General features: G+C 46.7%; 1 protein-coding gene across 1 annotated transcript; it reads left to right on the top strand.

The window, feature by feature from the left end:
• The first annotated feature begins 127,944 nt into the window (after positions 1 to 127,944).
• lamc1 (laminin, gamma 1) lies at positions 127,945 to 470,883 on the top strand. Its single transcript, XM_038794612.1, has 28 exons — positions 127,945 to 128,389; positions 297,975 to 298,279; positions 351,493 to 351,623; positions 375,877 to 376,043; positions 382,510 to 382,698; positions 395,797 to 395,914; positions 397,297 to 397,395; positions 404,101 to 404,237; positions 405,241 to 405,363; positions 405,604 to 405,793; positions 410,081 to 410,193; positions 419,197 to 419,418; positions 422,293 to 422,481; positions 432,906 to 433,151; positions 433,658 to 433,811; positions 435,198 to 435,340; positions 435,448 to 435,626; positions 438,130 to 438,286; positions 442,495 to 442,700; positions 444,617 to 444,696; positions 450,190 to 450,327; positions 455,656 to 455,800; positions 456,884 to 457,033; positions 458,416 to 458,530; positions 459,759 to 459,958; positions 460,849 to 461,007; positions 461,488 to 461,587; positions 468,187 to 470,883. Exons 1-28 carry the CDS (start codon positions 127,945 to 127,947, stop codon positions 468,441 to 468,443), a joined length of 4,857 nt encoding a protein of 1,618 aa, XP_038650540.1. The 3' UTR covers positions 468,444 to 470,883.
• The last annotated feature ends 65,213 nt before the right edge of the window (positions 470,884 to 536,096 follow it).

The following is a 536,096-nucleotide window of genomic DNA, read 5'->3' as shown; positions in this document are numbered from 1 at the left end:
GGATGCTGGCCCTGCCCGCAGAAATAACAGCAAGGTCCTCCGGAGCTGGCTGGCAGCCGCGCGGCGCAGGAGTGAGGTACGCCTGGGTCAGGTGATGGCTTCGCCTCTTGACGTCCCCGAGGATGCTGCGTGGTCGGACGGGAAGGCCTCGAGGCTCTGGAACCACGTCTAATGAGGTAGCCAGCTTCACTGTCGCCTCGAGGTCGAAAGCCCCTTTTTCGAGGAGGCGCTGCCGGATATAGCTGGACCGGACTCCAGCCACATAAATGTCCCGAATCATTAGCTCCAAATGCTCCAATGCAGAGACCACCCGGCAGTTACAACTGCGGGCGGGTACCCTCAATTCACGAAGATTTTCTGCGAGCGACTCACACTGGCACTGACGCCGCGTGGTCAGGAGGTGTTGAGCGAGGACCTCGTTGACCGTCCTCACAAACTGTCTCTTGAGTTTGTCTACAGCCTCCGTATACGAGGCCGCATACTGATTAACTGGAAGATCCTGTAGCTCACTTGGGTTTTGAGGAGACGCTGTTTGAGTGCCGGGGAAACCACAGCAGTTGAGGAGTCGAGGTAGGCCTCGAAGCAACTGAGCCAATGCTCAAAGATAGCCGACGCTTCAGCGGCCTGCGGGTCCAGTTCGAGACGTTCAGGTTTGAGGGCAGCATCCATTATCAAAAAAACTTTTAGTCTATTAAATTGATGGACATCAATTCAGTCGAGATGCTGAGTAGTAGTGAACCGATGCTTTAATAGACTAAAAGTGTGCCAACCTGTAGCTCCTCCCGCACTGCAAGACTGCCCCAGATCGACAGGCTTTATACCTCCTCAGAGGGGCGGAGCCACAGTTGGAGCCAACAGCAACACCAATAACAACATTCCAACAGTACAACAGCAACAACCAATAACAGAACAGCCATAACAGTACGTATATATAACAGTGGAGATAATGATAGTAATAGAACAGTAGAACAATAGTGAACATATGTACAACAGCCTTACGTAGCCATACGTGGCTCACCACAGCAGGTAGCACGCAAATAGTGCTCTGTTCACAACTGTGATCATGGCCTGCTGCTGCCCAAGCGCTGAAGCTGCTGCCCCCATGCTCAACAAGTGGTAGCAAAGGTAAAGTCACCATATGCCCAGTTGGCATACCCCTTTGAGGGGGAGAGCTGACTAGTGGTGATTTAACCTCAGAATGACCAGGTTATGGGGAGGTGGTGGCGTCGTGGTATTATCACTGGACTAGTAAATTGGAGACCCAGAGTAATGCTCTGCAGGTGCTGAAATGTGAATTTAATAAAAACCTGCAATTTAAAACAAAAAGTCAAATGATGACCATTGTCTGAAAAACACACCTGTTTCACTAATGTCCTTTAGGGAAGGAAATATGTCGTCCTTACCTGGCCTATTTGTGACCCTCTTAAATGCCCCTTCAAGGGCAATTAGGAATGGGCAATAAATGCTTGCACAGCCTGTGATGCCCACCTCCCATGAGCGAATAAAAAATAAACACACCTCAGGCTGTTGAAGGTTGAGGACAGTAAGAAGTCTTACTGTGCTCACCCCAGTCCAACGTCGGCATTTCCACATGAAGGTTGAGAAGGCAGACCTTCGTGAATAACCTGGTACGTGAACCTGCACTGCTGGCGTTACTCTGCATTACAAGTTGTCTAACCAAGTGAGCTAAACCAGCTCCCACAAGTAAGGTACGCAAGGCTAACACAGGCATCAGCTCGGCAGCACTTAAAGACAGCCTGCCCCCTGAATGATCAGTGGCCCCATATTTTAAGTGATTGCTCAGTCTACAGCAGCTGGTATATCTGAATCTTAACTTTTTCAGATAAGGAATAAGAAAGACCACCAGTGGAGCAGCAGGCTTGAGAGATTTCTTTCGTGCAGTGTTGGGAGCCATATTGATGGAAAGGAGGATAGTGGCCGTTTTCCACAGGGCCTGGCGAATATAGGAACATAAGAAATAGGAAGTCCTCCAAGTGCACACTGAAGAGAATAGGTGGTAGCCATGGTGATTAATTCAGAGTCTGGCCCAGAAGATTTGCAATACTGCAAAATGTTCAGTGATCTGACATGGGTGGCTAAGGTCACTGAATATCCTACCATCTCCTCCATCCTAACCCACTCTACCCCTTCTCCTTCCCACCACTGCCGCACCTTGTCCACATTCGCTGCCCAATAATAATGAAGCAAGTTCGGAAATGCCAACCCCTCCTGCTGCTCTGCCTCTAGCAGAGTCTTCCCCACCCTCGGCACCTTCCCCGCCCATGCAAAGTCCGAAATGATCATGTCCACTTTCCGAAGAAAAGTCAACTCCATGATAGCAGTTGCAGTCTCAGCTGTGTTGCAACATCTGCTGGTCCGTGTATCAACTTGCATTGCAGTGCACACACAAATCTGAGTGCTGCTGTAGAAGCTCAGTCTTAGGTCACAAGATCCACAGGGATGAGGACTCTGCCATTTGCTGGAATTGTGACTTTGAGATCATTGAATTCTACCCTTTTTTTTCTGACCTCTGCCTGCACAGAGGTGTATTTGAAAAATATCATGCTTAAACGTTTTAGAAATAATACTGTGACTCAGTTGACAAAAGCAACAACAGAAAGGGAACAAACATGCTGATTCTGGCAGAGGGAGATGGATGAGCGCAGCATGCCTTCTGGCCACTTGGTCAATATATTGACCTGTGGCTTTGTCAGATGTGGTGCTGGAGTACAAGCTGCTGGGTAAGGAGGGAGGGATCAAACTGGGCAAATAAATGTCATAAAGTATGGATTCTGAAGATAGTTGCAAGATTGCCTGTGGCCTAGGGCACAAGGTGGCTGGACATTGAATCCCTGACGATGGCTGGTGAGTCCCAAGGAAATTGGCCTGACGGCTGACTTCTGGAGAGCACAGTTCACAAGCATTTTGCAGAGCTCCAACTATGCAGCTTTTGGGCGTGATTCTCCGCCCCCCACGCCGGGTGGGAGAATCACAGGAGGGCCGGGCGAATCACGCCACACTGCCCTGGCACCCCCCACGATTCTCCCCCCCCCCCCCCAAAATGGTGTGTCGTGTTTTTCGACAGGCCGCTCGGAGAATCACCGCTCGCCGTTTCTCACAGCGACCGGCGATTCTCCGGCCTGGATGGGCCGAGCGACCTGCCGAACCCGACCGGTTCACGCCGGCGCCAACCACACCTGGTCGCTGCCGGCGTGAAGAGCACGCGATCGGTGAGTGCGGGGCCTGGGGGGGGCGGAGGGAAGATCGAGCACCACGGGCGTGCTCAGCAGATGTCTGGCCCGCGATTGGTGCCCACCGATCGTCGGGCCAGCATCTCTAAAAGACGCACTCTTTTCCCTCCGCCGCCCCGCAAGATCAAGCCGCCTTGTCTTGCGGGGCAGCGGAGGGGAAGACGGCAACCGCGCATGTGCGGCTTGGTGCTGGCCAACCTGCGCATGCGCGGCTGACGTCACTTCGGCGCCGCCGGCCGCGTCATTCCCGGCGCGCCATTTTGAAGCAAGCGTCAAGGCCGGGCACTCGGAATTCACGCGCCGCGGGGGGGGGAGAATCGGGGGCGAGGAGCGGCCACCGAAGCCGGAGTGAAACACTCCGGGTTTCACTCCGGCGTCGGCACTTAGTCTCCCGTTGGGAGAATCGCGCCCTTTATTTCCCCTTTTTACCCCTATTGATGTCACTTGCATTTCCAGGTCAGGCCTGCCCTGGGAAAACTTTATTTCTCTCTTGCCTATAACTCCACACTCCCTACAGACACCAACTGGTAAAAACACCCATTCAATCTGTTGTGCACCCCTGGCCTGCAAGCCCCTCTTCCGGGGACTAGTATGTGTGAGGTTAGGAGCGGAGGACGGTTTTGTTGAACTGTGTTGTGTGCCAAACTCATTTGGTAATAACGCACTGGTAGTAGACGTTTCACTACATGTGCCCTAATTTCTGTATCCTCTAAAGCTGCTTAGCTTTATTGACCAGCAACGAAGATTGAACTAATGAAAATTAAGATCGTAATTTCATTGACAGAAGATAGAGAGCATTTAATTTTTAATTGTGTTTAACCAACCATTCAAACTGAGGCAACGTATGAATTTTATAAATGTAACTAAAATTAATTTGAAGATTGCGGCAGCCAACATATGTTTGGAAAAATCATTTACAATGATTCAAAGTTCTTATGTACATAATATCAATTTGTATTTATAAATGGGACATTTTATTACATTCAAGTCTAAGATGCTTCTCAGGAGCATCACAAGACACCAAGTCGCAGAGTTATTGGGCGGGATTCTCCCATGCCGCGCCATTTGGGAGAATCGCCGATCATGCCGATTTTTCACGTGATGCCGGTCCGCGCCATCCTGCCATTCTCCCAACCAGCGAGAACGGTGTCATCGAGGTCGGCAGCGTGCCTGCCGGAGAATCGCCCGAGGTTTAAGTATGGCGATTCTCTGGGCCCCCTGCTATTCAGCGGCCCGGATGGGCCAAAGTCCCGATGGCATGACCCCAAGTCACGCCGTCGCCGTTCACCCATGCTTAATAAATTCGTCAGCCAATGCGGAGTGAGGAGGTGAGCGGCTGGAGTTCTCGGAGGCAGCAATGTTGTGACGTCCACGGCCGTGCTGGTGGAGGGAGGGGTTCTGTGGAAGGGTACCGACATGCGGGGGGGGGGGGGGTTCTGAGGAAGGGTGCCGCCGTGCTAAGGGGGGGGTTTTGGGGAAGGGCACCGCCATGCTCGGGGGGGGGGGGGAAGAGGAGGGGGGAAGGGTGCAGTCATGTCGGGGGGGGGGTGTCGGGGCAGGGGCCTCCAAGTTCCTGGGGGGGGGAGGAGAGGGTTTTCCGCGGGAGCGACATGGCAGGACGGTGGCGAAGGCACACTTGCAAGTTGAGGTCATGCTGATGGGCAATTGGTGTTTCCCTTGGATGTACATCTGAGGCGGGGGAAACCAGCTGCTTACCTTGTCCCGTGGCTTTCGGTGGGCGTCTTCTGGGGACTCTGGGACTGGAGGGCCCGGCTCACTTGTCGGCAGGACATGCACAGCCGTGCTGCCCTGTCTTGTGTGCTGACCCCGAGACACGGCCTCATCAGAGGGGTGGAACTCAGGAGAACTGGTGGCCACCCTCACCACCTCATGGGACGGATCCATGTTGGCGCTCAATGTGCCCTCCACCCGGTCAGTGCCCACAGGGCTCTGGGGTTCCCCATGGTTGGCACCATCATGTTGACGCCCTTGGCGATGCCCCCCAGTGACTGAGACACATTCCTCAGTGACCGGGACATGCTCTGCAGTGCCACAGCCATGTCCACCTGCGACTGGCACAAGCTCCACAGCATCTCGGCCATTCACATCTGAGAGCAGGGTATGTCCCGCAGAACCCCATCAAGGTCGGCCTGGTACTGGGTGACATCCCACAGTGCAGCAGACATACTGCCGAGGCCCTCCGCCATGGCCATCACCAACTGCGCAACGCCTTGGACACTTTTTTAAGAAAATATTTTATTGAAGCATTTGTAATTTTCACAGTTTAACACATTAACATTTCTTAAACAACCGCGCGGGCCGACACAAGCAAAACACCTAAACGAGCAAAAAACAGAAAACAACGTCCTCTATTACCCCCACCCTATTCCTTAATTACCTGTATACTAAGTTCCCTGTCCTTATCTAACATTGCCATGCCTCCTGTTTTCCTCCCCTCCCCCCTTGCTGCTGACATTCAATTTTCCTTGAAGAAATTGATGATCGGTTGCCATCTCCGGGCTAACCCCTGAATTGATCTTCTCAAGGCAAACTTGATTTTTCTCAGACTGAGAAACCCTGCCATATCACTGACCCACACTCCGAGTCCTTCCATCCCAGCAAAATCTGTCTCCGGGCCACCGGGGAGGAGAAGGCCAGGACATCGGCCTCCCCCCCCCCCACCCACCCCCCACCCCACCCTTGGCCCCCGGATCTTCCGAGACTACAAATATTGCCAGAAGGGAGTTACCCTCCCTTCCAAGGCTTCTGACATAACATCCGCGAATCCCTGCCAGAATCCCCTCAATTGTGGGAATGCCCAAATCATATGTACATGATTCGCCAGGCTACCCCCACACTGCCCACATCTTGCGAGTTTTGTCTTCCACCTCCTCAAAGAACCTCCTCATCCGGGCTGCCGTCATGTGGGCCCTCTGGACCACCTTGAACTGGATCAAGCTAAGTCACACGACGAGGATGAATTGACTCTCTTCGAAGCTTTTTCCCACAGTTCCATTTCCAGCTCTCCTCCCAGCTCCTCTTCCTACTTGCTCTTCACCTCTCTGATAGGGGCCCCTTCCCACTCCATCAACTCCTTGTATAACTCTGAAACCCTCCCCTCTCCAACTCCTGTTTTTGCCATCACCTTGTCCTGTAGTCCCCTCAGAGGGAGGCGAGGGAAGCTTGGAACCTGCCTCCGTACAAAGTCCCGCACATGAAGGTACCGGAACCCGTTCCCACCAAACTCCTCCTTTAGTGCGTCCAAGGTCGGAAAGCCCTCCTGGATGAATAGGTCCTCAAATCTCTGAATCCCTGCCCGCTGGCATCTCTTAAAGTCCCCAACCCCCCGGGGCAAACCGGTGGTAGGTACAAATCGGTGACCACAGGACGTCCCCTCCAATCTCACGTGCTGCCTCCATTACCCCCACACCCTCAGGGCTGCCACCACCACAGGACTTGTAGAGTACCGGGCTGGCAAGAAAGCCTCCAAACTTGTACCTTTGCAAGATGCCGCTTCCACTCACTCCCAAACCGACCCCACTACCCACTTCCTCATCATCGATATGTTGGCCGCCTAGTAATAGTTAATAAAGCTCAGTAGGGCCAACCCTCTCTCTCCGCAACTCCGTAGTAGGGATGGGGTTGGTTTCGGAGTGAGTGGAAGCGGCATCCTGCAAAGGTACAAGTTTGGAGGCTTTCTTGCCGGCCCGGTACTCTACAAGTTCCTTCTTTACTCTTGGGGTTTTACCCGCCCACACAAAACCCAATATCGCCACGTTCATTTTCCTGAAAATAGCATTTGGGACAAAAATCGGAAGGCATTGAAAAGAAGAACAGTCTCGGAAGGACCGTCATCTTCACCGTCTGGACCCTCTCCACCAGTATCAGCGGGAGCATGTCCCAACTGCGGAAGTCCCTTTTCATTTGATCAAATGCTTTGCCCAGATTGAACTTATGAAGCTGCCCCCAATCCTGATCCACTTGAACCCCCAGATATATAAAACTCCTCTCAGCCACTTTCAAAGGTAACTCCTTCAGTCTCCTTTCCTGCCCCCGTGCCTGGATCACGAACATGTCGCTCTTTCCCATATTTAACTCGTAACCTGAAAATCGCCCAAATTCTCCTAGTATATCCATGATTTTGGCCATCCCCCCCACTTGGTCTGTGACATAGAGCAGCAAGTCGTCCGCATAAAGAGAGATGCTGTGCTCCACCCATCCTCCCCCCCCCCCCCCCCCCTCACTATCCCCTGCCAGGCATTTGATGATCTAAGGGCCATTGCTAATGGCTCTATGGCCAGGGCAAACAGTAATGGGGAGAGTGGGGATCCCTGCCTTGTCCCCTACAGAGACTAAAGTATTCTGAGCGGACTCGGATGGTTCTTACATTTGCCACCAGAACCTGATATAACAGCCGGACCAATCCACAAATCCCTACCCGAACCCAAACCTGCCTAAAATAGCCCATAGGTACTCCCACTGCACCCGGTCGAAAGCCTACTCTGTGTCCATGGCTACTGCCACTTCAACATCGCACCCCTCTAGAAGCCGCCTAGTATTGGACGTTAGGTGCCTGCAATTCACAAATCCTGTCTGATCCTCCCCGATTACCACCGGGACACAATCCTCTATTCGGGTGGCCAAGATCTTTGCCAGAAATTTAGCATCCACATTCAAAAAGGAAATTGGCCAGTATGGTCCACAGCTCACCGGATCCTTGTCTCGCTTCAGGATGAGAGAAATTGATGCCTGTGATAGTGTTGGGGGAAGCACTCCCAGCTCCTTGGACTCCGGTTGCGGTGATGCGGAGCTAAGCCACATGTTCGGTAGCTCCCGCTATTTCCGGTCTTTTGGGCTCTTTTAAGGGCCCGTAACGGTACTGGTTGGGCTTTTCCCCGTATGGGAACACTTCCACTAAGATTATCTGCCAGTGGATGGACTGGACCAGGAGCGGAGCGGTCAAAAAATCGGCTTTGGAGCAGAGAAAGGTGCGAGGCAGAAAAAACAAGATGGTGGTGGGCAGGGAACCGGCAGCAGTGGGCGCAGGAGCAGCAGAAGCTGCTCCATCGCTGCTTCAGAGAGCTGAAAGCTGGGATCCTGGAGCCATTTAAGGCCTCGCTGGACAAGCTCACGGCAACTCAGGGTGCGGAGATCCGGGAGCTACAGCAGAAGGCCTCCGAGAGTGAGGACGAACTCCTGGGCCTGGCAGTGAAGGTGGAGTCGCACGAGGCGCTTCACAAGAAGTGGTTAGCGAGGGTGGAGGAGATGGAGAACCGCTCCCGTCGGAAAAATCTGGATTCTGGGCCTCCCAGAGGGGCTGGAAGGTTCGGATTTGGGGGCCTATGTGGCTATGATGCTGAACTTGCTAATGTGCGCGGGGTCGTTCCAGGGTCCCTTGGAGCTGGAGGGTGCCCATCGAGTGCTGCTGAGGAAGCCCAGGCCAAATGAGCCGCCTCAGCCGGTGCTGGTCCGTTTCCACTGCTTCGTCGACCGTGTGTGTGTGTGCTGAGATGGGCGAAGAAGGAGAGGAGTAGTAAGTGAGAGAACGCGGAGATTAGGTTCTATCAGGACTGGAGTGCGGAGGTTGCAAAGAGAAGGGCTGGTTTTAATTGGACGAAGGCAGTGCTTCACAAGAAGGGAGTGAAGTTTGGCTTGTTACAGCCGGCTCCCCTCTGGGTCACGTATAAAGACCGCCAGCTCTATTTCGACTCTCCGGAGGAGGCCTGGGCTTTTGTCCAGACAGAGAAGCTGGACTCGAACTGGGGGCTGGAGAATGATGTACATGGTCCGGAGACTTTGTCCTCCTTGGTATCCTTTTGCTTTTTTTGATTGTACTTGATGATGCCTTTTTGCTGTTCGGTTTTTTCGATTTTTGGGACTGTTTTTGGTTTACTTGGGTGCTTTTTTGTTCTTGATTCACGGGTGGAGGGTTGGGGAGCGGTTGCGCGGTCCTGTGGGGTCATGTGCCCGTCTTTTCCCGCGTGTTGGGTGGGGTTTGAGATGGAAGCCAGGGCTTTCCTCCCGCGCGGGAGGAGCAGTAGGCGGGGCCGGCACTGGGTGGGGGGGGGGGTCGTTGGGATGGCGGGAGCAGCCTGGGTAAGAAGGGTCGGCTGACTTACGGAAGTACAATGAAGGGAGTTATACAGCTAGGGGGGCCCTAGCTTGGGGGGGGGGGGGGAGAGATGGGGGGGGGGGGGAGACCGGGTTGCTGCTGCAGGGGCTGAAGGGGAACTGCTGGTGATGGGGAGGGGGGTTTGCCACCGTGGGGAACGGGCCTGGGGAGTTCTGCGGGCACGTGGTGAGCCGAGGGAGAGTTATGGCTGACCGGCGCAGAGGGAGGGGGAAGACCCCCCAGATTCGGCTGGTCACGTGGAACGTGAGGGGGCTGAATGGACCGGTGAAGCGGTCCTGGGTCCTGGTGCACCTGAAAGGGCTGGGTGCGGACGTGGCCATGCTCCAGGAGACGCACCTTAAGGTGGCGGATCAGGTGAGACTGAGACGAGGTTGGGTTGGACAGGTATTTCACTTGGGGCTAGATGCGAAGAATCGAGGGGTGGCGATTTTAGTTGGCAAGAGCTTGTCGTTTGTGGCGTCGAGTGTGGTGGCGGACAGTGCAGGGAGATATGTAATGGTGAGTGGTAGGCTTCAAGGGGAACGGGTGGTTCTGGTTAATGTGGACGTCCCCAACTGGGACGATGCAGGCTTCATGCGGCGTATGTTGAGCCGGATCCCGAACCTGGAGATGGGGGGGGCGGGTTGATCTTGGGAGGGGATTTTAACACTGTGTTGGACCCAGCCCTGGATCGTTCGAGGTCAAGGATGGGTATGAGGCCGGCGGCGGCCTCAGTGCTGAGGGGGTTCATGGATCAGGTGGGAGGCGTGGACCCCTGGAGGTTTTTGAGGCTGGGGGGTAGGGAGTTTTCTTTTTTCTCCCATGTCCACAAGGCCTATTCCCGGATTGACTTTTTTGTCCTCCACAGGGCGCTAATCTCGAGAGTGGTGGGGGGGGCGGAGTATTCGGCGATAGTTATATCTGACCATGCTCCACACTCGGTGGACCTGGAGTTGGGAGAGGGGAAGGATCAGCGCCCGCTGTGGAGGTTGGATGTGGGGCTGCTGACAGAGGAGGAAGTATGCGGGCGGGTCCGTAGGAGCATAGAGGGGTATTTGGAAGCCAACGACAACGGGGAGGTGCAAGTTGGGGTTGTCTGGGAAGCGCTGAAGGCAGTGGTCAGAGGGGAGCTGATATCTATCCTGGCGCACAGGGAGAGGGCTGAGAGGGAGAGGTTGGTGGAAGAAATGGTAAGGGTGGACAGGAGGTATGCGGATGTCCCGGAAGAGGAGCTCTTGAGGAAACGTCGCAGTCTCCAAGCGGAGTTCGACATACTGACCACCCGGAAGGCGGAGGCGCAGTGGAGGAGGGCGCAGGGGGCGGTGTATGAGTACGGAGAGAAGGCAAGCCGGATGCAGGCCCACCAGCTCCGGAAGCGGGAGGCAGCGAGAGAGATAAGGGGAGCCACAGATGCAGGAAGGAACCTGGTGCGGAGCGGTAGGGATATTAATGGGGTGTTCAGATCCTTTTATGAAGGGCTGTACCGGTCGGTGCCCCCTAGGGAGGTGGGCGAGATGGACCGCTTTCTGGGGAAGCTGGAGTTCCCAAGAGTGGAGAATGAGCGGATGGAGGGTCTGGGGGCCCCAATCGAGCTGGAGGAGCTGATAGAGGCGCTGGAGAGCATGCAGACCGGGAAAACACCGGGGCCTGATGGGTTCCCGGTGGAGTTTTACAAGAAATTCTCGGATCTGCTGGGCCCGCTGCTTGCGAGGTCCCTGAATGAGGCGAGGGAGGGGGCGGCTTTGCCCCCGACGATGTCTAGAGCAATAATCTCACTGATCCTGAAGCGGGACAAGGACCCCCTTCAATGTGGGTCTTATAGGCCGATCTTGCTCCTCAACGTGGATGCAAAGTTGTTGGCCAAGATACTGTCCCGGAGGGTGGAAGATGTGGTCCCGATGGTTATACACGAGGACCAAACGGGGTTTGTGAAGGGGAGACAGCTGAATGTCAATGTGCGGCGGCTGCTCAATGTTATGATGATGGCGGCGGCGGATGGGGAGGCGGAAATAGTAGCATCGATGGATGCGGAGAAAGCTTTCGATAGAGTGGAGTGGAGCTGCCTGTGAGAAGCGTTGAGATTTGGGTTTGGTGAGGGATTCATTAGTTGGGTGAGGCTGCTGTATTGTGCCCCGGTAGCGAGTGTGGTGACGAATGGGAGGAGGTCGGAGGACATTCGGTTGTCCCGGGGGACGAGGCAGGGATCCCCCTGGTCTCCCCTGCTCATCACATTAGCAATTGAGCCCTTGGCCATGGCGCTGAGGGATTTGAAGAACTGGAGGGGGATTGTGCGGGGGGGGGGGGGGGGGGGGGGGGGGAGGAGCACCGATTGTCGCTTTACGTGGATGATTTACTGCTGAACGTTGCGGATCCGGCGGGGGGGGGATGCCATGCCATGCCAGAGGTGCTGAAGATACTTGGGGAGTTTGGGGATTTTTCGGGCTATAAGCTCAACGTGGGGAAGAGTGAGTTGTTCGTGCTGCACCCGGGGGGCCAGGAGAGGGAGATAGGAGAGCTCCCGTTGAAGAGGGCAGTGTGGAGCTTTAGATATTTTGGGGTCCAGATAGCTAGGAGCTGGGGGGCCCTGCATAGGCTAAATTGGTGGAGCAGATGGAGGAGGAGTTTAAGAGGTGGGACGCGTTGCCACTCTCATTGGCAGGGAGGGTCCAGTCAGTTAAGATGACGGTGCTCCCGAGGTTCTTGTTTCTCTTACAGTGCCTCCCCATATTGATCCTGAAGGCTTTTTAGGAGGGTTAACAGGAGTATTCTGGGGTTCGTGTGGGCGCACAAGACCCCGAGGGTGAGGAGGGTATTCCTGGAACGAGGTAGGTGGGTTGGCGTTGCCCAACTTGTGTGGATACTACTGGGCTGCAAACGTGGCAATGATCAGTAGGTGGGTGATGGAGGGGGTGGGTGCCGCATGGAAGAGGGTGGAGGCGGCATCCTGTGTGGGAACGACTTTGGAGGCGCTGGTGACGGCCCCGCTCCCACTCCTCCTGGCAAGATATTCTACGAGTCCAGTAGTGGTGGCTTCCCTCAAAATTAGGGGACAGTGGAAACGGCACAGGGGGGAGGTGAAGGCCTCAGTGTGGGCCCCGATACGGGGCAATCACCGATTTGCACCGGGAGAATGGATGGTGGGTTTTTGAGTTGACATAGGGCAGGCGGATGGGGGACCTTTTCCTCGACGGGAAGTTTGCGACTTTAGAGGAGTTGGTGGGGAAGTGGGGTCTCCCCCCTGGGAACAATTTTAGATATATGCTGTGGTGAATGTAACTTAGTAATTCACACTGTATTTACCAATACCATTGTAAGCGCAGTAGCGTTATCTGACCACTAGGGGGAGTAGCTCTGGTAATGCTCAGGAGTTTGTACAGGGCTCCACCCTTGGCTCCGCACACGACTCCTCCCCCGGACTACTGTATAAATACCCTTGTCCAGAGCCAGCCTGCAGTTCATTGAGAGTTCAACGGGTAACAGGCTGGCTCTGTAGTAAGTAGATTAAAACCACTGTTCATATCTTTAAGCACGTGTCTAGTGAATTGATGGTTCCATCATATGCAAATCAGGGCGTTTGTTAAGCGACAGGTGGCAGAGTTTCCGCTACTGCCACCTGGGGGGGTACTGGATAGGGTGCTCTCGGCGACGTGGGTCGGTGAGGGTAGGATCTCGGCAATTTATCAGGTGATGCAGGAGGAGGAGGCCTCTGTGGAAGAACTGAAAGCGAAGTGGGAGGTGGAGCTAGGGGAGGAGATCGACGAGGGGAGGGTGAATTCCTCCTCTTCTTGCGCACAGCTCAGCTTGATTCAACTGAAAGTGCTGCATAGGGCGCACATGACTGGGGCCAGGATGAGCCGGTTCTTTGGGGGAGAGGATAGATGTGGGAGGTGCTCGGGGGGCCCGGCGAACCATACCCACATGTTCTGGCCGTGTCCGGCTTTGGAGGGGTTCTGGAAGGGGGTGGCGGGGACCTTGTCCAGGGTGGTCGGTTCCAGAGTGGAACCGGGCTGGGGGCTCATAGAACATAGAACAGTACAGCACAGAACAGGCCCTTCGGCCCTCGATGTTGTGCCGAGCAATGATCACCCTACAAGCCAACGTATCCATCCTATTCCAGTAACCCAACAACCCCCCCCATTAACCTTATTTTTTAGGACACTAAGGGCAATTTAGCATGGCCAATCCACCTAACCCGCACATCTTTGGACGCAGACACGGGGAGGATGTGCAGACTCCACACAGACAGTGACTCAGCCGGGAATCGAACCTGGGACCCTGGAGCTGTGAAGCATTTATGCTAACCACCATGCTACCGTGCTGCCCCCATTAGAGCCGGGAGTGCAGGAGGCGAGAGAGGCCGGCATTCTGGCCTATGCGTCTCTAGTAGCCCGGCGTAGGATTCTTTTGCAGTGGAGGAACCCGAAGCCCCCGAGCCCAGAGGCCTGGGTTAACGACATGGCCGGGTTCATCAGACTGGAGAAGGTCAAGTTTGCCCTGAGGGGATCGGTACAAGATATCTTCCGGCGGTGGCAGCTCTTTCTCAATTTTCTGGCGGAGCGTTAGAGGGTGGCCAATTTCAGCAGCAACCCGGCGGGGGGTTAGGGATTTGTTAAGGGGGGTTGTTTATGCGACTGTCTGTTACTTTTTTGCTTTTTGTATTGTTATTAATTTATTGCTTTGTATTGGGGGGGGGGGGGGGTTCTCTGGTTTTTTTTGTATTCTGTTTATTTTATTGTTGGGAGAAAATTTGTTGTTGAAAACTTTGAATAAAAATGATTTTTTTAAAAAGCCTTGACCAGAAGCCCAGAAAACGTTTTATGAAATTCCACTGGGAATCCATCAGGTTCCGGGGCCTTGCTGGATTGCATCACCCCCAATCCGTCTATCACCTCCCCAAACCCAATTGGGCCCCCAGGAGTTCCACCAGCTCCCCATCTACCTTTGTGAACTCTAGTCTCTCCAGGAATTGATTCATACCCTCCTCTCCGACCGGGGGCTCCGACTCATATATTCGACTATAAAATTCATGGAACGCGTCGTTAACCGCCCCTGGGTCCATCACTACCTTCCCCCTCATATCCTTTATTTTCCCTATTTCTCCCGCCACCTCCTGCTTCCTCAGCTGATGTGCCATCATCCCGCTAGCCTTCTCCCCATATTCATATACTGCCCCTTTTACTCTCCTCAGCTGTCCCTCCACCTTGCCTGTGGAAAGGAGCCCAAATTCCATTTGAAGTCTCTGACGCTCCTTTAGGAACTCCTCATTCAGAGAATCCGCATGTCTCCTGTCCACCTGTAAGATTTCTCCTACCAGCCTGTCCAGCTCCGCCCATTCAGTCTTCTTCCTATGGGACCGAATCAAAATACATTCCCCTCTAATAACTGCCTTCAAAGCGTCCCACACCACCTCAGCCGCAGTCTCTCCCGTGTCGTTGTTCTTTATATACCTCCGAATGGACTACCTCACTCGCTCACAGATCTCGTCATCCACTAACAGCCCTGCATCTAATCTCCACTGCGGGCACTGAGACTTTCCCGTGCTTACTTGTAGGTCTATCCAATGTGGCTCGTGGTCTGACATCACAATTGCTGAGTACTCCGTGTCCTCCACCCCCGCCAACAGTGTTTTATCCAGTACAAAGAAATCTATCCTGGAGTATGCCTTCTGCACATGGAAATAGAATGAATATTCCTTGCTCTGTGGCCTCTTGAATCTCCATGGATCAACCCCTCCCATACGCTCCATCAACCCCCGCAGTTCTTTCGCCATTGCTGATACCTTCCATGACCTAGAACTCGACCGGTCCATTCTCAGATCTAGGACCATGTTGAAGTCACCCCCTCATAACTAACCAGTGTGAGTCAACGTCAGGGATCTTTCCAAGCACCTTCCTGCCAAACGCGACATCATCCCAGTTTGAGGCATATATATTTACCAACACCATGGCCATTCGCTCCAGTTTCCTGCTAACCATAATAAATCTGCCTCCCGGGTCTGCCTCTATCTCCCCTACCTCAAATGCCACCCTTTTGTTAATCAGGATGGCCACACCCCTTGTTTTAAAGTCCAGTCTTGAATAGAATACCTGTCCAACCCATCCTTTCTTCAGTCTAACTTGGTCTCCTAGCTTCAAGTGTGTCTCCTATAGCATGGCTACGTCCGCTTTTAGCTGTCTCAAGTGTGCGATCAAACGGGCCATTTTGACCGGCTCATTCAGTCCACGAACATGCCACATAACCAGTCTGGTCGGCGGGGGGGGGGGGGGGGGGGCTCCTGCCCCTCTCCCCTGTCGATCAGTCATGACCTTTCCTCGGCCAGCTCTTAGACCATGTCCTGCACCTCCCCTGGCCTGCCCCTCGGCAGCCACCGCCATATGGTCTCCATCTCCAACCTCCTAAAAGTCCCCTAGTTGTCAGCAGTCCCCTCCCTGCAATTTAACGTTGCCAATCCACCTACTGTAGCCACCTGGGGTGGCCACTGCCCAACACAAAATGGAAGATTGCAAGGAATGCAGGGAAAATGGACATGTGGTAAAGCAAGCAGCTTGCAAAGCGATTGTATATTGGGACGACTGCCGAAACCAGTTTTGACTTGCAGAAACCAGACAGCACTGTGAAAAGAAACCAGTTAACATACTAATGAGGCGATACCGGGCGATCCCCAGATACAATGGAAACAAGTTAAACACAGATCGATACATTCAATGGAAGGCCAGACCCTTCGGCGCCAGAGAAGCCCAAAACAATAAGTCCCAAGAACCGCCCCAGCGACCGAGGAACTGCCCCATGATTGGGGGGTTCAAACATATCGATTGGGAAGAGACCCAATCGATTCCAAGTAGGTAAAGGAGTCCGCCCAAAGGGGCGCGGATCCCCTGGGACCTATAAAAGGCAGGTCCCACACATGGTTCAGTCTCCTGATCCAGCCTTCGGACAGCAGCCACCAACAAGTAAGTGCCTCCCAACGACCGCTACCAAAGATAGGCACTCCTGACCCCCTGTTTAATTGATACCAACCTGAAGTCTCCAGAGCAGAGCAAGAGGCCTTGTTCCCTGACCCAGCAGTTCCTTCGAGATAAGTATTAGTTATTTAGCGGTAGGAGTAAGTTTAATCCTTTTAGCATGTGCATGGGTAGTTATTATAATTGTATTATAATAAATTCAGTTGTTTGGACTTACTAATTGGTGTACGGTTTTATTGCTTTGAACTTCACCTTGAAGCTTGTGGCGGTGTCTTAACAACACCTGGCGACTCCAGAGCTTAGAACAGAAACAGAGCCAAATTGAGTGTTCAGCACACTCACACAAGAGGGCACAACACTACCTGCACATCTTTTGACTGTGGAAGGAAACCAGAGCAGCTGGAGGAAACCCATGCAGAACGGGGAGAATGTACAGACTCCACAAGGTCACCTAAGGCTGAAATTGAACCCAAATTCCTGGCGCTGTGAGGCAGCAGTGCTAACCGTTGTTCCATCGTGCCTCCCCAATATCTGTGTCAAACTGAGCAGAGCTTGGAGAGGGCTGTGCCAACTGATGTAGACTCTCCATTGATGTCTCTGTCTCTAATATCTGCTCTTGCTCATTTGTGAAGTGAGTCATCAGGTTAAAAACTCAACTCTTCTTTACTGGCCCCACCAAAATATGAGCATCTGAACTGGGAGAAGGTCTTAAAAACCAAGAGATAGTGCACCCTCTGAGATGAGGGATAGTGCATGTCCTCTGAGGACATGTCCACTAATTCCTCTTGCATGTGAAAGGCCCTGTAGGAGATAAATGAGATAAATTAACCATGACAAGGTAAGAATGTTGCAACTTCTCTTTATGAAGATTATACTTCACTTGCGGTCGAAACCAAGTCAGTGTGACACCAGGTAGCTGGGAGCTTCATTTCCCACATCTCCAACAGCCAGGGATGCTGAAACTCCACTTATTTATAATGCCCCCTCCTTGACAGTTGTGAGTTGCATGATCTGTGGAAACTCCATCTGGTTCGCTTTGTTGTTGTGGCTCTCTTGTGCAAGGAAGGAATGAAGAGATGTATGCGTGAGTATACTGGCATATGTTTGGAGTGCATTTGATGAGGGAGCAGCATGACATTCCATAAGAATGAGGATGAGTGGCAATGGTGAATGATAGATGGGAATGCAAGTACATTCATTGAAAGAGATGGTCAGTGCATTTGTAAAGTAGGTGGGTGGAAGGAGAGATGTTGTGGAGTAGGCTTGAATAGGTAGAGTGAGGAGTTGGGGTGAAACACGCAGCAGGATGCCCAGCTTTCCAGACCTACTTAGGTCATAAAAACACTTTCTATACTGAATCCCAGAGAGTTATATTACAATCCTGCTGCCAAACTCCCTCATCATATGCACTCCAAACACATGCCAGAACATCACTTCTTTCCCTCCTTGCAGAAGTGCCGGGCACTCCTGAACATCACCATGAGCTCCGGTTAACTCTGTTCCATGGGCACAACATCAGATTGGGATCCAGCAGACTTCCGACTGGTAACTTGCCTGGGGGTTCCTGCCTCCACCTGATCGGCAGATGTGTGGAGGGCACCATATTGTGCCCCAGAAGCCTGACCACTAACATTTCTCACGAAGGTGTGCGTATCTGTGCTGGTGGAGAGTGGGGCTGACAGCTGTGCCGCGACTGTTATGGCGGCATCATCGGAACTCTCCTCCGAGATGGTCTTAGGGAGGCTGGAGAGAGTGCCACCTGGGATGGGCTTGAGTCGTCGTCTGGAGGAGCTGCGGGAAAATGGACATGTGGTCAGTGGGAGGTATGGGTCTGTCAGTAGGGCAATAACAACTCGCGTTTGACAGGTACTCTGGGTGGAGCCTAGTGATTCCTCACCTCTGGCGTTCGCCAGCCTCTGCGTTGGTGACCACTCTATCCTCAGCCACACCTCCAGGGCACGCTCCTTGAAGGTGGTGAGGAATCTTATGTCCAGCACGCTACCGCCAGTCTGGGCCCTCTCCCGGCAACTGTGGGAGAGCTTTTCCTGAGGAGATAGAGAGAGGGCATCATTAGCCACATGCACGGTTCATAGTGGTGGGAGGGGGTTGTGAAGGAGGGATTGGGGAGGTTGAAGGGGGTGGGCATTGAGGATGGGTTGGGGGTTCAAGGGAGGAGGGGTTAGATGCTCCTGTGGAGAAGGGGAGAGGACCTGGTGGGGGGCGGCTATGGTGCCTACCCACTCGTGCTGCCCGGTTTAGATCATTGACCCTCTTCCTGCACTGCAGGCTAGTCCTCCTGGTCACACTCCCGGCCCTCACAGCCGTTGCCACCTCGTCCAAGGCAGCACTGGCCACCCAATGGCTACCCTCCTGGACCTCGGGGGAACAAGACACCCCTACTGGCCTCTACATAGCCTCCCCTGGTCAGCATCACTGAATCCTGGAGCTGGTCTCCTTGGCACCATTGTTGCGAGCTGGCTGGGGTTGGCTGAGCAAGTGCAGCATAAGTTCTGCTCGACCTTGTTAGCGGGGGACAGGCGAGCGCGATGCCGGCGAATCAGCTGGTGAGCTTTTATTTGCGGCAAGAAGCCCGTGAGTTCTTGTTAAGTGGACCAATTAACTTTGAATAGCGTTGGCAGCCTCACTGGGCCGAGCGCCGGGAAGCTCGCAGCAATTCCTGCTCGCTCCAACATGGAGAAACCTTTCCCGATAGGGCGGCACAGTGGCGTAGTGGTTAGCACTGCAGCCTCACGGCCCTGAGGACTGGTTCATTCTGGCCACAGGTCACTGTCCGTGTGTAATTTGCACATTCATCCCTTGTCTGCGTGGGCCTCACCCGCACAACCCAAAGATGTGCAGGGTAGGTGGATGGCCATGCTAATTTGCCCCTTAATTGGGAAAAAAATAATTGGGTACTCTAAATTTACTTTTAAAAAATAAATCTTTCGGGAGAATCGCGCCCTCAGTGTCATTAAATAGCTGGGGAACCTGCCTGCAGAGCCGGCTGGAAACTCCCTGAAAAACTTGACACAAATTAACTTCGAAAGTTTTTCGGAGAATTCCACCCCATGTGTTCTATTGTGCTAATGCTTAATTTAAAACTGCAAATAGATTTGCTCCTGACATCAGTGCTGTGACTTTTGTTGAGTATATTTTCCACTCTCTTTTGCCTTTGTCAACATTGAAATTCTTTTCCATCCAGAACTGTAGGTGTTACATTGTGTACAGCAACCTGCTTATCTTGTAAATAGTTTGACAGTGCTATTCCTAGTCTACTGTAATTTTAATGTTGAAAGGCAAAATATTTGATAGCACAAATTGTTGACCCATTTTGCGCACTATTGTACACTGCTGCTGGTAGTGCTGTTACTAGACCAAAGTAGATTAATAGCTGTTAATGTTTATATGTCTAAGATTTTTATCAGTTCAAAATTAAAATAGAGCACCTGTTCCAGCAAAAATCTCTTGCAACATGACATCAAAGGAGTAGTTCATCTGATCTGCATTCAAAGTCCAGTCTCTTTGATATACCTACTTACCCTACATGTTTAGTGCTGTTTCTGAGGTTATAGTGAATCATTTGAATATAATTTTATAAATCTGCGTTTACCATTCACCAGTCAGTTAGATAAACACCTCCCCAGGATCTCCCAGTTCCTTGTGCTGCACTGAGCCATGCAGGTTCTACTTGTATTCTGTGTTGATAAAACTGTGGCATTGTGGGTGATATCAGCAGTCTTGAGTAAGAGAAGAGAAAAAACCGCCAATGTTCCGACTTCTTTACCACCTGCAGAAAAGTGGATGTTGGGTAAGAACAGAATGGGTTTTAGCTGTGAAGCCCTCCATGATCAAATAACTGGCAATTACTGTAATGCTTCATTGTTAAGGCCAGTTGGATGAAGCAAAGGTGGGTTCCTAATCCCCTGTGGGCATGTAGTCTACTGAGGTTCAGTACCATCAGAAATAGAGGATCATTGTGGTTCTCTTCCTCCTTGTGATGATATGCCGATGGGCTATATCACAGAAGGATGGTGTGCAACCTCAACCAGCAGGTGGTGGTAGTGGTGCAGCCACACCATGCCGTCTCAAGATCAAGGTCATGTGACCAGTGACTCCCATATTAGGGGAGACACAACCGGCCATCTTCAGAAGATTGAGAGGGTAATAGGACATACAAGTGAATGGTCGGTGCGAGATGCAGTTTCAGAGGAGTAATAAGCAAACTTCATGATAATGTTCTCTGTAATAGATTGCTATCTTACCAGACGAGACTCAATAAAGATTCTGGTTTGGACAAGTCAACGTTTTTGGTGGATTCCTTTGTAAGGTATACAAGACCAAACTCAACACTCCTTTCCTGAAAATGAAATGGGCCAAAACTATGTTGAGCCCTTCTCCATTGCTGATATTTGAATAGTCCTTAGAGACATGCACAGATTAGCCTATGTTGATCTAGCACCTGTTATGGGAGAGGTGTTTTCAGAACCCCAAAATGTATCATGGAGTTCAACCAACCCCCACCTTTAATGGATTGTTGCTTTTGAAGCACACGGCTTGTTCCCCAGGTGTAGTATTACAATTATGGACACGTAGTTTTTAAAACAAAGCAGTGTTTACTCCATGAACTCAAATTAACCTTTTAAATAAACATTGGATCTCTTAACACCCCTTACTTCAAAGATATCCCCGAAAATAATGCAACACTACCCAATCCTGCAAACTGTTCCTTTACACATCCAAAAGACTTAACAAATCCTTCAAACAGAAGCACATTAGATTTATGTTCAATACTGAGACCTTTTTACAATTCCGATTTCACCAAAGGATTAAGAGATAGTCCTTCATAGCAGAGATCACCAACAATGCAGCTCAAAGCCACACCCAAGCTTTCTTCAAACTGAAACTAAAACTCCCAAAAAGCAGAAGTGAGCTCAGCTCCCCCCCCCCCCCCCCGTGACATCACTACAGTAACATGATCGGCTACATTTCTTAAACGTACATTTCTTAAACATCCAATTCTTAAAGGCACTCTCACATGACACCTCTCCCTAAGAAAACAAAATAAACCATCAACTTCAAGATGGTTTCATTTTTCACTTTTGCACCATCCACTAAGAAATGCACACAGTAAATATACGTTTTCGTTTTTAAAAAAACACAAGCAAACAGGCATGATAATATAGTCAATTTTTCCTTTTCTTCCTCCAACCGAAAACCTTCTCGATTGACAGTCTCTTTGAACAAGAAAGTCTCTGCATGATCCATCCATTCCTCTACTCCTCGGCATTTCTCTTTAGAATCAGATATTTTAGTTCAATCTGACCACAGAGCCCCTTGCAATTCCCCAATACAGGAGCATTGGTGATCACAGCTTTCAGGCAGTCAAATGCCTGTTGAAAGTCCCCTGTCCATTGAAATCTTTTACGTATCTTCAGCAATTCCATTAGTGGAGTAACCACGCTACAAATCTTTTGCACAAAGGTTTGATCAAATTCATTCATGCTAAGTGATCGCATTATTTCCCTTCGTCTTGAGGGTATCGGAAACTCCTCAAGGAAAGTGATTCGGGCTTCTACAAATTGACTTTCGGCTAGGTTCATCACCAAACCCTCCGCCTGAAGTCGATCAAAGAACTCCATACAATGTTTAAAATGTTCTTTCCATGTCTGGAAGTTGGAAATAAAAGCAGATTGTCCCACTTTCTCAATGAAATCCTTCAAACATGGGATAGGGTAGGAGTCTGTTCTTGTAACTGCATTCACCTTTCTATAGTCCACACACAACCGTTGGGTACCGTCTGGTTTAGGTGCCATCACTATGGGTGAGCTCCATTGGCTGCAACCCATTTCAATTATGCCATTTTTAAGCATACTCTCAATCTCTTTGTTAACCGGTGCTAATTTTAAAAGGTTAAGTCTATATGGATGTTGTTTGATTGGAACAGCATTTCCAACATCTACATCATGTATAGCCATTTTAGTACTTCCCAATTTAGCTCTACAAACTTACCCATGTGATACAGTAACTCTTTCAGGTCAGTTTGTTTTTCCTCTGGAAGGTAACTTAACAATTCATCCCAATTTTTTAGAACAACCTCATTTTCCAATTTAATTTGTGGTATGTCAAATTCACAGTCATCTGGATTTGGTTCTTCACTTTGAGTTAGAATCATTAAAACTTCCTTTTTCTCTCCTTCCCTTTCAAAGTACCTTTTAAGCATAGTCACATGACACACTCGGTGAGTCTTCCTTCTATCTGGTGTTTTTACCACATAATTCACCTCACTTAATTTCCTTTCGATCTGATACGGTCCACAAAACCTAGCTTTTAAAGGCTCACCCCACTGGCAAAACTACAAACTGGATTTCTTGTCCGCTACCCATTTCATCACATTTTGTGCAACTTTCAAATGTTGTCTGGCCAATTCACCTGCTCTATTTAATAGTTTACTAAAATTTGACACGTAATCCAATAGTGTAATTTCCAATTTCTCACCCACCAATTTTTCTTTGATCAATTTATGTGGTCCTCTTACCTCATGACCAAAAATTAGTTCAAAAGGACTAAATTTGGTTGACTCATGAGTTGCATCCCTAATTGCAAACAGTACGAATGGAATTCCTTTACCCAATCCTCTGGATAATCATGACAATAAGCCCTCAACATTGCCTTTAATGTCTGATGCCACCTTTCTAACGCTCCCTGCGATTCTGGATGGTACGCAGTTGATTAAATTTGTTTTATTCCAAAGCTATCCATAACTTCTTTGAATTACTTTGAGGTAAAATTTGATCCTTGATCTGATTGTATTTCTGTGGGTGGTCCATATCTAGTAAAGAATTTAAGTAACTCCTCCACAATCTTTTTAGCTGTAATATTACATACTGGAATGGCCTCTGGAAACCTAGTAGACACATCCATTATAGTCAAAAGATATTGATTCCCACTTTTGGTTTTAGGAAGCGGTCCTGCAGAATCAATTAGGACCCTCGTAAAAGGTTCCCTAAATGCTGGAATGGGCATTAAATGTGCTGGTTTTATCACTGCTTGAGGTTTCCCTATCACTTGACATATGTGACATGATTGACAAAATTTAACTACATCTTTATGTAGTCCAGGCCAATAAAAATGTTTCTGGATTTTAGCTTGACTTTTCCTTATTCACAAATGACCTCCCACTAGTACCTCATGTGCAACTCGCGACACCTCCTTTCTATACCCTACCGGCAATACTACTTGATGAACGTCTGCCCACTTTTCATCCGCCTGCATATGTACAGGTCTCCATTTTCTCATCAAGACATCACTTTTACGGTAATAACACTCTGGTATACTCTCAGATTCCTCTTCCATATATGCTTTCTGATACATCCGTTTTATTTCTAAATCTTTCTGTTGTAACTCCGCCAATTTTCCTGAACTAAAAATATCCGCCTCATCCTCCACCTGTTCTTGTTCTTTTTCAACCATCTGATCAAAAATTGTTTCTGATAATTGCCCTTCAACGTCATATTCACTCTTTGATTTCTCCTCTTGTCTTAACCTGTGACTTTGTGACCTTGTTACTACACAATCCGGAAAAATCCCAGGATATTCGTCCTTCAACACTTCAGTTGTCTGATTTTCCACTGGCTTATCAACCACAGTAGGCATCACTCCCACCTGCGATCCAGCTATATCATTACCCAAGATAAACTGTATTCCTGGACAAGATAGTTTATTTATTACTCTTACTACCACTTCACCACTCTTCACTGAACTTTCCAACCTTACCTTATATAATGGAACACTACTCCTCTCACCCTGAATTCCACATATCACCACCTTTTCTGCAACATTCTTCCCAAACTACATAATTCCTCATCTCTTACCATTAAAGATTGACTAGTCCCTGTATCTCTTAAAATTGCGACTTCTTTACCTGCTCCTCCTGATTCACATGAGTAAACTTTACCCACACAAGTAAATTCTTTAAAGACATCTGGCACCTTCTTAACAATTACTTCTTGAACAGGCTGTATAATCGTTTGCACCTTCTTCGCTTCCCTTGTGCTTTCCTTTACCACTCTAACAAATCCCACTGTCTTATCCTGATTTACCATATCAGCCTTCCAGTGCTTTTCTTCAACCACCAACACTGTGACTTTACATGGCCTAGTTTATTACAGTGAAAACATTTGAAACTTTTCATCCCTTTTCCATCCTCCTGGATTTCTTTTTTAATCTGAGGTACACTCTCTTTATTGACTCCCATCAGATCACCTTTACCTTTACCGCTTGAGTATTTCTCATGTCCCCAGTTTCTATCCCTCACCGGCTGAAACTGATGTCGAAAACCAATCTTTGATTTATGAACTAATTCATAATCATCTGCCATTCCTGCTGCTAATCTAGCAGTTTTAACCCTTTGTTCTGCCACATGAGTTCTCACTACATCAGGAATTGAATTTTTAAACTCCTCCAAAAGTATAATTTCTCTGAGAGCTTCATACGTTTGGTCTATTTTCAAAGCCCTTATCCACCTATCAAAATTACTCTCTTTGAGCCTTTCAAACTCCATGTATGTTTGACCAAATTCTTTCCTTAAATTTCTAAACCTTTGTCTGTAAGCTTCAGGCACTAGCTCAGATGTATTTAAGATGGATTTCTTCACCTTCTCATACATTCCAGATACCTCCTCCGGTAGTGATGCAAACACTTCACAAGCTCTACCTACCAACTTTGTTTGAATTAGTAACATCCACATGTCCTGTGGACATTTCATTTGTTTAGCTATCTACTCAAATGAAATGAAAAAGGCTTCCACTTCTCGTCGAACCTTGGCAATGCATGGACTTATTTAAATAGAACCCCGCCACGCCTTCGACTTTTGACACTCTTTCTCACTATCCTCATCACTATCATCCAACTGTACGTTTCCCTTTACATCTGCCAATTTCAATTGACTCTTGTTTCATGGCCATTTTCTGAAGTTCAAACTCTCTCTCTTTATCTTTTTCCCTGATCTGTATCTCCCTTTCTCTTTCTTTTTGTTCTGCTAGGGCTATTCTTTCATTTCTCCTTTCTTCTCCTTTTCTTTTTTCTCTCTCTTTTTCCGCTCTCTCTCTTTCGTATTCAAGCCGCTTGAATTCTTTCTCATGTTCCATTTGTTTAATTTGCAACTGAATTTTTGCCATTTCCAATGAGTCAAACTGTATCTCAGGCAACTTTAAATGCTTAGCCACCTCCATAATTACCTCATCTTTTCGCATTTTGTCAGGTAATGTTAACCGCAATGTTTTTGCCAAATCTAACAGTCTGCTTTTAGTCTCTGTCCGTAAGGTACTGCGTGTGATAGTCTCCACCCCCAAAAACTTCTGAGCCTCTGAAAGAGCCATTGTCCACAACACACTTAAACTAAAATACCACATCTGAAAAGCAACAATCCTTCACTGTCTTTAAATTCACAAAAGCCAATCCAATAGATCGACTTTTATCCCCCTCGAGCCCCCAATTGTTATGGGAGAGGTGTTTTCAGAACCCAAAATGTACCATGGAGTTTAACCAACCCCCACCTTTAATGGATTGTTGCTTTTGAAGCACACGGCTTGTTCCACAGGTGCAGTATTACAATTATGGATACGTGGTTTTTAAAACAAAAGTGTTTATTTCATGAACTCAAATTAACCTTTTAAATAAACATTGGATCTCTTAGCACCCCTTACTTCAAAGATAACCCCAAAAATAATACAACACTACCCAATCCTGAAAACTGTTCCTTTACACATCCAAAAGTCTTAACAAATCCTTCAAACAGAAGCACATTAGATTTATATTCAATACTGAGACCTCTTTACAATTCCGATTTCACCAAAGGATTAAGAGATAGTCCTTCATGACAGAGATCACCAGCAATGCAGCTCACAGCCACACCCAAGCTTTCTTCAAACTGAAACTAAAACTCCCAAAAAGCAGAAGTGAGCTCAGCTCCCCTCCCCCCCACCCTGTGGCATCACTTCAGTAATATGATCAGCCTCATTTCTTCAAGGTACATTTCTTAATCATCCAATTCTTAAACGCACTCTCACATGACACACCCTACAGTTGTAGTCGGGTGATGTAGTCAGCCTAAAGGCCCCTCAATTGAAAAAGAAAAACATTGGCGTAAGTTGCTTAGATTTCATCTGAGCCTGTGTCAAATGAGATGACTTATTTTCAAAGAACATTTATCCATAATTGCAGAGAGGTATATAATCTTCAGTAATTGCTGTTTAACAACTCTACTGACAGGGTCCAGGTGCAAAAGCTGGATGAAGACTACAGGCGCAATTCTCTGGCTTCATTCTGCTCTCGCTCAAGCAAATCGTGACTAGTGGGAGAGGCCAAAAACAAGAACCGTGCCAGGGGGCAAACAATTTGCATTGCAACCGGCCCACACCCATAGGCGAATTCGGGATCTCGCCATAACGTGGCGAGAAACCAATTATCACCACTTAAGCCCCATTTCCAAGCAATTAATGGGAGCCATGCCATATCCAATCAGCAGCCTCCCCAGCAAGTGGTCACGCTGGCGCTGATTAGTATTCCTTTTGAAAAACGTGAATGTGGCAGAAGGGCTTCAGTGGGGCACCCAGTAGGTGAGTAGCCATCTTCGCTCACAGGCAAAGCGCCAAGGGGGGCTGGGCTTGTCACCCCATTGCTCGGCAGGGGGTTGAGGACCCTCAGCTGGGAGTGGGTGACCCTCCGCAGGGGTGGGTCACCATGGGATAATGTGGGGGGGGGGCGGGCAACCACGTGCTGCACCACCATGCCAACCCCTGGATCCTGTGTCCCCGTTCCAAGGGCAACCTGTGTCCCTGCCTGTCTGCCCCATCGACCACCCATAACCTCAACCACTGCCTAGGCCTTTGGCCATGCGACTGAAGGCTATTGTTAATAGGGAATTGGCAATCATTAAGGTAAGCACGCCACACAACCCAAGTGGATCCCTGTGGGTGGGCGGGCCATGCAGCATGTGGGAGTCATTGCCTAGCATCCCAATCACACTTTGATCCCTGGATACTGTGTCTGAACACTGCAGGAGGCAATAGCACACACATAGCAGCCAACATCCGAACACCCAGGAGATGGGACACAGCTCTGGGGACATGTCCACCACTGGAGGATGGGTGAATGCCACGGGGAGGGGGCGATGCATGGAGAGATGGCCACGGTTTCGGAGGTCAGCCCACATTGTGGAAGTAAGTGATAGAGGTATCATAATGGTTGTGCATATGGATATGTGTAATACAATTCCCCACTCTCCCAATGGTGCTGCCCCCACACCCATTCACCCCACCACCCCGTCCTCCCCCTTCCCGGCCCCCTCAGTGATCTTCGCTAATAGGGAATTGGCCATCGTGGTTAAGTGAGCACTTCACACAACCCAAGTGGATCCCTGTGGGTGGGCGGGCCATGTAGCATGTGGAAGCCATGTCAAAGCACTCGGCAATGTTCCTCAGTGACAGGGTGATGCTCCGCAGCGTCTCAGCCATTCCAATCGGAGAGCAGAACCTCATCAAGGTCAGCCTAGTTCTGGGTAACATCCCCCAGTGAGGGAGACGTCCTGCCAAGACTCTCAGCCTGGCCATCACTGACTGCGCGACGCCTTTGACACCTTCACTAATAATGCCGATGTTGTGCACCAGGCGCTGCACTGAAGTCGCCACCCTGGCAGTGTTGGCCTTGGTGCCACACATTGGCAGCAACACCTCCTGCACCCGTAGCCTCTGGGACTCCCCCACACGGCTATGGGTCTGCTGGAGTGTCACTCACACCTCCCTCTGAATATACTGACCGCACCCTCTCACCTCTAGCAGCTTCAGGGTGACCGCTTCCACAGACTCAGGATTAGGCTGGGACCCAGCTGGGTTCTGGGATCCAATAGAACTCCGACTGCTGTCTCGCCTGTACATTCTTCTCTCCACCTGATATACATCAGCAGCCGTGTGGTGCTTACCAGATTGTGCCACAGAAGCCTGACCACATGTCCCACCGAGATGTGTGTATCTGCCCTGGTCAGGGTGGGGACGACAGCTGTGATGCCTCGATCATGTCTTCCTCAAGTTCTCCTCCGAGGTGTTCTCATGGGAGGCTGGAGAGGGGGCCATCCGGGATGGGCCGTCGGCGTCGGCTGGAAGATCTGCAGGAGAATGGACATGTGATCAGTGGGTGGGATGGGTCAGTCAGTAAGGTAATATCAACTCACGTTTGACAGGTCCTCTGGATGGAGCCCAGTGGTTCCTCACCTCTGCGATGTCCACCAGCCTCCGTGTTGGTGACCACTCTGTCCTCAGCCACACTTGTCACCTCCAGAGCACGCTCCTCAAAGGTGGTGAGGATTCTTATGTCTGGCACACCACCGCCAATCTGGGCCCTCTCCCAGCGATTGTGGGAAAGCTTTTCCTTTTTAAAAAAAAATTTAGAATACCCAATTAATTTTTTCCAATTAAGGGTAAATTTAGCGTGGCCAATCCACCTACCCTGCACATCTTTGGGTTGTGGGGGCGAAACCCACGCAAACACGGGGAGAATGTGCAAACTCCACAGGACACTGACCCAGAGCCGGGTTCGAACCTGGGACCTCAGCGCCGTGAGGCAGCAGGGATAACCCACTGCACCACCGTGCTGCCCTTGGGAAAGCTTTTCCTGAGGAGACACAGAGAGGGCATCATTCGCCACACATGCAGTTCACAGGAGGAGGATGTAAAGGGGAGGTTGGGGGGGGGGGGTTAAAGGGAGGAACGGTTGGAGGAAGAGTTGGGTGGGTTGAAAGGGGAGATGTTCCTGGGGGGTTGGGGGCAGTGGTTTCTACTCACCAGTGTCTACTCACTGGTGTCTACTCACTCATGCTGCCCGTTGTAGGTCATTGATCTTCTTCCTGCACTGGTGGTCAGTCTTCGTGGTCACACTCCTGGCGCTCACAGGCGACACCACCTTGTCTCAGGCAGCATTGGCTGCCCTATGGCTGATCCTCCGCGACCCTCAGGGGAACAGGACATCCTTCCTGACCTCCATACCATCAAGCGGCCTCCCCAGTTCAGCGTCCCCCAATCTTGGGGCTGATCTCCTCGGCGTCATTGTTGCCAGCTGGCTGGGGCTGGCTGAGCAAGTGCAGCTTAAGTGCTGCTTGACTTTGTTGACAGGGTCTGGCAAGCCCAGCCCCAGTGAATCAGCTGGCAAGCCTTCATTTGCGACGAGAAGCCTGTGAGGCCTCGTTAAGTGGACCAATTAACGTTGAGTAGCATTGTCGGCATCGCTGGGCCGATCACTCGGAAGCTCGCTGCAATTCCCGCTAGCTACAATACTTTGAAATCTTTCCAGAGAATCGCGCCCTTTAACATCCTGTTCAACTGTAGGAGCTTCACAGATCTGTATGATCCTGTCTTTATCTTGGTGCTTGCTATGCAAGCTCATTCATGTAATTTGCTGTTTACGCAATGAATCATAAGTCTGTCTGTAGAACAGAACCTTGTAATAAATCACTACCTTATTGAAGGAAAAACAATGTCAAACTATTAAAAAACGAACTTAAGTGCCAAATAAAAAAGTGGTTCTCTCCACATATGCAATAATTGATAAAGCTAATGAAAGGTTACATGCAAATTTGTGGCCTGAAATTTGTACCTGAATTTTGACAGAATTTTCTTTTAACTTGCAAAAACAATGGGCGGGATTCTCCTAGCCTCCGCCCCAAAATCACGATCAGCGTGGGGGCGGAAAATGGGTGTTAACGTCGAAAATCGGCGTGAATCACGCGCCGTGTTGACCGCGCATGCGGGTAGGGGGCATTGACAAGAGGCGCCCCCCGCAATTCACCGACATCAACTAGTACGGGTTCCCGACGACGGCCTCCCTGGTGGGGAGCGTGGGGATCCTTCACCGGGGAACTTCACGGACGGCCAGGCTAGTGATCAGGGGCCACCGATCTGTGGGCGCGATCTCGGTTGGGGGGGGGGGGCTATATTTTCGGGGCCAGCCCGCGTTGTAAGTCCGCCATGTCGCGCAGAGAGGCCGCCAAAGGCTGCATGCGCAAACTCCCGACTGGAAGTGCAGGGCCCCATATCGGCAGGCAGATCTGCATGGAGCACTGCAGGCCTTGCTAGCCCCCTTCAGGTAGGAGAAACACCTGCGTTTTGACGCTGGAGAGGGGACATAGCCCCAATATTGGAGAATCCCGCCCAATGTGGATGAAACCTGTTAATTTTTTTAACACATTCAAACAGTAGACGGGCATTGTAAGGCCCATCGGGTCTGCACCGTTAAAGAACAGCCTACTTAAGAGCAGACTTCCACCCTATCCCCGTAATCCCAGTAATCCCATCTAACTAAGCGACAATTTAGCGTGGCCAGTCCACCTAACCTGCACATCTTTGCAAACCCACGCAGACACGGGGAGAAAGTGCACACTTCACACAGACGGTCACCCGAGGCCGGAATTGAACCTGGGACCCTGGAGCTGTGAGGCAGCAGTGCTAATCATTGTGCCACCGTGCCGCCTCAGCAGAACCTTGCTAACTCAGAATAGACCGGACCATAAACATTCTATTATGTTCTTTTTAGCTTAGTAGTACATCGGCTGTTACCTTTAACTAGACTGGGGAGCTGTATCACCTATATGCTCTAAAAGTGCTTCTTAAAAGCTGCAGCAAACAGTTTTAGGAAAAAATATCATTTAAAAATTTGTCACGGTGAGAAATTACTCTGCTCCAGAACACAACAACTTGCCTAATTATAACTTCGGAAAAGCACTTTTCTCTACATTTAAGTTTATTCTTGTCTCACTGAGCCACTTGTGAGATTCCCAGTTAGTGCCAAATAATGACAAGTTTCTTTGGAGTAATCTGTGGGGTTGGGGAGAGGGGAGGAGATAGGAATTGGGGTAAGACTATGCTTTCTTACTTCATGCATGATTTATCTCATTAAGTTTGGGCTGAATTCAAGGGTTAAGGACGGAAAAGATCCCACTTCACCAAGCCCACTGCACCTTCCAGTGCGCAGATATTTTTAACAAAATTTCACTTGCTACAATATGAAATTCTATACCAGTAATTTGGGCCTCCCCTGCTTCCCCCCCCCCCCCCCCCCCCCCCCCCCCCATCATTAATGACCACAACACAATGCTCACAAAGCCCGCCACCCTGGCAAATTTATCACCCACTTATTCAAATGCTGGTTCCTTTAGTTTCCCGGAAGCAATATTCCCAACATTGTTCTGCTCACCAACCAGATAATGCTTCCTGCTGTATTTGGGTAGGAGGCTGATGGAGACTTTGCAGCTAAGTTCCAGGACTTAAAACCTTCATGCACACATTTCATTAAAAAGCTGATAGCATAGTTCCACTGTGGGGGAGGAAACTGCATATAACTAAGATATGCAGCTTGAAGGTCCAAATTTGGTTCCTACTCTATGCTGAGGGAGCAAACCCCAAGTAGGCGAGCTTTAGGGATGGTAAAATTGATCTACTTTCCTGATTTAGGGAGGGGACCATTATTCTGCCTTTGATGGCTATCAATTGACTCCTAACAGAAATGTATGTTCAGACATCAGGGCCGGCATCCTCCCTTTTAGGGGGCTAGGTTGCCGGCGGAGGGGTTGGCGCGAGTTTGCGCATGCGCGGATCGGCCGGAGTATTCTCTTCCCCGCACCGGCCCCCAGGCAATATGGCAGAGCCCTACAGGGGCCCAGCGCAGAAGGAAGAAGTGCCCCCAGGGAACAAGCCCGCCCACAGATCGCTGGGCCCCGATTGCGGGCCAGGCCACCAGGGGAGCCCCCCGAGGTCGGATTCCCCCACGCCCCCCCCCCCCCCCCCCACCCCGAGGACCACCCACGTATACTCACCTGCCAGGTCTCACCGGTGCGTGAGTTGAATGATTCACGCTGGCGGGACCGGCCAAAAATGGACGGCCACTCAGCCCATCGGGACCCGGAGAATCGCTGGGGGGGGGGGGGCGCTGTGAACGGCCCCGACCGGTGTGGTGGCAATCCCGCCCCTGCCTGAAAAACGGCGCCAGAGAATACGGCAGCTGGCGCCTGGACGGTGGGGCGGGATTCGTGCCTCCCACCGGGAATTCTCCAACCCAGCAGGGGGTCGGAGAATCCCGCCCCAGGTATATGCAGGTTCAGGCTCAGCTGTGATTTATCCCATGGCCATTCCCCCACTGACATTAGTTGCCTTGGCAAATATAAAGAATGCCACATGGGTGAGGTATCAGTAGGTGCATATTGCCAATGAGTCTGTCCACAGCAAAAACGTTTTAGATGAGGGGAAAAATTGGGGAAAGTGGATGAAATGGGCTTAATCAGTTAGTTCTTAAAAAGAGCTGGCACAAGCACAATGGGTCAAATGGCCTTCTGTATTGTATGAGTCCACATGTCTTTTGTGCCCAGTTAAAATGGACTATGAAGCGTTGGTTCACAAGTTATCTGATGAGTATTTTTAGAGCATAAATTGACAATACGGGCAGGGACTGCAAAATACTACTTGATAGCTAGATCTCTCAAAAGCAACTAGGATTATATGACAATTCAATAGAATATATCTTCTACTTTAAGAAAATATGCCCATTGCATGGATTAAAATAACTCATTGTATTTGTCCAGTGGGTATAATAATTAAAAATAAACATGGCATAGATATGTTCCACACCCAAACTGAACTTTATTTAAAGCTATAAATATGCCGATCTGTTTGTGTGCATCTGATAAAGATAAGAGATAGCAGTTTTGTTATGGTGACGATAATATCCACAGAAACTTGAGTCATTTGGAATTTAGCACGCCTGCAATACCCAACTGGAGCCTTCAATGACGACAAAATAACATTGATCATGACAAGCTTTAGTTCCCCCAGTTTCTCCCTCTAGTTTCTATAAAGCTCTGTCTTTATAATCTCATTCTTCTCTTCTCCTTTCTGGAAGATGCTGATTTATCATTTCACCCAAATGGATGTCCTTCATGTGTAAACTTTGACAGTGAGAGGTGGAGAAATTCATGAAGAACAGCATGCAAACCACACAAGTAGTTATCCACCCCCAGGAAATCGAGGTACCTCAACAGAATGTTGCTTCTACATAAATTAGCTTCTCCCCCTGACTGAGGCTATTCAATTGTGTTGGATATCACAACAAAGCTCTGGGTCATGTGACATCCACATGTGCATATTTCCTGCACAAACTCATTGAATAGTAATCAAGAACATGACTATTTTACTTTTCCCTCCCTCATCTAGGGTTGAGTGTCACACCTGCTTAAAAGCCCAAAAATGCTGGGCATGGCTAACTGGGGCAGCAGCTGGAAAGGGGAAGTAGTTGCACACAGAAACCCTCTATGTCGGACTAAAAATAAAATTTCTGCCCCTTATGTTCTTCCTTGAACTGCTTGTATCAAGTCCTGAGTGAGGGTGTGGGAACACCCAACCTACATATTGGGGTTGTAGCAGGAGGGAAACTCCACGCCTGAAGACCATGCAGAAAACTTGACTCTGTGTTCAGCACCCAGCATTTCCAATAGAATTTGTGACCATCAAAGCTGCCATATCTTTGGCCTTCATACGCATATCTTGCTCACTGCCTGCTCCTTCGCAATTGAGAAATCTCTCCGTAATGCCATTTCTACACAAATGAATTTCTCCCATTGTCCGAGGGTATTTGACCAAATGTCTGTCCTTCATGTGCTAGCTTTGACAGGTGGAGAAATTCATGATATCAATGAAGCACAACTTACAAGTCACCCAGGTAGCTGCCTACCCCTCAGGCAATCGAGGTACCTATGGAATGTTGTTCCTATATAAATGGATTTCTCTCCTGTCTGAGGTTACTTGATTGTTTTTCGATTTCACAACAGAATTCAATCCTGTTGTCATGTTGTCACGATGCATCTACATGTGCGTATTTCCTCAAGGGGCTCACTGGATAGTAATTAAGGAGAGTATCTTGATTATTTTACTTTTCTTTCCGCTCCCTCATCCAGGGTTACTCAGGCCAATTCTAACACTTATGGCGGGATTCTCCTGAAAAATTCCCAGTGTTGTAGCAAGTGGGAATTGCCGCCAGTTTCCCGGCGCTCAGCCTGGCGAGGCCTGCAACACTATTCACCATTAATTGGTCCACTTAACGAAGCCTCATGGGCTTCCCACCCTGAATGCCGGCTCACAAGCTGATTCGCCGGGACCGCACTCGCCCACCCTCCCGCTACAATGTCTGGCAGCACTTAGGCTGCACTTGCTCAGCCAACCCCAGCCAGCTCGCAACAATGGCGCCGAGGAGACCGGCTCCAAGATTACAGGATGCTGACTTGGGGAGGCTCCTGGATACAGTGGAGGCCAGGAGGGATGTCCTGTTTCCTCGAGGGTCCTGGAGTGTGAGTCACAAGGTAGCCAGTGCTGCCTGGAATGAGGTAGCCAGCCAGTTTCCTCCATGTCTGATGTGCGTCTTTGGGAAACAACTAGATGTAGTGATAGAGCTAGGAGGACAAAGCACATTAAGGATCACTGAGGGCACGGTGGGAGAGAGGACGGGAAAGGTAGGGGGTGAGGGGTGGGTGGGGGGAGAAGCACCATCAGGAGAGTGGGGCATATATTGAACAATAAACACCCTTGGCTTCGGACAATGCTCGGCACAACATCGAGGGCTGAAGGGCCTGTTCAGTGCTCTACTGTGCTATGTTCAGTAGGAAGCCTCTCACTTTCTTCCGCAATGCATTGTCGCGTGCAGTTGGTGGATGTGAGCGAGACAGGCAGGGGTCAGATTATGGCATAGATTGAGGAGCACCAACGTTCTGCGGGTTATCATCACCCCCCTGCCCTCGACAGTGACCGCAGACAGTGCCGACACCCTGGAGTGATGTGACACATAGCCTGGGAGGGTGGGAAATGGGGGTGGCTGGTGGGTAAGAACGGGATGATCGACCAGGCCACGTCTGTTGCTCGTTATGCTCTCCTTAATTTGCTCTGTTTTAATTACGTTTGCTCAAGAGTCGCTAGGTAGCTTTTCGATAACGCCACAAGGTTCAAAACCGAATACTGATCAAAGACTCGATACACCAGTTAGTAAGTTTGAAATCAATGCACATTTATTTACACACACAGTCAATTATACTCATGCACAAACTCTACTCACTAAACTACAACTACTACTAAAAGCCTATACATAGCTTCGGGTGCCCACTCAGTCAGAGGAACAATGGCCATTGTCGAGTTCTGAGGCTCCTGGCATCGAACTGGTATAGAATAGTAGCTAGAAGCGCCTATCTCGTAGCGTGCGTTGGCTTTAGACTTACTTGGCTGGTGCTTGACGGGTCTCTCGTCGCTGAGAGCCAAGGCCAAGATGATGAAGAAGAAGAAGAGCGATTTGTCTTGGGGGCTCCTTTTTATACCCCAAAGGGTAAAAAGGTACCCTTTTGGGCGGGCCTTGAACTTGGCCCCAATTAATTGGACCATGTCCTAATCATTTGTATTGATTTTCTCCAATAAAGGGGTCGTTGCTTGATCGCTAGGTGACCATTGGCCTGCCTTTGTTTTAGTCTCCACTGGCACCGGGGAGTCTGCTCTGGTATAGTTTGCTTAAATGTTTCTCTTTTGTCCCCGGAGATAGCTCATTACTATGCTAATAGCTTGTAGCATCGGTCTTGTCTAGGAGCTGCAAACTCCAATCCACAGACAAACCTTGCACCTGCTTGTTTTCTTAGCATTGTCCAATTTTCCCTTTACTCTTTGCAAGTGTCCATTTTGAAATCGGGACGTGGCCACCCCAGGTGAGATCCCTCCTTGATCCTCAACGCGAAGCGTGAAGGATCACATTACTCCGTCATCTTCATTCTCCGACCAAGCAGGGCACCCATGACTAGGCTCTACACTGACCTATACTATGCAACACAATTTTACCTATAATCATTTTAAAATACATACATCATCGAAAAAAACTTTACGGGCGCTATGGCATTAAGGCATGCATTACAAAATTTAAAAAAACTGGAACCTCTAACTATTCTCAATAAACTACCCTTACTCAAAGAATTCAAAAAATATTCTAACATCTTAAACTGTACAAAAGAGCAGCATACAAATTTCTCTGGCTTGGCAGTCAAGCACAGAGATCACACTTCTTTATTGAAACAAACAAATCACACACGAAAAAACTGATGCACTTTAATCCATGTCAAGGGGTTCGGGGGTCTGGTGAAATCCGAAAATAGGGGATCTAAGTCTGTATACCGGGGTGCGAGAGCGGTAGGCTGTCCTTCGCCATTTTCTCATCCTAATGGTCTGAACGACACTGCAAAGTGCTAAAAGTGCTTCTACAACATATGAAAGTGAATACCAAGTGATAAACTTATCACACCAGGTCGGGGTGCTGTTGACTGTAGCTAGGCTCTGTGTACTGTAGGGGAGGGAATCATTGACAGTCTGTGGGGTGGGGATGAGGGGGTTAGCGTCCGCGCGCAACCGAAGGGATCCCGCTAATATCCATGTAACAAAGATGGAGGTCGGCTTCATCTTTTTCTTCTTTTCTTTTCTTCTCGTCTGGTAGCCAGCCACAGCTGAACATTTAAGCAAAGTTCTTCGACTTTCTGGAATCCTGTGAACACAAGCATAATACCTGTTATTATCTTGCTTAAGATCTCGTGTGTTTGTCTGTCTGTCCTTTATTGCCAATTACTCTTTATAATTGGTCACCATCTGTGACACCCTCATTTTTTATTAAACCGAATTGCTGGACAAGACATTCTAGAAAACTGACACAGTGCGAGCTGTCTTGCAGCCTGTGCGATTTACCATCCCAACGTTTGAGGATGTAAATAGCATGAGGAAACCAACCTAAGGGTCGCTGTGAAACAAACCAAAAATCTTTTGAACTGAAAGAGCCAAAATGAGGTGTGTATGGCCTGCGCCAGATAAGAAATGGATGGAATCCCCGGGTAGGACGGTATGTGCTCTATCCGAGCATAGCTGACCAGAGGGGGGGGTCCTCAGGCAGGGCGGGGACCAGTGCCGTTTCTCCATTGCCTGAGTAACCGGCAAGAACGGGCAACAATGTGGTCGTCGTGGGGGGTTGCAGTAATGCCTCTTCCGTCGAATCAGAAGAACAGTTACGAACTGGTGTCTGGGCAGGTTCTCAGAGGTTTCTGCGGATAAGCTAGTCGGTTGTCTGTGGACAAACTTTTTTAAAAATTAATTTAGAGTGACCAATTAATTTTTTCCAATTAAGGGGCAATTTAGCGTGGCCAATCCACCAACCCTGCACATCTTTGGGTTGTGGGGGCGAAACCCACGCAAACACAGGGAGAATGTGCAAACTCCACATGGACAGTGACCCAGTGCCGGGATCGAACCTGGGACCTCCACGCCATGAGGCAGCAATGCTAACCACTGCGCCACCGTGCTGCCCAGTCCGTGGACAAACTTGATCCATTAACTGCCAGGGGGCGTTAAAGGTGTGGTGGCGTGGGGCTGTGAAAAATGTGTAAATTCTAAACAATCAACACTGTACAAAAACACATACAAACAAACATGCAACAAACATGTTGCAGGTTCCATCAGAAACGACACCGTATCTCTCTATCGGTTCCTTTTTAACCATCATCTGGACACCTCAGTTCTCAGTTGCAAAAAGAGTTGCAAAGGGATTTGTTTGGTGGGAGTCAGACTCAATGTCATCATCTTCTCCCGGCTGCCATACTCTCGACTGGAGTAACTTTGCCAAAGCTGCGTGGGGTGAATTGGGGCCCATCTCATCGTTCCGGATTGGCCTGAACGAATTGTCTCGGTGCCAGATTCATGTATCGAGGTTGGAGCTACTGAGGTTCAATCTGTCGTCGGGCGGTGGGTCTGGGTCAGGGGCTTTGATGTAGGTGATCTGAAAGGGGTCACTTGAATCATGCTCAAAATCGCTGGGAGTGGGGCCTGGTACAGGGGGATAGTTGTAACATGGTGTGCTGTGGCTGTCGTCAGTGCTGTCGCAGTCACTGTCGCTATCACTGCTGGCGGGTGGCGGGGCGAGGCGGAGTCGTGTCTCTGGGGGCGGAGTTGAAGTTGTGTCTGAGGACGGCCTGGACTGGCTGGGGGAGGGTAGGAATGCGTCATCTGTGGGCGGGGCGTGCTCGTCTGTCGCTGCGAGCAGGATGTGGTGTATGTGGTTATTCTGTGAGCCATAAGCCTTAAGCTGGTTTATGTGAAACCACGCAGACTTGCCATTAGGATATGTGATTTTGTATACCGAGGGGCTTACTTTGTCTGAAATGGAGTACGGACCTGAGAATTTCGGTGAAAGGAATGAACTTGGGTTGTATAGGGAAAGCATCACTTGCTGCCCTACTGCAAACTCAGTAGCGTGCACTGTTTTATCGAAACAAGCCTTGCTCTGTTACTTCCGTGTTCCCAGTCTAACAGCTGCTGCGAGTTGGACTGCTTTAACGTTCTCAATTAGCTGCTGTACAGCGTTTTCGTGTGTGAGGGCTGTCACTGCGTGGCTGGCCAAATCCAATCCTAATAAATATTCTGTCACTTTCATGGGGCGTCCGGTCATGAGAGTGTGGGGGGTGTATCCTGTAGACATGGATACCGTATTTCTTAAAAACATTAACGCAAATAGGAGAACTGAATCCCAGGTGCTATTATTCTGCTGAACCATTTTTCTGAGGGTGGCTTTTAATGTCCTATTCATTCGTTCGACGATACCACTTGACTGGGGGTGGTATGCAATATGAAGCTTTTGAGTTATACCGAAAATTGTGAGGACGTTTTTCATAACCCGTCCTGTGAAATGGGAGCCTTGATCGGACTCTATACTGCGGGGGAGTCCCCATCTTGTAAAGATGTGGTGGGTTAGGATTTTTGCGGTTGTCTTTGCCATATTTGTGCGTGATGGAAAGGCTTCCAACCATTTTGTGAAGGTGTCGATGACCACCAACGCATACTTGTATCCATTTCTGCAAGGGAGAAGCGGTCCTATGAAATCTATCTGGAGATTAGTCCAGGGGCCATTAACGGGCGGGTCTGACTAAGCTGAGCCTTCTTTGCATATCTGTCCGGATTGTTCTGGGCACAGATTAAGCAATTCGCTATGTAGTGTGTCACGTCGGTTTTTAAATTTGGCCACCAGCAGAGCGATCTGAGATGGGCTAAAGTGGGTTCAATACCCTGGTGTCCATGATTGTAATGGAATTGACAAATGAGCTGGTTCCTATCCTGCCTTGGAACTACATAAACGCTGTCTTTCAGAATCACACCGTCATGTGTGGTTATGGAATACCTAAACTTGTCGTAAGGGGCTGGGAAGGATCCCTTTAAAACTTCCCTAAGTTTCTCATCCTGTTTCTGAGCCTGTGCTAAATCCTGTATGTTGGTCTGTGAGACCTGACCTGCGTGTACTGGGGTGCTTTCGGGGGGGGTTCCAAAAATGACCACGTCTAGAACCTGCCTTCGCTAGGGCATCTGCTTTAACATTTACAAAGGGGGGGAAGAACGGTGGTGACTGCGGACTGTAACAATGCCATATTTCCTGTCCTTTGCCTGCTTTAAAATATGGCGGAGTAATGGGGCTGAGGGTAGGGGTTTTCCGTCTGCGGAAACAAATCCTCTTGTCTCCCACAGGGGTAGGGATTCCGTAAGACTATTACAGACATACAAGCTGTCCGAATAGATGTCTGCTGGGGTGGGGAACAAGTCAGGGTAGTCTACTATATATGCTATTGCTGCCAGTTCTGCTGCCTGCGAGCCTAAGTGTCCTGGCAACTTTAGGGAAATCTCTTTGAGGGCGTGTCCCTGCGCGTCTTCTACATAAATACCGCAACCTGTTATTCGTTTGCCATTCAAAACTGTGGAGGAGCCATCCACATAAATTTTCAGGGTGCGCACGTGTCTGTGGGCTGGGGTCTCTGGGGTGTGCTGCCTATTTTCCTGGGAGGTGTCTTCGGAATGAATGGGCCTGTGTTGTGCTGTGTGGAGATAATCTCACATTCATGAGGGGTACCTGGATACTGTAAATTGTCTGCAAGGAAAGTGTGGGTCTTTGTTCGTTTGACAGTAATGTCCCGTCCCTGTAAAAGAAGGGTACAACGGGCTGCTCGGATCTGGCTGACTGTGCCATCTTTAAGTCGGTCGTCTAACAATAGCTGTGTTGGGGTGTGTTCAGTGAGGATGGTGATGGGGTTGAGTCCTGTGATGTAGGCGATGTACTGTACTGCCCAAAAAACTGCGAGTAGGTTCCTTTCACAGACAGAAAATCCTTGCTCGATGGGGTCTAAAACTGGTGAGGCGTTTGCCACGGGTCGTAACTGGTCATGGCGTTCCTGGAGGAGCACGGCCGAAAGGGTTTGGTGGGTGTTTGCTACTTCGACAGCGTACGGGGATAAGGGGTCTGGGACCTGTAGTGCGGGGCTGTGCTGAGTGCTCTTTTTAAAGCATCCACGGCATCTGTATGCTGCGGAAGCCATTCCCAAGCTGCCTGCTTCTTGAGAAGGTCAGATAGGGGCGCTGCTTTAGTGGCGAAACCGTCGATATGGTTTCGGCAGTCGCCAACCAGTCCTAAAAATGACCGGAGGACTGAGACATTGTGGGGAAGGGGCAATTTGACGATCGAGTCAATCCTCTTTCGCTCGATCTCGCATTTACCATGTGTGATAACGGTTCCCAAGTATATCACTTTTTCTTCCAAAATCTGGGCCTTTTTGGGATTTACCTTGCAGCCAATTTCTTTCAGGAGTCCTAGGAGTTCTGCAAGAAGTGAAATGTGCTCTGCTTTTTTGTCTGTCTGTAGTAGCAGGTCGTCTACATACTGGACCAGACATTCGGGGCGGGAAAATTTTGTTAATCCATTTGCCAGCTGTCGGTGGAAAGAAAATGGAGGGGGAGTTGTGGAAGCCTTGTGGAAGGCACGCCCATGTATACTGCTGTCCTTTAAACGTGAAAGTGAATTTGTACTGGCACGCTTTAGCCAATGGAATGGACCAAAAGCCGTTACTAATGTCCAAAACTGAAAAGAATTGTGACTGGAGTCCCTGTTTGAGCATGGTCTCAGGATTCATGGCTGCAGTAGGGGCTGCTGCTGGGGTTACTTTGTTCAATTCCCGGTAATCAATGGTCAATCGCCATGATCCATCCGGTTTCCTGACGGGCCAAATCGGGGCATTGTTCATGGAGGCTACTGATCTCAGTACTCCCTGGTCTAATAAACTATCTATCAGTTTCCCTGCTGCAGTGGGCCCCCTCACCGGGTCCCAGACCCTATACCCCGGACACCCGCTCACAACAGCACCCGGACCGGGTGCTGGCACCCTCCCTGTGGCAGTCACCCACCCTCCGGCCATGGACAAGTTGCTGGAGCTGTGCCCCAACCCCTGGGTGTTCAGTTGTTGCCTCCTGCATGTGTGGTGTTGCCTCCTGCAGTGTTCAGGTATACTATCCAGACATCACGGTCTGTTTGGGATGTCAGACAATTACTTCCGTATGCTGCATGGCCTGCCCACCCACGGGAATACACTTGGATTGTGTGAAGTGCTCACCTAATCACGATTGCCAATTGTCCATGGGCAATAGCCTTCTACTGCACGGCCAGAGGCCTTAGCAGCCGGTGGGGGTTATGGGTGGTCCAAGGGCAAACGGGCCGGGGTGAGTTGCCCCTGGAACGGGCACACATGATCCAAGGATTGCTGCATGGAGGTGCAGAAAGCTGTTGCCCCCCCCCAGAGCCCCCCCCCCCGCCCTCCCATGTGGCCAAACCTTGTGGAGGGTCCCCCCATCCCTCACCGAGCACATGGGAAGCAAGCCCAGCACCCCCAAGCTCTTTACCTGGAGCAAAGATGGCTACTCACCTCCTCAACTCCCCACAGAAGCCCTCCGTCAGGTTTTTAAAAAAGGAGTACTTATCGGCGACAGCGTGAGTACTTGCTGGGGAGCCTGGTGAATGATGGGAGACTGGTGGATGACGGGTGGCTCGCATTCATTGTATGGAAATGGGGCTTAAGTGGTGATAATTGGTTTCTTGCCACGCTACGGCGAGATTCCGAATTCGCCTACGGGAACAGGCTGGTTGCAGCGCAGACTGTTTGCCGCCTGGCACGGTTCCCGTTTTTGGCCTCTCCCGCTATTCACCGCCTTGTTACACTTGAGCACGAGTGTGACAAGGCCGGAAGATCGCGCCCTTAGTTGTTGGATCGCTGAGATCAATTAATTTGGCACGGCATGAATGGAACCTGAAAAATTGCAGGGAGTTCGAATGTCAACCTGCAAGTCTGCCCTGATGTTATCTCTATCCAAAAACTGTGTCAGTGCAATTTGCATAGAATGCACAAGCACCCACACCATTTTCAGTGTTTCCTGGATGTCTTCTGCTTTGGAGGCCAGGAATGTGTCAGCAAAATCTCGACCTTTTTGTTGAGGGCAGAGATATTTGAAGCAAATATCTTCTTCAAAAGTTACAATGTTGAAGTTGCTGTTTTTCTGATGACATTGTGATTGATTACAGTGAGAGCTTTTCTGCTTTTTGAGGCTATGCTTTCACTAGTGCTTCTAGCATGGCCAGCATCAGAGAAAATGAAACTAGTGCAACTCACCCATCCCCTCTTCCAGTAGAACTTAATGAGGGGATGAAAAGGACAGAGAATGCTTGGTTCTGGATGTCACCACAAAATTTGGCCTGCATTCCCATCTTATGCTGCCACATTGCCCACAAGGATCCAAGCCTTGGGATCCACGTGTCAATTTGACTACACGGTAGTCCTCTTGCCTCTCAATCAAACAGTTTTGAGTTTAAACTCCACAATAGGACTTAACCTGGCATGCACTTCAGTGTATTACTGAGGGAGTCAGTCTCAAGTGCACAAAAAGAGATGAGACATTCCACACCTAAAAATTGAAATTCCTAAAATTTATCCTTGTGCACCAAAGAGAAGAAATTAATCAGAAAAATGTGTTCCTCGATATAAAAAATGTAAGACAATTCCTGAAAATCTGAGAGTGGAATCTAATGCTGCTCTTGGAAGACTACTTGGAAACAAGGTAATTGTCTGAGAGGCCAAATGTCATCTTTCTGGCATCAGAATGAAAGTTGCAGATTAAGTCGGGGGCAGATTGGAGGTAGATTGGGTTCCAGACAAGTAGTGGTAGGAGCCTATTTTTAATGCATTTGTATGGAACACCTACTTATTAAAACTCATGTTCACCAGGTTAAATGGTCCTTAATGATTAAGTTGGCAACGAATGAGAAACATGGAAGTCTTGTGTGGAGTGGGTAGTGTCCCTACCACTGAGTCAGAAGCTACAGCTGACCAGGGAGGTTCGAGCATGGCTGTCCATGGAAGGGAGGGTGTTGGCTGTCCAAGGTGAGTGGGACATGGCTGTTCGTGGAAGGGAGGATGTTGGCTCTGATCAGTCTTCTAAAATGTGTCCTCCTACCTTGGACTCCAGGCTTGGGTCTTCGATAGTAGACAGACCATAGACTTATTCTGGTATCTGCTTGTCAGTTGTTTATTAGTACTACATATCTCTCCGATTTCCTCCTACAGTCCAAAGATGTGCAGGTTAGGTGGGGTTATGGGGATGGGCCGATGTAGGGTGGTCATCCAAAGGTTCGGTGCAGACTCGATGGGCCGAATGGCCTCCTTCACTGTAGGGATTCTATGGTCATGAACCACATTTGCATTTTTTTTCCATCTCGTGCATGCTCTTTTAAAGGCCAATTCAGAATGCCACACCCCCCCAAATTAAGTGCCCCTCAGTGGATAATTAGGGCAGTATGTTTCCCAACTTTTCACAGTAACTTCGTTGCAGTGTTATTGTAAGACTACTTGTGACAATAAAGATTATTATTATTGTTATTAACTGTAAATAAATGGGTGAGCTTCAGTTCACCAACTCTGATGTACAGAATTTCTGCCTTTTCCTACTTTTAAGTGTGTTGCTGCAAGAGTTTGGGCTCTTGTACCAGAAGCTGAGCAGGGGAGGCAATACCAGTGGGGAAGGTGTAGATGGAAGCAGGACTAGGATGGTGGTGGAACACAGCAGTAAGGTGGAAAAGGAGGGAGGACTGCAGGAGTCAAGGAACAGCGTGGAATAGTGAAAGGTTGTCATGGGAAAAGAATTATAAAAGAGTCCAAGACAGCCTTGGGGGTGAGTCTAAGCAGTTGGGGGCACAACAGAATGTGCTGGGACTGTGGTCACGCTGTTAAGGGCATATTGAATTGACACACCTGAGGCTGAGCAGGCCACATTGTCGGGGGCATATTGAACTAACTGTCCTGGTTTGTGTGGGTTGTATTAGAGGGCACTGCATGGCATTCATGTCTTGGTCCCAGTGTTAGGCATGGGAAGGCCTCTCTGGACAGTGACAGTCATGCACAGTATGGTGTGGTCCGTCACCTAAGAGTTTGATCCTAAGTTTAGAGGCATGGTATGTGAGGCAGATGGCACAGTCATGGCCTAGGGTGGCATCTGCATCTTGTGAGTCTGGAGCTGAAAATTCATATGGGGGGTATATTGGATGGTCATATTGGAGGGGGTTGTCCCGGAAAGTCACTGTGCATGTAGCCTCAGAAAGGGGTGTGATCAAATTGACAAAGGGCATGTGATCTATCAACATTAAAGGGTTCATAAGGGAGAACATGAGTATCAACATGGACAAGTGTAATGGGGAGGCCGGATAATGATAGGAGGAAAGGGAATTAGGAGGTGGTAAGGATGGGAGGGACTTGGCAGGTGATTAAGGAAACATTGGTCTCCCACACAAATTTTGACAGCAATATTTTTTGAAAATATTTTACTGAGACATTTATATATTTACACATCAAACACAATCACAAATTTAAACAAGTCAACAGGCCAAATAACCAACTCAACTAAATACCTAACACTCCACCCTCCAGCCCCCCATTCCCCAGCTTCCATACCTCCCCATTTTATCCACCCCCGCTGCTGATATCTTAACTATTCTCAAAGAAGTCGATGAATGGCTGCCCTCTCCGGGCAAATCCCTCCAAAGACCCTCTCAAGGCAAATTTTATCTTTGCTCGCCTGAGAAACTCTGCCAGATCACTCACCTACAACCCCGGTTTTGGGGGCCCCTCCGTTTTAAAAAACATCGGCCTCTCTCACCCCTAGACTCCCGGGTCTTCTGACACTCCAAAAATCGCCACTTCTGGACTCGGACTACCTTCACCTTCAGGACCTCCGACATAACGTCGGCAAACCCCTTCCAGAATCCCCCAAGCTTCAGACAAGCCCAAAACATATGGACATGATTTTCAGACCCACCCGCACCATGCCCACACCTATCTTCTATCCCTTCAAAAAACTTGCTCATCCTAGCCACCGTCATGTGCGCCCTGTGGACCACCTTAAACTGAATAAGGCTAAGCCTAGCACACGAAGAAGCATTCACCCTCCTCAGAGCCTCCTCCCACAGCCCAGCCTCTAACTCCCTACCCAACTCTTCCTCCCATTTGAGCTTCACTACCCCTTTGGAGCTCCCTCCCAATCCATCAACTCCCTGTAAATTTCTGAAGCTGTTCTTGACGTCACCTTGTCCTGCAGCCCCTGGGGCGGCAGTTGAGGAAAGGACGGTTCCTGTTTCCGGACAAAATCCCTCACCTGCAAATACCGGAACCCATTCCCGGCGGGCAACTAAAATTCCTCCGCCAAGCTCGGAAAGCTGCCCTCAACGAATAGATCCCCAAACCGCTCAATCCCCGCCTGTTGTCACCCCCGTAACCCCCCATTCAGCCCACCCGGAACAAACTGGTGATTCCCACAGATTGGTGCTCAAACCAAGGCCCCCTCCAGCCTCAGGTGCTGCCGTCTTTGTCCCCCACGCCCTCAGGGCCGCTACCACCACGGGCTTGTGGAGCACTGGCCGGCGAGAACAGCAAAGGCACCTTCAATAGTGCTCCAAAACTCGTAAAAGAGGCTGCCTCCATCCGCTCCCACACCGACCCCTCCCCCGTTACCCACTTCCTCACCATGGCTATATCCGGCACCCAATAGTAGTTCATTACATTCGGGAGAGCTAACCCACCTTCCCCTCAACCCTGCTCCAGCAGCACCTTCTTCACCTGCCCAAAAAACCCCTGAAATCAGCACATTCACCCACATGAAAAAAGCCTTAAGAGTGAAGATTATGGGATTCTGAAACGCAAACAAGAACCTCGGGAGAACTGTCACCTTCATCAATTGCACCCGTCACTCCTGTGACAGTGGGAGTACATCCCACCTCCTGAAATCCCGCTTTATCTGTTCCACCAACCGAGCCAAATTCAGCTTGTGCAGCTGATCCCACCCCCACGCTACCTGAAGACTCAAATATCGAAAGTTCCCCCCACCAGTCTAAACAGCAAATCTTCTTCTGCCCCCTTGCTTGAACAGGAAAGACCTCGCTCTTCTCCATATTCAATTTGTACCCCGAGAACTGGCCAAATTCTTCCAAAATACTCGTAATTCATCCAATACCTTCCAACGGGTTCAAAATATAAAACAGCAAGCCGTCCGCGTGCAGCGAAACCCAATGCTCTTTCCCCCGTGTAATCTCCCGCCAGTCCCTTGACGTGCTCAGCGCCATTGCCAATGACACTACAGCCAAGGCAAAGAGCATTGGGGAAAGTGGATAACCCTGCCTCAATCAGGGATCGATGCAGCCTGAAATATTCTGGGGCTCACCTGATTCGTTCGCACACTTGCTACCGGTGCCCGGTACAACCAGACCCAATCCACAAACCCCTGCCCAACCCTAAACTGCTCCAGCACCTCCCACAAATAGTCCCACTCCACCCGGTCGAAGGCCTTCTCCGCATCCATGACGGCTACCACCTCCACACTTCGTCCCTCCGGGGGCATCATTATAACATTCAACAGCTGCCCGATGTTGGCCGACAGATGCCTGCCCTTAACAAACCCTGTCTGGTCCTCCCCTATCACCCCCGGCACACAGTCCTCAATCCTTAAGGCCAAGATTTTGGCCAGTAACTTGGCGTCCACATATAACAGTGGAATTGGCCTGCAGGACCCACACCGCTCCGGATCCCCGCCTCCCTCCAAACCCGTCCCCTCGCCCGCATAGAACCTTAGCTGTGTGGCCAGCTGTAGTTCCTCTAGTCGGTACGGCCTCTACCCATCTGGAGAACTTGTCCACTATCACCAGGACATCAGTGTACCTTTGACATGGAGGAAGGGTAATGTAATCGACCTGGATTTGCTGGAATGGTCCTGCAGGGGCAGGTGCTCTTAACTGAGGCATTGATGTTATAGATCCTGAATTGTTCTTCTGACAGGTGATGCATGGGGGGCTGAGGGGACTGGTGGGGGGTGGTCCAGGGGTGGCGATTGGGGTTACAGGGGGGCACTATATGGCAGACCGGGTCCGCACGCAGCCGCGCCATGATGTACGGCACGGCTGCCACAGGTTGCTGCCGTGCGCATGCGCGGCCATGGACCCGGCCATTCTCTGTCTGTATCTGCAGGTAAAACCGGGGGGGGGGGGGGGGGCTTTACGTGATGCGGCTGCTAGCCCCCACCAGGTGGAGCATCGGTGCGGCGGCAGCAACAACTTTTTGGTCATAAGACCAAAAGACGCTTCCTCCGGTCATAGCCGCAAAATTGGAAATTCCAGCCCTTTTAATATTTTTTTTTTCCTCTCAGCTATATGCATTCAATCACACCTAAACTATGAATAAATCAATCCTCTATCAGTGGGGGTAATAGCCCCTGGTATGGCACTGTAACTAAAACAAAATCTCAAAAGAAGCTTAACAAACCAAACCAAAATATAATTCACAGGGATGATAATGCGAGCCTCCTCGGTCGCAATACAGTGGAGGAAGACAAATCAACTGATGGTAATTGCTCATTTATACCAGGCCACAGAATCACAGTTGACAATGCAGCCAATGCTGCCTTTTTGATAGCTTTGATGAGAAAGAGGAGAAGAAAGGCCTGTCGCTGATTGGCATAAGTCAGGGAAGACTGTTCCTGTGAGGAACAAGAGCCAGTAGGGCCCTAGAAAGACCCAGAAGCTGAGGATGAGGGACAACACCTATGAAGAAATATGCAATAACTAAGGGTTTACAACAGTGCTTTTCAAACATATTTGCCCAGGACTCATTTTTACCAACCAGCCATCCTTTGGGACCCACACTGGCTGACCTTAATGGCCCACCATTTTTGATGTGACAGGTTAGCCTGCTTGGTCCTCACAATCTCACTTGCTTTGTCATTCAATGTTACATTTCTGCTAATGACTTCAGCTGATGATTTAAGATCTCACTGCATCCGTTGTAAAAAATCAAGAGGTTTGTCCTCAAACATGCAATGCTTCGACTTGAAATGCTTTGGAGTTTTCAGGGTTTTAATCTTTCATTTGCCAGTACTTCCCTGCATATAACATTCTCAAATTTTGCATTCTGATTTGCAGTGGCACAATTAATAAACCCATAACTCAAGTGTCATGTGAGTGTCCCTTTAAGAAATGTTTTTGTCTTATCACATGGCTTCAGTGATGTCATTGTGTGTGTGGAGCTGGGCTGTAGCTCTGTGAGTTCACTTTCACTTTTTACAACACACTCCCTATTTAAATTTGAATACAACATCTGAAAAGCAAACACAAATATACTCACCCTTCACTGACTAAGTTCACTAAACCAACCCAATCTCAAAAGATAGACTTTTATCCCATAACCCCCCAATTTTGATATGGGCCAGGGTTCAGAAAACTCCAAAGTATATTATTGAGCTCACCTGATCTCTAACTGTTTATTTATATTGGCTACAATGAGCACAAGAGCCTGCCTTTCAGGTGTTATTCAACAGGTTTATTAGGCGCGTTAAAATCAAAAAACAAGCTTTATTACGAATATAGTTAACATCCGTATCAACACACACAGTGAGAATTTTTATCACCTACAACCATAAAGACCCCACACAGCAACAGAGATCCATGTATAACCTTTAATGAATTCCCCCTTAACTGTTCGAATTTAATAACAAAATCCAAGTAAAACCAGAAATCCCTTTTCAAAGGCGTGGCCCAGCATACGGCATTCTTACTGGTATAAAACTTGTTAGTGATACTCTGTTCCCCTTTTCAAACAATGAGTTTGAATTCTTTCCAGAATTTTAAGTTACCAAGCAGTCTGGAAACAGCTTTTAAAATGAAGATAGAGAGACACTTCTTTCAACCCATGCAATTCAAAACCAGTCCAAACTCAAAGCGAAAGTAAAAAACTCACAGAGTCACAGCCCAGCTCCACCCACACAATGACATCACTGAAGCCATGTGATAGCACACAAACATTTCTTAAAGGGACACTCACATGATCCAGCAAACCATTGATATTAATGCTACTTTCATTCACTTTGATTACTTCTGTTAGGACTGTGAAATTTTATATTCCATATGACTCCTTGCTGCACTAACTTGAACTCATCTTTTAAATTTTAAATATTATTTTCTGGAGGTTATTTTTCTGTTCATTGAAATTTGAGGCTTATTCTCAAAGCAATGTCACAAATATGCTACAGCATCAGGTGCTACAATTGGCAATAGGTCCACTGGGCTGCATACGCAAATATTAGATCGCATCCTTGATCCTTTTCCACTATTCCATGATTCATTTCAGAAATTACACCTTGTGAATACTAGTTGAAAACAGGATTAAGTTTAGCTGCAGATGTTTCCCTTTTTGAGTAACCTGTCCACACTTCTTATCTTGGGCAAAAATGTTGTATGGTCATTTGAGCAAGATACCAGAAAGTGGCTGACACTTATAGTTTTTTATTTTTGTAAGAGAAGGGAAATCTGGGGTAGGGGTGTTTAAAATATACCATTTTGTACAGCTTGCCTTATCTGGTTGATTTTTTAGATATTCAGCATAATTGATGTTGTAGACGGAGGCAAAGACTCCACGAGAGGCCAGGCTGACAGGGTACAATTCACTTTATTCCACAATAATCACTCCACTCCACTCCATTCCCTGTAGGGTCTCCTTCCCCGAACTGCTTCCAGGTCAGTGTTTGTATTCTGTGGGGAGCTCCTCCAATTAGGAGAGTGCTCCGCCCCCAAGACACCTGAGTAGCTCATTCTCAGTTGTGTAGGAGGTCGTAACACCAGTGCGGTGCCGGATGTGGCGTGAGGCATCGGACGATAACTGAAAAGAAACATCTCCAACCGTGTTTCCCACGATGCTGAGGTTGTTTTTCTCATGGCTCTCTTGAACATTTGTACCGCTCATTCGTCTAGCTGATTGGAGTCTGGGTGATACGGGGCCATCCGTACATGCCTGATGCCATTCGCAGCCATCAACGAAGTGAACTCCTGGCTCATGAACGCCACCCCATTGTTGGACACCAGGACCTCATGCAGTCCGTGCATGCTAAAAATAGCCCTCAGTCTGTCTGTTGTTGCTCGAATGGTTGCCGTGGGGACCCGGTGTACTTCCTGCCACTTTGAGTGGGCGTCCATTTCTATAAGGAATGTGGCTTCCTGAAACGGGCCGGCAAAGTCGATATGTACACAGGACCAATGCTTCCCAGGGAACTCACAGGGGTGCATCGGGGCTGACGGTGGGGCCTTCTGGCATGGGGTTCAATTTGGGCCACCCGCTCGATCTCGGCATCCAGCCCAGGCCACCAAATGTAGCTGCCAATATTTTAAACTTGGCCACCATGGGGTGCCTGTTATGGAAATCTTTCAGCAGGGGCATACATCCCTGTTCGAGAATGACCCCATAGGAGGACACCGTCTTCGACGCTCATCTTGGGTAGCTTGGCAGCTCTGCCCCCTAGTCACCTGAGTAGCTCATGCTCTGAGGTACGTTCAGGCTGTGTTTCTCTGAGCTCCTGCTACTTCTGGCTGTAACCTTGCTTCTGGTGTGTTTTTCTGTATGCTGGCTGCTTTTTTGGACTTTAAAACCTGGACTATGGCAAGTGAGAACGGTGCTACGACCAGTTGGATGGTGAGCAAGAGGTACCTGTTGCTGCTGCCAGTTGCTTGCTGGGGAGAGAGAGAAGAGAGCTTGCAGCTGCCACACCTGGAACTCATACTTATTACTAGTTGCCTTTCTGCTTATTGGCTGGGAGTAGAACATGGGGTGGATTTTGGAAGGCCTACTGCTGGGCTGAAAGTGGAGGAGAACGGACTCACTTTTGCAGTTTTGGACTGGATGGTGTCTGGACACTGGATGCCGGAAATGAGAGAGCAGCAGGGTGGTGGTCCAATTGACCATGTGTACTGCTTTTACTGATGTTGGTATTTTATTATTGGGGAATGGTTATTATTCTATTTTTGTTGAGTTTTTTTTGTGCCTAGCGGCTGGGTTCCCGCCAGTTGCGGCCCTCCAGCTTTTGTGCACTGGGGGTTGAGGGATCCCTCCTGATGCTAGTGAGGGGGAGGGGTGTTCTCTCTCTCTCTCTCCTCAACCGTGCACTGTTGGTCCATTTCCGGTTGACTGTGCTGCTTGCGGGCGCCTCTCCACCCATGTGCGCTGGCCTGAGTCCTGGCAGTGTTGCCTTGTACTTAATTGTTTGTTAGGTTTCATGTGGTTGCCCTGTATTTTGATTTTTTTTGCAATGTAAGTTCTTTCTTTCCTCTCTGCCATGCCCCGTATCGGTGTATCCTTTTCCGGTGGTCTGTGCTGCTTGTTTGGGCACCTTTCCACCAATGTGGGGCTGCCATTAGGGAAGGGCATTAGTATGTACTTTTCCGGTGGTCTGTGCTGCTTGTTTGGGCACCTTTCCACTGATGTGAGGCTATCATTGGGGAGAGATGGCTGTATGATGGCTTTGAAGCCGGTGGTTTGTCTAACGGAACTGTTTAGGGTTGAACTGCACCCCCTCTTGGAGAGGTATTTTCTCTCTGTCTCTCTCTCTCTCTCACACCACGTCCTGCACCGGTGTGTCCTTTTCCGGTGGGCTGTGCTGTTCGTTAGGCACCTTTCCACCGATGTGGGTCTACCGTCGGGGACAGTGGGTGGTGGTGGGTGTGTGATGGCTTGAGAGCTGGTGGTTTTGTTTTTCTTGGTGTCTTGTAAATGCTTTTAGCATGTTAGTGATTTCCGTGACTGTTTTTAGTGTGTTGCTGATTCTTTTGTGTTCTTGAGTTGTCAATAAATTAAAAATATTTGTAGGAAGGGAAGCGGATGCTGTTCGGCTCTGTCCCTGTAGGAGTCGTAACAATTGACAAAGCAAAGGAAGCTAGTAAAGATAAAATGAGAGGATAAAAGGAAGTCACAAAGTTAAAGATGACGAGAGATTAAGACGTTGTGATCGTATTAAATAGTCTGTATTTACATTGCAGGCAGAGATTGGAGTTCCCCAGTATCTCCTAAACTGATTGATTTGACAAGTCAAAGATACTTTTACAAAACGAGCTGCCTAAAGGGGCTCAGTAATCTCAAAATAAATTCATTTTGTGAAAAACAATGGGCCATATTCTCTAATTCTGAGGCTAAATGCGGAGGATCTGTGGCGTTTTACGTGGAAAAAAGTGTGTCACTCCCTCACTGATCCTCCGACCGGTGAGGGGCTCGCAGCCGCGCCACATAAAATGCCCGGCCTCCATGAAATAAACGGCCGGAGAATTGCCGGGTCCGTGGCCGCGCATGCGGACCCGACCTGTTAGATGGTGTCCCCCTGGATGCACCCTTGCCACTCCCTGGCCACCCCATACCAGTCCCCGGAACCCTCACGGAAGCCCCCCCCCCTTCCCCCAAGCAGCACGGCTCCCGCCCGATTGTGGTGACACTGGACACAGTCCGCAACCAACACACTGGGCTCCCGCATGCTGGGGCCGCACGTCCCCCGCGCCGTCAAGAACTCGTCCATGGGTGGTGGAGAATCAGGGGAGGGCCTTCGGGTGACGCGCTGACGACGTTTCAATGGTGTGCAGTGCACGAAGCTGACATTTCAGAGTGAGCGGGGACACAAAACCGACACCAAGTAGGCTCTACCCCCGATTTCAGTATCAGTTGGGATTCTCCGCCCGATTGCTGATTACAAAATCGCTGTCGGGAAACTGGGATTCCCTCCCGTGTCTCAGAAACGGAGATTCCCTGCCTTCATATCTCTAGAGTTTCTGCAGTAACTATGTGAGCACCTTTGAGTTGATTTTTAAAAAGCAGAAACTGAATGGAATGCCTGGGTATTCATGTTTTGCTTTGGTTATGTTGTAAGCTGTGGAGCACCACATATCCAGTTCTAGTTACTCACGCATGACAGAAATGAAAGACATTTAGGCAGCACGGTGGTGCAGTGGGTTAGCCCTGCTGCCTCACGTCGTCGAGGTCCCAGGTTCAATCCTGGCTCTGGGTCACACTGTCCGTGTGGAGTTTGCACATTCTCCCCGTGTTTACGTGAGTTTCGCCCCAACAACCCAAAGATGTGCAGTGTAGATGGATTGGCCACACTAAATTGCCCCTTAATTGGAAAAAAAATGAATTGGGTACTGTAAATTTAAAAAAAAAGAAATGAAAGACATTTGAATTACTCTCAAGGGGAGGAAGGTAGGCAAAGATTTCTAACAACATGCCTTTTACTCCCAACTTCAGCTCAGTACGCCTTCATCACCAAAACAGCTTTGCGACATTTCCCTGCTGAGCCTTCCTTCTGGCCTTTCAATCTAGTTACAATTAGTGTGAATGGTGAGAGATTTTGCACTGTAGATTTGTGCCCACAAGGCACCAGGCTGAGACTGTTCATATTAATTAAATGCAGCTATCGGGGAAAAAAATGTACCTTTCATTTGATGAGTTGTATTTAAACTTGGCTTCAATGGTGGATAGATACAGTAAACAAACCCAGTATTTCAGTCCAGCCCTTTTTCGCCTTCTTTTTATCTGGATCTGTAAAGACTTAATTACCTGCAAATGCTCGCACTCAAAGCATTGTCTTGCATCTTTGACTTTGTCTATATATATGTTTCTGGAACATACCTCTTCATTCATCTGAGGAAGGAGCAGTGCTCCGAAAGCTAATGATTTGAAACAGACCTTTGGACTTTAACCTGGTGTTGTAAGACTTCTTACTTTTTATTGGTGTTACAGATAGGAGAGAGAGGAAAACTGAACTTTTTATTCTCTCACTGTCTGTCCGTAAGCTGAGTTGAATTTGATTTATTTTAAATGTAGGCTGTGGTTTGTTTCCCCAAAGCCTCAGTTTGCATGGTCCAATTTATAAGTAACCCTCAGGAAACTCTCTTTGTGATTAACTCAGAAGGTTAGTTTATTCAACATTCAAATCTGGGGTAGGGAGGGAGGTTTGCAACCACAGACACACATACACACACAGACACAGAAGTACAGTTGAGGGATAGGAAAAACAGAGTTTTACATTAATGGATAACAACAGCAAAAGAACCAAATAAATTACTATTAATTTAGGTGATTTCCAGAGACCTGAAAGTGAAAGTCAGCAGAAATTTCCTTTGTGGAGGAGTTCAGTTCAGTTGAGTTCAGTTGAGATCCAGGTTGGAGACCGCCCCCACCCTACCCCCCGACACCTCCCCAACCCCGCAGAGGGAGGTGGCCCAGTCCCAGAGGAACGTGGCCTAGACCCATAGGGAGGTGTGCCAATCACTGCCTGATGTGGCACAGCCCCACAGGGTGGTGGCACCATCGCAGCGTGATGTGGTGCAGTCCCAGACGGCGATGGTCCACTCCCTGTACTCCATGGCCGTGACCATGCAGACTCTGGTCAAGACCAGAGCAGGCCTCCAGGACTGGCAGCAACAGGTGGCGGGGGCCTCAGGGGATGGCTCTGCTCACACATCTGCCCAATGGTGTAGCCTGGGGGCCATCGGGCACCCCAAGGGAGGAGGAGGTGCGGGGGCCCATGCCGGTGACTCCCACAGGGATAGGTGGTGGAACACCGCAGCACCTCTGACTTCCTCCCCTCCGGCCCCTGGTGCATCTGGTGGGCAGTGGGCAGAACAGGGCAGCACCACACCACCTGGGACACCCGAGCAGCGGCGGGGCCCCTCCTGACCGGATTGCCCCAGGAGATGGGCACCAACTAGGACTTTTGTCATAGGGCAGGAGTCACAGCAGGCCGGCTCCACTCCTGCTGTACCGTCTGGGGATCACCTGGACGTAGTGTTAAGGCCCATAAGGCCAGAAAGTTAGACACCAGTTAGATTGGCACAGGTGCAGGGCACAATTCAGTTATAGAGGGTAGGGCCCAGGCTATGTATACATTTACACACAATAAACACATGTTAGCACCATTGAAACCTGCTTCGATGCTCTGTCTGATGTGTGTGGGCTGGTCCGGGCTGGCCAGGGCAGGAGAGGGGTGCAATGGCTGGGGACCAGTGTAGGCCCTGTGATTTCCACGCCCGCCTCCTCCCCATACCCTGACCATCCCCAGCACCCCCAGCCCAGGGGCTGTGTAATGACCTGGCCAGCTTGCATGCAGAGATCACCCAGATGGAAATGTTTCTGTGGGCATGAGTCAGACATTGTCATACGATGTGGAGCACTGGGGCTCATTGCAGAGCGGGTTGTTGTCATCCTCCACCCCATGGACCAGACTCGCTGTCACTGCCAGCCCAGGGCACCCAGCTCGTAGCGCCGCATATATAACGGAGAGGTGTGCAAGCGGGTGGTTCGTCGGTGTGGGAAGTGAGTGGGTGTGGGTCTGGGATGTGGTGTTCATGCCCTGGCTAGCCCTCCCGCCCCCCCTCCACCCTCTCCCTCCTAGTCGGTGAACCCGGAACCATCAGAGCGTCCTGTGTGCGTTGGCTTTGGCAAATACATCGTGCCTGCCCGGGTCTTTTGTCTTGCTCATCCTCCCCCGCACCCGCATTCCCATCGTCGGACGAGGCCTGCCCTTCCTCCTCATTCTCCTCCTCCAGCACATTGCCCTTCTGCTGCGCGAAGATATGGAGGATTCAGCAGGCCACCACGATGCGGGTGACCCTCTCAGCCTCGTACTGGTGGGCCCCTCCAGAGCAGTCCAGGCACCTGAAGCGCACTTCAGGATGCCGAAGCACTACTCGATCACACTCCTAGTCGCTGTACAGGTGACCTATTAGCGGATCTCTGCGTCGGTCTGTGGCCTCCAGATAGGTGTAATCAGCCACAGCCGCAGCGGTTAACCCCTGTTGCCCAGGAGCCAAACCCTCAGCTGGGGGGGTGCCCCTCGAACATGTCAGGAATCACTGAGTATGCCAGGATGAAGGAGTCGTGCACACTGGCCGGGTAACGGGCGCAGAGATGCACGATGCGCAGCTGATTATCACAGACTAGCTGGATGTTCATTGAGTGGTACACTTGATTAGTGTAGAACGGCCTGTTATCCACAGGTGCCCGTTGGGACCCGGGGCATCCCGGCGATGGCATCAAGCCCTGCTGCCCAGGCATCCTGGTGGGCCCGGTCCACATGGAACTGGATGTATTGAGGTGCCTGGGCATATAGAGCCTCCGTGATGGCGGGAATGCACCTGTGAGCCGAGGTTTGTGAGATCCCGGACAGGTCCCCACTCGGCGACTGGATGGACCCCGTCACATAGACGTTAAGCTGACCGTCATTGTATCAGGTGTCTTCCCCCATTCCCCCCACAGAAGGCTGCCTAGAAAGACCTTTGGCATAAAGGTTCAGGGTGATTGTCACCTTATCGGCCACTGGAAGCGGGTGTCCTCCCCATAACCTCGCAGTTCCAGGTGGTCATGATCCAGCAGGTATGTCACACTGTCCCCCTGCGCAGACAGAGTCTTCGGCAACATGCTCGGGCCGGCGGGTCCTCAAATGATAGGCACTTTCGGTACACACGAGGCCTGATGCGGCGCCTCCTTCTCAACTTGTTGGCCGGCCGGCTCTCCATCCTCACCGGTTGCCTTCTGTCCCTCTGGGGCAGGGTTCACTGCTGCAGGGTCCTCTTCGAGCAGTTCCTGCTCATACAGCCTCAGTGCATCCCCATGACCTGCAACAGCCAGTATGATGACCACCATTCTTGGTTGAATTCTAAAGTCCATTATGTGTAGGGGTGAAAGGCAAACACGGTGCACACGCCCATGCCCAACCAGGTCCGATGCACTACACGGTGGCTCTGGCCTGCACTTCAGCCCCTGCCCTCGCATTTACCTCTCCCCAGCCCTTGCACCCCCATGCCCACACCCACCTCCGACCATTCCCCCTGGCACCCTGCCCTTCACACCACACCCCTGGCCCCATTGGTGCCTTGCACCGCGGGGACCTCTGGCCCTGGCAGCTGTCCCTGTCAGCAGGGGTACCAGTGGCTGGCCCTACTCATGCTGGAGGAACATTCTGGCAAATGCCCCACCTTTCCCCGCTCCTCCACCTCCCACCCCGCCCCACAGCCCACTCCCAGGCAGCCTACGGTTGCGCTTCTGGGAACATGTCCTCCTTCCTGTCTCTCCCTCAGCAGCCATGGCACTTGTTCCCTGATTTTTAATACCGCAATTTAAACTCGCCGTCAGTAATTTCTCCTGGCAGAGGTGGAGCATCGCAGAGGCCCCGGAGAATACCGGATCAGGCCCGTTACTGATATGCCAAGAGCATTTACTGTACATGCGGAGTAGAATGCATAGGCGCCGCTGTCGAGGTACTGGAGCATGGCATTCCATTGAGCACACATTGCCGCCCACGATTTTCGCCTCATGTGCGATTCTCTGCCTAATTGCATTTTGTGATTCTGGAGTCACTGGCTGGAGAATCCCGCCCACTGTAAGTCACCAGTCGTGCAAAGACTTACCACCTGGATGATGAAAAACATCTACCTTTGATGACATATTCACTAATTTTTGTCGGGAATATATCATTACATTAAACATAAAACAATAAACATAATGTTGATGTGCCTGTTAGGAAGCATTTACCTCTTTACCTTACTCACGTGTTGGCATGCAAATAGGCATAAACTATGCAGCTTTGTCTTTTGTTCTGTGTGCTTGAGTGAATTCCACTGTCTAGACAGTAGTGCTGGATCTTATTTCTTTAGGTGGGAGAAGAAATTGATGATAGATATTGTGGCACAGATTAAATGAATTTACAATACTTGCGGGCTACACTGTGATAATCTTTTTTTTTAAATGTATTTTATCCCAAATTTATTCAATCAGTTACAAAACATAAATAATCCGGGGAACATGCTCCCCAACTTACTGTTTTACAGTCTGTACAGGTTTTTTCCCCATTTTCACCCCACTAGTCTCCGTCCACTCAGACTCGTCTACCACTCCCCAGAAGAACCCACTCATCTTCGCACAAGCCATTTTAAAAAATTGATTTCCAGGATGTGGGTATCGCTGGTTAGACCAGCATTTATTGCCCATCCCTAGTTGCCCTTCAGAAGGTGGTGGTGAGTTGCCTTCTTGAACCGCTGCAGTCCTTGAGTGTAGGTACACCCACTGTGCTGGTAGGGGGGGTGGGAGTTTCAGGATGTTGCCCCAGCGACAGTGAAGGAGCGGTGATATATTTCCAAGTCAGGGTAATGAGTGACTTGGAGGGGAACCTCCAGGTGTCTGCTGCTCTTGTCCTTCTAGATGGTAGTGGTTGTGTGTTTCGAAGGTATTGTCTAAGGAACTTTGGTGAGTTCCTGCAGTGCATCTTGGAGATGGTGCACATGGCTGCCACTGTTCGTTAGTGATGGAGGGTTTGAATGTTTGTGGAAGGGGGAGCAATCAAACGGACTGCTTTGATTTTCTTGAGTGTTGTTGGAACTGCATTCATCCAGGCAAGTGGAGAGTATTCCATTACACTCATGACTTCTAACTTGTAGATGGTGGACATGCTTTGGGGGGTGGAGGTGAGTTACTCACCGTAGGATTCCTAGCCTTTGACTTGCCCTGATAGCCACAGTATTAATATTTCTAATCAATGGTAACCCCCAGGATGTTGATTATGGAGGATTCAACGATGGTAATGCCATTGAATGTCAAAGGGTGGTGGTTATATCCTCTCGGAATACCCGCCGGAAGAATCTGCGGATTTTGGGCCTCCCGGAGGGGCTGGAAGGTTCGGATTTGGGGACCTATGTGGTCCTGATGCTGAACTCGCTGATGGACGTGGGGTCGTTCCGGGGACCCCTGGAGCTGGAGAGTGCCCATCGGGTGCGGCTGCGGAAGCCCGGGCTGAACGAGCTGCCCAGGGCGGTTCTGGTCCGATTTCAACGCTTGGTCGACCGTGAGTGTGTGCTTCATTGGGCGAAGAGGGAGAGGATTAGCAAGTGGGAGAATACGGAGATCAGGATCTACCAGGACTGGAGTGCGGAAGTGGCGAAGAGAAGGGCTGGGTTTAACCGGGCGAAAGCAGTGCTCCACAAGAAGGGGGTCAAGTTTGGCCTGTTGCAGCCGGCACGCCTGTGGGTCACTTATAAAGAACGCCAACTTTATTTTGACCCCCCAGAGGAGGCCTGGACTTTTGTCCAGGCACAGAAGCTGGACGTGGGGCATGACCCAACAGCACCGCGCATTGGGGGAATGGTTGGGGGACACTGGGGAGGGTAATTGGGGTGGCAGGAGCAGCCGGGGTCAGCAGGAGTCGGCTGACTTACGGAAGTACAATGACCGGAGTTACGCAGCTAGGGGGGGCCCGAGCTTGGGAGGGGGGGGGAAGAGGGCGGGGGGAGAAAGAGGGGAGGGGGAAGAGAGAAGGGGGAGGAGAAGAGGGGGAGGAGAAGAGGGGGGGGATACCGGGTTGCTGCTGGAATGACCAAGAAGGAGCTGAGCATGCAGAGGGGGTCGGGATGGGGGCCTGTCGCTGTGGGGAACGGGCTGAGCAGGGGGCGCGGGCATGTGGTGGATTACGGAAGGGTGATGGCTGGTCGACGGTGGGGGGGGGGGGGGGGGGGGGGGGGGCAGGTGGCCCTCCGATCCGGCTGATCACCTGGAATGTGAGGGGACTGAATGGGCCGGTCAAACGGTCCCGCGTGTTCGCGCACCTGAGGGGGCTGAAGGCGGACGTGGCTATGCTTCAGGAGACGCACCTGAAGGTGGCGGATCAGGTTAGGTTGAGGAAGGGGTGGGTGGGCCAAGTGTTTCATTCGGGGCTGGATGCAAAAAACCGGGGGGCGGCGATCCTGGTGGGGAAGAGGGTGTCGTTTGAGGCGTCGAGTGTGGTGGTAGACAGCGGCGGGAGGTACGTGATGGTGAGCGGCAAGCTGCAAGGGAAGCGGGTGGTGCTGGTCAATGTATATGCCCCAAATTGGGATGATGTGGGTTTCATGTGATGCATGTTGGGCCGGATTCCAGATTTGGAGGTGGGGGGCCTGATAATGGGGGGGGGGGGGGGGGATTTCAACACGGTGCTGGATCCGCCACTGGATCGATCCAGTTCCAGGACGGGTAGGAGGCCTGCGGCAGCTAAGGTGCTGAGGGGGTTTATGGACCAGATGGGAGGGGTGGATCCTTGGAGGTTCGCGAGGCCGAGGGCCAGGGAATTTTCATACTTCTCCCATGTGCATAAGGCCTACTCCCGGATCGATTTCTTTGTTTTGAGTAGGGCGCTGATTGCGGGGGTAGTAGATGCTGAGTACTTGGCGATAGCCATTTCTGACCATGCCCCGCATTGGGTGGACCTCGAGCTGGGGGAGGAGAGGGACCAGCGCCCGTTGTGGCGCTTGGAGGTGGGGCTGCTGGCGGGTTCGAGGATGCATCGAGAGGTACCTGGAGGCCAACGATAATGGGGAGGTCTGAGTGGGGACGGTCTGGGAGGCGCTGAAGGCGGTGATTCAGGGGGAGTTGATCTCCATTCGGGCCCACAGGGAGAGACGGGAGCAGAGAGAAAGGGAGAGATTGGTGGGGGAGATGGTGAGGGTGGACAGGAGGTACGCGGAGGCCCCGGAGGAGGAAATGCTGAGGGAGCGGCGCAGCCTTCGGGCTGAGTTCGACTTGTTGACCACCAGAAAGGCGGAGGCTCAATGGAGAAAGGCTCAGGGTGCAGTGTACAAGTATGGGGAGAAGGCGAGTAGGATACTGGCACACCAGCTCCGTAAGCGGGATGCAGCTAGGGAGATTCTTGGAGTTAAGGACCGGGGAGGAAATGTGGTGCGGAGGGGGGTAGACATTAATGGGGTCTTCAGGGACCTTTTATGAGGGACTGTATCGGTCCGAACCTCCGGTGGAGAAGGGGGGGATGGGGCGCTTTTTGGACTGGCTGAGATTCCCGAGGGTGGAGGAGGGATGGGTGGAGGGTCTGGGGGTGCCAGTTGACCTTGAGGAGCTAGTTAAAGGGATAGGGAACATGCAGTCGGGGAAGGCGCCGGGGCCGGATGTGTTCCCAGTTGAATTTTACAAGGCGTATGCAGACCTGCTGGGCCCCCTGTTGGTTAGGACCTTCAACGAGGCGAGGGAGGGGGGGGGGGGGGGGGGCTTTGCCCCTGACGATGTCTCGGGCGCTTATCTCCTTGATCCTTAAGCGAGACAAGGATCCCCTGCAGTTTGGGTCATACAGGCCGATCTCACTCCTAAATGTGGACGCCAAGTTGTTGGCAAAGATCTTAGCCACGAGGATAGAAGATCGTGTGCTGCAGGTTATCCACGAGGATCAAACGGGGTTTGTGAAGGGAAGGCAGCTGAACACTAATATACGGAGGCTCTTGAACGTTATTATGATGCCGGTGGAAGGGGAGGCGGAGATAGTGGTGGCGCTAGATGCGGAGAAGGCCTTTGATAGGGTCGAGTGGGGGTACTTGTGGGAGGTGCTGGAAAGGTTTGGGTTTGCGGAGGGGTTTGTGAGTTGAGTGAGGCTGTTGTATGAGGCCCCGATGGCGAGTGTGGCCACGAAAGAGGAGGTCGGAGTATTTTCGATTATATCGAGGGATGAGGCAGGGGTGTCCCCTGTCCCCCCTACTTTTTGCGCTGGCAATTGAACCCCTGGCTATGGCGCTGAGGGAGTCGGGGGATTGGAGGGGGCTGGTCCGGGGTGGGGAGGAGCACCGAGTGTCGCTCTATGCGGACGACCTATTGTTGTATGTGGCGGACCCTGTGGGGGGAATGTCGGTGGTGATGGGGATTCTCCAGGAATTTGGGGATTTCTTAGGGTATATGCTTAACTTTGGGAAAAGCGAGCTGTTTGTGGTACACCCGGGGGACCAGGAGGGGGGGATTGGGAGGCTCCCACTGAAAAGGGCGGAGAGGAGCTTCAGGTACTTGGGGGTTCAGGTGGCCAGGAGCTGGGGGGCCTTGCAGAAGCTAAACCTCACAAGGCTGGTGGAGCAAATGGAGGAGGAGTTTAAGAGGTGGGACCTGCTGCCGCTCGCTGTCTTTGGCGGGTATGGTGCAGTCAGTCAAGATGACGGTGCTCCCGAGGTTTCTGTTCCTGTTCCAGTGCCTCCCCATCCTTATCCCGAAGGCCTTTTTCAGGCGGGTTAACAGGAACATTACGGGGTTTGTGTGGGCACACGGGACTCCAAGGGTGAGACGGGTGTTCTTGGAGCGGAGCAGGGATGGGGGGGGGCTGGCGTTGCCCAACCTCTGTGGGTATTATTGGGCTGCCAACGCAGTGATGGTGCGTAAGTGGGTAATGGACGGGGAGGGGGCAGCATGGAAGAGGATGGTGATGGCATCCTGTGTGGGCACGAGCCTGGAAGCGCTGGTAACGGCGCCGCTGCCGTTCCCTCCAACGAGGTATACCACGGGCCCGGTGGTGGCAGCTACCCTCAAGATCTGGGGGCAATGGAGGCGGCACAGGGGGGAGGTGGGGGCCTCGATGGGGTCCCCGATACGGGGGAACCACCGAGTTGTTCCGGGGAGAATTGATGGCGGGTTCCTGAGTTGGCACAGGGCAGGTGTCAGGAGGCTGGGGGACCTGTTCATAGACGGGAAGTTTGCGAGCCTGGGTGAGCTGGAGGGGAAGTTTGGGCTCCCCCCGGGGAGCACCTTTAGGTACATGCAAGTAAGGGCGTTTGTCAAGCGGCAGGTGGCGGCGTTCCCTCTGCTGCCGCCACGTGGGGTTTAGGACAGGGTGCTCTCGGGGTATGGGTTGGAGAGGGGAGGATCTCGGAAGTGTACCAGGTGATGCAGGAGGTAGACGAGGCCTCGGTGGAGGAGCTGAAAGATAAATGGGAGGAGGAGCTGGGTGAGGAGATTAAGGAGGGGACATGGGCGGATGCCCTAGAAAGGGTGAACTCCTCTTCGTGTGCAAGGCTTAGCCTCATACAGTTTAAGGTACTGCATAGGGCTCATATGACCGGGACAAGGATGAGCCTGTTTTTTGGGACCGAGGACAGGTGTATTAGGTGCTCAGGGAGTCCAGTAAACCATGTCCACATGTTCTGGGCATGTCCAGCGCTGGGGGAATTTTGGAAGGGTGTAGCAAGGACGGTATCGAGGGTGGTATGATCCAGGGTAAATCCAGGCTGGGGACTCGCAATATTTGGGGTTGCAGTGGAGCCGGGAATGCAGGAGGCGAAAGAGGCCGGTGTTTTGGCCTTTGCGTCCCTAGTAGCCCGGCGGAGGATTCTTCTTCAGTGGAAGGATGCGAGGCCCCCAAGCGTGGAGGCCTGGGTCAACGATATGGCAGGGTTTATTAAATTGGAGCGGGTGAAATTTTCCCTAAGGGGGTCAGTGCAGGGGTTTTTCAGGAGATGGCAACCATTCCTAGATCTCCTGGCAGAACGGTAAAAACAAAAGGTCAGCAGCAGCAGCAATCCGGGGGGGAGGGGGGTTGTCTCTTTGTTTTTGTTTTGGGTTGAATATCTGTTTTTTGCCAACGATGGGCGTTAATTTATTGTTTCTCTTTTGTATTTGCGGGGGGGAGGGGTTCTGTCCTTTTTGTTCTTAGAATTTTCTGTTATTGTTTTCTTTTTTGTGAAAATGTGAAAATATGAATTTAAATTATTTTTTAAAAAAAGAGAAGGCCCCAAATCCCTCTAATAGGCCTGAAGGTTCTCCCCGTACTATACAGCGGGCCTGACACATATAGTAGCAGGCTATCTGCGTATAGCAACACCCGGTGCTCCCTGCACCCCTGCCTCGTTCCCCTGTGCAACCCAAAATTTTGTGAATTCATCTCATTGGTCTGTACGCTTGCCATCGGGTCCATGTACAACAGACGGACCCATACCACAAACGTTAACCCAAACTCAAGCCTTTCCAGAACCTCGAACAGGTACCGCCACTCCACCCGATCAAATGCCTTCTCCACATCCATGGACACCAGGATGATACCCGGGCTCTCGGCGGGGTCATAATCACATTCATCAATTACCGTATATTACTCGAGAGTTGCCTGCCCTTTATGAAGCCTGTTTGATCCTCCACAACCACCCCTGGGAAACAGCCTTCTATCCTCCCCACCACTAGCTTGGCCAGCATTTTTACGTCCGTGTTTAACAGTGATATGGGCCTGTGTGGTGATATGAGTGGGAGCACTGCCATTGGTGTTAACACCGACATTTCCTCTATCCTAAACTATCCTATGCCTCCTCAGCTGGTTCCAGACCTTCACCGTGGACTGCACTATTGGGCTCTCAGAATGTTTCCTTGATGCCATTGGCAATGTCCCATCACCATAGCCCTCAAGCTGGACCTCCTACAGGATTCTTCCTCCATCCTAACCCATTCTACCCCTTCTCCTTTCCAGCACCACCTCACCTTCTCCACATTCGCCACCCAGTAATAATGTAGCAGGTTCGGCCAACACTCCCTTCTGCCACTGGCTCTGTAACAGTATCCTCTTAAATGCCCACACAAAGCCTGAAATAATTATATCCAAATTTTGAAAGAAGGCCTTTGGTACAAAGATTGGGAGTGCCTGGAAAATGAACAGGTTCCTGGCAGAATGTTCAACTTCACCACTTGGACCCTCCTTGCCATAGCCAAGTGCAGCATGCCCCAGCTCTTCAGATCTTTCCTGATCTCCACCATTTTTATTAAATTCCATTTGTGTAACATCGTCCATTCCCCTGAATCCCCAGTTATCTAAACCTGCCTCCGGCCACTTTAAATGGTATCCCTCCTAGATTGGTCGTCAACCCAACTCGTTCACCGGGAACATTTTGCTTTTCCCAACATTTAACTTATATCCTTAGAATGTCTCCAAGAGACTCATTATCCCCTCCATACTGGATAAAAGCAAATTACTGCTGATGCTGGAATCTGAAACAAAAGGGAAAATGTTGGAAAATCTCAGGAAGTCTGGCAGCATCTGTAGGGAGAGAAAAGAACTAACGTTTCGAGTCCGATGACTCTTTGTCAAAGCTCCAGCTTTGACAAAGAGTCATCGGACTCGGAACACTAGCTTCTTTCTCTCCCTACAGATGCTGCCAGACTTGCTGAGATTATCCAGCATTTTCCCTTTCATCCCTTCCATACTCTCCAGTGGGTCCGAAACATACAATAGTAGGTTGTCCGTGTCTCGCAACACCTAATGCTCCCTTCGTCCCCTCGGAATCCCTCACCACTCTGCCTCCTGGGTGTCAATTATTGAACCGTCGAATCCAGCACCATTTCTCATTAGATTCGATTGTGCTCCACGTGGCTCCGGTGCAAGCCCCTTAACAGTAGTGGAATTGGTCCAGGTGTGGCTCCAATTTAATTATTGTGAAAGTCCATGGGCTGGATTTGGGAGGGCCAATTGGAGGGCAGGGGGTCTTCATTCAGGGCTGGGGGCAATGTGAGCGGGCGGGCCGGGGCGCGCAAGTGGCCGATGCAGGACTTTGCCCATCCACGTCCACGGGCTGAGTCCGCTATGGAGCAAGGCTCGGCCGCTGCAGGTTGCACCATGCGCATGAAATGAAAGCTGAGTGCTGAGCTTGTGGCATTTGAGTGCTACAGTGAGAGTTTGGTGACTGAGGGAGTAAAAGGGTTATTTAAAGTCTAGTATTTCTTTTATTTAGTTAATTAACTTAAAAGTTGCTGTTTGGTCTATAAGAAGGTGAATTTTGAATCAGCTTTAAACAAGGTTCTACTTGGACTTACTTGCAGCTGGAGCTTGTTAATTAGTTAATTGCATTAGGCCAGTTTTTAGAAGCTAGAGTCACAGTATAAATAGGCGCTAGATACAGTGCAGACTTTGTTTGCACTGAGTGCTGAGCTTGTGGCATTTGAGTGCTACAGTGAGAGTTTGGTGACTGAGGGAGTGCTGAGCTTGTGGCATTTGAGTGCTACAGTGAGAGTTTGGTGACTGAGGGAGTGCTGAGCTTGTGGCATTTGAGTGCTACAGTGAGAGTTTGGTGACTGAGGGAGTTAGGTGAGGAGGGAGTAAGGTACTCCTTTCATTTAATTTCCTATATTTATCAAAGAGCGTGAAGGGAACCAGGAGTTTAGAGTACAGCTGACTGGGAGCAGAGTCGGAGGGCGGAGGTCCAGTTGGTCCACAGGGCAGCTAATTCTGTAAAGTAAGAGGGGATGGAGGCTAGGGCAGTTGCATGCTCCTCCTGTAGGATGTGGGTGGTGAGGGATATCACTGGTGTCCCCGCTGACTATACCTGCGGGAAGTGCACCCAACTCCAGCTCCTCAGAGACCGTGTTAAGGTACTGGAGCTGGAGCTGGATGAACTTCGGATCATCCGGGAGGCAGAGGGGGTCATAGAGAAGAGTTACAGGGAGGTAGCCACACCAAAGGTACTGGACAAGAGTAGCTGGGTTACAGTCAGGGGAAAGAAAACTAACAGGCAGACAGTGCAGGGATCCCTCGTGGCCATTCCCCTTCAAAACAAGTATACCGTTTTGGATGCTGTTGGGGGGGATGACCTACCGGGGGAAGGCCCCAGCGGCCAGGTCTCTGGCACTGAGTCTGGCTCTGGGGCTCAGAAGGGAAGGGGGGAGCATAGAAAAGCAATAGTAATAGGAGATTCAATGGTTAGGGGAATAGATAGGAGATTCTGTGGTCGCGAGCGAGACTCCCGAAAGGTATGTTGCCTCCCGGGTGCCAGGGCCAGGGATGTCTCTGATCGTGTCTTCAGGATCCTGAAGGGGGAGGGTGAGCAGCCAGAAGTCGTGGTGCACATTGGTACCAACGATGTAGGTAGGAAAAAGGGTGTGGAGGTAATAAACAAGTTTAGGGAGTTAGGCTGGAAGTTAAGGGCCAGGACAGACAGAGTTGTCATCTCTGGTTTGTTGCCGGTGCCACGTGATAGCGAGGCTAGGAATAGGGAGAGAGTGCAGTTGAACACGTGGCTGCAGGAATGGTGTAGGAGGGAGGGCTTCAGGTATTTGGATAATTGGAGCGCATTCTGGGGAAGGTGGGACCTGTACAAGCAGGACGGGTTGCATCTGAACCAGAGGGGCACCAATATCCTGGGGGGGAGGTTTTCTAGTACTCTTCGGGAGGGTTTAAACTAATTTGGCAGGGGAATGGGAACCGGATCTGTAGTCCAGCAACTAAGGTAGACGATAGTCAGGACGCCAAAGCACGTAGTGATGCAGTGGGGAAGGTAACAATGACAAAGGAGAGTACTTGCAGGCAAGGAGATGGGTTGAAGTGTGTATACTTTAATGCAAGAAGCATCAGGAATAAGGTGGGTGAACTTAATGCATGGATCGGTACTTGGGACTACGATGTGGTGGCCATCACGGAAACCTGGATAGAAGAGGGGCAGAAATGGTTGTTGGAGGTCCCTGGTTATAGATGTTTCAACAAGATTAGGGAGGATGGTAAAAGAGGTGGGGGGGTGGCATTGTTAATTAGAGATAGTATAACAGCTGCAGAAAGGCAGTTCGAGGGGGATCTGCCTACTGAGGTAATATGGGTTGAAGTTAGAAATAGGAAAGGAGCAGTCACCTTGTTGGGAGTGTTCTATAGGCCCCCCAATAGCAGCAGAGATGTGGAGGAACAGATTGGGAAACAGATTCTGGAAAGGTGCAGAAGTCACAGGGTAGTAGTCATGGGCGACTTCAACTTCCCAAACATTGAGTGGAAACTCTTTAGATCAAATAGTTTGGATGGGGTAGTGTTTGTGCAGTGTGTCCAGGAAGCTTTTCTAACACAGTATGTAGATTGTCCGACCAGAGGGGAGGCCATATTGGATTTAGTACTTGGTAATGAACCAGGGCAGGTGATAGATTTGTTAGTGGGGGAGCATTTTGGAGGTAGTGACCACAATTCTCTGACTTTCACTTTAGTAATGGAGAGGGATAGGTGCGAGCAACAGGGCAAGGTTTATAATTGGGGGAAGGGTAAATACAATGCTGTCAGACAAGAATTGAAGTGCAGAAGTTGGGAACATAGGCTGTCAGGGAAGGACACAAGTGAAATGTGGAACTTGTTCAAGGATCAGGTACTGCGTGTCTTTGATATGTATGTCCCTGTCAGGCAGGGAAGAGATGGTCGAGTGAGGGAACCATGGTTGACAAGAGAGGTTGAATGTCTTGTTAAGAGGAAGAAGGAGACTTATGTAAGGCTGAAGAAACAAGGTTCAGACAGTGCGCTGGAGGGATACAAGATAGCCAGGAGGGAACTGAAGAAAGGGATTAGGAGAGCTAAGAGAGGGCATGAAAAATCTTTGGCGGGTAGGATCAAGGAAAACCCCAAGGCCTTTTACACATACGTGAGAAATATGAGAATGACTAGAGTGAGAGTAGGTCCGATTAAGGACAGTAGCGGGAGATTGTGTATTGAGTCTGAAGAGATAGGAGAGGCCTTGAACAAGTATTTTTCTTCAGTATTTACAAATGAGAGGGGCCATATTGTTGGAGAGGACAGCGTGAAGCAGACTGATAAGCTTGAGGAGATACTTGTCAGGAAGGAAGATGTGTTGCGCGTTTTGAAAAACTTGAGGATAGACAAGTCCCCCGGGCCTGACGGGATATATCCAAGGATTCTCTGGGAAGCAAGAAATGAAATTGCAGAGCCGTTGGCAATGATCTTTTCGTCCTCGCTGTCAACAGGGGTGGTACCAGAGGATTGGAGAGTGGCGAATGTCGTGCCCCTGTTCAAAAAAGGGAATAGGGATAACCCTGGGAATTACAGGCCAGTTAGTCTTACTTCGGTGGTAGGCAAAGTAATGGAAAGGGTACTGAGGGATAGGATTTCTGAGCATCTGGAAAGGCATTGCTTGATTAGGGATAGTCAGCACGGATTTGTGAGGGGTAGGTCTTGCCTTACAAGTCTTATTGAATTCTTTGAGGAGGTGACCAAGCATGTGGATGAAGGTAAAGCAGTGGATGTAGTGTACATGGATTTTAGTAAGGCATTTGATAAGGTTCCCCATGGTAGGCTTATGCAGAAAGTAAGGAGGCATGGGATAGTGGGAAATTTGGCCAGTTGGATAACAAACTGGCTAACCGATAGAAGACAGAGAGTTGTGGTGGATGGCAAATATTCAGCCTGGAGCCCAGTTATCAGTGGCGTACCGCAGGGATCAGTTCTGGGTCCTCTGCTGTTTGTGATTTTCATTAACGACTTGGATGAGGGAGTTGAAGGGTGGGTCAGTAAATTTGCAGATGATACGAAGATTGGTGGAGTTGTGGATAGTGAGGAGGGCTGTTGTCGGCTTCAAAGAGACATAGATAGAATGCAGAGCTGGGCTGAGAAGTGGCAGATGGAGTTTAACCCTGACAAGTGTGAGGTTGTCCATTTTGGAAGGACAAATCTGAATGCGGAATACAGGGTTAATGGTAGGGTTCTTGGCAATGTGGAGGAGCAGAGAGATCTTGGGGTCTATGTTCATTGTTCTTTGAAAGTTGCCACTCAAGTGGATAGAGCTGTGAAGAAGGCCTATGGTGTGCTAGCGTTCATTAGCAGAGGGATTGAATTTAAGAGCCGTGAGGTGATGATGCAGCTGTACAAAACCTTGGTCAGGCCACATTTGGAGTACTGTGTGCAGTTCTGGTCACCTCATTTTAGGAAGGATGTGGAAGCTTTGGAAAAGGTGCAAAGGAGATTTACCAGGATGTTGCCTGGAATGGAGAGTAGGTCATACGAGGAAAGATTGAGGGTGTTAGGCCTTTTCTCATTAGAACGGAGAAGGATGAGGGGCGACTTGATAGAGGTTTATAAGATGATCAGGGGAATAGATAGAGTAGACAGTCAGAGACTTTTTCCCCGGGTGGAACACACCATTACAAGGGGACATAAATTTAAGATAAATGGTGGAAGATATAGAGGGGATGTCAGAGGTAGGTTCTTTACCCAGAGAGTAGTGGGGGCATGGAATGCACTGCCTGTGGTAGTAGTTGAGTCGGAAAATTTATGGACCTTCAAGCGGCTATTGGATAGGTACTTGGATTAGGGTAGAATAAGGGAGTGTAGGTTAACTTCTTAAGGGCAGCACGGTAGCATTGTGGATAGCACAATTGCTTCACAGCTCCAGGGTCCCAAGTTCGATTTCGACTTGGGTCACTGTCTGTGTGGAGTCTGCACATCCTCCCCGTGACTGCGTGGGTTTCCTCCGGGTACTCCGGTTTCCTCCCACAGTCCAAAGATGTGCAGGTTGGGTGGATTGGCCATGACAAATTGTCCAAAATTCTATGATTAACCTAGGACAAAAGTTCGGCGCAACATCGTGGGCCGAAGGGCCTGTTCTGTGCTGTATTTCTCTATCTATCTATCTAAATGAAAATCGCTTATTGTCACGAGTAGGCTTCAAATGAAGTTGCTGTGAAAAGCCCCTAGTCGCCACATTCCGGCGCCTGTTCGGGGAGGCTGGTACAGGAATTGAACCGTGCTGCTGGCCTGCCTTAGTCTTCTTTAAAAGCCAGTGATTTAGCCCAGTGTGCTGAACCAGTCCTCTGACCCGGAAGTGCTGGGGGCAACATCGGCAGGTACAGCTGCGAGCTCTACGACGGCTCCCTGCTAGCCCCCAGCAAAATGGTAAATCTGTGGCCTTTTGAGGCCAGATTTCCTAGCGTAAAATAGCACAGATTACCAACACTTCAACACTTAGGACAGGATTCTACACAGTGGTTCTACACAGTGACACTGGCCATATGGGTGCACCACAAGGTCTGCACAGCGCACCCCCATGGCCCCAAACAGCCCACCCAACCAGCCGCCACCCACTGGCAGCCCACTCAGGGCAACATCCATGGCAGCCTCCAGTAAGGGCAGTGCCAGCCAATGGTACCCCTGGCAGCAGGGACGGGCGCCAGGACCGGGGGTGCCGGCGCTGCCGGATACAGACAGGGCAGCAGTGCGGGGATGGGGGAGGGACATGCGTGGGCGGAGCCCACAGTGCCAACTGGGGCCACCGTGTAGCCCATCGAACCCGGTTGGGCACGGGAGTATGCGCCATGCTGACATGTTGGCCTTCCACCCCCTGCAAACAAAGGCATTTGACATTCAACCAGTAATGCCGGCCGCCATGGTGATGGTTGCAGCTCTGCGCGATGCCCTCCGGCCGCGTGAGCTGGGGCCACTTGGAAAGGAGGGGGAAGCTGCAGCAGCGGAGCGGGCAGCAGCAGAACGACCAGCAGTGGAACGGGCTGCAGAGGACCAGATTGCAGAGGAACAGGCTGCAGAGGAGCAGGTGGTGGCCGCACAGGCTGGAGGGCCGGCCGCCCAACAGGCCGAGAAGGAGGAGGTACCAAGGAGAAGTCGCATGAGGCCTCATCTGTACCGGCACTACCGGTACATTCGAGGACGTGCCGGACCGGGCATGCTGCCCCTGAAAGTCTATGCGACGGGGTCCTTCCAGTCACCGAGTGGGGACCTGTCTGGGATCTCGCAGATATTGGTACACAAGTGCATCCATGCCGTCACAGAGGCCCTGTATGCCCAAGCAGATCATTACATCCATTGCCATGTGGACCGAGCCCACCAGGATGCCTGGGCAGCAGAGTTCGCTGCCATCGACGGAATGCCCAGGGTACAGTGGGCAATAGATGGGACGCATATCGCCCTACAGGCACATGCGAATAATGGGCCGCTCTACACTAACTGAAGGGGGTACCACTCAATTTCTTTTTTTTAATTATAAATTTAGAGTACCCAATTATTTTATTTATTTTTATTCCAATTAAGGGGAAATGTAGCGTGGCCAATCCACCTAACCTGCACATCTTTGTGTTGCGTGGGTGAAACCCACGCAGACATGGTGAGAATGTGCAAACTCCACATGGACAGTAACCCAGGGCCGGGATTCAAACCCGGGTCCTCGGCGCTGTAGTCCCAGTGCGAAACCAGTGCGCCACATGCCGCCCGGGTACCACACAATTAACATCCAGCTGATCTGTGACCATCAGCTGCGCATCGTGCACCTCTGCGCCCGATACTCGGGCAGTGTGCACGACTCCTTCATCCTGTCACACTCAGCAATTCCTGACATGTTCGAGGGGCACTCCTCGAGGGGTTGGCTCCTGGGCGACAGGGGTTACCTGCTGCGGCTGTGGCTTATGTCATCTATCCAGAGGCCATACCAATGCGGAGACCTGCTATAATGACGCCGTACAGTTACCAGGAGTGTGATCGAGCAGTGCTTCGGCATTCTGAAGATGCGCTTCAGATGCCTGGACTGCTGTGGAGGGGCCCACCAGTATGATGCTGAGCGTTTCGCCCGCGTCGTTGTGGCCTGTTGTATCCTTCATAACATCATCCAGCAGAGGGACGATGTGCTGAGGGAGGAAGATGAGGAGGAAGGGCAGGCCTCGTCCAATGAGAATGATGCAGGGGAGGGGGAGAATGAGCAGGACATGGGGCCCGGGCAGGCAGGGGAGGCTGCACAATGTGTGCGCCAGAGCCAACACGCATGGGACACTCTGATCGTCTCCACGTTCACCGTCTAGGAGGGAGGGGGTGGAGAGGGGAGGGGCGGGAGGGGCTAGTCAGGGGCATGGACACCACATCCCAGATCCACATCTTCCCTCTCTTCCCACACCGCCAAACCGCCCACTTTCACACCCCTCTGTTATACATACCTGCGGCGCTACGAGCTGGTGGCCCTGGATTGCCAGTGATAGCGGATCTGGTGCATGGGAATGAGGATGATGACAACTCGCTCTGCGATGAGCTCTGGTGCTCCACATCATATAGAACATAGAACATAGAACAGTACAGCACAGAACAGGCCCTTCGGCCCTCGATGTTGTGCCGAGCCATGATCACCCTACTCAAACCCACGTATCCACCCTATACCCGTAACCCAATAACCCCCCCCCTTAACCTTACTTTTTAGGACACTATGTGCAATTTAGCATGGCCAATCCACCTAACCCGCACATCTTTGGATTGTGGGAGGAAACCGGAGCACCCGGAGGAAACCCACGCACACAGGGGGAGGACGTGCAGACTCCGCACAGACAGTGACCCAGCCGGGAATCGAACCTGGGACCCTGGAGCTGTGAAGCATTTATGCTAACCACCATGCTACCCTGCTGCCTCTGACTCATATGACAACATCTGACTCATGCCCACAGTAGCACATCCCACCTGGGTGATCCCTGCATACAAGCTGGCCAGTTGATGGAACCATCAATTCACGAGACACATGCTTTAAGATATGAACAGTGGTTTTAATCTACTTACTACAGAGCCAGCCTGTTACCCGTTGAACTCTCGATGAACTGCAGGCTGGCTCTGGACACAGTTATTTATACAGCAGTCTAAGGGGAGGAGTCATGGGCGGAGCCAAGGGTGGAGCCCTGTACAAACTCCTGAGCATTCCCAGAGCTACTCCCCTTAGTGGTCGGATAACGCTATTGCGCTTACAATGGTATTGGTAAATACAGTGTGAATTACTAAGTTACATTCACCACACCAGTCCACACAGGGTCCCGTCAAATCCCTGTGTTGGGGGTGCTGGGGATGGTTGGGGCACGGGGGGGGGGGGGGGGGGGGAGTGGGGGTGCATGGTCCTCCCACAGGGCCTGCACTGGACCCTCCCTCCGGCCACCAGGCCAGCCTGGACCAACCCGCTCCCACACCCATCATCAGACACTGAGGCAGGTTTTAATGGGTTTTTTTATTAAAATATTTTTATTCTCCTCCTTTTTCACTTTTTCTCCCAAATTTACACCCACCAATAATAAACAATAATCGGTAGCGAATGCAATGTCAATCCCCATATCAATAACAACAATCTCATCCTCCCATCAAAGATTTGTTTTTCAGGAAACATTTTATTGAGGCATTTATAATTTTAACATTTTCTTTCTAATAGTCAATTTTATTGAGGTATTTTTGGCATTGAAAACAGTTACAGTATACAGTAATGTGCAAATATCAACCCAAAACAGAAACATAGTACAAAAGACCAATCCTCTCTCATAAACAGTACCCGCCTATTTATCCCTCCTGTTCTACTCTAATCTACCGCACCACCCCCCCCCCCCCCCCCCCCCACCCCTGCTGACGTTTAGTTCCCCGCAAAGAAGTCGATGAATGGTTGCCACCTTCGGGCGAACCATAATACAGATCCCCCTTGGCGAACTTAATTCTTTTAGCCGTGATGTGACCATCAATTCACTCGGAAGACGATTGGAAGTAAACTGTGGTTTTAATAGTCTTACAACTGAGCCTGCCTACAACCAGAAGAACTGAGGGCAGGCTCACACGGCTGCAGCACTTTATACTTCTGGTAGTGGGAGGGGCCATGGGCGGAGCCAAGGGTGGAGCCCTGTACAAACTCCTCATCTCCCCATATGGGCAAAGCCGTGCAATGGCTCACAGACAGAGCCCACAAGGACACAATACCATACAATACAATACAGCGTGAATTACATTCGTCACATTCCCCCTCTGTAAAAAAAAAATCAAGTCCGGCGGGGGTGACGGGTCTATAGGTTGAGCCGGTCCGGTGGCCGAGTCGTCCTTTGGGATCGGCGGAGCACCGGGGTTGTAGCCTCTTCGAGTGGCTGGGTGGTGACGGTCGGTGTGGGTATGAGGGTGGACTCCGGGGGTGTCTCGGTCCGAGCTTCATTCCTGACCGGTGCGATGGGCAAAGGGGGACGCAGGAAACCTATAGGCGCGGGGGCGCAGGGCATGGGGGGTAGGGTGGGGTGTAGTGTGAGGGGTACCTCGGCGGTTGTGGTGGATCCTGCAGGCGCCAGGTCCAAGAGGGAAACGGTGTCCTGATGGCCGTCGGGGTATTCAATAAAGGCGTAGTGTGGGTTCGAATGTAGCAGTATTACCCTCTCTACTAGTGGGTCCGTTTTGTGTGTCCGGATGTGCTTCCGGAGGAGAACTGGGCCCGGTGTCCTCAACCAAGGTAGGAGCGCAGCCCCCGTGGTAGTGCCCCTAGGGAAAACAAATAATCGTTCGTGAGTGGTCTTGTTGGTAGTGGTGCACAGGAGGGACCTAATTGCATGGAGCGCATCGGGGAGGACTTCCTGCCAGTGAGCGGTCGGGAGATCCCTGTACCGGAGGGTCAGTAGGACGATCTTCCAGACCGTCGCGTTCTCCCTCTCCACCTGCCCGTTCCCCCTGGGGTTGTAGCTGGTAGTCCTGCTTGAGGCGATGCCCTTGTCGAGCAGGTACTGACGCAGCTCATTGCTCATGAAGGACGAACCCATGTCGCTGTGTACGTAGGTGGGGAAACCGAACAGGGTGAAGACACTGTGCAGGGCTCTGATGACTGTGTGGGAGGTCATATCGGGGCATGGGATAGCAAAGGGGAAGCGGGAGAATTCGTCTATGACGTTGAGGAAGTACACATTTCGATTGGTCGAGGGGAGGGGCCTTTTGAAATCGATGCTCAGGCGTTCAAAGGGCCGGGATGCCTTTACCAGGTGGGCCTTGTCTGGTCTATAGAAGTGCGGTTTGCACTCCGCGCAGATCGGGCAATCCCTGGTGATGGCTTTTACCTCCTCGGTGGAGAAAGGCAGATTTCGGGCTTTGACGTAGTGGGCAAGGCGGGTGACCCCCGGGTGGCAGAGGTCATTGTGGATAGCCTTCATGCGGTTGTCTTGCGCGCTGGCGCATGTGCCGCGGGACAGGGCATCTGGGGGCTCGTTGAGCTTCCCCGGTCGATATATGATGTCATAATTATAGGTGGAGAGTTCGATCTTCCACCGCAAGATTTTATTGTTTTTTATTTTGCCCCTTTGCGAGTTGTCGAACATGAAGGCAACCAATCTTTGGTCGGTGATCAGGGTAAACCTCCTACCTGCGAGGTAGTGCCTCCAGTGCCGTATGGCTTCCACAATGGCTTGAGCTTTTTCGACTGAGGAGTGTCGAAGTTCCGAAGTAGAGCGGGTTCTGAAGAAGAAGGCTACTGGTCTCCCTGCCTGGTTCAGAGTGGCGGCGAGAGCGACCTCTGAGGCGTCGCTCTCCACCTGAAAGGGGACGGATTCATCCACCGCCCGCATGGCGGCTTTGGCGATGTCCTCCTTGATGCAGTTGAAGGCCTGGCGGGCCTCGGCTGACAGGGGGAAGAATGTGGTCTTAAATAGTTGGCAGGCTTTGTCCGCATACTGGGGGACCCACTGGGTGTAATAACAGAAGAATCCCAGGCACCTCTTGAGGGCCCTGGCATACGGTCCAGGTCGGGGCCCAGGACTCCGTTTTCCACGACATAGCCGAGGATGGCTAGTCTGGTAGTGCGGAAAACGCATTTCTCCGTATTGTAGGTGAGATTGAGTTTCTTGGCGGTTTGGAGAAATCGGTGGAGGTTGGCGTCGTGGTCCTGCTGATCATGGCCGCAGATGGTGACATTGTCCAAGTATGGAAACGTGGCCCGCAGCCCGTACTGGTCCACCATTCGGTCCATTGCTTGTTGGAACACCGAGACCCCATTCGTGACGCCAAAGGGGACCCGGAGGAAATGGAAGAGGCGGCCATCTGCCTCGAACGCCGTGTAGTGGCGGTCCCCCGGGCGGATTGGGAGCTGGTGGTATGCAGACTTCAGATCCACCATGGAGAATATGCGGTACTGGGCGATCTGGTTGACCATGTCTGCAATTCTGGGGAAGGGGTACGCATTGAGGTGCGTGAACCGGTTAATGGTTTGGCTATAATTAACCACCATCCGGAACTTTTCCCTGATCTTGACGACCACCACCTGAGCTCTCCAGGAGCTGTTACTGGCCTCTATGACTCCCTCACGTAGGAGCCGCTGGACTTCAGCTTTGATGAATACTCTATTCTGCAGGCTGTACCGCCTGCTGCGAGTGGCTACTGGTTTACAGTTAGCCGTTAGGTTAGCGAAGAGCGGAGGGGGGTCGATTATTAGAGTCGCTAAGCTGCATATAGTGAGTGGAGGTAGGGGTCCGCCGAAGCTGAGTGTGAGGCTCTTGAAGTTGAATTGGAAATCGAGCCCGAGTAAGAGTGAGGCGCAGAGGTCGGGGAGTACATACAGCTGGAAATTAGAGTAGCTGGCGCCCTGAATCGTTAGGGTCGCAACGGTGCGCCCTTGTATTTGGACTGCGTGCGAGCCCAAGGCGAGGGAGATAGTTTGCCGTGCTGGGAAGATAGGGAGTGAATAGCGTCTTACCAGGTCAGGATGTACGAAGCTCTCGGTGCTCCCGGAGTCGAAGAGGCACGGTGTCTTCTATCCGTTGATTTGAACGGACATCATCGAGCTCAGGAGGTGCTTCGGATGCAACTGGTCGAACGTGACTGCGTTGAGTTACGGGTAGTCGGCGGTTCGATCAGCAGTTCTGGAGTGGCCCCGTGATGACTGTCCGCTGAGGTCGTAGTCGTCGAGGTGAACATCGGTTGATGGCCAAGATGGTCGCCCCTGTGGATCGCACGTGGCGGGCGGCGAGGAAGATTACGTCCAAGATGGCGGCCCCCATGACTCGCTCATGGCCGGCTGCGTGGGGGAGGATTGCCAAGATGGCGGCCCCCATGAGTCGCACATGTTGGGCGGCGCGGAGTCGGCAGACACGCTGCAATGTTGCGGGACCTGTGGGCCTGCAAATTGGGGGAGCAATTGTTCTGGACTGCGGGGGAGTTAGAGGATTTCAATTTCACCAGGCATACTCTGGCATAATGTCCTTTTTGACTGCGCGACGCAGGCCTGGGGAAGTCCGCGGGGAATGAGTTTAGACTTCGGAACACAACCTCCATAGTAGTTGCTAGCTCTTCCGTGTCCTCCAAGTTCTGGGCCCCTTTCTCAAGTAGTCGTTGGCGCACATAGTTAGACCAGAGCCCCGCAACGTACACATCACGGACAGGGAGTTCCATATGCTGGGAGGCCGTTACAGCCTGAAAGTTGCAGTCCCGAGCAAGGGCTTTTAAGTCACGCAGGAAGTCCTCTAGCGACTCTGCGGGGCATTGGCGGCGTGTAGTGAAAATGTGCCGCGTGTAGACCTCGTTTACCGACCGCACATACAATAGGTCGAGCATAGCAAGGGCCTCAGTATAGGAGTCAGTACAATTGAGTTGCGTGGAGATGCGATGGCTCACCCGTGCGTGCAGTAGGCTGAGTTTCTGCTCCTCTGTAGTCTCGGAGGTGATCGATTCAGTCAGGTAGGCCTTGAAACACCAAAGCCAGTGTAGGAAGATTTCCTTCGCCTCTGCAGCCTGCGGGTCGAGTTCTAGTCGATCAGGTTTGAGGGCTGATTCCATAGTAGTTTGCTTCAAGTTTTCTAAGACTATTAAATTGATGTGACCATCAATTCACGCGGAACACGATTGGAAGTAAACTGTGGTTTTAATAGTCTTACAACTGAGCCTGCCTGCGACCAGAAGAACTGAGGGCAGGCTCACACGGCTGCAGCACTTTATACTTCCGGTACTGGGTGGGGCCATGGGCAGAGCCAAGGGTGGAGCCCTGTACAAGCTCCTCATCTCCCCCTATGGGCAGAGCCGCGCAACGGCTCACAGACAGAGCCCACAATGACACAAGACCATACAATACAATAGTGTGAATTATATTCACCACAAGTCCTAAAAAGCTCAACATGTCCGAGAGCCATGCTTCGGTCTTCGGGGGCTTTGAGTCCCTCCATGCCAGCAGTATATGGCTCGCCAGGCTACCAGGGAAGCAAAGGCCAAGACGTTGGCCTTCCTCTCCTCCTGGTCCCCCGGGTCTTCCGAGACATCAAAAATTGTCACCACTGAACTCATCACCACCCTAGTTTTCAGTGCCTGGGACATGACGTCCGCAAATCCCTCCCAGTATCTCCTAAGTTTTGGACATGCCCAGAACATGTGGGCGTGGTTTGCTGGCCCTCCCGCACACCTAGCGCACTTGTCCTCCACCCCAAAAAATTTACTCATCCGGGCCACCATCATGTGGGCCCAGTGGACGACCTTGAACTGAATCAGGCTGAGCCTAGCACATGTTGCAGTTGAATTTACCCTACTCAGGGCTTCCGCCCATACCCCCTCCTCCATCTCCTCGCCAAGTTCCACTTCCCACTTGAGCTTCCTTTCCTCTGTCTGGGACTCCTCCCCTTTCATAAGTTCTCGGTAAATATCCAAGACTTTCCCCTCTCCTACCTCTCACCGAGAGACTACTCTGTCCTGGATCCCATTTGGTGTGAGGCGTGGGAAGGATGGGACCTGTCTACATATGAAGTCATGCAAGTACCGAAAGTCCCTCTTACTAGTCCGAATTTCTCCTCCAAGGCCCTCATGCTCGAGAAGCTCCCCCTAAAGAACATATCGCCCATCCTTCCCACCCCACCCACCGCCACGCTCAGAATCGATGGTTGTCGCATATTGGAGATCAGACCGATGCTCTCACCTCCCCTATATGCCTCCTCCACTGGCCCCAGATCCGCAGGGCTGCCACCACTACCGGGCTGGTGGAGTACCTGGCCGGCGGGAGTGGTAAGGGGGCCGTGACCAGGGTTGCCAAACTGGTGCCCCTGCACGAAGCCACCTCCACTCGCCCCCAAATAGACCCCGTACCCACCATCCAGCTCCTTACCATGGCTATGTTGGCCGCCCAGTAGTAGTTACTGAGGTTCGGAAGCGCCAGCCCCCCCTCGCTACAGTTCCTCTCAAGCATCGCTTTCTTCACCCGCGGGGACCTCCCCGCCCAGACAAAGCCCATAATAATCTTGTTGACGCTTTTGAAGAAGGACCGCGGGATGAAAATCGGGAGGCACTGAAAAATAAACAGGTATCTTGGCAGGATTGTTATCTTTACCGTCTGCACTCTCCCCGCAAGTGATAGCGGGAGTGCATCCCATCTCCTAAACTCGCTCTTCATTTGCTCCACCACTCTAGTCAAATTTAGCTTCTGCAGCCTGCCCTAGTCTCGTGCCACCTGTATCCCTAAGTATCGGAAACTTTCTCCGACCATTCTAAATGGCAGCCTCTTCAACCTGTTCTCCTGGTCCCTCGCCTGCACTACAAACATCTCACTCTTAGTCATGTTCAGTTTGTACCCTGAAAACCTGCCAAATTCTCTCAATATTCCGAGTATACTGTCTATCCCAGCCAGCGGGTCCGCTACGTACAGGAGCAGGTCGTCCGTGTACAGAGATACCCTGTGCTCCACCCCTTCCCTGATCATTCCCTTCCACCCCCTCGCAGCTCTCAGGGCAATCGCCAGAGGTTCTATGGCCAGTGCAAACAGCAGCGGGGAGAGTGGACATCCTTGTCTGGTCCCCCGGTGTAGTCTAAAGTACTCTGATGTTGTCCTATTCGTCCTCACATTAGCTTTTGGGGCCTAGTACAAAAGTCTAACCCAGTCAACAAAGTCCTCCCCGAACCCAAACCTTCCGAGTACCTCCCACAAATAGTCCCACTATACCCGGTCAAAGGCCTTCTCGGCATCCATTGCCACCTCTGCCTCTACCTCTCTGCCCTCCGGGACATCATGATCACATTGAGTAGTCTTCTCAAGTTGGCTACCAGCTGTCTGCCTTTAACAAACCCTGTTTGGACTTACCTGATCACCTCCGGGACACAGTCCTCAATTCTAAGCGCCAAGACCTTAGCCAGAAGCTTGGCGGCGACGTTGATCAGGGAGATTGGTTTGTATGACCCACACGCTTCCGGGTTTTTATCCCGTTTTAATATCAGTGAAATGGTAGCCTGTGACATCATCAGGGGTAGAGTCCCTCTGTCCCTTGCCTCGTTAAATACCCTAGTTAGCACCGGCCCCACTATCTCCAAGAACTTTTTATAGAACTCCACTGGGTATCCATCCGGCCCCGGGGATTTACCCGACTGCATGGCCTTCAAGCCCCCCAGTACTTCCTCAGCTATGATCGGGGCCCCCAGCCCGTCTACCAGCCCCCTACCCACTTTTGAGAAGGTCAGTCGGTCTAAGAAACGCTTCATCTCCTCCATCTCCCCAGGGGGTTCCGAGGTATAGAGCTTGCTATAAAACTCCTGAAACACCTTGTTCAGTCCTGACGGGTCATCCACTCTTCCCCATACTGTCCACTACCTTGCCTAATTCTCTGGCCGCCTCCTTCCTTCTGAGTTGCTACGCAAGCATTCTACTAGCTCATAGACCACACCCTTTGCCTTCCTGAGTTGTTCCATTGCTTTGCTCGTGGACAACATTCCCAGCTCGGCCTGCAGTCTCCGTCTATCTCTAAGTAAGTCCTCCCTCGGGACCTCTGCGTATTCCCTATCTGTCTGGTGGATCTCCTTGACCAGTCTGTCCATTTCCGCTCTGTCCGTTCTATCTCTGTGGGCCCGAATTGAAATCAGCTCCTCCCGTACCACCGCCTTCAGCGCCTCACACAGGGTCGCTGCTGAGACTTCCTGTGTCATTAACCTGCTGGTAGTCCTGCATGCACTTCCGCAGTCTCTCGCATACCCCCTCCTCCGCTAGCAATCCTACGTTGCGGGTGCTGGTAGCTCCCTTTGCAGACTTGCAGGTCACCCCAGTGTGGGGCATGATCCGAGATGGTGATCGCCGAGTACTCCGTGTTTTTTACTCTGCCTACACAGTCCCTGCTCATTTTGAAAAAATCGATTCTAGAGTATACTTTATGAACATGCGAGTAGAACGAATATTCCCTCCCCGTCGGCCGTCTGGCTCTCCATGGGTCTAACCCCCACCCCCATCTGCTCCATGAACCCCCTCAGTTCCCTTGCCATCGCTGGGAGCCTACCCATTCTGGAGCATGATCTATCTAGTCCGGGGTCGAGGACCGTGTTGAAGTTCCCACCCATGATCAATTTGCGTGAATCTAAGTCTGGGATTTTCCCCAGCACCCTTTTAATGAAGTCAGCATCGTCCCAATTTGGAGCAGATACATTCACCAGGACTACCCTCACCCCCTCAAGCGTATCACGGACCATAAGAAATCTACCCCTTCCGTCTGCAATTGTGCCCTCCGCCTCAAATTGAACTTTATTAATCATGATTGCCACCCCCCTGGACTTAGAGTCCAAGCCCGAGTGGAAGACCTAGCTAATCCAGCCCTTCCTTAGTATGGTCTGGTCAGTCACTTTCAGATGTGTCTCCTGCAGCATGGTTACGTCCGCCTTTAGAACCCGCAAATGCGTGAAAACACGCGCCCTGTTGACTGGCCCGTTTAGTCCCCTGACATTCCAGATGATCAGCCTGGTTGGAGGGCACCTGCCCCCCCCCCCCCCCCCCCCCCCCCCCCCTTGCCGATCAATCAACCATCCCCCTTCTTGGGCTTGCCCCCAGCCCATGTGCCGCACTCCTCCCATTTTGCCTCCTGGTAGTTCCCAACCCGACCTTCGCTCTGTTACCTATTTTAGATCCGTCCCATGTCAGCAGAATAACTCCCCCCCCCCCCCCCCCCCCCGAGCAACAACACCCCTCTGTAACCCGACCCCTGCCATATACTGGCTGTATGCATCCCCCCCACCTGACTCCCTTGACCAGATTCCCGCTAGCCCGGTGACTCATCCCTCCGGCGCCCACTTGTCTCGCTCCCATTGTTCCCCCGAGCTCATCCCCCCACCCATCTACACCCATTCCCCTGATGTGTCCTGCTCGAGCAGTCTCTCTCAAACAACAAACAAGGGCATTCAAACAAAGACCTGAGACTGCTCCAGCTGTAATGCTGTTCCATTTGTGTGAACAGATGAGTGATACGTGATGCACGATCAGTTACACAAAGACGAGAGTTGAATGAAATCACTAATTACTAATTTAATACACTAAGATGTGTGGCCTCCTACAGCAGCTGGCGAAATGGCTGCTGTACAGGGACCACACATATTTATACTCCGCCTACTGGGCGGAGCCAGCAGGCAGGGAACTACCCCCGTACCTGTAGTACAGGGCCTTACAAATAATCACCTAATATATACATCAGTGGTGACTACCACATTCAACCCCTGTTAAAATTGAGTCCAGCGGGGTGGAGGAGAACTATATACAAATACATACTTTAAAATACAGAGAGAGAAAAAATTGAGTCCTGCGGGGTGGAGGAGAATTATACAGAAGGATCATGTTTCAAGAGTCCCGATCAAATTACAGGTTCAGTCAGTCCGGAGCCTTGATCTGCCGCTGGGAGCGCCGCAGTGGTGGCGGCGATTCCGGTGTCGGTTTGGTCCTCAGTGACTCCGGGAGCGTGCCAAAATCTTCGTCATCCTCGGGCGTGGGTAGGGGGAGGACGGATTGTCCTGGGGCGGGAGTTGCGGCTGGGTGCGCGGGGAAGGGGAGGGTGGTGCCAGGCCAGAGGGAGACAGTATCGTGGCGGCCGTCGGGGTACGCTACGTAGGCGTTCTGTGGGTTGACGTGGAGTGGCTGTACCCTTTCAACGAACGGGTCGCCTTGGGGAGTCGTACATGCTTACGGAGGAATACGGGTCCTGGAGCTGCAAGCCAAGTCGGGAGCGACACCCCGGAGGTGGACTTCCTGGGGAAGGCAAAGAGACAATCATGGGGTGTGTCATTAGTCGCAGTGCATAGGAGCGACCGAATGGAGTGCAGTGCGTCGGGGAGGACTTCCTGCCAGCGGGAAGCCGGGAGATTTCTGGACCGTAGGGCCAGCTGGACGGCCCTCCATACCGTCCCATTCTCCCTCTCCAACTGCCCATTTCCCCGGGGGTTATAGCTAGTCGTCCTGCTCGAGGCGATACCCTTGTTGAGCAGAAACTGACGCAGCTCATCGCTCATGAATGAGGACCCCTTATTGCTGTGGACATAGGCGGGAAAGCCAAGCAGAGCGAAGATGGTGTTGAGGGCCTTGATGACGGTGGCAGACTGCATATCAGGGCATGGGTTGGCGAAGGGGAATCTGGAGTACTCTTCGACCACACTGAGGAAGTACGTGTTATGGTCGGTGGAGGGGAGGGCCCCTTTGAAGTCCACGCTGAGGCGTTCAAAGGGGCGGGAGGCCTTCACCAGGCATGCACGGTCTGGCTGGTAGAAGTGCGGTTTGGACTCCGCACAGACCTGGCAATCTCTGGTGATTGCCCTGACTTCCCCAACGGAGTAGGGCAGATTGCGGGCCTTGATGAAGTGGTACAAACGTGTGACTCCCGGGTGACAAAGATTGTCATGCAGAGTCCGAAGTTGGTCCACCTGTGCTCTGGCACATGATCCTCGGGATCGGGCATCGGGGGGCTCGTTGAGCTTACCGGGGCGATATAAAATCTCGTAGTTGTAGGTGGAGAGCTCGATTCTCCAGCTCAAGATTTTATCGTTTTTGATCTTGCCCTGCTGTGTGTTGTTAAACATGAAAGCTACCGACCGTTGGTCAGTGAAGAGAGTGAATCTCCTGCCGGCCAGGTAATGCCTCCAATGCCGCACAGCTTCAACGATGGCTTGGGCCTCTTTTTCAACGGAGGAGTGCCGAATTTCGGAGGCATGAAGGGTTCGTGAAAAGAATGCCACGGGCCTAGCTGCCTGGTTGAGGGTGGCGGCTAGAGCGATGTCTGATGCGTCGCTCTCAACTTGAAATGGTAACATCTCGTCGACTGTGTGCATCGCGGCCTTGGGAATGTCAGCCTTAATACGGTTGAAGGCCTGGTGAGCCTCGGCCGTTAGGGGAAAAAGAGTGGATTGGATGAGTGGGCGAGCCTTGTCCGCATAATTTGGGCCCCACTGGGCGAAGTAAGAAAAGAACCACAGGCAACATTTTAGGGACTTGGGACAGTGGGGGAGGGGGAGTTCCATGAGGGGGCGCATGCGGTCGGGATCGGGCCCCAGAACTCCTGGACCACATAGCCGAGGATGGCTAAATGGTTCGTGCTGAACACACACTTCTCCTTGTTGTAAGTTAGGTTGAGGAGAGTGACGGTGCGGAGAAATTTGGCAAGGTTGGCGTCATGGTCCTGCTGATCGTGGCCGCAGATGGTGACATTGTCAAGGTACGGGAAGGTGGCCCGCAGCCCGTACCGGTCGACCATTCAGTCCGTTTCCTGTTGGAAAACCGAGACCCCGTTGGTGACGCTGAAGGGAACCCTGAGAAACTGGTAGAGGCGGCCATCTGCCTCGAAGGCAGTGTATGGACGGTCCGCCTTACGGATGGGGAGCTGGTGGTAGGCGGATTTTAGGTCCACAGTTGAGAAGACCCAGTACTGTGCAATCTGATTGACCATATCAGATATGCGTGGGAGGGGATATGCGTCGAGCTGCGTGTACCTATTGATGGCTGTAGTCCATGACCATTCTGTGTTTCTCGTCAGTTTTCACCACTGCCACTTGGGCTCTCCAGGGGCTGTTGCTGGCCTCGATGATGCCTTCCCGGAGCAGTCGCTGGACTTCGGACCTGATGAAGGTTCTGTCCTGGGCGCTGTACCATCTGCTCCTGGTGGCGACGGGTTTGCAATCTGGGGTTAAGTTTGCAAATAGGGAAGGTGGGTCGACCTTTAGGGTCGTGAGGCCGCACACAGTGAGGGGTGGCAGGGGCCCGCCAAATTTCAATGTTAGGCTCTGGAGGTTGCACTGGAAGTCCAGGCCGCGTAGTAAGGCAGTGCAGAGGTTGGGGAGGACGTAGGGACGGAAGCCGGTAAACTTCACACCCTGGACAGTGAGAGTGGCGATGCAGTACCCCCGGATCACCACGGAATGGGACCCGGAGGCCAGGGAGATTCTCTGATTGGCGGGGTGTACCGCCAGGGAGCAGCGCCTTACCGTATCGGGATAAATGAAGCTCTCAGTGCTCCCGGAGTACAGCAGACAGAAGATCTCGTGCCCATCGATTTTCACGTTTGTAGAGGCAGTTGCTAGGTTGTGTGGGCGAGACTGGTCAATCGTGATCGATGCGAGATGCGGCTTGTCGGCGATGGTGGAAGACGATGGGGTGCCCGGGGGGTATGGGTCCTGGTACGATGGTGGCGCCCACAGGCCGCACGTGTCGTGGGGTAGACAAGATGGCGGCGCTTGATGCTCCTGGGGAGGACAAGATGGCGGCGCCCACGGGCCGCACGTGCTGGCCGTTGAACAAGATGGCGGCGCCCACGGGCCGCACGTGGTGGGGGTTGAACAAGATGGCGGCGCCCACAGGCCGCACGTGGTCCGAGGAGAGAAAGATGGCGGCACCCACTGGTCGTACAATGGGGGGGGGTCGGAACAATAGCGGCGACTGAGCTGGCCTGGCACACCGCAGCAAAGTGCCCCTTCTTGCCGCAGGCCTTACAAACGACGCTCCGGGCCGGGCAGCGTTGTCGGGGGTGTTTTGGCTGCCCCAGAAGTGACATCTGGGGCCCCCGGGGTTGGTCGTGGGCGCGCGGCATAGGCGTGGGGTTGGCTGAGTGGGGTCCCCGAAGGGGTGGCCGGCTGCGGAGTCCACGATGCGTAAGAAGGGGCTGCTCGGCCGGGGGCATAGGCCTGGATGTTGCATGAGGCGATCGTCAGTGAGAGCGCAAGCTTTTTGGTTGCCGCGAGGTCGTTTGTGGCTCCTTCTAAGAGGCACTGGCTGATGTAATCTGACCTTATCCCCATAACAAAAGCGTCCCTCATGAGCAAGTTCGAGTGTTCCGTGGCCTTGACGGCCTGACAGTCACAGTCTCTGATTAGGGAAATTAGAGCACGCCAGAAATCTTCTACTGACTCACCAGGGAGTTGACTATGAGTGGAGAGGATGTGTCTTGAGTAAAGCATGTTAGTCCGCTGAGCGTAGTTTTCTTTCAGTAGCGCCAGGGCGTCATCATAGGTCGGCGCGTCCTGGATAAGTGGAAAGACGTTGCAGCTCAGCCGCGTGTAGTGGATCTGAACCTTCTGAGCTTCCGGGATAGGGTCTGGTGCAGACCTGATGTAAGCTTCGAAACAGGCTAGCCAATGTTCAAAGTCCTTTTTGGCGTTGCCTGATTGCGGATCCAGCTGCAGGCGATCCGGCTTGATGCGGAGGTCCATCTTCTGAAAACTTTAGTGTATTAAATTGATGCATGATCACTTGCACAAAGACGAGAGTTGAATGCAATCGAGGCTTTAATACACTAAGATGTGTGGCCTCCTACAGCAGCTGGCGAAATGGCTGCTGTACAGGGAGCACACATATTTATACTCCGCCTATTGGGCGGAGCCAGCAAGCAGGGAACTACCCTGTACTTGTAGGACAGGGCCTTACCACAAATCACCTAATATATACATCAGTGGTGACTACCATAATACCGATCACCCCTTTCTGTGCATTAGGAATAAAAACACACCCCATAAAAACGTCACCCCCCCACATCCAATACCTTTAACCCCTATTGCTTCCCGACCAAATTTCTGTCCCGTTAGAAGCTCCAAAAATACAAAGAGAGAGCAAAAGGAAAACCCAAAAGAGAGAGGGGGCACCCGTCCCCCCCTCGCCTATTGTACCCATAGCAGCGAAAACGGAAAACAGAAACTACAAAGTACCTGTGAAGTAGCAAAAAATAGAAAGTCAGTCCAAGAAAACTAGAAGTCCCATAAACAATAATACTCAGACTCTGACTTTGGTCCATGGGCCCTCAGTTCGGTACCAGTCCCTGATTCTTTGCGAACTCCATCGCCTCATCGGGATCCATAAAGTAGTAGTGCTGGCTCTGGTGCGTGACCAACAGCTGCGCTGGGAAAAGCAGACCGAACGTCACTTGCTTTTTGAACAAAATCTCTTTAATTCTTTTAAAGGCTGCTCGCCGCCTGGCCACCTCCTGACTCAGGTCTTGATAGATGGGTAGGACATTGTTGTTCCATGTACAGCTCTTTGTACTTTTTGCCCACTGAAGGATCCGCTCCTTGTCTGACAACCTGTGGAACCTGACCACCACTGGTCGGGGGTGGCCCCCCGGTGACGGCTGCCTCACCTGCACTCTGTGCCCCATCCAGCTCCAGCGGTCGGGGAAAGGAGTTAGCCCCCACCAGCTGCTGCAATAGGTCTGCCACAAACGTCATGGCGTCCACACTTTCGGCTCTCTCTGGGAGGCCAATAACTCAAATTTTGTCTGCGGGCTCTGTTTTCCAGGTCTTCAAGCCTGTCAAGCAGCCTTCTTTGTCAATCCTTCAACCCATCTATCTCTATTGCAGCGACTGTTTGTGCATCCGCCTGGTCCTCCACCGCTCGCTCCAGCTCCTTGACCTTTTTGTCCTGGGCCTCTAGCCTTTGGTTCACTTGCTCCACTGTTTTCTGAAGCGGTTCTAAGTTATCCCGCTTCATGTCTTCAAAACTTCTTTTTATGACCTGCAACATGTTGTCCAGCGCTGCTTGGATCGTCTGGTCCGCGGTCCGTACGTCAGCCATCTTTGGTCCTGGGTCAGCTCCCACACCACTTTGTCTCTGCCCCTTCCTTTCCTGCTTTCGCTGCTTTCTGCTCTTCTTTGTTTCCATACAGCTCCGCACACTTCAGTCAGCAACTTTGTGGCCGTCTTTTCTAGCGCTCAAAAGTTCCGAAAAGTCGGGAAACCAGGTTAAAAAAGCCAGCCGGAGTGAGAGCCACCGAATGTGCAGCTCACTCCCTCATAGCCGCCACCAGAACATAATTTTAATGTTTTAACATATTAACAATCTAAATAACAGAACAGTCCAACACACGCAAAAACCCACAGTAACATATGCAATTTCCCCCGTCCTAACTCCTAGATACACATATATTAGATTCCCTGACTCCCCACTAAAGATTTTAGTGGTGTTAACAGGTTTTTATTGTGCGGAAATATATACAGTCTCTGCCCTAGCCCCTATAACTAAAGCGTGCCCTGAACCTGCGCCATCTAAACTGGTGTCTAACTTTTTGGCCTTACCGGCCCTGACACTACACCTAGGTGTTTCCCCAGACAGTACTGCAGGGGTGGACGCGGCCTGCTGTGACTCCTGCCCTGTGACTCCTGCCCTGTCCCCATTGCGTGGGTCTCTTGTGGAGACCCGGCCTGGATGGGCCCGACCACTGCTCGGGTGTCCCGAGTGGTGTGGTGCCACCCTGTTCTGCCCGCTATCCACCAGATGCACCAGGGACAGGAGTGGGAAGTCAAAGGTGCTGCTGGAGTCACCGGCATGGGCACCAGCATCTCCTCCTCCCTCGTGGTGCTCGATGGCCCATGGGCTACTCAATTTGGTGGTGCAAGTGGAGCTATCTCCTGAGGCCCCTTTACCACCTGGTACTGCCAGTACTGGAGGCCCGCTCTTGTCTTGACCAGGATCTGCAAGCTCACGGCCACGAGCATAGGGAGTGGTCCATCACCATCTGGGACTGCACCACAACTCTGTGGGTCTGTGCCACATCAGCCAGTGATGGAGCACCCTCCCTCTGGGCCTGGGCACCTCCCCTCTGGGACTAGGCCACCCCGCCAACTTCTGTGCAACGCCGGCCAGCGCCTGGGCAATGCCGCCGACGTTCCCAGCCATGGCCTGCTGTGACTTGACCATGCTGAGGAGCGCCGCTGCAATGTCCAGGTGGCTCTGGCACATGGCTGCCTCCTGTCCTGTCCTGGGCCTCAGCCACCGTCTGCACAGAATGTCCCAGGCCTTGGACACGCTGATCCATAGCCAAACCGTCGCCCCCAATGCCTCCACCACGGAAGCCACCCGTACCGTGTCGGCCTGGATGGCATGAATGACTGGCACCACACCCTGCCCCTGCACGTGGATGAATGCCAGCTGTCATTCCCTCTCGTGGTCCCTGGTCTGTGACCGCACCTGCACTGGGATTGGATGTTCCAGAAGCCCGTGACCCGTCTAGACGGTTCCCTGGGCCAGCTTTGTGAGGGCCACGAAGAATCCAACACGAGTTGTAGAATAGAAAGAAATATCATTTATTTTCAACAACTAGGATATCCAGGATCATAGTGGGTTAGTAACCCAGATGACGACAATTGTTGTTTTACCCGCCGGAAAGTGGTTTCTTCCGGCTGACCCCAAACCCAGGTGTGATTCTTCTTTAGCAGAAGGTGCAACTGCGTAGTTGCCAGATTGGGGAGGAACTTCCCGTAATAGTTTACGAGGCTGAGAAAAGAACAAAGATGCGAAGTGTCAGTCGGGGCAGGGGCCTGTTGAATTGCTGGCACCTTCTCTGCGTCGGGGTGCAAACCTTCGCGATCCACCCGATAACCCAGGTAGACTACTATGAAAGACGCACTTTGTACGACGTAAATGGACTCCAGCCTCTGAAAAACATAGAACATAGAACAGTACAGCACAGAACAGGCCCTTCGGCCCTCAATGTTGTGCCGAGCCATGATCACCCTACTCAAACCCACGTATCCACCCTATACCCGTAACCCAACAACCCCCCCCCCCCCTTAACCTTACTTTTATTAGGACACTATGGGCAATTTAGCATGGCCAATCCACCTAACCTGCACATCTTTGGACTGTGGGAGGAAACCGGAGCACCCGGAGGAAACCCACGCACACAGGGGGAGGACGTGCAGACTCCACACAGACAGTGACCCAGCCGGGAATCGAACCTGGGACCCTGGAGCTGTGAAGCATTTATGCTAACCACCATGCTACCCTGCTGCCCCCAAAACGTCTAAGGACAGCATCCAAATGTTCCTGCTTCGACGTCCCTATAATCAAAATGTCATCTAAGTAGACAGCGACACACGGTGAACCTCTCAAGATGCCCTCCATGACGCGTTGAAAGATAGCGCAGGCAGAGGATACCCCAAAGGGCAACCATGTACATTCATACTGGCCCCAGCGTGTATTAATAGTTACATATGGCCGGGAGGCAGGGTTCAGCTCCAACTGTAGGTAGGCGTGACTCGTATCTAATTTTGTAAACGAGAGTCCGCCTGCGAGCTTCGCGTAGAGATCTTCTATGCGAGGCATTAGATATCAGTCGAGTCGGGAAGCTGCATTCACTGTAAGTTTATAGTCGCCACACAAGCAAACTGTGGCATCTGGCTTCGTTACAGGTACAATTGGCGCTGTCCAGTCAGCGAAACGGACGGGCCCGATAATAGCCAGGGACTCCAAATGAGTGAGCTCCCCTTCTACCTTCTCGAGCAAAGCGTAAGGCACCGGGCACGCCCGGAAATAGCGCGGCGTGGCTCCAGGTTCAACTTGGATATGGGCTACGGTCCCTTTTATTTTTGCCAAAGCAGGCTGGAATACATCTGGGTACCATCCTAGTACCTCCGTCAACTGTCCAGAACATGTTTGGAGGATGTACTGCCACTGCAGCCGCAAATGGCACAACCAGCCCCAACCCAACAGACTGGGCCCATGGCCACGCACCACGATAAGTGGGAAACACCCCTCCTGGCGTCCGTAAACAACAGGGTTCATCGTAGTTCCTGCAATGTCCAGTGGTTCCCCCGTGTAGGTGGCCAACCTGGCCTGTGTGTCGGTTAATGTAAGGGTCTGTATACCCTGCTTGATGCAGCCAAATGTCCTCTGGGCGATCATGGAGACCGCTGCGACAGTGTCTAACTCCATCTCAAGCGGGTGACCATTGACCCGTACTGTCACCCTAATGGGGGCCACATGGGGAGTTGCCACACAATGCAGCTGCAGGCAGTCGTCCTCTATCTCCTCGATTCTCCAGCCCGCGATGGGTCGAAGTCCAGCCGCTGAGAGACCTCTCCCGCCGCTGTGGTTTCAACCACCTCTGGTGGCGGCGGGATTGGCGGCGCAGGCGGGCCCCCGGGGTCTTGGGGGGGTGCACGGGGCGATCGGACCCGGGGGGAGTACCCCCACGGTCGCCAGGCCCGCGATCGGGGCCCACCGATCGGCGGGCGGGCCAGTGCCGTGGGGGCACTCTTTTTCATCCGGCGCCGCCACGGCCTCCACCATGGCAGGCGCGGAAGAGAACCCCCCTACTGTGCATGCGCCGGTGGTGACGTCAGCGGCAGCTGGTCCGAAAGGATTGGCCCACTCAAAGACAAAAGAGGGAATTTATGCATGGAATCAGAGGAAATGAGTGAGCTTCTTAATGAGTACTTGAAATGAAATGTAATGAAATGAAAATGAAATGAAAATCGCTTATTGTAACGAGTAGGCTTCAAATGAAGTTACTGTGAAAAGCCCCTAGTCGCCACATTCCGGCGCCTGTTCAGGAAGGCTGTTACGGGAATCGAACCGTCCTGATGGCCTGCTTGGTCTGCTTTCAAAGCCAGTGATTTAGCCCTGTGCTAAACAGCCCCGCATCGGTATTCACCAAGGAGAGGGACATGATGGATGTTGAGGCTAGGGATGGATGTTTAAATACTCTAGGTCATGTCGGCATAAGGAAGGGGGAGGTTTTGGGTATTCTAAAAGGCATTAAGGTGGACAAGTCCCCAGGACCGGATGGGATCTATCCCAGGTTACTGAGGGAAGCGAGGGACGAAATAGCTGGGGCCTTAACAGATATCTTTGCAGCATCCTTGAGCATGGGTGAGGTCCTGGAGGACTGGAGAATTGCTAATGTTGTCCCTTTGTTTAAGAAAGATAGCAGGGATAATCCAGGGAATTATAGACCTGTGAGCTTGACGTCAGTGGTAGGCAAACTGTTGGAGAAGATACTGAGGGATAGGATCTATTCACATTTGGAAGAAAATAGACTTATCAGTGATAGGCAGCATGGTTTTGTGCAGGGAAGGTGATGTCTTACAAACCTAATATAATTCTTTGAGGAAGTGACAGTTAGTTGATGAGGGAAGGGCTGTAGATGTCATATACATGGACTTCAGTAAAGCATTTGATAAAGTTTCCCATGGCAGGTTGATGGAAAAAGTGAAGTTGTATGGGGTTCAGGGTGTACTAGCTAGATGGATAAAGAACTGGCTGGGAAACAGGAGACAGAGAGTAGTGGTGGAAGAGAGTGTCTCAAAATGGAGAAAGGTGACTAGTGGTGTTCCACAGGGATCCGTGCTCGGACCACTGTTGTTTGTGATATACATAAATGATCTGGACAATGGTATAAGTGGTCTGATGAGCAAGTTTGCAGATGAAACTAAGATTGGTGGAGTTGCAGATAGCGAGGCGGACTGTCAGAGAATACAGCAAAATATAGATAGATTGGAGAGTTGGTCAGAGAAATGGCAGATGGAGTTCAATCCAGGCAAATGCGAGGTGATGCATTTTGGAAGATCTAACTCAAGAGCAGACTATATGGTCAATGGAAGAGTCCTGGGGAAAATTGATGTACAGAGAGATCTGGGAGTTCAGGTCCATTGTACCTTGAAGGTGGCAACGCAGGTTGATAGAATGGTGAAGAAGGCATACAGCATGCTTGCCTTCATCGGACGGGGTATTGAGTACAAGAGTCGGCAGGTCATGTTACAGTTGTATCAGACTTTGGTTAGGCCACATTTGGAATACTGCGTGCAGTTCTGGTCGCCACATTACCAGAAGGATGTGGATGCTTTAGAGAGGGTGCAGAGGAGGTTCACCAGGATGTTGCCTGGTATGGAGGGTGCTAGCTATGAAGAAAGGTTGAGTAGATTAGGATTGTTTTCATTGGAAAGACGGAGGTTGAGGGGAGACCTGATTGAGGTCTACAAAATTATGAGAGGTATGGACAAGGTGGACAGCAACAAGCTTTTTCCAAGAGTGGGGCTGTCAATTACAAGGGGTCATGATTTCAAGGTGAGAGGGGAAAAGTTTAAGGGAGATGTGCGTGGAAAGTTTTTTACACAGAGGGTGGTGGGTGCCTGGAATGCTTTGCCAGCGGAGGTGGTAGAGGCGGGCACGATAGCATCATTTAAGATGCATCTGGACAGATATATGAACGGATGGGGAACAGAGAGAAGTAGACCTTGGAAAATAGGCAACAGGTTTAGATAAAGGATCTGGATCGGCGCAGGCTGGGAGGGCCGAAGGGCCTGTTCCTGTGCTGTAATTTTCTTTGTTCTTTGTTCTAGGCCCATCGCAAGCCATGTGCGAGAAGCCTCCGACACACATTACTCCCTTGCCCTTCACAACCTATTCCATTTATAGACCTTTCCCTTATCAGGAATAAATGTTGGGGTCCCCCTTCAGTTGTCCAGTCAAGCAGACTTGTAGTTCCACTCACCCAATACTTCTCTCCCATCAGAACTTAGTGAGCTGGATGTTAACATTGTGGTCAGTAGCTTCAGTATCAATGGTGTGCATTTCACTCCTGAATTAGAATCCCAACAATGAGATGCAAAATGCCTTCCCAACAGCCTTAGGCCGGAATGACGACCTGCCATTATCCTACCATGACAGTCGGGACCAGAGGTTCCTGCCATCCCGCCATCAATTTCCGTGTTGGAAACCAATTTTTTAACTCCCTGCTGTCTAGTCTAACTCCACCTGCCATGAATCCTGCCGATGGCAGAAAGGTACAATTCTGCTGATATCAGCCTGAGTATAAGAGGGAGATATTGATATTGAGCACACATAAAGCAGGTCCCATACATGGAAAAGCAAAGGTCAGAGGTGAAACATTCTGGGCTGCTTTTGAGTACTCACCTGTTAGATCAGAGGCTTTCAAAGTGTGGGTCGTGACCTGCGGGTGGGTCGCGGGCGGGTGTCAGAGGGTTGCGGAGGCAGATCGAATTGTTGCTCATTATGCCCATCAGCCACTAACACAATTCAGAAGCCTGCAGGGAAAATCCTATCTAAAATGTCAATTCAGCTCTCTCCTTAAACAATTACAATGAGGACAGATTTGACAGTTAGGAATTCTGGCTTATTGCACCAGATTCATGTTTATCCATATTGCTCCTTTACTTATTTTAAAGAAGTAATTTCAGTGCACTATTATTGGTTTCAGGGAGATAGGAGCTGAAGGAAGATCGCACTCGAGTGAATGCAACTCAGGGGAAGTGACCGTGTGTCAACCACTGTAGGTGAGAACAGAACAGGCCTTTGTTTCTTAAAATCCTTCCTTAATTTGTGCTTGGCACTTCTGTCTGGAAATGTGATAAAGCCGGACACCGATGAGTGAAGGGTGTTTAAGGCGGCACTTGATTAACCAACCAAATTGTTAAAGCATGGGAGTCAACTTCTGTATTAAAGAGCAGGATTGGCAAGATCATAAATATCGTAGGTAATCCATTGATTTATCTATTGATTAAGGGAGTGAGGTATTGTGGTAGTATGACTAGGGGTATTACGGTACCTGGGAGTGTCAGCTGCCATTGGTGCAGAGGACTCTCTGCCCATTGGCCCAGGTATGTCATGTGCCTCTCAGCCGATTGGCTGAGAGGAAGGTAGCTTCGCGTATAAGAACCCGTGTTCCCGGCAGTCAGCCATTCTTCTGTACATCTGCTGCCGGGTCACTTCTTGCATATTAAAGCCTATCGTTCGGACTTTATCTAAGTTTCGTGTCCTTTGATTGTGCATCAATTTAATATGCAAGATTTTAAAGGATGGAGCTTCGCTTCAAGCCGGAGTGTCTTCGACTCAGCCCTCACGCAGCAAATGCAACAGCAGCATTTAAGCACTGGCTGGCTTGCTTCAATAGCTACCTGAGTACAGCCGAAAACGTCCCAGCAAGGGTACAGAAATTGCACATCCTCCACTCGTGCGTTGCTTCAATAGCTACCTGAGTACAGCCGAAAACGTCCCGACAAGGGAACAGAAATTGCACATCCTCCACTCGTGAATTGGCACCGCCGTGTACACGCTCATAGAGGACACGCCAGACTACGATGCGGCCATGGACTTACTTAAAGGACATTTCAAACGACCGGTGAACTAAGTCTACGTTCGGCACTTACTGGCCACGAGGCAGCAACTACCTTGTGAGTCTCTGGGCGAATTTTACCGTGCCCTCCTCATGCTGGGGAGGAACTGCAGCTGCCCACAGGTGTCTGCTGCCGAGCATACCGAACTTCTGATCAGAGATGCCTTCGTTGCAGGTATGCAGTCCTCCCAAATCCGCCAAAGACTTTTAGAGAGAGAGACTTTAAGCCTCACGGAGGCACGGACCCTCGCCTCCTTCCTAGACATTGCAAATCGGAACGCTCGTGCGTACATCCCCGACCGCGTGGCGCCCCCCTGGGCAGCGTGGAACGCGACCTCCCTCATCCCCATGGACTTGGATCCCCCCCCAGGCCTGCGCCGCATGGCGCCCCGATAAACCCACGGGGCCCCGCTGCTATTTCTGTGGCTAGGCAAAGCACCCCCGCCAGCGCTGCCCGGCCCGATCCGCAACCTGCAAGGGCTGCGGCAAGAAGGCCCACTTCGTGGCCGTTTGCCAATCCAAAGCGGTCGCTGTAGTCCTGAGCAGCGACCGCGGGTCCTCCTCCCCACTCTCCTCAGGGGCCCCGTGCGGCCCGCGGACCTCACCGACCCCACCCCCCACCGCCACGTTCGATCCCTGGGCGCCGCCATTTTGGGCCCCTGACGCCACGTGCGATCCCCGGGCGCCGCTATTTTGGGCCCCTGACTCCACATGCGGTGAACGGGTGCCGCCATTTTGTCCAACCCCCACCATGTGTGGCCGACGGACGCCGCCATCTTGGATCGGCGCCGAGGACCCCGCAGCTGACTACTCTCTGCCTGATGACGACTCGGAGTTTCTGCCACGACTCGCCTCAGTCACATTGGACCAGTCGCAGCCTCGCACTCTATCCACAGCAACCACGAAGATCCTCCTCAACGGCCACGAGACAAGCTGCCTGCTGGACTCCGGGAGCACAGAGAGTTTCGTCCACCCCACCACGGTAAGACGCTGCGCTCTTCCTGTTTACCCAGTCAAACAAAAAATCGCTCTGACCTCCGGTTCGCACTCGGTACAGATCACATGGTGCTGCATAACGGACCTCTCGGTCCAGGGGAGGGAGTTTAAAAATTACAAGCTATTCGTCCTCTGTCACCTCTGCGTGGCAGCACTCCTGTGGTTAGATTTCCAGTGCAATCTCCAGAGCTTAACATTCAAATTTGGCGGCCCTATGCCCCCCCTTACTGTCTGCAGCCTTGCGTCCCTCAAGGTCGATCCCCCGTCCTTGTTTGCAAACATCACCCCGGATCGCAAACCTGTCGCCAGCAGAAGCAGACAGTACAGTGCCCAGGACCGGACTTTCATCAGGTCCGAAGTCCAATGGCTTCTGAAGGAAGGGGTTATCGAGGCTAGCAACAGCCCCTGGCGAGCACAAGTGCTGGTGGTTAAGACCAGGGAGAAAAATAGGATGGTCATAGACTACAGTCAGACCATCAACAGATTTACGCAGCTGGACGCGTACCCTCTCCCACGTATCTCCGACCTGGTCAACATAATCGCGCAGTACAAGGTCTTCTCCACGGTGGACCTCAAGATCGCCTACCATCAGCTCCCCATCCGCGTGAGTGACTGAAAGTACACTGCGTTCAAAGCGGATGGGCTCTCTACCACTTTTTAAGGGTTCTCTTCGGTGCAACAAATGGGGCCTCGGTCTTCCAACGGGAGATGGATCGAATGGTCGACCAATACGGTTTACGGGCAACCTTCCCGTATCTCGATAACGTCACCATCTGCGGCCACGATCAGCAGGACCACGACACCAACCTCCAAAAATTCCTCCGAACCGCAAAACTCCTGAATCTGACCTACAACAAGGACAAATGTGTGTTTAGCACCGACCGTCTAGCCATCCTCGGCTATGTAATGCGTAACAGAGTAATAGGCCCTGACCCTGAACGCATACGCCCCCTGATGGAGCTTCCCCTCCCCCACTCCCTCGAAGCCCTCAAGCGCTGTTTGGGCTTCTTTTCATATTACGCCCAGTGGGTCCCCAATTACGCCGACAAAGCCCGTCCCCTCATCCAATCAGCCACTTTTCCCCTGTCGATGGAGGCCCACCAGGCCTTTAACCACATCAAAGCAGACATTGCAAAGGCCACGATGCGCGCTATCGACGAGTCCCTTCCCTTCCAGGTCGAGAGCGACGCGTCCGATGTAGCTCTTGCAGCCACCCTCAATCAAGCGGGCAGACCCATGGCCTTCTTCTCCGTTACCCTCCTTGCTTCCAAAATCCACCACTCTTGGGTCGAGAAGGAAGCACAGGCCATAGTTGAAGCTGTGCGACATTGGAGGCACTATCTGGCCGGCAGGAGGTTCACCCTCCTCACAGACCAACGGTCAGTGGCCTTCATGTTCGACAACGCACAGAGGGGCAAGATAAAGAACGACAAGATCTTGCGGTGGAGGATCGAACTGTCCATACAACTACGACATCTTGTATCGTCCTGGGAAGCTAAACGAGCCTCCCGATGCCCTGTCCCACGGCACCTGTGCCAACGAACAAGTGGACCGCCTCCGAACTCTCTATGCAGACCTCTGCCACCCAGGGGTCATCCGCTTTTTCCACTTTATAAAGGTCCACACCCTGCCTTACTCCATCGAGGAGGTCAGGACAGTGACTAGGGAATGCCACATCTGCACGGAGTGCAAGCTGCACTTCTACCGTCCTGAACAGGTGCATCGCATAAAGGCTTCCCGCCCCTTTGAACATCTCAGCATGGATTTCAAAAGTCCCCTCCCCTCCAACAACCGCAACACGTACTTCCTCAACGTGATTGACGAGTACTCCCGCCTCCCGTTCGCCATCCCCTGCCCTGACATGACCACCAGTACCATCATTAAAGCCCTACACACCATTTTCTCCCTGTTTAGATTCCCCATTTACATTCATAGCGATAGGGGGGTCCTCCTTTATGAGTGACGAGCTGCATCAATTCCTGCTCAGCAGGGGCATCGCCTCCAGCAGGACGACCAGTTACAACCCCAGGGGTAATGGACAGGTTGAGAGGGAGAACGGTACAGTCTGGAAGACCGTCCTGCTGGCCCTGCGGTCCAGAAATCTCCCAGTCTCCCACTGGCAAGAGGTCCTCCCAGACGCCCTCCATTCTATCCGGTTACTCCTCTGTACATCCACTAACCAAACGCCTGATGAACGCCTTCTTGTTTTTCCCAGGAAGTCTTCCTCAGGGGCCTCGCTCCCGACCTGGCTGGCTACCCCCGGGCCCATCCTGCTCCGGAAACATGTGTGGGTGCACAAGTCGGACCCATTGGTCAAAGGCGTCTAGCTAATCCACGCGAACCCGCAATACGCGTATGTGGAGTATCCCAACGGCCGACAGGACACGGTCTCCCTCCGGGATCTGGCACCCGCCGGATCTCGGCCACCCCCCCCAGGGCCAGCACCCCCCCAACCCCTCCCAACCCCAACTGCCCCCGGCAGGCATGCCCCCCTCGGCCCCACTGACACCTACACACACGCTGCCTAGTGGACAGGACGACCCTCCCCCGGCCTGGCCCCCGCTAGCTCTGACTAGGGGTATGGACGCAAGAACAGGATCATCACTCCCGCAGTCACGGACAACCACCACTCCAACGTCGCCGGCACATCTCTGCAGGTCGCACAGGACATCCAAGGCACCCGATCGGCTGATCGAATCCATGTGAACTGCTGATGGAATCTTGTTTTTGCTTGTTCTCCATTTTTTTTCTCTCCCCATTTCCCAAACTGTACATAGTTACTGTTCTGTATTTTGTAAATAGTTGCAGGCCAGTGGGCAGCCATCAATGAAATGGTATGATCTAACATCTCTAGTCATACTACTACCAGTCTCTCACATACTCACGGGACACGCACCCCCCCCCCCCCCTCCATGCCCGCGTGCCACGTACACACACCCCCACCGGCTCCTTTCTCAACAGGGGTTGAATGTGGTAGTATGACAAGGGGTATTACGGTACCTGGGAGTGTGAGCTGCCATTGGTGCAGAGGACTCGCTACCCATTGGCCCAGGTATGTCATGTGCCTCTCAGCCGATTGGCTGAGAGGAAGGTAGCTCCGACTACAAGGTGGGGTATAAGAATTCGTGTTCCCTGGCAGTCAGCCATTCTTCTGTACGTCTGCTGCCGGGTCACTTCTTACGTATTAAAGCCTATCGTTTGGACTTTATCTACGTTTCATGTGCATCAGTCATCAACTCATTAAATGATCGAAGTGAAATTGCACATTGGCTCGGAGGCAAATTTATATGGTCCTATTCTAAATTCTGTTCTAATTACTGAATACAATTGAGCATTGGAACTGTTCAGAAAGATCTGAAAATGGGATTCAGACTGTTTGTGACTCTGCACACATTTGTTTTAATCCCTTCACATGACTGACCACAAAAACTGTCAGTCCCTTCTCTCTATTTTAATTAAATGCCTGCGGATGTATTCAATCACACAACTCAGCCAGCTCACATAACTCTGCGGTTTCAACACTTGGAATATGGAAGACATGATGTCGCTGAGAAAGGGAGACAGGATGACTGAATAAGGATATGCAGTTACTTTCTCTTGCCCTCCATTCAGTGATAAAAAAGAAACGGCTAAATTTTTCAGATCAATGGCCTTCCATGACAGCCATCAAGTGTTGCTTGATCTGCTGACTATTTTGAGCATTGTCTGTTTAAAATTCAGGTACTTCGCATTCTGGGGGGGCAGTTCGCTCAATTATCCTGTCCTCATTCCATGTTGATATAAGTTCAATGCATCAAGGGTTACTTGATTGTGATTAAAAATAGCAAAACTAGATGATTTTCTTTCTCTCCCTTGTCTGGAGCAAGGAAGGTTTAGTGTCCCAACCATTGCTTTGATTCAGGGAAGATTGGGGAAGCAAACGTGACGTGGATTTTAAAGGTCGTCCAGTTGGCAGAAATGGGTCCCGGGAAAAGAAGTTTGAAAAACAGTGTTAGTTGGTACCATTAGAATACAGCTGGCAGGTACTGGCTTGCTATCCTCTTGCTTTCGGATGGGCAATAGACAATATCATAGACTTGGAAACCTTAAAAAAAGTTTGAAAATATAAAGTAGGATTAAAACAGATTCTCTTTGTTGTAAGCTATCTATTGTTATGACATCCTGGGTTAATGCGCGGTCAATTCCAGCCCCACTTGATCTGGAATCACAACACACATGAATTAACGAATAATTCTTTGAAAAATACCTTGTCTTTGGCCCTTTGCTAGGATTGTAAATGTAAACACAATCACTTTTTATTAATAACGACTTCTGGTTGCAGTGAGCGATCACGAACGAGGCGGCTCCTGTTCAGCGTCATGCTTTTGACCCTTGTCACCTGATTTACAGGTGTAATTTTCTTTTAAACCAAGAAAATTTGTACTTACCGGTCTCTCCTCCAATGTGGAATGCCTGCAGGGGGTAAAACCAGGCAGAAGACATTTAAAAGCTCCTCACCTGTAAAGGCAGCACTTTGTGGTGAGGGGAAGAAAAGCATGGCGGAGCCCTGCAGATCGTCAACGCCTGCCCTAGAGTCAACGGAGAAATTGATGGAAATCCTTGTGGGGGAGTTCCATAAACAAAGGCAGATGGTTGCAGAAGTTGTTACTAGAGAAATTGGGCAAGCGGTGACCCCCCTTCGGTTAACCTTGGAGAGGGTGGAGCAGCAGATAGAGGCACAATGCACCAAGATCCTTAAGATGGAAAAAGCGGTCTCAAATTATTGTGATCTGACTGCCTCTTTGGAGGCTGAGGTTAAGTTGATGGCGGAGACCCAAAAGGTTTTAAGAGCCAAGGTTGAAGACCAGGAGAACAGGTCCAGGCGCCAAAATCTGCAGATTGTTGGGCTGCCGGAGACCATCGAAGGCACAAATGCCACAGAATTTGTGACAAAGGTGCTTGGGAAATTGGTGGGGGAGGGGGTCTTTGCTAACCCTCCCAAGGTGAACCAAGTCCACCAGTCACTACGACAGAAACCAAAATCTGGCAATCCACCACTGGCAGTCATAGTCCACCTTCACAGATTTCTCGATAAAGAGCGGATCTTGAAATGGGTGAAGGTCACGAAGGAAAGCTATTAGGAAGGGCACTGTGTTTGAATTTACCAGGACTTTGGGGGCGGAACTGGCTAAGCGACAAGCTGGATTCAACAAGGCCAAGGTGGCACTTCACAAAAAAGAGGTGTAACCCAGCTCGACTGTGGATTACGTTTAAAAACAAGGACCGGGCAGCACGGTGGCGCAGTGGTAGCACTGCAGCCTCACGGCGCTGAGGTTCCAGGTTCGATCCCGGCTCTGGGTCACAGTCTGTGTGAAGTTTACACATTCTCGCCGTGTTTGCGTGGGTTTCGCCCCCACAACCCAAAAGATGTGCAAGGTAGGTGGATTGAACATGCTAAATTGTCCCTTAAATTGGAAAAAATTAATTGGGTACTCTAAATTTATTAAAAAATGAAAAAAAAACAAGGACCATTACTTTAATACACCGGAGGGGGCAAATGACCTTGTGAGGAGGAGCTAACAAGGAGAGATTGTTGGGGTCAAACTAGAGCCGTGTCCGCTGGTGGTGATCTTTGGGGTTCAGAGCTTCTTGAGGGAGGGAAGGCTGACATCTTGGCCTTTTCTTCTTTTGTGGCTCGGAGGCGGGTCCTGCTTAGGTGGAGGTTGCTGATGCCACCCAGGGCTTCGGCATGGTTGAGTGACCTAGCAGAATTCCTGCAATTGGAAAAGATTAAATATACCCTGAGAGTTGGCAGCACGGTGGCGCAGGTTCGATCCCGGCTCTGGGTCACTGTCCGTGTCGAGTTTGCACATTCTCCCCATGTTTGCACATTCTCCCCATGGTTCACCCCCACAACCAAAAGATGTGCAGGGTAGGTGGATTGGCCACACTAAATTGCCCCTTAATTGGAAAAAATGACTTGGGTATTCTAAATTTATATTAAAAGAAATGATTGAATAACCCACTGATACTCATTTCCCAGGTTTACATATGCAGAATGGACACCTGGCTGAGGTACGGGTAACCTGCTGTAGACCATAGAGGTGCACTGAGCATGAGACATCCAATTTGAAAGAAGGAAACTAATGTTCACGCCAGGTTGCTTAAAATGCTAAAATTCCGTGCTTCATGATTTAAATCCAAAGTAATGCACACCTCACAGTCATCAATATTGAAATAAGGCAATAATAAATAGTATCGGCTCCTCCAGAGCCTTACTTCCATCAGATTTCCACTTTTATTGGCAGTTTCAGTATACTCCCACTATAACAGTTTTTGTCAAGTAGGTGTGGATAAAACAAGTGCTGCCAAACTTATACTTCATATATTTAGAAAATTGGGGGCGGGGATGAAAGAAAAATTATTCAATTCTATATTTCTTTGATACTACGCTTTACATATATCTTTGAGAAATGTGATAATTGTAAACGCACTCAAATATGTTGTGCATGAATTAGATTTATAAATATTTTGAAACTGTCATGAAGCTTCGTTAATCAAAAGGTGGAGCATACAAAACTGGGCTACAGGCAATGCTGGTACTGAGTTCCAGAAGCTCCAAAACAAGAAAATGGTACTACTTGTGCTTTTGGCATGGCCGGCACAGCCCCATGTTGTGAAGGGTGCTAGAGTGTATAATTAATAATCTTTATTGTCACAAGTAGGCTTACATTGCAATGAGGTTACTGTGAAAAGCCCATAGTCGCCACAGTCAGACGCCTGTTCGGGTACACAGAGGGAGAATTCAGAATGTCCAAATTACCTAACAGCACATCTTTCGGGATTAGTGGGAGGAAACCGGAGCACCTGGAGGAAACCCACGCAGATACGGGGAGAACGTGCAGACTCCGTACAGACAATGACCCAGCCGGTAATCGAACCTGGGACCCTGGCGCTGTGAAGCCACAGTGCTAACCACTGTGCTACCATGCTGGCCTATATGTTGCATGCTCATTGGAAGCATCAGGAAAAGAGCCATCATGATGTCACCTGCATGTCCAATGAATGCCAATGGCAATCACTCCCAGCTGAACAAGCATTCAACACACAAGGCCACATTCCTCCACCACTGTACCCCGCCCACCACATAAATGGCATTATTCAAAGAGCCAAGCACATTTGCAGAAAAATCAGATGTGCAAAGGTAACGTAGATGAAGAGTTCATAAAATGGGCGGGAATCTCTGTCCCGCCGGTGGAGGGATTCTCCGTCTTGCCAGCCGACCAATGGGGTTTCCCACTGTGGGCAGCCCCACACCGTCAGGAAATCGCCAGGCATGGGTGCGCTGCCAGCATAATGGAGAATCCCAATAGCGGAGAACCCAGCCCCATGTTTTTGGGATAATTTCCTAGAACACCACAGTATGGAGCCAACAGGAGAGCAGGCTATAATAGACCTGATTAATAAATTGGAGATATAAGGTTAGTCTTAGTGATGGGGACCATGAAACTATGATCAATTATTATAAAAACCCATCAGGTTCACAAATACCCCTTTCGGGAAGGAAATCTGCCATCCTTCTGGTCTGGCTGCTGGGAGCGATTCTGGACTTAGCCACACATTAGTTGATTATGGGCGGGGACTTTAATTGTGTGCTGGAGCCGAGGATGGACAGGTCGAACACCAGGTCAATGGGAAGATTACGGAATGGCAAAGAAGCTGGGAGGGTTTATGGAAAAGATGGATATGGTGGACCTGTTGAGATTTAAGAACCCGGAGGACTGGGAGTACTCCTTCTTCTCGCATGTGTACAAGGTATACTCCAGAATCAAATTTTTTTGTGGTGATCCCTGAAGTGTTGGTGGATGTGGTGAGGGCACAGTATGCGGGGATTGTAATTTCGAACCACGTGCCACACTGGTTACTGATCAATGACTCGATACACCAGTTAGTAAGTTTCAAATCAATGCACATTTATTTACACACACAGTCAATTATTACTCTTGCACAAACTCTACTCACTAAACCACAACTACTAATAAAAGCCTATACTTAGCTTTGGGTGGCCACTCAGTCAGAGAAACAATGGCCGTTGTCCGGTTCTGATACTGCTGACTTCGAACTGGTATAGAATACAGTAGTAGCTAGGAGCGCCTATCTCGTAGCGTGCGTTGACCTTAGACTTACTTGGCTGGTGCTTGGCGGGCCTCTCATCGCTGAGAGCCAAAGGCCAAGGTGAAAGTGAAGAAGAAGAGAGCGATCTGTCTTTGGGGACTCCTCTTTATACCCCAAAGGGTATCACGCCCTTCTGGGCGGTTCCTGAACTTGGCCCCAATTAATTGGGCCACGTCCCAATCATTTGTATTGATTCTCTCCAATAAAGGGGCCGTTCCTCGATTGCTGGGCGGGCCCTAGGTAACCGTTGGCCTGCCTTTGTTTTAGTTTCCACTGGCGCCGGGGAGTCTGTCCTGGTACCGATTGCTTAAATGTTTCTCTTTTGTCCCCGGAGATAGCTCATTACTATGCTAATGTCTTGTAGTATCAGTTCTGTCTGGGAGCTGCAAGTTCCAATCCACAGGCAAACCTTGCACCTGCTTGTTTTCCTAGTGCTGTCCAATTTTCCCTGTACTCTTTGCCAGTGTCCATTTTGAAATCAGGACGTGGCCACCCCAGGTGGCTACACTATAAAGAAGAGTAAGATAGATTATGAGAGTAAACCGGCTCAGAATATAAAAACAGACAGTAAAAGTTTCTACAAATATATAAAACAAAAAAGATGGCTAAGGTAAATATTGGTCATTTAGAGGATGAGAAGGGCATTTTAATAATGGGAGATGAGGAAATAAGAACATAAGAACATAAGAACTAGGAGCAGGAGTAGGCCATCTGGCCCCTCGAGCCTGCTCCGCCATTCAATTAGATCATGGCTGATCTTTTGTGGACTCAGCTCCACTTTCCGGCCCGAACACCATAACCCTTAATCCCTTTATTCTTCAAAAAACTATCTATCTTTACCTTAAAAACATGTAATGAAGGAGCCTCAACTGCTTCACTGGGCAAGGAATTCCATAGATTCACAACCCTTTGGGTGAAGAAGTTCCTCCTAAACTTAGTTCTAAATCTACTTCCCCTTATTTTGAGGCTATGCCCCCTAGTTCTGCTGTCACCCGCCAGTGGAAACAACCTGCCCGCATCTATCCTATCTATTCCCTTCATAATTTTAAATGTTTCTATAAGATCCCCCCTCATCCTTCTAAATTCCAACGAGTACAGTCCCAGTCTACTCAACCTCTCCTCATAATCCAACCCCTTCAGCTCTGGGATTAACCTAGTGAATCTCCTCTGCACACCCTCCAGCGCCAGTACGTCCTTTCTCAAGTAAGGAGACCAAAACTGAACACAATACTCCAGGTGTGGCCGCACTAACACCTTGTCCACGTGGCCCAGATGCTGGGAAACCTGTTGGTTTCACCCAGAGATAGACAGAGCTCACAGGTTAATCCGGCCGAAACCCAGGCAGTGGAACATTCGAGGGCAATAACCGCAAAGATGTACTGGTACCAGGACCAGGAAAAAACCTACGCTGGGCCAGACAGACAAAGCCCTGAAACTGGGGGGGTCACCAGATTCGAATATACCAGGATACTGGGCAGATCTGGCCATGCGCCAGGTAGAGTTTAATTAAGCAAAGGCAGCCCTGTTCAAAAGTAGGGTAAGGTGAAGTTTGGGATGCTGTACCCAGCCAAATTATAGGGTGGCATGGTAGCACTGCTGCTTCACAGCGCCAGAGTCCCTGGTTCGATTCCTGGCTAAGTCACTGCCTGTGTGGAGCCTGCACGTTCTCCCCGTGTCTGCGTGGATTTCCTCCGGGTGCTCCGGTTTCCTCCCACAAGTATCAAAAGACATGCTTGTTAGGTGAATTGGACATTCTGAATTCTCCTTCAGTGTACCTGAACAGGTGCTGGACTGTGGCGACTAGGGGATTTTCACAGTAACTTTATTGAAGTGTTAATGTAAGCCTACTTGTGACAATAATAAAGATTATTATTACGGGTCACTTTTCAGGGATGGGTAACACTACTTTACTGCCCCTGTGCACAGAGAACAGGCTGGGGAGGCAGGAACAGGAGTAACGGTGAAACGGTCACGTGGAAAGACAATTTGTGCGGGACTGTACTTCCTCGCTCTGAACCTGAGAGTTAAAACACAGAAAGGAGCGGACAAGGGAAGCAGAGCGCGGGAGAAGAGGAGGAGGAAGAGAGGGAAGAAAAGTATCAAGCGATGGAAAAGATTTAGACCGACCCCAGGAGGGGATAGCGCCAGTAGGTACGAGTGAGGGGAGGAGCCTCGGCGCATTTTCCACCAGGGAGAGAGGGTGCCTGGCGACATGAGGGTATACAACACCAATGGAGGAATAGTTAGCGGGGTAAATGGGGGGGGGGGGGGGGGGGTAGAATGGGGAGCAACAGTCGGGAGCGGCAGGGAGAAGGAGAAGCAGAACCAAAGGGGGAATAACAAAGGGACAAGGGGGGGAGGGCTCTACGCTGCCTACAACAGGCCACTCAAGGAACAAAATGGCTCTGCTGGCAGCCACTTTGGAGAGTCCCCAAACAAAGGGGAACCCCAGAGTGCAGGGGCTCACCCACATAGTGTACAAATAGTTGGTGGCCATGTTGGGCAGCCCCTGGACAAAGAGAACCCCTGAAATACAGGGGCCCGGCCTCATGATGAGTACAATGATCGCAGCCATCTTGGATGGCCCCTGTACAAAGGGAAATCCCGGAGTGCAGAGGAGTATCCACAAGGTAAGTATGGTTGACCCTGCAGGAGGGAGGTGGGGAACAGAAACCCCCCATTAGAATAGTCAGCTGGAACATCAGGGGACTTAATGGTCCAGTGAAAAGATCCAGAGTCTTTGCCCACTTGAAAAGTATAAAAGCCAACATAGATTTTCTCCAAGAGAGATACAACTGAGGGAGAAGGACAGACTAGGTAAGAAAGGGCTGGGTGCGACAAACATACCATTCATGCTACGGGACGAGAGCTGGGGGAGTAGCCGTACTGCTCATTAAGAGGACAGCAGAGAGAAGGGGGAGCCCTCCGACACAGGACTGGGGTGGTGCCCAGACACCGACCGCCATTACAGCGGCCATCTTGCTGACCACCCACCCCGGCCCTTGGTCCGACACAGTGACACCAGCCATATTGGTGCACCCCGCCCCCAAACACCCCACATAACCAACAGTCACCCACCGGGGGACCACCCTGGGCCACACCGATGGCAGACCCCAGTGAGGGCAGTGCCAGCCAACGGTGACCCAGCCAAGAGTGGGGGCACTGACGGGGCAGGCCTGCGGAGGGGGGAACATGCTGTGGGTGGGGCCCGTAGTGTCAATCGGGGCCACCTTGAAGCCCATGGCACCTGGTTGAGCATGGGAGTATGCGCCATGCTAACATGTGTGCCTTTCACTCCCTGCAGACAATGGCTTTCGGACACCAACCTGCGATGCTGGCCACCGTGACAATGCCACAGCTCTGCATGAAGCCCTGTGGCAGCATGAGTGGAGGCCGCTTAGAGAGGAGGCAGGTGCTGCAGCAGAGGAATGGGCCGCAGAGGGCCAGGTGGCAGCCAGCCGCTCAGGCTGGAGGGTGGGCCACCTAACAGGACGAAGAGGAGGTGCCATGGAAGCGCCAGATGAGGCGCCGCATGCACTGGCTCCGCATGTCATTTGAGGACCTTCTGGACCGGGCATGCAGACGGAGACTGCGGATGAGCAGAGAGACTGTCAGACATATCTGCCAGATGATGACACACCTGGCACTCTGGGGTATGGGGGAGGATACCCACTCCTGGTGACTGTCGAAGTGACGGTCACCCTCAGCTTCTACGCGATGGAGTCCTTCCAGTCGCCGTGGGGACCTGTCCAGGATTTCACAGGCATCGGCACACAGATGCATCCGCACCATCACGGACGCCCTGTATGCCCAGGCAGAGCGGTACATACAGTACCCTGTGAACCGCACCCACCAGGATACTCGGGCAGCGGGCTTCGTTGTCATCGCCGGGATGCCCCGCGTCCAGGGGGTGATAGATGGGATGCATGTTGCCTTACGGCCATCGGCCCACGGTACACTAACTGAAAGGGCAACCATTCGATGAACATTCAGCTGGTCTGTGACCATCAGATGCACATTATGCAAGTCTGTGCCCGATACCCGGGCAGTGTACATGACTCATTCATCTTGGCGCACTCGGTAATCCCGACATATTCGAGGCCCATCCCCCCCAAGGGGTTACTCGTTGTGGTCGTGGTTGATGATGCCTATAAGGAGGCCACAGACTGATGCGGAAACCCGCTACAATGATGTCCATATGGTGACCAGGGGTGTTGTCGAGAGATGCTTCTGGGTCCGGAAGATGCGTTTTAGGGGCCTGAACCGCTTTGGAGAGGCCCTCCAATATGAGGCTAAAAATGTTGCCCGCATCGTGGTGGTCTGCTGCGTCCTCCATAACATAGCCCAGCAGAGGGGTGATGGGCTGGAGGAGGATGAGGAGGAAGGGCAGGCCTTGTCAGACGAGGAAGATGAGGGGGATGGGGACAATGAGCGGGATATGGGGCCTGGCCAGGCACGGGACGCTGCATAATGCCTTCGCCAGGGCCAGTGCGCATGGACACACTCATTGCAACACGTTTCACCGACTAGAGGGGGGGAGGGGGTCGCTGGCCAGCAGCACGGACACCACCACCCCCACACCACCAAACCCTCTCACCTCCCCACCACCAAACCACCCGCATGCACACCCCTCCGTTATACATACCTGTGGCTCTACGAGCTGGGGCCACTGGGTTGGCAGTGACAGCGGGTCTGGTCCATGGATGATGCCAACCCGCTGTGTTGCGCTCCGGTGCTCCACATCGTATGACAATGTCTGAGTCATGCCCACAGTAGCACCTTCCACCTGGGTGATCCCTGCATGCGAGCTGGCCAGTCCACCACACGGTCCTGTCGAATCGCTGGGGAGGGGATGCTGGGGACTGTCGGGGCTGGCGGACGGGAGGGGGGGAGCACAGTCCACCCACGGGGGGGGTCACCGGTACGAGGCACAGGACCTCCTCCTCCCTCAGGATGCCCGATGACACCCGGGCTACTCCATGGGACAGGGGTGCGAGTGGAGACATCCCCTGTGTCCCCCCGCCACATGGCACTGCCAGTCCTGGAGGCCCGCCCTGGTCTCGACAAGGGTCTGCATGCTTGCGACCATGGAGTACAGGGAGTGGACCACCGCCGTCTGGGACTGCACCACATCACGCTGCGACTGTGCCACTGCGCTAAGGGTCTGTGCCACGTCAGACAGTGACTGGGCCGCATCCCTCTGGGTCTGTGCCACAGCAGCCAGTGACTGGGCCATGTCCCTCTGGGTGTGGGCCACGTCCCTCTGGGTGTGGGCCACGTCCTTCTGAGTCTGCAGCACGCTGGCCAGCACCTGGGCAATGCCGCCGACACTCTCAGCCATGGCCACTGCAATGTTCAGGTGGCTCTGGCACATGGTTGCCTGTGAGAGGGCAGGCGTGTCCTGGACCTCAGCCCCCACCTGCACAGAATGCCCCAGGTCTTGCACACTCTGACCCATATCTGACACCATCGCCTCCATTGCCTCCGCTGCGGATGCCGCCTGTGCAGTGTTAGCCTTGGTGGCACGCATGACCAGCACCAACCCCTGCTCCTGCACGCGGATGGACTCCTCCACCTGCAACTGCAGGTGCAGGAAGCCGGCCGTCATCCCCTCCCGTAGTCCCTGGGTCTCTGCCTGCATCTGCAGCAGCAGCTGGTTCCTGGACGGCAGCTGGTTCCTGGGGCCGGCCTGCCCTCTGACCGTCCAGCCCCTCGGCTGCTCCTACCTCCATCTGCTGTACTGGTTGTGATGTGTGGTGCGCACCAAATAGTGTCCCAGGAGCCTCCTCACTAGTGTGCCCAACCGAGGTGATAGCCTCTGGCTGGAGGAGGGTGTTGCGGACAGCTGTGACCGAAAGTCTGTATCCTCCTCTGACCCGAGCTCCGGGATGTCTCAGGCAGAGGGCTGGTGTTCGGGCTGCTCTCCCCGTCAGTGCTCGGCTGTCTGGGGGGCACCGGCTCTGTCACTGGCTAAGGGCACCCCTCCGGCAGGTCCTGTAAGACGCAAGATGACATGCATGGTTAGACAGCAGGTTTGGGGGAGTGGGGGGGGGGGGGGGGGGGGGGCAGGGGGGAGGGGTGAGGTTGGTGTGAGGGGTGAGATGTGTGGGGTGAGGGAGGTGTTGAGGGGTGAGGGTGAGCAGGGGGTGGGTGTGGGGGTGTCCATACATGTGTCATGAGGATCCGCAACTAAGCAGGGAGTCTCGCTTCGAGTCTTGACCTCCGCTTCGACGACGTCCCTTTCCTCCGGCCCGCCGAGCATGTCCAGTGCCCTCTGCTCGGATACGGTGAGGGGCCGCAGGTATGGTGGTTTCCCCCTCTGGTCTTCTCCCACTTCCGGCGGTTGTGCGCGGCCTTCTGCTGGGTGGGTAGAGGGCAGAGACAAACAACGTCACTGTTAGACAACCAGCGCATGCAGCCCAGGGGTTGGGTAGATGATGGCCTCATCCCCGGCCATTGCTGCTGGTATGGGTGCAGGCATTTGGGGCAGGGTGTGGGATCGACCATCCCGGGGGGGGGGGGGGGGGGGGGGGGGGGGGGCGGTGTCGCCGTTTCACTTGAAAACGGTTGCGTTCCATGTGCCGGTGGTTCTAGCCACTTTAGAGTTGCTGAATCGGTGCACCTGTTGCGCCACTTTTGTTGTCGTAAAACACCACTATTCCCACGCCGGCGTCAGCACTTAGTCAAAATCAGAGAGTCCAACCCATGGACTTTGACCTGCTCTCCACTGGGAAAGCAGTGAACCAACTCCGTCAGACATGGGAGACCTTTAGGGCAGCACGGTAGCACAGTGGTTAGCATTGCTGCCTACGGCGCTGAGGACCCGGATTCGAATCCCGGCCCTGGGTCACTGTCCGCGTGGAGTTTGCACATTCTCCCCATGTTTGCGTGGGTTTCGCCCCCACAACCCAAAGATGTGCAGGTTAGGTGAATTGGCCACGCTAAAATTGCCCCTTAATTGGAAAAAATAATTGGGTACTCTAAATTTATAAAAAATAATTTTTAAAAAAAAAAAGACATGGGAGACCTTTTACGAACACGGAGACAAAGCCAGCTGCCTGCTGGCTCACCAGTTGAGAAAGCAGGCAGCCACGAAGGAAGTAGCAAGATTAGGGATAATAATAGCCAAGCCAGAAAAGGTCAACAAAGCAGTCAAGGCCTTCTACGGGGCAGTACACCTCCGATCCCGAGCCCCCCAAAGAGGACTTGAGAATGAAACAGTTCCTCGATGTACTGGGTATGCCAGTCGTGGGGAAGATAGGAAACGGAGGCTGAAAGCACCATTAGAACCTGGAGAAGTATTGGAGATACTCTGCAGGCGGTGAAAGTGCTTGGACCAGATGGATCCTGGAGAACTTCTGCAAAAGATTTGCGGCAGCACTGGCCCCGCATTTGCGGGAGATGTTCGTAGATTCACTAGCAAGGGGCACTCTGCCTCCAACGCTAGCACAAGCTTCAATGTCGCTGATCCTCAAGAAAGTCAAAGACCCAACCGAATGCAGGTCCTACAGACCCATCTCGCTACTCAATTTAGACAAGAAAATACTGGCCAAGATCCTGGGTAGGCGACTGGAGAACTGCATACCAGAGGTGGCAGAGGATCAGATGAGCTTTGTTAAGGGTAGGCAGCTAACACAGACACCTGCTGAACACGATAATGACCCCATCCAGGTCGAGTACACCAAAAGTGATCATCTCCCTGGACGCAGAAAAGACCTTCGACAGAGTTGAGTGGAAGTACCTCATAAAGGTACTAGAACTGTTTGGGCTTGGAGCAATGTTCACCGTTTGGGTGAAATCTCTGTAGAGTGCTCCCATGGCAACCATGCAGACTAACACCACCATCTCTAAATACGTCCAGCACAGGGCACAAGGCAGGGATGCCCGCTGTCCTCGCTTCTATTCCCCCTGGCAATCGAGCCACTGTCAATCGCCCTCAGAACGGTGATTGGGATGCTAGATAATGACTCCCACATGCTACATGGCCCGCCTACCCACGGCAATCCCACTTGGGATGTGTGAAGTGCTCACTTAACCACGATTGCCAATTTTCTATTAGCAATAGCCTTCAGCCGCATGGCCAGAGGCCTCAGTAGTAAGTGGGGGTTATGGGTGGTCGGTGAGGCAGAGAGGCAGGGACTAGAGCTGTCCGCGGAATGGGTAAACATGATCCAAGGATTGTCATGTGGTGCAGTGAGTAGTTGCCCCCCTGGATGCCCTCTCAGTGCCTCCCTCCCACCCACCTATGGTGGCCCACCTCTGCGGAGGGTCCCCAACCGCCTGCCAAGCACTGGGATGGCAAGTCCAGCACTCCCGGGCTCTTTGCCTGTGAGCAAAGATGGCTACTCTCCTCCTTGGATCTCCGCAGAAACCCTTCCGCCAGGTTCACGTTTTTCAAAAGGAGTATTAATCGGCGCCAGAGTGACCATTTGCTGGGAAGGATGTTGGATATGGGGTGGCTTTCGTTACTTGTATGGAAATAGGGTAAAAGTGGTGATAATTGGTTTCTCACCACGCAACGGCGCGATCCCTACGGGAACGGGGCGGTTGAATCGCAAACTGTTTGGTTCCTGGCACGGTTCTAGTTTTTGGCCTCTCCTGCTATTCACCGGCCTCACGTCACTTGAGCGCGAACTATACGAGGCCGTAGGACCACACCCTCAGAGTCTGGACAGCAATGAGTACAGATCACAGCTTATTAGCCAAACTACTGAAGCAGCAACAGATCCAGAACTGTAGATACCAATGACATAGATAAAACTAGGAAAGAGGTTCTTCAGAAACAGTGTGAGTAGTAGGCACTAAGTTAAAAAGCAGAACCTCAAAGGTATTAATCTTTGGATTAGTGTGGTTGAAGTGGGTTGGGCTTCTCTCACCAAGTGAAAATTGCCAGTGATTATGTTTTCATTCCAGATGATCCTGAGCAGTTTTGGCAGATGAGGCCAAGATGTGATATTGCTTTATCGGTTTAGTTAGGAAAATGCAACAAGATCGCAGTCACAGAGGATGTCATTTGTGACTTTGATTAGAGCCATTTTTGTCTGTGGTGGGGCAAGGGTTGGAGTGATTCAATAATGGAGCCATTCCTGGTTTGGCCACTAGGAGCTGCTATTCCAGATCTATATTTATACTTTTTCACTTAGTTTTGACTCCCGACTTAAACTCTTGTTGAATTGGACTGAGGTTTCCAGGATCCTGGTTTGTGTCAGGTACAATAATTAGAATCATTCAGATTATACACTGGACAAAAGGGTTAGGAATGCTTCTGCTGCAGTCTCCTTCAGGCAAATCCTGTGGAAAAACAGCAGAGAGGTTGTTGCTTATGTTACAATGCCAGTGGTTAGTTTTGGGCTACTGAATCCAGTAGGAATTCTAGTCAACAGTTTTAATTTACATGATGTATATCTTAAAAAAAATATCTGACATCATTATTTACAGAAGATATCATTGCCATATAAATCATGGTATCTTTAAAACTGGAAACTAGATTCTAGTTACTCAGCTTATTCCAGCTGGCACCAAACTGTCTTCAAGTCACCACTTTGGGCTGTTACATGATGCTTTCTCTATATAGTGTGTTATGGCTGAACGCTAATTGATGCAGTGGGCACTAAAACCAGAATGTGTATTATGTCACAGAGTAATAAGATGCAGATTTAATTTGTTCACCTCCTTGTCTCAGATTGTTGTTTTTTTTCTTTATAAATTTAGAGTACCCAATTATTATTTCCAATTAAGGAGCAATTTAGCGTGGCCAACCTACCTATCCTGCACATCTTTGAGTTATGGGGTGAGACCCACGCAGACACGGGGAGATGTGTAAACTCCACATGATCAGTCACCCGGGGTCGGGATCAAACCCGGGTCCTCAGCACCATGTGGCAGCAGTGCTAACCACTGTGCCACCATGCCTCCCAGTCCTTGTTTCAGACATGTTAGCTGTGAGGAAAAGGAAATCAAAAAGGGAGGTAAACTTTGAAGAAACATTATCCCAGGATCTATTTGAATATTTACTGATTGTCAACATGAGTCGAAACTCATCTGATCTTGCATTGTTGTCCATGTTCTCTCCAGGGCTTCTTTCCTCTTCTGCAAACTATCTTCTTAAACCTATCTCCCCTGTCTCCTCTACTCACATCTCCAACAAGTGCGAGGAACTCATGGACATTTTTGTTACTAAGATTGAGACCATACAATCAATTTTCCATCCTCAGCTACAGTGTCAATTGAAAGTTTACTGTACAGAAAGATGCCATTTAGATCATTGTGTCTGCACCAGATGAAAAAACAAGCCACCCATTTTAATACCATTTTACAACAGCCAGTCCACAGCCTTGCAGGTTACATCACTTCAGTTTCATATCCAGGTACCTTTTAAATGAGTTGAGGGTTTCTACCTCAACCACCAACCCATGCAGCGAATTCCAAACACCTGCCAACCTCTGGGTGAAAACGTTCTTCCTTATATCGCCTCTAATCCTTCTACCCAACCACCTTAAACCTGGCTCCTGGTAATTGACCATTCTGTTAAGGGAAACAATTATTTCCTGTCTACTCTGTGTTGGCTCCTTATAATTTTGTACACCTCAATAAAGTCACCCTTCAGCCTCCTCTGTTCTAAGGAAAACAACTGTGGCCTACCCAATATTTCCTCATACCTGCAATTTTCATGCCCTGGAAACATTTTTGCAAACTTTGTAATGATATGCAGACATGTAACCAATGGGTCATCAGAACAAGACACAACCAATGGGTAATCAGAACATCCAGCGGTGGCATCACCACAAGAGGGCACCACATGACCACTATAAAAGGACAAGGCACACAGGCCCTGCCTCTTCCACTGGCAGAAACCTAGAGATCAAGACGTGTGTGGTTAGCAGCATCGCCACACCATTGCATGTGATCTAGTGCAAGTTCATATAGTTAGGAGAATGTAGAACACATTTAGGAGCTTTGTTAATCACTCAATAAATACTTTCAACTTATCTCAAGGTCTGGAGTATTCTTCAACATGTAGCGGCTTATGTTACTCAAAGTAACATAACAACACAAACCTCTTCTGTACTCTCTCCACAACAATTATGTCCATCCCATACTGTGGTGACCAGAACTGTACGAAAAACTCCAGCTGTGGCGCAACCAACGTTTTATACAGTTCCAGCATTACATCCTTGCTTTTATGTTCTATACCTCATGCAATAAAGCAGTGATTTTCAAACTTTTTTGCCTCGGACCCAGTTTTTAAAAAATATTTCTATTCTCCTTTTCCACATTTTCTCCCAAATTTACACCCAACAATAAACAATAATCAGTAACGAATGCAATGTCAATCCCCATATCAATAACAACGATCCCATCCTCCCACCAAACCCCCAAACATTAGCCCGCATGTTAACATAAACGAATGACAAAAAGGAATCAGGAATCACCCATAGTCAACATTAACACATGCAGTCCCCCTCCCTCCAACCTTCCCAGCCGCCCCCCACCTAATGTTCGATGTAATCCAATTCTCGAAAGTGCACAATGAATAACGCCCATGAATTGTAGAATCCCTCCATCCTTCCCCTCAGTTCAAATTTGACCTTCTCAAACGTTAAGAATTCCAGCAGATTCCCCTGCCACGCCAGGGCACAGAGTGAAGAGCCTGATCTCCACCCTAATAGGATCCGCCTTTGGGCGATCAATGAGGCGAAGGCTACAACATCTGCCTCCGCAACCGTTTCCAATCCCGGCTGGTCCTACACCCCTAATATGGCCTCCCGAGGGCCCGGGTCCAGTTTCACTTGCACCACTTTAGAGATTACCCGAAAAACCTCCTTCCAGTAATCCTCCACCTTTGAACAGGACCAAAACATATGAACGTGATTAGCGACCTGCCCCACCACCCCCTCCCCTGCAATGTTCACACACATCTTCTATCCCCTCAGAGAGCCGGCTCATCCTAGCCCTTGTAAGGTGTGATCTATACACCACCTTCAGCTGTATCAGCCCCAACCTCACACACAAGGTGGAGGCGTTCACCCTCCGGAGCACCTCACACCAGAACCCCTCCTCCATACCCTCTCCTAACTCTTCCTCCCACTTTGCCTTGATCCCTTCCAGCAGCGCCTTCTCATCTTCTAAAATAGCCCCGTAAACCACCGATACTACCCCTTCTCCAGCCCCCCTGTTGTCAGCACCTCCTCCAGCAATGTGCAAGCCGGCTCTACTGGGAAGCTCTGTATCTCCTTTCTGGCAAAGTCTCAAACCTGCATGTATCCAAATATTTCCCCCTGCTCCAGCCCATACTTTGCTACCAGCTCCTTCAATCCTGCAAACCGACCCCCAAGAAACAAATCTTTTAGTGTCCTGATTCCTTTCTCCTCCCACTCCGAAAATTTCCATCCCACTTCCCTGGTTCAAATCTATGTTTCCCCCGAATCGGCATTTCCCTTGAGCCTACACCCAACCCGAAGTACTGGCGAAACTGCCTCCAAATTCTCAACAAAGCTATTATTACCGGACTTCCTGAGTATCTTCCCGGGGCCATCAGGAGTGGCGCTGTTGCTCGCACCTTCAATCTCGACCCCCTACATAAACTCTCCTCCATTCTGACCCATTGGGAGTCAACCCCTCTGACCCAGCTCCGTACCTTCTCCACATTCGCCGCCCAGTAATAATACACCAGGTTCAGAAGACCCAAACCCCTTGCCTGCCTTTTACTTTTCTGACCAGTCTGCCATGTGGGAACTTGTCAAATGCCTTACGAAGATCCATGTAGACCACACCCATTGCACTACCCTCATCAATCCTCTTTGTTACTTCCTCAAAAAATTTAATTTAGTGAGACATGACTTCCCCTTAGCCAAACCATGCTGACTATCCCTGATTTATTCATACCTTTCTAAATGTCGGTTTATCCTGGTTCTGAGAATTGATTCTAATAATTTGCCCACTACCAGAGTGAGACCGACTGGCCTATAATTTTGTGGCCTATCCATCGCACCCTTTTTAAACAAAGATACAACATTCCCAGACCTCCAAACCTCTGGGGCGAAATTCTCCCAAAACGGGAGAAATCGTCAAACTGCCGTAAAACCCGGGCGGGTTTTACGGCATCGCGCCCCTTCCCGACGGGGGACCGATTCTGGTCCCCCGTCGGGGCTAGCAGCCCGACGTCGGAGGCTCCGACAAGTCGGGCTTAACGAAAATCGTTAAGCCCGCTTGTCGGATTTAGCGCCGGCTGACGCGTCATATGACGTCAGCCGCGCATGCGCAGGTGGGAAGACTCCACCCGCGCATGCGCGGGTGACGTCATCGCGTTTTTGCGCGAAACCCGCGCATGCGCGGTCCGGGTTGCCCCTCAGCCGCCCCGCGTATTGATACTGCGGGGCGGCGGAAGGACAAATAGTGCGCGGGCATCGGGCCCGCTGCCCGCGATCGGTGGGCACCGATCGCGGGCCCATGGCACCCTTGGCACGGCCGTGGTACTGCCGTGCCAATCGGTGCCATGGTTATTTTTTTCCAGGTGGTCACGACGTTTTTACGAACGGCAGGACCAGGTGTGTTTGCCGTTCGTAAAAAGGTCGTAAAGGGCTGGGACTTCGGCCCTTCTAACAGCTGTGAATCGCTGCCGGCCGTAAAAAAACGGCGGCAGCGATTCGTGTCGGGATTTCGGCGGGGGGGCGGGAGAATAGCGGGAGGGCGTCAAAAAAGTCGGGAAGGCCCTCCCGCTATTCTCCCACCCGTCGTGGGGGGGGGAGAATTTCGCCCCTGGTATCTCACCTGTATCTAGTGAATATTGAAAATTAATCCTTAGGGCATCTGCTATTTACTCCCCGGCTTCCTTTAACAGCCTAAGATACAGTCCATGTGGCCCTGGTGATTTATCCACATTCAATTATGTCAGCCCTTCCCCTACTTCCTCTCATTATGCTTATTGTGTCTAATATTTCACACTCCTCCTCATTAACTAGAATGTCTGCTCATTCCTCTATTTTCTGAAAGACAGAGTATTCATTAGGAATCCTGCCCGCATATTCTGCATTTACAGGAAGGCGGTGGCATTGTGGTATTGTCACAGGACTAGTAGGTCAGAGACCCAAGTCCAAATCCCACCACTGTAGATGGTGGAATTTCAATTCAATAAAAATCTGGAAGTAAAAGTCTGATGATGACCATGAAACCATTGCTGATTGCTGTAAAACCCCATCTGGTTCACTGATGTCCTTTAGGGAAGTAAATCTGTCATCCTTACCTGGTCTGGCCTACATGTACTCCAGATCCACAGCAACATGATTGGCTTTTGAGAATTAGAGATGAGCAATAAATGATGGTTCAGCTTGTGACTCACAAATTCCATGAACGAATAAAAACCCCACATAATTTACTTTGTACATCCTTTCCATGGTTTTCCTCTTGCTCTTAATGTGCTTAAAAAAAAATTAGATTACCCAATTATTTTTTTCCAATTAAGGGGTAATTTAGCATGGCTAATCCACCTACACTGCACATCTTTGGGTTGTGGGGGTGAGATCCATGCAAACATGGGGAGAATGTGCAAACTCTGTGGAGTTGCCTTTGCAGCCTCTATACTTGACTATTCCAATGCACTCCTGGCCAGCCTCTCATCTCTCCCCTCCAAAACCTGAGATCATGGGTGGAATTCTCCAATCTTGGTGGCAGAATGTCCACGCCGTCGCGTTTTACAATGGTGTGAACGGGCCGCTCCCACGTCTAATTCTACTTCTACAAGGGACCAGCATAGCGCTGGAGTGGTGCGCGCCGCTCCAGCTGCAGATCTCGGCGTGCACTGTGCACCGCGTTATCCGCGCATGCGCAATTGCGACGGTGCTAATGAGGACACGCGCAGTGGCGCCGGCACCAACACGCACATGCGCAGTGGCCTCTTTCAACGCACCGGCCCCGACGCAACATGGCGCAGGATTACAGGGCCGGCGTATCCAGGGGCCTCCAGCAGAGGGCAGCAGAGCAGAGCTTCTGATTGGCTGTTCGGGGGAGATTTGCATATGTGCATTACGGTCAGCGTAAATTGAAGGTGTATCTGCGCAAGTGACCCGAGGGGTTTGATGGAAGGCAAGCATCCAGCAGAGGGCAGCAGAGCAGAGCTTCTGAATGGCTGTTCCGGGGAGATTTGCATACGTGCAGTGCGGTCAGCGTAAGTTGAAGGTGTACCTGCACAAGTGACCCGAAGAGTTCAAGGGAAGGCAAGCATCCAGCAGAGGGCAGCAGAGCAGAGCTTCTGAATGGCTGTTCCGGGGAGATTTGCATACGTGCAGTGCGGTCAGCGTAAGTTGAAGGTGTACCTGCACAAGTGACCCGAGGAGTTCAAGGGAAGGCAAGCATCCAGCAGAGGGCAGCAGAGCAGAGCTTCTGATTGGCTGTTCCGGGGAGGTTTGCATATGTGCAGTACGGTCAGCGTAAGTTGAAGGTGGTTTGTGAAGGGGCTGTTCTCGAGTGACAGCTTTACCCGAAACACTACTTACGTAGTGTCTCCCACTCATCTTCCTCCTCTACCCAAAAAAAAAGTTCTGTCCATCGGATTGCTAAACTAACAAGTTTTTTTTTAGTTTTCAGTAGTTGGGAAGTTAGTTCAGTGGGAATGGAGGCTAGGGGAGTTGAATGTTCCTCCTGCAGAATGTGGGAGGAAAGGGTCACCTCGAGTGTCCCTGCTGACTACATCTGCGGGAAGTGCACCCAACTCCAGCTCCTCGAGAACAGCGTTAGGGACCTGGAGCTGGAGCTGGATGAACTTCGGATCATTCGGGAGGCGGAGGGGGTTATTGAGAGGAGTTATAGGGAGGTAGTCACACCTCAGGTAAAAGAAGAAGGTAGATGGGTTACCGTCAGGGGAGGGAGAGGGAACCGGCAGGAAGTGCAGGGATCCCCTGTGGTTGTTCCCCTCTATAACAAGTATACCGTTTCGGATACTGTTGCGGGGGACGACTTACCAGGGGTAAGCAATGGGGCACAGGTCTCTGGCACAGAGTCTGTCCCTGTTGCTCAGAAGGGAAGGGAGAAGAGGAACAGAGCACTTGTCATTGGGGACTCCATCGTTAGAGGAACAGACAGGAGGTTCTGTGGGAACGAAAGAGACTCACGGTTGGTGTGTTGCCTCCCAGGTGCCAGGGTTCGTGATGTCTCTGATCGTGTTTTTGGGATCCTTAAGGGGGACGGGGAGCAGCCCCAAGTCGTGGTCCACATAGGTACCAACGACATAGGTAGGAAGAGAGATGGGGATTTGAGACAGAAATTCAGGGAGCTAGGGTGGAAGCTGAGAGCTAGAACAAACAGAGTTGTTATCTCTGGGTTGTTACCCTTGCCACGTGCTGGCGAAGTGAGAAATAAGGAGAGAGAGGAGTTGAACACGTGGCTACAGGGATGGTGCAGGAGGGAGGGCTTTGGTTTCCTGGATAATTGGGGCTCATTCTGGGGTAGGTGGGACCTCTACAAACAGGATGGTCTTCACCTGAACCAGAGGGGTACCAATATCCTGGGGGGAGATTTGCTAGTGCTCTTCGGGGGGGGTTTAAACTAATTCAGCAGGGGGATGGGAACCTAAATTGTAGTCCCAGTGTACAGGATGTTGAGAGTAGTGAGGTCAGGGATAGGGTTAAAAGTTCGAAAGAGGGCACCGGCAAGCAAGACGCTGGTTTGAAGTGTGTCTACTTCAACACCAGGAGCATCCGGAATAAGGTGGGTGAGCTTGCAGCATGGGTTGGTACCTGGGATCTCGATGTTGTGGCGATTTCGGAGACATGGGTAGAGCAGGGACAGAAATGGTTGTTGCAGGTTCCAGGATTTAGATGTTTCTGTAAGAACAGAGAAGATGGTAAAAGAGGGGGGGGGTGGGGGGGGGGGGGGGGTGGCATTGTTAATCAAGGAAAGTATTGCGTCGGTAGAAAGGACGTTTGGGGACTCGTCTACTGAGGGAGTATGGGCCGAGGTTAGGAGCAGAAGAGGAGAGGTCACCCTGTTGGGAGTTGTCTATAGACCTCCGAATAGTTCCAGAGATGTAGAGGAAAGGATTGCAAAGATGATTCTCGACAGGAGTGAGAGTAACAGGGTAGTTGTTATGGGGGACTTTAACTTTCCAAATATTGACTGGAAATACTATAGTTCGAGTACTATAGATGGGTCAGTTTTTGTGCAGTGTGTGCAGGAGGGTTTTCTGACACAGTATGTAGACAGGCCAACAAGGGGTGAGGCCACATTGGATTTGGTACTGGGTAATGAACCCGGCCAGGTGTTAGATTTAGATGTAGGTGAGCACTTTGGTGATAGTGATCACAATTCGGTTATGTTTACTTGAGCAATAGGCAGGGATAGGTATATACCGCAAGACAAGAATTATAGCTGGGGGAAAGGCAATTATGATGCTATTCGGCAAGATTTTGGATGTATAGGATGGGGAAGGAAACTGCAGGGGATGGGTACAATCGAAATGTGGAGCTTTTTCAAGGAAAAGCTACTGCGTGTCCTTGATAAGTATGTACCTGTCAGGCAGGGAGGAAGTTGTCGAGCAAGGGAACCGTGGTTTACTAAGGAAGTTGAAGCACTTGTCAAGAGGAAGAAGAAGGCTTATGTTAGGATGAGACATGAAGGCTCAGTTAGGGCACTTGAGAGTTACAAGTTAGCCAGGAAGGACCTAAAGGGAGAGTTAAGAAGAGCGAGGAGAGGACACGAAAAGTCGTTGGCAGATAGGATCAAGGAAAACCCTAAGGCTTTCTATAGGTATATCAGGAACAAAAGAATGACTAGAGTAAGATTAGGGCCAATCAAGGGTAGTAGTGGAAAGTTGTGTGTGGAATCAGAGGAGATAGGGGAAGCGTTAAATGGATATTTTTCATCAGTGTTTACACTGGAGAATGACAATGCTGTCGAGGAGAATACTCAGGTTCAGTCGACCAGGCTAGATGGAATTGAGGTTCACAAGGAGGAGGTGTTAGCAATTTTGGAAAGTGTAAAAATAGATAAGTCCCCTGGGCCAGATGGGATTTATCCTAGGATTCTCTGGGAAGCCAGGGAGGAGATTGCAGAGCCTTTGTCCTTGATCTTTATGTCGTCTTTGTCGACAGGAATAGTGCCGGAAGACTGGAGGATAGCAAATGTTGTCCTCTTGTTCAAAAAGGGGAGTAGAGACAACCCTGGTAATTATAGACCTGTGAGCCTTACTTCGGTTGTGGGTAAAATGTTGGAAAAGGTTATAAGAGATAGGGTTTATAATCTTCTTGAAAAGAACAAGTTGATTAGCGATAGTCAACACGGTTTTGTGAAGGGTAGGTCATGCCTCACAAACCTTATTGAGTTTTTTGAGAAGGTGACCAAACAGGTGGATGAGGGTAAAGTGGTTGATGTGGTGTATATGGATTTCAGTAAGGCGTTTGATAAGGTTCCCCACGGTAGGCTATTGCAGAAAATAAGGAAGTATGGGATTGAAGGTGATTTAGCGGTTTGGATCAGTAATTGGCTAGATGAAAGAACAGTAAGAAGTCTTACAACACCAGGTTAAAGTCCAACAGGTTTGTTTCAAACACGAGCTTTTGGAGTGCAGCTCCTTCCTCAGGTGAATGGCGAGGTATGTTCCAGAAACATTTATATAGACAAAGTCAGAGATGCTGGACAATGCTTGGAATGCGAGCATTTGCAGGTAATCAAGTAATTACAGATCCAGGGAGAGGGATAATCACAGGTTAAAGAGGTGTGAATTGTCCCAAGCCAGAACAGTTGGTGGGATTTTGCAAGTCCAGGCCAGATGGTGGGGGGTGGATGTAATGCGACATGAATCCAAGATCCCTGTACGTTATGGTACATTGGCGAGACCATGCAGACACTGCGACAACGAATGAACGGGCATCGTGCGACAATCACCAGGCAGGAATGTTCCCTTCCAGTCGGGGAACACTTCAGCAGTCAAGGGCATTCAGCCTCTGATCTCCGGGTAAGCGTTCACCAAGGCGGTCTTCAGGACACGCGACAACGCAGAATTGCTGAGCAAAAACTTATAGCTAAGTTCCGCACGCATGAGTGCGGCCTCAACAGGGATCTTGGATTCATGTCGCATTACATCCACCCCCCACCATCTGGCCTGGACTTGCAAAATCCCACCAACTGTTCTGGCTTGAGACAATTCACACCTCTTTAACCTGTGATTATCCCTCTCCCTGGATCTGTAATGATTTGATTACCTGCAAATGCTCGCATTCCAAGCATTGTCCAGCATCTCTGACTTTGTCTATATAAATGTTTCTGGAACATACCTCGCCATTCACCTGAGGAAGGAGCTGCGCTCCGAAAGCTCGTGTTTGAAACAAACATGTTGGACTTTAACCTGGTGTTGTAAGACTTCTTACTGTGCTCACCCCAGTCCAAAGCCGGCATCTCCACATCATAGCTGAAAGAAGACAGAGGGTGGTGGTTGATGACAAATGTTCATCCTGGAGTTCAGTTACTAGTGGTGTACCGCAAGGATCTGTTTTGGGGCCACTGCTGTTTGTCATTTTTATAAATGACCTGGAAGAGGGTGTAGAAGGATGGGTTAGTAAATTTGCAGATGACACGAAGGTCGGTGGAGTTGTGGATAGTGCTGAAGGATGTTATAGGATACAGAGGGACATAGATAAGCTGCAGAGCTGGGCTGAGAGGTGGCAGATGGAGTTTAATGCGGAAAAGTGTGAGGTGGTTCACTTTGGAAGGAGTAACAGGAATGCAGAGTACTGGGCTAATGGCAAGATTCTTGGTAGTGTAGATGAAGAGAGAGATCTCGGCATCCAGGTACATAAATCCCTGAAAGTTGCCACCCAGGTTAATAGGGCTGTTAAGAAGGCATATGGTGTGCTAGCCTTTATCAGTAGGGGGATTGAGTTTCGGAGCCACAAGGTCATGCTGCAGCTGTACATAACTCTGGTGCGGCCGCTCCTGGAGTACTGCGTGCAGTTCTGGTCACCGCATTGTAGGAAGGATGTGGAAGCTTTGGAAAGGGTTCAGAGGAGATTTACTCGGATGTTGCCTGGTATGGAGGGAAGGTCTTACAAGGAAAGGCTCAGGAACTTGAGGTTGTTTTCATTAGAGAGGAGAAGGCTGAGAGGTGACTTAATAGAGACATATAAGATAGTCAGAGGGTTAGATAGGATGGACAGTGAGTGTCTCTTTCCTCGGATGGTGATGACCAACACGAGGGGACATAGCTTTAAATTGAGGGGTGGTAGATATAGGACAGATGTCAGAGGCAGTTTCTTTACTCAGAGAGTAGTAGGGGTGTGGAACGCCCTGCCTGCAACAGTAGTAGACTCGCCAACTTTAAGGGCATTTAAGTGGTCACTGGATAGACATATGGATGAAAATGGAATAGTGTAGGTCAGATAGGCTTCAGATGGTTTCACAGGTCGGCGCAACATTGAGGGCTGAAGGGCCCGTACTGCGCTGTAATGTTCTATGTTCTATGAAAGGAGGCCCTCAGCCACAGAGGCCAGCATGCCGATCGGGGGCCACATTGGAGATGCCCCCCCCCCCCACAGGCCGCCACACAACACGTACATGCAGAGGTCCCGCCAACCCAGGGCAGGTTAGAATAGCGCTGACGGGACTCAGCTCTTTTCTTACGGCCGCTCAGCCCATCTGGGCTGGAGAATCAGCAGGCCAGCCACGTAGAGCGCCAGTGGCTCCGATTCTCCATACTGCAGAGAATCGTGTGCCGGCGTCGGGGCGGCGTGGCCCGTTCGCGGGTATTCTCCGGCCCGGCCCAGGGCTGGGAGAATCCCGCCCCATTTAATTCTACTGCCCATGTCAGAATTTGCACTAAGTCGTTTTCCCATCACCCCTGTCCTCACTGATCTAGACTGTCTTCCAGTTAAACATGCCTAGATTTTAAAATTTTCATTCTTGTTTTCAAATCCCTCATGACCTTGCTGCTCCCTGTAATTTTCTATCATACCATAATCACGGTACAGTACCAGCACGGTAGCATGGTGGTTAGCACAAATGCTTCACAGCTCCAGGGTCCCAGGTTCGATTCCCGGCTGGGTCACTGTCTGTGCGGAGTCTGCACGTCCTCCCCGTGTGTGCGTGGGTTTCCTCCGGGTGCTCCGGTTTCCTCCCACAGTCCAAAGATGTGCGGGTTAGGTGGATTGGCCATGCTAAATTGCCCGTAGTGTCCTAAAAAGTAAGGTTAAGAGTGGGGTTGTTGGGTTACGGGTATAGGGTGGATACATGGGTTTAAGTAGGGTGATCATGGCTCGGCACAACATCGAGGGCCGAAGGGCCTGTTCTGTGCTGTACTGTTCTATGTTCTATGTTCTAATCCTCTTAGATATCTGAAATCTTCTAATTCTGGTGTCTTAAGCATCTTTTTTTAATATAAATTTAGAGTACCCAATTCATTTTTCCAATTAAGGGACAATTTAGCAGGGCCAATCCACCTATCCTGCACATCTTTGTGTTGTGGGGGCGAAATCCACGCAAACACAGGAAGAATGTGCAAAGTCCACACGAACAGTGACCCAGGGCCGGGGTCGAACCAGGGACCTGGGTGCTGTAAGGCAGCAGTGCTAACCACTGCACCACCGTGCTGCCCATGTCATATGCATCTCTGATTAATCAGGTGACCACTGCTCGTTGCGCTGCAAAGATTCTAAGCTCAGGAACTCCCTCCCTAACCTCTTCATCTTCTGCCTCTCTTTTCTCCTTTGGGACACTTCTCCAAACCCACGATCTCCTTTAATATAACCTCACTGAGCTGGACAACTAGGAGAGACTTTGAAGTAGGATGGTATGCTCCTCCTTGTCAAAGGCTACATGCAGAGATGTCAACAATATCAACTCATCAAATGTCTCTGTTCTTGCTGACCTACATTGCCTCAACTGTAAAATACTGATTGTATGTTGGCCTATTTCCCTTCTAAACCTACAACCCTGCAGAATCATCAATACCACCAATTTTAGCCTCATGAGCATTCCTTTCCTTTACCCCATCACTGATGGCCATCTCTGAAATTGTTGAGAGACCCTATGCCCTGGAATTCCCTTCCTGTAGACAGAAAAACGAAGGGTTTTAATTCTTAAAACCTATCTTTTACAATAAGCTTTTAGTCACATCTACTGGCTGGCAGCTTCTTTGTCTGACTACATCTCTGCGAACTGCCTGGTGGTATTGCTGTTATACAGGTGCTAATGCATATTGTTGTTAGAATGTGATCTCGAAGCAACAGTAAAAATCTCAAAATCGCATGATATAAAAGCATAATTTGATACTTTCAATTATTTATTGTTGGCGATATTTCGAATTCCACCTCATAAGGTAAATCGAGAAAACTCAGAGCTACAAAGTGCTCCGGAATTGCAGTGGTTAAGTAATGTAAAACAGGACAATAGGACATGTAACCATAAACCACCATACCAACACCCGCCATTCAATTGCTCCTTTAAGAAGAGGGAAATAATTGCAATAGCTCAAATCGTTGCAAATAAGTAATTAGCTGCAGTGACAAACTGCTGGGGGTGGGGTCCACCAAACCTTGGCAACTTTATAAATACAAATAGAGCCTTCTTTTCTGAGTAGCGTACAGCTCTTAGAAATCAAAGCAGTTGCGGATTGTCAAACCGCTCACAAATCGTTTGCGGTGCAAGAAAGTTGTGTGATTTAATTGACAGTTTTGTACCAGTCCAAACTCCTCTCCTACTCTATCGGCGGAAGTGGTCACACTTTGTGAGTGCGGTGCACTGATCCACTCCTTGGTCCCAGATTGCACTGCGAGGGTGTGGACCCCTTTGCCTCTTTTTGCCTGTGTGTTGTGTGTGCAACTTCTGATGGCGCTGGCACGGTCTGGAACTCGGAAGAAAGGTGCGCCGAGTGAAGCGAAGCGCCCTCCGTCCCCGGGCAGCATGCGCTGGAGCCTGCGGCTCGCCCTGCTCGGCTGCCTGGTCTTGCAGTGCCCGGCAGCCATGGACGAATGTTACGACGAGACTCGACGGGCTCAGCGCTGTATGCCCGAATTCGTCAACGCCGCTTTCAACGTGACCGTGGTAGCCAGCAACACTTGTGGCTTCCCCCCAGAAGAGTACTGCGTCCAGACCGGAGTGACCGGGGTCACCAAGTCCTGCCACACTTGCGACTCCAGCGACCTCCGTCTGCACCACGGCGCCGTCTACCTGACCGATTACAATAACCAAGCCGATACCACTTGGTGGCAAAGTCAGACGATGCTTGCTGGGATCCAGTACCCTAATTCCATCAGCCTGACTTTGCACTTGGGTGAGTGAGTCACCGAGCTTTAAAAAGTTTTCCCCCAAAATTTTCACGCAACCAACCAATTTTCAGTTTGAACGTAACTTCTGTGAAAGGTGGATCACTGCTGAAACTTTTTGTAACAGCTTCTACCAGTTCCCTTGATAGGTATGGGTTTCACATTATTGAGGCAGTTGGTTGGGAGATGTATTGGAAATTTTCGAGTAAGATACTGTGTAGTTCCAGTCAGACAGCAGAGATCATCCTCAACGTGTGAATAAATCCTCCAAGCCCCCCTGAGGTGGAAGGCGTATTTCAGCGCTGTATTTAGAAAACGCACAGGGTGAAAAAGACCAAGACAATTACTTTCTCTTTTTATTGGTAGAAAGCTTGCAACATCGATTAAGGTGATTCACTTTTGAAGCGGATAAAGAGATGGAAGGAATCAGTTTGTGTAGTTTATAGTATTTGGATAGTTTAAAACACCCAACGCATGTTCAGACTATCCCCTCCTTTCCCGACCCCCTGACTAACCACACATACGGTATATTTTGAGCCGCGGACGCCTCCCTTTCCCGACCAGTTGAGCGAGTGCAGTTGGTTTTGGTGCCCTCGGGATACATTTAATCAATCTCCCGTTTAAGTAAGCTTGAGCGGCAGGAGTGGCTTTGGAGTCGGTTAACATCTGCACGAGTTACTCAGAGAAATGTTTCAGCCTCCCCACCCCCCCGTGTCTCTGTTTTTTATCCCTTTACTACTCCAAGATGGCGCAGTTTGTGAACTCCATTAGGCAGCGAGTTTTGCCTGCAGTCAGATAAGGATGGGAAGAAGGGGAATTGCCGAGCGGGAGCCGTCCCGATAGGACAGCAGGGAGAGGTCGCTGGCATTTTATTCCAGGGAGTGCCACCAATTGATTGCGCTCCGCACTTCAGTGAGGACGACATTAAACTGAGGAAGTAATTTGGATTGGTGGGGGGGGGTGGGGGGCTGCTGTCCCAGTAAAACAGAACAAACTCTGCATTTCGGGTGACTGCGAGCGCAGTAAATCTGCGGTGTTTGAAGTTTTACTGACTGAGAAGACAGGCAGGAGATCTCGGTTTCCATTCTCACGCCGGTGGTCGCACCCTTTCCCAGGACCCATCCCCCTTTGCTACCACCTTAGATTGGATTTGACAGTTCATTTGCATTGCCTTCCATTCTGTTAAAAGCGCTTGCTGTGAATTTCTGTCGAACTTCTCGTTTTCCTCGCTTGCTTTACGAGGAATACTAAATCGGACGTGTTTGGACGTTTTTAATGCAAACATCTGCGCTGCCGGCATGACTTTTTACATTGATCACTGCCTTGAATGTGGAGAAGCGGAGAATGTTTGTGTTGAGCCATGTAACCAGATTTGGAGTAAGGTGGGAGGTGTCAAAGGAGATAATTGCCTGATAAGTACAGATTGTGGGCTCACAGGAAACTTGTCGCCTTTTCAGTTCTACTGTCTGCAATCATCATTTTTTAAAAACCCTGTGATGGAGCAGCAAATGGGACTTCGGTTCAGAATGTTCAATTGTGAACCATTGGCTGTCTGCATAAATTAGCAGAATTTTAGATCAAGATAATCCTGTCCTATACTGTAACATCTAAATATACATTTTATGGGGGTAGGGTAACGAAGTAGTGTCATTTAGCTTTGCTCAGGATTTATTGCATTCAACCTTTTTGTAATCCTACTGTCACTAATTATTACAGGTATTCTAAAAGTGGGCTGATAGTTTTCTTTCTCTTCTCTTATCTTTGAGATACATCTTTAGCTGTTGCATTGGTTATCTGAGGAAGGATGTTCTTGCTCTAGAGGGAGTGCAGCAAACGTTTACCAGACTGATTCCTGGGATGGCGGGACGAGCGTATAAGAGATTGGTTGGCCAGGATTGTACTCGCTGGAGGTCGGAAGAATGAAGGAGGATCTCGTAGAAACTTTTAAAATTCTAACAGGACTAGACTGGGTGGATGCAAGAAGCAGTTCCTGATGGTGGGGGTGTGCAAGGCATCATGGATTAGAATCATAGATTACAGTGCAGAAGGATGCCATTTGGCCCATCGAGTCTGCACCAGCCCTTGGAAAGAGCACCCCACTTAAGTCCATGCCTCCACCCTATCCCGGTAACCCGACCTATCCTTTTTGGACACGAAGGGCAATTTATCATGTCCAATCCACCTAACCTGCACATGTTTGGACTGTGGGAGGAAATCCGCGCAGACACAGGGAGAAAGTGCAGTCTCCGTACAGACAGTGACCCAAACTGGGAATTGAACCTGGGACCTGCAGCTGTGAAGTAACTGTGCTAACCACTGTGCTGTCCGGGTCACAATCTGTGGATATGGGGTGGACCATTTAGGACAGAGATGAGGACAATTTTCTTCACCCAGATAGTGGTGAGCCTGTGGAATTTGTTACCACAGTAAATAGTGGAGGCCAAAGCATTGTATGTTTTCAGAAGTAGTTAGATGTAGCACTTGGGGCGAAAGGGATCAAGGGTTATGGGGGAAGGTGGAATTAGGCTATTGAGTTTGGTGATCAACCATGATCATAATGAATGGCCTACTATTTTCTATGTTTTCAAATTAATACTCAATCTTCCGTTGCATTTACTTGAAAGCAAATGCAGCTTGGAGTAAGTGGAAATAGACAGGAGCTCTCTGGAATAAACTAAATTGCTCACTAAATGTTTTGGTAGTGTGTGAGGCAAACAACTGTGCTGTGCCACACTGGTAACGTGCTAGCTTGCAATATACTTCAGGCGGCAAGTTTTCAAAGTAGAGGTAACCCAGTTCCTGGAAGGAAAAACTGGAAATAAAAATCAAATGGGATGTCATCTCGCTCTAGTAACTGGTAACAAACTTAACTCGTGCTGGGTTGAGCAGGGAGTAAATTTGCTAATGCAAGAAGAAAATAAGGAAAATGATACTGAGATATTATTGAAGCCGAAGAAATCCCTCTTACTTAGATAACCGGTTTTAACAAATATTGTGAGAAAATTATACTTGAACTGCCAATAATTAAGCTTGATTATGGGGTTTAACCTTAAATAAAGTATTCATTTGGGCTGTAGCAACTAATTACAATATTTTGACGAGTAGAAAAGAAAATTGGGTTGCACTGTTGTAGACCAATTATTGGAATTGGTGTCAGATTATTTTGAGGTCAGCTAGTGAAGCTTTTTGGAGGATCAGCACCTGGCCACGGTAGCACAGTGGTTAGTACTGTAGCATCACAGCTCCAGAGTTCCAGGTTCGATTCCTGGCTTGGGTCACTGTCTGTGGAGTGTGCATGTTCTCTGTGTCTGCGTAGGATTCCTCCAGGTGCTCCGGTTTCCTCCTACAAGTCCTGAAAGAAGTGCTTTTAGGTAAATTGAACATTCTGAGTTCTCCCTCTGTGTACCCGAACAGGCGCCATATTGTGATAACTAGGGAATTTTCACAGTAACTTCATTGCAATGTTAATGTAAGTTTACTTGTGCCAATAATAAAATATAATTTCACTCCCATGGGCCTTTGGCCTCCACATTTGAGCCTACAAATCTTGCAATTTCAGGCACAGCCTCGGTAAGTCAGCATTATTACCCAATGTCTGTTCAGTGTCCTTCCTGACAAGTTGGATTGGATTTGTTTTATTGTCACGTACCGAAGTACAGTGAAAAGTATTGTTCTGCATACAGTCCAGACAGATTATTCCATGCATGAAAAAAAGCATAAAACACGTCTTCTTCTATAAATACACAATGTAAATACATAGGCACAGGCAATGGGTGGGCAGCACAGTAGCATTGTGGATAGCACAATCGCTTCACAGCTCCAGGGTCCCAGGTTCGATTCTGGCTTGGGTCACTGTCTGTGCGGAGTCTGCACTTCCTCCCCGTGTGTGCGTGGGTTTCCTCCGGGTGCTCCGGTTTCCTCCCACAGTCCAAAGATGTGCAGGTTAGGTGGATTGGCCATGATAAATTGCCCGTAGTGTCCAAAATTGCCCTTAGTGTTGGGTGGGGTTATGGGGATAGGGTGGAGGTGTTAACCTTGGGTAGGGTGCTCTTTCCAGGAGCCGGTGCAGTCTCGATGGGCCGAATGGCCTCCTTCTGCACTGTAAATTCTATGATCAATGAACTGGACTGTGTTCATTACTGTCTGTAGTTTCTTACTGTTTTGGACCGAGCAGCCTTACCAGGCTGTGTGCAGCCAGATAGGATACTTTCTGTGGTGCATCTATAAAAAATTGGTAAGAGTGGACACAAATTTCTTGGCCAAATCTTATTTGACCGCCCTCCCACCTAGTCTGCCAAACGTAGTTCTGTTGTTGGTGGCACAGCTGCAATCCTAATATTTCTGAATTATTTTATGGTCAGTTAAATAACAGATTTACTTGGTGACTAATGGTTGATGAATGAGTTGTATGAAAATAGATGTGTTGCAGTGCAAGTTACTAAAAACTTGGACATGTTGTTTAACTACAGTATGTCAGAAAAAATCTCTCACTCCTTCAGGTTCCATAAACTTGTTTGGTTTACCCTTTATTACAACAGAAGATACTATGAATGTCAGTTATTTAGAAGTTCGGATGTTGCAGTCGGTGAATTTTAAGTGCTTAATTCGTTTTACCTACAGGTGCAATAATATAATCTTTACAAAAATCATTTTCTGAGTAAGCTTTAGTCCTAATAAGGCAGTGTCTTTTAATTTGATCTGATTTTAGACGGGTAGTACACTTTCACATTGTGTGTGTGGAGCTCTTGTAAAATTCATGTTTGGAGTTCTGTTAGAGGTCAGGGTTATTCACTCAAATGTATTATCATTTGAAAATTAATTTACTTTATTGTGTGGCTGTCTGACACTGATATAGATACATGCATTTCTTTTTGTCAAGAATTATAACTGAAATTTCCCTTTAACCAAAGCTCTGCATTTGTTAAAGTTACTTGGAAAATCCATTGCTTGTGGCAAGAATAGATACAAAATAGTTTTGGATTCTCTCTGCAATGGGATCATTCTTTAGCTAGACCAAATTCATTTTGATCCGTTTAGTACAAAGTGTATAATTAACATTTCATAATAGTGTACTCTGGTGTCAAGTGGTGGTTAATGAACATTTTCTTCCGAGTGAGTGCCCATACAGTTTGTGAATAGAGTAACAATAACAACATGTATCTCCTTTAACATAATAAAAGATTCCCAAAGCAACCGCTCTACTGGGAATTTGATCACTGCAGGAGACCCCCACTTTAGGGATGTCCTTGAAGCATCCTTACTGACTCCTGGGCGTCCCTGGATGGAAATTGACCAAAATGGAGAAGGCTCATTTGGAAAGGCGCTGAATGGATTGAAAGACTTTGCAAAGAATATACCGTTTCTCTCTGTCCGCACCCCTCATGATTTTGAAGAGCTCAATTGATTCTCCTATCAAGCTGTTCTCGAAGGAAAATAGCCGCAGCTTATCCATTATTTCCTCCTAAGGTGCCTCATCCCTGGAAACATGCTTGTAAATCTTCTCTATATCCTCTCCAATGCCTTTGCATCTTTCTGAGAGTGTGGAGCCTGAAATTGAACACAATGCTCCAATTGAGATTAAAGTGTTTTATTGAGGTTCACCATAACTACCATGCTTTTGTACTCTGTCTCTATTTAAAAAGTCAAGGATCCCATATTTTATTAACCATTTTCACAAGCTACCCTGCCAAATCAACAATTTGTGCATTTTTAAAAAAAATTCTTGATTTCCTAATTACTGGTAGCATGTTCACTACACTGAAAAGCTGCGCACATGTCAAAGGAACAGTTTCAGAAAGAGCACATTGGTAAGTTGCCACGCAGAGAGCATGTTCAATGAGTTATTTTTTAAATCCCAGTAAGGACATTTAAAAAAAAAAAAGATATTTGACATATTTAAAATTAGCCTTTTAATTGATTTTTTTTATTGTGGGGGGGGGGGGGGGGGGGGGGAGATTGGGACCAATTTAAATTGCGGAAGAGAAAGAATTGGCATTTCTAGCTGACCAATCTGCTTCCTCCAAACTCTCCTACAACAATTTGTGCATTTTGACTTCTACTGTGTGCCCTTTATAATAATACCCTTTGTTTTATATTGCCTCACCTTTCTTCCTATCAAAATGAATTGCTTCACACTTCTCTGCATTAAACTTCATTTCCCACATACGTACGCCATTACACCAGTCTGAGAGTATTCTTGAAGGCTATCCCTATCCTCAGAGTTCATAAATCAAGTTTTGTGTGATGTGCAGATTTTGAAATTGTGCCCTCCACAACCAAGTCTAGGTCACTAATGTAGATCAAGAGAAACAATAGTTCTAATATTCAACTTCTGGGGAAACCCCACAATGAACTGCCCACCAGTTGAATGGACAATGCCCCAGGGTTCTAAAAGAGATCGCTGAGGAGATTGTGGAGGCATTGGTGGTGATCTTTCAGGAATCACTGGAGTCAGGCAGGATCCCAGAGGATTAGAAAATGACTAATTTAACATCCCTGTTTCAGAAGGGAGGGAGGCAGAAAACGGGGAAATTATAGGCTGGTTAGCCTGACTTCAGTCGTTGGTAAGATTTTAGAGTCCATTATTAAGGATGAGATTTCAGAGTAAAATAGAGTACGTCCGCATAGTTTCATCAAGGGGAGGTCATGCCTGATAAATCTGTTAGAATTCTTTGAGGAGGTAACTAGGAAGTTAGACAAAGGAGAGCCAATGGACGTCATCTATTTGGATTTCCAGAAGGAGGTATCATTCAGGAGGCTGCTAAATACGATAAGAGCCCATGGTCTTGGGGGGAAAGTACTGGCATGGATAGAGGATTAGCTGACTGGCAGAAGTCAGAGAGTGGGGATAAAGGGGTCTTTTTCAGAATAGCAGCTGGTGATTGGTAGTGTTCTGCAGGAGTCTGTGTTGGGACCACAACTATTGACGATATACTTTAATGATCTGAAAGAAGGATATGCATTAACGATCTGGACTAAGGAACTGCGGGCATTGTTAATAAGTTTGCAGATGATACAAAGATCTGTAGAGGGACAGGAGTGGGGAGGCTGCAGAAGGACTTGGACAAACTAGGAGAGTAGGCAAAGAAGTGACTGATGCAATACAATGTGGAAAAGTGTGACGCTTTGCACTTTGGTAGGAAGAATAGAGGCATAGATTAGAGGGATATGCTTTGGAAGTCAGACGCACAAAGTCCTGGATCATGATTCTCTTAAGGTTAACACGCAAGTTCAGTTGGCAGTTAGGAAGGCAAATTCAATGTTAATATTTATTTTGAACGGTCTAGAATACAAGAGCAGGGATGTACTGCTGAGGCTGTATAAGGCTCTGGTAAGACCCCATTTGTAATATTGCGAGTAGTTTTGGGCCCTGTATCGAAGGAAGGATGTACTGGCCTTGGAGGGGGGTCCAGAGGATGTTCACAAGAATTATCCTGGAAAGAAGAACTTGTCATATGAGGACTCTGGGTCTCTACTCGACGGAGAAGGATGGAAGGGGATTCATTGAAACATATAGAATACTGAGAGGCCTAGATAGAATGGGCGGGGAGTAAATATTTCCACTAGTAGGAGAGATTAGAATCCGAGGGCACAGCCTCAGACTGAAGGGATGATTCTTAGATACTGAGATGAGGAGGATTTTCTTCCGCCAGAGACCATAAGATATAGGAGCAGAATTAGATGTTCCTTTCGATAGGACACATATCCTTGTATATTTAGATCCCAACCCTGATCCCCTTGCAGCCACGCCTCTGTGATGCCCACCATCGTACCGGCCAATTTCAATGTGTGCAATAAGCTCATTTACCTTGTTCCGTATACTGTGCTCATTAAGGTACAATGCCCTCAGTCCTGCATTGACCACCTCCCTTCTCACACTTGTCACCTTTTTTGCTCTGCCTGAGGGTGATGTTCTATTATTTTTGTTCCCTATTTCCTCTTCAGTTATGACACCTTGAAAGCTAATGCCTCTGGTCTCTTCTCTCTCCCCCCCATCATATTAGTTTAAATCCTCCCGCGTGATAGATGCAACCCAACCTTCTTGTACAGGTCGCACCTGCCCCAAAAGAGATCCCAATGGTCCAGAAATCTGAAACCCTCCCTCCTACACCACTGGTTTAGCCATGTGTTTAGCTGCACTATCCTCCTATTTCTAGCCTCACTGGTACGTGGCACAGGGAGCAATCCTGAGATTACAACCCAAGAGGTCCTGCTTCTTAGCTTACTGCCTAACTCCCTGAACTCCTTCTGCGGGACCTCATCACTCTTCCTGCCTATGTCATTAGTACCTATGTGTACTCCAACCTCTGGCTGTTTACCCATCCCCTTCAGGATGTCCTGTGTTTGTTCAGAGACATCCTTGACCCTGTTCCAGGGAGGCAACACACCATCCTGGAGTCTCTTTCACTTCCATAGAAGCTCCTATCTGTGCCTCTTACTATAGAGTCCCATATAATTAATGCTCTCCTGCACTTTGCCCTCCCCTGCTGAGCAACAGAGCCAGTTGTGGTGCCACTGTTCTGGCTGCTGTTGTTTTCCACTGATTGGCACCTGTTAGAGAGGCGGACAGCCACAGAGGATTCCTGCGCTGACTGCCTGCCCTTTCTAGCGGTCACCCATCTGTCTGCCTGCACCTTGGGTGTGATCATACCCATCAATGACGCTTTCCACCACCAGAGGGCGGTGAATCTGTGGTACTCATTGCTGCAGAAGGCTGTGGAGGCTAAGTCACTGCGTGTCTTTAAGACAGAGAAAGATAGGTTCTTGACTAATAAGGGGATCGCGTTATGTGGTGAAGGCAGGAGAATGGGGATGAGAAACATCAGCCATGATCGAATGGTGGAGCAGACTCGATGGGCCGAATGACCTAATTCTGTTCCGATATCTTATGGTCTTGCAATCTTATGAATGATCCATTTCTGACTCCTCCAGATGACCCCAGCATCCCAGATACCAGTCTTCAGCCAATTTGATTCATGAGATATCATTGAAGGACTGGATACCACAAAGGCTGTGGGCCCTGACCATATTCTTGCAGTAGTACTGAATGCTTGTGCTCCAGAACTTGCCAATCTCCTAGCCAACCTGTTCCAGTATAGTTATGACACTGGCATAGAATCCCAACAGTGCAGAAGAAGCCTGCACTGACCCTCAGCACCCTACCTCGGTCCTCTCACCAACAATTTCGTCCTATCCCTGTAACCCCATAACGTAACCTGCAACATCCCTGGACACTAAGGGGCAATTTAGCATGGCAAATTGACCTAACCTACAAACCGTTGGACCTCTGGAGGAAACCCACCAAACACTGGGGGAGCATGCAAACTCCACACACAGTGGCAGCCAAAGCCAGAATTGAACCAGGGTCCCTGGCTCTGAGGCAGCAGTGCTAACCACTGTGCCACCTTGCTGGCAATGTGGAAATTTGCCCAGGTGTGTCCTGTACAAATGGGACAAATCAAACCCGGCCAATTCCCGCCCATCAGTCTACACTCTGTCATCGGTGGAGTGATGATCAAGTCATCAACAGTTCTACCAAGCAGCACTCACAGCATCACTATACTTAGTTTGTGTTCTTCCAGGGTCACTCAGCTTCTGACCTAATTATAGTTTTGGTTCAAACATGGACAAAAGAGCAGAATTCCAGAGGTGAGGTGAGGTGAGCGTGACTGCCTTGACATCAAGACAACATTTGACTGAGTGTGGCACCAAGATATCCTTGCAAAACTAGGAATCAGGGAAAACACTCCACTGGTTGAAGTCATACCTAGCACAAAGGGAGAAGGTTGTGGTCATCATCTCAGTTCTAGTACATCACTACAAGAGTACTCTGGGTAGTATACTAGGCTCAACCATCTTCAGCTACTTCATTATGAGCTTCCTGCCATCATAAGGTCAGAAGTGGGGATGTTTGTTGACTGCATAATGTTTCATCCCATTGTAATTCAGGTACTGAAGCAGTCCCTGTCCATTTGACACAAATGGACAATATCCAGGCTTGGGCTTATAAGACCATTAGACCATATGATGTCGGAGGAGAAGTAGCCCCCCCCCCCCCCAATATGTCTGAATAAGGTCACCTCTCATTCTTCTAAATTCCAAATAGCACAGGTCCAACGTACTCAACCTCTCCTCATAAGAAAATCCCTCCATACCCGGGATCAACCTAGTGAAGGTTCTCTGGACTGCCTCTAATGCCAGTGTACCTTTCCTTTGATAGGGGGACTACAAATGTTCACAATGTTCCAGGCATGGTCTAACTCGTGCATTACATAGTTTTAGCAGGACTTCCCTATTTTTATCCTCCATTCCCTCTGAAAGAAAGCCAATATTTCATTTGCCTCCCCAATTACTTGCTGAATGTGCATGCTAGTTTTTTGTGATTTATGCACGAGGAGCCGCAAATCCCTCTGTGCCACAAGCAAGTTGAAAGGAATATTCATGCCACGCAATGACCCTATCCAAAAAGAGAGAATCTAATCATCATCCCTTGAAATTCATTGGTATTACCATCGCTGAATTCCTCCACTATCAACATCCTGGGGAGGTTACCATTGACCAGAAACTGAACTGGACTAGCCATAGGAATCCTGTGGTGAGTGACTCATCTGCTGACTCTGGAAAGCCTGTCCACCATCTACAAGGCACAAGTCAGGAGTGTGATGGAATCCCCCGCTTGACTGGATGAGTGCAGCTCCAACACTCCAGAAGCTTGAACCCATCCTAAACAAAACAGCCTGCCTGATTGACATCCCTTCCACAAACAACCACTGACGCACAGTGGCAGCCGTGTGCACCACCTACAAGATGCACTGCAGATACTCACCAAGGTTCCTAACTATAATACCTTTCTTTCACTGGTGCTGGATCAAAATCCTGGAACTTGGAAAGTTTACATAGGAGGGGAGAATTTTTCTTTCAGAAGCCAGTTATGCATTGGGGTAAACGGGTTTATTCCTGACCGAGTCAATTTGCATTAATGTGTGGTTATTGAAAGAGAGAAGGTGGAAGGGAAAGAAAGAAAAGTTGTATTTGCTGGTTGCCCTTTTGGCACTTGCAGAGTTGTCACATTGAGTCCACTCAGGACAAACAAAAAGCTCTTCATCCAACGGCCCATGCCAGCCAGTTTGGTGTAGACGTAATTTATGTGACTCTGTTTTGTGTAAGAAAGATTATAACAATGTACAACTAATTTTAAAACCCTAAATGCTTAATGAGCATTATATATGCATGTTAGAGTTAATGCCCTTTGGCAAGTTATGGTTCAAACCAATCGAGTTATGGATTGTGAATTCAGTAATTGAGTGTTGCTACTAGGTAAGTGGTTACTATTGCAGGTAATTGTAGTAATCCAATTTTAACCAGTGCTGGAATGGAAGAATAGCACTAGTTCTATTTCACTCAAGTTCTCTTAGGCAGTATTTTCTTTGGTTGGATCATTGCCACAATAGGTACTACAATGACAGCGCCTATTTATGTAGCCCCTTTAACAAACATCACAGAGGCATTATAAATAAAATATGATGCTGAACCAGAATTCTTTTGGGGTGTATAGCCAAAAGTGGCCAAAGTGTTATCTTTTAAAAGGAGTCTTAAAAAGTAGGAAAATGCATTGGAGAGACCGAGAGGTGTAGGGTTGGCACTCTAGAGCTTATGATCTGTACAATTGAAAGCATGGCCATCAATCATGGAGCCCTTAAAATCGAGAATGCTCGAGGTCGGCATTAGAGGAGCACAGATTTTTTTTTCTTTTTAATAAATTTAGAGTACCCAATAATTTTTTCCAATTAAGGGACAATTTTGCATTGCCAATCCACCTACCTTGCACATCTTTGGGTTGTGGGGGTGAAACCCACGCAGACACTGGGAGAACGAGCAAACCCCACATGGACAGTGACCCAGGGGTGGGATTCGAACCCAGGTCCTCAGCGCTGTAGGCAGCAATGCTAACCACTGTGTCACCGTGCTGCCCTGAGGAGCACAGATATATTGGACTGTAGGACTAGGTGTTGGGGAGGAGCTAACCCTGGAACGGGTATAAATGCGGATGAGAATTTCAAAATTGAGACGTTGCTTAACTGGAAACCAAGGCAGGTCACTGAGCACAGGATTGATGGGTGAAAGGGACAGTGGAGTAAGGACATGGGCAGCAGAGTTTGATCATCACGGTTTACTGTTTTCAGAGGCCAATCTGGGTTTTGTAAATTTTTTGCACCATTCCTATTTCATAGAATTTCATAGAATTTACAGTGCAGAAGGAGGCCATTCGGCCCATCGAGTCTGCACCGCCTCCTGGAAAGAGCACCCTACCCAAGGTCAACACCTCCACCCTATCCCCATAACCCAGTAACCCCACCCAACACTAAGGGCAATTTGTCATGGCCAATCCACCTAACCTGCACATTTTTGGACTGTGGGAGGAAACCGGAGCACCCGGAGGAAACCCACGCATACTCGGGGAGGATGTGCAGACTCCGCACAGGCAGTGATCCAAGCCGGAATTGAACCTGGGACCCTGGAGCTGTGAAGTAATTGTGCTATAGACAATGCTACCGTGCTGCCTGAGCCTGACAGTAGGGTTCAGAAGCTCGTAGGGAAAATGCTGCCCCAAGAGTTCCTGCTTACAAGATGCAATGGTCAATTGCTTCAATTAGCAAGACTTTGGTAGGAGTGATGCAAAAGGGAGGCAAGAAATTGGAGAGTTGATTTTGGATGCAGATGGGAGGCTCTACCCTGAACTGGAGAGTCAGGTTGAAATAGTGCCATCATGCATTGTTTTGCAGGATGGTAGTGAAGAAGAGCAGCAAATTGAATTGAATGGAGAGAAAAACGCCAGATTGAATGACTAAGGCACTGTAGCGTGTGGTTCATTTTGGAGTGGTAGTAGAAGATTGTGAATATAAACTAGGAATGTTAAAACAGCAGAATGTGCGAATGGGTGAGCGAGCTGTAGGTGAAGTAAAGTGTCTTTATGAACTTCTGTGCAGTGTTGAATGTGGGTGAATGGCAGTCCAGGTAGCTTAAAATAAGGAAAGAAGGGCAGCACGGTGGTGCAGTGGGTTAGCTCTGCTGCCTAATGGCGCTGAGGTCCTAGGTTCGATCCCAGCTCTGGGTCACTGTCCATGTGGAGTTTGCACATTCCCCCTGTGTTTGCATGGGTTTTGCCCCCACAACCCAAAGATGTGTAGGTTAGGTGGATTGGCCACGCTAAATTGCCTCTTAATTGGAAAAATGAATTGAGTACACTCCTTTTTTTGTTTTAATAAATTTAAAGATCTGGTTGATCTGTTGAAAAATTAATTTCAGATGAATTGAAAGTTAATTGGTAATCTTAAAAAATGTTGATATATCCAGTAGAGCGATCTCTCATTTACCATCCTCATTCCCCCTGAAACAGTCAATGTTAGGTGTGTGTGGGATAGCTGACGTGGGTGTAAAATCTGGAGAGAATTGGAAAATCCTAATCTCACTGGCATGCTCGCGATTTCCGATTTTCAGCCCCCCATGCCAGCCGGGTAATTAAAAGCCGCGATCCTGGGAACCTTGTTTTATACATTAGCGAGCCCTCGCAGACGTGTGTCTGTGTGTGTCTCATTTACAGCAGCTTTATAAAAACGTGAACCTGGCGACCTCACCCCTGAAGGGGATGAAGCAGGTGAGTGCATATGCACCTTTATCTCTCGGTGCCTGTTGCAGAAGAGACAATGGAGACTATGTGGGGGTCCCGGGATCTGGTGGGCCTTCTCTCCATGTTGGAGCGCCTCTTGTTTTAAAGGGGTCTCGATACTAGCATGCAGCCAGCGCTTCCTTGCTGGGCTTGCCGATATCCCTGCTGAGGGAGTGCCCTTCTGGTGTGGAAGCTGGAAAGTGATTAGGTGGAGGTGATTTCAGAGGGTCAGCATTGGGAGTGACTGACGTTCTATGAGAGATCAGGTTGCAGGGGCAGAGTGAAATCTCAGGAAAAGGGTGTTCACCTTCCTCGGGAGACCTGAAGAACCCCTCAGTGGGGGGAGGGGGTGGGAGAGGAGAGAGGGGGAGGAGAGAGGGGGAGGTGGGGCAGGAGGGGAGAGAGATGTCTGCTGAGAGATTTCAACTTTACACACTGGTAGCAATGTGAGGACAAAGGGGATAAGCTGCATGGAAGGTCAAGGCCATTGATTATGGAGGTTTGACTGTCTGGGATTAGTATCCGAGTAGAAAGCTGTTATAGATGGATGGATCATTTAATCAGCAGTCCTTGAGCTGGAGAAATGAGGGTGCCAGCTAAGGATGAGGTTGGCGTGCTAATTTCAGTCTTCACATGAATCGGGTGTGCCTCGCCTGCCACAAGAGGATGCCAGTTGACTGATCAGCTTCCTGATCCTTCCTTGATGAGTCAGTTAGTTGTGCCAATTAAGTCAGCACAGCAATATCAGTGTGTTATCCTTTCGAACTAAGATCTTACACCTTTGGAAGCGTTGGCCCCAAGCATTGCACTTCAATGCTCATAATAGATTAGAGAGATCACATTAATGTGGACCTCGATGCAAGGCATTGTGGTGAAGTTTCTCATTATTCACTGTGTTCAAAGTCATGATGGGCAGCATGGTTGAGTTCCTCCATTGTATGTACTCAACAGCTGTATCACATGGTTTGGGGGAATGGTCGGGGGTTAGGTATCACTGAGGCATGTGGATGGATGTCCTATAAGTGTAGAGGGCTGAGGGTCAAGGCACTGTCAGGAATACTCATCACTCACTTTGACGTACTCTTCCTTTCAGTTTATGATTCTGGGCAATCATTTGCAGGATCCCACCGAACAGTGACACTTCGATAGTGCAAAACTTGGATTTTAGAAGCTTAAGGCAAGAAGAGAGTGAAGTGTTTCACTCATCTGACATCTAGGAATACGATTAATTAGCTTCTGAGACCATGCAGTGATGTGGAGGATTATGTTCTCCACACATGAATGGACAATGCATAGATATCTTTAAGATCAGTTTGATCACATTTCCACTGCCAAATTCTACTTTTCCTATGAACCAGTTTAAAAAAAAATGCAAATTACCCATCCGATTTGAAAATGTCTTTAAATTTTAATTTAGTTGCCATATTCAAGGTATGGGTTCACATCATATCTGGAAAACACTAGAAAAGCAGAGAAAACAATTTGTGCTTCCTTCAAAAAATCTTGGATCCTCTTTAGGTGTTGTGAGGACAATATTCTTCATACCGTAGCAAATCTTTTGTTCCTTGTTAGGTATGGAGCAAGGACAACTTTCTGTTGCATTACCATTACATGTTCCCAAAGATTAAGGTTGTCCATCAAAAGATGATTTAGGTGTACGTGTTGCGACCCTTGAGTCCATTTGACCCATTCTATGTCTCTGAATGAGCAACCCACCTAGTTCCCATTCATGTGACTCAGCCCCATAAAACTGCGTATATTTTTCATTTCAAATAACAGTCTAATTCCCTTTTTAATGTTCCAATTGAATTCCAATGTTCCATCACACTCTTAGGCAGTGCATTCAGGACCCTAACCACTGGTTGCATGAAAAAGTTTTCCTCCTCCTATTTCTTGATTTACTATTTACTTTCGTTGTCAATCCTCGCGCGAGTGGGAACAGTTTCTCACTGTCTACTCTGTCTAGACCCCTCGTATCAAATCTCCTTTTGGCCTTCTTTTCTCTAAAGAAAACAGTCCTAACTTAGATACATACATAGAATTTACAGTGCAGAAGGAGGCCATTCGGCCCATCGAGTCTGCACCGGCTCTTGGAAAGAGCACCATACCACCTACCCCCTACCCAAGGTCAACACCTCCACCCTATACCCATAACTCAGTAACCCCACCCAACACTAAGGGCAATTTTGGACACTAAGGGCAATTTATCATGGCCAATCCACCTAACCTGCACATGATTGAATGGTGGAGCACTTTCAAAGGGCTGAATTGCCTACTTTGCTCCTGATTCCAATGTTCCTATTATCTAGTCAGTACATGTCTAGAGTCAAGAACATCTCTTGGGGGAGACTGAGTGAGGAAAGGCAGGACTGGACAGAGGTCTAGGATTGAATGTCCTATTATTAAACAGTACTACTATATATATTTCTCACCATCTACTAAATAAATTGTGGAGAGAGATTTGGCTCCATTTTAATAAATTTCAAATGGTTTACAACAGAAGTTCCTGATTCCAGGAATCATTCTTGTGAATCTTTTCTGTATTCTCTCCAATGCCTTCATAGTGCAGTACCCAGAACTGGATGCAGCACTTCAGCTGAGGCTGAACTAGCGACTTGTACAAGTTCAGCACAATCTCTTCGCACTTGTATTCAAACTGTCCTTTCCTCCATCAGCTCCAGCATTTCCGATACCCAAAAAATCGGCACCATAGGATCCACTCCGGCCTATTCCCCAACAATCTTTGCTAGCGTCCCGAACACTCCCTCCCAGTATCTCTCCAACTTCTCACAGCCCCAGGACAAATTGCGCGTGGTTCGCTGGTCCTCGCCCACATCTCTCACACTCGTCTGCCACCCAATTTATCAACTTTAAGTACAGACCACCTATCATCGTTGCAGCAAAGTGACTGGAGTAAGAAGGATAAGCAGATTATTTAATTGTACTAAAGCAAACGCAAAATATGTAAGGGTTAACTGTGCTGATGAGTCCGATAAAAGTGATGCCCGTGAAGTCTGTAAACAATTGTCAATTATCCTTTCGATATTTAAAATAGACCTTTTGCTGTTTTTTTTCTCTGAATTCATTTTTTTTTTTGGAGACCCAATTTTCTTCCCACTCACGTTTTTAAAAAAGATCCAAACGAAACAGCATTTTAACTTGGCACAGTTTGCTTTAGTTATTCATAGTAGCATACTAACTCAGGCCATTACACTCGTTCTTATTTTGGAATAACATTTTTGGCAAATAAACACTTCTGTTATTTAAGTCTGAGCTTTTGTGCTGCGGTGGAAAAGGAGGATGTCTGTGTGACATCAATCGGCTGGAAAATGGTGTGAAGGAGAGGAAAGGTCTGTACTCGGGTTGGGTATGATGTAATGTTTTCAGTATGATTGTGGCATTGTTTTAGGATTTTATCAGAATACAACAGCACTTCCGAAAGGACGGAGAATTGTTAATTCCGAAAATATGCTGCAACCGGTTTCTGATGTAATTTATATACTTTTATAATTCAATCATTGATTTTCATTTGACAGATATGGGAAGTATTTGAATTTACAATGATTATGATTGTGATGAACACTCAACGAGCACAGTTTAATTGTGGGAAAACTGTGAGCTTTTATCTCTTTGATACATACGAATACATATTCAAAATTCTCACCACTCGTATAACCTTTTTTTTAGTGTGTGGCACTGCACCTATTCTTTTAGCTGTGCCATGGAGTAAAGTGAGTTGAGCTAATTACAACTCATTCTGGCTTGGTATTTTATTACCGTGACCATACTGTGGTAAAGGGTGGCAGTCTTTCTTCTTCGAGGTAGCAAGGTTCATCCCGCAGGACTACGCCTGAAGAAAGAGATTTAAAAATTGAGGCGTATTGAGTGCGATGCCAAGTTTATATTTTTAAAAGTTTGAAGATAGTTAGAGAAAAGAATATTTGTGGGAGGTAAGAAACACCATTGTTTGGAATCCTGGGAACATGCAAGTTAAAGCTAGAGACTCCACAAGGACTCCTAATTTCAACGTGACTGAGATGTAGGGAGGAGTGTTGGACAGTGTCTTTCATGTGTATCAAGATCAAAGGAGGAGGGGGTGGAGCAGTGATTATAGTAATTGACAAGAAAGGTTGCAATAGTGGCGGCCTGGGAAGGCAGATTGCAGGCAACAGGCGAGAGAAGGGTTGTTTATCAGATGGCAAGTCCTTTCTACTAACTTTTCAGGAGTTTGAATTTCTGTGTCTCCAGATATAAGACTAGTACTGGATAAAAGCAAATTACTGCGGATGCTGGAATCTGAAACGAAAGAGAAAATGCTGGAAAATCTCAGCAAGTCTGGCAACATCTGTAGGGAGAGAAAAGAGCGAAAGTTTCGAGTCCGATGACTCTTTGTCAAAGCTGGTACTCATGTCAAAGTCTAGTACTGATGTTTTTAATAGTCTTAAGAATAGAGTTTTGCTGACTGTCAGTATCCATTTACGGTCTAATGTGATAGTGAGGCAAGGAATGTTGATACCTGAAGGATAAAATGTGAAGCCATCAAGAGCAGTTAGCTAAACATGAGAGAAACAGGCACCCATTACTTTGAAGAATTGTTTACTGGCTCATTCAAGGCCAAGGGTAGCTCAAGATATTATGACTTCCTCTGCATCCTTCTTGGCTTGTTTGCAGCCTTCATATGGTTGACCACACAACCCTTCTCCAACATCACTCCACTTGTCCAGCTGAGTTGGGATGCTCTCCCTGGTTTTATTCTTGCCTATCTAATTGTAGACAGCGAATTATTTGCAATGGTCTTTCTTCCTGCTCCCACAGTGTTACCTCTGACTCAAAGAATCTATCCCCAGTCCATTCCTATTTCCAATCTACATGCTTCCCTTGGCATCAGTGTCTTAAAGAACAGCTTTTGTTTTCTTATGCATGCTGATGACATCCAACTCTACCTCATCACCTTTCCTCCACTGTTGCTGAATTTTCAGATTGAGCTGAGCAGAAATAGTCTCCATTTAAATAATCAGATTTAAACCACTGTCGAGGCTATCCTGGCCATCTTCGTCAATGGCTGCAAATGGACCAGCAGCTCGTATTCTTTTACTCCCTCCCCTTCATGCATCACCACTCGTATATTCCAAAAGTAGTTAATTGACTTTGAAGCTACCGTAGGACATCTGACGTGGTTAAAACCACAATGTAAATTCAAGTTTTAAAATTTATCTAGGTTGTTGTCTAGATATCTGGTACTGTCCACTTGCCTGGTTCACTGGATGCTTTAAAAAAAAAAACAATTGTAGGTATAGGAGCATTGAAGATTTTGCTATATCTACACTTTCCACTCCAGGAGATTTTGAGTAGTATCTGAGCTATTTTGAGTAGGAGATCAAGTTGTGATGTTTCCTCTTGGCTGTTGCCATTTCTTTCTTCCTAGACATGCTCTATCTCATTGATTAAAGCAATTTCACCAACAGGCAGGAAAACTGAATGCTCATGGATGCTTTTCAGCAAGGATATGTTGCCTGAACATAGCACTTTTAGCTCCTTTATTGTTAGATGATACTACAGTATCTGTTCCTGTACCGATTTTGCAACAGTAATCAAGACAGTTGTAGTGATAATTATGGCATAAAAAGCGCTGGATCAGAATGAATGAAAATACACGCACTAGAATCTCTGTGTATCATAAGACCTGGCTCCAAAGCAGTATCTCTCAAGTGGAAATCCTATCCCTTTCTAAAATCCAGTCTTAGCACAGCAGGAGCTGAAACTACAGTTTGTATTTTTGGCAGGCTCAAATTTGAAGCAGAAAAAAGTTTCCCAAATGTTTCTATTTAAGGTGATTCCTTTACTACTTAAACTCTTCCTTTTCCAATAAGTGTTACGACTTTTTCTGTAGTACCTCTACTCTCTCAAGAACAGTTCTTCTGAAAGAAAAGATTGTGTCTTAAAGAAATGTCCAAAGCAGGTCTTATCATGCATGCCTTGCAACGCTATATAAGGTGTTTTAGCTGTAGAACTGAATTCCTGAACACTTCACTGTCCTTGAAAGGATGTTTGATTTCTTCAGTTATACTAAGTACTAAGAACATGGTGCACATGTGAACTACAGCTTGGGAGCCAAATAATTTGAATGCAGAATGCAGAAAATACTTCATCTTAACTAAACCAATTCAGATTCCATCCTTCATCCAAACACATCAATTGCTTTATACAAGTGTACTGTAAAATACAGAGCTTCATGCTGAATCCTTTTTATGATCTATTTTTTTAAAAAAAGGGGTGTTTGGTGACGCTTGATGAAATCGTACTTTTCTTTTCAAAAAAATTCTGGGAATGCTTTGTTTTCTAGCAAGGTCAGTTTGCTGTTGCATGCTTTTGAATGCATGCCTCTAGGCATCCGTCTTGCACAACGGGCTTAATTGTGTCAGTTGCCAGCAGGAAGCAGGGCAAAAAATCACTCCTATTTCATCTCTTTACTCTATGACCACTGTAAGCAGCTAGGTATCATTTGCGGTAGGATTTCCTTATTCCAGTGAATGAGCAAACAGCTTTAGTAGCAGGCAATATTTGGTTAACTAAAGGCTATAATGTATAAGGTAATGGGCAGCACGGTAGCACAGTGGGCAGCACGGTTGCTTCACAGCGCCAGAGTCCCAGGTTCGATTCCCTGCTGGGTCACTGTCCGTGTGGAGTCTGCACTTTCTCCCCGTGTCTGCGTGGGGTTTCTTCCGGGTGCTCCGGTTTCCGACCACAGTGCAAAGATGTGCAGGTTGGATTGGCCATGCTAAATTGCCCTTGGTGTCCAAATAAAAAAAAAAAGTTCAGGTGGGGTGACGAGTATGAGGTGGAGGTCTGTGCTTAAATAGAGTGCCCCTTCGAAGGGCTGGTGAAGACTCGATGGACCAAATAGCCTCCTTCTGCACTGTAAATTTTATGAAGGTGTGGTCCCCTGGAGTTCTAGTTTAGGAACTGCATTGTCGAGAAGAATATAGAGCTTTGAGTAAGCAAGATACTTAAATTATTAAATTTTGATAATAAGAAACAGGGCAGCACGGTAGCATTGTGGATAGCACAATCGTTTCACAGCTCCAAGGTCCCAGGTTTGATTCCGGCTTGGGTCACTGTCTGTGCGGAGTCTACATATCCTCCCCGTGTGTGTGTGGGTTTCCTCCCACAGTACAAAGATGTGCAGGTTAGGTGGATTGGCCATGATAAATTGCCCTTGGTGTCCAAAATTGCCCTTAGTGTTGCGTGGGGTTATTGGGTTATGGGGATTGGGTGAAGGAGTTAACCTTGAGTAGGGTGCTCTTTCCAAGAGCTGGGGCAGACTCGATGGGCCGAATGGCCTCCTTCTGCACTGTAAATTCTATGAATAGGGTGTATTCAGGGATGCACTGTTATATGGCTCACTTGTATTTGGGAAATTGCAATTCTCTGCCCATTAATGAATATCCTCCCGCACGAGTGCCTGAGGGCTTTTGTTGAGTTCGAGGAAGCGGCCAAACAGGAGCTTAAGGAAACAGAAGTAAAGTTTTATTGACATAGACCCCCCCCCCCCCCCCCCCCCCCAAAAAGCGCCCCCAGTCCAAAAAATGCACCTCCCAAAGGAGGATGGGTGTCGGGGCAGGGCCAAATAGTGTATAAGCGGTCAGGAAACCAACATTTCCTGGCCTGCCTTGCCCTGGTGGCTGGTCATCTGCAGGCTCATCTCCCAACAATATCTGGCAGCGGCACCTCCATCTCGAAGTCCGAATTATCGGGTCTAGCATCTCCGTGTCGAGATTCTCACGGGCGAGCATGTAAGTAGTGTTGCTGCACTTCAGGTTCCATGTGGATGCCCCACGGACGGTGGCTCGCCCAGTTTTGCAAACAGTGGTGCATTTCACCAAATCCGTGTGGAGACTGCCTGAATGCATTCGAACACCAGCTGCCAGTCAAGGCAGAGCGCTGTAATCAATCACAAACTGGAGCCGTTGCCCTGTACAACGATCAGGAGCAGACAGGCAGACTGTTGCCCATAGATTACCGGTGTCATGATGGTTCCATCTATTGCCAGTGGCTCCCCGATGTATGTGGCCAACTGAGCGTCCTGCAATGACATGAGCTGTACCCCTGTCTGAAGTTTCTTGAAAGTGCCTTGACCAACTACTGAGGCGGGGGCACCAGTGGCCATTTCCATCAGTAATGGGTGACTATTCACATGAACCATGACCGTAATGGAGGCGACTTTGCATGCGGAGAAGCAGCTCAGTTGTAGACAGTCAGCCATGGGGTCTTTCACAAAAAAGGCGTGGATCGGTGTGGTGGGGGATCTGGGCAGTCAGGCCTAGTGGTGCAAAGGCTAGACGGACTGTCCTGTGAATGTCACTCTCAGCAACCACACTGAGTACACGTCCCACAGTCTGGATCCGGTGAAGCGTCCAGCCTGGTCGCTGGGGTCTTAGGCCATTAGTCCGACTCCCAGCATGTTCCTGTCCAGGGCCAAGGACCTGAGTTGCCTGGTCTAAGGGGTGCAGTTCTTTGGGGCTGGGTGCAGCCCAAACCGACCCCCATGCCCTGTAATTCTTGCATGCCTTGTTCTGTGCTTTCCCCTGACAGGGCGATTCCTATGGCCCACTGGGTTTCAGCAAGTAATTAGGTTGCTGCGCTACAGCCATCACAGACCAATCAGTCCCGCAACTTCTGAGGGCGGTGCCATATTCTCAGAACTTCGCAAATTTCTGGAGGCTCACTAGGGATTGATTTGAGCCGCATTGAAACGGTACTGCTGGACTATGACCGATGGTTTAGAAGTGCTCACCACAAAAGGCACGAGTTCTGCAAATGACCAAGTCTGGGGTGGCGTTAGCCCGAAATTTAAAACAAAGTAATGCATTCGCTCAACATAGTGCGACAAGTCTTCAATACCTGCATCAAATACATCTATTTTCCCAAAATACCGCATTTCTGTGGCAGGCGAAACGCAGCCTTCGGAGAGATGGCCGAGCACAGCGTTGGCTTCATCTGCAGCTCTACTTGAACCTCGTGTCGGTGTTAGATTTCAAGGAAGTGACAAAACCGGAGCCAGGTACATAAAGAAACAAAAGATTTATTGACCTAGAACGCAAACTCTCTATTCACTGGTCCTAGAAGGGACTACCTCGCACCTAGCACATACGTGAGCCTGTGTTATGTCCAGATTTGCTCTCCTGCTGGTGAGAAAGCTCTGCCTCTCAGCAGGGAAGTTCGTACAACACAAGACTCACTGGGAGCCCAATCTGCCCCATACCGTGGGGCTCGTGTAGGTTAGAACAATTTTAAAAATTGAATTATGAAAATGTTCAATGGATATCTTACCATATTACAAATTTTAAGTGATTGTGGTCATCAGGATGGGGTGGTGGGTTGTGTGGAGGAATTTGGAGATGAATTTGAGAATTTAAAATATCTTTATTCATTCATGCTGGGATTTGGGTGTCACTGGATAGGCTAGCATTTATTGCCCATCCCCGAGGGCATTTAAGAGTCAACCACATTTGAGGATTCATTTATTTATACATCATCTTGGTGAAATTATCCTGTAACCAGATTATTTTCATTTCAAGTTGATACTTAAAAAAAAAAAAAATTGTTCACGGGATACGGGGGTCACTGTCTAGACCAGCATGTTTTTTTTATGGCACACCCTTACTTTTGGTAGGAATAACAGCAAAAGGGATTATTATTTAAATGATGAAATATTAAAACATGCTGCTGTGCAGAGGGACCTGAGTGTCCTAGTGCACGAGTTACAAAAAGTTGGTTTACAGGTGCAACAGGTGATTAAGAAGGCGAATGGAGTTTAAGACTAGGGAGGTTATGCTGCAATTGTATAAGGTGTTAGTGAGGCCACACCTGGAGTATTGTGTTCAGTTTTGGTCTCCTTACCTGAGAAAGGACGTACTGGTGCTGGAGGGTGTGCAGAAGAGATTCACAAGGTTAATCCCAGAGCTGAAGGGTTTGGATTACGAGGAGAGGTTGAGTAGACTGGGACTGTACTCGTTTGAATTTAGAAGGATGCGACGGGATCTTAGAATCATAGAATCTGCAGTGCAGAAGGAGGCCATTCAGCCCATTGAGGCTGCACCGACTCACTTAAGCCCTCACTTCCACCCTATCCCCGTAACCCAATAACCCCATCAAACCTTTTTGGTCACTAAGGGCAATTCATCACAGCCAATCCACCTAACCTGCACATTTTTGGACTGTGGGAGGAAACCGGAGCACCCGGAGGAAACCCACGCAGACACGGGGAGAAAGTGCAGACTCCACACAGACGATGACCCAGCAGGGAATCGAACCTGGGACCCTGGCACTGTGAACCCACAGTGCTACCCACTTGTGCTACCGTGCTGCCCTGATCTTATAGAAACATATAAAATTATGAAGGGAATAGATTGGATAAATGCGGATAGGTTGTTTCCACTGGCGGGTGAAAGCAGAACTAGGGGGCAGAGCCTCAAAATAAAGGGAAGTAGATTTAGGACTGAGTTTAGGAGGAACTTCTTCACCCAAAGGGTTGTGTATCTATGGAATTTTCTGCCTAGAGAAACAGTTGAGACTCCTTCATTAAATGTTTTCAAGGTAAAGATAGATAGCTTTTTGAAGAATAAAGCGTTATGATGTTCAGACGGGAAAGTGGAGCTGAGTCCACAAAAGCTGAGCCATGATCTCATTGAATGGCAGAGCTGGCTTGAAGGTCCAGATGGCCTACTCTTGCTCCTATATTCTTATGATTACCATAAGGTTACACTTTCTTTCATTTACCTTTCTTGTTTACGAAATACAACATTTATTTTATTTACCTTGTGCTCTCAACAAATTTTTGCTACTTTTGGCTAACAGGATTCCAAAAGTGGTGTCCAGTGCAAGGTATTTTCTCCTCCTTCAAGCCAGGATTTAAAAAAAAAGCACTATTTACAGGATTTGTTTCATCCATTTCTCCTGACTTTAATAGTATCTTTATTCCCAACTTGAAGGCTTATGTAAACTGCAGACGTTCTTGTGTTAGTGAAGTGCAACTTTAAATGTGTGCAACATTTGCTTCAACCTGACTGCTGAGAATTTGACAGTGGCACTTTTTATGTTTGTCTATCATTGGCGCTGTTCCATCCTCTTGCTATTGGCGTCCAAACTTAATAAAAGTACCTTTTTGCAAGACGAGAACAACATTATAAAATTAGTTCAAACCACTGGGATTTTCAACTCTTGTGTTACCACTTCTTAACAAGCGTGTGACTGGTTTGAGGAGCTTAGTTGGAAATGCAGCAGACAGTTGGTGTCTGCTCTCTTTCCTTGCAGGCAGATGCAAAAGCAGGAGTGTGGGAACTTGATTGTATCTGAAGTCACTAATGTGGTAATCCACCTGCATTCTAAATGTGCTGGTGTTCGGAGCAGTGGTTAGGCATGGCCTTTTGCAAACTATATTTCAAAGGCACCTGTTGTGACACCTTGCTGCTTTCCAGCTGCCGCAAATTGCACCAGATATGCATGTAGTATGGCCAGATGAAATTTGGAGTTTAAAGCTATTATTTCATAACTATGCTATCTATGCAGTTGTCCCAACTATTGCTCAGTTTACGTTTATTTTGGACAAAGTGTGATTCAAAGTTTGATGTGGAATCTTTTTTGAAGTGTCTCCTCCTTTTCCACTTCTGTTCACTCTCTCCTTGCTGCTTTATCTAAAGGTAGCATAATCCCAGAATTCATTGAGTGAATCCTCTTCTCCCTACCTCTTTGCCCCGCATACCAAAAGAAATGAACAGCTGTACTTGACTACTGATGGAAGCTACTTTGTGCCATCCTGAAAATGAAAGATGACCAGAAATTACTTTTTCTCTCTTGCTTTTCTCCATTCCCCTTTTACCACTTTTGAAATCATAGATCCTTTGCTGAAGAACTGTTCTATGATTGCCGTTGCCTAAATGCCCTCTTCAAAGAGTATTGGTAAGTTACTTGTGATGGGTTTTCGCAGTGATCCTGTTGTCATCCAGCATCTACTCAAATGTACTTCCAACAGCCGTTACTAAATAATGAGTGGGTACCGTAATCTGGCAAATAAGTTCTCTAACCTAACTCTCTCATTTTGATTTTTCTACCCGAGGTGAGAGCAAGTGAGAGGCGGAATAGAGTAGTGGTTAGTTCTGATGTAACTCTTACTTTATTCATTCTCAACAGAAAAAAAAAGTACAAATTAAGAGCTTTGTATTCTTTATTTTCTCATCTTAAAATGCTTGCTAAAAGTGAAAGACACCTAGATTCTCGGTGCTGGCAGAGTTGCTTTCTTAGTCGAGCACTAGTTCTAAAAGTAGTTCAGTTTGAGCAAAATATGCCGTGAGGATGACATTATTTACCTACTATTGACACCCTCTGACCACACTTCCTGTTGGCCTTTTGCAAGTAGCCAGACAAATCATCTGGACAGAATTCACATCCCAAGCAGATCTTCAAACAATGTCACGTCAGTAACCCTATCCATCACCATGTTTACCTATTGCCCTTCATCAAGGAATTATCTAACCACAAGTCTGTGCAAACCCTTGAAACAGAATTTGCCAATGGCAGTGATCCAGCATTTTTTCAGAATCTCTCGGCATTTTATAATTGGATGTTGCTTTTGAAAAAGCAGATCCTGAAGAAAGTTGCTCTACCCGTTGTCCTTGCAGTGATTAATGTAAAAGTGTGTTGCATTGTGGTATTAAAAGTTTTTGCTTTAAAGTGAACTGTAGTGCAGCAAAACTGTAACTAATTTTGTGCGAATGGTTAAAATTAAAGTTTTTTTTTATTGGTGTCTGGCATTATGACCCTTGATATGTCTTTTTGGCTTCATTGTTGCATTTCCCCAGCGAGAGGTATTAATCTGGCAATTGACGACATGTTTGTCTCCTTAACAACAAGGCGTGGACATCTGTAACTCAAAATAACTAAGGAAAAACACTGAGGAGAATCACATGAAAACAGAACCAGGCATATTTATCCAAGGTGTTGAAAAAAAATGAATAGTTGTAAAACGATTTGAATGCACTGTGGACTAACAAATTTTCTGGTCTAGATACATTATGGGGTCTAAAAGATTGTAGAAATGAAATTTGCAGGGTACAGACTGTAATTGTGTGTGAGCCATTGATACTGATACTGAGATATTGTGATAATCAAATCCAGCGTATAGACCTAACCAAGTCCATAGTAGGTATATGCGGGAAAGTCAACTACCTGTGCAAAAGTAACTTGTGAAAAATCAGCATGGATTTAGCTGGGTAGCATGTCTGCTTCTTCAAACATATTGGCATATCGATTGATAAATGTAAAGAAAGAAGTATGAACTTGAAGTTTTATTTGTAAGAAAAGTTAATCTATGGATTTTGGATCATACTCTGTTTTGAAATATGGAAGGCATATATAAATTTTAAAAGTCAAACTTTTAACTGATCAAAATTTCCACTACTAAGCTGTAGTATGGCTGTGGTATTGGTTACATGCTGCAATGGAACAGTTAATTATAACTATTATATAATTCTGATTAAACAACTTTTATTTTTAAAAAATCCTTTTGGTCCTAATTTAGCCCAACTGTCGACATCCTGGAGCCCAAATATTTTCCTTGCAGAACCAAAAGATACTTTGTACCCTTGTGCTGTCATTGCAAATGAATTGGCAGAACACCAAAGTGACACGGATAATAGCTTTGTAATAGATTATAATAACTAAGCATTTGTTATATTTGTCCTATTTGCAGCCCTCTCTTAGGAAGTTCAATAATGGCTGTTGCTGTTGGGCATATGTTAGTCTTGCTCAGTGCTGTACGCAACAGGAAGAAAGTGGTGATACTGGGATAGAATTATTTATTTACTTTTTGGTTAAATATTTTTATTGAATTTTACATTGTACACTATACAGGAGGTGATTGAAATGGTTATTATTTACAATTTACATGTTTTTCTTTCTTGGGCAAGGCTCAGAACATGTGGGTGTGGTTGGTCGGGTCTCCCTGGCACTGCCGTCCTCTACCTCTGGAAGAATCTGCTCATTCGGGTTCTGGTTAGGTGTGCTCTGTGCACCACTTTAAACTGCATGAGGCCATGCACAGGAGGAGGTGGAGTTGGCCCTGCTCAGTGCTTTACTCCAGAGTGTTGTCCCCCCCCCCCCCCCCCCCCCCCCAAACCCCCCACTTCCGTCTGTAGTTTGACTTCCTATTTCTGTTTGCTCTGTCCAGTGGTGCTCTCGTCCTTTTTAAAAGTTGTCTGTACATGGGGTGGAATTAGTTTTAACACTTAATTTGTGAAATTAAGGTTTGAAAAATACCTTGGAACTTCCAAAGATGATTTTGAGGAGGTTTGACAAATTTAAAATTTTCTTTGTGTGTACATCCTATTCAGGTACACAGTGAGTCAGCACGGTATGTGATTGAAAAGAAAGAAAAACAGCACATAAAAGATGGGAGTAATGGGGCTGAAGATAAAATTCCAGCGCATATAGTCAAAATGGGGATCCGAGATTCACAGCTTATTTTCATTGTTGATGGAGATGGAGCCCTGTGTGTTATTTCAGAAGGAGGAATACGATCCTAAGTTGATCGTACCTTCCACAAAAGTGGTGTGAAACTGTCTAGTTATTCTGATAACTGACTTCCAATGATAGGTGAGGTTAATGTTGGGATCTTATTACTTGCTGTGCCAATAACGCAGATTCAATTCTTGTACCGGCTGAGGTTATTCATGAATCCTCAAACTTGCCACACACCTGAGGTGTGGTTACCCTTGGGTTAACTCGCCACCAGTGAGCTGGCTCTCAAAAGAGTAAAGCAGCCTATCGTCATCTGGGACTGTAGCGACATTTACTTGCCATTGGTCGTAGTAGGAGGGAACGAAGTGTCTGGCAGAGTTATTTTCAGTAGGGATCAATAAGAGTACATCTGACACTGAGCAAGTGGTCTTTGAACAAAGAGGACTAAATCACAAAATTAGCCATCCATACGGTATTAAATATCGCAAGTCAGTGTGGATCATGCTAATGTGGGTGTTCTTTTGAGATTTCCCAGGAAGACGGATCCATTTTTAGTCAATGAATTTGTTGCGAATCTCTTTCCAGCACAAATGACGCGCAGTGTCATTCAATGAAATTAGTGAAGAAACCCACAAGGATTTGGTGCTCAATAAAGTTCTAAATTATGCCATCAATGTTGTGACCTAAAGAATGATGAGAAATTGCAGGAGTATTCCACATGTAGAATTAAAGTAACTGTAGAACAAAGCTGTCTCCTATGGGATTTAAGAATCATTATTCCGCCGAGGTGTGGATAAAGATGGTTAGAGGAACTTCATTAGGAGGGCACAGCAATAGTCTATATAAAAAGATTAGCAAAAATCTGTTTTGGGTATCCAAAGGGAGATTGAGATATTGAAGAGTTGGGGAAAAGTTGTGAACTGTGTCTCAAAGTAAATTTATTTGACTTAATTGAGATTTCTGGGTGATTGAATCAAACTGATAGGGTAGATGAGAAGCCTAGGACAAGGGGCTGTAACTGTCATATTGGAGCTAAGCTTTTCAAGAGGGGAACTGCACAAACGTTACCGCACAGAAAGAGGCCATTCAGCCCATGTCTGCTCAGGCTAAAAAAAAACTACTCTCCCATTCTAATCCCACCGTCCAGCATTGTGTTTGTAGTCTTGCAGGTCACAGCACTTCAGGCATAAATGTGGGTAATTTTCAGATTAGTTCAGGGTTTCTGCCTCAATCACCAATCTGGGCAGCAAATTCCAGACACTACCCACCTTCTGGGTAAAAAGGATTTTCCTGAATATTCCCTCTAATCACCTTACATCTATGCCCCCTGGTAATTCACACCTCTGATCGGGGAAACAAGTCTTCCTTACCTATACTATCTGGGCCCTTCATGATTTTGTACATTGGAATCAAGTCACCCCTCATTCCCTTCTGTTCCAAGGAAAACCTCACAGCTGACCTCAACTCTCCTCATAGTTACAATTTTCCAGCCCTGGCAACACTTTTGTAAACCTCTTCTGCACTCGCTCTAGAGCAATTATGTCCTTCCTGTATTGTGGTGACCAGAACTGTGTACACAGCTCCAGCTGTGGCCTAACCAGTGTTTTATACGTTTCCAGCATATTACGTCCTTGCTTTTGTACTCCATATCTCATGCAATAAAGGAAAGCATTCTGTACTACCATATTTACCTGTCCTACCACCTTCAGGCACCTGTGGACATGCACTCCAAGGTCTCTCGCTTCCTCTACCTCTCCAAACTTCCATACGTTTAAATGTGTATTCCCATGCTTTGTTTGCCCTCCCAAAATACTTGACCTTGCTTTTCTGGATTGAATTTCATTTGTCACTTTTCCAGCCACTCAACCAATCCATTCATATTATTATGGAGTCCACAATGTCACTGTCAACTACATGGCCAATTTTTGTGTCATTTGCAAATTTGCCAATCATGCCTCCCACATTTAAGTCCAAATCATTCATAAGTACGAAAAACAAGGGACCTAACACTGAACCTTATGGAACACTACTGGAACCTGCTTTCCTTTCACTAAAACATTTGTTGATCATTCCCTTTTGGGCCAAATTATAGAATGCAAAAGTATATGACGCTCTTCCACAGAAAGCAGTAGAAATCAGCTTAGTTAATAATCTTGAACCTGAGATTGATATATATTTAATATTCAAGGATCTGGAATCAAGCTAGGTAAGTAGAGTTAGGTGTCAAATCGATTATAATTGATTGAATGATGTAATAGGCTTGATGGACTGAATTGTCTACATCTATTTATATATTCTACCATTCACGAGTTATTTCCATCTTCAAAATCTGAAATTACAAATCAAAGAGGAATTAAAAAAAATATTAGTTTCTAAAATGTGTGGGTGTAAAAAGCAAATGGACACTGGCGGGGAGGGTACAGTCTGTGAAAATGACGTTCCTCCTGAGATTTCTGTTTGTTTTCCAGTGCCTCCCCATCTTTATCCCAAAGGCCTTTTTTAAACAGGTAAATAAGGTGATTAATGCTTTTTTTGGTAGGCGGGTAAAACCCCGCGAGTGAAGAAATTGCTGCGGAGCGCAGTCGGGGCGGGGGGGGGGGGGGGGGGGGGGGGGGGGGGGGGGAGGAGGGGGGTTGGGGGTTGGCGCTGCCGCAGCCGCACTTTAGCAACTATTACTGGGCGGCAAAAATAGCCGTGATTAGGTAGTTGGGGGGGGGGGGGGGGGCGTGTGGGAGTGAGTAGAGGCGGCATCGTGTAAGGACACAAGTGTGGGGGCATTGCTAATGGCACCTCTGCCGTTCTCGCCGGCCCGATACTCCACAAGCCCAGTGGTAGTGGCGGCCCTGAGTCTGGAGGCAGTGGAGGGAGCATTGGTCTGGGCTCCAATTTGTAACAATCGTCGGTTTGTAGCAATTTTGAAAAACCTGAAGGTCAGCAAGTCCCCATGGCCAGATGGGATATGTCCAAGGATTCTTTAGGAGGCTAGTGATGAGATTGCAGAGCCTTTGGCTTTGATCTTTGGGTACTCACTGTCCATGGGGATAGTGCCAGAGGACTGGAGAGTGGCGAATGTTGTTTCTCTGTTCAAAAAAGGGAATAGGAATGACCCTGGTAATTATAGGCCGGTTAGTCTTTCTTCGGTGGTCGGAAGGTTAATGGAAAAGGTCCTGAAGGATAAGATTTATGACCATTTGGAAAGATGCACCTTAATCCGGGATAGTCAACACGGATTCGTGAAGGGTAAGTCTTGCCTCACAAATTTGATTGAATTCTTTGAGGAGGTAACTAAATGTGTATATGAAGGTAGAGCAGCTGATGTCGTATACATGGATTTCCGTAAGGCGTTCGATAAGGTTTCCCATGGTCGGCTCATGAAGAATGTAAGGAGGTGTGGAATAGAGGGACATTTGGCCAGTTGGCAAAGTAACTGGCTATCAAATAGAAGACAGAGGGTGATGGTGGATGGAAAATTTTCAGACTGGAGACCAGTTACCAGCGGTGTACCACAGGGATCAGTGCTGGGTCCTCTGCTATTTGTGATTTTTATCAATGACTTGGAGGAGGGGGCTAAAGGGTGGGTCAGTAAATTTGCTGATGACACCAAGATTGGTGGAGTAGTGGATGAGGTGGAGGGCTGTTGTAGGCTGCAAAGAGACATTGATAGGAAGGATGCAGAGCTGGGCCGAAAAATGGCAGATGGAGTTTAACCCTGATAAGTGCGAGGTGATTCATTTTGGTAGAAAAAATTTGAATGCAGATTTACAGGGTCAACGGCAGGGTTCTGAGGAATGTGGGAGGAACAGAGAGATCTTTGGGTTCATGTCCACAGACTTCTGAAGGTTGCCACTCAAGTGGATAGAGCCGTGAAGAAGACTTGGTGTGTTAGCGTTTATTAACAGGGGGCTTTAGTTTAAGAGCTGCAGGGTTATGCTGCAACTATACATGACCCTGGTGAGACCACATTTGGAGTATTGTGTGCAGTTCTGGTCACCTCATTATAGGAAGGATGTGGAAGCATTGGAAAGGGTGCAAAGGAGATTTACCAGGATGCTGCCTGGTTTGCAGGATAGGTCTTATGAGGAAAGGTTGAGGGAGCTAGGGCTTTTCTCTTTGGAGCGGAGAAGGATGAGAGGCGACTTAATAGAGGTTTATAAGATGGAGGGGAATAGATAGAGTGGACATTCAGAGACTATTTCCTCGGTTGGATGTAGCTGTTACAAGGGGGCATAACCATAAGATTCAGGGTGGGAGATATAGGAGGGATGTCCGAGGTAGGTTCTTTACTCAGAGAGTGGTTAAGGTGTGGAATGGACTGCCTGCTGTGATAGTGGAGTCGGACATTTTAGGAACTTTCAAGCAGTTATTGGATAGAAACATGGAGCACACCAGAATGACAGGGAGTGGGATAGCTTGATCTTGGTTTCGGACAATACTCGGCACAACATCGAGGGCCGAAGGGTCTGTTCTGTGCTGTACTGTTCTGTTCTGTGCTGTACTGTTCTATGTTCTATGTTCCAGGGAGGCTAGATGGGGGGCTTTGGAGATGGGGGACAGGGTGGGGGGAAGTTAGGCTATTTTCCATTTAGGGTTGGTGGGATTTGTTAGGGATGGAGATGGTTTATGCACTGTTTATATTTGTATTTTTACTGTTTACTATTATTATAAAATTATAAATACCTTAATATGTTTTACAAAAAAAAGCAAATGGACAATAGTCTTTTCTAAACTCTCTCAATACTTACTGATACCACATTCCTTGCAGTTATCCGTCGTTTTGCATGGATGTGCAGCGCTTTGCCAAATCGTTGCTTTAGGCTAAATATTGAATTGTTTTTTCTGGGTGCTGTCTGGTTTGGAAACTTGTAGTGATTTGTATGCAACACATTCTTACTGAATAAAATGTTCATAGTAGTAAAGGGAGTCGTCATGTGTAGTTTGATATGCGGAGACTCTGTTGTACAAAGTGAAATAGAAAATGTCTGGAGGTTTGAGATTGCACTGCAATGGAGGGAATTTAAATAGTTTTCAAGCCTTGCCCAACAGAATGTTGGAACAAACACATTAACCTCTCTTGGAAAGTATACAGGCTGCTGGCATCACACTTCCTTTTGCTGATTATAAGAGCATATGGTGGAAGGTAGATTTGAAAGAAGAATCAGAAGAAGCAAAGAAATTGTCAAGTGTGTACAGGCACCAATCTATCAAGGGATTGGGCTATACTATGACATACACACGCACACATTAAACATCCTCTTGCAACAAAGTAAAACTATTTACAACACTAGTTCATATTTAGTTCCCATTGCGTAAGTGTATAGGATTTTTTTTATTGCAGTCTATTCTATTATATGACTGATGAATCTACAAGTCTCTAAAGCATACAGGTTATCGACTGATACGCCCAAATCCTATAATGGTAACCTAGATTGAAGGCTCTGGGAAGCTTTGTGGAGGTGGTGGCATCTCTGGACTAGTAAACCAGAGACAGAGTATCTGGGGATCGATGCTCAAATTCCCCCACTGCAGATGGTGAAATCGAATTCAATAAAATAATCTGGAACGAAAAGTTTAATGATGGACCATGAAACCACTGTCGTCTTAAAAACCCATCTGGTTCACTAATGTCCTTTTTAGGGAAGGAAATCAGTTGTCCTTGCCTGGTCTAGCTTACATGTGACTCCAGACCCACAGCAATGTGGTTAACTCTTCCCCCTCAAGGACAATTAAGGATGGGCAACAAATGCTGGAATAGCCTGTGACGCCCACATCCCATGAGCAAATTTTAGAAAATATGTATATCTTTGATTGCTCAGTGATTTGTGGGATTGTCATTCTTGGATGTTGTTCCTGCTTGCATTTAGGATCTTGTCCTAGATGCAACAGGACTGCACAGTGGTTGAGGAGCTGGAATGGATCTGATTTGTCCTTGGTTATGCCTCACCATTACACCTTTTGTGTGTAGTGACTATAGAATCCTATAGTGACTATAGGATTCCTTCCTTTGCAGATAAAGTTTCCATGTCCTAATGTATTTAATGCTTTTAAAGGAGCCAGTGTAACCAGGCATTCTTTGGAGTTCAAGGAAGTGTAGTTTTAGCTACTAAAACACGAGCAAAAGTAAAATACACAGAACATGCATACATACATCTAATTTCTCATCTGTGTGAGAGTCCAAAAATAACTTTTTAAAAATCAGTCACTTGAGTTGTCTGTGAGGAGTAAATAGTGAATCGTTGTGGTTTGAGATTCTTGCTTCCAGTGATGATGACTTTAGTTGAATAATTTGATTTGAATTTCAGGGTAATACAGTTCAACTGAGTGAAGTTGTCCTGCTTCCTTTGCTGCTGTGACTTTGCTGGCTTGACTTGCTTCTAGGAATCAGAAATAGGGTGAGACGGTTACTTGCAACCTTTGCAGGGATGATTGATGCACTGCTTCTGTATCACACACTCTTGATACATACCCAGCATTAGTCCATGCAGACCAGGTTAGTAGCTGGCTTTTTTGTTGCAGTCTGCTGTATATTCCTGGACAAAACGATGCACAACAGGTCTGGGACATAACTAGTGGAATGCTATGATCTGCTTCCATTATCTCCATAGGAGATTGCAGTCTGCTCCAATATTGCTTTGTGCTTTTATATGTCCCTAAATTGGAGTAGGGGAGGAAGGTGTGTGATATTTCATTGTCTCTCAGGACTTGGTATCACCACATAGGAACCTCACGGGCAGGTACTGAATTTACATTCTCAGAATTTACATCCTCAGCCACCTCAGCTTGTATGTCCATTCAAAAAAAAAGTCTAATTTAAAAGGTCAATATGCCCATATGTAATTTGGAATTTTGTGTTATGATAGTACCCAAATTTTTATCATGCACATTTATCATCATCTCTTGCAATTTTAAAAGTTGCTCTGCAGAGAGTAAGAGTGATGCACACTGGTCTGCTCAGCATGAGCTCTGCTTGTGATTGAATAGTTGCACTTTAAGGTGTCATGCAGGCTCAGTTGTAACATTGCAATGATCTTGCTTGGTATCTCTATGTTTTATAATTAGGGTTTTTACGTTGTAGATCATTTGTTCAGTTAGGCTGCTGGATCTAGAGTAATGAGGAGAAGAAGCATTGTGATTGATATTCCACTTCTCTCTGAAATTGCCAATATGTTATGGACCCTTACCTGAAAATATCTCTCCAGAGACACTGAATAAACTAAAATAGCATGTAAGAGTGTAGGTGACAGTTGTGATTGCCGAATTGTGCAATTATGGGATAATTGGTAAATTAGTTGATAATCTGTATCATGTGCAAGATGAACTCGATCAATTGACTGAATATTATAGCTTCTGAGCTGGTAAGATCTGACTAACTCCATGGATTATCAACGTTGTGAGGTCCCAGCATTCTTCCAATGCTGTCCGTGCTGTGGTTTGATTTTGGTCTGACTAAAATGTCGAGGATCATACCATGTAGCACAATTTAAGGCTGTTCACCATGATGTACCTGTATGCAATCTTACTGCCAAGCTGAGCATCATGCTGTTTAGAACAGTGTTTTTCAAACTTTCTTTCCCCAGGACCCACTTTTGTCAATTGGCCAACCTTCGGGACAGACACCTGTTCCCTTACCTATAATGTGACAGGGAAGTCTTTTTTAAAATAAATTTTAAAAACACAAATGTGACGGGTATGCCTGCTTGGTCTTCATGATCTCTCCCCAATCAGGCTTCATGTCTTGTAGCCTGCCTACCCAGTTTTGTTTCATTCCCTGCCCACAACCCTCCATTGAATTTCAGCTTCTTGCCACCTACATCTTCCACTATCTGCTGCTGCCATTGAGCCAACTAATCTTGAATTTTTTTTTTGGTCTTGTATTTATTCCACTCTTGCTTTTAATTGTGATTTTCGATTGTAAACATAGTGATATGGAACATGTTTTGGGGCTTGGTCAGAGAAAGAGGTACAGCTGGCAGAGAGCATTTGGAACTTGGGAAGCGATAAAATAACGTGATTGCTCATTGTCCATCCGGCACTGCTCGCGTTTCCAAGAAATGTTTGATCTGTGATCACAAATCCGAGTTTGCTCTGCTGCTTCATGTAATACTTTCATAATTCTGTTGGGTTTTATACAGGCTGTAACAGCAGTCGGGACGGAATAGTTGACAACCAGTAGGGATTGCCCCTTGCTGGCTGGAATCCTGTCTACGATGCTTACAATATCTCTCAATTTTTTTGTCCGATGAAAGCAGGCTTTCTTTTGGTTGGGTGGGGTGTAAATCATACATTCCACTGAATTTTTAAAAGTACATTTCAACACTATTGAAATATTTTTGTGATACCTCTCCACAGTCGTTCCTGTGTTGGATCAATCCGTCACTAGTGAGCGGTTCTCGAAAAAATCCACAACAGACATCAGACTTGTCGGCTTTTAATTTCCTCATGGTCGGGTGTTGGAAATCGGCATGTGCTGAGAATGTCACCATGTGCAGGCACAGGTTGCCATTAAATCAAGTGTCAACAGGTGTAGAGAAACTGACTGTAGTCCATTTGCTTAAAATGGATCTGCCTTGTGAATTACAGCAGGTACCCAATGCTGCCGCTCTATTTGAACTGCGGCTGTAGAAATAGTTTCAATGAATTGTTTTCAATGTCAGTATCAATTATGGCTTTTCCTAATTGGGTCAATGTCGATATCCTTTACTTATCATTAATACTGCCAAAGTACGTGATAGGAACTTATGAGTCAACAACAAAGGTAACAACATTGAACATTTATTGGAACACAACTGAAGGATACAAACCAAATAGTGTGGTATTAAAGTGAGGAAATAGTAAAATTGCACCGTTCTTGAGTGTGACCGAAACACCATGCTAACAGCCGATTGCGCTACCCGGATGCGCTGCAGAGACAGCAACCACTACTAAAACCAGAATAAAGCATGGGAAATTTATGGTGGGCACATGAGAATAGTCTGGTATCCCCCATTCTACAAACATCCATGTCACCATGAATAACCTATCCACCAGCCTTTGACATTCCAGCTGTTTATTGGCGTTTCTGTTTCCAGATTGTCCTGAAGCCAATATTACGCTTTATTTCCTGATGTCCAGTAACTAAAGTCTGGTCAGTTACTAACTTCAGCCAATTTCTCCAATCGGCTCAGAGTAAATCTTTCAGAGTCTGAAAGATGGGAAAGGTGTCTTGACTATCTCTGAGCAGTCAGCGTTCACACTTCATTGACATTTGTTTCCATTCCCCAAAACACTCTCCTCAAGACTTAAAGCTGCAGACTGTGTTTTCTGTCTTGTTCCTTTTCCATTTTACCTGCCTCCAAATGGCAAAACATTGTGCATTCTTCCACCTTGCCTAATGTCCAGGGATATGGAAATTTAGTTTGCCAGAGAGCATATGGCAAGCATTATTGCCGTTACATTTTCCCCATGTTCCTAGTGGAGGAATAGTCAATGAAACATAGTTACTTGTTGAAAGTCAGTGACTTGAACAGATTTCTGGCTAATTTCCCTAAATATAGCCCCACTTAACATTACAAATTGCTTAAAATTTATAATGTGCTTTATATGGGAATTATTATAAATGCCAAATGAGCTGTGTCCATTGTGGGAACAGCCTTGCGTGATAATACTCCAGAATTCTCTTGGGGGAAACTTACACATAGTACTTTCAGGAGAAAAGTGCAGATCCAACATTTTGTTTCAAAATGGTGTGAACGTGGGAATCGCTTTATTTGCCAGGCAAATGCTGGAGAAGTAATGTTTGCTCTATCAGAAATGAAGCGCAGGAGGGTCCGATATCCCGATATCAAGAATATAAAATCCATCCATTGCAAAGATGTTTAAGATCGTGGCGGGAATGTCGCGACCCTTAGCTCCGCGACCCTTCTTTCACCCTCTTGGGACCCACACTTTGAAAACCCCTAGTTTAGAAGATACTACTGCAGCACACCATGTCCAGTTTGTTGGAATGATTTAAAAGTACCAATTGCTCTTCAAGGGATCATGCGAACATGTTGTGGGCTAATTTATTTATTCCAGGCATATATATGTTTGCATGGTTAGAAATCGTGAAGCCGTCACCAGGGCTGCTCTGCTCCAGGCCGAAGTGAAATTGAGGCTGGATCACATGCCCCACTTCCTTAAAATGATGGCATGTTGCTATCCCTTAGACATATTGCAACAGAAATAGCTTTAATTTTAGGAAGAATTTTAGTCAATTGCAGTGATTGTAATGTCAGGAAATGCAGTTTGCACGCAGCAAGGTCCCAAAAAGAGCATGGTGATAAATGATTAGATGCAAAGCAAAATCTGAAATAAAAACAAAAATGTTAGACATTCTCAGCATGCCAGGCAACATCTATCGAGAGAGAAAGAGTTGACCTTTCAGGTTGATGACCAAAAGTTCTTACAAAAGAGCATCAACTGGTCCACAGATCCTACTTGAGCTGAATATTCCTAGCATTTTGTGTTCCTATTAATGTTGACCAGGATATGAGGAGAACCCCTCTTATACTGCCATAAGATTTTAAATGTTCAACAGTCGGCAGACTTTGACTTCTGAATTGGTAGAAAGGTTTTAGCAGTACATGGACTGAATTAAAGCAGAGCAAGGCACTAGTACAGAGAAGGTGGAAAGGACCTTGATTTGCCTTTTCAATCAAAAGATGGAGGTAATTAGAACCTTCACTAATGCTCTAAAATGGATTGTACCAGTGTTTCCGTTATTTGGCCGCTTGATTCTTATTTCTATTAACTGAGGCCATGTCAAGCTTGATGTATAGTGGCAACTGATCCGGTAATAGACTTCATACTGGGAGAGTGTTTTGGGGCGAAAGCAATCTAAAAAAGCGAAACTTGGGATGCATCGTTCAGGTGGTCTTTGTACAGCAATATATTTGGATAAATACACGCTCCTTGTGATGTGTTCTGATGTTTTCAGGAAGCAGAGGTAGTTTTAAATGAGCTATATTTGTATTGATGGATGTTAGAAGTAAGGGCAGCTATCTCCCAAAAAAAATTAATTTGTGATGGTTTTTTCAGGGAATTTCCAACAGCTCTGCTGGCAACTTCCCCACCACTATTCAATGACACTTAATCACATTTTTGGACCCCGAGGAGTTCCTCACTGGTTTAGCCTACACTTAGAATTTTTTTTTTTAGCATTGGGCGAGATCGGGTTGCCATTTTTAAAGGGTGCCCCATTCTTTAAGTGAGTTTGTGGGCCCCCCATACTCTCAACCTATGGGTGAGGACACCCCACTATGGGGGGCCTGGGGGGCTCTTTTCAGGCCCACCCAAGCCCTTTTACAGCAGCCTCTCCCTTCCAGGCCCCCCACGCATCACCCCATTCAACCTCCCGGAGGTCACTACTTACCTGCCTGGCATGGCCCCCCCCTTGGATCCTGACCATGGATGTGCCTCCCTGGCACCCTTGCACTGGCACCGGGCAGTGCTCCAGCCAGCTTGGCAGTGGTTAGGTGACAGGGTGGCAGTGCCAACGTGCCCAGATTCCAGGGGGAGTGCCAGGGAACCACCCTGCACTGATGCTGACCACCCAGGAGTCTGCGTAGCCTGGGAGACCCCAGGTGCTGTTCCGCCTGGTCCATGTTCTTGTGGACCAGCATTGGTTGGCGCCCGGCTGCAGACTTGCTGAGGAGGCCGGAGAATCGAGAGAAGCCAGTAAAGCGAGGGAGGCTGGTATGCCGGGTGAGTAGGTCCAGGAGTGCTGTTTGTTGTCGCCCTCTTTCGGCAGAGTTCCGATTCTGATGCCTCACGGGGTATGGGTGAATCCTGCGAGGCGCGGAGGCTGTTAGGAAGCCCGCGAAAGGACTCTCCGATGATTCACCGGCCACATGTGCTCTCGCTAGAGCGCAACGCGGCCAGAGAATCGCACCCTAGGTATAGATTTAAGTGGGTTTAATTTAGTGTTTGTGTAGGAAAGGATACAACTCTAGTTAGATTCATGTTCGACAAAGGTGTTTGCATATATGGGGGGTTTTGGTTTCAATTCAAACTGTTTCTGTTGTGCTGAGAGTTAACCATGGGAAAAATAAACATGAGCTTGGAGATAGAATGAGCTGTTGTTTAGCAGCAAGGTGCCACCTGTAAGGAAAATCTTTTTGAGTGTGTTTTCACAAGGTAGTTGGAGCTAGAAATCTAGAGTGAACAGTTCTCAGCTCTGCTAGAAGCCCAGAGAAACTATAGGACCTTTCGTTTTAGAAACCAGAGAACAAAAAGAAATTTACAAAAGTAAAAAGGAACAAAGAGGAACTGAAATTGGAACAAGGTGCTGTTCGTTGAAGTAAAAGTCTGACCTGGGAAGAACCGAGCTAATGAGATTGGCTAGCGAAAAATCTCATATATCTGAAACAATCGTAAGGTTTGGTGTTCTTATTTCCAATCTTGGAAACAATAGTATTCTGTTGGGGACTGGGTACCCGAGAGATGTATATGCATGTGGCAATGCAAGACACAGGAATACTGAAAGGAGAGTTGGCAAACTTCAGGGCGGATCCTTGCTTAAAACAGCTGGGAGAAAACCTTGCTTGAAAAGAGAGTTTGAAACCCTGGTGGTGGATGCTTGATTTTAAACAAAAAACAGCTGAGGGAACATATTGTTTGAAAGAAGATTTTAAAGCGCATCTTTTTGAGTGGGGAGTTTGGAAACACCCATGTGACAATCATCTGAGGGTTGTCTGACAACAGCCTGTTTGGGTTACAGGGACTGTCTTTACTGAGAACATTATAGCATAAAATATACTGTGTAACCTATGTTATCCTTGAAATCTGTGTACGTTTGTGAAGTTGGGCGGGTGAGGGAGCAGTGTATTATAGTCAAACTTCTCAAATTTAATAAAATGTATTTTCTTGTTAAAAGCTAATAGGGAATCCTATGACTGCTCTTCCATGTTTTCTTTAAAAAAATCCTAAAACATTATACAGTAGTCTTCTGAGGCAGTGTTTCGTTCTGGGGCTTTCCTGTTCAGAAGAAACACCAACTGGGATTGTAATATTGTGTAAACCAGCTTAATGTAAATATATTTGAAACATTGTGGCAGTTAATACACCTGCCTCGCCTGCATAATAAACAATACTGAGCACTCCTGATATTTTTGAATCCCAGGAACCTGAAATGAACGTCCTAAAATCAACCACTGAAGCAACAATTTCTTGTTCTTGCTGGTACTTCTGGAACACTGAACAATAAATTTTTGTTCGTGTAGTGATGTTGGGGATAGAGTGCCAGGATTTTGGCGGTGAAAGAAATGACCGACATGGTTTCAAGTTAGGGCAGTGACATGGAGGGGAGCATGCAGGTGGTGCTGTTCCGATGTGCCTGCTGCACTTCCTTGTCATTTAGGTAAAGGTCATGACTGAAGCTGCTATCGAAGGACGTTTGGTGAGTTGATGCAATACATCTTGTATGTGGTGTACTGTGGTAGTATGACTGGGGTATTACGGTACCTGGGGGTGTGAGCTGCCATTGGTGCAGAGGGCTTGCTGCCCATTGGTCCAAGTATCATGTTCTCTGTATTCCTATTGGCTATGAGGAAGGTAGCTCCGCATACGAGGCGGGGTATAAGAACCAGTGTCCCCCAGCAGCCAGGCCATTTCTGTACATCTGCTGCCGGGCTCACTTCTTGCTGATTAAAGCCTTTCGTTTCGGACTTCACCTACGTTTCATGTCCATTGATTGTGCCACTCATTGTGTGTTGGTGGTGAATGGAATGCATGTCTTCTAAGGTGGTGGATAGGGTACCAATCAAGCAGACTGCTTTGTCTTGGATAATGCCAAACTTCTTGAGTGTTGGGGGCTGCATTCATCAAGTGGAGAGCACACTATCACAGTCCTGTTAGGAAATAGATATTGGTTTTGATCTATATTTGTGTGTTTTGGGCATGTGGCTTTAAATTGAAGCTTAATCTATATTCCTACAGTTGTGTCGGAGTGTTTTGGTTTTTTCACATCATAAAATATCTGCATTTAGGGCAGCGCGGTGGTGCAGTGGGTTAGCCCTGCTGCCTCATGGTGCCGAGGTCCCAGGTTCGATCCCGGCTCTGGGTCACTGTCCGTATGGAGTTTGCACATTCTCCCTTTGTTTGCGTGGGTTTCGCCCCCACAATCCAAAAACGTGCAGGTTAGGTGGATTGGCCATGCTAAATTGCCCCTTAATTGGAAAAAATGAATTGGGTACTCTAACTTTATAAAAATAAATAAATAAAATACCTGCATTTTAACGGTGCTTACTATGCAGTTCCCTAGCAAACGGGGGCCCATGGATACAGAAAAGGCAGTTTTAGTTCAGTTGAAAAAGTAACCCAGTTGGAAGCAGTTTTTCACAAATTGCTGGAATAGGCATGACCAGAAGGGAGACTACAGACAGCAAGACCCAAGCTAAAGAACCAAAAGGTTTCAAAACCAAGGAGAGGGACAGAAAGAAGGTCCATAAAGACCTTCCATCCAAAGGGAAAGAACAAGAACCTGGAAAAAAGGTCATGTCAGTTGAGGCTCCAAGTTAAAAGACAGGTCTGCAAGGTGGACACCTTAAATAATGTGGGCCTAGGAGAAGCCAGAGATCCAAGGAGATTTAAAGTTGTGACATTCTTACTGCGGGCCTCCAAAGCAGTGGTGTGTTGGCACGGATGGAGAGATTGTGTAGAAGGCAAAACTTGAATTCACTCCAAGGAAGAGAAACATCCTTGATGAAGACATCCAAGAGAGAGCATCATGGGAGAAGATTCCAAGGTGTGTTCTTGAGAGCGAAGATTGAAAGCCCTTGTGTGAAAGATCGAATTCCAGTTAGACCACTTGTCTGTGTGACAATCATCTGCGTGGAATTGCTGAGAAAGCTGTATAAGTTGTTTTGGATAGCATCTGTAACTTGGTTTCAGAGTGTGTTGTGTCTGATCACAGTTTGCCTATTGGTCTACATGGATTGAACTTACTGTGAACATTAAGAGTACAGGATGGATTTTGTAGCTTGTGTTATCCTTACAAATCTGTTTATATCTGTAAAAGTATAAATAACAATACAGCATAGGAACAGGCCCTTTGGCACTCCCAAGCTCGCGCTGATCTCGAGTTCTATCTAGATCAACCACCTCTGTTCTTTTGTCTATCCAGATAAGTCTTAAAGGTCGCTAACGTATCTGCCTCAACCACCTCACTTGGCAGTGCATTCCAGGCTACCACTACCCTCTTGTGTTTAAAAAAAAACAACACTTCTCCTGCACATCCCCACTGAACCTCTCTCTCTCTCTCTCTCTCTCTCTCTCTCTCTCTCTCTCTCTCTCTCTCTCTCTCTCTCTCTCTCTCTCTTTCTTCCCCCAAAACCTTGAACTTGTGCCCCCTTGTAATTGTAATTTCCACCCTGGGAAAAAGCCACCAACTCCCTACCTACACCCCTAAAAATGTTCATAAACTTGTCGCCCCTCAGCCTCCGTCTCTTTTTTAAAAAAATAAACATTTTATTAAGGTTTTTTTTGGTATTATAACAACAACACAGTAAACAATGTACATGAAACTATAAACATAGTGCAAAAGCCGTCATCCTCCCTTACAGGTCCCACATTTATTAACCCCCTACTCTAAGCTAAACTACCCCCCCCCCACACCACCACCAGCTCTGCTGACGATTCATTTTCCACGAAGAGGTTGACAAATGGTTACCACCCGAACCACCTTCCCCGCTCATACAAAGTCTGAGATGATCGTGTCCACTTTCTGAAAAACGGCCTTTGGTATAAAGATCGGGAGAGCCTGAAAGATAAACAAGAACCTCGGCAGAATATTCATTTTCACCACTTGGACCCTCCCTGCCAACGTTAAGTACAGTGTATCCCACCTCCTAAGATCCTCCCTGGCCTCCTCCACCAGCTTTAAGTTCCACTTGTGGAGCCCCGTCCATTCTCTTGCTACCTGAATCCCCAAATACCTAAACCTATCCCTCGCTACCATAAATGGCATTCCTCCTAAATTAGCCGGCTGTCCCAGCTCATTCACCGGGAATACCTCGCTTTTCCCTGTATTCAATTTGTACCCCGAGAATCCTTGAAACCTCCCAAGCATAAAAAAATACAGCACAGAACAGGCCCTTCGTCCCACAATGTTGTGCCGAACTTTTGTCCTAGATTAAGAACAAATTAATCTACACCCCAACATTCTACCGTAATCCATGTACCTATCCAATAGCCGCTTGAAGATCCCTAATGTTTCCGACTCAACTACTTCCACAGGCATTGCATTCCATGCCCCCACTACTCTCTGGTTAAAGAACCTACCTCTGACATCCCCCCTATATCTTCCACCATTCAACTTAAATTTATGTCCCCTTGTAATGGTTTGTTCCACCCGGGGAAAAAGTCTCTGACTGTCTACTCTATCTATCCCCTGATCATGTTATAAACCTGTATCAAGTCGCCACTCATCCTTCTCCGTTCTAATGAGAAAAGGCCTAGCACCTATACTTTGGTCAATCCAAATTTCAGGTTATTGCACGAAAATGTGCTTTTCTACCATCTCCCTACATCAAAACAAGGAAGCATCTGCTTCCTCAATAAAATGTTCGGTTTCAATTCTTTGTACCATGGATACTACAAAGGCTATAAATCTCAACAACATTCTGGCAATGGTACTGAAGACTTGTGCTCCAAAACTGGACACCCTCCTCATTGTTCCAGTACAGCCAACACCTGGCAATGTGGAACATTTCTCACTTGTGCACTGACCACAAAAAGGAAAAATGCAGCTCAGCCAATTACCACCCTATTAACCTACTCTTGATCACCAGCAAAGTGATGGAAGGGGTTGTCAATGGTGCTGTCAAGTGGCACTTCAGCAATCCACCTGCTCAGTTTAAGATTCACCAACATCACTCGGAGCTCTTGACCTCATTACAGACTCAGTCCACACAGCCTCGGGCAAAAGTGCTGAAGTGCTGAACGCCAGAGGTGAAGTGACAGTGACTGCCCTTGACATCAAGGTAGCATTTGACGGAGTGTGGTGTCAAGGAGCACCAGCACAATTGAGGCAAAATGGAATAGAGAGAAAGCTCACTTCTGGTTGGAGTTATACAAAGCTCAAAAGGCTGTGATTTTTGGAAGTCAGTAATCTCAGTTCAAGGTCATCACTGCAGGAGCTCCTCCTAGTGTCCTAGGCCTAGCTAACGTCAGCTACTTCATTAATGACCCTCCCTCCATCATAATGTCAAAAGCATGGATATTTGCTGATAATTGCACAATATTTACTCCATTCGTGGAGATACTGAAGCAGGACATGTCCAAATGCAGCTAGACCTAGATAATATTCAGACTTGGGCTGATAGGTGACGAGCAACAATCACACTACACAAGAGCCAGGCAATGACCACCTCCAAGAAAAAAGATAACCGTCTTTCCATGACATTCAATGGCATTACCATTGCTGAATCCCCATGGTCAACATCCCGGGGAGTTACCATTGACCAGCAACTAAACCGGACCAGTCATATAAATGCTCTGGCTACAAGAGCAGGTCAGCAGCTGGGAATTCTGCAGTAACTCACCTCCTGACTCCACAAAACCTGCCCACCATAGCCAAGACACAAGTCAGGATTGTGATGCAATACTCTCCAATTTCCTTTGCACTCCTGAACTCCATACGCCCGTTCAAACAACCCTCAACACCCTCCAGGACAAAGCAGCTCACTTGACTGGCACTCCATCCACCACCGGTGCACAGTGGCAGCAGTGTCCTTCCCATACTCTACAACGGATCCGAAGCGGATCCTGAAACGCACAGCAAGAGGTCATCGGCATAGAGCGACACCGATGCTCCCTCTGTCCCCTCATAATCCCCTGCCACTCTGCCAACTCCATGAGAGCCATTGCCAATTGTTCTATGGCCAGCGCAAACAGCAAATGTGACAGCAGGGCATCCCTGCCTATGCAATTGTATTCTTATGAACAGTTGAAATGTTAAGTGCTGAGAAAGCAGCATTCATAAAAGTGAAAGTAAAAGTAGGTTAAACTGACCTCTCGCGAAGATTAATATTGTCCAACAGTTTCATTTTGAATTGGCAGGTGAAAGGCATTGAGGTTGCCAGATGAGCTTGGTTGACCAATTGTTAACTCTGTTTCAAGTCCAGATAAGGAATTCTCAACTGTCCCTCAGAACATGAGACTTGTGTTGAAAACCAAGTTTGGAACTCTTCATTAACTTTTTTCAGTGTTGATTGGGGAAAATTTTAACATTTGATTATGATGCTTTATGGTTTCAGAAGACCAAAATTCAAAAGTTGGGAACTTAAGACAACCAACTACATTGCACAACCTCTTAGATGGCCTTGCGGTGGATTAGAAAAGAGGTCTCTTCGTTTTTTTTAAGCTTGTATCAGATAAGATTGCACGACTTTAAAGACTGCTGAAGCAATGCGCTCCATTCAGAGGACCAGACATAACAAAGCTGTGAGCTAAAACTGTTTTGTGTTTTTGGAAGAAAGCACTGCAAGGCAAAAGCTGACATCACTGCTTTCATCTTGTGCAGATTTTCATCGGGCCTGTCGTCTACATCTTGCCTGAAACTTTGATGCTCCAACACTATCTCTTTACTTGCTTTCTGGCTCCAACCAGCTGCTAAGAATGAATAAACAAAATTTAACTGTCACAACAGACATGCTGGAAGATGGTATATATTACCTGCCACAGTTTCATTTTTAGGGAAACTAATGAGACTGGAGCTGAGGCACATTTTAAATTATTTTTTTCAATTGCAAAGTTCATCTGCAAATTCTGTGATCTTTGAATTGAACAGCTTTGTAGCCTAGTAGTTATTGTGTTGTGTAGCCAGTTTGTAGCCATGTATTCTATTGTGTAACTCAAGTTGGGACGGTGTATATGTTTTCAGCAATGAGCACTGAATGAGTAACTCATTGCAAATGTGTTAGAACTACACTGAACCACTTGTGTGGAATTTGTGGGCATGAATTTATTCTGCTTGTATATTACTGATTGAAGAATAACTTTTTTTGTTGGCTTGAACATTAACTAAAATGTGAATTATTGCTGTTTAAGGTTTTTAAATGTTGACATCCTTCATTCAATGGGATTGAAGAGACAGATTGACTATAACACTGTATAGGTTATAAGTGTTATTTGGCTATTGTCTTTTAGTCAGCCCGTACTTGATTCATCTGGCTTAATGTGGTTTTTGTTGAGTAATGAGCAAGAAGAAATATTTGAGTCCAGACGTATGCATGGTGTTTAACTAGCTTATCTTGTGTAAGGGTCAGATTTAGAATATTTAACTTTTCTTGAAGATAAGTCCTCAAGTTCTTGCAACATTGGACACATGGTAAAATTTTAGCTTAATTACACGTGCATAGCTGAAGATAAGGGCTCATTTTGACTGGTGGACTCAGTATGATTCCTCCCCTCCAAATGCTGATCTCTTACTGTCTTCCAGTTTCTTCTGTATATGCTCCCAATTGGGATATGGATTTTCTATGTACAACATTCTCTTTCTCCCCCCCCCATCTCCCCCAAAATCTCATGTCTTTCCCCCTCCTTTCCATTCCATCATAGAATGTTTGGATGAGAAAAGTTAGCTGCATTGATGCATAAGCTTATTTACCAGTCTGCTAAATGTTAAGCCCTTGGGATGTGCAAATAAACATGTTGCATATATAAGGTGCCTGTAATTTGGGTTTATATCAGTGCCACTTAAGGTACATATTGTTTAACTGTGAGTTTTATAGGTTGGGTTGATGTATAGCAGCCATATGAAGGGTGAGGAGCTTGATGTGGAAGAAATTGCAGAAATTGGAAGCCAAGTGCCTGAAGGCATGGCCAGCAATAGAAGATGAAGGGAGGGGCTTGCACGAGAACAAATCAAAGCAGGAATTTGTGACGGGCATACAGGTTGTAGACTGGTTGGGACAGATTTTAAAAGTTGGGGAGCAATGAGGTTCCAGAAGGATTTAAGCACAGTTTTGGGTTGAGCCTGTGGTGATCCACCACTGTGTAATTGTATGTGTGCCTGTATTAGGGGATGTACAGCGGTACCTGTATTACAGGTTTGCCGGTAGCCCCTGCTGGCTAGCTCAGCCCACAGGGAGAAGTATAAATATGTAGGAGATCTCCTGAGCTGCCATTCTACCAGCTGCAGTCGAAGGATAAACATCTCACTCTAATAAAGCCTCTCTTGTACCGATTCGAGTCTTTAAGTGCAATTGATAGCGCATCAGAGCCAAAAGCCATTGAGGAAGGGTGTGCTCAGTGGGTGAAGCATGTTGCGGGATAAGCAATGGGCCTTGAGTTTTGAAGTAGTTGAAATCTGTGGAGAGTAGAAGATCAGCCAGGAACACAGTGAAGCAATCAAATTCAGAAATATTATGGAATGGATGCAAATTTCAGCAGCATATGGACTGCAGCAGGAGGATAGGGGTTGGAACTAGCTAGGCTGAAGGGCGCAAGCTTGATTTGAGGTCAGTTTAGGATATTAAGTGTCAATAGTATTCTCGTTCAAAGTGGCTGCAGGTGTTGGTGGAAATCATGGCAAGGATACAGAGTTTGTGCTAGGGCCCAAATGGCATCAGTTTTTCCAATGTTCCGCCAGAGCAAATTGCAGCTCATCCAAGACTGGATGTTGGACAAATATTATGATGTAATAGAATATTTGGAATGATTGAGAGACCTTACAGAACTGGGCGTCATTGGTGTACATGCAAATGAATGCTTTTAAAGCAATGTAGGAAATTCCACTATTTAGTGAGTCTCAATCTTCAATCTCAATATGAATGAATACAGATAAAATCTTTTGCTTCCTTTCAGATGTCCTCCAGAGTGTTGTTAGTTATGTTGGATTAATAAGAGACACATTTTCTTCTTGTATGAGACCTACATTAGATGCAGTATTGAATAAACACTTATTTTGGGTGAATCCTGCCTTTTAGACTGATTTTAATTCAAACTCGAAAAACCCTTATCACAGGTGCACTTTTAATAATAGGTTCAAAGGGGAATATGTGGTAACATTAGTGTACTACAAGGTACAGCTTTGTACAGCAAAATTAACTTGGCAAGTGGCCTGCTGCTGTGCAGGCTGGCTTGTTAAATATCTACAGTAAGATCAGCTGGGTAAGTGGGCAGTACTTGGCTTGTTAGATGGATTGTTTCCAAAATTGTCCTTTTGCCTGCATATGGATTTGTTCCTGTTGCCAACATGTCAGCTACAGGCACTACCTTCTTTCTCCTACTGTTCTTGAGACTTACATAGTTGATATGAAAGGTTGAATGCACACCAGCTGAAAAGAATGTTTTAACAAAGCTGGCAATGTTGATTGTTCTTTTCAAGTAGCTGCATTTCACTAGTAATGGATTTAGAGTTTTGCAGAATGATGCACCTGAAGAATCATTTAAATTCTCTAAGCTACATTTTAATTTCAATGTTTTTTTGTTGTGCAGCGATTGGGCTGGTTATAAAAGCATGAGTATAATGTATTCTAGTGAGGCAAAAGAGGGAAAATAATTTTTATTTTAAGATTTATGGGGAAGGCCTAAGTAAATGACATGGAGGCTGAACAGGGCTGAAAACGTCAGAAATAAAGAATCACCATTATTGCCGCTTATTGAGAATTGTACAAGAGGAACATTTGTGACACCAATACCATTTTAATTTCAACTCCTTTTTTTTCCTGCTAGAAAAGTCAAACCCGTGTATCTTAAAAATTGTGTACCCAGCTGGATCCACAGAACGAATAGACATAAGATCCGATGCACCTTATAATTTGCATAACTCACACTTTGAACAACATCGATCGAATTGAAGGATCCTGGCATCATGTCTGCTGGCTCTCTGGAAAAAGCTGTCCATTTGGGTTCTTTCCCCGTACCTTATTCTGTTTTTAATATTTCTCTTATTCTGTTTTTAATATTTCTCACTTTTGGGTGCAAGTTTCTTCACTTGATTTTCTTATCAACTCCCTCCCTTCAAAATTTAAGGCTGTGACCAAGCGATGATTTTATAAGTATAGCACTCTTCAAGACCTTCACCCATTATGAGCTTGTACAATGGCATCTTGATGAGGTTTCTGGGCCATTCTGTTTGAGCTCAAAATAAAGGTTGAGGCCTGCTACCAAAACAAAAGAGCCAAATTTAAATACATGTGTAATATCCTGCACATCTTTGTGTTGTGGGGGGTAAACTCCACACGGACAGTGACCCAGAGCCGGGATCCAACCTGGGAGCTCGGTGCCGTGAGGCCGCAGTGCTAACCCTCTGCGCCACCGTGCTGCCCTAAAATATATACAATTAACACTTGCACACTTACTACCCTCATGGCTTAAAGACCACAAGTTTTTGAAAGGCCGCCCCCACTCCCCCAACCCTGCTAGAAGAAAGGCTAGTATAAGGGTCTGGCACAGAAAGGGTTGATGGGAATGGGCACAGTACTGCCCACAGTGTCATGTAAAGGAACACATGACCTGAGTCTGAGAGGACAAAGACATGTATAGAGACACGTTTTGAGACTGCTTCTAGCAGTATATAATTACAAGTAGTTAATAAACACTTGTTAAACCCTTGGTGAGATCTGCCGAACAACACCCATTTTGCAGGGGAGTTAGTGGCCTAGTAGTATTGTCATTAGACTAGTAATCCCGAGTCCCAGCATAATGCTCGAGGAACCTGGATTCAAATCCCACCAAGGTGGTAGATGGTGAAACTGGAATTTAACAAAAATCTGGAACTAAAAGTAATGTCCGTGAAACCATTGTTGATTGTTGTAATTATCCATCTGGTTCACTAATGTCCTTTTTTAGGGAAGGAAATCTGCCATCCTTACCTGGTCTGACCTACATGTGACTCCAAGCCCATAGCAAATTGGTTGACTCCTAAATGCCCTGGAGTTGATGGGCAATCCTGACCCAGCCAGCAATGCCTGTATCCCATGAACAAATTTTTTAAAAGGCTATAGAAATTTGATAGATGCGTGCATCTTGAGCTGCTTTATATATTCTTCTGCAATGGCTCCTTGTGAAATGTGCATTCAGACCCTGAATAACCCCAACAGATACATTAGGATCGGTGATCAAGATTACTGTTGCTGGTCTATTTGCCCCTGGTAAACGCTTGATTTAGGCAACAGTATGATTTCTGCTGTGCTGTGTGATTTCCAACAGTGGAATCATAACTTAGGCCTGGAGACTTGGAGATCAAAATTTCCCTTAATATCATATTCAAATGTCACAAACTGCAATGACCAGTTGCACATTACTACACATCAGGATTTTTATTTTACAGTTGGCTTACATGAAGAGCAATTGTTTTCAGGAATCGCCTTCTTCCCTATAGTCTTTTCTGCCTCTCGGCCCGACCCCTGGCACTGGCATCTGGACAGTGCTGCCTGGGCACCCAGTGAAGGAGAGCTCCAGATCACACTGGGCAAATGAGCCGGTGACTTGCAATCGACCCAGCGTGGTGCCTGATTTAGGGTTCTTGCGCAATTCACCTGTCACATCTGGATTCTCGCCGGGCGCAATGTGGTCGCTGAATCACGCCCCATACCTTGACATTTGGGTACAATGGGATGATTGGCTGAAATTATACTGCCAGATTCCATAGTACAGGTCTTATTAGTATAAAGATGCTGTATTTTAAAACAAACTATAAACTAGCAGGAAGGAAGACCCATTTTTTTACTGGGCCTTTCTGGCTACTGTCTAAGTGATGTCTTTAGGCGGCAGGCTGTGGTGCCAAAAACATCATGCATAAGCCTTTGTTATTGGTGGGTTGATGTTACTACTTGTGTGTGCTGGCCAAAAAATCACCAGCACAGTTATTGAATAGTACCCCACCTCTTCAGCAGCCAATTTATAGGCGAGCAGCTGCACTGTAAATAATTAAATGTGGCTCAATTAGCTCACTCTTGCAGTCCAAACTACCATGTAAAACTAGCTTTGGCACATTGGAAGGACTTATTTAGTAAAATATGATATATTAGACTGTAAAAGGAGCATGTTGCACGCATGTTTGTAAATGTTTGGGGGATGGGGGGCTGATTTTCTGCTGATGGCAAAGAATAAGTAACTACTATCATCACTGATATAGCTCTGAAATTAACTGACAAAATAATTTTTTTGATCAATATTCACTTAAATTACATACCCAGCAAAACCATTAACAGCCCAGTCCATCTCACAAACTTGCCTCCCATCCATTAACTCCATCTACACCTTCCACTGCTTGGGGAAAGCAGGCAGCACAATCAAAGACCCCTCCCACCTGACTTACTCACTCTTCCAACTTCTTCCATCGGGCAGGAGATGCAAAAGTCTGAGAACAAGCATGAACAGACTCAAAAACAGCTGCTTCCCCGCTGTTACCAAACTCCTAAACGACCCTCTCATGGACTGACCTGATTAATATTACACGCCTGTACGCTTCACCCGATGCCGGTGTTTATGTAGTTACACTGTGTATCTTGTGTTACCCTATTAGGTATTTCCTTTTTATTTTATTTTATTTTTATGTACTTAATGATTTGTTGAGCTGCTCGCAGAAAAATACTTTTCACTGTACCTTGGTACACGTGACAATAATCCAATCCAATCACCCGTTGAAACTCAGATTGTGCATAGACAATGTTTTGAGCTGTAGAATTATAGAAAAAACAATTATTAGTTTATCCCTGATGATGGTAACAGTGGGAGCCATTAAGATTTAAGAATCTCACTCGAGGCCTATTTTCAAAATGTGGAAAAATGTAGAAAAATCTCATGTCTAATAGATATTATGACTGGGGTTGGTTTAGCACAGGGCTAAAGTGCTGGCTTTTAAAGCAGACCAAGGCAGGCTAGCAGCACAGTTTAATTCCCGTACCAGCCTCCCCGAACAGGCGCCGGAATGTGGCGACTAAGGGCTTTTCACAGTAACTTCATTGAAGCCTACTTGTGACCATAGGCGATTTTCATTTCATTTTCATTTCATCTCTGGATTGATCAATCAAAGTTGATTTTTATATACTTAATTCACATATTAATTTTTTTCATTCCACCTTGTCAAAGAGCAGACGTGTTTTCAGGACCAGTATTGAGACTTGGTTTATAATCAGTAGAACCCACCTCTACTGGTACGATGCGTGCCCAGTCAAGACACACAGGTTTTGAGAACAGCAGTTGAACTGGAGACCCCATCATCTGGAACTACAGTTTGTGTTAACAAATCACCTGTAACGTAGTAAATACTGAGTTAACAATTTGTGCTAGTTGCATGCAATTCTTGATTGAAAGTCATACAGGAAGTCACAAATAACACAATCCATTTGCTTTTATAACAGTTTCATTTGTCAATTCATCTCTATAGGCACTATTCACTAAGAATATGTGGTGACAAATGACTCCAGGAAAAGGCTGTACATGCAGCATACCAGGAAAGCCAAGCCTGATTTAAAGTTGGCCTAATGGGCCAGTGTTGTCTGGAGCTATTTCCACTTCTTGCCATATAAGCAGAACATTTAGGTATTGAAGTCATTGGCGCCTACTGTTTGAGCGGGGCAATTTCTGCCTTCAGATGTATTGAGCTATTTGAGAACTTCTGAATGTTTCTCTCCACAGTTTAACTTTAGTGACTGTTTCCTGTTTGTCTTCTTGTATGATGCTGTTAGTTTCTGCCTGCTACAACTACAGGAGGAATGCTCACTTGGGTCATTGTGCCCCTCGACATGAACCTATTTGCAAAGGACGTCCAAATGAAACTTTAAAAAAACCCTGCACCTTTGTTTCCTATTCCAGAGGGAAAAATGTAAATCTAATATTAAGTAAAAGTTGTCTGGTTTCGTACTTCATCACCTGCTTCAGAATAAATTAATAGATGCTAGTAGCTTGAGGTGAGCAATAGGTCATGGAGTTATAACGATACATAAAACCATTTGGCCAGGGTAGCACAGTGGTTAGCACTGCTGCCTCATGGCGCCGAGGACCCGGGTTCAAGCCTGGCCCGGCCCACTGTCCGTGTGGAGTTCGCGCATTCTCCCAACATCTGTGCGGGTCACACCCCACAACCCAAAGATGTCACGATAGGTGGATTTGCCATGCTAAATTGCTCCTTAATTGGAGAAAGGAATTGGGTTTTCTAAATTTATTTTTTATAAAATAGACCATTTGGCCCATCGAGGTTCACGATCGGCTCATTTTATTTTTCCTGTATTTTTATTCCCTGGCCCCTTGATCCTTCCTGTTTGACCATTTCCCATGTAGACATGACTGAAGCCACAATCTCTACGTCCTCTACCCTACCCATCAATTTTGTCTCCGTTCTTGGGCAGAACCAGGCTATTCACGAACTTGACCACTGTATAAATGCTCCTTCCCTCTGTTCCAGGTTGAACCAGACTGATCATGGCCTCAGTGTCCTATTGAAAATCTGCAATGAACTTCTGACATGATCTTCTCCATCACAAACACTACCACCTTCCCACTTCCCGAACATCACTTGCCTTCAACAAGCCTCAGCCCGTTTCCTGTTGAAATGCTTATCCATGTCTTTGTCATTGTCAGGCTCAACTATTCCAATGCTCTTGTATCGAACGCCCCATTCTCTATCCTTCACTGTCCACAATCTTCAGTTCATCCAAACCTTTGCTGCCTCTGTCTTTTTCTGCTAATAGTCACTCCTGCACTTTCTGACCAATGTTGGCATGGTGTTCCCATTATCTCAAATTTAGAAATGTCATCCTTGTGTTTAAATCATTCATGGCCGGAGGCATGATGGCGCAGTGGTTGGTACTGCTGCCTCACGGACCCTGGTTTGATCCCAGCCCCGGGTCACTGTCCTGTGGAGTTTGCCCATTCTTTCCGTGTCTGCGTGGGTCCCACTCCCACAATCCAAAAAGGTTTGCCGGTAGGTGAATTGGCCATGCTAAATTGCCCCTTAATTGGAAAAATAATTGGGCACTATTTTATAAAAGCATTTCATGGCCATACCGCTTCCTATTTCTATAACATTGATGGTGGTGATGAGCCTGCAGATAGCAGTTAAAAGCTGGATCATTGCTCCCAAACTGAACAGCGGAAGTTGAGAAATCTATTGACCCACGGGATCTTCATTTGGGTGGGGTTGGATGGCTAAGGGTTGGGGTCAGGTCTGCTGCCCCTGAACCCCTAGATGCAGTCGCTGAGGCATGGCTGTTTAAAAGGCTTGCTTCAGCTCTCTGGTACAAGATCCAGTTGCATTGTTAAATATCAGTCCCTTTAACACTCACCCTATCAGCTCCCTCCGCTCATTGCCCATGCCCTGCCCATTACCAATTTATGCTCCACAACCCTCGATGGTTGTATCCCATCACAGGCAGACCTCAAGAACCAAGTTGAGATTAAATAAAATGAGCGTCTAAATATCAATTACATACAGCCTTTTCCATAGTAAATAAAACCATCCCATTCATGAAATCGTATTCAAAATGTTTAGATTCCATGATATTTACTTAATCCCTTAGAAAAACAAACAGCCTTGTAATCATTGCCCCTATATCAAAGGCAGTTGTCTTTAACCCTTTGGAGCTGTAAATCACACTCAGCTATGAGTTCAAAAGTCCTGCTTAGCTTGGGATCCTGGTGAGAGTCATACCATGCCCCTTTTTCCTTTGGGGTCCCCCAAGAATTGTGGTGGGACTTCTGGATTTGGATTACATAAAACTGATCAGGTATGGACAGCAGTGCCTCCTGAAGATCATAGGTGAGGATCAGACAGGGTTTGTGAGAGGGAGGCAGCAGCTTTCGAATATTAGGAGGGTATTGAACGTGGTTATGGCACCGTGGAGAGGAAGGAAACAGATGTGGTTATGGCATTGGACGCCTAGAAAGCATTTGACCGGGTGAAATAGGGGTACTTGATGGCAGTTCTGGAGCGGTTTGGGATTGGACCACGATTTGTGGACTGGGTAAAGCTACTGTATAAGGAGCTGAGGGCGAGTGTCCGCACAGATAACATCAGCTCGGAATACTTTTCTCTCCACCGTGGGACTAGGCAGTGATGTCCTATTTCCCTCCTGCTGTTTGCACTCGTGATTGAGCAGTTGGACGTACCGCGTTAAGAAGTTCGGGGGTATGGAAAGGTATCCGGGTGTTCGGGGAGGGTGGGGGTTGTAGAGCGTAGGGTGTCCTTATATGCCGATGACCTGTTGTTCTACATGCGGAATGTTATACATGTGGGAACCGAGTGTGTCAATAGGGGAATTATTGGAGCTACTTCGGGTGTTTGGGCTTTCTTTGGGTACAAATTAAATCTGGACCAGTGAGTATTTTGTGGTGTCTCAGCTGGGGGTGGGGCAGGGGTGGGGGGTGCTGCCATTCCAAAGGGTAGGGACTCACTTTAGATACCTAGGGATGCAGGTTGCTTGGGATTGGGGTTGGGGAGGACTCCGTAGCTACAATATTTCTCGTTTGGTAGGGAGGGTGAAAACTGACCTGGCAAAGTGGGATGGACTCCCTCTGTCACTGGCGTGTTGGGTCCAGGCGGTTAAAATGAATATGTTGCCGCGATTTCTGTATATTTTCCAAAGCCTGCCAATGTTCCTGTCAAAAGCATTTTTCGGAGAGATTGAAGGAATGGTTACTTTGTTCATATGGTAAGAAGTCTTACAACACCAGGTTAAAGTCCAACATGTTTGTTTCAAACACTAGCTTTCGGTGCGCAGCTCTTTCCTCAGATGAATGAAGAGGTTTGTTCCAGAAACATATATATAGACAAATTCAAAGATACCAGACAATGCTTAGAATGTGACCATTTGCAGGTAATTGAGTCTTTACAGATGCAGAGTTGGGTGTAACCCCAGGTTAAAGAGGTGTGTGAATTGTCTCAAGCCAGGACAGTTGGTAGGATTTCGCAAGCCCAGGCTAGATGGTGGGGGATGAATGTAATGCGACATGAATCCAACGTCCCAGTTGAGGCCGTACTCGTGTGTGCGGAATTTGGCTATAAGTTTCTGCTCAGCGATTCTGCTTTGTCGCGCGTCCTGAAGGCCGCCTTGGAGAACGCTTACCCGGAGTTCAGAGGCTGAATGCCCTTGACTGCTGAAGTGTTCCCTGACTGGAAGGGAACATTCCTGCCTGGTGATTGTCGTGCGATGTCCGTTCATTCGTTGTCGCAGCGTCTGCATGGTCTCGCCAATGTACCACGCTTCGGGACATCCTTTCCTGCAGCGTATGAGGTAGACAACGTTGGCCGAGTCGCATGAGTATGTACCGTGTACCTGGTGGGTGGTGTTCTCACGTGTAATGGTGGTATCCATGTCGATGATCTGGCACATCTTGCAGAGATTGCCATGTGTGGTGTTGTGGTCACTGTTCTGAAGGCTGGGTAGTTTGCTGCAAACAATGGTTTGTTTGAGGTTGTGCGGTTGTTTGAAGGAAAGTAGTGGGGGTGTGGGGATGACCGTGGCAAGATGTTCATCTTCATCGATGACGTGTTGGAGGCTGCGACGAAGATGTCGTAGTTGCTCCGCTCCGGGAAAGTACTGGACGACGAAGGGTACTCTGTCGGTTGTGTCTCGTGTTTGTCTTCTGAGGAGGTCGGTGCGGTGTTTTGCTGTGGCGTGTTGGAACTGTCGATTGATGAGTCGAGCGCCATATCCCGTTCGTACGAGGGCATCTTTCATCGTCTGTAGATGTTTGTTACGCTCCTCCTCGTCTGAGCAGATCCTGTGTATACGGAGGGCTTGTCCATAATGTGTTTAGGGTGGAAGCTGGAGAAGTGGAGCATCTTGAGGTTATCCGTGGGCTTGCGGTAAAGCAAAGTACTGAGGTGACCGTCCTTGATGGAGACGAGTGTGTCCAAGAACGCGACTGATTTTGGAGAGTAGTCCATGGTGAGTCTGATGGTGGGATGGAACTTACTGATGTCATCGTGTAGTTGTTTCAGTGATTCTTCTCCGTGGGTCCAAAGGAAAAAATGTAATTGATGTAACTGGTGTATAACGTCGGTTGAAGGTCCTGTGCGGTGAGGAGGTCTTGTTCAAACTTGTGCATGAAGATGTTGGCTTATTGAGGTGCGGATTTGGTTCCCATGGCTGTTCCGTGCATCTGGATGAAGAACTTGTTGTCGAAGGTGAAGACGTTGTGATCCAGAATGAAGCGGATGAGTTGCAGAATTGTGTCTGGAGATTGGCAGCTGTCGATGTTGAGTACTGAGGCTGTTGCAGCAATGCCGTCGTCATGGGGGATGCTGGTGTAGAGTGCTGATGCGTCCATTGTGACGAGGAATGTTCCTGGTTCAACTGGCCCATGGGTGCTTAGTTTCTGTAGGAAGTCAGTCTTGTCGCGACAGAAGCTGGGCGTTCCTTGTACGATGGGTTTTAAGATGCCCTCGATGTAGCCAGAGAGGTTCTCACACAGGGTCCCATTGCCTGAAACGATAGGACGGCCATTTTGATGGTGGTGCAGAAATTGAGCCCTCTGCTGAGGACTTTGATTTCTTCTGGTTGAAGGGTGTAGTCTGACAAGTTGACAATAGATTTCCCTGTATTATTTTCGACTGTGATACCGGGGGAGGCTTGGTTGCTGCTGGTGGTGATGCCGAGTTTCTCAAGCTTCCTGTTCTTGGTGTGCATATAGGTGGAATAGTATCGTTATTTGTTCATATGGAGATGGAAGGTGGCCAGAATTAAAACGGTGCTGCTACAGAGGGGAAAGCAGGCAGGGGGAACCTGATGTATGATTACTGGGCGACACATGTGGAGAAGGTGTGGAGTTGAGTCAGAGGGGTTGACACCCAGTCAGTCAGAATGGAGGAGAGTTTGTGTAGGGGGTTGGGATTGAAGGTGCTAGCAACGGCACCCCTCCCAGTGGCCCCAGGGAAATACTCAAGTTGTCTGGTAGTGATAGATTCGTTGAGAATTTGGAGGCCGTTTCGCCAGCATTTTGGGTTTGGGGGCAGGGTTGAGGGAAATGCTGATTCGGGGGAACCACAGATTTGAACCAGGGAAGTGGGATGGAAATTTTCTGAGATGGGAGGAGAAGGGAATTAGGACACTAAAGGATTTGTTTTTGGGAGTCTGTTTGCAGGATTAAAGGAGCTGGGAACGAGATACGGGTTGGAACATGGGGAAATGTTTAGATACATGCAGGTTTGAGACTGCTCAGCAAGAGATACAGAGCTTCCCGGAGGAGCCGGCCTCCACATTGCTGGAGGAGGTGCTGACATAGGGGTACTGGAGAAGGGGGTAGTGTCGGTGGTTTATGGGACTATTTTGGGTCAGGTGAAGGCACTTCTGAAAGGGATTAAAGCAAAGTGGGAGGAAGAGTTGGGAGAGGGTATGGAAGAGTGGTTCTCGTGTGAGGTGCTACGGAGAGTGAATGCCTCCATCTTGTGCCCGAGGTTGGGGGTGAGGCAGCTGAAGGTGGTATATAGAACGCACCTCAAGGGCGAGGATGAGCCAGCTCTCTGAGGGGGTGGAAGATGTGTGTGAAAGTTGCAGAGGATGCCCCTGCAAACCACGTTCATGTGTTCTGGCCCTGTACAAAGCTGGAGGATTACTGGAAGGACGTTTTTGTAGTAGTTTCTAAAGTGGTGCACGTGAAACTGGACCAGGGCTCCCGGGAGGCCATATTCGGGGTATCGGACCAGCCGGCTGGAAACTGATGCGGAGGCAGACGTTGTAGTCTTCGCCTCGTTGATTGGCTGAAGGCGGATCCTGTTGGGATGGAGATCAATCTCTACACCCCGTGCCCTGGCGGACTTGCTGGAATTCTTAACTCTTTTTTTTTAAATATAAATTTCGAGTACCCAATTCATTTTTTCTAAGTAAGGGAGATTTTAGTATGGCCAATCCACCAACCCTGCACATCTTTGGGTTGTGAGGGCGAAACCCACACAAACACGGGGAGAATGTGCAAACTCCACTGACAGTGACCCAGAGCCAGGATCGAACCTGGGACCTCGGTGCCGTGAGGCAGCAATGCTAAACTACACCACCGTGCTGCCTGGAGTTCGTAACTCATGCGAAGATTAAGTTTGAACTGAGGGGAAGGATGGGAGGGTTCTACAATTCATGGGCGTTATTCATTATGCACTTTCAAGAATTGGATTACATTGAACATTCAGAGGGGTGGGGGGGAGTTGTTGGGGGGAGGGGGACTACATGTATTAATGGTGATTATGGGTGTTTCCTGATTCCATACTGTTTTTTTATTAACGTGGGCTGTTTGGGGGTTTGGTGAGAGGATGGGATTGTCTTTCTTGATGAGGGGATTGATAATGTATTCGTTACTATTTATTGTTGGTTGGTGGGTGTAAATTTGGAAGAAAATGTGAAAAAGGAGGAGAATAAAAATATGTTTTTAAAAAAAAAAGTTATAGTAGGTCTATTCCCCCTCAAAGTTAGTGAATAAGTTGTTTTTTTTTTTTGCAACAATCTAACGGCTTAATTTTTCACTTTTACGGATGCCACCTTCTTTGCAGTTTTGAAGAAACAGAATTTAACGTCTCAAACTGCCATGGTAGATTTGAGCTCCAAATTATTACCAAAACACTACCAAATCAATTTTTACCCTATATTTATCTCACTAAAACAGATAGTTATATCTCTTGCTTGTGGGACCTTGCCGTGTGCAAACTTACTGTCACGTTTCCGATATTACTAACTCAAAGTACTTAATTGTTGTAGAACACTTTGGGATGTCCAGGTGCTCTTTACAACATGCATGGAGCATGTAAAGGAAAAGGTGGTGGGTGAGGTCATGCGTTAGCATGGAGGATATGAGGGACCTTTGGGAGTACGTGGAAGGGCCATGGGTTGGCATGGAGCGTATGGACAACCATCAAGGGTGGTGGAGCATAAGCAGTGATCCGGGGGGAGCTGATCTCCATCCGGGCCCATAGGGAAAGGAGGGAGAGGAAGGAGAGGGAGAGACTGGTGGGGGAGCTCCTGGATGTGGACAGGAGATACGCGGAGGCACCGGAGGAGGGGTTGCTGGGGGAACGGCGTAGTTTGCAGGCCAAATTTGACTTGTTGACCACCAGAAAGGCGGAGACACAGTGGAGGAGGTCGCAGGGCACGGTATATGAGTATGGGGAGAAGGCGAGCAGGATGTTGGCGCATCAGCTCCGCAGGCGAGATGCGGCTAGGGAAATTGGTGGAGTGACGGATAGGGGTGGGAATGTAGTGCAGAAGGGGACAGAAGTAAATGGGGTCTTTAGGGACTTCTATGAGGAACTGTACCGGTCAGAACCTCCGATGGGGAGAGGGGGGATGGAGAGCTTCATGAACAGGCTGTGGTTCCCAAGGGTTCAAGAGGAGCTGGTAGAGGGGCTGGGGGCGCCGATAGAGTTGGAGGAGCTAGTCAGGGGGATTGGACAAATGCAGTCAGGTAAGGCGCCGGGGCCGGACGGGTTCCCGGTGGAATTTTATAAAAAGTATGCGGATCTGGTGGGCCCCCTGTTGGTGCGAGCCTTCAATGAGGTATGGGAGGGGGGAGCTTTGCCCCCGACGATGTCGCGGGCACTGATCTCTCTGATCCTAAAGCGGGATAAGGACCCCTTGCAATGTGGATCATACAGGCCTATCTCGCTCCTCAATGTTGACGCTAAGTTGCTGGCGAAGATCCTGGCCACCAGGATAGAGGACTGTGTGCCAGGGGTGATACACGAGGATCAGACAGGATTTGTCAAGGGACGGCAGCTCAACACGAATGTGCGGAGACTGCTAAATGTTGTTATGATGCCGGCAGTGGAGGGGGAGGCGGAGATAGTGGTGACGCTGGATGCGGAGAAAGCGTTTGATAGAGTTGAGTGGGGGTACCTGTGGGAGGTGCTGGAGCGGTTCGGATTCGGGGAGGGATTCATCAAATGGGTGAGGCTGCTCTACGCGGCTCCGATGGCAAGTGTAGTTACCAATGGAAGGAGATCGGAGTACTTTAGGCTCTACCGTGGGACCAGGCAGGGGTGCCCCCTGTCCCCCTTGCTCTTTGCACTGGCGATTGAATCTTTGGCTATGGCGTTGAGGGAGTCAGGGAGATGGAGGGGTCTGGTGCGGGGTGGGGAGGAACATTGTGTATCGCTGTATGCGGACGACCTGCTGTTGTATGTGGCGGATCCAGAAGGGGGAATGCCGGGGGTGATGGAGCTGTTAGCGGAATTTGGGGGCTTCTCGGGCTATAAGTTAAATTTAGGCAAGAGTGAGGTATTTGTAGTACACCCTGGTGATCAGGAGGAGGGAATTGGGAGACTCCCATTTAAGAGGACAGTGAAGAGTTTCAGATTCCTGGGGGTGCAGGTTGCCAGGAGTTGGGGGATTCTCCATAAGCTTAATTTTACCAGGCTGGTGGAACAGATGGAGGAGGAATTTAAAAGGTGGGACATGGTGCCGCTATCGTTGGCTGGTAGAGTGCAGTCCGTCAAAATGACAGTTCTCTCTCTTTTTCAGTGTTTGCCCATCTTTATCCCTAGGGCCTTTTTTAGAAGGGTGACTAGCAGCATCATGAGCTTTGTTTGGGCGCATGGGACCCCGAGGGTGAAGAGGGTGGTCTTGGAGCGGGGTAGAGATGGGGGGGGGGGGCTGGGGGGCTGGCGTTACCCAATCTCTCGGGTATTATTCGGCGACCAATGTGTCAATGGTGCGCAAGTGGGTAATGGAGGGGGAGGGGGCAGCATGGAAACGGATGGAGAGGGCGTCCTGTGGAGATACAAGCCTGGGGGCCCTGGTTACGGCACCGTGGCCGCTCCCTCCTCCGAGGTATACCACGAGTCCGGTGGTGGCGGCTACCCTCAAGATTTGGGGGCAGTGGAGGCGACATAGGGGAGAAGTGGGGGGCTCGATGGAGGCTCCGTTAAGGGGGAACCATAGGTTCGTCCCGGGGAACATTGATGGGGGATTTCAGGGTTGGTACAGAGCGGGCATCAGACAGCTGAGGGACCTGTTTATTGATGGGAGGTTTGCGAGCCTGGGGTAGTTGGAGGAGAAATTTGGGCTCCCCCCGGGAAACATGTTCAGGTATCTGCAGGTAAGGCTTTGCTAGGCGGCAGGTGGAGGGATTCCCTTCGCTTCCCGTGAGGGGGGTGAGCGACAGGGTGCTTTCGGGGGTCTGGGTCGGAGAGGGGGAAGATATCTGATATCTACAAGGTTATGCAGGAGGCGGAGGAGGCGTCAGTAGAGGAGCTGAAAGCTAAGTGGGAGGGGGAACTGGGGGAACAGATCGAAGACGGGACATGGGCTGATGCCCTGGAGAGGGTTAATTCTTCCTCCTCGTGTGCGCGGCTTAGCCTCATCCAATTCAAGGTGCTGCACCGGGCCCGCATGACTGGAACGAGGATGAGTAGGTTCTTTGGGGGTGAAGACAGGTGTGTCGGGTGCTCGGCGAGTCCAGCGAACCATGCCCATATGTTCTGGGCATGCCCGGCACTGGAGGAGTTCTGGAAGGGGGTGGTGAAGACGGTGTCGAGGGTGGTGGGATCCAGGGCAAGCCAGGATGGGGACTTGCGATTTTTGGGGTTGGGGTGGAGCCGGGAGTGCAGGAGGCGAAAGAGGCCAGTGTGCTGGCCTTTGCGTCCCTAGTAGCCCGGCGAAGGATCTTGCTACAATGGAAGGATGCGAGGCCCCCAAGCGTGGAGACCTGGATCAATGACATGGCGGGTTTCATTAAGCTAGAGAAGATCAAATTCGCCTTGAGAGGGTCGGTACAAGGGTTCTTTAGGTGGTGGCAACCTTTCCTCTACTTTCTGGCTCAACGATAGGGTGCGGGGACAGTAGCAGCAGCAACCCGGGGGGGGAAGGGGGAGGGAAAAGGTGGGGGTGGGGGAGGGAAAAGGTGGGGGTGGGGGAGGGAAAAGGTGGGGGAGGGAAAAGGTGGGGGTGGGGGAGGGAAAAGGTGGGGGTGGGGGAGGGAAAAGGTGGGGGAGGGAAAAGGTGGGGGTGGGGGAGGGAAAAGGTGGGGGTGGGGGAGGGAAAAGGTGGGGGTGGGGGGTGGGGGGGGGGGGGGCGGACGATGACTATGTTTGTTTATTTAATTTAAATTTATTTTTAAGTTCTTCTGTTGTTCATTGGGGTTGGGGTGGTGGGGATGGGATACATGCGTCGATACGGTCTAGGGGTGTTACAGTTATTATTGGTTATTTTGTTGCATTTCATTGTTTGTCGTTACGTTTTATATTTTCTGTAAAAAATTCCAATAAAAATTATATTTAAAAAAAAAAAGGGTGGTTGAGCATGGTTTCTTGTTTACTTAGCTGAATTTTCACCTTTTACCTTCCCCATTCCTCAATTGTTACAGGGATGATTAGAAGATTTTTAGACCACTTCCTATCTCCAATCTAATAATTCCTGTAAACACGCCTGAGACCTTGCTCGCCTGTATGACTTTCAGGTATATTGGAAGCAAATTTGAGGATAGTGACCAGCTGATCATTTCCACAGCACTGAGAGAAAGACCATGAAGAATGTACAGACGCTGGATGCTGTTACCTTGAGGAATGTATTGATTTTGAACTGGTAGCCCCGAGTGGACCAGTTTTGAAAAAGTAATAAAGCAGTGAGTGCCCTCATGCATCAAGATTGAGACAGCATTAAGGCTTGGGCTGAGAAATGGCAAGTAACATTTGTGCCACATACGTGCCAGGCAATGACCATAGACTCATAGAATCACTACCGTGCAGAAGGATGCAATTTGACCCATCGGGCCTGCGCCAGCCCACTGAAAGAACACCCTACCTAGGTCCATGCCCCCATCCTATCCCAGTAACCCCACCTAACCTTTTGGACACTAGGGGGCAATTTAGCATGGCCAGTCCACCTAACCTGCACATCTTTGACTATTTCCAAAAAGAAAGAATGCAACCATCTCCCTATGGCATTCATTGGCATCGCCATAGCTGAATCCTTGCCATCAACATCCGGAGGTTACTGACAAACAGAAGCATAACTGGACCAGCCACACAAGTTACTGTAGCGTCTGAGCAGGTTAGAGGCTGGGAATTTTACAGTGAGTAACTCCTCTCCTAACTCCCAAAAGCCTGCCTGCCATCTAACGAATGTGCCAAGAGTGTGTTGGAATGCTCCCTGGAAGTGTGCTGCTTCAACACTCAAAGCTCACCATCATCCAGGACAAAGCAGCTAGCTTGATTGGCACCCATTGACCATCTTAAGTAATCGCATCCTCCACCACTGGTGCACTATGGAGAAAATGTTGCAGCAACTGGTCAAGCTTCCATTAACAGCCCCATGACCCAGACCACCTGGTAAGGCAAGGCAGCAGATTCAGGGGAACACCACCATCTGCAATTTCATCAATATATCATCGTTCCATCAATATACCACCGTTCCATCACTGTCACAGAGTCAAAATCCTCAAACTGCTGTCCTAACTGCACTGAGAGTACCCTAAACCCTTCTTGCCAGCATCATCTTTTGAAAGAAAATTTAGAGTACCCAATTCATTTTTCCAATTAATGGCCAATTTAGTGTGGTCAATCCACCTACCCTGCACGGTTGTGCGGGCAAAATCCATGCAAACACAGGCAGAATGTGCAAACTCCACACGGACAGTGACCCAGAGCCGGGATCCAACCTGCGACCTCGGTGCCGTGAGGCAGTAGTGCTAACCACTGCGTCACCGTGCTGCCCGTCAGCACCATCTTGAGGGTAATTGACAATGGGAAAGAAACGTTGGCCGAGCCAATGATACTCCCATCCCATAAATTAATAAAGCAGCTGAGACATCTAGAGCACATTACAATGAAGAACATAAAATAAAATGATGGGTTGGGCTCCAAAACCATACAACTGAAGGTCAAAACCTTTTTATAATTAGCTTTTGGCTTATTTGAGGGTTGCAACTGTTGAGCTACTGCTCCTCCCTCGTGAACATATTTTTTTTTCCTGGGTGCAAAATCACTTTAATTCTGAGGGAAATTGTATTTTGCTGCAATCTAGTTGATTTTTTAAATATAGGAACCTCCCTATTTTTATGAATGACCATTTACGATCCATTACACAATTGTTTTCCAAGTCATTTAAGTGTCATTTTGCTGCTTTTTAATGGCAACAGATGGCCAAACCTGTGAACGTCTGCTTCAGAAGCGCAACAAGTAAATAGCTGTGAATATGATGGCAGTTATGGACAGTCCAGTGAGTAATGACTTGCAATCTAATTAATTTAATTAACATCTTGTATCAGGTATTGTCATTGAGGTGGTGAGATCATATTCTCCTTCTTGAAGTTTTGATCTAGTGTCATAATATTGAAGCATAAAATAATGTTGCATAAAATGGCTACTTTGATCATAAAAGTTTGAGTTATTAAAATTCACGGATTTTTCTATTTGAGAGATATAGAAAAACTTTAAAACAATAATATTTTAACAATTTTCAGTGACTAGGACGATGAAAGGAGCAGCTGCATAGAGTTTCCAGTAATAGTCCTGTGACCAGCTGAAGGATATTTGTGTATGGGTCAGCCAGCATAGGGCAAGAGCTGGGGCTGACTGTGCCCCATAATTGAGTCTCATTCAAGTGTTGAGGCAGCTGTTTAGCTTCTACTCTTCTCTGCTAAACGGTTTATTCTTGGGTGTAAAGTCCCTTTAATTGAAGGGGAAAATGTACTTTAGCACAGGGTGGATTATTTGTTTTGGATCTCTAGTATGGTTGAAATTTGGTCTGTAATTTTTTTTAAAATGTGGAATCCTCCCTCCGGTTTATTTTTAATAAATGACCATTGTAGATTTGTCACTTAATAATTTCAAGCCAGAATGAATGACTACCACATGGTCCACACAATTGGGTGTCATTGTCATTATTGCTCCTTTTAAGATAGCTGAAGACACAAATTTAAAGTTGTACAAGGTGTTTGTCTTTGTGACAAAATATCTCCCTTCTGTATGTCATTTGAGATAGTGCCTGTTGACTGATTGACTTGCCCTAGGGTTTACTTGTAAATTCAGGCTGGGAATTTAGGGCTTTAACCAATCGAAGTAATGAGTTGTCTTTTACACCGCAGCAATGGCAAGTTAATCGGTGGTTCTATGCTATATCATTTCATGTAACTTACACTCATGACTGCACTACAAATAGGGAGTGGATTATTTTGGTACATATAATTTATGGATGGGCTCATGTGCTAGATGTGAGCTGCCTTGTGAAATATAATATCAAGTAATTGATTTAAATTTTAAAAGGTTAATTTTGGAAATTCCTTGCATAGGATTTCTACTACTGGGCCTTGGGGGAAACAACTACAGCAGCAACTACTTGTACTTAATGGAGAAGGAGGCTATCGTACTGCACAGAGGAGAAAAATAAATGTACTAAGCATCATTGCAAAGTAAGGAATGGTGAACAAAGATTTAGATAAAAAGGTAGGGTTTAAGGAGTTTAGAAAGGTGGATAAAGTGAAGCAGTGATGTAATGAGGGAGTTGTGGAGAGTAGGACGGAGACATCTGACAGCTCTGTCATTAATGGTTGTATGGTTAGTAGAATAGAAGCACTGGACGACCACTCGCCTTGACAGCCAAGAGATCAAGATGAGGCTGGAGGAAATCCAAAAGTAGGGGTGGATGGCAACTGAGCCTTGCAATGATGTGTGGATGAGGACAAGAAATTTGAGATGGAGGGATTAGGGGCATAGGGAGCTAGTGCAGATGAACAAGGGTTGATTGATGAACAAGGGGGTCTGGGTATGGGGTAACAGATTTTTGGGTTCGTTGAACTGTGCAGTGTTTAAAAAGACCCAATTATCTTATTCAAATTGAAATAGGATGCTTATGACTGTCTACAATTTTTGTACTCTGTTCTCTACAATCCGTAACCTAATTGCTATTAACAACAAAATGGATGCCTTTTTCATTGTTGTTGTAAAGTGACCATAATTACTAATGTACTTTGTTGTGATTTTACAAATGTACAGCTGTATTCTTAAAAAAAAAAAAAAAAATTTTTTTTCAGGTACCTTAACGCCTTTGATAAAAATTGCCTAATTTATTTTTTTCAAGTTGTACCACAAATGTTTTTGATGGGACTCTTTCTCCCCCCCCCCCAATTCTGCTGTGCAATTTTTGAATTCTGCTTGTGTTTATTAACCTTGCATACATGTGAGGACTAAGTGACACCACTTGATTCCATCTCTGGTATTTTTGCACTCAATGTAAAGTGTGTGGGAGAATGGAATTTTTTTTTTCACATTTTGGCGCTGTAGCTCAAGATAAAAGATCTTCTGTGCTTTTATTAATTCCAAAGTGATGGGGCAGCACGACGGCACAGTGGTTAGCACTGTTTCTCCCCCAGGCTCCTGGTTCTTCCGACACTCCAAATATTGCCACCTCTGGACTCTGAGTCATCCTCCCTTCCAGGTCCTCGGACACGACATCTGAGAATCCCTGCCAATATCCCCTCGGCTTACGACACACCCAAAGCATATGTACATGATTCGCCGGACTTCCCCTGCACCGTCCACCCCTGTCCTCCACCTCAAAAAAACCTGCTCATCCGGGCCACAGTCATATGAGCCCTATGGGCCACCTTGAACTGGATCAGGCTAAGCCTGGCACACGACTAGGATGCATTGACTCTTTTCAGGACCTTCTCCCATAGCCTAACTTCCAACTCGTCCTTTTCACCTCCCTGATTGGGACCCCTTCCCACTCCATCAATTCCTTATATATTTCCGAGACACCCCCTCCCAACCCCTGCTTTAGATATTACCTTATCCTACAGTCCCTTTAGAGGGAGGCGAGGGAAGCTTGGAACCTGCCTCCGGACAAAGTCGGGACCTGCAAGTACCGATATCCATCCCACCCAGCAACTCATACTCCTCCTCCAGACTCAGGAACCACTCCTCAATGAAGAGATATCCAAACCTCTCAATCCCTGCCCCCTCCAATCTTGTGTGCTGCCTCCATTGCCCCCACTCTCAGGGCTGCCACTACCACTGGGCTTGTGGAGTACCGGGCCGGCGAGAATGGAAGAGCTGACGTTAACAGAGCCCCCAGACTCGTGCCCTTTACACCGACCCCTTCCCCACTTCCTAAACATTGGAATATTAGCCACCCAGTAGTAGTTCATAAAGTTTGGAAGGGCCAAGCCTCCCTCCCCGCACCCCTGCTCAAGAACGACCTTCTTCACCCTCGGGGCTTTCCCAGCCCATATAAAACCCGAGCTCGCCGCGTTCACTTTCCTAAAAAAATGCCTTGGAGATAAAGATTGGGAGACATTGAAACACAAACGGCAATCTCGGGAGGACTGTCATTCTCACAGTCTGTACCCTCCCCTCCAATGACAGCGGGAGCACGTCCCACCTGCGGAAGTCCCCTTGCTTAATCACCCTGCCCAAATTTAGTTTATGAAGCTGCCCCCAGTCCCTTGCCACCTGAATCCCAGATACCTAAAACTCCTTCCCACCACTTTGAATGGCATCTCCCTCTCCTGCCCCTTGCCTGGATCGCAAAGACCTCACCCGTGCTCATGTTTAGTTTGTAACCTGAGAACCGGCCAAATTCCTCCAGGATTCCCATAATTCCCGTGCGCGCGCGCACCCCCCCCCCCCCCCCCCCCCCCCCAATGGGTCTGTTATATACAGGAGCAAATCATCTGCATAGAGCGAGACCCTATGTTTCACCCCACCTCTCCCTATCCCCCGCCAAATGTTCGATATCCTTAGTGTCATTGCCAAAGGCTCTATGGCCAGGGAAAATAGTAGTGGGGAGAGTGGGCACCCCTCTCTTGTACCCTGCACAGGCTAAAATACTCCGACTGGATCTGGTTGATCCTTACATTCGCCACCGGTGCCTGATAAAGCAACCGGACCCAATCCACGAATCCCTGCTCGAACCCGAACCTTTCCTGGACATCCCACAGATACCTTCAGTCCACTCGATCAAAGGCCTTCCCTGCATCCATGGCCTCCACCATCCTGACTTTGCACCCCTCCGCAGGTGCCGTCTAATATTGGACGTCACATTTAGGTGCCGTCTAATATTGGACGTCGGGTGTCGTCCCTTCACAAATCCCGTTTGGTCCTCGCCTATTACCTCCCGCACACAATCCTCTATATGTGTGGCCAAGATCTTTGCCAGCAATTTCGCATCCACATTCAACAGGGAGATCGGCCTACACGACCCACAACTCTCCGGATCCTTATCCCGGTTCAAAATAAGGGAAATCAATGCCTGCAATAACGTTGGAGGGAGCACTCTCAGCTCCTTGGACTCATTAAAAGCCTTTACCAGGAGCGGCCCCAGCAGCCCGGAGAACTTTTTATAAAACTCAACTGGGTATGCATCGTGTCCCGGGGCCTTACCCGATTGCATCGCCCATAACCCGTGTATAACCTCCCCAACCCCAAGCCCAATTGGGGCTCCCAAGCCCTCTGCCAACTCCTCATCTATGCTCGGAAACTCCAGCCCCCCAGGAATCGCTTCATGTCCTCCTCCCCGGCTGGGGGTTCCGATTTATAAAATCTACTGTAGAACTCTCGAAACACATCATTTACCCCAGCTGGATCCAAACCACCCCCCCTCCCCCATCCTTTATTTTCCCAATCTCTCTCGCCGACCCCTGTTTCCTCAACTGATGCACCAACATCCTGCTGGCTTATTCCCCATATTCATATACCCCCCTTTACCCTCCTCAATATACCCCCCAAATTCCAACTGCAGTCTCAGATGCTGCTTCAAAAGCCTGTCATCCGCAGACTCCGTGTACCTCCTGTCCACCTGTAAAATTTAACAAATCCACTCTTAAAGGCCGAGTTGATAACAATACAAGCTTAGTTGTATTGCAATTGGCTATAATCTGGGTACCCCTGTGATGAACCTTTCTACCTCTTTGTAGGCTGGATTGAGAGTGGTGTTCTTGCATACCCACGAATGTTGGATTTTAATTTGCTAGCTAGCTGCTTTAATATGCATGGGGCCATAAATTGGAGACTAGTTAGAATTACCTTTGCATGATTGAATGTCGAGTATAAATGCCAGAGTTAAGTTGAAGGCATTGTAGTAAGCATTAGTTTCCAATACTTTCTATTAATATTTAGTCATGATGATACTGGGGGGGGGGGGGGGGGTCAGACATTTTTTCCTTCAGACTTTTGCAGGTCTTTATACACAAGATTGAGATGTAAAAGGATGAATGGTGAAACTTGCAGCTGTGACTGAATACCCCGAGATTCTCCCACTCTGTTTTAAAACCCTAGGTCATCCCAATTCTGCCAAACTTTGAGTGGGGTTCTGAAGTCGTCTAATACAGATAAGTTGTGCTGTGCATCTAAATGAATGTCATTTCAAATGGGGAGTGGGGGGGAGAAAAGGAGAATATCTTTCCTTTCTTTTCCAGATACATAAAGAATTAGAAACTGCTTGGAGAATCCTAGCACATCTGATCCAGGTACCCTCACTCAATGCAGTAGGTCATATTTGCAAGCAGCATGTAATACACTTGTGCTATAGAGATGGTAGTCTGTCAACTTGCCGCTAATAGGAGTTTGGGAGAAGCCAAATTACTTTCAAGTTTGACAAAGTATTGACACCCCAAGAAAATCCATCTGGTAAGCAAACCCAATCAATGGGTAGCATGGTGGTTAGCATAAATGCTTCACAGCTCCAGGGTCCCAGGTTCAATTCCGGCTTGGGTCACTGTCTGTGCGGAGTCTGCACGTCCTCCCCGTGTGTGCGTGGGTTTCCTCCGGGCGCTCCGGTTTCCTCCCACAGTCCAAAGATGTGCGGGTTAGGTGGATTGGCCATGCTAAATTGCCCGTAGTGTCCTTAAAAGTAAGGTTAAGGGGGGGGGGGGGGGGGTTGTTGGGTTACGGGTATAGAGTGGATACGTGGGTTTGAGTAGGGTGATCATTGCTCGGCACAACATCGAGGGTCGAAGGGCCTGTTCTGTGCTGTACTGTTCTATGTTCTATAAGCGTCGTTACTGCAAATGTTACATTTCCTCCCTCTCTTTCCTTCCCATAGTCTCTTGTCTCTTCGCTAACCCCCCCCCCCCCCCCCCCCAACCACCACTACCACCTCCATTGCCAGCCCCCCTCTGTCTTCCAAGACAAGTTTCATGGTAGAATGTCATTGGATCAATTATTTTTTTAAATAAATATTGTTTATTCTCCTTTTCCACATTTTCTTTCAAACTTACATTAACGGTAACAAATCCAATGTCAATACTCTTCAACAACAACAATCCCATCCTCCCAACAGCCCCCAAACAGCAACACACATGTCAACACAAACATCAAATTAAAAAAAAAGGAATCGGAATCACCCATAGTCACCATCTACATACACCATCTGTCCCGTCCCCCCAATTTCGATAGATGTCATCCAATTCTTGAAAGTGCAAAATGAATAACACCCATGAATTGTAGAACCCCTCCATCCTTCCCCTCAGTTCAAACTTCACCTTCTCAAGAGTTAGGAATTCCAGCAGGTCCCTCTGCCATGCCAGGGCACAGGGTGGAGAGGTTGACCTCCACCCCAACAGGATCTGCCTTCTGGCGATCAACAAGGCGAAGGCTACAACATCCATCTTCGCACCCGCTTCCAACCCAGGCTGATCCGACACCCCGAATATGGCCTCTAGAAGGCCCGAGTCACGTTTCACGTGCAGCACCTTAGATTACCCTAAAAACCTCCTTCCAATAATCCTGCGGCTTTGGACAGGACCAAAGTATATGAACGTGGTTTGCAACGTTCACATACATCATCTACCCCCTCAAAGAGCCGGCTCATCCACGCTCTTGAAAGGTGTGCTCCATATACCACCTTCAGCTGCATCAACCCCAACCTTGCGCACAAGGTGGAGACATTCACTCTCCGGAGCACCTCACCCCTCCTCTTTACCCTCTCCCAACTCTTCCTCCCACTTTGCTTTGATCTGTTCCAGCAGTGCCTTCTCGTCTTCCAAAATAATCCCATAAACCGCCGACTCTACCCCCTTCTTCAGACCCCCTGCTGTCAGCACCTCCTCCAGCAATGTGGAGGCCAGCTCCACCGGGAAGCTCTGTATCTCCTTCTTGGCCAAGTTACGAATCTGCATGTATCTAAACATTTCCCTTGCTCCAGCCCATACTTCGCTCCCAGCTCCTTCAAACCTGCAGACTGATCCCTTAGGAACAAATCCTTTAGTGCCCAACTCCTTTCTCCTCCCATCTCTGAAAATTCCCACGCTACTTCCCTGGCTCAAATCTGTGATTCCCCTGAATCAGCATTTCCCTGCTCCCAACCTGAAGTGTTGGCGAAACCATCTCCAAATTCTCAACAATGCTTTTACTACCGGACTCCCTGAGTATTTCCCCGGGGCCGTTGGGAGCGCGCTGTTGCTGGCGCCTTCTGCAGCGTGTGATGCGCTTAATGTCAGACGGGTGGCTCAAGGGCCAATGCCCACAATTTTACAATGTCCGTGACGACCTGGCGGTTGTGATGGGGTGCTCCTGAAGTTGGATCACATCGTGATCCCACACAGCATGCACCAGCTGGTCCTGGAGCAACTGCATGACGGTCATCTAGGAGTGGAAAAATGTCACCGCAGGGCCAGGGAAGCTGTCTACTGGCCAGGCATTAACGATGACATCGCCAATGTGGGACTCAACTGCCCCACCTGCCAGCGTTTTCAACCCGCCCAACCAAGGGAGACCCTGATTGCTCCATGAGTTAGTCACATCGCCCTGGACCAAGGTGGGCATCGACCTGTTCCACGCACTGGGCAGGGACTACGCCCATGTCATTGACTACTTCTCCAACTACCCGGAGGTCATCAGATTGCACAATCTCACATCTTCGGCTGTTATTCGGGCGTGCAAGGAGACGTTCGCCCGGCATGGCATTCCGCTCACGGTAATGTCAGACAATGGCCCCGTTTCATAAGCCAGGAATGGGCCAGCTTTGCCCGACACTACAACTTCACACACATTACGTCCAGTGCCCTGTACCCTCAGTCCAATGCAAGGCGGAAAAGGGGGTTCATTTAGTCAAGAGGCTGCTCTGCAAGGCTGCCGATGCCAGCTCTGACTTCCATCTTGCTCTGTTAGCCTATCCCCCGGCCCCGCTCTCCACTGGGCTGTCGCCTGCACAGTTACTGATGAACCGCACCCTCAGGACGACGGTGCCATCGATTCTCACCCCCAACCTCAATCATGTCCCCGTGCTCAACCGGATACAGATGAAACAGAAAGCTACACACGACGCACGTGCTGCTGATCTCCCCGACATCCAGCAGCATAACACGGTTCGCATCCATCTTCCGGATGGTGGCTGGTCTGCGTCTGCTGTTGTTCTCAGGCAGGTGGCCCCCGCTCCTTCCTGGTCCGGTTACTGGACGGATCCATTCGGCGCCGCAGTCGGCGTGCCCTTCGCCTTGTTCCACAGTCGCCACGGGATCCTCCGACCAGCTCCTCTGCTGACCCTGACATGGACTGTGCAGAGCTTCCGGTCACTCTGCCTCCCCCTGACTGTGCTGCAGCCCACCCAGCGCCTGACCTGCCAGCTATTGACCCACCCTTGAGGCGGTCAACCAGAGTTTGTCGCCCACTTCAGAGACTGAACTTATGAACACTGCAAATAAGTGGACTTTCTGAGCTATTTTTTCCTTCCTTGTTAAATTCATTCTCCAGTGGTTTGTAAATAGCATAGTTTTTTGTTCAAGTTCCTGCATATTAATCATCTGCACCAGGCACCTTATTGTACATAGCCTTGTTTCCTGTATATAGATTTGTACATATGTCTTTGCACCTCACACTTAGGCACATTCTTCACACACCCACACTATTTATTATCACATATTCACATCACATTTTTTTAAAAGGTGGGGGAGGTGTCATAATATACACCAGTATATCATGGTGCAGACACGTACTGATGGACATACACTGGGACCAATCAACATGCACAAACACCGCAGTCAATCACCAGTTAGAATACACACACTACAGGCAGAGGGCACCACGGTTCCCGCTCATTATGATGCTGCCTCTCAGTAGAACAAGAATTCAAGTCTAGCACAGACTCTCACCACGTGCTGAGAGATTCAATGTTTTGGACAGGCTTAGGTCTCTAGTTTAAACTAGCATTGTTTAAACCCGCAGTTCTCATGTCGATTAGTTAATAGTTAGTTAATAAAATAGAGTTGAACCTTCCTCCGTGTTGGTGGTATATGTTCACCTCGCAAGCCTACGCTATCCAACACTTCAATATCTGTGTGGGGGGGGGAAAAAATAATGATGTGCTCAAAGAGGGATCTAGACAGAACTGGCAAATGGATTTACTATTTTATGTTTATATCTTTTAAGAACAACCGATCAGTTCTTATAATTTCTCCAATGATTTAGTGTTGAGCCTGTTCTTGTTACAATTGATTTCTCTGCAAAGCCGTTACTTTTTGGAAGTGTAATGACAAAAGTGAGCACAATAATTAATCTTGCTTAATGTTTTATAAAATGCATGACCCCTGCCTTGCGTGCATAGTTGGTCACTTATAGCATTGAGTGTCACGGTACCTTAAAATGTACACGGTACCTTTAAATTGTCACTGTTGCTGTGTATGGTTGTCCTGTGTGTGACGGGCAATACATAATGGTGATTTGTGTCCTTGGATAATCACTGGGAGAGCAGAGCAAGTTGCTAGACTAACACAGTTGTATCTACAGAAGTGACCAACCATTTGGTTGCAGATTATTTTTGTTTTTGTACTAATAGTAACACTACAATGTCTGCCTTGCGGTGGGGTGTGCAGACAGGTGTGGTGGCGTCTGGAGAGAGCAAGTGAGTTAACTTTTTGTGTCAAATATGGCTCTTCAGAACTGCTTTGGCACAAAATAGTTATTGCAAGTGAGCATAAATTTATCAATGTTTCATTAATTATGATTTTCACAATGAATAGGAATATTTGTTTGAAAAAATTTAACATGCACATTTTCAATGAAGTATAATGGAAAACGAAAACTCTGCAGACAGTCTATACCATTGATTAGATTAAAAATTGAGGTATTAAGATATTCGGGTACTAGGTGGTTTACACTTGAACATAATTATACTTTAAATTCTTTTTTCTGCTGTTCTAGAAGTGCTATTGGTATGATGCAGAACCTACCTATTTTGCCCTTTTTTCACATGAGTTTTATTTTCATAAAGAATAACTATGCAATGTTAATATTTCAAAAGTTGTTTTCCCCAAGTGATGAGACTCATGATCTGTGTTCAATCACGTTCTGCGTACAATACTTGCTGAATATGTAACAGTACGTTGGTATGTTTTGTACATTTTTATAATGGTGTTATTTCATAATTTTAATATTGTGTTACTTTCTAACCCAACACTTCATCCATGAACTGCCCAATAGAAGTATTTTTAAAATTCTCTGCAGTTCACTGTAGCAAAGTGGTGATAAGGGATCTTGAGATTTAAACCTATATCTGAGCGCACTACTGCACCCAGATTTCCCTGCTGTGTCCACAAAAAGCATTTTGCAAGTTTTATTTTGTTGGGGGGGGGGGGGGGGGGGGGGGGGGTGGAGAAGCTTGGGATTATTGCACAACTAACATTGTTCACTTCAGTGAGGGTATGAGTTGCCTATTATAAATTGACATTGTTGGAATAAAACATTCCACTTAATATGCTTTATGGGAATGTGTCATCCACTGTACTTGTTTAAAGATAGTCTAACATTCCCACATTGCTGATTGAGTTCTATTATTTTCTAGTTCTTGGCAGTTGCTAAACTCACTTTTTAAAAAATCTGCCCTTTTAAAGAGTTGTTGAGAAAGTATTAAATGTGATAAGTGGAGGTGAACAGAGTGATGAATCTCTGTCTATTAGGAACCCTAGATATGTTATTCCTTCTTAGTTCCCAAATAACACAGGTTAAGTCTGTGCTTTTTGGCAAAGTTCAGTTGAACTTCTATCACCGTAAGCATATTTGTTCTACATTCTGTGATATTGTGGAACTGGTTCAATTGAAGGTTGAACAGTGACTTGGTTAGCAATATGTGGAAAATTATTTTAATGTGAACCAGAAAGGTTTCTTTAGATACAATATTTCCTTCAGACTGCATTCTACCCCTTTCGGGTTTCAGTTCCTACCTGTATTTTTCAGGTCCTTGGTTTTAACTCGCTGAAGTGAAAATATGTTTTTCTTTGGCTATGTGCATAGGTGGTATTTCTATTCAAAAACATTTGAAAGCTTGATAAGAGTTCAGAGACTGTTCTGTTACATGCTTATTAGCATATAGATCACTATGGAGAAAGCTCACTTCATATTTCACTGATGTTACCACAATTTAGTCCATTGGCCATCGGTGATGGTGCCTTAATATAATTTCATAGACGATGACATACCCAGTGAGCACATTTTGCACAACCCTACAGTGAAACAGCGTGCCTGTGCTTTGCTTGGGATTTCCATTGAATTGAAAAGGCTCTCATAATTTTCACACATCAAGTTAAATGTGTGGCTCCTATGCTCAATGTGAACTAATGGTGCTTTTTTTTATAGACTGCCTGCAAATTTCTGGAATGTTAATCTGATCTAAAGATCATGTTTTAAAGAGATAACTGTCAATTCTTCCTGGATACTTTTATGTCTAATGACTTGAAGGCATTCTTTTTTTAAAATAAATTTAGTGTACCCAATTCATTTTTTCCAATTAAGGGGCAATTTAGCATGGCCAACCCACCTACCCTGCACAACATTGGGTTGTGGGGGGCGAAACCCACGCAAACACGGGGAGAATGTGCAAACTCCACACGGACAGTGACCCAGAGCCAGGATCGAACCTGGGACGTCGGCGCCATGAGGCAGCAATGCTAACCACTGTGCCACCGTGCTGCCCATGTGAAGGCACTCTTGAGGATATTTTTGAATTTTTATTAGTAGTGACAAAAATCTAAACACAAACCATCATCCCACCTCTCTGGTTTTGGTCTTGCCAAAAGGTGGCAATCTTTATGCTAAGGGGGAGTCTATTCATTTGCTGAGGTGGAATTTCAATTATTTTGAGTAAAATGGCTTGAACGGGTGGTTTAAAAACCTTTTTGTTTTAAAAGAAAGTAGATCGGGGAAAACACGCCCAGCACAAGTTGTAATTTTTCTGGATTATCTCTTTTCACTTGGCCGTCTCCAGTGCTCAATTTGTACAATTCAGTAATGCGACTTGCTTGATAAAATTGTTCTAAAGTGATGCTTTAAACCATTCACTTGACTTTGCTCCTGAAAGATGACCACACCTGACCTGGAAGTATGTAACCATTTTCATTTCCTGTACATTCAAGCTTGGAATGATTGTCGCTTGCTGCTTTAATGGCATATGAAAGCAACTGCAACTCATGGCAGAAAGCCTGAATGTGCAGTGTTTAGGTTGGCCATCAAATTCTAATCCATCAGCCATCCGTGATGAAGCCTGTGGTATAATTTCATAAACCATGACAAATACTCAGTGAACTCAACATTTTAAACATCCCTTATTTTTGATTTTGTTAAGTTGTCATGTTTATAGTTCCCCTTTTTGACTTTATAAATCGAAGACTACATGTAATGAAGAGGGAAGGCAATGAATGTTGTGTATTTGATTAAATTGCAGTGAAGTCATATGTTTATACATTTATTAGTACCAAAGCTCCACATGCATTTTTCGACTAGTTTCCAGTTGAATATTTGGGGATGACCTCTAACTTGTGGCAGATTAATCCTTTCTTCTACCTTTTTGGCATTTTCCCAATGAGTTAATTATTTCTGGTTTACTCTTGTAGGTGGATATTGATTTTATTTTAAACAGTGTTTGCTGAATTATAATCCGAATTAGTTGCTGAATGCAGAGTTTGGAGTTGAGCCATATACTGTTTCTGCAGCTGTCTACAGTCCACAGAATTGGGTGTCTACAGCTTTTTGAACATGATAGGATGATGTTATATTCCCAGTTGGGCTATAACTGGATGAGAAGATCCCAGAATGGAACCCTGTATCAAAAGACCGTAACTTTAAAAAAAAAACATGGAGGTACAGAGTCACTGGACCGTTAATTAGTTTTAACATCATGGAAAAAAAATTCATTAAACATTTTTTTAAAAATTGGATTATGATACAATACGCTTTTGCTCCCCCATTAACTTAACAAATACGCACAAATTTTAGAAGTAACATGGATTACAATGAATATCTTAATCTACAATGGTTTCATTAACACAGTTCTGTGGCAGCACAGTGGTTAGCACTGCTGCATCACAGTGCCAGGAACCCACGTTCGGCTCTGACCTCGGGTGACCTCTGTATGGAGTTTGCACTTTCTCCCCGTGTCTGTGGGTTTCCTCCTACAGCCCAATGATGCCCAGGTTAGACGCATTGGCCATGATAAATTGCCCCTTAGGATGGAGTTGCAGGAATAAAGCGGGAGATTGGGCCTAGGCAGGGTGATCTTTCGAAGGGTTAGTTCCGACCCGGTGGGCTGAATGGCCTCCTGCACCGTAGGGATTCTATGATTCTATGCTATGTTCTCCCTTAACCCTCACTTTAGTTTAGGTCCATAACAGAAAATGGATCTTTATGCATAGAAGATTAAGGGGTAATCTAGTTGAGGTGTTTAAGTTGATAGAGGTTTTAATGGGAAATGTATGGGGCATAATCTTAAAATTAGGGCGGCACGGAGGCACAGTGTTTAGCACTGCTGCCTCACAGCTCCAGCTTCCCACGTTCAATTCCAGCCTCGGATGACTGTCTGTGGAGTTTGCACTTTCTCCCCGTGTCTGCCTGGGTTTCCTCCGGGTGCTCCGGTTTCCTCCCACTGTCCAAAGATGTGCAGGTTAGGTGGTCTGGGCTTTTATTGAGTGAGTTATATGGTACAATGTCATCGCCAAGAGTTTGGCAATTTAACTTAAGACTTTGCTCATTCTGTTTAAAAGTGCTGTATATTAAATTGTTAAATATGGAAACTGTTAGGGCAGCACGGTGGCCTAGTGGTTAGCACAGCCGCCTCATGGCGCTGAGGTCCCAGGTTCGATCCCGGCTCTGGGTCACTGTCCGTGTGGAGTTTGCACATTCTCCCCGTGTCTGCGTGGGTTTCGCCCCCACAACCCAAAAATGTGCAGAGTAGGTGGATTGGCCACGCTAAATTGCCCCTTAATTGGAAAAAATAATTGGGTAATCTAAATAATAAAAAAAAATATGGAAACTGTTTTAATGTGATCGCTGTAGAAAGATTGGCTTACCGTCAAGAATTCCTGACAAATTTGATTCGGGAGCACCAGGCTTCTAATAAAGCTTAATACATTTCTGTAACTACTTGAGAGGCGGCAGAGTCCAAGAGCTTAGTTCTGCAAGGTTTTGCTGCATAATTTCCCGTTTGTATGTGGATGGTAAATTATTTGGAGTATTCTTAATGTGATGCATGAATAAATCAGCTCCAGAGCGTTCGATAACCATAACTTCTGCATAAAGAGAAAAATAGTTGGGAAAAATGCTATACAGCTTTCTCGAGATTATTCTCTGAAAACTGAACAAGTTTGTTAATTTTGGTTGTGTGACCAGATCTTAGTTTTTGTCCTGTTGCTTCAGGGATTTGCTATATTGTTGCAACTTCTGAGTTTAGTAGATCACATTCATTGATCATTTTGACCTGATTGCAAAGCATGCTGTTAAGAGGAAATGGGTCATTTTTAAATAAGTATTAACTGTGATTATATTCTGAGGAGCTGTTGACATGTGTGGCTACTTCACCCAACTCAAATTGGGTGTAATTCCTTATATAATTTTCTGCTGAATAATAATTAGACCTCGCTGTCTGATTTAATTTAAGCAAACCTGGACTCCATCTTGATTTAAATGGATAAATTCAAAGTAATCTGCCAAAGTTTTCTGTGACTTTGTAATGAAATTTCATGGGTCAGGGCTGGGTCACCTTGTACAAAGAGCACTGTGACTTCCTCTTATGCAGTTGTAGGTTGCTGCATACAGCGCTCTGGGTGCTTCAACACCATGCCCACCTCAATTGTGCAGTTTTGCCATCACAATGGATTCTCGATTAATTTATATAATAACTTAATATCAATAGTATAACCTATAGCTTGGATTGTTAAGTGTTGTGCGGACCACTGCTTATTCTTTTAAAGTCCATATAAATGTGGAACTGCTTTATTTGAAGAAAACATGAGTGTGTAAAGTTTTTAACTACATTTTCTAAGGCAGGTTCCTGTATTCATGATAACCAAATCTCTATTTTTTTTGTTTTAAATATGCATTCATTAATCCATTCTGAAAGATGATATCCAGTTAAACTAAAGGAAGATTCCAAGATGTTGAGACTTTCCCATCGGTAGGCAATTAAAACATTCCCAGAAGAAGGCTGCAGAGTAATGATTAGCAATCAATAAATACTGGAAGACATTGTTACAATCAGATCAACTTAGAATACGTCTCGTGGGCAGCATGGTGGCGCAGTGGTCAGCACTGCCGCCTCATGGCGCCGAGGTGCCAAGTTCAATCCTGGCACTGGGTCACTGTCCGTGTAGAGTTTGCACATTCTCCCCGTGTTTGCATGGGTTTCGCCCCCACACCCAAAGATGTGCACGGGTAGGTGGATTGACCACGCTAAATTGGAAATTAATTGGGAAAAATGAATTGGGTACTCTTAAATTTATCGTCATTTCTTTATCATGTAAATCCTAAATTGGCAACAGGTACTTTCTCCTTGAACGACTTTAACTCTCTGACAATTTTGTTATGATTAGATCGGTGGTGGTTAGACTAACAATGAAGCTATTTGTTTATTGAGAAGGATAATTTTTCCCTGTCCCAAAGGAAATAATCTCCGGGGCAGGGCGGGGGTTGAGGTGGTTGGGTTGGCCGCCTTGTGCTAATTGGTGTAAAATGCATTTCAGCACTTAGTTTGATCACAAAATCAACTGAGTTGGGATTGTTCTAAAGGCATTTTAAACTTGATTATAGATTCTGTAGTTTCCACTATGTGAAAATTGTTCAAACGTACAAGGCTCCTTGGAAGCCACGGCATCATAGTTGACTCGGGACCTCCTGCCACAGAGAAAGCTTGCTCTGTTTCCAACTTCAGGATGAACAATCTCGATATGATCAGATTTTCTCATGAGAAATGGCTGTATAGTACCGAGTAGTGTATCAGTTGAATGGAATGAAGTTTATTTTCCTACCAATAGAAGCTTGTTCAGTGTTTGCATTGACTTAGTTTTGTGTCAGAATTATGAAATCAGCATCTCTTTGGTTTAATCATGAACCAAAATGCTTTTAGCATTTTGAGCAATGTATTCTGTGTTAACACTATTTAATTTTTCCCTAAAATGTTTTTATTTTGAGGTCATTCTAACAGTAGCTAAATTGTAGGACAGATATAAACCAAACAATAATGGGGCATGTAAGAAAAGTGTGGCAGTAATTGTGGGTGATTTTAATCTTCATATTGATTGGACAAACCAAATTGACAAAGACAGCCTTAAGGAGGAGGATATGGGACTGTTTCCTAGAACAGTACACTCTGGAATCAAACAGGAAACAGGCTATTTTAGATATGGTACTGTGTAATGAGACTGGAAAAATTGGTCATCTAGTGAATGATTCTCTAGCGAAGTGTGATCATAACATGATTTAATTTAAATTTTAGTATGAGGGTGAGATACTTGGGTCTATAACTAGTGTCTTAAACTTAAAGGCAGTTACTAAAGTATGAAGACAGAGTTGGTTACAGTGGACTGGAAAAATATGTTCAAAAGGAAAATGGTGGGGAAGCAGTGGCAAGGAATTTAAGGAGTTATTTCATGACTCAACAAGGATCTATTCCATTGGGAAAGAAAGAACCTATGAGAAGGATGCACCATTTGTGATAAGAAGGATACACCATCCGTTGTTAACTAAGGAAGGTGAGGACTGTTTTAAATTGGAAGAAAAGGCAGACATTAGTGGTTGGCCAGAAGATTGGGAAAACCTTAAAAATTAGGAAGGCATCACTGGAATAATAAAGAAAAAGTAGAATGTGAGAGTAAACGATAAAGGAATATAAACATAGACAGTAAGAGTTTCTGCAAGCGTAATAAGGCTACGACTTCTTAGGGTGGGGTTGGGGAATACATAATGGGAAATAAGGAACTATGGAGGCTTTGAGTAAATATTTTTTGATCTGTTCACATTAGAAGACTTGCCCCAAGAATAATAGGAGCAAATCATGGGGAAAGGGGGAGAATAATAGATCCAAATCTAGGGCAAAAGGGGAGGGAGGAACTTCAAACAAAAAAGAACTAGGAAATGGATGAGCCTTGAAAAGAAGTAGTGGCAGAGATGATTAATGGATCAGTTATAATCTTTCAAAATTCCCCAGATTCTGGAACTACAAACGTGACACCTCTATCCCAGAGGGGCAAGATACAGAAAGCAGGTAAATGGAGGCCAGTTAACCTAACATCTTCATTGGGGGAAATGATGGAATCAATTATTTGGGAAGTAGCAGCAGGACATTTAGAAAATCGCATAATAATCAAGCAGAGTCAGTGTGGTTTTATGAAAAGGAAATAATGTTTGACAGATTTGTCAGTTCTTTTGAGGATGTAGCAAGCAGTGTGAATAAAGGGGATCCCTTTGATGTAGCTTTGACAAAGAGTCATTGGACTCGAAACGTTAGCTCTTTTCTCTTCCTACAGATGCTGCCAGACCTGCTGAGATTTTCCAGCATTTTCTCTTTGGTTCCCGTAGAAGTAGTGTGTGTGAATTTCCAAGAGGAGTATTACAAATCAAATGAAGGTTCAAGAGGCTGGTTCCTTGGATTGATAGGTTGTCTTCAGAGGAAACTTTGAGCAGGTTTGGCCAGAATTCATTAAATCATGAGATAAAGGAGCAGGGATATGCCTTTTTGTCCCTTGAGCCTGTTTCACCATTAAATAAGGTGATGGCTAATCTGATTGTGGCCTTAACTTCACTTTCTGCTTGCTACCCCAAACTTTGATTCCCTTATTGTGTTTTTAAAAAAGTTTTTATTCTCCATTTTCACATTTTCCTCCAAAATTCCCACCCCACCCCCAAACAGTAAACGGTAACAAATACAAAGTCAATCCCCTTAACAATAACAACGATCCCATCCTCCCACCACCCCAAACAACGGCCCACCTGTCAATATATGCATCCAATAAAACAAACCCTCCCACGGTGGAAACAAAAAAACAAAGGAGAAAAAAGAAAGGAGTCTGGGACCGCCCATGGTCACCCTAGAGTCCACCCCCCCCCAACACACACACACACACACATTTAACGCCGTCCAACCTCCGAAAGAGTACCGTATGTGATACCCAAGAGTTGTAACCCCCCCCCCCCCCCCCCCCCCCCCCCGATCCCCTCCAACTCCTCCCGCTCACTGCCTCTTGTAAAACTCCTTCCCCCAACCTCGGTTCCTCCCCCCCCAACTTTCCACTCCGGCTAGACCACTCGGACCCTGTTCTGCCAGGCTCCGATGGCCGCAGCCCCTCCCCACACCTCACTCCCGTTAACAGGCCGGTTTAAACCGGCCAGCACGGAGGCCCCCGCCCGGGTCCCTTTCCCCCTTGCCCGGCCCAAAGAAAACCCAGAAATCCCCTTTTAGCACGCACACCCCTCGTATCCACCTACACCCCAAAGAGCCCTCGCTTCGAGTGCAAATCCCATCACTCCCCTTGTCCAAATATATACACCATTGGCCCCTTTAGCCCATACACCCGGACGCAGTGAAACAAAATAAAGAAGAGACAAAAAAGAAGAAAATACTGTCCTGAGGTTACATCGGCACATGGCCATTTCTCAATTTCTCAGTTCTGCCACAGTCCTTCTGCCTTCGCAAACTCCTCCGCTGCTTCCGCCGTTCCAAAATAAAAGTCCTTGAGCTTATAAGTCACCCTCAGCTTCGCTGGATATACAATGCCGCACTGCACCTTGCTGATGTACAGTGCCCTCTTCACCCGGTTGAAAGCAGCCCGCCTCCTCGCCAGCTCCACCGTAAAGTCCTGGTATACACGTATACCAGCTCCAGCCCACTGCACCACCCGCTTCTGCTTGGCCCAGCACAGAACCTTCTCTTTCATACAGTACCTACGGAAGCACAAAGTCACTACTCTTGGTGGCTCACCCGCCTTTGGTACAGGCATCCCCGACCGATGAGCCCGATTCAGCTCATATCGGGAGGGATCCTCCCCGTGCCCCAATAGTTTCGCCAGCATAGCGGCAAAATACTCCGTCGGCCTCGGCCTTTCAACTCCTTCGGGCAGCCCCACAATCCTCAAATTCTGTCGCCTGGACCTGTTTTCCAGGTCTTCCAATTTTCCTCGCAGATCCCTGCTCACCTCCATCGCCTTCCGCATCTCCTTCCCCATCGAGGTAAGTTGATCACCGTGCTGCGCCACCGTCTCCTCCACTGCCGTCAGCGCCTCCCCTTGCGCCCGCCATTGCACTCGCCACCGCCGTCGTCACCGAGGAAATGCCTCCTCCACAAGCACACTCAAAACCTCCATCATCTCCTTCCTCATCGCCTCCAGGTGCTTTGTAAACTGCCTTTCGAATTCTGCAACCATTACCGTAGTTATTTCTTCAGCCTTCAGCAATGCGGCCTCCCCTGGTGCTCCAGCCTCCTTTTTCCTTGGTGACCCCGTGGTGACATCTCCACTCCCCGACAGGCCCTCAGCTGTTCTTTTACCGGCCATTTTCTTGCTGATCCTGGACATCATCCTCAACTGTGCCTCCTCCGTGCCTTCTCCCTGCCTTTGGTGCCTCCGTGGACCCTGGGACCGGGCTTAAAGCCCCGAAAATGCCGTTCCCGAACAGGAGCCCGATTCCGATTCCCTTATTGTGTTAATGGGAAAAAAGAATCCCAAAGGCCGAAGAGGGGTCCTAGCATTTTGTTGTAGAAATTAGATGGATTGTTATAACTAGTTAAAGAAGAATGGATATTTTAGTGAGTATGAACTGATGTTAAACAGGAAGTATATTGCAATTTTTCTTTTTACAACTGTGGCTGTGACCAACTAGATCATACATTAATTCAATTGGAAATCTTATGGATTGTACAGCCAGATCAGTATCTTTAGCCACTAAGCTATTGGAGAGCTATATACACAATTTTTCAGGGGAGTGGAAGAACTTGGGCCGCTGGCTTTATTGAGTTCATATGGGATAATTTTACAGTTGCAGCCAGTTTTATGAGACCATCTAATGGACTGATAATTATCTCAGGTGTCTTGGTCCTAGGAGCAAGAGTAGGCCATTTGGCCCTTTGGACTTGCTCTGCCATTCAATAAGATTGTGGCTGATTTCACTGTGCTCTCAACTCTCACTTTTCAGTTTGCCCCCTATAACCCATGACTCAATTGTCTATCAAAAATCTAGATATCTCTGCCTCGAATAAATTCAATGACCTAATTTCCATCTTAAAAGGGAGACCTCTTATTTTTAATCTGTGTCCTCTAGTTCTGGTTTCCTCCACAAGAGGAAGCATCTTCCTTTATCCACCAAATCATGTCCTCTTGGTATCTTGTATGTTTCAATAAGATCACCTCTCATTCTAAACTGCAGTGGGTAAAGTTCCAGCCTATTTGACCTTTCTCCGAAAGATAAGCCTAGGAATGAGTTGAGTGAACTACTTGTAATGCAATTATATCCTTTCTTAAATAAGGACTGTACAGAGTACTCGGGTGTGGTCTCACCAAGACCCTGTAAAGCTGCAGTAAAACTTCCCTACTTTTGTATTCCATGCCCATTACAATAAACAGCAACATTCCATTTGCCTTTCTAATCAGTACCTGCATACTAACTTTTTGAGATTCATGTATCAGGACACCCAGATCTCTCTCTACCTCCAGGTTCTGCAATCTCTCGGTGTTTAATTAGTATACTGCATTTCTATTCTTTCCGACAAAGTTTTTTTTAAAAATCCAAAAAATTAAACTGGGCATTGCTCTTAACGTGTGAGTGGGTTATAATAATGGGTGAGTTGTTGATATTGGTCTTGATTTTCTGTGGCGCCAATCCATTCTGCAGGATGGTTTATGCACGCACATCCATTACTAAAAGTCATGACATAAGCTTTGACCAGTCAGCCATAACTTCATCAGTATCTAGTTTTAATCTTGTTTGATAACTTGACTCCATTTAATGGAATAGCAGAATTTTCTTTTGCAAATCTGAAATGAGTTTTAGTTGCTGTCAAGACTGCAGATGAGTGGATTATTGTTTTTCAACAAAACATTTTATTAAGGTATTTATGGTTTTACAACAACAAAAGATACAAATACAAATGTAAACATAATTCAGTGCATAACAGACCCCTCCATCTCCCACTGTTCCCGCCTAAGCTAGACAAAACAAAACAATAGCCTAACTCCCCTAACTGCCCCCCCCCCCCCCCTCTTGAATCTGCTAACAGTTTAGTTTTCCCCGAAGAACCCGATAACGGCTGCCACCTCTGAACGAGCCCGAACATTGATCCTCTCGGGGCAAACTTAATTTTCTCAAGCACGAGAAACCCAGCCATGTCACTAACCCATACCCCTGATTTTGGGGGCTTGGGGCCGTCCACGCCAATAAAATAGGTCTCCGGGCTACCAAGGGGGCAAAGGCCAAAACGTCAGCCATCTCGCCTCCTGGACTCCCGGGTCTTCTGACACTCCAAACATCGCCACCTCTGGACTCAGCGCTATCTTTGTTTTTAGAACCGTGGACATGACATCTGCAAATCCCTGCCAGAATCCCCTAAGCTTCAGACGTGCCCAAAACATGTGGACATGATTTGCGGGTCCTCTTGCACACCTCTCACCCTGTCCTCTACCCCAAAAAACCTGCTCATCCGGGCTATCGTCATGTGTGCCTGGTAAACCACCACCTTGAATTGTATCAGGCTGAGCCTGGCACATGAAGAGGATGTGTTGACTCTGCTCAGAGCATCCTCCCACAGACCCGTCTCAAACTCCTTTTCCCAATTCATCCTCCCATTTACGCTTTAGCTCACCTATCTGGGTTTCCTCCCACTCCATAAGTTCTCTATAGATTTCCGATACCTTCCCCATCCTCACCCCGTTCTAGAAACTACCGTGTCCTGTATCCCCTGAGGCAGTAGAAGCACGATAGAAACCTGCCTTCGCACAAAATCACTCCCCTGCAGATAACGAAACCCATTCCCTCCTGACAATTCAAACTCCTCTTCCAAATCCTCCAAACAGGGAAGGCTCCCATCAATAAACAGGTCCCCAGCCTCTCAGTCCCTGCTCTCTGCCACCTCCCAAAAGCCCCCATCCACCCTCCCTGGTACAAACTGGTGATTACCACAATTGGAGCCCACACCGATGCTCCAACAGCACTTTCTTTACTCGTGGGGTTTTACCCGCCCACACAAACCCAGAGATCACCGCATTCACCCGCTTAAAAAAGGCCTTTGGTATAAAAATAGGGAGGCACTGGAAGACGAACAAAAATCTCAGGAGAACCGTCATTTTTACAGTCTGTACCCTCCCCCGCCAGTGACAACGGGAGCATGTCCCATGTCGAATGGCTTAATTTTAATAGTGGGCATTCAATAAACTTTGGCTCTGGAAAGCAGATAATCTATTTTATTCAAACAAATGTAGTTTGTTTTGCCAATGCTTTGGTATTTCAGAGACCAGAGCAAAGTTGTAAGGACTTGGAATGGAGGAGCCCTGTGAGACATACTGCGCCAGGCTTGTGATTTTTCAATAAAATAGTTACAACCATTGTCCATAAAATTAAGGACTTAATTTCACGCTGCTGTCATAAGACAGCAATTTCAATCACCGACCACAGAGTTGATATTTTTGACTCTGCGAAATCTGCAGTAACTTAGTTAAGTATGGTTGCCACCAAAGACACTCGAGTGGTTAGATGCTGGGATTGCACAATAATAAAATATTGTTGAAAAGAGAGATGTTGCTGAAGCTTTTTGCCTGTACTCAGCGGGATAAACACAAAAATACCAAATTTCAAATAATCGCAACCGTTTATTCTACAGGAGAAAAGGGTGCTGATTGGTTGGCAAGTCAAGCCTGATTCTTCAAGGCATTGCCATGAAAAAACCAAAGATTAATGTTTATTTTTAGCTCCTTCCTTTGAGGGGTTTTTTGCTTTCATTTGGATTTGCATTGTGATATTTTGGTCCATTGGAGTTGTCTTGGCTCATGTCCTAACTGTTTAAGCACATAATCCATGCTTGCACTTCATTGCATGAGCACCAATGTATTTTCAGAGGTACTGTCTTTTGGATAAGGCCCAATATTCCTGCTGTTCTGAAACTGGAGGTTGTTTCTTTGTTAATAAATTGGCAATTCTTCTCTTTTTCGCAAATGGTAGGTAATCAAGGAGGCAAAATAGTATCTGAAGCTCTATTAGCAGACGAGGATACTTGACAACACTTGTATACATAGGGCTGGATTTACAATGAAACACACCACAGGCGGCATAGCGGCACAGTGGTTAGCACTGCTACCTCACAGTGCCAGGGTCCTGAGTTCGATTCTGACCTCGGGTCACTGTCTGTGGAGTTTGTATGTTCTACCCGTATCTGCGTGGGTGTCCTCCGGGTGCTCCGGTTTCTTCCCATGGTCCAAAAATGTGCATGTTTGGTGGATTGGCGATGCTAAATTGCCCCTTTGTGTCCAAAGTTTTTTTTAGTGAAGTGACGGGTATAGGGTCAGTGCATACTCAATGGGCAGAATGGCCTCCTGCACTGTAGGGATTCTGTGATTCTATGTCTAGACACAGGGCCGTGAGCGACGGGAGGAGGGTGGGGTGTAAAATGTAGGCTCGTCCCAGAACACTAAATGCAGTAAGATGTGCAGCTGATTGGCTCAAAACTAATGAGCCTCTCGGCAGGGAGGAATCTGCCTGTGATTGGATAAGAAGCAGAGTTGGAGGGAAGGTAAGTTATCGTTTCCAAGAAGGAAAATTCAAACGGCTGGACTCCAGTAACAGCCGAGGCACTAATGTGATAGTTTGGTACATTTTGTCACCAGTATAAAATTCAATGGCATTATAAATTGAACATTTTATGGTTTAGAAGACATTCTGATAAAATCAACACACCAAAGAGCAATATTTTAAATCTGCTATATAGTGACTCTTCCGCTTTTTGTCATATGTTCCGTACACACCTTATCTCTTTTTAATACAAAACCTTTTGAAAGTGAGACTACAACACTATCGCTTTTTGGATCACTTCTGCTGTAAGCTCTAATGTTTAGTCTGGGCGTTATCATTGGGGTTAATGTTGCATGCACTCAGAAGAACAGCACAACTGTTTATAATTAAGCTGTATTTTTCATTTTTCAGGTGGAGTTAGTTGTAAGTGCAATTAAAATATTTCTCAGCAAAACCTACTGTTTACAATATATCAACTAACATTGTGGAGTGTCCCTTTGCCTTAATGAAACAGGTAGTGCAGGAAAAATGTAATCACCGCATTACTACCATTTTCAGTAATGGAAGATTTTAACTTGTGTTCAACCCAATTAGGAAGAGACTATTAGAATGTACTTGTAAAAGAAATATACTTGTGTAAACTGCCACTACTGTGGCATTGGCAAAGGTATGGTTTTGGAGTGGTGATAGTAGTTCTGTGCCTCTGAGAGATTTGGGAAAGAAATGGGCAAAGTGGGAGAAAAAGAAAAGGAAAGAAATGGAGAAAGTGGGAGAAAAAGGAAAAGGAATGTACTTCTACTCTTTTTCAGATTGAAGTCTCATTTGCATTTGCCTTAATCCATGACCTGTAATTATTTTAGCCATCTCAGCTAAAATAATGATTCTGTTGCTCATTCATAGAAATGGTTATCATTAGAAAATATATTAAGATGCCATGAAACAGCCTCTTGAATGTGTTTTCTACAGACATGATTGGGATCTTATAGTTGATCAAAAATAAGATGAAAGACATTTGTATGGTTGAGATTAATCAGAACACTGTCTGTCTGGGAAAAGCTGTGGTCGATCGAGATAGTGTGAAGCAGACCACAAATCTGCATTTGGTAATACAAGGAAACTGCCAGTGGCAACTGCTGGATCATATTTGAAGTAGATGAAATCATTTCTTCTTGTTTAAGAATCTGACTACTTGAAATGGCTAAAAAATGTCCTTAGTTTTGGGACTTTTAGAATAGTACAGGTGTAATGTGCCTTCTGTTAGAGCTTTCTAAGGACAATGTAAATGGAAGACCAAGTGTAATGAAGAGGGAAGGCAATGCATGTTGTGTATTTGACTAAATTGCAGTAGAGTCATATGTTTATAAAATTATTAGTATAGGAGTGCGTTGCTCCATGTGCATTTTGTGACTAGTTTTCAGTTGAATCTTTGGGGATGACCTCTAATTTGTGGCAGATTAATGGTTTCTTCTACCTTTTTGGGATTTTCCCATTGAGTTAATTATTTCTGGCTTACTCGTGCAATCCATTGTGTAGGTGGATATTGATTTCATTTTCTACAGTGGTTTCTGAATTATAATCTGAATTAGTTGCTAAACGCAGAGTTTGGAGTTTGGAATTAGTTGCTAAACGCAGAGTTGAATGAAAAGATCTCAGAATGGAACCCTGAAGACTAACTTTTTATTTTAAAAAAAATGTGGAGGAAAAGAGTCACCGGGACCGCTAATTAGTTTTAACAGCAAGGAAAACATTTTATTAAACACGAAAAAATTGGATTATGATTTACAAATTTTAAGATTGACATGGATTACAATGTATATGTTAATCTACATTTCTGTAGATGTGGAGTTTGCACATTCTCCCCGTGTCTGCATGGGTCTCACCCCCACAACCCAAAGATGTGCAGGGTAAGTGGATTGGCCACACTAAATTGCCCCTTAATTGGAAGAAAAATGAATTAGAACATAGAATATACAGTGCAGAAGGAGGCCATTCGATCCATCGAGTCTGCACCGACCCACTTATGCTCCCACTTCCACCCTATCCCTGTAATTCAATAACCCCTCCTAACCTTTTGGACACTAAGGGCAATTTAGCATGGCCAATCCACCTAACCTGCACATCTTTGGACTGTGGGAGGAAACCGGAGGAAACCCACGCAGACTCCGCACAGACAGTGACCCAGTGGGGATTCAAACCTGGGACCCTGGCGCTGTGAAGCCATGCTGCCCACTATTTGGGCACTTTATTGGGTACTTTAAATTTATAAATGGTCTCATTAACAAAGTGGTGGCACAGTGGGTTAGCACTGCGGCCTCACATGCCAGAGACCTGGGTTTGACTCCGATCTCTGGTAACTGGAGTTTGCACATTCTCCTAGTGCTTGCCTGGGTTTTCCTCTGGGTGCCCCGGTTTCCACCCACAGTCCAAAGATGTGCTGGTTGGGTTGATTGGCCCTGTTAAATTGTCCCTTCGGGTGGAGTTGCAGGAATAGAGTTGGGGATTGGGCCTAGGTAGGGTGTTCGGGTTGGCTCAGATTTGATGGGCCGAATGGCCTCCCTCAGCACTGTTGGGATTCTATGGAACACGAGATGAGTGTGGGGAAAATACACTCTCCACTCTGAGCCCCAAATGACTGGATGTCTCCTCAGAATCCCCACAGATAATTGTCATGTGAGGGTTTCCAAACTCCACTCCCAAAAACACAATTTAAAATCTTCTCTCAAAAGTGTACATTCCCATAGCGGTTTACATTCTGAAATCCAGCCCAGGCTTTACAAATGACTCTCTCTTTTAACCCAAGTCTCCTCTCCACTTTTAACAAGACTTTATACCACCCCCTTTTAGGTTTCCTGTGTCTTCACAGTTTTTGCACAAACTCCAAGATCCAGCCACCGATTTCCATAGTTATTTCAACTCTTATTCCACTGGCTGTAGCAAAATCTCTCAAACCTGAAAATTGCTTCAGATATCTTTCTGCCATTTCAGCGTTCTCAGCTCTGCCTGTCTTTACTGAACAGTGCTATGTTCTAGCACTTTTTACCTCGGACTGCTTGGACACTTATTTTCATTTCTCTAGTTTCCTTAATTAGCTGCTCTTCATATCTCGGCCCTTGTTTTCTTTACCCTTACTCCAAGGAATGGTGCTTCTCTAGCCTTCTGAACCAACTGCTTCTAGCAAAGCTGTGAAAACCACCTTTTCTCCCACTAACTATCTTCAACTGCAATTTATGCCGTAGCCCCTTCTAAGCACAATAGAACCACAGTTGGAACTTAACCACGCATACAAACACCTTTGTCCAGCATGAATCTAACTATAGGTTTTACCCTTCCTGGCACAGAAACATTAAATTAAACTCAATTAAAACGACACCTTCTTTCTAATGTTTAACAATACAAATATAAATCACTTAAAACTACCCTTGTTTTCGTAACAATGACCATAAACCTAAAATTCTGACTCTTTGCTTGCTTTATCCCTTCTGTGTAATAGACTGTAATTTTATTCCTGGGGGTTTAATTTAATTTAAAATGTTATTATTAATAGAATCATGTTTTTGTACTGCAGTTTAGATCTTCACAGAACTTGGCAAATAAGCATCACTTAAACTGAAGTCTGATTATTTTAGCCTTGTTTTAATGCTTTATTGAATGTATCACTTCAGTGCTCTTTAAAGTTGGTGCTTTTATTTTCTGTATGTGCAAATACCTAGTTTGCATTTAGATGAAAATACCAGTACTTGGAGCAAAGCCTCTAGCAAAGAGCAAATTAAAATGGTAGTGATATTAGCAACTGACCAAGAGTCATCCTTTACCAGCCTGTGCTGCGCATGGTGTAGATGTAAAAAGGGTGTAATCTGTTAAGCTTGTAAAAAGGGGACCGCTTTGTTTTAGAATGAGTAAGCTTGACGTTCAGGGTATGGGTTTGAAATCTTAGTGAGGAGAGGAATCAGGATGGGAAGGGCAGAATGATAACTGAGGCAAGTTAAATTCCATAACAAATTATAAGTTGGATGATTGCTAGGCTGTTACAGCATTGGGTTGTCAAATGAGAAGGTCAGTCAGAGGCTTGTCCCCATTGTTACCAGTTACATGAATATCATAGCCACAAATAATCTATATTTATAGATAATCTATATGAATTGCCATGTTAAGAGGAACTTTACTTATGGTGTGGTTCTCTACTATAGTAGTACCTATCAGGTTGTTGTGAAATAGCAGACCTGGATCAAGTGGGAGATGAAGATGATTGGCAGATGTATTTCTGTGAAGTGTACCTTTTTATAGCTGACTTTATCCCTGTATTTCAGCTAATCGTGTGACGGTTGTATATGCATCCCTGTATTTCTTTTTTACCTTGAAATTCTAACCAGCTCACCTCGAGATATAGAAACAGCTTTTTCCCCACAGCTCCTAGACTCCTCAACGATTCTCCCTCGAACTGATCTGTTCCCTATAAGAACATTATCCACGATGCCCTATGCTGCTCTTGCTCATGTATTTGCTTTTTTTTGGCCCCTTGTTCCGCACTGTAACCAATCACTGTTTGTCGATGTACCATTTGTCAATGTACTCTTTTTAAAAAAATATAAATTTAGAGTACCCAATTATTTTTTCCAATTAAGAGGCAATGTAGCGTGTTCAATCCACCTAGCTTGCACGTTTTTGGGTTGTGGGAGTGAAACCCACGCAAACACGGGGAGAATGTGCAAACTCCACACGGACAGTGACCCAGAGCCGGGACCGAACCTAGGATCTTGGCGCCGTGAGGCCGCAGCACTAACCCACTGCGCCACCGTGCTGCCCATCAATGTACTCTGTTGATGATTCTTTTTTATCTACTATGTATGTACTGGCCGCAGAAAAATAGTTTTCACTGTACCTTTATATATGTGACAAATCAAATAAAATCCCTCCCGTTCCCCGTCCACAACTCCAAACACTAGTCTTGCAAATGTATATCTGTCAACAGTTCAGTTGAAAGAAAATTGCCATGTTAAGAGGAGATTTTACTTAGAATTGTCTTAGTTTTTACATTATTTTTTTCACTTTATTTTAATCAATTGCTGTCATGTTGTGATTTGAGCCCATGTGCCCAGAGTTTCAGTTTGGGTCTCTGGACTACTAATATAAATCGCATTGTTTTTGATTTAATAGCTCTATGTATTGACTCAAGCCATGAAAGGTCATCAACCTTCAAGTAGCATTGTTTTTCTCAGAGCATTTACAGCATTTTTTGCCTTTATTCCATGAATAAATTGGCTACTTGAATATTTGTGCGATTCAATTTACTATGTGATTACATAGTTACTAAAATAAATAGTCTCCCCCTTTTCCTTATAATATAGTAGTTCCTTTGGGCCAATAGTTAGCAATTAGCAAATGATAGAACAGAAAACATGAACATTGATAGTTTGAGAATTGCCTTAGTTTTTACATTATTTATTTCACTTTCTTTTAATTTATGCTGCTCATCTGAAGTTGAAAGCCACTTGGACTTTCAATTGCTTTCTGGAAACCCACTATTTCACTTCTCTGTCTGACTTTTGCCTACAAATTAGTTCTTGGGCACAAGCCACAACCCATGTGAGTCGACATAATGTAGGCTGTGTGACTGTCCATGCAGCACTGAGAAAATGCTGTAACATCTGCTGACTAGCTTAAATTCGTAGATATATCCTGTCGTGAGGTTCATTTTATGGGGCAGGGTAGCAAAATGGGTTCACTTTGCTTCATTGTTCTTCTTGGGCGTTGTTGCATTCACTAGTCATTGTGAAGTAATTTTGTACCCTGGCTTCCTCACTCTCATGTTTCTGTATGTACTGTACCTACATCTGGTTTTCAATTTGCTTCTTGAAAGCAAATGCTGCATGGATTAAGTGGAAACCTGGGGAAAAAAACAAGTTTTCTCATGAAATTATTTGGTAGTGTGAGAGACTAACAATTCTGTTCTGCTCAGGAATAATTGCCAAATGCTATCTTTGTCCCAAGGCTCTTTAGGTCACGAGCTCCTGATCCAGGAGAGACCAGTGAAATCTGAGGAAAACTGGATGAAATGTTAACTGGAATGTCATTTGTATCTAGTGGCTGGTCACTGATAAACATGCTGGGAAATGATTTCTGTACCCAGAAGGTGGCTAGAATGTGGAATTTGCGTCCACATGGAGTAGTTGAAACAAATACTCGTGGAGCATAAGCACCAACATTGATCCTTTGGGCTGAATATGTTTCTGGGATGTAAATACTTTGTAGATGTGCATTTTATTAAATGTGATGTTAGGCAGACTGCCTGTTCAACAACAATGTGCCTTTAATATGGTAAAATATCACTCGGTCCTTGGCAATAGTGTTGTCAGACAAAATTTGACACTGAGCCACTTTGAAAAATTTAAATCGAGGACCAAAAACTTGTTCAAAGAAATTGGTATTAAGAAGTTTCCTACAGGAGGTGTGTGAGGTGGTGAAGTTCAGAGATCTGGACAGCTGGAGGCATGATGATGGAAATTGAAAATGCACAAGAGAATGTAAAAGGTCTTCTGGCATTTCAAAGCGCAGTGCAATTCTTCTAATGCACTTGCCAACATTTGACCCCTAGCATCACCTCAAAACTGATTATCTGGTCAATCAGCCTATTACTGTGTACAGACACTGGGGAAAAGACAGTGTGAGGAGGTGGCATGGTTGGGAATGTTATTGGACTAGTAATCTGGAGAAATAAAAGCAAAATACTGTGGGTGGAAATATGGCATAAAAACCGAAAATGCTGGGAAAGCTCAGCAAGCTTGACAGCATCAATGGAGAGAGAAACAGGAAACATCAGAGGTAAGAAACTCTTTTCTCTCTCTCTCTCTCTCTCTCTCTCCTTCCTCTCGCTCTCTCTCCCCCCCCCCCCCCCCCCCCCCCCCCTCCCCCCCCATAACATTGTTTTATATTGGCAATCCAGAGACCCAAGCTGAAACTCTGGGCACATTGGGCTCAAATCACACCATGACAACTAATGGAATATGAATTCTGTTAATGAATATGGAACCAGACTCTGTCATGGTGAGCGTGATAACTAACTATCCACTATTGTGGGCAGTATGGTGATGCAGTGGTTAGCATTGCAACCTCACGGTGCCGAGGTTCCAGGTTGAATCCTGGCTCTGGGTCACCTGTCCGTGTGGAGTTTGCACATTCTCCCTGTTTGCGTGGGTTTCGCTCCACAACGCAAAGATGTGCAAGATAGGTGGATTGGACACGCTAAATGACCCCTTAATTGGAAAAAATGATTGGGGAATCTAAACTATCCACTATTGTTGTAAAGACCCATCTGGTTTATTGCTGTACTTGAAAAGGAAATCTACTGTCCTTACCCAGTCTGGTCTACAGGTGACCGCAGACCAGACCAAATAGCAATGTGTTGACTCTTAGCTGCTCTCTAAAATGGCCTAGCCATAAAGGTCGAGGATAATTAAACAAATGCGGTACCAGCAATGCCAACATCATATGAAAGAATAAAAATAAGACATTGGCTGCTGCCGTTTTCGCATAATGGTGACTACATTTCAAAAGCAATTCATTGACTGAGCTTTTTGGGGGTGTCAGAAGTATAATGTGCATGTCAATTGTTTTTTTCCCCTCTTTTTAAATTGTGTTTCTCCCCCCCTTTATTTAGCAGCTCCCAGAATTCAAACCAATGTACAGGCTCCAATGAGGACCTGGAATTGGCACATGCACAACAGTTATGTTGAAGCAACTGACCATTGTGCTAAAATTGAGCTGTTTCTTCCAATTCTCACATAGTCAAATCGGTCTTCTTGCATTATATGGATGCCTGTGGTAAGTTTTTTCTTTGAATTGAGAAAACTTGGGAATGTTTGGTCAATGACCTTGTGAAATGGAGTTAGAAGTTATTTAGGTCAGTCCAGTTAGTGCCTGTTCATTTGGAGAATGCTCAGCTTTAAGACAATTTTGTGTCTGAGGAGTTAGGCGTTTTGAGGTAACATGCTGCAGAATTCTGCAGTATCGTTTCCGATGGATTGACAGATGAACTGGCCAGTTTCTTTGTTCATTGTATGCAGAAACATGAGGCTCCCAACTGGGGCCTGAGTTCAGTCTGCAACCAGGCCACCCACAAAGCAAGAAACTTTTCAGAGATGCTGCCAAAGGTAAGGGACAGAAAGCAAGTCCCAAAAGTTGAAGAACAGTCAAAAACCAGGGAATGAAAAGAGGAATCCCAGGAAGACTGAGTCAAATGGATAAAGAACCAGAATCTGAATAATGTACTCCAAGGTACAGACCTGGTGAAATTGACTGGCGGGAAGCTAGATATTTGAAGTCGTCCTCAGGTTGGTGACATCTTAATACAGCCAGTATTACAGTAATACAGATGGAGTATAATGTCAATAAGTGTGAAGTCATGCATTTTGGTAGGAGTAACAATATTACTTAAGTGGTAAAAAGCTGCAGCATGCTGCTATGCAGAGGGACCTGGGTGTACTTGTGCATGCGTCACAGAAGGTTGGTCTGCAGGTGCAACAAGTAATTAGGAAGGCAAATGGAATTTTGTCCTTCGTTGCGAAGGGGATTGAGTTTAAAAGTAGAGAGGTAATGTTGCAGTTGTACAAGGTGCTGGTGAGGCCACACCTGGAGTACTGTGTGCAGTTTTGGTCTCCACACTTGAGAAAGGATGTGCTAGCACTAGAGGGGGTGCAGAGGAGGTTCACTAGGCTGATTCCAGAGTTGAGGGGGTTATCGTATGAGGAGAGGCTGAGTAGATTGGGATTATATTCACTGGAATTCAGAAGGTTGAGGGGGGATCTAATAGAAACATATAAAATTATGAAGGGAATGGACAAGAAAGAAGTAGAAAGGATGTTTCCACTGATAGGTGAAAGTTGGACAAGAGGGCATAGCCTCAAGATTAGGGGGAGCAGATTTAGGACTGAATCAAGGAGGAACTTCTTCACTCAGAGGGTGGTTAAAGTATGGAATTCCCTACCGAAAGGAGTAGTAGACGCTACTTCATTGAATATATTTAAAGATAGGGTAGATGCATTTTTGAAAAATATAGGAATTACGGGATATGGCGAGAATGCGGGTAAGTGGTTCTGAGACCACGAAAAGATCAGCCATGATCTTATAGAATGGCGGAGCAGGCTCGAAGGGCCGGACGGTCTACTTCTGCTCCTAGTTCTTATGTTCTTATTATGAATCAATCGTGCTCTGTTGGCATTGCTTAGGCACCTGAGAGATTGTGTGGAAGCTTGGATGCATGTTGTGATCCAAGACACAGGAATACTAAAAGGAGAGGCTGAAATCCTGGATGTGGATCTTTAGTGAAGACATTTGAGAGAGAGCATGCATGGCAGAAGATTTCAAAGTGTATTCTTTGAGTGGAGTTTGCAAATCCTCGTGTGGAAGTCAGAATTCCAGTGAGATCATAGAATTTACAGTCCAGAAGAAGACCATTCGGCCCATCGAGTCTGCACCAGCCCGTAGAAAGAGCACCCTATCCAAGTCCACACCTCCACCCTATCCCCGTAACCCCGCCCAACCTTTTTGGACCCTAAGGGCAATTTAGCGTGGCCAATCCACCTAACCTGCACATCGTTGGACTGTGGGAGGAAACCAGAGCACCTGGAGGAAACCCATACACACTGGGAGAACGTGCAAACACCGCACAGACCGTGACCCAAGTCGGGAATCTAACCTGGGACTCGAGAGCTGTGAAGCAACTGTGCTACCGAGCTGCCACACAATAGGGAGACCAGTTGGCACACAGTGTAGCAAGCATCCATAGGATTTGTTGAGAAATCCACAAGTTGTATTGGGTGGCTCTGTCATTTGGTTTGTGTGTCTTGACATCTTCCCTATTGAATTTACATAGACTGTGTATTTGCTGAGAACATTAACTATAAGGTATATCCTCTAACGTGTGTCATCTGTATAAATCTGCATATCTGGTTATGTCGACCAGTTTAGCTCAGTTGGCTGGACAGCTGGTTCATGATGCAGAGCGAAGCCACCAGCGCAGATCCAATTCCCATACCGGCTGAGGTTTTTCGTGAACGTCCCGCCGTCTCAACCTTGCCTCTCGCCTAAGGTGATGTGATCCTCTGGTTAAATCATCACCAGTCAGCTCTCCCCCCTCAAGGGGGACAGCAGCCTATGGTTATCTGGGACTATGGTGGCTTTACTAGTTGAAAAAATAATTACCCACTGCACTCTCCATTGAGTTAAGGTCCTGTTAACAAACAAGTCACAGTTCCTCCCATTGGATTTCTGTATCCCTGTTTCACCAAGTAGTAACTTTGAGTGATAGTCTCCAGGTGCCTTCCTCAAATTTTTCGGGAGTTCTAGAAATACATCCCCAACAGTGAAACTTGTTGCAATGATGATTGCACCCTTGGCTATGCCAGGGCAAATCTTCCAGGACTCCTTTTGACTAGCGACGTCCCCCTCTCTCATCTGGCTATGGTAATGTTGCTCTGTTTATCTGGTTCTAAATATGGTGGTCAATATGGTCGCCTTCCTTAATCCTGATTATGGACTTCCGGTTGCGGCGATGCAGTGCTAAGCCGCACGTTCGGTGGCTCCCGCTATTTTTGGACTTTTGGGCTCTTTTAAGGACCCGCAACGGCGCTGTTTGACTTTTCCCCAGGTAGGAACGCAGCCTCTGTGCTTGGCGGCTGGTGGATGGGTTGGACTAGAAGTGGAGCGACCAGAAAATCAATTTTGCAGCAGAAGAAGGTTCGAGGCAGAAAGTACAGGATGGCGGCGGGCGGGGAACCGGCAGCGTGGCAGCAGTGGGCGAGGGAGCAGCAGGAGCTGCTGCTGCGCTCCTTCCAGGAACTAAAGGCTGAGATCCTGGAGGCGTTGAGGGCATCGCTGGACAGGCTCGGGGGGACTCAGACGGCTTAGGCTGCGGAGATTCGGGAGCTGCAGCAGAAGGCTTCGGAGAACGAGGACGAACTCCTGGGCCTGGCGGTGAAGGTGGAGTCACACGAGGCGCTTCACAAGAAATGGTTGGCAAGGTTGGAGGAGATGGAGAATCGCTCCCGCCAGAAGAATCTGTGGATTTTGGGCCTCTCGGAGGGGCTGGAAGGTTTGGATTTGGGGGCCTACGTGGTCCTGATGCTGAACTCGCTGATGGGCGCGGGGTCGTTCCGGGGACCCTGGAGCTGGAAGGCGCCGCCCATCGGGTGCTGCTGCGGAAGCCCAGGCCGAACGAGCCGCCCAGGGCGGTGCTGGTCCGCTTTCAACGCTTGGTCGACCGTGAGTGTGTGCTTTGGGCGAAGCGGGAGAGGACTAGCAAGTGGGAGAATACGGAGATCAGGATCTACCAGGACTGGAGTGCAGAGGTGGCGAAGAGAAGGGCTAGGTTTAACCGGGCGAAGGCAGTGCTCCACAAGAAGGGGGTCAAGTTTGGCCTGTTGCAGCCGGCACGCCTGTGGGTCACTTACAAAGACCGCCAACTTTATTTTGACTACCCAGAGGAGGCCTGGACTTTTGTCCAGGCAGAGAAGCTGGACTTGAACTGGGGGCGGGAGAACGTTGTATGCAGCCCGGAGGCTTTGTCCTCCTTGATATCCTTTCGCTTTTTTTGGTTCTATTGGACGATGTTTTTTTTTCTGCTTTTCGGGACTGTTATCTGTTTACTTGGGTGTTTTATCATATCATGTTGGGATGTTTATTATTTCACTGGTTGCGGGTTTGGGTGGGGTTCGCAGCTCTGTTGGGTCATGTGCCTGTCTTCCTGCGTTTTGGGTCGGGGGCGGGGCGTGGAATGGGGGCGCGGGCTTTTCTCCTGCGCTGGAGAAGCAGGGGGTGGGGTCGGCATTGGGGAATGGTTTGGGGACACTGGGAGGGTAATTGGGGTGGCGGGGTCAGCAGGAGTCGGCTGACTTACGGAAGTACAATGACTGGAGTTACGCAGCTAGGGCGGGCCCTAGCTTTGGGGTGGGAGGGGGGGGGCATAGCGGGTTGCTGCTGGAATGGCCAAGGAGGAGTTGGAGCGTGCAGAGGGGGTCGGGATTGGGGTCTGTCGCTGTGGGGAACGGGCTGAGCGGGGGGGGGGCGCGGGCATGTGGCGGATTACGGAAGGGTGATGGCTAGTCGACGGGGGAGGAGGGCAGGTGGCCCTCTGATCCGGCTGATCGCCTGGAATGTGAGGGGACTGAATGGGCCGGTCAAACGGCCCCGCGTGTTCGCGCACCTGAGGGGACTGAAGGCGGAAGTGGCTATGCTTCAGGAGACGCACCAGAAGGTGGGGGATCAGGTTAGTTTGAGGAAGGGGTGGGTGGGCCAAGTGTTTCATTCGGGGCTGGATGCAAAAAACCGGGGGGTGGCAATCCTGGTGGGGGAAGAGGGTGTCATTTGAGGCGTCGAGTGTGGTGGCAGACAGCGGCGGGTGGTACTTGATGGTGAGCGGCAAGCTGCAAGGGGAGCGTGTGGTGCTGGTCAATGTATACGCCCAGAATTGGGATGATGCGGGTTTCATGCAGCGCATGTTGGGCCGGATTCCAGATTTGGAGACGGGCGGCCTGATAATGGGGGGGGGGGGGGGGATTTCAACACGGTGCTGGATCCGCCACTGGATCGATCCAGTTCCAGGACGGGTAGGAGGCCTGCGGCAGCTAAGGTGCTCAGGGGGTTTATGGACCAGATGCGAGGGGTGGATCCATGGAGGTTCGCGAGGCCGAGGGACAGGGAATTTTCATACTTCTCCCATAAGGCCTACTCCCGGATCGATTTTTTTCGTTTTGAGTAGGGCGCTGATTGCGAGGGTAGTACACGCGGAGTACTCGGCGATAGTCATTTCGGACCATGCCCCGCATTGGGTGGACTTCGTGCTGGGGGAGGAGAGGGACCAGCGCCCGTTGTGGCGCTTGGAGGTGGGGCTGCTGGCAGGCGAGGTGGCGCTGCTTGCGGGCGAGGTGGCGAGGGGGCGGGTTCGAGGATGTGTCGAGAGGAAACCAGAGGCCAACGATAATGGGGAGGTCCGTGTGGGGACTGTCTGGGAGGCGGTGGTTCGGGGGGAGTTGATCTCCATTCGAGCCTACAGGGAGAGAGGGGAGCAGAGAGAAAGGGAGAGATTGATGGGGGAGGTGATGAGGGTGGACAGGAGGTACGCGGAGGCGCCGGAGGAGGGAATGCTGAGGGAGCGGCGCAGCCTTCGGGCTGAGTTCGACTTGTTGACCACCAGAAAGGCGGAGGCTCAATGGAGAAAGGCTCAGGGTGCAGTGTACAAGTATGGGGAGAAGGATGCTGGCACACCAGCTCCGTAAGCGGGATGCGGCCAGGGAGATTGGTGGTGTTAAGGATCGGGGAGGAAATGTGGTGCGGAGGGGGGGTAATGGGGTCTTCAGGGACTTTTATGAGAGACTATATCGGTCCGAACCTCTGGCGGAGGAGGGGGGGATGGGGCATTTTTTGGACCGGCTGAGATTTCCGAGGGTGGAGGAGGGACGGGTGGAGGAGGGACGGGTGGAGGGTCTGGGGGCGCCAGTTGAGCTTCAGGACCTGGTCAAAGGGATAGGGAACATGCAGTCAGGGAAGGCGCCGGGGCCGGATGGGCCCCCGGTTGAATTTTACAAGACGTATGCAGACCTGCTGGGCCCCATGTTGGTTCGGACCTTTAACGAGGCGGGGGGGGGGGGGGGGGGGGGGCCTTGCCCCCGACGATGTCTCGGGCGCTGATCTCCTTGATTCTTAAGCGAGACAAGGATCCCCTGCTGTGTGGGTCATATCGGCCGATCTCACTCCTGAATGTGGACGCCAAGTTGGTGGCAAAGATCTTAGCCATGGGGATAGAGGACTGTGTGCCGCAGGTTATTCACGAGGATCAAACTGGGTTTGTGAAGGGGAGGCAGCTGAACACTAATATACGGAGGCACTTGAACGGCTATAATGATGCCGGTGGTAGAAGGGGAGGCGGAGATAGTGGTGGCGCTAGATGCGGAGAAGGCCTTTGATAGGGTCGAGTGGGGGTACTTGTGGGAGGTGCTGGAAAGGTTCGGGTTTGGGGAGGGGTTTTTCAGTTGGGTGAGGCTGTTGTATGAGGCTCCGATGGCGAGTGTGGCCACGAATACGAGGAGGTCTGAGTATTTTCGATTATATCGAGGGACGAGGCAGGGGTGTCCCCTGTTCCCCCTACTTTTTGCACTGGCAATTGAACCCCTGGCTATGGCGCTGAGGGAGTCGGGGGATTGGAGGGGGCTGGTCCGGGGTGGGGAGGAGCACTGAGTGTCGCTCTACGCGGGCGACCTTTTGTTGTATGTGGCGGACCCGGTGGAGGGAATGCCGGTGCTGATGGGGATTCTCTGGGAATTTCGGGATTTCTCAGAGTATAAGCTTAACTTTGGGAAAAGTGAGCTGTTTGTGGTACACCCGGGGGACCAGGAAGTGGGGGGGGGGGGGGGATTGGGAGGCTCTTGCTGAAAAGGGCGGAGAGGAGCTTCAGATACTTGGGGGTTCAGGTGGCCAGGAGATGGGGGCCTTGCATAAGCTTAACCTCACAAGGCTGGTGGAGCAAATAGAGGAGGAATTTAAGAGGTGGGACATGCTGCCGCTGTCTCTGGCGGGTAGGGTGCAGTCAGCCAAGATGACGGTGCTCCCGAGGTTTGTGTTCCTGTTCCAGTGCCTCCCCATCCTTATCCCGAAGGCCTTTTTTAGGCGGGTTAACAGGCGCTTAATCCTGATTATGTTTGCTCTAGAGTCGCCAGGTATCTTTCGATACCGCCACAACGTTCAAACCCAAATACTGGTCAAAGAACCAATGCACCAGTTAGTTAGTTCAAAGTCAATGCTATTTATTTACACACACAGTAATATCTACTCATGCACTAAAGTCACAAACTAAACTATCTCTAATGCTAACGCCTATACTTAACTTCGGGTGCCCACTCAGTCAGAGGAACAATGGCCGTTGTTTGGATCTGAGGCTGGTGGGTGCAAAGGTGTAACGGGAGAACAGCTAAGGTCGTCCGTCTGATGGTGAGCGTTGACCTTGGACTTGCTTGCTTCTGGTGCAGCTGGTGGACGGGTCTCTCTGCTTTGCGAGTTGAGACCAAGAGCGCGATTCTCTCTCGGGGGGGCTTCTTCTTGTACCCAAAGGGGGCTTCGCGCTTTTGGGCGGGCCTTGTATTTGGCCCCAACTAATTGGACTGCATCTTGATCATTGGTATCGATCTCGACCAATAAAGGGGTGGGTGTCCTGATGGCTGGGCGTGTCTTTGGTGGCCGTTGGCCTTGCTTTGTTTGTGTCTTTTCTGGGTGTCTGCCTTAGTGTCGGTTGCTTGAATGTTATTCCTTTGTTCCCGGAGATGGGCCCTCAATATGCTCATTGACCTACAGTTTCAGTCTCGTCTGGGAGTTGCCTTCTCAATACGCTCCAGGCGCTGTGCCTGCCTGCTTTCTTAGCATTGTCCATGTTTCCCTATCGTCTTTGCAAACATCCATTTTGTATTCTCGGAGAGGCCGTCCCAATCTTCGCCTTCCTTTGATCTCTAACATTCAAATGACTCAGGCCTATTGGCTGCAGGACAGATCACATGACCCCCTTCATTTTATCATAAATTTAAAGTGACAGTCCCAACTATAATAGGATTGTAATAATAGGTGGCGCAATGGTTAACACTGCTGCCTCATGGCGCTGAGGGCTCTGATTCGATCCCGGCCCTGAATCGCTATCTGTGTGGTGTTAGCACATTCTCCCTGTGTGGGTCTTACCCTCACAGCCCAAAGATGGGCAGGGTAGGTAGATTGGCCACGCCTAAGTTTTAGATTTTTGAACCTGCAACAGTGAAGTAACAGACATTGCCTAGGTCAGGCATTGTCAAACTCGAGGGTGCAACCCGCGGGTGGGTCACGGGCAGGTGTCTGGAGGGTCACGGAGCCGTCCGGCGCTCCCAATTGCGCAAGTCCATGCGCAACAGCTGCAGCAGTCGGCTTTTAACTATGCAGGCTGCGAGCGACCTTCAAAATGGCCATGAACATATGAAAAAAATTTGGCCGCACTACATTTAATTGAATTTAAATTTTACCAGCTGTTGTGATTGGCCACCAGAATATTATCCTGTGCTTCTAGGGTTAGTCCAGCAACATTAGGGATGGTGGCACTGTGTTAGTGTTCATAGCTTGACTTATTTGTAAAATGGACTTACTTTTGTGCTATTTTACAACAGTTGACCAATTAATTTTATTTATTATGCTTTGCTCAATACAATTTTAATTACACATCGTGAACTCTGCTATACAAGTGACGACTTTAAGAATTGATTCAACATGGTAATGCCACGGCGATGGACTTTGATTTGATTCCTTGTACTACCGTGAATGATTCTGAAAGGAATATTCAAAGAATTTAGAAGCCCATGTGTGATGTTTCGAGGTACATTTTCTCCCCCCTCTCCCATCCTTGTCTTTCAGTTGAAGGTGTAGTGTTGTGTAATCTGTTTTGACATCCTCATTAATCAGTACCCTGCACAATGCCACTCCGTTGAAATGATCAGGTTCATGTGTGTAGTTTCTTGTGTAGTATTCCTTATCTCAGCAGCATTGGTGACTGTGGGATACTTTATAAAAAGCAAATAGGCCAAAATTAAAAGGGAAATCCGTCCTGAGCTTTGTAGTGCATCTCCCAGTTTTCTGGTTTAAAAGTAGTCTTGTAGCTGGTAAGGTTATTGTCTGTCTGTTCCTCATGGCTGTGTTTTTTTGAGAGTTGGGGAAGTTTGTTACGTTTGAACAAGTAACTCCATTTTTGTTTTGGATTTGCTTTCGGGTTTTGTGAAATTCATTATTGATCTATTTTCAGCTCTTTGCCTGGTGTTGCAATAAAGGGTTGGCTTTAGGCCTTGTTATTAGAGTCTGGCCATTAGAGGTATTTATCTTTGAAGTTCTTTGAGCTATCCTGAGTTATTGCAAGTTAAAACTAGTCAGGTAGACTTCAATAGTGCATTTCTGCCCTTTTGAAGTCCTCACTAGTTGGTTGGCATGGGAATTTTTAACCCAGTAACTAAGTCCCTTGATCTCTGAACTCAACTGGCAATGAACAGCCAAATCCTTCCCAGACTGATAATGCACGTGACCTTGACTTGACCTAGGCATGCATACAATTGTAGATTATAACAGCTATTCAAAATAAGATGTAAAATGTTATTGATTCATCTACACAGGTTCTCCCTTTATTTATATGCTGCTTTTTCCATCCACTTATTGGTGTTTTGTCTTCAGCTAACTTTACTAAAAGCATAACAGATGATGCTTGCCTCTAGAATTGCTTCATCAATTGCCACCATAATTTCCTTCCTTTTCGTTTGCCCTCTTCTCCCAAAATGCTAGAATTTAATTTAATTTTCCTCCAGCTGTACACTTGCTCTTTTTGTAGTCTACAAGCCATTGTACAAAAAAAATCAGAAGGTAAAATGGATCGTTTCAGTTAGCCATCCACCTGTCAACAGAAATTACGTTTGAAGGTACACCTTTTGAATACTGCGGATGTGCGTAATCCAGGATATTTTGAACTCCTCATATTTAAAAACTCCTCATGTAACTACTGTGTTTATCTATCAATCCAGGAATACAATTGTCTGAAACATGAAAACCCATTATTCATTTTACGATATAATAAAAGTATCTGGGTTTCCATGATATGAAGTCATAAAGTAGCCTCTGCTTAATTCTGCAAGTCTTGATGTGACTTTTTGGAAGTACCTGTTCTCTTGGACACTTCCACATGTGAAAGATTAACAATTCGGGTATGCCAGTATGAAGGAAACTGAAGGTCATCTCATCATGACCTGAGTTTTGCATGCCCAGTTGTGCAGAGTCCTCGTCATTGCTCACCCCTTTTAAGGGGACGTGCATTGGATCATGTGACCTGATTGATCAATGGGGGAAAAGTCCGGGGATCTTGGTGCAGAGAGGCTTATGCAGCCAGTTGCGATCTTCGTGCTGAAAATGAAGACGTGGTTCATAGTACTCTGTAATATAGTTTGGTAATCTTAATAAACCCGTCGTCGTTAGTTAGCTAACTGGTGGTCACCAATTATTGCATTTACCACTGTCCTGGCAATTCTGGTAGTGTAACTGAAGAGAAATGTGTAGACAGCGAGGGCTGCATTCCACAGCTGCAGAAGTATGCGAGGAGAGAAATGGAATGAATCTGGCAATGAAGGTTGTTTACATAAAAGATAAAATAATAACAGCTGAGTCATCTTTTTTGTAAATAACGCATTTTTAGCAACATTGGACTGCAATGCCACCTTTTATGGTGGTACACTGTGACATCTATGCTCTACTATTTATATACTTATGATATCTATTGCCATGTTGCCTCACTTTACTGTTCTTTTTATTTTCCATAGAGTTACTATGGAAATAAAGTGTTTTGTGATCAACTTGTATCCAGGGCAATGACTATTGTAGTAAATTATAGAGTTGCTGCCAGAAATATTGGACACAAGCCACGGAATCTGGCCTGCCCACCCTTGTGCTTGCATAGACACAAAAATTGGGTGAGGCAAGGCAAGGCCTGGCCAGCTTGCTGATAATTAAAATGAAACCTCTTGACATATACCAATGTCCACACAATGCTTGCTTCAAATAAATTTTACCAAAGCTGCATCGGCACCTTTCCCTCCAATAAAGAACAACGCACAGGAACAGCCCTCCAAGCCTGTGCCGATCATGATGCCCTAATTTAAAAAAAACTTCTGCCCTTACTCGCTTTGAATCCCCCTCTTTCCTCCCAATTCATGTACCCATCCAGATTCCTCTTAAATGTTGCCAATGTGCCTGCTTCCATCACACCCTCAGACAGCACGTTCCAGACACATACCACGCTCTGTGTGGAAAAACTTGCCCCGCACATCTCCCTTAAACTTTATCCCTTGAACCTGTGCCCTCTTGTAATTGACACTTCCACCCTTGGAAAAAGCCTCTGACTATCCATCCTGCCTATGCTTCTCATAATTTTGTAGGCCTCTATCAGATCTCCCTCAGCCTCTGTCTTTCCAGTGAAAACAATCCTAGTTTTTTCAATCTCTCCTCATAGCCAACACAGGCAACATCCTGGTGAACCATCTTTGCACTCTCCTGAAGGCTTCCACATCCTTCTGATGTGGTGACCAGAACTGCACACAATGACCAGAACTGCATTATACAGCTTAGATATCGAGGAAATTTGGATAGAAAGAATGTCTTGTTACGTCACCCTGGGCTAGTGCGATAGATCAGAAATATGTGAAAAGCCAGAAGGTAATTAATTTTCATTGAGTGCTGGTGGCAGAGGGCATACCTTTGCACACTCAACCATTGTGCCATTTAAAACTTCTCGCAAATCCAGGTTTTCCTCTCAAAAAGTGTACCACTGTTTTCTTTATGTAGATATATTTTCATTGTCTATCGTATCTATCGTATGTTCTATGTTTTTCATATATTGTACGATCTGACTGGACTGTACGCCGAACAATACTTTTCACTGTACCTCGGTACATGTAACAAATAAATCTAAATCTTTAGAGCCGATTGCTGTTATCGTGCGGGGCACAGTAGTTGCTGAGTGAGTACTTGCTAAGGGGAATAAATTTTTCAAAAACTTACTGTTGACTGAATCCGGTCGGAGTGAGGACAGAGTGACTGCTGGGTAAGGAGTAAAGATTTAAATTGTTTGCGCGGGCCCATAAAAGCTGATTGCTGTTATCGTGCGGGAACAGTGGTTGCTGGTTGTGTTTTATTTTTACCTGTATTTAAGTTGGGCGGTTCCTAAATCCGAGACACTACACTTGTAGTGTCCCCCACCCTTCCACCTCCTCTAACCTAAGGGGTTGAGTGAATATCAGGTGTCTTCCTTGCTTTCTCCGCAAGTTATCTAGAGGGGAGGGCAGGGAAGGCAATGCAATGTTCCTCCTGCAGAATGTTTGAGGTCAGGGATGCCGTCAGTGTCCCTGCTGATTTCACCTGTGGGAAGTACACCCAGCTCCTCAGAAACCGCATTAGGGAACTGGAGCTGGATGAACTTCGGATCATTTGGGAGGTCGTTCCCCTCCGTAACAAGTATACCGCTTTGAAGGGGACGACCTACCAAGGGTAAGCCACAGTGAACGGATCTCCAGCACCGAGTCCGTCCCTGTGGCTCAGAAGGGAAGGAGGGAGAGCAGGAGTTATTGGGGACTTGATAGTTAGAGGGACAGATAACGGTTCTGTGGCAACGACAGAGATACACAGATGGTATGTTGTTTCCCGGGTGCCAGGGTCTGTGACGTCTTGGACCGTATTTTCAGAATCCTTAACGGGGAGGGGGAGCAGTCACAAGTCATGGTACACATCGGTACCAACGACAGAGGTAAGAGAAGGGACGGGATTTAAAACAGGAATTTAGGGAGCTAGGATGGAAGCTGAGAGCCAGGACAAACCATGTTGTCATCTCTGATTTGTTGCCGGTGCCACGTGCTAGCGAGTTGAGGAACAGGGAGAGAGTGCAGATAAACACGTGGCTGCAGGAATGGTGCAGGAGGGAGGTTTTCAGTTACATGGATAATTGGAGCACATTCTGGGGAAGGTGGGACCTGTACAGACCGGGCAGTTTGCACCTGAACCAGAGGGCATCAATATCCTGGGAGGGAAATTTGCTACGGCTCTTCGGGGGGGGTTTAAACTAATCTGTCAGGGGGATGGGAAAACGAGCTGTAGTCCAGAAGCCAGTGTTGAGAACAGTGAGGTACTGAGGAGGGTATCAAGGTCGAAGGCGTGTACCGGTAGACAGGAAGATGGGTTGAAGTGTGCCTACTTCAATGCAAGGAGCATCCGGAATAAGATAGGTGAACTTGGGAGTGTGGACTGGTACCTGGGACTACGATCTTGTGGGCATTACGGAGACATGGTTAGAACAGGGACAGGAATGGTTGTTGGAAGTTCCGGGGTATAGATGTTTCAGTAAGAGAGGGAAAGGTGGTAAGAGGTGGAGGAATAGCATTGTTAATCAAAGATAGTTTAACGGCTGCAGAAAGGCAGTTCGAGGGGGATCTACCTACTGAGGTAATATAGGCTGAAGTTAGAAATAGGAAAGGAGCGGTCACGTTGTTAGGAGTTTTCTATAGGCCCCCAAATAGTAATAGAGATGTGGAGGAAGAAATTGCAAAACAGATTATGGATAGGTGTGGAGGTCACAGGGTAGTTGTCATGGGTGACTTTAACTTTCTACAGTAAGAAGTCTTACAACACCAGGTTAAAGTCCAACAGGTTTGTTTCAAACACGAGCTTTCGGAGCACGGCTCCTTCTTCAGGTGAATCATTGATTCACCTGAAGAAGGAGCCGTGCTCCGAAAGCTCGTGTTTGAAACAAACCTGTTGGACTTTAACCTGGTGTTGTAAGACTTCTTACTGTGCTCACCCCAGTCCAACGCCGGCATCTCCACATCATGGCTACCTTTAACTTTCTAAATATTGATTGGAACTTCTATAGGTCGAACAGTTCGGATGGGGCAGTTTTTGTACAGTGTGTGCAGGAGAGTCTCCTGACACAATATGTGGATAAGCCGACAAGAGGTGGGGCCATATTGGATTTGGTATTGGGTAATGAAGCGGGCTAAGTGATAGATTTGTTTGTGGGCGAGCACTTTGGAGATAGTGACCACAATTCGGTGTCTTTCACTATTGCAATGGAGGGGGATAGGGCCATACGCAGGGCAAGGTTTATAATTGGGGGAGGGGTAATTATGATGCGATTAGGCAAGAATTAGGGAGCATAAGATGGGAACAGAAACTGTCAGGGAAAGGCACAAATGAAAAGTGGAGCTTGTTCAAGGAACAAATACTGCGTGTCCTTGATCGTATGTCCCTGTCAGGCAGGGAGGAAATGGCCGTGTGAGGGAACCATGGTTCACAAGAGGTTGAATGTCTTGTCAAGAGGAAAAAGGAAGTGTATGTAAGGATGAGAAAACAAGGTTCAGATGGGTCCCTTGAGGGTTACAAGGTAGCAAGGAATGAGCTTAAAAAGGGCTCAGGAGAGCTAGGAGGGGGCATGAGAAGTCCTTGGTGGGTCGGATCAAGGAAAACACCAAGGCTTTTTACTCTTTTATGGGAGAAATAAAAGAATGACCAGGGTGAGGTTAGGGCCGGACAAGGACAGTAGTAGGAACTCGTGCATGGAGTCAGAAGAGATAGGAGAGGCTTTGAATTAATATTTTTCTTCAGTGTACACCAAGGAGAGAGGGGCCATGTTTTTGAGGATGAGAGTGTGATGCAGGTGGGTAGGCTGGAGGAAGTAGCTGTTCTGAGGAAGGATGTATTAGCAATTTTGAAAAACCTTAGGGTCGACAAGTCCCCTGGATCAGATGGGATATATCCTAGGATTCTTTGGGAGGCAAGGGATGCGATTTCAGAACCTTTGGCTTTGATCTTTGGGTCCTCATTGTCCACGGGGATAGTGCCAGAGGACTGGAGAGTGGCGAATGTTGTTCCTCTGTTCAAGAAAAGGAATAGGAATGACCCTGGTAATTATAGCCCGGTTAGTCTCACTTCGGTGTTCGGTAAGTTAATGAAGGATTTTTAAAAAAGTATTTTTATTAAGGTTTTGCAGAATTTTTCATAATAAAACAGTAGTAACCATAATAACAAAACAAACTAGAGTGAACATTAACATAGTGCAAAAAGAGAATATGCAATAACAATTAAATAGACATTACCCCACGCGACCCAGTCTTCCCACACCATCGCAATGAAGCACTCACCCAGATAGGATTCATGACCATTTGGAAAGATGCAGCTTAATCCGGGATAGTCAACACGGATTCGTGATGGGTAAGTCTTGTCTCACAAATTTGATTGAATTCTTTGAGGAGGTTACTAGGTGTGTAGATGAAGTTGATGTCGTATACATGGATTTTATGGTGGATGGAAAATTTTCAGGCTGGAGACCCGTTACCCGCGGTGTACCACAGGGATCAGTGCTGGGTCCTCTGCTATTTGTGATTTTTATCAATGACTTGGAGGAGGGGGCTGAAGGGTGGGTCAGTAAATTTGCTGATGACACCAAGATTGGTGGAGTAGTGGATGAGGTGGAGGGCTGTTGAAGGCTGCAAAGAGACATTGATAGGATGCAGAGCTGGGCCAAAAAATGGCAGACGGCGTTGAACCCTGAGGTGATTCATTTTGGTAGGAAAAATTTGAATGCTGCTTGCAGGGTCAACGGCAGGGTTCTGAGGAATGTGGGAGGAACAGAGAGATCTTGGGTTCATGTCCACAGATCTCTGAAGGTTGCCACTCAAGTGGATAGAGCCATGAAGAAGGCCTGTAGTGTGTTAGCGTTTATTAACAGGGGGCTTGAGTTTAAGAGCCGTGGGGTTATGCTGTAACTATACATGACCCTGGTGAGACCACATTTGGAGTATTGTGTGCAGTTCTGGTCACCTCATTATAGGAAGGATGTGGAAGCATTGGCAAGGGTGCAAAGGAGCTTTACCAGGATGCTGCCTGGTTTGCAGGATAGGTCTTATGAGGAAAGGTTGAGGGAGCTAGGGCTTTTCTCTTTGGAGCGGAGGAGGATGAGAGGCGACTTAATCGAGGTTTATAAGATGATGAGGGGGATAGATAGAGTGGACGTAGCTGTTACAAGGGGGCATAACTATAAGATTCAGGATGGGAGATATAGGAGGGATATCCGAAGTAGGTTCTTTACTCAGAGTGGTTAGGTGTGGAATCGACTGCCTGCTGTGCTAGTGGAGTCGGACACTTTAGGAACTTTCAAGCAGTTATTGGATAGGCACATGGAGCACACCAGAATGACAGGGAGTGGGATAGCTTGATCTTGGTTTCGAACAAGGCTCGGCACAACATCGAGGGCCAAAGGGCCTGTTCTGTGCTGTGCTGTTCTATGTTCTATGAACATCATCAAATCCCTACAGTGCAGAAGGGGCCATTCAGTTCATCAATTCTGCACTGACCCTCCAGCGAGTGGATGATGACCATATCAGATATGAGAAACCAAAGGGCTATAAATTGTATATTACTTGTCATGTCATAGAATCCCCACGGTACAGAAAGAGGCCATTTTGGCCCATCAAATCTGCACCAAATCTTTGAAAGACCACCCAACCTAGGCCCTATAACCTCACCCTAAGGGACAATTTAGCATGTCCCATCTACCTGAGGTGCACATTTTTGGACTGGGGGGGGGGAAGCTGGCGTACCCGGAGTAAACCTACGCAGGCACGGAGAGAAAGTGTAAACTCCACACAGTCACCCAAGTTGGGAATCAAACCTGGGTCCCTGGTGCTGTGAGGCAGCAGGGGATCTCTTTGATAGTTGATCTAGTTTGTCATCATCCTATTTGGAATGTTGATGTGAATACCAATTTTGCAGCTTCCACATTGTACCTCCTGTTGACCAGAACTGTTGGTATTGTGTGATGGAGGTATTAATGGCACATAACTTCCAGGTTCCCTGGAGTTGCATTTTGGGTGTGCCCCTATGATGCACTAGGACTTCCTCCCAGGAAGTTCCCACGCAAGGGTTTACCCGGCAGCCTTTACAGTAACTGTTGCTGTAAAAACGGGGAGTGATGTACTTCTGTGTGCCAGTTAGTTCTGCCGGGAGCGCGCTTCACTGCTCCTATCATGCGCAGCCCGAGTGTGGATGGTTGGGCGAGACGGGCTTGGGAATTGCATGGGTAAATCTGGCAAGTGTGGCAATCTGCGGCGATTGCCAATTCGGAAGCTACGAGCCATCATATATAGTGCCCTTTTCATGCTTAGTTTGGAACTATTGAGCCACACAAGCTTATCATTATCATTATTTTTAATATCTCTTCCTTAGTCCATGATGAGTTTCAATGGTTCTTTGAATTATAGGAAATGCCCCTCGCACCCTGATGGTGCCTTGTTTGCTTTTTCATCTTCAGCTTGGAAGGTGGTCCTGCATTTTAGGTAACTTATTCTGTGGAATTTCAAATTACAAAATGTTCAGTCAGTTGAATACTGAAAAATGATGTTTTCAAAAAATGAAGAGGCTTTGTATTTATTGTCTACGCTACTTTTTGGGTTTAAAAATGGTTCCCTCTGATTTATTAGCCAACTGTCTTATATTGATGGTCCTTAGTTTTGAACACCCCCCGCAAGTGCGAGCATATTCTCTGATCGCCTATTTTGAAATTTTAAAATGCCTCTTATCAGGCCACTTCTGTGCTGCCTTTGACCTGGACAAAAGAGCCCCAGCCTTTTCAATGTTTTCTAATTCATATAATGGTTCAGTTCTGTTATCAGTCAAGTTCCATTATTATTTTGTAATGTGATGACCAACGTTCCCTCAAAGCTACACATATGCGTAGCAACCTCCAGAGGTTTCCAAGACAATTGCGCACATCAATCCCTTTAAGCTAGTGTACATGGGAGGGCGTACAAAAAGTTCCAAAGGACTATTCAATTAAATGGATCGGCCACACACAACAGCAAAAAACAAAGGGAATGTTGATGGAGATCAAAACTTTTCAAGGTACTCCCAATGTAGTCTAACCAACATTACATTCAAGTTTAACATTACCTCTGATTTTAATTCTGTTCCTCTTGAAATTAATCCATACTGCTTTATTTTAATTTTATGTATTTTTATTAATGCATCCCTACTTTTTGTTATTACTGATTATTTTCTTTGAAACTGGAACTTGCCTACGGCTACCTAGTCCCACCCAAAGATCACAAGACAAACCCTAGTGAGATGAGATGCATATTACTTTTGTCCTTGAACACAAATGGTGCCAGATTTAATATGTAAGGTAATTCACATGCTGAGTACAAGTAGCACCGATATGAATGATCACTTTCAATTGTTGCAGTTACATAGCGCCTTGTATAGTTGGAGCATTCAAAGCACTTCACATGGATTACTTTGAAGTGCAGCAAGTGTTAAGCAGTCCAATTATTGATACTTTCTGGATCAACAGAGCAAAACCAAAAAGTCAAATTTGAGGATCTCCATAACCTGGATATTATTATGCCTGTTTTGTTTGGTTTCACCCATGCTGTCAAAGGAAGTGTTAAGCAGAAGGTTATTCAGGGGCATTCAGTAAAACATTTTCTGAACCATGTTTCAAATTGAAGGCAGTCTATATTCAGAGGTGATTGTCAAGCACATATATGACGGTGGTTCAAAGTCCCAGCAAAATATGTTTCTCAGGATCCCCCTTCACGTCATTATTTGTAATAACAGTGAAAAAGAACAATAACATTTTTATATAACGCCTCAAGACTGTACCCTCACAATTAGACCACATGAAGGGAGATTAGGACAGATAACCAAAAGCTTGGTAAGAGAGTTGGGTTGTAATGAACATCTTAAAGGAGAAGCAGGCTGATTCAGAGAGAGGGTTCTGAAGTGCTTGGTCAAGTCATGCAAAATTGGGTGTGTAAGAGGCTAGAATTGTTAGATGGACAGCTATTTTGGAGGGTTGTGTGGCAGGTGGTGGGAATTGAAATGAACAGAACTTGGTGCGAGTCAGGATAAAGGCAACAGGCCAAAACATTTTTGAACTTTCAGAATATGCATTGCTCAAATGCACCTCCTCACCCAACTCCTCCCATTTATGCTTAATCTCCTCCACCAAAGCACCCTCCCCTCCCCAATATTATCATTAGCTGGAAGGGGCCCAGCTAATCATATACATATATTCTGGTCCAGACCAAAGTTGGACAAATTTGGAGCACCATGTTGGCGGTCCTGCATGTGGATTTGGAGTCTGGTCCCCTGGGGTCCATATTCGGGTGTCAGACCGTCTTCCTAATCCTAGCCACCTTACCTGCCCAGACAAACGATGAAACCAGCCTATCCACACCGTTAAAAAACGATTTAGGCAAAAAGACTGGCAAGCACTGCAATAAAAATAAAAAACTTGGCAAAATATTAATCTTTACCGCCTACACCCGACCTACAAATGACAGGGGAAGACCATCCCGCCTCAGTAGATCCACTTTAACCCTATCTACCAGACAGTAAAGTTCATTTTACAAAGCTAAGCCCAATCCTGGGTCACCTGCACTCCCAAATACCTGAATTGGGTTGTTGCCACTCGAAATGGCACCCTACCCATCTCACTCCAACCCCACCCCTGGAAAAGACACCACAAAACACTCACTTTTACCCAAGTTCATCTTGTAGCCCGCAAATGCCCCAAATCTCCTCGGCAGTCCCATTATATCCCCACAGAAGAGTTTGGGTCCGAAATATGCAACAACAAATCATCAGTGCTGAGGGACCCCTATGCTCCAATCCCCCCCCACCCCCCCCCCCCCCCGCCACTAACCCCTTCCATTTATCCAAGCCAGCCAATGCTATGACCAAGAGCTCTATTGCCAGCGCAACCAGAATAGGGGACATGGGGCATCCCTGCCTCGTTCCCGTATGCTACGGAAAGTAACCCAAATTCATTTAATTTGTTCGCACACACTCCATCGGATCCTTATACAGCAATTTCACCCGTGCCACAAACTTGGGCTCAATCCCAAACTGCTCCAACATTGCAAACATATAGCGCCACTCCACTCGATCAAATGCCTTCTCCGCATCCAGTGCCACCACCACCTCCAAATGCCTTCCTTCTGTTGGAGAAAACACCACATTGAACAGTCGCGCACAATTGATGACAACTACCTGCCCTTTATGGACCCCATCTGATCCTCCCCAATCACCTTCGGAAGGCTAACCCCCAACCTTCACCAGAGGTTTCACCAATATCCTGGCATCCACATTCAACAGAAATATGGGCCTGTATGACCCACATTCCACTGAATCCTTGTCCTTGTTTAAACAGCAATGAACTGGATGCCTGACCCATCATCTCTGGTAATGCCCCCTGACCATCTCGTCCTCAAACATTTCCACCAACAGCGGTGGCAAGTTACCCTTAAACTTTTTATAAAGTTCAACCAGAAAACCATCTGACCCCGGTGCCTTGCCCGTCTGCCTTCTCCCTATCGCCACCTGCATTTATTCCACCCCCACTGGCTCCTCTAATCCTTCCCTCTGCTCCTCCTACTTTGGGACACTCCAATTGCCCCAAAAACTCCCTCATCTTTGATCTGATTGATATTAATCCCTGTAGAACGCTTCAAAAGCCTTGTTCACTTGCTCCACCAGCTCTCGCATCCCATCCCTGATCTAAACGATCTCTCGCCGAAGCCTGCCAGGGGAACTGGCTCGCCAACAAACGGCTGATCTCCGCATACTCATACATAACTGCTCTCGCCCACCTCAACTGTCAAGCCACCGTTGCTGTGGACGGAAGATCAAACCTCGCCTGTAGGTCCTTCCTCTTCTCCAGAAGACCCTGCGTTGGGTCCTCCACATACCTCCCATCTACCTCCAAAATCTCTATCAAACGCCTCCTCTCCTCCCTTGCCTCTCTGTCCACCTGTACCTTAAACAATATGACCTTACCCTCACTACCGCTTTCAGTGCTTCTCATACCACTGACGGCAAATTTCCCCCCCCCCCCCCCCCCCCCCCACCCTCCCCATTCCTATTAAATCCTACGTAATCTTCAATCACTTTCCCCATTTCGATACAAAGATTTAGGTCCGCCAACAGTCCCTCATCGAACCTTTACGCTGGCCTCTGCGCTAACTCTTCTCCAGGACCACGTCCACCCAGTGTGGAGCATGGTCCGAAATAACGATCACATAATACTCTGCCTTCCTCACCCCAGCTAACCGCGCCTTCCCTGCCACTAAAAAAATCAATCTTAAAGTACACATTGTGTGCTGGTGAAAAGAATGAATACCAACTGTCCCAAGGGTGCAAAAACCTCCATGAGTCCACCCCACCCATCTCCTTCATAAACATGGCCAACACCATCGCCCCCTCCCCTAAATGGGGTCAGCAAACAGAGCTTGGACCTGTCTGCCTTTGGATCCAACACTGTGTTCAAGTCCCCTCCCAGTATTAGGTGGTGTGTATCCAAATTCGGAATGGCAGCCATTGGCCTACATGAATAGGGAAAAAGACCAGAGTACAACACAGTTGGTTCAGTTTAATCATTAAACTTGGTGCCTCCGTTTGTACAAAGAAAAACAGTGAACTGATAAGAGAGAGAATGGGGGTAAAGAGGATAAAGCCATGAAACACGGTAAAATGGTGCACCCCTCGACATGTAGCTATTGCTCATACAGTCACTGAAAATTTAAGATAGGATTTTCATGCCCTGTTGGGAGTACACCAAAACATACTTCCCCAACTCTCATTGTATACCAGAGGAACCAATGACAAATCATCACGTCGCCTTCTTGGATATGAGACCTGCCTGTACCTTTGTAGGAGCCAGTCAAAAATCCTTTACTCTAAAACAAAGAAAAAGAAATGCAAAAAAAAACATTGTGGAGACATTAATTTGAAAGGGGTATTTTACATTTAACCACCAGGCGCAACAAATCCCCAAAATCTAGCCCAGTACAGAATGATCATTATTCCAAATAAACATAGAGAAGACCAGCAAATATTCATAACAATTGATTCCACTATCAATCATTATAATAGTTGTGGCTGTCGTCAAAGGGATACCTAAAAGAGTGGGGTGGGGGTCTCCGACTAACAGAATAAGGCCATGAGCGCATTGCAACATGGTGCACACCCTCCTCTACAGGGCAACAAAAATAGCTAAACAATGTACAGTATCCCTCATGGGGTAAAGTACAACCACTCTGGACCGAACTTCATCTCAAAACCTGCAAGCAATAAAAGGATGCTCAAGTAAAAGGTGAACAACTGGATACCACCAAGGCATGGCTTGGCAGTGTACATTCTTTTTACAGGGGCCAGTAAGCCCAGGATTCTTGCACCAAACCAAGACTCGCAAGACAACAGACTTGCCCAGCCAAATCAGAGGCACTGTTCAGGCCCTGCGGTCACCGGAAAACGTAAACCATTTTTCACCAGGCAAACCCCGCCGACAAGGAGAAAAAGAATCATCAAGACACCTATCGACAGTCGGGAGGGTCGCGGAGCCATCTGGTGCAGCGTTCCCGATCGAGCGAATTTGGACGCAACAGCTGCAGCAGCCAGCTTTTAACAATGCCGACTTGGGTCGCGCAGGTTGGCTGGTTGGTAAAAATGGATCCCTGGGACAAAAAGTTTGAAAAACACTGGGATAAGGGACACCCCCCGAGAACCAGTATAACAAATTCGAGCCTGTAACATCAACTCACCTACCTAAATAAAGAAGGGAAACCCAGAGAGCGGAACACCAGGATTAGTCTATAGACGCCAGACATGGTCTGGCAACTTACACTTGCACATGCAGGATATCAGAGCCTCAATGGAAGTCTATATACAAGACCACTTGGAGGAGGGTGACTTACTCCTCCATCCAGCCTAATCCCCAGCCAAAGAAAGACTTCACAGCGCTGAATCAAAGCACTCAGACTCGCACTCTGCCCCGCAGCCAACAGGACACTACATCCCCAAGGGTTTCAAATATCAAGGAGGAGAGTAGCTCAGGGGTCCTCAGAAGGGAGCATCTTGAGGTGGGGGTAGTTGTTACTTATTCCCCACCCAAAGTCTCCATTACCAAAGTACCCTCCACTTGACCCAGATAAACATAGTTACTACTGCCGTAACCTACCTACTCAATCAAACTAAACTAGGATCAACGACACATTAGAATAGGGGCTGACAGCCCAAGGATTCTTGTAACCGACCATGCCTGCGCGGTGATGAGCAAGGATTTCTTAACTCTAAAGTAACAAAGTACAAACACAACACCAATAGACCTGTTGGGAAATTTTCCAAATTCATAATGAGGACTTAAGGCCAGACCTACCACCTCTATTACCATTACCCGCCACCCTGCTGTGGTGGTACTCCTCTATAAATAAGGTGAAGGGTACCAAAGAAATATACTCCCTCAGTATAATAGCATGGATTACAGCATATAAGGGCCGCCTCTGACTTGTATATCTTGTCTGGATAAAAGGCAATAATACTAAATCAGGAGTAACATAACAAGGGAACAAATTTCTGGATTAATGATTAACTCAGGATAATGTAACCATCACGGAGTTTGGAATGGCCACAGCTGTGATGGGATCGCCGAGCAGCATGATCTATCCAGAGTTACAGTGAAGCCCCTGTACCTCTGCCATGTCGTCGCCCCAAAGCCCTGATAAACCAACATCTAGGCCACAGCAAGTGCCGAAAATCCGCCGTTTGGCTGCTTTCAAACCTTCTCAATGAAAACAAGAGGACAAGACAAAGTAAGATCAGTGGTCGGGGTCTCCGACCGAACCAGGCCTTGGCAGATAAAATGTGCTCTATCAAACCTGAAACACCCAACCTTCTTTATATAATCTTTATGATCTTTATTGCCACAAGTAGGCATTACTGCAAATAAGACCTGTTTGGGTACACTGAGGGAGAATTCAGAATGTCCAAATTACCTAACAGCATGAGTTTCGGGTCTTGTGGGAGGAAACCGAAGCACCCGGAGGAAACCCACGCAGACACAGGGAGAAGGTGCAGACTCCACAAAAACGGTGACCCACGCAGTGAAGCTACAGTGCTACCCACTCTGCTACCATGCTGCCCTAAAAATCTTCAAATCGAGATTGTGAAAGCATGACGGTGAGTTCTCGAATATGGCTGGGAATGTATCCCCAGCTCCCCTTGGAAGACCAGGTGTAGAAATACTCCTTCTCCGGCCCCATCTCGCTGAAATAAACCAGGTTGTTTGACAGAACTGAAGGCAAGCTCCCACTGGGGAAACTGCCCGATTGACTGATGAGATTCTCTTCTCCGCTTTATTCATTCCCCTTAGGATATCTCACAATTCATCAAGTCGTCCACAACACCACTCACAATGGCAGCCCTCATCTCCATGCCAGTGGCATCATCAAAGCGTAGGCCCACTCACCAGCAAAATAGTACGGATCGTACACATCAGGATCAAATAATTGTGGGTTACACATCAGGATGAAATAAAAACGGATTAAAAGATCAGTAGCACCAGAACTCCATGCACCAGTTAGTCATGTCAGTTAAATAATTTTCTATGTGCCATTTTCTCAGATGTTTGGGATTCAATTCCCCATTCATATTTACAAATAAGCCTCTTGATACCATTGACGAGCAAAAAAAAATCACAGCCCCTGCAGCAATTATTTAACTTGCACAATGCTTTGTATTCATAATGGCATTTACAGAATAGTTCTTTCTCTCCAGGCAGCCTTTTTTAAACTCATGGCTGAAAGGAGCACATATTGTACATGTCCAGTTCAGATGCTCGATTTGAAAATACTTTTATTCTGAATTTGAAGGATAGCGCCCATGTTCTTTTTGAAATTTTTATTTCCTTTGCAGCGGAAGATTTTCCGCATCCTCAATCATAAATTCGAACATTTGGTTGTTTAAATTACAATCATAATTCCTGATTTGAAATCGGGTAGTGTGGGCAAGTTCGCTGTCAATTCCAGCTCCACTCATCCCGGAGTCACAACTCCAGTGAATTAACCAAAAAACCTTCTAAAAATACCCAAGGTTTTTAGCCCTAGCTGCCCAATATATACAGTCATCAGGTTTGTAAGTTTAAACACGATTGCTCTTTATTTATAATGAGAACTGTATTAAGATATGCAGTAAATACAACCAGCTAGTACCTCCTACCCACTAATTGTCTTACCCTTTACCCACGCACGACAGACAAAGAAAGGGGTAAAAATAATAAGGATGAAGGTCAAAAGATAAGAGTTTTTGCTTCAAATGTTGGGTCCCACTTTCCTCCTTGCACGCTTGTCTCCGGTTTACAGCCGGTTGAGTAACTCATTCAGAATCCTGGTACTTCAGGAAAATGCAGTACTCGCAGGCTGCAGGCTTTCTGGAGAAACACTTTATTTCACCTTAACCTTGCCTCCAGCTTCCGATTTGATATCAGGCCTCTGCAGCTTTAAGAGGATGGCAGCCAGACTTGCTGGAGAGAGAGTAAGCCCTCACAGTGGCCTTCTAAAGAGAGTTTAGCTGGATCCAAGATCCAAAACTGAAATCAAACTGGAACCTTTGTGGTTCTGAAAGCACTCCAGTGGGATCAGATCCAATCATCGCCTGTTACTGGGCAGAGCACAGCCTTTTGCCGAATTCACTGCCACCAGCAAAATCAATCAAACTGAGTCCCAGCCATTCTCTGATTCTCTGCCATTTGTGCTGGACAATCCACAGCTCCAGTTTGAACTAGTACAGACTTACACAGCGGTGTCTCTGCTGCTGAAATCCTCTGCCCGAATTAAAGGCTGAGTCCACTGTTTTATTCTGCTTGAATTGTAGATTCAGGCTGCCTTAAACACACATGTCTATAAATCATCCATAGATCAAAAATGTAATGTCAAAAAAAAAAGAACCCCCCCCCCCCCCCCCCCCGGAAAAAAACATCCAGCCCCTCACTCAATGATCACCCAGGTCAAACTACAGATTTCCAATAAAGAGAAAAGATGTGCATTTAATCTCTGCACTCTGCATTGGGATTAATAACTTTAGATCATGAATCTCTGCCCCCATCTTGTTCTCTGTCTTTTGCTGGCTTGTTTATTTATCCCTTTGAATTGTACTCACATGGCTCCTCTGTAACCATTGTGTTCTCACCTCACCTGGACACACCTTTTTTGTTTCTTTACTATACCGTTACCTTTTTGCCTTTGCATCATTTTTTTGTTCGTTCATCTCCACCATATCACGGACCTTCCCTTTTGTTCTTTCTGACCCTTATTTCCCCCTCCCTCCCCATCCCACAATTCCATTTTAACTCTTACACTTCTACCTCCTTTCTGTTTTGATGAAAGTCATCGACTTGAAATGTTAACTCTATTTCTCTCCACCGATGCTGAGCGTTGGAGCATGTTTTTATATTTATTTTTTGTTTATGTAGTCATTTTGTATTGTCGTTTCAGCCAAATCAATGAACTGACTTGGCCTTGGTTCAAGGTTTATCCAAAGGTGGTGCCTCTAACATTGTAACACACTCCGATTTATGTGCTCAAGACCTGGAGTAGTATTTGATCAGGTGATCTGACTTGGAGGCAAGATTTCTACCATCAAAATATGGTTGACAATAGGCTGAAAGTGAGCAGAATAGTTCTAGTTAAAGGACGCCAAGACAGAGAGCTCCTGAAGGCAATTGCTAAAATTAGTTGTCATCTAGAATCTGGAGTCCGAACCGATTGCTTGATGGTCAGGTAAAAACTGAAAATACAGAACCACTCCATCAATGGAGAGAACAGGTGGGTTCATAACTGAAGTTCAGCAGAATTTGGGGGAAAAAAACAAGACCTGCTATTGTGATTAGCCTGGACCGCTTTCTCTACTTCCCCAGATCATTCTAACTCATGCTCAATCCTGATATCATGGTCAAATCTTCTGATAAAGGGGTGTTATTTTTTGTTTATGTAGTCATTTTGTATTGTCGTTTCAGTCAAATTAATGAACTGACTTAGCCTTGGTTCAGGGTTCTAAACTCTTTTTAGAACTAAACTCTCTTTAGAAGACCCTGGCCTTGGCCAGGGTTCAGATTTCTGGTTCCTAATCAGTAACACTGTTAAAGGATATGCTGTGTTTGGAGATAGGGATAGGGCTTGGGTGTGATGTAGTTGTCGACGTATTACTGAGGGGTGTGCGTTAATAATGGATAGTTGGACACATAATGAAAGGAAACCAGCATCTATGGTGCAACAAGGAGACTGCTGGGATTTGGGAAGGGGCTAAACTTGCAAGCAAAATATCTAATTCCATATCCAGCATCAGCAGTGTTGAGGCAGTTCTCATAATTTTTATCTTTATTAGACCATAAGACATAGGAGCAGAATTAGGCCACTCAGCCCATCGAGTCTGCTCTGCCATTCAATCATGGCTAATATTTTCTCATTCCCATTCTCCTGCCTTCTCCCCAATACCCCATATCCGCTTATTAATCAAGATTGTCACAAATAGGCTTACATTAACACTGCAATGAAGTTACTGTGAAAATCCCCTAGTCGCTACATTCTGGCGTCTATTCAGGTACACAAGGAGAATTCAGAATGTCCAAATTACCTAACCGTACGTCTTTCGGGACTTGTGGGAGGAAACCGGTGCACCTGGAGGAAACCCACGCAGACACAGGGAGAACGTGTAGACTCGCACAGACAGTGACCCAAGACGGGAATCTAATCTGGGAGCCTGGCACTACGAAGCAACAGTTCTTTTTTTTTTTTTTAATAATTTTTATTAAAATTTTCAACAACAAATTTTATCACAAAAAAGAAAAACAGTAACCCCTCCCCCAATACAAAAACAATAAATTAACAACAAGAAAAAGAAATAAGCATAAAACCATGAGAACAAACTCCCGTAACGAACCCGGAGCCCCCCCCCCCGGGTTGCTGCTGAAGTTGACCACCCTCTAATGCTCCTCCAGGAAATCAAAAAAAGGCTGCCACCACCGGAAGCCTTTGGGATCATGATGGGTAAACACTGGAAGAGGAACAGAAACCTCGGGAGCACTGTCATCTTAACCGACTGGACCCTGCCCGCTAGGGAGTGGCGCAACACATCCCACCTCCTGAACGCCTCCTCCATCTGCTCCACCAGCCTCGTGAAGTTTAACCTATGCAGGGCCCCCCAGCTCCTGGCTATCTGGACTCCCAGGTATCTGAAGCTCCTCTCTGCCCTTTTCAACGGGAGCTCCCCTATCTTTCTCCTGGTCCCCCATATGCACCAGAAACAGCTCGCTCTTCCCCTCATTGAGCTTATAGCCAGAGAAATCTCCAAACGCCCCAAAATCCTCATCACCTCTGGCATCCCCCCTGCCGGATCTGCAATGTACAGCAAAAAAACGTCCGCGTACAGCGACAGCCGGTGCTCCCCTCCCTGCACAATCCCCCCCCCCAGTTCCTCGATTCCCTCAGCGCCATGGCCAGGGGTTCTATCGCCAACGCGAACAGCAGGGGAGACCAGGGGCACCCCTGCCTCGTCCCCCGGTACAACCGAAAGTCCTCCGACCTCCTCCCATTCAACACCATGCTCGCCACCGGAGCATTTATACAACAGCCTCACCCACCTAATAAATCCCTCACCAAACCCAAACCTTCTCAATACCTCCCACAGGTAGCTCCACTCCACCCTGTCAAAAGCTTTCTCCGCATCCATCGATGCCACTAATATTCCCCATCGCATTGATCAGTTCCTCCAGCTCGACTGGCGCCCCCAGACTCTCCGCCCGCTCCTCCCCTACTCTCGGGAACTCCAGCTTGTCCAAAAAGCGGTCCATCCCACCCTCCTCCCCAGGGGGCACTGACCGGTACAACTCCTCATAGAAGGACCTGAACACTCCGTTAATGCGCCTTGCACTCCGCACCAGACTCCCTCCTCCGTCCCTAACTCCCCCTGTCTCCCTCCCGCTTCCGGAGCTGGTGGGCCAGCATCCGACTTGCCTTCTCCCGGTACTCCTATACCGCCCCTTGCGTCCTCCTCCACTGTGCCTCCGCTTTCCGGGTGGTCAATATATCAAACTCCGCTTGGAGACTACGACGCTTCCTCAAAAGCCCTTCTTCTGGGACCTCCGCGTACTTCCTGTCCACCCTTACCATTTCTCCCACCAACCTCTCCCTCTCCTTTTTCTCCCCCCTCTCCCTGTGTGCCCTAATAGAAATCAGCTCCCCCCTAACCACTGCCTTCAACGCCTCCCAGACCACCCCCACCTGCACCTCCCCATTGTCATTAGTTTTCAAATACCCTTCTATACACCTCCGGACCCGCCCACATATCTCCTCATCCGACAGCAGCCCCACCTCTAACCTCCACAGCGGGCGTTGGTCCTTCCCCTCCCCCAGCTCCAGGTCCACCCAGTGCAGAGTTTGGTCTGATATGGCTATCGCCGAATACTCCGCCCCTACCACCCTCGGAATCAACGCCCTGCTGAAGACATAAAAGTCAATCCGGGAGTAAGCCTTATGGACATGGGAGAAGAACGAGAACTCCCTACCCCCCGGCCTCATAAACCTCCAAGGGTCCACCCCTCCCATCTGGTCCATGAACCCCATCAGCACTGTGGCTGCCGCCGGCCTCTTACCGGTCCTGGACCTAGAACGATCCAGTGCTGGGTCCAGCACTGTATTAAAATCTCCTCCCAATATCAAGCCTCCCATCTCAAGATCTGAAATCCCGCCCAACATGCGCCGCATGAAGCCTGCATCATCCCAATTTGGGGCGTACACATTAACCAGCACCACCCATTCCCCTTGGAGTCTACCGCTCACCATTACGTATCTGCCACAGCTATCCGCAACCACACTCGACACCACAAACGACAAACTCTTTCCCACCAAAATCACCACACCCCGGTTCCTCGCATCTAACCCACCCTCTTCTCAGCCTAACCTGATCCGCCACCCTAAGGTGCGTTTCCTGGAGCATAGCCACATCCGCCCCTAGCCCCTTCAAGTGCGCAATCACCTGGGCCCGCTTGACCGGCCCATTCAGCCCCCTTACATTCCATGTGACCAGCCGAATCGGGGGGCTATTCCCCTTCCCTCTGCGCCGGTCAGCCATAACTCTCCCTCGGCCCACCACGTGCCCGCAGTACCCACACGGCCCGTCTCTCCTTCTCCTTCTCTCCCCCCTCCCACCTGCTGCTCCTCTCCTTTTTAGCCCATCTCAGCACACATTCTCGGTCAACGAATAGGTGAAAACGGACCAGCACCGCCCTTGGCAGCTCGTTCGGCCTGGGCTTTCTCACCAACACTCGATGGGCACCCTCCAGCTCCAAGGGCCCTTGGAAGGACCCCACTCCCATTAGCGAGTTCAGCATCAAGACCACAAGGCCCCCAGGTCCGATACCTCCAGGAGGTCCAGGATCCGCAAGTTCTTCCGCCGCAAGCGGTTCTCCATTTCCTCCATCCTCGCTTGCCATTTCTTGTGGAGTGCCTCGTGCGACTCCACCTTCACTGCCAGGCCTAGGATTTCATCCTCGTTCTCCGAGGCCTTTTGCCGTAACTCGCGGATCTCTGCACCCTTAGCCGTCTGAGTCGCCATGAGCTTATCCACTGAGGCCTTAAGCGGTTCCAGCAGCTCAGCTTTCAGCTCTCTGAAGCTGCTCCTGCTGCTCCTGTGCCCACTGCTGCCACGCTGCTGGTTCCCCGCCCGCCGCCATCTTGTTCTTCCTGCCTCGCACATTTCTTTGCTCCAAAGCCGATTTTTTGACCGCCCCGCTCCTGGTCCAGTCCATCCACCGGCAGATAGGCGCAGCAGATGTGTTCCCACACCGGGAAAAGTCTAACCAGCGCCGCTACGGGCCCTTAAAAGAGCCCAAAAGACCGAAAATAGCGGGAGCCTTCGTACGTGCGGCTTAGCTCCGCATCACCGCAACCGGAAGTCGTGAAGCAACAGTTCTAACCACTGTGTTACCCTGCTGCCTGACCAAAATAGATTTTCCAAGTGAATATTAGCATTCACCAAATGATAAGTACCAGGCACTTTCCATGAGTAAAGCAGTGCCTGTAATAGTTATTTTGCCAAAAAGACCATTCTCTGCATATTTTGGATAAGATGTTGGTGGAGGGAAAGAACATAATGCTGAACATAGTACAGTTGTGCTTCTATATGATCAGAATACTACCAGCTACCTTTCTGGGCCAGTCAGGCATAGATTGGATCCAAAGTACCCATTTAAAAAAATTGATGCTAGAAGTCAGCAGCAAATATCATCAACAGTTCTCATCATGGTCAGAAGAGCAATATGTTTCTTCTTTAATCCCAAAAGTTCTTAATTATCCCAGTGTGGATTCTGCCATTAATGGAACATTTTTTTGCAATGAATAAATAACTTGGTGTAGAGCTCAACATTCCAGAATGTATGTAGGCTTTTATCAGTTTTCAGCAAAATGGATTACTTATGAATAGTCCTGTTTAATTATTGTTTTTAAAAATCTCAAATCAAAAATGGACATGTTAAACAATATGCCCATTTGTGCAGCTAATTAGATGGTTGTAGAGAGATTAAAGGCCACAATAGCTGCCCTGACTAGAGAATGCATATATCAAAATTTGCCTTGAAACAATGACGTCTTGAAGCAGATAATGGCTCCATGTTAACTCTGTCAAGACAGTCTATTGATTCGCCAGACAGTTGCAGTATTCAGGAAAAAGTACTGGAAGCATTAAAGATTTATGGTCACAATACTGTTTTCAACTTCACATTAACTTCTAAACTATTGCAAATTGAAACTCACTGTCGAAAGGTTCAAATGCAATTTTTTGTTCTTAAAAGTATTTCAATCTATTTAAGGCAACAGAATTTCAACAATACTGGTTTAACATTTTGCCATCTGGAAATATAAATTCTTGTCCAGATTTTAAAAAGGATAAGAAGTATTCGGTCTAAGCTGATCTGGGCATCGCAAGTAATGCAGAGCTGAAGTGAACAAATTATGGGTCATTGGCCATAAGCAACATATGAATTCTATCAAGGCAATTCATGAAACTTGGCAACTCAGTTTTGACTTGATTATAGTTCTTACATGTTTGTGTGTCCAGTTTCAAGTTTAGGAAGGGGTGCACTTGTTGCCCCAAAGTAAATGATGGCCCAGAACACCAAAGTCTTTTGGTATTGGTGATAAATGTAAAGTTAATGAGAATGTGTTTAAACATTGTGGACACATACATCTAAGTGAGACAGAAAGGTTGGAAACCCCTGGCCGAGCTAATCGTGTCCTCTTTCAACATCCACAGATACATATTTTCCACTGAACAACAAACAGCAGCAACCGGATCTGATATTTTCCTTCTGCTTTGTTATTTGTAATCACAGAACAAAACGTCTAGTAGGTCTCTTTTGCAGCCACATTGTTTGCCGAAAAATACTGTGAGTTACTAAAAAAAACTGGAGTCTTTGGGCATACTCCAACTTGATTATATCAAGAGACACACTTCCAAAGTAAAGTGTCATATTGGAGCCAAGCACTTTTTTGATCACAGGATAGTATTTAATGCACACCTTTTCAGCTGCATTGGACATCCCTCTGGCTGAAAGGAGCAATATTGACCTGTGGTTGATATCACTTTGGAGAGATGGAGAGCTGAATGGTGGTGATTTAACCTGAGGTTCACCACATCTCGGGTGAGGGCAAGGATGAGAAGACGGGACCATCATGGTTAACCTCAGGCGGTATGGGAATTGAATCCACACTGTTGGTGTTGCTCCATATCACTGACCACCCATTCAGCCAACTGAGCTAGCTGACCCCAAACGAATGTCTGGACGGTTGTATTGTACCTAATTTAAGTCAGAAAGGTTGGGCTTGTACTAACAGTGAATGTCCCAGGCTCAGCATTTCTACCCTGAGAGCAATATTTTAGGAAATTTGAGCTCCCTTTCAGCCATCCTTATAGCTTGCTGTCCCCCAGGCTTGGCACTCAATGGTCTTCAGCCCATGTCTGCTGCTTGATTTCCATTCCATCTTGAGTTCGAGGCAATTTGCCCCACTACTCACAAGTAATGTCTTGGAAGATGCAAGTTAGTAATCATCTCTCAAATCTTGCCATGAGAGAGGTTTATGTGCTTTAGGGCAGGATTTACAGCCCAGTCGTGTGGCGGTGGGGCCAGAAAGCGTGGTGAGCTATTCATAAGTCGATTGACTTTGTCAGGACCCTAAGACCCTCCTGATGGATGGGGCTGGAAAATTCCAGAGTGCCAGGGGCGGTATGGTGGTTAGCACTGCTGCCTCACATTGCCAGGGACCCGGGTTCAATTCCAGCATTTGGTGACTGTGCGAAGTTTTCACTTTCTCCCCGCGTCTGCGTGTGTTTCCTCCAGGTGCTCCGGTTTCCTTCCATAGTCCAAAGATGTGCAGGTTAGGTGGATTGGCCATGCTAAATTGCTCCTTGATGTCCAAAAGGTTAGGTGAGGTTACTGGAATACAGGGATAGGATGGGGGCGTAGACCTTGGAAGGGTGTTCTTTCCAAGGGTTGGTACAGACCTGATTGGCCAAATAGCCACCTTCTGCATTATAGGAATTCTATGATTCTAAATAAAAACAGATTTTGGTTAAGAAATGTAAATTACAGGCAAAATAACTACTTCTACATTTTCCAGCCATTGCCATTACATAAGTGACTAACAAAAAGCCCAAGCTGAATTTCTCCTCCTTAACCCACAGATGCTAATGCCATCTGTAACCCATCTGTTGAGATCAGCTACGGCAAAGTAATCCTGAATTAGACCAAACATTGAGTACTGCATCCAATTCCTAAGAAGCAGGAGCAGGCTATTCAGTCCCTCGTACCTGCTGCGTCATTCAATAAGATTATGGCTTATCTGATTGTGACCATAACACTACTTTCCTGCCCCTATAACGTCCAACTCCCTTGTCAATCCCTTGATCCCTTGGAACTCTGAAAACATTCAGTGATCCAGCCTCCACTGCTCTCGGAGGAAGAGAATTCCAAAGTTTAATAATAATAATTGCTTATTGTCACAAGTAGGCTTCAATGAAGTAACTGTGAAAAGCCCCTAGTCGCCACATTCCGGTGCCTGTTCAGGGAGGTCGGTATGGGAATTGAACCCGCGCTGCTGGCATTGTTCTGTATTGCAAGTCAGCTATTTTGCCCACTGTGCTAAACTAGCCCCTTTGGTTTAATGACCATTGGAGAAAAAGCTCCTTCCTCCGCCTTCAAAGGGAGACCACTTATTTTTAAACAGTTAAACTCCTCCACAACTGGAAACATCCTCCCAGCGCCAACTCTCAAGTTCCCTCAGAATCTTATATATTTCAATAAGATAATTTCTCATTCTTCTAAACTCCAATGAGTATCTGCCTCACCTGCACAACCTTTCCTCATAAGACAACTCCTTCATCCCAGGAATATTGGAACTGTTTTCAGTGAAGTTATAATCCCACATTGAGAAAAGAAACCAAACTGTTCAGAGTACTCCAGATGTGGACTCACTTAAGCCCCTGTATAACTGTAGCAAACTCCCTCCCCGTTGCCAGCTGTAGTGGGGAGAGGCTGCTCACTTTTATGCCATTTTGTCTGAGATTACTTTGGCAGCCATCCTCTGGTCGCCTAAGACCATGGGGACCCCGGCAGGTGAAAGTCTCCGGTACAGTGGCAGGACAACCATCTGTTGCCATGGCACTCTTTAGGGTTTCATGTGCCTGTGATGAAAAAAAGGCTGCCCTATTAAAAGTCTATAAGTGATGCTCCTCACCCTTGTGGTGCAGCTGCTGCTCACCGACTGCCATGAGGTCCATTTGGCCCGCCCTGATTTCCTGAGCAATATGGATGTGACTTCAACCTCTTTGTCCCCCTCGTCCTGACTCGGAGGTGCAGCTCAGAATGCATACTTACTATTGCTTCAGTGATCTGCTGGATTTGGCCCGAAAAGATAGTTACCAGTCTGTCACTGGAAGAAGCCACTGCACGTCAAGTATCTGCCACCGAATGAACAACTCCAGAGGCTCATCATCAACTGGGACTCAGTAGCTGGCTCGTCTACAGCACTTGTCAGAGACCTGCTCCACCTCCATCTCCGAAACCTGCACATGCTTTTACCAGTTGTGTGTTTCCCTTACAGCTGTCTTTTCGGGCCAAATCCAGCAGATCACTGAAGCAATAGTAAGTATGCATTCTGAGCTGCACCTCCGAGTCAGGACGAGGGGGACAAAGAGGTTGAAGTCACATCCATATTTCTCAGGAAATCAGGGCGGGCCAAATGGACCTCATGGCAGTCGGTGTACATAGTGAGGTGTGGATATCTGCTCTGATGCTTGGTGTGGAGCAAGGATGTGACGCTGGACGTTCTGAGGCAACCCCTTCTCGGAGGTTTTTGTGGGATCCTTGAGGCAAGTGCCAGCAGCTGTTACACCGGTGGAGCATCTTCACCCTTTGATGTGAATGCACTGAAACATACTTCTTCATTGCAAACACTGGAACCATTGTGAGATGCAACTCACATTTGAACTTTACACCATTCAACATAGATTTGCATCTTCCTCTCCAGTACAGGCACATGCTGCCACACACATTTGGTCAACCAAACAAGATGATCCCATAATGGACCAAGAATATAACCATGTGTATGTCAATGTCAAGAATGGTGATAGACCCACCCTTGTGGATCTCAGAAGGTAATTAAACTTTGTGTGATTGGCTAGACAACCACAGTGCCCGCTACCTCTACAACCTAGGGGCTGGTTTAGCTCACCGGGCTAAATCGCTGGCTTTTAAAGCAGACCAAGCGGACCAGCGGCACGGTTCGATTCCCGTATCAGCCTCCCCGAACAGGCGCCGGGGTGTGGCGACTAGGGGCTTTTCACAGTGGCTTCATTGAAGCCTACTCGTGACAATAAGCGATTTTCATTTTATTTTTCATTTTTCAACCTCCATCCCAGCTGCCTTGATGCACCTGGAATTGGCTCCTCTTCCACCAGCAGGCATGAGGAGTCATTACCAAACCTTGAAGCTGTCCATGATCTTTTAACCTCCCCGATTCACAGTAACTTCATTGCAGTATTACTGAACGCCTACTTGTGACACTAATAAAGATTATTTATTATTAATTTATATCCTAAGGCAGCATGGTGGCACAGTGGTCAGCACTGCTGATGGTGCTGAGGTCCCAGGTTCGATCCCGGCTCTGGGTCACTGTCCGTGTGGAGTTTGCACATTCTCCCTGTGTTTGTGTGGGTTTCACCGCCAAAACACACAGATTTGTAGGGTAGATGGATAGGCCACACAAAATTGCCCCTTAATTGGAAAAAATGAATTGGGTACTCTAAATTTATATTTAAAAAATAATTTATATCCTGACTCAGGCCATCTGCGCAGAGACAGAGTTAACGGCCTGATGTTCAATACCTTTGTGAACACTTGATATTCCACTGTTACCTCTGCTGTATTGTCTCCCCAAATGCATCTATCCTTGGCCCCCATCCTGTTTCTTATGTACCTACTGCCCCATGGCGACATCATCCAGAGGCATAGCATTAGCTTTCATTTGTATGCTTATGATACTTGGCTCTACCTCCCTCCTAACTCTTGGCTCCACCACTATTGCTAAACTGTCAGACTGCTTATCTGTTATCCAGTACTGGATGTGCAGAAGTACTTAAGTCATTGTTTTTTGGACCCCGCACCAAACTCCATTCCCCAGCTACAAATTCCCATCCGCTTCCTTAGGATCAAATCAGCTATTTCGGAGCTTTCCTGTCACGTTTGATCCTGAAAAGAACTTCTGACCTCCTATTTGTGCCACCATTAAAGCTGTCCATTTCCATCTCTGACATCATTTGTGACCCGGATCAAGAACCCCGAAGGTCGTGTTGCCTGCCCAGTGCTTGGGTTCAGGATATCTCAATATCGGTGGAGTAGGAGGGTAAATATCTAGGTCTCGTGGTCCATTTAAGTACTGATGACATAGGTGGGACAAGGTCAGAGGTTCTGCTAAGGGAGTGTGAACAGCTAGGAGCTAAATTAAAAAGCAGAACCAAAAAGATGGTCATCTCTGAATTACTACCTGAGCCACAATCGAATTGACAGAGGGTCAATGTGATTAAGAAGGTAAATGCTTGGCTCAAAGATTGGTGTGGAGAAATGAGTTTGAATTCATGGGACATTAGCACTAGCACTGGGGAAGAGGGGATCTGTTCCGATGGGATGGTCTTCCGATGAGGGAGATAGGTTCTTGATTAATAAGGGGATTAGGGTTACGGAGAGAAGTATGGAGATGAAGAAATATCAGCCATGATTTAATGGCGGAGCAGAGTCGATGAGCTGAGTGGCCTAATTCTTCTATGTCTTGTGGTCTGATCACCTGACTTCATCCTGTCTCAATTCATCTGCTGCTGAAACCCTAGATCAGACTTGACTATTCCAGTGCACTCCTAGCTGATCTCCCACATTCTGTCCTTTATGCATTTGTCATCCAAAACTCTGCTGGCCCCATCTTAAGTCACAGCAAGTCACATTCCCCTATCAACACTGTGCTTGCTGACCTACATTGGCTCCAGTCAAGGAATGCCTTGGACATTAAAAATGCATTCTTGCTTTCAAATCCATCTATGGCCTTTCTCTCCCTATCTCTGTAATCTTCTCCAACCCGCCAAGATATCTGTGTTTCTCTGATGGCCACGCCTTCAGTTGAATAGGCCCCAGGGTCTGAAATTTCCTCGCTTCACCTCTAATTTGCATTCCTCCTTTAAAGCATTCCTCAAAATATACCCCTCTGACCACACTTTTGGTCATGTGACCGTGTATTTTCTTGTGTAGTCAATGTCATAATTTGTTATATAATGTTCCTGTGAAGTGCCTTGGAACATTTAATTTAATTTAATTTAATTAAATTAAAGATGCCATATAAATATACATTTGTCAATCTAATAATGTCTCCTTATGATCTGAACTGGGTATCTATCTCTTGTATGTTTCTTCAATCTTTTAAAAGATGGGTCAAAAAGAAAACCCAATAATTACATTAGGCCGTACACTTTCTCTAAGTATGATTTAATGCCTTTAGCATTTTGGCAAAAAATATATTAAATCAATTTAGTGAAAAGCATTGGTCTTCAGAGACACTTTATGCCACATTAATATTGTGAAACCTCTTGTTGGGTGTGTTGAGCCCAACGGTGTGATAAGCGTTCACCCAGTTTACTTTTCACCACAGAATCTTGAGCACCAGCAGCAGCATTTGTCTGTGTGCAGAATTGCATAGCCACAACTGTACTGGAGAAGAGGTACATGCTCAGCAGCAATGTGTAATAAAGTCCATTCTACTATAAACCTATACAAGTTTACGGCGAACTGTTTTGTAACGATGTTGAGAAGATTTAATGTTGAACTTAGTTTTGCTATTTAAAAAGTGAACTCGCAGGGCTATGTGCAAAACCATCTGAAATGCAGTACTGTTCTTGGAAAAAACATACATACAATTGCCCTCCGGTTTGATAGAAAATGTTACCCTTATTGGCAGCAGAAATACATATTTTCACATAATGTATGCTTTTCCTTGAGAACTGACTAATCTATGCTACAATCTGATTAGCATTATAGGCTGCGAGGAAAAAATAGTAGTGTTCCTGTCTGTGCTTGCTTTGACACTTAAATATTTGAGTGTTAGGCTGGAATGTTGGGAGCTCCTGTATTTGAATTGTAGCAGCTGAAATTTTGGGGTAGTTATTTTATTTGACATCAGTAATTTTGTCTGAAATTTGTTTAAATTGTCAATATTGTTCCCTTGTAACATAAAACAGTTCATTATGCAGAGATATCTGTCACAAAAGAGAAAAAGGCCTGCATTTCCAATTAATTAATGTTGAATTTCACTTACTTTATCTTTGAGAAATGCAGAACCAGAACAAGTGTTTTGGAGTACATTACTATATGTAACATAGTTTATTGCGTTTGTCATCTGGGGGCTTGAGAAATGGAGAAAAAGACTGCAATGACATGACTATTTTGGCTCTGGGTTAAATATGCTAAACATTTCATTGGGGATCAAGTTGCAATCACTCAGATACTGGTTACCTGAAGCTGTAATGTGAATGAAGAGAATGAACTGCAAACTGATTTGACCCTCTTATTTCTCTCCCAATCCTTCCAGTCACACCCCTCCCCACCAAAAGTAATTGACATTTTGTTTAGCATTTTCAAAAATATGTGCAGTGTGATAAATATAGGAATTTCAGATATATAGTATTTTGGGTAATTGGTGCAGTAAGGGTTAAACTCCCTTGTACTGTATGACTGTTGTGGTAGTACTTTTAAAAATCCTCTTTTTTCTCTATGGTCTTGGAGCCAGAGGTGCAATAAAAGCATTGTAAAAGTTTGGGCTAATGGACTGGAGTAGTTTATTAAGGACATTGTGTTCAGTTTAGAGTGATGTAGTTAATGGGAGGAGCCAGGGTTGAAGCAGTCAACTGTTCAGGTTCAGAGTTAGTTTTTTGGCTGCAAGGTGAGCTGAGAGGATTTCTGAAGAACTACAGCCCGAGATGGAGATTCTGCATTATTCTGACAGGGTGGCAGGTCTTTGTCTTTTAAGCAGTCTCAAAAATCTCCTTCTCTAGAGTTTTCAAGACCACTGTACAGTAAGTATTCCTGAGTCTGCTAAAAGTGCATTGGGATTTGAGATAGTTTTGCATAAAGGTGGCAGTTAAGGGTTATTGGGTGCAATCTAACAAAAAAAATCTTTTCTGGGCAGGGCTCGAGGGGTCATTCCTGGCCCTGCTGAGGCCACAACTGCATTTCTTCAGAGCTCCTCAGCGCACAAAGAGATCGTGCCATTCTCTTGACCCCCCCCCTCCGAAACTACATTCTGACCCCCTCAGTGCACTGGTTCACCAGTTGAATCCTTGAGCACCCCACTTCACATGGGCAGGATACTCCCTGGGCCCGATCCCCGGCATGGGCAAAATGCAACCCAGGCACCTTGGCACAGCCAGCCTGCTACCCTGGCAGTGCCAATATGTCTGGGTGGCATCAACAGTGCCAGGGTGCCACACAGCCCAGATACCAGCCATCTGGGGGGCTCCGGTTGCCTGGGAGATCACTTCCAAGTGCTGTTCTGCCTGGTCCCCATTTGTGGGGACTAGTGCTGAATGGCAACCGGCTGGTTTCTCCACGGTGAGCCGTTAGATTCTGAGAGCTGGTTCCATCTGGTGTCGTCAAAGTTGAGTAAGGTTTTGAACTCATCTGGAAGTCTGGGTTGTGCCCATTGTGGGCAGGATCCAGATGGCAATGTCCCATGAGATCTCGTTGAATCTCACATGGCGTAATGACGATCGGGTGCCCCCTAAGAGGCCTCTACCGGCTGTGCTTTATTCCGGTGGGGCATGGCCAGTAAATCCTGGCCAATAAATCACACCCATTGTGCCACTATTGATTAGCATACTTTCTTGTGTGATGTTAAAAGATATCTTAATACTGTGTTTATCATAAAGTTTGTTTTAATATATCCCTATTTTGCGTGACATCACTCTTGGAGTGAAGTATCCTTTCCTCACAGACTTACAAAACTAAAATAAAATATTGGGGTTTTTGTCCAGTGTCCTAGCCACCGTTGGGGTTTGGTCTGGGATCGTAATAGCATCACATTAGTTGCATTGGGAGAATTAAAAAAAAACTTTTAATAACTAATAATAACGGACAAAAGCATATCCAGTTTGGCTAACAGAATAGTATTCAATGTTGCATTTTCTACACTGGGATACTAATCTAAAACCAATTGCCAGTATTTTCCACAGTTATGATTTTCACAGCTGGTTGTGTGAAGTGTACTTGTTTCAGTAAATTGCACCACTACACAGCTGTCTTATCTGCTGAAAGAAAGATTCCTTCTGTTGTGAATCATTGGGCTCATGCACTTGACGTCTGGCTTGAGCAAGATTATTCCAAATTCCATAGTATTTTGGGTAGTTCATTCTCTTTTGTTTAATGTTCCCTACTGAACAATTATCCCATTTTACTATCATGTTTGCCAGTTAATTTTTTTTTTTCAAAAGTCACATACTGCTGCTGTGAGGTTAATCAATGGAATCACAGTTGGGATTATATAATTTGTCTCGCTCAGATAGCTGCAGTTAATTAAGGTGGAAGAGAACTTTTTTGTGTGGCAGGTATTGGAAATGTGACTCTCTGACTGAATTTTATTCCTCTGGGTAGCATCTTTGTACATTGGACTTTAAAATGTGACTCCATGTCTGAAGTTTGCTTTATTTTGATCATCCACAGAGGAAATATGTGTTTTATAATTATCAACACATCGTGCAGAGTATCCATTGCTTGTTATCTGCAGCATTTAAAAACAATAAAAATAAAAACAGCAGATGGGGTTTTTTTCAAACTTGGCAGCAAGCAATGGATACTTTACCTGTTGTAAGCTCCAGGCCCTGTGGCAGTTTGTCAAAGTGAGATTTCTGGACGATGTCAGCAGACAACTATAATTAGTTGCTGCCCAATAATACATTCAGTTTTGCCACGACACAAGTTGAATGGCTGATACTAACTGTAGGGGACATCTTCCATTATACTGCAATTGCCAATCAACATTTTGTGGCAGGACACAGAGCATGCTTTCTATCCCTAATGCTATTGATGAAATTCTGAGAAAAACCTTCTTTGATCTCTGTTGTGTCTTGCTCATTTAAGACTGAAGAGCACATAAAAGTGTTATTAATTAGATAAATCTTTAATTTAAAAAAAAATTATCTCTTCTAAACACAGTAACCTGTGCTTGGCTCTGGTCAGAGACTATAACTCCATTATCGCTCGTTCATTCTTGTACATTCCTCAGCTGTGAATAGTGGTGGTGGAAAGATTAGCCTGGTACAGATCTGCCCAACCCAATCCTGTTCTGACCTAGGGTAAAATTAAATTGAATCTTAAATTATTAAATCAAACCTTAAAAATACTTTATATACAGTGTATGAGGTTGACTGGAGAAAATGTTGGGATCCAGAGCTTAATCTTCAGGACATGGCTGATGTATTAAACAAGTTCTTTGCATCTGATTTCACAAAGGAAGCAGATGATTTAAAAGATGAGAGAAAAGTTATGGACATGGTAGTAATAAATGAGAAGGCCTACGGGAAAGATTAGCTGGCAATACTGAAGTTGGTAAGTAACCTGGCCTGAATGGAATGCATCCAAGATTGTTGAAAGAATCAAAAGTAGAAATAGTAACGGTCACAAGCTTCACTTACACCGGACTTGTTGCCGAGGACTAGGTAGTTGCTAATATCCTACCCTTGTTGCCGAGGGCTAGGTAGTTGCTAATATCCTACCCTTGTTGCAGAGGGCTAGGTAGTTGCTAATATCCTACCCTTGTTGCCGAGGGCTAGGTAGTTGCTAATATCCTACCCTTGTTGCCGAGGACTAGGTAGTTGCTAATATCCTACCCTTGTTGCCGAGGGCTAGGTAGTTACTAATATCCTACCCTTGATGCTGAGGACTAGGTAGTTGCTAATATCCTACCCTTGTTCAAGAAAAGGGCGAAGGATAACCAGGAAATTAAAAATTAGCCAGTCATATATATATATATATAAACTTTCCTAAGACATTCAGCAAATTGCCCCACAGTAGACTTACTTAAAATCATAGAATTTACAGTTCGGCCCATCGAGTCTGCACCGGCTCTTGGAAAGAGCACCCCACTCAAGCCCATAACTCGGTAACCCCACCCAACACTAAGGGCAATTTTGGACACTATGGGCAATTTAGCATGGCCAATCCACCTAACCCACACATCTTTGGACTGTGGGAGGAAACCCACGCACAGACGGGGAAAACGTGCAGACTCCGCACAGATAGCGACCCAAGCCGGTAATCGAACCTGGGACCCTGGAGCTGTGAAGCAATTGTGCTAACCACTATGCTACAGTGTGGCCCTCGAAGATGATAGCCCATGTAATAAGGACATGGCAGTGTGGATGTGAAATTAGCTACCTGACAGGCAACAAAAGGTGATGGAGCATGAATGATTTGTCAGTCTGGCTGGTGGTTTATGATGGTGTTCTTCAAGGGTTAATTTTGGGAATGTTACTCATTTCAATCTTTATATATGACTTAGACTCTGGTGTAGCTACCAGTATTACAACATTTGCAAATGGTACAGAATTTGACAAAAACAATTGATGATAAAGATGGTTGTAAGTTTTCAGGATGACAGGCAGGATATGTAAATAGAAATAAGCATGGCCGAGTGTGAAACGGTCTGAAGTGATGCACTTTGGGAATACTAATATGGAAATATAGCATAAGTAACGTCCAGTGTGGTGAGCAGGGACCTATGTGTCTGATACCTATCAATCCAGTTGAAACAGTAGTTAACAAGAACTGTGGTTATAATCAGCTAGAATGTGCCCACCAGTAGCTCCGCCCGCACTGAGAGGCTGTCCCGGATCGATGGGTTATATATCTTAGAGGGGCGGAGCCACAGGCAGAGCCAACAACAACATTAGCACAACAAAAGTAACAGTGAGTAAATACAATAATATATACAACAGCCATGAGTAAATACAATAATATATACAACAGCAATACGTGGCTCACCACAGTGTCCATTATACAAATCCTTAAAGATGGCAGGACAATTTGAAAAAGGAGATTTTTTAAATAAAAAAAGCATATGGATTGCTTGAGTTTATAAATAGAGTAATCAAATATAAAATGAAAGAGATGATGCGAGACATTTATAAACGACTGGTCCTATTCAGACCTCTCTGCTTGCTGAACTACATTGGCTCCCGACTTTAAAATTCTCATGCTGGTTTTCAAATCCCTACATGGCCTTGTCTCTCCCTATCTCTAAGTCCTTCAGTCCCTCAAACCTCCAGCATACTTCTGCTCTTCTAATTCTAGCCTCTTATACTGTTTTTCATTGCTCCATCATTTGTGGCTGTGCCTTTGACTGCCAGTACACTATGTTCTAGAGCAGGGGTTTTCAAACTCAGGGTCGCGGGTGGGTGTCAAGAGGGTCGCGGAGTTCCCATTCGTGGCAAAGCACCCAACGGCCGCGACCGGCTTTTAAATAGACTGGCTACGTAGAGAATGCTGGCCGTCTCGTGCATGCATTCCCTCTCGGGCAGATCCAGCATTGCACAGGCCTTGAGCCCAGCAGGGTACATACACTGCCTCCTCCTGATGTCAGCACGCTGTCCCAGGACCAAAATTTATGTTTCAAAACGTCAGCGTCTTCCACCAGCAGTGGTGGCAGAGAGCAGGTCACCAGCCCAGCAAATACACTGACATCATACGGCCTGTGCTTTGAGCGCAATATCAGAGAGTTTGAAAAACATTGTTCTAGAGTTCTCCTCCATAAACCCCTACCCCTCTCTAGCTCTCTTCTAAGACACACTTGGAGCCTACCTATTTGACCAGCCTTTTGGCCATCTCCCCTATGTGTCTCAGTGGCAAATTGCACTTATGTGAAGCTCCTTGGGACATTTTTATTATGTTAAAGGCACTCTGCATATTATAGACCATTCTAGGCCCCTCACACCAGGAACAATGTATCTTGGAAAATGTTCAGGATGTTACCAGGGATGAAGAACTTCAGTTATGTGGTGAGGTTGGAAAAATTAAGACAGTTCTCCTTGGAATAGAGGAGGTTAAGAGGGGGACCTAATTGAAGTTTTGAAGATAAAGCAAAGCTGCTTCCTTTGGCAGGTGGACCATTGATTTAAAATCATTGGTAAAAGAACTGGAGGATAGGCGAGAAATATTTTGGGGATTTGGAGTGCCTGACTTGAAAGGGTTGGGGAAGCTTATTTCCAAAAATGATTTTAAAAGCAAGTCGGACAAGTACTTGAGAATGAGGAACTTCATGCACAAGACATGGGACAAAGCAGGATTGCTCTTTCATCAAAACACTGATAATGGTCACCAGTGACCTACTCTTGTACCATGTCCGCACTCTCCTTAACCAAAGAATTTAAACATTGGGAAAAGAAAGCAAGTAAACATTAGAGAAGGAAATATGATTAATTAGTCAAATTAGAGGCAGAGAAAGAAAGTGGGAGCCTGAAAGTAAAAAATAATGTTTAAAAACAAACCCATAGGAACAATTTACTACTTGTACGAGCAAGGTTCCACAGTTTGCCTTTATGGGCCTTCCAGATGAAATAGCATATCAGGACCACAAATCGCACGATTGGTAGGATCTTTCCAAAATGAATGGCAAGATTAGTTCATATTAATAGTGCAAACCCTGCAATTACTGCCACTCACTGGATGGGGGCTGCTAATGGTGAAATTAATTTTCCAGTGTTGGTTTACCATGGGCTCTCAAATTGTCCAGCCATGCCTGATGAATTTTATCTCGAGACATTTCTCCTAAGTTGTTGGGGTTTTTTAATGTGCTAAATAATGATGGGCATAGTGTTTGCTGCTAATTTTTTTCTGCAATTCTTGGGCCACTCTGCTTTAATTAAACTGTGGTGAAAAGTATTAACTTAATGTTTTAATGGAGAAGTGTATATTGCTTTATGTTTGGTATTTACTGTTCCACCTGATACGTTCAGGACAATGTTTACACTTTTGTATTTCCTTTGAGTTGTGTTTATATGGAGACTACTTCAAAGGAAGTTTTTATTCCCCCCCCCCCCCCCCCCCCCCACACTAAGTTGTACCAGCACATCAAAGTTCACCTGTCTGCTCTGATCTTGCGTGTCATTTAACAGTCTTTTTGAAGTGACTGGGTTGATGTTTTCTCAATTCCGGAGTTTGGAGTAGGGGTGGGGGTCACAGTCAGGAAGTAGGTAATTCAGTGTCAAGAAACTGAATTACCTGACTGAATTGTGGGCAACTTGTATATGAAGTAAAACCATTCGCATGAATAAGCTGGTAAATTGCCCTTGAAGGGCTTTAAGAAAAGGAGCTTCCTACTGTTAACAGCAGATGCGCCCTCTGGCAGTACTGGGGTGGTACTTTGCCATTTTGTTTTATATCTTATTTCGCAGTTGTGATCAGTGGGATAATATAGCAGTTTTGGCACAAAATTAACATATGCAACAACCTCAGGCAATGCACTTGTGCTTTCCTGACTTTGTGTTTCCCTTCACCGTTCCCCAGGGTATAGGCACCAGGTACCTTGCCTAAAGTGATCTCTCTGCATAGGAGCCTGGATCAAAAGTTTTGGTAGGCTGTTTGATCTTGTGGGGTCTCACTGAAGAGCTTCAAGGCCATATGCAGCTGCTACACTGGTGCAGTGGAACATTCCTCTGAGGTTTCAATATTGGTACATTTTTTATGTGGAGGAGGGGAACTTTCTAATTGTATTGTTGTGAAACCCTTTGTTATGTCAAAAAAATATTATTGCTTTCATTGGCTGGAAGCCTCTAACTTCGATTTAAAATATTTAAAGTCATATTTCAGTGACTTGGGATGGTGGCCAAAAATGGTTGCACATTTGCATCACTGTACTGTCTGCATTCCAAGACAATTGAAAGGAAGACTACATGTTTGCAAAGAAGCACAAGAAACAATAACCTTGAAATATGCCAAGATCGGTGTATAGAAATCAAGGTAGTTGTAAGTAGTCTATATTTGTAATAGTGGGCATGAGAAATATGGTATAGCTTTACACAAGTTTGATTTTGAGTTTTTTAGGGTTAAAACTTCAGTTAGCTTTATATTAAACAAAGGTACGTGCATGTCTGGGTGTTGGTCACTTTAAAACCGTGCTTGCATTGTAATGAAAGGGTTTACAATGTGAAGGGGCAGCACAGTGGTTAGCACAGTTGCTTCACAACTCCAGAGTCCCAGGTTCGATTTCCGGCTTGGGTCACTGTCTGTGCACAGTCTGCACGTTCTCCCCATGTCTGCGTGTGTTTCCTCTGGGTGCTCCGGTTTCCTCCCACAGTCCAAAGATGTGTGGGTTAGGTGGATTGGCCATGCTAAATTGCCCTTGGTGTCCAAAAAGGTTAAGTGGGGCTACTGGGTTACAGGGATAGGGTGGAGACATGGGCTTGAGTAGGGTGTTCTTTCCAAGGGCCGGATGGGCGGAATGGCCTCCTTCTGCACTGTCAATTCTATGAATTCTACGAAAGCAAGCAGGGTTTAATGAAAGATTAGGCTACTGCTTAGAAACCAGGGCCACCCTAGGTTAGAAATAACTTTGAGTTTAGTTTTAAGTTGGACCCAGAAGGAGATGGACAGGATCGGGAGTTGCAAAGAGCAGACTTCCCAAATGAACAAAAGAAAATCCAGAAACCAAAAAGTATTTTGCAAAAAGACAAAGAAATTGAACAAGATCTCACTGGGAAACACCCAGAAAAAGTGCTATGCGTTTAACGAGACAACTGCAAGAGCCAGATTTAGAGTAAGAAACCAGACAGCCAAGGTAAATCAAAAGTTTGGCGAAGCTCTAATACAGCCTTTGAAACAATAGCTGGTACCTGAGTAGTGTGGAAGTTTGAATGCACATGGTAATCCAAAGCAGGGCAATACTAAAAGGAAAGATTGAAATCCTGGAAGTGGATCCTTGGTTAAGGCACCTGTGAGAAAGTGTAGTTTGGGGAGAAGATTTCAAGGGATTTTTTTTTTTGAGAGTACAGTTTGGAAACACTTGGGTGGAAGTCAGATTACAGTGAGACCAGTTGGCGCTGTGTGTAAAAAAAGCATCTGGGGGCATTGAAAAGAAATCCATTGAAGTTGTCTTGGGTGGTGTCTTCCACTTGGTTTCAGAGCGTGGTGTGTCTGATTACAATTGGCCTGCTGGTTTACGGAGACTGTGTACTTACCAAGAACTTTGTATTACAAGATATGTTTAGCAACTTGCGTTATCTTAAAAATATGTGTACATCTGTGAAGATATAAATTGGAGTATTGTATTATAGTCTATCTTTTCATGTTTAATAAAAATTTTATTCTTAAGTGATTGCCACTCTGGTGACTCTGTTCATCCATGTCTCTAAACAAAAAAATAAAATAAAAGTTAAGATCCATTGCGTCAGGGTTCCATTCTGGGACCTGACTGCCCAGCAGTAACATCAGTTAGGATTGCAACAAAAGGAATGAATAGGGACCCTCTGTTATCCCCTTGGCAAAGCATCTAGTCAATCACCTGGATGCTCGATGGGATAGAGACAAATCATTAGGCATAATCATTTGGTCACTGGGACCCTGGTTGACTTGAGGTACCTCAACTATTATCTAATCAAGGTAACTGGAATACTCTGCCAAAGGGCCACTGTGAGAGTTTGAGAATGCCACGTGAAAAGTCAACCCGTTGTGTTTTAAGCACCTGGTTTTTCTGCAGTGCAGGAAAGTCAGTAAAGATAATGAAGAAACAATATGCTGAGTGAGTTCCCTCGTCCTGTCTGCTGCCGTCTGTGCAACTTGTAATTTGAACCCTGCCTGGTGACATTTGACTATTGACGTGCAGCACACCGATTTTAAAAAGTTGTTGACCCAGCACTACTGTCTTCAGAAGAACATGTATTGTCCATCTTTAAATCACCTCAACACCAAAAGCTGCAGCACCGATGCATCCATCCTGAAGCCAGCCCCAGTCGAATCACTAATCTTTTTTTAAAATTTAGAGTTCCCAATTATTTATTTCCAATTAAGGGGCAATTTAGCATGGCCAGTCCACCTAACCTGCACATCTTTGGGTCATGGGGGTGAAACCCATGCAGACATGGGGGAGAATGTGAAAACTCCACAGTGTCCCGGGGCCAGGATTGAACCAAGGTCCTCGAGCGCCATAGGCAGCAGTACTAACCACTGCATTACTGGGCTGCCTGAATCACTAACCTTCATGAGCCATATGCCCCATTTGATTTTACTGGGCTCTAAATTACTTGATCTATCTCTCTCTCTCTCTCTCTCTCTCTCTCTCTTTCTTCTCCCCCCACCTCCCCAACATTCTACTTGTGTGTGTGAAAGTTGGAATGTTTTTATTATTTTTCAGTGTTTTAACCACAATGACTTGATGCTGACATTCCATGGCACGTGATAGGGCACTTTCCCATTTGCTTAATTAAATTTAGGTTGGAAGCTCAAGACTTGAATTAATTACTGTCACTTGGGAGTACCCTGATTGATTACTAGTTTCACAGCTTTATAGATGCAGTTTCAGTAAGGAAAGAAACACCAGGCAGAGCATTGTACTGTAATGGAGTACAGATACCAACGTGTGTCGATATTTCCATGTCCGAGGGTGTTTGATCGCTATGATGAAATCTGCCACCACCACAGATGCAAGGGTTGATCTAAGAGTGATTGGCATGGCTCACATGAAATGGTATAAAAATCAAAGCTCTTAATAATAAGGAAGCTTGGGAAAACAATCCTTTAGATTAGTTGTGGTTTTAGAGTGGACCATTTAGATTTTAAAAAATATTAATAACTAGGTGGGGCTACATTTTTGAGGACCCATTGGGACTACCTTTTGTATATAATGCACAGGATGTAACAGCTGGGAGGTGACACCAAAATGTAATCTTGCTCCTCTTTTTAGTTTCAGATTTCACACCCCTTCTCCTCCACTAACCCTCTTTAGCAGCACTGTGTGTGTATTTTGCCCTACACGGACTGCAGGGGTTCAAGAATGTGGTTTACCACCTTGAGGAGAATCTTTAGATGGGCAATAAATGCTAGTTGTGGCTGAGGCACTCCAAACCCCAGCACTACTAACAAATGAGCAAACAAAGATAAGTAGCATTTTGGTAGGAGATATAGGAGGGATGTCCGAGGTAGGTTCTTTACTCAGAGAGTGGTTAGGGTGTGGAATGGATTGCCTGCTGTGATAGTGGAGTTGGACATTTTAGGAACTTTCAAGCAGTTATTGGATAGGCACATGGAGCACACCAGAATGACAGGGAGTGGGATAGCTTGATCTTGGTTTCGGACAATTCTCGGCACAGCATCGAGGGCTGAAGGGCCTGTTCTGTGCTGTATTGTTCTATGTTCTATGTAAATGTATGTAACAAAAAGACAATGACTTTTACTTCATCCACTTTCCATTTTAGTGTTCAACAAGATTAAAATCTGAGAAGGGGAGAATGTACTTGTCAAGTAGGACAGAACACACGACAATTCAAAAGCACCAAATGTAATTCCCATACATGTCTCCTGAGTGACTCGCACGAGTTAATGTTTCCAATTTATTTCAATCATATGTTATCCCTTGTGGGCAATGGAAGGTAGCTCAATTCCCCTATTTCTCCATATCCTAGCTGCTTCCTGTCTGTGATTTTATCAGGTTTTCACTGCACTCCATTAGCAACGTAAAAGGACATTCAAGAAATGCCAGTTTTGGCAATGAGTAGTTGTATAGGCTAAGCTTCATTTGATGCAATTACCAGAATCATGTGAATGAGCCTCGTGTTCCCTGCATTTTTAATCACCAGGGTGATCCAAAGCTCTATTTTTAGTACAAAGTGATAGTTTTGCTTAGTGTGCAGTCTTGAAGATTGTGATGTAATTACAGAACAAATCCTGTGCGAGCGTGTAGAGGAAATTAGTCCCCCAGGCTAGGTATTTTGTGTGTGCATGTGCCCACAGTTAATCAAAATGTATTAAAGTGCTTGCCATTGTTTGGGGAAAATAGCCACTAATTGCTGAGTCTCCCGCTGGAACTGGACTCCGGCTTCGGTTTCTGTTCTTTCAAATCATTCTGCTGAAAGTCATTAATCCTGAAATGTTAACTTTGTTTCTTCCTTCTTTGATGCTGACTGACTTTCTGAGTGATTCCAGCATTTTCTGCTTTTATTTGATTTCCAGAATCTCACAGCATTTTGCTTTTGTTTTATTGAACTTGTAGTTGTTTGCTTCTTTGTATTGCTACTGCACGGTCAGGAAGATAGCAGCAAAAGCTTAATCTTGTAGAGACATGCTGCTGGTGTTTGGTTGCAGCGAGCCCAAAAACTTGTGTTGAAATCTTTGATTTGCAGAAGTATAGGTTTAGGAATATGTAAAATTGAGGTTAAAGAGTGTCTTCATCAGAGATGCCCTGATATGGAGTATTTGACTCACGAGCAGATAGCCAACATTGAGAATAATGATAAAGACATCTGTGTGATGGTGTAGAAATGCCCCATTCATACCAGTACTTCTGAAGTCTTCATTGCAGTCTGTGTCTAATCTAGTCAGTGTTCTAAACTCCCACCATGTCTCTGTCACTTCCTGAACACTTTAGCAGCTGTTGTACCGTGAAGATGGTTGAAAAGTGAATATTCATCCTTTTTATGTCCATGATTTTATGCAATTTGTTTAGTTTAGGCACCCAAGAACATACTCTTTTAAAATCTTTAGTGGTTTGGCGACTATCTTTGTGGTTGTAATATAGATGTACAAAAGTTTGGGAGAAGTTCATAATCATTACCAGACTTGAAAAAGTAATCTTGTTTCCTTCCTTTCTTTGTCTGTCAGGATTTGAGGCATCCCATCTTATTTGGCTCAAATTCCATTAGACTACTGTTATCTGTTTTGGATCTGTTTTTTTCTGTCTCTATTTCCAAGTTCCAGTTTAGTGTGTATAGTGTAGATTAGTGCAGAAGCCACATTTGATTGTTCACTTGATAATCTGGAAGCCCTGTTCATGCTAAACATTTCCATTCTATATGCATGTGTGTGTAACAACTCTGTTTAAGTGAGACTTACAGCATCCTCATCCTGGGGTAGTGATGTAAATTTGTTTCCCACACTTGATTGAGTTTGTTATTCTATCAATGCTGCTGTGTCAGAGAAAATAAGCGATGTGCTCACAGGGAGGGAGAAGGTCTCTCAACTAATCTGCTACCACTAGTCTGAGTGACAGCAGTTCAGACTTTTGAGACGTGTAGTTTGTAAGGAGAAGATGGGAGTATAATTTCTCGAAAATAAATTGAATGAAAAAATATATATCAACATTGTTAAGGAAGGCTTGCAAACCAATGTTTTGTTATACAAGCCGTAGTATTTTTAGATTTCATAGTTTTATTGGGGTGCGGGTGGCAATGATGGTAGAAGTGATTCAGGTTCAGTCTTTGGCTTTTTTTAGATTGAATAACTGATTCTGTCTGACATTCACTAGTTGAGTTGTATCTGCAGCTAGGTGGAATATTTTAACTTTCACATTTGGTGTTGGATGCGTTATTTATTTCCATTAGCATCAATACATTCAGTAGGACAGCTTGAGCAATCCACAGCTGCACGGAAGGTTTGTGTAATCTAAGAGCAACTTTCATACAGATTATTTGGACAAACAAAATGTACGCTACAGATTTAAAAATGGGCCATGGTTATTTCAATGTTATAGACCCCATGAGAATCAACTCAAGCCCAGATGTCACAGCTGTTTATTGTTACACTTGTGTTCCTGTGGACATTCTTTTTTGGAGTGATTTTTCAAGTAGAACAGCATTTAACTTAATTGTTCAATTTACATGGAGTACATGACCACTTAGGCAGTTAAAGATTATAAAAAGATTCAGCATCAGACCACTTGGCGAACTTGAATATGCCCATTAAGAACATTCCAGGAGTATGAGGAAAAATGAAATACAAACCAGAATCTCTATGAAACGCATTTATAGAATTAAACATGACCCTTGAAATCTGCTCCAAGTAGGCGGTAAGACTCCCTAACCCTTTTGCTTTCAATGAACATCCATTCACTATACTGGCATTCTTCTAACACTTTTGCTGTTGCTAGACACAACCCAGTATCATTCTTATTCACAACCATCATGGGCAGAGCTGTAATTTGATAAAAGGTCTGTTGTGTTGGTTGGCTTGAACTGATGGCAGTGAAATTTCATATGCAGTAGATCGATGTACAGCCCTATAATATGCAAGTCTCATACTATTTCCCTAGTGTTAACTCAGTGGAGGATTAAAAATCTATAACATAAGGTGGAAATGGTCTTTGAGCAAATACAAATTTGTGCAGTTCTTTGCATCACGATGAAAAAAATTGATGTTCAAGCACAACATGCAACGTTGGCCAGTGTTTGGTTTCTTTTAAGTATGGTTTTTACATTTGGGTAAATAGTTTTGTTTTTCTCCCCGAACACCAACTTTCTTTGTGTATGATTAGACACTTCTGGTTGCCCTCTTGTGCTTTGACAAATTTACCCACATTTCCACATCTCTAACAACAGTCTCAAATTTAAATGCTATGGCAAGTTTCATTTCATTGTGATAATGCAACATAAAGGGATATCTAATATTTGATTACTGCAGTTAGTTTGTTGCTGACATTGTTGAATGCCACCAAACACTTGTCCAGTCAATTCACACACATGCGGGGTAAGGCATTCAACTTTAGGATTAACAATTTTACATTGCAGTATTGATGGTATTTTGCCACAGTGGGAACCACCCAATTTTAAACAGTTGCATTCAGTACCATCCTATTGTTCTGTTAAAGATTCAGGTTGGAACTTGAAGTACACTTCTAAATTCAGTGCCAGTTTAAACCTATTTTCTTACTGCTGAGGGGATAATCAGAAAATTACTATCCATTACAGTGTGTGATGTATGAATTCATTGTGAGGATGAGTTAAGTCTTTGTCCCCAATGAGAGTTTTCCAACATGTACTACAAAGACTGACAAATGAAGAATGATCAATTGGGAAAGGTAACAGAGAGCAAATATTAGAGACCACTTTAAGGTGTAATTTAAGCGATAGATTGAAACTTGTTATTGTACCTCATTTTTAATGAGAGACTTTGTGGAAATGCAAAAACATGTGTATTTCTGCAAGTTTACTTCTGGATCTGGTGATCCTCATCTAGCCCAAAGTTAGGAATAACCCTTGAAGGATTTGTTTGACTTTACTTTTTGCACAGCACAATAGAAATATTTGACAGTACTATAGGTATCTCGAGAGAGGTTGTTGGAGAGGATTCGGAATCTAATTAAAGTTTAGCTAGATGAATCAGTAATGCATTTTGTTGAGTAAAATATCAGTTGATTACACTCCAGGTGGAAGAACGCCATATGTCACTGCACGCTGAAGTTTTACTGTACCTGTCCACTGTGTTGCAAAGGATGGATCTGACCATATTGCCACAAATATCCTATTCAGTTGGACTGTGCCATACCACCTGTTCTACATGGGAAGGTTTATGCAGAAAGACCAGAGGTCCATTGGTGAATGATTCACGTGTGATGTCCTCTGTGGGAAAAGGAGATTGTAGATCCTGTTGGGTGGTTCCCTGAGTAGATTGTCAAAGTCAACTGGCAGAATGCCTCTTCGGCAGAATTTCCGAACAGGCACCATGATTAACTTGGCTGGTGGTGAGAAGGGCCTTCCCTGGCTGGCCCTTCCTGGAGTTTAACCCCATTCGCACATTGCCCTAGAGGCAGTTGCAGTGGGGAAGAGACCATTGTCCACCTCCTTCTGGATTGTATCTTTGTAAAACAGGGTTGGAAAATAAATGCAGGTGTTTTTTATAATGCTCAACCTGAGCAGCTGTGTGTGTACATATAGTCCAAATCTCCTGACTGGTTGATCTTCTCAAAGTTTGACTTTGCTGCTCAGACCTTGTAGATTCAATGTTCCCCATGACATTCTTATGCTCAGGAACTGCTGAACTATCTGACACTGCAGCTGACGTTGATTCTGACGTCCTAATTCTTCACAGGACTGATCACCACCTAATAATGAATCCAAGCCCTCAGAAACAATACAGAATGGGATGGAATAAACTGTGTTCTTCACCACCACACCCCGGTCACAAGCGGCATAACATTTAATGCTTGAACCATTGTAATCTCTCGAGATATGTGATTTTTGTCTAATTGGCTGCATTTTTAGATTTTTGAAATCAGTCATGCTGGTTAAATAGGCCTTGGCACCAGTGTCTAACTTCAATTGGACCACTGTACCATTCACTTCAAGTGATAGCAGCCATTTGTCCTCATCAACCACATTTATTTTAAATGGAGCATCAGTGTGCATTTTTTTTTAAGTGCTGAAGAATTTTTTGATGCCTGCAAAAAATTCTTCTTCTCTGTTATTAGTCCAACAAACAATGATGTTTCATCACTGGAGACTGTCTTCCACTGTGCTGACTAGTCTGTGGTTGAGAGTAACAATTCTGAACAAGGTGATGTTTTTCTTTGCATCTGGAACAAAACTTGCCAAACGCTGGATGCATCCTTAATTTGTGCCTTGACCACATCTTTTACACATAAATATTCAGTCCTGATCTTTAACCTGTTTGTTGGAGGAGCTGCAGGAACATTCCTGCCTTTTTTAAGTTCCCTGCCTTTTTGGGAAAAGGGCGACAACTGGAATGTTTTCTTCCAAGAATGCGCCACCATTACTGAGAAACATTTTAGAATGCTGTGCTGTTAACCTGTGAGCCTGGCAAATCTTAACTGTTTATTCCAAAGACACCTCTGATTCCCTCAGCAACCGTTCCCTCAGCTTATTTTCATTCACACCAAACCCCACAATTTGCTCCCGAATCATGGAAGATTCCACAACAGAAAAACTACAGGGGCGGGATTCTCCCCTACCCGGCGTGACGGGGGGTCCCGGTGTAGGGGAGTGGCGCCAACCACTCCGGTGTCGGGCCTCCCCAAAGGTGGGGAATTCTCCGCACATTTGGGGGCTAGCCCCGCGCCGGAGCGGTTGGCACCAGAAGACTGGCGCAAAAAACCGGCGCCCCTGGCAGCGGGGCTGGCCGAAAGGCTTTCGCCGGTCGGCGCATGCGCCGGCGGTGACGTCAGCGGCCAGCTGCCGCTGACGTCACCACCGGCGCATGCGTGATGTGGGTTTCTCTTCCGCTTCCGCCATGGCGAAGGCCATGGCGGCCGCGGAAGAGAAAGAGTGCACCCAGGGCACTGGCCCGGAGTCCCCCAATCGCGGGCCTGGCCACCGTGGGGGCACCCCCCCCCCCCGGGGTCCAATCGCCCCCCCCCCCCCCCCCCCCCCCCCCGGGGGCCCGCTCGCACCGCCGATCCCGCCGCCACCAGAGGCGGTTCAAACCTCGGCGGCGGGAGAGGCCTCCCAGCGGCGGGACTTCGGCCCATCACGGGCCGGAGAATCGCCGCAGGGGCCTTGCCGATCGGAGTGGTGTGATTCCCGCCACCGCCACTTCCCGGGTGGCGGAGAATCTCTGCCACGGTGGGGGCCGGATTTTCGGCGGCCCCAGGCGATTCTCCGACCCTGCTGGGGGTCGGAGAATTTCGCCCCAGGTTTTAGCTTTTAACTTTACAAGTGATGAAATGATCTATGAACTCTTCTGTAAATGTGACCTAAAGACATAGTGTTCATAATTCTTTTTGGGGGTGCAATGTCCATCAAATCTTCAAATTAATTCAATAAAAGTTTTAATATCTTCATCGTTTGCAAATTTAAATGTATTAAACAAAGCAATTGCTTCTGGCCGTGCGCTGTTGGGAGCATCGCTACTCTGTGCGAATCTAATTGATCTCCTAAATTTACTGCAATAAGAAGCAGATTAAATTGTTGTTTAGACACATGCCAACCTGAGACTTATTGGTGGCTTCAACAACTATGTCTAAAAGCAAATTACTGCAGATGCTGGAATCTGAAAAGAAAGAGAAAATGCTGGAAAATCTCAGCAAGTCCGGCAGCATCTGTAGGGAGAGAAAAGAGCTAATGTTTTGAGTACGATGACTCTTTGTCAAAGCTGCTTGGCTGGTAAGGAAAGTGCTCCAATTAGCAGTAGCTGGGAGAAATTTAACTCTTCGTGTGTTGGTGAGTATTGTGATTGGTAAGTAAAATCTTTATTCCTTTCACTTATTAATTATTTGATATTATATTTGTAGTCAGTTAAGGTAAAGGGTAAAAATGGCAGGAGATCCCAGACCCGTGTTATTCTCCTTGTGCTCAATGTGGGAGTTCAGGGACGCGGCCGATGCCCCTGACTCCTTCATGTGCGGGAAGTGTGTCCAGCTGCAGCTCCTGTTAGACCGCATGGTGGCTCTGGAGCTGCAGATGGACTCACTTTGGAGCATTCGCGATGCTGAGGAGGTCGTGGATAGCACGTTCAGTGAGTTGGTCACATCGCAGATTAGAATTGGTGAGGGAGACAGGGAATGGGTGACCAAAAGGCAGAGAAAGAGCAGGAAGGCAGTGCAGGTGTCCTCTGCGGTCATCTCCCTCCAAAACAGGTATACCGTTTTGGATACTGTTGGGGGAGATGACTCACCAGGGGAAGGCAGTAGTAGCCAGGTTCATGGCACAGTGGCTGGCTCTGCTGCACAGAAGGGCAGGAAAAAGACTGGCAGGGCTATAGTCATAGGGGATTCAATCGTAAGGGGAGTAGACAGGCGTTTCTGTGGTCGAAAACGAGACTCCCAGGTGCACGGGTCAGGGATGTCTCAGATCGGCTGCAGGACATACTGAAGGGGGAGGGTGAACAGCCAGTTGTTGTGGTGCATATAGGCACCAACGATATAGGAACAAAATGGGATAAGGTCCTACAATCAGAATTTAGGGAGTTAGGAGATAAGTTAAAAAGTAGGACCTCAAAGGTAGTAATCTCAGGATTGCTACCAGTGCCACCAAACAGTCAGAGTAGAAATTTAAGAATAGCCAGAATTAATACGTGGCTTGAGAGATGGTGCAGGAGGGAGGGGTTCAGATTTTTAGGACATTGGAACCGGTTCTGGGGGTGGTGGGACCATTACAAATCGGATGGTCTACACCTGGGCAGGACTGGAACCAATGTCCTAGGGGGTGCTTTTGCTAACACTGTTGGGGAGGTTTTAAACTAATGCGGCAGGGGGATGGGAACCAGATTAGGAAGTTCGAGGTCAGTAAAGAAGCAGCAACTAAAGCCAGTAAGGTACTGGATAATAAACTCAATGTGACTAAGGGGAAGAGTAGACCGGGAAGAGATGATGAACGCAAAGGGACAGGTGGTCTGAGGTGCATTTGTTTTAATTCGAGAAGTGTAGCAGGTAAGGCAGATGAACTTGGGGCTTGGATTAGTACCTGAGAATATGATGTTGTTGGTATCACTGAGACTTGGTTGAAGGATGGGCAAGACTGGCAACTATAGATGTATAGATGTTTCAGGAGGGATAGAGAGGGAGGTAAAAGGGGTGGAGGAGTTGCATTACTGGTTAGATGATATCACAGCTGTGATTAAGGAGGGCACGATGGAGGATTTGAGCACTGAGGCAATATGGACAGAGCTAAGAAATAGGAAGGGTGCAGGAGCATTGTTAGGACTTTACTATATGCCTCCCAAAAGCGAGCGTGAAGTAGAGGTACAAATATGTAGACAGATTATAGAACAATGTAGGAGCAATAGGGTGGTTGTGATGGAAGATTTTAACTTTCCCAACATTGAATGGGACTCATGTAGTGTTGGATGCGGAGATGGAGCAGAATTTGTAAGGAACATCCAGGAGAGTTTTTTAGAGCAGTATGTAAATAGTCCAACTCGGGAAGGGGCCATACTGGACCTGGTATTGGGGAATGATACCGGCCAGGTGGTTGACGTTTCAGTCTGCGATTACTTTGGGAATAGCGATCACAATTCCATAAATTTTAGAATACTCATGGACAAAGACGAGAGTGGTCCTAAAGGAAGAGTGCTAAATTGCAGAAAGGCCAACTATAACAAAATTCGGCAGGAGCTCGGGAATGTGGACTGGGAGCAGCTATTTAAAGGTAAATCCACATTTGAAATATGGGAGTCTTTTAAGGGAAGGTTGATTAGAGTGCAGGACAGACATGTTCCTGTGAAAATTAGAGCTAGAAATGGCAAGATTAGGGAACCATGGATGACGGGTGGAATTGTGAGACTAGCTAAGATGAAAAAGGAAGCATATGTAAGATTGAGGCGACTCAAAACTGATGAAGCTTTGGAGGAATATCGGGAAAGTAGGATAAATCTCAAACGTGCAATAAAGCGGTCTAAAAGGGGTCATGAAATATCTTTGGCAAACAGGGTTAAGGAAAATCCCAAAGCCTTTTATTAGTGTATAAGGAGCAAGAGGGTAACTAGAGAACGGATTGGCCCACTCAAAGACAAAAGAGGGAATTTATGCGTGGAGTCAGAGGAAATGAGTGAGCTTCTTAATGAGTACTTTGCATCGGTATTCACCAAGGAGAGGGACATGATGGATGTTGAGGCTAGGGATGGATGTTTAAATACTCTAGGTCATGTCGGCATAAGGAAGGGGGAGGTTTTGGGTATTCTAAAAGGCATTAAGGTGGACAATTCCCCAGGACCGGATGGGATCTATCTCAGGTTAATGAGGGAAGCGAGGGACGAAATAGCTGGGGCCTGAACAGATATCTTTGCAGCATCCTTGAGCACGGGTGAGGTCCCGGAGGACTGGAGAATTGCTAATGTTATCCCTTTGTTTAAGAAGGGTAGCAGGGATAATCCAGGGAATTGTAGACCTGTGAGTTTGACGTCAGTGGTAGGCAAACTGTTGGAGAAGTTACTGAGGGATAGGATCTATTCACATTTGGAAGAAAATAGACTTATCAGTGATAGGCAGCATGGTTTTGTGCAGGGAAGGTCATGTCTTACAAACCTAATAGAATTCTTTGAGGAAGTGACAAAGTTAATTGATGAGGGAAGGGCTGTAGATGTCATATACATGGACTTCAGTAAAGCATTTGATAAAGTTTCCCATGGCTGGTTGATGGAAAAAGTGAAGTCGTATGGGGTTCAGGGTGTACTAGCTAGATGGATAAAGAACTGGCTGGGCAATAGGAAACAGAGTGTAGTGGTGGAAGAGAGTGTCTCAAAACGAAGAAAGGTGACTAGTGGTGTTCCACAGGGATCTGTGCTCGGACCACTGTTGTTTGTGATATGCATAAATGATCAGGACGAAGGTATAAGTGGTCCGATGAGCAAGTTTGCAGATGATACTAAGATTGGTGGAGTTGCAGATAGCGAGGCGGACTGTCAGAGAATACAGCAAAATATAGATAGATTGCAGAGTTGGGCAGAGAAATGGCAGATGGAGTTCAATCCAGGCAAATGCGAGGTGATGCATTTTGGAAGATCTAACTCAAGAGCAGACTATATGGTCAATGGAAGAGTCCTGGGGAAAATTGATGTCCAGAGAGATCTGGGAGTTCAGGTCCATTGTACCCTGAAGGTGGCAACGCAGGTTGATAGAATGGTGAAGAAGGCATACAGCATGCTTGCCTTCATCGGACGGGGTATTGAGTACAAGAGTCTGCAGGTCATGTTACAGTTGTATCGGACTTTGGTTAGGCCACATTTGGAATACTGCGTGCAGTTCTGGTCGCCACATTACCGGAAGGATGTGGATGTTTTAGAGAGGGTGCAGAGGAGGTTCACCAGGATGTTACCTGGTATGGAGGGTGCTAGTTATGAAGAAAGGTTGAGTAGATTAGGATTGTTTTCGTTGGAAAGACGGAGGTTGAGGGGGTCCTGATTGATGTCTACAAAATTGAGAGGTATGGACAGGGTGGATAGCAACAAGCTTTTTACAAGAGTGGGGGTGTCAATTACAAGGGGTCACGATTTCAAGGTGAGAGGGGGAAAGTTTAAGGGAGATGTGCGTGGAAAGTTTTTTACGCAGAGGGTGGTGGGTGCCTGGAATGCTTTGCCAGCGGAGGTGGTAGAGGTGGGTATGATAGCATCATTTAAGATGCATCTGGACAGATATATGAACAGGTGGGGAACAGAGAGAAGTAGACCTTGGTAAATAGGCAACAGGTTTAGATAAAGGATCTGGATCGGCGCAGGCTGGGAGGGCCGAAGGGCCTGTTCCTGTGCTGTACTTTTCTTTGTTCTTTGTTCTAAACTGTAGGGTGCAGGGTAGTGTAGCTATCGGGAGTATGCTGCGTAGGGTACGAACCGGCCATGCAATGGTCCATTATAGATGTGCAAGGCTGTGGAGGGATAGCACAGTGCAACAAGCTGGCAGTGCGCAGCAAACAGTGGAAGGAATGTTTCCTCTTAAATACTTAATCTTTTGTACTTCTCCGTGTTTTGCTTTCTTTGTACCGCACTTGTTTTCTTACTGCATTTTTTATTTACATTAATTCTTTCACAGAATTTGGGCATTGTTGGCTAGGCCAACATTTATTATCCATCTGTTACAGCCTCCGAGAAGGTGGTGATGAGCTGCAGTCCACGTGGTGTAGGTACACCCACAATGCTTTTAGAGAAGGAGTGCCAGGATTTTGATCCAATAACCATGAAGGAGGACATAAAGACAGGATTGTGTGTGGCATGGAGGGGAACTTGCAGGGGTGGCATACCCATGTATCTTCAGCCGTTGTCCTCGGTAGTTGAGGTTGCGGGTTTAGAACGAGCCTTGGTGAGTTGCTGCTTGGGCCATGGTTTTTTTCCTGTATCAGCTCTCTCCAAGGCCTAGATTCCTGCTTCAAGTGCTGCCAGCATCACAGTCATGGCATACAGGGCAGAATCATTTAAATAAATGTGAAGACTACAACTATGCAAAGTGTTCCTTCTGGCAAGTATAAATAGGTTATTAAGCTTAGTCAATTCTGCATGATAGCACAGTGGTTAGCATTGCAACTTCACAATGCCAGGGTCCCAGGCTCAATTCCCGGTTTGGGTCACTGTGAGGAGTCTGCACGCTCTCCTTGTGTCTGCGTGGGTTTCCTCCAGGTGCTCCGGTTTCCTCCCAGAAGACCAGCTTGTTAGGTGAATTGGACATTCTGAATTCTCCCTCTGTGTTCCCGAACAGGTGCCGACGGTGTGGCGATTCGGGGATTTTCACAGTAGCTTCACTGCAGTGATAATGTAAGCCTACTTATGACAATAATAAAGACTATTATTATCAGAAGCTGGTGCAATGGAAGCCATTGTCCAGAGCCAATAAAGTCGAAGATCTTTGGAGTTTGGAGTCCTCTGAGGGAAATGGCGAATGGGTGGCTTTACATTTTACCTGTCCCTTTAACATTGCTGTTCTCTTTAAAACCTCCTTAGTGCCAAGAGATCGCACCAACCCCTTGAGCTCCTTTCCAATAGACAACCTTCACTTCTGAACAGGCTTGCAGAAGGATTGGATTCTGGTCAGCATGGGGGAAAGAGTATCTACGCAAGCACTAGAGTAGATTTGGTGGCAAAATTCAGTAATTTCCTGTGTTCAGGTTTAGGCTTTTGCATTGGCATCCCTCTCACAATCAATCTGATACACATGTACATTGTACTTGCTCAGTTAGAAATGTTAGTATTTTGCTGTACCTCTATTTTGCAAACCTGTAACCATTTTTATTGTCTGTATTTTGTTTGACGATGTGCTGGTGGTCAGGATTTTACAAGCTACAACTTGCCACCAAGTTAAATACTTAAAGTACTCCTGGTACTTGGAATGAATGCTGGCTTCAGTTTTGCCTTAAGGTAGAGTTTTAATTCAATTGTAGTGACTTGATCTTGTGTTTGAAGTTATCAACTAGTAACATGATTACAGCTGTTGTCCGATTGCTGTACTGAAAAGTACAAAGTTTAGTTTTAGGCTATGACTGAAGGATACAATTTACATTGTAAAACAATTTGAGCACTGAAATCCTTTAGAGTAAATACCAACCTCAATGAATTCTTTTGGGAACAGTTTATTGTACACAAGGTTGGTATTATTGTTTTGTGGGGTTTGAGCATCGCTGGCTAGACCAACATTTGATGGTGATCTCTCGTTGCCCTTGCGAAGGTGGTAGTGAGCTGCCTTCTTAAAACACTGGAGTCCATCTAGTGTAGTAGATGGATCCAAAATGCTGTTAGGAAGTTTCAGGATATTGACCGAGTGACTTTGAAGGAATGCTGATATAGTTCGAAGTTAGGATGGTGTGTGACTTACAGAGGTGGTGTTCCATGTGGCTGTTGCTGTTTCATTCTGAGTAGGAGAAGTCATGGGTTTGGAAGGTGCTGTTAAAGGAGATTGCACATTCTACCCGTGTGTGCGTGGGTTCCTCCGGGTGCTCCGGTTTCCTCCCACAGTCCAAAGACGTGCAGGTTAGGTGGATTGGCCATGCTAAATTGCCCTTAGTGTCCAAAATTGCCCTTAGTGTTGGGTGGGGTTACAGGGTTATGGGTGCAGGTGTGGACCTTGGGTAGGATGCTCTTTCCAAGAGCCGGTGCAGACTCGATGGGCCGAATGGCCTCCTGCACTGTAAATTCTATGAAAATCTATGAAGTGTCTGATGACTGAAGCTAAAGTTCTGCCATTGTAAAGTGCATCCAGTAAGTGTGCTTTTTTTTTAGATTTAGTGTACCCAATTCATTTTTTCCAATTAAGGGGCAATTTGGCATGTTCAATCCATCTAGCTTGCACATCTTTGGGTTGTGGGGGCGAAACCCACGCAAACACGTGGAGAATTTGAAAACTCCACATGGACAGTGGTAAGTTTGCTATTCTGGTGGGAAGAACAATTTATAACAAGATGTACTTTAAATCCTTGCTGCCCTATTCAGTAGCTGAGTTTTATGACTTTTAAACATAAGCATGAACACAATGCCTGGCCATTTAGCAACATTCTATTAAGACATTTGTGTTGAACTGTGACAAAGCATGGACAAGGGGCTCCACTTGATTAAAATGTGTGATTTAGGTATTCAGCCAGAACCAATGTGTAGCTGTGAGACAGAAGAATTTTCTGAGGAACATGTCAAGAGACTTGCTATTGTGGAAATAAGGAAGAGGGATATATTGTTCCATACTTTATGGGTGACCCTATTTATTACCCTTGCTCCACCCCGTACTCCAGTATGTAGGTTGCGATTTCACACCGCCGCAATACCTAATTGCATTGTGATTGTTTGAATCTGATGCTCAGTAATCGTGTGTTAACTTGGCCTTTCTTAATGGGCATGTGTTGACCTTTTATGTAAGAAAATAAAGCACCGTCTGTTGAAATACATGCTAAAGACTAAATTATTAATAATCCTGTATCAACTCTGCAAAGATCTCCTCGTCTCCAGGAAATATTGAAGTATATTTCTTTTGGCTTAATGAGAAAAGTGACATGGTAGTGGCAAATGTTACTTACTTTTCGGAACTGCACAAAAACTTGCTATCTGCCTCCTTGTCATATTTCTCTATGCTTTCTCCAGAAGCTCATCCAGTTTCATAATTTTTTTTCGGTGATTTTCCCTGGTTGCCTATTCCACAGTTCCTACTCTTCATGTTTTTTCAAAAAAGTTTACCCTTTTCTTGGATCATAATTTTTTTGTTTGTGCTTCTTGAAATTTGAAACACTTGTCATGGTGAACAATTGAGAATATTCCTGATGAAAGTGAAAAGCAAAACTAAAATGCTTGGTCTAAACTGTTGGTGTTCAAAAGTAAAGTCATGTTGGAACTCAAAACATTAACTTTTTTTTTCTCTCCACTCTCCACATGCTGTCAGGCTGGTTTGAAATTTCCCATTACTTTGTTTATATTTTAAATCTTCAGCTTCCACAATATTTTCCCTTTTTAAAATGTTTGGTCTGTGGAGTACTAAAATGCTGAAAAAACTATGGTTGGGAAGAAGATTTTGGAATACGTGGGCATACGTTTGATAATGTTCCCATATTTCAATGTGGAATCTTCTGTTTGATGGTGGAAACTCAAAGATGGAATGATGAGACAATCCAGAAGTGATCAAGCACAAATTGGCTCTTTAAGTTACAACACGTGCGTAACTAACTGCCGAAAAAACTTAAAGCCTGCATCCTTAAATGTATTGGCTGCGCACTACAAATACAAAAATGGTTATAAGTTATAATTCTGGACAATTAATGCTCCTGTCTTCGCAAATTGTAGACCAGTTGCCACTGTTAACTAGAGGTTAGATTGAGGTCTTGGATAATAGAGCAGCTCAGCTGGCGACCGATAGCCTTTCTTGTATCTCATATCCTTAACGATAGATAGAGTAAACCAACTTCACCAGACACTGGCTTCTGCAATGGAGGTGTCTGCAGGAGACTGTGTAGGATTATCCATTTATATATTTTGTGTTTGACGATGCTTGCCAACATTTACGCTTTGGCTCTTGCTTACTCCTATTGTGAGTTCTGCATTAATTGGAGATGATCATGAAAAGTATTAATTGTTCCCTGATTACGAAACATTATTCTGGAATAAATGTGTGGCACACTCCTATCGTTTTGTGATGCTAAATACCAGTGAAGGCGATGACCTGTTGGGGAAATGCTGTCTAGAGAATATCCACAGCACTGAGGTAAATAGCTGCGAGGGGTGGGGACAAAGCCATATATAGAAATGCTGTGGTCAAAAGGAATTCTACAGTTAGGGGGAGAGAAAAACTTTTCTGCAACCATCAACATTAGTTCTGCATGGTGTGTTGCTTCCCTGGTGCCAGGGTAAAGAACATTACTACAATGCAGAACATTTGAGAGGGGAAGGACGACAGCAAGAAGTCCAGGCCCATGTGGGAACTAATGACATAGGAAGGAAAAAGTTGAGGTCTTGAAGTGAGCATTTCGGATGCTAGGGTGCAATTTAGACAGTATGCCCTCAAAGGAAGCACAAATCATCTCTTGATTACTCCCGGTAGCACAGTGGGTAGCACCGTTGCTTCACAGCACCAGGGTTCCAGGTTCGATTCCTGGCTTGGGTCACTGTGGAGTTTGCACGTTCTCACCGTGTCTGCGTGGGTTTCCTCTGGGCACTCCGATTTCCTCCCGAAAGACGTGCTGTTAGGTAATTTAGACATTCTGAATTCTCCCTCAGTGTACCCGAGCAAGCGCAAGAATGTGGCGACTAGAGTCTTTTCACAGTAACTTAATTGCGGTGTTAATGTAAGCCTACTTGTGACAATAAAGATTACTTTACTTTGTCAGACAGAAGTGAGTAAAGGTAGTAATCTCTTTATTACTCCCCATGTCATAGAGAAGTGAGTGTAGAGTGATAAAACCGGTTATTATAACTGGAGCAATGATGCAGGAGGAAAGACTTCAGATTTGTGGCCGTTTGGATCAGTTCTGGGGCAGAAGAGACTTGTAAAGATGGACGAGTTGCACCTCAACAGATCTGGGGCCACTGTCCTTGTGGCAAACTTAACCTATACTGTTGGGAAGAGCCTAAATGCATCACGCCTTGAGAAATGAAAGTGACAAATAGCAGTAGAGAAATGAGTAGATTAGGAATAGATTTCAGACAGTGGATGAATGCAGAATAGCTTTAAGATGTATATTGGGTGCATGTGACATTGTGTGTTGAATAAGATTGCCGAGTACAAGTTGTTACATGAGAAATTGATACAGTAGTGGTAATAGCAGTAATTTTGCTGAGGAGGAGAGAATTAGGAACTTAAAATCATTAGTTACAAGGAGAGATGGGACATGAAAAAAGGGAGGTGGTGGCATAGTAGTAATGTCACTCGACTTGTAATCTAGAGCGCGAGGCTAATTCCCTGAGTACGTGCTCAAATCCTATCATAGAAGCTAATGGAATTTCAAATCAATTAAGAAAACTGGAATAGAACACAGTCTTAATAATGTTGATTGCCGTAAAAACCCACCTGGTTCACTAATGTCCTTCAGGGAACGAAATCATCCTTCCTTATATGGGTGGGCCCCAATGTAATTGCAGACACACAGTAATGTGGTAGCTTCTTAAGCATCCTCTGAAATGGCCCAGCAATCCACTCCGTTGTAACAAACTGCCCAGAAGTCTTGAAGGAATGAAACCGGACAGATCATCTGGCTAGGGTACCGAAAATGACTGGCAAACTGTTGACACTGTAGAGTTCTCCTTACTAACATTTGGGGACTTGTGCTGAAATTGGGAGAACTGTCCCGCAGAAATAGCTTGACATGGTCATACTGACGGACTCGTACCTTACACACAATGTCCTAGACACTACCATCACCATCTCTGGATATGTCCTGTCTCACTAGCAGGACCGACCCATTAGAGGTGGCAGCGGCACTGTGGTGTACAGGTGGGAGTCCGTGCAAACTCCACACTGACAGTCATCCAAGGTCAGAATTGAATCCGAGAATAGGGTAATTTCCAGAGGGTGGGGAGGGGAGCGTTTGGACATCTATAAGGAGCTTATGGGGTTGGAGGAGACTCAGACCGAGGAGCTGAAGCGTAAGTGGGAGGAGGAGCTGGGAGGTGAGATAGAGGATGGTTTATGGGCAGACGCGTTGAGTAGAGTGAATGCGTCCATAGTGGCCCGGATGAGCAAGTTATTTGGGGTGGGAGACAGGTGAACAAATTGCGCGGATGGACCAGCAAACCATGTCCACATGTTTTGGACATGTCCAAAGCTTCGGGGATTTTGGCTGGGGTTTGCGGACTTGTCCAAGGTTTTAAAAACAAGGGTGACGCTGGGTCCAGAGTGGTGATTTTTGGGGTGTCGGAAGATCCAGGAATCCAGAAGGAGAAAGAAGCAGACGTTCTGGCCTTTGCTTCCCTGGTAGCCCGGAGACAGATACTGTTAGCATGGAGGGACCCAAAGCCCCCGAATTCGGAGACCCGACTATCGGACATGGCTAGCTGTCTCTGTATGGGGAAAATTAAGTTCGCCATGAGAGGTTTACTGTTAGGGTTCACCCGGAGGTGGCAACCGCTCGTCAACTTTCTTGCGGAAAATTAATCAGCAGCAGACGTAGGTGGGGTGGGGGGGGGGGGGGGTTGGTAATAAGGGTGAGACCGGGACGAAAGGTAAACGGTTTTTGCACTATGTTTATGGTTTCATGTATATTGTCTATTTTGTTGTTGTTTCTATACCAAAAAGACCTCAATAAAATGTTTATTTAAAAATGTTTTAACCCAAGTCCCTGGTGCTGTGAGGCAGCAGCGGGTAACCACCACTGCCACCGTGCGGGCCCAGACTTGAAGCTACAATAGAGGACTATTTGCATGCCAAACAATTGAAGCAGCATATGAGCAACAGAGCTAAGTGTTCTCGTAACCAACTGATCATATCTAAGCCCTGCCACATCAGTCCCATGAATGGTGGTCGACTAAACGACTAAGTGGAGGAGGAGGCTCCATCGGTATCCCCTATGATATCAAGAAATGGCTGATGGCAGTAGATACTTAAAGGTTGAAATGTTGAGGTTACTTTTGATGTTTTTATACAAATACATTGGTCCACAATTTTGATGGTAGTCAAAGGTACACAAAGAACAAATTAATGTTTCTACCCACTTGAAGTTTAATAATGTCACCCATTTGAAGCGGCCTAAATACATTTGCATTTTACAGCAGATCATAAAAATACTATAATTACATGGTTCCTTGTCCCAAAACACTTTGGATCTTTTTGTCTTCGACAACACTCGCCCCAGAAAGGAATGATGCCTAAAGTTAGAGCTCCTTAGATGACGAAAGATCGAGGTTAAAATGGTACGGAGAAAGGAGGCTTCTCACAATTGTAGGATTTCTAATACAGTGGAGAACCAAGTTGAATACAGAAAGTACATTGCCCCTCTTTTTCTTTTTCGATCTTTTTAGATCTCCAGAGAGAAAGAGCTAATGAGAATAAATTAGAGGTTAACATGAAAAGGAACCCAAAAGTCTTGTACGAATTCATGGGTAGTTTAGAGTGTAGTCAAAGGAATGGTGGGGCTGACTCAGGATCAAAAATGAGAAAGTGTGGGGGCACAGTGCTTTTATTAAATTCCTTCACTAGAATAGAGGATGATGTCGATCTCTCAATAAAAAAGGAGGCAGTAACAATTTTGGATGGGATAAAAATAGTTACTTAGAAGGTTGGCAGTTTTCAAAAGAAGAAAAGTCACCTGATCCAGGTGAGATCTTAGGTTATTTAAGGAATAAGTGACTGATGTGCAGAGGCTCTGGCCACAGTCTTCCAATCCTCTTTGCATATGAGGTGGTGCTGGAGAACTGGCGGATTGCAAACGTGTCACATCCCATTCCTAAGCCTTTCATAAGGCTTTTGATAAAGTGCCTAGAATAGATTTTGTTAACTAAAATTTAAATCCATGGTATTAAAGGGACCATGCATACAAAATGGCGAAGAGACAAAAAACAGAAAGAAAACAAAGATTTACAATTATGTTGCACCTTGACCGGGTCTTCATAACACACTTGATAAGCAGTTGCATACTTCTAAAGTTTAGACTTTGTTGTAATACAGGAAATAGTTGTTTTTCAGTCTGGTGGGGAATATGGAATGGCATTTCCCAGGAGTCCATTGCAGGGCCACTGCTTTTTCAAAAATGTGTACTAATGACCTGGACTTGAGCAATCGCGGCACAATTTGCAGATGATATGAAATTCGGGATTGTAATAAACAGTGTGCTGATACTAAATACCTTCAGCACTCCAGCACATTAAAAGATAAGGCTGAAGCGTTTGCAACAATCTTCAGCCAGAAACGCCAAGTGAATAATCCCATCTTGGCCTTCTCTGGAGATCTCCAGCATCACTCTCAAATGCCATACTTCAAATGGTTCAATTTACTCCATGTGGTATCAAGAAACAGCTAAAGGCACTGGATATTGCAGAATAAAAGGGATCTGACAATATTCTGGCATACTACTGAAGACTTATGCTTCAGAACTTGCCACGCCCCTGGCCAAGCCGTTCCAGTACATGTACAACACTGGTGTATCTCCAGCAATGTGAAAAAGTTCCCAGATATGTCCCGTAGACAAACATGCCCGATCCCACCCCATCAGTCTACTCTTGATCATCAGTAACTTGATGGAAGGGGTGATCAATAGACACTTAACTCAGCAATAACCTGCTCACAGATATTCCGATTGCGTTCCTCCAGGGTCACAGCCTTGGTCCAAACATGGACAAAAGAGCTGAATGCCAGAGCTGCAGAGATGTGGTGAGCGTGGCTACCCTTGACATTAAGGCAGCATTTGACTGAATATGGCATTAAGGCTAGCAAAACTGGAGTCAATGGGAATCCGGGAGAAACCTCTCCATTGGTTGGAGTCATACCTAGCACCAAGGTAGATGTTTGTGCTTGTTGGAGGTCAATCATCTCACTCCAGGGCATTACTGCAAAGGTTCCTAAGGGTAGTGTTCTAGGCCCAACCATTTTCAGTGACCTGCCTTCTGTAAGGTCGGAGGTGGGGATGTTTGCTGATGACTGCATAAATGTTCAGTACCATTAATGACTTCTCAAATATGGAAGCAGTCCATGTCTAAATGCAGTATGGCCTGGACAATATAGGCTTAGGATAACAAGTGGCAAGCAACATTCAAGCCACAGAAGTGACAGGCAATGAGCAACTCCTAAAAAAGAGAATCAAATGATTGCTCCTTGACATTTACAGACATTACCATTGCTAAGTCTACGAATATCAACATCTTGTGGGGGGGGGGGGGGGGGGGGGGGGGGGGGGGGTGGTTGGTCATTGACTAGAAACTGAACTGGATGAGCCAAGTAAATACTGTGGCTACAAAAGCAGTTAAGAAGCTAGGAATCCTGTGGTACAAAAACTCAGCACACGACTCTGCAAAGCCTATCCACCATCTACAAGGCACAAGTGATCACATGATGGAATAATATCCTCCAGCCTGGATGAATGCAGCTCCAACAGCAAAAACTTGCCAGATGGAATATAGTGTAGGAAAATGAGGTTTGGCAATAAGAATAACGGAGCTAAATATTATTAAATGGTGAAAGGTGCAGAAAACTGCAGCACTGAGGGATGTGGCTGTTCTTGAGCATAAATCACAAACTAGTATGCACGTTCAGCAGGTAATTGGGAAGGCAAATAGAATGTAGGCCTTTCAACTTGAATGAAAAGTCCAAATATACAAGGCACTATTTAAACTACACCTGGAATACTGTGAACAGTTTTGGTCTCCTTATCTAAGGAAAAATATACTGGCATTGGAATCAGTCCAAAGAAGGTTCACTAGTTGATCCCGGGTATGGAGGGATTTTCTTATGAGGAGAGGTTGAGTAGATTGGACCTGTACCCATGAATTTAGAAGAATGAGAGGCAACCTTATTCAGACCTTTGTGATTCTTGGGAGACTTGGCGGGGTAGATGCTGAGAGGATGTTTCCTCTTCTGGGCGAGTCTAGGACCAGAGGGCATAATCACAGTTTAAGGGGTCAGTGACTGGGTGTCAGGTTGGCACTGCCAATGGTCAGGGCCTGAGGGGGGCCATGCCCAATAAAGGAGGAGTAGGGGGGGGGGTGTATGAAGGGTAGCGGTGTGTGTGTGTGTGGGGGGGGGAGGGGTCTAGTATGAAGGGGCTTCATGAAAGTTGGGGTGGGGGGGGAGCCTGTGTGGGCTAGACTAGGGAGAAATTCCCCAAGGCCAAAAAAATGACGCGTTTGGGTGAATCAGGTCTGGATCACACCTAAAACGACAGTTTTGGCAGGAATCACCCAGCCAAACTTGCCCAAAATGACAATGTCCAAAATTGAATTGGGTAAATAATTGAAGGGAAAGCGCAAGGAAATGGGATTAATTGGATAGCTTTGCCAAGAAGCTGCACAAACACGAATGGCCAAATGTCTGACTTCTGTGGTGTATCATTCTACGAAAGGAAATAGATTCACGTGTCCAGATTAATTCCATTCCAATAACCTTTATTTCCTGTATGTCTTATTCACCCTTTGAACCTATAAATTATGTATCAATTTCTCATGCATTTATAAACCACCGACTTGTTGGGTATCCTGCATAAATACAATTTTGCAGAACTTTTGATTGGCTAATTTATACAGTTTCTATTGTTACCTGCCTGCGCAGCGTCCTTTATTCTAATCACATTTTGTATATGGTTGTTCCTCCCCATGCTTGGGATCTAAATGGATGTTGCACATTTACCCAATATAGATCATTTTTGCAGGATTCCTGCATAGATTTAGGCTGAAGCTACAATATGGAGATGAGCCGTTTAAATCCGGCCCGACTGCATTGGTCTATGTGCAGGTGGATGCGTAAGAACCCATGGCATGACTTGGAAAGACCGCAAAATTCTTTGTTTTGGCCAACATTCCTTCCTGAACTAACACCAATGAAGAAATGACTTAATGACTAGTCACCTCATTTGCTATTTGTGGGACCTTGCTGTCTGCACATTGGCTATTGCATTTGCGCTTTAAAAATAATTAAATGGTTCAGGGGCACCTATGAAGGCAGGCTCTGAAAACATAAGGCATTGTAAAAATGGGGGTTCTTTGTACACTCAACAAGTTGAAGTGCAAAAATGTAGCTGGTAAAAATTAAGTTCACTTTTTGTTTTTCTTTGGTTGCAGGAAAAGCATTTGATATCACATACGTAAGATTGAAATTTCACACAAGTCGACCTGAGAGTTTTGTTATTTATAAACGAACTAATGAAGATGGGCCTTGGATACCATACCAATATTACAGTGGATCCTGTGAGAAAACCTACCAGAAAAACAATCGTGGGTTTATCCGAACAGGAGACGATGAAAAGAAGGCACTGTGCACTGATGAATTTAGTGACATATCACCACTCACTGGAGGAAATGTTGCCTTTTCTACTCTGGAAGGGAGGCCCAGCGCTTACAACTTTGACAACAGTCCTGTGCTGCAGGTATAGTCAAGAAAAAAACCGTACCCAGTTGTAACTTTAAAATTGTTATTTTGCATGGTGTACTTCAATACACACAATAGTCTTTGTCATGTCAGGAGAAATGATTTAATTGTGAAGAATTTTGTCACTGTTATGATCATGTGAGGAGGGGACGAATGGTTCCTTTTCCCTCCTCATTAATCGCAACAGGTATTTTGTTTGAAAAGCTTATTCTTGCCAGGTCAATAAGTGTTTAACTGCTTACAGACTGTGATCATAAAAGACTCAGTCGGACAGGTTTTATTAAGTTTTACAGCGAGTTAGCTTTATTATACTTAACTGATCTAAGTAAAATAATAAAGTATGCTCCAACTTTCGCATGTACACATACTCGACTTTCATACACGCGCACCAATAGATTAGAGTGGGGAAGGATAGATTTGTCAATTTAGGATCTAGAAAATATGTGGTAGATGACTCTGTTGGCTTCAGATTGAACTCCGTGGTCTTTGAATGTTCCTACCACTGTGGGCTAAAGGCTTCAGATTTGAAGATGAAGATGGCTGATTGGCTGTCCTCCTGCAGATGGGCTGAGTTATTTTAAGAAGCCTCTGTATGTAGCAGGGCCATCCCTAGTCGGCTACAGTCATTAAACAGAATTTAAAGATTTCAAGGTGGGTTGGAGAGAGGGAGGGAAGGGTGAACTTGTTCAGGTCTTTCATCTGTCAGTGTCTCAGCTGTTTGTCCTCTTACTGCAGAGAAAGCAGAAGTTTAAACACAAAGGGTGGACCTGTTGCATGGTCATCACCTAGTGATTCAGACATGGTTGTGACTAGAATGTTTGCCTTGTAATTTGATAATCTTTTGGTCTGGGAGTCCTCACTCTCTTTTGCCCTCCCCCTCCATGGAACGCTATTGAATATCCCAGGTGATTGCCTTGATTCCTTGCCAATGGGACAGGATATGTACATCAGTCATATTCTCTTGAGGCCTGTGCTACAGCAGATAACTGTCTGACCATGTACTTTTAAGATAGGGAGATACCTGCGTTGGACTGGGGTGAGCACTGCTCCTTCCTCAGGTGATTCACACCCAATCACACCCACATTCACCTGAGGAAGGAGCAGTGCTCCGAAAGCTAGTGTTTGTAACAAACCTGTTTGACTTTAACCTGGTGTTGTAAGACATCTGAACATTTACCGAGAGATTAATTGGCCTGTGCCTGAAAACCAGCAGTTCATTGTTTTTTAAAATAAATTTAGAGTATCCAATTCATTTTTCCAACTAAGGGGCAATTTAGTGTGGCCAATCCACCTACCCTGCACATCTTTGGGCTGTGGGGACGAAACCCACGCAAACATGGGGAGAATGTGCAAACTCCACATGGACAGTGACCCAGAGCCGGGATCGAACCTGGGATCTCAGCACCATAAGGCTGCAGTGCTTCCACTGCGCCACCGTGCTGCCCCTTCATTGTTGAGGAGGATGACTCGATCTACCATATTCAGGCACAGAAGTATATGCAGGCTGTACCCAACGTAATGGTTGGCCAGGACCATTACTATGGCCATGTACAGATATCGATCACCAGAAATGGTTCTTTCAAGAAAGAAAATGATTTGTTCATATTCAAACTCATTAACAACTTCAGAAAGCTACCATTACCAAAAATACTACTGAGTTTCCCCATGAACTATATGATCGTATCAAATCTTTGAATGGTCTTCAAAATATTCCTGAATGGTTTTTAAGATGCATAATATAGTGCCAGCTTTGTTCTGATGCTATCACTGAGAGCAATTTATTTTTAAAAATGCCTTGAACTTCCAAACAATTTTCTAAATTTCCAAAGGGTAATTTCAATGCATCATTTTCTTCTGCAACTGGTAGAACCTGACTGTGTGTCTCTTTGAATATAGTGAAGAATCTAGTAGTTTCAACATGACTTGTGAAAGGTTTAAAACAATTACGTAGTTTGGAAACTAAAAATGAACTTTGTACAAGTCCTTTTTGTCATCTTGAAGCCCGTGATCTATAATGTTACAGCTATAAGAAAGGAAACACAACTGTGATCTCAAACTCGTTTAAAAGAGCAGACAACTTTTTTTTTTGCCAAAACTTGGTGGGGACAAAAATAGGTAGGAAATGTAGACGTTTTTCTGTTGCAATTTTGACCATATCAACATGATTTACTGTACTTATGGAATATTATATCTTTTGAGGGACTTCTGGTGGTAGCATGCAGGACGAAGTCGCACGTTGGGTGGCTCCTGCTCGAGGCTTGATTTTTTAAAAAGAATTTAATGTCCGGACCCGAGGCAAATTTTCAACAAATAAGTGCAGGAAAACATGATGAAGGATGGGGTTAGGCAAAATCTGAGGATCGTGGGCCTGCCTGAAGGGGTGAAGTGCCCGAGTCCGACTGAGCACTTTGCCAAGATGTTGGCGAAACTGTTGGGGGATGGGAAGAAAATCCCTCCCGGTACAAACTGGATCAGATTCATCGGTCGTTTAGGCCCAAACCAAAGGTGGATGAGCTGCCAAGACCCCCGGTCAAGATAGTTACTTGGAACGTGAGGAGTTTGGGGGGGTCAGTGAAGAGTTTGACGGTGTTTGCGCACCTAAAAAGCTTAAGGCCGATGTAGTCATGCGACAGGAGATTCCTCTGAGGGTGAAATATCAGGTGAGGCTCAGGAAGGGCTGGGTAAGCCAAGTATTTCATTTGGGGTTTGACAGGAGGGTGCGGGTGGTGGCGGATTTGGTTGGTAAGAGAGTGAAGTTCCAGATGGAGACAGTGATGGTGGACTGTGGGGTTAGATATGTGATAGTAGCAGAGATGTTGGAGGGAAGGCCGGTGGTGTTGGCGAGTGTAATGGCCCTAACTGGGATGATGCAGGGTTTGTGGGGACGATTGCAAACTTGGAATTGCACAAGTTAATAGTGGGAGGATTGGAATTTGGTGCAAAAGCCAAGGTTGGACAGGTCTTAACCGTGCTCGCTCGCCCAGTTTCGGAGGTGTGGGGGGAGGGGGGCGTGCGAAGGTGCAGACTGGGCTTGTGAGGAAAATGGGAGGGTGGACCCATAGAGGTTCTTGCACAGGAAGTCCACAAGGTTTATTCAAGGACAGACTATTTTATCGTAGGGAAAGTGCTGTTGGCTGGGGTTAGGGGATCAGAGTATTGGCCGATAGCAATTTTGGATCATGTGCCCCATTGGGTGGATGTGGTCCTGGAGAAGGGAACGGCGCAGAGACCGGGGTGGAGAATGGACATGGGGTTGTAGGGGCACAGAAGATTTTGTGAGAAGGTTGGGAGGGTGATTGTGGAGTACGTGGCCTTTAACTATACAGGGGAAGTATCGCAGGCAGTGGTATGGGAGACCCTAAAGGTGGTAATGAGGGGGGAGGTGATATCCTTTTTGGATAAGGTGGATAAAGAGGAGAGGGAAGAGCGCCAAAGGCTGATAGATGAGATGTTGGAGAGGAGGTACTCGGGGGATGAAGATCCAGCACCTTTGGACAGAAGGGAGGTAGCTACAAACTAGCTTTGATCAGTTGTCCATGCACCAGCTGAGGCGGGCGAGGGGAACAATTTAGGAGTATGGGGAGAAGGTGGGACGTATGCTGGCAGGCTAACTTCGGAGGGAGGCGGCGGCGGCAGCGAGGGAAATTGTCCAGGTGCAGGAAAGGAGGAAAAAATGGGTGGTGGCCCCGAACTAGATGAATAAGGTGTTTGAGGAGTTTTATGAAACTTTCTATAGGTTGGAGCAGCTGGCGGAGGATCAGAGGATGTGGGAGTTCCTCTGCGAAAGGAAGATAGGGCCACACTGGAGAAGTCGGTAGAGAAAAAGGAGGTAAAGGATGCAATTGGGAGGATGCAGTCCGGTGGCAGGGCCAGATGGGTTCCCAGGGGAGTATTACAAGAAATTTAAGAACAAATTGGCGCTGCTGATGGTGGGAATGTTTGAGGAGGAGATGGGGAAGCAGGTGCAACCACAAACATTGGGACAGGCCTCAATCTCCTTGTTGTTTAAAAAAAGGTAATGACCCGATGGAGTTTGGGTCGTACAGGCCAAATCGTTACTGAATGATGACGCAATGATATTGCCGAATGTACTGGTGGCTAGGTTGGAGGGGTGCTTCCTGAAAGTGATAGGGGAGGACCAGATGGGGTTCGTGAAAGGAAGCCAGCTATTCTCAAATATTAAGAGGTTATTAAATGTAATCATTACGCCAGATGAGGGAAAGGAGACAGAGGTGGTGGTTGTGCTGGATGCAGAAAAGGCATTTGATGGAGTAGAATAGGGGTATTTGATTGCGGCTCTTGAGAGATTTGGGATCAGGCCAAGATTTGCGGAGTGGGTCATGCTATTATATAAGGAACTATGGGTGCGTGTCCAGGCAGGGATGTCCTATGTCCCCTCTGTTATTTGCATTAGCGATAGAACCTTTGGCCATTGTTTCCAGATGCTCGGGAAAGTGGAAGGGAATATTCCGGGGTGGGGGGGGGTTGTAAGAGAGAGGTGGGAGGATGGGAACATAGAGCGCCTCTGTATGCAGATGATTTATTGTTATGTATATCAGAGCCGAGTGCGTCAATGGGGAAGTTAATGGTTGGGCCTCTCGTATCCGAATTTATTATATTACTATTGGGGGGTGTTGCTGTTCCCATGGGTTAGAATGTTGAAGGGGGTTGGGATTTGCGGCTATTGGTAACAGCGCCGCTCCCGATGGCCCTGGGTAAATACTCAGGGAGTGTGGTGGTGGCAACACTGAAGATTTAGAGGCAGTTGAGCCAGCACTTAAAGCTGGGGCCTGGGTCAGAGGAGATGCCTATTAAGGGGAACCATATGCTTCAGCCAGGGAAGCTGGGCGGGAGGCTTCGGAGATGGGAGGAGAGGGGGATCAGGGTATTAAAAGACCTGTTCCTGGGGGGACGTTATGTGAGGTTGAAAGAGTTGGGGGAGAAATATGAACTCTGGCAAGGGGAATGGTTTAGGTACCTGCAGTGAGGAATGATGTTCAGAGCTTCCTGATAGCACCGACCCCCTCATTGTTGGAAGAAGTATTGACGGCAGGAGAAACAGGGAAGGGGGGGGTGGTTGTTGGTGATGTACGGAAGGATATTGGGGGAGGATGGGGTGTCCATGGAGGGGATCAAAGCCAAGTGGGAGGAAGAGTTGGGGGAGGTTATGGAAGACAGTTTGTGGTTTGAAGTGTTCTGGAGGGTGCTCGAGGTTGGGACTGATGCAGCAGGAGTGCACCTCATGAGGGAGAGGATGAGCCGACTCTTTGAGGGAGTGGAGGATGTATGTGAGCGCTGTGGGCGGAGCCTCGCAGACAACGTACATATGTTCTGGTCCTGTCCGAAGCTGGAGAAATATTAGAGGGAGGTTTTCAGTGTCATCTCGGAAGTAATGCACGTGAACTTGGGACTAGGTCCCCATGAAGCCATTTTTGGGGTGTTGGACCGGTCCGGGCTGTAGGCGGGTGCGGGGGTGGATCTTTTAGCCTTCTCTCCTCGGCTTGACAGAGGCACCTGCTGGCATTTCTGATTCTTGAAGGTGATGATTGTGCTGAGGGGGATGATGGAAGGGTTCTACAATTCATGGGGACTGTTTATTATGCACTTTCGAGAATTCATTGCCATCAAACATTGGGGGGCGGGGGGTGCGGTTGGGGTTATTGTTCTTGATTTCACTGTTTACTGATTGACTGCTAATTTTCTTTTTTACTTGGAATGTACGGGTGCTGTTTTGGTTTGTAGACTGAATGGGGTGCTGTTTAGGGGATTGATATTGTATTTGGTTTTGTTTGTTTTCTTTGCTGCTCTGCTATTGACCAAGATACCTATCTTTGAGCCAGGAAGACCAGAAAAGGCTGCCATCATTTATAGAACCCTTGTATTGATCCCCTCAGGGCAAATTTGACCCTTTCCAATTTTATAAATTCCGCCATGTCACTGATCCAGGTCTCCACACTTGGGGGCCTCGCATCCTTCCACTGTAGCAAGATCCTTCGTCGGGCTACTAGGGACGCAAAGGCCAGAACACCGGCCTCTTTCGCCTCCTGCACTCCCGGCTCTACCGCAACTCCAAAAATCGCGAGTCCCCACCCTGGTTTGACCCTGGATCCAACCACCCTCGACACCGTCCCCGCCACCCCCTTCCAGAATTCTTCCAGTGCTGGGCATGCCCAGAACATATGGGCGTGGTTCGCTGGATTCCCCAAACATCTAGTACACCTGTCCTCACCCCCAAAGAACCTACTCATCCTAGTCTCGGTCATGTGGGCCCGGTGCAGCACCTTAAATTGGATGAGACTAAGCCTCGCACATGAGGAGGAGGCGTTGACTCTCTCCAAGGCATCCGCCCACGTTCCGTCCTCTATCTGCTCCCCGAGTTCCTCCTCCCATTTAGCCTTCAGCTCCTCCACTGACGACTCCTATTTTGTTTGTTTTCTTTTGTTGTTTATTTGATGAAAATGCTGAAAATAAAAATCAAATTTTTTTTTTTCATTTATATCTTCTGATACCAATCTTTAAAATTCCATAATCTTACCCTTTTCCAGCCTGTTATGAAGTTGAAGCTGTGTCCACATTCATTTTGAAACTGGAGAAAGCTTATTTTAGAAATTGTTCTTGTAATATTAATTTAAACAGATGACTTTCAACAGTAGAAATATCATGGAAATATAGGGTGGGGTTCTCCCAGCCCGGGACTGGGCCGGAGAATCCCCGCGAACGGGCCACGTCTCCCTGAGGCCGGCACCCGATTCTCCGCAGAACGCAGCGCCGGTCTACGTGACCAGCCTGCCGATTCTCCAGCCTGGATTGGTCGAGCGGCCATAAGAAAAGAACCAAATCCCGCCGGCGCCGTTCTAACCTGCTTTGGGCCGGCGTGACCTTGGCGTTGAAGAGTCGGGTGGTGGGGGTGGGTGGGGGGTCTGATCGGCGGGCTGGCCTCTGTGGCTCGGGGCCTCCTTTCCTCCACGCCAGCCCCTGGAGTCCTGCGCCATGTTGCGCGGTGAAGGTCCGGCGTGTTGAAGGAGGCCACTGCGCATGCACGGGTTGGCGCCACTGTGCATGCGCGGCTCCCGCGGCGCACAGTTTGCGCCGGGATCTGCAGCTGGAGCGGCGCAAACTCTCCAGCACCGTGCTGGCCCCCTGTCGGGGCCAGAATTAGTCCTGGGAGCGGCCCGTTCACGTCGTCGTAAAACGCAACGGCTTTTACGACGGCGTGGACGTTCTGCCGCGGGATTTTAAAATCCTGCCCATAAGGTTTAAAAAGGGTGGGAGGAGAGAGACCATCTCAAATTTACAGCTGAAACTGAGACCTTTGTTCCCTCATTCTGGCATGGAACTGTGTGAAGAGATTTGAATTTTTGCACCATGAGGTAGAGAATACGTAGGGTATCAAGTCCACAGGATCAGACCGAGCTCTGTAAACTCTTAACCTGGTTTCATTGGCCCAGTAAAAAAATACATGTTCTATGAATACGTACCATGAACATATAACAGAAGTTTTTTGTAGTGCAGTCGCTGTTGTTTTGCAGACGGTGAGGTAAACTACTTGTTAATCTATTTTGGCAGTGCAAGTTAAAGGTTGACCTGAACTCTGGGGGGGAAAAAAACCTCCTTCGTTGTTCTTAAAATAGTGCCTTGGGATCTTTAGCATCCACTTTCATAGTGGGGTAGGTTTAATATTTGAAGGGAAGCATCTCAAACATGCAGCATTCCCTCAGTACTATACTGAACTGTCAATCTAGATTATGCTCAAGTCCCTGGACCTTCTGACTCGACGGTGAAAGTGCTGCCACTGAGACCAATTGACACAACTGCAATGGTGAAGATTTTGCCCTTAAAGCACACATCCCAACCAAACTGAGGTGTGAAATGGGAACTTGAGAGGGATCATTGCAATGTGGATCTGAGCATATTGCTAAATTCCACTGTAGCCATTAGTCTTTGATTTCAAATTAACTGTATAGGTGTGCATTTGTAACAGAATCACCAGTAGTGGAGTCAAGTATAAGGCCCGGAAAAGCTCAAACTTTACAATCCTAAATAATTCTTTGTGTGGGATGATAAATGTACTTCAGCTTGATGAGAATTGATTTTAAATGTTTTTGAAGACTTCTATCAATAACTTAGTGTTGATTTGTAAGAAAAAACCCCCAAATGATTTCACGTTTTCTCCTTAGGTAAATGTACATTGGCTTAGTCCTTTATATGTCGTTGTAATGTCATATGTCACAAATGAAAATGTGCAATAACGCAATTGAGTACATTAGAAAAAAATATTCTCGGGCAGCACGGTGGCGCAATGGTTAGCCCTGTTGCCTCATGGCGCCGAGGTCCCAGGTTCGATCTCGGCTCTGGGTCACTGTCCGTGTGGAGTTTGCACATTCTCCCCGTGTTTGCATGGGTTTTGCCCCCACAACCCAAAGATGTGCAGGCTAGGTGGATTGAACACGCGAAATTGCCCCTTAATTGGAAAAAAATGAATTGGGTACACTGGATTTATTTTTTAAACATTTTTTTTAATTAAAAAATATTCTCGACCATTATCCTTGATGTGTCTGTCCAGATACAGATCTATCTCATTGGGTGCAATTTGGAGTGTACAGTGATGCAAATTGGGTATCTATCTCTGTTGCGAGCTCAAGTCGCACTTCTAGCCTGTTTTTAACATCTCTCTTTTTAAAAGCTCAGTTCAGTTTTCCAGACAATGGATTAAAAATCATTATTTTAATAATCTTTATTATTGTCACAAGTAGGGTTACATTAACACCACAATGAAGTTACTGTGAAAATCCCGTAGTCGCCACACTCTGGCACCTGTTCGGGTACACAGACGGGGAATTCAGAATGTCCAGTTTACCTAACAGACGCGTCTTTCGGGACTTGTGGGAGGAAACCGGAGCACCCGGAGGAAACCTACGCAGACACTGGGAAAATGTGCAGACTCCACACAGACAGTGACCCAAGCTGGGAATCGAACCTTGGACCCTGGCGCAGTGAAGCAAGTGCTCTACTAGGCCACCCTTTTGGCATAAAACATGTTTTTGTGACCATCACCAACTTTTAAATGTGTTTTGGACATTCATTTTAAATCTTGGGTGTCCATTTCCACAAATGTTTCTATTTCCTGTCTTCCTGAAGGTGCTGATTCTTGCTGAGTACTGGCTTTTTAAGCACTTGGGTGGGGGCTCCTTCACTATCTCAGTAATTCTTCAACTACCAGCTGGCTATTCGACCACAAAGGGTGGTCTTTCCCAGCTGACCCCACCTGCAACTTCTTCAGAAGATGATGTGAGAGGAAGGTTATTAATGTATCATTGTCTTCTATCATTTCAGTCTGCCACAAGCCATATGCTCAACAATAGCTACTCTGTTGCTAACCAGCACCTTCACCTCCATGGGGGTCAGGATGTTCCCCATCATTAGCACCTGCTGTCTCCAGTTGTGCAGCACCGTGTCCCTACAAAGGAAAGAAAAGCGATTGCCAATGACTACTAATTTGTTTGGTTGCTGCAATTGTCCTGTTTGAATAACTGGAAATATGTGCAAGTCGGGAGAAGTAACTTGCAGCAGGTTTAAGTGTGTACGGTTGAAGTGAAGCTCAGAATGTTGGGTCTGAATGAGCCCTAATATTTTTTAAAATATTTTTATCGAAGTATTTGTAAAATTTTATAACAATAACAGAAAAAGAACAGTAAACGTTAATCATTAACATGGTGAAAAAATAGACATTTCCCCAATCGGCTCTATCTTCACAAACCACGTGAAATAACATAAACCAACACTCACCCCCCCCCCCCCCCCCTTCTCGGAATGCTGACATTTTAAATTTCTCCAAGAAGGTCAACAAACAACTGCCACCTTCGGGAGAACCCTAGCATTGATCCCCTTAAGGCAAACTTTATTTTTTCGTTGCTGAGAAACCCAGCCATGTCATTGACCCAAGTCTCTACACTTGGGGGTTTCGAGTCCCTCCACATTAAAAGGACCCGTCTCCGGGCTACCAGGGAGGCAAAGGCCAGAAATTCGGCCTCTTTCACTCTCTGAACTCCCGGACTTTCTGACACTCCAAAGATCGCCACCTCTGGACTCGGCACCATCCTAGCACCGTGGACATTGCCTTGGCAAACCCCTGCCAGAACCCTCCAAGCTTTGGGCATGCCCAAAGAATGAGCCCTAATTGGGGAGAATGGAGAGTTGGAGTATGGAACAGTTGTGAAGCTAGTGGGGCACATGGTAGGATATAGCATGTGAAGATATTGCACTGACCGTTACCACTCATGAGGTAATTGAACTGTTTGGGGTTTGACTCCTGGCATTGGACTCCTGCCACTACATTCTCGGAGCTTGTCTGGAGGGCCTTCTGTAGTTTGAGCTAATTTCTTCTGTCCACCTCTTCGATCAAAGCTTCCATATTGGTGTGCGCTCTCTCCCATGTTATGCCTTTCTCATGTCTTTCCCAAGTCCGAAGCAGTTGTAGAATGACTTTCAGCTCCTCATCCATAACAATGCACCTCCCATTAAGTGCAGTTTATTTGGTTTCTTTAAGTCGTGCAAACTAGTTTTAATGGTGCAAGCCTCTAATGCTTTTGAGCTGCCTTGCTGAGGTTTGCAGTGACTCAATAGTGTGCTTTAGGGCTTACTGTCAGGATAAATTAGCAGGTAACATGAACTTGGTATGGTGCCCACATCGGAAGTAAGGGATGCAAATTGCCCCTGCACCACCTCTGTGTCCAATTATGGGGAATATCAAATATGTATTACTACTTGTAGGTGAAGTTGAATTTGATAGACTGTTAAATTTTCAATTCCTGCTGCATGTAGCAGCTACATCTATTGATTATGCAATAGTCTGTATGTTTATTCTAATGAGGACAGATTAGTGATCTTTGATTATAGGCTACCAAGCTGAATCGATAATGGTTGAAGAACAAATGCAAAATCCTGCAGATGCTCAATTTAAAATTTAAAAAAATGCTGCTGGAACTATCCTTTGGTGTGCTGAATGTTCATCACCTTGAAGTGTTAACTTCTCTTTCTGTAGATCCTGCTTGACCTGGGTGTTTCCAGAATTTTCTGTATCATTAACAACTAAGGAAATCATTTGAAACACGATTGGTACATGTTAAGACAGTGCAATTCCCTATTTTACTGCTGCAAATTTTCATTTTGAGGAGTGGGATGCAAAAACTGCGGAGACATTGGAAACGTGGATATTTGAGGGATAGCTCAGTGTAAATATCGTGACTGGTCAAAATACTAGAACCTTGAAGAGATTCTGCAGGAGAGGATTTCTAAGCTTTACTGAACTTTTAAGTAAATGGGTTGCTTGTTTCCATCTCTTGGCAGTTCTTAACCCAGAAGCTGGGTTTGCCAATTTACAATGCTGACTATTTTAACATTTCCTCTATTTCTTAAAAGCCAGAATTGTAATAGAGGGGCAGAGATTGAATGGTGCTATGTTTTAATTTGTCCAATTTTATGTTTGTCTTAACTTTTGGGTATTTGTTCAAATTGTGTAATATTGAAAAGATGTGTTCTCTGTTGCAATCCTCTGTCAGATTAATGACTTCCAAGGAGGCCATTGATACAAGTGTGATCTGAGCTACATTTTGGAGGCACTTTTTTTCGTAAAGTTTGCTTTAGAAACCAGCTCTTGGATCCATTCCCAGCCACTCTTTTGTTCAGTTCCTGGCTGCTTTTGTAATGCTGTTCTAGTCGTTTCTGGACAGGAAATAGCAACTTCCAGTTTGGAAAAAATATGTGGAAAGGAAGCTGTTGCCACCTGCATTGCCAATAGGTCATGAAAGCTTAGGCTATTTGTTGACAATGGAAATATTTGTGTTTTTTTACACTATGTAAAGTCTGACTTGATGGCACTTGCAGCTCCTGATTCATAAGTGACTAATATGTAGTATGTTTTTTATTAGTAAATCTACCTCTGTGTGGTTGATGCCAACTTTGTAGGAACTTACAAACATGTACGCTATACGTGTTCTAAATTGAATGCATTTGTAGTTCTACAACATACAAATTGGTGCCTACCTAGGGAACATATTTAATTCAGGTGAGGTGCAGAATATTCAAATTTGAATTGCTTCTTGGTTAAGAACATCTTCCACGTAGCGTTGCCAGTGAGGTGCAGAGGAGAAACTGGGGGCAGCATTCTCCGTCGAAGGAATCCTCCGTTTTGCCGGCAGTGCACTCGCCTGCGGATTTCCTGACAAAGGGAAAACCCCATTGTACGGTGAATTTTGCTGCCGGTGGGGGCACACCACAGCAGAAAGTTGGTGTGGCGGGATGGAGAATCCTGCCCTGGATTTTTATCTCTGCTTTCTCTCTATTATCGTCACCTCCAGCACAAGATACAAAATGCTATGCCACGCTGTGTGGTGGTGATTAAATGAATAGGTTTAGTGGAGGGCAGCACAATGATGAGGTTTTAAGAGAGCAGTGAAACATATGATGGGAAGGGAGCACTTCTCAATATTATTGCACTCTCGCCTCTCTAAATACAGTGGTAGTGAACCTGCCTTCATTGCTATGATATTGAGGATGCTTCCATAGAATTTCTTGCTCATCACTGGCTCAACAGAAATCATCTGCCTGGCCAAAAAAAGTTCTGAAATGCTTCCAGTCTTCAAGATGCATTTTTAATGCATAAATGTCCAAGAGCCTTTTGTCATCCAGCTTGTGAGTACAGATATAACTGAAATTATTCATGCTGCTCCTGTGACTTGGCACCCTTCTGAGTCCCTCCATTTGTATTGTTCATATAAGTCACTGGAATTTATCCACAAATTACAGGTGAACATATTGGCCATTGCTTTGGAAGTTTACCATAATTCATCCCAGTGTTCAGTGACAAATATTTTTTCTTACTGAATGCATGACATGAACTTTTAATGGTATTGTTTTCATGCAAGAATTTGGAAACTTTTCGTTGGAGAGGATGAATCATTTTTTGGCATAGGATGAATTTTGACATGATTTATTTAATTAAGTTTCGTTTGCAGACAACAAAAATTTGGCAAGCACTCAATTGAAGCTAGTGCCCTTTTTTAAAAGGTGGAATTCTGCCATCTTCTGCAAGCAATCAAATTGTGAGTTATGAACTTAAAGACCCAGTTATATAAAGTATTCATCATGTTGTCTCAGAGCCAACTGTTTACTGCAGCAGTGAATGTCCCCATGTTTAAAACAATGGGTTTCTTGTTAAAATGAAGGTCACTGCCAGCCATTTCGATTCTTGAGTTGTATTTCCTTTAATACTATGTTTGGATTTCAGATTCACTTCCCAACTAGATGCAGCATAATATAAATCTGTTTCAGGATTGTGATGATGTGTGCTCTTGTTTTAAAGATTGGCTGCATAATTTTCTTAAATACGATGAACTGTGCACATACAGAACATGATGATTATAATAATACCTCTGTACATTTCATAACGCAAAGCATAACCTGGCATAGGGGAAAGAGGAAATCAGTAATTTACCTTTTCTGACTGTCATTTATCTGGAAGGGTTTGGTAATGGTAACAGTCTGCCCTCACAGCTGGACATAATAGATCCTGTGGCATTATTTTGAAGAAGTGTCGGGGTGCTGTACTAATATCCAGGGCAATATGTCTCCCTCGATCACTTCACTTCACAAAAGCCTTCCCGCCCCTCCCCCCTTGCGCCTTGCCACTGCTCGTGTACTCTCTTGCGTATGTATGCAAGCTTGAAATCCACACCTCTCCCTCGCGCTCCTGCATTCTCTTGCGCTCACCTCGTGGCCTTCGCCCCACCTCCTACATGCGTGGTCCCTGCCTTCACGCCCCCACTTTTGAGCTCACACCCTCTTGTACCGTCCTGAGCCCTAACACTTGCCATCACTCAATCATGCATGTATGGAATTTACTAACTATTGCTTATTGCACCTCATACAATCTAGATCTAACTTAGCTGTTTTTCCCCCCATTTGATTACTGGTTCATGATAACATCCTGTAATAAAATTGAATACCTACAATTGTTTTATCCAACACTTTCAGAAGTGATAAATGTTTTTTGTAGACTATTAACATCTCAAAATGAAGGTACCTTTTTTGTATTTTCAGTTTAGACCTAACAGTTCAAATAAGCTGTCTCTAATGCATTGTTTGGAAAAGTTAGTTCATTTGAATCAAATGGCCCAATGGAGAATATATGCATTCAAAACGAGGAGCCATGGTATATGACGCATTTGTTCCAAAGCTACAACCTTGATGGGCTGCAGGTTTTCATGTTTGAAGCCATTTGACCTGAATCGATTCAATAATGAACGACATGGCTACAAATGACAAAAGTTTAGACAGGGTTAAATGGGCTTAAAGTAATACTTTTCTAGAAATAGACGGTGTTTATATCCGAGGAATTGGAAGGAGATTTTGAGACATTGACAATTGCCAGGAGGGGTGTACTAGGCTAAGAAGAGACTGGAATGGTCTATCAGACAAAGATGTAATTAGACTCCTCAATGGTGGGTGATTTTGTCAGGGAAGATGTAGGAGAGCCAAATGGCTTTCATCACCTGTAATGATCTTGTGAGAAAATGCTTCTGAACTCATTCCGAGCATTCTTTGAAGGTTCAATCTTTCCCATATAAAGAAAAACTTTACTATGAGAGGGTGTTGGTGAGGCAGGTCAAATAACTGATTTAATCTAGGTGCAAGAATTTTTGTTTTGAATTGTGTGAACCCTTAATTAAGTGTTCCACACTGCATCCTAGCCTGATCACAGAATTCAGTCCATGTTGCTGTTGAGAGATGGGGAATGTCTCCTTCTCAGTTGGCTTAGCAATTTTATTGTCTAAACTTAAACAATGCCTATTTCTATTATTTGTGTTGGCCTTTCTGTGGACAGAGGAATTGTTTTAAGGCTTTCTACCTAATTTAAGTGACAGGAAGGAGATAAACTAATAGGCCTACCTCTGCTTTGAATGCAAAAGATGCTCTTTGAAATATTTTTTATTTGTTCAAGAGATGTGGGCATCGCTGCCTAGGCCAGCATTAATAGCCCATCCCTAATTACCCACGTTCAGAGGGCATTTAAGAGTTAAGTACATTGTTGTGGGTCTGGAGTCACATGCAGGCAAAACCAGGTAAGGACGACAGATTTCCTTTCCTAAAGAACATCCGTGAACCAGATGGGTGGGTTAAGATATCCAGATTGTGTCTTAAATTTGTGATTAAGAAATTGTAAAAGGTGTGGTCATGATCGATTCTAAACATTTACTTGTTACTTGTTTACATATAGAGGACTAATGGAACATTGTTATGATTCCCTGGAGAGTAGATAATTTATGAGGGGTTATATTTAGTCCAAGCCAAACAGGTATGTGACATCTTAGTGGGATACAGATTGTATAATTAATGGGAGGAACCAGGTCTGTCTGTGGTTTTGCAGTTTGCCATAGGATTTGAGTCTGACAAGACAGAATGATCTTAAGTTGAATAGCAGTTTTGGCAAATGCTGCTAGGTTGAGCAAAAGTGCACTGGTTCTGCTCCTGAAAGGGTCCCTCTCTCCAAATATCTTTCCATAACTCCGCAAATAATCTGCTTGGTAACTTTGCTTCTAATTCCAATTAAGCAAACCAATACAAATGCCACTCATGAGTAGTTATAAATGGTAAGTAATAGTTTTCCCCTGTGTTTAAGGACTGTTTAACTGATAATTGTAATACTGTTTTCTGTAATACTGTTTTCTGTGATAATGTGGTTAATTCAGTGTTTAAATTAAAAGCTTGTTTTAACATGAGATATCTATTGGTCAGAGTCATTGCCCCTGGGGTGAAGTACTTCCTCATTTTTTACAAATTAAAAAAAAAATGTTTGGGTTTTTGCCCAGTATCCTAACAAATATTGGGGTCTGATCTGGTATCCTAACACCACTGTATATTTTTATCTTTAAGCTGGCTCTGCCTTTAGCATTCATGACATTTATAGTGGTAGATAGGAGCCAGTCCATCTATTTGACCTTGTGTCTGTTGTTACAAGTGAAATACAAAGCTCTGCGTTCAGGCAGATTAAGAGCTTTAGGACTAAAGGCATCCATTCCTTTTACTGAGTTGCATTCCATAGCTTTTATGATCTAAACAATGTATGTTTGGTAGTCAATGTTTTATTCTTAAGTGGGTAACATCAATGTAACATAAGTTATTATATTTTATTTGGCACAGTATTTGAAGTCTCGGCTAGTTCTGTGAATTGTAGTGAACACCATCCTGTTAGTGCCATTAACTCATTAATTAAGTAAACCACCTACTTCCTTTATCTCCAGTAAGAAAAATCTACAAATTGAAGCCTATTGAAAAACCAGTATGTGCACATGCAGCCCAGCTGTCGTCTTTCTTCCCTCTTACTTTGACGTTTTGCAGCTAGATAATGCAGTTTAAAGTTAAATAGTTGTGGGTGAACATTTGTAAAGAGGTCCATGCTAATCGATTGACCCCCTTGAAGGATGTGGATTCCAGATAAATTATTCAGTCCATATATTCATGCACCAATGTCTCTTCAGCTCTTCCTTCAATCTAGATATGGACATGGTTTCAACTTGGTTGTCAGACAGAAGGTTAAGGGGAGATCTAATAGAAACTTACAAGATAATACATGGCTTAGAAAGGGTGGACGCAAAGAAACTGTTTCCGTTAGGCGAGGAGACGAGGACCCGTGGGCGCAGCCTTAGAATTAGAGGGGGTAAATTCAGAACAGAAATGCGGAGACATTTCTTCAGCCAGAGAGTGGTGGGCCTGTGGAATTCATTGCCGCGGAGTGCAGTGGAGGCCGGGACGCTAAATGGCTTCAAGGCAGAGATAGATAAATTCTTGATGTCGCGAGGAATTAAGGGCTGCGGGGAGAATGCTGGTAGGTGGAGTTGAAATGCCCATCAGCCATGATTGAATGGCGGAGTGGACTCGATGGGCCGAATGGCCTTACTTCCACTCCTATGTCTTATGGTCTTATGGTTTCAACTCTGCCAACCTTCCAATTTTATTGTTCCTCCTTTATCATGCTTCATATCCCAGCTGAGATGTGAACCTATTCCTGGACTTTTGAAAGTGTTGCAATGAGGTTTAACGATTGCAATTGGTCGCAGGCCATTGTTGAGATGTAAACAAATGTGTCGCTATTTTGAAAAGCCGACAAACCTAACCCAATCATCTCTTGACCCATTTGTTTAATATTTATTAAAAATGCAGCAGATGCTAGAAATGGGAGATAAAAGCAAATGCTGGAAATATTCAGCAGGTTAGGCAGCAACTGTGGAGAGAGAAACACAGTTAATGTTTCAGGTCTAACCTTTCATCAGCTGGAATTCTTCCTTAAACCTCAGCATTTCTTTACACCTATCTTCCTTTAAATTGCAATTTACCGCCTAACTCTTGACTGAGCTTTTGGTCATCTAGCCTAATATCACCTTTATATGGCTTACTGTCAGATATGTTTGGTAACACTCTTGTGAAAAGCTCAAGACATTTTGCTACATTAAAGGCTCTATATAAATGAAAGTTGTTTTATAGTAATTTAATTAAAAGTAGATTAACAAACAAATGAATACTTGCACAGAAATGGCCTTGCCACAAGATGAGGATTAAATTCCAATCTAATCCATGTTTAGATGAGCTCTTTGGATATTTTATGATAGATTTTAATGGTGTATACAATACCATACAAATCCATCCTGGTAACCCCTCTGGTGGACAACCTGATGACTTTGGAGACATGCCCTAATTTAGCTCTTGCTGATTCTCATCTAATATCAGCATCATTTGAAAATTACTTTATTTAAATGTAATTACATGAGGATATGATAGTGGTTAACCAGTTTGAAAATGTGAAGAGGCAAATTTGATGTGGGATTTCTTCAGTATAAGTGGGTAGAAATTAGGGGAGTCTGTCAATGGACATTATTCATGTTTAGGATTCTGTTGAGGCTGACCTTGTTCCCATCTGATCTGCAATTCACAGCAAGAATTACTGTTGAGTGATTATAGGTGTTCAGCACCGAAGGCCCTTCAGCCCATTGAGTCTGCACTGGTCAAAAATAACTACCTAACTATGGGCGGCACGATACCACTGTGGTTAGCACTGTTGCTTCAGAGCCTGGTTCTTGTTTTTTAAATCTACTTCCTACTCCTGTTTGCAAAATTCTGTTTACAGGACCTCATCTGTTTTTTTTAACCTACATCGTTGGTATCAATCTATACCACAATATCTGTCTGTTTGTCCCCCCCTCTTTCAGAATGCCTTGCAGCCGTTCAGTGACATCCCTGACCCTGGCACCAGGGAAGGCAGGGAAGTGAACATGAGGAATATCCTATTGAATGGAGGAGAAGGCTCGAGAGGTCGAAAGGCCTATTCTTGTTCCTATTTCTTATTGAGTAATTGATATTATCTGATATTAAGCATCTTCCAAAGTTTAATTTAAAGGGGCAAATCATGTCAGTAGAGCTCAATGCCGTGGTCTGCTCCTCGTGCTCCATGTGGGAAGTCAGGGACATTTCCAACACCTGAGGCCAACATGTGTGCAGGAAGTCTCCAGCTGCAGCTCCTGGAAGCCTGGGTTTCTAAACTCTAAAGAATTTTCACCCACCTCTTTTTCAAAATCTGAAACGTCTCGAAAAGTTGCGACAAAAACTGTTGATCAGCGCAGCCAGATGCGACTGAATAATGCTTGCCAGTTTATTGACACTTCCCTTACTTTGCACTGTTTTCTTCAAATGTGTCGTAGCAGTGTGGAAAGCATATAGTAGTTTTGGCTTTGTACTCACACTTGCCAAACTTTGAATGACTTTTGGAAAGCATCTATTTCTTCACAGTGCCGAAAGCAATCATCATTCTTTGTTTGCAATTTGAGGTTCAGTTCTTTAGAATTGAAAAGATGTCTGGAACGTAAGACATTGGTAGCTTCCAACTCTCATTTGCCGGTACCTCCCTGCCTATAACACACATGGGCTTTGCAGCTGATTTGCGTTGGCACAATTAACAAAACCACACCTCATGAAATCATCTTTATACTGCTTTGTTCCCATTTCAGTTTCTTCAGAGTCCCTGGTACTCTGTATAGAGCTCACACTTGCACTGGTTTGTCCTGCCATGGAATCTTCTGAGCAGATCTTTCCAGCCGATGCAGTTGTGAAATCCTGGCCTATTTGTGTCTCTGCCCCCCCCTCATCCTTATAATAAAATGGTCCATCTTCAGTTCTTCACAGTCCTGTTGCTTGCTTGCAGCTAGAAAATGGAGGAATCTCCCCTCCGTGATTGGGCGCGTGGCCTTCTCTCTGCCACCGCTTCTGGCGTAAAGACTGCATCATTCATGTTTGAAAGCCGGCATTCTCAATTTAAAAGCAGGCCGTGGCCGTTAGGCGCTTCTCCTGCGATTGGGAACACCACGACCGATCACTCCACCACCTGCCCACAACCCACCTGGTTCGCAACTAACCGTTTGAAAAACACTGACACAGTTGTTTCTTAGATTAGGGTCCTGAATCTTAAGAAAGGAATCTACGATGGTATGAGGTAGGAGTTGGCTATGATGGATTGGGAAACATTACTTAAAGGAGTGACGATAGATAGGCATCGGCAAACATTCAAAGAGCGCATGGTGGGTGAATTGCAACAATTGTTCATTCCTATCTTGTACAATTGTAAAACGGGAAAGGTGGCCAAACCATGGCCTACAAGGGAAATTAGAGATAGTATAAGATCCAAGGAAGAGGCATAGAGGTTGGCCAGGAAAAACAGCAGAGCTGTGGATTGGGAGCAGTGGAGGACTCAGCAAAGGCGGACCAAGGGATTGATTTAAGATGGGGAAAATAAAGTACGAGAGTAAGCTTGCGGGGAACATAAAATATTTCTATAGGTATGTAAAGAGAAGAAGATTGGTGAAGGCAAATGTAGGTCCCTTACAGTCAGAAAAAGGGATATTTATAATGGGGAATGAAAAAATGGCTGACCAACTAAATACATACTTTGGTTCTGTCTTCATAAAGGAGGACACAAATAACATACCAGAAATATTGGGGAACACTGGGTTTAGTGAGACAGAGGAACTGAAGGAAACCCTTGTTGGTAGAGAAATTGTGTTGGGGAATTTGATGGGATTGAAGGTTGATAAATCCCCAAGGCCTATATCTACATCCCAGATTATTTAAGGAAGTGGCCCTAGAAATAGTGGGTGCATTGATGGTCATCTTTCAGTTCTATAGACTTTGGAACAATTCCTACAGATTGGCGGGTAGCTAATATAACCCCACTATTTTTAAAAAGGGAGGTGGAGAGAAAATCGACCTGAGTCGGTAATGGGGAAAATTCTAGAATCTATTGTCAAAGATTTTTTTCGCAGATCACTTAGAAAACAGCGATAGAATTGGACAGTGTCAGTATGGATTTACAGATGGGAACCCATGCTTGACAAATCATCTAGAATTATTACAGCACGTAACTAGTAGAGTTGATGAGGAGGAGTCAGTGAATGTGGCTTATTTTGGCTTTCAGAAGGTTTTTGATAAAGTCCCACATAAGAGATTAGCGTGTAAAATTAAAGCGCATAGCCTGGGTGGCGGCCCTCGCGCTAGCTATCTTAAGTCAGCTACTGAACGGAGATATGGGGGGGGGGGCTGCGGACATTGGAGCCTGGCAACCTCGATGGGCCTAAGAGTGGGCCTAAGAGTTGTGAAAGAGGTGGGGAGGGGATCAATACAGGGTGAGAGTTTTTTGAGAGGAAGTGCAGGGGGGAATTTTGGGAGGGAGGATGGAGTTTGATGTTAACAATGGATAGGGGCGGGGCAGGGTCTGGTGTAACGATGATGGGGGGAGAGGGTGGTGGAGCAGGGAGGGTTTGGGGGGCGGCAAGAGACCCCCGGTTAGGATAGTTACATGGAATGTGAGGAGGTTGGGTGGCCCAGTCAATAGATCAAGGATGCTGGCGCATCTGAACGGTTTGAAGCCCGATGTGGCGATGCTGCAGGAGACTCACTTGAGGGATGAGGGTCCAGGTGAGGCTTAGGAAGGGCTGGATCAGCCAGGTGTTTCATTCGGGATTTGATGGTCGGACTCGAGGGGTAGTGATCCTGGTTAGCAAAAGAGTACGGTTCCAGATGGGAGAACGTTGTTGCAGACCAGGGAGGCAGGTATGTGATAGTGACAGGGGCATTGGAGGGGAGGCTGATGGCGCTGGTAAGCATGTATGATCCCAACTGGGATGTTGTAGGATTTGTGACGGTGTGTGGGGCCATTCCCGACTTGGATCCACACGAATTGATAGTTGGTGGGAACTGGAACTTGGTGCAGGTGCCAAAATTGGACAGGTCACGGCTGTGCTAGTTTGTCCAGGCGGGGAGGGGGCGCGAATGCGCTGGCTGAAGTAATGGCAGAAATGGGGAGGGTGGACCCTTGGAGCCTTGGACCCGGGGGAGTGGGAGTACTTTTTTCTCCTCGGTCCACAAGGTTTATTCACAAATTGACATTTTCGTGGTGGGGAAGGAGCTGTTGGCTGGGGTTAAGGAGTCGGAATACTCGGCAATTGCGATATCGGATCATGCGCCGCATTGGGTGGATATGGTTTTGGAGAGAAGGGCAGTGCAGAGGCCGGGGTGGAGATTAGATGAGGGGCTGTTGGGGGCCAAGGGTTCTGTGATAAGATTGGGAAAGTAATCGAGGAATATGTGGGGTTCAATTATACGGGGATGGTTTTGCAGGTGGTTGGGGAAGGCGGTGGTGAGTGGGGAGGTGATCTTGTTTAAGACAAAGATGGATGAGGGGGAAAGGGTGGAGCGACAAAGGGTAATAGATGAGATGCTGGAGGTAGACAGGAGTAATGCAGAAGATCAGCGAATCCAGCGAAGTTGGAAAAGAGGAAGGAGCTACAGGCGTGTTTTGACTGGCTGTCCACAAGGAAGGCAGTGTGCCAATTGGGGTGGGCAAGAGGAGCGGTTTACGAATATGGAAAGAAGGCAGGCCAGCTTCAGTGGGAGGCAGTGGCGAGAGAAATTGATCAGGTGTGGGATAGGGCAGGGAAGTTGGTGGTGGAGGAGTTTTACGAGAGATTATAGAGGTCGAAGCCACCTGTGGTGGGGGGTCAGGAGACGCAGGAATTCCTGGATGGTTTGGAATACCCGATATTGGGGGAAGGGGATAGGAACATATTGGATGCGGCGATAGCTGAACAGGAGATAAAAGATGCTATTGGGAGGATGCAGTTTGGGAAGGTAGCAGGGCCAGATGAGTTCCCAGTGGGGTATTACAAGAAATTTAAAGATAAGTTGGCACCGTTTTGGTGGGGATGTTTGAGGAGACAGTAGGAAAGGGGGTGTTGCCACAGACTTTGGGGCAGGCATCGATCTCCCTGTTGTTCAAGAAGGACAAGGAGCTGAGAGGATGTGGGTTGTATAGGCCCATATCACTTTTAAATGTGGACGCAAAAGTGTTGGCGAAGGCATTGGCGGGTGGGTTGGAGGAGTGCCTCCCGAAGGTGATAGGTGAAGATCAGACAGGGTTTGTGAATGAGAGGCAGCTCTTTTTGAACATGAGGGTATTGAATGTGGTTATGGCACCGGTGGAGGGGAGGGGACAGAGGTGATTGTGGTGTGAATGTGTCTCTAATCCACTTGTCTCTCAGTCCGGAAGAAACGGTCTCGAACACGTTCGTACTTTATAATATTCTTTATTGCGATCGGGGCAGCCCTCTAGGTATTCCAAAGAAACACCTCCTGAGTGTGCCAAAGTTTTGCTCAAAACATCCTGCCTTTATATGTTTTTTTTAAGGGGCTGTCCCTTACATTCACTTGAGCTTGCCCCCATTACAAAGCATAGCTTGTTTTTGCCATAGTTTCGATACATAATTTACTTGTTATTGCCATAATTTCAATACATGATTTTACAGACTTTGAAGTTATCTATTGGCACATGAGTATATAGCAATTTTAGCAAAAACAGCAGGTGTTTAGCCACAGTATCAATGGCTCCCGCATTTCATATTCCGTCATCTAGCCATCTTCCTTGTTTCTCAAGGCTATTTGGCTTACAGTCATTAGTTGGCGCACGAATTCAATAATAACTCCCTTATTTGTAACTTTCCACTAATGTGTCCCATTAATTCTGGATTGTTCTAGCTATTAACCCTTGCTTCACATTCTCAGTGGCACTGGACACCGAAGGCGTTTGCCTGAGCAGAGTGGGGGTATTCGATGGCGGAGCAGTTTGGGATTGGGCCACGATTTTTAGATTGGGTAAGGCTGCTGTATAGGGAGCCAAGGGCAAGTGTCCGGACGAATAACATGAATTTGGGATATTTTGCTTTGCACCGTGGGGCCAGGCAGGGATGCCCTATGCCACTCCCCCTGTTGTTGGCTTGCCGTTGTCCATCGCATTGAGGAGTTCGGACGTGTGGAAAGGGATAGTGCAGGGGGGGTGGCGTAGAGCATCGGGTATCTTTGTATGCGGACAACTCGCTGTTGTATGTATCAGAATTCGAGTGGGTCGATGGGGGGGGGGGTCTTTTTCGGGATGTAAACTTAATTAATTTAGAGAAAAGTGAATATTCGTAGTATCTTGACCAGAGGGGGCTGCTCCATAGGCGCGACATAATTGGTTTGGTGAAAGCAGATCTGACAAGGTGGGATGGTCTCGCTCTGCCGCTGGCAGGTCGGGTACAGGCGGTTAAAATGAACGTGTTGCCGCGATTCCTGTCTATTTTTTCAGTGCCTGCCGATCTTTCTGCCAAAGGCTTTTTCAAGGAGGTTGAAAAGATGATTACCTCATTTATATGGCGGGGGCGGGGAGGGAAGGTGGATAAGATTAGGAAGATATTATTACAGAGAGGAAACCAGTCGGGAGGGTTGGGTCTTCCGAATTTACTGTATTAGTACTGGGCAGCGAATGCGGAAAAGGTGAGGAGCTTGGTTGGGGGGGGGGGAAGAGACTGCCAGTAGGTCAGGATGGAGGAGAGTCTGTGCAGGGGGTCGGGGCTGAGGGCATTGGCAACAGTGCCGTTCCCGATGGCCCGGGTGAATACTCAGGGAGTCAGATAGTAGTAGCGACAATAAAAATCTGGAGGCAGTTGAGCCAGAACTTTAGGCTGGGGGTGGGGTCGGGGTCAAAGGAAATGCCGATTTGGGGGAATCGCAGATTTGAGCCAGGGAAGTGGGAAGGGAGTTTTTGGAGATGGGAGTTAGGGCACTAGAGGATTATTTCTAGGGGGCCGGTTTGCGGGACTGAAGGAGCTGGGGGCGAAATATGGATTGGGGCAGGGAGAAATGGTTAGCTATATGCAGGTCCAAGATTTCGCTGAGAAGGAGATAGAGTTTCCCGATGGCGCTGGCCCCCACACTGTTGGAGGAGGTGCTGACGACAGGGGGAATGGAGAAGGGGGTGGTGTCAGCAATTTATGGAGTGATTCTGGACGAAGAGAAGACACCGCTGGAGGGGATTAAGACAAAGTGGGAGGAGGAGTTGGGAGAGAGCATGAGGAGGGGTTGTGGTGTGAGGTGCTCCGGAGGGTGAATGCTTCAACTTTGTGCGGGAGGTCGGGGCTGATATAACTGAAGGTTGTGTATAGGGCACACCTCAGAAAGGCGAGGATGAGCCGATTCTTTGAGAGGGTAGAGGATGCTTGTGAGCGTGGGGTTGGGGGGGTGCAAACCGCACTCATATGTTTTGGTTCTGTCCAAAGCTGGAAGGGTATTGGAAATAGGTTTTCAGGTTAGTACAAGAGAGGCTTGAGCTGGGTCCTCTGGAGGCCATATTCGGGGTATTGGATCGGCCGGGGTTGGAAGTGGGTTCGGAGGCAGATGTTTTAGCCTTCGCCTCACTGATCGCCCGAAGGCGGATCCTGTTGGGGTGGAGATCAGCCTCTCCACCCTCTGCCCTGGCATGGCGGGGGGGGGGGGGGGGGGGGGGATCTGTTGGAGTTTTTAACGCTCAAGAAGGTGAAGTTTGAATTGAGGGGAAGGATTGGAAGGGTTCTACAATTCATGGGCTTTGTTCATTATGTACTTTCAAGAATTGGATGATATCGAACATTGTGGGGAGAAGGTTGGATTGTGTATGTTATTGATGACTATGTATGTGTGGATGGTGGACTCCTGATTCCTTTTCTTTAAATATTTGTATTTAACATATTGGGGGCTGTTTGGGGGTTGGTGTGAGGACATTGTTGACCGGGGTTTGACATTGTATTTGTTATTGTTGATTGTTGATGGATTTAAATTTGGATGAAAATGTGAAAAAGGAGGAGGATAAATTTAAAAATTAAAGCTGATGGGATTGGGGGTAGTGTATTAAGAAAGATAGAAAGCTGGTTGGCAGGCAGGAAACAGTAGGAATATGGCCTCCAGAGGACCCGGTCTTTTTCTGCATGGCAGGAAGTGACTAGTGGGGTGCTCGGACCCCAGCTTTTCACAATATATGTTAATTTAGATGAGGGAACTGAATGTAATATATTGCAGATGAGACAAAGCTGGATGCGAGGGTGAGCTGGAGGAGGATGCAGAGACCCTTCAGTGTGATTTGGACAAGCGTGAGTGGGCAAATGAATGGCAGATGCAGTATAATGTGGATAAATGGGAGGTTATCCACTCTGGTAGCAAAAACAGGAAGGCAAGTTATTATCTGAATGGCCATAAATTGAGAGGGGAATGTGCAACGTGACCTGGGTGTCCTTTACAGTCGCTCAAGGTAAATATGCGGGTACAGCAGGCTGTAAAGAAAGCAAATGTTATTTTGGCCTTTATGGTGAGAGAATGTGGGAAGGCAGTGGTGTAGTGGTATTGTCATTGGACGAGTAATCCAGCGACCCAGGGCAATGCTGGGGACATTGGTTTGAATCCCACCAGGGCAGATGGTGGAAGTTGAATTCAATAAAAATTTGGAATTAAATGTCTAATGATCGCCATGAAACCATTGTCGATTGTTGTAAAAACCCATCTACTTCTCTAATGTCCTTTAGAGAAGTAAATCTGTTGTTCTTGCCTATATGGTTGACTCTCAAATGCCTTCAGGGATGGGCAATAAATGCAGGCCCGGCCAGCAATGCCCATGAACACATGAAAGAAAAAACAATTGAGTACAGGAGCAGGCATGTCTTGCTGCAATTGTACAGAGCCTTGGTGAGGCCGCACCTGGTATATTGTATGCAGTTTTGGTCTCCTTATCTTGGAAGGATGTTTTGTTAAAGAGGGAATACAAGAGGTTTATCAGACAGATTCGTGGGGTGCAGGACTGACATATGAGGAGAGATGAGTCGGTGAGGATTATATTCACTGGAGTTCTGGAGAACGAGGGGGGATCTCATAGAAACCTCTGAAATTCTAACAAGACTAGACGGGGTAGATGCAGGGTTGCCTCATAGCTAATAGAATGTTGTCATGTATTGCGAGGAGAATTGAGTACAAAAGTAGGGATGTTATGGTTATACAGAGCACTAGTGAGACCACATTTGGAGTATTGTGTGCAATATTGGTCACCTTATTAAGTTCTGTGAATGTCTACTAGACTAATCCCTGGAATAGGCGACCTGTCTTATGAGGAAAAGGTTGAACAGGCTAGCCTTGTATCCACTTGAATTCAGAAAAGTAAGAGATGACTTGATTAAAACCAGACATTGATTAAAACAGGGCAGCACGGTATCATAGTGGTTAGCACAGATGCTTCACAGCTCCAGGGTCCCAGGTTTGATGACTGGCTTGGGTCACTGTGCGGGGTTTGCATGTTCTCCTATTGTCTATGTGGGTTTCCGCCGGGTACTCCAGTTTCCTCCCACAGTCCAAAGATGTGCGGGTTAGGTGGATTGGCCATGCTAAATTGCCCTTAGTTTCCGAAAGGGTTGGGTTCGGTTGAGCACCCCACTGGGATAGGGCTGAGGGCTTGGGTAGGGTGCTCTTTCCAAGGGTCGGTGCAGACTCAATGGGCCGAATGGCCGCCTCCTGCATTGTAAATTCTATATCTATCACCCTGAGGAGTATTGGCAGGGTGGATGTGGAGAGGACGTTTCCTCTTGTGGGAGAATCTGGAGCTTGAGGGCACTACTTAAAAATAATGGATCACCCACTTAAAACTGAGATGAGGCAAAAAGAAAGTCTGAGGGTCGTGAGTCCTTGGAACTCTTCTGGAATTTTCCCCTACAGATTTGAATGTATCTCAAGTACCCTGCTGTGAAACTAATCACAATGTTTATAAAAATCTCTGTGGGAAGTTCCACATTTTCTCAACAGAAAGCACTTAACTTCTTTTGATGTGGTGAGGAGCTGCCAGTCATAGCTGGATGTTTATAAACATTATGGTTAGCTTCAAAGCAGGGTACTTGAGCTGCATTCAAGCATGAAGGGAATCCAGACACCTTTCTCTTTGGAAGTTATTACCCTTTCAAATATAGCCTACTAAAAGCTATTTATCTTTGAAAGTGAATACAAGACTCGCAGATCAAAGGATTCGAGGGCGTTTAAAGCCTTGTGATATGTTTTGGCTTTCTATGAAGTAACAGCTACTGCTTTCAACACTCCTGTCTGAGGCAGCAGGTGTAAGGGACTCGAGGACTAGTATGTGAAAACAATGATTTTTCACGGTTTTTGACTGGACTGCTCAGTAGCTTCCAAGCATGTGGACTGATATGGGGTCTCTGATGTGAGGGTGCCGTTCTCTGGTACGGGAGGCATTCTCTGATATGGAGAGGTCTAATGGGGGGGGGGGGGTGATGGAGAGGCTGGGGGTTGCGCAGTGGGCTGGGCAGCATTTCCATTGAGTGGGGGGGGCCCTCCGTTGGACTTGGGGGCACCAACCTTATACCTTGACTGACTGTGGGATCCACCGGGTCAGGGCCATGCTTGAAAATACTTGCACCAAATGTCTCCGTGAATCCCAGCTGAGAGGCCTGGAGCGTCACAGGTGTGCAGAATTCGGCTTCCAGCCCATTAATCAGATGCAAATTAGTTCAAATGACCATTTTCAATCTACTGCCGGCACAGTGCATGTAGCCAGGGAATCTGAGCATCGGATTGCTGGTCCCCATTTTTTGCCAAATGCTCGACTCTCCACCGGATTGGGAACCTCACTACCGGTGGTGGGCAGTGGAGAATCCACCCTAATATATAACAATTTGCCATGTACTACCTCTTCTCATCTGATTAATCAGTGCTCCTCCATGGAGAGCAGGGTTTTTCAAATTCCAGGTCGTGACCCATGGCAGGGTTACCGAACGATCGTTCGTGGCATTCCTTTTTTTTTTTAAATAATTTTTATTGAAATTTTTCGATACAAACATTTACCCCTACTACATTTTAAATTATAACACAACAAATCCCCCCTGGAAAATCCTCCCCACGCCCTCCCCCGCGCGCACCCCCCCACCCTCCCCCCCCCCCCCCCCCCCCGCGCTACCAGTCTGGCAACCAAACCGTTTTTCCCTTTCTGCCGATGGCCTCGGGCAGTCATTGCCCGCGACCCCCCGCTGACGTGCTCCCTTCGTTGCTATCCCCCCCCCCCCCCTTCCCCCCCCCCCCCCCCCTTTCTCCCCGGGTTGCTGCTGTTACGGCCTCCAGTTCCTATCTCTGATCCAGAAAGTCAAGGAAGGGCTGCCACCGCCGGAAGAACCCCTGTACCGACCCTCTCAGGGCGAATTTGATTCTTTCCAATTGGATGAAGCTTGCCATGTCGTTTAACCAGGTGTTAACACTTGGTGGCCTTGTGTCCCTCCACTGAATCAAGATCCTTCTCCGAGCTACCAAGGACGCAAAGGCCAATATTCCGGCCTCCCCTGCCTCCTGTACTCCTGGCTCCACCCCAACCCCAAAAATCGCTAGCCCCCACCCTGGTTTGACCCTGGTTCCCACCATTCTCGATACCGTCCCCGCCACCCCCCTCCCAGAACTCTTCCAGTGCCGGGCACATCCAGAACATATGTACATGGTTCGCAGGGCTTCCCGAACACCTAACACACCTGTCCTCACCCCCGAAGAACCGACTCATCCTAGTCCCCGTCATATGGGCTCTGTGCAGCACCTTAAATTGGATGAGGCCCAACCTTGCGCACGACGACGACGAATTGACCCTCTCTAAGGCATCCGCCCATGTCCCATCTTCTATCCGCTCTCCCAGCTCCGCTTCCCACTTGTCTTTCAGCTCCTCTATCGATACCTCCTCCACCTCCTGCATTATTTTGTAGATGTCCGAGACCTTCCCTTCTCCGACCCAGACCCCTGACAGCACCCTATCACTCACCCCTCTATCGGGAAGCAAGGGAAATCCTTCCACCTGTCGTCTGGCAAATGCCTTCACCTGCAGGTATCTAAACGTGTTCCCCGGGGGGAGCTCAAATTTCTCCTCCAGCTCTCCCAGGCTCGCAAACCTCCCCTCTATGAACATGTCCCTCAGTTGCCTGATGCCCGCCCTGTGCCAGCTCTGGAATCCCCCGCCCGTGTTCCCCGGGACAAATCTGTGGTTCCCTCTCAGTGGCGCCGCCATCAGACCCCCCACTTCCCCCCTGTGTCGCCTCCACTGCCCCCAGATTTTCAGGGTGGCCGCCACTACCGGACTCGTGGTATACCTTGTGGGGGGGAGCGGCCATGGTGCCGTTACTAGCGCCCCCAGGCTTGTATTGCCGCAGGACGCCCTCTCCATACGTTTCCAAGCTGCCCCCTCCCCCTCCATCACCCACTTGCGCACCATCGATGCGTTCGCCGCCCAGTAGTATCCGGAAAGATTGGGTAGCGCTAATCCTCCCCTGTCCCTACTCCGTTCCAAGAAAATCCTTCTCACTCTAGGGGTGCCATGCGCCCACACATAGCCCATAATGCTGCTAGTTACCTTCTTGAAGAAGGCCCTGGGGAGGAAGATGGGCAAGCACTGGAACAGAAACAAGAACCTCGGGAGGACCGTCATTTTGACTGACTGCACCCTCCCTGCTAGCGACAGCGGTACCATGTCCCACCTCTTGAACTCCTCCTCCATCTGCTCCACCAGCCTTGAAAAGTTCAGCTTGTGGAGGGTCCCCCAGTTCCTTGCCACCTGCACCCCCAAGTACCTGAAGCTCTTTACTGCTCTCTTAAAGGGGAGCCGCCCAATTCCCTCCCCCTGATCTCCCGGGTGTATCACAAAGACCTCACTTTTACCCACATTTAATTTATATCCCGAAAAGTCCCCAAACTCCGCTAGTATTTCCATTACCTCCGGCATTCCCCCTTCCGGGTCCGCCACATATAACAACAAATCATCCGCATAGAGTGATACCCGATGTTCCTCCCCTCCCCTTATCAGTCCTCTCCACCCCCCTGAACCCCTCAGTGCCATCGCCAACGGTTCGATCGCTAATGCAAATAGTAAGGGGGATAGGGGGCATCCCTGCCTGGTACCTCGATGGAGCCCAAAATACTCTGACCTCCTCCCGTTTGTAACCACACTCGCCATCGGGGCCGAATACAGCAGCTTCACCCACTTGATAAATCCCTCCCCAAACCCAAACCGTTCCAGCGTCTCCCACAGGTATTCCCACTCCACCCTATCGAATGCCTTCTCCGCATCCAGTGCTACCACTATCTCAGCCTCCCCCTCCACTGCTGGCATCATAATCACATTCAACAGTCTCCGGACATTTGTGTTAAGTTGTCGTCCCTTTACGAACCCCGTCTGGTCCTCATGGATTACCCCTGGCACACAATCCTCTATTCTGGTTGCCAGGACCTTTGCCAACAGTTTGGCATCTACATTCAAGAGGGAGATAGGCCTGTAGGACCCGCACTGTACAGGGTCTTTGTCCCGCTTCAGGATCAAGGAGATCAGGGCCTGTGACATTGTCGGGGGCAGAACCCCCCCCTCTCGCGCCTCATTGAAGGCTCGCACCAGCACTGGACCCACCAAGTCCACATACTTCTTATAAAATTCCACCGGGAACCCATCCGGCCCCGGCGCCTTCCCCGCCTGCATCTGGCCTATCCCTTTAACTAGCTCCTGCAGCTCTATCGGCGCCCCCAGCCCCTCCACCCGTTCCTCCTGGACCTTTGGGAACCTCAATCTATCGAGGAAGTTCTCCATTCCCCCCCTCCTCCTGGGCGGCTCAGACCGGTACAATTCCCTGTAGAAATCCCTGAAGACCCCGTTCACCTCTTGCCCCTTCTGCACTACGTTCCCTCCCTTCTCTCTCACTCCCCCAATCTCTCTGGCTGCATCTCGCTTGCGCAGCTGGTGTGCTAGCATCCTGCTCGCCTTTTCCCCGTACTCATAGACCGCGCCCTGTGCCCTTCTCCATTGCGTCTCCGCCTTCCTAGTGGTCAGTAGGTCAAACTGGGCCTGTAAACTGCGCCGCTCCCTCAACAGCCCCTCCTCTGGTGTCTCCGCATATCTCCTGTCCACTTCTATAAGTTCCCCCACCAGTCTCTCCCTCTCCTGCCTCTCCTTCCTTTCTCTGTGTGCCCTTATGGAGATCAGCTCTCCTCTGATCACTGCTTTCAGGGCCTCCCAGACTACCCCCACCTTCACCTCGCCCGTGTCGTTCGTGCCCAGATATCTCTCAATGCCCTTCCGGACCCTTCCGCACACCTCATCGTCCGCCAGCAGCCCCACATCCAGGCGCCACAACGGGCGCTGGTCCCGTGCTTCCCCCAGTTCTACCTCTACCCAGTGTGGTGCATGGTCCGAAATCGCAATGGCCGAGTACTCTGTGTCCTGCACTCTCGAAATCAGCCCCCTGCTCAGTACAAAAAAGTCTATTCTGGAGTACACCCTGTGGACGTGGGAGAAAAAAGAATACTCCCTCGCCCTTGGCCTGCCAAATCTCCAAGGGTCTACCCCCCCCATCTGCTCCATGAACCCCCTTAGCACCTCTGCCGCTGCCGGCCTCCTATTCGTCCTGGAACTCGATCTGTCCAGCCCAGGGTCGAGCACTGTATTGAAGTCCCCCCCCATGATCAGGCCCCCTGCCTCCAGACCCGGAATGAGGCCCAACAGGCGCCTCATAAAACCCGCGTCATCCCAATTCGGGGCATACACATTCACCAGCACCACATTCTCTCCCTGCAGCCTACCCTTCACCATCACGTACCTACCCTCCTTATCTGCTACCACCTGCGCCGCCACGAACGACACCCTCTTTCCCACCAAAATCGCCACCCCCCGGTTCTTTGCGTCCAAGCCTGAGTGGAACACCTGTCCCACCCACCCCCTTCTCAGGCGTACCTGGTCTACTACTCTCAAGTGAGTCTCCTGCAACATTGCCACATCCGCCTGCAGTCCCTTTAGGTGTGAAAAAACCCTTGCTCTCTTGACCGGCCCATTCAGCCCCCTCACGTTCCAAGTAATCAACCGGGTCGCGGAGCGACCTGTCCCTTTCCCCTGTCTATTAGCCATGTCCTGTCCCCTGTTCGCCCCGGGTCGACCCTCCCCTTCTGACCCGTTCCCCATGGCGATGGCCCCCCCCCCCTCTCTCCTCCCGTTCTTCCCTTCCCGTCCTCGGCCTTTCCAGCAGCAACCCGGTATCCCCCCCTAACCCCCCCTCCCCCCCCCCCCCCCCCCCCCCCCCCCCCCCCCCCCCGGCTAGGACCCCTCCTAGCCGCGGTGTATCCACCATCGTACTCCCGAGAGTCAGCTGATTTTCGCTGACCCGGCTGCCCCTGCCACACTCCGACTCCTCCCGATGTGGGGGGGGAGGGGCCTCCCCCCCCCCCCCTTGCCATCCCTCTCTGACCCCGCTTCAGCGCGGGAAAAGCCGCCATTGCTGGCCACACCCCACTCTTCTCTCCTCCCCCTTCCTCCGTCCCGCGCGCGGGAAACAGGGGAAAGCCCGCGCTTTCGCCCGGCCACACCCTACCCCGCCATCTTCAATTCCACCCCCGTCCCCATCCAAGCCCATAAAAAAGCCCCCTTAAAACGAGAGGAAGAAAAAGAGAAAAAGAAAACACGCATAACCAACTTGCACCCCCCCCGTCCCGCCTCCCCAACTTAACAATATAACAATATAAATAACAAATCTCAAATAAATACATAAATACATAACTACATAACTATGCCTGCATAACTAAATAACTACCCAATAATAACGTATTTAACCATCACCCTCCATCGAACAGAACAGTAACCATAACCCTTAAAGAACAGATCAAAAAACAGTAAAAAAGCCCCCCCTACAACAACAATAATTAAGGGAAGTTGGCAACGGGAAGAGACACACAAAAAGGAACAAAGAAACCCCCCATAACACAAGTTTCAAAGAAACCAAACGATCCATCAACTTTAACCAAGTTCCGACCTGGCCTAAGAAAGACATGGGCCACTTGATCAGTCAAGGGTACTCGGGCGGCCTCGACCGCCGGCGTTCCCAAGTTCTAGTTCAGGTCCAGCTTTTCCTCCCGAACAAAAGTCCATGCCTCCTCTGGGGTCTCAAAGTAATGGTGCTGGTCCTTGTAGGTGACCCACAAGCGCGCTGGCTGCAGCATTCCGAACTTGATCCTCTTGGCGTGCAGCACCGCCTTCGTCCGGTTAAACCGGGCCCGCCGCTTTGCCACCTCCGCACTCCAGTCCTGATATATCCGCACCGTCGAATTCTCCCATTTGCTGCTTTTCTCCCTCTTGGCCCACCTCAGCACTTTCTCCCGATCACAGAAACGCTGGAATCGCACCAGCACCGCCCTCGGGGGCTCGTTCGCCCTAGGCCGCCTAGCCATGACCCGATATGCTTCTTCCAGCTCCAGAGGCGATGGACCGGCCCCCTCTCCCATCAGGGAGCTCAGCATCTCCGCTACATATTTCGGGAGATCAGGCCCCTCCAGGCCTTCTGCTAGGCCCAGGATCCTCAAGTTCTTCCGCCTCATTCGAGTGTCCAGCTCCTCAAAGCGGCTCTGCCATTTCAGGTGGAGTGCCTCGTGCACCTCCACCTTTCCCACGAGGACCGTGGCCTCCTCCTCCCTTGCAGTCATCTCCTGCTGCAGCTCTCTTATCGACGCCTCTTGGGTCGCCTGGGCCCCCATCAGCCTTGTGGTCGTCGCGTTCATCGACTCTAAGAGTTCCACTTTCAGCTCCGTAAAACACCGGAGGAGAGCGGCCTGCTGCTCCTCCGCCCATTTTCTCCAATCTTCTAGTGCGCCACCGGCCGCCATTTTGGTCCTCTTCCCCCGCTTTTTTCGGGGAGCTGCTGCCGCTTTTTTTGTCGCCCCACTCCGAGTACCGACCATAAAGTTGGTCTCACTCTCCTCAGGGAGCCTTCTCCCACCGGGATTCGTCTTTACAGTACCGTCGGGGCCCTCCAATCGGCCCTTAAACACCTTTGTCGCAGGAGCTGCCAAATGTGCGACTTAGCTGGTCATAGCCGCAACCGGAAGCCTCGTTCGTGGCATTCCTGATCATTTGGAAGAACTGCCCAAAAGCCGCGATCGGCTTTTAAGATTGCCAGCCACGGACAGGCCCTGATTGGCTGCGGCGTTTGAGGTGGGCGGTGCAAGGCTGGGCTGTGTGCTTGCTACCATGCGTGGAGTGGGTGGGAGTGTGTGCAGTGACTGACAGCTGGCCAGGTGGGTGCGCCAGGTGGGTTATGGCCCTAGTTTGGAGCTCCGCTCTGGTGCTTGTCCTTTGTGCACTACTCCACTCATTCCCCCGCCACCAATTGGAGGTATGTGACCTGCGGCTCTGTGGTGAAGCTACTCACTGGCTGGCACAATAGAAGTTTGCGCTCCCACGATGGGAAACACGGGTCGGGAAGTGGTCAGCAGTCTGTGACTGGGGTGGATGTACCGTATATACTCGCGTATCCTTCGATCTCGCGTATCATGCGACCCCTATATTTTCGTCCCCAAAACATGATTTTATGGTATACCTCATGTATCATGCGAGTGACTTTTTTGGAAATTAATTTTGGAAACTAAAACTTCCAAATGGTATAATTGTGTGTGGTTTCTGCAGAGTTGATTCTGCTGTGAAAGCTGTTCGCGATTCGAACAGCTTTCCAGCTGGCTTTACTCGCGTTGTTCAGCCACTTGCCGTTTCCATTCATAAAAATATGAATGGAAACGTCAAGTGGCTGAACATCTTCCCATCAGAATGCTGTGGTCAAAATCTGAAGAGTAGTATTCTGATGGGAAGATGTTCAGCCACTTGACGTTTCCATTCATGTTTTTATGAATGGAAACGGCAAGTGGCTGAATGACGCTAGTAAAGCCAGCTGGATGCTATGTGACTTATCTTGGCCAGCATTTCACACCAGCGATTTTTGTACCTCTCGTATCATGCGACCCCCGAAATTTAGGCTTCAAATTAGGTGCTCAAAAGTCGCATGTTACGCGAGTATATACGGTATATGATGATGATAACAGCTATTGGACAGTGAGAGGGAAGCCAGGCCAGGTTTGTCAGTGAGGATCAAATGAGGCCAGTCAATAAAGCTGACACATGCCAACACTGGAATAAACCTACACAGTCTTCACTTTGTGTCACCACTCTCTGGAAATCAGGAAGGAGATTGAAGATGAAGAGACCATAACATTGGCCAGATGAGGGAGGTGTGCACGCGAGATCCTCATGGCTACCGGATTCCAGGGGAGGATGATAAGTTGCAGTGAGCATCCTTTTGGACAAGTAATCTCCCTCGTGGGCCAACGTGTACAACAAGATTGCTGTTTCTTGCTTTTCAGTCATGCACTTCAATTTGAGAGTGAATAGTTAAACATCAGGTTCACATTGTCCTGATTCTTTGAAGGATGAGGAACCCTCAGTAGCAGTGTCCCTGCTGAGATGAGGAGCTGACTGGAGGAGGAGGACTTCCTGCCATCAAACATCCAAAGATGATGACTCTTCAAGCGTCTCTCCAATTTGTGTGACCTTCATGTGAAACTGATAGTCCTCGGCCGCCTTGACCCAGATGTATCCACACCTGGATGTGTGGATCAATAGTGACTCAGTCCTTTGTGTCACCTTCTTCTGAATTACATTGAAATCCGGCACTCTGTTAGGGATGCTGGCCTGCATTTATCCTCGACTTACTGTGGATGTGGACCATCTGAGGATGATGAAGTTCAATCAATTGCCTGCCAAATATTAAGATGTCTCTTTAACACCGACATTGTGCTCTTTAGCCAGTCCTGGCCCTTGTGAATTCAAAAATGCTCAGACATAATGAGGTCCTCAAGGTCAATCCTCAATTATAATGATGAACACGCTTCAGCACATCCTTTCTCCTATCCCATTGCTTCCCTAAGCATTGTTTAAAGCCATGATATTCACTTACCAAGCATGTTCAAAGCATTTATCGTCCGCCTTAGTGACCATTTTGAATTAGCATCACTCACCACGGCCGGTGTTCATGTTAGGGGATGCACAGCACTTAATTCCATTATTGTGATCAGAGTCTTGTGCATGCAATGCAGGCAAGTAGAGGGTGAACAACGCTCATAGTTGTAGGTTCGATTGTCATGACAATAATGTGGCTGCGAGGGGCAGAGTTTGTCTACTTGAGATGTATTGGTGAGCTTAGATGGGTGGCATGGTGGTACAGTGGTTAGCACTGCTGCAGGGACTCGGGTTCAATTCCGGCCACTGGTGACAGTGTGGACTTTGCACTTTCTCCCCGTGTCTGCATGGGTTTCCTCTGGGAGCTCTGTTTTCCTCCCGCAGTGCAAAGATGTGCGGGTTAGGTGACTTGCCATGCTAAATTGCCCTTGGTGTCCAAAAGGTTAGGTGGGGTTACTGGGTTATGGGGATAGGTTGGAGGTGTGGGCTTAAGTAGGGTGCACTTTCCAAAGGCCGATATAGACTTGATGGGCCAAATGGTCTCTTTCTGCACTGTAAATTCTATGTGGACTTGGAAAGGCAATTGTCAGGCAAGAGTGCACATGGCTCTTGAGTATGGGTTCATAACATGAAAACCCTAGCTGATGAACAAGTCCATCTGAAGTTCCAGGGTATATAACACTTCATGCATTTATACATCTGGCTGTCTATCCTGCACCTTCATCTTTCAGTCATGCAGACAAGATGGGAGGACACCTCAGCTCCAATCTTACACAGCCAAAATTGAACCTGATGACAGCAGAGCATATAAATGCCATGCATTCCGCCAGCCATCAGTGATCTCAGCGTTGATCTGAAAACTAGTGCATACCATGGTGAAATGGAAGAAGACTACATAAAAGAGATGCCCATGGGAATGACATTGGAGATAAATGGGATGGGGGGGTCACCTGATTGACAGCACACAGCATGCACAAGAGATATTGATTTGATGTGATTATATTTACAGCTGTGAACATTACATACATGTTATGAACATGTATGTAACCGTCATGGTCCTAAATCGTTTTAACTCTTCTAATAATCGCTACGCCTAGGTGCTTCTCCGACATGCACAGCAGACTCTGAGGCAACCTACTGACTGTTGCCCCCTGTTATCTGTGATGAACTTGCCGGGTGTCCTCTGGAGGGCCAAGACCTGGAGGACAATGGCCTGCTTTGGGTGTCCTGCTGTCAGCCCTGTGGAGTGGAGGTAATAGGGTCAAAAGTAGAGGAAATTAGGATCGGATAGAGAGGCCTGAGTCACCTGGGGACCAGCTGTTGGTCCTCTCCCCAATGGGTGTCCGAGAGTCCCTGGCTTGATTCCTTGAGGCTGAGGGGCAGCTGGAGTAAGATTAAGGTGCCCTGCAGCTCCTGCAGGACAGGACCAATGTCCTAAACCAGAGTCTCCATGGCGAATGCTGTCCTGCCAGTGCTAGAATTATCACCTCAAGACAGCCAGACTCCTCCACCCTCTTGCAATCTGAGGAGTGCAGTTGACATCCCTTCCTGATGTTCCTGTGATTGTCACTGCAACTCCACTGACTGATTTGGGCCCATTGAGAGAGCTGCGCAGGGGTACCATTTAAATCTGGCATCTGGAGCAAGGAAGTGGTGAGTTGACAGCAGGGTGGACAAATCAGAGGTCGCCCATCAACGACCCGCGTTCCCCGTGCATACGTAATTAATGAGATGGGAAGCAGATGATGCAGCAAAAACCCTCTATTGCGCTGGCGGGTAGAATGTATAGTTTCATAGTTTCTATCTTTGAGTAAATCATTTTTTTTGCATTTCAATTAGACTAGCTCTTAATCTTATGTACTCAAAGGCATACAAGCCTATTCTATGCAACCTATCCTTTTAATTTAACCACTTATTAACCACTGGTATTATTCTGATGAATTAGTACAGCATACAGCACCACTTTCAAGTTCAGGATATTCTTCTTCCTGGTGTACAGTGACCAGAACTGAATGCAATTATTGAGATAGCCTGACCAGAACTTTCTAGTGCTGCAACACAACTTCCACCCCTTTGTACTCCAGCCCTCTTGAAATTGTCCATTTAAATTTGTCCACTGGTTATTAGTGATATTTGTACATAGTCTGCTAAATCCTTTAGAAAATACTCTGATCTTTCTTGGATCCAGAATGGATAAACCCATACTCTGCCACAGTTTTATCCACTCAGCTAGTCTGTCAGTGGCCATTTACAACTTTCTGCTCCCACCTGCATTGTGGATTGTGTCACTTAACTTGTGTTGTCAGCAAGTTTAGATATACAGTTCACTTTTTTTCATCCAAGTCGTTTTTAAATATAGTGAAAAGCTGAAGTGTGACAACACTAGTCACTCTGCCAATTTGAGTATGTACCTATTATTATACCCTGTCTCCTATTTCTAAACTAATTTCCTGTTCAAGCCAATAGATTGCCTCTCAGCAATTCTTTCAAGCAAACAGTGTGAGACTCCAATTGGATTGGTTTGAGTTGTAAAGTTTATGACCCAGTGCCACTGTAGACAATCATGTAAAGTAAATGACCCACACCAGTCCCAGAAATGAGGCCAGAGCTTCTGGTCTGCTGCACCACAGTGTCCTTTTATCAAGCTGTTTCCTGTTTATAATTTAAAGAAAATTTATGCTAGTTGGATTCCTGAATTAAATTATATTTGGCTAATATTTTGTTATTTTAAGGTTTATTAATAAAGCTTTGATGTGGGGGCTGGGTGCTTTTGGCACACGTAATTAAAAGTTAAAGAAATAGGAAATTGTCTTCAAAACTTATTGATTGTACCTTGCTGTATCCAAGTTAGCTGCTGCATTTCCCTCAGTAGAAGTAACTATACTTCATTTAAATGAATATATTGTGTGTGCTTTAACTTGGTGATATGTTCAGTAAAAATGGATTCTGCCTTCATTCTTTCTGTCGCTCCTGCTCATGCACTGCTCTCTATACATGTGCACTCTCACCGATGCATCCATGTACACTTTCACATCAGAATCCAGTAAATTATATTTCCTGGCATAGAACATACAGTGCAAAAGGAGGCCATTCGGCCCATCTAGTTTGCACCGACCCACTTAAACCCTCACTTCCACCCTATCCCAATAACCTCTCCTAACCTTTTTGGTCACTAACGGCAATTTATCATGGCCAATCCACCAGACCTGCACGTTTTTGGACTGTGGGAGGAAACCGGAGCACCCGGAGGAAACCCACGCAGACACGGGGAGAATGTTCAGACTCTGCACAGACAGTAACCCAGCAGGGAATCGAACCTGGGACCCTGGCACTGTGAAGCCACAGTGCTAGCTACTTGTGCTACCGTGTTGCCCGTGCTCCCATGAACACCTTTGGTATGAAAAGACAATGAGGCAAAAAATTGTTTGTCTAGAAGCAGCTCTACATTTAAAAAAAAAATTTAGAGTACCCAATTATTTTTTCCAATTAAGGGGCAATATAGAGTGGCCAATCTACCTATCCTGCACATCTTTGGGTTGTGGGGGTGAAACCCACGCAGACACGGGGAGAATGTGCAAACTCCACACGGACAGTGACCCAGGGCCGGGATTCGAACCCGGGTCCTCAGCGCCGTAGGCAGCAATGCTAACAACTGTGCCACCGTGCTGCCCCAGAAGCAGCTCTACATGAACAACTTTTCCTCTCACTGTTAATTTTAAATTGTGCATCTGTGCAAACCCCATTTAAAGGATGAGCAACAAAGATTAAATGGAACCCAAAATTAAAGGAGGTTGTCTGACTGATAAAATGATCATAACTTTCCAGCTCAAGGAGGGGCAAAACAAGCTAAACTGTTTGCAGGATTAAAACTTTTACCTACTACTTAATGACTGCAGCCTTCAATTTATATGGAGGCTTGCAGTAGTCTGCAGTGTATGATTAGTGATTTTCTGATGGCATATTTGTTGGGTTTACTAATTATGGGGAGAGGTTGCTCACGCTGGCTCCTATGGCTTACAATACACATTTCTGATTGAAAATTGCAAAGCTTATCTTTACAAAGCATACCTTTCACATCACAGTTGTTCTGAGTTGGATTGATGTAATCCAGGATGAGCATTCAACTTTGTTTATGTGGTGATATGCATGTACAGATCAATATATAGTTGTCCACCAGTGCGCAAGAGTTATTGATACGACCTCCAACCAGCAGGTGGCGCTGAAGATCTATAGTGTGACTCGGGACACCCACCAATTGATAGTAAGTCACACAAGAAGATGGTTACACTTAGAGTGGCTCCAGGAGAATTCACTGAATTAATTTAGTAGCCATAGTCTGTATTATAACTCGTTAATTATCCTTCCATGTCTTTGTTAATAAATCATCTTTATAGTTAAATAACTATATGTTCTCTGTATATCATTACAACAGTTATATCACAGAACACAACAGTTTAATTTAGATTCATGCTTGGAGCTGGGGTCACTTTCTGTGCAGGCTTTTCATGTTCTCCCCGTGTCTGCGTGGATTTCCTCCTGGGTGCTCCGATTTCCTCCCACAAGTCCCAACAGATGTGCTGTTAGGTGAATTGTACATTCTGTATGCTCCCTCAGTGAATCCAAACAGGCACCGAAGTGTGGTGACTAGAGGATATTCACAGTAACGTCATTGCATGTTAATGTAAGCCTACTTGTGACACTAATAAAGATTATTATTAGTTGTGGCATGGACTTTTAATTTGCAAATTCTCAGTATATTCTCAATAATTGATGCAGGAGGGCCTCGTGGGAAATTAGGAGGCAATAAGGACAAGTGTGAACATAATTAATGCATCGGCTAATATGTGGGTTTGTGTTTTGCGCCTGTTCTGTCATGTACTCGTATTAAATATCTGAAATCTTCATTGGCATGGAACCTCTTTCAGATGGGTTTACAGTGATGTCATTTGGAACCTGGATTGAGGACAATTTTAGAATTGCAGCTGCGCATATAACTGGAACCACATAGGATGTTTCTTTTAGTCTTAAAAGTACAAGATCATACCACCTCTTGAAACTTAGCAGTAAAGCTGCTGTGCATCTGTTTCACATTGTGGTTTAAACATTTAGAATATATATCAAAGGAGATAAAATAAATTGAATCCTTCTCCTTTACTCCACCCATTGAAAAAAATACTCAATGCATCTTGTAACTGAAATTTAATGGTGGAGGAACAGTAATTTTGATGTTGGTTGGGTCTGGAATTCAGATTGGTTATTTTTCTAGAGGTCTTGCATGCCGGATTTGGAGGGTGCCCAAAGATGCACTGGGAATGCCTCTTGGACGTTTGCAGGTCAGGGTTTACCTGGCAGTTGTCCATCTAAAGCAGAAGAAGCATCCTCCTTGCCAATTGATCTATGCCATTGTTCAAATTTTACACAAGCCATGTCCCACTCTATAATGACCACTTCCCACTATGCTCACCTATTCATTTCCTCCCTCCTCACTCAAACAAATGTAAAACCCCACCTTAAATGTTTCAGTCCTCTCTGCTTCAACCACCCTGATCGAAGTCTACAAAATTATGAGGGGCATAGACAGAATGGATAGTCAGAGACTTTTCCCCAGGGTAGAGGGATCAATTACTAGGGGCATAGGGTTAAGGGGCAAGGTTTAGAGGAGATGTACGAGACAAGTTTTTTTACACAGAGGGTAGTGGGTGCCTGAAACTTGCTGCGGAGGAGGTGGTGGAAGCAGGGACGATAGTGACGTTTAAGGAGCATCTTGACAAATACATGAATAGGATGGGAATAGAGGGATACGGACCCTGGAAGAGTAGAAGATTTTAGTTAGATAGGCAGCTTGGTTGGCGCAGGCTTGGAGGGCCGAAGGGTCTGTTCCTGTGCTGTACTTTTCTTTGTTCTTTGTTCTCTAAAGAATCCATGGAGAGGAAAATATTAGTGAATTTTGACTTGGTTTTAATTTAAGTATTTTTGATTTATATACTTAGAAATGTACGTAATATAGTCAGTCTCCAGTGGTACTGCACATGGAGAATTAAGACCATGTTATCTGAAGAAAAGCTGGGGATTTGGATCAGGATGCCAGATATAATTTGGTCCCATTTTAAAGCCAAAGTTTTGTCCTGATTGTCATGTCTGTATTTGAAATGCTGATATGCAGTATGATCACTTTGCATAGGCAATTCCCTTAAATGTGAACATAAGGATTTGCTTGAAATGTCTTGCAAGATAGTAAATATGGATTATTGAAGTCTGTTGTCCTAATAAGAAACTCTGGTCATGACACCTCTTTGTACTCAAACAAAAACAGAAAAATGCTGGGAAAACTCAGCAGGTCTGGCAGCATCTGTGGAAAATAGAATTAATATTTCGAGTCCGTATGACTCTTGGGAAATATGCGTATGGTTCTGACCTGTACTGTTTTAGAAAACAGTCTTAGGTTTTATAATGCATATATTTTTTTAAAATATAAGACTGAAATTCTAATCAAATTAGAATTATTTTTAATGAACTGCTCTGAAGAGGCCATAATGACTCTAAATAGATGCTGCCAAATGTGCGGAGTTTCCCTGCATTTTTCTGTTTTTGTTTCGATTCTAGCATCTGCAGTATTTTGCTTTTTGTTTTACTCGAATCTTGGTTCTTAATTACAGAAATTTTGTTTAGCTGTAAATAAATGTGTGGATTATATGCTTGGACTCTGTAGAAGATGGGTGGATATGATGTACTGCAAGTAGGCAATTGGTGGGATAAGCGGCTGGAAGCAACAGCACAAGAATGTTCTTGTATGAATTCCAGTCTGCCCCCCATGACCTCCATCTCTTGAGACAATCTATGGAAACAATATTCAAACTGCCATGTGTTCATGTTGCCATTTAGATCCCTGATATTAGTAATAATCACCCTTTAAGCTCATGCTGCTTGTACAAAAGAAGGACTGGTTTGAGCTGGTTCTGTTTGGCATCACATTCTTTTTTAAAATTTAGACTATCCAATTATTTTTTCCAATTAAGGGGCATTTCAGCATGGCCAATCCAGCTTCCCTGCACATCTTTGGGTTGTGGGATGAGACGGTAGCGTAATGGTTAGCACAGTTGCTTCACAGCGCAAGGGTCCCATGTTCGATTCCCGGCTTAGGTCACTGTTTGTCCGGAGTCTGCACGTTCTCCCCGTGTCCACGTGGGTTTCCTCCAGTGCTCCAGTTTCCTCCCACAGTCCAAAGATGTGCATGTTAGGTGGATTGGCCATGCTAAATTACCCTTAGTTGCTGGATTATAGGACAGGGTGGAGGTGTGGGCTTAAGTTGGATACTCTTTCCAAGAGCCGGTGCAGACTCGATGGGCTGAATGGTCTCCTGCACTGTAGATTCTATAATTCTATTAAACCCGCGCAGACACTGGGAGAATGATCAAACTCCACAGGGACAGTGACGCAGGGCCGGGATTGAACCCGGGTCCTCAGTGCCGTGAGGCAGCAGTGCTAACCACTGTGCCGCCATACCGCCCCTTCAGCACATACATTCTAACCTGCACTAAATCCTACTCGTGTATTTCTGTGTCTTCACTGATATTCAAAATCCCTTCATGTCTGTGGTCTCGCCCTTCCCTATTTATGCACCACATAATGATGACACCATTTGATCAAGACTGGGAAGTTTACTTTCATTAATGGCACTATGGATATTTGTCATAATCCCTTCTGAATTTGATTTTAAAAGAAAATATATATAGATCAATGGACCGGGCAGTTATTTCAATGGTGATAACGATTTTGTCACACATGTCTGTTTAGTGTGGCGCCAATAATACAATGGAAAATAAAGCAATTAAACCAGTACACTGATTTTACAATATTCTTCATTCACTATATTAAATTGGTCCCACCATTAATTATCACCACCAGTGACAGACCTATTATGGGATGTAAAGTAGACCGGTTTGGAGCCGAGTTTCCTGTACTTGAACAGGGAAATCTAAAGGAGTTATTTTTCATTGACTGTGGTGAACGTATTGCTACTGCAATTCACCACTGTATTGTACTGTATTATGTTGATGCCCCTGTGGGCTCTGCCTGTGGCTCCGCCCCCTCGGGTGTGGTATATAAACCTGCAGCCTGTAGGTGGCACTCAGTACAGAGCAGTCGCAGGCAGGCACAGATCTAGCTTATTAAAACCACTGTTCACTTCTGCTAATAGTCTCATGTGAATTGATGGGCACATCACTGACACAGGCATTTCTTCTATTTATCTATCTATCTTTGTATCTTGACTTTTTTATCCATCATGTTTTGAGTGTCACACTACCTTAAATACTAATACCAAAAATCATCGTATATAGGTTGACCTGGCGAATAAGACAACCCAGTTTTTACAGCCTTGGCATATTAGTTGACACACCCTGCACCTTTGCATATCAGCCACTATATGTATTTCTCACATTAATAGTCAGCCTCAGATTTTTGCTGCACAAATGAACGTTTTACTTACCTTATAACTGGGTGCAAGGGATCAAGGAAGATATATGGGTTGTGTTGCAAAGATGTGTAGGAGTTTAAGACACACTCACCAAAAGGAGAGCCAGTGTGACGAATGACTAAGAGAAACTAATCTTCCAGCAAAACAAATTAAGTATGAAACTGGTTTAAAGTGAAAGTTCGTAACTTTGCTATCCTGTCAAATAACTATGCTGCTGCAAGGAAGTTTGGTGTTGATGGAAAAACTGCAGCGAGACTGGAAGGATGCGTCCTAAAAAAGATGCACAAGAACAAATATACCATGAGAACGGGACCAATCCTCTAGAAGCATATATCGCAATGGCTTCTCAAAATTCAGAATAGTTTCATTACCAGAAATGCAATGTGTGTATATATGTATATATATATATATATATATATATATATATATATCAAGTGGGCCAAATCAAACCCAAGTCCAATAAAGATTCCAGGGTAACAGCTGGTTGGAGTAGCTGCTTTATGGAACAAAAAGAGCAGAAGACCAAAATCATTCCGAGACTACCAAAAGGCCGCAATGCCAAAATGAGCATTTTCCAGTGAGTCGTTATCAGACACAAAAACAGGAGTACCCATTATGCCACACTGGCAAGATAGATGAAACACCAATGAATTTAGATATGCCCAGCAAACGAACTGTGATGTGGAAAGTTTCAAAAATAATTCTACTGAAAATCACAGGAAATGAGAAGACCAGATTCATGATGGTACTAGCCTGCATGGCTATTGGAACAAAATTAAAGTCTCTAGCAATTTTTAACCGTGCCTAACAGCAAGTTTCCTACAGGGTTTTTGTGCATGTCCATGGCAGCGGTTGGATGGATCAGGGTGGAGTGACTTATTGGATCGATAGGCTTCCCAGTCGCCTATGTAAAGAACGCAGCTTCTGAAGTAATGTTTTTCCTCAATCTAGGATCTCCACCTAACCTGGTTGACTGGGCCCTTCATGTCCAATGTCCAAACCCTTTCACGCACTTATGCTTTCAACTCTTCTCCCCCACCCCCACCCCACGTAGCACGTTGTCCTCCATTACTGTATGGAAGTGTTGTGGTGTAAGTAAGAATAAGAAATAGATTATTTTCTACTGTTAAGTATCTCAATATTAATGTATTGCGGTAATATTTTTATTTTTTCATCCAAATAAATCAGTGAAAAGTCTCTTGGTTTGTTATTTTTATACTGATTTGTAATTTAAAGTTGTATGACTAATGGAGGTCTTTGTGCAGCATCCCAGTTGTCACTATAATTTTGTGATACCGCTGTATTTCTCATTTACCTCTAAAGCTTCATATAATCCCCTTCTGCAAAAGGCATCTGCAGGGGAAAATGCTGTCACTCCTGTGACTATTTAATTATCAAATTAGAAGTAGTTGGCGCCGACTTCCTCTTCGTGTGAAAACTATTGCACTTTCCAATTTTATAATGTACCATCTCTTTTTTTCTGTCTAATAATCTCAACTAATTCTCAGGTTTGGTCTTGATCAGCAGCTAACTGGTTGGTTGCTTTGGACTCTGGGTTCTATAGTGAGTTTCTGTCCAACCTGACTACGAGTACCGCAGCTCATTCTCCACCCTGCCCTGATTCAATCTTGAGTACAGTAACTAATCTCTCCTGGCCTGACCTTTTAAATGGAGAATAAAAGGTCTTGCGTTCATTTATATGTACTTAAAGCCATAGCAATATTTTACATCTTCTGGGAACTGAGTTAAGGGTGCAAGTGCTGTCATCTTTTGGATTGAACAGTGAATGATCTTTTCTGCATATGAAATAATTATATTGTGAGATTATTTCTTCTATTTAGTCCATTTAAATAAGATTTTATTTTCTATGTTGCAGATTTGGCAGTGTTAATCTCCTTTTCTCATCTTTTATCCTAATGTGATGCAGGCACGTCCTTAGAGCATCTCTACTCTCAACCAACTTGACTTAAGGGGAGGTGATGGCATAGTGATATTGCCACTGAACTAGTAATCCGGAGACCCAGGGTAATTCTCTGTGGGTTTGAATCCGGCCGTGGCAGATGGTGAAATTTAAATTCCATAAAATATCTGGAATGAAACGTCCAATGATGAGCATGAAACCATTGTCGAAAAAATCCATCTAGTTCACTAATGTCCTTTTGGGGAAGGAGATTTACAGTCCTTACCTGGTCTGGCCTGTCTTGTTATGCTCTAGGTGTAGCATAAGCAGCCTCCTTGTGGTGCACTTGGCAAAGGAAGGATCAGACGTGGAGATAACTTCAACACGTTTATTAAACTATATACACTTCTATTACTCGGGTTCGACACTACTGTTAATCCTACTATAGCTACCCAGACTGACTAGCCAGTCTGCTACAATCCACATGGTGGGAGTGATATCAAATCAACCCTGTGTCTCTACTCACTGACTGTCTCCATTGGAGAGACAGATCATGTGCGTGGTGTCCTTTTATATATGGGTTGGTGTAATGCCCTCCTGTGGTCGTGTCACCTCTGTGTGTATCGTGAATGCCCATTGGTCGTGTCCTATCTAACTGATCTATTGGTTGAGTGTGTGTGTGTGTGTGTGATGTCTGTGGTGCTCCCGCTAGTGTCTAGCTAGTCTACATGTATTTACATTAACCCCTTGTGTATTTACAGTGATGCACATCACCACATGGCCTACAGACCCACAGCAATGTGGGTGACTCTAATTGCCCTCTGAAATGGCCAACAAGTCACTCGGCTCAAGGACAATTTGTGATGGGCAGTAAATGCTGGCCCAGCTAGCAATGCCCACGTCCTAAGAATTAATAAAATAAACTTCTTATCTTCCTCGTTCAGGATCCTTGCCTCAGTTTGCCTCCCAGGTGTCGGTGACCGGCTAGAGGAAAGGAAAATGTGTGGACTGTGGGGAAAAAAAGTTAAACCAGAATGTTTCAGATATACAAAAGGAAGAATATAGGAAGATCCAGACTATAGTATTGACAAGGGAGACAGTGAAAGAATGCAGCTATGGAGATGTGTATGAAAGAGACTTTGTTGAAGATAGTAAGTAGATACGTAGCCTTCAGGGAACTCCATTTAAACTCCACACCCTTACTAACCTGCTGCCCATCCTCGTCCTCCGACAGTGTTGAACCTTCCTCACTCAATATATCTCCCTTAAGAGTAGGCTGACCAAGGCTAGCTTTGGTTTTGGTGATTTAGTGGTGATTTGGGGCCATTGCTGGGGTGCACAATGGCTCAACAGTGCTAGGTACATGTGGCAATCATATTAATTAGGAGGCAGGTAAACTTTGCCTTGCAATATCAGCACCTGTTTATGGGGACTAACAAATTTAGCCCCCCCAAAAATGTGTAACTTCAAGTCCTAAGGGCATCCCAATGTATGTTACAACTAAAACATGGTCACTAATTTGTATAAACATGCAACAGCCAGGCTGACACCAACAGCAATGAGATAAAAGACCAGTTAATTTGCTTTTTGGTTATTGAGAACGTTGTGTCCTGCCAATGCAAGATGGTCGCTGATAGCTGTCTGTGCTTGTGTATTTGTCAACGCATGTGTAGAAGCCAATGATGACATTTGCAGGCGACACAATGGCAGTTGGATTTGTTCGGATCCTGAAGGCGCTCACCTAATTTCTGATCCCTGTGGTGGGCAGGAAGTCGGATGCAGCCTCCCTGCAGTTTCTGGGGATTAGGATTGTGGGGGTGATTGAATCATTTGCTGACGGCCACAATTCAGTTTGCAGCTCCACGGCTTGTTCAGTGACTGACCCGGATTGAGAGGGAGGCACTCCAAAATTCAGAAACTGCGGAGAAGGCTGCAATTGCAAACATGATAAAGAGACTTCTTGCCTTGGGTGTTAACTGACATTTTAAAAAAAATTTAGTGTACCCAATTAATTTTTTCCAATTAAGGGGCAATTTAGCGTGGCCAATCCACCTCGCCTGCACATCTTTGGGTTGTGGGGGCGAAACCCACGCAGACACAGGGAGAATGTGCAAACTCCACACGGACAGTGACCCAGAGCCGGCATCGAACCTGGGACCTCGGCGCCGTGAAGCTGCAGGGCTAACCCACTGCGCCACCGTGCTGCCCCGGGTGTTAACTGACATTACTGGCGCAGCAATATTTACAATTCCAGATTATGATGACAGCGCATGCACTCTGCTAAACATTGCCTCCCTTCCAAAGAGGTAGCTGCACTTACAATAGCGCATGCATGGTGTTGGCAGAAAATGCAGCCAGTAAATGAATGTTGACAGTGGCAAGGTTCCCTTCTACTCTTCGAATCAGATCTTTTACATCTACTCTTGGTTTAAACTCTCATCTGGAAGAAACCTCTGCCAATTAATCTGAAGTGTTCTAGAATGTGTCAACCTAGATTATGGAGCTTGAGGACAGAACTTGTATGACTCCATTTAAAATGGGAACACATCTGAATGAGAATCCCACAGATTTGTTCAGAACAATTTGCTTTTATATGGACTGAGTTTAAAATAATTACAGTTTAACACAATGCCACACATGCACAAATAACCTGAACCTTCTGTTCAGCAGTCGGCACATGTGATTTTAATTATGTGACCACTGACTAGAAATTAGTCTGTGCTAATTGCTTGACTAATGTATCTGTTTTTACATTTACGTTGAATGGTTGTAAAAGCTTTGCTGCTTTGGGCTAGAATATTACAAGTTGTCTTTAAGGGATAGTGATTTCTTCCAACTCTCACCATATTGCTTCTGTATTTTAAAAAAATGTATAAGATTTCACCAGTACCAACTGCCATAGAATTGCCACAGTTTAGTTATTGTGGACTGTTACAACTGCTTTACAGTTGAACCTTTTAATTAATTTGTGTTAAATCCGTTTACACTTTCTTGAAAATACTTGGGCACCATTTTCAGAGTACTGTTTATATAATTTTAGTTCAATTTTCCCAAATGTGCATTAATTTAACATAAAATGCACAGTTGTGATTATGGTCTGGTAAGGCAACCAATTGCAGAGTTTAATGTACTCTATCGTAAGACTTTACACTAAGATTTTGAAGTGAATTATTGACTGGTCCAGAGATTACTTTCTGGAAAGACAATCCCTGCCCCCTAGGGGACTGTGTGGCCCATGCTATATGCACTTCAGATTTGTGAATGGTTGATCTGGCATAAATATGTGGGAAGCTTCTGACTTGAATGCAGCTAATGTGAATCAGATGTTGTACTCGGTACAGGCAATCAATTTCATTCCAGTGTGTTTCGCTGCGTGCAGCTGGGTGCATATAGTATTGAATATGATAAATGTGACTTTGATAAATGTAAATTGCTTTGGCTACCTCTTTATTTTGAATCTTTTTGTTGGAAAATTGATGGATCAAAACCAGTGTTAATGCTTTGCCTAAATGCCTCTGTCCCTGCTCAGGCCTGTTAATGAAATGGACAGTAGTATTGCTGCTCGTATCCATAGCCATGCAATCGAGACTCATCAGTAGCTACCATTCCTCAAAATCAAACTAAACTAACAGAATAGCTTAAATAAGTTCATTCGAAGATATTCTTGGTTGACTTTTAACTGATTTCAGCAGCAATTTGAACAGGTTTTGGATGAGCTGCTAAACTGCGGCCCTGTCTCATGTAGACCTAAAGATTCTATAACACTTCCTAAAGCAGAGCAAGGTAGTTCTCTTGGTGGCCTTGCAAACACCAAACATCCCTGAATAGAATTGCATATCAAAGAACATGGCTGCTCAGCCATTGCAGTAATGGGCAACTTGGGCTAGTGAGTGGGTCACATGGATGATATCGCTTTCAACTCACTGGGCTGCATTGGAATCGGGCATGTTCACTAACTATTATTCTTGAATAAGATTGAATACATTTAATGCACACCGAATATTTCGTAACTTATAGAAAACATGTAAGCATTCATATATTCATAGAATTGTCATCAACTTCAAGTTGGTGGCATAATGGCTAGCATTGCTGTCTCACAGTGCCAGGGACTCTGGTTCGATTCTGGCTTTGGGTCACTGTAGAGTTTGTACGTTCTCCCTGTGTCTATGTGGGTTTCTCCCACGGCCCAAAGATGTGCAGGTTAGGTGGATTGGCATGTTAAATTTTCTGTGTCCAGGGATGTGTAGGTTAGGTTGTGAGGTTATGGGGATAGGATGGGGTGGATGGGTGAGTGGACAAGGGTTGTTTTCTTTTGAAGGGTCAGTGCAGAATCGATGGGCCAATAGCTCCTTCTCGACTGTAGAGATTCTTAAGTGGTAAAAATAAAAATATTTAAACTTGATTAGATGCAGAGTGAGCGCGTGGCTCTCACAGTCAATGCTGCGCACAAACGTTGTACACAATCAGCACGCACTTCACTTCACGTATCCTTGCTTTAAGTATGTATCATGTCAGTTATACCAGTAGGAAAATAACTACGTGGATGAAAGCCAGCAGAATGTCGCAACAGTCAACAAAATGTTTTGAATTTTAAATAAAATAAATGTAGAGTACCCAATTATTTTTATTCAATTAAAGTGAAATTTAGCACAGCTAGTCCACCTACCCTACACATCTTGTTCGGTTGTGGGGGTGAGACCCACTTGCAGATGGGGAGAATGTGCAAACTTCACACGGACAGTGACTCGGGGCTGGGATCGAACATGCGTCCTCAGCGGCAGAGGCAGCAGTGTTAACCATTGTGCCGCCCAACAGTCATCAAAAAGTCTTGTGCGCCACACACCGAATCTTGATGGGGCTGCATGTGCCCGCCCCCCCCCCCCCCCCCAAGGGCCGCAGGCTACCACTGACCTATTGTGTGACCTATTTTGGCAAAAAAAACAGTTCTACTCCCCTCCTCATAGCTTAGTTACCATTGAATCAGCTTCACCAACTAGTGCAGGCAGTGCATTCCAGATCGCAACAGTTTACTGCAAAAAGGTGGGCAGCGGTTATCAAGTTGGTGTTTGTGAGATTTGCTGAATGGAAAATGGTTCCCTGTTAATCGGATATGTCAACTCCTGTTGTCAATATAAAATGTTACCAATTGTTCTTCAAAACTTGAGTTCTGTACCATGGTTCATGCTTCTGCATACCAGGTTTAAAATCTGCATTCCGATTGATTTGCATGTAATTGAAACTACATATGTCACCAGCTACTGTGCAGACCTCAGGCAATACAATTCAAATAAGATGATATAAAAGTACTGCAATGCTGGAAATCTGGAGTAAAGCTAAAATTCTGGAAATACTACAGGAGAATATTGATTTTAATTATGACCATCTGGATAAGTTTAAGAATCATACATGAGCAGCAATGTGCAACATATTTGGTGTGCAGAATTGGTAGATTAATTCAATAGGTCTGAAATAACTTTAAGGAATAGTAACTGCGGGAATACCAAACTATTGTGTTAGACAGAGACATCAGTAAGACAAAACTCAGTAAAACCTGACTTGCCGCATGGTTTCCGAGTTTCCAAAATATGTTGTTTAATATGCTATTGGCAGTCACCATATAATCTATACAAACACAGATGATGGGTTTTCAAAGTATAGTTTCATCTTTTAGCAACAGCTGAACAAAATTTGATGAGATTTGGAGCGAAACCCAAACCCTTCTGTATGGGTCAATGACTCTATTGCAAAACATAAAACATCCTAATTTGTACATATCCTCTACTCCCCTTTCAATTCCTTGGATTAAAGTTGGTTTTGCAATGTGCCATTTTTTGAATATCCTCTTTGCATATCTTAATGACTGAACTATTTTTTTCTGGCCAAGTAAACACAGTGATTTATAAGAATACTTATCTTACTTTGCACACCAGTGGCACGTCTGGAAAGGACGCTGTGAAAATTCCAAAGTTATTTTTCCCAGTTTATACTTGCATTGAAAATTTTAAATTATAGTTGTTGATAATTCTATTTGGTCTGCAATATTTTAGTGATTTGTGGAAGAAGAGTTTTCACCCCGGTTTAATTTGCACTGTATACAATTTACAAAAATTTCTCAAAATCAGCATAATCAATGTTTCTATGTTCTATCTTGGACAGGGACATGGACCACAGTAAATAGAAGGGGTGTAGGTTAGGTTTATCTTAGATTAGGGTAGATGGTTGGCACCGTGGACTGAAGGGCCTGTACGGTGCTGTACTGTTCTATGTTCAATGGACTAGTCATTGGGGAAGATCTCTTCTGTTCATTGTGTAAATAAATTGTAATTTTTAAAGAACTAGTTTATGGTTTGATGACGCATCATGCAACTTTTAATATAAAAGCACAAAATTAGTTGCATTTAAATTACAATTTAATAAATTCAAATAATATCTGATGCTCTAGGGTACCTTTTGTGTTTCATCCACACTTTTCTGGATGCATTATTGTGCCAAGTGTAATAGTGTTTTTGCAATGTGCATTGATTTACTAGATGTTCCCTGGTGCATATTTTTAAGACTCCAGTGACTATTTCTACTGGTTTCATTGTGCTAACCTGGTTATTGTTTGCTCTTTTACAGGAATGGGTTACGGCAACTGCCATCAAAGTGAGCTTGAATAGGTTGAACACCTTTGGAGACGAGGTTTTTAATGACCCGAAGGTTCTGAAGTCCTACTATTATGCTATTTCAGACTTTGCAGTTGGTGGAAGGTACTTTTATGTTTCCTTAATTTTCACATTTATTTTTTAAAACCTGCTGGTGAATTCAGGTTCATGCAATTGCATGAGTTGTGCTGCTTTTCTTCGTTCCCTGTCACTGAAATTTATTGTCGGGCACCAAAGTTACTCTGGCATTGATAATCTAAAACCTGGCGGAACAATTGAAATGAATGCCAGTGTGCAATAGATTGTAAAGGAGATAGAAGTGGTATTGGCATTGGGGTTTCTGTGGGCCTGATATTTCAAATGCTTTAAATATCTTCAGTATGTTTAGATTATCTTGTGATGGTTCATTTCCTTCCTTAAAAGAAAATTCAGAAAACACTGCAGATTAGCAAACTAATGCGTGTTTGAGTGGTTTTGACCTTTAAAAAAGATCAGTGTCGTTCTAGATTGTCAAATCTTGAAAGCTCCTTTGTGAGTTGTTTTCCATTAAACATCAGGAGGCAAATTGTTTGTGTGCATGGCCGTGGCTGTGCAACAATGCATATGGCACTGTAAAGGCTGTTCATTAGCTTTCCCTTTCAAGATACAGCTCGTACAGTTTCGCAAGTATAACTTGCAATGTACTGGACACTAGAAGGGACAGGCTACATGCAACAGAGGTTTGTCAATACCCAGACTTGAAAGATTAACTTGACTCAGCACTTACTCCTTCAGGGGACAGAGTTCTGTATTTTCACTATCCTTCATATGCTTCCTGATATAGCTCCTGAATGACCTAATTTTAATTATCCCCACTTCTGGGTTTCTCACCAGGGGACAATAGTTTTGTCTGTTTACCCTGTTTACCTTATCAAATTCACCATTTTAAATATCTGTATCAGACCAATCTTAAAAACTGAGGGAATGCAAGCCATGTTTATGCAACCTGTGCTTTAGGTCAGGCATTGTCAAACTCCGGGGTGCGGGTGTCAGGAGGTGAGGGTGTCAGGAGCCATCCGTCGCGGCGCTCCCAATCGCGCAAATCTGCGTGCAACAGCCACAGCAGCCAGCTGTTAATAACGCTGGCTGCAAGCGACCTTCAAAATGGCCACAAAACAATGCGCATGCGTGCCGATGATGGGGCACGCATGCGCAGTGCGGCCGCTTTTTTAAAAAACGGCCGCAGCTTTTTGTTTTACAAGTTCGGGGCAGTTTTATTCATTTATTTTATTCATTTTATTTTTTACAAGTTCGGGGCGTATTATTTGATAACATTTTATAGGGAAAAAATGCAGAACTTTGGACAGATGGAGACTCCATACTTTCCAACACCGGAAGGCTTCACCTTCATTCAACAGGTTCTATTGGAGGAGCGTGTACAAGGGCCAAAGGGACCCAAAACCATTTCCTCTATTTTTGTCGGGAGCAAACGAGGTAAGAGGTAAGAGGGCAGCACGGTAGCATTGTGGATAGCACAATCGCTTCACAGCTCCAGGGTCGCAGGTTCGATTCCGGCTTGGGTCACTGTCTGTGTGGAGTCTGCACATCCTCCCCGTGTGTGCGTGGGTTTCCTCCGGGTGCTCCGGTTTCCTCCCACAGTCCAAAGATGTGCTGGTTAGGTGGATTGGCCATGATAAATTGCCCTTAGTGTCCAAAATTGCCCTTAGTGTTGGGTGGGGTTACTGGGTTATGGGGATAGGGTGGAGGTGTTAACCGTGGGTAGGGTGCTCTTTCCAGGAGCCGGTGCAGACTCGATGGGCCGAATGGCCTCCTTCTGTACTGTAAATTCTATGAAAATGGTGGGTCGTGCAGGTCGGCCGGCATGGGTCGCGCAGGTTGGGTCCTGAAGGTTGGCCGGTTGGTAAAAATGGGTCCCTGGAAAAAAAGTTTGAAGAACACTGCTTTAGGTCATGGTATCATTCTGTGAATCTACTCTGTACTCTTCCAAGGCAAGTATATAAAATATAACCTATATTAAGATGCAATGCCCAATATTTAACCTGGTACTCTGAATGAGGTCTGAGCAAGCACCTGAAGCATGTCCAACCTAGTAAAGATGAAGACCAACATTCCAGTAATTTTGTTTACACCTTAACACTAGCTTTTGTGTACCTGATGACACATTTGCTCCTCCACGTTTTCTCATCTCTTGCCATGAAGTAAATATTCTGATTTGTCTGTCTTGGATCCAAATCTGATGTCCTTATACTTCCCCATATTGAACTCCAGCTGCTACCATTTTGCCACTTCATCTGTCAATGTTCCCGTTTGTTTTCCTGCTCTTATTTGCATAAATGTAGGCAAATAATGAGAATAATGCGGGGGCAGCAGGGTAGCATGGTGGTTAGCATAAATGCTTCACAGCTCCAGGGTCCCAGGTTCGATTCCCGGCTGGGTCACTGTCTGTGTGGAGTCTGCACGTCCTCCCCCTGTGTGCGTGGGTTTCCTCCGGGTGCTCCGGTTTCCTCCCACAGTCCAAAGATGTGCGGGTTAGGTGGATTGGCCATGCTAAATTGCCCGTAGTGTCCTAAAAAAAGTAAGGTTAAGGGGGGGGGGGGTTGTTGGGTTACGGGTATAGGGTGGATACGTGGGTTTGAGTAGGGTGATCATGGCTCGGCACAACATTGAGGGCCGAAGGGCCTGTTCTGTGCTGTACTGTTCTATGTTCTATGTTCTAAGAGAACAATTGTTTAAAAGTTAGCACAATGGAATTAGATTCAACTCTGAAAACAAAAAGATAATGAATTAACAGGAACATGTGAAATTTAGAGAAATAAGGGATTTAGGTCAAATCAATTGCACAGAAATATAGGCAAAGTAGGCAATATATAAGTATCAACGGGGATATTTGTGCTTACAGATATTAAAAATAAACATAATTTTAAAAGTGAGGAATATAAGAAAATTAGTGCAACTCGTATTGAAGAGAATTGTGAAATATAGAAAAAAGTAAAAAGGAGGTTAAAAAGAAAGACATTGAAGTGTTTAAAAGGAATCTAAAGGGGACATATAAAACAAAAAAGCAAAAGAACTGCGAAAAAGGAAGTGTCCACATGTTACAGAGGGAGTTAATTAGCTATGGAGGATGAATGTCTGCTAAAGCTGTTAAGCATATTGCATTTCAGAAGTAATGGTAGACGGTGTAAGTGTAGTGGAGAAGGACATGGAAGATTGAGGAAATAACTATTGAAAAGAAATTAGCATAACTCAATGTATGTATGCTAAAAAGGAACAAAGAACAGCTGAGGTGCAAGATTGATTTTTTTTCCCAATCCTGTTTGGATATGATAATTTTGCTGGGGGAGGCATCACATCTCTGTTCATGAAGGAAGGGAACAATGAACCAGATAATTACAAACTAAATCGTCGCAAAGTCATAGAGCTTTGCAGCCCAGAAAGAGTCTCTTCGCCCCATCACCTCTGCACCGGCAATCAAGCGCCTACCTATTCTAATCGCTTTCCCCAGCACTTGGTCCGTAGCCTTTTATGCGATGACGTTTTAAGCGCACAATTAGCAGCAGTGTTTCTCTCAATTTATCTTATTCTTTGGTTATCTGAAATATATAAAATTGACACAGGCAGGTGTATCGATGCTATATAAACATGGGTGTCTGTAAGCATGTGTATTTACCTATTTGGTATATCAATGTGCCTGTGTCTTGTGCGTCTCTGATGTATGTGGCTTTCTGGGTGGTTTCCAGTATGGCTCAAATTTTCAACATGTTATCTGACTGTCTCTGGTTCTCTCTGTCACTCTCTCCTAAATCTGCATCATTGTACCATTCGACGTAAAGTAATGGGAGTGTGAATGATAGGTTTTCTTTCAACGGTAGTTGTGACCAAGCTCGTAAATCAGTGAGACTTTGGAAATTAATGGGTTAATTGAGGACACATTTTGTTAAAAAGCTAAGGTATGAAGAAGTGCCCAATTATTTTTTTTAATAAACATTTTATTGAGGTATTTATGGTTTTACAAAATGAACAATGTACATGAATTTTATAAACATAGTGCAGAAGCCGTCTTCCTCCCTTACAGGTCCCACCTTTACTAACCCCTTACTCTAAACTAATCTAACCTCCATCCCCCCACCCCCCCCACTCCCTTCTTGCCGCAAAGAAGTCGACGAACAGCTGCCACCTTCGGGTGAACCCTAACATTGACCCTCTCGAGGCGAACTTGATTTTCTCCAAACAGAGAAAGCTAGCCATGTCAGATAGCCAGGTCTCTGACTTCGGGGGATTTGAGTCCCTCCAAACTAATAATATCTGTCTCCGGGCTACCAGGAAGCAAAGGCCAGAACGTCTGCCTCTTTCTCCTCCTGGATTCCCGGATCTTCAGACACTGCGAAAATCGCCACCTCTGGATTCATTGCCACCCTTGTTTTTAACACCGTGGACATGACATCCGCAAACCCCTGCCAGAATCCCCTAAGCTTTGGGCATGTCCAGAACATGTGGACATGGTTCGCTGACCCTCCCGCACACCTTGCCTATCTTCTACTCCAAAGAACCAGGCCACTGTCATGTGAGCCCGGTGAACGGCCTTGTATTGTATCAGGCTGAGCCTGACGCATGTTGTGGACGCGTTAACTTTGCTCAACCTGTCTGCCTAGAGGCCATTCTCTATTTCTCCTCCCAACTCCTCTTCCCACCTGTGCTTCAGCTCCTGATCCCATGGGTTCCTTGTAAATGTCAGAGACCGTCCCTTCTCCCACCCACACTTTGGAAACTAACATGTCCTGTATCCCCCTTGGTGGTAGGAGCGGGAAGGTTGAAACCTGCCTACATAGGAAGTCCTGCCCCTGCAGGTACCTAAATTTGTTTCCCCTCGAAAATTCAAATTTCTCCTGCAGCTCCCTCAGGCTAGGAAAGCTCCCCTCTATAAACATACCCCCATCCTCTCAATTCCTGCTCCCTTTTTTACTCGCGGGGTCTTACCTGCCTATCCAAAGCTAGTGATTATCTTATTGACCAGTTTTTTTTTAATTTGTGGAATAAAGATGGGGAGACACTGAAACACCAGCAGGAATCTCGGGAGGACCGTCATTTTCGCAATCTGCACCCTCCCAGCCAGTGACAACGGGAGCGCATCCCACCGCTGAAAACCGTCCTTTATTTGGTCAACTAGTCGGGCCAGATCTAGCTTGTGCAACCGTTCCCATTCCTGCGCCACCTGGATGCCTAGGTACCGAAAGCTTCCCCCTACCACTCTAAATAGCAGTTCCCCCAGTCGCTTCTCCGGTCCCCTTGCTTAGACCGCAAACATCTCACTTTTCCCCATATTTAGTTTATACCCCGAAAACCGGCCAAATTCCCCAGAATCCTCATAATTTCTTCCATCACCTCTAATGGATCTGATACGTACAGGAGCAGGTCATCTGCTTAAAGCGAGACTCTGTGTTCCATTCTACCCCCGCCCCCCCTCTCCCGGACCAGTCCCTTGAGGCTCTCCGTGCAATTGCCTGCGGCTCTATGGCTAATGCGAACAACAGTGGGGAGAGGGGGCATCCCTGTCTCGTCCCCCGATGCAGGCTAAAATAGTCCGATGCCGTCCTATTCGTCCGCAAGCTCGCCACAGGAGCCTGATACAGCAACCTGACCCAGTCATTAAAGCCCCGCCCAAATCCGAACTGTCCCAGTACCTACCACCGATATTCCCATTCCACTCGATCAAAAGCCTTCTCTGCGTCCATTGCGACCACTACCTCCACCTCCCTACCTTCCGGGGCATCATGATCACATTTAACAACCTTCTTACATTGGCCACCAACTGCCTTCCCTTAACAAACCCCGTCTGGTCCTCCCCAATAATGTCTGGAACATAATCCTCAATCCCAGAGGACAAGATTTTGGCCAGCAGTTTGGCGTCTACATTCAATAGGGATATCGGCCTGTAGGACCCACACAGCTCCGGGTCCGTGTCCCACTTCAGGATCAATGAAATTGTGGCCTGTGACATCGTCGGAGGAAGCACCCCACACTCCCTTGCGTCGTTGAATGTCCTCATTAACAGCGGCCCCAATATCCCAGAGAAATTTTTATAAAACTCCACTGGGTACCCGTCTGGACCCGGGGCTTTACCCGACTGCAAGGCCCTCCGACCCTCCGCTATCTCTTCCAACCCAATCGGGGCGCCCAGCCCTTCTACCAGCCCCCTGTCCACCTTCGGGAAATCCAGCCCCCCTAGGAAGTGCCTCATCCCCTCCGGCCAGCTGAGGGTTCCGACCCAAACGGCCTACTGTAAAACTCCTTGAACGCCTTATTCACCCCTGCTGAGTCTCCAGCCAGGTTCCTGTCCCCGAAACCCTCCTGGATAAATTGCATCAGCTGCTCTGTTGACCACTGCGTCGACAATCCAGGACTCCAGTCATCCGCCATGCTTTCTCCCGCTGCAGCTTCAGCCCAAGCCTTCTCTGTTCATCTGTTTCTCACTTTGCGAGCACTTCTAGACCGTCACGTCATGCACCGCTGTGGGAATCTAATCAACAATTGCCTCTACCATCAATTTTCCAAATTAAGTCCGATTAAAAAATTGAGGGGGAAGGTCCAAAGGTCTGACCCGAGCGGGAGCCACCAAATGTGCGACCTACTCCTTCATAGCCGCCACCAGAAGTGAGAAGTGACCAATTAGATAGTTTAATGTCAATGATTGAGAAATCTTTGGAGACAGTAATCCTTCAAAATTAATTGGCGCTTGGTGAATTATGGACTGATACATGATTTGTTTTTTTTTTTTAAATTTAGAGTACCCAATTCTTTTTTTTCCAATTAAGGGGCAATTTATCGTGGCCAATGCACCTCCAGGCGCAGGGAGAATGTCCAAACTCCACGCGGACAGTGACCCAGTGCTGGAATAGAACCCGGGTCCTTGGCGTCGTGAGGCAGCAGTGCTAACTGCTGTGCCACTGTGTCGCCCTGATACATGATTTGTTTAAGGGCAATAAATTTTTCCTACTTGATTGAGTACTTTGAAGGAACAGAGAGGGTTGATGTGTTAGTTGACTTTCAAAACACATTGACGAAATGCCAATTATAGACTCGTGAGCTAGATTAAAGGGACAGTGGTAACATGATACAAAACTAGCTAAAGAAATCAAATACTCATGGTGAAGTTGTTTTTTAGACTGAAGGGCTTTAAGAGCATTGGAAGTAGGAGCAGACATATGCAATTCAGCCCTTCGGGCATGCTCCGCCATTCAATCGGATCATGGCTGATCACTTCCTGGTCTCAAATCCACCTCCCCACCTGTTGCACATGTCTCTTTAACCCATTTTTTATCAGAAATATATCTATCTCTCTCTTGAAACCATTTAATGACTCCGATTCCACCGCACTTTGGGGCAGTGAGTTCTACAAATTCACCACCCTCTGCGAGAAGTAGTTCCTCGTCATCTCAGTTCTATATCTACTGCTTCTCAACCTATATCCGTGATCTCTGGTTCTAGATTGCCCCACAAGGGGGAACATTTGGTCTATGTTTGCTTTATCAATCCCTTTTAGTATTTTATACACCTCGATCAGATCCCTTCTCATCCTTCTAAAATCCAGCACACATAAGCCTAACTGTTTAATCGCTCCTCGTACGTCAACCCTTTCATACCCGGAATCAATCTGGTAAACCTCCTCTGAACTGCCTCCAATACCACCACAACCTTTCCCAAATAAAAACTGGACATAATACTCCAGATGTGGTTTCAACAACATCTGACATGGTTCCGCGATGCTCTTTTTTTTGCATCTATCACCTGAAAATGGATGTACAGGATATAACTTCAAAGCCAAGAATAAACTCAGAAATGTAGCAACCATTGAAGAAGTTCATGACAGACATCAAGACGACACAGACAGATGAACAGACATATATAGAAGTCATCATGTATGGCACTTTTTGCAAATAGCAGATTCTCACCAAAGTGCTTTACAGCCTTGAAATGTGGTCTCTGTTGTAATGTGGAAAACGAGAGAGCCAATATGCACTTAGCAAACTCCCAGAAACAGCAATGTGATAATGACCAGTTAATTTTGTGATGTTGATGGAAGAATAAATATTGGCCAGGGCAACTCCCCTACTCTTCTTTGAAGTGGTGTGACAAGAGAAACTGAGGTTTTAATCCTTGGAACAGGGAAGGTTAAATGGAGATTTGAAAGAAGTGTTCAGAATAATGAACAATTTTGGTAGAGTAGATGAGGTTTTTGGTAACCAGTAGGCTCAGCTTAGGGTGATTGGCAGAAGAATCAGAGGTGGCATGAGAACCTTTTTTCTTTATCCTGTAAGACACGGTGATCTGGCACGCATTCCTAAAAAGGTGGTGGCAGCAGATTCAATGGTGACATTCGAAGGGCTAAGGAGAAACAACAACGGAGTGAGAATAATTAAATTGTTTTACTTAAGAGCCAACCCCAGTATGTTGAGCCAAATAACCACCTTCTGTTGAAGGGAATGCAGTAGATATGTTTATGTTTAAAAGGTGGTAGGTAAGGTGCATCATGGGATTCTTGTTGCAAACATTTCCAGTGTATGGTGTAAAAGGACATGTAGAATGCAACATGGATTTTTTTTAAAAAACAGATGGGAACAAAGAGTTAACTTTAATAGATGTTGCTAGGATTGTCGAAAAGTTGGAAATGTGCTCCAGGATTGTTGCAGAATATCAAATTCTTGATATATGTGAAGGTACAATATTGATGTTTCACATAACAAAACTTGGCATATTTCGTACATGAGACTAGATGTTGATTGCTGATAGTCTGTTAAAACATTGATGTTTCCTATGTGTCCATGCAGTGCACTTTCCCAAGCTGGTCACGTACCAGTTGGCAGAACCCTAGTTAATTTTTGGATTTAGTTTGGGGTTGTGCTGTAGCTTTTATGCATTCTCTACTGCTACTCCCACTAACTAACTAAATATAGCTGGGGATGAAGGGAGATTGATTATTTTTAATGGGAGGTATGTTGTTTTAAGATCTCAAGTAGATATGGTACAGAGGTTTTGGATTGGAAATCTTCCCAGGAAAAATGTCTGCCTTGCTTAAAAAGCTCAAAAACTTTCAAAGCAACATCTCCGGAAAACATCCACACTGTTTATCCTATGAGAGAGGATTTTCCAGCCATTCTCTCCAGTGGGATCTTCCGGTCCTGCCGATGACGAAACACCCATCGCCTGAAAACCCATGGGAAATCCCATTGACAGCAGCAGGACCAGAGGTGGGCCACCTCCAGGCAAGGGTGTAGAAAATCACCTCCCCCCTTTATCTTGCATTATTTTAGATATGTTAAGTGTTATGGACAGTGCAATATTACAGTCTGCATGTTAGAACTGATTTTCCTTGGAAGCCTAGTGTCGGTGAATAGAAGTACTGCCTTACGCCAGACATATTTAACTAGTTTCGGCCATATGATGCAGGAGTGATCTTGGAAATAATCCCAGCTACTCCATAACATCAGTATATGTCAAGATGCAGCTGGGGACAATGGTGTGGTTGTGATGTCATGAGACGAGTAATCCAGTGACCCAGCCTAGTACTCTGGAGATGTGGGTTCAAATCGCACCATGGCAGCTGGTGGAATTTGATTTCAATTAATAAATCTTGTGTATATAGCTAGTTTCAGTAATGGTAATCATGAAGCTATCATCAATTGTTGTAAAAACCCATCTCATTGGTTAATGTCCTTTCGGGCAGTCATTTTCAAAGGCGGGGTCACGGCCGGGTGTCGGGAGGGTTGCGGAGCCATCCATCACAACGTTCCTGATCGCAGGAATTAACGCGCAATGGCCGCAGCAGCTAGCTTTAAAAATGACGGGCGCGACTCGCTTTAAAAATTAAGGCGCACTGCGCATGCATGCCCACTCGTCATTTCGAATGCCCGGAGTCCAGCGAGAAGCACCGCCTCCTCCTGACATCAGTGCCATGACTCCGGAAGATTTTTCAAAAAATTCAATCAGTCTTTCTGCCCGAAGCAGGGAGCAGGTCATGCGCCTCGAACACTGACATCACGTTCTCTGGGTGCGATTGCGATTCCTCCATTTTGTCAGCAGTAAACGAGCAGCAGGACTGAAAAATTTAAAATGAATCATTTTGCAATAAGGAATAATAAGAATAATCTTTATTGTCGCAAGTAGGCTTACATTTACACTGCAAGAAGTTACTGTGAAAAGCTAAACAGGCCAGGATCTCCGAACTAAACTGAACTAAAAGTGAGTGGCTCAGGAGAATCCACAGCAGGACAAAGCAGTGGTGGTGTGAGCTGTGCAGGAGAGTCCACAACAGGACCCTGCAATGCTGGTGTGAGCTCCAGGACGTCTGATGAATAACCCATCCAGAAATGTAACATTGAATGACAAAACAAGTGAGATCATGAGGACCAAGCAGGCTCACATGTCACATTAGAGGTTAGCGAAAATGGTGGGCCACGGAGTTTGGGCAACGTGGGTCCCGACGGTCGGCTGGCGTGGGACCCGAAGGTTGGCCGGTTGGTAAAAATGGGTCCCTGGAAAAAAAGTTTGAAAAACACTGCTTTAGGGAAGAAAATCTGCTGCCATCACTTGGTCTGGGCTACACGTGACTCCAGGCCCATGGCAACGTGGTTGACTCTCAACAGCCCTCTGGAAAGGCCCAGTAGGCATTCAGCTCGAGGACAATTAGGGAGGAGCATTAAATGCTGACCTTCCCAACGAAGCCCACATCCCATGAAAGAATAAAAATAAAGTTCACTAAGGACCTAGAATTTTATCATTTCATGAAGTTTGTTAATATTTTTATAATAGCGCAATGCAATTGTTAGTAATTTATTTTGCAGCTCAGAAAAATTGAGGCTTACAGTATAGCAGTAAGTGATAAATGAAATAAAGATCTCTCAATGTAAATGCTTACACTCCTCACTTGCATGATGGGCTTCAATATAAAGATTGTGATTTCCACAGGGTGAAGTGGTCTTTTTCTGTGCTGCATATCATTCTATGATCGTAACTAGAAGTCTATTTCCTGTGGCTTGTTAAAATACGATATTTGTATTATTGATTCAAATTCAGAAATGAAAGGACTCTATTTAGGGTATTCTTGTTTTGTTTTATTTTTGTTGCAGATATGAATCCAGGATGGCATGTTGCTTCCTGGTGCCAAAGTCAAGAATATTACTGAGCAGCTGCAGATTTCTGAAAGGGGGGAGGGGGGTAAAATAGCCAGAGGTTATGATCCATATCAATACCATTGCAAACACATTTTAGGTAGCTAGGAAAGAAATTGGAAAGCAGAATCTCAAAGATGGTAATTTCCAGATTACTCCAGGTAAATAGAAAAATAGGAGGTTAGAGCAGAAGAATGTATGGCTAGAGAGGTGATGCAGGGGAAAGCTTTTGATTTCTGGGACGTTGGGGCTGGTGCTGGGGAGTTGGGACCTGTACAGGCTGGATGGGTTCAGAGCATGGTTGTTAGTGCTGTAGGGGAGGGTTTAGACTAACTTGGCAGAGGCGTGGGAACCAGGATTTAGCGTAGAAAGAATAGGTTCCCTGTATAACAGTTTAACCCACGCCACAAGCTTAGGCCCAATTGCAAACCCCTCCAACACCGCAAACCAGCAACTCCAATCTACATGGCCAAATTCCTTCACTGCGTCCATGCGCCACCACCATCTCCGGCTCCCTCCCCTCTGACGGGGAGAGCACCATGTTTAACAAACGGCGCTCGTTCAAAAATAACTGTGTACTCTTTACGAACCGATATTCCCCAATGACCTGCGGAAGGCACTCTTCCAACCCAAGTGGCAACACCCTTGGCATCCACATTTAGCAGGATATTGACCTGTGCAACCCATACTCCACTTATCCTTTTTTAGCAACAACAAAATGGATGCCTTTCCCATCGTCTACATGAGTGCCCCTTTCGCCACCGCATCCGCAAACATCTCCACCAACACGGGCACCAGCTTATCCAAAAACATTTACTCCACTGGACCCCATCTGGCCCCGGTGCCTGGTTCGTTTGCATCTTCCCTATCGCCTCAACCTCCTGAATCCACACTGGCTCCTCCATCCCTGCCCTCTCCACCTCACCTACTCTAGGACATTCTCTCAAATCTGCCTCGTACCCCAGGGGCTCTGGTCTGGCCTGTACAACCTTTCAGAAAAGTCCTCAAACGCCACCTTCACCTGCTCCAGCACCAACACCAACTCTCCTGCACCATTCCGGACCCAAACAATCTCTCTTGCATCCATCTGCTGGCGGAGCTGGCCCATCAACAAGCGACCGGCCTTCTACCGATATTCATATACGGCCCACTTCGATCGCCTCAACTCTCCTACTTCTTTCCTTGTGGACAGGAGGTCAAACCATGCCTGCAATTCCTTTCTATACACTAGAAGTTCTGGAGTGTGATCCTCTGCATACCTCCCACCCCATCCAAGATTTCCTCTGCCTGTCGCTCCTCCCTATCCATTTGAGCCATAAATAAGATGATATCGCCCCTTACCACCGTCTGCCAAACCACCAACGGCAAGACCTCTCCATCCCTATTGAACCCCACATAGTCATCAATCATCACTCCCATCTTTACACAAAAATTCGAATCTGCCAGCAGCCCCACGTCTAAACTCCATGCTGGCCTGTGTGCATGCTCCTTCTCCAAGACCACGACCACCAAATGTGGAGCATGATCTAAAATAACAATCGCTGAGTACTGTGCCTTTCTCTCTCCTGACAACACCGGCTTCCCCATCATAAAGAAGTCGATCCTTGAGTGCGCGTTATGCACTGGCGAAAAGAAGGAACACACCCTGCGCCGTGAATGCAAAAACTGCCACAGATCCCCACCCCACCAACACCTTCATAAACGCAACCCGAGGGGGTCAGCGAGTGCGGCTTAGACCGTTCCACCCTTGGATTCAACGCCTGTATTTTTTTTAATAAATTTAGAGCACCCAATTATTTTTTTCCAATTAAGGGGCAATTTAGCGTGGCCAATTCACCTACCCTGCACATCTTTGGGTTGTGGGGGCGAAACCCACGCAGACACGGGGAGAATGTGCAAACTCCACACGGACAGTGACCCAGGGCCGGGATTCGAACCCGGGTCCTCAGTGCCGTAGGCAGCAATGCTAACCACTGTGCCACTCAACACCTGTATTTCAATCCCCACGCAGAATTAACCGATGAGTATCCAAATTTGGTATGACAGCCCCTATCCTCGTCATAAACCCTACACCATCCCAATTCGGGGCATACATGCTAACCAGCACTACCAACCTCTCCTCCAAAGCACTCATCATAACATAACTGCCCCCCCTCACGATCCGCCACCTCCTTCTCCATCTGAAACCTCACTCTCTTACCCACTGGCATTGCTGTCCCCTGGTCCCTTCTATCAAAGCCTGAGTGGAACATCTGACTCACCCAGCCCTTCTGAAGCTTCACCTGGTCCTTCACCCTCAAGTGGGTCTCCTGCAACAGCACCATCTCGAGCTATTCAAATGCAAAAAGACACTCTCATGTTTCACCAGTCCACCTAATCCCTGTATGTTCCACGTTACCATTCAGATCGGGGGTCTCTCTCACCGCCCCCCCCGTCAATCATGAGCATGGACCCGCCCATTGAGGAGCAGTCAACCCTGCCCCTAGTCGACATCAGCCAACTACCCCCCTTCCCAGAACCCTCCACACTTCCTCTTGAAACCACCTTCTCTGTGCATACTCCCGTCTCTGCACCATTCACACCTCTCAGGCCCATCTAAATCTGTCCACACCTGCTCCGATGGCTGCAGAGAAAGGGAAAATTCCAGTTGCACACATCACCAGATCTTTGAGGACAGCTTTCTTTGACATCAATAGTGAGCGCCACTAACTGCAAATTCTTCTCACTAATAGTTGAAGAATTAAATAAATCAAAGAATATGTGGAAAATACCTCAGAAAACCTAGCATCCCAGCATTTGATTGCATTACTTAATTACCGGGGCCGGTGATCCTCAGGTTAAGTCACCACCAGTCAGCTCTCTCCTTCAAAGGAACCTATGGCCATCTGGGCCTATGGTGACTTTACTTAATTTGCATTACTTAAACTGTCATTGCCAATTTGCATAATAAAAGTTTTTTAAAATGCATGTTCCATTTATTTGAGTTGACATGAAGGTTTGTTGCAGAGAATTGTACATAAATTGGTTACATTTCCTCTTTTTTTTAATGTGTTTTCATCTTCAATACGTTGGCCTGTGTAAGCCTGTTATGAAGCCTGATCGTTTTAACAGGGTCTGAGAGAGGCGGAGTGACGGGCGCACCTGGTGCCAAACACCAGGACCTGGGCTCAGTGTTATAATGGAGTTTCTCATCGTCCAAACTAAGCAGCCAAACCTGTAGAAAAAGCTTGGCTGAAAGCCATAAAGCTGCCTGTAGGTTAGCAGCATAAATTCATAGAATTTACAGTGCAGAACGAGGCCATTCGGCCGATCGAGTCTGCACTGGCTCTTGGAAAGAGCACCCTTCCCAACCGCACACCTCCACCCTATCCCCATAACCCAGTAACCCCAACCAACACTAAGGGCAATTTATCATGGCCAATCCACCTAACTTGCACATCTTTGGACTGTGGGAAGAAACCGGAGCATCCGGAGGAAACCCACGCACAGACGGGGCGAATGTGCCGACTCCGCACAGACAGTGACCCAAGCCAGGAATCGAACCTGGGACCCTGGAGCTATGAAGCAATTGTGCTAAGCTTTATGCTACCGTGCTGCCCAGTACAGTAGCAGCAGTAGTTCCTGTTCACAGTAACTGTGTCACAAGAGTGCTCTTGGTTGAAAATCTGGTTGAAATCCCTGGAATCATTTTAGAGTGCAGGGGGTCACTAAGTAGCAGAAAATCAAAACTATTACACTTCTGACAATGTTCTTTTGAATTTAAACTGGCATAGTCTAAATTTTCATTATGCCCAAAACTAAAGTGGCATAATTCTTCAGGGCAGCAAGGTGGCGCAGTGGTTAGCACATCTGCCTCACGCCGCCGAGGACCCAGGTTCTGGAAAAAAATTATTGGGTACTCTAAATTTATTTATTTTTTACAATGTGGCATACTTCTGATCTTCTGTGTTGATGTACCAGAGGCTTGAGAATCTTGGGCCTCATCAAAATAAATGTAAGAAACTAGCAACCAAGAGTGATGCAAAACATGGTGTTGAGTCACTATCGCTTGTTTTATTATTCTTGCAAAGTCTAGGACTGGAACCCCTACCTGTCACTAAGAGATCGCTTAAGAAAGATTTTACAGGACAGCACGGTGGCACAGCGGTTAGCATTGCTGATTCGCGGCGCCGAGGTCCCAGGTTCGATCCCAGCTCTGGGTCACTGTCCGTGTGGAGTTTGCACATTCTCCCCGTGTCTGCGTGGGTTTTCCCCCACAACCCGAAGATGTACAGGGTAGGTGGATTGGTCACGCTAAATTCCCCCTTAATTGGAAAAAATTAATTTGGTACAAGTGTAGTTGAAATCTACACATTCCTCGATTACTTTTCAAATTTGTCACAGAACCCTGGGTCCCCAACAGTCCCACATCTAATTTCCAGCCCGGTCTCTGTACTGCCCCCTTCTCCAGTACTATATCCACCCAATGCGGAGCATGATCTGATATTGCAATTACAGAGTACTCCGACCTCTTCACCCTAACCAGCAGCGCCTTCCCCACCGTGAAAAAGTCGATCCGCAAGCGTCTTGTGGACCGCCGAGAAAATTGAGTACTCGTGCTCCCACGGGTGCAAAAACCTTCAAGGGACCATCCCTCCCATTTCCACCATTAGCCCAGCCAACGCTTTCGCGCCCCCTGACGAGACCAGCGAGTGCGGCCGTGACCTGTCCAATTTTGGCTCCTGCACCAAGTTCCAGTCCCCAGTTAGTGTGTGTCCAAGTCGGGGATGGCCCCACACACCTTCTTTGTGAATCCCACATCGTCCCAATTGGGACCATATATACTTACCAGCACTACTAATCTCCCCACCAGTGCCCCTGTCACAAACACATATCTACCCCCCCTGATCTGCAACCACCTTCTCCATCTGGAACCGTACCCTTTTGCATGCTATTACTGCTACCCCTCGAGCCCGTCCGTCAAATCCAGAGTGAAACACCTGACTAATCCAGCCCTTTTTAAGTCTCACCTGATCCTTCACCCTCAAGTGAGTCTCCTACAGCATTGCTCCATCGGCCTTCAAACTTTTAAGATGCGCAAGCGCCCTTGACCTCTTGATTGGACCTCCCAACCCCCTCATGTTCCACTTGACCATCCTAACTGGGGGTCTCTCAACCACCCCTCCCCCCTTCTTATTCACCATCATCATACCACCGGGCCCTGCCCATGAGCCTGACCTGCCCCTATCCATTATTACCATCGAACCCCCCCGGAATCCCCCCTGCACTTCCCCTCGAACAAATCGCACCCAGTATCGATCCTCCCTCCTGCTCGCCTTGTAAGCCAATCGAAACCTGCCAATCAGGCTCCAATGCCCGCAGCCTTCCTCTCACCTCCCCTCCGTTCTGTAGCTGACTTTAGTTAGGTAGCGCCCCCCCCCCCCCCCCCCCCCCCCCCCCACCCATGTATACCGTCCCCTCCCATCCAGTCCCAGAAGAAAAACAAAAAACAATCTAACCCATACAATTCAATAAAATAATATATAACTGTCGCAACAACAACAACAACAAAATTTGCCACTCAAACCAAATAAAAAGTTAAATTCCATAACAATGTGAAGTCAAGTAAGTTGCAGTACAGGTCAATGAAAAGAAAGTTATAACATTTATACATTTTCCAGCTCCTCAATCACAGTCCATGATCCCTCTTCCAGCTCCACTCCTCACTTCTGCCCCAAGCCTTCTGCCTTCAGGAACGCCTCAGCCACCTCCACCGTTTCAAACTAAAAATCTTTGGGTGTTGTACTTCACCCTCCGCTTTGCTGGGTATACCATACCAAATCGCACCCCCTTGTATAGTGTCGCCTTTACTTGGCCGAATGCTGCTTGTCTCTTCGCTAACTCCACCATCAAGTCCTGGTCATTCAGTCCCTTGATGTTACTGTTACAAACCTTACCGGTGGCTTAAGCCTCCAATCCCCTCTACCGTCCGTCATCTTCCCTACTTAACTCCCGCCCCCTTAATTACACCCTCTACCTTCTCCAAAAGCAAACAAACAAATATTAAACACCAACAGTCCCATAAAACAGGAGGGGAGGATGGGAACATCCATCCCCCGATAAATGTTTCACCCCTACAACTTCTTACAATCTCAGTATTAAACAGCAAACCCCCCACCACCCAAAACAGATTAAAATCCCCCATACCCTACAGCCACTTCAAACATGTCCCCGACCATTACAAGGTGCCAGCACCCTGTATCCCAAGCATTGTCCACTCAGTTCTCACCCAGTTTATGCTTCTTAATGAAGTCTTCAACCACTTCTGGGATCTTGAAGTAATACTCCCAGCCCAGCCTCCGAACGTCACTCATAATTTCGCCGGGTAGAGCACCCCAAACCTCATCTGCCACCGGTACAGCACCACCGTGGCCTTGTTGAAACCTGCTCGCCGCTTTGTAAACTTGGCTCCGGTGTCCTGATAAATGCGGATGTTATTTCCCTCCCAGTCGCAGGTACGTTTCTCCCTGGCCCATCGCAGAATCATCTCTTTCTGCACAAATTTGTGGAGTCTCACTTTCACCACCCGCGGTGGCTCCCCAGCTCTCTGCTTCTGCCTCAGGGACCTGTGCCTCGTTCCACTTCAGGCGCCTTATCTAGCACCCCTTCTGCCACCAGCCCCGCCAGCATCTTTGAGACGTACCTCGTGGCACTCACACGTTCCACTCCTTCAGACAGGCCCACTATTCGCAGGTTCTGCCTTCTCAAGGTATTCTCCTACTCTTGCACCTTTGCCATCAACATTTTACAGAGGTCTCCTAGGAGGCCCACCTCCGCCTCCAGAGCCACCACACGATCGCTGTGGTCCGTGATCACTCCTTCGATCTCCCAAATCTGTGACCCCTGCACCTCCAAACACCTCTCCACCCGTTCCAGAGAACCCTTCAGGAGGGCCACAGCTTCTTCGATGGCCTTTGGATGATCCTCACGTATTTCTTTCCTCTGTTTATGGAATTCCTCTTTGATAAAAGCCATCTGTTCCTGTATCTGGGACCTTCCAGCTTGCATCAGCCCTTCCCCTGCCTGCATATTTAAAGAGGCTGTGCTGCAGCACAAGACTGTTTCAACTTTTCAGCCAAATTTTTCACTGTTTTCTGCTGGGTCTGGTGACCAGCAGACCTATAACTCCCGGGGGAAACTACTACTCGAGCCTTTTCATCAAAATTCCACCCAGTTTAAGCAGGAGCTGCCGTGTATGTGACCATTCATGCCATGGTCACAGCCGGAAGTCATCACAGTGGAGAACTGTTAACACCCAAGAGCACTATGTAAGTGCCAGGAACTGTACTTGGAGAAGGAAGGGAATGATGCCTCATTTGTATTACATAGTTGGCTTTTATTTATACATTTAGAGTACCCAATTATTTTTGTTTCCAATTAAGGGGCAATTTAGTGTGGCCAATCCACCTACCCTGTACATCTTTTGGGTTGTGGGGGTAGACACTGAGAGAATGTGCAAACTCCACATGGACAGTGACCCAGGGCCGGGATTCAAACCCAGGTCCTCAGCGCCGTAGGCAGCAATGCTAACCACCGTACCCCTTACATGGTTGTCTTTGACAAGTGCTGCAGGCAACAACCTTTAAAGTAAACTATGTTATTGCCAGTCACTGCCTCTTATTTGGGTGCAGGTAAGGGGAAACATGGCATTGCCATTGATGCCGTGCACAGTTATGAAGGATGTGATCGAGTTCTGATGACATGGAAACTTTAGTTTGTCTTGGTCCTGCAAAACAGTGATCAAATGAGGCAATGTCACCCTCCCCAAGTTTCACCAGTACATAAACCTCTCCAAAAGTTACCACAATCACTGTTTGTGTGTTCCATTTATGCCCCCCTTTATTTTTAAGAAATGCGACTGATCAGTAAATGGGGGAGAGGTAGAAGAGGTGGGACTGCAACAAACTTTAGATATCTTAGATATTTTCTCGAATTATGCAGTACTGGATACTTTTTAAGCAAGTCCTAAATGTTGTATTCCGAACAATGCCTATACTGCCCAATTGATGTCACAACAACACCAGGGTGATAAATTCTTTGGAAACTAAAGAAGGGACACTACAGCAGGGGGAGGGGAATTGTGCTTGTGGCAGAAAAGAGAATAATCCCATCTCTCAAAAAAACTAGCTTGCACGTTCACTGCTGATCTAGTTAGTAGTCTTGCTCTCCCCATGCTCCTTCTCCATGTTGTGACCAAAGGCAGAAGCTCAGTGTACCTGTGCAAAAGACAAAGACACAAAAATCTCCCACAGTCTTCCCCCTCGAGATAAGGGACAGATTGCATTCCAGGGAGAGACAAATTGGGAAGTGAGACAAACTGTGGAATTATGGAACATTCCTAACAAATACAGGACAGTGGGTCACCCTGAATAAACACCCTTGTGTGTTCTGAGCTGGATATTGTTTCTTTCATACAGGTCATCGAATGTTTCTCCATTTTTTTTGGTGAATGATTGAAAACACTTTGAGATGAGGCTTGTTTATTTCCAGTCTGCAAGTCATCAATCAGAGTGCCAGTTGTAATCCAAATTCACTCTTTCCTTAACTGTAACCCCCTCTTTTGAATAAGGGAAAAGCTATGTTACATTGCTGTGCGTTAGAAAACTTCAATAACTTGGCAGCCAACCAGTATCAAGTTTAGGTAGAGTAACATTTTGTCTCCCCAAGTTGAACTTTGCCGAAGCAGTTGAATTTACTGATCTAGAATATGGGTTCTTCTTTTTCTTTACTTTTGATCACAGAAAGTGAATGTTCGTAGAGAATTTTTTGTACAGGAGTCTCATCTTTACAAACTAGGGAGGGGTGGGGGTTCAATATCATGTGTTTGAGACCCTTGAGCTATCAATGGTGATAATCATTTTGCCCGGCTGTATTGCAATCCAGATTCAAGTGCTGCAGGGACAGTGCATAAACCTGATGTAGTTGCCCAGCAACTACTTTATCACTTTGAGAACTTGCATGTTTGACGTAACATGAAGTGTTCATCTAAAAATGTCAAAACATTTTTAACATTTCAGAAGCTGCTCTTTGACCTCCCATTCTTTTCCTATTTCCACTATTTTTCCTGTTAAGATTACCACTTCATATCACTGACAGTTCAGATTATGTCTGACACATTGCTAGGGTGTCGCATTCCAGGCCTGGGCTGAAAAGGTAATGTAGATGATCGATCATTTAAAACATGTTTAAGTCAACGTGATTTATGGCTTTATTTTGTTTTATTTATAATCTTACTGCAAAGGAATTGTTGCCATGTGAAGCAAGGAATTATTGAAATTCAGTCTGTTTACTTCATCCATTGAACTAGAATTGCAACACCTGAACTATTATTTCGTATTCTTAGATGAGTTTAACCCCATCAGAACAGATCTCTCAGTCAACATCAATTGATATTTTAGATGCAAAATTATCTTATGTCCATGATTTGCTGCATCAGTTCCCATGCATTGTAGGTGCTTGTGACCAACAGTTTGAGTTGGCAAAATTAGAGTAGATTAATTTTGAAATTGGTCCTCAGTTTAGGAACCTGGGAGCAGGAATAGACAGTTCAATCCCTCAAGGCATCCCGATAATGGGTGCCTATATCTTTGACTTCATATCCCTCAATAGACTTATTTTAGCAAATTATTTCAAAAGATTTCAATATATTAATTGAGATAGCTTTGATATTTGGTGGAAGTGTTTCACACTTCTACCACCCTATGCATGTATAAGTTTTTCCTAATATCTCTCCTGAACACACTGGCTCTGGTTTTAAGGTAATGTCTCTCTAGTTCTAGATTCCTGCAGTGGACTTTGTCCAAATTCCAAAACCTAAATTGGGAACATCATAAACCAAGTGCATCTTGTGACCTGGGGTTCACTGGGTAGATTTTAGACATCATTCAGTGGAGTGTGCCATCTGCCTGCCAGTTGCTTCTGTCTGGTATCTACCCAAAAATATATATATATTTAAAAATAATTTAGAGTACACAATTCTTTTTTTCCCAATTAAGGGGCGGCTGAGCGTGGGCCAATCCACCGACCCTGCATACCTTTGGGTTGTGAGGGTGACACCCACGCAGACACGGGGAAAATGTGCAAGCTCCACACGGACAGTGACCCGAGGCCGGAATCGAACCCAGGACCTCAGCGCCGTGAGGCAGCAGTACTAACCACTGCGCCACCGTACCTCCATATCTGCCCCAAAAACAATATCAAGATTAGATCTCGAGATCTGCGGTGGGCCTGTTCTCCTGATCTTCTACCATTCTCTTGAGAGCTCTCGGTTGTTACCAACCCTATCACTTCTGCCTCGAGTGAGGAAATCCGATTGCTCTGGTCAGTGGTTGCTTTCTCATGTCCCACACTGTCACCTCCTGGGTCTCCAGTCTCTGCTCCCTTCTTTCCAGCGCTGCTTTGAAGGGGGCCAAAGCGATTTCTATGGCCGTCCTCATGGCCAACAGGAGGTCCTCCTTAATGGATATCCTGTGTTTTTGGAGCTCTATTGAAAAAAGCTCCATCCATTACCCTTGTCAGTAGGTGGGCCAGCGTTCGTGTTGGCTCACATCCTCCATGCTCTGTGTTTATTTGCTCTGAGGTTTGGATCTTCCTCTCCCGTCTTTTGCTCTTGCTATTTTTCTAGCTCCATGGCTGATTTGAGGACATTTCTTTGGTTGTTCGTTTAGGATGAGGGTGGAGGTTTTTTTTTTGTTATTTTCCTATTTATGAGTTAAAAGGACATAAATTGAAGTTCGCAAGGGAGAACCACCTTTGATTCGATCACGCAGCACATCATTGCCACCACCAAAAGCCTGCCATTGTTTTTTTTATGAACTCTGCCTTGTCACAGTTTGGGAGGATATATTTACAAGTGCCACCTGGGCCCTTTCTGGGATCCCGCGAACCAATACCTATCATCCCCCTGGGTCTGTCACAGTGTTCATCGCTGTAAATAATATTTTGCTGAACAGTATGGCCTCCCCTCATTCTTGTGTTAAAGCACTGATATGTCTGTCCCACTCAGCTTTTCCTTAAGCTCAGTCGGTCCTTCTCTCTTAAATGTGTATCCTGTAAAAAAAAAAATGACTACGTCGACCCTCAGGCTTTTAAGATGGACACAGACTCTGGATCTTTTCACCAGTCCATTGAGTCCCCTCACATTCGAAATGACTATTCTAATGGGAGGTTTCTGGTTTCCCCCCTCTCCTGTGAGGTCAGCTATACTTAACCCCTGGGGTTTCCCTCTGTTCATGGCCATCCAAGATGGCTACCGCCTCCTTCCAGCCATCTCCATCTGTGACCTGTTGTAACCAACATTCTATCCCCCCTCCCCCCCATCGTGCTCTTCTGCCATTGCAGTCCCCACTCCCCCATTAGCTCCCCTCCCCACCTCCCTCCCTCCTTTTGCCCCTTGTCCCACTTGGTTTGTAGCTCCTGCCAAGCGCTACCTCCCGGGAGGTGCGTTGGACACCCCCCACCCCCTCCAAAACATTCCTGTGCACCAGCTTGTCACTAGTGTACTGGCTCCTCCTCCCCCCCAGGAAACACATTTTCTTGTATTCATCCCATCTGATTCCACCCACTCCCTCCCCTCTGTGTCCCCAAGTACAATTACTCCTTTTCCCCCCTTGACTGTGAAAGTCCGCAATAAGTTTGTTTTCCCTCACTGCTTCTTTCCAAGCTCGTTCTTTTGGATGGACTTGCTTAATTCATAAGGCATATGTAGTATTCTTTACCCCGGTATGTGAGCCATTGTCTAGCTGGATACATATCGCCAAACTGCACCTTGCTTTTAAACAGTGCGGTTTTGGGCCCATTAAATTCTGCCTGTTGTTTGACCAGGTCCATTCCAATATCCTGATGCAAGCGAATGGTGTGTCCTTCCCATTTGGCCAACGATCTGTAGGTTCTACCAGTGGGATTTGTTGCCTTGGTCGTCTACCTTCCCCTTCTGCGCCATCACTGACCTTGCCGCCATGGCTTTGGGGGTAACAATCCGCTTCCCCTGGTCCGTGGCTGCCTTTTCCAGGTCCCAAACGTTGTCTCCTGGGCCCGCAGTCTCCGCTCCGCTCTGCCCATTGCTTCCTTTATAGGGGTCCACATGCCACTATGTGGTCCTCTTTCACTGCTCTGTGCTTCTGGAGTTCTGTTGTGTTAAACTCCATCAGCCCCTCCATCATCGACTGGGCCGGCGTTGGTGACACAGTTGTGTCCGCCATGTTCGGTTCTGGGCCGTCCTGCAGGTCTCCCTGTTCTGGGATTGAGGTTTTCCTCTCTGCTTTTACCGGTTTTGTGGCCTGGTTGCTGTCTTATCTGCATCCTTGTCGATTAAGTGGTAAGATGGGGGTTAAGCTGGGGAACATTTTGCACTTTTGGTGCCTGTTTGACAGGGTTAAATGGTCCAAACAGAAGTTTCTATGAGAGAGAGCAATCTTTAGTGCGACCACTCAGCTCATGGCCACCAGCGGAAGTATCTCATCAGAGTATTTTTGCTCTTGGTCCAGTCATTCTGCCTCCCAGTCTATTCTATATGTATTTTAAAATGCAACTTGCCTTGAGGCAGAATTTACTTAATTTTGCTCCACTAAGAACAGTGAAAAAAGTGACTAATTATAGTGACAGTAATTTGTGCGAACCATTATTGGTTGCTAATTTACTTTTTTTGAGTAGCTTGAGCTCTGTGTCATGCTCAAAGCAGTTTCAAGAATGATTCTTTCATTGGGCAATAATATGGCAGGGTAAATTTGAGCCCCATGTTCTGTTCCAATTGTGAAAACCCAAGACGACGAGGTTAAAACCAACAGAATAGATTTCAGTTTGGATTGAAAATTATGGGTGTGCTGAAGACATCAAACAACATTGGCACAGTTTGATGTTGGGACAAAGCAACCAGACTTTAAAGTTCAGTTGCTTGTCAACCCCAGGTTATGGATATCATAAAGTTAGGAAACAAACTGATGCAATGCATTTCCTTGTAAGCGTGAAATGGATCATAATTTTAAACGTGAGATAACCTTTGCCTCTTTGCCATTATTTCTGCAGTGCAACAGTTGATTCAAAAACTTGTGAAGTGAAATATATTTTTCAGTTGCAATTGATTGCATCTTCAGAAGGTATTTACCTTGTTTGATTATTAATTCTATATATATTTTTATTCATCCCCACCCTCGCAGGTGTAAATGTCATGGTCATGCCAGCGAATGCATTAAGAATGAGTTTAATAAGATGGTCTGCAATTGCAAACACTACACAATGGGAGTGGACTGTGAGAGTTGTCAACCATTCTACAATGATCGGCCTTGGCGGAGGGCCACTGCAGAGAATCCAAACGAGTGTCTGCGTGAGTATGGCAGTGTGGATAGCTTGTAAAATTTCAGCATTCTTTCAACGGGAATAGTCAGCAAAATGTTCTGTCCATTTATAGTTAACTGGTGAAAAATTAACTCCTGGAGTGATTTATTTTGTTTACATACATGTCAATTTATGTGAACTATTAACACTTTTATATAGAAATAAGTCACATCAATGAGACGCTACAGTGTTTCTACAAAGAGAATGTAGGTTGAAGTATGCAGCATCACATTTAATTGTGAATTTGCTTTTATTTAATGCTTGAATCCTTCTGTCTGGAAACCTGAAATTTTGTTTGTTTAACCATTCCCTTTCCCTGCTATTCCATCACTCCGTTAAATGTTAATGGCTGAAAGTTCCAGTCAGGCTCTTAGTGGCTAATTGTGTATTTCACTGGCAATTTATTTTCCAGAGTTCATATTAAATTGGACTGAAATTGAAAGAATGTGCTAAACTAGACCCATCATACATACAAAATAGAACCAAAAGTCAAAATTATCACAGAAGACTTTCTGCGCAGAAATGACCCATTCAGTCCACCAAATCTGTCGTTGCTATGAGCTACCTGATTTAATCCTACTTTCTTGCTTAGGCCCCGTAGTTTGTTCTTGTTCTTTTCCAGCAACTATATCGTATGCTTTTTAAAGGAATCGGTTTACTCTGCAATAAGGATTTGTGGCAGAAAATTCCACACCCTAGCAACCCAATATTTATATTCTCGCTCCATAGCTTACCCACTGTTTCCACTGTTTCTTTTTCCTTGGAAGATGTGATCTAAAGGGTTTCCACAGTTTTGCTAACTGTAAAAGTGGAAGTTTCTCCACCACCCCCACATCCAAAAATATCCTTTATAGTTCATGAGATTAAAATCCAATTGAAGTAAGTAGCCAAACCTACAAATTCTTATGGCTATCATGTGTGTGATGTGGAAGAGAAATGTGCAGTTGGAAGCACGCTACTGAAGTGCACTGAGAACAATTGGTGATCCTAGAAATGGGCAAACTTAAAAATTCGAAACTTCGGGCAGCACGGTGGCACAGTGGTTAGCACTGCAGTCTCACCGCGCCGAGGTCCCAAGTTCGATCCCGACCCTGGGTCACTGTCCATGTGGAGTTTGCACATTCTCCCCGTGTTTGCGGGGTTTCGCCCCACAACCCAAAGATGTGCAGGGTAGGTGGATTGAACAAGCTAAATTGCCACTTAATTGGAAAAAATGAATTGGGTACTCTAAATTTTTTTATTCTAAACTTGCATTTTCGATAATTCCTCCCACATCTCGTACCCCACCCCTCCCACCAGCAATCCATTCATGGACATATTAGTAGAGCTTGTGTGTAGGTGATCAAGTTTCATTTTTGTTGAAGGTTTATTTCTAAAACTACAATAAATCAATGAAGGAATTTAGTGGGATGTAAAATCCTGGTTCTGGTGTTAATGGATGTAAATAAAATTTGTTCCTCCGAAGGTTCTGATTTTAGTGGCTAACGCTTGAAAACCTCCCATAAAGTGTATTCACAAGTAGTGAGTGAGATGCCAAAATGTGTAGATATTGTATATGCCTTTTGAGCAGTGTGCTTCCAGTTCGGGGGGGGGGGAGTAAAATATAGCAACTGATGGTTTAGCTTATTCACGATTAGTGTACCTGAGCAATAAATTCCACAGAGCAGCCCCACCCCCAACCCAACTACAGTCCTTATTCCTCATCTGTATTGAGTTGACTGGTTTTACTCTATATTGGGTGTGGTAGGTGGAGGATACAGTTGGCCTCCGTATCCTTTGATTAGGTGGAGAAAGATGACCGCGGGCCCCATTCATAGTTGCAGTCCAGAGGCTCCTGCAAAGTCAACGTATGCAAACATTTTGGGTGGCACAGATTGAATGATTTTCTGAATTTTACTGTCAGGTTTCACACATGAAGGAAGATCAGGTGTGCAAGATACTGGATGATGCTGATACAGGCAGATTGGTAGCTCAACCAGGAGTCACAACTTTAGCAGGAAAACTTTGGCAGAAAAATGTTGGAGATAGAAAATAAAGGATTTCGCCCTTTTTTTTGGCTAATTGTTACACAGCAAAAATTCAGACACTTCTTATTTTTCTGATTTTAGAATTTCCAAATTTATGTGGATGATTTATTTTGAATTCTGTTCATTTGATTGTTGAAAAAAATATTCTAAATCCAGATTTGTGGTTATACTTTATTGTAGTTATATCTTTTGTTGAGCCTTTTTATTCAAAGGTATCCCTGTCGGATGAATGGGCCAGTAATTTTTTTTAAATAATCTTTATTAGTGTCACAAGTAGGCTCACATTAACACTGCAATGAAGTTACCGTGAAAATCTCCCAGTGGCCCACTATGTCGCCTGTTCGGGTACACTGAGGGAGAATTCAGAATGTCCAATTCACCTAACAAGCATGTCTTTTGGGACTTGTGGGAGGAAACTGGAGTACCCGGATGAGACGCATGCAGACACGGAGAGAAGGTGCAGACTCTGCATAGACAGTGACCCAATCGAACCTGGGTCCCTGACGCTGTGAAGCAGCAGTGCTAACCACTGTGCTGCTGTACAAACCTGTTCCTGATGGCCAGCCCTTGCTTATTGTTCATTAGTTGCAGCAGCTAACCACTGTGCTACCGTGTAGCCTGGGGCCAGTAATTTCAGCACCACTGTTACCAACCATTTCAACAGGGAAAACTGCCAACATTTCTTAATAGTTAACTTCAATTAATTTTGAATTTTTCTTATTGGGAAAGGGTTCCAATTCCTGGTTATTAGTCAGTTAATTCTTCTTATTAACTGTACATTATCCTGAAGCACTGATTCTCCTTTTCTTTCCTCCTCCTCCTAATTTCAGGCTCCATTAAACTAATAATGAATGGATAAAATAAATAAATTTACTGTTTGCAGTCGTGGCCTACCTTCCGGATTGGTTACTAACTTGAATCTGCTGACTTGCACCTCAGTGATGTCCTGTCCACCTGTATCCAAATGTCATTGAGTTTTTTTTTAACAGTGTGGAAAGAGGACCTTTGGCCCATCGTGTCTACGCCAACCATCAAGCACGTTTGCTCTCATCTCATTTTCTAGCACTTAGCCCTCTAGCCTTGTATGCTAAGTTATTGCAAGTGCTCATCTTAGATGTTGTGGGGGTTCCCGCCTCCAGCACCCTTTCAGGCAGGAGTTCCAGATTCCCACCACCCTCTGGGAGAAAATGTTTTTCCTCACATCCCCTATAAACCTCCTGCCTATCACCTTAAATCTATGGCCCATGACTATTGACCCCTCCGCTAAGGGGAAAAGTTCCTTTCAGTCACAAAAACAATCTTCAACCATCATACACTGCCTCCCGTCACTAAGCCAATTTCAGATACAGTTTGCCAAATTGCCCTGGATTCCCTGGACTCTTAACCTTCTTGACCAGTCTCCCATGCAAGACTTTGTCAAAACCCTTACTAAAGTCCATGTAGACTACATCATCTGCAATACCTTTGTCTATGCACCTGGTCGTCAGTTAAAAAATTTAGTCAAATTTGTAAGACATGATCTTCCTTTGCCAAAGCCATGCTAGCTATCCTTGATTAACCCTTGCCTCCTCAAGTGGAGATTAATTCTATTCCTCAGATTTTTTCCCATAATTTCCCCACCACTGAAGTTAGGCCTGTAATTTCCTGGTTTTTAGATTTATTGTTAAGTGTACCGAGGTACTGTGAAAAGTATTGTTCTGCGTACAGTCCTGTTAGATTGTTCCATACATGAAAAACAATGGATATATAAAGACACAATGTAAATACATAGTCATGGACATCGGGTGAAGCATAGAGTGTACTGCCACTCAGTAGAGAAAATGCAATGAGGGATCAGTTCAGTCCATCAGACGGTCATTCAGGAGCTTGGTAACAGCGGGGAAGAAGATGTTAGTGTGTGTTCACAGAGTTTTGTATCTTCTGCCCGATGGAAGAGGTCGGAAGAGAGAATAGCCCAGGTGGGAGGAGTCTTTGATTATGCTGCCCGCTTTTCCAAGGCAGCAGGAAGTGTAGACCGAGTCAGTGGATGGGAGGCGGGTTCGCGTGATGGACTGGGTATGTTCACAACTCTGTGTTTCTTGGGTCGAGCAAGATACAGCCAGATAGGATGCTTTCTGTAGTGCATCTGTAAAAATTGGTAAGAGTCAATGTCGACATTCTGAATTTCCTTAGTTTCCTGAGGAGGTATAGGCGCTGTTGTGCTTTCTTGGTTGTAGCATCCATGTGGGTGGATCAGGACAGATTATTGGTGATGTGCACACCTTGGAATTTGAAGCTGTCAACTGTCTCCACCTCAGCATCATGGACGCAAACGGGTGTGTACGATACTTGGCTTCCTGAAGTCAATGACCAGCTCCTTAGTTTTGCTGACATTGAGGGAGAGATTGTTGTTATTACACCAGTCCACTAGGTTGCCTATCTCCCTCCTGTGCTCTGACTCATTGTTGTTTGAGATCCGACCCACTGCGGTCGTGTCATCAGCAGACTTGAAGATGGAATTGGAGCCGTATTTTCCAACAGAGCCGTGTGTGTATAGGGAGTATAGTAGGGAGCTAAGTATGCAGTCTTGTTGGGCCCCAGTATTGAGGACTATTGTGGAGGAGGAGTTGTTTTCATCCTTACTGATTATGGTCTATGGGTCAGGAAGTCGCGGATCCAATTGCAGAGGGAGGAGCCAAGTCCTAGGTTTTGGAGTTTTGATTATGTGCTTCGCTGGGATTCTGGTGTTGAACGCTGAACAGTAGTCCATGAATAAGTCTGAAGTAGGGGTCCTTGTTATCGAGATGCTCCAGGGATGAGTTTAGGACCAGGGAGATAGCGCTGCTGTTGACCGGTTGTGGCGGTATGTGAATTGCAATGGATCAAGGCATTCTGGGAATATGGAGTTGGTGTGTCTTGTGAACAACGTCTTGAAGCACTTCATAATGATGAATGTCAAGGCCACCGGACGATAGTCGTTGAGGCAAGTTGCCTGGTACTACTTTGGCACCAGTATGATGGTGGTCTTAAAGCAGGTGGGAACCTCAAAATAGAGTAGGGAGAGGTTGAAGATGTCTGTGATTTCCCTACTTCCCTTCTTGTTTGGCTGGAATTTTGCTCCATCTCCATGTGGAACCATTACGCTTATCACGCCCTGCTAAAATCATGTCTGCAGTGTTGGCTTGTCAAGGTCTGCAATTAAGAATTGTGGAGGACTCTGACATGAACCAGCTTTGAGAGAGCAGAATCCAGCTGTCTACCCCCAAAAAAATGAAAACCATATTTAGAAAGAATAAATCTATCCAGGTATTTTAAATTGTAACAAACTGAACCACCTCAGCCTGTGGTACTGTAGATAAAATGTATATAGTTGAGGATTGACAATGAACAGGTGGATGTGTCTGATGTTGCTTGGGAAGGATAATCTAACAACTGTTCGATGGCAAATTTGCAAGAACATTTTCAATTAGACCATTAAGTGATGTAGAAAAAATGTATCCCATAATTTCCTGTATTCTGCTTATAATTATTTACTAAGAATTGGACATCTATATTTAAAATGGATGCTAAAGTGCATAGATTGCAGGTGGAAATATAGAAGCTGCTGGAATTGATCAGCCATGTCCGCATATGGAAGTGAAAAACAGGTTAATGTTTCAGGTGAAAGCTAATGCTTACTGTGTTGCAGACTTGAGATGTGTCTGTTTTTATTTCACTTCTAGCATTCACAATCCTTTGCATCTTTGAATGTACTGTGCTGCTTCTTGTGACGTCACAAAATAATAATTGAAAGAGGTGTTTAAAGCCAGTGTGTCTCGGACTTAGATCTTCTTTCGCCTTCCTTCACACTCATGCTGATTTTCATACTGATAACCAAGTAGTCGCTAAACATTTTGCTCAGTGGGTAATGTGCGTTATCTCTATCTCTATTTCTCTCTCTCTGTCTATGTCTTTGTCTCTCTCTTTCCCTCAATTCACTTACTCTGTCTCCCTCTCTCTGTCTGATTCTTTTTGTTTCTCTCTCACTCTGTCTTTTCCCTCGCCCTGTCTCGGCCTCCTCGTTTGCCCTGGTTCTGTCTCTTACCAATGCTCTATTCATACTAATATTTTAATATTTTACTTTCATCCCCATGAGGTCCTGTTTCATTTGGAAAAAATTTTTTTAAAGAAAGTATTGCATTTATATAGTGCCTTTCATGACCTGAAGAGGAAACAATTTGCTTTCCAGTTAATTAAGTACTTTGAATTGTAGTAATTAATGTAGAGCAAAAACCACAGCAGCCAATTTGCACCCAAGGTCCTATAAACAGCAATGTGATAATGACCAGATCTGCTTTAGTGATGTTACTTGAAGGATAAATATTGACCAGTATAGTGTTTTGTAATGAGGAAGATCTAGCCAATTAAGTAGTTTGCATCAAATTTATTTTACCATTTTTACTTCTGCAGCTTGCAATTGCCATGGCAAATCTGCGGAATGCTACTTTGATTCTGAGCTCTACCGAGCCACTGGACATGGTGGACACTGTCGCAACTGTATTGAGAATACAGATGGTCCTAACTGCGAGAGATGCAGGGACGATTTCTACCGCCAGGGTCCGGAAGCCCAATGTCTGCCCTGCAGTTGTAACCCAGTGGGTGAGTACAGATCTGTTGAAAACAGGTTTTTTAAATGTACTTGTGTGTGCACACTTTTGAACAATAATGTTTTGGTAAAAGCATCAATTGTGCGCTTTGCATTCCTTGGTAATTTATAAACTTTACTTACGTACAGATCTGTAGTCTCAATGAGCTAGAAATAAAAACTGACAAAGTGGTGGTGGCGTTAGAAGAATTAAAATTTCGGCATTCCTTTGAGATTTTGAAGATGAATCAATCTAATATTAGATCAATCAATCTAGTATTTACATCTGCCTCCACCTTTATTTATTTTACAGGATATTATTAAAATTGTAATCCCATACAGTTACTGCAGTTTTTCTGACAGCACAGCTGTTGAATTTGCATTAAATCCTCTACATCAATCTCATGTTTATCACTTTAATGTGAGTCCAGCATTCAGTAGAGTCTGCTCCCAACATAACCTGATCCTGTTATATAGACGTGAGTCCCTTCTGGAGCGGTCCTGGCGCTGAAGGACCCGTGTCCCAACGTCGGGGAAGAGGAGACTGAGGCGAATACTGAGTCATCGTCCCATGAGTACTTCTGCTGGCACGACCCCGGTTGTGGCATGCGCTGAAGTGCAGTAACCAAAAAGGAAACGCTCCAACCGTGTTTCCCAGGATCCTGCGGGCATCTTTTTCATTGCCTGTTTAAATGTTTTGGACCGCCTGTTTTGAGACTGGTATGGAGCAGTATATACGTGCCATCCATGAATGACGCAAACTCCTAGCTGGTGAATGCTATTCCATTGTCGGATACCAGGACTTCGGGTAACCGGTGTGTGTGCTGAAAATGCTCCGCAGTCTGTCCACGGTGGCCCGTGCGGTTACACTGGGAGTCCAGTCTACCTTCAGCCTCTTAAGTGGGCGTCCATGAGCATAAGGAACTTGGCCCCCTAGAACAGATTGGCTATGTCCATGTGGACCCACAACCATGGTTTCCTTGGCCATCCCAGGGGTGCATCGGGGCTGCCGGCGGGGCTTTTTGGTGCTCCTGACATGGAGCGCAATTGTGGGCCAACTTTTCGATCAGAGTCTAATCCGAGCCATCTAATATAACTGTGGGCCAGCATTTTCTTCATTGCCACCACCAGGTCTTCGTTGTAAAGGTCGACCAATCAGTAAAGATGCGTGACCCTGTTTGGGCATGACCACCGCGTCACCCACAAGAGGACGTCATCCTTGACGCTCATCTCTGGCAACTTTGAGGTGCAGGCCTTCAGTTGATTTGGCAGCGCCCTGTGCTGGGCCCCGAACTGGACCATGTGCCAAACCCACAATAATTTTGGGTACGTCTGCGTCCATTCCTTTATGCAGGCTGCCGTCACCGGCAATGCGCCTAAGAAGTGGAGGGTGGCTATCAACTCCGTCTCTATGTCAAGTGCAGGTGGCTTTGTGGGGAGGGACAGACAGCTTAACGTGTCAGCATGCAGAATCATTGTGACCGAATGATGTTCCAAGGTATATTCGGAAGCGGCGAGCAGCAACGGCCATTACTGGACGTGGGCAGACATGATCGGTGGGGGTCACTCTGTCCTCTTTAAACACACCAGCAGGGGCTTGTGGTCTGTGTAAACTGTGAATGTGAGCTTGTAAACGTATTGGTGGAATTTTTAAAGCGCGTGTACGAGGCCAAACCTTCCTTTTCCACCTGCGCGTAGTTCTGTTCGCCATCCGCTACTGTGTGGGACGCACAGGCGATCGGCCACTCCGATGCAGTGTGCTTGTACTGCTCCAATGCTGTACAGTGAGGCATCGCATGTAAGGAACAATGGTTCGGGTAGGTCGAAGTGGGTAAGTAATTCGTCTGACAAGAGGCACCGTTTGACTTCTTGAAAGCCCTCTGGTGCAAGGGCCCCAGCCCATCACTGTTCTTCCTTCAATAGTTGGTGGAGTGGGTTGAGCAACATGATCATCCGGGGAATGAATTTTCCATAATCGCTCAGCAGACCTAGGAAAGAACAGAGTTCATGGGGTCTCAAGGGATGGGCCTGTACCTTGTCCTCCACTGGAGGGAGGTCCCTGCCCAGTAGCCCATATATAGGGGCTTTTCGCAGTAACTTCATTGCAGTGTTAATGTAAGCCTACTTGTGGCAATAAAGATTATTATTATGTGACCTCTGGCACATGGAAAACACACTTCTCTCTCCGGAGGCGAACCCTGCCCCGAGCAAACTGTTCGAGTACCTTGATGAGGTTCTCCATTGCTCCCGGTATGAGGTTCTGCTGATGAAGATGTTGTCCAGGTAAACGGCCACCCGTGGCAATCCTCATAGTATGTGCTCCATGACATGCTAGAAGATGGCGCGAGGAGACACCAAATTGGTGTATTCGTACAGAGCCCAATGGGTGTCGATTATTACGTGCTTCTGACCCTGGGTCGAGCAGCAGCTGTGGGTCTGCAGGCTCTTGTCCAACTTCGTAAATGTCTTGCCCCAGCTGAATCGGGCGTAAAGGTCTTCGCTCCGAGGGACCGGATAATGGTTGAAATGGGATATTCGATTGACGGTCACCTTGTGGGTCACCATATAGTCACACCGGCCCATCAGGCTTCATTACTGGAACCACTGACGCGGCTCAATCCGTGAAATTGAAGACGTACAGGCCCAACTACACTAGTCGGCCTTGGGTCGGAGTGCGTACGGCACGGGTTGAACGTTCTCATCCACGTTGATCGTGGCCACTATTGTGATGAGGCTTCGGGAAAGAACTGATAGAAATTTAGCCAGCACCCCTTCTGGCCCATGGGGGTACATCTGTCATACGCTCTGCCAACCCAGTTGGAGATGGCGCAGCCAATTGCTCCCCAATAGGCTAGGCCTAGCACTACCACCAATGGTAGCCACGCGGACTGTGTCTGTACACCATGGACACATGGGCAATGCCCTCAATCTCCAAAGGTTCCCCAGTATAGGTGGCTAGCCAGGCTCCTTTGTCCCCAGCTTCCAGCAACTGGAGGCCGGTCCGCATCGCCACGAACGTGCGGTGGCTGATGATGGAGACCTCTGCCCCTGTGTTGAGCTCCATCTCGTTGGGGTGTCCATTAAACTGCAGAGTCACCTAGATGGCCGTGACCCTAGGGCCCGTAACAGTGTAGTGGTAAGGGTGGTTCCTCAGTCTCCAGGACTTCCAGGAAGTGCGTGCGGCCTCTCAAGAAGGGATGACATCTGGCCTGTTGCCTGGGAAAGGCACACTCGCATGACCTCCAGGAGCCTCGTGTCCTGGCCTTGGCAAACCGCTTGATGTGGGCAGTCACCATCTGAGAATGTCGAATCAGGGGATTCCCACCCACCCCCACACAGTCGCTTTGGGGCGAGACTCAGCGGCGATTTTGCGACCTGCAATGGCCCCCACGATGTGCTGAACCTGATTTTGTTTCCGGTAGCTGCCTGCCGGTGCTCCCGCCGGCGTCTGATGTTTAGGACCGCCATGCCCCAGAGCTCCTGGAGCCCATGTTCGCCACACTCACGGGAAAGCGCCATATCTACAGCCCTCTGGAGAGTTGAGGGCAGCTCCGTTAGCAGCTTCGCTGCTTCTCCTGGTCCCGCAATCCACAAACCAAGCAGTGTCTTAGGGATTCGGCCAAGGAGGCTCCGAACCTACAGGGGGTGGCGAGACCCCGTAGGCGTGCCAAATACCCCCCACCCCCATTTGACTCCGTTGGGGCCTGCAAAATCATATGAAACCGGTAGTGGCGGACCATAATAGGAGGCTGCAAATTCAGGTGACAGCCGACCAGTTCATCAGGCTTGTTTGGGTAAGCAAGGTTCTTAATCAAGGCATAAGTCGGGCCACCGACGGCGGTCAGCAATTCACAGTCTGTCGCTCGCTGTTCGTAATGACATTGGTTTGAAAAGGCAGATGAACCTTTTTCACATACTGGGCCCAATCGTCCATATCGGCATCAAAGGTTTCAAGCTTACCGATGAGCGTCATTGGTTTGTCTGTGGTGGTGGCCTCTCCAAGCTCTGCGCAGGCAGGCAGGAGGCGCAGAGTCCTGGGATTGCGGCAGCTCCACTTTATTTTGTCGCCAATGTAGTATCCAAAGGCAAGGACTTCACACGTAGCCAGGCAGACTAGATAACTAGGTTTATTCTGCTGCTCCTCAACACAATACACTCTCACCTTCCACTCCCCTTCAGGGATAGAACATAGAACAGTACAGCACAGAACAGGCCCTTCGGCCCTCAATGTTGTGCCGAGCCATGATCACCCTACTCAAACCCACGTATCCACCCTATACCTGTAACCCAACAACCCCCCCCTTAACCTTACTTTAATTAGGACACTACGGGCAATTTAACATGGCCAATCCACCTAACCCGCGCATCTTTGGACTCTGCTCCCAGGCCGGAGTTTATATCCTGTGGGAAATCCTCCAATTGGGAGGAGGTTCTGCCCCCTAATCACCTTGGGAGTTTGTATTCCAAGGTGTAGGAGGGGAATCTAATACTATGCAAGTTCAAACCCCTTTGGAGGTCGTAAGGGATACATTTGAATTTCATTTGAAAATTGACACACTTGGAAGGGTGTGCATGCTAAACATGGTGGTTTTCAGTAACTATGTGAAGTCCTGGAAATTTGCACATGTGCGAGGCAAGCTTTTTACACAGACGGTGGTAAATATATGGAACACGCTGTCATGAGTGTGGCCTCAACCGGAACCTGGGATTCATGTCGAATTACATTCATCCCCCACCATCTGGCCTGGGTTTGCGAAATCCTACCAACTGTCCTGGCTTGAGACAATTCACACCTCTTTTACCTGGGATTAGCCCGATCTCTGCATCTGTAAAGATTTAATTACCTGCAAATGCTCGCATTCTAAGCATTGTCTGCCATCTTTGACTTTGTCTATATATATGTTTCTGGACCTACCTCTTCATTCACCTGAGGAAGGAACAGTGCTCCGAAAGCTAGTGTTTGAAACAAACCTGTTGGACTTTAACGCGGTGTTGTAAGACTTCTTACTGTGCTCACCCCAGTCCAATGCCGGCATCTCCACATCATGGGTAGGTGGTGGGAGCAGGTACGGTAGCGGCATTTAAAGGGCATCTCGACAAATATATGAATAGGGTGGGAATGGAAGGCTATGGACTCCGTAAGTGCGTGCGGTTTTAGTTTAGGCAGGTACCATGGTCGGTGCAGGATTGGAGGGCCGAAGGGCCTGTTCCTGTGCTGTATTGTTCTTTGTACTTGGCCATTGCACTGGCACTAATTTAAAATTATTGGAATCACTCCGGACTTGTTTGGTGACCCAAGAGATTATTCGGCAGGAGCCCACAGATCTGTTTCAGTATGTATCTACAAAAAAAAGAGCAGCTACCACAGTATCTCAATTACTTTGCTTCAATTTTAGAAAGCCTGAAAGATTCCATCTGGGCTTCAAAAAAAAATTATTACAAACCATTTATATAATTGTATGTATTTTGAGCTTAACTTGTCATAACATTTAACTAATTTTTTCCAGACTTTAACTTCTTGGACTCTGTTCTTTAGATGAGAAGTCCAATTTTATAAATGGATTTGATTTGCCCCTGGAGCCCAGATTACTACATCAACTTTTTTTGTCCCGATATCCATGTTATGCATTGAGAACTGTACATGCGTGTGTGCACTTATATCAGTAGCTATATATTGTGTTAAGATGAAGATAGATATGTTAGCATTTAATTTTTTGTGATTTTTTTTTTTCCTTCCGCTCAAAGATCACAGTTCCTGTATGTCACTCAGTATTGTTTAGACTGCCTCATTGATTTGCCACATACATTTTATCTTTCGGGATTTGATGCCTCTGTTCTTGAGGATGTGACAGTTGGCACTTTAATAATAAAGTAGCTTCCAGAAAATGTGGCACACTGTTATCGTTGGAATGGTAGAGAACTGAAGATTTTGATTTACCAGAATTATTCAAAATAATGGGGTGGCACAGTGGATAACACTATAGAACAGTACAGCACAGAACAGGCCCTTCGGCCCTCGATGTTGTGCCGAGTATTGTTCGAAACCAAGATCAAGCTATCCCACTCCCTGTCATTCTGGTGTGCTCTATGTTTCTTTTTTTTTTTTTAAATAATTTTTATTGAATTTTTCAAAATACAAACATTTTAACCCCCCCTACATTTACATTTCAATTATAACAAAACAAAGTCAAACCCCCCTACTTAACAAGAAAAAGAAAAAAAAAAAAAAAAAATCCCCCCCCCCCCCCTACCCGCGCGTTCCCCCCCCCCCCCCCCCCCCCCCCCCCCCCCCCCGCCGGCGAACCGACAGTCAGACCAACTTATCATTTCTAGCAGCGTCCTCGGGCAGGCCTTGCCCGTGCCACCGCCGCTAACCGTACTTCCTTCGTCGTTGTCCCCCCTCCCCCCCCCCCCCCCCCCCCTCCCGCCCTCCCCTCCCCTCCCGGGTTGCTGCTGTCATGGCCTCAGTTTCTATCTCTGATCCAAGAGGTCTAGGAAGGGTTGCCATCGCCTGGAAAACCCCTGCACCGACCCTCTCAGGGCGAATTTGATCCTTTCCAGTTGGATGAAGTTTGCCATGTCGTTTAAACCAGGTGTTAACACTCGGAGGCCTTTCGTCCCTCCACTGAATCAGGATCCTCCTCCGAGCCACCAAGGACGCAAAGGCTAATATTCCAGCCTCCCTCGCCTCCTGTACCCCCGGTTCCACCCCAACCCCGAAGATCGCAAGTCCCCATCCTGGCTTGACCCTGGACCCCACCACTCTCGACACCGTCCCTGCCACCCCCTTCCAGAACTCCTCCAGTGCCGGACATGCCCAAAACATATGTGCATGATTCGCAGGGCTTCCCGAACATCTAATACACCTGTCTTCACCCCCGAAAAACCGACTCATCCTTGTCCCCGTCATGTGGGCTCTATGCAGTACCTTAAATTGAATGAGACTTAGTCTCGCACATGACGACGACGAGTTGACCCTCTCCAGGGCGTCTGCCCATGTCCCGTCCTCTATCTGTTCCCCCAGCTCTAACTCCCACTTATCTTTCAGCTCCTCTACTGGTACCTCCTCCACCTCCTGCATAATCTTATAGATGTCCGAGATCTTCCCCTCCCCGACCCAGACCCCTGATAGCACCCTATCACTCACCCCCCTGTCGGGGAGCGCGGGGAACCCCGCTACCTGTCGTCTGGCAAATGCCTTCACTTGGAGGTACCTGAACGTGTTCCCCGGGGGGAGCCCAAATTTCTCCTCCAGCTCTCCCAGGCTCGCAAACCTCCCCTCTATAAACAAGTCCCTCAGTTGTCTAATACCCGCCCTCTGCCAGCTCTGGAATCCCCCTCCTGTGTTTCCCGGCGCAAATCTGTGGTTCCCTCTTAGTGGTGCCCCTATCAGACCTCCCACTTCCCCCCTGTGTCGCCTCCACTGCCCCCAGATCTTGAGGGTGGCCGCCACCACCGGGCTCGTGGTATACCTCGTGGGAGGGAGCGGCCATGGTGCCGTTACCAGTGCCCCTAAGCTTATGTTGCCGCAGGACGCCCTCTCCATGCGCTTCCAGGCTGCCCCCTCCCCTTCCATCATCCACTTTCGTACCATCGATGTATTTGCCGCCCAGTAATATCCTGAAAGGTTGGGTAACGCCAGCCCTCCACTATCCCTACTCCGCTCCAAAAAGACCCTTCTAACTCTCGGGGTGCCATGTGCCCACACATACCCCATGATACTACTCGTTACCTTCTTGAAAAAGGCCCTGGGGAGGAAGATGGGCAGACACTGGAACAAAAACAAGAACCTCGGGAGGACCGTCATTTTAACTGACTGCACCCTCCCTGCCAGCGACAGCGGCACCATGTCCCACCTCTTAAACTCCTCCTCCATCTGCTCCACCAGTCTGGAAAAGTTCAACTTGTGTAGGGTCCCCCAGTTCTTTGCCACCTGCACCCCCAAATACCTAAAACTTTTAACTGCTCTTTTGAAGGGGAGCCTCCCAATTCCCTCCCCTTGGTCTCCCGGGTGTATTACAAAGACCTCACTTTTCCCCAGATTTAATTTATATCCCGAAAAGTCCCCGAACTCCGCTAGTATCCCCATTACCTCCGGCATTCCCCCCTCCGGGTCTGCCACATACAACAACAAATCATCCGCATAGAGCGAGACCCGATGTTCCTCCCCTCCCCTTGTCAGTCCTCTCCACCCCCCTGAACCCCTCAGTGCCATCGCCAACGGCTCAATCGCTAATGCAAAGAGTAAGGGAGATAGGGGACATCCCTGCCTAGTACCTCGATGGAGCCCAAAATATTCTGACCTCCTCCCGTTTGTTACCACACTTGCCATCGGAGCTGAATAGAGCAGTTTTAACCCACTTGATAAATCCCTCCCCAAACCCAAACCTTTCCAACGTCTCCCACAAGTATTCCCACTCCACCCTGTCAAATGCCTTCTCCGCGTCCAGCGCTACCACTATCTCCGCCTCCCCTTCCACTGCTGGCATCATAATCACATTTAACAATCTCCGGACATTTGTGTTAAGTTGGCGTCCCTTCACGAACCCCGTCTGGTCTTCATGGACTACCCCTGGCACACAGTCCTCTATCCTGGTTGCCAGGACCTTTGCTAACAGCTTGGCATCTACATTTAAGAGGGAGATAGGCCTGTAGGACCCGCACTGGACCGGGTCCTTGTCCCGCTTCAAAATCAAGGAGATCAGGGCCTGCGACATTGTTGGAGGCAGAACCCCCCCCTCGCGCGCCTCATTGAAGGCTCGCACCAGCACTGGACCCACCAAGTCCACAAATTTCCTGTAAAACTCCACCGGGAACCCATCCGGCCCCGGCGCCTTCCCCGCCTGCATCTGGCCTATCCCTTTAATTAGCTCCTGCAGCTCTATCGGCGCCCCCAACCCTTCCACCAGCTCCTCCTGTACCTTTGGGAACCCCAATTTGTCGAGAAAGTTCTTCATTCCCCCTCTCCTCTTCGGCGGTTCAGACCTATACAATTCCCTATAGAAGTCCCTAAAGACCCTATTCACCTCTTGCCCCTTCTGCACTACATCCCCACCCCTCTCTCTCACTCCCCCAATCTCTCTGGCTGCATCTCGCTTACGAAGCTGGTGCGCCAGCATCCTGCTCGCCTTTTCCCCGTACTCATACGCCGCACCCTGCGCCCTTCTCCACTGCATTTCCGCCTTCCTAGTGGTCAGTAGGTCGAACCTGGCCTGCAAGCTACGCCGCTCCCTTAATAGCCCCTCCTCTGGCGCCGCCGCATATTTCCTATCTACTTCTAGGAGCTCCCCCACCAGCCTCTCCCTTTCCTGCCTCTCCTTCCTCTCTCTGTGTGCCCTTATGGAGATCAGCTCTCCTCTAATCACTGCTTTCAAGGCCTCCCAGACCGTCCCCACCTGCACCTCACCTGTGTCATTCGTACCCAGATAGTTCTCAATGCCCGTTCTCACCCTTCTGCACACCTCTTCGTCCGCCAACAGCCCTACATCCAGGCGCCACAACGGGCGTTGGTCCCGCGCCTCCCCCATGTCCACGTCCACCCAATGTGGTGCATGGTCCGATATCGCAATGGCCGAGTACTCCGTGTCCTGCACTCTCGGTATCAGCCCCCTGTTCAATACGAAAAAATCGATCCTAGAGTACACTCTGTGGACGTGGGAGAAAAAAGAATACTCCCTCGCCCTAGGCCTACCAAATCTCCATGGGTCTACCCCTCCCATCTGCTCCATGAACCCCCTTAACACCTCTGCCGCTGCCGGCCTCCTATTCGTCCTGGAACTCGATCTATCCAGCCCAGGGTCTAACACCGTATTAAAGTCCCCTCCCATGATCAGGCCCCCTGCCTCCAGTCCCGGGATGAGGCCCAGCAGGCGCCTCATAAAACCCGCGTCGTCCCAGTTCGGGGCATACACATTTACCAGTACCACACTCTCTCCCTGCAGCCTACCCCTCACCATCACGTACCTGCCCTCCTTGTCTGCCACCACCTCTGCCGCCACAAACGACACTCTCTTTCCCACCAAAATCGCCACCCCCCGGTTCTTGATATCCAAGCCTGAGTGGAACACCTGTCCCACCCACCCCCTTCTCAGGCGGACCTGATCTGCTACCCTCAAATGAGTCTCCTGCAGCATTGCTACATCAGCCTTCAGTCCCTTCAGGTGTGAGAAGACCCTTGATCTTTTGACCGGCCCATTCAGCCCCCTTACGTTCCACGTGATCAATCGGGTCGCAGAGCGACCCGTCCCTACTCCCTGTCGATTAGCCATGTCTTGTCCCTTGCTCGCCCCGGGTCATCCCTTCTTTTCTGACCCGCTTCCCATAGCGATGGCCCCCCCCCCCCCCCCCCCCCCGGCTCTCCCCTTCTCGTCCCTGGTCTTTCTAGCAGCAACCCGGTGTCCCCCCCCAGTCCCCCCCCCCTCCCCCCCCCCCCCCCCCCCCCTGGCTAGGACCCCTCCTAGCCGCGATGTACCCCACATCGTACTCCCGAGAGTCAGCTGGTCTCCGCTGACCCGGCTGCTCCTGCCACATTCCGACTCCTCCCGGTTCACCCCATCTGCGCCCGTGAAAGATCCCCTTAAAACCCCCGAGAAAGACCCGCATAGTCAACCCGCTCCCCCCCGTCCCGTCTCCCCAACTTAACGATATAAATACAAATACCCAATGGCAACTAAATACATAAATACTTAACTACATACTTAAATAACAAAATAATTAACTAACTATCAACTAACAGTGTGCCCAACCATCACCCTCCATCAAACAGTATAAATAACCGCAGATAACCATAACCCGAAAAGAAAAAAAAGAACAAAAAACCCCCCCAAGCACCCAAAGAAAAAGGGTAAGAGGGGTAAATACCTAAGGGAAATTGGAAACGGGAAAAAACACCCCATAAGAAGCCAACGACCCACAATAGAGATTTCAACAGTACAAATATACAGAAACACCCAACAACTCGAAACCTTCAAAATATTCAGAAAAGTCAACCGTTCGAGAAAAAACACCCCAAACACTCCACGAAACTGTTACCCAGTTCCGACCTGGCCTGAAAAAGAAAAGGGCCACTTGCACAATCCAGAGTCCCCCGGCGGCTACGACCGCCGGTGCTCCCAGGTTTTAGTTCGTGTCCAACTTTTCCTCTTGTACAAAGGTCCAGGCCTCCTCTGGGGACTCGAAATAATGATGTTGGTCCTTGTAGGTGACCCACAAGCGCGCCGGTTGCAACATTCCAAATTTGATCTTTTTCGCGTGTAGCACCGCCTTTGTCCGGTTGTACCGGGCCCGCCGCTTTGCCACCTCCGCACTCCAGTCCTGGTACACCCTTACCGTCGAGTTCTGCCACTTGCTGCTTTTCTCCCTTTTAGCCCACCTCAGGACTTTCTCTCGATCACTTAGCCGCTGGAACCGCACCAGCACCGCCCTCGGGGCTCGTTTGCCCTAGGCCTCCTGGCCATGACCCGGTATGCCTCTTCCAATTCCAGGGGCGCCGGACCGGCCCCTTCCCCCATCAGGGAGCTCAACATCTCCGCCACATATCCCGGGAGATCCGACCCCTCTAGGCCTTCTTCCAGGCCCAGGATCCTCAAATTTTTACTCCTCATCCGAGTGTCCAGCTCCTCGAAGCGGCTCTGCCACTTCATGTGGAGTGCCTCGTGCACCTCCACCTTTGCCCCGATGACTGTGGCCTCCTCCTCCCTCGCGGCCATCTCCTGCTGCAGATCTTTAATCGACGCCTCTTGGATCGCCTGGGCTCCCACCAACCTGGTGGCCGTCGCGTTCATGGACTCTAAGAGTTCCACTTTCATCTCCGTGAAAAAACGGAGGAGAGCGGCCTGCTGCTCCTCCGCCCATTTCTTCCACTCCTCCGGTGCACCGCCGGCCGCCATTTTGATTTTCTTCCCCCGCTTTTTTTGGGGAGCTGCTGCCGTTTTTCTTGCCGCTCCACTCCGGGTACCGACCATAAAATCGGTCTAGTTCTCCTCAGGGGACCTTCCCCCACCGGGATTCGTTTTTTCAGCGCCGTTGGGGCCCTCCAATTGGCCCAAAAACACCTTTGTTGCAGGAGCTTCCAAATGTGCGGCTTAGCTAGTCATAGCCGCAACCGCTGCTCTATGTTTCTATCCAATAACTGCTTGAAAGTTCCTAAAATGTCCGACTCCACTATCACAGCAGGCAGTCCATTCCACACCCTAACCACTCTCTGAGTAAAGAACCTACCTCGGACATCCCTCCTATATCTCCCACCCTGAATCTTATGGTTATGCCCCCTTGTAACAGCTACATCCAACCGAGGAAATAGTCTCTGAATGTCCACTCTATCTATTCCCCTCCATCTTATAAATCTCTATTAAGTCGCCTCTCATCCTCCTCCGCTCCAAAGAGAAAAGCCCTAGCTCCCTCAACCTTTCCTCATAAGACCTATCCTGCAAACCAGGTAGCATCCTGGTAAAGCTCCTTTGCACCCTTTCCAATGCTTCCACATCCTTCCTATAATGAGGTGATGGGAACTGCACACAATACTCCAAATGTGGTCTCACCAGGGTCATGTATAGTTGCAGCATAACCCTGCAGCTCTTAAACTAAAGCCCCCTGTTAATAAACGATAACACACTATAAGCCTTCTTCACGGCTCTATCCACTTGAGTGGCAACCTTCAGAGATCTGTGGACATGAACCCAAAGATCTCTCTGTTCCTCCCACATTCCTCAGATCGCATCACAGTGCCAGGGACCTGGGTTCAATTCCAACCTTGGGTGCCTGTGTGGGGTTTTATGTTCTTCCCGTGTCTGCAAGGGGTTCCTCCCAGTACTCCGGTTGCCTCCCACAGCCCAAAGATGTGCAGGTTAGGTGGATTGGTCATGCTAAATTTCCCGTAGTGTCCAAACGATTAGGTGGGGTTATGGGTTACAGGGATAGGGTGGGGGAATGGGCCTAGGTCGGGTGCTCGCTCAGAAGGTCGGTGTAGACTTGATGAGCCAAATGGATTCCTGACCATTCTTAATATTAAATATTTTTAATCCATTCCTACTACTTTCTTCCTTTCCTCCACAGCCCTAGAAACCCTTACTTTCTAGGTGCATAATTCATCTGTACTCCTCTTTGTTTTCAAGGTTCAATCAGCACACAGTGTGAAAACTATGGTCGGTGTAGCTGCAAGCCAGGAGTGATGGGAGATAAATGTGACCATTGCCAACCTGGCTACCACTCACTAACTGAAGCAGGATGCAGGTAATTATGTTGCAGTTTCCTTGCCTTTCATGTATTTCCAGGTAGCAGATAATGAAGTAACTTATTTTTGACAGATGTTTATGATTGGCATCCAACTACTCGCTGCTATTAATGCAGGTATTGTGTTTGTGGATTGCACTCCCTCTCCCTGCAATGCTGGCTGTAGCTTTTAATCATTGTGGTAGAAACTACTATTATTGGTTAATAGCAACTAAATTATTAATGTGCTCAGATGATATTCTCCTGATCACAATTTGATTGTGGCAGTGATTTGTTGATTTCAAATTGTGAACACCTCTGCTGAAACAACATGGTAGCATTTTGAGCAAACACATTAAGGTATTGTTACCAGCAGCAGTTCATCTATATGTGTAATTTCGTTTATACTAGCATTTGCTGGTACTATCTTTCAATTTATGGTAACTACAAAAACTCTTGTTTTTTTTTCTCTTTGTTTTAAAAATGAGCTTGTTTTAAAGTTTTGGAGAACTGTGCAGCAAGCTTAATGTTCTAAACATTCCTCGTATGCATTGCCATAATTGAGATACCACATTTTATAAAACATGAACACAAAAGATAGCAACTAAATTATTAATGTGCTCAGATAATATTCTCCCGATCACAATATGTTTTTGCTGTGGTTCAATCTATTGTCGAATATATTGCCCCATTTCGATATAGGGGCATCACAGTTATTTTTGTTCTAAAAGTGCTATATAGCTAGCTACTTGACGGTGACTTCATTAGCTGTTGATATAAATAAAAAGTGCTGAAAAGACTCGAAAGGTCAGGCAGTATCTATAGAGAGAGAAGCATTTGATGATTCAGATGGGTAACCTTTTATCAGAACATGTAAATGCACAGATTTAATAGATTTCGAGCAAATACAGGAGCAGGGAAATGTTGTTGGGGGGGGGGGGGGGGGGTGAAAGAAGGAAAGGGACTGCAGTGATAGGATGGAAAGCAGAAGTGATTAAATAACCAAGCGGATAATAGTACAAGACAGAATAGGGTGGCAATGAAACAAAAAATAAGTAAGAGATAAGAGATAGGTCTGGCATGCACAGCAGCAACAGGACCATTACCAGTACCCGCTGACTGAGAAAAATGGGAGCAGCGATTATGATGTGCCTTGCATCTGTAACACTTTTCAGTTCTGACAAAAGGTCACTGACTTGAAATGAAAATTCCGTTTCTCCCTCCTCAGATGGTGCCTGACCTGCTGAGTATATTCAGATTTCCAGCATTTGCAATACTCTGCATTTGCATTAGCTAGTTGTGCTCCAGTTGCCATCTGTTCTATAAACATTTGAGATGAAGTGCAGAAGCACTGTTGAGGTTCAGATGTCCTTGTGTTTCTTACCTGCTTTCTCTGTTGGCAGACCATGTGCCTGTAACCCTTCTGGTAGCACGGCAGAATGCAGTGTTGATACAGGGCGTTGTATCTGCAAGAATAATGTAGAGGGATTCAACTGTGAGAGGTACGTTTTGTGGGATCTTATGTTGATATATAATTCTTAACAATTCTAAAGAAAAGTTGTATTTCCATATATGTTATTTTGTATAGAATTAACAGCACAACAATGTTTATGCTCCACACAAGTTCAATTAAAGCTATATAGGACAGGAATGAAAGTGGGTTTTCGGGCATTCTAGGTAGCATTACTGAGGCAACTGGTTGTCCTGAGGGAGAGAGTTTGTGCCAGAGCCTGCCGCTACACCACAGGGACCTGAGATGGCACAGGGGAGCCGGAGGACTGGCACCCATTAAGGAGAGGAGGGAAGCCCTTTGCCAGGAGGTAACTTTCTGTTCAGTATCATCTCCTTCTGCCTTCAATGGCTTTTACTCCTCCCCTGATGGGTTGTCCCTTCCAGGACCTCACCATCCACAAGGTTCACACCTCCCTGGAAGGTCATGTTATGAAGAGCTCAGCAGAGCACCAAAATGACAAGACGCTTGCAAGAAGGTTTTGCAGGACATGACCACATCAGGCTCTGGACAGTGAGCCTTCTGAGCTTGCAGTGCCCCATTGTTGTGATCCTGATGTGCTCTCCAGCAGAGGACATCTGTCACCTGGGTGATGCACCAGTATGCAGCCAACTGGGAGATGCCACAGAGGTCTGCACTGATTAGGTCACAGAAGTCTGACCATATGCCTGGAGAGGCACTGTCTCCTTTGGCAGACAGTTCTATGGCTCTTTGACTCCCTGTAGATCCTGTGTTGAGGATAGTGTTTCCTTCCGCCTTATGGCCTAGCCCTTCCCATCTGACACTCTGCCATTCCTATGCAAGCTGCTGCATGTAATGGCCTCAATTTGTGAGAGTGCAGCCTCCTTTTCAGGCTTTCCCCTTCCTGGTGCACAAACAACCGTACTCATTTATCCGATGATCATGCAATGTCAGGAGGGTGACGACCACCTGAGCTGCCAGAGTTCTTAATGCTGGCAACTTCCCTCTCCTGTGACAGACTGCTGCAATTTTATCTTCAAATGTTTACGCCCTTTAAGCTTTATAAACCATTTTTACTGTCCTTTTTAAAATCTTTCCGCTTCCATGACTTGCCCCAGATGTGATCCATGTCTCCATGTAGCTGACCTGATTCTAAACGCTGCGCCGATTCCAAAAAGTTTGAAAAGTTGTGATAGGTAGGCTGTTAATAAGCCCGCACCGATGTTAATTGGTGTGGGAGAGTTTGGAGGCACAGGGGAGTTTGGAGGCCCATGCTCTCTCCCCTGTCTTCGAGAAAGTCAGGGAGAGTGGAAATGGAGCTGGAACTTCCAACCATGCAACATAGCCATTTTCTTTTTGTCTGCCCCTGCTCACCTCTGTTTTGACCTGATTGGAGTTGGGAATATCCAGACCCTAATATTCTCCTGATCTTCGTGCGTTTTACCTTGCACACATCTTATAATAAGCAATCGGGGAATCTGACTGGAACAATGTTTCTGTATTTAGCTTTTTGTCAAAGTTGTATGACTTCCCTGCAGGCCACTGTTATTTCCCACTCTGTCACTAACAATATCTTCCTCTCAAAAAAACCTCTCAAATCAAATTGTTTCAGCAGAATTCAGCAAACTCTAATTTTTGAAACGACATTGTTAACTTTCATCTGTGGCATAGTGTGACATCCTGTAACAAAGTGCACAACTTTATACCTCTTTATTTGGAGTGGCCTGCTGCCTAGTTTACAGTAGTTTTGCAGTAAATAACGGCTGTTGTTGAATGCAAGAACATTGCATGCTGTATTTAATTCCATACTGGAAGATTTTAATTAATGTTTTAGTCGCTCAGCTATAAAATCCTATGGAATACCACACTGATCTGTGAAATCTCTCCACTGTCACATGAATATTCAAATCTTATATTGCCCTACCTCAAAACACTTGGAGACATGCCCTCATTTCCATTCAGAAGGGTTGATACAGTATTTATCTTTGGAGCTTCGGTGGCTTCCTTTAATGAATTGCCATTTACATGAGAAATTCATCCAATTTAGGAGTATGTTTTGATCATCTGTTGAACTAATCCATTTGCAGGCCAGCAGCTTAAGGGGTAGTATGTACTTCTTCCTTGATGAAACAAAGCTACCGAATCTATCAACAGCAAGACAAAACTCTCCTTGGTTAAGGCATTAATAATTAAGTGTCCGTAAGCTGAGCTGTGTTTCTGGTTTTGCCTGAACATCCATTTTGAAATCCTCTGGAGCAAAGGGCATTTGTTTCAGTGGTGGCTGAAGACGTATACTGGAGGTTTCCAGTAATAAATAAAGGGGTTTATTGATAACTGGCAAAAGCAGTTAGATAACGAGCACAGAACACTATAGAACAGGTCTTTACACTTCAGCTTCCTCGTCCACACTGCCCAGACTCCCGTGCAAACTCTCCATTGGCTGGGATTTGTACACTCCTGCACAATTGGCCCCGAGCTGGTCACATGTTCCATGGAGCATTCCTCCTTGAAGTGGCCATGATACCATATCCCTCCCACCTTATGTCCCTTAAAACACACCTGCAAAACCACGTACAAAAGTTTCAATGGTTAATGGGGACAATAAAGGAAAGAGTCCATCAAAAGATCAATCGGTCCGGAGACCTCCGGATACTCGTTGCCTCCGTAGCCCACCCACAGGCTCGGGACTCTTTTGGATAATCAAGAGTAAACAGTCAATGCTGCCTCAGGAGGAACCACTTTGATAGGTGATTCTGCCACCACTGGTACCACCACCTCACTGGCCTTGACATTCACAGAAGGTTGAACAAACGCAGGAGTCCCTGGCTCCCCTTGGCTGGACAGAGTTACAGGCATATTCACAATGCTCACTGGACTTGTCAATTCAATGTCGGGGGTCGCCAACCTCAGGTGGTTGATGTACTTTTTGGTGCTCTTCCCATTAACATCAACCGCATAAGACACCAGCCCTGACTGGGCCGCAACCTGCACTTCTAACCATGGCCAACTGGCAGAAAAACGGTGGACCAAAGCGGGACCTCCCACACAGAACACCCTGTCCCCTCTCTGTTCTGACCATTGACTCTTCCAGAAGGCCTGACCTACCTCCATTCTCCCCATCAAATTTGGAAGTACAAGATCCAATCGGGTTCTCAGCCGCCGGCCCCTGACGGCTCAGCTGGTGTGACACCTGTGGTTGAATGAGGGATTGAGTTGTACAATAAAAAATTATCCAACCTCTGACAAAGTGGTTTATTGGATTGCATTTTCATGACATTCTTGAGTTTTAGTGGCCCTCTCAGCCAGACCGTTCGCTGGTGGGAGGGGGCTGACCTAGTGTGTAATAGGCTATTTGCTCTCTCAAAACGCTATAATCATCGCCTGTGAATGGAGTGCCATTGACCAAAGCAATTGATTCAAAAGCCCATGAATGGCAAAAATTCGGTGCAACATAGCTACCATGGCCGCCGAGATAGTGGTCTCCACCTCTTGAACTGATAACCACTTCGCGTGGCCATCTACCAGCACCAAAAAATATTGCCACGGAATGGGCCCACATAATCAACATGGACTGTGCATGGGTGACCTGGCCATTCCCAGGGGTGAAGGGCGGCAAAGATGACTGCATTTGGCAAGGTTGGCACTGTTGTACTAATTCTTCGATGGCTTTGGCTGTGCCTGACCACCAGACATAATTACGTGCCCACATTTTCACCTTTGTCTGTCCTGGATGGGCACTGTGTGACTCTTGAAGGAAGGGCCCCCTGGCCTGAGGCGGGACGTCCACCCATGATCTCCAGAGAATCATGTCATCTTCACATGTCAACTTGTCTTAAAGAGTGAAGTAGGATTTCAGCTGTTCAGACGTCTTGTAACCCCAGCCAGACTGTATCATTAGTTTAGGGTCTCTTTAGTTCCATCTGTGGATGTGCCCTGGCGACACTGGCTAGATGTTTAGGGCTAGAATGATCTCCTGGGGTACCAGTGGTGGCGGAATACTCTTAGATAGGGGCAAGCGATTTAGGTAGGGGCAAGCGATTTAACACATCCATATTAGCAATTGCATCTCAGACTTGTGCTGAAAAGCATAGTTGCAAGCCACCAACTGCAGGGCCCAATGCTGCACCCTCGCTCAGTCTATGGGCGGTGTGGTCATTTCTTCCCTTAACAGACCCAGTAATGGCTTGTGGTCAATCACGCTGTTGAACCCTCGCCCATACACATATTGGTGGAATTTCTTCACAGCGGATATAACCGGCAAGGTGGCACAGTGGTTAGCACTGCTGCCTTACCGTGCCAGAGACTCTGGTTCGATTCCAGCTTTGGGTGACTGCCTGTGTGGGATTTTACACTTTCTCCCCGTGCCTGCATGGGTTTCCTCTGGATGCTACAATTTCCACCCAAACTCCAAAGATGTGCAGTTAAGTTGATTGGGCGTGTTTAATTGCCCCTTAGTGTTCAATGCGCTGGGACATCTCAAATGGGCCTTGACCTTTTCAAGACTGTCACATCAACGCAAATTCCTAGGCACCTCACTTCTGAGACCTGAAAGGTATATTTTTCACAGGATCCTTGCTTCTTTAATACTTCCCCTAGGCTGGCCATGTGTTTTTTCTGGTGTAGTGCCAGTAACTAGTACATTATCAAGGTAAACCATCACCATGGGAATTCCCGAGAGGAGATTTTCCATTATGTGCTGGAAGGTGGTGGCAGCCTGGTATACAGGAAGATACCTTTATGGGTATTGATTGTAGCAAACTTCTGAGAGTCTCTATCCAACTCTAGTTGCAGGTAGGCATGACTGAAGTCCAATTTTGAATAGGTTAGCCCCCTCACCCCACTGGAGATATAGAGGTCTTCAATTTGGGGAGTCGGATACTGACCGACCTGGGCAGCTTGGTTTATGGCCAGTTTATAGTCCCCACAAATCCTTCTTGACTGATCAAGTTTAAGGGCAGGAACTATCGGCACCCACTCTGAAAACTGAACTGGCTTGATTATACCCAGCTCTTCCCATCCCTTTATCTCTGCTTCAACTTTCTGATGAAGTGCTAATGACACTGATCTGGCTCTGAAGAACTTGCCTGTCCATACCAGATTGACCAGAGCTTTTGCATCTTTAACCTGGTCCAATTTTTTGTGGAAGGTGTCTTTCTACCTCAGCGTCCTGGAGAATGCTGTCAGATATTTTGAAAATTTCCAGTCGGTTCACCCTAACCCTCTATAACCAGTCTCTTCTCAGTAGACTTGATCTTTGTCCTTCCAGGACAACAAAGGGCATATTGACTTCCTGCCCTCTGTAGGCTACTAGAGCCTTGACTGTTCAGAGGAGTTTCAAAATATTGAAAGCTTGGCTGCAGTACCATTCAAGCTTAAAGGCTGTGTTCCTGCGTGCGGATATCAAAGGTCTACTCACCCACCACACTCACCGAAGCCCCAGTGCTGACTTCCATTTTAAGGGATCTACCATTTACTCGTAAGACGATTTCAATCAGAGACATCTTATTCAATTGGATTGCATTCAACCGATATGTTGCATGCTCCTCTTCACCAACGTCACTCAGAAAGAGATTATGTGGTCATTATCATATTGCTGTTTGCAAGATCCTGTTATGCTTAAATTGGCAGCCACAGTACTGCATTTCAAAAAGTACACAATTGGTTCTAAAGTACTTTAGGACCTTCTAGGGTGGCATGGTGGTATACTGGTTAGCGCTGCTGCCTAAAGCGCTGAGGAACCGCGTTCGATCCCGGCCCTGTGTTACTGTCCGAGTGCAATTTGCACATTCTCTCCGTGTCTGTGTGGGTTTCACCCACACGACCCAAAGATGTGCAGGCCACACTAAATTGCCCCTTAATTGGAAAAAAATAATTGGGTATCTTAAATTGTTTATTAAAGCAAAAAAAAAACTTTAGGACCTTCTGAAGTCATGGAGAGCGTTGTGTAAATACAGATCTTTTTCTTTTTGGCATCATTTGATATAACAAGAACTGAGTTTGTTCTATACAACTAACATTCCACCAGAGGAAAGTATTCATTTAATCTCTCGTCTCATTTGATGCTGATGAATTTTAAACCTGTTTCCTCTAGTTTTGTGGCCATTGTCCAAGTCAAATAGCTCACACACACCAGCAGCTATGTCTCTCAACATTTTTAAAGGTCTGGATTATGTCTCGCTGTAGTTATCTTCTCTAAAATGAAAATCTGTTCAGCTCTATCAGTTTCTTCATAACTGAGGCTTCATATCATTTGTTCATTTTTGTCATTCTCCCTGAAGTCCCTCCCACAGCTTCAGTGTTGCTTTGGGTTCTAGGTCAGCTTTGCAATCTGGGCTGTGCAACTGCAGTTGAAAGGTTCACTTTCAGTACTCCATGTAAATGCTGTGACGTGGCCCAGAATATAGAACCTTTCACTTGCTAAGTTGTAACTCAAAATAATTTCAGAAGTCATTGTCTTCTGTCAACTTCATTCAGTAGTAATCAAAACAATTGATTAGAAATTTTAATTGGGTACTGCTAAATTGTATTAGCTGAGGATACTATTATTTGCTTAGATAGTTTGTTGATTGAGGTTTGTTTTAATTGAAAGCAAACAATCGTACACAGATTATTTTATTTCTGCATTTTATACAGAAGAATTTAGTAACTTAGTAATAAGTTTCTTATCAACAAGTTAGTTTGAAATGTTATCAGTTAGTATATTCATAACAAAATATTCTTTCCTTTTTCTATTTAGATGCAAGCCAGGATTTTTCAACCTGGATCACCAGAACCCCCATGGCTGCACAGCCTGTTTCTGCTTTGGCCATTCATCTGTTTGTAGTAAAGCAGAGGGCTACAACATGGAGAGGATCACATCAAGCTTTAGCACAGGTATTGCTGAGATTTTCTAATGTACTCACCTCCATATTCCTAGCTCTGGCCATGTACTTACGTGACTTGCTATTGCGGAGCTTGATGAAGACTTGACAAGTATCATGAATTTCAGCTCAGCTTCCAGTACAAACTTTGTTGCATGAACAGATAATTAAGCTCTCAATCGTAAAATATGTATTTTGCGTACATGGAAACGTAGTTTAGACTAGAAAATGAGTTACTTTTGATCTGTTGACTGACTCCTTTCGTTCCAGTGGAACATGTCCAACTTGCACTGTCACTCGATCTTGAACTCTATCCCTGTTCTCAATCCTCTGAAGGACATATTAGAACACCTAATAGATTGCATTTGATCTCCAAAAGTAATCAAAAACCCTGCAGGATATAATCCATTGTTTACCCTGACCAGTTCTTTTCTGATAGATGCATCCCTGGGGTCCAAACAGACTTTTTTCAATGAGTTCTATACCATACTTGTCTGTATCTTTACTGTAACTAAACCCGTTGGAAGACATTTATTAAGCTGTATCTTAAAGGAGTTCATTTTCACAGGAATCATTAACTTTGGGCACTCCTTTCATGTCTGCTGATGTATGGATGGTCAGTTGCCCTGCTGTACCTTCTAATTGCTATAGTTATGTTTGTTACGGTTGTGGGAGCTTATAGAAAGCTGTGCTACCGACTTGCTGGATATTACTTCTTCTCTTTCACTTTGGGGTGGGGGAATATTTCTGCTGAACTCTGTGTTCCTAACCCCTTTTACTAATTATGTAACAAAGCTATTGTAAATGATCAGACTCTCACGTGGATACTGTACTTTATGATCCTGTTGATCTGTTTAAAGATCTGTGTTGTACTGCCAAGTAAACATGTAGTGAAACCGAGCATAGTTCCTGCATAACGGCATTGAATGAAGCAGTGATAATAGGCCAGGCCAATATGTCACTCTGCTTCTAGTATGGTGTGAAGAGTTTGTTTACTTTTCTGTTTGGATATGCAGGTGATGACGGATGGCGGGCTGAACAGCGAGACGGTACTGAGGTCCTGCTTCAGTGGTCCCCAGTGAGCGGTGACATCTCTGTGGTCTCTAACGATTATTTTCCTGTTTACTACATTGCTCCTGGTATGTAAATTCAGTGATTGCACGATATGTTATCTTGTTCCAAAGCAAATGAGCACAACTGATGTGACAGCTGTTGCTTCATAATGCAGAGCAAATAGAAAATTTATTGAGATGATGTCTAAGGTTGAAGAACTATAACCATCAGAGATTATATAAATTACTCGTTTTTTTTATTAAAAGTAACAACAATGTAGATCCTTGCAGACCTAATCATTGTTTTTCCTTGTGTTCTTTATACAGCAAATCTCTTGGGGAATCAACTGATGAGCTATGGTCAGAACCTGTCTTTCAGTTTCTACGTGGACAAGAGAGACACCCGTTTATCAGCCGAGGATCTAGTGCTGGAAGGAGCAGACCTGAGAGTAACAGTTCCACTGATAGCTCAGGGAAACCAATATCCCACAGAAAGCCCACAGACCTATGTCTTCAGGTAAAATGAGATCATGTATATAGTCATTAAAATTGGAATCAATGATCGTATCTTAATTATCGATTGATTAACACATTGGAGAACTGGGCTGAATAAAGAACATTAATTCAGAGGAGATGTGAAAAAGCAAAAGAGAAGCAAAGAGAGTGTTACGAAAAAAGACAGGTGGCTGCCATAAAAGGGAATCCCCAAGTCTTCCATAGGCAAATAAATAAAAGGGGATAAAGGAAGGAGTAGGACTGATCAGGGATCAAAAAAGGGATTATCTGAGGTATTGAATGAATACCTTGCATCTTCCTTTACCAAGGAGGAATATGCTATCAGGGCCACAGTAAAATAAGTGGTAATTAATATACCAAAAAGATTTCAAATTGATGAGGATATATTAGATATGGTACCTATACTTAAAAGTTGATAAAGCACCAGTACTGGATGAGATACATCCAAAGGTACTGAGGGAAGTGAGAGTAGAAATTGTAGAAGCGTGAAATATAATTTTCCCGTTTTCCTTAGATTCAGGTGGTAACTGGAGAAGTGCAAATGTTACATACTTGTTCAAAAAAGGGTGTAAAGATAAGGCCAGCATTAACGGACCTATCAGTTTGAATTTGGTGATGGGGGATCTTCTGGAAACAATAATTTGGGGCAAAATTAATAGTCACAAGGACAAATGCAAATTCATTAAGAAAAGCCAGCACAGATTTGTTAAGGGTCAATCGTGTTCAATCAATTTTCTGGAGCTTTTTGAAGAGGAGACAAAGATGATTAATAAGAGTAATGCTGTTGATGTGGTGTACATGGAATTTCATAAAGCATTTGATAGAGTACTGGAAAACAGTCTTGTGAGCAAAGTTATAGCTCATGGAATAAAAAGGACAGTAACAGCATGGACACAAAATTGGCTGAGTAACAGGAAACAGAGTGCGGGTTAATGTATGTGCTTCAGGTTGGTGGAAGGTTTGTCGTGGAGTTTTACTCTTCTTGATGACCTCGACCTTGGTGTGCAGGGCACAATTTCAAAATTTGGAAGCATTGTGAACTGTGAAGGGGAGAGTATAGAACTTCGAAAGGACAGAGACAAGTTGGAAGAATGGGTGGACAAGTGACAGATGAAATTCAGTGCAGAGAAATGTGAAGGAACTCATTTTGGTAGGAAGAACATGGAGAAACAATACAAAGTAAAGGGTACAACTCTTTTTTAAAAATAATTTTTATTAAGATTTTCACAAAATATTAATAACAAAACACCCATGGTAAAGAACAACAACCACCCAACTACAAAAGCAACTACAAAAACAAAAAAAAAGCAAACAACAAAAAGGAAAGAGATAACACCCACCACATCCAACAAACCCATGTACCCAATTCTCCCTCCCACCGAACCAAACCCCCACCCCGGGTTGCTGCTGCTGCCGGCCTGTTTCCATACCGTTCCGCCAGGAAGTCCAGGAAAGGCTGCCATCGCCTAAAGAACTCCTGTACTGATCCCCTCAGGGCAAATTTCACCTTCTCCAATTTGATGAATCCCACCATATCATTGATCCAGGCCTCCACGCTTGGGGGCCTCGCATCCTTCCATTGTAGCAAGATCCTCCGCCGGGCTACTAGGGACGCAAAGGCCAGAACACCGGTGTGATGATATGATCTGCATACTCGTCTGCCATTGGGCCAGAACGTCGGCTTACCATTGGCCCTGGTCGGTCATGTGCCTCTCGACCGATTGGCCGAGAGGCTGAGTTAACCACGCCTCTATCAACGAGGTATAAATGCTCAGAAGCCTGACGATCGTCCCTTTCCACTGTATACGATCGCCAGGCTGTGTTCTAGTTAATTAAAGCCTGACTTTGGTAAATCACTCGCCTCACGTGCAATCGATGGTGCATCAACCGGCCTCTTTCGCCTCCTGCACTCCCGGCTCCACTGCAACCCCAAAAATTGCAAGTCCCCAGCCTGGATTAACCCTGGATCCCACCACCCTCGACACCGTTCTTGTTACCCCCTTCCAAAACTCCCCCAGCGCTGGGCATGCCGAAAACATATGGGCATGGTTCGCTGGGCTCCCCGAGCACCTAGCACACCTGTCTTCGCCCCCGAAAAACCTACTCATCCTCGTCCCAGTCATGTGGGTCCTATGCAGCACCTTGAACTGTATGAGGCTAAGCCTCGCACAGGAAGAGGAGGAATTCACTCTCTCCAGGGCATCCGCCCACGTCCCCTCCTCAATCTCCTCACCCAGCTCCTCTTCCCATTTACCCTTCAGTTCCTCCACCGAGGCCTCGTCTACCTCCGGCATTACCCGGTATATATCCGAAATCGTCTCTCCTCCAACCCCCGAGAGCACCCTGTCCCGTACCCCACGTGGGGGCAACAAGGGGAACCCCTCCACCTGCCGCCTGGCAAACGCCATAACCTGCATGTACCAAAACATGTTCCCCGGGGGGAGCCCAAACATCCCCTCTAACCCCCCCAAGCTCGCGAGCCTCCCCTCCACAAACAGGTCCCTCAACCTCCTAACCCCTACCCTGTGCCAGCCCAGAAATCTGCCATCAATGCTCCCTGGAACAAACCGATGGTTCCCCTGTATCGGGGCCTCCATCGAGCCCCTCACTTCTCCCCTATGCCGTCTCCATTACCCCCAAATTTTGAGGGTAGCCGCCACCACTGGGCTCGTGGTATACCTCGCTGGAGGGAGCGGCGACGGCGCCGTTACTAGCGCCTCCAAGCTCGTGTCCACACAGGACGCCATCTCCATCCTCTTCCATGCTGCCCCTTCCCCGTCCATTACCCACTTACGCACCATCGCTGCGTTAGCAGCCCAATTGTACCCACAGAGGTTGGGCAGCGCCAGCCCCCCCCCCCCCCCCCCCCCCCCCCAATCCCTGCCCCGTTCCAAGAACACCCTTCTCACCCTCTGAGTCCCATGCGCCCACACAAATCCCGTAATACTCCTGTTAACTCTCCTAAAAAAGGCCTTCGGGAAGGGTACAACTCTTAACGAGAGTGCAGAGGTGGGGGGACCTTGATGTATATGTGCATAAGTTATCGAATGTCATAGGGCAGGTTGTGGGGCTGTTAATAAGCTATACCGCGTCCTGGGCTTTACTCTAGGGGCTTAGAGTACAAGAGCAGGGAGATTATGTTGAACTTGCATAAGACACTATTTTGATCTCAACTGGAGCAGTGCAACTAGTTATGGGAAGATCTTTCAGAAAGATCTGAACACATGGAAGAGAATAAAGAAAAGATTCACAAAAATGGTTCCAGGAATGGGGAACTTCAGCTTTGAAGAGGTTGGAGATGTGATTATCGTGTTCAATTACATAGACTCATTCTGGGCTCCAGGCTTTGAGAGAGCCCAAATATAAATATGTTCACTGTATTCTGGGAACTTATTAATGGCAAATGGAATTTTAGACAGTGTGCTAGAGACTCTAACTTGTTTTAGACAGACAACATCCAATCAATTGGATGATTCCCCCCCCCCCATTTGACGTAAGTGTTTAAATCACTGGGGATGGTTCTGTCAGTTTTGCCCTGTTGGTTACTCTGAAAGAGTTACAAGGCAAAAAAGCATCTCCAGCTTCAGAGTAACTATTTTAAAGACCCCCACACGAGGATCCCTTCCCCCTAGGCCATTTCAAAAGAAGTAGTAAAGTACATCACTTTTGTTTTGCAGCAATGCAGAATCTGTATCGTAATTACAGTTTAAGGCAACTGTCTATGCTTCAAACAATTGATTGGATGTTATCTAAAACTACCTTGAGTAGTTATTTCACACTAGTTTAATTGTAGTGTATATTTATGCCCACAGTGTTCCATGTTGTTCCCAGACTACATTGAGGTGGTTGTTTCACACTATCTTCAAACAGATTGCTTAAATATGCATGCATGGAGTCCCATGTTGCTTGAACAGTGTGAAACCGTATGCTGCTCACAAAGCAGGAGCCATTGTCTCTATTATAATAGCAGGATCAAAGCAGTCATCTGCTTTGACTGAGTTGAAAGCCAGGTCTCAGAGGTGAAAACCTGTTGGTGTTGTGGACGGAACCTCCCAGTTCCATGAATACAAAGCAATGTCAGTTTAATTAGGAACAAACTTTACTCCCACTCTGCAAGAATCTGCTTTCCTTTGTGCCCTCCAATTCGAATCGCGTTCAAGGCTCTGTTAAATACCCAAAGTCGATCTTACGTTTTGAGCTAAATTTGAAATAACTACTCCTTATACTTTTACTTGAAAGTACTTTTGTAAATAAATGTTTCTAATCGTCCACTTTATTTTGTTGGCAGACTTCATGAAGTAACAAGTTATCCCTGGAGGCCACAGCTTTCCGCTTTTGAATTTCAGAAACTTCTCCACAATTTGACAGCTATCAAAATTCGAGGCACGTACAGCGAGCATAGTAAGTGTCCTCTGACCAAACTGTGCACTTGAGATTCACGGGAGTTTAGAAGAATGAGAGGGGTTTCGATGAAATGTGTAAGATGCTCACAGGGCTGGACAGATTGAATGCAGGGGTGATGTTCCCTCTGGCCGGGGTTCGAGAACAAGGGGTCACAGTCTCAGGATATGGAGTAGGACATTTAGGACTGAGATGAGGAGGAATTTGTTCACTGAGGATTGTGAACCTGTGGCATTCTCTACTACATGCGGCTGTGGAGGACCAGTCACAATGTATTTTAAGAAAGAAATCGATACATTTCTAGACCAGTGCTTCAAATTTTTTTCAGGAACAGCACACTTCAATGAGATAAACTATTCCACAGCACACCCATTTTTCCCGCTGAATCGATTGCTCATTACATCACATTTACTGCGGTTACAGTCTTAGTAGAGAGGTTTGCAGCAAACAATTGAAATTCAACAGATCAGAGAAAAACGCAAAGTTGAGTAAATAGCAAAATACCAGGTTAGTGGGAAACCTGGGGCTGCCGGTGTGCGCAGAGGCTTTTGATCTGGGCGGGAATTGATGAGAGGGCCACCCACTCCACTGACCAGTGCGTGCTCCTGTTTTTTTTCACCGTATGCCAGTGTTGGAAATGCTAGCTCGCAAAGGTATGGTGTTGGAAACTGCAATAGAATGGTCAGAGATCGTCAGATATTCATGTGCTGTAGTCAGCCATTGTCCAAAGACACCAGTTCAAACTTCAGCTTCATTGTGCCATCCAACCGTAGCTCTGCATGTTCGTCCTATTCTTTTTTTAAAATCTTTTTATTGACATTTCTCATATTTATAAACAGTTGTGTATATACACACCACCCCCGGCTTCGGCTGTGCTTTTCTTTTATTTTCCGGACAGAATGGAAAAGAAAAAGTGGGGGGGGGGGGGGGGGGGAGAGAGTGAGAGAGAGACAGCCCCCCTCCCCATCTCTTGTGGTTCCCCCCCACTCCCCCGGGTTGCGCAGTGTTTTGGTACCACCTCTATTTTGGTGGTTGTTTTAATTCTTATTAGCTTACTCCTCGTTGCTGGCCTTGAACAGGTTTTGGAACAGGCCGACACACTGCCCCCACGTGTCCAGCAACCTTCCTCTGACCCTCGGATGCCGTACTTAATCTTCTCCAGGTGGCGAAATTCTGAAAGGTCAGCGAGCCAGTCTGCAGCTGTGGGTGGTGCTGCCGATCGCCAGCCAAGCAAGATTCTCCAGCGCGCGATTAGGGAAGTGAAAGCTAGGGTGCTGGCTCCCTTCCACATGTGTAACTCTGGCTGCTCCAATACCCCGAAGATTGCCACTCTCGGGCATGGCTTCACCCTGACCCCCACAACCTGGGACATTGCCTCGGAAAAGGTTGCCCAGAACCCAGCAAGTTTGGAACAAGCCCAAAACATGTGGGTGTGGTTGGCTGGGCCCCTCTGACACCGTTCACATTTTCCCCCCACCTCCGGGAAGAACCTGCTCATTGGGGTTCTGGTCAGGTGCGCTCTGTGCACCATTTTGAGCTGCATTAGGCTTAGCCTTGCGCAGGCGGAGGTGGAGTTAGCCCTGCTCAGTGCTTCGCTCCAGAGTCCCCACCCTACCTCTGTCCCCAGTTCGTCCTCCCATTTTTGTCTGGTCTCATCCAGTGGAGTCCGGGCTCTGTCCAGTAGCTGTCCGTATATTATCCCACATAGGCCCCCACCCCCTACACGTTGCTTGTGCCTATCAAGTCCTCTAGTAGTGTGGTTTCTGGGGCCCTGGGGTACCTTAGTTGTCTCTTTGCAGAGGAAGTGTTTTATTTGGAGGTGTCTCATTTCCTGTCCTTTTGCTAGTTTCCACTTTCTCATCAGTTCATCTAGTGTCGCCAGTCTGCGGCCTACGTAGAAGTCCCCAACTGTCAGTGTGCCCCCATCCCACCTCCATCTTTTGAAGGTGCTATCCAGCATGGCTGGTGGGAATCTGTGATTGTCGCATATGGGAGCCATGGGGGACATTTTGGTTATCCCGAAGTGTTGTCTCAGCTGGGTCCATGTTCTCAACGTGGCAGCTACCACTGGGCTCGTGGTGTATCCTGTTGAGGAGGATGGGAGCGCTGCTGTTGCCTGGGCCAGGAGGGTTGTTCTTTTACAGGATGCCTCCTCCATTTGTACCCAATCTGTGTTGGGTTCTTGTACCCATCTCCTCATTCTTTCTACCTTTGCTGCCCAGTGGTAGTATTGTAGGTTTGGTAAGGCCAAGCCCCTTTGATTTCTTCCTTTTTTAATGTCCGCTTTTGTGATGAAACGGGACATAGTGAACTAAATGGATCACGTACCCAGCCTGTCTTCCACATCTGTTATGCGGAAGTAGCATTTGAGCTTCTCTTGCAGCATTTTGAACATAAGACTGTGCCTTGACAACTCAGACTGTTACTGACTATGTTAGTGGAAACATCTCGAGTGGCCCCCCTGCCATTGTCACTTGTCAAAGGCCCAGTTTTGACACACAACCTCGAAGTTTGTCTGTGATGGTCAGGATTGTCCCATTCTTCCCCTGTGTTCAGCTTATTCAGAAAGCTCAAAATGTCTGTGAGATATACAGCTCAGCCTACCAGTAATTATCAGATGGTAACTCAGGAAGTTCATTATTGCAAATTCTGTTGGTGTTCTCCGAAGCTCATAAACATGGGAGAGAACCTTTCTCCACGATAACCATCACACCTCGGTGTGTAGTAGTAAACTCTGATGCTTGACCCCCATCTCTGCAAACAAAGTAGTGAACAAACATCATTTCAATGGCCGTGATTTTCAATTCGCAATTTTCACGGCTTGCTCTAATACTGCAGTTAACTCTGGCACTGTTTTGGCTACAAGAGCTTCACAGTGGAGGATACAATGGTTGGTATGAATGTCAAGATTTTTCTCTGTCACTTTACTGACAAATCCTTTGACTTTCACCGTCATTGAGGCTGCTACATCAATACAAATACTACGACATACGGCCCAGGTAAGTTTGTTTTCCTTCAAGAATCTGAGGCTGGATTCTCCGCCCCGTCGCGCCACATTTCTGCCCTGACCTGCCTGTGGGATTCTCCGTTACGCCGGCCGGTCAATGGGGTTTCCCACTGTGGGGCAGCCCCACATCATCGGGAAAGCTCCGGGCTGTCGGCAAAACGGAGAATCATGCCGCCGGAGAATCCAGCCCCAGGTACTCAAAATATTTCCTCGCCAGTCACATGACTCTGCTACTCCTTACAAAACAAAAAGTTCTCCTGAATGGAGTCCCCATCAACATACCAAACGTTGGCCTGCAGCTGACAGTGTCCGCTTATATCGGTGGACTTGTCAATCTGCAAAGCAAAATTCCCACTAGTCGCTAACTTCTCACTGCACCTCCTCAATATCAGCTGACATGTTATCAATTCACTGTTTAATTGTATTGTCAGAGTGGAATTTTGGCAATCTCTTTTACAGCATCATCTCCTAACATCACGCCGATGACTTTTTTTACACAAAGGCCTAATTAATATTTCAGCAATTGTATGGGGCTTCTTTGATTCTGTTGTACACTGAGCCACCAGGTAACTTGTCTCTTGAACATTCTCCTATACCTCCACACACCCCATCAGATCTTGGGTTTGCTTCCATGTTTTGTCCTTTAAAGCACTTGAATTACTGAATGTCTTTGATCATAAGAGAGGGATGTTTTGTCTGCAAATGGTGTTTTAAATTGGTACCATCGCAGCGTTTGCCAATTTCTCTCTGCCTATGAGACATTCAGGTAAAGGTCAAATAGTATCTCCTGTCCATGAAAATCCAACGGCCAGATAACTCTTTGTACTGTCCCTGAACATTTCTTGCCTTTTTTTTCTTGAGGTTCAAATGTTCATCACTGATTGAACAAGAAGAGAAATCGTCTCTTTTAACAACAAACTTCTCCACTTCTTCTTAGACCAGGGGATTAAAAAAAAGATCTGGCAAAGACATTGGAATGCAGGGCAGCCTGCTCCTGATTGGACAATCCCCTGAATCTGAACCACTGGAGGTTCAGGGATTGGTGCCTTGAACGCAACATACCCTATCCAAAGTTGGGGCTCAGACTGCACATCATGGCCTCCGAACCTAGCATTCCCCAACAGAGGTTCCGAGAGAGTGACAAAACGTCACGTCGTGCTTGCACGGTGTGCACACTGATTGAAAGCCACTTCGATGTGCTAATACATCAGGGGGTATGCGGAGAGAGCAAGAGTATACATTGAGATACAGGATTAGGCATGATCTTGTTGAATGGCGAAGCAGGCTTGATAAATTGAATGGCCTACACCTGCTCCAGGTTTCTATGTTTCTATGACACTGTGCATTTGTTCAACCCATAGGAAGTATGATTGTATGAGAAAGGTTGCAGAGGAGATTCACCAGGATGTTGCCTGGCAGAAGCATTTCAGCTATGAAGAGAGGCTGGTTTGGCTGGGGTTGTTCTCCTTGGAGCAGAGAATGCTGAGGGGGGTAAATGATCGAGGTGTACAAAATGATGAGGGACATGGATAGGGTACACAGCAATAAACATTTCCCTTTTTGTAGAGGTGCCAATAACCAGGGGACTTGGATTTAAGGTGAGGGGCAAGAAATTTAGAGTAAATTTGAGGTAAAACGTTTTCACCCAGAGGGTGGTGGGAATCTGGCACTCACTGCCTGAAAGAAGGTAAAGATGGGAACCCCCTACATTTGAGAAGCATTTAGATGAGTACTTGAAACTCCATAGTGTACAAGGCTATGGATCAAGTGCTGAAACTATATATCTGTAATTGGTGGTATGGTATTCATACTGCTCCCCAGGGATAGAAGTAAAATACTCCTACATTTCATGGTGTGTTATGCTGCTTATCAAACCACTTGTAAGTAGATTGTGCTGAATACCAAGTGGCACCTCAGATCCACAGTTAAGATAGTTTGTGGCTATCCTCTTGGGGTGGAGTCAGGAGATGAGCATTGGAGATTGATTGGACTCCAGTATGATATATCTGGTAATGGAAGTTTAGGACCGGTTCACCCTGAGAAGTGGGCTCAGTAATCCAATACCTCAGCATGGGCAGAAAATCGGGGGCTGAGACAAGTTGGTGAAGTTTATGTTCTGGGAAACACAGACACAGGAAACCCAAACCAAGGTCTTCACATTGATATCAGCAGGTGAGGTGCATGGAGGAGCAGCACCGGGCATACCTTGAAATAAGGTGCGAACCTGGTGAAGCTACAACTCCACAGTACATGTACACTGAATCATGAGTCTTACAGCACAACAGGGAGCCTTTCAGCTCTTCACATCTGTGCTAGCTTTTTGAAAGAGCCGAGTTGTTAAGTCACACACCCCAGCTTTTTCTCTGTAAAATTAGTCGTCTTCAGGTAAATGTGCCCAGACACATGCGCTCACCCACTGAAAAATATTACTAGCTTCCAGCTACAATAGCACACCTATCCAGAGAAAATTGAGCATTTGAACTTGTTTGTTTTCAATTTCCTGTTTTAATATTTTACCTTGACCTTTGTTCCTTCATTCTGAATTGAATACATTTTTAGAGTTTCCAAAAGGGGGATGCCCCAAAGAAGTAACTAATCCACTCATTATTGCAGAAAATATTTTCTTTTACCAGTCAAGGACAACCATAATTACTTTGGCAAGACGCTAGAATGACAGCAGAATATTGGCCCATAACTTCGCATTTGGGGAGTACCTCTAAGATGCACCTGGAATTCCATAGAATAGAATACTTCAAATCCCTACAGTTCAGCAGGAGGCCATTTAGCTCATTGAGTCTGCACTAACCCTCTGAAAGAGTACCCTATCCAGGCCCACTTTGGACTTTGGGAGGAAACCGGAGTGCCCAGAGGAATCCACGCAGACACTGGGAGAATGAGAAAACTCCACACAGTCAGTCGCCCAAGGTTTGAATCGAACCTGGGCTCCTGGTGCTGTGAGGCTGCAATGCTAACCACTGTGCCAGCATGCTGCCCCTCGAGGAGGTTCCCACATAAGGGTTTACCCAGCAATTGCCCGGAAGTGCTGACTTCCTCTGGACAATTGTGCTGGACTGGGAACCATCCGACAAAAGCGATTTAAATCGCTAACTTTGATGTACCTGATAGTGACATTTTAATGAACTGTAGGCACAGACACCTGTGGACAGGTAAGTCTCTTTGTATCTCTACTGCTTCTAGCTTCCCCATTTATAAAATACACAGCTTTATCCTTTTTAACCCTAAATAAATTATTCACATTAGCTTATACTGAGATTTATTTGCCAGTGTTGCTCGTTCTGGGTGAGTGTGCTTAACACTCAATTTAGCTCTGTTTCTTGTTCTAAGCTCTGGAGTCGCCAGGTGCCGTTAAGACACCGCCACAAGCTTCAAGGTGAAGTTCAAAGCAATAAAACCGTACACCAATTAGTAAGTCCAAACAACTAGAGTTTATTATAATATAATTATAATAACTACCCATGCACACGCTAAAGGATTAAACTTACTCCTACCGCTAAACAACTAATACTTATCTCAAAGGAACTGCTGGGTCAGGGAACAAGGCCTCTTGCTCTGCTCTGGTCTGCAGACTTCAGATTGTTATCAATTGAAAAGGGGGTCAGGAGTGCCTATTTCTGGTAGCGGTCGTCGTTAGGCACTTACTTGTTGATGGTTGCTGCTCGACGGCTGGAGTAGGAGCCAGGAGACAGGAAACTGAACCATGTGTGGGACCTTTCTTTTATAGGTCCCAGGGGGTCCGCACCCCTTTGGGCGGACACCCTTACCTGCTTGGAATCGATTGGGTCTCTTCCCAATCGATATGTTTGAACCCCCCAATCATAGGGCAGTTCCTCGGTCACTGGGGCGGTTCTTGGGACCTATTGTTTTGGGCTTCTCTGGCGCCACAGGGTCTGGCCTTCCATAGAATGTATCGATTTGTGCTTAACTTGTGTCCATTGTATCTGGGACTCGCCCGGTATTGCCTCATTAGTATGTTAACTGGTTTCTTTTCACAGTGCTGTCTGGTTTCTGCAACAGTCAAAACTGGTTTCTGCAGTCGTCCCACTATACAATCGCCTTGCAAGCTGCTTGCTTTCCAACATGTCCATTTTCCCTGCATTCCTTGCAATCTTCCGTTTTGTGTTGGGCAGTGGCTACACCAGCATTTCTTATTAATTTCATTTGTTAATATTTTTATAATTTTATGCTTCCATCTACTTATACTGCCGCATATCTTTATGTCATTGCCTGGATGTGTGATTTTATATCCCATTATCTAAGTCGTCCATAAATAGTGAATTGTTGAAGCCCCCTCTGGGACTGCATTAGTCATGTTGTGCTAATTAAATTACTTGCCCATTATACCTAGTCTCTTTTCTGCATTAAACCAAAACAATCTCCTAACCAGTCCAATACTTATTCCATGAGCTTCAATTTAGCAATCACTTATGAGGGACTTTACCAAGTGTCTTCTGAAAGTCCTTATACATAACATCTAAATATTCCCCTCTCCATTACTTTAGCCACCTTTTCAAAAAAAAAAATCAATGCAGTTCATCAGGCATGACAAACACACTTTGATTCTCTCTCTGATCAGCTGAAGATTTTCAGTGTGCAATCACATCATCCCTAATTAAAGACAGTAATTTCCCCAACTAAAAATCTTAGGCTCACCGATCCATAACTCCCTAGTTTTCTCCTCAAATCACAGGTGTGAAATTTTCTAATCTAAAGGAATGGTGCCTAGACTGATAGAGTTTTGGAAGATTATAATTAAGGCACTGCAATTTGCTCACCTTCAAAACCCTGGGTTGTAAACCTTGGATTTGTCGTTCTTTTTTGTGCCATAATTTTCATCATTATTTTAATATTGTTTGTGCTGATTTTGGCGAATATCTAACTTAGTTTAAGTTTAGTTTCCTTGTCATGTCCAGTATGCCCTTTCACTGCTGTAAATACTGATGCAAAGTAATTATTTAACATGTCCATTTCCTAATTATTATTCAGAATATCATTATCTATTTTAAGGGTACCACAGTCCTTTTAAACACCCTCTTTTTTCCGACTGTATTTGTAAAAGTATTTTGTGTTAATTTTGATAACTCTTACAAGTTTATTTTCAGTTCCCATACATAGCTCTTGCTACCTGTTTCACCACCCTTTTGCAACTCTTCTACCATTTTCTGAGATTCGTGCAACTGTTTTGCATTCTTTGGCACTTTGTTATTGAGTTTTATGTTGTCCCTTATCAATTTCCTCAATCATGACCTTGTCTTTTGCAAGTAGAGCCCATGCCCTGTTGAGAGGTATAAACTGGTTCTAAATCATAAATTCTTCTTTGAACACCTTATGCTGATCTTCTGTTTTATTCATTAACATATTTGCCCAGTTTATTGCCATCTCTGTCCCATTACATTGAACTCAGCCTTACCTAAGTGGCTGATTTGAGTTTCTTCCTGTCAAACATAACATTGATCTTCAATAATAATAGTCTTTATTGTCACAAGTAGGCTTACATTAACACTGCAATGAAGTTACTGTAAAAAGCCCCTAGTCGCCACATTCCGGCATCTGTTTGGGTACACAGAGGGAGAATTCAGTATGTCCAAATTACCTAACAGCACGTCTTGTCAAATTAAGGAAGATATTAGATGCATTTCCAAGCACCCATAGGTTGTTAACTAAGATCGACATTGCACATTTATTACATCTAGTATGGCTTGCCCTTTTATTGTTTTTTTGGACTGGAAAGTGATCTTCTGCTTTTCTTACACAACCCTGAGTGCGATACATAATTATTTGTATTGCAGTCCGTGTAAATTTAATTCTTAAATAAATAAAACTAAGTGTTAACCTGGTATATGTACATTGCCAACTTTTTTGAATATGATGCATCTTTTCTGCTGGTGTCCAAATATTTGCCAAGTCATTTACCAAGTCCAAGTAATTTTCATAAAGTTTAATGTGTTTGAAATTAACTTCCATTTATTTCACCATAGGTGCTGGACACTTGGATGATGTAACTCTGCTTACTGCTCGTCCTGGCTCTGGATCATCTGCTCAATGGGTAGAGCAATGCACCTGCCCAGCCGCATACCGGGGACAATTCTGTGAACAGTGTGCATTAGGCTACAGGAGGGAAGATCCTCATCGCGGAGCGTTCAGTCCCTGTGTGCCATGTAGCTGCAATGCACATAGTGATACCTGTGATCCTGAAGGTGGTGAGTGACAAGAGCTTAAGATTGAAAAAACTCTGCTTAGATTGGTGTTTTGTGCTCACTGATAAAGCTGAATAAACACATGCTTGGGATAGTTGTTTATTTTAATACATATAATGTTTTGTGTGATTAGTTGTTTATTTTAATACATATAATGTTTTGTGTGATTATATTCTATCTCCCCAACCAGCTCTTATTTTACCTTTCTCTTTTTTTCTATTCTCCCATATTTCTCAACCTCTTTCAATGTGTAATATCACTCTTAGTAGGGAGGCAACCTATATGTGTTGCCAATTTAATTTAAGAATTTATGATGAATTAGAATGGAGTAAATCACCGTGTACATTTTTTTTTTCTCGCTTTGAGTGAATTAAGTTGATTTCAGTCCCAAGTCTGCTTGATTTTGAGAAGTTGCCATGATGCTTTTTGTTCACCTACCTAGATGCCTACCCATAAAAGCACTTGCGGTAATATGCATGCTTCCTGAATCAGAGTACAGTTGGATCATGACAGTATTGTTAGTAGTATGTTCCTTTACCTAAAGAAAAAACGATTTTGACTGACCATTTTGCCTGCCTTTCATGGATATCAATATCTAATGAGAATATTTAAAAATCTGCCTTTTAATATTTGGAAGTTTCCACTTAGCTTCTTTTAAATGATGCTTCAATTTGCAGTTATTGTTGACATTATCACAATCATTTTATCACAACAATTTATTTAAAGTGTGTGATGCCCTGGGAGGGGGTGTCCAGACATCGGTGGGTGTGGGTGGGGGGGTATCTGATCCTGAATTGGTAGTGGGGGGTCCGAACATCATGAGGGTGGGGGTGGATGTAGAGTATGGCGCTCAGTCTGGGTTGCACTGAAGTTAAGGGTTTTTTTCCCCCTTCTAACTCTCACAGCAACTGAGGGTAAAACTGCCAGAACCACCACCTGAGGTTAGCAATTTAAAATCACTATCGGATTGTTCCCAGCCCAGTGCAATTGTCCAGGAGAAGTTAGACCTTCTGGACAATTTCCAGGTAAATCTTGTTGGGAAAACAAAGGCAGTTTTAAGAGATTTCTATTTGTATTGGTAGAAATAAGGTACAGTTTTTGGTGTGTTTAATTTAATGTTTCTGTGCCTGGAAGGTTCAAATCTATAGTTAGATTAATGCTGGACGAAGGTGTTTGTGTGAGTAAGGGTGGATTTCAATTCCAACTGTGATTCTATTATGTTTAGAGAGGGCTATGGCATGAAGAGTAAATAAACCAGTCATGGTTGCTTAGCAGCTGGGGCATTGTAAAATAAAGAAGCTTTTAAGTTTTAATTTAGCTGAATTTGATTGCAGTTGGAACAGAGGAAACTGGGAACCAGAACAGATTACTGTTCCGTAAAGTCAAAGAGAACTGAAAAGACATTGGATGGTGAGAGGCCAGAAAGATATCTGCAGTAGTGCTACGATTTATGGGAAATTACAACAGTTTGGGAGGCATTATTTGAAATAATTGTGGAAATCAGTGGTTGTGTCTCAGACTTTGTAAAAGCCTCAAAGTCAAGGAAGCCTGAAGGGAGAGGTATGAAACTTGAAAGTGCAACCTTGATGGAAGTAGTGGCGGGAAAGCATAACTTAAAAAAATTGAAGGTGTGACTTTTTGAAAGTGGAATTTGAATCCAGAGTTCAGTGAGACAAGGTGGCTCACGGTGTAAGAATCATATGGGTGGGGGTGGGGGGGGGGGGGTTCTGAGGAACGATCCATGGACACTAACATGGGTTCAGAGCGGAGTGCATGTATTTGACCACAGTCATCTTGTGTGCTTAAAAGGGACTTTGTGTGTTAATGAGCCCACTGAAGCTTGAGACATGCTTTGTAATTTTTATTAGTCCTAAAGCCTATGTGTAATTGTTAAGATAAAGGGGGAGTAAAGGAGTATTGTATAATGATCCAACTTTTCATGGTTAATTTTTTTTTCTTGATATTAAAACTAGTTAGCAGTCTTGTGACTCTGTTACTCCACATTTTATACAAATAAAGTAAAAGTTACGGTTTTCGAGCCAGGGTTCCATTCTGGGATCTTCCTTTTCAGTTATAACATCAGCTGGGACCGTAACAGCCCTTACATGGCAACTTCGAAAAGGGATTCCCCAGTGCATCTTTGAGGTACTGTCCTAGTGTTGCGCTAGGGAGTCAGGAAGTTGTGGTCAATTATTTTCACTTCAGTTTAGCTGTGAGCACCCTCATCTATAGCAATGCATGCAGATGAAACCTCAGAAAAAAATGCTGTACCTGATGTTCTTTTTTGGGTTCAAATCCTGGAACTCCTTGGCTATCAGCATTGTGGAAGTACCTTCACTACATGGACTTGAGTGGTTTTAAGAGGTAAGCACCCTCTTGAGGTATAGTAGAGGTGGACTATACATTTTTACCATGCTAGTGTTACCCAGATTCAATGAACTAATTAAAAAGAAGTTGGTTTCTTTAATTCTATGGATCGATAATCCTAAATCTAAACAAACCAAGAGTGTTACTTTTCACAAATGTTCGTTGTTTCAATGCTGCTTTTGCTCTGTAGAGCTCAAGTTGTTATCGATGATGATTTGTCCTATTACAATTTTGGATCACATTTCGGCCAAGACAGTCCAGAAGGCCTTAACATATCTGTAGCTGTTACATGAGTAAAAGTTGACTCTGCATTATTTTACACTTGTTTTGGGATCATTCACACTTGTTTGAAAATTCCCAGGAAAGTCTTACCCAGTGTAGCACTGTACAGTGGGCTGCCACTAGGTGCTTACAAAATAATTATCTTTCAAGGATTGAACAGTTTAATTTCTAGAGACAATATTTGGTATATGAATAGTTAACTGCATTGTCTGTCTGGTCGTTCTACAGGTGAATGCTACTGCAGGGACAACACCGCTGGATCCAACTGTGAGCGGTGTAGGGATGGTTACTATGGTGATCCTACAGTTGGTAGCTCAGAGGACTGTAGTCCATGCCCTTGTCCAAGTGGTTCAAGTTGTGCTGTTGTGCCAAAAACAAGGGATGTAGTGTGTACCAACTGCCCGACAGGAACGACAGGTGAGATTCTCAAAGTTAGTAAATTGGGAATGCAAAGGAAAAGAATCTCGGAAGACTAAATTGAAGCCCTGTGGGGTGTGCCGTCGTTGATGCCATCTGAGTTGGAGTGACTTTTCACAAGAATTACAAGCTGAGATCTTTGAAGATGAAAGCTCGGAACCCTCATGAGGGGAAAGAGTTTCATCGAGATCAGTTGATTTGCAGTGTTTACTGATGTCTCGTGCGTTGTTGAGAAACCTGTGGAATGTGTCTAGGTCTTGATTAATAAGGGGATACGAGGTTACGGGGAGAAGGCAGGAGAATGGGGACAAGAAACATATCAGCCATGATTGCATGGCGGAGCAGACTCTTCTTTTTTTTTAAGAAAATATTTTATTGAGGCATTTATAATACTATTTTAAACAACAGAGAGATCCAACATGTGCAAAAGCCCCACAATAACGCACCCAACTCCCCCCAGCCCGAAACCCTAATTGCCCATGTTAGATTCCCTGCCCTTAATCGTCACTTCCATGTCTCCCCCCCCCCCCTCCCCCTTGCTGATGGTCAATTTTCCTAGAAGAAATCGATGAACGGCTGCCACCTCCGAGTGAACTCCTGTACTGAACCCCTGAATGCAAACTTAATTTTCTCTGGCCTGGGCAGCACGGTGGCCTAGTGGTTAGCACAACCGCCTCACGGCGCTGAGGTCCCAGGTTCGATCCCGGCTCTGGGTCACTGTCTGTGTGGAGTTTGCACATTCTCCCCGTGTCTGCGTGGGTTTCGCCCCCACAACCCAAAAATGTGCAGAGTAGGTGGATTGGCCATGCTAAATTGCCCCTTAATTGGAAAAAATAATTGGGTAATCTAAATTTAAAAAAAAAAAAAATTTCTCTGGCCTAAGAAACCCTGCCATGTCACTGACCCAAACACCTGACTTTGGAGGCTTCGGGTCCCTCCATCCCAGCAAAGTCCATCTCTGGGCCACCAGGGGGGCTAAGGCCAAAACGTCAGCCTCCCCCCCCCCCCCCCCCCCCCCCCCGGGCACCCGGATCTTCCGACACTCCAAATATTGCCATCTCTGTGCTCAGAGTCATCCTCCCATCCAGGACCTCTAACATGACATCTGAAATTTCCTGCCAGAATCCCCTCAGCCTCGGACATGCCCAAAACATATGTATATGATTCGCAGGACTACCCCCACACCTGTCCTCCACCTCCTCAAAAAACCAACTCATCCGGGCCACAGTCATATGAGCCCTGTGGATCACCTTGACTAGATTAGGCTAAGTCTGGCACAGGAAGAGGATGACTTTCCTCGGGGCCTTCTCCCATAATCCGACTTCCCACTCCATTAGTTCTTTATTTATTTCCGAGACCCTCCCATCCCCAACCCCTGTTTTAGACAACACTTTATCCTGGAGTCCCCTTAGTGGGAGGCGAGGAAAGCTTGGGACCTGCCTCTGGACAAAATCCTGTACCTACAGGTACCGGAACCCATTCCCACCCAGTAACTCATTCTCTTGCTCCTCCAGGTTCGGGAAACCCTCCTCAATGAAGAGGTCCCAAAATCTCTCGATCCCTGCCCGCTGCCACCTCCTGAAGCCACTGTCCAGGGCTCCCGGAGCGAACTGGTGGTTATCACAGATTGGTGACCACACCGGCGCCCCCTCCAGTCTCATTTGCTGCCTCCATTTGCCCCACACTCTCAGGGCTGCCACTACTACTGGGCTTGGGGAGTAATGAGCCGGCGAGAACGACGGAGGTGCCGTTAACAAAGCCTTCAGGGGCAGCATGGTGGCACAGTGGTTAGCACTGCCGCCTCATGGCGCAGAGGTCCCAGGTTCGATCCCAGCTCTAGGTTACTGCCCGTGTGGAGTTTGCACATTCTCCCAATGTTTGCGTGGGCTTCGCCCCCACAACGCAAAGATGTGCAAGGTAGGTGGTTTGGCCAAGCTAAATTGCCCCTTAATTGGAAAAAATTAATTTGGTACTCTAAACTTATAAAAAAAACAAAGCCTTCAGACTCGTGCCCTTGCAAGGTGCCGCCTCTACCCACTCCCACACTGACCCCTCCCCCACTACCTATTTCCTAACCATCGATGTATTAGCCGCCCAGTAATAATTAATAAAGTTCTGAAGGGACAAGCCCCCTCCACGCGCACCCAATCAAGAAGGACCTTCTTCACCCTCGGGCTTTCCCGGCCCATATAAAACCTGAGATAGCCGCATTCATCTTCCTAAAAAATGCCTTGGGGGTGAAGATTGGAAGACACTGAAACACGAAGAGCAATCTCGGGGGAACTGTCATTTTCACAGTCTGTACTATACAGAATGTTTCCTCATCTGAAGACCAACTGAAGCAGCAAGGGCATGTTGTGGAGGGAGTTGTAGTTGGCCAGGAGGGAGGGGTAGCAACAAAGGGTCAAGATTAAAGGAATCTGGTGCCTGTAAGTAATCGGAGCAGTCAAGGGACGAAGATCTCAGAAACATAACACAAATTATTGGTTACTTCACTTGTATTGGGACTCTGGGGCCTGTGGGACTGGAATTGATCACGCAATAGCCCAGGGTGTCATAACATAAATTGGAGGCTCAGGTCCGGGATCTGAAATGTTAGACGACGAATTTGGGTGACAGTGTAAATTAAAAAGAGACACCATGTTTGTAGTGATAGAACAGGATGGCTCTGGAAGCTGCTGAGCATTTTCTTCAGGTGGAAAACTTAACTCTGGTTTATTTAGAGGTGCTTCACAAAGATATGCCAGTCGAAGTGGCAGGGAAATTAAAACTGGTTATACCAGCTAGAGCTAAGAAGGCAGAGGTAGTTGAAGCATTTGTTAAACATTTAAACTTGATGGCGATGCAAGAAGCATAGGGGAGTCGACGAGCTAGTGTAGTATCAGGGATGTCTTCTGGTGGGGCAATTGGGCTGGAGAGAGTTTGGTTGTAGTTAAGAGCATGAAAAGGATTTCAAATCAATAGAAATGGAAATGAGGGAAAAGAAAGAGAGAGCGAGAGAGAGAGAGAGAAGAACAAGAAAAGGAGTGAGACTTCCAGCTTAGAGACCTGGAAATGGGTGGGACCCTGTCAGAATGTAGAGGGGAGCTTAGTCCTAGAACGGAACTCAGTGGATAAGCTTAAATTTATACAGGTTCTCCCGAAATTCGAAGAGAAGGAAGTCTAAACATTCTTCTTGGCTTTTGAGAAAATTGCAACCCAAATGGTGTTGTCAAAAACAAAGTGGACATTACAACTGCAGAGTAAATTGACAGGACAGGCACAGGAAGTTTATGCTGTCTTGTCAGAGCAGGAGTCTAAGGATTATGAGATGGTAAAGAAGGTTATTTTGGTTGCCTATTAATTGGTCCCCGAAGCAGATAAGCAAAAAGTTTGAAATTTGAGCAGTGAGCTGGGACCAACTACCTATGAGGCTCAGAGAGGGCATTCTCTTGGAGGAGTTTAAAAATGTCCTACCTTCTATAATACGAACCCGTGTCGAAGACTAGCGGGTACAAACCGATAGGCAAGCAGCAATTATTGCTGACAATTACGAGCTAATTGATAAATGTAAACCTTTGTTCCATCACCCCCATAATTTTGTAAAGGCTAGGAAGTGGGAGAGTGAGGGTAACCAAGGTAACTAATATAGCTAAACCTATATAAATTTTAAGGTTACTCTTGTGCTGGAGAGGGATTTGATATTTCCTCCAGAAAGTTCAGTGAAAGCTGAGGTATTAGTGAATATGATAGGTGGAAGTTGCATCCCAGTTGGATAACTCGGAGTGATTCAAGATCTCCTCTTCAAACCGGGAAGGGAAGGTACTACAGGTGAACGTGATACTTGGAAGCCTAGGTATCACCATTGTAATAAGGTGGGGCACATTCGTTCAGCACATTGGAAATTGCAAAGAAAGCCTATGGAACTTGTAGGGGCTCCATAGGGAGGACTCTGAAAAGGGAACAAAAGTGGAGAATATTATGGTGGAGACTAGCGTTAGCTAGACTTGAGAGACCTAAGGTGATTATTCTGTGGAAGCAGGTGTGAGGAATTAAGTAGATATGCGATGTACCATTTTGTGTCTCTTCTGATGTAACAATTTTAAGGGTCACGGGGATAATCAAAACCCTGTGCTGGAGAGGGATTTGGTTTTCCCTCCAGAAAAATTAGCGAAAGCTGAGATTTTAGTGAATGGGATAGGTGAAAGTTGTCTCCCCAGTTCCATTGTATAAAGTGAAATTAGGGTATAATTTATAGTCCAGTCCAGGTCCAGTAGTTGTTGGAATGGTTAAGGAATTCCCAGTGGAAGGAGTAGACTTACTTTTGGAGAATGGTTTAGTGGGAGTGAAGGTTGTGACTTTGCCCACGATTACAGAGAGTCTGGAAGAATCACTGCAATTAGCACCTGAGATGCCAACAGTGGGGCAATGGTAGTTAGGAAAACTAATTGGGCAGTAGAAGACTCCGAGTAAGAGATGTTGACGGCTGTTTATCACATATCAAATGGCCACGGTAGTGAACCTGATTCTGATTTTTCTCAGACCGAAGGTGACCGTAAGGATGATGCGTCAGAAGGGAATCTTGACTTACAGGAGTCTTGACTTTGAGTTCAGGTCTAACTATGAAGTGATGATAAACAGTTGTTCCCAAATAGACCCGTCATTAATTGATCTTGACCAACTGGCCAGAAACTTTTCAAAAACTGGAACCCGGAATAGCCATCTGGAAGTAGAAAGTGAATCGGATTTTTCTAAACGTAATTTGTTACTGCCTCTTGCAGGAAACCGATTGTCAGTCCCTTCAGATGTAACAACTTGCCAGAGCAGGCTTGCTTTAAAGGGAAGTATACTTGAGAGCACACATTCGTTATTTAGGGCAAAGAATGTAGGGACACTCGTGGCTAAAGGTAGCTATGTGAAGGTCAAGAGAGAAGGTAAAGCTGGAGAGGTTGAAAAGAGTCTGTTGATTAAAAGTGAACCCAATGCTTCTTTCAGCGTTGACAATTCTACTTGTAGTTTAGTAGTCGGACATCCTCAAAATTCGATTAAACATTCATTGGACAATCAGGAATGATTAACTGTATTCAATGAGGGATAGAAAAAGACAGATATAGTAAAGCTACTGAAGGAACATGGAGGAGTTGTAGGGAAATACCAGGGGGCACTATGTTAACTACCCATGATGAGGATCTCGGAAGCCTTGAACTACTAAAGCCACACCCATCACGACTAAAACCACGATGACTGGCTCAGTTAGAGACTGAGGAACAATGTATGTTGGACATGTTGCAGAAACAAGCAAAACAGTTGTGGCCCACAGAGTGCCAAGGAGAGTCTGGGCGATCAAGAGCCATGTTGGATGATGAATCGATGCTGACCGCTCTGGGCTTTTCCAAATCATTAACCACTTGCGTTTATAGAGACATTTAAAAGCGTGGAACACAAGATTATTCTGTTGGAGTTTGTTATTGCAACCCCCAAAGGGAATCCCACAGTCTGGGGATTCTGACTGAATGCCCAAGCCAGAAGATGTTCGTTGGCTATCCAACTGGTGGTGTTCTCACTCCACATCCTGGAAGGACAGTCAGCTGAAATAACAATTTCAGTATCCGAAGCAAGGGCAGTCATCATCCATCTCTCATTAATCCTCTTTTATTTTTCCACTCCCTCTCCATCTGCATGTGTATGGGCGGCACAGCCACACAGTGGTTAGCACTGTTGCTTCACAGCGTGAGGGTCTTGGGTTCGATTCCCGACTTGGGTCACTGTCTGTGTGAAGTTTGCACTTTCTCCCCGTGTCTGCGTGGGTTTCCTCCGGGTGCTCTGGTTTCCTCCCACAATCCAAAGATGTGCAGGTTAGGTGGATTGGCCATGCTAAATTGCCCTGAGGTTTGGTGTAGTTATTGGTTTTACAGGGATAGGGTGGAGGTGTGGGTTTAAGTGGGGTGCTCTTTCCAAGAGCCGGTGCAGACTTGATGGGCTGAATGGCCTCCTTCTGCACTGTAAATTCTATGACTATGATAATGTGCTCAATAAATTGCCTTGAATAAAAACACTGAGCAATGGTAAGAGAGAGAGTCGATAACTAATGAAATGCTAGAATTTGACAGACCGATTTTGTTACCCTCTTAAAAAAAACTTAATGACGCTTGACTCAGTAGTTAGGCTCACTGGATGGTGTGATTCAGTGTCTGCCTCTGCATGTGTATGGGTGGCATGGTAGCACAGTGGTTAGCACTGTTGCTTACAACGCGAGGATCTTGGGTTTGATTCCCAGCTTGGGTCACTGCCTGTGCGGAGTCTGCACATTCTCCGTGTCTACGTGGGTTTCCTTCGGGTGCTGCGGTTTCCTCCCACAAGTCCTGAAAGGTGTGCTGTTGGGTCATTTGGACATTCTGAATTCTCCCTCTGTGTACCCGAACAGGCGCCAGAGTGTGGCAACTAGGGGATTTTCATAGTAACTTAATTGTAGTGTTAATGTAAGCCTACTTGTGACACTAATAAAGATTATTATTATGTCTTGTGTGTGTTTGGGTAGAGGGTGGGACAGTAAAAGGAGGGAGTAGTCGATTAACAGCTGCTGGCTGTTATTCTGGGATAATTGCGTGTTTTATCTCTTATTGTTTTAAATAAACAGTTGTGTTTCACTTACAAATCTTCGCCACCGTGTCACCCAACATTTTAAAATCATCAAAGTGACACAGCATTGAAGTAGGTTTGCGCATCTGCTCATTCCCTAAGTAGCAATGCTTCCAACTTCTTTGAACTCCATATTTGCAATGTTTTTGTTTCGGTGATTATGGCAAAATGGCACTATGCAGGTCCACATCATGCTCTCTTATGCACATTGGAGGCATCAAGCATGGAATTAAATTGACAATGAGGTATCCCTCTTGAAATTGGGTATTCCTAGATGTCCAACTATCTTTTGTCACAGTAAAATAGAGGAGGAATTTCTGGAGTGTATACTGGATGGTTTTCTGGACCAGTATGTTGAGGAACCGACAAGAGAACAGGCCGTTTTGGACTGGGTGTTATACAATTAAAAAGGATTAGTTGGCAATCTAGTTGTGAAAGAACCCTTGGGGATGAGTGACCATAATATTGTAGAATTCTTTATCAAGTTGAATAGTGAGATAGTTGATTCTGAGACCAGGGTCCTGAACCTCAATAAAGTTAATATGATGGTATGAGGCATGAACTAGCTATGACAGACTGGGAAACATTATTGAAAGGAACAACAGCAGACATTGGCAAGTATTCAAGGAATGAATAGGTGAACGCTAAAAGTTGTTTATTCCTATTTGGCGCAACAGTAGAAAGGGAACCGTGGCCAAACCATGGCTTCCAAGGGAAATTAGAGATAGTATTAGATTCAAAGAAGAGGCATATAAATTAGCGAGAGAAAACAATAAATCGGAGGATTGGGAACAGTTTAAAATTCAGCAAAGGCAGACCAAGGGATCGATTAAGATGGGGAAAATACAATTTGAAAGTAAAGTAACGGGGAACATAAAAACAGATCAAAAGATTGATAAAAACTAATGTAGGCCTCTAAGTGAGAAACGGGGGAATTCATAACAGGAAACAAAGAAATGGCTGAGGAACTAAACTCATACTTTGCTTCTGTCTTCACAAAGGAATACCTGCATCATGTACCCAAAATTCTGAGAAGCAAAAGTTTTAGTGAGTAGCTGACGGAAATTAGTATTAGTACAGAAATGGTTTGGAGGAAATTAATGGGATTGGAGGTGGACAAATCTCCAGGGCCTCGTAATCTTCATCCAGGAGTAATTAAGGAAGTGGCCCCAGAAATAGTGGATCCATTGGTGATCATTTTTCAAAATTCTTTGGACTCTGGAATGATTCCTACAGATCAGAGGGGAGCAAATATAACCCTGCTATTCAAAAAGGGAGGTAGAGAGAAAACGGAACTACAGATCATTGAGCCTAACGTCAGTAGTAGGGAAGTTGCTAGAGTCCATTATCAAGGATTTCATAGCACAGCATTTGGAAAGCAGTGGATATTCAGACAAATTCAGCATGGATTTACGAAAGAAAAATCATGCTTGGCAAATCTACTAGAATTCTTTGAAGATGTAACGAGTAGAGTTGGCCAGGGAGAACTGGTGGATGTGGTTTATTTAGACTTTTAGAAGGCTTTTGGCAACGTCACACATGGCAGATTAATATGTAAAGTTAAAGCGCATGGGATTTATGGGTAGTGTCTTGAGATGGATAGAAAGCTGGTTAGCAGACAGAAAGCAAAATGTTGGAATAAGCGGATCTTTTTTTGATGGCACGCAGTGACTAGTGGGGTACCGCAGGAATCTGTGCTAGGATTCCAACTGTTCACATTACATATTAATGACTTGGATGAGGGAACTAAATGTTTTTTCTCCAAATTTGAAGATGATGGAAAGTTGGGTGGGAGGGTGAGCTGTGAGGAGTGCAGAGATGTGTAATTTGGGCAGGCTGAGTTAGTGGGCACATGCATGGCAGTATAATGAGGATAAATGTGAGGTTATCTGCTTCGGTGGCAAAAATGGGAAGGTAGATTATTATTTAAATGGGTGTAATTGAAGAGATGTGGATACTCAGCGAGACCTTGGTAGCCTCATGCATCAGTCACTGAAAATACATGCGCAGGTGCAGCAGGCAGTGAAGAAGGTAAATGGCATGTTGGCCTTCATAGCGAGAGGGTTTGAGAATGGGAATAGAGATGTTTTGCTGCAATTGCATAGGGAATTTGTGAGGCCACACCTGGAGTATTGTGTGCAGGTTTGGTGTCCTTATCTGAGTAAGTGTGTTCTTGCTATGGAGGGAGTTGAGCAAAGGTTTACCAGGCTGATTACTGGAATGGTGGGACTGTCACATGAAGCGAGACTAAGTCGGTTAAGATTATATTAATTGAAGTTTACAAGAGTGAGATGGGATCTCTTAGAAACTTTAAAAATACTAACAGAATTAGACCGGGTAGATTCAGAAAGAATGTTCCCGATGTTGGGATTCCAGATCTAGGGATCATAGTTTGATAATAAGGGGTAAGTGAGGTGAGGAGAAATTTCTTCACCCAGAGAGTGGTATATTTGTGGAGTTCGCTACCACAGAAAGTAGTTGAGGTCAAAACGTTGTGCAATTTCAAGAAATATTTAGATATAGCTCTTGGTGTTAAAGGGATCAAGGGATATGGGGGGGGAGGGGGGATCAGGGTATTGAACTTGATGATCATCCATGATCATAATGATTGGTAGAGCAGGCTCGAAGGGCCAAATGGCCTCCTCGTGCTTCTATGGTTCTGTGTTTTACACTCACTATTGCCAATCTTGTTTAGCCCCCCCATCCCCCAAAAAAACTCCAGCTCAGACCTTGACGCTTGTGTTATTATTGAACCAATTGACTTACTCTGGAGTGAGTATTCAATTGCCTGTTATTTAATTGCTCACCATCAACCTGGCATTTGATCATGACATGGCATCATATCTGAACCTGACCTGTCCAGGCACAGCAAGGGTGCACATGCACTTCCAGTAATGATGCCTGGAGAGTGATTAGGATTAGAATGCATGTCTGGTTTTCTCCTCCTGGGGCCATGGGTGCTGAAGCCAACTGCAGTGCTCCAAGTGACATCAGCTAATCCAGCACAGATAGGGTATTGAGGCTACTTTCCAGCTACTCATTGGTAAAGTTGTGCAGTTATCAGGAGCATAGTTTTTTATGTGTGCATCTAATTTGGTTGGGCAGGTTAAAACTCTTCTATTTTATTTTGCTTATTCATTAACAATTGAGCTGCTTTTGGATCAAACGCAACGCAAGTTTGAAGAGCGAGTGTCTCAGAGCTTGCCCTCAATGGTAATAGTAGTTATTACTTAGTAGCATGGAATACTAAATATGGTTGGTTGGAATGCTGCCATGATAACTAATTTTACTAGTTGCTGGCAGAGATAGCTCATTCCAGTGTGTAGTTAAAACTGCTCATGCAGATCTTTCACAGAAAAGGCTATAATCTTCTGAAAAGAGAATGCCACAGACTTCTGAACTCTGTTTCATGCAAAGCTTCACCAAAAATAAGCATTAATCTCAGTTACAGAGGTTCGCAAGTATTACAAAGCTGCTCAGCTGAAGGGATCATGTGTTATTACCTCCTGATGTCACGATTTAGCCTACTTAACTACTCACTAAAAATAAATGCATTCGATCTAAAATGTTTTCACTTAGACTGGGTTTCATATTTTCTTTATTGGCTCGAGTCCAAAAGTTGAGCACTACTAATTCCGAGCGCTGTACTTTTTAAGTTGCTGCATGCCAACCTGGAGGAAGTATTAATTATAAGTGCATGATTTATTTGGTCACCCCAATCAGTATTATAATATTCTAAATTGGGGGATATTGTTCAAATGAATAAACTTGGTATATCTACCGTAATAAGTTGTTATTTATTTCAGGTAAAAGGTGTGAGCTGTGTGACGATGGGTACTATGGTGATCCGTTAGGAAATGAGGGACCTGTGAGACCATGCAAACAATGTCATTGCAGTGACAACATTGATCCAAATGCTGTGGGAAACTGTAATCGGCTAACTGGAGAGTGTTTAAAGTGCATCTACAACACTGATGGATTCTACTGTGACAAATGTAAAGATGGATTTTATGGAAATGCATTAAACCCAATTCCATCAGAAAAATGTAACGGTGAGCCTGACATTTGACTTTACCTCCATTAAGTACTCCTTAAATCTTTTGTTAAAGTGCATAATTGAGTTTCAAATATCCCTACCTCGGACATTAAGATGTGAAGTGCGTTGAGTCGTGAAAAACTGTTACATTTCCCTTTCTTCAGGTAAAATCCACCCCCAACCACTTCTTAAGCTGTGCACCTTGACCATTCTTCACAACTGCTTTCAGTGCTAATTTATGTTTGGCTGACAGAAATTTCTTGACTGCGTAAATATATTCTTTTACCCCAACAAAACTCCTTAGTGTTGTGTTTTTCTGGGCAGGGTGTTTCTGGGCTGAAATCATACAAATTTCTCTGAGTGAGAAATTGCTTGTATTCTCTACGAGAGAATAATATGAGAAGAAAATATATAAATGATCCTCCTTGCTCTCTCCACTCACTCTACCTCCTCCTTCCTGCCCTCCCCAATAACGTTTTCTTCAAACAAAGGCTATAATACTGTTATTTTTGTTTTCTGCAGCTTGTAATTGTTCTCCTTATGGTTCCGTGGGTCAGCAAAGGAACTGCAACCAAGTCACAGGTCTATGCGAGTGCTTAACTCATGTCATGGGCAGGGACTGTAGTCAATGTGAGCCAGGCTACTACAATATTCTTAGTGGCCAAGGCTGTCAGAGGTAAGTCAAGTAGAGGAATTTGAGCATAATGATTTCCTATCTGGAGTCATTTGTTCTCTCATTTCACTGATGTATTGTGGTAACAAGGCCACATTGATGGATTTATGGGGGCCCTGCTGTCTTTTGTGGCCACGAAAGAGAAAACATCCTGTAGAATGAAGTTGAATGTAAATTTCTTTTCGACATTTTCGATCTCTAACTCCCAGCTGCTTTGTATAAACACCGGTTTTTAATCGGTTTGTGTAGCCAAATACAGGATGAATATTTCTCAAAATTGACTGTTTCTGTATAGTATTGACGAGATAAAGAACAAAGAAAATTACAACACAGGAACAGGCCCTGATGATGCTTTTCTCTTTCTATATATGGACTGGGGAAGAAATATTTGAGCCTTGTTTGAACGTATAGTTGGAGAACTTTAAGGGAATTGTAGGATATAAATACATCGAAGGCCACTAGTTTCGTGTGAAAACAGAATCAGGGAAAGTGTTCAGCCATCAGAAAGTTACTGGCATCGCTTTGATTGCTGCTCCCTATTTCTCCTGATTTTTTGTTTTGTTGCTCCATCCCCTTCTATTGACAAATTATGTCCTCTGCAAAATTAATAAACAATACAGCAATATCCAAACTGCTGTGAACAGAGTAATCTTTCACAAACGGCAAGTGGAAACACATGAAAGAAGTCTTGCAATCTGCAGAATGAACGATTGGGTGTGAGGTACAGATAACGAGGGCAAGGGAAAATAAGTAATACACACTGGGAAACAACCTACCTTTTGTTTTTCAAAAAGATAAATGAAGTATGAGTGGGGAGAACCGGTGTGCAAACAACCATTATTGAGATCTGCAATTCCCAGGATGAATACAAAGTTCCATCCACACAAGATTCTTTCACTTTTACCTTGTAAAATCAAATGCTCCAGTTTTGTTCGCCTGCTTGAATTCTTGGCTTGGTGACAGTGATTCACCAGAAATTGTAAGGAAGCTGACATTTAGCATTGGATGTGGGATTGTTATCTGTTATAAATTAGTAAATTGTCTTTAGATAGATGTTCTGATTTAGAACAGCTGTAGATTCTGAAGAACAAGTGATTCCAGCAGTGTAAAGACTACTCTGCACTCTAACCATGCATGGTAAGATACCTTGCATAATAAAATAGATACGATGATGTACATACTAATGGTTTAAATGGCATAGCCACATGGATTCAAGAATATTAAGAAAGAAAATCACTTTTCTTTCATATAAATTGTATCCATTGCTATATGATGGGACTTGTATTAACTTGTTAACCTTTTAATCTTATGATTCAACAGTTAACATTACTCTTCACAGTACAACATGAAGGGCTTCATTAATTGAATTCACTGTTTGTTGACTCCCAGGTGTGACTGTAATCCCATTGGTTCTGTTGATGGTCAATGTGATGCCCAGAATGGACAATGTGAATGCCAGCCTGGTGTTGTTGGCCAGCATTGTGATAAGTGTGAACCGTATCATTTTGGATTTGGCCAGGATGGATGCAAACGTAAGCAAAATAATTTTTAAAATATACTTTTTTTTAAATCTCAAAAATTGAATTATTAATTTCCTAAACTAATCATGCACTTGGTTTTTTCAAATTTATTTCTGCAGCTTGTGACTGTGACCATGAGGGCTCGCGATCTCTACAGTGCAAGGAAGATGGCACTTGTGACTGCAAGGAAGGGTTTGTTGGTACGCACTGCGACCAGTGCGAAGAAAACTATTTCTACAATCGGACAAGACCTGGCTGCCAGGAGTGCCCTACCTGTTATAGGCTGGTGAAAGATAAGGTAGGATAATTTATTTCTAGTAAAGTGTTTGGTGGTTATATTATATACAATACTTAATTTGATCCTCCTGATGCTGGTGCTACTTGAAAGTGAGAGACTCTGAATGTTGGGTGAGAGCAAGATCAGGTTCACTGTTAAAACCCCAAAATAGGTTTAATCACTTAGCAGTATATGAAGAAACTACTTGAGTAAAATACCAGATGATAGCCAGAGCCTTGCCCATCCCATCAAATCTATGCAGCATGCTTGCTTCATTTAAAATCAATCTCTCTCGCTTCTCCTTACTTCCTTTCTCCCTTAATATTCTTTCAGAGCAACTATCGCAGCTCTTTTCAAATGAATTTACACTTTCTGCTTCAACTACAGATTGTGACAGGCTTCTAAATTCTCGCCACACACAATGCTGAGGTCCCGTTATTTTAGTTTCCGATCATCTTAAATTGATGCCCTCTTGTTACTGTTCTGCCTGCCTATGGAAACAATTATTATCGTTTACCTTTATTTTGCCCCTTAACCTTGAAGATTTTGATCAGGTCACCGTAGGCTCGGATCTTTTGCGGTCAGCAGCAAAGCAACAGCGTTCACTGCTGACCTTGAAGAAAGCTGCCTACAAAGATCTAATGATCTCTTTGGCATGGATGTCCCCTTTCCCAACATCAGTTTAAATCTGTTTCCAAGTCCAGGGGATGTCTTGGGTGTGCAAGCACTTAATCCAGTCATGTTGAAGGAGTCAGCTAATCGGAAATTTAAAAGCCCCTTTATATCCTTAACTTGTAGTTTTATATTTCAGAAAACAAAACAAATGATTATGATTGGACTAAGAAGCTAAAATAACGATAAACTTAAAAAAAGCATTTTAAGTTTTTTGACATTATGGAGAAATGTGATATTCCACAGACATAAAATTAGCTTCTCACAGCCAGTGGGTGTTTAGCAGTAATTATGAAGTTGATACACCGGTTAAAACATTTTCAAAGGACTTTGCACTGAGATTAATGGCATGAAAGTACAAGTTGTTTTCAATACAATTGGTTGTCTGGAGATGGCTCTGCTGGAGAAGCATAGAATCACAGACAGCAGTTTTTAGAATTGTGTTTTTATGCACATGTATAAACTTCAGAAGTTACTGTCAGTTTCATTGGAGTAGTGAGGGCAACCTCTGACAGTTTTGTCATTGCAAAGTCCCGGCATATTTTTTACCAATGTGGTAATACATAACTATACAACTCCACAATATACTGTTCTTTATTCACACTGGGTAGGTCAGGAATGCTATCCAACAACCGCTTTCACTTTTGAGTTTCACGGGTAAGATTATCATCTGCCTGTATGTTATACAAACCCCTCTTCCTTGGGTCATGAAGCTCCTGATGGAACCTTCCTCGGTTCCTTTTCAACAGACCTCAGTTCACAGTATGGCAACCCCTGGAAAACTATTCAGCTTTTTAGCATCTTTGAGCTATTCACAGGTTTGCAGGTTTTAGACCGTTTTAGTCTCAGAAACTGTGGTTAAAATGTGAAACCTGCTGCCAGATGGAAGAGTTGAGGCATGTGGCGTAGGTGTATTAAAGTGGTAGCTAGGTAAATGGGTAAAGAAGAAAAGGTTGAAAAGTTCTTCTGATGAGGTAGAGTGAGTGGAGGCTCACGTGGAAGATAAACACTGACATAGATCAGTGGACTGAATGGCCTGTTTCCATGTTGAAAATTCTGTATTTCCAGTTTTCCACCATCAGACTTTAGTATTATTCCCCAAGTTACAATGTCTAAATAAATCCACGTTGGGTTCTCTACTCCAGCATGAATCAACATCCTTAGGAGGCAGATAGAATCAAAGCTTCCTCACATGACCGGGTAATGTGAAAGCAGCCTTCATACTTGAATTATCACTAGTAGTAAGGGAAGAAAGATATTTTCAGCAAAATGAGAGTTGATTATATGCCATTACCTTTGCAATAGGTGACCATGGATTACCATTGAAGAGTGTTATTATAAAAAGGTTAGGAGGGGTTATTGGGTTACGGGGATAGGGTGGAAGTGAGGGCTTAAGTGGGTCGGTGCAGACCCGATGGGTCGAATGGCCTCCTGCACTGTATGTTCTATGTATTTCAGTTCCAAAGAGGAATATATATATATATATATATATATATATATAGGTTAATACTTGCATATGTCAACCAGTAAGTCTAAGAAAGGGGCTAAAGCGAAGTGAAGAACTGTATTTTGTAAAGAAAATCAATTTGTTTTCAGGAATGTAATATTTTGAATCGCTGATTAAATCTCAAATAACAACTTTGGAGCCAAGGGCACACATGCATTACTTTTATTCTTGCACCAGGATGTACTATATTTGACTTCAGTTGCCAGAATGGGTTCTGGATGACATGCTAGTTTATCTTGTTTTGATTGGCTGAGTAATTGTATGTTGATAGATAAGATTGCATAAGCTACAATTGATTTAATTGGTTTCCTGCCGGCCATCTTTTATCCTGTGACATTTGCTCAGGTAACTGAACATAGGCAGAAGCTTAAGGACTTGGAAGATTTAATTGCGAACCTTGGGACGAGTCATGACACCGTGAGTGACAAGGCCTTTGAAGAAAGACTGAAGGAAGCTGAACGAACCATTATGGACTTGCTGAGGGATGCTGAAAACATGAGAGGTATACATTGTGGCTGACATCTTGGGACTTGATGTTATTAAAATAATTAAAAACTCAAAATATCTTTTTGGCACTTGACCTTTATTATAATTTCCTTAACGAATATCATTGCTGGGTAGTACTTGAATATTGCTGTATAAAAGACATGTTGCTGAAGCTTTTTGCCTTCCAATCACCAGAGCAAATCCAAGAATGCCAAATTTCAAGTGATCACAACAATTTATACTGCAGGAGTTGATTGGCTGACTTTCGACTCACAAGGCCTAGGTGTTGCCATGGAAAAACAATGGGAAGCTATAGCTCCCCAAGCTCCTGGGTAATTCAAAAGGCACAAGGCTTGAACATATTCCTTTTGTTTGCGAAGAACGGATCCCTGCATATGAATGTCTTGTCACTTCTAATGAGCGTAAATGAACCACATTTTGAACTCCACTCTTATTTGTTATATATATTAATGATTTGGATGAGGATGTAGGAGGCATGGTTAGTAAGTTTGCAGATGACACCAAGATTGGTGGCATAGTGGATAGTGAAGGTTATATAAGATTGCAACAGGATCTTGACTAATTGGGCCAGTGGGCCGATGAATGACAGATAGTTTAATTTGGATAAATGTGAGGTTATGCATTTTGGTAGATCAAATCAGGGCAGGACCTACTCAGTTAATGGTAGGGAGTTGGGGAGAGTTGCAGAACAAAGACATCTGGAGGTACAGGTTCATAGAACCCTGAAGGTGGAGTCGCAGGTGGACTCCATTCAGCATGCTAGAAGAAGGCATTCAGCATGCTAGATTTTATTGGTCAGAATATTAAATGCAGGAGTTGGGACGTCTTGTTGAAGTTATACAACACATTAGTAAGACCACACATGGAATACTGTGTTCAGTTCTGGTCACCCTATTATAGGAAGGATATTATTTATCTAGAAAGAGATTTACGAGGATGCGACCAGGACTTGATGGTCTGAATTATAAGGAGAGGCTGGATAGGCTCGAGACCTTTTTCCCTGGAGAGTTCCTACTTAGGGGTGATCTTATGGTGGTCTATAAAATAATGAGGAGCATAGATAAGGTAGATAGTCGACATCTTTTCCAAAAGGTACAGGAGTCTAGAACTAGAGGGCATAGGTTTAAGGTGAGAGGAGACAGATACATAAGAGACCAGAGGGGAAATTTCTTCGCTCAGAGGGTGGTGAGCATCTGGAACGAGCTGCCAGAGGCAGTGGTAAAGGCGGGTACAAGGTTTTCCTTTAAAAAAGTTAGACAGTTACATGGGCAGGGCGGGTATAGAGCGATATGGGCCAAATGCGGGCAAGTGGGACTAGCTTAGTGATAGAAACTGTGCGGCATGGATAAGCTGGGCCGAAGGGCCTGTTTCCATGCTGTAAACATCTATGACTTTAACTAGTTCTCTTAAATTGGTTGTTGATATAGCTAGTAGCACACTCAGGATTCTTTAGTAAGTGCTCTGCAATCACAAAATAAGATCTAATAGTAGATGTATTAGAAGACGCTTTGTTTTAGGTTTTGCAAGCACAAGTTGGTTGAGTACAGTCTGTACTATTGTGAACAACCAGAGAACATGCTGTATGGTTTAATCAACCAATCACGGGGGCATGTGGCCTACGTACCTGGCATCAACTAGCAATATAATTCATACAAGACATTTCTTAAATTATGTTATTGGCAGAATGTCATTTTCGACTGACATCAGTATCCTGTAGCCACTGCATGGTCGCAGAGTGAAGCCACCTGCATAATCACTTGTTTAATTTTTGCTAAGTTAGGATCGCTTTGATGAATCAAGCTTGAGGTGAGCAAACGGCTAGGGTTCTATTTATAAGATGGCTGATGAGACCAATCGTTAGCACATGGAGTTATGCAAATGTATGTATTGACCAGTGAAGGGGTAGACTGCAGTGGGGAACCTATTAACAAATTTCTCAACTCATACATTGAGGAAAGAGAGCATATTAAACTGCTCCAATTAGAAAATGAATTAGAGCACAGGATGGAGCTTATTGAAGTGTGTACAGAAATTCTTGCTGACAGTTGCAGTTTCAAAGATCGCAAATGTTGACATGAATTGGCCAAGTGTTTGAGTAAATTATTACAACCAGTTCTTAGTGTGTTTTTTGCGTACATAATAAGGGATTCCTTCACCTTCACAAAAACTATACAGGACCTATATATTTATAGCAATGCATTGCCTATGTGCTCATTTGACACTGCAAGCTTATTTATGAACATGTCACCACTGAAAACCATTAACAGTAGTGCTGACTCGCTATATCAAGACAAGATAGATGTGCCACCATTTTCTAAATCTGTATTCATTGAACTTACGAACTTGACAACTTGTAAAGTTCAGTTTTGATGGCACCATGTATGTATGCCCAAATGTAACATGGGATCCCTTCTGGGTCCAATGTTTGCTAACGTTTTTATTGGTTTCCACGAGAAACACCTTTTTGATGGAATGACCCCTAACCTCCTATCCACGCATATTTCTGATACATAGATGATACATTTGCGATCTTCGAATCTACAGCTGCATGCAAGGATTTCCTTACCTTGATATGGCCGATCACATGCTCAAATTCACTTTCAAGATGCAGCAGTCTAAGATGCTCCCTTTCTCGACCTGCTAGTTGAGAAATCCACCAATGGGTTCTCCACTACATCTACCGCAAGCCTACCTTCAGCGGTCAATATACCCATTGGCATTTGTATAGCTTCACGCACTAAGATAGGTTTTTATCTGATAAATAACTACTCAAATGGCAAAAGGGATTTGGTGAATTCTAACTAAGGAATATATCATGTATAAAATTCTGTGAACCAGATACAAACCACTATCATTCGGTTTTCTTCCCACTGCCTTTTTTGCTGAACATTGGGTAAGGATAGGATATATTTATGGTTAGTTAATTTGTTGGCATTGTCACTGTTCTCAAATGACAAACAGTCACTTTAGCAAAGTACTGAAAGGCAGCTGGCACTCAGAGCAATTTGACATGTGAGGTAGTGCCTTGGGAAGGGAAGGCACTAGTAAAATATTCAGGCGAGTAACAAAGGAAATAAATCTCAATATAAGGAAGGTTCTGATTTTTAAATGATCTGATTTTCTGATTTATTTAATTGGAATTCCATTATGGATTCCCATTTTATCAGGTTGATTTCATTTCTTGGATCTATTTTTTGATGACGCATTTCAGTAAAACTACTTAAATGTAGAAGGATGATAGCAAATTGAACAAGAGGAAAACAAACTATGTAAGAATATACAGCTAAGCTGGGCCATAGAAAAGCTTTGGAAATAGATTTTAATTCCCCGTGGATTCCTGGAGGGAAATTACAGAGGTCAGCAAGTTTCCTCCTCGCCCATGGCAAATGTAACCAGGGAGGCAGTGACGGGCACCCATGTGAAAATTTGAGTGTTCCATGGCTGTCTGTTGGTGTGCAAATGGGTGTGAGGAATTCTGAAATTGGTCAATGGCAAAATGTTCCATGTTCTAGGGGGGCACGGTAGCACAGTGGTTAGCACAGTTGCTTCACAGCTCCAGGGTCCTAGGTTCCATTCCCGACTTGGGTCACTGTCTGTGCGGAGTTTGCACTTTCTCCCCGTGGGTTTCCTCCGGGTGCTCCGGTTTCCTTCCACAGTCCAAAGATGTGCAGGTTAGGCGGATTGGCCATGGTAAATTTTCCTGTAGTGTCCAACGGTTAGTTAGGTGGGGTTACTGAGTTACGGGGACAGGGTGGAGGTGTGGGCTTAAGTAGGGTGCTCTTTCCAAGACCGGTGCAGACTCGATGGCCCAAATGACCTTCTTCTGTACTGTAAATTCTTTATGATTTCTCTACAGAAATTTCAAGTGGACCTAAAGAAGCAGAGCTACTCATTGTCTAATACCTGCAAGGTTGTCATTCAGATTTACTTAATTGATAACTGATCTTCCCCAAAGAGGCACAGCATCCGTGATATTTGTGCAGTTACAGGAGCATCTTGCTCATGCATTTCCTTGCCCTATTTGTGGTTTACCTCAGATAGGATTACCTCACATTAACAGGCATTGCATATCGAGTATGATGCCATATATTCTCAATACTCCTTTTTCTGTTTACCTATCAGCTAATATTAAACTTGCTCATGCAGTGGTGTGATATCTTCCCTAAGATGAACATGTAACTTTATGCAATATCTTTTTAACAGATATAGACAAAAATCTTATGGACCGTTTGGCTGAAATTAATAACACTTTGTCAACCCAGTGGGGGCGACTTCAAAATATAAAGGATACAGTAGATAATACTGAAGAGTTGGCTGAGCAATCCAATAATCGTATCCAGGATGCAGATAAAGTGATCTCAAATGCTCGGATGGAGCTTGAAAAAGCCAAGGAAATCTTAGGCAATGTGGTAAGTATTTCTGTACAAACCTTTTTGAATTCAGGCAAAATACAAGTTTATAAATTAACTAAAAATCAGTACAAGTTGATAAATTAAGTAATGACCAGTTCTTGCATTGCAACAATATCGAGAGTTAAACATTTTATAAACTGATTAAAATTTTTATTTGGTATCAAGGAAGTCTGCCCATTGGAAAATGAAAGTTCTAATACTGTAGTTCATTTTTTTTTCCTTGGCTCTTTTTTTTCCCGACTGGATTACAGCAAGGGCATTCTGTACTGACCAGTTTCAGTTTAATTTTACAGTGGAGGATTAGTCAACTATTTCACTCGATTGTGTTATAACCCAAATGTGACCATGGGACATCTGGTGTCCCACCTGTCATGAAGCATGATGGTTAATTATATCATTCTAGCCCATAAACCTGCAGCATAAATAGAATTTACTAACCTAGGAGTCATTCGATAGCAAAAATAAATGGACTCCTATTACTCTGTCCACAGGCTGTCTTTTCAGTGGCCAAACGATTTATTCTTGCCAGTAATATTGTACTTTCCATTCTAGAGATTGAATAAAGGACCTACCTATATGTAGGTCTCAGCTACTCATTAAATATTGCCCTGTTCTTATAACTCTTTCTCGTTTGCGTCACACTCCTGTGGGTGCCAAGACCATAGCACTTGTTATCAAGGCTCAACTTTTTGAGACAAACTCTCAATTAGCTGCCTCTGTTTTGGCCTTCAATTAAGACTGGTGAGTGGATTTGAGCGGCAGGAAACCCAATCAGAGCACCGCATAATTGGCTGGCCAGCAGATCACTGAGGGTGCTGAAGCAGAAGGTCAATCACAAGGGCACCTCAAAATGGAGGCACTCCGAGGAGCTTGCTGAAAAATGAAAACTATAAAAGGCCCACAATCATTCAGGCCATCAGCGTGGAGGAGAAATCCCGCCACAGGAATGGTTTTGGCTGCAGCTGTGGCCTTTTTGTACAGGCAGCTCATTCATTGATCAAGTGAGAGGAGGAACCAGTGGCCCTCAAGGCTGCTGTTGGAAGGCTGCCTCCAATTTGCAGCTGATATCGGGACCCAGCAGGCGCCAGTTTAATGCTGGGGAAAATGCTGGTGAGTTCCAAAAATGGTCCGAATTGAGGACCTAATTGGCTTCCCGACTCTGTGGAGCAGGTGGCCGATTCCCGTGACAGATCACTCTTGGGAAGCTTGCCAGGAGGGGGTCTAGCTTCAGGGACCCTTCCTGAAATGCAACTACCTGAAATTACCTGTCCCTCCCCCTTGGTGGCAAGACTCAGGTCAGTGGGATGGCGAGTTGGTGCTATGGGAGCCAATGTGTGCTGACTTTCAATTTTCTGGATAATATTAGCCCTCTGAATCTCCCTGAATATTTTTATTATCTGTTAAGAAAGATTCTTACTTTGTATAGATTGTTAAATGTATGTGGCCACATAGCATTTCCCGAACAGGCGCCGGGATGTGGCGACTACGGGGTTTTCACAGTAACTTAATTTGAAGCCTACTTATGACAATAAGCAGTTTTCATTTCATTTCATTTCAGCATTTGGTGTAGGATCATTTAGTTCCCTGAATAGATTCCACTTTGTCAGCTGGCAGTTAGGCAGCAACTTAATGTGAAACCAGTAGACTTGCTGAATATTCTGTTCCAACTTCCTATCAGCGGTGCAGCACAGACTATTATGCAAATAGGATTGCTGGAAGTGAGGACATTTAAATTGCTATATAGCACATGGCTGATAATTTTCGAAACCACTTGAAAATCATGTTTGGTAAGGTAGTCATCCAGGAACTTGAGCATTTTTCTCTGACCTGTGAGAAAATGGCTCTGTTGCATTTCACAAAGTGTGTAGAGAATGTTCCTGCATCATAAATTGATTATTTTCACTTCCCTACAGTCAATAGCAGCTCCGGAGTCCAGTGCTGATCCAAATAACATGACACTCCTGGCAGAAGAGGCTCGTAACCTTGCAGAAAGGTAAGGGTTTCATTCATGGTCATTCGGTAACTTGGTAGGTTAAGGAACCTAGATTTCCATTCAACCAAACTGATGGAATTAATGTTTGTCTGTGTGTCTAATGCTCCCTTGACAAAGTCTTAATCTGATTTAAATTAGCACAGTTCCAAAACTCAAAACTGACTTTAAAATAGGCTGTCTTTGTTGGATGACTGCAAAGAAATTGCTGTTCTAAAGAGATACTTTTGTGAGGATATGGATAAACTTTGAACTTGGTAAAAGAAGCGTTATTCAGCAGCTTACAATTCCTGAAGTGGCATACTAAATAAAAGCACTGTGTATTATAAAAGGGACAAGATATGTCCATTTTGACAGTGCTGATCATCAATCATTGGATGCATGATTCTTAACTAGTATTTTAAATGGTAATTATGCAAAATGCTGGCTTTTAAATTGTACTATAAAATCCAAATTATAGACCAACAGAGAAGATTTCCTCTTTCTTTTTTATCAAGGGGCAATTTAGCGTGGCCACAGGTTTGTTGGAGGGGTCACAGTAGTAGAACTGGATGGTGGGTGGGGCATGTATATTGTCCCAGAAGGTAGGGATGTGGACAGTCAAATGCATGGGAAGAAGTGTGATGAGGCAGGGTTATAGCGTGACATCAAGAAGGTAATTGGTTAGAAGAGGGAGGGTGTGGGTCATAGGTGGGGGGTGCAATGTTGGACGGTGTTGGGTTGAACCTGAAGTCATGAACACCAAGGCCATTTGCAAATATCTGGAGCTTCCAGCTGGAGATCTTGAGTTGGTGCTTGGGGAGTTGGGCTGGGGGGGGGGTTTGCGTCAATTCGGCTGGACAACTTTAGGGGAACCCCATCACGTAGAACTGACAAGACAAAGGCATTTCAGCGGATGAACATGAAGAGCAATGGCTCAGTATATATTGGAGGCTTCTTGCACAAGTGTTCTGGCAAAGATCCTTGCCTCCCTGCACAGAGGGCACAGACAAACCCTGGGGCCCCTGATGTGGCGCACACAGACTTGAAGACTACAAATCACAGTCAAACCACATTAGGCCTCATTAAACTACAAGTGGTCCATTTACGAAAGTATAAGAAAATTAACTATCACGGTGCTGCTGTGCAACCGCGTGTGAAATCGGATCATCATCTTTTGTTCCCTACCACTTCTTATGGGCGCTCCCCTGACATCCTTAGCAGGGGAAGAGACAGCCTGCTGACAAGTTGGCCATGTTGTCTTGTGGCAGATGACCTCTGAGACACAAGTTTGGAGAGCTCCAGTTTACTTTGGCTGTACTGTTATGGGGCAGCTGTTCCCTCTGCAGTCGCAGAGGACAAAGCTGAAGGGGTAACAGGCAAGGGGGATTCTGAAGGGCCAGGCACCCTCAAGAGTCCTAAGTGAAGGTCCTGAGATGTCCAGTAGTATCCTCCCCTTAGGACCCATTCCCTACTCCTTCAGGGGAAGGGGCACCTGACTTCCGGTGTTGGCCATGGAGTGAACGGTGGCACATTTAGCTGCTCTCGTCTCTAATGGTCTTTTAACAGCTTTTAAGCTGGATTTTAGCAGAAATTTCTCAGCATAAGTTGATAAAAGTGAGAGAAGGAGACGACCCCCAATTTATGGAACCGCGCCCAAAAATAGTCGGAAAAGAAGAAATCAAAAGATGGATGGAAACAAAACTCAGAAAGCAGTGGGTTCAATGACAACGAGGCAAAGTTCGGCTGCATTTGTCCAATGGACGATGGACCAGTTGGTCGAATACTTGGATGGGAAGTTAACCCGGCATCGCAAGGATTGTGCTGAAGACCTTATCCAGGCAGTGGCCTCGATTATGGGGCTGGTCGACCGGGTGGAGGAGCAAGTGAAGACTTGGACAGGAGATTCAAAAGCTGCAGGAGCAGGCGACGGAACGAGAGGAGTCCACAGCAATGGCAATGGAAATTGGTATTCTACAGGAGCGGAAGAAGCAGCTGTTGGAGAAGGTGGAAGACTTGGAGAATCGTTCTCTCGGGCAGAATATCCGGATCGTCGGTCTGCCAGTGGGAAAGGAGGGATCAGATGCCGGTGCGTATGTGGGGAAGATGCTGGAGAGGCTGATGGGGGAAGGTTCGTTCCCCAAGCCGTTGTAGGTGGACCGGGCCCATAGGGCTCTTATGCGTAAGCCCTAGGGTCGTGAGCCCCCTAAGGGCGATTGTGGAACGGCTGCATTGATTCCTGGACAAGGAACGTATTATGAAGTGGGCTAGGCAGACGAAACGGTGCACCTGGGAAGAGTCCGAGATCTGGGTGTATGAGGTTTGTGGAGCAGTGTTTGCAAAGAGGACGGCGAGTTTTGATAAAGTCAAGGCGGCCCTGTATGCGAAAGACATAAAATTTGGGCTGCTCTACCTGGCCCGTCTCTGGGTGACCTACGAGAACCAGGACCTATACTTTGTCTCGCCGGATGAGGTGGAGGACAATATTGTCCTTTATGAAGGACAATAACATAAGGACTTTAAAACCTAAACTGTGGTGGACCGCATGCATAAATTCTTCCCACCCTGTTTGATTTTTCTTTTATTGTTTTTGTTCTGTTTGAAGGGATAGATAAGATTCTGTAAGTGAGGGGGAGTAGGCCTCTGTGCCGCAGCCATGGGGGATTGTTTATTTACTTTCTGCGTTTGATGTTATTGTGTTGAGAACTTCCGTTAAGAGTGGGGGGCGGGGGGAGGAGATCCGGCAGGTGATAGAATGCTAGGCGCCGGGGGCGAGAGCTGCTAGGCTAGCTGGATAGCTAGTTAACTGGAGCAAAGTGGGGGGAGAGCTGAGGAGAGATGGGGGGAAGTGGGGACTGCTGACGAGTAGGGGACTTTTGGGGGATTGGAGATGGAGAGCAGAGGGCGGTAGCTGTCGAGGGGCGGACCAAGAAAGGTGAGGGAGGCCATCCAGGGGTACATAAAAAAACAATGAAACGGAAGAGACTGCGGCTGGAGTGGAATGGGAGGCATTGAATGCAGTTATCAGAGCAGAATTTATGTAGATTCAAGCCCACTGAGCGGTCGGAGCTGGACAGATTGGAAGGTGAAATCTTACAGGTGGACAGGAGGTATGCGGAGTCTCCGAATGAAGAGCTCCTGAGAGAGTGTCAGAGACTCCAAATGTAATTTAGGCTCCTTTCCATAGGCAAGGTGGAGGGACAGCTGAGGAGGGCAAAAGGGGCAATATATGAATATGGGGAGACAGCTAGCAGGCTGATGGCACATCAGCTGAGGAAGCAGGAGGCGGCGGGAGAAATAGGGAAAATAAAGGATATGAGAGGGAAGGTAGTGATAGACCTGGAGGCGGTTAATGACGTGTTCCATGAATTTTATAGTACATTATATGAGTTGGATTCCCCAGCCGGGGAGGAGGGTATGAGTCAATTCCTAGAAAGGCTGGAGTTCCCGAAGAGCAGATGTGCTTGAGTGCAGTTGGATATGAATCTTTCCCATGCTTCCACTCCTGCAAATAACTGACTAGATTTTGTGCAATGTGATTGATGCGCTGCAGGTTGTCCACAAGGGTTCTGGGGCAGACCCTCCAGAGTGATGAGCCCAATAGAGATAGAAGGATAAGGCTCAGAGAGGCAGGTCATTGGGGGTGTTTGTCAGAGCCCTCAATGCCAAGGCCCCTTTACCTCTACACCACCGTCCAGTACCCCCCGCCACCCCCAACAGACAGCTGCTTCTGTGTGTGGAAGGGTCAGGGACCCACAGTGGCTTCTCCACCTGCAGACTAGATGGACTGCAGTGGGGTATGAGGCATCATCATACCACATTGAATGGCTCTTTTATGCATGGACCAAGCAGAAAATGCTTTGCCATGGAGGCCCATGTCTCTCTAGCATTCAGTGAGATGAATGAGTAGTTGGCAGTTCCCTTTCCCTGTGGTGCGGATTCAGCCATTCATTCGTTTCCATCCTCTGGGTACAACACTCTGTCCTGGCTTCAATTGCATTCAGCAGCACATCAAGGGAAGCATCACTGAATCTGGGGACCGAAGCTCCCTGGGATTGTCAGCATGGGTTTCCTCCAGGTGCTCCGGTTTCCTCCCACAGTCCAAAGATGTGCAGGTTAGGTAGATTGGCCATGCTAAATTGCCCTTGGTGTCCAAAAAGGGTTAAGTGGGGGTTACAGAGTTACGTGGATAGGGTAGAGATGTGGGCTTGAGGAGGGTGTTCTTTGTAAGGGCCAGTGCAGACTCGATGGGCCAAATGGCCTCCTTCTACACTGTAAATTCTATGATTCATTCCTCCTTCCATGATGGGTTTGCAACCAAGAAGTTAATGTTTGCACATAGAACGTACAGTGCAGAAGGAGGCCATTCGGCCCATGAAGTCTGCACCGACCCACCTAAACCCTCACTTCCACCCTATCCCCGTAACCCATTAACCCCTCCTAACCTTTTTTGGCCACTAAGGGCAATTTATCATGGCCAATCCACCTAACCTGCACATCTTTGGACTGTGGGAGTAAACCGGAGCACCCTCCTATCTGGCTGCATCATAACCTGGTATGGCAACTGCTTGGCCCAAGAGCGTAAGAAACTACAGAGCGTCGTGAACACAGTCCAGTCTATCACACAAACCCACCTCCCATCCATTGACTCTGTCTATATCTCCCACTGCCTTGGGAAAGTGGGCAGCATAATCGAAGACCCCTCCCACTTGGCTTATTCATTCTTCCAACTTCTTCCATCGGGCAGGAGATACAAAAGTCTAAGAACACGCACTAACAGGTTCACAAACAGCTTCTTCCCCGTTCTTACCAGACTCCTAAATGACCCACCTGTGGACTGATCTGATCTCTTCCCACATCTTCTCTACTGAGTAGTACTGTATTCCGTTTGCTCACCTGATGCCTGTGTGTATGTATTTATATTGTGTATTTATGTTTGCTCTATGTTTTTTTCATGCATGGAGCAATCTGTCTGGACTGTACGCAGATCAATACTTTTCATTGTACCTCGGTACACGTGACAGTAAATCCAAATCCAATCCAATCAACAAAAGTCACACCTGCATTCAGCCTGAGGACTTTGTGCATGGGAGTGGGCACTAAAACATTGTATTTTTGTTTTGAGACAGTAGTATATTTAAAGTACTGAAAATGCCCCAAGTTTGTGTTAGGTATCGGAGACAGCATGAAATACTCTTTGTGGTGGCATTGCGATAACTGAAGTTGGTACCTGTAATAAGAATCCTGATTGGAGAAGATGGAATTTGTTGAAATAAACTGCATTGTGTAAACAGCCAGATGTAAAAAAATACCATTTTGTGACAAAGGTAATGATTTGTTTTGTGGTTCCAAATAGTGCTTCTAACATTACACATCTTTCAAAAAGTGATTTCCAGCAGCGAACATAAAATGGGAGAATCTGACTCGAGTGCCAATGCAAACATGCAGAATGAACCTTTAGTGAATGTGCAAAGCAAGACAACCTTCACTAATATAGATATCCTTCCATTCCTACAGGCATAAGAATGAAGCAGATGAAATTGAACAGATTGCCAAGAATGCTAATGACACTTCCACCAAAGCTTACGATATGCTGCGCAGAACATTAGCAGATGAAAGTGAAATCACCAACACAATTGACGAGTTGAACAGAAAGTAAGTAGGTGATATTAAATGATTATACACCTGAACTGTGGGTGTGTTATGGTGCATATGGCATCAATGGGTCAAGAACCTATGTCAGTTCATGACTAGAGAAATGAGATAAACATCTGTCAGCACTTGTTGCAAGGGAAGTCACAATGGAGAACAACTTCTGGTAAGAGGGCGAAGACATGAATTATAATCTCAGGCTCTTATCAATTGTGGGGAAACAGGGGACAAGAGGTCTCCCTTTTAAGACCGAGGTGAAGCGAAACTTTACCCGAGTGTTGTTAGCCCGTGGAATTCTCTTCCCAGGAAGCATTGAAGGCTGGCCATTAAATTTATTCAAGGCTAAATTACACAGATTTTGGCGAGACGAGGGAGTCCAGGATTATGCAGTAGACAGGAAAGTGGAGTCCAGACCACAATCCGATCAACCAAAAATGGCAGAGCAGCCACAAAGGCCGGAATGGCTTACTCTTGCTCCTAATTCTGCATGAGCTAAATTATTCCAATGGTTCCCAAGACCAGCCCTGAGAAGCAGTATTTGGTCATAGTGAAATGATGATGAGTCAACATCTGACGACATGAAGTTTGGGTTATGTCAAAGTCATCAACCATTCATGCTGACAGTCTAGCAATACCATAGTGATAAGCCAAAATTCTGCACTCGTATCTCCGGATTAGTTAAACTGGTTCAAGCTTGTCATACAACCATGCCGGCCAATCAGAGGAGCGTTAGGCCATACAAGAGTGCTAGGCAAGCTTTCATTTGACATTGAGATCTCCATAGGTAGCACGGTGGTTAGCACTGTGGCTTCACAGCGCCAGGCTCCCAGGTTCGATTCCCGGCTGCGTCACTGTGCGGTGTCTGCACGTTCTCCCCGTGTCTGCATGGGTTTCCTACCACTGGTCCCGAAAGATGTGCTTGTAAGGTAATTTGGACATTCTGAATTCTCCCTCTGTGTACTCGAACAGGCGCTGGAATGTGGTGACTAGGGGCTTTTCACAGTAACTGCATTGCAATATTAGTCTACTTGTGACAATAAAGATTATTATTATTATGTGAAAGGATGTACAAAGCCTGAGTATAGCTGAATTTGTGAAATATTTAAAAGCGTTGTCATTCAGGGAGAAGATGAATTTGATATGGCATGTGGAAAACCGTGGCATGAAGTGGAAAAAGGGCATCATGAAGGAGTGAGAGCCCTGGGTCACTCTGTATGGAGTTTGCACATTCTCCCCATGTCTGCATGGGTCACACCCCCACAATGCAAAGATGCACAGGCTAGGTGAATTGGCCACACTAAATTGCCCCTCAATTTGAAAAAAATAATTGGTTACGCTAAAAAAAAAAATTTAAAACAAACAAAATGAAGGTGTGGGAGATTCAACCATCAAGTTTGTCCACCATTACAAAACACGAGGTGAACATCTTGGAACAGTTCAACAAGCAGGCATTCTCTCCCGCAAGGTCGAGGATAGAAACTGCTGCCCATCCCAATGTTGAAGAAACTGCCAACATGTCTGAATGGAGAGTCACTCGGGCAAAGAAACTGGGCCAGATGGGAGTTCACCTGCAGTGATGGATGGCTGAGCCAATTCAAGACGAAGCACGCATCGTCTTCCACGCGGTAAGCAGTGAGGATGTGCCGTTTACAGCATCAATGACAGATGATTAGCTCCAAAATGATCTCACCCAGATCTGGAACGAGTATGGACCATGAGAGATGTTTAATGAGGATGAAACTGGACTGTTCTTTGGTGTTTAACGGTTAAGCATGCAATACAGTAGTGGAAAGCAGAGCAAGGAGCATTTCACTACTATGGTCTGCAGCAACATGGATGGCAATACAAAGTTGCAGCTTCTCGTGATAGGAAAGTACAGGAAACCACGTTGCTTGGCAAATGTCAACACAAAGGAGGAGGCTGGCCTGCATTTTCGAGGTATAGATCAAGAAAGCAGACAACATGTATCCGCAGAAGAGGAAATTTGTCATCATTACAGACAACAATCCTGAAGGCGGCACAGTGACTGAGTGGTTAGCACTGCTGCTTCACAGCGCCAGGGAGGCAGGTTCGATTCCAGCCTTGGGTGACTGTGTGGAGTTTGCACATTCTCCACGTGTATGTATTTCCTCCGGGTGCTTCAGTTTCCTCCCACAGTCCAAAGATGTCGATTGGCCATGATAATTTGCTCCTTAGTGTTAGATTACGGGGATAGGGTGGAGTGGGCGGGAGAGTGGATCTGGGTACAGTGCTCTTTTTGGAGGGTCGGTGTAGTGTCGGGCCGAATGGCCTCCTTCTGCGCTGTTGGGATTCTATAATGTGTTTAGCTGTCAAACTGATCTTGCCTTCCAACATCACAGCCAAGCTCCAGTGAATGGATGAGGAGGTGATTAGGGTCCTAAAAACCCACTCCCAATGGCAACTGATCTCTCAGTATTGAGGCCGTTGATTAGAGGAATGAGTGAGTACAATCCAAATGTTGTAGAGACCATGTTCATGATGAAGGAAGTATGGAATGAGGAGGAGCAGAGTGAGACCAACCAGCCCAATGATGAGGAACTTGCCTGCAGGAAGCTCGCATTGAAATTGCAGCAGAGACGGGCTTGGAAACTTTCACTGAGGTGGACGGTGCCATTCGCTGCACAGCAGAACTGGTAGATGATGCAATCATTGTTACAGCACATCCTTTAACTATGACCTTGAAGAATTCGATGAATGCACAGCCACTCGCCTGCCTGCCTCTCTAGCCAATGTGCAGTGGTTATAAAGATGCTCTGATTTTGCGCTACAGTGTGAAAACACTGAATACAAGTTTGATTGCATTGTCGACATAGTGGACTTTATTGTGCACATACCAAGAGAGTACACTTTCTTCCCCCCGGGATGGTATATAGCCCAGCGGGTGGCGCTGATTTGTGCAGAGGTCACTGGCAGGCTAGTTCTTAATAACGCCTTCGTTCGCTTGTTCATATGGTCTCGCTGTGAATTGATGGTATATCAGTGAACCTCCAAACCTTTACAAGATCAAGCATTGTAGGGTGTGAACAAATTGAATAAAGATTTTATCACGCATTTACTTCATTACTGTGTTTTAATTTGGCATTTGAATCTGTTGTTTTTGTCATTGACTCCATTCTTGGTCATATTGAGTTAGATAGAGTCACATTTGTGTGGAAATGGGGCCTCCTCTGCTCTCACAAAACTCCACTTAACATGAATTTGCCGATGGACCCTCTGGAATTCAACACATCAGTATTTTGCTGTGTATTTGGACAGAGAAATTTCATTTGTAAAACAAAAAATTAGGGGACCGTCTTGGGGCTGAGCCTTTATTATGTTGCAAATCTGGGTGTAAATGACAACGGAGCCAGTTTACCAAGGAGCCAATCCTGCCATGAAATCGAAGTTTGCCGGGAACACACTATGCGGGCGCGTGTACATTTGAATCAATTCTGTACCACCTTACAACAGATTGTCAATAAGAGTTTCCTCCTGAACACTGAGAAACCTGCTGTGGATGGAAAGTTGCCAGCTTTTTATTGGAAAACTCTCTGAACAGAGAAAAGCAACAAACTTATAAGATAGTGCTAATTGGCAAACATTGAGAGGCCCCAAAAAGGTTTGGAGCTCCTCAAATAGTCACAATACATAATACTAATGGGACAAACCTTTTTTCTGCATGGGGCTAATATGTTCGAAAATGTATCCAACGAATGATGTTTCCCATGCGGAGGGCATTTACTTTTTTCATGGTCATGCTTCTGTTAGAGGCTACGAAGTGTTTGAGCAATGCACACTGTGTTAATTTTTCTAGGAGGTCTTAATAGGTGTGCCTGTTGAGCACATTCCATGTCATTCTGTTTTCCCCAGTCTACAAAAATCTCTCAGGTGAACTGGGGTGCAATGGCTCAAAGGAGGGGGAGAAACTGCCAGAGCTGGTGTAATGTTTGACCATTTGGTAAATTGCCAAGCACTTTTGGTCACATCAATAGAATAGGCAAAAATTCTATCTTTAGCAACAGAATAACATGTAGCTGGTTGGTATTGGATTTTGAAGGAAATTGTTAATCAGTGATTAGTGCAGATATTGAAGAGTTACTCATCTATTTCAGAAGCAATCTTAACTTTGTGTGATAGGAACCTTTAAAATAAGTGTATTCCAGCAAGGACTATGTATTGGTTGTGTTTCAAAAAAGGTTCTTCAGTAATAATCCTTATTAGTGTCACAAGTAGGCTTACATTAACACTGCAATGAAGTTAAACCGGAGCACCCGGAGGAAACCCACGCAGACACTGGGAGAATGTGCAGACTCTGCACAGACAGTGACCCAAGCGGGAATCAAAGCTGGGACCCTGGCGCTGTGAAGCAACAGTGCTAACCACTGTGCTACAGTGCCGCCCGGAATAGGGGAGTCAAAAAATGTGTACTACATGTTATGGGCCAGGGTTTAGAGAACCCCAAAAACTTCTGAGCCTCTGAAAGAGCCATTGTCCACAACACACTCCCTACTTAAACTAAAATACCACACCTGAAAAGCACCCACAATATGCTCACTCCTCACTGTCTTTAAGTTCACTAAGCCAATCCAATAGATAGACTTTTATCCCGGACGAGCACCCAATTTGTTATGGGCCAGGGTTTAGAGAACCCCAAAGTATATCATGGAGTTCACCTGACCCACAACTTTTCATAGATTGTGGTATGTGGAGCACACGGCCCACTCTACAGGTGTGGTCCAGCAGAAATGGAAAAGTATTTTTAAAGCAAAACAATGTTTATTCTATGAACTCAACTTAACCTTTTTAAAACATACAGTGAATATCTTAGCAACCATTAATTCAAATACAACCCCCAAAGACCACAACACTAAGTAATCCTTTAAGCTTTTTCTTTTAACATCCATGAGACTTAAAACACCCTTTACCAGAAGCACATTAGGTTAAAGTCACTACTGTTGTTAGTTTTAAATCACCAGGATCGATTTACTGTCTTTAGATTACAGAGAAAGATTCATACACCTTCTGGCTGTGACTGCAACTATCCAGCTCTGAAAACGAAACTAAAACACAGCCTGCAGCAAACAGCCTAAAACGAAAGTAAAAAGCTGACGGACAGCCCAGCTCCACCCACTCTCTGACATCACTGCAGTAGTAAATACCCATTTCTTAAAGGTACTCTCACTACAGATATTTATATACACATCCATTTATAAACACTCATTTCTTAAAGGTACTCTCACATGACATACGGTATATCCGAACATTTAGGAGGTATTACTGGTTCTTCCTCGTTACATGTTGTATTTTAACTGATCTGACACTCGCAACTAGGTATGATGCAGCAAAAGATATGTCCAGAGAGCTAGAAAGACAAGCTACCAAAGTACACGGTGAGGCAGAAGAAGCTGGTAACAAAGCCTTGCAGATCTATGCCAATTTGACGAGTTTGCCTATTGTGGACACCATGGCTTTAGAGGTATTTAGATTTCTGCATTATTTGTATTTTCTTTTGTTAAACATTGCCTTTTGTGGGTTGTAGATGTGGGCTGAACAGTGGGCAGGATTCTCCCAGCCCGGGGCCGGGCCAGAGAAACCCCACAACTGGGCCACGTCGCCGGCATGCGATTCTCCGCAGAGTGGAGAATCATCGCCAGCCACGGGCCGCTGATTCTCCGGCCTGAATGGGCCGAGTGGCCGCTCTAAAAAAGCAGAGTCCCGGTGGCCCCGTCCACGCCTGGTCGCAGCTGGCGGGAACTCTGCGCACAGGGTTGGGGGGTCGGCCTGTGGGTGGGTGGGGGCGGGGTTGGAGGGAGGGGGGGGTGGAGAGACTCCGATGGGGCCTGGCCCGCGATTGGTGACCACCGATGGCGGGCCGGCCTCTCGCTCCCCGGGCCTATTTTCTTACGCGCCGGCCCTTGAACACCCGCGACACATTGCGTCAGGGCCGGCACATTGAGGGAGGCCATCACGCATGCACGTGTTGGCCCCACTGCGCATTCGTGGATCCCGCGGTGAACAGTTCATGCTGGGATGGGAGGCTGGAGTGGCATGAACCGCTCTAGCGCTGTGCTGCCCCCCTGTAGGGGCCAGAATTGGTACTCCCAGCGGGGAGCGAGAGGCCGGCCCGCCATCGGTGGTCACCAATCGCGGGCCAGGCCCCATCGGAGTCTCTTTCCCCCCCCCCCCCCCAACCCCGCCCCCACCCACCCACAGGCCGACCCTCCCAGCGGCCCGTTCACGCCGTCGTGAAACGCGATGGCGTGGACACTCTACCGCCGAATGGGAGAATCCCGCCCAGTACTTTTGGAAGGGCTTAGATCTGTCTCCTAAAAAATACATTGATTAAGATCACTCTGTCAGATGCTCGTGGGCGAGAAGTGACAAACAAAGATATGCGTGTTGAAAGTGAAACTGGAGGGTAAATTGCCCCAGGATGTGTGTCAGTAACACCAAGTAGCAGATTATGTTGCACAAGCAATTGTACTTTATGGGGAGAGTGGTGTTGGGGGAAGTAAATGTGTCCTGTGAAAACTGAAATTGATAACATCCTGTCTGTTAGAACGAAGCAGAAAAGATAAAAAAGGATGCAGCAGATTTGGATGGTTTGATCGACAGTAAGGTGAAAGCTTATAATGATATGCGGGATGACCTGAAAGCAAAGGAAACGGAAGTGAAGAGTCTTTTGGAAAAAGGGAGAACCGAACAGCAGGTAAAACCCAAACTCCAGGTTTGTTGCTGTATAAGATTGCAAACTTAACTCGAAGATTGTGTACTTATTTTCTTCCAAACTTTTCCCCATTTATAGAATGTTAATTTCCACCTCCATTGTTCTCACCAATAAATTATATATATTTCTTTCAGTTTTCTTTCACTGCTTTTCCTTTCCAATAGTAAAATGTTGAATAGTAAAGGGTTGGGAGAAGAGGAAAAGAGAGTGAGCAAGAGGAGAAAGAGATGTTGAGATTGACCTCAAGAATAGGGCATGCAATTCTTCAGATGTATAATGATAGATGGACACTGATGAGAATATAACACGTTACGTTTTAATGACTGGCTATTACCAAAGGCCTATATGGAAGGTAGAATGGTGGCAAATTCTTAAATGTTTCCTTGACATGCGTCTCGGAGGTTGTAGAAAGTAAAGGTTGTGTCATTAATTTGTTACTTGAGGAAGTATTGAGTATTAAATTAATCGTAAAACCTCTGAAGATCTACTGAAATAAATAATTGGAGAGATTAGATGTCACCAATGTATTGGGGAAATAATTAACTGGGAATTGAACAAAATTACATGAGAGAGGGTTACGATTGGAACCAGGGGATTAACATTTCCTGGAGCTGCTTTTTTTAAAATATTGATTATATTTTTAATAATTTTGAGGGCATCAACACGTTGGCTATTCAAATTCCAGTTTCTACATTCCAGAAATGTGTGCAAACGTTGGCAGTAAGGAGACTTTGGCTGATTTTCAGATAAAGTAAGCTGTTGAATAAATGGTAAATGCTATTCAGTGTAGACAAGTGCTGTCTTGTGCACAAGGGGTCAGAAAGCGTAAGTCATGTATACGCCATGCATGAGTGCCCACTAAATCAAAAGGGCTGGAAAGGAACTTGGGCTGGTGACTGGGTCCACTAAAGGTTCAAAATCAATGTAAACCAACTATGGGGAAACCAAACAAGTTTCTACTTGGTAAATAAAATGCAAAGCTAAATCCACCTTTGGGTTGTAAACGGGCTTGGTTCATCCACAAATGGGATCTAGTTTTGATCCATACAGCCAATAGATGTTTAGAAAGCGTGCAGAGGAGGACAACAAGTATGCCTAAATTAAGACCTCCCTCTACTACTTTGAATATGCTTAAAATAAGTTGTTCATTTTGGAGAAACTTGCACTTAAGGTGTAAATACTGAAGTGTTGGAAACTAAATAAATATTGGGTATGCAAAATTTGAATAAGATAACCAAATGGATAATAATAGTGGAACCAAAGGTTTATAGCTTTAAAATAAAATGGCAAGTTGCTCAATTATTTAGTCTGGAATCCATATTTGACCGCGGAGATACTCATTCTGACTATTTTCTATCTGAAAGACTGCTGACCAGTTGCTAGCCCGTGCAGATGCTGCTAAAGCCTTGGCTGAAGATGCTGCCAAGAAAGGAAATGCTACACTGCAGGAGGCTCAGGATATTCTCAAAAACTTACAAGGTCGGTAAACTGATATTCTGAGTATAATGAAGTATGATACACCCAACAAAAAGGCCCTTGACTAGAAATTGATTAAGCCAAGATGCAGACACCTCTTCTGTTTAACTGATTGTGTTAATATGAGGCTGTTAAATTCCAACAAGTGCTGTCTTCAGAAGATGCTGGAAAGAGAATAGGGAATATTTGTACAATGAACAATTGGTATTTGAAACTCTAGTTTCTTTCGGGCTCCAGTTACTTCAAAGTTACACAACGTTCTAGGTCAATGTGACTGAGTTTCTAAAACTGGTGTATGTTGTTACCTCTTGGATCATTCCCAGGTTTATTTTGGTTGCTTTCTGTTCTAATGTATCTCAATGGGAAATTTGGAATAAAAGTTCCATAACTTTAATAGCTGAAAATAAAAGGACTTGCAACACTGAGGGCATGGTGCTTTATTGAAGGTGCCGTCTTTCAGGTGAAATAGTAAGCCAGTTTATTGTCTGTCTATTCAGGTAGGCATAAATTGATCGCATGTCATAATTTGAAGAGGAGTAGGGAATTATCCTCCCTTGCCCAACATTTATCCATCACCCCACATCACCAGAAATGATTAACTGATCATTCATATATATGGTGTGGGAATCTTTCTGCGTGTCTGCAAATAAAACTGACTGAAATTTTAAAATATCTAATTGACAGTGAAGTACTATGGTACATCCCAAAAACATGAAAGGTGCTTCATATTTTCTATTAATTTCACATATTGGTTAGATGTCTTCCTTTAAGGCTTACCACGTAACGGGACAGTTTTGTTGTCACTTGTGCAACTAGAGGAAAATGTTACAGATGTAGTAACCAAATACATACGCCATAACGATAATATTTTGTACCAGACTTTCCTGGTCAGATTGGTATACATCTCTGATATTTTGGATCCACCTGTAGTAACCTTAGCAAATGTTCATTTATCTTCCCTTCCTTTGTCTCTCCTTCTTAACACGCCCCCCCCCCCCCCCCCCCACCCCTGCTCCTGACTTCCCCCACACCCTTTTCCCCAAAGAATTTTTAAATGAAATGGACTTGCACTTCTATTTAAAATTACTCTGGAGAGTAGAGCGGAGAATGCAACTAATCTTATCAGTGATTAAGAGGGAGCATATAAACAGATAACTATTACCCAAGGGAACAGCAGCTGTTTTGAATCCTATCCAAGTGTTAGTAGCCAAAATGATTTTGTTTTGTGCAGATTTTGACAAGAGAGTGAATGACAACAAGACCGCAGCCGAAGAAGCTTTGAAAAAAATACCAGTCATCAGGAAGACCATTGATGATGCCAATGCAAAGACGAAACAGGCTGAGGATGCATTGGGGAGTGCAAGAATGGATGCTTCTGAAGCCAAAAAAAAAGCTGAGAATGCAGAGCAAATTGCAAAAGCCTTACAGGAGGTAACAAGGTGTTAATTTTGTGCAGACGGTTGTGATTGAGAATTATATTAAACCTGTTGATCTTTCTTGTAGTCTGCTTTCAGTAGCTATAATTCTTACATAGAGCAGCCAGGTGTGTGATACCAGCAGAAAGTTTTGGTCCAGTACCTTTTGTCACCTTCGGATGTTTGCAAAATCACTGTATTTAAATTGCTTCAGTATGTATTCAAACATGAGTTCTACAAGATCAACTCAGAATGATGCGCGTCTGCAGATACTTCAACTGGATTAGCCTTTAGGGTACTTGAAATTTTTAAAACTAATTTCTGTACAGTTTTATGTTACATATTTCTAGTACCTCAATGTCTTATGAGGACCTTAATGAAGTTGCATGTTCAAATTAACTAAAAATGATATTTTTAATATACTGGGTAGTTTCACTCATTGCACCGATCTTATTACCATTTAGAATGACAATTGATCATATATGTATAGGAATTAGATGTTTTCTCATATTCATAATAAGGTGGAAATCTCTGACTGCAGTGTGTACTATTAATCTTTATAAGCGGAAATATCCAATGAATCAGATCTGTATGTTTTAGATGGTTTCAGCATTAGAATTTAAGCAATTAAAAGAAAAGGCAACATAGCTGGTTAAACTGAATTAATTCTGTGCACACTGCTGTTTATCAAGTTTTATGGTGAATTAAGGGGTTCTGGACAAATGTGTTTCCTGAAACAAATGGTGTGAATATTCCAATTCATCAAGTTGAGGTTTTTTCAATATTTATTGAAAGAAACACTACAAGTCCAGGCATGACCAGACCATTTCACTTGTGCCATAGCCCTTTAATTAAACAAAGCCTCTGAGTGTTGGTTAAATCCTTGGCCAATATTTTTCTTTGTAGAATGCGGCTAACACCAAGCAGAATGCTGATGGCACCTTTACTGATGCCATGGCCTTGGAGACCGAAGTAAATGACATGATGAAACGACTGAAGGAAGCAGAGGATGAACTTGCAGAGAAAAAGGGCGAAGCAGACCAAGACATGATGATGGCAGATATGGTGAGGGTCTTCAAGTTTCTGAATTAACTCTTAAAATGCAGTAGTACATAACCTACATCATAAATAACTGTTGCTATGATTTTTGACGAGTTATTTGATTACATCGGACCAGAAATACATGAGATGTATTTTTCAAACTCTTAAGCCTGTTGTCACTGGGCGGCACAGTAGCACAGTGGTCAGCACTGTTACTTCACAGCGCCAGGGATCCAGGTTCGATTCCCGACTTGAGTCACTGTCTGTGTGGAGTTTGCAAGTTCTCCCCGTGTCTGCGTGGGTTTTCTCCGGGTGCTCCAGTTTCCTCCCACAGGTCCCTAAAGGCGTGCTTGTTAGTTGAATTAGACATTCAGAATTCTCCCTCTGTACCTGAACAGGTACTGGAATATGGCGACATGGGGCTTTTCACAGTAACTTTGTTGCAGTGTTAATGTAAGCCTACTTGTGACACTAATAAAGATTATTATTACAATGTTCCACCAGGCTTCGCAAGCTGCAAAAGAGGCTGATGAGCAGGCAAGAAAGGCCAAAAAAGCTGTGCAGGGTGTGCTGAATACCATCAATAAGCTGTTGACAGAACTGGGTAGGTATTACTGAACTTGTGTTGATAAAATGAAGAACAAAAGTGCATTATGTGGACAAATTTTAATTTCTGGTAAAGGCTGGCCCTTTGGGTGATTTCCAGTTTATTTCACTCATTTGTTATATGGGAAAATTTCCCAATCTATAGCTCCTGTATATTTGTAATTTTTTTTTCTAAAGATGCTTCTATAGGTGACAGCAAGTATGAGCAAAATGGTTACAGGCGCAACAAAAGTTTTGCTTTTGGACTGCGCTGTCTCCAGTGACATTAACAGCGAGCAGTTTACTGGCAGAGACTGCCAGAAACCCATGAGCCTCGGCAGTCCCCATGAGCCTCGGCAGTGAACAACTTCCTGCCAACAGGCCAGGAAAGTAATTTCATCAGCACCAATCCCATCTGACTTCTCCATCTATGCGAAGGTTGCAGCATTGAACAAAAAAAGTTGATTGTGAGTTTAAAACAACTAAACACGTGTAATTGATCACAAGTTTATCAGGCTGCTATAGGCAGGTGATGCAAGTAGAGTGGTTTCTTTTTGAAAAAATATTTATTTTCAAGGCTTTTTCACAAAAATACACAGTATATCAGAAGATCGGCACGTCAAACCATTAAACAAACACAACCCTCCAGCCCCCCTGACCCCAAACCCTTGCCACGTCCCGCCTTGCCTATTTTAGCTCCCTTACCCCCTCTTTTTTCCCCCCACTGACCCCTTAGTCCCACTTGAAGATATAAATGAACGGTTTCCACCTCGGGGTGAACCCATCTACCGACCCCCACAGAGCGAACTTGATCTTTTTCAGCCACAAGAATTCTGCCAGGTCTCACACCGCACCACTGCCTTTGGTGGCTCCCGAGTTCCGCCGGCACAACAATATGCATCCGCAGCTGTCAGGGAGTCAAAGCCTTTCTTCCACCCCTCTTCTCTCCTCTCTGTCTCTGTCTCTCTCTCTCTCTTCTCCCCCTCCCCCAGGACTCCTGAGTTTTCCGACACACCAAAGTATCGCCATCCTACTCACCGCCATCCCCATATCCAGAACCTCAGACATAACATTTGAGAAACCCTGTTACAATCCCCTCAGTCTTGGACAGGCCCAGAACATGTGGATATGATTTGCGGGCCACCCAGCACCATAATCCCTCCCAATGCTGGCCAAAGAGTCTGAGATATATAACAAGTTATCTACCTACAGTGAAACCCTATGTTTGCCGCCCCCCAAAACCTCTGCCTGAGCCCAAACCACCCCAGCATCTCGAACAGATATGCCCACTCCACCCGGTCAGAAACCTTCTCCACATCCATCACCACCACTACCTCAACCGAGGACATCAAGTAACTTTCGTACGTTCGCTGACAGTTGCCTTCCTTTCACAAAACCCGTCTGATCCTCCCGTGGCACACAGTCGCCAATCCGTGATGCAAGTACCTTCGCCAAAAGCAGAGCATCAACATTCACTAACGATATCGGGTGGTAAGACGTACTCTGCCCAGGTCCTTATACTTTTTTAGAATCAGGGAGATGGAAGCCTGCGATGTAGGGGGGAGTTTCCCCCCCCCCCCCCCCCCCCCCCCCCCCGCCCAACTCCCTCACTTCATTATACATCCTCACCAGCAGTGGCCCCAGCTCCGCCCCAAACCTTTTATAAACTATTTATAAAACTACTGGGAACCTGTCCGGCCCTGCCTGCATTGCCCCTATGCTGTCCATCACCTCCCTCTGCCCAATCAGGGTCTCCAGGCCCTGAACCCACCCGTCCGCCACCTTGGGGACACTCCAACCCATCCAGAAACTGCCCTATCCTCTCTTCTCCCACTGGGGCCTTGACTCATAGAGCCTCCTGTAAAAGGCCTCAAATACCCCATTCACCCCTCCAGGTCCATCACGACCTTACTCCTCTCGTCCCCTGCTGCTGCCTGATTCCTCAACTGTTGGGCCAGCATCCTACTCGCCTTCTCCCTATTCTCATACACTGCCCCTCTGGCCCTCCGCAACGACCCCACCGCCTTCCTCATAGACACTAACCTGAACTCCCTATCTAGAGCCAGTATCTCCTTCAGCAAACCCGCCTGCGGCACCATCGAGTTCGTCCAGTCCACCCTCTCATCGACTAGCTTTGCCCTCTACTACCACTCCACCCTCTGCCTGTATGCCTGAATCGAAATAAACTCCCCTCTAACGACAGCCTTGACTGCCTCCCACAACGTAACGACTGTGATCTCCCTCCTATCATTCACCTCCACATAACCCTATGGCAGCCCTCACCCACCAACAGTCCCTCATCTAATCTCCACTGAGGCCATTGAGCCTTACCCTGAACCACCCACAAATCCACCCAATGCAGCGTGTGGTCAGAGATCACGATTTCTGAATACCCCGAGTCGGCCACCCCCACCAGCAGGTCCTTGTCCATTTCGTAAAAGTGAATCTGGGAATACTCCCTGTGCTCATGGGAGAACTATGAAAAGTCCATCGTCCTTGGCCCCCCCAAACCTCCACGGATCTGCCCTCCCATGCGCTCCATGAACCCTCTCGGCTCCCTAGCCACGGCCAACGCCATCGACGATTTCGGACTCGATCAGTCCAGACTCGTGTACAGGATCGTATTAAAGTCTCCCCCCCCTCCTCCCCCTTAACCGGTGTGGGTCCAAATCCAGAATCCTCCCGAACACCCTCCTCGTTAAATCCACATCATCCCAGTTCAGGACGTAAACATTTACCAGAGCCACCGGCATACCTTCCAGTTTCCCACTGACCCCACATATCTACACCCAAATCTACACTCGGGCACAATGTTCCCCATCTGAAACGCCACCCTCTTATTGATCAACACCGCCACTTCCTTCATCTTCATATCCAACCCCGAATGGAACACCTGCCCCACCCAGCCCTTCCTCAGCCTCGTCTGATCCCACAACTTCTTATGTGTGTCTCCTGTAAAAACACCATGTCTGCCTTCAAGCTCCTCAGATATGTGAACATATGCCCCTCCCCATCCCCTGCCGATCAGCCATACATACCCCTTCTTGAGCCAGCCCCAGCCTGTATCACGCACCCCTCCTGGTCCACCCTCCAATGTCCACCACCATCTCTCCCTTCCAACTGCGCCACATCAACCGCACCCATGTCAGCAACCCTCTCCCTCCATCCCCAAATAAAGAACTAACCCCATCCCCCTCCCACAACTCCTTTCTGTTGTTAACTAGCCTGCCCAGCTAGCATAGAGGTCCAAGGCCTGTGACCTCCCACACCCCCACCCCACCTCAACCACCAACAAACAAAGAAGATCAAAAGGCACACTCACTATCGCCGCTCCTCCGTCAAAACCCACCCCATAGATTCTACCATAAACGCAAAGCTCCTCTCCAATGTTCAATGTCCTCGCACTGCTCCCAGTCCATGGTCCCTCATAAAGGCCATGGTCTCCTCTGGCGAGTCAAACTGGCACACCTGTTTCTGATGTGTCACCCACAAGCGGGCAGGGTACAAAACCCCAAATTTCACCCCCTTCTTAAAGACGGCAACATTTTTCCGGTTGAACCCGGCTCACCCTTTCGCCCACTCTATACCCAGGTTTTGGTAGACCCGCAGCTCACTCCTTTCCCAGGTGCACCTCCAGGTCTGCCTCGCCCATTTCAAAATTTGTTCTTTGTCCAAGAAATGATGCAGCTGCACCATCGCCCTCGGCGGCTCACCTACCTGCAGCCTCCTCCTCGGGGCTCTGTGTGCCCGATCCACCTCAAGGGACAGGTCAAAGGCTCCCTACCCCATCAACTGCTCCCGCATGCTCTCCACGTACTTGCCGACCTCCACTCCCTCGTTGCCCTCGGGCATCCCGACGATCCTCAAACTCTGTCTCCTGCAGCGATTCGCCGGGTCCTCCAATTTCTCTCTCAGCCTCTTCTGGCTGTCCAAGACCATCCCCATCTCTGTCTCCAAAAAGGCCATCCGCTCCTCATGCTCCCTCACCGCCTCCTTCACATTCTGAATCGCCTGTCCCTGAGTCTCCAATCTCTGCCCAACTCTCTCAAGCACCGCTCTGAGCGGCTTCACCACCTTAGCCAGGTCTTCTGAAGCTTCCACCATCTGTGTTGAAATTTTTCATTCATAAACTCCATCAGCTGCTCAGTTGACCACTGGGTGGGTAGCGCTGCCCCTTTGTCCTCCGCCATCTGAACCTGTGGCGCACCTCAAAAATGTTCCAGCTGCAGCTGCGCTCTCCTTGTGGCATTTGCCATCCTCTGATCCAGAAGCCAGCCTCACCAGAAGAGTATTACCATCTCTGGCCACTTGCGCATCTTTTGCCCTCAAAGAGCCCCCATAGGGTGGGGAAGGGCCAACAAAGTCCACCTTGAGCAGGAGCCACCAAATGTGCGACCACTCACTGAGGGGGCTGAAGGGTGGGTCAGTAAATTTGCTGATGACACCAAGATTGGTGGAGTAGTGGATGAGGTGGAGGGCTGTTGTAGGCTGCAAAGAAACATTGTTAGGTGATACATTTTGGTAGAAAAAATTTGAATGCGGATTACAGGGTCAACGGCAGGGTTCTGAGGAATGTGGAGGAACAGAAAGATTTTGGGGTCATGTCCACAGATCTCTGAAGGTTGCCACTCAAGTGGATAGAGCCATGAAGAAGACTTAGTGTGTTAACGTTTATTAACAGGGGGCTTGAGTTTAAGAGGGGTTATGCTGTAACTATACATGACCCTGGTGAGACCACATTTGGAGTATTGTGTGCAGTTTTGGTCGCCTCATTATAGGAAGGATGTGGAAGCATTGGAAAAGGTGCAAAGGGGATTTATCAGGATGCTGCCTGGTTTGCAGGATAGGTCTTATGAGGAAAGGTTGAGGGAGCTAGGGCTTTTCTCTTTGGAGCGGAGGAGGATGAGAGGCGACTTAATAGAGGTTTATAAGATGACAAGGGGGATAGATAGAGTGGACGTTCAGAAACTATTTCCTCGGGTGGATGTAGCTGTTACAAGGGGGCATAACTATAAGATTCAGGGTGGGAGATATAGGAGGAGTATCCGAAGTAGGTTCTTTACTCAGAGAGTGGTTAGGGTGTGGAATTGACTGCCTGCTGTCATAGTGGAGTCGGACACTTTAGGAACTTTCAAGCGGTTATTGGATAGGCACATGGAGCACACCAGAATGACATGGAGTGGGATAGCTTGATCTTGGTTTCGGACAACATCGAGGGCCGAAGGGCCTGTTCTGTGCTGTAGTGTTCTATGTACCGGAAGTCCTCCCAAGTAGGGTGGCTTCTATGGGAGACTAGCTACAAATAGTCCCTGAAGAAATGTTTCAGGTAATAGTAAATGCAATATTCGAGGTTTATATCTATTTGTGCAATGGTGGCAGCATGGCAAGTTATATTTTCCAGATGGTAGTCTCTAATACCCTGTTAAAACAATATGAATTTCATAAAACACTTAGGATAATTTGCCAACATACCTGAAAATCCATTTTTAATTTAAAAATAAGGTCAGTACCCCTTTAAGATAATCTTACAATGCTTGATGTGAAACTTTTGTATGCTTTAAAACAAACCTCCTGATAACATCGGACATTGGTGTTTTTGAGTTTCATTATCTCGATTAAGGCTTTGGACCTGATGATGAATGTTACCAGATAGCAGGGACGTCTTGAAACATTGGTTTACAAAACTAAATATGTGTAGAGGTAGGATAACCGTGCATCTAGTGTTGAAAAGTGTGTGTACATCACATTGTAAAAACTTGTACTGCAGCAGATGTTGTATCTGCTTCATCACAAACTAATCCAACAGCTAACAAGAAATATCTTGAGGGAGAAACTTGGTTTTTTTTTAAACCTGAAATGTTCCTTTTAATTGAAACAAATCAGCAGTATTGAGAAACCAGTTTAATATTGTAACAGGTTTAACTTCCTACCCACCCACCAACTCTTTCCACTCTTTCTGGCGTGCATGACAACCCTGCTGGTGTGTGAGCCATCCCCTGTCTCTGTCCAAGGTCTGTGTTAATAAGTCTATGGTACTGATGTTAACCGTGCAATTGGATTTCATTTGGACTTGATCTGGGTCCCCAGTCCCATGGTAACCAGGTCACATTGGGTTATCACCAGGCAGAACTAACAGGAGGTCACATGCCCCACTTCACCATGAATTAAAAGAAACAATTAAAAACATAACCATTTTATAAAACCTCACACTGTTTATTTTCCTTTAATTCACAATGTAGTGATAAATTACTTACTTGAATTTGAACACATTCCGTGCCTACAGAAGTGGGTGAAGTATTATTTATATACTTGGCCCAGGCTAATGTCCAAAGTATGATTCTATATTGTATTTAATGTCCTTTATTCCATGGGCCGGTGCAGACTCGGTGGGCCGAATGGCCTCTACACTGTAAATTCTGTGATTTTGCTTTGCATTGTAAGATAGAATTGTGCCTATTTATTTACCAGCCAATAATACCTTCAACCATGACATTTGGAATTAGCATTTCTTCCACAGTGTGACGTGAACTATGATGTTTGAATTTGAAGTTTGTATATTTATCTGCTGTTTCCTGGTCACACTGGAATATTGATCACTTTGACCGCTTCTTTTTACAGTTCAGCTCGATAATGTAGATGTTAATCGACTAAAAGAAATTGAGGAAACTCTCAAAAATGCCAAGAATCAGATGAAGGATAGTGATTTAGAACGGAAGTTGGCAGATTTAGAAAAGGCTGAAAAAGAGCAGGCTAATGCGATAATTACCTATGAACAAGACATTCGAGATATCCTGGAAGACATCAAAAACCTAGAAGACATCAAACAAACATTACCTCCTGGCTGTTACAATACCCAGTTTCTGGAGACCCCATAGTCACCTTATTGGTCACCATACCCTACCCAAAATCTAAAGTGACACTGTACAGAAATTGCCTTATTACCAAATTTTTTTCAATGTCTGACACACAATATTAAGTATTCCAAGGCTCATAAATGAAACTCCTCAGGCATCAAATGCAGCTGCTTGGATGAAGCGCAAGATTGTGGACATTGGGGTGGGTGCGAGTGACATACCTACATGGCAAGCTACTAGGATCCTGGATGAACCAAGTCTATACCGGAGAGACAATCTGAGAAAGCCACACTCCAAGCACCTGATTTTAAGTCACTCCACACCATTAGACTTGTGAGACCTTTCTGCATGATGGGCAGATACAGACTCTTTCTGCAATGAGAAAGCAGAAGGTCTGCCTTAAGTATGATGGTGGTTAAAACAAAAACAAAAAATGGCTATTAATGTAGGTTTGCCTCTCCTCCTGCTGCTGGAGGCATTGGTTCTTTATTGCATTCACATCTTGAGTATTAACATGGCTTTATATTCTAGGGTACTGTACTATTTTTCCCTTTTAAATGACCAGACTAGTTGTGAAGGATTATGAATCGATAACATATTAACATTTAACTTTTTACCACATCACTTCCTAACCACATTAAACCACATTGCTTGTAGAGTAGCAATAAGCCACTTTGTGAACAATGTTTGCAGTATTCACCAGGTTAACTTACCATGAAGGCTGGTCTTCTCATTAGAAAATGGAATTAATTATGCAATACTTATTTCCCCCGCTCCCTCCTTCCTTTACTTTCAGCTACTTTGTGAATAAGTGAAAGACCCATAACAGTGTCTTACACAGTGCATTTTAAGTGGACTACACTATATTTCCGTTCCCAAGACTGCTGCTTCATCTATGTCAAAGTCAAAAGCAGAACTTATTTTTTACAGCGACACTCTATGCAACTTTGTACATTGCGTAGCAAAAGAAAATAAAATTACCTGATACACTGGTGCTATTAATTATTTCAAATGTTATATTTTTGTGTGAATGTTTTTTTTATCATGGAATAGTATGAGGAAATGTTGAGTCTCTTTTTGTGTAAATATACTCCATAAATGTTTCAGGATTGGCTCTGTGAGTTACCTTCCCACCCTCAAGATCCTGTCATCAATAGTAACCATATTTTAGACCTGCTTCTGATTGCCTTGCATATTTCTGTGGTATTCTGCTTGCTTGTATACACAGCTTAGTTTTTATTTTCTGTTTAGGGCTCCTGCTCTTTAAATTCAGTTGGTGTTCAATCACTTCAAGATTGTTACTGATCTGGAAATGTTGTTTACAACATTCAAATTGGGTTATTTTGAATGCTTCCCTTCAACCACTCCCACCCGCCCGTTCCAACTTTCCTATCCAAGCATGTTAAGACACAGTGTTAAGCTATTGTTTTTAAAGCAAGGGTATTCCCTGCATTTTGCCCAGATGAAAATTCATAAATTAAGTCTGTTATACAAACCTGAGAGAACAGCGGTTTGGCGGTCAGAGCTGTTATTTTTCCAACACGTGCTATGGTGGAGTAAAGGCTGTACCCTTTGTCCTTTATCCTGACTGCAATACCAGCCAGATTGACTTGCCTCTGCAAGCTGGCTATGTAAAATTTCACCAGTGTTTGCCTGTTTCATTTTTGTTTATAACACTTTTAAACCAACTTAATGTGTGTAATTACTATCACTGCTGAACATTATTATTGCTAATTACTTAATCATTTATAATTGCACATTTAGTGCCTGAAACTATCACTGAATTTGTTTTACTATGAAGAGTGCAGGCTTTATCTAATAAGCACTGGGCAGGACTAGGGTTACATGCTCTTTCCCAAATATCGTGTCTGAAGCAAGGAGCTACATCTCTACTTTGAAGTTTTACTATTAACAGCCTCTCCTGACACTGTACTTCACAGATACAGCAGGTTTTTTTTTCTTTTTGCAACAGTAATACATTCTTATTATTTATCGTGTAAGGAAGTCAATTAATCAAATGTATGAGGTTAACGTCCTACCAGTAGAAAAGACATGCACAGAATGATCAACGTTATAGTGTGGAAAAAAATACAACAAACTCCAGGCATATTCCGCCATGAGAACTAGATCCATACTGTCTTGTCCTTTGCCTTTTGTGTTTTAGCCTTTTGCCATAAAATGTCATCATACTGTTGGGAAAGACGTGCAACACTTATACAATTTTATGTATAAAACAGTATTTCTTATTTATAAGACGCAATATTTGTAATCTTTATCCAGGTCTCCTTTTGTGTGTTGCACATTCTTTTTATAATGGTGTGACTTGAGAACACTTCTTTCCTTAAGACCTATTTTGACCCCACACAGTGGCCAAAATGCCTAGCAAATTATTGTTTAATATCATTTTGCCTGTAAATCAAATTGTACCATTTAAATAAATAAAAACGTGGTATTACAGGAATCCTGTTTACATGGATTGTGTTGTGTTTTCCATAAATGCTTCTTCATCCTACATTTTAGCATTTTGTTGAGTAACTGTGCAAAAGGTTAATCAATAATTAAGATTTTGATTTTGATTTTCACCTCCACTCACCTGAAGATGCTAACCTGTTCTTTTCAGTAAGGACAAGTGTAATTTTGGATTGCTGATAGATTGATAAATAGAGATGTATCCAAGTTCAAAGTAGAGGCATAGTGGACTTAGAGCGTGTACTGCTGCCAGATCTGTTGGGTTTTCCCAGCATTTTCTGTTCTTCTTTCAGGTTTACAGCACCGCAGTGGTTTGCTTTGGCATGTCTCGTGGGAAGCAATATTTAAAGTTTTCATTTATTAAAAGAAGTATGGGCCAGAATTCTCTGGCCATTGGGATTCCATATTCCTGTCAACACCACACCCCAGCCCACGGGTTTCCCGGTGGCTGGAGTGGCTTCAATGGGAAATCCCTTGACAAGCGGAGGAAGTAGAGAATCCCGCCACCCAAGAAACATGCGGCTGGGGAACAGGAGAATCCAGCCCATGATTTTTCTTCCCTTCTCTCTTTCAAATCTTTCCCTCCCTTTTCCTGAATTCACTGTTTTACACGAGTAGAGCTTTACAGCCATTCACCAATGCCCTTCTGTTGTATAAATTCTCATAGTCGAAGCACACGAACCTGTCCTCATCTGATGTTTCTATTTTCCAATGGAAGTTTTGGACAATGATCAAGACTTGAGAACCCTGACCATTTTCCCCATCCTTTCCCAGGGGAGCTTGGCTCAAATATAATATCCATACTGGAAATTAAATCTTGGATTTTCCTGGTCTATAGAATTCATTATCGCAGCAAGTTCCATTATCTATTGAGCCATTTTGATGCTTTCAATATTTTACTTCCAGTAGTTGATTTCCAGTGACATCCACACGGATCAGAAACTAGTGTGACTCTAGGGACTAGACTGTGCTCAAATTGTAGCCGGGTGGTGGAAAACATTGAAATAGCACAGAGTAAAGAGGGTATGTGGCAGGAAAAAATAGAATGTGTTTAGAGGCGAAGGAGAGAAGGGTTAGAAACTGGAGTTAAGGCAGTAAGTTAGGGTTAACACAGGTGGAGGGGAGCAGGTTAGATGCAAGAGAAAGATGGAGCTTGATTAGAGTTTGGGTGTTGCCTTGGTAGAAGTAAAGCATGGTAAGTGGCCAGAGGAGAGTTAGAGTCTGGAAAGTGGGTGGTGGGCAGTACGTTAGAATTGATGGTCTGCAGCTCATCAGGTAACGGGAGATGCATGCAGAGCGGGAAGTTATAGCACCAGGACAAATAAATCTTTTTGCCTTAAGATGTAAATTGACATGCCTTTGAGAGAGCCTCTTAATTGGGCATCTCCCATAAAATTATCCTGGGAGGTGTGATGAATGTAGGAATTTCAGATATATTCTATTATATATAGTTGATGAAGGAAGGGTTAAAAACCTGGGCTAGTGTGTGACTACTGCAGTCATGTTTTTAAAAATATCATGGTTTGAAAGGCAGCAGGCATTTTGGAGACGGGTGCAATTAAAACATCGTAAAGTTGGGCTAATGGAATTTTGATTATATAAAGAGAAACTCCATGGGGAGTACATCGTAAGAGACATTGGACGGGATTCTCCGCTCCTGAGCTAAAGTGCTGACGCCAACGGAGGATCCGTGGAGTTCCACGTCGGAAAAATCAGTGCCACACCCAAACTGATTTTGCTACTGGTGAGGGGCTAGCACATGTGGCGCGTGGAACATCCACAGAACACACGCAAAATGGTGGGGGATTTGCCAGGCCCATGATGGACACACGCAGGGCTGACGATCTGGAACCGTGCGTAGACTGTACACCCCACACACCCAACGATCACGTCCGGTAAGATGGCCCTTGTTTTGCTGGACTGCGTCCCCATCCATCCCAACCCCACAGCCCACCTGGCAACCCCCCACGACGACGACTCCTACCCCTCCCCCCCCCCCCCCCCCAAAAAGCCCTGACAGAAGCCCCCCTGGCTATTCTCCGCCCAATTGCGTTTCCGGATTTTGGTGTCGGCCAACAGAGAATCCCGCCGTATGTTCTTAACCACTTCAGGACATGCCCTTTCACCAAAACTGTAATATTCTCAATCAATGCTAACACCCTCCTCCTTCCTTCACTCCCTTATCCTACCTGAACATCTTGCATTCTGGGGTATTCAGTAGCCCTTTTCTGAATCAAGTTTCCATTATCGTTCATACGTCCTGGGAAGGATTTTCCGTCCCACCGCATCCGTTTTCTGGTACTACGTGTGGCTCCACCGGCAGCGGGATCCTCTGTCCCACCAGCTGGCTGATGGGGTTTACCATTGTGGGCACCCCCACGCCATCGGAAAATCCGTGGCTGTGAGTGCGTTGCCGGCAAAACGGAAGGTCCCGCTGATGGAGAATCCAGCCCCCTGTTTTCATGTGGGTATTTGCACTGGAGGCCTTGTTACAAAGTGAGTACCATCCCTATCTCTGAGCAAGAAGCCCCAGGTTGAAGTCTCCCTCCAGGAACTGCTAGGTAAAAGAAATGCATTCAAACAGCTCAAACATGGCCAGACAGGTTGAGTATCAATCTGCAGATCCTTCCAACATACACAAATGGCAGGCAGTAAAAGCGGGAGGGATTCGTGGTCAGCCATGTGATGGAAAGAAAATTGGAGCCTCTCCCATCACTATGCAAAGCTCCAGGCTACAGAGTGCACGTAAAAGTGCATGTTGCCACAGAAACCTGGGCTCCGACTGGCTGCATGGCTGGTGTTGATCTGATTGGTGCCAACAATACAGGGTTCAATTCCCATTCTGGCTGGGGGCGGGGTGATTTTGGCCTCTTTGCCCTATCTGTGGTAGGGATTGCGACATTTTGGGTCAGACCTGCAGAGCACTCAACAAGATGATTGTGCCTGCAGCTCAGCAACCTTATTTGCCGCATGCATGCACTGTAAACCTAATTTATATCTTATTGCGTTTCTTCTTGGGCAGACCCCATCTAATACATGCTCTTCCATATGTGTAGTGCCATCTGCCTCTCCCAATCCTTTGTGCATCTTGTTTCTCTTTTTTCATGCTATATCCAAATTCTCATCCTGCTGCCAAATTAGTTTGAACACTCTCTCCATCAGTAGTAAACTGTCCTGTGATAATGTTGGTCCCAGTTTTATTTAAGTGTAACCCAACCAGCATGTACAGGTTTCACATCACCCAAAATTGATCCCAATGTCCCAGGCATGTAAAACCCTGCTTTCTACACCACCTCTCCAACCATGCATTCATCTGCTCCATCCTTCTATTTCTATACTCAATAGTTTGTGGTACAGGAAGTAATCTGGAGTTTACTGTCTTTGAGGTTGTGCTTATTAATGTCTTTCCTAACTCCCTTAAATCTGCCTGTAAGGCCTCCACCCTCTCCCTACCTATCAATATGGACTATGGCCTCTGGGTGTTTACCTTCCCCCATCAGTGCTCTTCCACTCAAATGACATCTTTGATCTTGGTACTCGAGAAGCACCATACCATCATGAAATTGCATCTGGGGCCCAAAAGGTGCATGTTTCTTGTAGAATTCCCTGTTGCTATTGCTTTTCCAATCTTCCTCGTGTATAAGTGAACCAACCATAGTACCGTGGACTTTGTTGTAGCTGCACTCAAGAGAGGAACTATCTCCCCTTCCAGAACTGAATGCTGTTGGAGAGCAAACCCAGGATTCCTGTACTACCTGGTAATCCTCTTTGTCTGTCAGATGATCACCAAATCCCTCTTTACCTTCAGACTTTTAAACTACAGGGTGATCACATCTGTAACACTTGTCTCTTAGATTCACCGATGTATTGCAGTGACAGCTGGAGGTGCTCCAGGTGATGACATTGCCTGCGCATGTACAAGGAAAATTCCACATGGAACAGGATGTACATACAGTGAGACTGTGATCCCCTGTCATCTCTCTATTAGAGTAATTAAATGGAAATTAGCTAAATACTTATTTAAAATAAAAAGTCAACAACTACTCTAAGCACCACCTTATTTTGGGCTATCATCACTTTAGGATAATTCACTTCGCTCCCTGATGTTCCCAGAGGTAACAACCTCTGGTTGCACTGCTGCTCCACCCTGAGCTCTTCAGATTCATGGACCTTCTCTTTCCACTCTCCATTTGCCATTGCTAGTGACAGAAACAGTCTTGCGATTGTCACTAACCATCAAATCAAATAGATTTCTCAAAGGAGCAAACCCCTTTATTCTTTCCCTAGTTTCACAAATTTTTCCAGACCTTTCCTTTTTCTTGGCAATTATTTCAAACAATGTCAGTCACAGTCCAGTGTTCAGGCCATTGAGATTCCTGGCCAAGGAAAGGTTACTGACCTCTTTTCAGTCCCTCTATGCTTCAGCACAGCTGAGATTTAATGTTACCTGTGTCCATTACTTATCTAAATTAATTTACACGACACTAGACAAGCCACATACTTTTGAGATGAAGAAGGAAAGGGCAGATAATTTGGGTGAAAAATCTGCACCTCTTCATTCTTGAGTATAATGCATTGCTACCCCAGTGTGCTGCATCACTGAGGTGCCTGAACTTAAACGTAGGTGCTTAAAAAGATTTTTCCCATAGAAAGCAATCCCATCTGGCTGCATCACAGCCTGGTAATGGCAAGTGCTCGGCCCAAGTTCGCAAGAAACTTCAGAGAGTTGGGAACACAGCCCAGTCCATCACACGAACCTGCCTCCCATCCATTAACCCATCTACACCTCCCGCTGCCTGGGGAAAGCGGGCAGCATAATCTTTTTAAATAAATTTAGTGGACCCAATTCATTTTTTCCACTTAAGGGGCAATTTAGCATAGCCAATCCACCTACCCTGCACATCTTTGGGTTGTGGGGGAGAAACCCACGCAAACACTGAGAGAATGTACAAACTCCACACGGACAGTGACCCAGAGCCGTGATCGAACCAGCGCTGTGAGGCAGCAATGCTAACCATCCTCCCACCTGGATTACTCACTCTTCCAACTTCTTCCATCGGGCAGGAGATACAAAAGTCTGAGAACACGCATGAACCGATTCAAAGACAACTTCTTCCCCGCTGTTACCAGACTCCTAAATGACCCTCTTACGGACTGACCTCATTAACACTACACCCCTATATGCTTCACCCGATGCCGGTGTTATCTAGTTACATTGTGTAGCTTTTGTTGCCCTATTATATATTTTATTTTATTTCCTTTTTTTCCATGTACTTAATGATGTGTTGAGCTGCTCGCAGAAAATAACTTTTCACTACCTTGGTACATGTAACAATAAACAAATCCAATCCAATCCCCCCAAAAATGTCTCTACTTCTTTCCCAGAAACCCTCATTCTTGGTGGCTTTGGTCCCATGAGTGTCAGCAGTTCTCCACTGCCAAGTGGATAAATCCCCAGGTCCGGATGAAGTGTATCCTAGGCTATTGTGTGAGACCGGAGACGATATTGCAAGGGTTCTGACGTTAATTTTCCAATCTTCTTTGGCCAAAGGAGAGGTGCCAGAGGACTGGAGGATAGCTTAATGTGGCACCATTCTTCAAGAACGGAAATAGGGTAAAAAAACAGGTAATTACAGGCCAGTGAGTCTAACATCAGTGGTAGGTAAATTATTGGAAAGAATTCTGAGGGACAGAATTAATCTTTCACTTGGGAAGGTGAGGATTAACCGAAGATCAGCCAGCATAGCTTTGTCAAGGGGGATCAGGTCTTAACAAATTTGATTGAATTTTTTGCGGAGGTGACTAGGTGTGCGGATGAGGGCAGCGCTGCTGATGTAGTCTACATGGATTTCCATAAGGCTTTGACAAGGTCTCACATGGGAGACTGATCAAGCAGGCCATAGTCCCTTCCCCCACCTCGCTTCTGTTTACCAATGAACTTCAGTTTTTTTGCATGGTAGCAAGGCAGATAGATAAGGTGGTTAAGAAGGCATATAATAATGTCGCTTATTGTCACAAGTCGGCTTCAATGAAGTTACTGTGAAAAGCCCCCAGTCACCACATTCCGGTGCCTGTTCAGGGAGGCCAGTATGGGAATTGAATCGCGCTGCTGGTCTTGTTCTGCATTACAAGCCAGCTGTTTAGTCCACTGTGCTAAACCAGCCTCTATGGGATACTTCCCTTTAATAGCTCAGGCACAGAATATAAGAACAGGGAGGTTATGATGGAGCTATATAGAACACCTGTTAGGCCACAGCTAGTGTACAGTTTGGTTGCCACACGATTAGGGAGAATGTGATTGCACTAGATGCAGAGGAGATTCACCAGGATGTTGCTTGGGCTGGAGCGTTTCTGCTATCAAGAGAGGATGGTTGGGCTGGGGTTGTTCTCTTTCAAGCAGAGAATGCTGAGAGGGGACCTGATGGTGGTGTACATAACTTTTTTAAAAATAAATTAAGGGTACCCAATTAATTTTTTTCCAATTAAGGGGCAATTTAGCATGTTCAATCTACCTACCTTGCACATCTTTGGGTTGTGGGGGTGAAACCCATGCAGTGCTGCCCTCTGGTGTACAATACTATGAAGGACATAGATAGGGATAAACCTTTTCCCTTGGTAGAGGGGTCAATAACAAGGGAACATAGATTTAAGGAGATTTGACGGGATTTGGGGGAAACCTTTTTCATCCAGAGGGTGATGGGAATCTGGAACTCGCTGCCTGAAAGGTTGGTAGAGGGGGAAACCCTCAAAACATTCAAGAAGCATTTGGATGAACACTTGAGGCGCCATACCTTACAAGGCTACGAATCAAGGGCTAGAAAATGGGATTCAAATAGATAGGTGCTTGATGGTCGGCACAGAAATGATGGGCTAAAGGGCCTCTTTTTATGCTGTAAAACTGTGACTGTGATGCATCTAAAGCGGCCATACCGTCTGTTTGGACTTTGCATGTCAGCAAGTTATTAATCTGTGAAGAACATCCTAGCTAATCTTGTATTTGTCTAATAACTACATGTTCATTTTACAGCAGAGGTTAATGGCTGCTTCCATAGCTGGAACCCTGCCCGAAATCTTTATTCCCCTTGGCCACAGGAACTCTGGACACTTTTGTCCCTACTCCAGAATTTCAGACTTCTAAAATGATAAACAGTGAAGTGTTCAAAATCTTGAATCCATGCCTTCAGTTTTATTGGCAAATGTATGTTCTTGTCCCAACTCGTAGTACATTGTTCCACTAGCATGTTCTGTGTTGAATCTCTGCCACATTCCTTGAAGCTGTTTATTTAACCTAATGCCAAAATATTCATATGGAAAGGAGAATATCCTGGAGATTCAGGATTCTTAACATTTGAACTCTGACTTTAATAGAGTAGGAACCATCGGTGTATATGCTGTTTTATTAGGGATATACTTCCGTTCACAGGCAGGTCGGTCGGCCATAAGATAGTCATTCGTAAGGAGCACAGTGAACCATGCAGTGGGGGCAGACAGGAAGTTGATATTCTTCCAGTTACTTCATGGGGTTGAAGGTCTCGTGCCATATTGAAAGGGCAGCAAACAGACATTGAATCCTTGCAAGCAAGGACCATTGTTTTCGCTGCATGAGGTTTTTGGAACTACAACTGTTGTCAACCTCTCTCCACCCGTCATCTGGATCCCTGGAGCTGTTGCTATCCCGTCTCCACCTGTCACATTTGTACCCCTGCAGGTGTTGCTATCTCGGCCCCTTCCCTCCCACCTTACCCTCTCCCTCCACTTCCCCACCTCCTCTTTCTCTCTCCCTTCCTCTCCTCCTCTCCCCCTCCCTCTCTCTTCTGCCCTCTCACTCCCTCCTCTGCCCCCTCCCTCCCCCCCTCCCTCCTCTGTCCCCCTCCTCTGTCCCCCTCCCTCCTCAGCCTCACCTCTCACTCCACTCTCCCTCTGGTCCTCCTCCCTCCTTCAACTCCCTCTCGTTCCCTCCCTCCCAATCCCTCCCCCTCACCCTTCCCTCTCTCACCTCCTCTCTGCTCCCCTCTCTCTCTACCCCCTCGCTCCCCTCTCTCTCTTCCCCTCCCTCATCTCCACTCCCCGTCCCTCTCCGCTAACTCCCTTCCTCCCTCTCCTCCCTCCCTACTCTCCTCGTCTTTCCTTTCCCCCTTCCCTCCCTCCTTTCCCCTGTCCTCCCTCCTTTCCATCCTAACCCCTCATCCATTCTCTCCCCTCCCCGTCCCTTTCCCTTCCCGTCCCAGTGTCTTTCCCTTCCCCTCCCCATCCTTTTCCCCCTCCCTGTGTCTCCCTCCTTTGTCCCCTACATCTCTCTTCCCCCCCCCCCCCCCAACCACCCGCCAGCCATGCCCCATTCCCCATCGACAGCCACCACCTGATCTAAATTATGAATGTCTTTCTAGCAGTTGAACAAAACTAACCCTGCAAAAAAATCACCAGGAAGACAACCTCACCTGTTGCACACGACATTTGAGCAAGTGTGAATTTGAAGACATATGTTTCTCGGTTGCTGATTACTTATCTGGAAAGGTACATTTAATTCTGGCTTGGTTGTCATTCAATGAACATATATAATATGCAAATGTATAATACACATTCCCAACACCAGGATGTTTGATTTGCTAACAATCTATCGCCAACTTAATTCCGTTGTTTCATCCCCTGATCAGGAAGCTGACTTGTGGCCTCCTGCATGACTTAATGCCCCTCTCACCTTGTTTATTCTCCTGGGAGTGTCACTAGATTCTGGTCACCTTATCAATCTTCAATGTCAACTTGAATAAGACAAACCAATGTTATCATAAAAACATCTGGGCCCCTAAAAGCAGATGGTTTTCTAAATCATAAACAGAAGCATATTGACAATGTCAATCTTTCTATGTATTTTCCTGTAAGTATTGAGTGACATAACAGCACAATATTTGTTTTCTACCTGGGTTCAAAATGAATGTTCAGCTAGTCATAAGAAAAAATGAATGAAACCCGGCCCCAAAAGTGTTTTTTTCTAAATATGGTGTTGCACCCCACCCCCCCCCCCCCCCCCCCCCCCCCCCCCCCCCTAGGCTAGTGCACGGTCAATACCAGCCCCATGTGCCCTGGAGTCACAACACAAGTGAATAGACCAATAATTTTTTTTTAATGTTTCTATAAATTTAGAGTACCCAATCTTTTTTCAATTAAGGGGCAATTTAGCCTGGCCAATCCACCTACCCTGCACATTTTTGGGCTGTGGGTGTGAAACCCATGCAGACACGGGGAGAATATGCAAACTCCACATAGACAGTGATCCAGGGCCGGGATCGAACACATGTCCTCACCATTCTGCCCAAATTAACCAATAATTCTTATAAAATTACCCAAAGTCTTTATTCCTGGCTGCCCAATAATGAAAGTCACAGGTTTGTAAATGTAAATATGATTATTATTTATTTATAACAAGAACTATCATGAAATGTATAGTAAACAGCTGGTTAATGACAGGTAGTCAAATATACACGCACACACATGACAGACGAACATAGGTGGAATGGGGTAAAAATTGTAAGAGGAGGGAATAAAGAGTCCTTGTCCAGATTGGTTTTGGCACACTCTTCTTCACAACAAGCGTGCAGATTAAGGTCTTTGGTTTTCAGTCTATAACAACTTTCTTTGTAGATTCATTCATTCATTCAAGTACTCTGTAGTTTAAAAAATACAATACTCACAACTTTCCTGGAGAGGCACCTTACTTCACATCAAACTTTGTTTTCAGCATGGTTTGTCTTCAGGCCTCAGGAATATAGCACCCATCAAGCTTTCTGGAAAGAATGTGGCCTTCCAGGGAGAATTAGCTGGATCTTTCTGGAGAGTTAGCTGGATCCCTTTAGCGTGCTGCCAGAATCAAAGCTGAAACATTGGGACTCTGAAAAACATTCCAGTGAAATAATATCTAGTCACCACCTGTTACTGGGCAGAGCACAACCTTTTAGGCCAATTCATTGGCCACCAGCCAAATCAATCAAACAGAACCCAACCCAGCTCTCTCACTGGTACTGGTTAGTCTGGAGGTCCTGTTTCAACTAGTACAGCCTTTTGAATTCTCCTGTTTAAATTAAAAGTACAGGCTGCCTTAAAGACAGATGGCCATTAATCATCCATGGATAAAAAATATAATGGCAAAAACAAAAGAAAGAGGAAATAAAGGAAGAAATATGGAGTAAACAGGAAACACTCTTACAATAGTGTAACGTACAGAATTGTTGAAAGGCAGGAAATGGTTTAATATTTCTGCCTTTTGAATATGCTTAACTAACTTCCCATAATGTTCTTTTAGAATCAGTACTAGTCTTACTGCATATCTGACCTCTGCATTCAACAAATATGAACACCTGTGATTTTTGCTCCTTTCAAAACCATCTGTCAAACCTACGTAACCAACGACCTGACTCCTTTCTCAAAAATTATCGTTATTTCTGTGATTGAAACAATAGAACAATAGTTGGGAGTTGTGAACTTTGCGAATGATATCTCTTCTTTGGCTTTCTCGAATCCTGGGGGTATATTTTACTCAGCATATGTACAAAAGCAAAGCAAAGTCTTTTACTAAACTCTCATTTAAACAAGATCCTGTTTGGTGATTCTGGAGCCTTGGAAGGTGACATGCCTGCCACCTTCCTTTTCTCATTATTATTATGCCAAAAACAATTTTTGTTTGGAGATTGGAAATTGCCATTCACTACCAATTTTCTAATTCTAATTATACTGCATTTCATTAATCCTACCGTATTTCTAGGACAGCACGGTGGCGCAGTGGGTTAGTACTGCTGCCTCACAGCGCCAAGGTCCCAGGTTCAATCCCGGCTCTGGGTCACTGTCCGTGTGGAGTTTGCACATTCTCCCCGTGTTTGCGTGGGTTTTGCCATACTAAATTGTCCCTTAATTGTCAAAAAAAGTAAATTGAGTACTCAAAGATTAAAAACAAAAAAAAAATCCTTGTGCATTTCATGGCTTCCAAGAATGAAATTCATGGCCATGATATCATTGCGTTGATTTGAGCTCCTTCGTCAGCGGGTTTGCAAAATCTCAGATGAGCTCAGCAGGTGTGAATGTTCCTAAATGTGAAATGCGTAGGGAATAACTACAGACAAATTAATAAATATTGGGAAGATTCAGAACACTTGGGTATTGATGCCCTGTCATTTCCAAGTATACCTGCCAATTGCTACCAAACTGTATCACTTGGCAAGGTGAAACAGCAAAGTGAGACAACGCCGTGTTAATTGACATCTCTCACTAAATAGGTGAACAGTGCTGAGGGATTTAAACAAAGCACTACTGATACGTTAGTAAGTTCAGTGATAGGATAGTTCGATGAGGGAGGGTGGAGTTGTCTTGTCAAGAGCACAGAACTGTTGATCTGCCTGCTTGTATGGTATGTTACCAGCCTGCTGTTTTTTATGTTGTAATTTACCCTGTTGAGGTGTCTCAAAATCCTAGACACAGCTGCTATAGGATCTACATGAGATGCTGGAGAGTTTGATGAGCTTTAATTTAGCTTTAGGTGCCTCAGAATTCCAATGCTCCAATTATATATAAATCAGTGACAATTTCATAAAAGATGCTTCTCTTAACTTTACACAGCGGAGGAGATGAACTCCCAATCTTTCAACAACATTTTTATTGGGCTGGATTCTGGTAGAACTGAATAGCATGCGATTCGTGTTTCAGTTGGGGGTGCTATTTGTTCCCCATTCAGCACATTTGGGCCAGCATTCTGCCCATGTGAATTACGAGCAATTCCCATTCCTGCTGGCGCCTGATTCACTGGGGCTGGAACTTGCTGCAAAGAGCCTGACGAGCTGGAGCTGCTTCTAAGCACAACACTCACCACGCGCTCTCATTCCAGCCAAGAAGCCGGCTCGAAGAAGACCTGCCCTCAATTTTGTGCAAGTGAAGTGGACAAAATGCTAGACTTTGTGGGGAGAGGAGCGACGTGCTGTTAGGTAATTTGGACATTCTGAATTCTTCCTCTGTGTACCCGAATAGGCGCCGGAATAGGGGCTTTTCACAGTAATTTAATTATAATAATCTTTATTGTGACAAGTAGGCTTACATTAACACTGCAATGAAGTTACTGTGAAAAGCCACTAGTCGCCACATTCCGGCCCCTGTTCGGGTACACCGAGGAAGAATTCAGAATGTCCAATTCACCTAACGCATGTCTTTCGGAGTTGTGGAAGGAAATCGGAGCACCCGGAGAAGTCCATGCAGACACGGAAAACATGCAGACTCCACACAGACAATGACCCAAGCCGGGAATCGAACCTGGGACCCTGGAGCTGTGAAGTAACTGTGCTTCACTTTATTTACACTTTAGATAGACTCCAAGCCGCAAATCTAAAGAATCCTGAACTCACTCCAGAATGTGTCTTCCTAATCCATATAGATGGAGTGGAGGACTGAGGGAGAGGGCAGGGGGGAGTGAGGGACTGAGGGAAAAGGAATGGTTGAGCGATTATGGGGAAGGAGTTTTCATTTTGAAGTGGGGAGTTGGGGTGGTGACTGGAGAGGTGGGACAGGGCAGCAGAGCTGCCAGTAGCCAGGCCTCTTAGTTGCCAAATCGGGTGGTGATGAGGTTGTCCCATGTGCGATGGCCCTGATTACATGTTGGACGGCCTGCCCTGCCAGCTTGGACTTTGCACCTGATCGCCCTGGACAACCTCTTCATCTTCCTCATCGGATGAGGTCTGGACGCTCTTTCTCCTCCAGCATGTCGCTCCTCTGCTGCACGATGTTGTGCAGGATGCAGCAGGCTAGCATGATGCTCCAGACTCTCCTGGGGCTATAATGGAGAACCCCACAAGAGTGGTCCAGGCATTGGAAGTGCGTCTTGAAAATGCCAATGCATTGCTCAATGGCACTCCTGGTTGCTGCATGGGCATCATCATAGCGGGCTTCTGCATCATCTGAGGCCTCCTGCACAGATGTCATCAGCCATGGCCTCAGTGGGTAACCCTTTCACCCAGGAGCCAGCCCCTCATGTGAGGGTGTAATTCAAAAGGTGTTGGGAACCTCAGATTGCACCAGGATGTAGGTGTCATGCATGCTGCCTGGGTATCGGGTGCATGATGTGCACACCAACTACATCTTCAGGGAGTAAATGGCCTTCCTATTGATGAAGGGCACCCCTGTTGAACTGGTGCTCAGAGCGGGACATGCGTTCACACGCTCACCACCAATGTCTGGGATGCCAGCAATTGTGGTGAATCCTGCTGCCTGGGTATCCTGGTGGGCCTACTCCAGGTTAAAGGTGATACTGTCTGATGCCCAGGGTATTTGGCACCCATTACAGTGCAGATGCACCTGTGTGCAGATGGTTACGAAATCCCCAAAGGCCCCCGCTCAAGCCCTGGAATGATCCGGATGCATAAAGGTTAAGGGCAGCCATCACCATGACAGCCACTGGGAGCAGGTGTCCTCTTCCAAACCAACACCATTTGGCACAGGTGGCACACGGTCTCCCTGGTTAGCCGAAGATGGCGGCACAGGCGGTGCGGCAGGCCCATGAAGGACGGGCGTCAATGTTATATACATGCCCTGACGCAGCATCTCTGTCGCACCTCCTCCTCGGCTTATTGGACGGCAGGCACTTGAGCATCACCGGTTGACCCCTGCTCTTCTGGGGCAGGCTCCTCTTGTGCAGGGTCCTCCCTGGGCTGGCGCTGCTCCTCCAGCCTCCGACCAGGTAGATAGCGAGCATAACTGGCTACAGTCCAAAATTCATTCTCTGCAGTATGGGGAAAAGACAAGACATGTTAGCAGGATGGGTGTTCCCTTGCCCATCCAAAGTCACCAGGTTACATAATCATTCTGAGTTGTTCTGCTGTGCCACCCCACCGCTCACCCAATCCCCTCGATATGTTGCCATCTGCACTTACCCCTGTCCCCAGCAGTGAGTGGCATCAGGGAGCCTCTATCCTGACCAGCCGACCCTGTCAACAGGGATACCGGTGGCTGCAGCAACCTATTTCAGCGATAGGCCCTGAGACCCCTGCCCTTTTTTTCCCCAGTGGAGTCTCCTGTGGGTGTCCTCACTGGGTGGCAACTGGTTGTGCGGTGGAGAAGGTCACAATGTGCCACCAATCACCTCCATACTTATAGAATTTACAGTGCAGAAGGAGGCCATTCAGCCCATCGAGTCTGCACCGGCTCCTGGAAAGAGCACCCTACCCAAGGTCAACACCTCCACCCTATTCCCATAACCCAGTAACCCCACCCAACACTAAGGGCAATTTTGGACACTAAGGGCAATTTATCACGGCCAATCCACCTAACCTGCACATCTTTGGACTGTGGGAGGAAACCGGAGCACCCGGAGGAAACCCACGCACACACTGGAAGGATGTGCAGACTCCGCACAGACAGTGACCCAAGCTGGAATCGAACCTGGGACCCCGGAGCTGTGAAGCAATTGTGCTATCCACAATGCTACCGTGCTACCCTTGTGTGTGGGCAGGTCTAGATGGGGGTGGGTGAGGGAAATGTCCATCTGCTGGGAGCTTAGTTGCAGTGTGATGTGGGTCCTGGGTGTGACACACAAGTTGTGACAGAGAGCTGGTCAGCTTTTCTTGCCCGGGGTAGGATGGATGTGATCAGAGGCGCAGTGGACAGGCAGCACTTGGAAACAGCTCCTGGTCTTAAGGGGTGAGCTAGCAGATAGTGTAACTGTTGAGGCCTCTGCTCTCAGAGGGGCAGTGTGCCAGACAGGATGCCAAATACCATGGTGCATATATCCTTTGTTAGGGGTGAGCTCTGCTATTCCTGTACTTCCCCTGCAGTGGGGCAGTGCTTCTGATGAGGTCACTGAGGAGTGCCAGCACTGGTGAGACACTGATTGAGCTTGGCCACGCCCATCCCATTGATGGTGCTGCTGGGGTCTGAGGGTTTCCAAAGGGGCAGCCTGGGTGGCCTCCCAAATGGCCAGATGCTGTCTAAACATTTACAGGACACAGTGGGCAGTCAGCAGAGTGAGCAGCCAGGAGCCTGCATGTAAAACACCTACTACAGCAATGGTGGTCTGAGCCAGGCCACCCCGATCCCGAGTGGGACACTCCCAAGTCATTCCTCGCTGCTCCATCTCTCCACCCCCGCACCCCCCCCCCCCCCCCCCTCCCCCGACCTTAGGAAGCCTGACAGTTTTTGATAGTTTATTACCTTCTCGCTCCCCCTTCACAGCCATGGGGCCCAGGCCCCACTTGTAAATACTCACACCAGGATGGCATGGTGGTGCAGTGGTTAGCACTGCTGCCTCACAACGCCGAAGACCTGTGTTCGATCCCGGCCCCGGGTCACTGTTCGTGTGCAGTTTGCTCATTCTCCCCGTGTCTGCGTGGGCCTCACCCCCACAACCCAAAAGGATGTGCAGGGTAGGTGGATTAGCCACACTAAATTACCCCTTATTTAGAAAATAATAATTGGGTGCTCTAAAATTATATTTTAAAAATTATTTTTAAAAAGTAAATACTTGCACCAATTGATGCCCGCATGAATTCCGCCTCAGAGGGGTGGAGCTTAGCAGGAGGGTGAAGCATGAAGTGTCCAACTTACTAATGAAATTTAAATCCATGCAAATGACTAGTTTGCATGGAACTGCCGGTGTGGGATGCAAACTTCACTAACGCCGCTAGTGGTGGACTGGAGCATATCAGTGAAAATCGGGATTTTCCCATGGAGCTCTATTCTCCACCCGATCACAATTCTCGCTGCCGGTGGTGATAAGGGGAGAATTTAGCCCATTATCTTCTCCAAAAATGTACATCGAGTGTCTCCGGCAAAGCGCGTCTTTATAAGTTTTTTTAAAAATACAATCACAAAATGATGGCTGCAATGTTTACACCATCTAGTATGGTAGTGTTCTGTGTAAGTAAGCATTTAAAAAAATAACTGTTTCAGCAGGAGTCTTTTTGTTGCCTACAGTTCACAGTGGATATATTCAGTGATTTTGGTTTGTGGGTGGTAACTTAACAATGGATATAATTGACTTCTATCTGTTGAACAATTTGTAATTGTCAGAAGGGTTCGAGGACATTCTATCTCCTGATGTGAATATAACTGCTTCATTGATGGACCTACCACCTTGACAACGCCATTTTGAATTGCTGGACCAGCGAGCAGTCTTCCAACGTAACATTTAAATAATCAAAGCTGTTTGTTTTCTTTTACAAATTCAACGTTAGACAAAACCATTTTCTCGGGGCTGAGACAGGAAACAACTTCTGTTCTCACAGGAATTGTAGCCTGCTGCAAGAGTTTACCCAGCTGTGCTTGGGAACTCGCTCTACCATTTAGTTGCAGTTCAGAAATAACCAAACGGTCCTGATCTGCATTTTATATTTGTTCTAATAGCACTTTTGTTTCGGGATGATTAAACACTCATTGCATAGTTTCTAAGACTGGGAGACCGTGGCTTGCTCGCTTACTCCTGACCTGTGCATTGTCCACTCCTTAGTTGATCAACATGCATTTTATGGAAAACCAACTGCAAGTTGTGACATTGTTAACTTCAGTGCTGTCCAGAGTTCAGTTTTTGTTTAAACATTTCCTGCCTTGTCCACTGACTCAATGAGCAGTGTTGGCAGAACACTAGGATCAGGGAGAGGTCGCAATCTGAAGGTCTGAAGCAAAATTCAATGATTCACGCACTGCAACAAGAATGACTCGAAATAAAATGGGTAGCTCGGTTAAAATCCTCATTCTCAGCAGTAAAGAGTAAAGCAGGATATTCTCAATAACAAGACGAACATGATAACTGCTAGGTGAAGGGTAAGATTCGATTGTCGATAGTGTTGGTCTCACCATTGCCCAAAGACTGCAATTCTATCAAAGAAAAACGGTCTCAAATATCTTTGCAAGTGAGGCTGGAGGACATTGAATCTGCTGAAAAGATTTGGAGGGAGAAAGCTGAATGGTCTTTCAGACAGGTGTGACAAAAAACCACTATTGTTATGATGGATCAGATCATTGGCTGTTTTCTTCCTGTTGTGACGCATGGCTTCTAAAATGGGCAGGAAATATAAAAAAAGACTGCTCTGTTTATTTCATGGTTTAAACAAAATAAGAATAAACAAATGACAGAAAATGCTCTGTGCGTTATCAGACTGGCGAGCTGGGTTCATGAGCCACACATGTCCCTGGTCATGTTCACTTTGACACTGAGTGCAGCAGATGTGACTTTTCAGCTGTTTTTCAGTAAGGGTAGTTAATATTGTGTCATTGTTACTATTCACTTGTCTTTTTACTGAATCTAGTTAATAGATTATGGCTCAAACTGTAGTCTAGTGCTGTGTACATTTTAACACTTTTTCTGAGATCAAAGGAGAAATCCAAAGATGTAAATCTCCTTGGTAAAAACAGAAAATGCTGGAAATACTCAGTCGGTCAGGTAGCAGTGGAAAATATTGAGAAGGGTAAAGTTGAAGTTCATGACGACGCCAAACCAGGAAGCAATTGACCCTTCCCACCATCAGTGACGGTCTGCGTTTCCTGACATTTAATGTCAGGAACCTCATTATAATAAATTAACATCTAATTATCAGGTTCATACGCCAGAACCATCCCCTCACATCAAAAAATCCATCCATGGCAGCATGATGTCAGAAAGCCGTGAAGCACAACAGGTCTCGGGACACGTGAACCTTGCAGTCAATGCTCTCTGGGAACTCGGGTGAGTGCAGGGTTCAGGGGGAAGAGGGTCATGCTAGGTTAGTGCCTGGGTAGTGCCAGCTTGATGCCAGCGTAGTGGTGGGGATGCCAGCTTGATGCCAGAGTAGTAGCAAGGATGCTAGCTTGATGCCAGGGTAGTGACAGCTTGATGCCAGGTTAGTGTCAGGGGTACCAAGGGGATGAACCTGTGTGACGATTGTTTCCTGGTTTGCCAGTGTGCACTGGGGCAACCTTTAAAAATGGTGCCTGGAACATCGAGTATCTGATTTTATGGCCGAGCCCAGCGAATCAAAGGCTGCCCGCCAGCAATGAGTCATGGAACCCATGACTTTTTGTGGAGAAACCCGCCATTGCTTTTGCCGGCTTTAATGCTGCCTTTCATGCCCAAAAAGCGACCTTTGCTGATATCGGAGAAAATCCCAGCCAATGGGTGGGATTTACTGACCAGCCCGCCTCATGTATTTCAGTGATGGAGGCAGCCCTCCAGCGGGATCTACCGGTCCCGCCATTGTCAATGGGATATCCCATTGACAGCATCCCTTGTCGCCGGGAAGCCCGTGCGCGGCGTGGGATCGGAATTTTCCGCTGGCTTGAACAGCCGGTAAATCCCTCCCAATGTCTCAACTCGACGAGGCGATGGAGGAAGGAAATGGGACAGGATTTTATTGTAAGTCAAAAAGAATGTTGATTCCCGTACCAGCCTCCCCGGACAGGCACCGGAATGTGGCGACTAGGGGCTTTTCACAGTAACTTCATTGAAGCCTACTCATGACAATAAGCGATTTTCATTTCATTTCAAAGAACCACAGAAAATGTCACAAAGAAAGTTACTCAACTTGTGAGCACATCCAAAAGCAATTATTTATTAAACAGCTGGAAGGGAGCGTGGTGTGGTACTTTTCCTATGTTTACTTGAAGGAGGCTATCTTACCGCCTGAAATATTTCTGGATAAATGATGATGCAAGCCATCATCAGATTCCAGTTCATTCTAATGATTAGTGTATTATTTGAATACACCATTTATTATTGATTTAGAAGATTATTTTTCTCTCCCAAAATCTATGTCTATAAAGAAGGGTAGAATACAATGAAGCACAGATAAACCTGGCCATCCCCCCTCCCAGTTTAATAGCCAGACCATCTCATTTGATTTTGGAATTCAAATGACTTAGATTTGGTAAGCAATTTTGTTAGCAAAGAAATTGTTTAACTTTCTGAATTCGACAACCAGCACAAACTTGGCAAACTGAATCACCAAAAACATTGTGTTGGGAAGGATGATTCATTCCCCTTTTTAGACATTCCTGACTATCCAGTGTGGCTGGAGCATTTCCCCTGCTATATGCTACTTAAACAACACAATGATCTCGGAACAAATCTAAAACACAAAATCTGGTACAAGTTTAAATAGGAGAGCCTATCACCGATCTATATTACTGACACCACCTTAAACATTTTATTTCCTGTAATACAGCTGACAATTCAGAAATGAGTTCTCCAACCCAGTAACATCGAGAGTTCAATCTTGATCTTAAAATGGCAAGCATGTTGGATGAGGAGAGGGTAGAGTTTGGTCATACTGGCAGCCTTCTTTATCTAGGTATACACATGAATATTTGAACCAAGTACCAGAGTGGTGCAGGCACATATACGACTCCGTTCCTTAAGCCAGTCAAGGGAGAAGGAAAACACTGGGGGTGAATTATATATTTCTTTTTAAATCCATTAATTCAAATAAAGTAATTATGATTTCTGAATCCCTTCAAATTAGTCTATTTGCACCTACTTACTAAACTTTGGGCATAAACTTTCAAAGCTTTTTCAATAATTGTGTGAAGTATAGTTTATTACACTGCAATTGTTTCATTGGTGTGCTAAATTCAATAGAGCTGCAGTTTGTCTGCTAAATGCAGCTTAAAGAATCATGTAATGCTAATTTGCCATCTGTTTTAAATATGATATAACATCCTATGCACTCACATTTTCTCATGAGTTTTGCATCCTCTTGGCAAAGTCTCTGCACCGCCTCCACAAACTGAATGAAAGAAGATGCTGAAAGGTGATTAGATTAATCACACATATGCAGCAATAATCCTCCCCTTGCTGTACTATTTGACCCTGAGCTGAAGTTCCAACCCACAGCCTCGCCATCACCAAGATCACTTGCTTCCACTTCTATCACATCGCCTATCTTTGCTCTTGTAATGCATCTGCTACTGAAATTCTCATCCATTGCTTTACTATCTCGTAGATTCAACTATTTGGTACATTCCTGCCCAACTTCCCACTTTGCATTAACTTTATCTCATCCAAATTACAGCTCACAGCACGTCCTTTTCACCCATTAGCCCTCTGACCTGTATTAACTCCCAGTCCAGCAATGCCTCCACTTTCAATTTCTCAACCTTGTTTCCAAATCGTTCCACGGCCTTGTCCTTTCTCCCGATCCCTGAGACCTCCTCTCTCTCGCCAAAATCTCTGCACATGGCCAATTTTAGCTTCTTGTGCATAGAGCATACAGTGCAGAAGGAGGCCATTCAGCCCATCGAGTCTGCACCGACCCACTTAAGCCCTCACTTCCACCCTATCCCCGTAACCCAATAACCCCTCCTAACCTTTTTGGTCACTGAGGGCAATTTAGCATGGCTAATCCACCTAACCTGCATGTCTTTGGACTGTGGGAGGAAACCCGAGCACCCAGAGGAAACCCATGCAGACACGGGGAGAACATGCAGATTCCGCACAGACAATGACCCAGCGAGGAATCGAACGTGGGACCCTGGAGCTGTGAAGCCACAGTGCTACCATTTGTGCTACCGTGCTGCCCACTGAATCTTTGATTTTCATTGCTCCAACATGTTTTCAGTTGTCTAAGCTCTAAACCCTGGAGATACCTTCCTTAAACATCTCCTTTTCTCTTTCCTGCTTTAAGAAACTTCTTAAAACCTACCTCTTTTTTTTTAAATTTAGCGTACCCAATCATTTTTCCAATTACGGGGCAATTTAGAGTGGCCAATCCACCTAGCTTGCCCGTTTTTGGGTTGTGGGGGCGAAACTCACGCAAACACGGGGAGAATGCGCAAACTCCACACGGACAGTGACCCAGAGCCGGGATCGAACCTGGGACCTCAGCGCCGTGAGGCCGCAGTGCTAACCCACTGCGCCACCGTGCTGCCCAAAACCTACCTCTTTGACCAAAATTTGGTGACCTGTCGTGATATCTCTTTGTGTGTCTTGGTGTGTGTTGTGTTATGCTTCTTCATGTAGCAGAAGCTGCTTCCTTGATGTATGCTCTGACAAAGGAAGGTTCAGACTTGGAGATAGATTTAACACATTTATTGAAGAGTTAACAATTCTCCTACTTGAGTTCGACTCTCCTGCTAATCTTGCGATAGTAACTCAATCTAACTAACCAGTCTGCTCTAATCCACGCGGTGGGTGTGATGCTTCCGATCTGCCCCTGTCTCTCTGAGTGTCGCCTATGGAAAAAGAAATAGTATGTGTGCCCTGTCCTTTTATATGGGTAGCTCCCTTGTGGTGGTATTACCTCTGGGTGTGTCTTGACTGCCCATTGGTCGTGTCCTATCTTACTGACCTATTGGTTGAATGTCTGCATGTCCGGTGCTCCCTCTAGTGTTTATTTCATCTTAGTGTATTTGCATTAACCCCTTGTATATTCACAATGATGCATAGCACCACAGTGTGTTTGTTCAAGCTCTTCCGAAGCACCTAGGGTTGGTTTACTGCATTGAAGACACTATGTGAATTGAAGTTGTTGTTTCTTTCCTGGTGGCAGTGACTTTGTTAACAGTATACATCCTTCTGCTATTTTACCCATTGTTCAACTCTGAGCTAGATACAGAACCTGACGATTCGGAACCTGCGTCTGCTTTCAAACATGAAACGGGGCATCACGACTCACATCAATTCTTCCTCAATCGACGGTGACATGCTCACACTTCCATGAAAATGTCACAATGAGAAGAAAAGTTAGATTATTTTCACCCTTTGCCTTAGCCTCAGGACCCTAAACTTAATTATAAAAACTGCACTGCCACCTTGCCTGAGGCTGGCTGACTCAGCACAGACCAGGCAACATGCTAGTCTACACCTTGATCTCAAAGACACTGAATCATACCATCCGGTGAGCCGAACTACTGAGTCAAGACTCATTAAGTTTCTTTTAAAGGGTAACAAAATCAGTCTGTCAAATTTTAGCATTTCATTAGTTATCGACTCTCTCTCTTTTTAAAAAAATAATTTTTATTGGAATTTTTTACAGAAAATATAAAATATAGCAACAAACAATGAAATGCAACAAAATAACCCATAACAACTGTAACACCCTCCAGACCGTATCAACGCATGTATCACATGCCCCCAACCCCAACAAGAGAACTTAAAAATAAATTTAAATTAAATAAACAAACATAGTCATCGTACCCCCCCCCCCCCCCCCCCCCCCCCCCGGGTTGCTGCTGCTACTGTCCCAGTACCCTATCGTGGAGCCAGAAAGCCGAGGAAAGGTTGCCACCGCCTAAAGAACCCTTGTACCGACCCGCTCAAGGCGAATTTGACCTTCTCTAGCTTAATAAAACCCGCCATGTCATTGATCCAGGTCTCCACGCTTGGGGGCCTCGCATCCTTCCATTGTAGCAAAATCCTTCGCCGGGCTACTAGGGACGCAAAGGCCAGCACACCGGCCTCTTTCGCCTCCTGCACTCCCGGCTCCACCCCAATCCCAAAAATCGCGAGTCCCCATCCTGGCTTGACCCTGGATCCCACCACCCTCGACACCGTCTTCGCCACCCCCTTCCAGAACTCCTCCAGTGCCGGGCATGCCCAGAACATATGGGCATGGTTCGCTGGACTCCCCGAGCACCTGACACACCTGTCTTCACTCCCAAAGAACCTACTCATCCTCGTCCCAGTCATGTGGGCCCGGTGCAGCACCTTGAATTGGATGAGGCTAAGCAGCGCACACGAGGAGGAAGAATTAAGCCTCTCCAGGGCATCAGCCCATGTCCCTTCTTCGATCTGTTCCCCCAGTTTCCCCTCCCACTTAGTTTTCAGCTCCTCTACTGACGCCTCCTCCACCTCCTGCATAACCTTGTAGATATCCGATATCTTCCCCTCTCCGACCCAGACCCCGAAATCACCCTGTCACTCACCCCCCTCGCGGGAAGCGAAGGGAATCCCTCCACCTGCCGTCTAGCAAATGCCTTTACCTGCAGATACCTGAAAATGTTTCCCGGGGGGAGCCCAAATTTCTCCTCCTACTCCCCCAGGCTCGCAAACCTCCCATCGATAAACAGGTCCCTCAGCTGTCTGATGCCCGCTCTGTGCCAACCCTGAAATCCCCCATCAATGTTCCCCGGGACGAACCTATGGTTCCCCCTTAATGGAGCCTCCAATGAGCCCCCCACTTCTCCCCTATGTCGCTTCCACTGCCCCCAAGTCTTGAGGGTAGCCGCCACCACCGGACTCGTGGTGTACCTCGTGGGAGGGAGCGGCCACGGCGCCGTTACCAGGGCCCCCAGGCTTGTATCTCCACAGGACGCCCTCTCCATCCGTTTCCATGCTGCCCCCTCCCCCTCCATCACCCACTTACGCACCATTGACACATTGGCCGCCCAGTAGTACCCCAAGAGATTGGGTAGCGCCAGCCCCCCCCCATCTCTACCCTGCTCCAAGAAGACCTTCTTCACCCTCAGGGTCCCATGCGCCCAAACAAAGCTCATTATGCTGCTGGTCACCCTTCTAAAAAAGGCCCTAGGGATAAAGATGGGCAAACACTGGAAGAGGAACAAGAACCTCGGGAGAACCGTCATTTTGACGGACTGCACTCTACCCGCCAACGATAGCGGCGCCATCTCCCACCTTTTGAATTCCTCCTCCATCTGCTCCACCAGCCTGGTAAAATTAAGCTTATGGACAGTCCCCCAACTCCTGGCCATCTGCACCCCCAGGTATCTGAAACTCTTCACTGCCCTCTTAAACGGGAGCCTCCCAATTCCCTCCTCCTGATCTCCTGGGTGTACTACAAATACCTCGCTCTTGCCTAAATTTAACTTATAGCCCGAGAAGCCCCCAAATTCCGCTAACAGCTCCATCACACCTGGCATTCCCCCTTCTGGGTCCGCCACATACAACAGCAGGTCGTCCGCATACAGCAATACCCGATGTTCCTCCCCATCCCGCACCAGACCCCTCCATCTCCCTGACTCCCTCAACGCCATAGCCAAAGGTTCAATCGCCAGTGCAAAGAGCAAGGGGGACAGGGGGCACCCCTGCCTGGTCCCACGGTAGAGCCTAAAGTACTCCGATCTCCTTCCGTTTGTAACTACACTCGCCATCGGAGCCGCGTAGAGCAGCCTCACCCATTTGATGAATCCCTCCCCAAATCCAAACCGCTCCAGCACCTCCCACAGGTACCCCCACTCAACTCTATCAAACGCTTTCTCTGCGTCCAGCGCCACCACTATCTCCGCCTCCCCCTCCACTGCCGGCATCATGATAACATTTAGCAGTCTCCGCACATTCGTGTTGAGCTGCCGTCCCTTGACAAATCCTGTCTGATCTTCGTGTATCACCCCTGGCACACAATCCTCTATCCTGGTGTCCAGAATCTTCGCCAGCAACTTGGCGTCAACATTGAGGAGCGAGATAGGCCTGTATGATCCACACTGCAAGGGGTCCTTATCCCGCTTCAGGATCAGAGAGATCAGTGCACGCGACATCGTTGGGGGCAAAGCCCCCCCCCCCCCCCCCCCCCCCCCCATGCCTCATTGAAGGCTCGCACCAACAGGGGGCCCACCAGATCCGCATACTTTTTATAAAATTCCACCGGGAACCCGTCCAGCCCCGGGGCCTTACCTGACTGCATTTGTCCAATCCCCCTGACTAGCTCCTCCAACTCTATCGGCGCCACCAGCCCCTCTACCAGCTCCTCTTGAACCCTTGGGAAACATAGCCTGTTCATGAAGCTCTCCATCCCCCCTCTCCCCATCGGAGGTTCCGACCGGTACAGTTCCTCGTAGAAGTCCCTAAAGACCCCATTTACTTCTGTCCCCTTCTGCACTACATTCCCACCCCCATCCGTCACTCCACCAATTTCCCTAGCCACATCTCGCCTACGGAGCTGATGCGCCAACATCCTGCTCGCCTTCTCCCCATACTCATATACCATGCCCTGCGCCCTCCTCCACTGTGTCTCCGCCTTTCTGGTGGCCAACAAGTCAAATTTGGCCTGCAAACTGCGCCGTTCCCCCAGCAACCCCTCCTCCGGTGCCTATCGACTCTCTCTCTTACTCAGTGTTTTCATTCAAGGCAATTTATTGAGCACATTATCATAGTCATAGAATTTACAGTGCAGAAGGGAGGCATTTGGCCCATCAGGTCTGCACCAGCTCTTGGTAAGAGCGCCCACACCTTCATCCTATCCCCGTAAACCAGTAAGCCCACGTAACCCAAGGGCAATTTAGCATGGCCAATCCACCTAACCTGCACATCTTTGGACTGTGGGTGGAAACCAGAGCACCCGGAGGAAACCCACGCAGACACGGGGATAAAGTGCAAACTCCACACAGACAGTGACCCAAGAAGGGAATCGAACCTGGGACTCTGGAGCAGTGAAGCAACTGTGCTAACCACTGTGCTATTGTGCTGCCCCAAATATTATATTTAAGAAGTGGTGTTTCCTTCAAGTTACTCTGTAGGCTAACGTGAACGGTTCCCGTTTAAGGTAGCAGTGTCAAGTAGTCAAATTGTAACAAACACCTTCTCCAGTGCAACAATTGTGACTTAATCCCTGCACAAGAAAGCATGTTCAGGTTTTAACGGACCTGAACAACACACACTGACCAAGATCCTCCGTCCTTGTGAATTGAGTTTTGGCTGGAACAGCAAATTTTCTGTTCTTGCTTGCAACAGGCCCCGCCATGCATGAGAATGGAGAATCCCGCCCAATGTCTTATGAACGAATGGAGTGGGGGAGTCACATGTTCGGTGATGAAGTCACATCAGAGGACTAGAAGTCATTCCTATCATTACGAACTTCATGCTAATTCCACTGATTATAATGGGTAGTGTGTGAAATAGGGTGACCCTGTTGGATACCTGATGGGCATGTTAGGATAAAATTCTCTCTCTAGTTATAGTACAAAGTGATGCAATAATCACAGGAGAGTTATTGTGTGGCTACATTGAGGTAAATTGTTGTTCTGTCATCACTCAGCATAAACACTTACATTTGTACAAATTCCAGTCAGCGTTTTAACACAAGGACATTAAACAATGACATTGTGATTGGAAATCAGTAAATCAACCCTGTTATCTTTCAGTGTTTGGACTTGTTGAATTGAAGAGGGTATGTTAGTACTTCCAAGATCTTTACCTAGGATGGCTTTCTACTATCTCCTTTCATGGAGGTAGAAGACCATTGATAGGTACATTTTGTCTTGAAATTCTGCCCTCACAGTGACCCATTGTAGCATTGGGGAACGGAAAATATTTTTACATTTGGCATCCAACCTCACAATAAGTACTCCCATGACAGATATAGCATACATTGGATAAGGAGTCTCTACACTGTCAACAATGGACTTTAAGGACTGACAAATTTAAAAGGTGCCCTGTGTGATATATCTATTTCAGGTGCACATCATTGCTTGTTAGCTCTTTGAGCGAGGTGACATATTTTAATTTCTCATCTGGCGTACGATGAAAATTTGCATTTGGCTCATGTCCTCGAACAGCTGCAGGGTCTATGTAATTTCTATGGTTTATTGGATTATTAAGATCTGCGTGCTACATTAGCATGTGGAAAGCGATGACTATTAATCTCTCCATATGCTTAATGTAATATTATCTGATACCCTCACTTTCTCACGCCTTTATAAACTCTGTGGCACGCACGGGCAAAGAGTAAAATTAGTGATCAAGCAACAATGGTGAGCCTGGTGAGCATGTTACTACTCAGAGTTTGCATTTATAACCAGTGCAGATGTTGAGTATTCGCATCGCTCACTGAGAAACTGGAATCCCTAAATCACAATTTCAAAACCTAGAAATCTACAGTATAAACTATTCCAGTGTTATTATAAACACTTCAGCTTTTAAGACATCTTTCGCCAGAATAGTCTATATCATGGGAGATATTGGAACAGGATGTTCTTCTGTGCAGGTGCACTTCTGGAGGCGGAGGGGTCATGAATGCAATCTTGGCAATGATGTTGAGGCCATTACAAAGCCAGATGTTGCCTATTTTTTTAAATGCCTTCATTTTGTTCAGTTGAGCAGTATTTTCATAACTGAACTGTCAGCAGAATGTATAACGACATGTATTTATGCAACATCTTTAACACATAAAAAACATCCTGTACTGTCCTGCCAGTTGGATCTGTTGTTCAGGAGAATATCTGAAAGAATTCGCATTTAACAATTTGTGTGCCCATTAAATCAATGGTTTAGTCATTGCCGAAAATTAGAAAACTCTTCAGTTTTTACATCAAGCGTCAGTAGAATCATAAAATCTATCAGCACGGAGAAAGATTGTTCAGCCCATTGTGCCTGCACTACCTCTTTCTCGTTCTTTCCCCATATACCCAGCGGTGATCCAAGAAGGTTAGGGCAGCGCGGGAGCACAAGTGGATAGCACTGTGGCTTCACAGCTCCAGGGTCCCAGGTTCGATTCCCGGCTGGGTCACTGTCTGTGTGGAGTCTGCACGTTCTCCCCCTGTGTGCGTGGGTTTTCTCCGGGTGCTCCGGTTTCCTCCTACAGTCCAAAGACGTGCAGGTTAGGTGGATTGGCCATGCTAAATTGCCCTCAGTGACCAAAAAGGTTAGGAGGGGTTATTGGGTTATGGGGATAGGATGGAAGTGAGGGCCTAAGTTGGTCGGTGCAGACTCGATGGGCCGAATGGCCTCCTTTTGTACTGTATGTTCTATGTTCTAAATAAAGTTACTGTTGAATCCATATCCACCATCCTTTCACCCAATGCATTCCAGATCACTATAACTCGCCACAAAATAATTCCCCTGCTCTCCAATACGGCTCTTCCGCCAAGTATCTTCAATCTGTGTCCACTGTTTATGGACTCTCTCCCATCGGTGTAAACAATTCTGCATTATTTACTCTAATAAAACTCTGAGCATCCCTATTAAATTCTCTGTTCTAAGAAGAACAATCCCAGGTTAGTCTAATGGTGAATTAAAACCACTCAGAAGATGCCAACTTGAATTTTCCAATTGACTTGCAGATTTGTCACTGCCAAAACACAGCCATGGGATGGAGGTGGCCTCATGCTGGTAAACCTAGCTGGAGGGCAGTGGGAGAACAAGCACTCTATCATACTTGGGAACTGACCCACATCCGGCATGGCTGTCAGGCTACAGCTACAGTCACTGGCTGCCCTGTGGAAGGTTGCCCCTCAATTCTGATGTCACGCAACTGATGTAGGGTTGGGACCCAGAGGTTCACCCGGTGTCAAGGTCCCAACGCCAAAACAAAAATCCAGCCCAATTTTCCATTTTGGACCTAACCAAACTTAGGAAAGTTTGACATTACTTCATTGAGTATGTACTGAATTGAGTCATAGACTCATTTTTGCATTGAAAGAGGCCATCCAGCCCATTGTGCCAATGCCAGCACTTGGTCGAGCAATCCAATGCATTCCCTACTCTAGCCCTGTAGCACTGCAAGCCTATTTCCCTCAAATGCCTATCCAATTTATTTATCAGCTTTGCTTTCACCATGGTAGTCTAGTCATGATTTTTGGGCAGCACGGTAGCATAGTGGTTAGCACAATTACTTCACAGCTCCAGGATCCCACTGGGTTTGATTTCCCGCTGGGTCACTGTCTGTGCGGAGTCTGCACGTTCTCCCCATGTGTGTGTGGGTTTCCTCCGGGTGCTCCGGTTTCCTCCCACAGTCCAAAGATGTGCAGGTTAGGTGGATTGGCCATGCTAAATTACCCTTAGTGTCCAAAATTGCCCTTAGTGCTGAGTGGGGTTACTGGGTTGTGGGGATAGGGTGGAGGTGTGGGCTTGGGTAGGGTGCTCTTTCCAAGAGCCAGTGCAGACTCGACGGGCTGAATGGCCTCCTTCTGGACTGTAGATTCTATGATTCATCCTTTGGGATAGGCACAAAGAGGTAAACAGGCTGCACAGTCCTTGCAACACATTTGCTTATGCATTATGTGCATGCAGTAGGTGCTGTACAAATTCAATGCTGTGTGATAGTGTTAGAAGTTGCTCAATATTCAGATTTGGACATTTGACTATTATAATTGCCAAAATTTTATTGCCCTTTAATCAGTTTTGTAAGGATGAAAACCGTGTTGGAGAAAAAAGTCCCATTTTAATGAATGGCTAGTTTAGCAGTGCAATTGCTTTGTGTCGAAGATACAGAAATAAACTAAATCCTTCTTGTTGAATTTCTTCAACATTCAATTACCAGTAGTCACAAAGTCAGCACGGTGTCTGCAAATTATCTCAGCTTTAAAATGGTTTTGAACTCATGGGTGTTTGATTGTTTATTGGGGAGCCAAGTTCCCCAGTGCTATTTTTGGCTTGATGATCTAAAGGTGCAGTACCTTCCTTCATTGTCGCTGGGCCAAAATCCTGGGACTCCCTTCCTAACAGCACGGTGAATGTACGTTCACCACATTGACTGCATGCAGGCAGCTCACAAGGGTAATGGGGATGGGCAACAAATGTGCCCAACCTTGTGAAAAAATAAATCATGAAAATAAATCCTTACAACAGTGAGCATACTTCAAAAGTATTTCATTGGCTGCAGAGTACTTTGAGATGTTTAGAGATTGTGAAAGGCATTGTATGAATGCAAGTACTTCTCTCTTTAGCACTGAACCTAGCCAGTACGAAAGTATCAACCTGAGTGGTAAAGTGCTCTGGTTGGGGAAAGATTTTCTCTGATAGCCTAAGGATGTTTGTGTGCCGGGCAGTAAGTTCAGAATTTGATTTGGAATCATGAATAGACTACCAAACCCCCAAATCTAAGGGGCGGGATTCTCTAGTAATGGGGCTATGTCCCCACGCCGGCCTGAAAACCAGCGCCAACCACGCCGGCGTCAACGATTCCCGAAAGTGAGGAATTCTCCCGTTCCTAGTGGGCTAGGTTGGTGCTGGAGTGGTCCCCGCAGCCCCAGCCACCGCGAGTTTGTGCATGCGCAGAACGGCCGGCGTGATTCCACGCATGCGCACTATGGCCGGTGTATTTCCGTGCATGCGCGGGGATTCCCTTTTCCGCGTCGGCCCCCGGGCAATATGGCGGAGCCCTACGGGGGCCCGGCGTGGAGTAAAATAGGCCCCCACGGAACCAACCCGCCCGCCGATCGGTAGGCCCCAATCGCAGGCCAGGCCACCGTGAGGGGCTCCCTGGGGTCGGATCCCCCCGTCCCCCCTCTAGGATGGCCCCCGCAGGCTCACCTTCCAGGTCCCGCCGTGTGCGACCTGAGTAATCCACGCCGGTGGGACTTGGCCACACTCGTCGGCCACTCAGCCCGTCGGGGCCCGGAGATTCACCGGGGGGGGAGGGGGGTTGCTGTCAACGGCCCCCCGACAGGCGCGGAGGGAATCCCGCGGGCACCTGAGAATCGGGGCAGGAGAATGGGGGCAGAGGGGCACGATTCTCGGGTTCCCCTGGGGATTCTCCGATCCGGGTCGGAGAATCCCGACCAAGGAATCCTTAACTCTCACTCCAGAATGTGTCTTCCTATTCCATATATTTACAGCTGTGGCAGATCCAGTTAAACTACACATTCACAAATCTCAAATGTTTTAGATAATTGGAATATTAGCTGGAATGTATCGGCCTGCTGGAAGTGTTACCAAAGCACGATGTATCTGCAGGTTCCCGGAACAAATAGGCTAAAAGGGCTTCGGCCAGAAGTGTCATAAGTAGCACTTTCACTGGACCAGCATTCCTGCTTTGAATCAAGGAGGTGCTTCCTGAAGCAGTATTTCAATACTGGTTCTACCAACACAATCCAAAGCAGTCTGCTTGATTACCAGGTCATTCATTACCTTCCGTGATCTCTTGCTGCCTACGAGGATCATGGTTGTAAGTGTATGAGTCACACATCAGCCTGACTTGACCATTCCTCTCTGGTCCTTCTTCACTGCTTGGTCAGAATCCTGAAACCCCCACACCTGATAGCACTGTAGAAGTTCCTTCACCTCGTGGACTGCAGTGAGTCGACCACCACCTTCTCAACGGTAACTAGGGATGGGCAATAAATACTTGCCTTGAGTTGTAAAGCATGACAAGGCCGAGAGAATAAATGGAGGAGCAATGCTGAGTGAGGAGGAATTAACCGAGTCGCACTAGTCAGATGGAATAAGTATGGGAGAGTGGTGATTGCAAAGATAGAATAAGCAGGTAGAACACTGGTTGAAATGGATCACCAAGGGAAAAGTGTCCATGTTCAAACCTCACATCCTATTCATGACCAAGGCTGCTTGCCTCCATCACCTCACTCCACCTCACCTGATCGCCCCCCCAAAACCCCGTTTGTGCCCTCATCATTTCTAGATTTGATTTCTAAAAAGCTTGCTTCTGTCCTCAACTCTACCAAGTTCTCTTTATTTCAAACTCTGCTGCCAGCACCCTGTCTCACTATCCTTTAGTCACCTTGACCACATTCTCACCCCTTCCCTACCTTTAAAAGCCACCTTAAGTCCATCTCATCAATCAAGCTTTTTTTTGTCATTTTTTCCACTTTAAGATCAGCATCTGCTCCCCCCCCCCTCTCTGTGACGTGTTTCTATGTACAAGCAGTTGTTGCTCATTCAACAGCTTTTCAAGCTGCTGTTTTTCTGCAAAATGTTTATAATTGGCACAGACTTTCCTACAAATTGCCAATGAAGGGTTTGTGTTCCTTTCTGACTGACAATAAATACAGGTTCCTGTTGTTGAACTGTCTCAACAGCAGAGTGAACAAAGGTGGGAAAATACAAAACAAGTCATTATACACACTTGTTTGTGCTAAACCACAAAGGATAAGGAAGGCTTGGGCAATTTGTCACCTTTATTACATGGCGCCATCTTATATTTTATGGTGAAACCAGATGAATGAAGTTCAATCAGGACAATAATTGAAATCTTATTACTTTCTGTGATGTTGCCTTTACATTATAAACAAACCCAATTTTCCAGTCATAGATCAGACATAACGACTTCCGGTTGCGGCGATGCGGAGCTAAGCCGCACGTTCAGCAGCTCCCGCTATTTTTTGACTTTCGGGCTCTTTTAAGGGCCCGCAGTGGTGCTGGTTGGACTTTTCCCCGGGTGGGAACACATCCACTGTGCTCAGCTGCCGGTGGATGGACTGGACCAGGAGCGGGGCGGTCAGAAAATCGGCTTTGGAGCAGAGAAAGGTGCGAGGCAGGAAAAACAAGATGGCGGTGGGCAGGGAACCGGCAGCGTGGCAGCAGTGGGCGCAGGAGCAGCAGGAGCTGCTCCATCGTTGCTTCAGAGAGCTGAAAGCTGAGATCCTGGAGCCGTTTAAGGCCTCGCTGGACAAGCTCATGGCGACTCAGACGGCTCAGGGTGTGGAGATCCGGGAGCTACAGCAAAAGGCCTCGGAGAACGAGGACGAACTCCTGGGCCTGGTAGTGAAGGTGGAGTCGCACGAGGCGCTCCACAAGAAATGGCTGGCAAGGATGGAGGAGATGGAGAACCGCTCCCATTGGAAGAACCTGCGGATTTTGGGCCTCCCAGAGGGGCTGGAAGGTTCGGATTTGGGGGGCCTACGTGGTTGTGATGCTGAATTTGTTAATGGACGCAGGGCCGTTCCAAGGACCCTTGGAGCTGGAGGGGGCCCATCGAGTGCTGTTGAGGAAGCCCAAGCCAAACGAGCCGCCTAGGGCGGTGCTGGTCCGTTTTCACCGCTTCGTTGACTGCGGTGTGCGCTGAGATGGGCGAAGGAGGAAAGGAGCAGCAAGTGGGAGAATGCAGAGATCAGGATCTATCAGGACTGGAGCGCGGAGGTGGCGAAGAGAAGGGCTGGTTTCAATCGGGTGAAGGGAGTGCTTCACAGGAAGGGGGTGAAGTTTGGCCTGTTACAGCCGGCTCGCCTCTGGGTCACTTACAAGGACCGCCAGCTCTACTTTGACTCTCCGAAGGAGGCCTGGGCCTTTGTCCAGGCAGAGAAGCTGGACTCGAACTGAGGACTGGGGGGGCTGGGGAATGATGTACATAGTCCGGAGGCTCTGTCCTCCTTGGTATCCTTTCGTTTTTATTGGCTGTGTTTGATGTTGCCATTTCGCGGTTCTGCTTTTTCGCTTTTTGGGGCTGTTATTTATTTATTGGGGTGCTTTTTAGTTTTTTCACTGGTGGAGGGTTGGGGAGCTGTTCGCGGTCCCACTGGGTCAGGTGCCCGTCTTTATCTCGCGTGTTGGGTCGGGGGAGGCGGGGTTTGGGATGAAAGCGCGGGCTTTCTTACCGTGCTGGAGGAGAAGGGGGCGGGGCCGGCACTGGGAGGGGGCATTGGTGGTTGTGTTGCATCGGGGGGGGGGGGGGGGGGGGGTCGTCGGGATGGCGGGAGCAGCCGGGGTCAGCAGGAGTTGGCTGACTTACGGAAGTACAATGGTAGGGGTTACGCAGCTAGGGGGGGCCTTAGTTTGGGGGAGGGAAGTAGGGGGGGTACCGGGTTGCTGCTGCAGGGACTGAGGGAACGGCTGGTGAAGGGGGAGGCTGGGGGGGGTCTGCCACCGTGGGGAATAGGCCTGGGAGGTTCTGCGGGCACGTGGTGAGCCGAGGGAGAGCTATGGCTGACCGGCGCAGAGGGAGGGGGAAGCCCCCCCAGATTCGGCTGGTCACGTGGAACGTGAGGGGGCTGAATGGACCGGTGAAGCGGTCCCGGGTCTTGGCGCACCTGAAGGGGCTGGGTGCGGACGTAGCTATGATCCAAGAGATGCACCTTAAGGTGGCGATCAGGTGAGGCTGAGGAGAGGCTGGGTGAGGCAGGTGATGCGAAGAATCGAGGGGTGGTGATCTTAGTTGGCAAGAGCTTGTCGTTTGTTGCGTCGAGTGTGGTGGTGGACAGTGCAGATAGATACGTAATGGTGAGTGGTAGACTTCGAGGGGAGCGGGTGGTTCTGGTCAATGTGTACGCCCCCAACTGGGACGATGCAGGCTTCATGCGGCGAATGTTGAGCCGGATCCCGGACCTGGAGACGGGGGGGGTTTGATCTTGGGAGGGGACTTTAATGCTGTGCTGGACCCGGCTCTGGATCGTTCGAAGTCTCGGGCGGGTAAGAGGCCGGCGGCGGCCTCGGTGCTGAGGGGGTTCATGGATCAGATGGGAGGGGTGGACCCTTGGAGGTTTTTGAAGCCGAGGGTAGGGAGTTCTCCTTTTTCTCCCATGTCCACAAGGCTTATTCCCGGATTGACCTTTTTGTTCTCAGCCAGGCGCTAATCCCGAGAGTAGTGGGGACGGAGTATTCGGCGATAGTCATATCTGACCACGCTCTGCATTCGGTGGACCTGGAGCTGGGGGAGGGGAAGAATCAGCGCCCGCTGTGGAGGTTAGATGTGGGGCTTCTGGCAGAGGAGGAAGTATGTGGGTGGGTCCGTCGGGATATAGAGTGGTATTTGGAAGCCAACGATAACGGGGAGGTGTAAGTTGGGGTGGTTTGGGAAGCGCTGAAGGCAGTGGTTAGAGGGGAGCTGATATCCATTTGGGCGCACAGGGAGAGGGGGGAGAGGGTTGAGAGGGAGAGGCTAGTGGAAGAAATGGTAAGGGTGGACAGGAGGTATGCGGATGTCCCGGAGGAGGGGCTTTTGAGGAAGCGTCGCAGTCTCCAAGCGGAGTTTGATATACTGACCACCCGGAAGGCGGAGGCGCAGTGGAGGAGTGTGCAGGGGGCGGAATATGAGTATGGGGAGAAGGCAAGTCGGATGCTGGCCCACCAGCTCCGGAAGCGGGAGGCAGCGAGAGTGATAGGGGAAGTCACAGATGCAGGAGGGAACTTGGTGCGGAGTGGCAGGGACATTAATGGGGTGTTCAGACCCTTCTACGAGGGGCTGTACCGGGCGGTGCCCCCTAGGGAGGTGGGCGGGATGGACCGCTTTCTGGATAGGCTGGAGTTCCCAAGAGTAGAGGGTGAGTGGGTGGAGGGTCTGGGGGCCCCAATTGAGTTGGAGGAGCTGATGGAGGCGCTGGGGAGCATGCAGACCGGGAAAACACCGGGACCTGACGGGTTCCCAGTGGAGTTTTATAAGAAATGTTCAGATCTGCTGGGCCCGCTGCTTGGGAGGACCCTGAATGAGGCGAGGGAGGGGGGGCTATGCCCCCGACGATGTCTAGAGCAACAATCTCACTGATCCTGAAGCGGGATAAGGACCCCCTCCAGTGTGGGTCTTACAGGCCGATTTCGCTCCTCAACGTGGATGCAAAGTTGTTGGCTAAGGTACTGTCCGGGAGGGTGGAAGATGTGGTCCCGATGGTTATCCATGAGGACCAAACAGGGTTTGTGAAGTGGAGGCAGCTGAATGTCAATGTACGGCGGCTTCTTAATGTTACGATGATGGTGTCGGCGGCTGGGGAGGCGGAAATAGAAGCATCGATGGATACGGAGAAAGCTTTTGACAGGGTGGAGTGGAGCTGCCTGTGGGAAGTGCTGAGGAGGTTCGGGTTTGGTGAGGGATTCATCAGCTGGGTGAGGTTGCTGTACAGCTCCCCGGTGGCGAGTGTAGTGATGAATGGGAGGAGGTCGGAGGACTTTCGGCTTTCCTGGGGGACGAGGCAGGGGTGCCCCTTGTCTCCCCTGCTCTTTGCGTTAGCAATTGAACCCTTGGCCATGGCGCTGAGGGATTCGAAGAACTGGAGGGGGATTGTGTATGTGTGTGGGGGGGGGGGGGGGCACCGGTTGTCGTAGGCAGGAAGAGGAGGCGGCCTCGGTGGAGGAGCTGAAAGCGAAGTGGGAGGAGGAGCTAGGGGAAGAGATTGACGATGGGACATGGGCAGACGCCCTGGGGAGGGTGAACTCGTCCTCTTCTTGCGCACGGCTCGGCTTAATTCAGCTGAAGGTGCTGCACAGGGCGCACATGACTGGGGCCAGGATGAGCCGGTTCTTTGGGGGGGGAGGACAGGTGCGGGAGGTGTTCGGGAGGCCCGGCAAACCACACCCACATGTTTCGGGCATGTCCGGCGTTGGAGGGGTTTTGGAAGTGGGTGGCGGGGACTTTGTCCAAGGTGTTCGGTTCCAGGGTGGAGCCGGGCTGGGGGCTCGCGATCTTTGGGGTAGCGTCGGAGCCGGGAGTGCAGGATGCGAGCGAGGCCGGTACCCTGGCCTTTGCGTCTCTAGTAGCCCGGCGCAGGATTCTCTTACAGTGAAGGGACGCGAAGCCCCCGAGCCCGGAGGCCTGGATCAATGACATGGCCGGGTTCATCAGGCTGGAGAAGGTTAAGTTTGCCCTGAGGGGGTCGGTACAAGGGTTCTTCTGGCGGTGGCAGCCTTTTCTCGACTTCCTGGCGGAGGGTTAGAGGGTGGTCAGTCTCAGCAGCAACACGGGGTGGGGGAGGGTTCGGGGCTTGTTAAGGGGGTTTGTTTTTGCGACATAACACAGACATTTGATCAGGAACAAGTCACAAGCTTCACAGAACTGCTCAAATACTCATCCCCACCTTCCAAAGGTAGACTTATAGAAGAACTGCATTATCCTATTGGATATAGCTGGTAGTTTATTTACTATTTCATTGTGCTGACCAACCAAAAGGGTGGATTCAGCGTTAAACTGGAAAAACACCCCATCGACATGTTGATCTGTTACTGTGTCCCGTCTTAACATTGGGCGCGATTCTCCAGCCTCATTACGCCCTTGCTCACGTGAAATGAGGCCGGTGAATAGCGGGAGAGACCCAAAACAAAATCCCCGCCAGGCAGCAAACAGTTCACGATGCAACCGGCACGCTCCTGGGCGAAATCGGGATCTCGTCGTAGCGTGGCCAGAAACCAATTATCACCACTTAAACCCTGTTTCCATACAATTAACAAGAGCCACCCCATATCCAACAGCCTCCTGTCATTCAGCGGCCTCCCCAGCAAGTGCTCACGCTGGCGCCAATTCGGACTTTTTTTTAAAAGCGTGAACCTGACGGGAGGGCGACTGTGGGAAACTGAGGTGGTGAGCAGTCATCCTTGCTCACAAGCAAAGAGCCTGGCACTGTGCTTCCTGCCCCTGTGCTTGGCGGGGAATGGGAGACCCTCGGCTGGGGGTGAGGGACCCTCCGCAGGGGTGAGCATCATGGAAGGGTGGGGGGGGGCACGGGGTGGGGCAAACGGGGAAAACCGCTTGCTGCACCATTGATGAACCATCAATTGAACGCGAGATGAGTTGCTGTACAAAAGTAGGCTTTAATAAGCTAGATGTTAGCCCTGCGGTCGACTACAGTAAGTGGCCGACCGCAGGTCGTGCTGGGTATTTATACCTCGCCCTGGAGGCGGGGTTAACTCAGCCTCTCGACCAATCGGGGAGCCGTCACATGACTGGTCTCAACTAATCGGTCGAGAGGCACATGACCAACCAGGGTCAATGGTAAGCTGGTGTTCTGCACCAATGGCAGGCAGCTATGTTAATCATACCACCACATTCACCCCTTGTGGAGAAAGAAGCCGGTGGGGGGGGGGGGGGGGGGGGGGGGGGGGGGGAGAACTGGTGATATGAGTAGTAGCTAGAGAAGGGGGAAAAAAGGGTTTGGCTTCCCACTGGCCCAGACATTTAACAATAGCACATATTGTCCATACAAGGGCCATGGTGTTGTTGAAAATTAAATAGACTCGATCAGCCTTTTTGTTGCCCGTGACGTCCTGGCAGACCGCCGCAGTGGAGTTGGTGACGCTGGTTCAGCCGATGGTGGTGGTTCCGCTGATGTCCTGGAGCCCGGGAGCGATGGTCCTTGAACTGTCTCCGTCACCCGGGCTGGTGGTGGAGACTCCATGGATGGGGAAGGAGTGGCCTGGGTGGGGCGCTGGGGGAAAAAAAACAGGGGGGGTCTGTGGTGAAGGGGGGGAAGGCAGCACGTCGGCGGGTGCCAGGTCCCGGAGGGAGACCGTGTCCTGCCGACCGTCGGGGTACTCCACATACGCATACTGCGGGTTAGCGTGGAGTAACTGGACCTGTTCCACCAACGGGTCGGACTTGTGCACCCGCACATGCTTCCGGAGCAAGATGGGTCCGGGGGCGGCCAGCCACGTCGGGAGAGGGGATCCGGAGGATGACTTCCTGGGGAAAACCAGAAGACGTTCATGAGGTATCTGATTTGTTGTGGTTCAGAGGAGTGAGCGGATAGAATGTAGGGCATCGGGGATAAACTCTTGCCATCGGGAAATAGGGAGATCTCTGGACCGGAGGGCCAGTAGTATGGTCTTCCAGATGGTACCATTCTCCCGCTCGACCTGTCTGTTACCCCGAGAGTTATAGCTGGTCGTCCTGCTAGAGGCAATGCCCCTGTTGAGCAGGAATTGACGCAGCTCGTCGCTCATAAATGAGGACCCCCGATCGCTATGTATGTATGCGGGGTAGCCGAACAGGGAGAAGATGGAGAGGAGGGCCTTAATGACGGTCGATGTGGTCATGTCAGGGCAGGGAATGGCGAAGGGGAGGCGGGAGTATTCGTCGATTATCACCAGGAAGTAAATGTTCCGGTTGCTAGAGGGAAGGGGCCCCTTGAAGTCAATGCTGAGACGTTCGAAGGGGCGCGGTGCTTTGATCAGATGTGCGCGCTCGGGACGGTAGAAGTGCGGTTTGCACTCCGTGCAGGTGTGGCAGTCACGGGTTACTGTCCTGACTTCCTCGATGGAGAAAGGCAGGTTGCGGGCCTTTATGAAATGGTAGAAACGGGTCACCCCTGGATGGCAGAGGTCCGCGTGGAGGGAGTGGAGGCGGTCTATCTGCGCGCTGGCGCAGGTACCGCGGGACAGGGCATCAGGAGACTCATTGAGCTTCCCAGGACGATACAACATCTCATAGTTGTACGTGGACAACTCGCTCCGCCACCGTAAGATATTGTCATTCTTAATCTTGCCCCTTTGTGCATTATCAAACATGAAGGCCACTGACCGTTGGTCTGTGAGGAGGGTAAACCTCCTGCCGGCCAAATAGTGCCTCCAATGTCGCACAGCTTCGACTATGGCCTGGGCTTCCTTTTCCACTGAGGAGTGGCGGAGTTCAGAAGCCTGGAGAGTTCTGGAGAAGAAGGCCACGGGTCTGCCCGCTTGGTTCAGGGTGGCCGCCAGAGCTACTTCTAATGCGTCGCTCTCGACCTGGAAGGGGAGGGACTCGTCGATGGCGTGCATCGTGGCCTTTGCGATGTCTGCTTTGATGCGGCTAAAGGCCTGGCAGGCCTCTGTCGACGGCGGGAAGGTCGTGGTCTGAATGAGGGGACGGGCCTTGTCGGCGTAATTGGGAACCCATTGGGCGTAGTAAGCGAAGAAACCCAGGCAGCGTTTGAGGGATTTGAGGGTATTGGGGAGGGGGAGTTCCATCAGGGGGCGCATGCGTTCAGGGTCAGGGCCTATCACTCTGTTACGCACTACGTAGCCGAGGATGGCTAGACGGTCAGTGCTAAACACGCACTTATCCTTATTGTAAGTGAGGTTAAGGAGTTTTGCGGTTTGGAGAAATTTCCGGAGGTTGGTGTCATGGTCCTGCTGATCGTGGACGCAGATGGTGACATTATCCAGTTACGGGAAGGTAGCCCGTAATCCGTACTTGCCGACCATTCGGTCCATCTCCCGTTGGAAGACCGAGACCCCATTTGTGACACCGAATGGAACCCTAAGGAAGTGGCAGAGGCGCCCATCAGCCTTGAACGCGGTGTACTTGCGGTCACTCGCGCAGATGGGGAGCTGGTGATAGGCAGACTTGAGGTCCACAGTGGAGAAGACTTTGTATTTCGCGATATCGTTTACCATGGCGGAAATACGGGGGAGAGGATACGTGTCCAGTTGCGTAAACCGGTTGATGGTCTGGCTATAGTCGATGACCATCCGGCCTGGAGGCGGAGTTAACTCAGCCTCTCGACCAATCGGGGAGCCGTCACATGACTGGTCTCAACCAATCGGTCGAGAGGCACATGACCGACCAGGGCCAATGGTAAGCCGGTGTTTTGCACCAATGGCTGGCAGCTATGTTAATCATACCACCACAACCATCATGCGAACCCCTGGATTGTGTGTACATGTATCTGGGGCAACCCGTCTGCCCCACTGAACACCCACAACCCCCACCAACTACCGAGGCCTTTGGCCATGAGGCTGAAGGCTATTGCTAATAAGGAATTGGCAATTGTGGATAAGTGAGCTCTTCACAGATGCCAAGTGGATTTCCATGGGCGGGCGGGCAATGTAGCACGTGGGAGTCATTGCCTAGCATCCCAATCAGACAGTGATGCCTGGACAGTGTACCTGAACATTGCGGGAGGCAAAACCGTGGACGAACACCCATCATCTGAACACCTGGGGGATGGGACACAGGTCTGGGGGATATATCCATGGCTGGAGGGTGGATGAATGCCACAGGGAGGGGAGCAGTGCCCAGTCCAGTTGACGTGAGCGGGTGCCCGGGGTACAGTGTCTGGGGCCCGTGAGCGGGGCCCGCTGTGGCCGGGGGTGCGTGGGCAGGGCATTCCTGGCAGGGGCGAGGGGGTGGGGGTCAGTAGGGGAATGGAGGGTCCCGAGGTGGGAGCAACCGCTGTTTGTTGGTCTAACATCCTGTCCCAATGCCCTACAGATATTGAATGCTATAGCAAGGATGTTGGACACACAAGTTGTCCTAATGCCGGTGCTACGTGATGCGATCAGACAGTGGAGATGGTGGCTGTCATAATATGCATCCAGGTATATGATGGTGCACAGACAGGCAGTGATTGACACACAGGATGACCAGTAAACACACAGACCACAGCAGCCAATCACCAGACCGGACAAGACCACTATAAAGCCAGAGGGCACTAGTTTTCCTGCTCTCTCGGGATCCAGTCTCTGAGACAGTCAGAGCTCGTGAGCAACAACTAGAACATACACCATGTGGTAGTCAGTTAGTCTGGTTAGGTTAGCCTCAGGTCTCCAGTCAACTCAGCATAGTGTCAACCCACAGTTAAAGTATATATGATAGTTAAGAGTTCAATAAAATCGAGTTGCATTTCTTCAAGTGTTGGAAGCCTGTCTCTCTCACTGCTATGGTAAACGCAGTCCTCGCAGACCCAGCTTACCCAACACATCATGGTACCAGTGAGTAATGCTGAAGTTTGACGGACCTACCTTGAGATAATCTGCCTTTGACCAGCGATCAGCCATCCGGTAACATGGACAGCGTCCGCCCTCCCCCACAGCTCCGCATCGCCGGCAACCTCGGTGCAAACTGGAAGATTTCCAAGCAGAGGTTCCAGCTCTATCTTGAAGCCACCGACCTCGAGGCCGCATCGGATGCCAGGAAGATCACTGTCTTCCTTTCTACAGCCGGGGATCACGCTGTCCACATCTACAACTCCCTCACATTTACTGAAGGCGAGGACAAGATAAAGTTTAAAACAGTCCTGCTGAAGTTCGACAGTCACTGTGGCATCGAAGTCAATGAGAGCTTTGAACGCTATGTGTTCCAGCAGAAACTTCAGGGTAAGGATGAACCTTTTCGGTCCTTTTTAACCCATCTCCGCATCCTCGCGCAGTCCTGTAACTATAGCTCCACTGCCGATTCCATGATCCGGGATCAGATCGTTTTCGGGGTCCACTCCGATCCCCTTCGCCAGCAGCTCCTAAACGTTCAGCAGCTCACCCTTACCATCGCCATCGAGACCTGCGTCCTCCACGAACACGCTAACAACCGGGACTCCCAAATCAGGGCGGCAGAAACGGAACGGCAAAACCCCCACGATGCCGAACGGGTGCAGGCCACCAAACAACTGCAGGTCCTGAGTCTGGATGAGGGCGGCCATTTTGCGCGCTTATCCCGGGTTCCTGCGCATGCGCACCACGACCAAGGGGACGGCGAGGCCAACGACCGAACTGAGCAAGTGCGCACGTCGTTCGACCGACCTGCGCATGCGCGGTGGCGAGCGGAACGTCCTGACGTCGGCGCCATGACGCGGCTCCAACTGTGGGTCCGCCCATTTCAAGCGGCAATGTCCCACAAAATCTCAATGCTGTCTCCTGTGTGGCAAGCTTGGCCACTACGCAGCCCTTTGCAGATCTGCTCAACTGCCCAACACACAGCGATCCCAGCCACAGCGCAGGAGCGTCCAGTCAGTACAGCAAGTCAGTACATTGCAGATTCTGACTCCGACATTCTTCCAGATCCTGACACCGAGGGCCTCACATCCCCATTCCGGGTGGGCATCATCACCAAGCATACGCTGCCTTCAGCAACGATGGTGAAGCAACTCCCAAAAATGAGCATTGATCCGGATGGCGAGTGCTGTGCCACCCTTACGGTTAACAAGGCTCGCATACGCTTCAAGCTGGACACCGGCACTTCAGCAAACCTCATTTCAAAGTCTGACCTTGACACCATCCGCGTCAAGCCAAGCATTCTTCCACCGGCCTGCCAGCTCCTCGACTACAATGGCAATGCCATTGCTGCCAGTGGCTCATGCCAGCTTGCGGTGTCCCATCGTTCTTCAAAAGCAACGCTGCGCTTTGAAATTGTAGGAACCAACAGAGCTTCCCTGCTCGGTGCTCGGGCCTGCAAACGCCTGAACCTTGTGCAGCGGGTTCACACCATGTCGTCCGCAGAGGCAACGGCCTCGCCAGATGTTCACTTCCGAGCCCAACTCGATGACATCATAGCACAATACCACAGCGTGTTCGAAGGTATTGGCACACTCCCATACTGATACAAAATCCTGTTGAAGCCAAATGCCACCCCTGTGGTCCATGCACCAGTCGGGTGCCGGCACCCCTTAAGGACCGCCTCAAGCAGCAGCTGCAAGACCTCCAGGACCAGGGCGTCATTTCGGAGGTCACGGAACCCACGGACTGGGTTAGCTCCATGGTTTGTGTCAAAAAGCCGTCAGGGGAACTTCGAATCTGTATCGACCCCAAAGATTTGAACCGTAACATCATGAGGGAATACTACCCAATACCTAAACGAGAAGAGCTAACCAGCGAGATGGCTCATGCCAAGTTCTTCACGAAGCTGGACGCCTCCAAGGGGTTTTGGCAAATACAGCTGGACGTGTCCAGTCGAAAGCTGTGCACTTTCAATACCCCGTTTGGTCGCTACTGTTACAACTGAATGCCCTTTGGCATCATCTCCACTTCAGAGGTGTTCCACCGCATAATGGAACAAACAATGGTGGGCATCGAGGGGGTGCGAGTGTACATTGATGATATCATTATCTGGTCCAAAACTCCTCAGGAGCACATCGATCGCCTCAAGCGGGTGTTCCACAGGATCCACGAGCATGGCCTCCGGCTCAACAGAGCCAAATGCTCCTTCGGTCAAGCAGAAATCAAATTCCTCGGCGACCACATTTCGCAGTTCGGTGTGCAGCCAGATGCAGACAAGGTGTTGCCGATCAAAGCCATGAAGAACCCGGAGGACAAGAAGGCGATCCTCCGCTTCCTGGGGATGGTCAACTTCCTTGGGAAGTTTATCCCCAACCTTGCATCATACACCACAGCTCTCAGCCATCTCGCTAAAAAAACTACGGACTTCCAGTGGCTACCCGCTCATGAGCAAGAGTGGCGTGAGCTCAGGGCGAAACTCACCAAGGCCTCGGTGCTGGCGTTTTTTTACCCCGCCAAGGAGACGAAGATATCCACCGACGCGAGCCAGGCTGGCATTGGGGCAGTGCTCCTCCAACGGGATGACTCCTCCTCCTGAAAAAGAATGCCTGGGCCTCCTCACAGAGATCGACAAGTTCCATGATTATGTGTATGGTTTCCCCAAATTCACAGTCGAGACGGACCACAGGCTATTGGTTCACATTATCCAAAAATACCTCAATGACCTGACGCCACGGCTACAACGCATCCTCCTCAAACTCCGCCGCTACGATTTCGACCTGGTGTACACCCCGGGCAAAGAGCTCATTGTGGCCGGTGCACTCTCTAGATCTATCACCACGCCATGTGAGCAGACGGACTTTGTCTGTCAAATAGACGCGCAGGTGAAATTTTGTGCCTCCAACTTTCTGGCCACTGATGAAAGGGTCGTGCAAATTCGTCAGGAGACGGCCAGGGATCCTTTACTCCAGCGGGTCATGCGACATCTCATGGATGGTTTGCAAAAGGGGCAGTGCCCCCAGTTTTATAATGTAAAGGACTATCTAGAGGTAGTGGACGGCATACTAATGAAGCTTGACAGAATAGTGATCCCACAGAGCACGCGAGAGCTGGTCCTCGGCCAAATCCACGAGGGTCACCTGTGGGACGAAAAGTGTCGCCGTCGAGCCCGAGAAGCAGTATATTGGCCAGGCATCAGCCAAGATATCGCCAACACGGTCCTCAATTGCCCAACGTGTCGAAGGTTCCAGCCGGCTCAGTCTAAAGAGACTCTACAGCCGCATGAAATGGTGACCTCCCCATAGTCCAAAGAGGTATTGACCTCTTTCATGCCAAGTGCCGAGACTATGTCCTCCTAGTGGACTACTTTTCCAACTACCCCGAGGTGGTCAAACTGACTGACCTCACCTCAGCAACGGTAATCAGGGCATGCAAGGAGACTTTTGCCCGGCATGGCATCCCACTCACAGTTATGACTGACAACGGCCTTTGCTTCTTCAGTCAGGAGTGGACAAATTTTGCCCAGCTGTACAATTTTAGGCACATCACATCAAGCCCCCACTACCCCCAGTCGAATGGGAAGGCTGAAAAAGGGGTCCACATTGTTAAAAGACTGTTGTGCAAAGCTGCTGACTCGGGTTCTGATTTCAACCTGGTGCTGTTAACCCACAGGGCGACTCCTTTGTCTGCTGACCTGTCCCCGGCGTAGCTTCTGATGAACCGCACACTGCGAACGACGGTGCCGGCTATCCACATTCCGGACCGTGACAACTTCCCAGTCCTGCAGAGGATCCAACAGCCTCGGGCCCAATACAAGTTGGCGTACAATGCCCACGCCACAGATCTCCCCGAGCTGGTCCCTGCTGACCGAGTTTGTGTTCAGCTGCCTGACGGTGGCTGGTCTGCCACAGCTGTGGTGGTTAAGCAAGTGGCTCCCAGATCGTTCCTCGTTCGCATGCCTGATGGCTTCTTTCTTCGGCGTAATAGGCGGGCACTGCGGCGACTTCCACACCCGCCACCTGACCGTGATGTCCTGCCTCGCACGCTGGTTCCCCAGGATGCGCCCTTCTACGAGGACACCAATCTGTCAGTTATTCTATCGACCTTTACATCGGAGGCAGTTCCACCCGTTCAAGTGCAGGCGGCCCCTGACCCACTCTTGAGGCGGCCAACCAGAATTCGTCGCCCGGCACAGAGACTGAATTTATAGACTGAATGTTGCATTACCTTGTTATCTCATCGTTTACACATCTGTACATATTGTTTCCTCCTAATTTGTTATCTGCCCTCTATCTGCACTAGACACCTTCCCATGTAAATACGTTAGCATATTTTTGTATATAGTCAGACTCCTGTCCACACACACTCACTATTTATTTATTGACCTGCACACATTTTTTTAAAAAGGGGGTAGATGTCATAGTATACACACAGGTATATGATGGTGCACAGACAGGCAGTGATTGACACACAGGATGACCAGTGAACACACAGAACACAGCAGCCAATCACCAGTCAGGACACGACCACTATAAAGCCAGAGGGCACCAGTTTTCCCACTCTCTCGGGATCCAGCCTCTGAGACAGTCAGAGCTCGTGAGCAGCAATTAGAACAAACACCATGTGGTAATAAGATAGTCTGGTCAGGTTAGCCTCAGGTCTCCAGTCAAGTCAGCATAGTGTCAACCCACAGTTAAGCATGTATTATAGTTAAGAGATCAATAAAATCATGTTGCATTTCTTCCAGTGTTGGACGCCTGTCTCTCTCACTACTGCAATAAACACAGTCCTCGCAGACCCAGCTTACCCAACACATCAGTGGTAGCAGCAGGATCCGCAGAGGCTCAAGGCGGTGACCCATGTGCCGAACCCCGCCCCACACCCTGAGGACACGGCTGCCCATCAGACTAGGGAGGGACCCAGAGGGGGAGGCCCATGGTGTACAGGTGCCGCTGGTCGTTTGAATAAATGACGGATAGCGCGTGCCTCAGGAGGCTCCGCCTCAACAAGGAGATGGTGCGACACCTGTGCGATATCCTCACAGACTTGCCACACCGTGGAGGAGGAGGTCACCGCTCCCGGTGGCAGTCAAGATCACCACAGCCCTGAACATTTACGCCTCGGGATCATTCCAGGGCTCGAGCGGGTAACTGTGTGGCATCCCACAGGTGCATCCGGCAGGTCACGAATGCCCTGTATGCCCAGGTGGAAGACTACATCATGTTTGGTATGGACCAAGCCCAGCGAGATGCCCTTAAGCAGACTTCTCTGCCATTATCGGGATGCCTCAGGGCTTGGAAGTTATAGATGCCATGCATGTTGCCCTGCAGTCACTGGGCCATCTGTGGGTGCCCTATATCAACCGAAAGGGGTTCCACCTACTCAACATACAACTCATCTGTGACCACTAGATACAGATAATGCACGTGTGAGCCCGCTTCCCGGGGAGCATCCATGACAGCTAAATCCTGGGGCAGTCGGTCATCCCCGGCCTCTTCGAGGAGCAGCGCAGGAAGGGCAGCTGGCTCCTGGGGCATAAGGGGTATGCCAGAGGCTGCACGACAGGCAGCAGCGGTGAGTGTCCGGCAGGCCCTCATACTGGCCTGATTTACCTCGGACGTGGCCTGGTCCATCCTTACCCACCCACCACCCCCATTTCCCACCCTCCCAGAGTATGGGCTTTGACAAAGGGTCATCTGGACTTGAAACATTAGCTGTATTTTCTCCTTACAGATGCTGTCAGACCTGCTGAGATTTTCCAGCATTTTCTCTTTGCTCCCAGAGTATGTGTTGCATCACTCCAGGGTGCTAGGAATATGTTGCACTGTCCACTGGTCACTGTCGAGGGCAGGGGGCTGATGATAAGCCGCAGAGCTGGCCGCTGGTGGTCCTCAATCTATGCCATAGTCTGACCTCTGCCTGTCTGCTGAGTCCTCGCTCACACCCATCACCTGCAGGCGGTGTGCCCAAGGAGGGGGAGATGCCTGGAGAGATGGGCCAAGGGTTCAGAGGTCGGCCCGCATTGCGGAAGAAAGTGACAGAGGCTTCCTACTGGTTGTGCACAAGGATGTTTATTGTTCAATACAGATCACCACTCTCCCAATCGTGCAGCCCCTCTACCCCCTACCTACCTTGTGCCCCCTCCCCCGGTGCCCTCAGTTATCCTCTATGTGCCTGGCACTCCTAGCTCTACCACTACATCTTAAGTGTCTCCCCAGGATGCACATCTGAGGTGGAGACAGCTAGCTGTCTACCTTGTCCCCTGGTGTTCGATGCCCCCGGTGGGCATCCTCTGGGGCCTGGAGGGCTCCGTCTCACCTGTCGACGGCACATACACAGCAGTGCCGCCCTGTCCCTTGTGCTGACCCCGAGACGCAGCCTCATCAGAGGGGAGATCTCGGGAGAGCTGGTGGTTACCCTCGCTGCCCTTTGGGATGGGTCTGGGTTGGCACTCAGCACCCCTTCCTACCGGTCGGTGCCCATAGGGCCCTGGGGGGAGCCTTGGGACAGAGAGACAGCTGGTTCAAGCCCTGGCTGTCCCTGGATCATCTGGCTGTGCCAGCCCTGGCGGCTCCCCAATGCCTGCACCATTGTATCGACATCCTCGCCGATGCTTCTCAGTGACTAGGACACATTAAGTTGATCTTTTCTCTACACCTTGCTATAACTGTAACATTATATTCTGTAGTCTCTCCTTCCTTCCCTATGTACGGTATGCATTGTTTGTACAGCATGCAAGAAACAATACTTTTCACTGTATACTGATACATGTGACAATAATAAATCAAATCAAATCAAACATTCCCCAGTGACCGGGCCCTCTCCTGCCGGTAATGGGAGTGCTTTTCCTGAGGGGCCACAGAGAGGGCAGCGTTAGCCACGCGCATGGTTCACAGTTTAAAAAAAATAAATTTAGAGTACCCAATTATTGTTTTCCAATTAAGCGGCAATTTAGCGTGGCCAATCCACCTACCCTGCACATCTTTGGGTTGTGGGGCGAAACCCACGCAAACACTGGGAGAATGTGCAAACTCCACATGGACAGTGACCCAGAGTCAGGATCGAACCTGGGACCTCAGCGCCGTGAGGCTGCAATGCTAACCACTGCGCCACCGTGCTGCCCTGCGTGTTTCACAGTTTTGGGGGGGGGGTGGTTTGAAGGGAGGGTTGGGGTGGAGGGAGGGGTGAAGGGGTGGGTGGAGGGAGGGTTGAAGCGGGAGGGGGATGGAGGGAGGTTTGGGGGTTGCATGGGGGAATGCTCCCTTGGGGGGGTGGGGGGGGGGGGAGGTGGAATGTTGGTGTCTACTCACTCGTGCCATCCGGTGTAGGTCATTGACCTTTGTCTTGCACTGGAGGCCAGTCCTCCTGGTCACACTGCCTGAGCTGACAGCTGCTGCCACCTCGTCCCAGGTAGCACCGGCTGCCTTGCGTCTCACCCTCTGGGACCCTCGGGGAAACAGGACATCCCTCCTGGCCTCCACCGTGTCCTAGAGCCTCCCCAAGTCAGCATCCAAGAATCTAGGAGCTGGTCTCCTTGGCACCATTGTTTCGAGCTGGCTGGGGTTGGCTGAGCAAGTCCTGCTTAAGTGCTGCTTGACGTTGTTAGCGGGGAACTGGCGAGTGCGGTTTCAGTGAATCGCAAGCTTTCATTTAGGGCGAGAAGCCCGTGAGGCCTCGTTAAGTAGACCAATTAACAATTATCGCTGGGCCGAGCGCTGGGAAATCCACGGCAATTCCCACTTGCTAGTGCACTTAGAAATTGTCAACATTCTCTGTTTATATATTTGAAAATAGACTTTACCCTCAGAATAAGTAAGTGTACATTCCATTAACATTCATTACAGACAGGGAAAAGCATGCATTATGCAGAGACATATTATCATCTGCATGTTCCTGTAAGTGAGAGCACTCTCAACTTTGAGTTGAAAGTTTGAGTGTTTGAGCTCTACTCCAGAATTTAAGCATGTAATCTAGGCTGACACTTTACTCAGAGAGTGCTACACTGCCAGCGGTACTATCTGGAATTTTGGAATTCCCTTCCTAAATCTTTCCACTTCTCCCCTTTTCAGATGTTTCTGTAAACCTATCTTTTTGATCAAACTTTTAGTCATCTTTCACGATTTTTCCTTCTGTTGCTCAATGTCCTTATCAATAATGTTCTTGTTCAGCCCCTTGGAGCATTTTACTGAATTGAAAGTACTATTTAAATGTAACTTGTTTTTTCTTTTTTCCCCAATTTTTACAATTAAGGGGCAATTTAGTATGGCCAATCCTCCTACCTACACTGTTCAGATTCTGGAGGTGAGACCCATGCAGACACAGGGAGAATGTGCAAACCCGGGGCCGGGATCGAATCCAGGTCCTCGGTGCCGTGAGACAGCAGTGCTAACCACTGCGCCGCCGTGCCGCCCCAGCTTGTTTTTTCAATGAGAAGATTAACTGCTTGCCCTCTCTGATGTATGTGGAATATCCCAGGCCAGTATTTAATGAAGTGCAATGGAGCTCTCCTGGTATTGAGGTCAACATTAATTCTGTTACCAACATCAATAGCACCAAATTAGAGGAGATGGCAATGGTTTTGAAAAAATATTCCATTGATTGTGGGTATCGCTGGCTAGGCCAGCGTTTATTACCAATCCATAATTGCCCTTGAGAAGGTGGAAGATGAGCCGCCTTTACGAACTGCCGTAGCCTATGTGGTGTAGGCACATCACAGTGCTGTTAGGGAGAGAGTTCCAGGATTTTGACCCAGCGACACTGAAAAAACGGTGATTATATTTGCAAGTCACAATGGTGTGTGGCTTGGAGGGCAGCACGGTAGCATTGTGGATAGCTTCACAGCTCCAGGGTCCCAGGTTTGATTCCGGCTTGGGTCACTGTCTGTGCAGAGTCTGCACATCCTCTCCATGTGTGCGTGGGTTTCCTCCGGGTGCTCCGGTTTCCTCCCACAGTCCAAAGATGTGCAGGTTAGGTGGATTGGCCATGATAAATTGCCCTTGGTGTCCAAAATTGCCCTTAGTGTTGGATGGGGTTACTGGGTTATTGGGATAGGGTGGAGGTGTTGACCTTGGGTAGGGTGCTCTTTCCAGGAGCCGGTGCTCGATGGGCCGAATGGCCTCCTTCTGCACTGTAAATTCTATGATAATCTATGATAACTTGCAGTTGGTGGTGTTCACATATGTCTGCTGCCCTTGTCCTTCTTGAGGTTATGTGTTTGGAAGCTGCTGTTGAAGGAGCCTTGCTGATATCCTGCACACATCTTTTAGATGGAACACACTAATGCCGCTGTGCAATATGATGCAGAGAGTGAAAATGTGTGAATGGGATGCTAATTACATGGGCTGCTTTGTCCTGGATGGTATCAAGTTTCTTGAATATTATTGGAGCTGCTCATCCAGGCAAGTGGGGAGTCCATCAAAATCCTGACTTGTGCCTGGTAGATGGTGGACAAGCTTTGGGGAGTCAGGTGGTGAGTTACTCGCCGCATAATTCCCAGCCTTTGACTTGCTCTTTTACTCACAGTATTTATATGGCTGGTCCTGTTCTGTTTCTGGCCAATGGTACCCCCCAGTATGTTGATCGTGGGGATGGTAATGCCATTGGATACCAATGGGAGATGGTTAGATTTTCTCTTGTTGGAGAGGGTTAATGTCTGACACTTGTGTGGCATGAATGTTGTGGTGACGTAATTGGCAGTGCAATCTGTTATAACCTGCCTGCTTACCATTGGCTGGGGACTAATGGCAATCCCACAATCCTTTGGGAGTATGAGCTTCCCCAATGAGGGGGGGGGGGGGGAGAGAAATAATTAGCAGATTCCCTGCATAAATAAAGCTGGCCAGTTTGGAACCGGCTAGAGGAGAGTGAGCAGCAAGGGAGTTACTGCTGTTGTTGTTTATATATGTTATTGTAAATGAATATTATTTCTTGCTATCCTTCAACTCGTGCTGAATTCTTCGTGGCCCTCACAATATAATCCATAGGCCCAGGCTAAGGCAGCTGGTGGAATTTAAATGAAACTTGTAAATCTGCAATATAAAACTAGAATCAGTAATGGTGACCATGATAACTATCATTGATTATTGTGAAAAAAAAATCTGGCTCAATAATGTCCGATGGGGAAGGAAATCTGCCGTCCTTACCTATTCTAGCCTACATGTGACTTAACGTGATTGACTCTAAACTGCTCTCTACAATGGCCTAGTAAGCCATTCAATTCATTGGCAATTAGGGATGGACCACAAATTCTGGCCTTGAAAGTGACATCATATCCCATTAAAGAATATATAAAATCTCGCTTGTTCTGATTGTGGGGACCTTACTGTGTGTGAATTACTCACTACAATTTGGCTACACTACCAGACTTCAAAAGTACATCATTGGCAAAATGCATTGTGACATTCTGAGGGCATGAAAACTGTTAAAGAAACACAAATTCTTTCTTTAAAAGAACTTTTTTAAAAATGCAAGTTTTGGTATCTCTCGTTTTGAGTTGATATTTGCTTCAATAATCCATGAAATGAATCTAAAAATTAACAAATCATCATTCACCTGATCTGAAAGGACAGCTTTGCTTTAAAATGGCCCTCTATGTTTAATCGGTGTGTTGCGTATAGTTAGTAGGTTTTACCAAGAGATGGCAACCTTGTACACTGTCGTCACAATGAGACAGAGTAAAGATAAATGCAATTCCTCCTTGCCGAGACAAACTCATGGGACATACACAGGCAGAAAATATTTTCAGTTTTGTTTTCATTAACATTACCAGTTCAAGGACCCGTCTAAACCCATTTTGACTCAATTTTCAGTCAACTCAGACTCTTCTCCTACTCAATGCCTGTCTCTCTTCTGTGAACGACCTTGAGACATTTCCTACATTCAGGATTTTTTTCTGGAATACTCACTGTCAATGTCAGCACTCCTTCAGCACTGAGCTATCATCCTAGCTTTTGTGCTCAAATCATGTCGATGTCTAGGCTTGAATTCACAGCTTTCCTACTTAGAGGCATAGATCATATACATAGAGTCACAGAGGCATCTGGTCTTTCTCAGATGAGATGTTAAAACAAAGCCAAGTCTGCCCAGGTGGATGTAGAATATCCCATGACACTATTTCGAAGAAGAGCAGGGGAATTCTCCTCTGAGACCTGGCCAACATTTATTCCTCAATCAACATCACAGAAGCCGATTATCAGTCCATTATCATAGTCTGTTTGTTGGATCTTGCTATGCTCGATTGGCTGTAACACGCTTTGGAACATTCTGCGGTCATGAAAGGTGCTACATGTCATGAGATGCAAACATGCAGCTAATGAACACATAGAATAGGACACGATCAATGAGGAGTCAGGACACTCAGGGGTGGTATCTCACTATAAAAGGGATGAGGCACTCACACCCCGCCTCTTTCCACAGACCAACATCTACAGAGTGAGACAGGGTGTATCCTCAGCATCACACCCCAGCACGTGGCTTCGAGCAAGGCTGGTTCAGTTAGACTGAGTTACTACATTGAGATTAGCAGAGAGTCAAACTCATTAAGAACTGTGCTCATAGTTCAATACAACACATTGTACTCACTTCAAAGTCTGGAGCATCTGTTACTCAGAACTGCATCGAGTGGCAGCTTGTGTTATTCCAAATTACATAACACAACACTCCATAAATTCAACTCCTTCCCTCTTGTCCTTCTTGTATGAGCATAGATATTGAGTACCTCTTTTCAGTAAAAATGGGTCCCTGGCAACAGTCAAATGTGAAAATGACGACTGATTTATTTCCCCCTTTCACAGCTTCGAGTTGCTGAGTATAACATATTTGTTTATTTACAAACCTCTCAGTATTATAGATCATGCTCATTATACTGATCACAAAACAAAACGCCCAAACAGTGTAGTAATTACCTCTTTCTTTGCTGATAATTCCTTAATTGCCCCTTGTGCCTTGATTGGTCTATTTGCAGGAATGAACTAGTATTGTCCTTTGTGTTTGTCTCTGATGACTTTCCAATAATTTTCCTAGAGTTGGCTCTGATATTTTAGAATGATTCTGAGTGAAGGAGTTTTGATAGTTCTAGGTATATTCTAAACTGTGCAAACTTCTGCTGCTTCCCAGCTTTGATGACAGCTTGTCCAACATGATTAGTGACAAATCTATTTGAATGGAGATCTCAGATCTGCTGCCCAGTTGTTTACATTTAAGTGTAACTTTGACCAATTTACAGCTTTCTCCCCGACACTGGGGCGACACGGTGGCACAGTGGTTAGCACTGCTGCCTCACAGCTCCAGGGTCCCGGGTTCAATTCTGGCCTTGGGTTACCGTCTGTGTGGAGTCTGCACGTTCTCCCCGTGTCTGTGTGGGTTTCCTCTGGATGCTCCGGTTTCCTTCCACAGTCCAAAGACGTGCAGGTTAGGTGGATTGGCCATGATAAATTGCCCCTTAGTGCCCATTGGTTAGGTGGGGTTACTGGGATAGGATGGAGACGTAGCCTAAGTAGGGTGCTCTTTCCAAGGGCCGGTGCAGACTCGATGGGCTGAATGGCTTCCTTCTGCACTGTAAATTCTATGATAACTGCTGAGGTGGTGACTGCCCTACTGGCTCTCCGGAGTTTGCCCATTGCGTCTGCACCGACCCTCTGAATGAGCACTCTACCCAGGCCCACTGTACCATCCCATCCCCCTAACCCCACCTAACCTTTGGACCAAAGGGGCAATTTAGCATGGCCAATCCACCTAACCTGCACATCTTTGGACTGTGGGAGGAAACCAGATCACCTGGAGGAAACCCACGCAGTCACGGGGAGAATGTGCAAACGGCACACAGTCACCCAAGGTCGAAGTCAAACCTGGGTCCCTGGCGCTGCCATTCTGCTACTGTGCCACTGTTACATTACCAAAACATCTCCCTTCAAAGTCACATCCTATATGATGAAGTTAAACTTTCCCTCCTCACCCTGCTCAACATGCCTAGAATCTTTAATATGGTTGACCGTACCATCCTCCTCTAACATCTCCCCACTGTCTTCTTGCTTTCACCTGATGCCAATCTCATCTATCAAGTTGTAGCCAGAAAATAACCTTGAATGGCCTTTCTTCCAACTCCCACACTGTTACGTCTGGCATCCCCAAAGATCTATTCTTGATCTCCTCCTCTTTCTCATCTACGCACTCTCTCAGCAACATCTGAAAACACATTGTCACTTTCATATGTATGCTGGTGACATCCAGCTCCATCTCACCATTACCTCTCTGGACCCCTCCACTGTCTCTGATTTGTCACATTTGCTCCTGAAGCCATTGTCTTCAGTCCCCACTGCAAATTCCAATCTCGAACACCGATTCTATCCCTCTCACTGACAACTATCCGACTGTGTGCAACATCAATGTCATTTCTGACACTGAGGGCAGCACGGTGGCGCAGTAGGTTAGCCCTGCTGCCTCACGGCGCCTAGGTCCCAGGTTCGATCCCGGCTCTGGGTCACTGTCCGTGTGGAGTTTGCACATTCTCCCCGTGTTTGCGTGGGTTTCGCCCCCACAACCCAAAGATGTGCAGGCTAGGCGGATTGGCCACGCTACATTGCCCCTTAATTGGAAAAAAATGAATTGGGTACTCTAAATTTATTTTAAAAAAAATATCTGACACTGAGATCAGCTTCCAACAAATATTCATGCCATTATTAAAACCGCATCTTCCCACCTCCATTTAAAAAAAAAAAATTTTTATTGAAAAAGTTTGTATTTATATAACAACAACGAACCGCAATAAAATACCAACAATAACAATAATGTTAATAGTCATAAACATTCGTCCATCCTCAGTGAACAACAAAACATATTAACAACAACTTAAATAACCATAGAAAAAATAGAAACAATGCTATTGACCAAGATACCTATCTTTGGGCCAGAAAGTCCAGAAAAGGCTGCCACCGTTTATAGAACCCTTGTTCTGATCCTCTCAGGGCAAATTTGACCCTCTCCAACTTTATAAATCCCGCCATGTCACTGATCCAGGTCTCCATACTTGGGGGCCTCACATCTTTCCACTGCATCAAGATCCTCCACCGGGCTACTAGGGACGCAAAGGTCTTTCGCCTCCTGTACTCCCGGCTCCGCCACAACTCCAAAAATCGCGAGTCCCCAACTTGGTTTGACCCTGGAACCAACCACCCTCGACACCGTCCCTGCCACCCCCTTCCAGAATTCTTCCAGTGCTGGGCATGCCCAGAACATCTGGGCATGATTCGCTGGATTCCCCGAACACCTGGTGCACCTGTCTTCACCCCCAAAGAACCTGCTCATCCGAGTCACAGACATATGGGCCTGATGCAGCACCTTAAATTGGATGAGACTAAGCCTCGCACATGAGGAGGAAGAGTTGACCCTCTCCAAGGCATCCGCCCAAGTCCCATCCTCTATCTGCTCCCCTAGTTCCCCCTCCCATTTAGCCTTCAGCTCCTCCACTGACGACTCCTCCACCTCCGCATTACCTTATAAATGTCAGACACATTCCCCTCTCCGACCCACACCCCAGAAAGCACTCTGTCCATCGCCCCCCGCGAGGGCAGCAAAGGAAATTCCTCCACCTGTCGCCTAGCAAATGCCTTTACCTGCAAGTATCTGAACATGTTCCCTTGGGGAAGGCCAAATTTATCTTCCAGTTCCCCCAGGCCCGCAAACCTCCTGCCAATAAACAGGTCCCTCAATTTACTGATGCCCACCCTATACCATCCCCTAAATCCCCCATCAGTGTTCCCTGGGATGAACCGATGATTTCCACCTAATGGAGCCTCCATCGAGCCCCCTGTTTCCCCCCTATGCCGTCTCCACTGTCCCCAGATTCTTAGGGTCGCCGCCACCACCGGGCTCGTGGTATACCTCTTAGGAGAGAGCGGCAACGGCGCCGTTACCAAGGCACCCAGGCTCGTACCTCTACAAGACGCCATCTCCATTCTTTTCCACGCCGCCCCCCCTCCCCTCCATCATCCATTTACGCACCATTGACACATTGGCCGCCCAATAGTACCCCAAAAGGTTGGGCAGCGCCAGCCCGCCTCTATCCCTCCCTCACTCCAGGAAAACCTTCTTCACTCTCGGAGTCCCATGCGCCCACACAAAGCTCAAAATACTGCTAGTCACCCTCCTAAAAAGGCCCTGGGGATGAAGATGGGCAGGCACTGAAAGAGGAACAAGAACCTCGGCAGCACAGTCATTTTGACGGACTGCAACCTCCCTGCCAACGACAATGGCAGCATGTCCCACCTCTTGAACTCCTCCTCCATCTGATCCACAAGCCTGGTGAAATTACGCTTGTGAAGAGTCCCTCAGTCCCTGGCCACCTGCACCCCCAGGTACTTAAAACTCTCCCCTGCCCTCCTAAGCGGAAGCCTACCAATTCCTTCCTCCTGGTCCCCAGGGTGCACCACAAACACCTCACTCTTGCCTAGATTTAATTTATAGCCTGAAAAGGTCCCAAACTCAGCTAGCAGCTCCATCACCCCCGTCATACCTCCCACCGGGTTCGCCACATACAGTAGCAGGTCATCGGCATACAACGACACCCTATGTTCCTCCCCACCCCGCACCAAACCCCTCCACCTCCCTGAATCCCTCAACGCCATCGCCAGCGGCTCGATTGCCAATGCAAACAACAAGGGGGACAGGGGGCAACCCTGCCTGGTCCCTCGATAAAGCTGGAAGTACTCCGACCTCCTCCCATTCGTGGCCACACGCGCCATCGGGGCCTCATACAGCAGCCTCACCCATCTAATAAACCCTTCACCAAATCCAAACCTCCCCAACACCTCCAATAGGTACCCCCACTCCACTCTATTGAAGGCCTTCTCCGCATCCAGCGCCACCACTATCTCTGCCTCCCCCTCAATCACCGGCATCATGATGACATTCAACAGTCTCCGCACATTCGTGTTCAGCTGCCTTCCCTTCACAAAACCTGTCTGGTCCTCATGCACAACCCCTGGCACACAGTCCTCTATCCTGGTGATCAGGATCTTTGCCAGCACCTTGGCATCCACATTAAGGAGAGATATGGGCCTGTATGAACCACACTGCTGGGGGTCCTTGTCCCTCTTTAAGATTAAAAAAATCAGCGCCCGCGACATCGTCGGGGGCAAAGTCCCCCCTTCCCACGCCTCATTAAGTGTCCGCACCAGCAGGGGGCCCACTAGGCCCACAAACTTTTTATAAAACTCCACCGGGAACCCATCCGGCCCCGGCGCCTTCCCTGACTGCATCTGCCCGATTCCCTTAACTAGCTCCTCCAGCTCAATCGGCGCCCCCAACCCCTCCACCTGCTCCTCCTGCACCTTCGGGAAAGATAGCCCGTCGAGAAACCTCTCCATTCCCCTCCTGTCCACTGTTGGCTCCGACCGGTACAGTTCCCCGTAAAAGTCCTTGAAGACCTCATTCACCTCTACCCCCTTCCGCACCACATTCCCACTCTTATCTCTCACTCCAGCAATTTCCCTAGCCGCATCCTGCTTGCGGAGCTGATGAGCCAGCATCCTACTCGCCTTTTCACACTGCCCCTTGTGCCTTCCTCCACTGTGCCTCCGCCTTTCTAGTGGTCAGCAAATCAAATTTAGCCTGTAGGCTGCGCCTCTCCCCCAACAATCCCTCCTCTGGTGCCTCCGCGTACCTCCTATCCACCTCCAGGATCTTCCCCACCAGTCTATCCCTCTCACTCCTCTCACTCCTCTCCCTGTGTGCCTGGATGGATATCAGCTCCCCCCTAATCACTGCCTTCAGGGCTTCCCACACCATCCCCACCCGGACCTCCCCCGTATCATTCACCTCGAGGTACCCCTCAATACTTGCCCGGACCCTCCTACACACCTCCTCCTCCGCCAACAACCCCACATCCAACCGCCACAACGGGCGCTGGTCCCGCACCTCCCCCATCTCCAACTCTATCCAATGCGGAGCGTGGTCGGAGATTGCAATGGCCGAATATTCGGCCGCCTCCACTCTCGGAATCAGTCGCCTTCTCACCACGGAGAAGTCTATCCGAGAATAAACCCTATGTACATGGGAGAAGAAAGAGTATTCCCGTGCCCTCGACCTCACAAACCTCCATGGGTCCACCCCTCCCATCTGGTCCCTCAGCACCTTGGCCGCCGCCGGCCTCCTACCCGTCCTTGAACTGGACCGATCCAGTGAAGGATCCAACACCATATTGAAGTCCCCCCCCATAATCCGACCTCCCGCCTCTAGATCCGGGACACGTCCCAACATACGCCTCATAAAGCCCGCATCGTCCCAATTTGGGGCATACACATTAACAAGTACCACCTTCTCTCCCTGTAGCCTGCCCCTTACCATAACAAACCTACCCCCCTTATCCGCCACCACCTCAGATGCCTCAAACGATACATTTTTCCCCACCAGAATCGCCACTCCCCGGTTCTTCACATCCAACCCGGAGTGGAAAACCTGCCCCACCCACCCCTTCCTCAGGCGGACCTGGTCCGCCACCTTCAGGTGGGTCTCCTGAAGCATTGCCACATCTGCCTTTAGCCCCTTCAGATGAGCAAGTACCCTAGACCGCTTCACCGGCCCATTCAATCCTCTCGCATTCCAGGTGACCAACCGAATCAGAGGGTGTCCCGCCCCCCCCCTCCCCCGTCGACTAGCCATAGCCCGTCAACTGCCCGCCCCAGGCCAGCACCCCCCGCCCGACCCAGTCCCCACGGCGACAACACCTCACCTCTGTCCCCCCGGCCCACACCAGCTCCTTCCTGACCCTGCCAGCAGCAACCCGGTATTCCCCTTTCCCCCGCCTCCCTCCCCCCTGAGGCTAGGAACCCTCCTAGCCGCGAACCGTCCTCCATTGTACTTCCTTGGGTCAGCTAACTTCTGCTGACCCCGGAAACTCCCGCCAATACCCGACCCCTCCCAAAGTGGGATCGTCCCCCATCCTGTCACTCCCTTCAGCGCGGGGAGGAGTCAGTTAAGCCCCCCCCCATCATCATCTCCACCCCCCAGCCCCGCAACGCGGGAAACCAGGGGAAAGCCCGCGCTTTCGCACTGCCCCACCACACCCTTCTGACGCAGCTCCCAAATACCAGCCCCACACCATACCCCCAACCCTATACAGATTACAACAAACCCCCCAACCCCCCCCCCCCCCGCAAAATACAAAACTCAAACAATGCTCCCCAACAGAAAAACAGAACAACACCCCAATAAATAACCATATCAAAATTACAAAAGTACAGAAAAAACACAGCAACAGCAGAAACCAGCAATAAAGCATTACAACCGACCCTGCAACCCCCAACCCCTAGTTCGAGTCCAGCTTCTCCGTCCGCACAAAGGCCCACGCCTCCTCCGGGGAATCAAAATAATAATGCCGCTCCAAATAAGTTACCCACAAGCGCGCAGGCTGCAACATTCCAAACTTTATTTTCTTCTTATAGAGCATCTCCGTCGTCCGATTAAACCCGGAACGCCGCTTAGCCACCTCCGCACTCCAATCCTGGTAGATCCGTACTACCCCATTCTCCCAATTGCTGCTCTTCACCCTCTTGGCCCAGCGCAGCACACACTCCCGATCGCTGAACCGGTGGAACCTCACCAGCACCGCGCGTGGGGGTTCATTCTCGTTAGGCCTCCTGGCCAGTACTCTGTGGGCTCCCTCCAGCTCCAGGGGCAGATGGAAAGATCCTGCCCCCACTAGCGAGTTCAGCATCAACTAGGTTGTCAGATCCGACCCCTCCAGCCCCTCCACAAGGACCAAGATCCTCAGATTTTTCCGCCTCCTGCGGTGATCAAGCTCCTCGAAACGGTCTTGCCACTTCTTATGGAGTGCCTCGTGCCCCTCCACCTTACTCACGAGGACCACGGCCTCCTCCTCTTGTTTCAGCAGCCTGCTCCTGCAGCGCCTGGATGGCAGCACCCTGGGTCGTCTGAATCTCCGAAAGCTTTTTATTCGTTTCCTGCAGAGAGCTCAGCACCTCAGTCTTAAAATCTTCAAAACAGTGCAGGAGAGCAGCTTGCTGCTCCTGTGCCCACAGCCTCCACTCCTCTGGTGCTCCGCCGGCCGCCATTTTGGAATCCTTCCCCCATTTTTTCTGGGGAGCTGTTGCCGTTTTTTCAAGCTTTCCACTCTGAGTTTGAGGCATTAAATGTGGAGAAAGTTGATCACCACACCTTCTCCCACCGGGAGATGTCGAGAAAATTCAGTTTTGGGCTCTAAAAAGAGCCGAAAAGTCTGTTTGAATCGGGAGCTCCCAAATGTGCGGCTTCCTACGTCCTCGCCGCCACCGGAAGTCATCTTCCCACCTCCATAACATCACCATGACTCCATCCCTACGTCAGCTCATCTGGTGATTCTCGACTTGACTTGACTAATTAAATGCATGCCTGGATGGCTTCCTAGTTATCCCATAAACCTGTGCTCTCTGACCTACTCTGGCTCCTGGTTGAGCAACAACTTCAATTTAAAATTTCACATCCTTGTTTTCCTGGTATCTGCTTATGTTGTTCAGTGTCGGATTTTATTTGTTTAAGTTGCTGTGAAGAGCCTTGGGCTGATTATGTTAAAGGTAAGGTTCCCAATCCTCCAGGGTTGCACTGCAGACCCCAGGAATTAATGATTAATCTCCCAGACACTGGGTGAACAAAACCACAGAGCCCTATTCAAAGACATGTTTTTTTCTCTCCTTTGAACATCTTTGTTAATTAATTGTAAAGATATTTGAGATGATTGGACAAGGTGGTTGAAGTTAGGAGGGCACGTGATAAAAGCTCCAGGAATACCTGGTTAAAGGTGTTATATAAATTCAAATTGTTAGTGCAGCACGTGGCACAGTGGTTAGCACTGGGCCTGCGGCGCTGAGGACCTGGGTTTGAATCCCAGCTCTGGGTCACTGTCCATGGGGAGTTTTCACATTCTCCCCCTGTCTGCGTGGGTTTCACCCCCCACAATCCAAAGATGTGCTGGGTAGGTGGATTGGCCACGCTGTATTGCCCCTTAATTGGAAAATAAAACTGATCTACTCAACAATTTCAATTTTTTTTAATTTAGAGCAGTCACTCACAGTGGGATTGGCCTGCCCAAATAGGTGAAGATCCACTGTCCTTTCACCCAAATGACCTGTCTTAAGTGAGTTGTTCATCGGAACAAAAGGATCCTTCCCTCTCATGACCACATGTCCATTGTCTCGCAGGATCAACACCTGATGGCGCTGGGCCTTCCGGAGTTGTACCTGGCCACCCAGGAGAACTCTGAGGAGGCTGTCAGCAAGGCATCGCAGCTATCACTGAATCTTCCACCAGGGCAGAGACGCACATTTTGATGGGTGCCATTAGTGGACATGCTTCTGGGGCATAATCTGGTGGGCACCAAATAGTTGATAATGGACATCAGATGGAGGCAACCAGGAACTTCCAAGGGAGACAGCAATCGGACATCTGCCGGATCCCAGAACACATTTGTGTCCCAGCCAGATGTCGGGCCTCTGGGCACGGTTCTCCCAGAGCTGAAGCAGATGATAGGACACAGCCGTGAGATTCAGGAGGGGCTGTCAGCAATACTCCAGTAATTGCAAGACTGATAGGAAGAGTCCCAAAGGCTTCAGGCACAGGGGCTGGTGCCGTCAATGCATGCCAGCAAGGTCAACACAGCTGGGGTGGCGGCCGCAGTGGAAAAACTGGAGCATTATGTCGCCGTCCTGAATGGTGGTGTCCAAGGCATGGCTTAGCCTGTGATAACCATGGCTGAGGGCCACAACAGCATCTTCCTGTCACTGAGGGATGTGTCATAGATGCAGATGGATATTGCCAAGGCATGACCAAGTCTCTGAGGATCATCGCTGAGGGCGTCAACTCCATGGTGCAGACAATGGGGAGCCTCCAGGCCTGGCAGTGCCAGAGACTCAGATGCTTCTGGAACTCACGCCAGCAACCCCTCCATCCCATGGAGAACCCAGGTCCTACGGGCTTTCAGGGGGGAGGAAGCACCGAAGGCCAACCTAGGGCTTTCCACCAAGGAGACTATGGCAGTCTCCATTTCGTCCGACTCCCTCTATCCTGACACCGGCGCAGCTCAAGGGCAACGGGCAGAATAGGGTGACACTGCGATGCCAATGACACTTGGAAGTCAGCTGTGGCCCCCTGGCTCCAGCCCCTCCAGAGGAGTCCGCCAAGGGCATCAAAGCAACAGGCTGCCTCAACCTCTGATGTGCATCCTGGGGACATACCTAGATGTAGTAGCAGACCACGGAAGATCAAGAAGTGCGAGGAGAACTGGGTGGGTGGGGGTCACTATCTGTAGCTAGGGGGAATGGAAATCTGCCACAGTAAAATGTTTACTATTAAAACATGTCACACGTCATACATTTGAAGCCTCTTTCACATTAATCTTCGCAACAGGCCTGCTCGAACCCCCACTCCCTGTTGCCCTCTGCTCCCCCTGCCCACTGGACACAGTGGTCCAAGATAAAAGGCCCTCGATGCAGACCCCTCTCAGAGGTTGGGTGTGTGTACGCTGTCAGCAGAAAGACAGGAGTCAGACTTTAGCAGGAACAGAGGAGCGCCAGACCTTTCCAGACAGCGAGTTATAATCACTCTCTTGCCTTGATGGTGACCCACTGACAGTGTCAACATAGGCCCATCACCCTGGAATAATGTTACATAGACCCTTGGAGGGGAGGGACAGGGTTGCCAGCTGAGGAGCAGGGAATGGGGGAGGTGTTGAGCTTACGTACACCATCTCGTTCGAGGAGAATGTGGAGACGATGAGGGTCTCCCTGGTCCTCTGGCATTGCAGACTCTTGCCACCACCTATCCTCCATTTTCTGTCTCCTCCTCGGGCTTGTCCTCCAACCCCTCCTGGACTGTCTCATCCTTCCCCTCAGATGAAGCCTCATGTCCCCCTGCTTTATGGGGCTGGTTTAGCACAGTGGGCTAAACAGCTGGCTTGTAATGCAGAACAAGGCAGCAGCACGGACAGTGGGCTGAACAGTTGGCTTGTAATGCAGAATAAGGCAGCAGCGCGGGTTCAATTCCCGTACCAGCCTCCCCAAACAGGTGCCGGAATGTGGCGACTAGGCGCTTTTCGCAGTAACTTCTTTGAAGCCTACTTGTAACAATAAGCGATTATTATTATTATTCCTCCTTTCCTCCTCTTGCAGCATGTCACCCTGCTGCTGTGCCAGATTGTGGAAGGCACAGCAAACTATCACAAAGCGGGAGACCCTCTGGGGGGTGTACTGCTGAACACCGCCAAACTGGTCAATGCATAACAACTGCATTTTCAACAGCCCAATGCTCCGCTCAACGACAGCATGGGTGGCAGTGTGGGACTCATATTTTTTTATAAATTTAGAGTACCCAATTCTTTTTATCCAATTAAGGGGAAATTTAGTGTGGCCAATTCACCTACCCTGCACATCTTTGGGTTGTGGGGGTGAAACCCACGCAAACACTGGGAGAATGTGCAAACTCCACATGGACAGCGACCCAGAGCTGGGATCGAACCTGGGACCTCAGCACCGTGAGGTCTCGGTGCCTGCCACTGTGCCGCCCCCATGGGACTCATTCTAATGGATCTCTGCCTTGGTCTCAGGCCTCCAAACCAGCACCATCAGCCATGACCTCAGTGGGTAGCACTTGTCCCCCCCAAGCCAACCCGTCATCCTGGGGTGGTCCTCGAAGATTCCCGGGATCTCTGCGTGTCCCTGGCTGTAACTGTCATGCACGCTCCCAGAGTAGTGGGCACACAGGTGCATGATCCTCAGGTGGTCGTCACACACGATCTGAATATTCAGGGAGTGTAACCCCTTCCTGTTAATAAAGGGCATTCCCTGATGGCCCGATGCTTGCAGGGTGGCATGCGTGCCATTGATCGCCCCCTGGTCCTGGGCATCGATTTGGGCCTCTATTCACCCAGGTGCAATGCAGTCACAGAATCACATCCCATATGTTGATCTTGTCTCAATTATGATGGTGCGTTTTTACTAAATCTAATTTTCTTGAGAGTCCCAGTTGGACAATTTGGCAACAGCAAAACTTCAGTGTTCCAAATATCTTCATTACCAGGTCATTTGAATTCCTGGCCCATGGTTAGACAGGCGTCTATCAGTTACTGCCATTCCTGCTGGGTGAAAATCCCAGGGGTGGTAAAGGCAGGTTTAAAGGTGCTTTTCTGCCCACATTATACCAAAAAATTGTAGCTCAAGGTGAAAATCGAACCCATTTTGTATATTTATGTTGAAGAGAGGTAGCCACCACAGATTGTGTTTTATTCCAGTTTATCAAGCTCCAAAATTGAAGCTATGTTCCAGAATCGGGTAAACTTTGTTTATCCTCACCACACTCTAACATACCAACCATTCAAGATATCAATAGACTTGAGCAAAAACAAATGAATGAGCATCACACTGTTTACAAATCAGACCTGCGTGACTTTGATGTGGAATGGCGAGGACCCACCTATATAAAATATGTTGTGCGATGAGTTGAGGATAGTTTAGTGTTTGAGAAGTTAAACTTTTCATGTTGAAACAAAATAAGGATTGGTTTGAACAAATATGGCACTCCTTTCTGGACAGCTGTTCAAATAGAACCTTTTGATCTAATGAGCACATTTTAAGAGTTCCACTTGAAGCTGTTGTGATCGAGCTCGAAGGTGACAAATCAACTAAATACTTCCTGTACTGAACAGACTATCATTCATTTTCCATTAGCTGTCGTAAGTGTTACAACCAGATGGGGAGGAGTGAACTGACTTCCTTCAGCCTTCTTGATTAGTCACAACAAAAGGTTTTTACACTTATTTTTCCCGTGGACGCCTTTTCCAAATGTAAATCTATTTTTTTACTATCCAAGGTTTTCTGGTGTCAAACAAAGAGCAAGTTTATTAGCGATTAAATTCAAGTGAAAAAATAATAAAAGACATTGATGCACTATCAATTACGACGAGATGACAGTAGAGAGTAATTGAGGCTTTATTACGCAGAGATGTGGAGCCTCCCGCAGCTGCGGAGCCAGCAGGCAGGGATCTACCACCGTACCTATAGTACAGGGGCCTTACCGTAATACCCTCGTATGCAGTATACACAATACAACAGTGGTGACTATCACATTCACCCCCTGTTAAAAAAAGAGTCCAGTGGGGGTGGTGGAAACTATTTACATACAGGTTGTTTAAAATTTAAGAAAGAGGTTACAAATTTAGACGGTCGGGCGCCTTGATCTGGCGTCTTGATCCCTCAGTGACCGAATGGAGTGAAGGGCGTCGGGGA

The sequence above is a fragment of the Scyliorhinus canicula genome, chromosome 4 (assembly GCF_902713615.1).
Source record: "Scyliorhinus canicula chromosome 4, sScyCan1.1, whole genome shotgun sequence".
Classification (NCBI taxonomy): Eukaryota; Metazoa; Chordata; class Chondrichthyes; order Carcharhiniformes; family Scyliorhinidae; genus Scyliorhinus; species Scyliorhinus canicula.
The sequence above is the reverse complement of the archived record's forward strand: the minus strand, read 5'-3'. Positions and strand labels throughout refer to the sequence as shown.

Excerpts from the sequence above, each read along its gene's own strand:
- lamc1 (XM_038794612.1), top strand. The coding sequence starts at position 127,945 with ATGGCGCTGGCACGGTCTGGAACTCGGAAGAAAGGTGCGCCGAGTGAA. Across the intron at positions 435,627-438,129 it reads ATAGGCTGGTGAAAGATAAG|GTAACTGAACATAGGCAGAA; the intron begins GTAGGATAATTT and ends ACATTTGCTCAG. Across the intron at positions 457,034-458,415 it reads AAGGGAGAACCGAACAGCAG|ACTGCTGACCAGTTGCTAGC; the intron begins GTAAAACCCAAA and ends TCTATCTGAAAG.